Source organism: Lepidochelys kempii, chromosome 9 (genome assembly GCF_965140285.1).
Source record: "Lepidochelys kempii isolate rLepKem1 chromosome 9, rLepKem1.hap1, whole genome shotgun sequence".
Taxonomy (NCBI): Eukaryota; Metazoa; Chordata; order Testudines; family Cheloniidae; genus Lepidochelys; species Lepidochelys kempii.
Window position 1 is genome coordinate 14,460,074 of NC_136388.1, and position 576,716 is coordinate 15,036,789.

Sequence of the window (576,716 nt, forward strand, 5' to 3'; positions counted from 1 at the left end):
AAAAGTGGGACATCCTCTTACTTTCAGAAAACTAGCTGCTGAACTGTAATTATAAAGTAGCAACTAAAATTGTATTCACAGTATCTGCATCATGTGAATTTTTGAACAGGAAAATGTTATAAAATTTGCATTGCTGCCTTGATCTTTCACATTTGTGGTATTATTGGCTGACAGAAAAGAAAAAGTATACTGTCATGCTTGGTTTACCTCAATCATTTATTTCTGAACTAATAAAAGTAAACAATTACCAGATACTGTATATAGAGATATATAGATATAGATATGGCCACCATTAAATTATAGTAGAAAATTATTTTGAGTTTGATAAAGTTAAGAAAAGCACATGAAATCATATTTTGTGTATATCTTGTTTTATGGCCATTCATGGTTTTGTTTGTTTTGTTTTGTTTCATTAACATAGCAAAAAACAATCTTCCTATTAAACAATAATTATCAGATGGCAGACAATTCTTTTTATTGGTTTACATTGGCAGGTCACAGTCTAAAAGCACAACCACATCAGGCAGAAATTGCACATAGACCATCCTGGATTTTGAAGACTTAAATCTTTATGCTTCTACCAAAAATGCTCCTTTTAAAACAGGGGATGATAATCTATATTATATTAATTGTTAGTGTATATTTTTTATTAGTTTATTAGCTAAAGAAAATGACTGAAACTGCAGTGGTTTTTGTTGTTTTGTTTTCAGTGTCACTTTTGAAGTCTATTTGATGTTCTTAAACACACTTTGAAGGGTAACTTTCTAGTAACATCATTTTATGAAAGTTTAATCACCCTCACAGTGTGAACCAGGTGAGTTTCATTTAATGGAATACTGCATATTTATCTGTTCCTTGCCTTTTCTAAATTTGATGTATGTATTTTTAAATCTTACTTCTGGCTGCAAAATTATGGCAAGTTAGTGGGTAGTGGTAATTAATGTAACACTGTGACATTATACATTCACAGTGTCATGATTTTTATAAGGAACTGTTTTAGGTAGGATTGGCCTATAAATATGCAGTTGTATTATCTGTAGAAGGCATATCCATGTCTTCAAAAACCAGACTTGTCTAAGAAATGACTCTTTATTTGAGACAGTTACCATTACTTCATTAAAAAATGACAAAACAGCAATAAACATTTTAGCTCTTTAATGAGCAAAGATCAGATCTCTTAGCATTGGAATAATATTTGTTATCCAGATTATCTTTATTTCACTCAGTGACCAGTAATATGGCCAAGAAGTACAAAGTATTTTTTCATCAAGTAGTATACAATTTTTTTGTGTGTGTAATAAGCTTTCATTCTTGAAAAAGAGTAACTGAAAAGAAATGTTTCTGTTACTGCAGTTAGTTTGTCAGAGAGAGTTCTTTGCATTATCTTACAAACTATCAAAATTGCTAGTAATTTGAAAAAATGTAAAAAAAAAATCACATAACTTTAGTCTAATAGAAATATAGTACAGGTAAGAGAAAGTATTTATCAGGGATGTGCTCTTAAGTCCATCTCATTTTTTTATATAAATGTACATCTGATTACATATACAAACATTTTGAAAGGACCGTGATATGCCGTTTCTGGAAAACAACAGGGGAATGAAGAGTTTCTTGTGATTTTAGACCATTCATTTAAAATCACACAAACAAATGTAAGATTCAGGTTTAAAAATTTCCATTTGTTGGCTCTCTCCATCGTTATGGATCTTCTCTATCTACATTTGTACTCTATAGAGATCTCATCCAGTGAATTCACTTGAATGGCAAGGATAATGTATAGCAAAAAGGGAAATAACTTTACATTAAAATATTAGCAGTAAACTTTGTCACATGCACCATGAGTTAAAACAATAACAGAGCTGTAATCAGAGTGATAATGTTGGGGCATCTTTATACTGCAAAAATATCCTTGCAATGAAATCTTTGGACACACTTTATCTTACCAATATGAACTAAATATATTGTAACTAAACCACAGCAAATTATAAATCCTTCATCAAAGAGGTTCCATTAAGGTTATAGTTCTATAAATTATTTAGGTGGAAACGAAAGAGAACATTAAAAACACAAAAAGATATTTTTCCCTCTGGGATTCACTCAGGGAGTGTTCACCCCTATATACTGAGAATACCATCAAATACCTTTAAGAACTACTGTAATTCCTTCTATTACTGAAGCTACTGTGAATTATTTTACTGTAATTACTTTTGCCCCTTTAAAAAAATCTTCTTTAGGTTGTGCCAATTGATGGAGGAAGCTTCTATTAAAAACCCCAATGGGATGAGAAGAATTTTAATTACGGCTTAATCAGCAGCACAGCCACCAAGCATATAAATTATCATGCACATCGTGCTAAAAATATCCAGTTTCCTTTATTCCCACAACTTTTATACTGACAGCACTTATGTGATTATGTTGTACCTGCCAGGCTTTAAAACTTCTTTGTTTGACTGGCAGATTTCAGCATGAGCCCCCTACTAAGGCCTTAACAGCATTGGTGCTTTGTGTACTTATCCAAATGTGTAAATATGGACTACACAATAAAACAGTTCCAAATAAAAATTGGTGAAAATTATCTGACATTCCATTAGTGTGTCCCTTGTGCATATTTATAGATTTTTTTTTTTTAAATTTCAGTCAGAGTTCTTTTCTGTTTGTGTTGCACATGCCGAATTCCATTATGTAACTTAAATCTTCAAAAATTAACAGTTGAATGTGAATGAAAAAGTATCATTCAGGACAATTGCTTCAAGCAATTGCAAAGTTGTTTTTTTTAAGTTCATTTGTATATATGTACAATTCATTTTTTTTCAAAACCCCCAAAGTTCTTGATATGTATATTCACATAATATTCCTCTATATTTAAATAGTAAGAGTCTTGTAGGTTGAAAGCCAAGTAATCTTCAGTAATGTCACCTACTGTAATCCATCAAAAAAAATAAAGTTTGTTTCATCTTCTCTGGCTATACCCTGGTTGTTGAATGTGAATGGGGGTGGGGGTGGGGATGGGGCAGAGTATTATTCTGTCCTCCAGTAAAGGTATTGAATGTGTGTAGGGGCTGAATCCCTGGTATAGTGTTGGGAATCATTGTAATGGTGTTGGGTGTCATTAAGGGAATATCATCAGGAGACCTTCTCATAGCTAGTGTGTAGTCTGGGGGACAGGCGGTCCGCAGAACCACCTCATGTGGATGGATGGATTCACATTCATGATCCAAGTCAGTGTGCTTCATTTGGAGGGACATTATCTCCTCTTCTTGTGCATGGGCAAGATCATTGGTAGTAGTACGCTGTGGGCTACATCTCCTGTGAACATCATGTCTCCTCTTGTCCTTTTTGTAGTACAATGCTGCAAAGGCCAAAATGTTTAGGAATAGCAAAGATGCCCCAACTGCAATAGTAACGCTCAACTCTGTGGAATAGTCCCTTTGATCCACTGAAAAGGGACTTGGTTGTTGTTTGGGATCATCTTGTTTGGCTGTAGGAAAAGCTGAAGTAACAGGTACAGAATTTTTCCTTGTTGGTCTGAAAGTAATATCTGTTGATGGCACTTTAGTTGTGGTCGAGGTATACTGTGAAATGTCGTTAAGATTGTGCAGATGAGGTACCAGTTCCAGCCACAGGTTCACTTTATTGGCCCTGTAATGTTCCTTCACTCGTGGTTTTAATCCAATATGAAGATACAGTTGGTCTTTCTGAGAGTATCTGGTCCATGCTACTTCCTCAAAACGATTGGGTTTAGTATGAATGAATTTTGTATCTTGTGGGACTGGTTGATTTGGGTCACTAGAATAAAAAAAAAGCTGAGATGTAAAGCCTGCATTTCAGAAGCAATTATAAAATTAAGATTTGATCCTGCATTTTAACATTTATTTGGGGGAAGGAGGGGAAGGGCAGTGAATGTAGTTTTGATCGAATTGGAGGCCTAATAGCAGTTAGAGCCAACACAATGCAAGTGGACACTGCAAGCTTCCCCAATGCCCTTTGTACCCCAACCAGCATCCTAGTCCTTTTCTCTCGAGGAAAAATTGTCAACAGTATTACACTTTGGTACTAGTGATGTGGATTAATGCCTACTAGAGACTAGGATAAGGGGTCACAAACCTTATTTTTATTTGTAACTTAAATCACACCTCAGGTCTTCAGAGGTGAAAGGGCAGTGTGTTAACTTAATATAGCACACATTCACTGAAAGCCAAACTGAGCGCGGAGAAGTGGTACAAGGTGAGTCCTTGGCACCTTTGCTAGTCCATGTATCTCACATTCATAAGTGCCTATTCATTTGAATAAGTGGACATAATTTTAAGACCAACCTTCCATGTGCTGTGATGTTGGTGGCATTTCACGTTCTATGCAATCAAAATACCACCACTACGGGAGTACAGTCAAATATTGTGGTTTGTTAAATGATGATCTGTTTTTAATGATGTATACTTTATAACTGCTATATGTGATCTCAGTATGTTCCTTATTCACTATAGAACATGTTACAATTTCTTACACAGTGGCCAGACTTAAAAAATTGAAAGTGTTACCAGTTCCAACAGAATTCCCCATTTTAAGTACAGAGAAATCTCTCTCAAAGCATCATAATCTTACAAAGCAGAATACGCTTTTTAAGGCCAACTATGGTAATATGAGAAAGCTAAATATTAGATTGAAAAAGATAAAAATATCAGAGAAGCTGCTTTCTGCAGCCCTTCTTTTTTTATGTACAAAGAATTTATCACACTGTTATGTATAGAATAGTCACATGGACAGTTTCCCCATGTGTGAACAGAATGTTCAATTTTTAATTGAACTGAAAGATATTAAAAACATATAACTCTCAACCTAATTCCGCAACCCTTATTCACGTAAATACGCCTTCCTGGCCCAAGTATTTCCTACAGAAGTCCATAGGAAAGGATTGCTGGATCAAGTCCTCAATTTATAGATGAGATTACTCTCTATCTAGTACTCACCCAGTTTTTGCAAAGTTAGTCCAGTATGTCATCACCACTGCGCTTAGCATAACATCGTTTTTGGAGAAATTACAGGGAAATAATTCAGTAGGACCAATCATAGGGATTCCCAGTACATAAGGAACCTCATCCCCATGGGCTGCATCTGCCCAAGCAGGTACCTGATCTGTTTGGCAATGATGGTAGAAGGCATAGAAGTATGTAGGCGATCCAAAATTCGAGTGAAGATCTGCTGTAGCCACTGCTGGTGCAACCCACTGGTGATCAGTAAACAAAGCTAGCAAAGTTTTCCTTCTTGTCTCCGGATTGTGTCGGTCTGCCCAGTCAGTATACATAAATTTAATAGTTTCTCTCAATATATCTTTGCCTTCAGGGTATCCATATAAATTATCAACAAAATTGGAAACAGCAAAGTCAAAATCACTAGCTGATATGCCATCTTCGCTATCAACTATATTTTCAACAAATTTTAAACCTTCCCCTTGGTTAACTCCCAACATGATGTCATAGTTGAGGAATTCTCCTTGTTCCATCAATATCTGAGGATCATCTGGTATCACATCACCATCAATTACTGGTCCAAAGGCTATGTGGTATCGTGCTGGTTGAATGTCCTGGTCCACAAGTTCTCTATAAGGCTTCTTTTGTAGACACTCTACCAATTCTACAGTGTCTGACATGTTGCAACCAACTTTTGTAGCCAACATCCTGGCATATTTTGCAGGTTGGAAACTAACTGCCCAGCTGGAGAGAGCTGTTCCACTTTGAGCTATTGCTCTTTGAAAAAGTCCTGTGGGGGGAAAAATATTTTAAAAGTACTGAGGTGACCTTTATAAGCATGTAGCTGTTTAATGTTTAGATTAGGTTTGTGGGACAATAGGAAATCTTTTACCATTTTTAAAAAAATGACTAATAAATAAATGCAATACAGAAAGTAAACTCTGCTTGTTGCTGTATCCACATCTAACGTGTACAAAAAAATGCACATATGTATATAAATCCTAGACCAATAGATAAGTAAAACTCATGCAAATACCAACTTATAGCAACTGAGGACCTATACCTGAGTAACTCAGGAAGCCGAAAGAGTGGGAGAAATTGTCTGATGCCATATCTTGTTCAAGATAACCCTGTTTGCTTTGAAAAACCCATAATACTAAAATTATTTTATCAGGTTGGAGGAAAAGTGAATTATACCCTGCATTTGACTGATTTCTTAGATACTGTTCAAGTTATCAGCAGCTTGCATGTGTATGACCATGTTTTAAATTGAAGTCTGAATAGGACCTAATAGACTGTTTTTATAGATTCTGTTTAGGATTGAACTTGGCTTGAGATGTACAGGTCTTCTCAATTGGGTATTATAACAAATTTTATATTCTGAAGCCATACACAGTGCTGGGCAGCATTCCTAACTCATTTATCTAAGAGGCAAGATCCTTTCTTGTAAAAGGTCCTGTTTTTAATTAAGGTTTATGGTGATCACATTTAAATAAAAAAGGAAAATGATGTTTTATACTGAATATCCTAAAATATTGCTTTGTGACTTAGAATTTAAACATTTACTCAAGTTTTCATTTATGAGAGATGGGGTGGATGGGGCAGATTCTGCTGTCACTTATACATGTGTACACCTGAAGTAACTCCACTGACATCAGTGCAATTACTCCGGATTACTCTGGTGTTACTGAGAGTAGAATCTGGACCAAAAGCTCTGCTCATAAATATATGAAGCCCTGTTTGAATTGCTTTTTTTTTTTTAACCTTTAGGTATCTTTGTCCACATCATGGGTGAAATCCTGACCCCACCAAAGTCAACGGGAGTTTTGCCAATGATTTCAGTGGGACAGGATTTCATCCCAGTGCTAAGCCATGGCTCATGTACTAGGCATGTATGAAAGGGTTTTATGGGGAATTCTGTCCTGAAGGGATAACACTAGAGTGGCTGATCCCATATATTTGGTGCTCCCCTCTGTGTTGGGCCATGGCATCACTTCACCCCTTCCCCATTCCCTTCGGGGAGCTCTACTTCCAACAGGAATTTTGAGTTTGGCCCCTGTGCAATGAAGTGGGAAAGGATCTTCTACTCCACACTCCTAGGAAATCATAATTTAGTCCATATTAGGCACTATATTTTACCCTTCTTGCTAAATAGTTTTAACCTTTTAAAAAATGTTCTGCATCACCACAAGTTCTACAACGGAAGGACACCAAACAATTTGCAATTATGCAGTCTATTGGAAAATATTTTGTAATCTGACCTATATTTCATAGCTAACTATAATTTATGCAAAATGCCCCTTGACATCTACACATTACACTAACATAAAGCATATTTGGCCAACATCTGCTTTTATTTACACCAGTACAAATCTGGAGTAATTCTAGTGACATCAGTAGAGATACTAAGGATTTGCAGTAAGATAACTGAAGGCAACTTTTGAAAGCAACATCTGACCCTCTGTCATTGACTTACACAAACAAAATGTCTTTGGGGCACATCCTGCACATCAGCCAGTACCTCCAGTGAACAGGAGTTGCAGCTGCTTGGCTCATCTAAGAATCTGGCTCTTTACAAATACAAATTATGGCCTTCATCTTGCAATGTGATGTGCGGGTGGACTCAGGCACTGCACAGAGCCTGAGTTAGGGCCTACCTGAATCACACTGCAGGATCAGGACCATGCTCAAATGCTAGTTAGAATTAATTGCTTGCATGAAAACATTTTAAAAAAAGGTCTTTGGGGAGTTTTACGATCCTTGAAGATTATAAACCCTGAGGTCCTTACTCAGTCTCTACTCTGCCCTTACTCAGGCAAAACTTTCATTTTAGTAGAATCTGGATGTGGACTGAAATATATGGCTCAAGTGCATCTCTAGATTCATGAGATGAGTCATAACTGAGTTTTGTCTGAGTAAGAGCTGAGTAAAAACAAAGCAGAACCGCAGAATTAGATCCAGAGAAAAAATAATATTTATAGGGCCAGATATTCAGTTGATGTAAATCAGCTTGAAGTCAATGGATCTACAGTGATTTATACCAGCTGAGGATCTGGCCAGTAGAATACATGCAGCAGAGTACCAAATTGGAATTTTCACTAGGATGTAATTCTTAATGCAACGTAGCTTCATTTTATGTGCATGCTGTGTAAATCTCTTTTTTTAAATTGTTTAGAATTATTTTCTATACCAATTAGAGAAAGAGTCAGTTACATGGTAAGAAAGTACTGAGATAAACATTATAGCTTGCTAAATTGCACATAAAAGGCCAGATTATGTTAAAAGTCGTCAAGTCCTCTAGTCATAAAGCTCAATTCAGTTACTTTAAAGAAATACTTCTGTTGAACCATGTTAGTGAAGAATGGATGACAGAGAAAAGTAATTTTCATACTGTAACTGATTTCTGCCAACAACAATGTACAGTAAAGGAAGTGAATTAGATTTCTATCAGGAAATATTCACACTCGTGGCTCAAGGGGCTGTAGGCTGATATTAAAATGACATTAAGGCATAATGGGCCACACTTTGCTATCGTTTGTATGTCAAGGTCTCGCTGAGGTAAATAATCATTTGCATTTATTCATCCACAGATTTCAAAGTACTTTACCGAGATGGATAAGCACTATGGTTCCCATTTTGCATATGGGGTAGCCAAAACAAATTATTTGAGATCTCCATCTTGCAAAGTGCTGAGTGTCTCCCGACCCCTGAAGAATGCTCTGTTCAGTGGGAGATGAGAGCAGTCAAGTAGGCACTCAGCAGACAGTAAATGGGCTTGCGCTTTTGACAAAATGTTATAGCATTACAACATGACTGTGTAGAGTTAGCTGACAAGATGCACATCATGACTGATGGGTCATTCCAGATAAAAGCATATAGTGTTCAGCATTACATCAGTTACTTGTAATTAAACCGAAGGCCAAATGGTCAGTCATTGGCAGAGAATGGAAACCAGGTTTCCTGACTCTTAGCCCCATCCTCAATCCACTATGCCACAGATGACCCACACTGTGAGTTCTGCTGAAAAACTGATGGCATGATATGACCCAGAGATTACACATGGTTATGGGCACTATGCTTAGGCTAAGGTCTGACTGGTAAACTACTGGCTTAAAATGCCATTTTACAAAACATGTCACAGGTTAACGTGCAAAGACCTATATAATTGTGAGTGTCAAATTTATACGTGGATTCTACATTTCTGCTTCAAGGTATTTCAAGTATTAAAGTGAAAAGTGGTCTTTGGCTGGAAATGGTTAAAAATTATTTTCTAAAAATAATAATAAATAAAAATAATAATTATTTTAAATAATTTTTAAAATAATTTTTTAAATTAAACCCACTGTCCTAGGAATCTATTTTCCACAATAGTTTTGTTTACATAAAAGAGAATTGGCCTGATTCTTCTCCCATTTACATCACTGTAAGGCCAGATCCAAAAGCCCACTGAGACTTAGTGGGAACCTTTCCATTGACTCCAATAGGCTTTGGATTAGGTGCTCGATGAGAAGTAAATTCTACTGATGTTAGTGGAGTTACTCCAGTACGAGTGTACAATCAGGCCCTCCAGGGAGTTCACCAATGTAAATCGGAGGAAAATGAGGCCTTATGTGTTTCTCCAGACTCCATCAACAAGGGTTTTCTGTCATCTGCCCACTAAGTCTAAACAATATATGTGAAACGGATAATGACAGGATGGTGTTAGAGAAGCAATGTGATCAATAAGCAGTGGCCGTGCAAATGAGAAAAAAAGTGTGTGGAACTCTGGAGCCAAAATGGAAGGAAAAAAAGATTTTTGTACTCAAACAACATTTTAAATTTCCTGCTGTTTGCTTTAACTTAATTAGAGAAGAGGTGATAGTTATAGATTAGAAAAAACACATATAGGCAAAAAAAATTAATTTGTGACCTTGATGCTTTGACAATTTTGGCTCACGCATGCAAACATTCTTTTCTCAGAAGACAGCAAGTGAAATTCATGCAGTTTCAGACAAAAGATTTCTGAACTAGGCACTTTCCCCTTCCCACTAGATAATACTGTGAAGCATCTCAGCCACTAGCTTGAAAACAGGAACCATGTCGTTTTATTTTTCTTTAAATCCTGCTCCTCATGAGAAACTAAACATGCCTTTGATGACTGATTGAATATAGTCGACCTCATCTACTGTGAGCATCACCGACTGGTTTTCCAAAGAGGACACCCTTAGGTAGGAAAGAAAAGAGACAAAAATGATGTACTGTGCGTGTGCTGTTCAGAAGTCTGTTGCAAACGTGTTTCTACGAAGCTCCACAAAGAAACAGAAAGAAAGTCACCCCAAATTTAAACGTGCACAGAAGAGTTGAGGAGAAAGGCAGCTATTACAGCCTTTAAAAAGCCAGATTATTACTGAGTTGAACTCAGCAGGCCATAGAAACAGAGAGAGAAATACAGAGCATCACATAGTACTAATGGTGGTGGCATGCAGACACCAAAATTGTCAATATTTGCAACCTGCATAATACCTTTGGTTGAATTGCTCCAACGGTTACCTTCAGAATAATGGGATAAAGTCAATAGATTGACGCATGAACCACCTGCACCGGATCCAAAAACAGTTATTCTTAATGGGTCACCACCAAAGAACCCAATATTTTCACTAGTCCATCGCAAAGCCTGGATTAGATCAAGGAGGCCATAGTTTCCTTTTGCTGCTTGATCCCCAGTACTCAAGAAACCTGCAAATGTAAAGGAACAAGAGAAAAGGTTTAGCATACGCTCCTCAGATTACGCTTGTTGCTCTGTTATCTTCTCAGTAATGTTTCAAATGTAAATGGAGCTAAGTACTCTGTAAATACATCATTTTTTATATCCACTTGGCAATAATTTACAAGTGACTCATCCTCGCTACAGTAAATCCTTTGCTGTTCATTGTAATATTAACAATGATAAATGAATGTGAGAATTGTATAGGTACAATACAGGATAATATGCTCATTGCAGAATGAGACTGGAAATAAGTCAGTAAGGACCTATGGCTTTAATAGTAATACATTGAGAGTAAAATCTTTGGGGAAGGGACCATGTTTTTCTGTATGTGAGCAGTTCCTTTCTCATTGTGGGCACTATTGGAATGCAACTAACAAAAAATAATAACACAAATTTGAATAGAACACCACAACATTTGTAAGGTCAAATGTTTAGCTTCTGACTGTGTGTGTTAAAAGGATTATGTCTGAAAAACTTGGTGCATGCCTGTTTTGCAGCAATTTATGTAAGCATAGGAGTCAGCTGGGACCCAATCTGCATATGCAGATGTGTGTTTGGTGCATGCCAGAGGGGTGACTGCTCAATTTTGGAATCCATTGATTGTGGTGTAGGTACTCCCTGTATTACCACATTGCCTCCTTTTTTCCTCTTTTCTCTCCCATTCGCTTTACTCCCAAAAAGATTCAATTTATGTCAGAGGACAGACAGAGCTGTACAACCTGAGTGACTCTCCTACTCCCTGAGCTCCAACCCACGTCCACTAACCTGGGTTAACTGAGTCTGCATTAAAGGAAACACAAGGCAATTTGAGCTTCTCTAGTAACCCCCTAGCATTAAATAGATAGGAGCTTAGATGTAAACCAGGGAGCACATAACTTGTTTCCTCATAGTCATTTGGGAATTGTATCAGGTGGAGAAAGAATGCTTTTCCTGTAGTCAGCACAGGAATTTCGGTTTTTTGTTTATTAAAGACTTGTGATTGTTACCATTAGGCAGCGGACTCTAAAAGCTGAACAATAAACACATCCGAGAAAAGATCCTATTCGTTTTTATCTTGGACCCCATGGGTCCCGTTGGTCTCATGCACAGCTTATAAAGTCTTTTGAGCAAAGGTTTAAATAATATCAGCATTTTAAGGAAAACCAAAAGCCTCCATTTGTGTATGAAACTGATTTCACGCACACAAAATGGACAATGTAACAGCCTTTCAATGAGGGCCCTGTAGAGAAGTACCACCATTAAAGCAATTATCTCCACATGAACTACATATTAGTGGGTCCTCTGTTCTACTTAAAGTTACACTAATTTAACTCTCCTTTGATGCAGAGATCACCATGCTAAACAAAAAAGTTTACAGTACTTTTCCAGAAGAAAGCATACAACAATTCTCTAACAAACCTCATCACTCACACTGTCACATCAACAGCAATACATGCAGCTCTTAAGACTTAAATTCAGAATAATAACTGTGTATCATATTGATGGGGAAGGAAGAAAAAAGATTCCTTATTTATAACAGCTAGCTACTATGTCCTTTTAAAAATATCCCTTTTGTTACCCAAAATACCAGGGCTTAAACAGGGAGAAGCTGAGTTTATGGACTCTGTTACATAGATAGAGAGAGATGACCATTGACTCTAGAAGTCAACAGGAGAGTGACTGCAGAAATACAGAACACAATGTGTAGTAAAAGCCAACAGAGGAGGATCAGGCTTTACTGTAATTGATGCACCTTTCCAGTGAGAAATGGATACAATGCAAGAGAAGAAAGGTTTCAGAATATTTCTTCTCTTAATGCATAGCAACATTAAGGCCATGATTTCAAGCTTTGTGATAAAGGACTTGATTCCACACCCGCTGAAGTCAATTAAAAGACTCCTACTGACTTCACCGGCATTGGAACAGGTCCAGAGTTAGGCACCTAAATACAAGTGTTCTGATGTACAGAGAGGCTGAGCACATTCAACTCTGAATGAAGTAATTTTGAGCTGGGATGTCCACACTCTCCGAAAAACAGGTCACTTTTTTTTTTTTTTTTTACAATGTGCCAAATTTTAGGCACCCAAGTGTGAACTCTTAATCCTGAAGGTTGTGACAAGATATTTAATTCAGAGTTGTACAATCATGTGGCTTCTACTGAACAAGAACTTAGATAAATTTTGACCAAAATACTGATATTCATCTGCAGCCAAATAACAGTTGTCCAGCATGGGTTGGGGGAAGAGATGACAAGATAAGAAGGCTCCATTCCACCTTCTAGTTCCCCCATACCCTTTTGGACATTCAGCTACTGCTCCTCTTCCCTTTATGCTTAATTCCCTATTGGCAGCCTTTCCCTTTCAACAGGCCCTTACCCCTTTTTTTTCATTCTTTCACTTCTATTCCTCTATCACTCGCCTTCCCAATATCAAATCCCCTTCTTCTCAGGCAGAAAGTCAGTAACTGCAGTTCTTGCGATGTGAATAACACATTGGTCAGTAGTCCCCATGCACTTTATCCACAGAAGATGTGAATGTGTTACAGCCCCAAGCTACGGAATGTGCTTCTCGACTCAAGCTGGCGAGCTTCATGCTTTTAGCTCTTCTGCTCCCCAGTTCAATCCCCAGTGCTGGCTGGGGGTGGCTACGGAACTTGGACCATCCCTTAGTCTGTTCTTAAACTTTGTTTAAGAGAGACAGATATGAATCTGAGCTTGCAGATGTAGATCTTCACCTGCTAGACCAATAGTAAAAGCAGAAGCACAATCAGATTAAATTATATATATATATATATAACCTTTCTAGAGGACAGCAGTCCACTATTTTTTATTACTATAATTATTAGTATGCAAAAGAAGCCAAACTTTCATTTAAAACAAGTAACACTGTTCAGACTAGATTTCATTACACATTTAATTCTTATTGGGCTGGGTGAAATTTTCACACAGCTCGTGATGGTCAAATGGAGATGTCCTATTTGTCCAGCCTTTTTCATAATGTGGGATGACAACAGCAAGTTATGTATAATATAATAGGAAAAGAAGTACTAGACTAATTTCTGCGCACAGTTACACCACAGTAAGTCCAGAGTCACTCCAATGACTTAACGACTAGTGAGTGAGGGCAGACTTTGGTCCACTGTACCTGATATGTTCTGTTTTGTCAGATTATGCCTAATCACTGTTACTAGTTAAAAAAGAAAAGGAGTACTTGTGGCACCTTAGAGACTAACCAATTTATTTGCGCATGAGCTTTCGTGAGCTACAGCTCACTTCATCGGATGCATACCGTGGAAACTGCAGCAGACTTTATATACACACAGAGAATATGAAACAATACCTCCTCCCACCCCACTGTCCTGCTGGTAATAAATAGCTTAATAATAATAATAGCTTAGATAAGCTATTACCAGCAGGACAGTGGGGTGGGAGGAGGTATTGTTTCATATTCTCTGTGTGTATATAAAGTCTGCTGCAGTTTCCACGGTATGCATCCGACGAAGTGAGCTGTAGCTCACGAAAGCTCATGCTCAAATAAATTGGTTAGTCTCTAAGGTGCCACAAGTACTCCTTTTCTTTTTGCGAATACAGACTAACACGGCTGTTACTCTGAAACCTGTTACTAGTTAGTATTACTAAAATTCTACAGTAATAAACAAATATTTATAATACACATGACTATTGTTCATTGCTCTAGTCTTCTATTTTGACTTCAGATGAATAGCACTAATTTAGTGTTCAGTCAAATGCTCTCACATTCATTCTAACAGACCTTCCCCAACTGTAAACTACATGGAAAGCTAATAGGCCTTGCTGCAGAGAGATCTGAGCTATGCTACATTTAGAGGTGCATTTGTTTGTTTTAGGTCAGTGCTGAGGTTTATTGCCCAGGGAAGGAACAGGCTAGAGATATAAAATGCTAGGCCAGCAGTTCTCCAGTGTTAAGACCTTATATACAACATCTAATTGGCATATTTTGTTCAATTTAGTTACACCGGATTCCTAGTCTCAGATTAAATTTTTTTATTAAAGCTAATGTTAAAAAAATTATATAATACATAGGTTGAGAAAAGAGTGTTTCTACATCTGGGTATAGTGCTTAGATTATCCATAAATACAAAGTTTGTTTTAAAAAGTCATATGATACATATAGTACATAATCAGCAATAACCCAAATTTAGGTGAATAAATTTAACAATATAGTTTAGATATTAGAGTCTAAGTACTCGGGTACATCACTCATGAAAAGTTGTACAGAGAGTTGGTTGTGGAAAGCAAAATATATCAATGAGTAAAGATTGTCCCTCAGTAATTGAGCATTTCGGGTAAGTTGTCCATTTAGAAAATACAATCCATGAGGAAAGTATTTCGGTTACTTTCCTGACGGCGCTTCTCATTGGCAGTCTAGCTCATCCCTCCTGGTATTACCAATGTCCGACACCATGAGTTGCTGCAGCCGAGCATAGCACTGACCGATTCCGCATTCTCTCAACACTCACTCGTAACTGGGGTCCCATGCGCCCAAGGCTCTGACAATCAGCGCGTGTGTCTGAACCTGGTAACCCTTAGCTCTCAAGGTTTTGGCAAGAGGGGAGTATTTCTCCTCCTTTTGAGCTTGGGCATTGTGGAAAGCCAGGGTCCTATTCTCGAAGGGCACTGTGACATCCACCATGATGATCTTCTTCTGGTCCTTGTTGGTGATGACGCTGTCCAATCGCAGTTGGCTGTTAGTTCCGGGGATGGTGGAGTTCACGGCAACCTTCCCTATGGGTGGCAGGATGGCTCTGACCAGGCGATCTTGGATGGCATTGTGTTGCAGCTGCCAGGCTCTGGAATGGGGCTTGCAGCTACACAGGCAGCATATCCTTAATATTAACAGAATATTTTACTAATGGAGAAAGGATAAAGCAACTAGCAAACTAGGAATCACAATACTGAAAAAGTAGAAAGAGTCCATAAAACATAAAATGAATTTAAAAAGTCTTCCTCCACAATCAGGTGTCTGCAACATATATCAGGTTCCAGATCTTATAAACAAGGCTTCTGAAAATGTTGCTCGAACTTATTTCTTGTATCAAATGCATTTTATATGCAAAAGACAGTGTGATTGTAATACAAGTGGAGAGTCTTCCTATTTCTGTAGATTCATGCCAAACACATACAGATTACAAGTAGGTGAATGATTTAAGAACTGAAGGATTTTATTTTAGTTCTGTGAGATGTTCAAAAACAGACTAAATCATTATATGTTTTAGGATTAATAAGCAGATACATTCTTTATTGACTGTCAACGATGGAATGGACACTGACGGTACTTACACTTACATAGCAACCTGCATCTTGAAGGATCACATAAGCAGCTCTAGAGATACTAATTTTATTTTGGATTTGTAAGTAGAAAATGAGATTAATAAATCAGTACGGAGACCTGGGTCACCATTGTACCTGGGCAAACTGCAGGATACATGTTTATTGCTGTTTGCAAAATATCAATGAACAGATATGGATTCTATGTAGCTGTTCAGCAAACCATGTATGTGAACATATTTCAATCTCTGAATTGTACGTAAACATTCACTTTGTATATGTATTTTAAATATTCATTGTGTGTCACTGGTCAATTAAGTCATATGGTATTGTTTATGCTCTGCAATTTCATGACTGAAATGTTATAAACTGGGGGCAAGCATCTTTCAGACAAATAGGCTATGCCCTTGTTTGTAGGTGATTACAAGATTTGGCGCAAAGAACAGCCATTACCTAAGAGTTATTGTAATAAAATCTATCCCTATAAAAGTTCATGGAAAAGTGAATAGAAAGGGGTGTGAACATGGCTGACTTGAAAAACGTTTTGGACTCCAAAAAGATATCCCAATATTCACACACAGCCTTACTCAACCTGTAAATACTAGGAAACAGTTCAGCTATTTTATCTACATGATTTCAGTTTTGCTTTTGGAAGAACAGTATTGAAAAGTTAAGCTTACGAACAATAAGCCATATTATGAGCAATGCAAAGCAACTGCACTAACTCATTAACTTACTGGACCCTAACGTGCTGCAGCTGGGAGGTAGGATTTCTTAACAAGTCCAATATTCAGCACTACTGCACAAGTAGTTGGCCTCAGGAAATCCCCATTCCTGCTGCCAAAACAACTATTTGTAGAACCTAATCAGCTAATTGCGAAAGGTCCACATGCTAAATATAGGCACTTAAAAGAAAATGGTACCCTTTTGGCTCAGCCTAGCATTCTGAAAGTACTCATGGAGAAAAGCATAGCATTGAATTAATTCTCATCTATGTTTTTACAAATTATGAGGATCTCTAAGGTGCACTATTGGGTGCCAACTCCTTTTGAGTAGTGTTGGTGGGATAGGCCAGGGGTCACAAAAATGCTACAGCTGTGGCAGTCTTTGAAACAACAAAAAGAAATTCCGCCTCCTTTGGGTTTTATTCCTCATTTTCTTTTAGTGTCACAGGTGACACAAAAAAAGCCCCAGCAACTGGAGTCCTTTAAAACAAGGAAAGAAACTTCCTCTACTTTGGATCTTAGGCTTGGTCTACACTGAAAAGTTACATTGGCAGCTACCTTGGTCAGGGTTATGAATAAAACCCTACTCCTGACTGAAACAGCTATGCCAACAAAACCCACAGTGTAAATGCAGCTATGTCAATGGAAGAGTGCTCCACAGTAAATAAAACAATAACAATGCTCTCATAACCCAACACCTCTGAAAACCTTAATAAAAATAAAACCAGACAACATGGCCCAAAGCAAATCCTAATAGCAGGGCAATGTGTATAATACAAAAAAAAAATCAATCATATACCAATCCTTTGGAACACAGACCATCCCCAACCTAAACACAGCCCCAACCAAATCCCTAAAAATAAACCACCAACTCACAAACATAATGGGTGAGATTTGTAATGCTGGCCTAACTCTCCTCCCATAAAGTTAATGGGGAGTTTTACTTTCAATTGGAGCAGGGTTAATCCAATGTTCTTAGGAGATTTGAAACTCCCACCTGAAATATTTTCAGGATGCCATATTTTGTCACTTGCCTATTTAGTGGGAGAAAACAGTTTCCTTGAAGAAGGCTTTACCTCTTTTTCTCTCATAATTATATCATGGTTGCCCCACTATTCCAATCCTATCAATCTCAAATACCAAGATATGGTGTTAGGCAGTACACAGAACATTGAATCAAATGCCTACCCCTTGCCTACTGAGCAACATGAGAATCAATTTTCAGTGGCAAAAATGGACACATGGCATATTACATATTGACCGAATTATACATGAAGGACTGGAACGTTCAGACCTTACTGGATATTATTGGGTAGAACAACTATGGGCCATGATAGCTTGGTGTAATGGAGAATATCAATAAACACTGGATAGACATGGAGTCAAAAGCCTTCTCAACTCTATAAGGTCAAGAATCTTTATAATAAAAGAGCCGAGATCTGCTGAAAAAGTCTCCCTTCCCATCCAGCTGTTTCCTTTTCCTTAAGAATCTGTGACGAAATGAGGTTCTTATTCTATAATCTGATCCATACGGGAAGCCCTTTAAAACATTGGGAATTTAAATCAGTTTTGAGAAGAGACCAGAAAATAACCCAAACTTGTGCACTTGCCAAGAACTTCAATTTTTATGAAATTTTAGCTTTCGCAGAAAAATTTTTCCCAAATGAAAAATGGTAGGTTGACAGAGCTCTCATGGTTAGAAGATGCTGTGGAGGATGGGATTTTAGGCCAAACAGAGGCACTTAAATTTATATTCAGGCAGCCTGATTCATCCCCAGCTCCTACTGACCGTAAATTGAAAATGTTCATTTTAGTTTATTGTGTCATGGGACAGTTAATTAGACATGCGACTGTTTAGAATGTGCATTGGTCCAGTTTAGATTTGCTTAGTAATGTCTTTAAATTGAAAACTTCTGCTGATCTCTGCAGGGCTGCAGAACAGTTTTCCCTCATGTTAAAACATGAAATAATCTTGGATTTGTAGTGGCTGATCTGGCTGTTAATATGGATTTTGGTTAGTATTAATCACTTCCGAAGGCTTCTGAAAATGCATATGGATCGATGAGATGGTGAAATGCAGATTGACACTTTTGGTGGTCATTCTTATAACAATGCTTTAAAAATGTGAAGAACAAGCCACTTTCAGGTTCTTTGATACAACAGTAACTCAACATTGGGAGGCTCTGTGATGAGGATCCAATGTTAGTATATAACCTGATGAGTCAGATTTGAAGAAAGGGAGGTCAGGAATCTGCCTGCAAAAATGTGTGTGCAATTACTGTAATAGCATGCACAAATGTAGTTAGATCCTAAACAGCCATTGGAATGTGCAATCATCCAATTGAGTTCAGAAATTCAGGTGCTAATGTGAACCTCAGAGTTTGCTTTTTGAAAACGTTGACATACTCATACTGTATTACCATGAGTTAAATAATCAAGTTAAAAATAAAGACGTAAGCATCTCTTTTTAAAAATGATGTCTGGTTTAATTATACTATATGTGACATTGCACCCCATAATGCTTTTTAGAAATATGATTATGAGTATAAAAGGCCCTGGAAACCCTTCCATTTTGTCTTCAGCTGGCTCAGAAGATAACCTCTCCACACCAAAGAGATGCCTGAAAGAAACTGGAACAAAGGACAGTAACTACGGGGCGGGGGGGGGGAGGGGGAAGGAGAGTGATTGCTGGACTCAGACTAGGAAGGAGTCTAGTCTGTGAATGAAGCTTATTAGAACATCTCTGAGGGTGAGATTTGCCTGCATTTTGTTTCTTACTGTATTAGGCTTAGACTTGCGTGTATTTGTTTTATTTTGCTTGGTAATTTACTTTGTTCTGTCTGTTATTACTTGGAACCACTTAAATCCTACTTTTTAGATTTAATAAAATCACTGTTTACTTATTAATTAACCCAGAGCAAGTAATTAATACCTGGGGGAGCAAACAGCTGTGCACATCTCTCTATCAGTGTTATCGAGGGTGAACAATATATGAGTTTACCCTGTATACGTTTTATACAGAGTAAAACAGATTTATTTGGGGTTTGGATCCCATTGGGAACTGGATTTCTGGGTGCTAGAGACAGGAGCACTTCTTAAGCTGTTTTCAGTTAAGTCTGCAGCTTGTGGGGGACGTAGTTGAGACCTGGGTCTGTGCTTGTAGCAGGCTAGCACGTCTGGCTCAACAAGACTGGGTACTGAAGTCCCAAGCTGCCAGGGAGAACGGGCTCAGAGGTAGTCTCAGCACATCAGGTGGCAGTCCCAAGGGGGTTTCTGTGACCCAACCCATCACACTATATCTTATTCTTTGAGATCAGTCATTCATTCTGAGACATACTTGTTGAAACACACTTGAGTAAACACTCTTATTTTTTTTTGGCTTAACATCCCTACAGAATGCATAGCAATTCTTTTACTGCTATGGCAACAATTTACCTCACTCCCTAGAGGGACTGCATAGTTGACCGACCTTATGACCTTCCTGTGGTCTGGAACCCACACTAGCTAATGTGCTATGGTACCCAAGACTTAGGAAAATGAGAGAGAAAGAGAGACTACAAGAGAGCACTCTGTCACTTAAAAACAACTCCACAGCAAATTTGTCTTTTATCAAAAATATTGCCAGTTGGCAACAGCTCAATTTATAGTTATTTTAGCTTTCTTTTAAGAAGAATGGGCACCAACTTTCATAAAGTAGGTGGGTAGATAAAACATCAATTCAATTTCAGCCCTGAATTTTAAAGGAAAAAGGAGGCTAGGTGAAACAGATACCAGTCCTTATCACACAGATCCACCACAAAGAAAGCAGGTTAGCACGATTGGCATTTGTGTTCATGAGGACAGAGCTACTACATCTATTCTTATTCAAACAAAGGGATATAGCCCCCTGGTCAGGGATCTATCTAATCTATGGACTTACCTACTTATCTAGATTGTTATACTGCATCCATCATTATATGAACTGTGCACCAGGAATGGTGACAAGGACCCTGACAGTTTACCAATATTTGAGGCATCATCTCTAACTCTTTGGTCTTCAGTTTTCAGTACTTTAGTTGTGATCATTGGTAGCCAAAATATCAAGTAATTAAGAAGTTACTGTGCCACATCACATGCCTGCTTTTTCCTACCAAACATCCTGGTCTACCATGGATGCTTTACTGTCATGGACGCTTTACTGTCTGCAGCTTCTGTATTTATCATTGGTTAATGTAAGATGTAATAGCTATTCCAAATGATTTCCCCCCATTGCAATCCACATTTTATTCACATTTTGTGAATTAAAGTCTGGAAGCCGTATAGCAAAATTTGAAAGGGGATGATCCTGAATGCAGCTTTTTGAAATAAAAATAACAGGCTGTAAATGCCACTTTAGAAAAAAATGACTGCTATTAAAGTATTCTTCACAAACAAAATCCCAAGAGATTAAGCTACCGCTGTCTGCACATCTGTTGAGCAAAACAGTAGCATGCAAAGTTTATACATTAAAATACAAGTAGTATGTACAAACCCTGCATTTTGCTCAAGAACATAATTATAAAACACCTGATCACACACAGATTTCTTTCTAATTTTGTAGCAAGAATTTAAATAAATACAAGATGTCAAACATTAGTCCCCAGTTTGGAGGAAGGGGAAGGCTTCAGTTCCACCCAAGTTAATTGAGGCTAGAATCATTCCAGCAACATCTATGGTAATTTCACATTGGTGCACCTCAGTTAAGGAATAATAAGAGTGCAAGTAATTTATACTCATAGATTAGATGTCGTCCGTGAAAAAATTACCGATTGACTGAAAGAAGGTCTCTGGAATACTTGCTGAGCAAAGTAGTGGGAGTCTCAATTTTGGGGCCCCCTCTCTGACTGAACCCAGCATCCTGATCCTATTCAAAAACATGGTCACAATAGCCACACTGACATTTTAAATCATAAGAAATGCTTTTTTTACACACACCACGTGTCAATTTTTTGACTTCATTCAAACGGCACCTAATAGAGCTTCATTAACCAGTGACCGCAAAGAACCTTGAGCTCATTTTCTAGTTGCTTAAAGGTTTCAAACGTTTATTAATTTCATTCAATTGCTGACAAAGGGATGCATTTTTGCCATTATTATTTTTTAGTTAAAGAATGCTGTAATAAAGTTTAAAGTATACCCTGCTGATGAGACCCTGGTGTCACCTAAGTGCATGTAGGTAACTAACTTCCCATTATGCTAATGTATAAAACCATACACTCTACTGAGTGGAGACTAGAGTCCTAATAAATGTTTTCTAAAACAATGAGATAATTTCCATTAACATCAGGAAAAATCATTTATTTTTATGCTGTTTCTGACACTTCCACTGCCCAGGTGAGTCCTGGGGTAGATTTGTTGATTTGCAGCCATCTTCCCTTGTGTATTTCACTCTTCCTATTAGTGTCAAGGGCATTGCCAATCCTCAATTTTAAAAAAGGCACATGCAATGTTTTGATATCATCACTTGGCTGTTTAGTGGATGGGTGAGAGTCTCAGCTGGTGTGCATCAAAGTTCCTTTAGTGGAGTAATGAAGTCACACCAATTTACACCAGAAGAGGAACTCCATATGTTTCTGACCTCTGTGGACAGCAAAAGGTCATGTGTGCTGCAGTTGCAAGTGATGTTCATAATCATTGTAACAACTGTAGTTGTGGTGACAATTCATAAAATAAATTATATTTTATGAATAGCAGAGCATAATTGATGCTTAAGACAACTGTCCATCCATGTGATGACCAGAGGCTGAAGTACATGATGGATGCAGACTTTCAAAAAGAAACCTATGTATATACTTGAGCTAATGTGAAGTACTGAAACTGGTCTTTTTTTCTGGACAGATCTGTCCACATAAAAGTTTTATGCTCCTGTGACACATAAAATGAAAGTGACATACGGAAGTGTTCAGTGTTGTGCTGTACAGCTGAATGGCAGATTTTGCATTCAGTGCCAGTATATTATTTCAGAAGTTGCTCTGTTTTGTAAACTCTGTTTGCTCAGTGCTGACTGATCAGAGAGCATCATTGGTTCAGAAAAGCATCAGATGATATGCCTAGCTGCCCCTCCCTCTTTCCACCAGAAGAACAAAGAGGCAGATAAAGCACTACAGGGAGGAAATTCAAAAGGTATAAAACAAAAAATATGTATATGTCATTATATGTAAGTCAATGCTTCATGGATTCTTTAGGTATTTTAGAAACCAACACTACATATAAAACCTACCCTACAATTATATTTGAAATAACACATATGGAAACAAACATAATTGCCTGATCTTTGAGTAGGAGGACTAAGTTTTTCACATTCTTCAGTTGTTCGCAACCAGACTAAATGAGACATCTTAAAGCTAAAAAAACACCCATCAGCAGCAGAAGCTAAATTGTAACCATTCTACTGTCACCAAAAAGAATAAGAAAGGGAGGTCTCGGGAAGCAAATTCTTAGCACAAAACAAACACTGAATTTACATAAAATTGCCAACTATAACAAAAAGCTGTCACAGGAGGACAAGAATGTTTTTTTCAATTTACTGAGAAATCTTATGGCAAAGAGTAACCTCTCTCCTCCCTGCTCCCCACACCTCCTGGCCTTTGATCTAGAAGTATTCCAGTGAAACTCTGGTATCTTGTGCCTTTGGGAGGACATATCTAGTAGGCCCCACAGGGGTCAGTCCTGGGTCTGGTACTATTCCACATTTTAATTAATGGCTTGGATAGTGGAATGGAGAGTATAGTGTGACAAAGTTCCTCCTCTGCCTTGGTGGGTCCTACACTTATTGGCGGATTTTCTCAGCTCAGAGGTTCATGGCAGCCCTCAGTTTGGCCACTTTCGTGGCTCAAATCTGCCATTCACTCAGTTTCATTCATCACTGGCCAGCATGGGGAAAGGAAGAAGAACAATCCCAACAGTCTCTGCTGATCCACCTAGTGGATCAGGGAACAGGCCAGAGACCTTCCCCTCTGGTGGAACCCACAGTCCAGTTCAACTCCTCCAGTATCAAGTAGGGATGGAGGGATGGGGGGGAACCCAGGCCCACCCTCTACTCCGGGTTCCAACCCAGGGCCCTGTGGATTGCAGCTGTCTACAGTGGCTGCTGTAACAGCTGCATGACAGCTACAACTCCCTGGGCCACTTCCCCATGGCCTCCTCCCAACACCTTCTTTATTCTCACCACAGGACCTTCCTCCTGATGTCTGATAATGCTTGTTCTTCTCAGTCTTCCAGTAGTACACCTTCTCACTCTCAGCTTCTTGCACTTCTTAATCCCAGCTCCTTACACACACTGAAGTGAGCTCCTTTTTAAACCCAGGTGCCCTCATTAGCCTGCCTCAATTGATTCTAGCAACTTCTTGATTGGCTGCAGGTGTTCTAATCAGCCTGTCTGCCTTAATTTATTTCCAGAAACCTGATTGTTCTGGAATCTTCCCTGTTACCTTATCCAGGGAAAAGGGACCTACTTAACCTGGGGCTAATATATCTGCCTTCTATCACTCTCCTGTAGCCATCTGGCCTGACCCTGTCACAATACTTATAAAATTTGCAGATGATACTAAGATGGGAGGGGTTGCAAGCACTTTAGTGGACAGGATGAGAATTCACAAGGACCTTGACGAATTGGAGAATGGGTCTGAAATCAGTAAGATGAAATATAATAAAGAGAAGTGCAAAGTACTACACTTAGGAAAGAAAAATTAAATGCACAACTACAAAATGAGGTGTGGTCGTACTGCTGAAAAAGATGCGGTAGATCACAAATTGAATATGAGTCAACAATGCGATGCAGTTGTGAAAAAGGCTAATATCATTCTGGCATGTATGAACAGAAGTGTCAAATGTAGGATATAGTAGGTAATTTTCCTGCTCTCCTCATCCCTAGTTAGGCCTCAGCTGGAGCCAAGTGTCTAGTTCTGGGTGCCATACTTTAGGAATAAGGGGAGAAATTCGACAGAGTCCAGAGAACTATAAAAATGATAAAAAGTTTAAAAAACCTCACCTGTGAGGAAAAGTGAAAAAAATTGGGCATGTTTAGTCCCGAGAAAAGAAGACTGAGGGGGGGGACCACATATGTTAAGGGCTGTTCTAAACAGGATGGCTGATCAATTGTTCTCCATATCAACTGAAGGCAGGACAAGAAGTAATTGGCTTAATCGGCAGCAAGGAAGATTTAAGTCAGATATTAAGTAAAACTTTCTATCAATTAGGATAGTTAAGCACTGGATTAAGCTTCCAAAGGAAGTTATGGAATCGCCATAACTGGAGGTTTTTAAGAACTGGTTAGACAAAAACTCTCAGCAATGGTCTAGGCAGGATGGTCCTGTGTCAGCACAGGAGGCTGGATTATATGACCTCTCAAGGTCCCTTCCAGCCCTTCATTTCTATTATTCTGTTTTACTGTAAAATGGATTCGGACTGGCAATAGTCACATATTACATAAAATAGTGCCAATATATTTTTAACACTGTTAACCAAACACCACAGACTCAAGTGGAACTTTCACAGCCTCAGGTGAGTTAGTCTGAAATTTAATCTGTGCTAATTTCCCTAAACAGATGGTACATTAATTAAACAGTACAAAACCATTTTACACTCTCTTTCTGTATTTGGTCCCATTAGAAATTACTTATGTTAGTTACTTAGGACCTAATTCTGCCACACTTACTCATGATGAATAACTGAAATTAAATGACACTATGTGTTTAGTAAAATCCTATGAGTAAAGGTAGCCAGCCAGTCAGGCAGCGGCAGAGGAGCCAGCAAACAGAGCTGTAAACAGGGCAGTTTGAGTGGGAGTTTGCAAGGGAAGTTTGGGAGGAAGACTAGGAGCATCAGGCAAAGGTACAGATAAGCTAGTGAAGGGAGTGTGTGGTGGTCTGACGGTGTTGTGGTGCTCGTTGGGGGTTTGTTTTGCTGTGGGTGGTGGTGTTTTGGTTTGGTTTGTGTTTCCCAGACTAACAGGACTTAGGTGGGAAGGCTATGACAGATACAGAGACAGCAGTGGTAGTGACCCAAGCAGTGGAAGACACCATGAAGATGACTGGATGTGGAAGCTGCGGCATGTACATGATCCTGGAGGGGGTACCTGAAAAGAGTTTTGTCTGCATGAAGTGCTGCCTGATAGAGCTGATGGAAGAAAAGATCAGAGGATTGGAGATGCGGGTGGAAACTCTGGTTGAGTTTAGAAGGGGGTTTGAGCAGATGATGGAGCAAAGACATGAGGAGGCTGAAGGGAAAAGCTCAGACTTGCAGATGGAAGAACTCTGAAGGGAGACTGCTGGGTGAGGAAAGTGGACAGTTGAAGCATGTGATTAAGAGAACCAGGCAGAGGAAAAGATGGGCTAGTGAAGGAGAAATAGAGCTCAAGAACAGGTTTGCGGAGTTGAAAAATGAAGGGGCACAGCAGATGGTCACTGAAGGTGGGAGGGAAAGGAAGAAGAGAAGAGCAGCTAGTTCTATAGGAAGAGGGGAAGAGTCAATGGAGATAACAACACCAAATATGAGCCCCAGGAGGATACGGGATGGGTTGCAGAGGATTGCAAGGGAGAACAGGAATCGAGAGGACTTGCAGCCAGAGGGAACAGGGGATAGACCGGAGAATCGCACCATCACCAGGAAAAGGCAGGTCTACATGATTGGGGACTCCTTACTGAGAAGAATAGACAGGCCTGTAACCAGAACTGATCCAGAGAACAGAAGGGTGTGCTGTCTGCTGGGTGCTAAGATACAGGATGTGGTCCTGAAGCTGAAGAGGATCCTTGCACCACATGATCAGCTCCAACCAACCAAGTTCAAAAACTCAATATGAATGGTGAAAAGCTGCCTCAAATTTTCCGTGACACTATTTTGCTTATCCTTATGCAAAAGTTCTATAGAATTTAACAGACAATTTTAATATTCCTGTAGGTTTTTAGAGTCATTCTCATGACTGAATAGACAATGATATATTTTTTGCTAGAAGAGATAACTTATGCACCCCAAAATTACAGTTCACAGACTTTAGAGTTCAAAAGGTGGCAAATTCTGGGGCTTAGTTACAGATGTTTATGGAAACTTAATGCTGAAGATCCTAACTTAAAGTTTAGGTCTTTCAGACAATAACATTGTAATGAATTTCTCTTTTTTTAATGAGAATGGACCATATTTCTGCTCTCAGTTACTGTACCAATCATTAAATAAGTTTATCCAACATGTATATAGACATTTCTACTGTTTGGGCTTGATTTGTCACTCATTTGCAACTTAAATACATATTTTACCTTTCCAAAAGTTGGTGTAAAATGCTGTCAAAACATCATGGTAACATTTAGAAATTCACTTTCACCGGGGTAAATGACAAAACAAGAGGCATGGCAGTGGAGAATCAAGCGATATATATTTTCTTTGGTGATGTCTTCTATGCTTAGTGAGAACTCAGTTATCTTAATTCTGGCACTGTGTGCACTGACCGACAAAACTGTACTTTCATCTACTCTAAAGCATACAATATTCATGAATAAAGTGAATCTAAAAATTCAGTTTCCTAACAAAATGTTCACTCCCTCTCTGCATGAAACAAATGAAAAAGTTGTCACTTATATAAAGCATATTATTTCCTGAACTGTAGCTTTTGACTGGATATTTATATCTTACATGACAGTTCTCTTATTTGAAGATGAATATTCACTAAACTGTGCCCCCTATAATCCAATTTTTGCATTTTTGTTTTGGCTTTAATTAGTGGATGGTAAAATAGTCCTTTTAATTAAACAACTGGCACACTACACCTGGCCCTTATGTTGCATGGTACTTAAAAGCAGAGAGTAAGTTATAAAAAACATGACGCATCAGAGTGTTCTCATTGCTGAACTCAACAAAGGTTTCCCAAAGTGCTTGGCTCATAATTCACCTAACAGCGCCCCAGAGTGGTAATGTTAGGGCAAGACTTATACACGATATAAACATTACACCCACAACCAATATTATTTCTGTGATATAGTAAATAAATACCTATGCAATGTCTGTCCCCATACTTCCCTTGGGTTATGACTTCTTCAGATTTCACAAATGAAACAGGATTAGGCCTGGTCAGTACTTGAAGTGTTTTGCAGGACTAAGTGTGTTAACCTTGGTATTCTGGCCAGATTTCAAGCTGGGAAGTACATCCTGCCTACCTAAATTTCCTCTGTAGTGTCTCTCTCTCTCTCTCTAGTCCACTTCCTTCCCTAAACTGTTGTGTAATGTTGCTGTGCATCATTAAATTGCTACTGCATCCCACCACAGAAGTGGCTGCACACTAGTGATACCAGTACACATTATGAAAGATGTTTACTTTGATACTGTAAGTCACTTATTGGTAACTTTTGGGAATCAGTCTTAAAAATGGTAAGATCTGATGACCTGATTTTCTCTTTCCTTGTTCTTCTCCCCAATTCTTTGTCAAGGGTGAATATAAGATGGAGTATGCTAACAAGATAAATAATATCAATATTATATACCAAAAAGTCTACGGTAAAAGAACGTTAAGGATGTGCAGTCAAGCACTCAAAAGTTAGGAAATGCCAGAATTATGGTTGCCTGTGTAACCTCAGTTTGGCCCCTTTGTGAGTATCATTATGATACAGTCTTTATTCTCATGATCACAAAATACTTTTTCAGCAGAACCCCTCTATTTACAGTGGTCAGCTTGACATCAGCACTGGGTATAATGAATGGCTACATAAACCACAACAGGATCTGTGCCTCGGTTTCTTTAATGCAGCCAGGTATGTTGGCCAATTTACTGAAACCTCTTCAAGTACTAATCACTCACTGCCCATTATTTGCAGTACCACTTTGAGCTCTACATTGCTTGGCAGTTTCAGGCTTTGAGACTCTTATCCTTACATTTTCAAATTATGTGGAATTTTAGCCATGCAGCTTCTACTGAGTTTAATGGGAGTCCTAGAACTAAAGCACTGTTTAGTACTTTGAAAATAAAGCGGTCAGTTTAATTAATTTTACATTTAGTTGAACAACTGTATTTTCAATGCTGACAAAGACTGGGCAGGTTTTCTGTATTTCAGAGTCTTGGTCTTGGCAGCTGCTGCCTGGTATATATAAAAGTTTCAGTGAAGATACACCAGTATAAAACTGGAGTAACACAATGGTGAATCAGACCCCATAATGATTATTACATCAAACTCTTACTATAACACATTAGAAAATAAGAACATAAGAGCGGCCATACTGGGTCAGACCAAAAGTCCATCTAGCCCAGTATCCTGTCTTTCCAACAGTGGCCAATGCCTGGTGCCTCAGAGGGAATGAATAGAACAGATAATAATCAAGTGATCCATCCCCTGTCACACATTCCCAGCTTCTGGCAAACCACCCCTGCCCATCCTTGCTCATAGCCATTGACGGACCTATCCTCCATGAATTCATCTAGTTCTTTTTTGAACCCTGTTATAGTCTTGGCCTTCACAACATCCTCTGGCAAAGAGTTCCACAGACTGTGTGAAAAAATACTTCCTTTTGCTTGGATTAAACTTGCTGCCTATTAATTTTATTTGGTGACCCCGAGTTCTTGTGTTAAGAGAAGGAGTAAATAACACTTGCTTATTTACTTTCTCCATGCCAGTCATAATTTTACAAACCTCAATCATATCCCCTCTTGGTCCTCTCTTTTCCAAGCTGAAAAGTCCTAGTCTTATTAATCTCTCCTCATATGGTAGCCGTTCCATACCCTTGATCATTTTTGTTGCCCTTTTCTGAACCTTTTCCAATTCCAATATATCTTTTTTCTGTTTTATTATCTATCCCTTTCTTAATGATTCCCAGCATTCTGTTCGCTTTTATGACTGCTGCGGCACATTGAGTGGATGTTTTCAGAGAACTATCCACAATGACTCCAAAATCTCTTTCTTGAGTGGTAATAGGTAATTTAGAGCCCATCATTTTATATCTATAGCTGGGATTATGTTTTCCAACATGCATTACTTTGCACTTATCAACACTGCATTTCATCTGCCTTTTTGTTCCCCAGTCACCCAGTTTTGAGAGATCCCTTTGTAAGTCTTTGCAGTTTGCCTGGGGCTTAGCTATCTTGAGAAGTTTTGTATCATCTGCAAATTTTGCCACCTGTTTACCCCTTTTTCCAGATCATTTATGAATATGTTGAATAGGACTGGGCCCAGTACAGACCCCTGGTGGACACCACTATTTACCTCTCTACATTCTGAAAACTGACCATTTATTCCTACCCTTTGTTTCCTATCTTTTAACTAGTCTCCAATCTATGAGAGGACCTTCCCTCTTATCCCATGACAGCTTACTTTGCTTAAAAGTCTTGGGTAAGGGACCTTGTCACAGGTTTTCTGAAAATCTAAGTACACTATATCCACTGGATTCCACCCTGTCCACATGCTTGTTGACCCCCTCAAAGAATTCTAGTAGCTTAGCGAGGCATGATTTCCCTTTACAAAATCCATGTTGACTCTTCCCCAATAAATTATGTTCATCTATGTGTCTGACAATTTTATTGTTTACTAAAGTTTCTACCAGGTTGCCTGGTATGAAGTCAGGCTTTACCGCCCTGTAATTGCCAGGGTCTCCTTTGGAGTTCTTTTTAAAAATTGGTGTCACATTAGCTACCTCTGGTCATTTGGTACAGAAGCTGATCTAAATGATAGGTTACAGACTACAGTTAGTAGTTCTGTAATTTCACATTTGAGTTCCTTCAGAACTCTTGGGTGAATACCATCTCGTCCTCGTGACTTATTACTGTTTAGGTTATCAATTTTTTCCAAAACCTCCTCTAATGACACCTCAATCTGGGATAGTTCCTCAGACTTGTCACCTAAAAAGAATGGCTCAGGTTTGGGAATCCTCAGCTGTGAAGACCGATGCAAAGAATTGATTTAGTTTCTCCGCAATGGCTTTATCATCCTTGAGTGCTCCTTTAGCATCTCAATTGTCCAGTGGCCCCACTGGTTGTTTAGCAGGCTTCCTGCTTCTGATGTACTTAAAATTTTTTTTGCTATTACTTTGAGCCTGTGACTAGCTCTTCTTCAAATTCTTTTTTGGCTTTCATAATTATATTTTTACACTTCATTTGCCAGTGTTTATGCTCCTTTCTATTTTCCTCACTAGGATTCAACTTTTTAAAGGATGCCTTTTTGCCTTCCACTGCTTCTTTTTCTTTGCTGATAACCACGGTGGCACTTTTTTGGTTCTCTTACTATGTTTTTTTAATTTGGGGTATACCCTTTTAATTTTATGTTTTATGTTTACAGTACGGATGTATACGCACATCTGAAAGAATGGATAATCAAGTTCGATAGTAAACTTACTATTCCCAAGAGCTATATCGTGTAGAAGAGTTCCTTTATTAGGAATGAAGCAAACAGTATATTTAAAAGGTGTCCAAGATCTCAAGTTCATGCCTCATCAGTTACTCATTCATATTAGTTTATTGATATGGGCTTTGCAATGCTCTCCAATGACAGACAGTTGCCCTCAAAGGGTCTAATCTCTAGTCCACTGCCTTTAACGAAGAGACTCACATTGACTTCAGTAGGCCCTCATGTCCAAAAGATTTACTATGCAGTACACTATGTGTCATACTAATTCATAATCTTGAAACTCAGTATCTACAAAACAACACTGACTTCGGAAGAAACCAGAGAATGGGCATTTTTATAAAGAATGGTAAGCCCAGAAGCCCAAAGCATCTGAAGAAGTGGGTTTTTTACCCCCAAAAGCTTATGCCCAAATAAATCTGTTAGTCTTTAAGGTGCCACAACACTCCTCGTTGTTTTTACATACATATACATACAGTATTTTTGTGAGATGTATGTGTGTACTTTATAATTACAGAATTACATATAAAAGTGTTAAAACATTTGTTAGATATACTTTTTAGCAATGGAAGTGTCTGTAACCACAAGAGAACACTCCCCTCCAGAACCTAGAACAGAATCCAGAATTCCTGAGCCCCCGTATTCCTCTGCTCAAAAGCAACAGCAGTGAAACCCAGTGGTAAAGTGTGTGTCTCATTCCTCTTCTAATGGCTGGTCCACACAGAGGATAACAGCCTACAACTGCTACCAGTTACCCTGTTAATTCAAGTAGTAAAGGTCTGTGCTATGGATCTAAAGGTTCTTGGGCTAATGGCCCATGTGGGGGTCAGTATGATGGCCAAAGTAGTATCATGTAACTGAAGAATATCATAATATATACTCTGATGGGAGTCATATTTACAAGCAACCTTAATTCTGGCAGTTTCTACCTCTGAGTGCTTCACTTTGAAAAATTAATGTTCTTCTAACATAATTTCTGTATGTAATATACATACATATCTCATATTTATAATCTAATAATATACTGTAATCTCTTGTACACACACACACACACACAATTAAGTTTGAAGCCCTGCAAAAGATGTGCTGGCATGGACTCCTGTATCTATTTGTTAGCTGTTAATACAGGATTGGGACTTTAATTTGTATTTATTGCATGATGCTGAAAAACAATACTTTTAAGACAGAAAAAGAAAACCAGGAAACTGAACATTAGTGCATCTCCCGCTGTTTACTGCTGGAGCAGCAAAATCTTCCATATATATTTTAAAACAAAACCCTGGAGTTATTTATTGCAAAGGGATTGATTGCTTGAGGAAAATGTTCATTATAAAATAATAAACAAATTGGTTTATAGCTTGTTTACTACATTAAATAGTACAAAGAGGGAAAAGGAGAAGTGATTAATTCATCGATATAGTGGTCAACCTCATGCATTATCAAATTACTAATTAGGGTGTGTGTGTGCAAACTTCTCACCCCTAGAATATTTTGTATTCAAAACATTGTTTCCCAGAAGCTAAAGTAAAAACTAAAACTATACAGTCTTTGTACCCTCTGCAGGTATCTAACAGGTTTTAAATATAATAAATGCACTCTGGCAAAGTTAATGTATCATAATAGCAAGCAGACCCCTGTATCACTTTGATACATATACCCGGTAAAGCATCATTGAAAATAAGAGTAATTTATGCTAAAGAAATAATCGTGCATAGCAAACCCACCCTCTTTTAAGGAAGGCATTTTAAGATGCAAAAACATGACCCCCATTTCCCATTTGTTTTCATTGCCTGTATTATTTATCCAGGATGGCGTGGTTTTAGGCCCTGCTGTTAGTCAATTTTATAGTTTGAGTGAGATACAAAAAAGTCAAGTGACTCATGCAAGGTCATATAAGTGAATCTGCACCTTGGTCCAAACCAGAGCTCAAAAGCATCCTGACACCTTGTCCTCTGCCCTAACTACTTGATTATCCTGCCTCCCATTTTATGACGATCAGCTGTGAGAAAAAAACAGTCTTGTAAATTCTGTTTGTAGTCATTAAGAACTGGTGAAGAGCCACTGAGAGGGATCAGATGGCTCTTGTGATTGGAATTCAGGGCAAACAGCACTTCACTCTGGCCTGTAAAACAAACTTAAGGGGTTGCCTGCCGTCCCCATCATTTTCACAATAGTACTTATCTTTCAAGTGACAAAACAGTGCAGGTGCCAAGATTGTAAAAAGTATTATATGGTTCTGCCTGCTGTTTTTTCAAGGTAAGTTGGCAAGGCAAAGGGCTCCAGACAGAAAAATGGAGTAATAAAGTTTAAGTAGTGGGCAATAATATTCGTCTGCAGTGCTGCAATGCCTATTAAGATATTGAACAAATTCCCTGCAGTTCTAATTTGATTTTTGTGTGTTGTGTACAACCTTTAAGGGCCCTAGACTGATAAATCCTAATTTTGCTTCCCAATTATTCTACATGAGTCACTGTATATAATGGACTTTTCTATAAAAGCATACAAATACTTATAGTGCTGTGGTGCAGTTGCAGTATTCTTTAGAGACCACTGGTATATTAATTTGAAAAAACAACTAATAAATTAATACATCACAGCAGAGCACTAATTGCTGTCTACATGTAATAAGATCTACAAAAACATAATAGGAATACAGAAGGCTAACTGTGGCCTTAAACGTAGTTTATGTGAAATACTTCTAGACTTCACACAGCTCTAAACCTAAAAAACAACAACAACAACAAAAACAAAGAAAAAAGTGCACAAAGACACCATAAAAAAGGATTTGAAAAACTGACTTTCTAGGTGAGTAAAAATCTTTACCATGTGAATGCCATCAGCTTCTACAGGATCTAAACTTTCTTTTGATTTTCCAATCCTTACGGTTGTGAAGAAAACTATCCAAAACCAAACCAAGGTACCTTGCTTTGTTCCCGAGTCTGCAGGCAGACAGCTTAAGTGCCTCTGCTGCTGCTCACAGAAAAAAGACAGCAAATGGATTCAGAAAGATAGAGGGGGAAGTACAAGAAAGTAATTAAACAATATTTGTCAGTATGATAGGCAGTAGTCTCAGTGCACCAGCTGCCTAACCATTAACACATTTTTGTAGGTATCACAGGAGTCATTTTGCAGATGTTTACAAGGAGCCTTTGCCAAGTGCAAGGGGCAACACGGGAGAAAGCAGGCAGGGGCTTGTTTGAAAATGTAACAAGTTGGTACCAGAAACTGATCAAAGGGAGGAGCTGACATCTCAATAACGAATGAGATGATAGGCTGTGAAGGTCTTTGAAAGAGAAGACATGCAGCTTATGTTAGATATGACAGAGAAGGGGAGCCAGCGGAGGGATGCAAGAGCGGGGTGGTATGGTCAAAATGACAGGCTATGAGAATGATCTTTGCAGCGGCATTCTGAATGGATATGAGTGGGGCAAGATTGTGTTTGTCAAGGCCAGAGAAAAGGATGTTGAGATTGATGCAGTAATTGATGCAGTAATTGAGATACAACATGCAGAGAGCCTGAACAAGAGTTTTAGCTGTGTGAATGGAAAGGACAGGCCATATCGTACAGCTCTTATGTAGCAATAATCAATAAGACTTAGACATAACAATTGTGCGTTGTGTGACAAAGTACCTCCTCTTGTACTTCCTGCTGCCTATTAATTTCCTTCCATCTTCACTAGTTAGGGTGACCAGATGTTCCAATTTTATAGGGACAGGCCTGATATTCGGGGCTTTGTCTTATACAGGCGTCTATTACCCTCCCCCATCCCAATTTTTCACACTTGCTATCTGGTCACCCTATCTATGGTTTCCTTCATTCAGATTCTAACTGCATGCTGGTTGCAGATTCTTAAGTACGTTTTGAGGGTTCCACAATATCATGTGGAATGAACTGTCTAAATAGTAGTAAACAAAGGAGAATGATCTAACAGCAGTATACCAGGCTGAGGGTGTCTTTTGGGGTACCACAGGAATCTATGTTAGCGCTCATCTTATTTAACATTTTTGCGAATGATTGGGAAGAAGGGGTATGTTGCACGTTAATTAAATTAACTGATAATACTGAACAGGGAGGTGCTGCACACCAGTGAGAACACAGGAGCAATAAATATGGAAGCAGAGAGATTAGAAACACGGGCAGAAAACGATTAAGCTTTGAAAAATGCAAGCTGTTAAATATGGGGAGGAGAAGGGAAGAATTAAAAGAATACATATCCCAGATATTCAATGTGAGAGAGAAGCCTGGTAATAGTAAAGGGGAAAGACACTTTTGAGTAAATGTGGACAGGACATCCAGCATGAGTTTGCAAAGTAAAATTCTGGAGCAGGAAAGTCAGAGCCCTCATTACACAACTCCAGATTGACAGCACCTGAAACGCTGGATGTCTGATTACCAGAAATATAATGAGTAGACAAACTGAAGGAAGGTCACAAAAAGAGAAGGGAAAACAGTCAGGCAGGCTGGAGGTGAGTGACTTCGGAAAAAGATTAAAATACTGTAATATATAAGGTAAGGTAAGTACAGAATGGTCAAAAAAATGTCCCCTCCATTCCCGAAGACATCATTACAGTCTGTGAATTATTTAGGTGCTACACAGGGTTATCACTACAATGAAAACAAGAAAAGGAAAAAGTCAGATTCAATACCAAGAAACACATTTCTTGGCAGCAAGATCTGTTAAGAGTGTGCAAAAGTCTCTCCAGGGATGTGGTGGAAGCCCCATTGCTTGGTACTTTTAAAATTGGAATGGAGAAAGCACTACAAAATTCTTCATTGGCAAGGGAATGAACAAATAGATCTTTTCCATGTCTAATTTTTATAGCTATATGGTGTCATAGCCATGCTGATACCATTATTGATAAATGATCCTTACAGTATTTTACCATTATTGTGTTCCTGCTTTCCAGTAATGAGAAGACTCCCCCTAGAAGGGCAGCATATGGGAGACACTGTCTGCTTTATAAATTCTATCCTTGAAGTAGGCCAGCTGCCAATTATAACTGAAGGTTAGAGAACCTGAATGTGAGTACACTGTGTGCTTCTGATCCTGTCTCTCTCTCTCTCTCTCTCTAAAAGGAGGCATTTTAAAAAAGAATGTAGATACAATCTAAATTAGGGCTTAGAAATCAGGGCCAGTCCTTTTTGGAGGATTTTGCATTTTATGCGTGTGACGTGCACTTAGGAAAAGACCCATTCCAACTTACTTCTTTTTATATTCTGAGGCAGTGAAAAAGACTTAACCAATTGTGTGACAGAATCAATTTGCCAAATTTTATTCTGATGACTAGTTCTAGTTGTTCCCTATAGACTTTTGAAATGAGTATGAGAGAAGCTCTAAAGCTTTCCTGTGGTTACAAAATCATTAGAGAAGGGACCAGCCAGGAGTAAGATGGCCTCTGTCCTTTTAGAAAGCAAGCAAATATGACAAAGAGCATCAGTTTAAAAGTCACTGTTTGAACTGACTGATTTCCCTTTTCCTTAGCTTTGATGTATTATGCATCATGGCAGCATCTTTTGGAGACAGGGGAAGCATCTGTGCTGTTTACCGATTAGAATTTGGCACACGTTCCCATATGTAGGCATTTGGAAATCAGCAGAGAATGTCTCTAACATTTTTTTTAATGGTGAGATCCAATCAGACAAAGATGAAAACTCCAATTTATTTTGATTTTCATGTTTCTGAGGTGTAGGAAAAATACATGTAATGCTAAGACAATTAACTAGTTTTAATGTTAATTAAAGTACTTTAAAAAGAATGCTATTCAGCCCCCAGTCTCCATATTCATCCATGTTTTGCAGCCACAAACACCCACAAGCACACTGCTGATACACTTACATGCATGCAAGTATTTGTATGTGAGCCTGCAAAGTTCTGTGCATGCTTGCAAGTTCTAATTCTAGCAACGGTATGCGCATAGTTGTTAGTACTTCTAAAAAAGTGCAAGTCTGCTTGTAATTTTGCACACGAACAAGTGGAAGATGGGAAAGAAGCATGGCTGAAAGTTCAGTACTTAATGTGCAAATGCTAAAAATGCCATAGCCATAATAAATGTAGGTTGAGTTTTTATTACATAGGTCAAGCAGGGTAGTGAAATGGTTTAATGCACTAGCTGTTCATCTATGGACTCGTGGATTCACATCTGTGAAATGAGTTTGGCAGGCTGCACCTACTTTGAAAAGCCCTTTGACTCCACATCGACAGACCTGCACAATTCAGAGCAGATGGCAGCTTTTTTTCCTGGCAAATCCCAGGTCAGTAAGAACATGGAGTTTCATCAGAAGTTAGGTGCATTTTGGAGTTGCCTCCAGTTCTCAGTGAAGTCACTGGGAACTGGATTGGGCCCTCATATGGTGACATGGCAAAGCTCTATATATGCCTCTAGCTAAATGCTGTCACTCTCCTTTGCATGCACATAAGATTATCATAGATTTAAAGCAAAAAATAAAAGCATTTTAAAAGAATTTAAGCCCAAATCTTTAAATCCTTTATTTTAAATTAACAGGAATGTAGCCTGTGTGAGGACAGAGTAAATCTGAAGGCCACGTTGTGCCATCTAGGTGCAGTCCTGCATTTAGAAGCAGGAGAAGCATGGGCTGGCATTCAGAATGCTTCCTGCGGCTCCTAGACATGCAGAAATAACATGGCTGCTATTGCACCCTTTCAAGGGCTGCACTTTATTGCCAGCTCTGCTAACTGGTTCCGGGGTGACAGCCCTGTGGCCTAGAACCTTCTTTGTCCTCGTCTGAACAGCAGGCACCACTAGGGTAGTAGGGAAAGAGCAAGCCACGTGCACACCAGAAAGCAGGGGCTACAATTCTGACTTATGTAACAGTCAGGCACAACGTAGCCCTCAGTCAGAACCTCAGCATTTGTTCCATAGGCCCCAATTCAACAAGGCACTTGAGCACCGAACTCAATGGGACTACTGAGATGCTCAAAGCTAGTCGTGTGTTTAAGTGCTTTCCTGAATGAGGGTCTTTAGCTGAATGTGATTAAATAATTTTCAGTCTGAGGCAAAGTTCATATTGTTTTTCTTACATAAAGTTTGATTAAATAGATCTCCAAATGTGATTTTTAGGAGTAGCAGAGCGAATTTATGAAACAGGGGGTAGCACAATTCAAGTAATTCTAAACGTCTCCATTTTCATTTTGAAAATTATAATCACATAAGCCTGAGATCCAACCTCAGGCTAATTGCCTTCTGTAATGGATTCAATGATAGAAACAAAGCAAAATGCTCAAGTGCTATGTTTTGAATCTCAAGGCTCTTCTCAAAGGAAAATTCAGAGAGTTTCTACTTCCGAGATTTTAAGGAAGTATCTCTTGGGGCTATTTTAACTTTTTTGTTTTTTTGCACTCTGATCATAGGCCATTTCCTTACCAAAAATAACTGAAAAGGCTACCCGTGGCTCTGGCATTTAAACAAAACCATGATACATAAATCATGCTGGAGTGTGGTTTCTGAACAGTAAGACATTATAGAAGAATCAGGCATGGTAATATGAATAATTTTCAAAATACTATTCCTGCTGGCCCTTTCCTAGCTAGCACATTTAAATTCTTCCTTAATGAACCTCTGCAGGCTAGGAAACGATGTCCAAAGGCAGATAATCCAAATGGATTTGCAGGAACCATCTGAAATAAATCTGTTTGAAGTTTAGTTAATCTGTTTTAATAGTTTACCAGCCAGCAAATTCAAGACTTGGGAAGCTGGAGACAGACAAAATGCTAAGCTCTATTACAGATGAAATGCGGTAAACATTAAAAACTAAGGCCTCTTAATAACCAGAAATAGGCTTTCCATGGGTTTCAGGTGTGGAAATACCGTACAGCTTCTACAGCTCAGCATCCGCAGAGTTGAATCTTGATTTGAGACATTAAATTATCCTCTTACCAGAGGCACAGTGCACCGTTTTAGGGCCTTCTGCCTCAATTTGCATGACAATCAGCTTCCTTTTGTTGGCCTTATATATTAATCAACAACTCAGTTGAACTCCACTGACTACATAAGGAAGTCATCTGACATCCAGGCTGAAGGAGAGCTTTTTGTGGCTGGTTGGCAGCAAGCCAGCTGCCAAGCAGCCAGATAGTTCCATAAAGGTGTCTCCCGGTGGGGTTAGAGACAGTTAATCCAGTCCCTGGGTAGATTAATTGCTAGCCTTTAAAAAATTGTTTTTTGGATGCCCTGGACTGCTCTTTGTCCTTTTTCCCCCGTGTCTGAAGCATCTAAAAATCAAAGTTTATCCATTCTGTCTTACAAATTATATTGCATGTCTGTAAAGCTCCAAGCACACCTGTGGCATCAGACAAATAAGTAATAATAATAGAATCTGAACAATCCAAGGATACAAATTGATGTAAATGGCAGTTTCCATTTTTGTTAAGGGAAGTTCCTTTTATCCCTTAATTTTCTTGGCTCAATAAGACTTTAGTGACAACACTTCGAAATCTCTGGTGAGGGATCCTAAGTTCAGACTTCAGAGTGGATGCACGCAATTATCAGAAGGTCAAAGATGTCACCTGACATAATTCAAGGTTATACTGCATTTGTGTTCAAATTAGACATTTCTCTCTGTGTCACAACCCAGCTGCTCCTGGTTGGCTCCCAATCCAGTGTGAGATGAGTTATTTACATTAAGTGCCAATGTGGACACAAGAACAAATGGATATAAACTGACCATCAAGAAGTTTGTTTCAAATTAGACAAAAGCTTCTAACCACCAGAGGCGAGAAGTTGTGGAACAGCCTTCTCAGGGGAGCCATGGGGGCAGAAAACCTAACTGCCTTGGTGAGTTTATGGAGAGGATGTTATGATGAGATTGCCTACATAGCATGTGGCCCATCTGCGACTGCTAGTAACCAATATCCTCTATGACAAGAGATGAGACACGAGATGGGGAGGGCTCTGAGTTACTACCATAGGCACCGACCAATGTTCCCTCTAATTTTTGACAGGCCGTGTGCACAAAAAATTTCTTCTGTGCAAATTGTGCTTCTGTGCAAATTTTTGTGCACGCATTGTTTTGCTGTGTGCGCAGGGTTTAGGATCTGCGTGTGCGTGCACACGTGCACAGCTTAGAGGGAACAGTGGCACCGACTCCGTGGGTGCTCCGTGGGCTGGAGCACCCACAGAAAAAAATTATTGGGTGCTTAGCACCCCCTGGCAGTCAGCTTCCGCCCTAGCGTCTTCAACCTGCCAGGGGCGCCGCCGATCAACTCCTCCCCTTCCCTCCCAGTGCCTCCTGCCCACTGCAATCAGCTGTTTCACGGCATGCAGGAGGCTCTGAGAGGAAGGGGGAGGAGTGGGGATGGGGCACGCTCAGGGGAGGGGGTGGAACTGGGCGGGAAGAGGCAGGGAAGAGGCGGGGAGGGGACGGCATTGGGGTGGGAAGAGGTGAGACTGGTGGGAGCTTGGGAGAAGAGGTAGGGTGGGGGTATGGGTCTGGGGTGGAGCAGGGGGTTGAGCACCCCGCCAGGCCCGGAGGAAGCTGGCGCCTATGGTTACCACAGCAAATTCTTTCCCAGGTGTTTGGCAGGTGGTTCTTGCCCACATGCTCAGGGTCCAACTGATCACCATATTTGGGGTTGGGAAGGAATTTTCCTCCAGGTTAGATTGGCAGAGATCCTGGGCTTTTTTTGCCTTCCTCTGAAGCATGGGGCCTGGCTCACTTGCAGGTTTAGACTAGTGTAAATGGTGGATTCTCTGTAACTTGAAGTCTTTAAATCTTGATTTGAAGACTTCAGTAATTCAGCCAGAGGTTGTGGGTCTACTACAGGAGTGGGTAGGTGTGGTTCAGTGGCCTACAATGTACAAGAGGTCAGACTACATGATCACGATGGTCCCTTCAGGCATTTAAGCCTCTGAGTCTAGGCTCTGAATCTATCTTCCATCAGGAGGGAAGAGGTGAATTGGTCTCTAAACTCATTAAAGAGGTTAAGAGACATTAGGTAGTAGGATGGAGGACCTCACTGAGGCTGGAACCAGGGCGACTAGACAAAGGGAGAGAGGAGATGGAGAAACTCTGGAGAAAAGTTAAGGCTAGAGCTGCTCGACATATTTTATGGAAAATTTTCCCAGCCAAAAAATGCAATTTCATCACAAATGAAATGTTTTGCAGGGAAATGTCATTTGACATTTTTTTTCCCCAATTTGACTGGAAATTTTGAAACTAAACAGAAATTTTCATTTCACTTAGGGAGAGCAAAAGAATAAATATTCTCCAAGTTTTTTCCCCACTGATTTTCTTTTCCCACTCTAACTTTTCAAAATAGCTACAACTTTGCTAAAAGTTACAGAGCGGCAAAAGGAAAATGAGACACTAACAAGGGGAAAAAAGTCGGTGGGAAAAAGCCGACATATTATTTATTCTTTTACACTTTACCACAGATGCCGACTTTCATTTTTCTGGGTGGGTGCCTCCCCACTTCTCTGCCATGAGGCCGTGCCCCTACTCCACCCTGTCCCGCAAGACTCCACCTCTTCCTGCCCCTGCTCTGCCCTCTCCCCAGGTGCCCCGCCCTCACTCCACCTTTCTGCCCCCTCCCCCCAGCACCTCTCACCCACCATTGAACAGCTGATCGATGGGTGGCTGGGGGGTGCTGAGCACCCACTATTTTTTTCCCCATGGGTGCCGATGCACTTTTAGACAAAAAAGATAAAGGGGAGTGTAGTGAGGCGGTGTGGTTCCCTGAGGCCCCGGAGACAGATGAGCCCCTCCGGACACCAGAGTGGGTGGAGCCAGGGAGCTCTGAGCCCGCCCCCCAGTGGGTCAGGCGTTGCCCCGGAAGGATAAAGGCCCGACCTCAGGGCTCACTATGGAAGCAGCCGGCCTAGCTCGCGAGTGGGAAAGCCCAGCGGCCTGTGGAAGACCTGAGGACTGGCCCGACCTGCCCCCCGCCAGCTACCCAGAGGAGTCGCTGAGCCTGTCCCGTGCCAGCAACCACAAGGAGTTGCCGAGTCTACCCCTGGCCAGTTATCCCGAGGAACCCATGGTGCTGGACCCCCCTGAGGACACCACCCTGACCCAGGTACCTCAAGAGGTGGGGAGTCTGGAAGTAGCCCGGGGGCAGCCAACCCTAGGCTGGCCGCAGCGCTGCCAGCACCCATGTCAGTGTGCTGCGGTCAGGATCCCCACTGACTCAGCAGCGGGTCTTCTGCTGCTACGAGGGCCCCAGGCTGGGGACGCAGTGGAGTGGGAGGGCCTGCGTCCCCCCCCGACCCCCAACTCGCGGGTGGCCATCTCCCCTTGTCCCAGGCCCTTTTGAACCTAGGGCCTGGGCCTGTTATTATACACTGTTACTGCTCAGCCCCTGCCTGAGCGCCTGACTCACCATTGCCCCGCCCTGACCTAGGGCCTGGGCTTGCTATCATATACTGTTATTGCTCAACCCCTACTTGAGCGCCCAACTCACCATTGCCCCACCCTGACCTAGGGCCTGGGCTTACCATTATATCCTGTTACTGCTCAGCCCCTGCCCGTGGGCCCGACTCACCACTGCCCCGCCGTGACCCAGGGCCTGGGCTCACTGTGTTGATTTGTACCTTCCCTAAGGCCATAGAGGAAGACTCCTGCGGCCAGACTAATTCCCTGCAAGAGCTATTCCCAAAGGTAGTGAGGCGGTGTGGTTCCCTGCCGCCCCGGAGAGAGACGAGTCCTGGCTAGCCTCTCTACAGGGAGAGAGAAGGGCGGGGGGCGGAGAATCAAAATGTAAAAAATTCAAAAACAAAATCTGTTTTCCAAAACTGAATTGAAAATTTCTATTAGAATCAAATCAAAAAGAAAACTTGGAATCAAAACAAAATGAAAATTTCACTTTGCTGTTTCTGAATGTTTCCAGCAAAAAAGTCAAAACATTTCAAACGAAAATTTCTCATTCAAACATTTTGCTCTGGAATAAAATAGTTTATTTTTTTAACCATCTCTAGCTATGGGCATATGTCAGGAGAGAGTAGCTGATGGAGCATAGTGGGGCTTGGTTGTAGACTGACAGAGACGAGGCAGCAGCCACGGTAATAGGGAATGAGAGGAGGACATGATTCTGGGTTAAGGATGAATGCCTAGAAGAAGCAACAAAGGGGATTAGTAAGGATGGTAGAAGGGAGGTATCTAAGGAAAAGAGAGATGGATGGCTTCAGTTAGTAACTGTAGTTGCAATTCATTAATTAGGCAGTGTCATACAGGGAATGGGATTGGAGGCTGAATTTTATTGCTGGCTCTGCCACTGTCCTATTGAGTAATCTTGGGCAAGTCATTTTGTGGCTCCGTGCCTCAGTTTCCCCATCTATAAAATGAGGATAATGATACCCTCTGTTGTAAAGTGTTTTGACGTCTACAGGTGCATAATGCCATAAATGTTATTTCTTTCTTTTATTGTCTGTAAAGCACTTTGAGATACTTACATGAAAGGTGCTGCATAAGCAGCACAGAATTTTAGTTTGGGATTCTTTGAGGGAAAGAGAAGATGGCTTTGAAAATGATGGTGAGAGGTGAGAATATGAACAGCAAATCACCTTGCACAGCTATCAATTTACACATTATTTTATTATATATATACCCACTGTCTATTGCCAGGGCTGCATCCAAAGGCCTACAGTAATAAAACACCTGATAGCTATGTAATCATTCATTACTGCACTCCTCACAAATGACTCGTTACTTCTCAAACTTATTTATATGAGGCTGGATTTTCATTTTTCATCACTGTGCTCACCAAAAAATAAAAACTGCTTCTGTCTCACTGTTGCCTTCTCTGCCTGTAAATCAGCAGCACTCATACAACATACAACTCTATAACATCCCTTCGCTACTCATCAGAAGAAACAAAGCACATAGATGATGTTTTGAAAAGAATTACTACATAATAATAGTTCTGAAGCATCTGGCATATTGTTTTTAGGGTTTGTGCAATATTTAATAATGTCCCAATCTGTCAATTATTACTTGTATTAAATGAAACAAATAAATTAATTAAAATCACAGCATTTTAAATGTGTTTTGGAGATTAACAGGATGGAAATTACCATCTTTTTCATCATGACAACTGAAGTCACAGCAGGGAAAGTTTGAAAACCTCAGCAGTAGAGTCTAGCCTTTTAGGCATAGGTTGATACCTATTGATTCTTATTAAAAGGAACACAAACCCTTTTTAAAAGACACATTCTCTGCATACAATGAGTGTGGCAGAAAGGTGGCTGTAGTAAAAAACAAGGTTGATTTTGCCATGTTTTGAGTTTGGTTTGCTTTTGCAAAACAAAGTAGGAAAGAAGAGGCAGTTCAGATCTGGGATTCATTTTAAGCACAACGCTTAAATTTAGGATGGGTAAGGAAGATGAAAGATCAGATCCTGGCCCATGCTGATGTCCCACTGAACTGCTAGAGTGGCACAAAGGGACCTGAAAGCTTCCATAAAGGATACCTAAGGATGACTCTGTGGTTGATGAAATGCCACTGTAGCCAGAAGTATATTAGCCCACCTCAGTCCATCCCCACAGTGATAGGAGAGGTGCTGAAACCACAGCTGGAGCACACTGCACTCCGATGATCCTTGTTGCCATAATGTCCCTTAGAAGCGCGATTAACTCATGACTCAGGTTTTGATTTTGCACCAAAGTTTGGCTCGGTAGTTTCACACAAGTTCCTGGTTCATATACAGTGGTGACCATTAAAAAGTCAGTATTTGCCAACAATTAGCAGCAGCATTTGAAGGTAATTCACAACAGTTGGACACAGAATAACTTAGGTACAGTATTGCAAATACCATTGTGGGGTAACTCTTGACTTTAAATGACATGTTACAGTCCTCGCTTTTATAATTAGTTCTCATCTATATCATATACTGATAGTACTGGCATCTATTTACAAAATTCACTCCAGTTTATAGATTATCTTTATTTCACAAAACTTCTATGCTTATCCCAATTAGTTTTCTGGAAAAAATAAAACAGAAAAAACCCCCAAAGCCAATCTAGTGTCTCATTAAAGAAATGTAAATAGGCTATGTGGATAATTTTGTTCATCTGAGTTGGTTCAGACCTTGCTGTAATCTAAATAACCTGATTTAGCTGTGAAAGATGGAAATGAGGGAGCAGAATATAAAAGAGAAAGCATTATAAGATGGTTTTATTCTAATTCTGATTCAACAGCAACTGTGGCAGCTCTTGGTATTTTTGGAAAAGCTGTAGATAGCTAATCTTAGAATTGAAGAATGGCAGTTACGCTTCTTTTAGGAAGAAAATAACAGGAGAATGGAATATTGAATCAAGTGAACAGGCACATCTTCATGAATAAACCTGGCAAGACAAAGAAATCTAGATCAAGGATCTTGGAAAAAGACCAGGGCCGGCTCTACGCGCCAGCAAAACAAGCAGGTGCTTGGGGTGGCACAGCTCTAGGGGTGGCGTCCCGGCGCTGGCCATGCTGCCCCAGCTCGCCTCTGCTCGGCCTCTGGCTGCTCCCCTGAGCGCGCTGCCGCCTCTCCGCTTCTCCCCTCTCCCTCCCAGGCTTGCCGTGCGTGAAACAGCTGTTTCGCGTGGCAAGCCTGGGAGGGAGGGAGGAGAAGCCGAGTGGCTGTGTGCTCGGGGGAGGCGACGGTGGTGGAGTGGAGGTGAGCTGGGGCAGGAAGCGGTTCCTCTACCCCCCCCCCCGTTACTTCCTGCATTCCCCCCCTGACCCTTGCTCACCTCCACTCTGCCTGCTCCCCTGAATGTGCTGCCTCTCCCTCGCCTGAGAGGCAGGGGGGAGAAGCAGAGCGGCAGCATGTTCAGGGGAGCAGGTGGAGCAGGGGTGAGCGAGGGTGGGTGGTTGTGGGCGGGGGGAGCCGCAGGAAGCAATAGGGGGAATGCGGCATGCCCGGGGGAGGAGGCAGGGCCAGGGATTTGGGGAAGGGGTTGGGAAGGGGCAGAGTTGGGGCAGAGCCGGGGGCGGCGGGTAATGAAAAAATGCGGGGGCGGCCAAAAATTCTTTTTGCGTGCGGCGGCAAAAATCCTAGAGCTGGCCTGTTAGAGACTAACAAATTTATTAGAGCATAAGCTTTCCTGGGCTACGGCCCATTTCATCGGATGTATAGAATGGAACATATAGTAAGAAGATACATATATACATACTGTGACAAAGTTCCTGCTCTACCTTGGTGGGTCTTGTGCTTATTGGTGGATTTGCTTGCTTTGGAGCTTCACGACAGCCCTTAGCTTGGCCGTTTTTCTGAATTCACAGTCCAGGTCAACTCCTCCTGTGTCTGACCAGGAGTTGGGAGGATTTGGGGGGAATCTGGGCATGCCCTCTACTCCGGGTTCCAGCCCAGGGCCCTGTAGAATGCAGCTGTCTAGAGTGCCTCCTGGAACAGCTGTACGACAGCTACAACTCCCTGGGCTACTTCCCCATGGCCTCCTCCCAACACCTTCTTTATCCTCACCATAGGACCTTCCTCCTGGTGTCTGATAATGCTTGTATGCCTCAGTCCTCCAACAGTCTGCGTTCTCACTCTCAGCTCCTAGTGCCTCTTGCTCCCAGCTCCTCGCATGCACCACAAACTGAACCCAGGTGCCCTGATTAGCCTGCCTTAATTGATTCTAGCAGCTTCTTTGTTGGCTGCAAGTGTTCTAATCAGCCTGTCTTAATTGTCTCCAGAAGGTTCCTGATTGTTCTGGAACCTTCCCTGTCACCTTACCCAGGGAAAAGGGACCTACTTAGCCTGGGGCTTATATATCTGCCTTCTGTTACTCTCCTATCAGTGTCCCCGTCAGGTTCCCTTCATTTAACCCTTTGTCCGCACTCCTGTCCCTGTTGTTCATTATTTGTCCCCCGTAATTAATTGGTTTTCCAGGTCCTGCCCACTTCCTGGATCCCAATAAGGTTACTCTCCTATAGACATCTTGCCCGACCCTGTCGCAATACAGAGAAGGTGGAAGTTGCAAACTGTAAGAGGCTAATTAATTAAGATGAGCTATTATCAGTTGGAGAAAAAAACTTTTGTAGTGATAATCAAGATGGCCCATTTAGACAGTTGACAAAAAGGTGTGAGGATACTTAACATGGGGAAGTAGAGTCAATATGTGTAATGACCCAGCCACTCCCAGTCTCCACAAGTACTCCTGTTCTTTTTGCGGATACAGACTAACATGGCTGCTACTCTGGATCTTGGAAAACTTAACTTCCTCTCAATACTAGGCACCTATACTGTCCATTTATTGAAAAAGTCAATTAAAAAGATACTGTACAAGAATTGCTTGCCAAAAGGAGTGTATTGACTGCACTAGAGAATGAATCCCCCCTTTCATAGAATGGTTACAACATGGGCAATTGAAGTGCAAGAGACCCCATCAGTGTTCCTCTTTGACCTGAGATGAGCAATATTTAGAGAAATGCACAGATTCACAAAGTCTGCAGTTGGCATTTTTCGGGTGACATATGAGTCAGGAAAGAAAGTGCATCTTTACTTAGCAGGATATTTAAAGGCCATACCCATTGTCCTTCAAACTCTTCACACAAAAGAGATCCATGTACAAACAACTTCTACTACAGTGATGGGGGAGAAGGACTTTCAAACTTCTTGGGAAAGTTCCATGTAAAAGCCTCTGCAGACTGTGTCAGCCAAGATTCAATATTGCTGTGTTGTGGATGATGCAGACTGGTATATAACAAGGATATGTATATGTGAAAAGCAGAAGGAATGCTGTGAGCAGGGACAAATTCTATATGTAAAATTGAGTGCAACTGCACAAGAGAGATCAGGCGGGTCCCACTTATGGTACGTGGCAGATAGTCAAAAGCTAAAATGTTTCAAAATGAGGTGCCTAAGTTAGGTGACTAAATCTGTAATTAGATCCCAAAATAAAAACAGCCTGATTTTCAGAGATGGGAATGCACAAATTTCACAGCTAGAATTGAGCATGCTTAGATATCTTGGGGATGGGCGTGGTATAAGAACCAGAACAGAATAAAAAAAAAAATACAAGCAGTCAGAGTTCAGATCCTTTTAAAATCAGGCCACTTAGTTAGATGTTTAAATATGGATTGAGCGTCTAACTTTAGACACCCCCATTTGACAATTCTGACCCTCATTCTTACTAAACTTGGTCACACATACAGAAACACACCAAGTATAATACTAAAGTAGGGAAAATCTATACAGTTGATTTGCTTTTTCCATTACATTTGTGAAAGTAAGGTCTTGTCAGGGGTGTGCACAAGGGCCACGACACCCCCTGCCCCCAAATCTCCAGGTGTCCCTGCAGCCCGGAGAGGGAGAAAGCAGCAGGGTGGCTGGCTGCTGGTATAGCTCCTCCTCCCAGCACCCCTACAGCTACAGCCTGCTGCTTCTCCTTCTCTGCTGCTGGAGTTCCATGTGTTGCCTCTGCCTCTGCCTCTACCCCCTGACTCACCTCAGCAGGCGGTCTGCAAAGCAGGCAGCAGCGCTGGGAGTCCTGGGACTACAGCAGCAGGGAAAGAGAAGCAGTAGCTTTAGGGTGCGGGGAGGAGGATCTCAGCTGGCAGCTAGCCACCCTGCTACTTCTTCCCTCCCCAGGCTGCAGGGACACGGAGACACACACACAGAGGTGTCCCAAGAAATCTCGGGGGGTGGGGGGTGGGCCACGCGAACCTTTCATTTGAGTGTGTTTAATGTGTCCCCCCCAAAAGCGGTCAAATTTAAATGCACACCCCTTTGTCTTGTCCACATGGCAAGTTTCAGTCACATGGTATGAGCTATTTCCCCTTTTTTTTAAAAACAATTCAACTAAGTTTTGTTTTTTTTAAATAAGCAAGTTTTTTGGTATTTAAACAATAGAGGTCTACGTCCTTCAGTAATTTAACTGTAAAATTGAGTTAAAAATACCATTATCGGTGGTGTCACACCTTTTTTTCACCCTGACTCTATTCCAAATATTATGTTCTCATTTACTGAACCCCGTGGATTATTAAAGTCACCTAGTTGCAAATTGGCTTTCCTCCCAAACTAATAGTGTGGAGACTCTCTTTCTAAAACAAATGTAATATTAAAATGCAGAAAAGTGACCTAAAAATGGCCCTTGAGGGCAGGCCTGCAATCTCCTGGATCACATTTTCCTTATTCCCTCATTTGTTAAGTTTCGCAACATCAGTTTTTATATTGTTGCTATTTTATTCAGTCCAAATGGTTACTGAATAGTAATGAACTGTCTCTCTTTGACAAATGAGTTATTGTTTGATATATTACATTAGGGATGTAGAGAATAAACTACTTACAAGACACTAGATATTTGTATAAAATACATTTACATAATACTACACTATTAGTGTAATGAGCTCCCTTATCTGGAAATAAATAGGGGTTGTAATAAATATAGATTTTGCCACTTTTACAACTGTATTATGAACCTTCTGAAATAAGCTTTCTGGAAGTTAAAAGGAAAATGGTTACCTTGTCTTACACATACCTTTGAATGTTGATGTTTTACCCAACACTAGTTATTTCAGACAACCTTATCTATACTACAACTACAATAGTGTTCAGGAACCCAATTACATCAAGGTACCCCCCAAGGTGGCTACAAAATGGTCTCACTTTGTAGTGCAAAACTGAACAATTTTTTTCAACTGAATAGTAAATTCACCAAAAAATGCAGTTTAGAGATGACCAAAACTATTCACAAATTTGGGTAGGATCTGGGGAAAAGTTTTGACCAAATAAAAACGAGGACTTTTTTTTTGAAAATGTTGAAACTAACTGTTTCTAAATGAAATTTCAATTATTTTAAAACGTTACTTCAAAACAGTTTCATTTTGAAAAATGTTGTTTCCAAATAATGTTTGACACATTTCATTCCACACAACAAAATTTATTTTTTTCATTTGAATGACAAATATCCCGTGCTCCAAAATTCAATTTTGATTCAATCCAAAAGTATTTTAAAAAAATCAGTTTGGCCACCAAACCGAAAAAAATCAATTATTCACTCAGCTCTAATGTAGCATTAATCAGGGGCTGGATCATCTCATTCCCACATGACTGATCTACACAGACATGAATAGTCCTATTAACTCACATAAGTAAGGGTTTTGCAGGCTTGGTCTCTCTCATGCTAGAAGCTTGCTCAAAAAGTAAACTATCTTGTTGATCAGTGCCTGAGTTCCAAGAAGAAGAAAGATCTTTATAAAGGAATAAATAAAAAGTGGAACTAATGTATTCCAAAGCATGCACTAACAAGCAAAACTTACTGGAAAATGAGAGACACGTAATAAATGATCATTTGGATACAGTGGTCAGCATGATAGCTCTTCGTAGAATCATTAGGCAAGAATCTTGCAATCTATTCTGTTTAGTTTTCAATTACATTTTTACACTTGCACACAGTGAACCACCTCCCAGGAGAAAATATGGGAAACTCCATATTCAACTCTAGAGTAGACTAGCTGCTGGCATTATAAACCCTGTGTCATGTAATGCTGCTGAGAGACACTGTGGTTAATGTGCTGGAGGCCACTTTACATTAGCATTCTCTCCGTTACTACCACTGATGTTAGTGCCAGCTCTGGGACATTTCAAAAGGAAAAGAGTCAAAGGTAGACACCCCACCCCTTTGCACATCTACTCAGGCCCAAAGTATGTAAAGAAATTCATTGGTGGACACCATTTTCAGAAAATTGCTTCCACAGACTTTAATCATGCAGGCCTCACTAAGCTTTGAATACATGATCATTTTACCGAGTACAGTACTTTATCTATTTATGTAAGTTATTCTTTTTAATTGGAACTCAAATAGCACTTTATATTTATCTCCATTAATTGGAGTTGAAAAAGTTTCAATTGCAGGATCTTCCCCATTCATAATCTATTTTTTCTAGGATGTATCCTTCCCACAAACATTTTTTTCTCATCTTATAATCCTTCACTGTGCAGTGAATTTTCTATTGAATATTTGGGAGTGTCAGTTTTGGACTACAAGCATGGCAGAAGAGAAAAGCAGAGAGAGAGAAAAAATAGTGCAAATGTTTTGAAAAGAATGGCTTAAAAAGACTGCAGTTTTCAACACTGATGGTCCAAAGCACTACACTTTACAATAGTGCTATTATAGCAGTGTTTTGGCTCATTATGTTTATAAGGCTGGAACTGAATAAAACAGAATAAAATATAACAGCAACAAATAAATAAAATCAACATGCCAAGCATGATGAAATGCAATATCTTGAAGTGAAATGAGCTGGAACTGGAATTCTTCTTTTTACGCTTTTTATTAGATATGACCTTGCAATAAATATCATCAGTAGCATTAATAATGATTTTAGAGATATACAGAACACTCAGAATATGAAATCTTGAGAGTTGTCCATCATCTGCCTACCATTGAACAAGTAAGTCTATCATTTTAATATCATTTATGAAGCAAGCATGTCTGAAGCACATTGTTTCTGGTCAGCCATTGTTCTGATGATGTAATACATCAACTGAGCAAAGGGTCTCTGATGATATATTATGACAGTATATCATCAGAATGACACTGTGCTCTGTAACACATGATTACTATGATACATAAGAGGTAAGGGGAAAACAAGTAAGAAGAGGCTGTGCTCTGGGACTGCTTCCCAGGCAGTGTAGGCTGTACAAGGTGGTTGACCAGACAGAAAGCAACTGGAAAGAAAGGTTGGGAAGGGGAAAAAAAGAAGTAAAATCTAGGGAAGTGGGTGACAAAGTTGGGGTGGAGGGCGGGGGAATGGGAAAGGCATAGATAGGGGAGTCACTCTGTAGACATGGAAGGAAAACATTGTCAAGGTTTTTGTGTGACCATCACTATTGCTTCTCAGCAATACACTTAGGACTGGCACCACAAGGCAGGCTAGTTCACAAGGCGTAAAAAACAGAGTAATATAGACTATGCAGAAATGTTAAAAATAGTGGCAATAACGAAAGTGTTCAAACATAGAAAAATACTGGTGATTTTGGAAATTACCATATTATGATGACACAGAATGAGGACTACAATTTCATGTGAGAGGAAAAAAAGCAGGAGCACATAAACTCTTTAAAAGCAAAGATCCTGTCCACACATAATCATTCTTTAGTAATTAGGCCTGAGGGAGCTGATATGCACAAAACATGAAGTAAGTGGAATATTTTCTAAATAGTTTTGGAGGTGGGCTGGAGCCAAAACCACAGATCTGAACTCCCTAGACTTGGAAAAAGGTCTGAATTTGATCCAAAGTAGCAGATACTAACTCTCTGGAAGTTTTCTGAGTCCCTCTAATTTGCCTTTCACAAAGGACAACCGGGAAGTTTGGTATAGACCAAAGGATTTGAGAGATACAGAAAGATTTGGATGGCAGTGTCATTCTTTGTCAACAAAAATATTCCTAGCTTTGTGACCTCTGTTATGCTTGCAAAATTTTGAGCAGCATGTAGGCCCCTTACTCCTGTATATGGGAGTTCTGAGTTGGCCTGAAAGATCCTTTGACACTTGGATATTAAGCTTCCCTGCATCTGGGAATGCAAAGCAGATCAAAGGGACTCACTGAAAACTTTTAAATCCAGAACTTCAGAGTTGAAGAGAGGGTGCCTGAATTCTGATCTCTCAACTGGGCCTTCACATATCTTGGCTCCTCTCTTGTGCATGTGGGCTACTAAACTGCTTAAGTGTGTGTGGGGCCCAATGAACTATTCATCCCATTCAGCTGTTGCTTCAGAGCTTTCATCTGGTCTGAGAGCTTTCAAGTGACTTTGGCTGCTTGGCCCCCTGTCACTTAGCCAGTGAGATGCTGACTTTCAAGCTAGGATATTGGTCCTTTGCACTCTCGCTGTGATACTTGGCTCAGTGTGGAGTAAGGCCAGCCAGGAGCACTCTAGCCAACCTCCTGCCTACACAGCCTCAGAATCTGGATTTGGACCTTTATTTATAGCTATTATTCACCACATATATTTTTAGAAAGCAAATATTAATAAGAACAGATTCAAGTTCTTCTTAGCAAACTATTTGCAAGAGCAGTACTAACAGAGCGCCTGTCAGATTTTTATGAGTGCAAGGCTGTGTAGAAGATGAAACTTATTTCATAATGTAATTGGACAATCTGCTAGAGAGTAGGGTTGCCAGTTGTCCATTTTTCGACTGGTACACCCGGTCGAAAAGGGACCCTGCTGGCAGTGCTGACTGGGCCATTAAAAGGCCGGTCGGCAGTGCAGTGGGACTAAGGCAGGCTCCCTGCCTGCCTTGGCTCTGTGTGGCTCCCAAAAGCAGTGGCATGTCCCAGCCAGGGGGCTCCACAAGCTGTCCCCACCTCAAGCACTGGCTCTGCAGCTCCCATTGGCTGGAAACCGTGGCCAATGGGAGTTGCACAGGTGGCACCTGTGGATGGGGCATCGTGTGCCATGTGGAGCCACCTGGCCGCACCTCCGCATCGGAGCTGGAGATGGACATGCTGCTGCTTCCAGGAGCTGCTTGAGGTAAGCGCCACCTGGAGCCTGCATCCCACACCCACTGCCCCAGCCCTGAGACCCCTCCCACTCTCTGAGCCCCTCTATCCCAGCCTGGAGCCCCCTCCTGCATCCCAAACCCCTCATCCCCAACCCCACCCCAGAGCCCACACCCCCAGCCGAGAGCCTGTACCCCCTCCCATACCCTAATCCTCTGCCTCAGCCCAGAGCCCCTCCCATACTCCAAACCCCTCGGCTCCCCCCCAGCCCAGAGCCCCCTCCTGCACCCCAAAATCCTCATCCTTGACCCCACCGCAGAGCCCGCCCCCCCAGCTGGAGCCCTCAACGCCTCCTGCACCTCAACCCCCTGAGCCAGCCCAGTGAAAATGAGTGAGTGAGTGAAGCTGGGGAGAACAGGGAGAGCGAGTGACAGAAGGAGATGGGGATGGAATGAGTGGGGGGAGGGGTCTCAGAGGAGGGGCGGGGGCGTTCAGTTTTGTGCGAGAAGAAAGTTGGCAACTCTACTAGAGCAGCACCAAGTTACTTATTCTGTTATGCCAAATTTTTCCAAAGTGCCTACTTTTGAGTCCCTCTTTAGATGCCTAGTGCTGGATTTTCAAAAGGTGCAGATCAGCAGCATCTCCAATTGACTTCAACTGGAATTGCAGTTGATAAGTTCTTCTGAAAACCAGGCCCAAGGTCTCTCAAGGCAGAGACTCAAAAGTTGAGGCAATCACAAACAGTGAACATCTTTGAAATTTGTGGCCATATTTCTCTGGTGGAATGCTTTCCTCCAGTTCCTATGACGGAGGAATGACCTTCTGAACACGAAAGCTAGTGTGAATCAATTAATATAAACTTCCCTTCTCTGAAGCACCTTTCTGCACAAGTGTTGTGCTTGTTTCTGATTACAAGATGCCAACTTACCTGTTTCTTCATATGTACATAATATATATGCACCTTACAGGTTGGATCCTTGTAGAAGGTGGTAAAGAATAAAAGAAGGAAAACTCCAGGGCGAGAATAAGCAGGGCAGACTTTTCATTTTAGTATCTTATCAGGCTAGGATCACAAGGTGGGTGATGGAATAAACCAATGAAGCCACTACTATGGTACTGTCATTTACCTTATGAGCAGCAAAAGCAGGTGGACTCTCAATGGTTTAATTAAGGAGAAGTTCCAGAAAATATTGTTTAATAGAAAAGGAGAACATAAATATGGAAAAAGGAGATTTTATATATATATATGAAGACGTGTATATTTCCATCTCTCGAGGGATCAGCTGTCTTGTAATTGTACAGTATTTGAAAATTCATATGTAAGGAAAAAAAGTTTCCCTTAGTCTCCACTGATTACTTTTTTGGGACTTCAGCCTTAATAATAAGTGACTTAGTCTCATCTCTAAATTGCGTGCTTGGTAGTGATAGAAAGTATTTGAGAAGGCAGCTAGAGCAGATGAGTTTTGAAACTCTCTACACAGCATGAGAAACCTCATCTTCATGTTATTTGGGCTGTTCAAAGATAGAATATAGTTAAAGATGTAGTAGATCCCTACTGTGACACCACAACAACCTGCAGGGGGGCTCACTGCAGCAATGAATGAAAACTTTATTATTATGAGCTACTTTAACTATATATTTTCCCTCCAACTGACAATATTTTCCCTACTACAGATCATTCTTGAGGAAGTCCAGAACATTGTTTTATTTCCCATTTAAGCTAACCCCTTTGTTGCATTTGCAGTCCATACTAATGCCGTACCGCACATCACTTCACCCCAACTGTTAACAGAATTATAACACAATGAAATTTAAGTGGGTTTTTTTTGTGTGTGGTTCAATTATAGCCACTATTTTCAGAATTTTGCAATATATTGTTCTTAACTTGCATAATTAGCACAATTCATATCCCCACAGATTAGCACCCAGCATCTGTACAACCACAAGCATTGTATCCAGTCTCTTACATAATCCACTGGTGAACAAAAACGTCTGTAACCCACACACCTTCTGGGTGTGGTGTTCTATCCCATCTTGTGGCACCAAGACCACTTAGAGAGAGAGAGAGACTAATGAGTCTGCTCTAGAGTTTTAGCTAAGAGGCATATGGCTTTTAGTTCAAGTGGAAGAGGCTCATGCATTTAGTTCCAGAGGTCCCAGGTTCAATCCTGCCCTCTGACAACCGGGGTCTGTCGGTGTTACAAGTGGGGGCTCGTCTGTGATTTCAAGTGGGAAATGTCTGAAGCTCAGGACACACTTCCTCAGTTAGGGGAAGTATGTAATCCACACACCTTCTGGGTGTGGTGTTTTGTCCCATCTAGAGTGGCACCAAGACCACTTAGCGAGAGAGAGATTTATGAGTCTGCTCTACAGCTTTAGCTAAGAGACATATGGCTTTTAGTTCATGCAGTAGAGACTCATGCATTTAGCTCCAGAGGTCCCAGGTTTGATCCTGCCTGCCGATGACCGGGATCTGTCAGCATTACACGTCATTATAGCATGAATCTGATATTGTGATTGTCTGTCATCGCTGCAAAGCAGGTACATGCGTTAAACCTGCAGATTAATCCATGCTTATTAGGCAACCATCAAACCTGAGACCACCCAAAGTATCCCAAATGTAATGAGCACAATTCTACTCTACCTTTATAATCCTATATGCAGTTCCAATAAGCAAATGAGACAAAGGTCAGTCTCATGAGTGGTGGGTTAAAATAGGTGTCTTTGTAGAATTAATACTTTGTATATAATCAACTTTGAGTCATATTCTGCCATCCTTTCTCATGTTCAGCTGTACTTTACTTCACAAATTTTACCTTAGTTCGGCTACTTGCAGAGTAAGATAACTCTCAACCAGAATAAGGGTAGCAGAATATGGACTTTATGTTAGGAAAACTGTAAGGTGACATGATTAAACACTAAAAGCCAGGAAATGCCACAGCTACAATTGCAAGTGTTTTAGAATGGAAACATTTATGCAGCCCTAATTTTAAAGGTGTTTTTTAGCTTCCCTTAACATTTACAAATATGGATAACAGAAGGTTTTAAATGACTTTTCTTAATCAAACTGGGTTTTCTGGTTTGTTTTTGATTTTTTGCCCAGGTTGATCTGAATTTGAGGCCTATGTTTAAAAAGTGGCTTTATACTCGCCTGGTGGTAATTTGTGCTAATTTTAAGTACTACAGTAGAACCTCAAAGTTACAGACACCAGAGTTATGAACTGACCGGTCAACCACACACCCCATTTGGAAATGGAAGAATGCAATCAGGCAGCTACAGAGACAAAAATTAAAAAAGCAAATACAGTATAGTGCTGTGTTAAATGTAAATTATTTTTTTTAAAAAGGGAAAGTTAAAGAAAAGATTTGACAGGTAAAGATACTGTTTCTGTTCTTGTTTCATTTAAATTAAAATGGCTAAAAGCAGCATTTTTCTTCTGCCTAGTAAAGTCTCAAATCTGTATTAAGTCAAAGTTCAGCTGTAAACTTTTGAAAGAACAACCATAATGTTTTGTTCAGAGTTACGAACATTTCAGAGTTACAAACAACCTCCATTCCTGAGGCGTTCATAACTCTGATGCTCTATTGTATGTAAATCACACAGATGTAACAGTGAGTCTTCCTTATATTGCCTTATGAAAAAGTTTGCAAGCATACTTGCACTATATATATTGCTTACAAATGGCGTGCTGTCCTCCTGACAAACCATCTGTGGCAAATCGCTGTAATAATCTCTAGCAGCACTGCAGCTTAAGAGTCATACCATCAAACACTCTACCTCAAAGACTAACATCTAGGCTCAAAATTCCAAATATTGCGGCCTAATAAAAATTTAAACAGTCTGAGATCCTCTCCTGGGATCAGCTGTCAAACATCTCTTGAAAGGAAGAGGCAAACAGCCTCCACCCTAGAGTATAAATGCCTTTGTCTTTGAAAAAAAGAAAAAGAAAAAGACACAGCAAGGGGTGTTTTTTTCACTGAAAAATATATACAAGATACCCTTTTTGATATTAAAATGATAGATTTTTGATCTTTTCTCAAAAACTATGGCAGGGATAGTCATTCTAAACATTAGGATCCTATTTATAAAGAAAAAAACAACAACCCATAGTTATCTTTTTTCTACTGTTTTTTAATATCCACTGTTTTTGTTGATCTTTCTCAAGACTTGTATGTACAATCATTCCATTAGTGTTGCACAGAAAACCTTCCACTGACGTCTGCTCTAAACCTAATCTGCCCTGCTAAGTAGCCATGTTTCGCAAGGCCCTGCCTCCCTCCAAGAAAGAACAAAGTTCATTTTAGTTCAGTGACATTTCAGATTTTGTTGTTTTCTTCTAATCAAACCTCATCACAGATATTTCATTCATGTTTTGGTAAATCTTCTTGTCAGAGTATGCTTGGGAGGCTAATTCCCCAACAATCTCCTGTGGAAGGAGAACATTAACAGAATTAGAATATCTACAGTTTAGGCATCATTTGCTCCTTCTAAACCATGAATGAAGGACTCCTCCCGCACACATACCACTCCCTCAAATTCTACAACTTAAATTATGAATTTCTGTATTATTTCCACATCAGCACTCTCTTTTAAAGAATATTTTAAGATAATGCTAATAACCTAGGTTCAAGAAATGCCAAATAAATCTACCCACTTTATTAAGCCTGTTAAAATTATTTTGAAAGTGAAATAAATTAAATGCAGTGTTGCTCTTTTTTGTATCTGGAAGAGACGTACAGCTGGACTTGGTTTAATGAGAATTTATGAGAGACATACTAAAACCTCAGCTCTAAGCATTTCCAAATCTCAAGGAGGTGCACTAAAACTTTCAAATGCCAATATATTGATCAATTAAGATCACATTTAGTGGTAAAATTATTGACTGATGCTCATCTGAAGTTTCAAACCAAAGGGAATGATACAGGGTTTCAAATGCACTAGAAAGAGTCCATGAGCCAGATAGAAAGCACTATCTAGGAATAATCAACAATGTTTACCAAAGTTTGCAAACATTATTTATTTTGAGTATTAAGGGTAAAAGACAGTCATGCTGCTGCACTTTCAGATACTTTTATTACACAGTAATACAGTCAGTGAATTCCTTGAATTCCCTCCCACAATGATGAGATTCGAAGGGACATTAAAAACTAAAGTCTACGCTACACAACATTAAAGATCTCAGAGTATCATGGAATCACAGAATATCAGGGTTGGAAGGGACCTCAGGAGGTCATCTAGTCCAATCCCCTGCTCAAAGCAGGACCAATCCCCAATTAAATCATCCCAGCCAGGGCTTTGTCAAGCCTGACCTTAAAAACTTCTAAGGAAGGAGATTCTACCACCTCCGTAGGTAACGCATTCCAGTGCTTCACCAGCCTCCTAGTGAAAAAGTTTTTCCTAATATCCAACCTAAACCTCCCCCACTGCAACTTGAGACCATTACTCCTTGTCCTGTCCTCTTCTACCACTGAGGATCTGAGTATGTTCATAACAGTAGGGTTTACCCTGTATTTGTAGCCAAAACTGTACATTTTTGCAGCATGCTGTGTACCAGAGCTCTGGCCCAATGCACACTGAAATTAGGGGAAATACATTAATTCCAAGGCCACTGGACTAGGACCCAGTTAGTTCCTGTCCTCCACCACAAAGTTGGCAGCTACATTTAAATACTGCTGTATGTGTAGATGTAAATTAATTTAGGATTCTTTGGAATGAAATGTCCTATATAAATGTAAGGCACTTCAGTATTGGATATATAGGACAACATCAAGTTATTCAGCATTACTCAAACAGGGATAGCCAGTTTCTGGGGCACTAAGAGATGATGGCGCTTTTTCCGCCTCACAAAACAGATGAGGGCAAGGCTCTTTCAGCAAAATAGAACTGCTTTTATGCCTCTTCCAGTTAGCCATATTAAGGCTGATAACATCACAAGACTTCTCAGAAACTCACTGGCACTTTATTTCTCTAGTTCAATTGCATTTCAGCTGAGTTTGGAGAAAAATCACTTTGAAGCTTCAGTTACTTTTCACTCTGAAGCACTAAGTTTGATCTGTTCAAAGTAAAGTGATTGCAGAAACAATTAAAACTATTTCAGGAAAAAACAGTGTCATGTTAGTCAGAAATTCTCAGTCGTGATGAAAGTATATCCTCGAAAGTATCACAATTATATAGGCCACACTATAATACTATTAGGACTTGCCAAAAAACAGATTTAGGTATGAGCTGCAGTTGATCATGAAGTTAGAGAGAAAACTGAAATTACTAAATCTGGTCTCTACTTTCTCTTCACATTGAGAACAGAGTCCAGGAAAGAGGAGCTTCAACATTAGTGAGGTCAGGCACAACCTCTTTTGCTACATGTCCTTTAGAGATAGGATTTTCTTGGCTTGTCATATTAGATAATTTCTGTACTCCAACCATCACCTTCAGAAGGGATTTTGTTAACTCACCCTGTGCTTGATATATTCAGATTCAATGCATTTTAGCTGACCGTGGCTAATTTCACCATATCTATTCACTCAGCCCTAAGGCAAAAGCATGAAGTTTGTTCCTTATACTTGGACAAAATTCACCAAATACAATGCAAATGATCCTTGTAAATGTGTATGAAGCAGTAAGTATTTCTTTGATGGCTGTGAATAGGTTTGCAATTAACACACATATATGTTCGCAAGAAATGAAAGTTCACCTCTTGAAGAAGACACCTGTACAATAATCTTAAGTGGCATCTGTGTGGAAATCTATTTTCTGACTCAGGTGCAGTCTTGAGGCAGTAGGGCTTCCAACAGTTAAAGAGTCATCCAGAGCCCAGTTGCTGCTTTAAAAAGAAAAATATCCAAAATTTGTAATCATGGGTGTGCTATTGATAACAGTGATCCACATGCACCAACAGTCACTGTTTCTAATGCATGGAGATGCAGAAGACAAGGTAGGAAAATTATACCATCATGAGCTCAGATGACAGCAGTAATAACTCCTGTAGCTCAAATGTAATATTTGGGTGACTTTATCTAAAGAATTGTTATTAGCAACACAGTGAGCATGGCACTTTATAGACACAGATCTGCTGGCACGAGCAATACTTGTTGTAATGACACAGAAAAATGTGGTCAAAGAAAGGCCATCTCAAGAGATATCGTGTACTGTGTCCTTTACATATTAAAGCATTCTGGATGTTAATCTGAGCAAATTTTTTTTATTTTGAAGATTATAAAATGATTAAATATGTGTCTGGAAAAATGAACACAATGTAGTTTTTCAGAGCCAAAAAGAAAGACTTTCTCCAAAACAAACCATCCTCCCTAGGACACCCCCCCCCCCCTTTAGCTTTAAAAAATGTTCGAAGAAAAGAGATGAAACCTCTGCTGTCCTTTAAAGGTTAGGCCTTCCCAGTGGAAGTGAATCCTAGAGTCTAAGGCCTCCAATAAAAATGAATGGGCATCAACCCCTTGAAGTTTCTAACTAGGCTTTGTTAGGACAAACACTGCACATGATCTCAGCTGCTGAGGTGGCATATGGAAAGGAAGGTGGTCTCTCAAACAGGATTCCAGTTGTGCAATTGCATGTAGCATAGCAAAAAAGCAGTTTAGGTTTACTTGGTGATTGCCTGTTCTGTTCATTCCCTCTGGGGCACCTGGCATTGGCCATTGTTGGAAGACAGGATAATGGGCTAGATGGACCTTTGGTCTGACCCAGTATGGCCATTCTTATGTTCTTAGGTTGTAAGTGACTTAAAGGCATAGCCCTGCATCACAGATGTGTAGGACAAACTCTGGCTGATCAGACAGAATTCCTCCTGGCAGGGCCACCACCAGGCACCAGCGAAGGAAGCAGGTGCCTGGGGTAGCCAATAGAAAGGGGTGGCACTCCGTGCGTTACCTGGGCGGCACGTCCGGGTCTTCGGAGGCAATTCGGCGGCGAGTCCTTCATTTCCTCTCTTTATCTTCGGCGGCACTTCGCCGGCAGCTCAATCGGGTTTTTCTTTTTCTTTTTTCTTCACCGCTTGGGGCGGCAAAAAGCTGGAGCCGGCCCTGCCACCTGGGCTTCCAAGGAGGAGTGCCTGCTGCAGTGGAGTTCCCCCACACTAGCCAGACGCAGCATGCACTCCCGACTGTGCCCATCTTACTCCATAGGTGGTGGGGCAGGGCGATGAGCCCTTACTCCAATCTCTGCCCCCTTGAGTAGCCTCGCATGGAGCAACTGCTCCCCATCCCAGCCATATGACAGCCCCTTCTATAGGGGTGCAATGGGGGAAGCTGAAAGGCGTCTTGTGCCTTCTCCTTCTCCTGATTTAACCCCAGCCGCAGGCTGTCACTACATGTTGCCCACAACTCTGCAGCACTGCAGTATGTCGACACTATTCAACTTTTGCATGAATTACAAGTGGGCAATTTGATACAAACTTGTTTTATTTTTCAGTTGAGGTTTCTCACAGCAAGGCCTAATTTCATATGCATTTAGGATGTAAATTGCAGTAATAATCTGTGATATATAAAGTTTTCTAGGATAATTGTGTATATATCTGTCAGAGGGAGGTAAGCAAGGACAGACTAATACTGTGGTTCCAAAGCTAACCACTACTAAATTGACTGATGTATACAGGGGAAACTTTTGCTAAGGGTTTGAAACTAGCGTCTATAAAAATCATACTGGATTTTTTTTATACACTGAAAGCTGAAATGATTACTGCCAAATACTTACTCTCTCTGTGAGTAATGGAGGCCGGCCATTTATGGGTAATTACTCACTTCCACCCATTTCCGAAGGTAGTGGCAGAAGGTGAGACGTGAATTGTGCATCCTTTCATTCCATAAGGACACTGTCTTTTTTTAATATAACCTGCCAAAATCTAAAAGAATATATCATACTAATGAATGATGCTTTTCCAAAAGCACTTTGCATTTTTGTATAACAGAGGACAACTGCTAGAAAGGGCAACAAAATCCCTTCTCTACTAGCTGGATTGATGAATAGTGTGGTTTTCTTCCACGAAACCCTGTGTTATTGCCACTCCATTAAATAATAAGGTATTTGCTCTTAGTAACTTGAGGGATTCAAAAATCCTCCAGGGAATGTCACATTTTTTGGATACAATCATTCTAATGCTAAATCTCTCATGAGCTGTGGTTGACTGGAGTATGACAATTTATTCTGCTACTGTGATATAGAAGAAAGGTTGGGAAGAATTCCAGTGCTATAGCGCTTGCCTCAATATCTAATATGTGACATATGGCATATCTCAGTGTTAGATTAATGAAAAACAGAAACATTGTGGTTATCTTCACATTAAAGTCGCAAGTTACCGTTGAAGTTGCAACATATGCTTAGCACTGAATATATCAGATTCTTAAAAATCAGCAATTAAGGTATGTTTAGCGTGATATCTTACATGGGAACATTTATTTAAGAGTTTGTATGAACTATAAAGATTTGAACACATGGAAAATATTTATAACCTAGTCTACCTTTATATTATTTCTCATTTGTATACTTTAAGGCCCCAGTCCTGAAAAGCACTTAAACACGTGTTTCATTTCAAGTTCAGAGCTTTGCTAACCTGGAGCCTAAATATTTAGTATTTTTTTTAGTTGCATCATTCCTAGTTATATATCAGTGTCAGTTTTAGATTAGCTAAAAAAACCTTAGTTTGAGAATAACCAGATTTTTCATCTATTAATTTTTTTTTTAACATGGAGTCAAGGCAAAGTTTAGGAGCTCATGCCCATAGCTCCATACCTCTGTCTGCCTCATTGTTCACTGAAACTGTATATTTTTTTCTTTCTTTCTTCATCTCCATAATTAATCAAATTCATTGGCATCACTATAGGCAAATTCTTCCCCACCTTACTCTAGCTAAACTACCTTCCAAGTCAACTGGCATTATATCGTAGTAGGTTAAATTCCAAAGCTGCTATGAATACCAATTAAATAATGTTATTAGCTTAATCTCATTATTTATATTTTTTTACATTGTAGGTAACATTTAGAGCCCAAATCAGCAAACTAAAACCTATGTTCTTCTGGGACCCCTCAGCGGGGCTCTCAATAGACGTGTGGAACTGCCGGCATAGAGCAGTTTGCAGGATTGACATTTATGGTTTTCAATAAGTTCTAATTCACGATGAGTCAGCAGTGTGCCCTTGTTGCCAAGAAGGCCAATGGCATTTTGGGATGTATAAGTAGGGGCATAGCGAGCAGATCGAGGGACGTGATCGTTCCCCTCTATTCGACATTGGTGAGGCCTCATCTGGAGTACTGTGTCCAGTTTTGGGCCCCACACTTCAAGAAGGATGTGGATAAATTGGAGAGAGTCCAGCGAAGGGCAACAAAAATGATTAGGGGACTGGAACACATGAGTTATGAGGAGAGGCTGAGGGAGCTGGGATTGTTTAGCCTGCAGAAGAGAAGAATGAGGGGGGATTTGATAGCTGCTTTCAACTACCTGAAAGGGAGTTCCAAAGAGGATGGCTCTAGACTGTTCTCAATGGTAGCAGATGACAGAACGAGGAGTAATGGTCTCAAGTTGCAGTGGGGGAGGTTTAGATTGGATATTAGGAAAAACTTTTTCACTAAGAGGGTGGTGAAACACTGGAATGCGTTACCTAGGGAGGTGGTAGAATCTCCTTCCTTAGAGGTTTTTAAGGTCAGGCTTGACAAAGCCCTGGCTGGGATGATTTAACTGGGAATTGGTCCTGCTTCGAGCAGGGGGTTGGACTAGATGACCTTCTGGGGTCCCTTCCAACCCTGATATTCTATGATTCTATGAAAGCATAGGAAAAAATGTACCTATACTTCTCTCTTATCTTGTACCTCAGGCTAGGCAAACTAGTTTATTTTCACTAGTGTGACAGGGCAAGGCCAGATGGCTATAGAAAAGTAGTGGGAGATAGATACATTAGCTCCAGGCTAAACAAATCCCTGGTACCAGGATAAGTTAAATGGCAGCTGCTCCAGGTCAATTAAGACACCTGGGGCCAATTAAGAACTTTCCAGAAGGCAGGGAGAATGCTAGGTTGATTGGGACACCTGAAGCCAATCAGGGACTGGCTGAAACTAGTTAAAAACCTCCCAGTTGGTCAGGTGGGTGTGGATGTCAGGAGCTGTGGGAGGAAGTTGTGCTGTTGGAGAGACTGAGCAGTACACACCATATCAGGCACAAGGAAGGAGGCCCTGAGGTAAGGGTGAAGTGGAGCCTGAGGAAGTGGGGGCTGCTGTGGGGAAGTAGCCCAGGGAATTGTACATGGCATGTTTCTAAAAGGTCAGCTAACATAGCTGATACTATTAGGGTCCCTGGGCTGGAGCCCGGAGTAGAGGGTGGGCCTGGGCTCCCCCCTTTGAGCGCCCCCCCCCGATTAATCACTGAGACTGGGAGACAACAGAGACTGTGCAAGGAAGGATAGCTTCTCCTCACCTCCCTTGCTGGCTTATGATGAAAATGGCTCAGTAGACTGTGACCCTTGTCTCTAGAGAGAGAAGGGTTATGTGGAGGGTCACAGTGAGCCTCTGAGGCTAGTGAAATCCGCCAGGGACCCACGGAGACAAGGACAGAGCTTTGTTACACTAGTGAATTTCTTGAAGAATGTGACAATGCCACCTATTAATGGCCTGAAAAATAATCTGATGTGTCAAGTGATTTCCCCCACCCCATACATAACTTTCGTAATAGCAAAATTCATTGTAGCATTACTTCAATGGAAAAAGTAAAGCATTTTGTTAGGAGCACTAGAAAAAACACAATAAGTGATGCATAACCCATCACATAAAAAACAAACAAACAAACCCCTTCAGTAATGTTGTCTATGTTCTCCCCTCACTCACTTCAATATCAGTAGGTCAGTATGAACATAACTGAGACCAGATTTTGGTCTATTAAGGTTAAGCCTCTCACTTCCAGATGCTGGGACTGGACAACAAAGGGTTGAGCACTAGATGCTTGCCCAGTTCTGTTCATTTCCTTCCAAGTATCAGGATCTATTTTCTATAAAACCATGTTGATTGGCATTAATTATGTTGCCCTCCTTTAATTCCTTATTAATGATAGAAATGGTCCCTATATTTACCTGGAGCACTCCATGAGATCTTTATGTGTCTGCTCATTTTAAGACTTGACTGCAAGAGAAAGCTGCACTAGTCTTAACATTAGGTGTGATCTTTTTCCCGCTTAGCTGAACAGGTGCAAGAGGCAGTGTGGACACCTCTTTTGGTTTAAAACAGGATTATTTGAATTAATTTCAATTAATCTGGAATCAACTTAAATTAAAGCAAAATAAATTACTCCTAAATCAATGGAAGTGTCTTCACAGGGACTTGCATTCAATTAACTTAAACCGGGTTTAAAAAATGATTGGAATTATACCAGTGGAACTTCTGCTTGTAGATAAAGTCTTAGGGCAGTGGTGCCCAAACTTTTCCTGTCATGCCCCCCTTACCAGTAATGGAATCTGTCCATGTTTCCCCACTACCACCCCATTACTGCACAGCTCAGCAGAGGATCTTGGGCTGAAGGCAGAACTGGGTGCTAAACTGGGGATGGGGGAGGACCTGGGACTAGAGGTGGAGCTGGCCTGGGGGCAGAGCTGGACTGGGAGTGGAGCAGGCAGCGGTGTGAAGCTGGGGGTGGGACTGGAGATGGGCAGGGAATGGAGCAGTGGGCAGAGTGAAGCTGTGGCTGAGGCTGGGCGGGGAGGTGGGGGCAGAGTAGGGCTGGATGGCACTCCCTCCCATGGGGGCTGGCCTGGGCCCTGCCACATGTTCCTCCACGTCCCCCTAGAGGAACGTGCCCCACAGTTTGGGGACCATTGCCTTGGGGTTAAAGACTAGTAGTGTGAAAAGGTGGAGACTCAGATGTTTTCAAAATCAGAACAAGTGGTCAGAAATATTGGTGAAAGAGTTGGGAAGACAGTGTTAGAATTGGATACCTTTGTTTATATGGAGCAGAACCTTCTTCCATGAATGATCTCACTGCAGGTGAGAATGATCTCACTTTCTCAAGCCAAGTCTCCAATAATCCTCTCCTGACTAGTAATTCTGATTTAGAAAACATTTAAGAATACTCAGCTCCCATATCACTTAATAGAATGTTCCAGGCTAGAATATATGTATCTATGTATTGAAAGAAAGGTCATCATTCTTAATGACCCCATTGATGAACATCCTATGCCCCGATGAAGCTTCGGAAATAGACAAATTGCTTTTAAAGGGCACAGCTATTAAGAGATCACATCAGTTCTGAATTAATTTTGAAATACTTTTTAAAGATTAATTTTGAATGCATTTATTTTTTATTAATAGGCACTAGCATTCCATCTTGGTAGGACAGGCTTTTCGGATCTGTAAAGGTTTTCAAACATGAAAATCACCTGCCGTGTTTATATTACTTACTCATTTCTTTTCACCTCACATACTTGACTATGGTGGGACCTACCAACCCCACACTGGGCTTCAATGGGTTAATGAGAGCCTGGGGTGTGTGTGCAATCAGCCTTAGAGCACTACACCTGCAGACAGTGTCAAACCTGGAGGGAGGAGTTAAAAGGGATGCTGAACATGCCTCAGTTAGGCTCTGCCCAGGCAGGAGAGCAGATCTCTGGCTCTCACTCAGTGACAGAAGCCTGGCTGGAGTCAGGGAGCTGAGGTAGACTGGTGGCATATGTATCTTCCTTTGGGAGGCTGCCTCTATAACAGGGATCCCAAGGCAGTTGGGAAAGAGTGGCAGGGGGGAGTCCATCCAGGATTCTGCGCATTGGCAGGGCCTGCAGGGGGCAGGAAAGTTCCAGCATGGTCAGGGACTGCCCTGCCAAGGGAGCAGAGAAAACTCTCCTGCAGCAGAACCAGCTGGGTGGCTGAAAGTGATGAGACACCCTGCAGCGTGCCTGGGGAAGAAAGCAGGGCTGATAAACTGGGAGTCCAGGAAGAGGCTGAGCAAAGGCCCATGACAGGGCAAGGTATGAAGTGGTTCAGGGATGCAGCAAGGGGTCTGAAGTCAGGTCTGGATTATGTATTCATGGGTTCCGGGACCATACTGTACTGGAAAGGGAGGGCCTGGGTTCCCCCACCAACCCACTGAAAGGGTGAAGCAGAACCATTCTCCTTCCTCCTCTCCCTCCCCGCTCCACAGGAAGGGAAAGGACTATTGACTTCCCCAATACCAGGGGTAAGGATTCGTGAGTTTGGACTCAGACCTATAGACCTACAGTCCAATGTTATTTGTTGGACGATTGGTACCCCAAAGGGGATGGGACTATGTGTGATCTGACCAGAAGACGGAGTTGCGAGGAGCAGCAGACCGCTTCACGGCCAGAATGGCTGTCAGTGGGGGGGCGCTTATGGAGAAGAGCCTGCTATGCCACACCCACCACTAAGGGGCATGCAGCTGGTGAATCACATGCTTATATTGACAACTGTACCTTATAAGAGTTTCACAAATCACCTACCATAGTTAAATTGCACTGTGAGCTATGAAGCAAACTGTTCTGTAAACTGCATAGGATTAAAAGTAACCTAGCCATCTTGCAAAACATGCCAATTTTGCCTTGGATAGATTCAAGCGGTTATCTTGTTATTTATTTAATTAACTTCCTTTTACTTACTATACCCTGGGAATACCTGGAATACTGCAGATATTGAGGTAAAGTTATTTAAGGAGTTGTCAAAGGTATTGGTTTCCAATTGCTCTGTGAATTAGGGGTATTTCACACAACTCTTGCGGGCTGTCAGCAGAGAGCTGGATCAGCACACTGTGCTGTTTCCAGCTGCTTCAGGCATCCAGGCTCCATAGAATCAGGTGGAAACAAGAAGGTGCCAGCCCAGATGTCTCCACACAGCGCTGCTGCTGTCATTGTAAGAGGAGAGAAAAGAGAACCTGCCCTCTGGGGCTAGAGGCACAAGTGGGAGAGAAATATGCAGTGGAGCAGGAAAGAACGAAAGGTATCTGGGCAGCATGTCCAAATATAATGGCAGCTGGGCATTACATCCAGGGAAACAAAAGAGAAGGGAATTGTGCAGAGGGAGACGGCAACCAGACAGCAGTGAAGCAGGTGCACACGTGCAGTGGAAGACGAGAGGAAATGGGCCACAAGCCAGACAAAACATTTGCAGAACAATCTAGGGGAGGGAGAGGAACAGAACAGATGGGGGAGAGAGATAGAGAGATGAGATGAGATGAAGAGCAAAAGCTGAACTGTGGTTGACTGTTTTCAAAAAGGCCAAAATACTTATTACATTAAAGTACATAGACAATAACAACTAGCTCTTATATAGTTCTTTTCATCTGTAGACCTTATAGTGTGTCACAGAGGAGGCAGGTATCATTATCCCCATTTTACAGATGGGGAAACAGGATTTACAGAGGGGAAATGACTTGTCTAAGGTAACAGAGCCAGGATTAGAACACAGGCTTTCTGAAGATGAATCAGTGTTATATCCACTGGGTTACACAGCTTCCCAGGTACTGGCCTAATATGACTCTTTCCAGGCCAGCAATTGCTGTACGTGCTACAAAGATGCTATGTGGCTGCAAATGGGAGGGGAGATGACTTGTATGATCACATATAGCAAGGCAGAGGACCAGGAGATCATATGTGTTTTAAAGATGTGGAGCACAGTCCCCACTGTGAAAATGTCTGAGAAGCCCAAAGTAAGTCAATTAGCAAGTTTTTCAAGGGTGACCATTCTCAAATGAGTCTTTTACTTCCAGACAAATTCAATGGCCTCAACTATTTAATTAACTCTCTCTTTCATCCCCAAAGCATCTGGCAGCAGTGCAGCATTGCCACTAATAACTTTGTTCCTTCATTAAGCCCAGCCTGGTCCTACCCCCACATACAATGTCCTGCCATCTAATCAGTGGCTGGCCTCTAGGTTGGACTGCATTATTTTCTTTGGCATTTTATCAACTGTGTATCTGAGGCAGTGTCCACACCGTCATAATTTGTTTTAATGTAACCAATCCTGGACCCTGATTTTATATCCTACTCTTCTTCTAACTTCATTTGTCTTAAAATTATTCCACTTTACATATGCCCTCTTTCAAAAAACTCTCATCTCTACCGGCTCCAGCCTTCTGATGTCTTTTACTTAATGCAGCTTCCAGATCATCCAGTAATACTATTTGTACACTGGTTTGCTACACTTTCACTTTGACAGCACACGTAATGCCAAGCCAAATAATTAGAGAATAAAAATTATGATGAAAGTAATTGTCAACAGTTTTAGGAGATATAGACCACGAGAAAGAAGGTGGCTTCAGACCAGGCTGAAGTTGCATTGATCAGAGGTCATTCCTCACCTGGAATACTATGTGCAATTCTGGTCTCCCATGTTTGAGAAGGATGAATTCAAACTGGAACAGGTACAGAGAAGGGCTACTAGGATGATCTGAGGAATGGAAAACTTGTCTTATGAAAGGAGACTCAAGGAGCTTGGCTTGTTTAGCCTAACTAAAAGAAGGTTGAGGAGAGATATGATTGCTCTCTATAAATATATCAGAGGGATAAATACCGGAGAGGGAGAGGAATTATTTAAGATCAGTACCAATGTGGACACAAGAACAAATGGATATAAACTGGCCATCAGGAAATTTAGACTAGAAATTAGATGAAGGTTTCTAACGATCAGAGGAGTGAAGTTTTGGAATAGCCTTCCAAGGGAAGCAGTGGGGGCAAAAAGATCGATCTGGCTTTAAGATTAAACTCAATAAGTTTATGGAGGAGACGGTATGATGGGATAACATGGTTTTGGTAATTAATTAAATATTCATGGTAAATAGGCCCAATGGCCTGTGATTGGATATTAGATGGGGTGGGATCTGAGTTACCCAGGAAAGAATTTTCTGTAGTATCTGGCTGATGAATCTTGCCCATATGCTCAGGGTTTAGCTGATCGCCATATTTGGGGTCAGGAAGGAATTTTCCTCCAGGGCAGATTGGAAGAGGCCCTGGAGGTTTTTCGCCTTCCTCTGTAGCATGGGGCACGGGTCACTTGCTGGAGGATTCTCTGCTCCTTGAAGTCTTTAAACTACGATTTGAGGACTACAATAGCACAGATATAGGTGTGAGGTTTTTTGCAGGAATGGTGGGTGAAATTCTGTGGCCTGCGTTGTGCAGGGGTCAGACTAGATGATCACAATGGTCCCTTCTGACCTAAATATCTATGAATCTATGCTCACAGAGGTCATGGGGATTAAAGATATTTACTGTTTTCATAGACTTTACAAAGGCATTTAATTCAGTTTGGTGGGAAGAATTATGGAAAGCAGCAACAATCAAAGGAAATTCCAGCTAACATAACTGCAATTATAAAAGCTACGTATGAAGACTCCTGCAGTGCCATTAAGAATTGGTGGAAAATTAAGCAACTGGTTCAAGTCAAAATTTGGTGTAAGACAAGGGGGCATGGAATCACCTTAGCTTATTATGTTCTTAAAACTGGACAGTAAGACCATTAGATAAGTTGGAGGGCATGATATTGGATGATATACAGTTAAGCTCCTTAGTTTAGGCAGATGCTGTCATATAACTGCCGGACATGTTTGAATTAATGATGACATTCTTCTTTACCTTCGAAAATTTGTGTAGTTGACTTGGACTTACAATAAATGCTAAGAAGACAAAGTGATTGTACTTTGGAAAAGGGACAATAAATAAAGTGTTGAAATGCAGCAGTGGTGAAGTTGTAGAACAAGTAGAATCTATGTGTACCTATGAAATTTGATCAAGGATGAGATTAAAAGATGTGCCTAACCCAAAAGTGCTGCACAGAAAATGATGAAATTACAGACAGATTAAAAAAAACATTAACTAGCATTTAATAATAGAATCAGACACACATTTTCCAAAAGTACAAACATTTTCACTTAGCACCAAGTTTCAGACCTTGAAGAAGGCAATTAGTGTTTCACCAGACTCATGTTAGCAAAAGTGTAAGTAACCATGTCTTTGCATTGAAAGAAGTAGAGAACTTTTCAGACAGAATGTCTAGTATTGCTAAAATATTAAGGAACATTAAGAAACCTCAGTTATGTGGGATGATAAGAACTATAGCTGATATAATGACATTTAGGAAAATTACGTGGACTGTCTTAGAATTTCAACAGAACATTAAATTGCCCTTTCATAATGAAAATGAATAACGAAATCTGTCAAATATCGGTAAGACACATTAAGCTGTGTAAAACTATTTAAAGCAGCAACGGTGTGCCCAGAAGTGACTCAGGCGGTGCTGACCATGGTTCAAAGAATTGTTTGTAGATCACATCTCTCCCTGAGATATCCCCTGGTTACTTATTTCCTTGCTCTATTAAAGACTGTAAAAATGAAAAAGTTAAGGTCAGTGCCTAATGAGCAGAGGAGTTGGTGTGCTGCTCAGAGGTGAAGAGAAATTTTCTTTGACTTTCATTCTGTGCTTCCAGTTTTAATTTGATTTGATAGCCTGCTGCCCTATGACTTGCAGTGAGTGTTTTCTCTGTGAAGAAGTCATATCTGAAAATTAAAAGAAAAATCAAAGTTTCTGTATATTGAGCTTCACAGCCTCCCTGACTATGCAGGATTGCCATCCTGACAAACTGCTAAGGAGCAGAGTCTTGCAGCAACCTTTATCCAGGAGAGCTTTTCTAGGACCTTTTTTCAATTGCTCTATTCAAATACCAATCAAGTACAAGCATCCGCGACCACAGCAAGAACAAATAAGAGACTGTGGGCACGGAACTATCAAACATGTTGTGTGGACGTAAACCGAAAACCACTTGAATTCCACTGAAGCTAAAATGCAGTGGTTCACATGCAAAAACATAAGAGTATTTCATAAACGCTATATAATTGCAGACTATTACTAAGAGATGCATCAAGACACCCCAACAGACATAACACTTACATGGTGAAAGGCCTCAGTATGTGTTAAATTATATGACTAAAATACCTCTCTAATCTGCTTTAAGGGCTCACTGCCTAACAACCCTTCTAAACAAACAAGCGAACATCCTCTACCCTCTGTGCCAGGAATTAAGTACAGCACTGGCACCTCAGCAGTGCCTGTGAATCAGGACTGGTAGCATAACCTCTAGCCTCCTCATCCTCGTATTCTACTGCCCAGCGTATGTAGCGATCTGCCATTAAACTGCAATGATCACCCACCACACTACTAATTCTGTTACAGATAGAAAACACTAGGTAAGCCACATATACTGAATTATGCCACCTCCAAATCTACTCCTATGACAAAAACTGTTTTACCAATGCAGAAGGGTCAATGACCTTATTAGCCTGCCAGGCAGGCGGGCACTAAAATATTTTTACCATGTCCGTGTACTCTTTATAAACTCTTCCTTTGGTCACCACCCTCAGTTAATTGCCCCCCTTAGCTTATCAGGTTCCCACACTTAGCAGCTATTGGCCGTTAGGAATTGTAGGAGATCCCACAGGCTATCCTCCAATCTGCACCCTAGGCTGCTCCTAAAAAAGGCTCCCTAGGTGGAAGGCTGCATTGCATTCTTGATAAACAAGTGATGGAAATCTCCAGTTCCTGGAATCTGGAGGAGCAGGGAACGTCCTGTTTCTGGCAAAGCCATTATACTCCATCTTCATTTAAAGGTTAATTGCTCGTTATGAAATTGAATGAGGGTTGAATGTAGTTATAATACTGTTAGAAGATCTCTCCCCCTAAATTTACATAGGGATGGAAAAGGCATTGTGTGTGTTGATCTTCTGGGGCCCATTTCTGCCAGCCTTACAATAGAACTAATTGTAGAATAAGTCCCTATGTTACCAGATGGTCACAACAGGGATTTGACTCTGAATGTGAAGTGGAAACCTTTTGTTCTGCCAAGAACCTGAGGCTGATTCCAGTGTGGGGAAAGGAAGGAAACTGAGTGCCGTAAAATACCAATGGAGATCAATTCTGCTGTCATACCAATTTGATCTTGGTGTAACTCCATGATGTAACTCAGTGGTGCTCAGAGCAGAATAAGGTCCAACACTGGTCAGATGTATGTGTGACAGTTCCTGGAGTGCCAAGGACAGAAAGTCAGCTTGTTATCTCTTGCCTTTATGGAGCCTTGCTTGTACTGGCTGGCTGTTAGCTCCCAAACCCTACCACCACCAGCCTATCAGGTGAGCCACTAAGGCACTCTCTGTCATGCCAGCCCTGTCTTTGCCTTGCAGGTTAACAAGAAGTGCATCCCAGTCCATTAGTCCTCTTGAAGCATTCCCCTGTGACATCCAGCCCCTAACTCACCGAAATCCTAGATCCTCTGTTGCCAAAGAAACAATTTCCCCCAATTTATCAGTTTTACCTCAAATCACTGCTCCTGTATAACACAGAGAACTTGTGTTTCACAGAGAAAAGTGACACTGTGGATAGCACTATGCTGGAGGGATGGCATCTCCTGCCAACATAGCTACCCACTTGTTGGGGTTTAATTATGCCGGTGGTAGAGCTCTCTCCTGCTGGCGATAGAATGGCTGTGCCGCTATAACGTCCATAGTGTAGACATAGCCTTAATGTTCCTTTTTAGCTCCAAGTGGTTTTGATTGTTTGCAGTTATCTTTGATGGTTTTCCTGAAGAAGAGCTCTGTGTAGATTGAAAGCTTGTCTCTTTCCCAAACAGAAGTTGATCCAATAAAAGATATTTCCTCACCCACCTTGTCTGTCTAATATCCTGGGACCAACACAGCTACAACAACACTGCAAACTATAGGTTTGTCCATTGACTGTTCTGGGATAGGGCAAAGGTAGACAACTGAAGAATACATTGCATAATTGGCTAGCTAGGGAAAGTGACAACTCCCTCCCACTTGAATGGGTCATCTCTGAGACGTAGGATTCCCTGGTCACTAAGGCCATGTCTACACCACCACTTATGTGGGCAAAACATATATTATTCAGGGGTGTGAAAAAACACCTTCCCGAGCAACGTAAGTTTAGCCAGCGTAAGTGGTAGTGTGCATAGTGCTACATCGGCAGGAGAGCTCTCTCCCGTCAGTATAGAGCGGCTACATGAGAGATCTGTAAGATTTGCATCAGTACAGCTGTACCACTGTAAGCTCTCTAGTGTAGACATAACCTAACTTTTACTCCAAGACCATAAGTGCATAATTTTCAATATAGTTACATCATTCCTAAAATATTACCCATACAGGCACCTTGTAATGATTTTGAGTATTGCTAAGTTACAAGCTTTCCACAGAGACCTCCAATCATGGACCATGAAAGTGGTGTACTGGGTATGGAGATTTTGTCAGGTCTGAGACAAGAGTTACTGGTTAAGAACAGTAAACTCTTTTGCCATTTGGCACCAATGTGCCTCTGTGCCACAGTACAGCAATCTATAAATGATATCAAATATAATAAGCCTTCTTTCATCTCTCTGTGGCTTAAATTGGAGAGGGTTCAGAGAAGAGCCATGAGAACCATTAAAAGATTAGAAAAACATGTCTCCTAGTGATAGACTCAAGGCGCTCAATCTGTTTCCCTTACCAGAGAAGGTTAAGGGGTGGCTTGATTACAGTCTATAAATATCTACATAGGGAACTAATATTTTAGAATGGGCAGAGAAAGGTATAATATGACTCAATTGCTGGAAGTTAGGCAAATTCAGATTGGAAATAAGGGGTACATTTTTAAACAGCGAGGGTATTAACCAATGGAACAATTTACCAAGGGCTGCAGTGGATTTTCCATTATTGACAATTTTTAAACCAAGATTTGATGTTTTTATAAAATATCTGCCCCAGGAATTATTTGAGGGAAGTGCTATGGCCTGTGTAATACAGGCTAGTCTTTCTGGTTTTAGAATCTATGAAAATGTTGACGTTATCAAACTATATAAGCTTTTCTTACTAAAACTGAATACTATACCGTATGTGGATTGTAGGGTTCATAATGTCACACATAATAGTACCCTTCTGGGTGTATATGCTTTATGTTGTTATGTATGTTGTAGTCCATAGGGCTAGCCTGTTTGCTTGCTTTATTATATCCTGTATTATGGGTTATTTGTTTGTTTTATTATAATAGATAATAGATGTATAGATTTTTACTAAAGCACTTTGGCAGTAACGCAAGGAACCTACAGGCCACATCCTATATGATGCGCTAAAGCAAGTTAGCTTATTTATGTTTGTGACCTTTAACATAGATAGGTAATGATGAGCTGAGGCAGGTTAGCATACATGTTTGTGTCCTTTGGCATAGATAAGTGGCTGACCAACTGCCTTTTATAAATGTAAATTTATAAACTTAACTGGTACACCACAAAGAATCTGAAAATAACAGCCACCAAACTGGTTCAGGTGAGAAATAACACATGTGAGAATGAGCTAATTGTCATTAATATGTATGAATGTGCCAGCCTATAGAGTAAGCATACCCTGATAATATGTGGGTGAGGAAATGAAGTTTGGATATGAAGGGTGGGCACATAGTGCTCGGGCACTATAAAAGGGGCAAACCACCACGTTTAGTTAGTTTTAGGTGGGTTTTAAGTTAGTTTCTCTTAGGTCTTTCTATAGCTTTCTAGTTCTCTAGCTTCTCTTAAGTTCTTCATCTTCCACTCAAGGATTGAGGAAACTGGATCACTGGACTCTTTTGGCATGCCAGAGGCGAGGCTGTCCTTTTACCCCCAGGTTATCAAGAAAGGGTGCTAGGAAGTTTTATACTAAATAATACCATACGTACCTCTAGAACAGTGGCTCCCAAACTTGTTCCGCTGCTTGTTCAGGGAAAACCCCTGCTGGGCTGGGCTGGGCCGGTTTGTTTACCTGCCGCGTCCGCAGGTTTGGCCAATCGCGGCTCCCACTGGCTGTGGTTCGCTGCTCCAGGGCAATGGGAGCTGGTGGAAGCGGCGCGGGCCGAGGGACGTACTGGCCGCCACTTCCTGCAACCCCCGTTGGCCTGGAGCAGCAAACTGCGGTCAGTGGGAGCTGCGATCGGCCGAACCTGCGGACGCGGCAGGTAAATAAACTGGCCCAGCCTGGCAGGGGCTTTCCCTGCACAAGTGGCGGAACAAGTTTGAGAACCACTGCTCTAGAACAATTTTATTTTCTTTTTAATTCTGCTTGATTACTTTTTCATTCGATTACTGTTCCATTTATCTCAACAGAAGTATTTGAGGCTCTATTTTTTTTGCTCTCAGCATGAGTGTCCCTGTTATACATCCTGAGGGTCCTTGCAAAACTCGGTGTAGTCTGATTCTGGGACAAGAACCTTATCTTCTTATCAGATTAATTGGCAAGCCTCTAACCCATATTATATAAACAATAATATGAATTCCCTAAAATCAGGCAACAATGTGAATGTAATATATAAACCATTTACTAAACATAGTTGTTTTTCCTATATGGAATTTTGATTTATCTGTTGTACTACACATCTACACCTGCATTTTTACTGAAAACAGGGTAAATGTGTACACACAAGCTTGGTAAGCTACTGAAGAAGCAAATCAATGACATCTTCCAGATAAAAAGATTCCACTGCTGTCCTTCACAGCAGTACATATAATAGTCTGTATTAAGTAAACTGCCAAATGCAAGTATTGCTTAATTGATTCTCATCATATCATGAAACATAGTTTAGATTACCTCTGCCCCAGTGCATTTAGATTCCTTTCTATGCAAAAATTTCTGCAGGCCATTTCTGTGTGAATGGCCAGTTTTTCACGTGGAAAGAAAGCTGAGACTCTGTCTTATTGAATAAAATGGGCTCATTTCATGATTCATTATGCTTCTTTTTGTCCTCATGTATAAGCCAAGTCTTCTGTTCCACAGCAGGAACGGATGCACAATGGGGTGGTGCATAGCCATAAAATGAATGCTGCAAATTCTCACACATTAAAAGGTATTTTTTTAAAAAAAGAACATTTTGCAAAAGGTGCTGTCTTCATTTTAGATCTAATTTTTCATTCTACACAAACATATTTTTCTTTGTACTTAAACCAAATGACAGATGTTCATAAAAATGACAAAGATTGCTTTTGGCACTTCTGTCCTATGTTCTAATTTATTACTTTTCTGTAATAGAGTGATGCTATTCTTATGAAATAGGGATCCTAAAAATTGCCAGGTGTTTGATGTGTGATTATTCCCTCTATATGCAAAACAATGTGTTTCCATATCCATTAGTGACTTCCATACTTAGTGAAACTGCCAAGTATTCTGGCTCTACTCAGTAAAGCATGTAAGTCTGATGTTAAACACATCCTTATGTGCTTTGCTGGATGGGAAAAGAGTGTTCAGCTTGTAGAACTGAGACTTTAAGGAAAAGGGAACTGGGATTTCAAGGTTCTGTTCCTAAGTCTTTCACTTAATAGCTTTGCATCCCTGGGCAAATTACTTAGGCCAAAATTGCAAATTTGGGTTGAGAAAAGTTAACAATCTAAATCCATATTTAGTAAAGGTGGTTGGAAAACAGAATTTTTGTTCTGCAGGAAATTCTGACATTTTCAAATTTATTTTCATTCTGAATCAGAATGAAAAGTCACAACTTCAATATTTCTGACAGATTCAAAATGTCAAATTCTTTTCAAAAACATCAAAAATTTTCATTTTGATAATGTCAAAATATTTCATTTTGGGAAGAAAATGTTTTGTTTTGACACTGTCAAAATATTATAGTATACATTATATAATAACATATGTAAATATAATAAATATTTCAATTTGTCTAAACAAAATGGCTCAAACCTGAATCATGTCTAGGTATGTGCACTGAACATCACTAGTAACCAGGCTGAGGGAGGCATTCATCAAAGAAATCTTCATAAACCTAACTTAATCTTTTTACAAGTGATTTTCCCCCTCCCATCTGTGAAATTCTGTCAGTACTTCCTGTTTCACCAAAAGCATCCCACAATGCATCATTTTTTGCCCATACTAATACCATGGATTGCAGATGAAGGAAAAAAATACATTTTTAAACTACCTTTTATAATTATTTCTGAATGCCCTCTACAGACTGCTTACATAAGGACATTCAGAAGTAAAATCTGGGCTTAATTGAGGTTTCAGTTTTTGTGTCAGTTCACCTTTCACATCAAGGAGGAAATTATTAGCAACTGAATTAGTTGGCTGCCAAGAGAGAAGAACTCATATACAACCACCCCCAAGCAGAATGATATAATAAACTCTGATGCACAACCACAAGTGTCTGTTAGTTGTTGATTTTCTGCTCTTCCAGAAAGGGTTAACAAAATATCAGGAATGAAGCTTTTAAGCAAGAAATGAATGAAATTGCAGGAGGCAGCATTGCTGAATCTGCCCCATGTAAAATATTTCTAAAATAATATGTCATGGCAATGTATGGACACAGGAAGAATGATCCAGAGTGGGTTACCAAAAAGCTTGATCAGAAAGCCATAATCCACAGTATTTTTAGTCTCACGAACCCTGGAAAACCACAAACCTTATAATTCACCATAAAGAAGCCCCAAACATATCTGTGGTGCAGGTGAGAATTGCAGTAGCCCCAAAAGTGCATAACTGGTCCAGATGTGTCCCCTCACCCCTGTGTCACATTCCTCCAACATATCTGGACCTACATACCACAGCTCTCAGCCATGTAATTATATCTGGGCCTTGATACAGGCCTTTGCACTTTTCCCTTAGTCTTAGTGATGGGTCTCAGCTGCAAAAATTGGGCTCCACAGTTTAATTTACCCAAAGTTCAGGACTGTTTTGTGGCAGGGATTTATCTCAGGTCAAATTTCTACTTAATATAATTTAGGGTCCAGTGCTGCTCTCATTGAGGTCAATGGAAGTTTTGCCATTGAATTAAATAGAACTGGGCCATTAGGAATGGTTTCCACATTTTCTCTGACATCTTTTGTTTTATCCTCCATACCATATGGTACCTTTTTTGAAGATGCCAGTTCAGTTAGATGGTAGAACTACTCCTTCTCCACCATCTAAAGACTTCTGTCGTTGCTATTAAACTAAGCAACACACATTTGGCTTTTGTTCATTAATGCCTGGCAATACTGAGTAACCTGACAGGTTACATAGAGTTGAAGAAACTAAAACATTCTCTTATAATTTTAAGGTTGTAAACCTATCAAGGGTAACTGATGAAATGTTGTCCTTGTCTCTATTTAATGAGCATTCATGATCATCCATATGAAGAAAGACACAGTACAGCTGAGTTACATTGCTTTGGGAGGTCTATCCCTATACGACTTAAGAACAGTCACTGTGAAAATTGAAGGGCAAATTTAGCACACAATGGTCATGGGAATACTGCAAATTGTGTTTCCTCTTTTCTCTGAAGAGGTTATTATGGAATAAGATTGAGGAAATGTCATCAGAGAGGTTAAAAAAAGAATCTACTCCCTCTAGATTGAAAACAATTTAAGATCAAAGGAACCTATTAGCTTTTTGTTATTCCATCACAAAGAGTTTTCTTTCCTTCCACTTTTTTACATCCTTTAGAGCACATGCTCATCACAATTTCAGAACTGTGGGCACCAACTTTTGAGAAATATATATATATTTTTCACTAAGCAGTCACTAATGTTGGGTGAAACAGTGGTACCAACTTTTGAACCAGCTCAAACTTGGGCTGGGTTCAAGGATTGATATGATTTTATACATTTGGATGGAAGCAGTTCTTGCAGCTGGGAAATCGGCAAAACACAGTGGAACACTCTTTTCTTGGCCTCCCACTGTTCCACCAACTCACCATTGCTATCTATGGGAGAGAGGGTTGGTAACCATATCCAGCCTGCTGCCTCTTGGGACTAGTGACCCCCTTTGAGAACCCTTGATTCTATGGTTCATAGGTCTTCAATGAACACTCCCCTATTTTGTGGGTCACTGACTGTCCCCCAAACCTCCAGTGTCTTTTGCTACAGCAACTCTGATCTAAGCCAAAGCAGCTGACAGTGTCACACCTCACATCCTCAGAGATTCCCAAGCAATTAAACAATGGCATGCCCCCCCCAGTAATAACTTTGTATCATGTGATAGCTGAACACCTGAGCTTTCCCTAACCAGTATGCTACCATAGGTCTCCAAGGGGTATTACTTGCCCTTGAAGCCTAGTGCAGAATCACTGCAGTTGGACAGACAGAGTTTCCATTTTTGATGCCTTATGGGGGTGTCAGGCCACCTTCTGTCCCGCAGAACATCTCAGGGACTGCAGGGGAAAAGGGTGTTGGCCTTCCCTCACACCTCCCTTCACCCTCAGACACAAACATTGCAAAGTGAAGCCAGCTGGCATCTGCCTGAAGATGAAGGCAGGAGGTCACCAAGCTGAAGAAGGAGTAGGAGGTAAGAAGAAGCCACTGGATCCCTCTGAAGACTGCAGTTTATTGGGCTTGCTGGATTGTGGGATGTTGACTTGAGGTATGAATGTATTAAACCTGAACCATCCATCTAACTAGCAGTGATCGGCTCTCTGACAACCTCTTGATCATAAAATTGCAGAGTTCATGGTACAAATACCATGGCATGCTTTGCATGGATCTATCTTCCACCCAGGAGCCAGCCTGCCTTCTCTGAGACCAATTAGAAAAGGTATATAAGAACGTGCAAGCTTGAGCAAGAAAAAATAATAAATATGCCCACTACGCTTTCCAAAATTTCCTGAACCTGATTCTGTACTGTGATCCTCAGCGGGTGCAGCACAGTAGAGACAGCCCAGGAGGCTGGCACAGGACAAATGTGGTTTTATACCAGTTATGCACCTCCAACATTCAAGGCTGCTTCGGAAACTGGTGCTGCCCCTGGGGGCTGCTCTTATTCACAGCAATCTTACCCAGGTTGTTTATCAGAATACTCAGAGCGCTCTGTGCTACAGCCTCTTCCCCTCCTGCCCCCAACATGCCACTATCCTGGCTTATAAAGAGGGCTACGTACTCCAGCCAATGCTCCCATTCAGCAGGGGACTTCCCTAAGGGGGATACAGAAGGACACTGAATTCTGGCTCCATTTCTCCCCCAAGATCAGCATCATCAAGAAACATTTGACGGAATTGGTGCACCCCAGAGACTCTTCCCCCCCCCCAACGATGTCACTATGCCATCCATTCCCAACCCCTGTCCCTTAGTCCTACTATCTCACTTCATCCAGGTCCACAGCCTCTGACCAGTTGACATGTCAAATAACTCTAGGAGAGATTTCAACTGTTATTTCAGAAGGAAAAATGCTGGATTATGTTCTCATATTCTCCAGAAATATCCTCATTTAAGTTCCTTTTCATCTAGTTCCCCTATTAATCATTGAAAAGCCTTCAGGGTCAATCAAATTATTTTACAAGTTGATTGATGCTGGAGTCTGCTGTAGTGAATACCTAGGGAGCTATAGTTTACCCCTGTCCTAGCAGTGAGGTAGGAACTCAAGTTGTGAAAGCTCTCAAAGGGTTGCATGCTCATGTATAGGGGATGCCCTAGCAGGGAACTTCAGGGGTAGTCTATAAAGGTCAGGCAAACCCCTGGTGGGTTGGGCGCTTCTCCATAGAAGTGTGTTTATAGGGCTAGATTCTGCCCTCTCTGAGGCCTTTTCCAGATCTTACTAGGAGGTTTTGTGATTACAAGGTGTGCCTAGAATGTCAACGTGTCATATTATTGATGATTTCTTAGGGCTAAATTGTGCCTGTAAACTTAGTATTGGGGCATGAACACCATCATCCCAGAAGGTGTTGTGCCTAAGATTCACATCTCTGGATCATAGTTCCCCCTGAGCCTTCTGGTCAGGAGTCAGTACTTTGCTGCTGCTCTACATCAGTAGCAAACTACACACACATACGCCATCTCTACCACCAGCGCCCTGGTTCATCTGTGTTGATCGACACACTAGGTGTAGAGACAAGGCTCCATCCATTCATCATGCCTCCTCGACAACCTGCTCTCAGGGATAGCAAGCAGGTAGGTAACTCCTGCAGGAATGTAATAGGGACTTACTCCCCTGTGTAGTCATACCATCCAGTCACCGTCTAGCCCTTACTCATCTGTTACACTGATTTCTATGTGCTATTGCATTCTACAGTGAATGAAACAGAGAAAACTAGACAGGCATGCTGCAGTGGGTCATATTTTATAGAGAGTGGGTAGCCCACTGGATTTTTGCACATAATATCCGGTCACAGTGTCTGAGGGAAATCTATGTCCATTTAAAAATTTCAGAGTAAACTATTTTCTGGACAAAGCAGGGACAGCCACTCATTTCATTTTGGACATCAGGACGAAGTCTTAGAACTTTAGGCACAGGAGAAGGCCATCTAGCCCTCAGCCTGAATTCCTATGTATTTTCAGGTTTCAGAGTAACACCCGTGTTAGTCTGTATTCGCAAAAAAAAAAAAAAGGAGTACTTGTGGCACCTTAGAGACTAACCAATTTATTTGAGCATATGCCTCTAAGGTGCCACAAGTACTCCTTTTTTTATGTATTTTCAATCTCTCAAACATTGTGACTGTACCATATTAGGAAAGTATACAAATCGTAGGAGAACCTACTGGCGTGTTGACCTTGATTCTCTCAATTTTACTTGCTATGCAACACATTGGTAGGGGAAAACTAATGCAACTGACATCAAAGAAATCATATGCAGTGCAATTAGGTTGGCATACGTCCGAACTTCTAATCTACCATGTGACTGACAGGACTTTAGTCCGCCAGAAGAAAGAGATTGTAACACAGCTTTCTGTTTCTCCGAAGTTATCAGTGGTCTCATTCAGACTGTACCAATCTAATTCCTTTCAAAGTAATTGATTATTTAAGGAGTTATTTTCAATGAGTCCTTTGGGTCCTAGTGCTTGTCCACCTTCCATTTGGTAGAGAAAAATATGTGCTCTCTTCTGCTGAAACTGTTGGCACATGGTAGTGCCAGATGATACTTATGTCATAAAAATAATTAGTTTGATTTAATGTTCACTCACATGCACAAAGCTAAGTGAAAAGTTTAGGGCCAAGAACGATGTTCTATCCAGAGCTCACCTATCCAGACCTAGCCTGTGCTCTGTAACTGCAGCTGAAAATGTTAGGAATACCATTATAGTTTCATGTATGTGGTACCCCTACTAAGAGCTCGACTGCATGCTCAGGCCTTGATTTAACAAAGTACTTAAGCATGTACTTAGTTTAGTCATGTGAGTAGTTCCACTGAAATCAAAACTTTAAACCACCTTATAGGATGAAGCCCCTAATATAAACATTTTCCCAGTGCAGACTGCCCTAATGTTTCATTGAAACATGCACAACACAATCTTCCAAAATATGCACGTTATGGTCCAGATCCTGCAAAGACTGCTCATGTTTAACTCCATGACTCTCAGTAGTCCCATTCAATTAAATAGGATTACTTATACATCGCAAGTGAAGCACATGCATAAGTCTTTGCAAGATTGAGTCTTTAGTGTATTATTCTATATGGAAACCATCTGCTGCTATTAATTTTTCAAGTGGGCTTTTACTCTGTTTATCCAGAAAAATAACCTTGGACAACTGATAAGAGCAATGAAGGTGTGAACACACCATACACCTCATGGAAATATGAACTGTAAAGCCAAGTAGGGACTGTTTTCACGCTGTTACACACAGGTAGCGTGTGTCCTTTGTTCATTTGTAATACAGTAGTGCCTCGGGACCCATAAAGAGGCACTCACCTCTTGAGCACCTCCAAACAGCAGGGTGTGGTACCACAGTCCTTTTCTCACCCCTGGTACCTCCTGCAGATTGCCAGCTGACCTTGGCAGGTCTTCAGTGGCTTGACCCTCCAGCCACATCCCAAAGTCCCACTGAACCCCTTCCAGGTTATTAAAGAGTCCAATAAATAAACAGTCTGTTTGCCCTCCCCAAGGTCTTCAGCCCTGGCTCTGGGCCCTTTAAATTTGGGAGCCTTTGTTTAGGTTCCCAAATAAGGACTGTCCCTTTCTTGGGGTTTATGCTGCTTTACCTGTGGCCATTAGGGGAACCCAGGCCTATGCTCTATTCTTGGTTCTAACCCAGGGACCCTATACACAATGGCAACGTCCTGCAGACCTTCTTTGCTACTTCCCTGAGCATCTTCCTACCATGGCCTCTCTCTCCAGCCCTATCTCAGGGCCAACATCCTCAGGTTCTTCTCCTTTGCAACCCCACCTATGTAAGTTCAGCCAGCCATAAACTCTGCCTAATTGTCAGACTCCTTTGGCTAGAGAAGAACACCCTTCTTCACTCCTCTGGAGCCAGCCAGGAACTGAACTTATAAGGCCATGGCCCTGATTGGCTGTTGCTAGACCCTCTAGCTCTTGAAGGATGCGGTCTCTGTGGTTCCCAAAATGGCTGCTCTGGAGAGTCTTCTCTAGGACAGCTTGAACAACCTACTTTTGCTGCTCTCTTCCTCTCAGCTCTTTGCTTCTTGGGGTTGGATGTGGTAGTACCCTGAGGCACCCATCAGGGAGCTGCAAAGGCTGAATAGTCCCAGTCACAGACCCCTACTGAAATCAGAGCCCCATTATGCTACGCAAACCCTGCCTCAAAAATCTTACAATCTAAACACGCAAGATAGATAAAGGGTAAGAAGGGGGGTACAGAGATGTGACGTGACTTATCAAGGTCACAAAGCAGATCAGTGAGACAGCTTAGAACCCAAGTCTCCGGTCTGGCATCCTGACCATTAGACCAATGAAAATAACAACATTAAATGAAGCAAATCCCTTAAAAACCTACATTAATATAATGTTCTGAATACACAGTGGAAGATAAATTATTCCGGGGAAAATAGGTTAAAATTCTCACAGTGACTTTGTGTATGTGTGTGTGTTTTAATACACAACCTTAATGTGCCATCAATTTATTTTGGGAATGTAATATAGTTTCTAATTCTGCAAAGCACTTTAAAGCTTGCAAAAGGTGATATACAAATCAATACATGATCATGTTTATTCTATTCATATTTCAAACAGGAAAAAAGAGTGGCCTGAAATCTACTTGTGCATGCAAGAAAATACTGTGGCTTTAAAAACTGATTGGAAATAAATAAAAATTGTAGTACCAGATGCACATCTTATATTCCCAGAGCAGGCCTTGAATTGTAATAAATTATTGGAAATAGAGGCTTCACATCTAGCATATTAACTCAAAAACCCCTCAAAGGCCAATACCATTTATGCTGTGCACTGAAGTGCCAAAGATAAACCATTCATTAAGGCTACATACTTAAGGGAACATTAGCAAGTGCAATAATAAAGCAGGCTGAGTCTATTGGAAAGAGAAGAAAAGGTCCTTTTTTAGTGGTCCTTAGCCTTTTAGTATATACTGCTTTTGTATATTGTTTTGACTACAGATAGGAAACAATATTTTCAATTAAAATGTAGTCTGCATGACACATTTTAAAAGACTGGAAAAAATGTTTTATTTGAATTCAAATCCAAGGTCATCAAATCTCAACAGAATGGTGATGGAAAGTTGCCAATCCCCATGAATGCTTCATATGTATCACAGCACTCATAACATTGCCTTGCAACGAACATTACCTAAGGAGATTGTTAACTTTTCCATACATAATGCATCCATTTTCTCCCAGTATGCTGCATCATATCTGAGGTTCTGTACAATATATTCTGTACAGTACAATATGTATTCTAATAAGTCTAGTAGGGTGTGATTTATCATGCTGTATGCAAATTGATCAACATCCCCAAGATGGCTCTTTTCAAATCCTGGTAAATTTTTAAAAAGCATTTCTCTTAGATCAAGATAAAACTTAACTGAATAAGTCCTCCAAGGAAAATGTGTAAAACTCTATATCTGAAAAGCATAGAACTTAAACTTGACATTTACTTAATTTAAAATTCAAGGGGAAACCAACATAATATGTAAGTCTCACAATTTACAGAGAACAAGAACAAGGGTTTAAATTTTCCTTTTTTGTGACACATTGTAATTGTTTCTGTGACAGATCCCTAGTTTACATTTAGGGCTGGAATGCATGCAGCATCAGATAAACAAGCACGAAGCAACCACAGTTAAATATTTATAGTATTACCAGGATTCCTGGACTTGTTGGTATTCTGCTATAAAACTGGGGGATTATATGCAAATGAAAAAGAGAAAAAAAATTACAAGCATTTTACTCCAGTTAGTATGAGTTTTTAAGTTGCCATTCATAGCTGGATATATTTAATTACTTAGAATCTTTCACCCTAAATGGGTAGAACATATGCTTGGTGTTATTTACAAGCAATGCTTCCCTGCACTCATCAGTAGTTCTGAGAATTTGAAAGCAGGGCTTGCTAATGAATACTGGACTTAATGATATTACATTTTAAATAACCCAAAGTAGAAAGGGAAACACAGAGTATTAGCATGTAAAAGGTACTCAGGTACCAAAAACTTTCATAAACATAGAAACCAGCACTATAGCCTTGTTTCAAAAGGCACTCAGATCAGTGGAAAGATTCCCTTTGATTTCCATGAGCTTTGGATCAGACGCTATATTGTCAGCTTCCTTTACACACAGCTGAAGTGTACGGGTTGGTATTTATAGCAACTCATATAGAAAGGGAGGTAAGAGAGCCTTTGGCAACTAGAAAAAGTGTCTCTGTTAAAACAGCACCCACTACTGGTAATGTTCTGCTGGTATTTCTATTACAAACTCCAATTTCCAATCACTTGGCTCTGGAACCAGCTCTTCACTGACATGTGGCCTACAACTGCGGTTCTCAACTGGGGGTCTGAGGCTGAGCTCTTTCAGGGGGTCCGTAGGGTCCCCTGGCTGAAGCCTGGAGCCCCAACACCCCCTCCAGGCGACAGCCACAGAGCTGAAGCCTGGAGCCCCAGTGCCACAGCAGGGCAGCATCTGGGAGCTGTAAGCCCCAGTGGAACAGCAACTGGGAGCTGCAAACCTGGTGCCATGGCGGGGCTGCAGCCGGGAGCTGCGGGGTTGCAACCCTGAGCCCCGTACTAAATTCCTGAATCCCAGTGGTGCCACAGAGCTGAAGCCTCATGCCCTGGTGCCGCTGTGGGGTTGAAGCCTCAAGTCCTGGTACTGCGGGGGAGGGGTGGGTGGGTAGCAGCTGGGAGCCATGGGCAAAAGTCTTCAGCCCCAGTGCTGCTGCGGGGCTGAAGCCGCGGTGCCACGGGCTGAAGCTGGGAGCTGTGGCTGAAACCCAAAGCCCACTCATCCCCACAGGGCTAAAGCTGGGAGCCAGGGCTGAATCTATGAGACCCAGTGACAGTGCTGAATCTAACTGGGGGTGAAGCCCCCTCCAGTGGGCTGAAGCTCAAGCCCCAGCTTCCTGCAGGGAAGGTGGGGGCTCAGACTTCTGGGTCAGCCCCTGGAGTGGGGGTCACCCAGCCTGCAGGTCAGCCTTAAGACCTTCTGGCCCAGCTCTGTCTCTGCCCCCAGAGACTTTGCATGCGAGGGCTCACTCCTTGGTTTCTGCCCTTGGCCCAGTGAGTCTGACACCAGCCTTGCAAGTTAGCTAGGTCCTTATACTGGTTGTAAAGGAGCTAGTTCAAAAGGAGCAGGACATGTTCCACAGCACAGGGGAGGGGGGAAAATTAAGTGTATACAATAAATATCAGATATAGATAAATTTTTAATTCGACCATCAGCTTCAAAACAACAAAATCCAGAGAGTGACAATACCAAACTTCCTTCATCAAGTTCAACCACCATAATGGCTGAAGAACATCAAGGAGGTGATGTGAGTAAGAAACATAAAGCCACTATTAACCTCACAAAATTTAAGAAATATGAAGACAGCTGTTTGAATTTTGGTTTTATTTGTTCCGGAAGTGGAGATATATCTCAACCGTAGTGTGTAATTTGTGCACAAGTATTGTCCAATGAATGTTTGAAACCCTCCAAATTACAGAGGCATTTAATTACAAAACATGACATCTATAAGGATAAGCACCACTCATTTTTTGAGCAAAAGGCCAAGGAACTGCTTGGTACTAAAGCAGTAATGACAGCCATAACTACAGCAAACCAAAAGCTTTTAAGGTCATCCTACATAGTGGTGCAGAAAATTGCAAAAACAAAAAAATCAGATACGATTGCTAAGATTTTGATAATGCCATTTGATAATGCCATGTGTTATTGAAATAACAAAGGAAGTGTTTGGAGAGGAGAAGGCCAAGGTACTGACAAAAATATCAATGTCAAATGACATTGTCAGATGACAGATCATTTCTATGTCAGAAGACATAGTTTCTCAGTGTATTGATCAGCTGCATGACAATGATTTCCCTATACAACTAGATGAATCCACAGACATTTCAAAAATGTCCCATTTACTTGCCTATGTTCGGTATGTGTGGAATAAGGAAATAAAGGAAGACTTTTTGTTTTGCAAAGAGCTCAAGACAGCAACAAAGTCTGATGACATTTTCAAACTGCTAGATGATTTTATGATTTCAGCAGAAATCAGCTGGACTAATTGCACTGGGGTCTGCACTGATGGAGTCGCAGCAATGACCGGAAAACATGCCGGTGTTGTGCAAAAAATAGAAGCCCTTGCACCTTGCGCTATTTGGACACACTGCTTTTTACACCGATAAGTGCTTGTTGCAAAAGATATTGAACCAGGTCTTCACGGTGTTCTGAATACCGCAGTAAGGCTTGTTAATTTTATTAAATCCAGAGTAACAAACTCCAGGTGTTTTGCTGCACTTTGTGAGGAATTGGGTGCAGAGCACCATTCCTTGCTCATGCATACAGAGGTGAGATGGTTATCTCGAGGCAGAATGCTTGCCCGTATATTTAATCTCAAGGAAGAGCTATGTACTTTCTTAGTTGATAAGAAAACTGAATTTGCCAAACTGCTGAAAGACGATGTGTGGCTGGAAAAACTGCGTTACCCCGCAGACATATTCTGTGAAATGAATAAGCTGAAGAAAGCTTTGCAAGATAGGAACACTAATTTTATTGCCCAGCGTGAAAGACTCGAGGCATTCAAAAGAAAACCACAACTCTGGAAACTTCATGTCTGTGGGGGCACTACTAATATGTTTGAGCTCTTACATTCTTTCATTCAGGAACGAAACATTGACTCTGCCGTAATTAAACCTCAGCTAGCAGCGCATCTGTCTGGTCTGCTTACAAAATTTAATGCTTATTTTCCCGAACTCACAACAGAACAAGCTGTTACGCACATTTGGACTACAGACCCCTTCAGTGAGAACACTGAAGCTAAACTTCCATCTGATGTTCCATCACAATTGTTAAAAGAGCTCATTGACATTTAGTCAGATGGCTCACTCAGAACCAGGTTCACAGAAATGCCGCTGGAGACATTTTGGTGTGAGTGCTCTGATGAACACATCACTGTTTCTTCAGCAGCGCTGAAAGTTTTGATCCCCTTTAGTACCACCTACTTATGCGAAGCTGGATTTTCAGCCATGACATCAATGAAAACAAAATATCGAACCAAGTGTGCTCTTCAGAGATACCCCCACATCTTGACAGAATAGTTGACCAGCACCAACAACAAGTTTCACACTGAGTAAATAAAAAATAATATTCAGTTTATTTTTGTGCCTATATTGTCCTTTCTTACATATTTTCTGTGTGTGGGTGTTTAACTGTATAACAATCCATTTAATACAGCTTTTAATCTCTGGGACATGCAGAAAAACCATTGTGGTGGTACAGGTGGGCCTTGGAGTTTTTGTAGCATTGTCAGGGTGGCCTGAGAAAGAAAAAGGTTGAGAACCTCTGGCCTACAAGATTTCAGCCCAGGTGTTTAAACTGGTTTAGCTATTTTAAGTCATTGGAGGGCACAGAATATTGTTTTGTTAGGTAAGGAAGCTATTGTGTATTTTAGTAATGGTTTCACATTTCAGGTTGATTATTAGTAAGCTGAGTTATCATGCATGCACAGCAGTTACAGTGTCTCCTAGCGTGGAGCAGTCTCCTATGGACATATTGTATGAATTAAAGTATTGCAGATTAGGTCTTCTGCCAACGCACTATAACAATTTAAAAGAAGCCATTCTAGTCCATTGTGTCAGCAAACCACATCCTAAATCATTACCAAGTAGGTGTAGACATCATTGAACAGAACTACTCTGAAAATGCCTTGCACCTAGTCCCTCACAAGTAATCTAGGGGATTTGCAAGCAGTTTGGGAACATTCTTCAATTCTTTCATACAATAATGGGTCCAATCTGATTCCAACCCAGAAACTCAGAGTTAAAGGTAAAGGTGAAATTCCATCCCTATTCAGTTTGGCCAGCTGATTCAATTCAGATAATTGTGGATGACTGTAAATAAAGTACCATATCTGGCAAAATAATGGGCCAGATCTTGAGCTGGTGTAAATCAGTGTAGCTCTACTGATTTCCATGGGCAATGCCAATCCATGCCAGCTGAAGACTTGGCCCACTGTATGTAGGCATCATGGGATAAATTAAGGATGACATGTTGGTCTTGACACTAATACTTAAGTATTCAAAATGTTTCATGAGCATTTAGCTGTGTGATTCCCATTGACTTCAGTGATTAATGGGAACTGTGTTGCTTAATCCTTATACAGTGCTTTGAAACAAACATCTGGTCCTTTTACGGCCTTCAGTCCAACCCAAAGGATGGGATTTTCAATAACAGTCAAGATTGGCCTAACTGCTCCTTCTGAAGTCTAATGTTACTTGAATGTGATTTTGGCAGTGTATTAGTAAAAAATGTTTGACCCTAAATTCATTCTAAGCTAGTAGAAAAGCTGACTATAATACAGAGCCTTTGGGTATGATTCTTCTTTAGTATACCCTTGTTTGACAGCAGTAGAATGTTATTAACTTCACTTAGCTATTTCTGATTTATACCAGTGTAAATGCGAACAGAATGAGGTTCTCTAGGTGTAAATATACCAGCAAATGTTATCGTTAGAATTTTCTTTATTCCTAAATTTGACATCATTTATATCCATGAAATAAATCAATGGTATATTAAAGCCTAAAATGAAAAGCATATTTTTAATCTGTTTCTGTTCTGCCTTAATCTCATTGATAGCCCATGGAACATAGGTTGCTAAGTCACTTTTGAAAATGAGATTTACAGCATGTCTACACTGCCCTGCAGTTTGGACTATGGGGGTGTGAATAGCAGTGTGCACCAAAGTGCTGCACTGTAACTCCCATGTGTGGATGCTGCAGGAATGAACTAGAAAGTTCCATGTTTGCCTTATGCAAACTAGGAACCTTTTAGTTCACATCCACAGCCTCCACATGGGGGAGTTACAGCACCACACTTCGGTGAACATAAGAGTGGCCATACTGGGTCAGACCATAGGTCTATCTAGCCCAGTATCCTGTCTTCCAACAGTGGCCAATGCCAGGTGCCCCACAGTGACTGAAGAGAACAGGAAACCATCAAGTGATTCATCCCCTGTCACCCTTCCTTAGTTGTCTCTTTTCCAAGCTGAAAAGTCCCGATCTTATTAATCTCTCCTCATATGGAAGCTGTTCCATACCCCGATCATTTTTGTTGCCCTTTTTGGAACCTTTTTCAATTCCAATATATCTTTTTTGAGATGGGATGACCACATCTGCACACAGTATTCAAGATTAGGCATACCATGGATTTAGATAGAGGAAATATGATATTTTCTGTCTTATTATCCATCCCTTTCTTAATGATTCCCAACATTCTGTTTGCTTTTTTGACTGCTGCTGTACATTGAGTGGATGTTTTCAGAGAACTATCCACAATGACTCCAAGATCTCTTTCTTGAGTGGTAACAGCTAATTTAGAACCCATCATTTTCTATGTACATTTGGGGTTATGTTTTCCAATGTGCATTACTTTGCATTTACCAACATTGAATTTCATCTGCCATTTTATTGCCCAGTCACCCAGTTTTGTGAGATCCTTTTGAAGCTCTTCACAGTCTGCTTTGGACTTAACTATCTTGAGTACTTTTGTATCATCTGTAAATTTTGCCACCTCACTGTTTACCCCTTTTTCCAGATCATTTATGAATATGTTGAATAGGATTGGTCTCAGTACAGTCCCCTGGGGGCAGGGGTGAAAGTAAGTTAAAGGACTTACGGGTACACCAGAGACCTGAGCAGGGGGCGTGGCCTCAACCAGAAGAGGCATGGCCTCATCTGGAAGAGGTGGGGTCTTAATCCCCGGGCCCTTTAAATCTTCATTTAAAGGGCCCGGGGCTCCAGCTGCAGTAGTGGCAGCTGGGAGCCCCAGGCCCTTTAAATCACCCCCAAGCTACCAGCTGCAGAGGCAACTGGGAGCCCCAGGGCTAAGGGGTGATTTAAAGGGCCCGGAACTCCAGCTGCCACTACCGCAGAGGAGATCTGAGCCCTTGAAATCACTGAGGAGCCCTGGGGACTCCCGGCTGCCACCGCTACGCCGGGGCTCTGGCAGAGCTTTAAGGGTCTGGGGATCTGCTATGGTAGCGGCGGCTGGAGCCCCGAGCCCTTTAAATCACTGCCGGAGCCCTGATGCCCAAGCCCTGGGGTAGCGGCAGCCGGGCTCCATTGGGGATTTAAAGGGCCCCAGGGCTCCAGCCGCTGCTATCACTCCGGTCCTTTAAATCCCCTCTGGAGCCCCGCCGCCACTACCCTAGGGCTTCGGCAGCAGGGCTCAGGCAGTGATTTAAAGGGTTTGGGTCGGTAGCGGGGGCTGGAGCCCCGGGGTCCTTTAAATCCCCTCCGGAGCCCCGCCACTGCTACCCTAGGGCTTTGGCAGCAGGGCTCCAGCGGGGATTTAAAGGGCCGGGGTGGTAGCAGCGGCTGGAGCTCCAGGGCCCTTTAAATCCCCGCCGGAGCCCTGCCGCCGCTACCCCAGGGCTTTAAATTGCCGTCTGGGAAAGCTGGTCCCGGTACGGCGCACCGGCTCTTGCCGGTATTGCCGTACTGGGGCATACCGGCTTACTTTCACCTCTGCCTGGGGGACACCACTATTTACCTCTCTCCATTCTGAAAACTGACCACTTATTCCTACCCTTAGTTTCCTATCTTTTAACCACTTACCGATCTATGAGAGGACCTTTCCTCTTATCCCATGACAGCTTACTTGGTGAGGTGAAAATCTAAGTATACTATATCCATTGGATCCCTCTTATGCACATGCTTGTTGACCCCCTCAAAGAATTCTAGTAGATTGGTGAGGCATGATTTCCCCTTACAAAAACAATCTTGACTCTTTCCCAACAAATTATGTTCATCTATGTGTCTGACAATTCCGTTCTTTACTATAGTTTCAACCAATTTGCCCAGTATGAAGTCAGGCTTACTGACCTGTAATTGCTGGAATCACCTCTGGAGCCCTTTTTAAAAATTGGAATCAGATTAGCTACCCTCCAATCATTTGCTACAGAAGCTGATTTAAATGATAGGTTACAAACTACAGTTAGTAGTTCTGCAATTTCACATTTGAGTTCCTTCAGAGATCTTGGGGGAATACCATCTGGTTCTGGCAACTTATTGTTTAATTTATCAATTTGTTCCCAAACCTCCTCTAATGACACATCAATCTGCAACAGTTCCTCAGATTTGTCACCTAAAAAGAATGGCTCAGGTTTGGGAATCTCCCTCACAGCCATGAAGACTGATGGAAAGAATTGATTTAGTTTCTCTGCAATGGCCTTATTGTCCTTGAGTCTCCTTTAGTACCTCGATCATACAGTGGCCCTACTGGTTGTTTAGCAGGCTTCCTGCTTCTGACGTACTTAAAAATTTTTTTGCTATTACTTTTTGAGTCTTTGCGGTGCACTGCTATTCACACCCCTGTTAGTCCAAACTGTGGGGCACTGTAGACATGCCCTTAGACTCCAAAATCACTTTGGCGCTTTTGAAAATGTTAGCCCAGACTTCATATATTTATATAAGTGATCTAAATAAAAGATGAGAGCATTGGCTATATTTAAATAACTAAAGCAATCTAGGGATTTAGTATGCATTTCTTGCAAAGCACTAATGCAGTTACTCTGACACAGCAATCAACTCTCCTGACCAGCATGCAGAGTAGACTGTGATGCTAAGAAATGTCACTGAAATGCCAATGTGTGCAGAAGGATATATAAAGCTATATGTGCACAAACCTACAATGATTTATACATTTTAATGTGTCAGATTTCAGACAGACTGTCAAAATCAGTGTTCCACTTGAAAGAGATTTATATAGCCTCATCAACACCACCACGTTGGGGCACCTACCCAAGAGACTATCTCTCCCTCTGTGCTTTAGTGCCAAAGCTGAGATCTGCAAAGGCACTCAAACTGCAGCCAGATTGGTATAAATGAGAGGGGTCTACTGTCACGGTGTTCTCCATAACTTTGGAATTCACTCACCTGCTGGTCTGAAAGAGCCTAAATCTGATATCTTTAGGGTATCTTGCAAAGCATTTTTTAAAAAAAAGTTTTTAAGATACCTGTTCCAGTTTATTTTAAATCATACTGCTGCATTTAAGGTATTACTTACACAATATTTTAAGTTATGTCAGAGATGCCTATTACATATAGACGGGTGTATTTTATTTATTTTTGTTTGCATTTTTATATATCTACATTCAGAAAGTTGTATGGAACTTCAGACTCATGGCTCCACTAGGAGTAATATGGCTACCATACTGCATCACATTTTGAATATATCCTGTATTATTTGTTCATACCATTGTGAATCATAAATAAATATATAAATAACACCTACCTGTTCTGTAGTGCTTTTTATCAGTAGATCTCAAAGTGCTTTATAAAGGAGGTTGGTATCATTATCTCCACTTCACAGTGAGAGACAGGGAGATGAAGTGACTTGCTCAAGGTCATCCAGCAAGCCAGTGGCAAAGCCAAAAATAGAATCCAGGTCTCTCCTGAGTCCCAGTCCAGTGCTCTACCCACTGAGCGACACTGTTTTACTAGATTGAATAAATCCCATTGAAAGTGCAAAATACAGTCCCTCAGAGGATATATCAGATCTCAGATTAATGCTGAATCCAATTTTTGTAAAAAAATAACAAAACCAAAACCCAACGTTCCAACCTATAATTTTGCCTTACGTGAGTCCATTGCAATATGTAACAAAATTGCAGGCAAAAGAAGCAGGGTAAGTTAAGAAGACGAAAAGACTGCCTTGAAGGAACTATGACCCATATTTCCACCCTCACAGCTAATCTTTGAACCTAAAGAACATCTATACAGGAGCAAATAGTCCAGCCTGAAGGGAACTCACACTATGAACTTTAACCTCTTTTGATGCAACCTGGTAAAACTAGAGACATAATGGAAACAGGTAACTGAAAAGCATACATATGGTCAGAGCAGCAGGAATTTTGAGATGAGGAACAGCTAGTGCAGTGGTTCTCAATTGTGGTCGACTGCTTGTTCAGGGAAAGCCCATGGCGCACCGGGCCGGTTTGTTTACCTGCCGCTTCTGCAGGTTCGGCCAACTGCAGCTCCCACTGGCCGCGGTTCACCGCTCCAGGCCAATGGGGGCTGCAGAAAGTGGCGCAGGCCGAGGGACATGCTGGCCGCTCTTCCCGCAGCCCCCATTGGCCTGGAGCGTCAAACCGCGGCCAGTGGGAGCCGCAGTTGGCTGAACCTGCGGATGTGGCAGGTAAACAAACCGGACCGGCGCGCCAGGGGCTTTCCCTGAACAAGCGGCGGACCACAGTTGAGAACCACTGAGCTAGCAGAACCCTAAATGGTGATAAACCCAAGTAAGATACAGTACCCCGTGGGAATGAATTTAATTACAAATCAAGGAGAATCCATAGTAAAAGAAAACCAACCAAATAAACATAACATCTGATGCTGGAAAGAATACGGTATTAACATGTTTCTACAGATTTACCTGGCCTACATTTTATAGCCAAAAAATTAAGAACTAATAGTAGGAATCCTATAAGCCATCAAAAGCCTAGGAATGGAAGGAAGTAACAGCAAACAAGCAGTTGATTCATATGTATAGCAACACCAAGGACATAACCACTTACTATATATTTATATTAAAGAGCTCTAATATCTTCTGTATATCACATCTGTATTGATTGCTCAGAACATTATATAATATTTTGCATTTCATTTGTAACAGACCTGAAATCAAGCAAGTGAACAGAGGGCATTCAGGATACTGTATACACAAAACTTGGTGGCTACTACATATCTATTTCCATAAGGGGACACAAGCTGAACCCAAAGAATTTTCCCTTTGATCTTACAATATCATGGGGATCTGGGATTGATAACCACCGAGGCTAAGCAGCCCCCAAAGCAATCAACGTGGTGTACTGAAACTACTCAATGGTCTATGATCAGAGAAGCTTTGCAGCGAATCCAATCTGCTCTTGTGAAAGTCAATGTCAAAACTCCAAGTCACTTCAATGAGTGTAGGCTTGGGCTCAGACTGAAGAGGGACTTCTGTGTGCAGAATTACACCTCTCCTGAAAAGACAAATCATGCAGTGTGAAGGGGCTTCTAACCATTTACATCATCATCAGGAGAGAACGAGCAAAACATATGGGGGTCTCACTGCAAAAGCTGTCATTGCCAGTGTAACCCACAGGCTCCTGGGTGTGATGTTCTGTCCCATCTAGTGGCACCGAGACCACTTAGAGAGAGATAATGAGTCTTCTCTATAGCCTGAGCTAACAGCCATATAGCTTTTAGCTCATGCGGTAGAGGCTCATGCACTAAGCTCCAGAGATCCCACCCGTGGTCTGTTGGTGTTACAAGTGGGAGCTTATCCGGGATTTCAGCTGGGAAGTCTCTAAAGCTTGGGATGTGCTTCCTCAGGCAGGGGAAGTATGTAATCCACACACCTCCTGGGTGTGGTGTTCTGTCCCTTCTAGTGGCACCGAGACCGCTTTGAGAGAGATTAATGAGTCTGCTCTACAGCCATATGGCTTTTAGCTCATGCAGCAGAGGCTCACGGACTGAGGTCACAGGTTTGATTCCGTCCGCTGACGGGATCTGTCAGTGTTACACCAGGTTTAGTACAAAAATGCTTTAATGACAGCCAGAAATCTTGAGCTCAGAAACCCTTCTTTTCACTCAGCCTTAATAATTAGAAACTAGTTAACAGTAAATTGAGCTTTTTCGTAAACATTTGCTATATCTATATCTATCTATCTTTACACATATAGGAAACTGTGTCAAATCTCCAGAGATGAAAGCTTAACATCTGAGCCAACTGCACAATTTTGTACACTACTGAACTCCAGAGACCATGGGTTGATTCTTAGTGTTACATCAGAAACATTAAAATTACCATCAGGTTTGGATGAGATCGCCACATGTTCATTAAATTAGGCAGATTGGTTGCCCCCTGAGGGCAGGAAGGAAAAAATCAGAAGAATTGGAGCAACCTTGTGCCACTAAATGAGCTGGCACTTACCCAGGACTCTAGTGCTATTAGGAAACATGAAGTGTCATAGATATCAGTGGTTAATATACTGGGCAATAGTGAAAGAAGACCAGATCAGATCAGGCATGAAGAAGGATGGGTGGAAGTATGGGGGTGAGTTAAAAAAGTGTACAGTCACTCAGCATCACACTAATTATTACAAGGAGAATTAGCAGTGTAAGCAAGCAGTAAGATATACATTTGTTTTCCATCAACAATTAGTTTTTTTGGAAATATACTCTGAGATATGAAGCTAGCAAGCAAGACTTTTTTATTTATCTGAATAAATGAAATTATCTGATAAGGAATATTGGTAAGTGAAGAGATCAGTAAGGGAAATGCTTATTCTAATCAACATTTTAAGAATATTTGCATTTGCAAAGCCTAACGTAAGAAATGAATCAAAATTCATCTGTTCAACTGTTGTAAGCAATCCATACATATGTGTTTGAAAATAGTTATATAAGAGCCCAGCTCTTACAAACACCTACTCAGGTGAGTAGTCCGTACTCACACAAGTAGTTCCATTACCATTTATGGGACTTCTCACATGAGTAAAAGACTATTCATGCTAATAAGTGTCTGATGGATCAAGACCTAAAAAATGTATTTGATTCAAACTGCATTTCTCCTTGTCTTTTTAAACAGCGGATACACTGGGGGAAGGAAACATGCTAGACAGAAGCACCCTTTTATCAGGATGTTGGTTCACAGGCAGATATTAAAAAATCATCTTTCAGAGATGTAGGAGTAATTACTTTTTCAGTTTTCAGAGTAGCAGCAGTGTTAGTCTGTATCCGCAAAAAGAACAGGAGAACTTGTGGCACCTTAGAGACTAACAAATTTATTTGAGCATAAACTTTCGTGAGCTACAGCTCACTTCATCGGATGCATAGAATGGAACATATAGTAATACATATATATATATATATATACACAAACACAGATAAGTTGGAAGTTACCATACAAACTGTGAATGGCTAATTAGTTAAGATGAGCTATTATCAGCAGAAGAAAAAAAAGTTTTGTAGTGATAATCAAGATGGCCCATTTAGACAGTTGACAAGAAGGTGTGAGGATACTTAACATGGGGAAATAGATTCAATATGTGTAATGACCCAGCCATTCCCAGTCTCTATTCAAACCCAAGTTAATGGTATCCAGTTTGCATTAGTGCAAACTAGATTAGTGCAAACTAGATACCATTAACTTGGGTTTGAATAGAGACTGGGAGTGGCTAGGTCATTACACATATTGAATCTAAAAAGAAAAGGAGTACTTGTGGCACCTTAGAGACTAACCAATGTATTTGAGCATAAGCTTTCGTGAGCTACAGCTCACTTCATCGGATGCATACTGTGGAAAATACAGTATACGTCCGATGAAGTGAGCTGTAGCTCACGAAAGCTTATGCTCAAATGAATTGGTTAGTCTCTAAGGTGCCTCAAGTACTCCTTTTCTTTTTGCGAATACAGACTAACACGGCTGTTACTCTGAAACCTGTCATATTGAATCTATTTCCTTAAGTTAAGTATCCTCACACCTTCTTGTCAACTATCTAAATGGGCCATCTTGATTATCACTACAAAACTTTTTTTTCTTCTGCTGATAATAGCTCATCTTAACTAATTAGCCATTCACAGTTTGTATGGTAACTTCCAACTTATCTCTCTCTCTCTGTGTGTGTGTGAATGTATATATAATCTTACTATATGTTCCATTCTATGCATCCGATGAAGTGAGCTGTCGCTCATAAAAGCTTATGCTCAAATAAATTTGTTAGTCTCTAAGGTGCCACAAGTACTCCTGTTCTTTTTACTTTTTCAGTGCTCTTTACTGTCAATCAAAGCTTTTTTGCAAGAGGACTGTTCCCATGTCCAATCCCAGCAATAAAATAGGGCTTTTTTTTCCCCCAAAGAAGAAAACCTTAATAATGAGCAGAAACTTTTCTTCAAAAAGCTCAGCATTACTCATTGCCCCTAAACTTCTCATGCAAATAACCCCAAATGTCAAAAAATGAGCAATAATAAAAACAACTACAAACAGTGGTAAAATTTACAGTCATCCAAGCTTCAGGTTTATTTTATAACTGCCATATGAGATTTTATTTCTGGAAAGAAGCTTCATTGATAAAGAGGTTTAATTGTCTATCAACATGCCTTATGGTGCAATTGCTTCATTTACTTCAAGGCTGAATCTTATTACGGTACTACTTCAATTCTCCAGGCTCCCCTCCATCTTGAGGCTGGTGCTTAATTAGTTCAGCCCTGGCAATGCAAGCAAATACAGAGCATTTTCTTTCTCTCTCTGTCTATCCCACTCCTCCTGAGAAATCTAATAGACTATTGATTTTCCATCCTCAAAGAGATCAGGCTCCACTTTCACTGTTCAATCATGATATTAGCTGTCCATTAACTTGAATTCCCTGGCCTGACAGCTTGTTGACACCTCCAAGGCTTTCCAATCAGCCAATCAACACCCAGATAACAACTGCAATTATGTATCTCTTTGAGAACTTTAGACAAGGTTTTATTCTTATCCCTCCCATCTTTTCCCCCTTCAGAAATTTCTATTCCTATCTTCATTTTTCTTATTTAGCATTTGAATAAGGCTTTCATTTCTTAACTACTGTACTTGAAAGGAGATTATATGTGTGATTGAAAGGATGATTGTGTTATCTGCCGGCAAAGCCATAATTTTATGAAATGCTATTTCTACACCTTTTCTGCACCTGTACTGTTTTGAAAATAAGATGACACTAAAAACATTTGGGACTTGTCAAAGCAAATAAATTAATCAAATTTTGGAAAGTTCCTCATTAATTTTAGCTGTGCAATTTTTCTGCCATGTCAAAAATCACAGGGTTGATTATTCCATTTTTTAAAAGTAACTGAGATAACTGTAGAAAGAAAAGAACAGTGATAACTTTAGGTTTTTTCCTTTCACTTCTTAGTCAATCCATTGCAAATAAAGGACAAGCATTGACTTTATGGGTGTCATTCTCCAAAATAAGAATTTGCATTAACTGGATTACCTATAGAGGATATCTGTCACTTATGTTTTTAAATAAGCAAGAAAGTCCTTTTTTTTGCCAGACAAAAATCACAGGGCTGTAGTAATCATCATCACTCTGTAGGATGAAGGCCAGGCCATGGTGTCTTCAGGTATCTCTGTTCTGCTTTTAAGTAACATGTAACGACTGTACAAACGAATTTAGTTTGTTATGCATGGCCATACAATTTGTAGCACCTCATTTATGTGAACACTTAAAAACACTCCACATAAGCTCTGAAACAAAAGGTGTATGGAAAAGTCACTGCATTCTCCCAGGCAATCTGTGGCCATGCAGTTAAAAAGTTAAAAAAAATTTTAGCTATAGGAGTTGACATAAACAATAAGCTTTCTTTCGGTTTCTCTCCTCGTTTCACAATGAAATAAGACTCATCATATTGTATTCTTCTAAGCCTTCTGCTTGTGAGATTTTGTGAAAGGAATGGGGGCAATTTAGCATGCATTCAGGTTCTACCCGCCACACTACATTTGCCTCAGATGTTCTTCAGTTGAAATTATGGCAGATATCCAATTCCAAATAAATGTAGCCTTTCATTATCTGAGAGATTACATTACATGACATTCTTTCTGCATGCACTGTGCCATGTAGTGATGCAACTGATATTTTAAGTGATAGCATACCTCAACGTTAAAATATATATTTTTATGCGGACACAAACTTTGATTATTCATAGGAAAAAAATTCCACTTGTATTAGGTTTTAGTTTCTATGAATTGGTAGTATTAGAGGTATCCATTTTTTGGTAAACTGATCTTATTTTGTATAAATTCCATTTTAAACGAAGGACACTGTAGGTTTGTTGTTTGTTACAGCGACTAATACTGTAAATTAGAATGTTAAAAGTCTTCCGAAAATTTACAGTTTTTTCTCCATATTGGCAGACAAGTTTTAAGTAGGACTAAGGGAGCCTGATTAGTGCAAGTTTTCTGTACGCTGGGCCTTTGAATCTGCCCTGTGTTTGCAAACTTTGCTGAATTAATGCCCAATCTGCACCCCCTGCAAAAGAGAGAATGAATGCAGAAATAGTCTCACTGTGCTCAATTCAGCTATGGAGTAAAGGGATACAACTTCAATGAGTTATGCCAATTTATTCATGGGAAGAATTTAGCCCTTTAAACTTATATAGCATATGCTTATAACTAATTATATTGAAATGCACTTGTATAATATATTAAACATTGCATGTAGCCATCACGTTTCCAAGGGTAACTGCACCTGTATTTTCCCCTTTGTGGCTCCTTAAAGGCACCTGCTTAAAGGTTTCCAGCTCCCAGCCATCACCTCTCCTGGGTAGATACTCGTGTCTCACTCCCTTCTGACTGACAGTTTTAAGGCTGCACAGCTCCCTGAACTTTACTCTGATATCCCCAGCAAGCCAGTTTGCCTAAAAGGCTATTTAGGTGCTTTGCTTTTTCTCCAAGGGCTATGACCAACATATTGCCAGCAGTTAAAGGTTATGCCACAGCACCTTCTAAGCAAGCACATTTATTCTTAAGGTAAAAGCATTACAGAGAAAGCATATAAAAACAATAAAAAACTTACACTCATGCTAAAAAGATTACCAGTGGTCACCTGCAATTCCAAGACTGGGCTATGGTAGGTGTCAGTCCTTCAAACTGCACAACTAGGTTTTCCCTGCAGTTAGAAGTTCATATCAGTCTTTAGATCAATAACCAAAATGAAGGCCCCAAGTCAGTTTAAGATCATGCTATTTAGCCCAATGTTTCTTTGTCTGCTGGTCTCTGGAGAATCCAGCTTGAACCAGAATATGCAAGCCTCGTGACCAGGGGTATCTCTCTAAACTTATAACCTGAGTGATTTGTCTTAATCATCCCCGAATGTTTTCATCACTTCCTGAAGGAGCTTTGGTAACCTTCCCCCCTTGGAGTGCATACAATCCCTGTCCTACATTGATACATAAACCATTCAGACGCTTAATACAACATGGTGTCCCAAAGATTTTGCAGGAAGTTGCCCTAGATGTCAAAGTAGTATCACTGGAATTCTACAACAAGGAAAGTGTTTTATCATTTCCAATACAGGCGCTGCTTCATTTGGAAGGGAACTAGAGTTTTAGAGCATTTTCATTCATTAGTGACAGTGCTAACAGGTATGAAATATTGTATCTTTCCGCATTGACCATATTCAAAAAACTTCTTTCAGAGAGCTGTCGAGGGAGGTTTCTGTACTGAATGTCTCATGCAATTCTCATGTAACTTTTCTACAGATACATTAGGTCAGCCAACCCAACAGCCTCCATACTGGCTGATTATTCCCCTTAGTGCAGAAAATGTGTTTGATCTATCCATACGTAATTCTTTGTTGCATGAAGGGGGCAGCCAGTCAGCACATAGCGCATCCAAGTAAGTGGTTTCATGCTTTGGTGGAAGAACTGCAGAGGAATTACAACTGAGTTAATAAGGTGGCTCTAAGGAAGAAATCAGATGAAAATACTAGTGATCAATCATGGATGGAAGAGAGAAAGTTATGCACCCACAAGATACAGCATTAATCACCAACGTCAATCCCGAACTAAAGATGCGTATTATTATTTTATCTGCAGCCACCATTTCAAAATAATGCTGTATTTTAAAACCCAAACAGGTTTTGACCTCAAAACCATTGGTAACTTAGGAGCTTATTTTGCAAACACTTACAAGTAAGTGTAACCTTCCTCATTCCTTCCTTCATTCCCCTGCCAGCCCAGCTGTCTCTTTCTAACTGAACTTCCTTTCCTCCCTAGACATCTCCCCACACCAAGATGTCTTTGTCTGTCTGTCTGTCTGTCTGTCTTCTAGGAACTCTAAAGTGTCATTGTTACTTACAAGGCTGAATTGGGAGCTATAAATCAACAATCAGATACGTCTAGTTCAATCAGAAAGATCCCAATAGTTTATTAGGCACTGCTGAGGGCTGCTTCTAACTGAACTTGTTTGAACTGGGAGCTGGTTTAGGACTCCAAATTCAGCCTGTTAAAATAGATGTATTAGTTTCAAGTTTCCAACCACCTGCTAGAGAAGAGAGGGAGTAGTGGAGGAGCTTGGAGAAAGGGATGGGGGAGTGTTATATCAGGCTTTGGCTTCTCTTCTTGCTTAATACTTAATCATTTAAAAATAATAATACCTGGCTCTTATATAGCATTTTTCATAAGCAGATCTCAAAATGCTTTACAAAGGTGGTCAATAATATTATCCCCATTTGATAGATGGGGAAACAGAGAAGGGAAGTGACTTGCCCAAGGTCACCCAGCAAGCCTGTGATAGAGACCCAGATCCCCGAGTCCCAGTCCAGTGTTCTATATACTAGAAAATAGGTGGAGATACAACTACAACTATGACAAAATCTTCTTCCATTCCCCATCAGATTACCTCCCAAATCCTTAAATATAATGGGCTCAGGGAATTGTATTTCTTTTCTGGTGACGAGGTCCTAATTCTGCATGGCTGTGACATCTAGAAGGCCCAACTAATCAATTAGATTGTGGCTTTTGATATCAGTGTCTAATCCTTTCTTGGTAAGCCACTGAGCTGGCACTCTGGTCTTCTGGTCCAAGGGCACCATATGATATGTCGGATTTTGTTTCACTTTTTGACATTTCTCAGAAGTTGGGGTTTTTTGGGGGGGGGGGAATACATAAAGGGTAGTTAGAGGTGTTATTTTGCACTAATGAACTGAGTATGTAACTGAAAACCAGGTATACCTGCATTCTTAGCCCAACACTGCCAGTGAGTCGTTGTCTGACCTTGGACAAGTCACATAAGGCCACATTTTGCTCTCACTTTCATTTACATCCATGCAACTCCATTGAAACAATTAGGGCTATGTGTGTGCAAGTGAGTAGAGTTTGCCCATTAATCACATTGCGTCGTAGTTTCCTCATCTGATTAGAAGTAGGTAATTTTACTTACTTCACAGGAGTCTTGCAGAGACTGGCTCATGCATATATGTAAATGTCAACTATTGTTGGTATTATTTTGCCCACAAACATATCTAACATACTGTAGTTTTACATTCATCCACCTAAGTAAAAAAGTCATGATACTGATACATGATATTGGCCCCAATGTCCATTGTTACAGGAGTAAAGAATATATTTATGCAGAGTCTGATTCTACTACCTTTATTCAGGTTGAGTAGTGCTTACTTACTCAAGTAGGCCCATCACAGTCAACAAGACCACTTGAATGAGTAGATACCATCACATTAGTAAAGATTTAAGAATTGAGCCCAAGGAGAAATCTTTACTAAAAGGAGCAAAATGTAATTAATGTTCTGTTCTCATTTAGCCATTAAAAAACTATAGGGAGGGACCTTTCTGCATAATACATTCCATTTCCAAATACTTTGCACATGGCTCTTTTTCATCTGCTGAATTTACCATGGGGAAAAATTGTTGGATATTTTCTAATAAAAATTGAATCTCTTATCTGCAGTCTCTCTATCTCTTTGAACTGCAAGCTTTTTCATCTACTCCCTTTGGAACTACTTCTTTAGACCTCTAATTAGTTGCTATAGCCTTGACCACTCATGGCCAGACTTAGTTTATTATTCTTAACTCTGAGACATACACATATGCACTTGATCCATTACCTACAAAACACCTTCATAACTTTTCCTGAGAATATGCTTCAGTAATTTCAAGATTAATTTGTCTTTTATGTCTTGCTCTGTTCCAGCTGCTCTTAAACCTGCTATCATTGTATCTTTCCTAAAGAAGCCAATGTCATCCCTTGATGAACCTGCAAATTATTGTCCTATAACTCACCTTCCCTTCTTTTCAAAAGTATTAGGAAAAAATGGAACCTAGAAACTAGCTAGCTAACTCTCATTTATTTGTAACAGGCTATTTCCCACATCTCAATGCACATTTCTGAATTAACATTGCTACAGGTTACAATCAGAACTTTGCGATGTGACTTACCTACTGAATATTTCATGTGCTTTTGACACAATTTATCATGATATTTTAATGAATTGCTTTCAGTATTATGGCATTAGCTCTAAGACTAGCCAATAGGTCTATCCTTACTTACTGAATGGATTCAGATAGGGGGCTTTTTTATTAAAAAAGGTAGAAGATATCCTTTGAATTCTAGTATAGTCCAGGGCTGAGAGCTTGGGACCACTTCTTAATGTCTACTTGCTACCCTTGGGCAGCATTACTGTGTAGAGCACTTAGATGTGAATTTTCATCTCTATGCAGATAAGTCTGATTTATGGCAGTAGTAATGATATCGCTCAGTGATTCCTATTTTTCAAAATTGCTTTTAGGCTATGTAAAATTGGATAAGCAATAATTTTCTTTGAGCCCCAATGACAGCAAAATTCAGTATAGTATTCTTACATCACCTATTCTTTTACAAAAAGACAGGAAGGGTCAGATTTACTAAAGAGCTCAGCTCCTCTTGAGGCACAAAAATAAATGGGCAGATTTTGCAAAAACAGCTCAACACATTGAAAATCTTCCCATGAGTGTCACAATGAGAGATGCAGGGTGCTGATCATTCTTGCAAATCTTGGTTTTATGGATGTGAAAAAGGAAACTGAGCACTTTTGAAAATCTTTTCTTCTCTATTTTACTCAGTACTAGAGAATCTGGCTCTGATAATGTAATGAGCTTGTAGCCACATACAAACACACACCATGGGTCTTCGGGTGATGAAGGTGGGACCATCATCACCAAAATCCACAAGCTCCTTCTACTAATACTATCTGAGCTAAAGGAGTAAATGTTAGCTAGGAGTAAAACAATAGGTTGTCATCCTTGATGCACGCCAGCTTCTGGAAGAAAACAACCACATAAATCACGTTCCAAATTTGGTTTTTCAATAGGACCAAAACCAAACCCTTATTTTTAATTAGTGAATTGGACTGAATGCTTTTTATTTATGTATTTATTTATTTTAATAAAGAATTACATGATAGAGGATGTATACATTTCACAAACTGTATCTCCTATACACTACAATCTTGTTTTATGCAACCCTCAGTTACCCAAAGCCCCATTTTCTATAACAGGATCACATTCCCTACCTGCGCCGCTATTAATTACACTGAAAGTGCCTTAATGGTTTAAAATTTTCTTACATTCAGATGATTAAGGTTGTACTATACACATTCCTTATCATCACTAGACTACACAATTCTCCTGAGGTTCAGATCACCCTTCCTGTGGCAAAACCAATGTCAGATGATTTAGGCAGCAAGGAGAGGACAACAACATGAAGTTGCCCGCATGGAATTTTCCCTGTATAGTCCCTTCTTGTGGAAGCAGCTGAAAGGGGGATTCCCAGCTCCATAGGTCTCACATATATATAGGAATAGAGATGGGAGCCCACTTTGGTGCAGCTACAAAGGGTGGTTGTTGCTGTTCCACTGGTCTTCCTCTCATTTGACATTCTGGATTCTGCAAGACAAATGCTGTCATTGGATCACCCTGCTCAGCAGCAGCCGCAAAGAGGGAGGCAGTGTAGCTCGGAGCTCTGTTACCTCTGGCCTGGTTTTCCGCACAAAAATATGGGAGCGGGGGATGGTGCTGCAGTCAGCAGCTCCTCTTTTCTACTGCCACTGGTCCCAGAATCCATGAAGCAGCCACACAGGGAGGGAGTGAGAGAATTGGTACTGCAAAGGTATCACTTCCAACCTTTCATGCCGAAAGTAAGAGATCTGTACGTGTGGGCCCCTCCACATGCAGCTCTTCTGACGTAGCCCTATTTCATTCACTCCTTTGCTCATTACCCAGTTTTTACCATGTCCATTCCAGCTTGATATGCATTTCAGGGGCTTCCAGTCCCTTGCTCCAGAATAACATCAGTCACGCTAGCATAGGTGCTGGAACTAAGGGTGCTGCCATACCCCCTGACTTGAAGTGGCTTCCATCATATATAGGGTTTACAGTTTGGTTCAATGGGTTTCAGCACTGTCTCTCCCCCCCACCGCCCGCCAATGCAAATTGTTTCAGCACCCCTGCACTCCAGTTATTCCTTTTCTTGTGAGCTCTACCTATACAGAGCGTGGGTTTTTATTATATGCATTTTATTGGTGATAATATAGCTGAATATACATCTCTGTATTTTTTCTTTGATATCATGTTGTAACTGATGTACCCTCTTCTGAATACAAGACTTACCATTGTTGACAGTATGCTATTCCACTAATGAAAATTAAGTACTGAAGAAAATCTTTTCATTCAGAACCTCTAGTGTGACAACCAGGTTATTATGCTTCTCACAGGAAAATGTAAATCGTTCCTCATACTGGAGAAGGGTTTTCTTGGACGAGAGGAAGGAATTATTGTAACTGCCTGGATCATTCCCAAGACTGATAATTGTTACAAATTTTGCAAATTATTTGATGGCTTAACTTAGGTACTTCTATGACCCCTCTTACTGTAGTGTCTGAGCATCTCACTATATTTAACATATTTATCTTCACAAACCACTTGTGTGATAAGGAAGTACCCTACTAACCTACCATCCCCATTATACAGATAGGAAAATGAGGCACAGAGAGGCTAAATGACTTGCTCTATATCACACAGGAAGTCTGTGATGTAACAAGGACTTGAATGCAGATTTCTCAAGTCATGTGCTAGTGCCTTAACCACTAGACTATCCTTCATCTCTGGCCACTGGGAAATGAATTAGTGGTTTTATTCTAGTTCCTGCTAAACAGGTAATAAATCAGCAACATTATCACCTTTATTGGCAGTCTCAGTAGGAAAGCCCAATAACTAAAATGTTATGGACATAACTCATGGCTAGAACTGGCCCCTTCAGCTCAAGATTAAAAATACATTCTTAGGAAAATGTAGGGAAGCTTGTAGTATTGCTAAGCATGATGCCTTATTTCATTGTTAAACGGGGCATGGTTTTTTCATAATACTAAATTCTCTTTGAGGAAGTTAAGTAAGGGATGCAGAGTGTTTTGTGGTTGTTTTCATGGAAGATACTATCAAAATAAATGGATCAAGTTTATTTTAATAGAGTGAGTAGAGCATTAAATATTTGCAGTAGAGCATTAAATATTTTTTCAAGGACTAACAAAAAGGTGCAAAACAATCGATAAAATTAGTTGCTTTATAATAGAGCCAGATGAAGTATGAGAGAAAAAAAAAGAAAAGAAATTAAAATAACATTTTATTGAAATGGAAAATGTAAGAGTGATTTAAGATCATGTTTACCAGCCAACATTTTGGTTGGGTAATAGAAAGAGATTATATATTACAATAATTGGAGTGATTAATCCTGATAAGTAGATTAAGTAGATGATCTGAAATCCTAGTCAAAGGTAGGTTTCAGAGTAACAGCCGTGTTAGTCTGTATTCGCAAAAAGAAAAGGAGTACTTGTGGCACCTTAGAGACTAACCAATTTATTTGAGCATGAGCTTTCGTGAGCTACAGTGAGCTGTAGCTCACGAAAGCTCATGCTCAAATAAATTGGTTAGTCTCTAAGGTGCCACAAGTACTCCTTTTCTTTTAGTCAAAGGTAGTTATCTGATGAGTGTTTGGGATGCATTATAGGCTAGAAAATAGTGAAAATCACATTTTCCGTAAAGTTTCTATATTAGGCCTTTCAATGAGAACTGGAGGAAGAGCTCCAGAAGACTTTGTATGAAATCTTCATATTAGTGGACTGGAAAATGGGCTTTCTTCACTGGGAATACTGAAAGATCTATCTCTAGCCTAAGCTTAGCATCAACCATTTGATTCGCACAAGAGAATGATTTTGCAAATTGTAAACGAGCTACAATGTGCGTATAGACTTGTATTAGAAATGGTTAAGAAATATCATGTCTTCATATCCAGCTCCTTGCCACGGCACGATTGTTCCCTATATTCTATCTTGAAAGGTTTGTCCAGTTTAGTTGTAAATAATTCAATCAATGAAGCTTCTACATCTAACCTTGGAGGGTTATGCCATAGCATAAAATAAACATACAAATGTAGGCTGGAAGCGACCTTCAGGGCTCATTTGGTCTATCCCCCCACGCTAACATAGGATGAAGTAGATCTAGAACATCTCACAGCTGTTTGTCTACCCTGTTCTTAAAAATCTCCAGTGACAGGGATTCCACAATCTCCCTAAGTAATCTGTTCCAGTGTATAACTATCCTCGTAGTTAGAAAGTTTTTCCTAATATCTAACCTAAATCTTCAAAGCTGCAAACTAAGCAAATACTTCTTGTCCTACCCTTGGTGGACATGGTGAACAATTGATCACTATCCTCTTTATGTCCTTGCCTCTCTCCTTCTCCCAGTCTTCTCTTCTCAAGATTAAACATGCTCAAATCTATCAACCTTTCCTCATAGGTCATAATAATAGGTCACTGTCCCAATATTCAACCTAAATTTTCTTTGCTAAGTTACATCCTATTATGGCTAGCTCTACGCACTTGGGCCACTCTAAATCCTCTCTCTGTTTGGTGCTTGCAGTCTTTTAGTAGTTTAAGACAGGTATATTATCCTCCTATATATATTGAGGGCCTGATTCTTCTTTCCCTCAGAATAGAATCGCTCAGCGGTAACTCCAATGAGGTCAACAGAGTTATGCTGATGTAAAACAGGTATAAATGAGAGAAATATCAGGCCCATTGTTTGGATTATGTTAATAGAAAAGCCTATTTATTCTCAGATGTGAGTCAAACTACATAGTCTCTTTCCAAACGATTCCCCTCAGTAAAGGAGTACCTCAAAGATTGGTGATTATGTCTCAGTTTTATTTTCCTACAAGCTGTACATTCAGTAGCAGAAAATCACTTTCCTTTACTTGATTCTAACCAGACCTGAAAGGTTTTGTGCACACAGAATGTATTTGCCAAGTTAGACATGGAACAGATACAGAAAGCAAGTGATCTACAGAAACATGAATCCTACTATTGAATTCCTTCTAGAGCTAATTCTATAAATAAATAAAATCTAATTCTATTCATTGAATAAAATCTAATTCAGACCATTTACATGGTAAGAGGAAGATCATCAGCTGATATAAACTGACATAGCTGAAATAATCTGAGGATCTGACCACATACATTTATAGAGAGAAGGTCATTTCTTCAATGCTTTCCTTTAAAAGTCAGAGAAAACCCCTGAAGAAATTAAATGCTCAAAAAAATGATATGGATGCAATTTGAGGGTTGGACAACTTAAATTAAAATAATTCAGAAAATGCCAAAGCTGAGATCCATAAAGCAACAATTAGTTGCCTATTCTGCACAGTGTAGACTGCTTATACTTTGCATTTAATAGCATAAACTTACGCCTTGATTGTTTCTTTAATGCACAGACCTGTGCTGAGTGCAGAGCAGTGGTGCACTGCCCTAGTCATTCTGTAAGAGTGGCCTTTGAAAATTCTACTTGCCCAAGGTAAGGAATATTTGAATGATGGATGAGTAAAATATAATTCATCTTTTCATTATTGTCAAACATCCTGGTAGATTTTTCGCTGGAAAATTTACATGTCACTTGAAAAAGAATCACATGCCTTAAACTATATTTTAACATTTCATCACATTAAACTACACTGGTCTGACATAAAATAAGGCTGCCGTTATAATCAGCACAATTCCTCACAACAGAGGATGACAAAGATTTCATTATATTCTGCTTCAAATACAGAAATAGCATTTTTTAAAAATGACAGAATGTTTTGGAGACAGAAACCTTAGAAGTACCTCTGAATAAGCATTTGGAAAATACATTCCAAGTACATGTTTTTAAAGACAGGTTATTTATTTATTACATGAGATTTAACTTTTTGCATTATTGCCTAATGAATGATGGTCATGCTCCTATTTTTTAAACTGAATGCATTCATATTAAAAATATAGAAAGCCCAGTATACACTGAGGTTCGATCTATTGACTATGTCAGTAATAGCAGCTTTTTCATTTCCCCCCTTGTAATGGAAGTCATTGCTTGCATTCAGAATGGATTCTTAGCCTTTATTAATCTCAGTGGAAAGCCCGTCCTGGGCTTTGAAAGCTACTGATGTTTTTAAAAAAGAGACAGGATTCCTTTTCTATGGCCTGTTTAAGATTTATTTCAAATCTCTCATAAAAGGGAGTCTCAAATTACAGGACAACTTAACCAACACTTAGTGATCAGTGATGCGTTTAAAGTTCCTGCCTTAAAAGTCTTAAAAGGCTGGAGAACAAATTATAATTTTTTCAATACACAAAGAGGAGTTTCTTTGCAGCTTGACAAGCCTGTTGCATTACATTCATCCCATTAATATCAAAATAAAGTTGTGTGATAGATATTTAGGGTGAGATGCTCACCACTCTTGCCTGGATGAACTAGGGCACAAGGAACAGGCTCCCTACACTTGCACAGGGAACAGTCATCTTGGTAGCTGTATTCCAGGGTGGAAATCCTGGCACCTAGACCTGTCCTAGATCAAACAGTGCCCCAGGTGAGGAGAGTCGTCAGCACCACCCGCTTATATTCCCGCGAGGGCATGGCTGACAACAGTCTAGGAGGTTTGAGGAAAAGGTAGTTCTCAAAGTCTGGAGGTCCCACGAGATCCTACAATGGTCCAGAACATGATAGGAGTTTAGTGAAAAATGAATCCACATACAGAATACCTGAAACATTTTACTTCAAACATTCTATTTTCCTTTTTGTCCCTAACAACAAAAACAGTACCCTGACCCTGACACCTCCCAAGCCTGGCACCCCAGGAGGTTGTCTGGGTTGCCTGTCCCTAAATCCGGCTCTTCCTGGCCCTACTGAAGTCAATGGGAGTTTTACCATTAATTTCAACTGAGTCAGCTTCTCATCCCATGAGTGAAAGATAGGGAGTGTCTATGCCATGAGCAGTGCTAGACATCCCAAAGAGCCCTATTCCATTCCCAGGGGCTGGCACTGGGGGAAGTGCAGGTGGACCTTTTTAAGGTATAGTAGTTGGTTGTATTTTGTGTGCATGTATTCTCTGAAGACAGAATGCTAGGGGTGTGGTATTGCTTTGCACCTCAACTTAACAGAGCTGAGATTTCAATAACTGCAATCTGGTCCTTTGGATGAAAGAGTATTTTATTATAAGCACACATAATAACCTTTTTTACTCATTCATATTTTGCAATAATAAATCCCCCCCGGACATTAATTGGTGTTAATCATCTATAGCATTGTCCAGTGGTTACAGCTGGGAACTGGAAGTTAGAAGATCAGGGTTCTACAGTCACCTCAGGCACTGATTCACTGTTATTTAGCCTCCCTGTGTGAAACCTCTGTAAAGCACTTTGCATGAAAGACGCTGTGAAGGTATTAACAAGGAGTAGAAATGATCGTATTTTACCGAAATACAACATTTTTTATATGACATGTGATTCTTAGATTCAAAGCCCTTAATTATCATACAGAATGGCAAGAACATTGAAAACTAAAGCATGTGTTTCATTGCTTTTGTGGCAATTTTTGATAGTTCGAGTTACTTAAATTTGACACATCTATATGTTTTTATTTCATACTGTCTTCGGAGCACAAGAAATGATAAAGGCATTTTGTACCCTCTTGTAAGACAGCAGAAATTTATGGAGAGACTCAGTAGCTTTAAATTCTGATAGCACTGCTAGGGTTATCATCTTGTTCTTACCGGATATAAAACCACTGATCAGAAACAAGGACGCATTGCTGAAACTCTCTGAATCCTTGTAAAACCGTAATAGTTTGTTGACTGAAAGTTAACACCAACACTCAACAAGATTTTACTTGGCATTTTTAGATGAATTAAGTTTTGCCGGAAACAAAACTTTGGCAACAATGCTAGAGGAGATTCAAATCTTTTAAGAAACACACAGCAAGTAAAGTAAAAAACTGATATAACTGAAGAGCTGATAAAAACCAGCTCTGGCTCTTGATTTACAAGTAGAACTTGACAAACTGATAAGCATTTATAATAAGACTTATATTTTCTCAGGGTTGATTTGGAAGTTTCTAACTATGAAGGTAATTTCAATATGAAATCACAAGGATCTGCATTTAAAGCAGGTACATGGAAAGTTGCTATTGTGTCTTCGTGGAAAGCTGGTTAATGCAAAGGACTCTCTGTAGGACAAATTGACAAGGCCTCATTACACTTTGCCAAATCATTTAAAACCTCTCTAATACAAGCTAGCAATATAATATTACAAAGGGAACTTCCACATCAGTGAGTTTAGTTGCCATTATTTTGGATGTGTACAATGCTGACAGAGGCAGTATATCTAGGAATACGTTTTAGTTAGTTCTGATCTCTTTACTGTATAGAAATTGCACTGCCTTCTTTATCTACCTTTAATGCTGATGTGCAGCAGATCATTATACACAATTTATTACAGGCATAGTATTTTTATAGATTTTATCTAGAATGCTATATAAATATCTAAAACATTGCTGCAGTTCATGGTCTAATGTCATATTGGCACATTTTGCAAGTTTTAGGAGATAACACCAAACAGGATAAGAAAAATATGAATGTCAAAATGCCAGTTAAAAGAAATCCACAAGCTGTAGACTTCCTTAAGTGCTACTGACAATTCAGACCCCAGGAAAGAATAGTCCTTTAGGCTGGAATTTTGAAAGGATCAAAAGAAAGCTAGATGTCTTGCTTTGCTATTTGAAAGAAAATGTACTTTTTGCTTGATTAATGATCTGTGAAGATAAATGGAGTTTTGTTTGCATGTGAACCGCAGGATCAGACTTTAAATAAAATTGTTCAGTGGACTTTAAGGATATTTTATCTTTCTGTTAAAACAGGGTTATAAATGAAAAAGAAGCCCTTACAGCTCCGTAGCATATAGATTAAGGGCCTAATCATTTATGACCTTTGGTCATTTAACATGGAGAACTGCCACTCAAGTCAATGAGAAGTTTGTGTGCCAAAGGATTTCAAGACTGGATAAGTTCAGGATAGATTTGACAATCCAAGTGGTTGAAGTATAGTACAATGTATTAAATTCCATGCATGATTGAATTACAGGAGGAGGCTAGTTCAACTGCATTCTAAAATGTTGGAAACAGTTAGATTCGGGGAAGATTTTAGTGCATTGTCACTAGTAGCATATGTCAGCAGATACTGATGGGGTGACATTCTAATATTTTTATTTAGGCCATGATCCATCTTTTAATGCTATTTTATCACGTTGACTAGTGAAGAGAAATAAGAGTTTTCTGTCTTTGATGCTGTAGTTTTCCTATGTCTTTTGCTTTCAATAGCATAATTACTGAGAAAATTGTAGTTGTGTTGTCATTGTATTGACAGTGTCAGGGGTGCTGGAACAATTTGTATAGTGGGAGTGCTCAGAACCATTGAACCAAACTATAAACCCTGTATATGATGGAAACACCTTCAAGCCAGGGGTGCTAATGCACCCCCAGGATCACTAGTTCCAGCTCCTATGGACAGTGCTCAACAACTACATAACACGCACAATTTGGAATTGCAATGTTTTGTAGTTCACTCATTGTTTTGTAACTTAATGAACTCCCACACCTCAGCTTTACATTTCTGTGGTTCAGGGTGCAAATCAATTCTAATAAAAATGCATAATCCTTGGCATTAATGTGCTCTTTATACATATTGATAAAGAACTCAGTAAAAAATCATTTCTCCACTTATCTTCCTGAATCTTGTTATCTCCCTGTAATTAACTCCATAACAAACATAAGGGAAGACATTTCATATATTCAAAGCACACTGGGTCAACTTGTCTGAGCAAGCTCTTCACAAGATTCCAATGAAGGTTGGTAGCTTTATGAAAATAAAGCTTGACTGCAATACCTTCTATAAATGTTAATGCCCAATTTTTGGTATTTCATCATATTAGGGCATTGTTTTTTATACTATGTTTAAGATGCTGACCATTTATCATGAAATTCTCACAACTCCCACAAACTTCAAGGTGTTTCTTGAGTGTATCAGTGGGGGAAAGCTGAGTATAAAAGAACATTTAATACATTAACTAATACTATTTATATGCATAGTTCAATGGAAGCACATAGTGTTTTACTACATACATGGATTCCATGCCCCTAGAAACTTCTAATCTAAGTTGAGATGAGATCAAACAGAAGGAGAGAGCAACCACAGAAAGTGTAGGAGAAGGGATGGTCGAGGAAGAGGACAGCAAAATGATAGGCTCATCTGAGAGGTTAATGCTTTTTAGGCACACACAACAAAGGTGTTTTTTCCCCTCTCATTTATATTTTATTCCTTTTTAAATTTATAATTTTGGATACAGCATAAGTAGTGATGGCTTTTGAAGGACATACATCCACACTGTGTAGAGGTTAAGCACAGGAGTTTATTATGTACAGCGCTGACAGAGTGTCACCTTGCTTATTAGGCTTAGAGACACTGTCAATCAATTGATGACAATGGAATATATGGATTTTCTATGGGCAGCGGAAAGTGACGGGGTAGGCAGTCCCACACCCCCAGATAGTTTAGCTGCAAGACATGATAGCACAGTAGCCAATGGTCAGAGGTTACATAATGTCTCCGCCCATGGTCTCAAGCTGACAAATTAGCATTTAACATTTAATTAGTACTTTAATAAATGTATTAGTATAAAATATATATGTTGAATTCTGATTTGGGGTTCATAGGAATGAAGTAGCTCCTTTGATTGTCCAACAGATACATATCTAGGGGTAAAAGCAAAGAAACAGTGAAAGTATATGGCAATAAAGATGGTCTTTCAAGTTGTTCATTTGTGTTTTAAGGCAGGCATTAGTCCCTCGGAAAGTGAGGTGGGAGGAGGCCATATTTTATACTAACGTGCTTGAACCTTTTATAAACTCAAGGTTGGAAGTGTGCAAAGAACATCTCCCTATGGAAGAAACTAACACAACAGAAAACAGGGCTTCTTTGTTCTATTTGCAACTTTGAATAAGACACAATTATTGCCCCCAACATTTGGCATTTTGCTGACCAGACATATCTTAGCAAAAGCAAGGTTATCTTTAGTTATTCTGCTTTCTCTTAGCTATTGCTAGGCCTCTGACCTCTTGACGAAACTCTGGATTTTGGGCCTGTACACAAATCCATATACCAGATTATTACGTCAGCAATGGCTTTTAACCCTTTACTTTGCTATATTAAAATTGTTCTGAAATTGCCTACAATGTGCCTTTGACTACAATGACACTCATGTTATACCTATAAAGGGTAAAAAAATTAAAGACAAAGTAATTTATTTCAGTATATCACAGTTTATTACAAAACATTTCAATGCCTAGACAACACATATAGAGCCAGATCCTCAGATGGTGTAAAATAGAATAGATGTATTATAGTCAATGTGGTTAGGCCTAGCTGCTAGACCAGTGTAGCGAGACCAGCTGAGAATCTGGTCCATAAACTCTTGTGTGCTTAACCAGCATATAAAGTGCAGCTAAAAAGGTCCTTCTAGCACCTTCTTTACGTGGCATTTTCTGCTTTATTCATTAGGGAAAATTACATATTCGTAATTGTGCTTGCCCTAGATGTTTTATAGTTCCACTTACCAGAATCCTTCATGCCACCAAGCAGGATCCAGCACCTGTCACCTACCAGGATTTAAATCACAAGAGGTATATATAGTCAGGTTCCACCCCCTTTCTCTAATTATTTTAAAAGCAAACTAACAACAGAGGTGATTTGTAAGTTTTTACGGCACACCAAGAATTATGTAAGAAAGGAAGAAAGTTGGTTGGAGGAAAAGGAAGCATTGTGACACACAATTACCAGAGTGTAATTTCCCCTCATTTATAGTCTTCCTTTTCTCCCATTCTAGAAATTCCATATGGCAACTGGACATGGTGAGCAGTGTGAACAAAACCAAGGTGGCTTTACTTAAAGTGGTAACCTGTAGAAATCCATGACCAAAGTCAACATTGGAGGAGGATAGATTTAGCCAATAAGGAGTAATAAAGAGGGAGGAAGGGCTGGCAGGAAAACCTTATATATATATAACTGTCATCAGCTACCTAAAAAGGATGGCAATAACTCTAGTAGAGAATCTTAGAACAGACATAAAGAAGGATGCCTGTTTTGACTGGGTAGCGTATTAATACAGTCATCATTCTATCCAGCAATCCCGTCTTTAGAAACTCTTCTGTTGTTGTTTTGACCTTGGAAATACATGATAAAAATAGATGCTTAGACTTCCAGAAAGGCTTTGTCTATGCTAAATAAAATTTGATAGCTCTCTTTACAGCTAAACCATCAAGTTCCTGAGTCAGAGAAAACACAGGATGATTTATATGAAACTTCAAATTTTAGGGATAAAATCCAGAGATAATCTGAGAAAACAACTTTGTCTGGAAACAGGCAGATAAGGAGAATGAGTAGATAAGGAGAATGAGCAGATAACAACTGAACTTAACTCCTCCCTTGCTCCTAGCAGAGATATAATCGGCTAAAAAATAGGACTCTTCAAAAGCAAATAAGAAATACTGATCTCAAATGGAGAGCCACGTAGCACTTAACATGCACATCAATGGTGGAGAAAAAAGCCATTTTTCCCCGTACTGGATTCTGTGTAAAAGAAATTGTATCTGTTTGCTAAGACTGCTGAGCCCAAGACCCTTTCTGAGCTCAAGAAAGATATGGGTGAGATCTTTTTGAGAGCAATTTGTAACAAAAAGTGCTGCAAATGGAGAGTAAGTGACCTAGATGGAAGGTGAAGAAAACGTCCCTCACAGAATGGGGGCACATCCCTCGGCCCACTCCACTTCCCACAGCCCCCATTGGCCTGGAACGGTGAACCGCGGCCAGTGGGAGCTGTGATTGGCCGAATCTGCAGACACTGCAGGTAAACAAACCGTCTCAGCAGATTTCCCTGACGGGCTGCATGCCAAAGGTTGCCGATCCCCGTACTAACTATTCTGCAACCATCCAGCCCAAACTTCAGAGGTGGTGAGCACCCTATTTTTCAAAAGAAGTCACGGGCTCTCATACCACTGAAAATCAGATCTGTGGCTATAAGTACAAAAATACAGGAGAACACCAAATTCTCTAGAACAGTACTCTGCTGTGCTTTGCTGGTGTTGACAGTAGAACTAGAAGGGAAGGCAGCAAGAGAGGAGGTGTGAAATGTACCGCTTAATGATTGCTGAAAGTAAACAGTGCTGCTGACCTGAAGGTCAAAGACATGAAATGCTTTTACAAACTATGCCCTTTTCCCAGAAAGCTAGTAACCCTTGTGGGAGAAGCATGCTCATTCATGTTCCTTTTCTTCTAGAAAACCAACCTTGGGATTGTGTTTCTCTCTCTCTTTTTCCTCTACTGGGGAAAAAATGTTAGCAGGAAAATGCAGAGCTCAAAACAGGGATGGGGCTGTCGCAATTTTTCCAGGATAATGGTTGGTGGGACTCTGTCAAGGCTGTCCACTGGGGTCAATAGAATGATACTAATTTACACCAAGTCAGGGTCTGGCCCCGAGTCTGAATGGTGAGCCAGGTCTCAGAGCATAGGCCTTTAGCAAATCCAGTCTGAGTAGTCAAGCAATTCTGTTGACCACTATGACATGAGACACTTAAAATGGATTTAAAGAAATTTGGCATGGTTTAAGGGGCACAAAGCAGCCATAGTGAACCAGTGAATCTGGCCAAGAACTAGGAGAGGAGTATCTTTATAGGCCTGATTCTGATCTCACTTACACAAGTGTAAACCAGGAGGCATGCCACTGAAGTCAATGGAGTTTATCCTGGTATAATAAGACCTCATATATTCAGGAGAAGAGGCAAAAAAGATGGTAAGAAAAAGAATGCAGCTTATACGGAGGCATGTGTGTGTGTGTGTATTCACATACGCTGGCACCTACTCAGGTACACACTATTTCCCCCCCTAGATTCATGGTAACTGATGTTACATTTAATGAATGGAAGGTGGGATGGTAAACATCATGCATGTGCAGTTAACACAAAAGGGAATATAAATCCACTATCATTCAGCACTAACTATTACAGCTGAGTTATGCCTCTATCTGTGACTGAGCCACGTGGGGAAAGAAAGGAGACACACTGCTGTGGGGAGCAAAGTATGCACTGCACGGCAGGCCTTGCTGCAGCTCTAAAGGATGCAGCAAGCACCTTGTCCGGTGCAGACACCCTGGGGCTTTGCACCACTCATGTCTCACCCAGACACAACTTCTCTGGGATGATGCTTGTTTGCCCCAAATTCTTGCTCCACACCAGAGTGGAGGGAAGCAGATTGCACCTCCCCCTGCATCACTGGACTGGGGACAAATAACCATGTAGTACAGGTTCAGGCATACTTTAGATCTATACCTGAATAGGAGCACTCATCCTATCCATACTGGGCCCAGTCCAACTCCCATTGAGATTGTATCAGGCCTCGTATGATGTGAAAATGTTCTTAGTTTTCTCATTATCTTATGCAAAGAAGTCCCTCCCCCCCCACGAAAGATCCTAACCGTCTTCTTGTAAAACAACCAGGTACTGAAGACTGAAATACAACGGCAGTTTCCTTCCTACCTTATTTTCTGCCATAAAAAGCCGGCAGCCTAGTTTTAGAGGATCCTTCCCTCAGCATTACCAAAATGAGAACAAATTTCAAGGAGGTCACTCTCAGTGGAGAGAAACTTTCTACAAAAGACCTAGTCTCCCTAGTGATGAGAATATCTACAAAGGAATTCTCTCAATAATGCAAATCCACAAACCCTCCAACGATTCACAATTTCAAGGAAGTGAAAAAGCAAAAGGTGCACAGAGCACAGTATGTTTTCCTTCCAGGCCATTTAGAAAATAAGTTGGGCTGATTAATGGGAGTGGTTAATAGCATAAAAAACATAACTAACTTTGTAAAAGTTTCTTATTTGTAGTAATCACAGATGTTTATTACAATCATAAATTCAGTTAGTGAGAGGCAAGTTCTGAGAATAAAGCACTATATAGCCTTTACATACAGTAAAGGATCAAAGAGAAAGATCCCTCTAAACCAGCAGGTCCAACCTTAAGCTATATTTTAGTCTTTCGTCAAGTGATACGTGTTGAAATGGCTGCTTTTGACAAGTGCTGAAGTATCTGAATCATTCCATTTCCACCATTTAAAATAATAGTGGGGTTTGAGGGAACATTAGGAGATGGTCGGCTGAGGAAAAAAAAAAGGTGTCTGAATTATAGGTATAAACAAGGTAATCATAGGTGACAGGTACAAGTAATTTATTGTCTGTTTGCTTTGCCACAACTATGAGCCAAATTCATTCCTGGAAGTAAATCCAGGAAAGTCAGTGGAGTTGCAGGAGGAATTAGTTTTGGTGCAACATGCCAAAATATTCAACGTTAACTTCCTCCCATCATCTAGCATTTACAAATCTGGTATTTCTGAGTTACTTGTTTTGAAGACTACAAGTAATATTGCTAATTGTAGTATAAAAACTCCTGACTGAGCAATGCCTGGTTAAGAGACATTTAGCAGATCTACTTTGATATTTTTCAAATACTACAAATGTTTATCATAGCTCACAGAGTGTAAGTCTGGAGCACCTGCATAAACCAGGCAGGCCAATGTGTGATGCTTAACACAGAGGGAAGACCTGGGGCTAGAATCAAAAAGGAAGGTAAGTGCAGTGACATTGAGCCTAATTTTTAGGCACCTTGAAAATAACTGGAAGTCACAAAGTCTGAGTTTGCTGCCTAGGCCCCTACACAATGAATGGGCAGAGATAGGATCCTTAGAATGGAATTCACAAAACCCAGCATATTAGGCGGCTCTCCGCTTAAACAAGCCAATGGGAGATGCCAAGCTGATGGGTGTGTGCTAAGCCCCACCCCTCTCTTGGGGGTAGACACCTAAATCCAGACTTCAGGGAGGCACCTCCCTCTGCTTGGGTTTCTCAGCTGCAAATCCTCTCGTTGTTAAGAGCCCACACTCTTTTAAGAAGAAGCTGGTGGGGGAAAGGAGGAAGACAATGACAACTTCCTTCATAACTTTTACCCAGTGATTAGGGTACTCAACTGGGATGTGGAAGATCCCCAGGTCAAGTCCCCCCTCCACCTGAGGGGGAGAAGGGATATGAACTGGGATCTGCCACCTCAGATGACTGCCCTAACCACCATTTGGTTTCTCCTGTTGAAGCTGTTGTGCTATGAATTAAATAATGAAAGAATCATTGGGCCAAAGAGAGTATTCAAGCATGAGAATGACTCTATAGCTTGGTGCTTAGAACACTCACCTGGGAGGTGGAAGACCCAGTTTAATGACAGCATCCAGTCCCACTGTGCCAATGACTTTCTTTTAACTATCTCAGGTGGAGGAGGAACCTTCCACATCCCAGGGGAGTACACTAACCACTGCTCTAAAAGTTATTAGGGAGGTGGGCTTCCACACTCCCCTCTCTAACTTCTCCATTTGTTTTCTGTATAGGAGGCCAATCCAGTAGGTGATGTACTGGATTGGGCCCCACAGTGAGTTAGGTGGACAAAAGCCTATCTTCCCCTGTTTCATGCATCACTGTGGGGTTAGGCATCCGGATGCTTGGTGTGGGGCTATGCACATGCGCAGAGGCAGAAACATAGGTGCCCAGGGGCACTTATACTGCAAGAATTGAGGTGTTGAGCAAGTTTAGGCATCTACAGAGTTTGGTGGGAGCTGAGTGAGGGTTTTGTGAATCCCAGTGGGGCCTGACTCTGGGATTTAGGGAATCTAAGTCCTTTTGTGAATCTAGCTTCTGGCGAATAAGGCATAGGACTGGGAAGAGTGAGCTGCTGGTTTTATTCCTGGTTTTGCCATAAACTTTGTGTGATGTTCGGCTAGTCACTTAGCATACATTTTACAATCTGGATGCCTTAAAATTAGATACCTAAATCCATATTCTGGCAAGTAAATCCAATTCACATTTGCTTCAATGGGAATTGTGTTTTCAGCACCTTTGAAAATTAGCTACTTATTTATTTGCCGAAATATATATTTAAGGATGAAATCCTAACTCCATTGAAGTCAGTGGCAAAACTCCCACTGATTTAATGGGGCTAGGTTTTCACACTAAGTCTCTAAACAATAGGCACCCAAGTGTTAAAATGTTGTTCCTCAACCCTGGGCTTCAGTTCCTCCATCTGCATAATAAGGATACTAATAATTACCTACCTACTGGAGTGTTAGGAGGCTTAATACATTAATATTCATAACATTCTTTGAGATCTGCAGTGTTAAAGCACAATAGAAGAATTAAATGGTATTATTTTCCAACAACCATCTTTGATCCCTGTTTGTACCTGCTTAGGAAGTTTCATTTTTTGTTTGTTTTTTAAAGTGAATTTATTCCTTTGAATGGTACCAGACTAATAACCCTGAAGATCTATATTTCTAGAGAAGAGGTGTAGCACTGGAAGCTTAACTGGAAGTTTCTTCTTACCACCTGTGTGCCTCAAGCATAAAGTGGTGAGCCATCAGGCTTGTTCAGCTCTTGACCTCTCTGAGACAACCAATAAGGAATCAACTGTGTAGGCGGGGGCTTTACAGATGTGGACAGCTCTTTTGGGACCACCACAACATTTCATGAAGGTCTCAGAATTTGGTCTCTACCAAACTAGGGTGTATTTGCATCAGTGATTTAGAGTTGAAAAGCTTTATCTCCCAGATGAAATCAGCCACCATCATCCACTTGCTCAGTTAAAGGAAATGCATGTTTTCATCAGGATGCCAGTTCTTCTCTCTGATCTCCTAGTGTCCACATTGATTAATGGTCTGTTTTCTAGGCAATTTGTTACTTAAGTTTCATCTGCTTATTCAGAGTTTTCTGAAGGCTGCTGTTGCCAATTCCAGAAGGGTTTCTTACAGTTGGAGCTCATTGTGCCAACATATTTGCATGTCTTGCATGACATTTTGTCATACAGTGTTGGGTAATTGGTTATATGTATGTGAACAGCTGTATAAGCTTTTGTTTATAAGACTTCAAAAAAAGCCTGTGTTGCCTTCTTGAGATCTGTCAGTCAAGGAAAGATGAGAGTAAAATTTATATGAGTGTGCCTCAAGCACTGAAAATTAGCTTCTTTTATTTCTGAGCAGATTCTCTGATATCTGGAGGCATGGCTGTAAACATGGCTCCTTTGTGTGGTTATTGTAGAAGTTTGAGTGACCTAGATAGACGTACTGCTGCTGGAACAGCATCTGGGTTGCATTTTTATTTTCTAAAATAATTTTAATATTGCATCACTTTGCACATACATTTATTTCTTCATATGAATTGGCTATTTCCCTGAACATTTGAAATATTTTAATTTTGGCTTTAGGGGCTCAATCCTTCATGTGCTCAGCATTCCTATCCCAATCATGCAAAGCACTTAAGCACATGCTTAATTTTACACATTAAAATAAGTGGGACTACTCGCTCAAAGTTCAGCACTTCAATGCTTTCTTGGTTTGGGACCAGAGTGCTAAACAGCTTGTAAGATTGGGGGTTTGGGCTGACGGTCTTTTCTATGTAACAAATACACAGCAATGTACAGAGCCTGTTCCTTTTCTACTACAAACACTCACCCTCATGCGTGTGCAAACACACACTAAGATAAAAGCACTATTGAAAATTAATGGAACACTTTTCTCTGAAAGCATACTTTATGGATTTCAACTTTCCTTTGTTACAGAGATCCTACAAAATTAGGCTTCAATTTCCATACATTTAGTTTCCTACACAGATTATATATCTTGCATAGCCCTACACTATTTCTTATTATTATAGTATGGATAATTTGTATGACAGTGTCACTTAGAGGCCCCCATCAGGGTCCAATATACCGGGCGCTGTTCAAACAGACAGTAAAGAGCTGGCCTTTTCCCCAGTTTGCAACCTTGGTTACTTTCAAGACACAATGGGTAGATGAAACAAACAAATGGGGGAGGGTGGGAAGGCAAAGTAACAAAAACTTTAGCCATCTTTTCCATAGAATAGATGTGTGCATAAAGTAGCTTTAAGATCTGATCTGATTCTGCAAACTGTAGGCAAAAGTCTTACCTGAGACAAAAATTTCACTGCTTAAGGACTGCAGAATCAGTCCTTATAGGGCACTGGCAGCTAATTTGAATAAACAAATATTATTGTTATTTATTTCTATTATAATAGTGCCTAAGAGGCCTAAACATGTAGCAGGACCCCACTGTGCTAGCTGTTGTACAAACACAAAGCAAAAAATACATTCCCTCCCCTTAAGGGCTTACAGTTTAAGTCTAATAAAACAAGAATTAAAAGATGGAAACAGACAGATAGATAGGACAATGCAAGGAAACAGTGCAACAATATTGGTCAGTATGATAAGCAGTGGATTTTGCACACCAGCGGCTTAACTTCCATCATATTTTTGTAGGAATTAATACAATGGTTTGTTTTAAGAAGGGTGACATGACCAAAACAATGAGCTAGGAGAATGATCTTTGTAGTTGCATTCTGAATTAACTGGATCTGAGCAGGACAAGATTGTATTTGTCAAGGTCAGAGAAAAGGATGTTGCAATAATCAAGATGTGAGATGATGACAGCAGAGTTTTAGCTGCATGGATGGAAAGGAAAAGCTGTATCTTAGAGATGTTAAAGGTAAAGAATCTGCAAGATTTAGATGGCTGGATGTGATAACCTAGAGAGAGGACATCAAGGTTACAGGTCTGACAGGAAGAATGGTGGTGTTGTCCATCATGATCATGAAAGGAGGTATGGAGAAGTGCTTTGGGAGGAAATTAAGAGCTCTATTTTAACCATGATGAACTTGAGCTGACAGCTAGATATCCACATGGAGTTGTCAGAGAGACATGGCGAGAGTTTAGTTTGGACCCAAGGAGACAAATCCAGAATAGAGAGGTAGATCTGTAAATCGTCAACATAGAGATGGTAACTCAATCTGTATATGTGGATAAGATTATCCAAAGATAAACAGAGGAATAAGAGAAAGGACCAAAGAAGGAGCCCTGTGGAACCCCCCTGCAAGTCAGAGGGGTGGAAGAAGTGGATTTGCCAGATGACATGCTGAAGGAGTGATTAGACAGATAGGAGGAGAACCAGTAGAGGACAGAGTCACAGAAGCCAAATGAGGACAATATTTCTACAAGAAGAGCATGAATGACTGTATCAAAGGCGGCTGACAGGTCAAGGAAGATGAGGATGGAGTTCTGAGCATTGGCTAAGAAGAGATTATTAGCGACTTTGGTGAGAGTGATTTCAGTGGAGTGCAAGCCGGATTGGAGAGTCTAGCATGGAAATGGAGAGCAGAAACTTCAGACAGGGACCGTAAACAGTGTGTTCAATGATTTTAGAGAAGAGACAGTAGTTGGAGAGACAAATGCAGTCCACAGTGGGTATTTTTAAGATGGGAGAGATTAAAGCATGCTAGTATTGTGAGGGAAAAAGCCAGAGGAGAGTGTTGCTTGCATTGAGATAGTAAAAGAATGAAAATAAAATCCCCTTCCCATCCTCTTCCATTTGGAAAACACCAGTTCTCTCCCCCACAGCGTTATAAGCCTCCAAAACACAACCTAGCTCTGGTTTGTTTATTTGTTTGCACACCACCATCAATCAACCAGGACGTCAGCAGTAATGTGCATAGCTTGGGAACAGTGTTTTGTTAGTTAACTGCTGCTGCACAGCCAACAAGGGAAATAAGTACAAAAATGATTTTTCTATGTAGGTACAACTAAAATAATGTGGTTTCTCACCAGAGGAACTGAAGATTCTTTCAGAAAATTATGTTTAAAATCTGTAAGACACTTCCTCCCCATAATAGATTCATATATTTCAAGGCCAGAAGGGACCATTGGGATCACCTAGCCTGACCTCCTGTATGACAAAGGCCATAGAACTTCCCTAAATTAACTCCTAGAGCAGATCTTTTAGAAAAACAGCCTATCTTGATTTTAAAATTGTCAGTGATGGCAAATCCACCACAATCCTTGGTAAATGGTTCCAATGGTTAATTACTCTCACAATTAAAAATTCATGTCTTATTTCTAGTCTGAATTTGTCTAGCTTCAACTTCCAGCCATTGGATCCTTTTGGACCTTTCTCTGCTAGACTGAGAGTCCATTATTAAATATTTGTTCCCTGTGTAGATACTTAGAGATTGTAATCAAGTCACCCCATAAAAGGAACTTTAAGGAAGTCCACACTTTGGGCCTAAATTCCTTGACGCAGTACGCTTTTGAAATGCATTTACACTACCTAATTTGCTTAACATAATTTCACTATTTTTAGCACCAATTCCTTTTCTAACATCTACAACACAAAGCATGTGTTGCAACAAATATCCTGGCTCAATTTTGATAAATTACAAAACATCAAAGTAAATTGGATAGCTAATTAAAATAAAAAAATCCAGTTTTAATTGGTCTAGTAATCACGAGCTAATTTAGTAGTGCAGAGTGGGCAGAGGTATAAAGAACAGCATGTTGGCATTTGGTTTTATTAGTACTTTAGATGCCAGTGCACCCACAGTAGTTTCTAATACAACAACGTGACTATATATTGGAGAAGATTATGAATCCACCCAGTTTAAGTTAATTTAATAATACAGATAATGTAGGAATCTGGCAGAGCTTGGCATTCTACATACAACATGAATGTGATAAAGTGATAAGCACCTAAGAAATATTATAGGTTGAGTCTCTCATCATATTAAAACCAACAGGAGTTATACTTGGTTCGGAAAGAGGAAAGTAGGATGAGGCCCAAATGAATGTTTCTGGTCTGATCAATCTGATAAGTGGCCTGATGGTCCCACTGAATGGGGCCCTTGGACTTCTATAGGAATGGGAGAATACATTAAAAACCCACTTCCTTCCCACAAATAGAGGGATACATATTAAATAATAGACTGGTCAGGTATTTTGCTAATCATGGTACCAACTGCTATGGACCCAATCTGGCTGCCACTATGGAAAAATTCCCATAGGCTCAAATGGGAGTAGGATCAAGCCACATTAGGAACAGCCTGCTCCTTGTTATTTCTGAAAGTAGAGGTTTGGAAAGTATAATACTTAGATACTGTTAAAGGGCTGACAATGCTAAATCACTGGGACTTTGACACCATTCCCATTAGGTGTCCCTGGCAAAGGTGCTGGTACATTAGGAATAATAGTAATAAAATTCAGTATTGTGGGCTGACATTCCCAAGGTGGGTGAATTTTGGAGGAGTGGGTTGGATGGAGGACATAATGAGCAAGCACAAGTGCTGTTGTCTGGTTGGCCAACCTTGCAGGAAACGGTCTCCTGACAAACAACAGAAACAGCAAAAGTGTAAACTCTGAGTTTCCTCAAAAGGCCACTGAATACATTTCATTTTAGATTGGGTCCTCTGACTCCTCCCCTTCCCTATCAACCTGTGAACTTCAAAACCAAAAAAGGCCCATTGAAGTGCAAATATTGGTAAACAACCAAAGAAAATGGATTTTTAAAAGCTACATTAACACAGTGGTAACACTGCAGAAGATGCAAAAGTAAAGATCCCAACAGCAACCCAGCCATTTTGTAATACATATGTAATCTTTAGTTAATCTGTCATCATAAAAAGAGAACTAAAATACAGATTTTAAAAGAAAAATGGGATTAGAAAATAATATTATTATTTATATTATTCCAGCACCTTGGTTCCCCAGGTCATGGATTAGAATCCCATTGTGTCAGGTGCTGAGAAAACAGAACCAAAAAGACTGTTCCTATTCAGCATAGCCAAATAAACACTGACTTTAATGGTCTTATGCCAATTTAAAGCAACTGTGAGGTAGGTCCTTTAACTTTGTTTTTTAACGTCAGCAAAAGATCATGTAAATTAAGAGTTTAATTAACAGTATTTTCTCCATTTAATGGAAACAAAAATGAAACGTCTTTCTCACATGGTTGTATGTAACCAAAGATTTCTAAATGAAAGGCAGTGGGGTTCATGTGGATTTAGTGCAATCAGTGCAACTCAGAACAGAATCTGCACAGTACCTTTCTGTATTAATCAGTAATAATGTGATTTAAACAGGAACCCCTTATTACGTTAAAGAATAATTATTATTTGATCGTCTGTTCTATTGTTTTCAGAGTCTATCTATTCCCATGTAGTAAGGGAAGTTAAAGAGCATAAAGTTACTAGGTGAACACTATTTCTTTGTTCTGCAAACAGTAAAAGTACATGTGATTTCACAATAGGGAAAAGTGCAGATTTATATGCCACATTTTGTAAAACAAAGCTACTGTAAATCTCGTCTCTAACTCAAAAGGCAAGGAAATCAATGCTGGATGCTCTAATTACTGAACCAAAGCCTGCTAAATACTGAACAGAAGCAAAAGTTTCTGCTTTCTAATCAACCGTTTGTATAATCGCTTATAAGGAAGCCCCAAAATATCTGTTGCTAAGTGTTTTTCATCTACACTGTGATTCATGAGTTAGATGGAAGATGAAACAGTCACTGCTACCATTTTTATTTTTCAGTCTTTGGGTGATGGGGTGAGGGAAAACCAACTAGAGACAGATTTTATCCATTCTAAACCACTCACAACGTAATCTAATTATTTACACATTTTTATTGTGAAAGTGCTATTTGTGGCAACCCATCTTATTTTTCATACCATCCTGCCACCTCCAGCAATGAAACAATTACATAGTTAATAGTATAGATGGTGTACTGAATGCTACAGCAACAGGACTTGTGATTTAATGCCACAAATACTGTAACTGATTGTCATTAGCAAGAAATGCATAACATAAAAGTTAGTTTAAAAGGGAGCTTGTAAGTGTAAGTGAATGTAACCTACAACCTATATGGATCACGGGTGTGCAGGTCATATTTTCCAATATGAACAAGTCATTGAGCTATGATGTCAGGACAAATACACCTTGCCCCAGCAAAGACCACTGTAAAGTGTGATTCTACTTTGAGAAATATTTATGTGCCTTCTTACTCAATGGATCTGCTCCTTGTGAATATTCAGGGTTATATCAGCTGACTTTAGTGATAAAAATAAGCAGGGCCGGCCTTAGGGAAAATGGCATCCTGGACGAACTTGTATTTTGATACCCCTGGCTCCCTCTGTCTTCCCATCCATCCCCCCATCGCCCCTGGACCTCACTGCCTCCACTGCCCCCCTATCCATCCCCTCAGGCTCCTCATCCATACCCCCAGGCTTTCCAACCTTCCCCAGGCCTCATGCCTCCCTCCACCGTTCCCCTGAGCTTCCTTCTGTGGCCTCGCACCCCAGACCCACCCATTCCTTGCCTATTGACAACAGCGCCCCCTGACCACGGTGCCCTGGGTGGTCGCCCACATTGCCCACCCATAAGATCAGCCCTGAAAATAAGTTTACACTGGTTTTTGTTCCCTTTAGTCCTGCTGAGCTAAGACAGAGGGAGCTGAATTGTGCTCCTCGAGTATTATCAACAGAATTATTTACCCATTTCCAATCAGTTACTTGCACCTATGCATTGGTGGCCCAGTCATCACTGAAGGCCTTAATTTGGCCTACAGAAATATTAATACCGGTGATGATATGTGAAAAAGACGAGACCAGGGTGAGTTTGCAAGCCTTGAAATTAGAAATAAGACTCCATATTTTTACTTATAAACTGAGTTCATTTGTTATGGAAATGATAGGGAAACAATGAACATAAAGCCATATCAAGCCTATTTTACCATCACTTTCCAGAACGTATCTGCACTTTGGCCTTCATCCAAAGCCTGATGAAATTATAATGTGAGTCTTTCCATTGAGTTTCAATTGCCTATGGTCATGTAAGAATAGCAATGTAGTGGAATTAGTATTATAAAGACAATGCAGTACACTTCAGGTAATTTGATCCTACAGCATACCCAGGGAACATGTAAATGTGGGCTCTAAACTTCTTTAAAACATGAGAGGAAGGTTATATGGCTGTTCAGAGCTGCGGTTTGGATTCAGAAGATTATAGAATCAAGAATTATGGATCCAGACAGATCTAAATTCCACAAAATTGGGTGGATTTAGAATGGGGAAGTGTTGGTTGTTTCCAGTCTTCAGCATTTCTAGTAAATGTCACCATTCACTATGCTGCCAATGAAACTAAATGTCCAGAATCTTCCTGCAACCCTTTCTTGAATAATGTCTTATTCAATTAAAATGCTACTCACAGACTAAGTAACTACTCAGTGTTAAGGGTGGTAGAATCTGGCTCCAAATAGTTATTGAAGCTTTCTCTGAAAATCGCATTAGTTCTTTTATCACAAACTGTACAGATGCTTTATTTTCTAGAACAAAACTGACCTGAAGCTCAGGTCTGAAAATGTAATGGGGGGGGGGGGAAGGGGGGAAGGGAGAGGAGAAAAGAAAATGAGAAAACACGTAACTGCTTAGCTGAGGATGTTGAAACAAAGCATGGTCAGAAATGGAATAACATGACAGATAATTTGCAGTGATCTGATGTAAATTGAGTGGATGCCAAATAACCTGTTTTAGTCATGGTAAATTTTTTCCCCGATACTTTTAGTATCTTTTTTCAAAACTGCCTGTAATTGCCACATTGTATGAGCTACCCAGATCGCTGGCTTGAAATGAAAATAAACTTGCTTTTTCAGGTTTGAAAGGCAGTTAATTTAGGAATAATACGCCTGATCCAGTATATCTGAAATGTACAGTAGGATTGGGTCTGATGTACCTAGCAGTGAAGTTGGTATCAGCTCTTGTGTTTTACCCCTTATTCAATATAACAGTAATTCTGCCACTGGATATTTAGTTAATAGGAGATTTTAGGAACTACCAAAGGGCATGATCCAAGAATGGCCAACACCCTGTTTCCTGGCAACTGATGGCCTGGCCCTTCCCCCCTGCAAGGTGAGAGCTAAAGGGTTGGGAACAAAAGAATCAGGTGACCTCCTGGTCCCGGAAAGGGACAAAGCCCAGAGGAGGAGGGGCTGGAGAGAGTTTCAGTTTGGGGCTGGCTGGGGACATGGAGTGAAGTGCACAATGGAAAGACTCCAATGGACTTCAAAGGACGATGGATTAGGATTAGAGGCTATTGGCTTTTAGTTCTCAAATATACAGGTGCTGAATTCTACATTTAAAACAACAAATATATCCAGAATAATCATACCAAGGCTCAGTTTTAACTCTATGTGTGAACTGTGGCTGAAACATAATTTAGCAAGTCTCCGAGAAGTGGGAGGTAAAACTTTTCATATATTTTACCTATCCCTAATGTAGCTAAAGGCATGACAATTTTTGGAGTTTAGAATTACTCTTTTATTTTATTTGATAATGCAAAATACATTAAATGTAACTTGAAAGTAGATTAGAATGGAAGAAAGTTATTTGGTTTGCTAAATGTTGCTGTATGTAAGGACCATTTTACACTCTTACAACTGCAGAAGCCAGGGATATGGAAAAGGGGCTGGTGAGGTCCTATACTCTGTGGGGGCTGAAGGCTACCTTCCCCATGGACATGTGGAATTGGAAGTCACTCCCACTGTCTCTTCTGTGAACCCCCCAAACCCTTGAAATGAAGGGTAAAATTTCAAGGAAATCACCTGGCTCCACTATCCCTTTCCTGTGGGTGTCTTCATAAGAGTGTATAATTTGGTTCTTAAATTTCTGCTTAATTATGACATAATCTGTCCACCTAAATCTACAAGACCATAACTGTGTACTTGAGCAACCCCAATTATTTACTCAAAAGGCTTTAATTAGAGACCATTATTTTCATGTGAGTTAACTTCCCACATTGTCTGAGCAACTGCTCAGGAATTACTGATGAGTGATATACCTCTTCCCTACAATTCTGTTTGTCTTGTGCTTTTCTATCTACAATGCATTAACTAGTTCCAGGGGCTTTACTAAGAGTGTAATGGCTTTTCCTGTACTCTAGTAAAAATATATCCCCACAAATCAAGAAGAAGTAGACTCCGACTAAGTGGCTCAGAAGATTTACATTCTACTGCTAACCCAGTTATTACTCCACTGAAAACCCCATAGCATCAATATAATGAATCCCTCAACCTCTGCCGCTAGCACAATTTTTCTTTCCAACCTCATTGGCTCCCAACTTTCTGCTTGACCTTTTACAATCTGTGTGCGGCAGAACTTCATTACAACCTTTTAATGATGCACAAATGGCACACAACACCAAGGTCACAGCAGATCCCAAGTGAGAACTTCTCAAATACCACAGACTAGATAGTGAGACTTCAGTTAAAGAGACAGAGTAACCCAGTGGAGAAATAAAACCTTAGGATTTAGTTAGGATCCCAAGGGTTGGTAGCACAAAAAAGTGACAATGTCATAAACTGAATATCTGCTCCTGAGAAAATGTTTTAAGGGAAAAAATGCATTTGTCATGCTATCAGCAGCTAAATGAATGAAATGGGTCATTTAGGAAACTGTCTGAATGCCAAAAGGATAACAGTTTTTAGCTTAGAAAGATTCAGATCAAAGTCCATATGAATAGAGGTGGAGAAAGTGTTAGCAGTAAAATCATTTGCAACATCTGCAAAAGCATTTGAGTCCTTTTTACTCCCCCATCCTCACATTTTATTGAAGGAAATGTAACGTACAAAATATTTCCAGATCCACATGGATTTAATCCTCCTCTTCCTCCTCTTCTTCATCCTGGTTAATCTGGAAGTATCGCAATTCATAGCTTTCCTTGCTATTGACAACTACACGCAGCCAGTCACACAAGTTGTTTTTCTTTAGATATTTCTTAGTAAGGTACTTCGGATATCTCTTGGAAAATGGCACCTCTGAAGTTACAGTGATTTTGTTCTTGCTTCTCTCAATGGTCACCACACCTCCACCCAGATTACCAGCTTTTCCATTTACTTTGATTCGTTCCTGCAAGAACTGCTCGAAGCTGGCTGCGTCCATGATTCCATCTTCGATGGGATGGCTGCAGTCCAGAGTAAATTTTAGGACCTACTTCTTTTTTTCTAGTAGGCAAATGGGAATCAAATGACCTGAGTTCTATTCCTGATTACCACCGGCTTTTTATTACCTTGGGCAAATAATAGAACCTATGTGTCACAGTTTCTCCATCTGTACAATCGCGATAATGAAAATTAACTATTTGCATAAAGTGTGGTGAGAGAGTGCTATACTAACACAAAGCTGCTCTGTCTATACACATATACACACTCTGCACAGACACTAGTGAGTATATGCTATTCTGTTTTGATGAATATGAGACAATGCAGATAGTGTATCTCAAGTTAGTGATACCCTCCATAGAGTATGATGCTACTAATAAATAGCTCATGCTCACAGTATGTAGTACAATGTAATTAGTGCCACTAATGATTTACAAATACAGCAGATAATAGCTAACAATTCTAAAATAATAGTTTGGTTCAGATGCAGCATTTGATTTCTCTGATTCATTATGACCTATGGCATTTCCTTTCTATATGTATTGAATGTATTTACTGTGCATATATGCAAAGCTATAATAAATGTACATTATGTCCTGATTCTCCTTTTACTTACACTCGGGAAATCAGGAATAACTCTATTAAAGCCAATGCAGTTAGACAAGTACATAACCATTCTCAGAGAGAACTAGGCACCAAACACACACAGACATTTTTCTTATACCACTGGAGATACAGTGAGCTACTATTTAAATTGAGTGCCAGGACTGCGTACTAGCGCCCCTACATTCTACTCCCAGAGCGTCTACTGATTCATCTCATTGTGACCTTGACCAAATCATTTAATACCACGGTGCTTCCATTTATCCATTTCTAAAGCTGACATCATAACACTTACCTACCTTCCAAGGGGGAGTGTGAGGATTGATAAATACTTATACAGCATGCTGAAATTGTTGGATATACAACACTCTAAATGTGCAAGTATTATATATTGTTATTTTCCCCTAAAACATTATTATGAAAAAAGGAAACAAGTTGAGGCAAACACCGTGTCTGACATTTCTACAATTTTGTTGTCAGCGGGCAGTGCTTAGAGTTCAGCAACTGCAAAATAAGAGAAGATCTTTATTAATGACAACAAAGCTGCTGCCTCTGGAACAAAGATTATGGGGGCCAAAATCTACCCTCATTTACACTGATGTAACAGTCAATGAAGTGGCTGCAATTGAGTCACTCTGGATTTACACCCCATGTAAACAAGAGCAGAGGTTGGCCCCATTACATAAAACAAAAACAACAAGGAGTCCGGTGGCACCTTAAGGACTAAGTTTTATTTGGGCATAAGCTTTCGTGGGTAAAAAACCCATTTCTTCAGATGCATGGAGAAGTGGGTTTTTTACCCACAAAAGCTTATGCCCAAATAAATCTGTAAATCTTTAAGGTGCCACCGGACTCCTTGTTGTTTATGTGGATACAGACTAACATGGCTACCCCTCACAGGCGCCAGCTTTCTTTGGCGCTGGTGGGTGCTCGTGACCCCCCCCCAGCCCCGCCCTGACTCCACCCCCTCCCTGCCCCCATTGGACCCCTCCCCAAATCCCGGTCCCAGCCCCGCCTCTTCCCCGAGAGCAGGGTGTTCACCCTCCTCCCCCCTCCCTTCCAGTGCTTGCCGTGCGAAACAGCTGTGAGGGAGGGGGGAGAAGCAGGACGAGGCGGCGCACTCAGGGGAGGAGGCGGAGGTGAGTTGGGGCGGGGGGTGGGTTGGGGAGCTGCCGGTAGGTGCAGAACACCCACCAATTTTTCCCGGTGGGTGCTCCAGCCCCAGAGCACCCACGGAGTCAGTGCCTATGCTACCCCTGTTACATTACATAAAACAGTTTGTACAAATACATGGGTCCAGAATTGTGCCTATTGTACATTCATTGAAAAGGGGTAGATGATGCCCTAAACCAGGGATGGGAGGTACATAAGCTGCACCAGCTGTAAAGTAGTTCTGAGAAGCATTGTGTGTCAGAGATATCCCATTGAAATACAATGCCTTCCCTGATCCCCTTTTTTCCTCCAGAATGAAGTAGAAGCTAGTTAACTTTGTGTTTCATTATTTTACAAAGCTGATCTATTGTGTAGTAAATAGAAATTGATGTAGGAGTGTGAATTATTAAAAAGGAAACAACTAAGTCAATAAATCTCTGACATCACTAGATTTGCTATTGGCAGTTCAGGGCCTTTGTTCGGACCTCACAGTTCTGCAAATCAGGAGTGACTCCACTGAAGTCACTGGACTGACACTAGCATAGCTGAGCCAGTGTGATGTGGAGAAGTAAACTGCATCCAGTAAAGGACTGCAGTAACTTACCTCCTCCCTGAAACAAATGGGAGGCAGTAAAGGAAATGTGGGTCTGAGTCTCTGGTCCATCCTAGGGCTCCCACTGGAGTGGGCTTCAGTCCTTGCTCTGGCAGAATTCCTATTTCAATGTGTGTTATGATGGCAGACTGCAGGATCAGGGCTAATGTCGGTGAAATGATTTGGGTTGGAAGACACTATATCAATCTAAGATGCTACTGTTTTTTAGTCCTCACATGAGGGAGAGCTACCTTACCCTTACTTCCAAATATAGGGCACTGGTGAGGTTTCAGATCACTTCTGCCATCAGTTAGAGTCCTGAACATAGACTAACAGTTTGCAAGAATGTTCTCACTGTTTGTGACAAAAAAATCTTCAATGAAAATGGTATGTAATTATTAGGGAATAAACAGAAGGCTAAAACTTCAATTGTAACATGCATATACTGGGATGGAAATCTAACCCTATGAATATGCTTTGCTACTGGATCTTTCATTACTAGTCACTACAATCAACCCATACCATTACCTTTGTAGGGCTGCAACACAATGGTGCTGAAAACCAGAGAATGGAAGCATTAATTTGTAATATCTGCATTATGTCTTTATGCCTTATTGCAAAATACTTGCCTTCAGCATGTATGTCCTCTTCTTTCAAACCTTTTTTATTTTTCTTGTATTGATAGTAACCAATAAAAGATAAATCTCTCTCACCATTTATATTTCAGTTCCTCTATCTCCCTTTTCAAATAGCTCAGGCAATTAATACAGGACAGCATTGTATTCCAAAATCTTTCCTCTTTTTGGGTTGTTCTCCATTCAACATTTCATTCATCGTTTATATTAAAATTACATTTTTAAATAGTTGAGAAAGCATTAACAAATGATGAATAGATGTTATAAGCCTGAGTTGTATGCATTATAGATGGCTGTAAGCACATCAATAGAAGCTTTTATAGTTATAAGCCATAGTTTTAAGTGACTTATTGAGTTGCTGAACTCCATAATAATCTCGAACAATGGATTAACCATGTATTAAAACATCTATTAATAATTTATTAACTTTTTTATAAATGTAACCTTGATACAGAAGATGATCAAGAGACCAGTGCCTAATAACAAGCAGGAATGTTTAGTAACCTGATACACCGGTAGTTCAGTTTGGGGAGCAGGAGGAAGAGAAGAGGCAGGGGAAAATCAAGATCAGTTTCACCAGCTGGTTAAAATACCTTTATTCCTGGGCCAGATTCCGAAGCTCTCACTAAATTCTTACTCAGGCAAAACTCTGATGCTTCAGTTGTAGTTTCACCTGAGCAAGGAATGAGCAGAGCATTAGTATGGACCTTGGCATATGGTCTGATTGTATTTGGAAATTGTGAAAGAATAATAGAATATCAGGGTTGGAAGGGACCTCAGGAGGTCATCTAGTCCAACCCCCTGCTCAAAGCAGGACCAATCCCCAATTTTTGCCCCAGATCTGTAAATGGCCCCCTCAAGGATTGAGCTCACAACCCTGGGTTTAGCAGGCCAATGCTCAAACCACTGAGCTATCCTCTCCCCCACCAAGAGCCGAACATCAGCCCCAGTGTGTGGTACCAGCAGTAGACGAATTATGTTCTAGGTAGCGGCAACAGGAGTGGATTTTACTAGTTAGTTTTCAGACCCTGTATTAGGAAATCAATACACAAGAGAAAGCTAGGATACTTCTTTGGAAGGCTTTACCGGCCTCACTGACATCACGTATCCAGGGCTCCCTCAAGATTTCCTGTTAGAGAATCACCACAGCTATAGCTGCTGAAGAGTATCCGAATTCTGTTTTCACTTGGAGGATTACAGCCATAATCTGCATACTTTAGGTTAGGCTAGTTCTCAAAGCTGTCCACCGAATGCATTATATGCCTTTATGATGCTCTGTTCCAAGTCAAATCTGGTGCATTATGGAGCAGAGCACTTGGGAGGGACACCTGTCTGTTGACACATCTGGCCATCATGCTTTAGGTCTTCTGAGGAGTCTTCCCCATCCTGCTTTCATGGATGATTTTCAAGATGATTCACACAGGGAAGTTGGTAGGCATTTGGAACAGATGACCGTATGACCTTAGAGAATGTTGGACAATCATCTGAGAGAGCAAGACCTGGTTAGTTAGAAAATCGATCTCTTTGTTCAACTTGAATTGTATCACTTGATGTTTTCAATAATTTGGAGATGCTTCATCTGAATGGTATCTGACTTCCTTTCAGTCTTGACAGTGATGGGCCACATTTCATCCCATAAGTAAGAATATGGACCACCAAAGCATTATATATCCTCAGCGTGGTCTCTCTACTTATCAGTGTGTTTGGTTTGCAAAAGACATTCCCTTAATGAGGCACCCTGTTACTGATGACACTTTTGCAGTGTGGGCTTCAAATTCTCTCTTGATACTGCCTGTGTGATCGTCAACAGAGCTAGGTGAAATGACTGGCTAGGTAGGTGAAATGACCGGCAATCTCGATTGGCTGGTCACCCACTAAGATGTTAGAGCCTGCAGCATATTCAAAATTGTCAATCAGAAGAATTTTTGTTTTATCTCAATCAATTTTCAGGCTGACTTTTGCCACAGAGCTTTCCAGAACTTTAAGTGTCACAACTAATGCATGAATTGATTCGACAATAAGTGCTATATGGTTAGCAAAATCAATGTAAGTGAGGGTCTTACCAAGACATACACCTAAAATGCATTTACTTAGTGTCTGGTCAAGCATGTAGTCTATGACAGCATTAAAGAGTTTTGAGGAGGCAAAGTATCCTTGTTGAATGCCCAACCTAATTTTGGAATAAGGTTGTTCTTTTCTCATTTACAAGACTGCATCTTCAGGAATCATAGAACCTTAGGATTAGAAGGGACCACAAGGGTCTTCTAGTCTAACCTCCTGCCAAGATGCATGATTTGTTGTGTCTAAACAATCCAAGACAGATGACTATCCAGCCTCTTTCTGAAAACCTTCAGTGAAGGAAATTCCACGACTTCCCTGGGCAGTTTGTTCTATGGTCCTACTGTTTTTACAGTTAGGAAACTTTTCCTGAGATTTAATCTAAATCTGCTCTGCTATAGTTTGAACTCATTGCCTGCCTTCTATAGCAAGAGAGAAAAAAATTCTCCATCTTTTTTATGGCAGCCTTTCAAGTATTTGAAGACTGCTATCATGTCTCCCCTTAATCTCCTCTTTCCAAACTAAACATACCCAGTTCCTTCAGCCTTTGCTCATATTGCTTGTTTCCACCCCTTTGATCATCTTTGTCACTGCCTCTGGATCCTTTCCAGCGTCTTTACATCTTTTCTATTCAGCGGTAACCAAAATGGGATATCGCCTCCTATGACTTGCATGCTATGCCTCTGCTAATGTCACCCAAAATTTTATTTGCTTTTTTTGCAACAGCATTGTGTTGCTAACTCATAGAATCATAGAATCATAGAATATCAGGGTTGGAAGGGACCCCAGAAGGTCATCTAGTCCAACCCCCTGCTCAAAGCAGGACCAATTCCCAGTTAAATCATCCCAGCCAGGGCTTTGTCAAGCCTGACCTTAAAAACCTCTAAGGAAGGAGATTCTACCACCTCCCTAGGTAACGCATTCCAGTGTTTCACCACCCTCTTAGTGAAAAAGTTTTTCCTAATATCCAATCTAAACCTCCCCCACTGTTGAGGTTGTGATCGCCCACAACTCCCAGATCCTTCTCAGCACTACTGCTGCCATACCAGTTATCCCCAATTCTGTATTTGTGCATTTGTTTTTTCTTTCCTAAGTGTAGCACCTTACCTTTGTCTTTGTTGAATTTCACTTTGTTGTCTATAGACTAGTTCTTCAATTATCGAGATCCCTTTAAATTTTAGCTCCATCCTCCAAAGTGTTTGGAATCCCCCCTTGCTTTGTGTCATCTGCAGATTTGATCAGTATGCTTTCTATTCCTACATCCACCTCATTAATAAAGATGGTAAACAGCATGAGACCCAGAACAGATCCCTGTGGAACCCCACTTGAGACCTCCTTCCAATTTAACATCATTCCATTAATGGTTAGTCTTAGTTTGTGGGTTTAAGCAATTATATATCGACTTAATGGTAGTTCTATCAAGCCTGCATTTCTCCAGCTTACTTATGAGAATGTCATGTGGGACAGCATCAAAAGCCTTGCTAAAATTTTATGTCCACTGCATTCCCCACATCCACCAAATCAGTTACCTTGTCAAAGAAGGAATTCAAGCTGCTTTGGCATGATTTGTTCTTAGTAAATCCATGCTGGCTGCTAGTGATCACCCCTTCATCCTCCAGGTATTTGCAAATTCAATGTTTTATATGTTGTTCTAGTACCTTCCCAGGTATCGAGGTCACACTGACTGGTCTATAGTTCCCTGGCTCCTCCTTTCCCCCCCTTTTTAAAGATGGGCACTATGTTAGCCCTTCTCCAGTCTTTCAGGACCTCTCCTGTCATCCACAAGTTTGCAAATATTATTGCCAGTGGCTCTGAGATTACTTCAGCACTCTAGGGTGAACAGTATCAGGCCCTGCTGATTTGCATTCATTCACATTAGTCAGATGATCTCTGACGTGTTCTATACTTATCCTTATCTGCCTCCCTTCCCCTTTATTATCTATGATAACTTCATTGGTCGTATGGTGTCATAAATATAAAGGGAAGGATAACCACCTTTAAATCCCTTCTGGCCAGGGGAAAAAACAACTTCAGGTCTGTGAAGACTTGTGAATTTCCCTGCCTTTAGGTAGAGAAAACTCCAGCTCACAAAAGACAATTCCCTTCTGTCTCTGCTCTGGCTCCCAAGCAGAGACAAAAAAAAACCCTCTAACTGCTTTCAGCTTAAAACCCCTGCTTTCCAGCAGCCCAAAGGAAAAAAAAAATTTCCTTTTAAAAAATCTGTGCTTCTGGTTCAAAAAATCTCAAATTGATCTCAAAATGATTTCAAGTTAATCCCACCGCTCTGCCACCATGTCAAGGTTCCTTCCCCACTCTGAACTCTAGGGTACAGATGTGGGGACCTGCATGAATAACCCCCTAAGCTTATTTTTACCAGCTTAGGTTAAAACTTCCCCAAGGTACAAACTATTTTACGTTTTGCCCTTGGACTTTATTGCTGCCACCACCAAACGTCTAACAAATATATAACAGGGAAAGAGCCCGCTTGGAAACGTCTTTCCCCCCACAATCCTCCCAAACCCTATACCCCCTTTCCTGGGGAAGACTTGATAAAAATCCTCACCAATTTGCTTAGGTGAACACAGACCCAAACCCTTGGATCTTAAGAACAACGAAAAAGCAATCAGGTTCTTAAAAGAGAAATTTAATTAAAGAAAAAGTAAAAGAATCACCTCTGTAAAATCAGGATGGTAAATACCTTACAGGGTAATCAGATTCAAAACACAGAGAATCCCTCTAGTTAAGTTACAAAAAGACACAAAAACAGGAATATACATTCCATTCAGCACAACTTATTTTAGCAGCCATTTAAACAAAACAGGATCTAATGCATATCTAACTAGATTGCTTATTAGCCTTTTACAGGAATTCTAACCTGCATTCCTGCTCTGGTCCGGGCAAAAACAACACACAGAAAGAGAGAACCCTTTGTTTTTCCCGCCCCCTCCACCTTTGAAAGTATCTTGTCTCCTCATTGGTCATTTTGGTCAGGTGCCAGCGAGGTTATCTTTAGCTTCCTAACCGTTTACAGGTGAAAGGGTTTTTTTCCTCTGGCCAGGAGGGATTTAAAGGTGGTTAGCCTTCCCTTTATATTTATGACAGGCCTCCCTTCCCCTTTATTATCTATGATAACTTCATTGGTCGTCTGGTCACGTTATATTTTTTTTGAAGACTGAAGAGAAGTAGGCGTTGAGAAGCTTCACCTTCTTATCTTCCGTTACCAGCTCACCTTCTCCATTGAGCAGCAGACTCTCACCATCCCTGATATTTCTTTTTCGTCATGCAAGTTTCAAGATCAACCAAAGCAATTCCCTGTCAACGCAGTCAAACATGGCTTTGATATCTACAAATACAATGTGAATGGAGTGCTAGAATTCTTGTGCCTTTCTCAATAACCTGGGGCACTATGAAGATTTCCTCAGTCGTGCAATGACTAGTGTAAACAGCTTTCTGTTATCTTCACTTTCTCGTTAAGATATCAGTGTCTCAGACCAACAAGACAGAAAGCAAAATCTTTCTCCAGGATGGATAGAAGAGAAATGCCACAATAGATACAACAGTATCAGTTGCTGCCTTTATGTTTTACATTTATTATGTAAAATAATGCCTTTTTGCCAGTCAGATGGGACCAACTCTGTTCTCTGTATGTGTCACCTAAAATAGTAGGAGGTTTTCCATGCTCTGCGTACAGCACTGACAGCCAGCTTCCACTTTACTGCTAAATTATTAAAACTTTTTCATTTTCTTTTCCTCATCAGAAAAGGGGAATTTCTCTTCCCATGCTTGGTGTTTAAAATATGCTTATTAGACCTCCCATCTGTGCAACCCTGCTTGACAAACCAGCTGGATGCTCCCTTTACAGAATATAGCACAGGCAGTGCGTGCATAGCTCAGAAGAGAGCCTGAACCAATCAACCCTGCTAAATTTTGCTGTGATAAAAAATACCTAAGTTATGACTTCTCTTCTGCTCTAATTACAATTTAAGACCAATTTAAATCCAGTTAAGTTCTTGGAGGCTTTCTTTTAGCCATTAATAAGCTCTAAATTACAAAAATATAAGACGCCATGGAACATCAATCTACAGTCACAATACTTTCGGTAGAGTTGTCATGAAATTATAGAAAGATAACAAAATGATTGGACGTAATTATGCAGGAGGAAAATAGGACCCATCTCAAAATGTCAATCAGCAAGTAATTAATCTTAATATATGAAAATGGAAAAAATGTGTGGTCTGAAAGTCTTGTTATGAAAACAAACCACACACTCCCTAGAGGAACTGATGCAGTCCAAGATAAACGGGAAGCCCCTTTATTATTAATTTGATCAATTTCATGTTTACCATAGTATATAACAAGGTTGCTAGATTTATTAAAATGGAGAATAGCTTTCTTAAATCTACAGTATATCATTTGTATTTGCAAATGGTGCACACACACAAATAATTTAACTGATTGGGAAAGGTGCAGTAAGGATCTCATAATTTCCTTCAAACAGTGTCTATGATATTTAGATGCATTTGTAAAGCACTTATCACCAGAGTAACTAAGTGTTAGATGCAGATTAAAACTCAGTGAGAGCTGCTCTGTGGCACCCAGTGCTCAGTATTGCTCTTGGTATAATAGGACCTGCTATTTTTAGCACGTCAGTCCACTACTCCGCTCTAGCTTTAATTTTGGGTTGATACTTCTGAGTATGACAGGTTCTGACCGTGATTCCCTGGGGGAAAAAGGTGCAATTTACAGATTGACCTGAAGATAACAAGGGCAGCGTTCCTCCTGATCTCCTTTAAGTTGGTGTTCCAGGAACTTAGTTCTGCTGTTGAGAAGATAATACTTGCCATTATGAGTCTGTGCTTGGATTCAGATAATAAACATAGCTAAGGGTAATCCTGCAAGGTGCTGAGCATCCTCAAATCCCAAAGCAAGCAGTGGGACTTGAGGCATGCAGCATTGCACAGGAAGTGCTCTGCATTTTGCAGGATTAGGCTCTACAAGCCTGATTTTACTCTTACTGAATTCAACAGCAAACTTCCTCTTCAACTCACTGGGAACAAATTAGGATCCTATGACAGGAAAGTCACCCCCTAAAATTGCTGGTAAGGTCTCTACACTGAAACCTCTCTACACTTATATAACTCAAAATTCAGATAATCTATTTGGATTTATCATATAGAAATTTTCCTGTCAAGGGTAGTTAGCGTAGGTCCCACTTTAGCAAAGTAGTTAAGCATATGCAAATCAGAGCCCTATATTCTAATGCACAAATTAGGCACTTGTACTTACTGTGTATGATACAAAGTAGTAAAAAGAATAATGCTTTTGCTCTCTACATTGTACATCGATTAACAGTGACTATCATTACTGTTCAAACCCTGATAAAACCATATTATGGGCAAATACAATTTAATTGGCCTTAACAGTTTCATTTTCTGAAATTATTGTATCTAACATGCAACATAACCCTTCAACAGCTTGGTTATATTAAACACTGGTGGCTCAGTCCTATAAACTCTCATCATACCTAATTCACACTGAAGTCAGTAGAAGTCCCACACAAAGAGGATTTGCAGGATTTGATTCCAGGTATACACTCATTGATTTTTTTAAACCAGAATTCTCCTTAATTACTACATGCTGACAGAATTTCAATCCTCTTGCTGAACATGGTATAAGTATTTGTAGGCTTGTATCAACACCAGCTAATATGAACAAATGGTTTCTCAAATGTGTCCCATTTCTACAAGTCTACTGTTTGAAAATTCACTACAGCAATATGCTTTAGAAGCTTCATCATATCGTATTTACAACAGAAAGAAATTGCTTACACAAGCCGCATGTATTTCCTATCAAGGTGATGTTAAGAGTGACAATAACCTTCTGTCTCTTAGTTTCTGTTTTAGTCCCTTCTAGAGATGGCGATGAGGAGTTGGTTGTAAGCATCCTATTACTACATCTGCTTAGCTAACATTATTTTCGTTTGTGCTGGACAGGCTACTACTGGGGCAAAGCCTTTCGGAATTGTATAGATAACAACATATACTGATGCAGCCAAAATTGAGAATCTAATTAGAAGACCACAGAGTCTGAATTTCACTGTCAAATATGCAGAAATTAAAAAAAATTGGTACATTGTTTGTTGTTACTCTTACATTGGGTTGGTGTCGAAAATGTATTACCTGCTTTCCAAACACAGAAAAAATCCCCATAACCCCTTCTCCAAAAAGCACACAAACGAAAAGACAGCCAGCCAAAAGGTGGCGGAAAGGATGCAAAGAGAGTGATGGGGTGATGTCAGGCAAAGATGTTTTAATTACAATGTTTTCGGGGTTTGAGTTGAATAAATAAACTTTACCTCCTGCAACGTCCCACCACATATTCAGAAATCTCCTCTTTCTCCCATACCAATCTCCAGTCTAAATCCCAGTATTCTTACTTCTATCCATCCCAATAATCCCACCCCTTCCATTCATACAGGTTACAAAACTCACTTACAACTTAAATAAACAGATAAGAAGATGTAGAATTATCAGTGCAAGCTATCCATAGATAGCCACTTAGCATTCTCCAGCAGTGATGCATATTATAGTGCCCTGTGTTCTTTAATAAAATCACTAGAAAATGTTGGCAAAACCAACAACAGAGAGATTGACTCTGCAATCATTACTCACATTGAGTAGCATCTTATTTCTCAACCAGTGCTGTTCATTTCACTAGAACGACCACTTGCATAAGGCATTGTTCATCACGCGTAAGGAAGGCAGAATTTAGATCACAGTAGATATTTGCTTCCACAATCCCCAAATGGTAATTGATTTAGTGTCATTTCTTTTTCCATATAGTAATATTTCAGCCCTGATTTTTGTATTAACATCAATACCACACTGAGCCATGTCTTTTAATATTCATTCCTCCATTTCGAAGATGCTCGTTATCACATTGATCTTCAATTCATTGTTTTCCAAACTTTCTGCTTACTTATTCTACATTATAAATTCCTATTGAGATCCCCTATTAGCTGAAGAACTCACAGAAAGGATTCTGTTAACCCTCTAATGAAGTCCCCAGACAGGGCTGTTAATTTTGTGAGGAACAAAAGTAAACATTGCTCTATGCTTCAGAAGTGACCCTGTATACTGAAAGATCTGTGCCTTACCTTGTTACAAATTCATGTGTTGGGTAAATTAGCCCATGCCCAAAGGACAAGAAGAAAAAAGGCTTAAATGACATTCACACTTCACATTTCCCACCAGTTGTTTTATAGGAAGAATAGTAGCATCTCAATAAGCGTATGCTGCTGCAAGTAAAAGAAGAAATTAAAATCTCATGGTAGACCTGCTTAGGATTCTTCAAGCCGCAAACACAGATTATACTAAAAGAATAAGACATTCCAATGACAGGAAGAGACTACTTCTCAGACATAGGGGAGATGGAAAGCTCTAAGTGTCTACAGCTACTTCTGCATAGCACCTCTTCCTGTTGTGGTGTGTCCCTGCTCAAGCTTCATGTTGACAGGTTCTCTTTCTTAACTGTAAATTTCAATCACTTTGTGTATTTGCTTTTCAAGAATGCGCATAAATCTGATTAATGCTCATGGGAGTTCTGCACATACCATAAAAGAATAAACCCCCTTCCCCCCCACGTTATTGTTCTACTTCATATTTCCATATAATCTCAGACCACTTTCTTATGCCTAGTTTCATACCACCCCTTCCCATTTTCTCCACTGTAGTGGATTCAAACATTTCTGCCACTTTGCTGACCTGAAATATTGGTGTTTCTTCTTTCCCTTAATCATTTAATGTAACAGGAGTTCTTAACTTTCAAAGCAGATCTACCTCCTTAGCTCCATAATGCATCCTCCCACCCCTCACTCCATTGAGTGCCCTTGTTTTCATCAGTTGTTTCTGCCTGACCCTTTAAGCAATGCATTACCCTTCCAGCCATTCTCCTGTAGTATTATTGTGCCATTACTCCAGTATTGTGATGCCTATCTTATTTCATACTATACTTTGCTGTCATTTCTCTGTGTAATGTGACCCATTACAATATATGGCCTATAATCAATAGCTGTATTAAGCAGTTAAAGCAAGGGACGAAGAAATGGACTACTGAGTACTGTTCCTGGCTCTTTGACTGATAGGGTGATCAGACAGCAAATGTGAAAAATCAGGATGGGGTTGGGGGGTAATAGGTGCCTATATAATAAAAAAAAAAACCAAATAGCGGGACTATCCCTATAAAATCGGGACATCTGGTCACCCTATCCACTGACTCGCTCTGTGACCGGGGCAAGTCATCTTTGACTCACTTTACCCACTTGTAATACAGTGATAATGACACAACCCACAGTAGAGCTGTGAGGCTTTTTACAAAGATTCTAAATAATAGCAAATTATTATTGTTATAATTATTCTTAAATGTTAGAGTTTGTCTATATTCCACAATGTTTAAAAGAGATACCTCAAAACTGATATATTTTTAGATTAAAAAACCCCAAACCCTGTACCTAATAGATGGGTACATTGTTATGCTCAGCAAAACACATTGGATTTGACAGTAAACTGTATTGTAATAAAATGCAAAATGGAATCGATTGATTTCTACTTTTCACACCTTTCAGTACTTTAATACGAAAAGCATAGAAAGAGTACTGTATGTATTGGCCAAAAGGGACTCTTAATACAATTGGTTAGTGTGAATTTAATCTAAAATGATCCTGAATACAGAATACACCTATGATAAATCTGATTGATAATGGTTTTCTTTTTAGTTTTTATTCTTTAATTTATTTATACCATGCTATTAGTTAAATAAACATTTAGGGCCTAATTTTCAGAGGTGCTGAGCCCCTGCAACCCCATCTAACATCAATGGGAGTAGTTAGTGCTCAGCAACTCCACATTAGCCTTTTCGACCACCTACTGGCATCATGAAACCACTTGACACATTTTTATTGTGTTTATTACTACTTAGGTAGATATTGCATCTTTTCTCTAAATATTCAATTCCAGTTTTCAAGGTGTCCGCTTCTAAAAGGGTTTTTGTTTGTTGGTTTGTTTTTGTTAATCAATTTGAGATCAGAATTTTATATTGCAAGAGCAAGCCAATCTTATAATACTGTCACAGGACAACGGCAACTGTTGAAAGTTTTCGGTAACGATTTCCTTCCTTGTAGTAATTAGTATTTTTAGTGTTTTGCATTATACCATTATTTAAATTCAGTTGCTCAACAGACTGCTGCATTATTAAACCTTTTGCTCTTGGGGACTCTGTTTCAATTTCTGATGCTGCTGTTAGAATCAGCACCATGTTGTCTAATGTCAAGTGGCAATTTTCTCAAGTTCAGTCATGCTGGCAAGGATCAGTCTCTTTACTGATAGCAAGTTCAGATGCTTCAAGGAAGGGTGGAAAATGGTTAGGAATAAATTCCTCCTTGCCTTCATTACAGGAAGATATAGTGGGTGCTAGTTGGGTTAGTTCCATACTTAAATATTTATGTTTCATGGCAAAAGGAAAAGAACATAAAAAGAGAATAACTGCCTATATCACTATAGAAGACACTGGAATTTAGGCCAGCTTTGGGCATAGGGAGACTACCTAGAGAGTCCCATTCAATAGTTCCAACAGTGCAGTGATTCTCAAACTTTTATACTGGTGACCCCTTTCACATAGCAAGCCTCCGAGTGTGACCCCACCCCTTATAAATTAAAAACACTTTTTATATATTTAACACCATTATAAATGCTGGATGCAAAGTAGGGCATGGGGTAGAGGCTGACAACTCATGACCCCCCCATGTAATAATCTCACGATTCCCTGAGGGGTACCAACCCCCAGTTTGAGAACCCCTAAAATAGTGCTTGGGAGCACCATACTCATTCATTTCCAGGCAAGCAAGGGACAATAGATTGTGTCAGGAATCTCCCTACTGACTGCACAGCCATGCAAAGGATTCTGGGATATGGTGGGGACAACAGGTAGCCAAATCCCATATTCACCAGAGTTTACCAAAGGTATTTAGAACTGAGAGGTCATAAATAAAAGTTCTATAAAATGAACGGCTTTAAAAGTTGACCCACCCACCTACCCTCAATTGAATAGCTTGTGAAAGGAGGTGGTATTATTTCATGCTATGGTCTACAGTAATGGACACAGATGTACCAGACAGAAGAATTAACAAGACAGTGGGTTGGGAGGGCTCCTCTATTCTTCACATATGTCACTGTGATGCTAATGCTAGAACAATGGTGAGCCTACTGCTGCTCCATAAGTGAGGCACTGAACGCACAAGGAAAACAAATATTGTTGTTGCCAAGGGTTAATTTACTTCTCTAAAGCAGACTTTGAATGGAAAGGAAGGCAATTCTACAAAATTAGACTATTATTATACTCATGTTATATTATTAATATAATTATAAATTATTATATCTCATTTTCACGCTATAGAAGCCAGCAAAGTGAGGAGTTGATTTCTTATTTTCAGTTGAAATAATATTGGCCCAAATTCATCATGTTATAATTCATGTTATATCTCATTCTTTAATCTAATCTCTTTTTAAAAACTGGTTTAGAAAATTATTTAATGATTTTACATATGTCTGTCACCAGAGTATTTCAGTTATGGGGGAAGTTTTGGGCACCACATAAAACTTGTGCCACGTTTTCAAAAGCATACGCGCAAAAGCTCATCAAATGATGACAGGTATCTCCTGACATTTGTGTGTACAAATTAGATATAAAAACCTGAACAGAAGAGACAGTTACAAGAATCTAAACAGAAGTCGTAAGTGTGTAAGCCAGGGTCATTCAAAAGTGCACACACCCTTTCTCACCTGTTCTTTTGAAAATGTGTCCCTAATGTCTTATCTGAAATGAAGTACAAACATGAGTAGATCTGGTATTATTTTACCAATAAAAGAAAAACAAAGTGCTTAGATACTTTCTTCATAAGGGTCTGAGCTTAACATGCTTATTGGAGTGGGCAATTGTCAGTGTACAGCACAACTAATTACAGGAACAACAGTGCAGGGAAGGTAAACTGTTGATAGTAATGAAAATAATAGTGGACCACCATCCGATATCTCCAGAGGATACCAAGTTTCAGAGTAACAGCCATGTTAGTCTGTATTAGCAAAAAGAAAAGGAGTACTTGTGGCACCTTAGTGACTAACCAATTTATTTGAGCATAAGCTTTCGTGAGCTACAGCTCACTTCATCGGATGCATGCTGTGGAAAGTGTAGAAGATCTTATTATATACACACAAAAAGCATGAAAAAATACCTCCTCCCACCCCACTCTCCTGCTGGTAATAGCTTATCTAAAGTGATCACTCTCCTTACAATGTGTATGATAATCAAGGTGGGCCATTTCCAGCACAAATCCAGGTTTTCTCACCCCCCCCCCCCAAACTCACTCTCCTGCTGGAAATAGCGTATCCAAAGTGACCACTCTCCTTACATTGTGTATGATAATCAAGGTGGGCCATTTCCAGCACAAATCCAGGGTTTAACAAGAACGTCTGGGGGTGGGTGGTAGGAAAAAACAAGGGGAAATAGGCTACCTTGCATAATGACTAAGCCACTCCCAGTCTCTATTCAAGCCTAAGTTAATTGTATCCAATTTGCAAATGAATTCCAATTCAGCAGTTTCTCGCTGGAGTCTGGATTTGAAGTTTTTTTGTTGTAAAATAGTGACTTTCATGTCTGTAATCGCGTGACCAGAGAGATTGAAGTGTTCTCCGACTGGTTTATGAATATTATAATTCTTGACATCTGATTTGTGCCCATTTACTCTTTTACGTAGAGACTGTCCAGTTTGACCAATGTACATGGCAGAGGGGCATTGCTGGCACATGATGGCATATATCACATTGGTGGATGTGTAGGTTCAAACATTCTTGTTAAACCCTGGATTTGTGCTGGAAATGGCCCACCTTGATTGTCATACACAATGTAAGGAGAGTGGTCACTTTGGATAAGCTATTACCAGCAGGAGAGTGAGTTTGTATGGGGTGGGGGGTGAGAAAACCTGGATTTGTGCTGGAAATGGCCCAACTTGATTATCATACACATTGTAAGGAGAGTGGTCACTTTAGATAAGCTATTACCAGCAGGAGAGTGAGTTTGTGTGTATGTGTGTGGGGAGGGTGAGAAAACCTGGATTTGTGCTGGAAATGGCCCAACTTGATTATCATACATTGGCTTGAGGCTTTTGTCCTCATTTTAAGAATCACTTGCACAATAATTGCTAAGAAAAAGTTTGCCATTCATTCAAATATAGGAGGTAGGTGTCCACAACGCAAGATCACGATTAGAATTGGCATCCTGAAATGGGTCAAGGATAAAATTTCACAGACACTGAGCCACTCTCACCGAAGAGGTGATTCTTCCAGGCCAAGGCAGTGGATGATGCTTGCCCTGTGATTGTTGTCTCTCTTCTGTAGATATGGAGAAGATTTCAGTTTCCAAGGCTGTCAGTCCAACCTCTTTCACAAGCACTACATTCACCCACAGAACATACAGAACCAAAATCAATCAAGAAAATTTCAAAGAGATCAAACAGTAAAATTAAACTAGAACATGACTTTCCCCTTCCCCCGTAAGCTCTGGCTTCACGCAATATATTTTTCATTCTGAAAAGCAAAGTAAATGGGTCTGAAATGCTGGACTGTTATTCTCAATCTGTTTCTGTTTGAGGAGATGCATATGGATATTTCACATGTGTCTCTCTATGACTGAGCATTTTGTTCCTGTTGGTCAAAGCTACGAAAATCAGATTGAATTATCCTGACTGGGGCAGATACAGGCATGACTGAAAAAAATCAAAGGGGAAAGTTGGAAGATTAAAACTGTAAATTCACAAATCCCAATGAATAAAATTAAATGCAATATGTTGGAAGTGCCTTCCTTAGAAGGTCAAGTGTCTACATGAAGTCTCAGGGATCATCGTTTAGATGTTATCATTATAACTGCTACAGTAGATGGTATAACGACTCTTAAAATGATTACTTACCCCAAAGGTAGCTGCACTAAAGTGATGGGTGAAGTAATCCCTATACATATAAAGTCACTAATTCTGCTTTACGCCATGATTATCATCACCTTATATAAGTTCCTTGTACAAAGAAATTGGATGTCAATAGTATTAGTTGAATTTTGTTTTCTAAAAAGAGGCTCTGAGATTCTCTCCCAGGCTGTGAGAGATGATTCTATTTGTATCGGGAATTGATAGAACATGATTAAGACAAGGTCTACAGCGGGATAGCATGTTTTCTTTCTCAGCCTCAAATCTAACAGACTAGGAGACGATGCTCTCAGCAGAATGTAACAACACAACTTGTATAACAAGAGCCATAAAGTTAAAGTATTCCCTGACCTGAGACCTTCTGCAAAACTTAAAAGAAAATTTGTTTTACCCAGCAAAAAAGCCTTTCTGCAGACAAAAAGGTAATAACACTGATGCTCTTTCCCTGTCAAACTAAAGATTTGTGATGGTAAAATGGAATAAGCTTTCTGGGATGAGTATGCATATGCCACAAAGGAATGATTAGAGCATACCTAGGTGGAGGAGACCTGGAACAGAATAAACCAGAGCTCTGATTCCAGCACTGTGTCATGGTAAGCTTAAATCTGCTTGGCTTAATTCTGCTCTCACGTATATGCATGCGGTTTCCACGAAAGTCAGCATGACTGAGGGTAGCATGATTTTTTGTTGTGGCCTCTTACACTTAAGCAGCCAGATTCTCAGCTATTATAAATCAGTGTAGCTCCATTTTGACTTCATAGAGCTTCAACAATTCATACCATCCTGACAAGTATAGCTGTCCCATAATTTATAGCTGTCCCATAATCTATTTTTGACATTTTCTTAAAATTTATTAATTACACACTTTATACATAATCTTTTTTCTATTGTTATTATACGTGTATAGCAAGATGCTCAGATATTTTGGTAATGGGCATGACTATAAATCTTGAAGACAAGTATCACAAAAGACTGACCAGCAGGCAATTGCAATTACCTGAGAATCACTTAGGATTAAAACACTGCAGCCATGTACTCTTTCCCTTCAGCCTTGCTCATTGAACTGGGAGCTGGGATGGTATAGGAGATGGTATGGCAGCTCTACACCATCGGTGGAGTCCATCCACACATGGAGCAGGTTTGCTGGGTTTCTGACTGCTTTGTTCTACTGTCATGGAGCCAGGATCTGGCTTTAAGCTTTCAAAGCCTATGGAGTCACTCCAGATTTTCGCTGGTGTTGGTCAAGGCAGTTGGCAGGCTCAGATTCTCTGAAGCCCTAAGAAAATTATGTGGCATTTACCCTAAACTAAAATAATTTGTTTCATCGGGAAAATATACCTTCCTGTCTGTCTGAGCTATGAAGTAGCTCTTATTGGCAAGGATGCCCATGGAAATTTGAACAGGTTCAGTTAGTTGTTAGCAGCAGACTAACTTGCCCTAGGATTTTATTCCAAAAAGCTCAGCATTGTTATCTTTGCTTGGAACCTTACAGTAAAAACTAAAATGCAGCAGCTGTCATTTACCAGCATCTCCAATACTCTTCTATCTTAGAGAAGATGAATATAGAAATTTCTGGGGGTCAATACATAAACTGCAGTATCAACAGGAAAATGTGAAGCAGAACTCATAAAACACATTAGTAGGTCTACTACAGACTTAGAATGAGATTGATTCAGGAGAAAATCCTGTCCAGAACTTACTGGACTGCTGCTGGCAAGGAGCAGAAACTCAACATGTGCAAGAGGTGATAACTTGGTGGAACTGTGGATGAACTTTTGGTAATTTAAAACCATATGTTCTGGCACTGTACCACCATCGTGTGCTGCAAAAAGGATGGAGTAAGTAGAAGCCCCAGTTTAATCTGCTAAGTGCAGTTTTTACCATTTTATTTCATTATTTTCTAAAGCAAACTTGTGGGAGCAGGGATGTGGCACATGTGAAAAATAATTAAATAAAATTGACCCTATTTTTTTCTAATAAGTAGGCTCAGCAGTCTCCTCTTCCCTTAGCCCCTGCCCACCACACAGACTCTGAGGGTATGTCTACACTGCAATGTCTACACTCATGGGGCCTCAGACCTCAGGATTCAGCCTTAGCCTGAACGTCTACACTATCATTTTACAGCCCACACAGCCTGAGCCTGACGAGCCTGAGTTAGCTGACCCAGGCCAGCTGTGGCCACTCTGTGGGTCTTTTATTGCAGTGTACATGTACCCTAAAGGTAAATCTACACTGTTCACTAAACCTGGGCTCTGACTCAGGTTTGAGCTCCCATCCACACACAAATCAGTCTGACTCAGGTCAGTAAACACTCGGGATCAAGGTCCTAGGATTCTGCTAGAGGAGTGGGTCAAAGTCCCGAGTCCTGCTGTGACTCGGGTCCAAGCCCTGTCATTTTGCAGTGTGGACGCAGCTGAAGCTACGGTCCCAAGTTAGAAGGTCAAGTAGTGCAGTTTGCATTTGTTAGCACAGCTGTGAGACCTCAGTCCAGCAACTGTAAATGAAGATTTACAATGCAGTGTGGATCCTCAAACATGGGCATGGAACCATTGAGTCCACAAGCCAAGGTCTGATGGACCCAGGTAGACATATCCTAAGGCTGGTAGCAGCTGGGCTGGGCCTGCTAAGGCTTTTCTTGGACAGATGGCAGAGCCTCCTTCGTTTTCCCAACCAATCATAGCTCCTCTTTGTGTCAGGCTGTGCCAAATGTTTCTCTAGGATAAAGGAACTCTTTTATTGGCCAAGAGGAAGGGCACTGCCCATTCTTACACTGAGTGCTCTCTACTCTTGTTGCAGCAAGGTTTTCCCTCCCATCCTTGTGCTGCGTTTAGAACAAGCTGTCAATCCTTATTCTCAGCAGCTTGTATCAGCATTTGCTGAATTAGTATTATTATTCTGACTAAGCCTTGCATTCTTTTCTGTTCAAGTCAAACCACAGTTGCATGTTTCCACATGTTACGGTGCAACTTGGGAGGGGATGTAGTTGTTGCAAGGGGATACACTTATTTGGCTGATTGGTCAAGGATAGTGAAGTAGGGAGGGGGACATATCTTTCAGAATTGCAGGATTCGCTGTGTAACTGGGAGAGAGAGATTCACTGGCAGAGACTACCTTTAGTCTGTTGCAATGCCAGCTCTCCGTCTACAGAGGTGGAGAACAGCTTGTGGCATAATCTGCATTTCAGGCTCGGGTTGGCTGGATGGAATCTGCTGGGCATGAGTTTTGACTTCGGTGTCTGTCAGTGAAGACAGAAGATGGATCATGCTCAGGCTAAGTGGCTGCAACCACTCTTTGTTTTAAAGACTTTGTTTATTCAGCTTCTTGATTTGCCTTCTTGTTATTTATTCAGTCTTTTGTGTCAAACAATTCCTTAGCATGTGAGATGTCTTTTTGAGGATCCCTTTTGATGCAAGAGATCAGCAGATAGCTCTGGTTTTGATAAGGCTAGAAAGGACACTTCTAGCTCAAAAAGCTCAATACACGACTGACTGGCAAAGAGTTAGAATGGTTAGAAATTGGAAGTCAGCAAACAAACTTAGCATTGAATCATATTTTAGCCTCAATGATCTGGCATATTTAGTGAGGGCTATTCATCACTTATAAGATAAATATGAAAAGTCTGGTCTTAATTCTAGGAGACTTATTCCTGAGCAACTTCAGTCAGATTAACTGCGTGTTTCATTATTAAATATATTTGTACATACAGTACTCTGAATTGATTATGGTTTGTCAGTTACTGTGACACTGACTGGTTGGCTGTTCTAGTTCCTTTATGCTTTCACTGGGATTTATTTCCCAACAAAACAAAACAATTAAAAGGAAAAGCAAAAAACAAACAAGAATCCATTTGGGATTGCAAAAGAGTGTTAATCTGAAAAAACAATAGGGATGGAGGGAGGGAGGAATTATCCAGACTTTCCCTGACTTCATTACTATTGCCATAATACTCAACATCTTCTACACTGCATTTCCAGATCTCAAAAGGCATGATCCTGGAAGGTGCTCGGTACCATCAAGTCCCACAGAAGTCAACTGAAGATAAGTGAATTTAGCACCTCTCATGGTCAGACTGAATGTCTCACAATATAAATATTAGATGTGGCCACTGCAAGGTAGATGAATATTCAATCCATTTTACAGATGGATAACTGCACCACAGGAGTTGGGGCTCAATGAGTGGATTGCAGCTGGGGGAAATGCACAGATGCAGCACCCTAGAAAGAGCTCCTTGAGGCACTGCATCTCAGGGAGGCCCAATGCCTCAAACCACAGAAGAGGAGCACAGCTGCTACATTCCCCTGAAATATGCACTGTGCATTCTCCCTGAAGCTGGACCAGCTCCACTGTCCATAGCACACTAGACCCTGCTACTGTCAACAGTGGTGCTGGCATACAGCTTGGCCCCCAGTAAGTTCAAAGAGTGCCATCATACACAGCCCCTGTATACAACAGGCTACTCATTAAGCCATTCCGATATGTGAACTCTCATGCATTACAAGGCACAATTAAACCCTAAGTTATTTGTCCAGGGGTGTTCAGTGAATTAGAGACACAGATAGAATGGTGCTCAGAGTCCATCACTGCCTCCTACTCAACATTAGAAACTTTTCCTGGTATAGCAATGTCAGTTATGAACGTGATTGTTTTGGTGAAATTTTTATACCATCAAAAGCCCAAATGTAGACACAGCCATACCAGCATAAAAGTACTTTGTTGACACAATGTATTTTGTTTGCCAAACCAGTATAAAAGACCCCATCAAAAACACGTTTTAGAACATTAGAGAAAACAGAAAAGAAGGTTTTGCTGGTATAGCTAAACTAGCTACGCTTTTAAGTTTAGACTAGGCCCGCATGCTAGGCCATGTTCTCTCCTTCAAAAAAAAAAAGGTTAATTTTGGATAATGTAAGAACAGACTCAAATTATCTCCAAAACCTCATCCAAACTAGCATGCCCATATTTCATTTTAACTCCTCCTCTCAGATCCCTCCCTCTCTCTCTCTCTCTCTCTCTCAAAAAGTGCCAATCCCAAACTCTAGGCAGCAGCCAATCCCGCCCAGCATATAACAGCCAATCTTTAAGGACACTTTGGGTCACTTGTAGCCTGAGGGAGCTCTGAACTTGCAGTGGCCACATCTAATATTTGCAGGTGTTTTTCTGTTTTTAAAAACGTGTGTGCACATTTCCATATATTTGGCAGCCTTCCCTCCTCCCACCCCCTTCCATTTAAATGGACACTTTGTGAAACCCCACCATTCAGAAAAGTGGGATGGGGTAAGTGGGAAAACAGTACCATAAATAACAAGTTTTTTGTTTTTTACTTATGCAACCAAAAGCACATGGCCTACTCAATATATTAGGAATACAGAAAACAAGTCATTTGTATGGGTAGCAGTTAGGATAGGCTGTACTGTATTCAGCGAGAGAGAGAGAGAGTCCCTTTCCTAGAAGCACAAAACATACATAATATAGAGTTGCACTGAAAAGGGTCAAAGTTCTACCTCACTTAAGTATGATTTGAGACAACACATTTGAATATGCCATTCATTATGGCCCTAGCTTTGCATGATGGGTGTGGCAGGAAAATGCTTGTATGGTTTGGGTATACACCAACTCACCATGCTATCATTTCATTCATGGAAGTTCCGTCTTCCAGAAACAGTGCTTCTGGAAATGACATTTTACAGCCAGTTAGTATTCCCAGTCGTGTAACACTGTTCCCAGAAACAGCAACCTTCAACAGTAATATTTCCAGGAATGATACATGGGAATGTTTATAGAGGCAGGTACAAAACTAGCAATAAGAATTTACTATACATGATGTTAGCGATATCTACCTTAAAAGATTTGGGTACTTTCTCCAGGTCTACCATTGATTATACGGGCCATAGTACAATATGAATCACACTTAATTTTCTCTTTTCTCTAATATACTAAACAAAAATAGGGCCAAGCAAGCTCTGTGATTGATCTGACAGTTTTCTCTGATCTATTGGCATGGATTTTCAGCTGCACTATTTAAGAGTGGAGCCCTGCAATTCTTACTAATAAGGATTCTTACACAGATTTTCAGAAGTATTTAGTTCTTACCAAGATTTTCAAATGCACCTACTCAGGTTTAGTGCCTAACTCCCAATGATTTCAATGGGAGTAAGATGCCTAACCTGCTTCGGTGCTTTTGAAGATCCTGCTAAGCGCTTATTTGTGGCTCAGATTTTTAAAGGTATTTAGGTGTTGCCTTAGGAGCCTAAGTCTCATTTTCAAAAGTGACTCAGGCACTTAAATACTTGTAAAAATCTTGGCCTAGGAGGCTGTCAGTGGGACTTAGGCTCCTAAGTTACTAAAGATGTGATCCACGAAGGGACTTAGTCATTGCAATGCTGAGAGCAACAACCTTTAGGCACATAAAATGTCACAGGAACAACACTGTGATCCACAAAGTGAAGTTGGAGGTCTAGACTCCCCTATACAATGAATAGGGAGTGATAGGTGCCTAAGCACATGATCCACAAAAGCCAGCATGCTAGGCAGGGAGTCGCCTAACTTAACCAATGGGAGATTCCAACTAAAGGGGTATATGCTCAGCCCCATCCCTCTCATAGAGATAGGTGCCTAAGTCTTCTAAATGCTTAGAGGCCGCCTACTGGATTGCCCCACACATGACTTTGAAGGCTGAATGATTTGTGAATCACTCTGTGGCTTAGGTGGGAAATAGGCCTGCAGAAGCCTAGAGTGAAGCAGCAGCGTGCACGCTTAGATGCAGAAATACAGATGCCTAGAGAACTTTTACTGCAAAATCTTAAGCGCAGAGTTCAGGCGCCTGCAGGTTTGCTGGGGGGTTTGTGCATTGCAGGGGAACCAATGCAGGGATTTAGGCAGCTAAGTACTTTTGTGGATTGTATCCTAAGAGTATGTCTACACTGCAATCAGAAACTGATGCTTGGCCTGGGGCAGCTGATTCAGGCTCAGGCTAAGGGGCTGTTCAATTGCAATGTAGACATTTGGGCTCAGGCTGGAGCCTGAGCTCTGGGACCCCACATCCAGTCCAAACCCAAACGTTTACACGGCAATTAAATAGCCCCTTAGCCTGAGCCCAGCAAGCACGAGTTCGCTGACCCAGGCTCGCTGCAGGCGTTTCACCTCAGTGTAAACATATGCTATGTGGCTTTTCAAAATGAAACTTTAGGCTCCTAAGTGAGTTAGACGTTGCCATGTTGAGTGGAGCAATGCCAAACTACCTTTAAGAATATGGGCCTGTATCTTTAGATGCCTAAATACCTTTGAAAATCTGGCCCTATGGCTTCAATTATTAAAATTCTTGCGTGGTCTTCTAATGATTTTTCATCATTTTAATTGAATACTACTTCAGAATGGCATGAAATTATGTTCCATTTCCAACTAGCCACTTACAAACCCATTTTATTAATTAGGTTGTTGCAACAATTTTTTCTCCTTTACTTACCCTATGTTCAAGATATATTCATCTCACTGGAATGGAATATTTAAACAGCAATGGATTTGATTTGCCCACTGAAGATTAAGGTGAAAGCTAGTGTACGATAGCACATTCACAGTCCCTTAAAACCAACAGAAGCATTCAAATTAGCATTTGCGTTGGAGCACAGCATGGATATTAATGTAAAATTAATCCTTTACAAATTTATATGGACTTCCTCAAAATGATACAGAAATAGATTTCCTTACAAAAGAACATTTAATTACATCCTTTGAAAGAACAATACTCCTTGAACTAGACAGCCACAATGAAATAATTATTTGGAATTACAGTATAGCCAATGCAGTCTTGAAGAGTTGTTAAAAAAATCACATTTTATGAAACAGCCACAATAAAGGGACACCACATTGACTTTTTATAATTTATCAACTCTAAATGAGAACACAAGGTTTGTTTACTGTACATCAATGAATGTTTTTTATGGCAATTACCGTTAATTCCTTCTCCAAAGTCAAATCAAGTTTTGTAGCAATCTTGCCATTAAAATAGTTTTATATTTATACCAAAAATAAGAGTATGTAATTTTTGTTTCCTCCAGCATTTCTTATACTGGGAATCAATTAACAATGAAGTTAATTGCAAGCTATAAAATTGCTACTTGAGTCAAATTACATGTGATAGTTTTGTAATTTGGAAAAATGATTGATTGAAATGAGTTACCTTAAATTTACATTATGTAGGATCTGAAATTAAATTTGAATCAGGTTCCTAAAAATGAAAGGAGATGTCAATAACTCTTTTGATACCTGTGATATTTTAAATGGCCATGGGCCAGAGGAATATCATGATGGCCACTTGTAAAGTGCACATTCTAGTTTTCCTGAGAGGAAAGAGAAGTCATTTCGGAAGATTTGCTTATTTTGAGCCAGCTTTTGCTATTTGTCCAATGCTAGCATTCATAACTCAAAAAGGGCACATAGGTGCCTTACTTATTGACCGTATTCGGAAGAAGAAGAAAAAAAACAAACTAGGCTATAAGGCTTTTATTTTTCCACTCAGCAAACAATTGACAAGGTTACTTGATTGCACCTCTGTTGATTTTTAATAGTAATGATTACAAAGACTAAAAAGCTTTTGGAATTCAAGATTATATGGGGGAGAAATTGTTGTGTTATTACATCCAAAAGTCCTATCTAATGTTGGAGTTAATGAAATGTCTCTTTAATGCAGGATGGAGCTTTAATTTTTATTTGGGGTATTTATTTATTTTTAATCAATATGGTTTATAGATTGCGGGGACTAGAGTCTGGACGACAAAGAAATGCTAGTGATTTCTACTGGCTGAAGCAGAGAACTTGGAGCTAGTGTTTCTGTGTTTTATTCCTGCCTCTGCTACTAACTTGCTGGCTGACTTTAAGAAAGTAACTCATCTTTTGCTGCCCCAGTTTACTCATTTGTTCAATGGGAATTATCACACTTATCTCACAGAAATGTTATGATTAATTGGTAAATCTTCTGTCAAAGGCACCATGGCTCTAATTTGGCAAATCACTGAAGAATACGCTTAACTTTAAGATCATGCTTAAATCCCACTGACGTCAATCAGACTTAAGCACATGCTTAAATGGTTTACTAAAGAGAGATGCACTTCATGATAGATGTACGTATTTTGCTGAACTGGGGCTTGTAAGTGCGAAGGATTGGTATTGCTAAATAGCCAGTAGGGAAGTTTGATGTCTGTGCTTACAGTTATGTGATTTTTCCCATCAGAGTCTATTTATTCCCCTCCAGCCCTCTAACACTATATGCAGATGTTTAATTCAGAGAAATAACATGTATTATGACTTGCTGTTTTCTTCTTAGGACTTGTTCATTAGAATTATTGTTATTAACATTGCTCTCTCTTTCTTCCTTTGTAAGCTGTCTCCCAAGGGTGTTTTGAGGATTAATGTTTGCAGAGAACTTTGAAAATGTAAAGGACTGAATAAATGCTAAATATAATTTATTAACATTTTAAAATAATGTTTTTTGAGTCAAATTCTATCTTCTATTCAAGATGACCTACATGATTTAGATATGTGGAAGGTACTGCATGATTTAGATGTGTATGTGATTTAGATATGTGATAAGTGATATGTAGATATGCGATTTAGATATGTGGAAGGTACTGCATTAGAAAACTAATGAAACACTGGACAACTATGGAGAAACTATCTGAAGGACTAATTATAAAGGTGAAACTGCTCTCTAATTTTTAAGCTTATTTTGAATAAGTTGAGTAATGTTCTCAAAACTGACTCAAATAGTTGAGAACTGAAAATTAATGTAGTATTTCCCCATTATAAGGCTCTCTATCAAAATGTAATGGCACATTGACAACCCCAGCTCCCCCTGAGATGTTAAATACACATTGTTATTACATGTTAGGTCAGGGCAATACATCTGTCAGACAGAAGAGCGATAACAGTCTCACGGAATAGTAGATTTGGACCTGCATCAGGTAAAATGGCACATAGAGGCAATTCAGCAAAACCAGAGGGTGGATAGACAAGCGGTTTTTGTCTTGAGCTCGCCACAACGTTGATCAGCAAAATCAGAGTGAAAAGAATGCATAATCATAAGGTGGTACTAGTCCCTACATATGTAGCCATTGTTTGGGGGAAGTTGGCACAGTGTCAGTTTGCACCTGTTCTCAATGCCTGGGTTGTAGTACTGTAAAATCAGCCAATTACAATATCTAGAGCATATAATTAGTTTAATAACTGGTGATGATTGTGTGTAATATCCTTGGTTTGTACATCACCCATAAGACGGCGAATACTACTGCTAGCATACTGCAGATTACGAGCGCTGGGAGCATCTTTTCAATAGCAGAAACGCTATAAAGCTGCACTTATTAGATTACAGTACATTTGCATGTAAAGAACATTTGGGCCTACCCTTCAAAAGAGTACCCTTCAAAAGCCTACCCTTCAATACCCTGAGGCGTATTTGTATTTACTCAGCTTGAATATATTTAGCAGGAATTATGGGCCAAATTCAGAGGTGATGAATGGAGGTGTAAATTACACACCATCAAGTGGGTTACAGGCAGGGTAAATTGGCATAAGGAGGAAAAAAACCAGCTTACACCCTCTTATTTCTGAAATGGGCATTCACATGGAATGTAAAACCATGATGGCCTTCTGGCATATAGTTAAGACTATTGTTAAATGTATACTTTAACTCATACTTTATGCACCTGTTTGGAAAATAACTGGTATATCAGTGATTTTTCATTGTAGACCATAGTTTCATGGGCATACTGACCAAAGATTTTAATTACTGAACACACAGACACATATATGATTTAAACCAACATTTAAATTACAAATGTGTTGCCACTAAGTTGAAGGCAAGTCATAAAGGGAAAACAACAAAAATTCAAATGCTAAAAGAGAAGTACTGCCATAATAAACTGTACAGGGGTAAATATACAAGAATAACCTTAGTTTTTAAGGCAATGGATTTGTGTCATTCTTAAAATATATCTATGGACATTTTTGACCAAAAACTTAGTATTCATTCTAATCAGAGAGTGATAATGCGAAACTTTTACATTTATTTAATCCTGCAAATGATGGAACCAATGTGCCTATCAAGTGGGCTATTCACACATAAATTCCATTTAATGGTTTCCTGTTAATATGCTCTATTTGCACAATGAAAATCCAGCAGTGTTATAGCATTGTTCCTCTCCTACCATTAAGCTGAGCAATAATTGAGTCAGTCAAGAAAGTATGTTTTCACCTTGAAGTTTTACATTTACATTATTCCACCAAAAAACCAAAACATACTATAAAATCTCCTGTAATTGCCTTTTTAAAAATGTGGAAAGCAATTACGGTTCTAGCATTTTAATATTTTGGACCTGATCCTGTTTCCATTGGAATCAAAGGTGATTTGCATAATGGGCTATTGATACAAAATGAAATGTGTTACTGAAAAGAAAATACAATAAATCATCAATACACTCATCAATTTTCATGCAGAAAACAAGACATATTTATGAAACAAGCTTAGTTCACATATTTGATTTTTTTAATTGCATGTTTCACCAATCATAAACCATTTCACTAATAAACAAATCAGAAGTTATTTAAAATTTGTCAGACGAGAATTTTTAACTATATTTTAGTACACATAGCATATCAGTTCAGAAGAGAAATGTACTCTGTGTAATAGGCAGTATTACTGATATATGCCTTAACACATTTTTTCCTGCAGTCTTTCAATAAGTCGATGCTATTTAAAATGGTTTTATGCTCTTGCATTTGTATGCTTTAAATACCAGAAGAAGAGCTTATTAATAGTCTCTATCCTGTATTTCTTACTCAGGGAAAACTCCCACTGAGTAAGTGAACTGTTACCTTTTACTGCTACTGTAAGAAATAACATCCTACAGAACAGTCCTTGTGTCAGATATAAGGTTTTAGTAGGCCTGAGAAAAGAAAGTCATAACTTCACCAACCACGTCATATCCACCCTGAAATTCAGCATAAATAGTACTAATGGCCTTCAATTCAAGGGAAAAAAAGTCTGCTAATTTTAGCCATGGGTGACACTAGGCAAAACATTCGTTAGAAATGCAAGGAAGTTGAATTCTAGTAGATCCTAACTCAGTTCGATTTTTAATTGCCAAACTGACATACTAGTTCTTGATTTCATGTTTGAGATTAGTTTAAGAGTCTTTTCATGTAATTTAAGATTTAATCAAGCAGCATGTACTTAACAACCAACTTTCCACTGCGATCTCCAGGATTTCAAGCAGCCTCAGTCTGCTCTCAGTTTTGCCAGCGTTAGTACCTAGAAACTTTATGGACTTCAAAGGAAATAATCTGGATTTATTTTGGTGCAATTGAAAGCAGAATTTGGCTCCACATATAAAACTAAAATATTTTCTATTCTGATTTATCTTTAGAAAAATGGTCTCCAAAAAAGTGCAATAAATCTAATATAGAGTCTGATCAGTTCATTCAATTTGCTTTAGAATAATAAATTGCTTAAAAGTGAATAAATATTCATCTACCTAAATTTGCTTTTGATTTTATGAATTCAGTATTAGGGGCCCAGTCCTGCCACCCTTGCTCACCTGAATGCTCCTATTGACTCAAAAGGGACAACACATCTACATAAAGCCTGCAGGATCTGACCCTAATTCATTAACAGAAAAATTGTGACTGGTGCATGTCTAAACTAAAACTTTACGTTACTGAACCGAATAAGGGTCAACAAAGTGATGTCACATGGGAAAACTGACAAGTTTGTGACTCCATCTACTGACCAAATGCTACTATAGCAATCCTAGAAAAATCAAACAGAAACTTCACAAAACACAGTTAAAAGCAACATTAGTTTAGTACCCCGTAAGTTAGATGTCTCTACAATGCAGGTCAGGTAACCATGTAAACAGAGTTAATTTGGACTTCATGCTAGAGATCTACCGATTACATGGGATGGAATTATAATTTACACAGCACATACCTTCTATATTTTATAGTAAACATAATATGTGTGTAATTAGATCATTGTTTTATTTTGTTTTTTTTAGATCTGGTTGAATATCATCAAAAGGATGACTGTAATAATTTTGTTTGGCCACTATGAATTTGATCTTTAAGGCAGTATTATACTGCTGTAACAGATCACACAAGAATCCCATCCATGATTACTAAAATGCTACTTTTACTCTGCATACAGGTCGCTCATTATAACAATGTTAACATATTCCCAGTGACACCAAAAGCTAATGAAAATGGCTGCAGAGTGTCCTCTGCTTATTTACATATTTTAAACAAGAACCAGGAGAAAAAATAAATTACATTGAAGAATCATTTATCTACAGGGATTGGACAGCCTCTTGTCCTGTTGAATTATATAATCGTTAATTTAATTGCTTCACTTTTGTAACATCCACATAAAAAATTAAGACCCCGTCCAGTGAAGGAAAGTAAGATAAATAACTAAGCACAAATTTGCCTATACCAAATATACCATAATTTAATAAGTATGCTACCTCTTTATAAATCATCTTAAGAAAAAGGCAATGACAGTCCCTCTTTATGAAGCACTGGTGTAATTGCATCTAGAATAATATATTCAGTTCCAGCTACCTCACTACCAAGAAGAGGTTGATAGATTGGAAAGAAACAGAGAAGAACAAGAGAAGTAATTATGAATTTGGAGAGAATGACTTATGAAGAAAGTTTATAAGAAATTCTACGTATAGCTTGGCCAAATGATGACTAAGTGGGGACATGACTGCCATGTACAAGAGTACAAAGAATATAAACACCAATGAGGTGTAAGGGGACATTACCAAGATTAATGGGTTGAATAAAGCAAAGGAAAGTATAATAGTAAGGCATAATAATACTTTGCACTGATATATAATTCTGAAGCCTTAACATTCCACTTCTCGTGCATGGGACTCCTTGGGCAAACCTATTGAATTCTCAAAAAGAAAAGGAGTACTTGTGGCACCTTAGAGCCTAACCAATTTATTTGAGCATAAGTTTTCGTGAGCTACAGCTCACTTCATCGGATGCATACTGTGGAAAGTACAGAAGATCTTTTTATACACACAAACCATGAAAAAATGGGTGTTTACCACTACAAAAGGTTTTCTCTCCCCCACCCCACTCTCCTGCTGGTAATAGCTTATCTAAAGTGATTGAGTGGGGTGGGGGGGAGAAAACCTTTTGTAGTGGTAAACACCCATTTTTTCATGGTTTGTGTGTATAAAAAGATCTTCTTTACTTTCCACAGTATGCATCCGATGAAGTGAGCTGTAGCTCACGAAAGCTTATGCTCAAATAAATTGGTTAGTCTCTAAGGTGCCACAGGTACGCCTTTTCTTTTTGCGAATACAGACTAACACGGCTGCTACTCTGAAGCCTATTGAATTCTATTGACCACCACCAATCTTCCTGTTAAAAAGCAAACACACAGTTCCTTCCAGGATATAGATTTTTAAGATTCCAGCAGCAGAGCACTTTTTGAAGGATCTCAAAACAATTTATAAACTTTGTCTTTTTTTAATAAATGGGAAAGTAATTTGCCTCTGTGGCAACATAATGAGTCATTGAGAGAGACTAAACCAGAACTTTGGCTCCCAGTCTTTTGACCTAACCACAAGTTTGCTGTTCTTCCTTGAACAGGATGAACAGCAGCAAAAGTTTCCTCAGACTCTGGGAAGTGTGTACACCCTTATCCAGAGTCATCATAAAGCGTCATGTACATAGCTGTGTGACTTTATACAGCACTATACAGAAGGGTCAATACACTAAATAAAACAGTCCTTGCTCCAAGGTGCTTATTCGCTAAAGGCAAAACAGGTACAGAACATTGACGAATAGTGGCTGTGGATGCTTGAAGCAACACTAGCAATTGTACTGTAGGAAATAGCTTTATAGTGGCAGAAAGACTTCAGCTAACAAATTTTTTCCTCCCTAATTTCTACCAGCAAAACCCTGTCTTTACTATTTGGAACTGAAGACAGAGGTCAGGGTCACCCAAGGAAAAAGAGCCATTTTCCTGGTAGAGGGCAGGATGTTTCCGGGGGAGGGGGGGTGAAGGAGTAGCATGTGCACCAGCTAGCAACTACTGCACATTACAACATACATGGTGGGCAGGAGAGCTCCATGTACATGGAAGGCTGACCCTGTTCCCAAGCATACCACCACCACCACCAAGGTGCACTGCCTAGGCGAGCAGCCAAAGCTGTAACCTAGCCCTCTCTCCAGCTCAATTTATACTTTATTTTATACTCAAACATGGTTGCAATCCTGACGTGCTGCTGGATACATGAGAGATTCCTTCCTCCCCCATTGGCGCACAAACATACCAGATGCCAGGGTTTAGCCCTATGATTTTCAACCGTATGAAATATATTTGTAGTCTCTGGGCCAAATTCTCCCTCAGTTATACCCATAACTGTCTTCAGTGGGATATCACTGATGTAACTGAAGGCAGAATGTGGCCTATGATTTGATTTCTAAATAAAAGAAGAATTTGGGAAGGGATGGGTTTAGCACTGCTAGATTAATGAATGCAAATGTTCTCTCCCTTTTAGTTTTTTCCTCCTCATAACTTTTATGCCAGTCCAGATTCCTGATATGTAGTTCCTACTCAGAGATTGTGACAGTATTTTGAGACATTTTGGTGATGTCATCCCTTGTATATAAAGGGACTAGCCAGCTCCCAGACCTCAGTAAAACAGACCACACAACTTTGAGACATTGAATCTAGCATGAAATTTAGCATGATTTAGTTGGGGTTGGTCCTGCTATGGGCACTAAGACTTGTACTGTCTCCATCTGCTGGCAGGGAGGAACTATAAATCAAACGTTTGGACTGGCACAGAATTTAACAAGAGAAATAACATTTCCCTGGCACTAAGGGTACCTCACAATCCAACCATGAAATAATAATAGGGCAGCTATTTAAATAATTTTAGAATATACATTAATATACACTCTAACTGGGTAATTTAATGCTTTTTCAGAGCTCTGTGTGAATTAAACAGTCCTCATAGTAAGTATTACATAATTATACAAATCTTTGTATTCTTACAGCCCTAGATAAAAAGTATTAGTCCCGACAAACAAAATAATATGGTCTAGCAGGAAACAGTATGGTCTATAGTACACTTTAAAGTGTACAATTCAAAATATATTCAAATGTTTCTGTAAACAGCTACTGATATCACAGGATACTATGGGGATCAATCCTGCAACCCTTTAGACATTTTTCTCATATATGCAGTCTCAGGTAAGTCACTTCATTGACCTGTTTCCAGGTGGGAACTACTGGAAACAAAAAATGATAGATAATGATGATAGAATAGATTAATTTAGAAACTGGATTCTGAATTATGCTTAAACACTATGAAATGATTATTTAATCTTATGGCAAAACTTAAAGAAGGACTAAATGCTATAGAAGTCACTGAGGTTCCACAGATATGACAGAGAACAGAATTTGGGTTAAAGACTGGAAATATATTTCAGACAGATCAGGCCAATACAACTACTCACATGTGTATGGGTCACATGCAAAAACAACCAAATGCTATTAAAAAAAAATCACAATACATTATGAACCTAACACTATTCATTTTGCACCTAAAAACACACAGGAAGAAGTATTCCTCAACAGTACATAGGGCTTCTTTAAAGAAATGATACTCAATGAGAAAATACACTTCAGAGGATTCAGACATAAATAACACCAGCAGAAAAAGCAAACTACATTATTTGCCAAACATCAATATACAAAACATCATTGACTTGTTTCTTTGCTAAACAAAATTAATAAAATTGGTATAGTATGAAATATTCATGAATATGCATTACTATACAAACACATTTTGCACCACAACAGCTGTGAGATGTTTACTAATTCCATTTTAAATCAAAATGACATTATCTCAAGAAGGCGCATATGGCTATAACTACCATTAAAAGTGAGGATTAATCAAGTTGCCAATACTGTAAACAGCTACCATGATCCCAGTGGCGTCATCTAATCTTGAAACCAGATAAAATGTTAGAAATGTAAATTTGTTTAAGAGCAGAAATTTCTTATCTTCATATTATTTTTGTGTAAAAGTATTGCAGATGAAAACAAAATTAACTTGATTAAGTTGTCAAATGTCTCAATGAATAGGTTTTTTTCCAGATACATTTCACTGTAAGTTCCTACTGTAAAGAGGATCATGACGAAGAATAAACAGAGCAACAAGATTGAGATGGAAACATGAAAGTGAGAGACTAGAACCACCTGATTTTGTCATCCCATTTATACTGCTGCTGTTAAAACTAAACAATCTCTGCATTCTGGACCAGAGAGTGCCCCGCCCTTCATTGGTGCACAAGTGGGGCAACAACTTCAGCTGGCTGAGCCCCTGCAAAGGCAACAGGGATAATGACACTCCTAGAGCTCCAGGGGCCAAATGCTCGGGTGTCTTCATGCATCAAAATGAGTTTAAACTGAGGTAACTTACACTGTCTTATGGTCCATACAGGGGACAAATTCTGCTCTCAGTTATATTGGAGTAACAGTTAACTTTGATGACACTACTCACGTAGGAGAGGATTACTTAAATGAGAGAGGCTGCAGGATCACACTCTAAAGTTGGTCTAAGCTAATTTTGATAAATAAAATTACGTTTCAGTCCTACAAACTCTTTCTCATGTGAGTAATCCATTCTCAAACAGTCCTATTAACTTCAGTTGGGTTCTTTGCATGAATGAGGAGTTGCAGGAATGGACTTTATCTATTCCCCTTTAACTTTAAGTATGCTTTTTATATATGCAATAATCTATGTCTTTTCTCAGCCAATATCAGAACAGCAGAGTTTCAGCAATAATAATGGTAACATGTAGTGATAATTTCCTACTTTTTCATTTCCTATTATATTTTTAAGATCCGGTCTCTCACATCAATTTTAATTATCTTTTTTCCTCCAAACTAGAGCTGGTCGGGAATTTTTCGAGAAAACTTTCCTTAGGTCCAAGATGGAATTTCTGGTCAAAACACAGGAACAACACACCCCAGAACAGCAAATTCCCGAGCTGTTAGGGCAGTCCAATCTTTGCTCCAAATCGTGTAGAGCAAGGACCTGAACCTAGGTTTCTCACGTTCCAGGTAAGTGCCTTAACGAACATGCTAGTGGGTGTTCTGGGGTGGGAGTTGTGACAGATATGGCAACTGCATGCATATCCTTGGAAGACCTTATTGAATTAAGTTAAGTATCTTTGGGATCAATTGTATTAAATGCAAAGTGTACGTATTATTGTTGGCTGGGATTCCATGTAGTGGGTAAATATAAGGTGAAGCCTGGGAGTCGCAAGGACTATATTGAAAATGTGCCAGAAAAGAATGGATTTTTGGGGCAATAACTAAATGAAGTTAAGTGGATTTCCTGGGGAATACCTTGGGAAAGGTTAATGCAAATTCCCCACCTCTGGTAATGCAAAATCCCAGCCTTTTGAAGCTACATCCTGAAAAGAGGGAGATTACCTGCTGATTATCTTCTCCTGGAGACTGGAGAACAAAGGCCCAAGTTGCATAAAGAAACAGCTGAACTGTCCAGCCTGGGTTCTGAATCTGAGATAGTTATGAACTTGTAACCATGGAGAAAACCCAATTGTGGGTTTGGAAGGACTGATACCTACCAGAGCCCAAGGCTGAGGCTGGGCTTCACTTCTGGTAAGCATTTTAGCATGCTTGTAGGTTCTTTTATTGTTTTTAATATATTTTTTCTGCAACACTGTTACCTTATGAATACATGTGCTTGCTTAGAAAGAGCTGTGTGGTAACTTATAACTGCGAGCAATATACTGGGTGTACGTTTTGAAGAGAATGCAAGCAGCAGACACTGGCCTGTTTAGGCAGTCTGGCTTGCTGGGGATATCACAGCCTAGGCAGAAAACCCTAGTCAGGAGGGAGATGGATGCAAGCCTCTACCCAAGAGAGGTGATGGCAGGGAGCCAGAGTCTAAAAGTGGGTGCCCTTGATGCACCACAGAGGGGGAACGCAGGCGCAGTCACCCTGAAACTGTGTCAGGAGTCTTTGTCCCTGAAAAATTTAGAGAGGTCTGAATTTAGTCCCAATGAGAAATGCGAAAAATTATTGAAATCTCAAAACATTTTCCCGCTACAGGAAAATTTTCAAGACAAATTCCACTCCAAACATTTTTGAGATATGATACTTTATTATTTTGCAGATACTATACTCCAGGTTCGGAGCATGTCTGATACCCCAGGACTGATGCTGGCGTGGGGCGTTTTTCTTGGGGGGCGGAAAAGGTATGTCCCTCCCCATAGCTGAGTTTGCAAGGCTTCCTGCCCTCAGGCAAAGCTGTTAGTTTTATATCTTAATAAAGTTGTGGTGGATTTTTGCCTCTCTCCCCTAAATTACTATCCATGACTTTATTCTGTTGTCTCTAAGGTGAAGTAGTTTTTTTGTAGCCAGAGGACTGCAAGCTCATCCCCAATATAATAATTCTTGATAAAAATTTGCATTGATAATGTACATACATTAGGACAATTTATTAATGTAATGTAATAAGCCATATAAAATGAATGTTTTATAGACTAAGTGAAAAAGCATACATAAATTTTGATCTTGTGACATAAAATAACTTCCTAAGGAATAATTTATTTTATTTGTTAATCACCAATGTGTTTAACGTGTCATACTAATCTATCCGAGACAAAAAAACAACAACCCTGCAATAAATCTTTCATTTAAAATACATCCATAACTTCACATTTGTACCCTTCTGAGATTTTGTTAATCCTCTATGCACAATAAGATTTTTATTAACTCTAATCATTCCTTGATAACACTTTTGATTATTACCCTAAGGCAACATTATAGATTCTAAGTTGTTTTTCCACAGTTGTAATTGCCATATGTTTTCATTAATCTGATTCTGTTAGCTCACTGTTTGCTTTGTGATCTTAGTGTCAATCAATTATTCTGCTCGCCCATGCATCAATCCCATTAGGATGGGTGTAGGATTCGGGAAGCGTAGTTTTTAATTTTGATTAGTCATAAAATAAACTGATTGAGACACCATCAGTAGATGAATAACTTCTTTTTCAAATATTACACAATACCATTTCTATATTTTCAAGGTGTTGCTCCGCATATCATTTAGTCACTCAAAACCCATTAAAGTCACTGGGAATTGTGTGGTTAAATCCCTAGCAATTCTTTCAAAATGTAAGGGTTTACATCAAAGCAAATGGACAAGTGCTTAAAAAAAAATCAATGTAAACTGACATTTCCTTTTAAACTTGTCACTGTGGTTAAGGTAGAAATTGACTTCAAAACAGCTACCATACTTGATGCTGTTTCCTAGCAACAGTTTCTCAAGAGAACTTTGTAAAGAATTTCAAATGCACTTTATAGTTTAATAATCCAGCACCTTGCACCCAATTAAAATTATGCTGCATCTATTTTCTGTATTTTGAAATTATCATTATATTTAATCTGAAGATTTATCAGCACTGATGCTTGTACATTTAATTTAAAAAATTAAAGCTTATTTTTCAGTAAAAAATTCTGTTTCATTCAATACAATAAAAATATAACAAAAATTATTATACTTTATACAAACCTCTTTCACACTTTGTATTTAAAAAAACAATTCTAATATCTTTAATGGTCTTTAAGGAAAAGGGGGAAAACCTGTATTTAACATATGACAGTACAAACTAAATTGTAGCTGCCATGGTATAGCAAACAGACTCTTTATATTTAACTCACTTTAAAGAATGTCTATACCTCATTTTGATTGAAATATATTTTAGCAGCAGTACAAAAACTGAGAAATATTAATCCCTGTGTTGACAATAAATTGAAGCATAGTCCAATGTCAAATCTTTACCTTATCTTTGTTAACAGTATTCAGCTGAAAACCTAGTGATGCAAAAAAAAAAAAAAGATCTTTTAGTTATTGTGCGGTGTGAGATATATGGTCATGGAGGATGACTGCATAATTCATGTCTGCTGCTGTAATAATTTACCCACAGTGCCTATTTTTGTACACAGAATGTAAAGTGCACCATCTGGCTGTAAAATAGATCCTACACGTTATTCACTTAACAAATTTCATTACAGCTCATCTACTGCAAGAGCATCAAAGACATTAAAGCAGGTACTGGTACATTTTTAAAGGACTCTGGGAATCATGCCTACTGTAATCGCTTGCATGATAAACATATTCAAATGTCACTTTCCCAAACAGTGATGTTGGGAAATAAATTAAAATAACCAAATTCTGAAAAAGAAAAGAACAGAACAGAACAGAAAAGAAGCTTGAAACTGTATATTCCTTATCTTTGGCAGTTCAGCTCTAACAGAAAGGTTCTGGAATTATGAACTTTACATGGGATAACCACTCATTCAGATATCAAAAAGCTGTCCTAGTGATAGGAACTCTCTTTTGCTCAGTAGCATGCCACTCATGAGGCAACTGACTGAAACACCCGAGAGATAATTTACATTCATTGCAAGCTCTTTGGGGACTGCCTTTTTGTTCTGCATTTGTACAGTTCACAGTGGGGTTTTGGACCTTGACTGGGCCTCCTACACACTACCACAATACAAATAGATAACAAGCTGCACCTTCGTTCTACATCTAACCGAACCAGGAAAAATGGAAAGAGCAGATTGGTAGTCCTTGCCAAACGCAATTCAACTTTATTGGCTTCAGAGCAGTGCAAAGGCCTCTGGGCTAGAAATTGGCTGCTTCAGACCACTGAATCCACTGAACAAAAAAGTAATGCCACAGAGTCTATTTTACACTTCTACACCTCCATGTGAGAAGGCACCATTGTGTATTAGGTCCTCAAGGGCTAGTCACTGGGGCAATGGGACCACTATGCCCAGGTAGAGGGCTATTTTAATGTTCGTATTAAGACAGCAGGGAACTCTCTGCTTCCCAGCCCTGTGATTATTACTCTTTCTACAGACTCTCAGGTGAAAGTGCAGTTTTGGCAGCTGATACGAATTTAAATATTGCTACTCTGGATGAACATGAGGCTTTCTTTAGGTACCACTAAAATTATATTGACTTCCTAGGATACTGTTTTGCAAGCTATTCAAGTATTTATAGCAAAAAACGAGTTTTATTCACCCTGGATAGCTCAACTAGAAACTAAAGATCATGATCTGGATACATTCTCAGAAGCATACCAAGAAATGACCCAGACACTACAAAAAGAGCTTGCCAGCACCAGAGCACTTCCAGGAATTTTAATTAAAAAAAAAAAAAAAAAGATTCCTCAAGAGAATGACTCCTGCAAACAAACCGCACTAACATTTGGTGTGTGAGTTTGGCCAAAGCTACCAAGGGAAAGTCTCCCTTAGAAAAACTGACATATTTTGGAAATTGTATTAGAAACTAAATGTACTTTTTTCTGGCATTCTACCTATGCATTCTTAACTCCTTCTAGGCACTCAGCTGTCAGGGAAGCTCCTATTTGGGTTTAGTGGATGAACAAATATATTCTTTTACTGTCTTAAGCCTGTCTTCCTCCAGTGCATAAAATTCAGAAATTTAGGAACAGGGCTGTATCACCGTAATGAAGTATAAGAGATATTGCTGGTCATTGTGAACACATATATCTTACTACTACACAAATTGGCATAAACTCTGAATTCTGTTTAAAACAGATTTTAAGGAGAGAGAAAGGGCAAGAGAAAGAGACCCCTTTGTTTTTCATTCTTCAAAAATCATGGATTCATTTCGAGCCTCCTTCCAAAATGGCAAAAGTTTTGTGATATTGTATTTTAGGCAGCTCTTTAAAAAGAATTTAAAATATTCTAGGTCAGACTGCTGAATAAAAAACACATTGTGTTTTCCTTTTGACAGGTTTGGTGGGAATCCTTACACTAGCCAGAGATTCAAAGATTAGTGGTAAGAGGCTGTGACGAAATGCGAAGTATTGTATCCTGTCCATTTAAATGTTGAGCCCTTGATTTACATACACTACAAAATAAACTCTATATCTCTCACAGATACCTATACATGTATCTAACAGATGTGCTGAAAGTTTCTTGGTAATTAATAATCCTAAATTGACAGCAGATATTGTGAAGACCAAGGGCCAGATTCCAATCTTACACTAGCATAAATCCAGAGGAATGCCTTGAAGTCTGTGAAGTTATTTGGATTTACACTGCTGAAACTGAGATCAGAATCTGGCCCATCTGTATTTGAAAAACAATTTTACATAAATTGCTTCCTAATTTATCACTGATGTTGCTGTATACTTTTCTAAAGCATGCTTTCACCATAGAATCCAAATATAAAACATGGATGGAAGAGTTCTGCCTCAGATGACTTATCCACAGATACCTTTGTTATCCATAGATGCAATGTTACATTCACGTATAGAAGACTTTCCTGTCATTCAAATATGTTGTTATATATTGATGTGTCATCATACTTGTTCATAACATTTTTGATTGACAGCTTAGAATATGGAATTTAAGGAGAAAATATTTGAAACAGAGCTGATCTAACTTTAGACTAGATATCAAATAACTAATGCGCATGAATGGAACCCAAACTAAGTTTAACTTGGTGAAAAAGCACTCAGGCTCCAATATCAAGGCCAAGTCTCTCCCCATGCTTCAGGATGGTGGGCCCTAAACCAGCAGAGCGACGGTGGTTCTGGTGCTTGGAAAGCAGGCTGCAGAGAGACCAGACAAGGGTGATTCTTCATTCCTCGTAGGTCACTGAGCTGCACCTTGTAGACTCTCTGCAGCAGTGTGGAGAGAGGTTAGTTAAAGGGCACGGACATTAATTTATCAACTAGCCAAAACCCTTGCATGTGGCAGCAGCTTTACAGCAGATAATTTCAGCCCACGGGCAAAATTATCTGATGTGAAGTTGCTTTCCTGCTCTGGAGGAAGATATCTATTCCCTTGAAACATACCAGGTCCCTGTGCAAGAAAAGGCCTAATGCTAGAGATTTGTGAAGGAACCTGAATTAGGCCCTTGATGGAATTATCTCTTTGTATTACACGTTTATTTATTTTTCTGACTGCTTGGCATAAGGTACTGAACCAATACTATTTCAGATGTTAATAAAATTTATTTCCAACTTTACCAGTACTGGTGAAAATTGATGTTTTCCAAGACAAACTCTAGCATGCACAATTAAAAATGCACCTGTAATAATTAATAACTAAGTTACTTCTTCCTGTATGTCTTACTTCCTCCATACATGAAGATTACCATTGTAATAACACCGTATCACTGACAAGAAGTTTGGAAATGCCTTGGGTTTAAGTAAAATACCGCCACCAACCCACAGGTTAATTAATGAGTGAAGTTCAATGATTTGCACTTGCAACTACAGTCTGGTCTGGGACGCTGTCATGATTTCTTAAACTAGATGAATTCTTTCCTGTAGTGTCAGCCTTCATCATCCGTTAAGCCTTAAATTTGCAAAGCCTACTCTCACGCTTGTTTCTCTCATATGATAAATGAATTCACAGTTATTGCCAAGCTTGTTTATATGATTAAAAATTTAATTGCAACATAGTGGAAAATATTAAAATCCAGCTTGTTACTATTATTTTAAAACCAAAATGTATTTCAAATGGTCTGAAATACAATTTACATCGTAAAGAATAAACATTTCTATAGCATAGAAATTCATAGTTCTGCATCAGCCAGCCTCCCTCTTTACAGTCCTGACTTCTACATAGGGCCTAAGTACATTTCTAATTACAATTTCTATTCATGCAAATGACAGTTATGCCTCAATATTTGTCAGTGGAAACACTAGAGAATCCTAAGTGGAATACGGCAAATCCAAAATCATTAGTAAACCTCTCCATCAACATCTGACATACAGTATCATATTGAATAGGGTTAAGTGTTTGTCTTTGGTGATTTTGTGCATTAGCGTAAAAAATCTCTTATAAAGTCAGAATATTAGTGATGGATTTGATTGTGGTTTGCTCTTGCCTGTTTATCTGAGATGCATTTTTGGTAATAATCTGACTGTGAAACAAAATTCCCCAATATAAAAGAAGCTTAATTAGAAATTAAATCCAAACAAGCCATTTGCTAAATCAAAGAGTAAAACAATCTCCTTTGACTTTAAGACAAATCCTACTGGCTTGTCTTCTACAGAACTGAACATTTATATGTTGGGATATGCAGGTTACATTTGTTAACCTTACACATGTTCATCATCACAATCATTAGCACAGAACGGAAGTATATGCTAGCAACCTTTGCCCTTATAACTTTAGTTTAAAACCATGTGATACATGACAGAAAACAGAGGTAAAAATCAAAGTTCACAGTGGCTATTGTATTGTTTTAGATGGCCAAAGCTTTCTTGCATTGGGGTGTTTTTTTTTTTAAAAAAGATTCAGCCTAATAAATTCCTTAGGCTATGCCTATAACATAATTCATACCAGGTGTCATCTACTGTTTAAAGCCACCATACACAACTGTATAGAATAATTTACCAGAAATTCAAACTGCTTAAACAGTCCACTTCTAAGTTCACCAGACTTTGAGATCAATATGTAAAATGTGTGTCAGGAGTTATGTGATTTAGCATGAGGTAATGCAGTATAAAAGTTCTCTGATGGCTACACAGACATACCCACTGGGCCCAAAAGTGTGTCATGCCTTACCTTAATTTTTTTAACCACTTTGAAATCTTAAACAATAATTTGTTCCCTCCTCCTCCTTCAGTTCTGCCATCTTACTAGCTAAATAATTCTACTTTTCCAACTTAATTGAATCCCACACCCACAATCTGAGCTGTCTTCAAAGCCTTTGACTCACTCCTCAAACCCTCCCCTCCTCTCTCTGCACAGGATCTTGCTGATTTCTTTCAAGAGAAAACTGACAAAATCAACTTGACCTTTACCCTCCCCTCAGTTTGCCTTCCCTTCCCATCTATAACAAACTCTCTTCTCCTTTTCCCCGATCACAAACACAGAAGTTTATTTATTCTTCTTCTCTAACACGTACACTTGCCCCAGTGATCCCATCCCAATCTATCTCCTGATCTCCCTCATACCAAATTTCTTCCCCTTCCTTACTCTTCGTGTGGCTGTCTACCTGTCAGCTCAAGTTTAACTTAGCTAAAACAGAGACCTTTCCCCCAAAGCCTCCCCACCATCTTCTTTCTCAAAATATGAGGAGAGCATTACCATCATGATTGTCACTCAGGACCATAACCTGAGCATCATCTTTCTCTCAGACCTGTCTCTAGGTCCTCACACTCAGAATACATCTGATCTTTTCCAATTTTTTTTTTTGCATAACATCTCTAAAATACAGCCTTTTCCATCCATCCACACAGCTAAATCTCTCATCCAGTCTCTCATCATAGTATATCTTTATTATTGCAACATCCTTTTCTCTGGCTTTGACAAATGAAATCTTGCCCTGCTTATAGCCATTCAGAATGCTGCTACCAAGATCATTTTCTTGGCTGTTGTTTGACCATGTCACTCATCTCAAAACATACGAACGCCATACCGGGTCAGGCCAAAGCTCCAACTAACGCAGTATCCTGTCTTCCGGCAGTGGCCACTACCAGGTGCTTCAGAGGGAATGAACAGAACAGGCAATTATCAAGTGATCCATCCCCTGTTGTCCACTCACAGCTTCTGGCAGTCAGCGGCTAGGGACACACATACAGTCTGGGGCTGCATCCCTAACCGTCTTGGCTAATAGCCACTGATAGACCTATCCTCCATGAATTTACCTAATTATTTTTTGAACCCAGTTATATTTATGGTGTTCACGACATTCCTGGAAATGAGTTCCACAGGGTGATTGTGTGTTATATGAAGAAGTACCTCCTTTTGTTTGTTTTAAACATGCTGCCTATTAATTTCATTGGATGACCCCTGGTTCTTGTATTATGTGAAGGAGTAAATAACAGTTCCTTATTCACTTCCTCCACACCAGTCATGATTTTATATACCTCTATCAAATCCCCCATTAATTGTCTCTCTTCCAAGCTGAAAAGTCTGTCTTTTTAATCTCTTCTCATATGGAAGCTGTTCTAAACCCTTAATGATTTTTATTGCCCGTCTCTGTATCTTTTCCAATTTGAATATATCTTTTTCGATAAGGGGCACTCAGAACGGCACACAGTATTCAAGGTGTGGGCATACCCTGGATGAATATTGTGGCATTATGATATTTTCTGTTTTATTATCTGTCCCTTTCCGAACTAATTTAGATCCCATCATTTTATATGTATAGTTGGAATATGTTTTCCAATGTGCATTACCTTGTATTTATTAACATTGAATTTCATCTGCCATTTTGTTTCCCTCTCACCCAGTTTTGTGACATCCCTTTGTATCTCCTCGCAGTCACTTTGCATCCCTCCACCAGCTCCCACTTCTTAATCGCATTAATCACTTGTCTTCACTTTCAACATCTTTCACAGCCTAACCCCACGCTACCAATCACCTCTAATTCACAATCAAAATGTCAACTCCCACCTCTGATTGGTCCATGATGCCAGCCTCCTTTGCCCATTTGTTAAATCTGCAAACAAGCAACTTTGTGCTTCCTCTTAGGCTACCCCTCAAGCTTGGAAGGAATTCCCCATAAGCATCTACACAGCTAACCCATTATCCTCCTTCAAAACCCTCCTCAAAACTCTTCTTTGCCATGATGCCTACAAAACACTTGTCAACGGTTAAGCTGCTGGTATGCATAGACCACTTCAGATCAATATTGTCTCATTTTTTCCTTGTACTGCCCAGTCTGTCTTTATCCATCTGTTTTCTCCTGTTTTTTAATACTTAGACTGTAAGCTCTTTAGGGCAAGGACTGTCTTTTCAGTCTGCTTGTACAGCATCTAGCACAATGAAGTCCTGGTCCTTGACTAGGGCTCCTAGGTGCTATGTTAATACAAAATATCATACATATAAATAATTATAAGAACACCTTTTCAGTTTAATAAAAATGTTCTTTTTATCACTTCTGTTTCTATCCGTTCTTCAGGGTAAGAGATCTTTATTGTACCTCATAATCTATGGACATCATACATTATCTTTGTGAAATCATAGAAATGCAGGGATGGAAGAGACGTCAAGAGGATATCCATTCCAGCCCTTGCACTGAGGCAGGGCCAAGTAAATGACCATCCGTTAACATTTTACTTAAACATTTTAAGTTGTAGTTAAAAGGATATATAATACCTTTCCCCTCATCAACATTCTTTTTAGAAATTTTATTGATGAAAAGGGCTTTCTTGGAAAAGCATCTTCCTAGAGAGAGATCACTCTCTCCAGCTACAGTAGAGAGGTCTCTTTACAAGTACAAAATATCTCTGAGGAATATGAGTGTTTTGTTAAATGAAAGGAGGAATAGTTTCTTGACAGTGCAAATGGAAGGAAACCTGTGACTTCAACTTGATATTGCAAGAACAGAGAATATCAGTACCTCCAAGGCAAAGATGAATACATACAGTATCTGTAATCACCAGAGATAACTAAGCTTGTTAAATAAACAGAAGAAAGGCTAGACTGGCCAATAGTTTTCTGCATCTATGGTTCCTAAGGATCAAATTCAGAAGTGAGAGACTAACATATAATAAAGCTAATAAGACAAACTAATTCTTGGGTTTGAAGTCTCAACACCTGAGAAATTGTACATCTATGACAGCATTGTAAATACATATACATTAGGAAGTATAATCCGCAAAATTGATTTTTTATGTATTACACATCTCTGTATCTACAGAGAAAAGTGCTACCTATATTCGTTTATTATTGTTATTATATAGACTCATACATTAAATTAATGCTGTGTTATTTTGATGCTCCCATTGGAGAAAGTTATATTTTGGTATTTCTCTCATTAAAAATTATATGGTTAAAATATGTTAATGTACTAAATCTTATCCAAGGAGTGACTTCAGCAGACTAATTATCAAAATCTCCTCAAAAGTCATCTATATTCATATTTTTACAAATGATGCTTAATGACAAAACTAGAAGTGATGAAGCCTTAAGCTTCCTTAGTGCTACACTCAGTAAACACGTGAATTCAGTAAGTCTTACTCCTGCCATCTTACCAACAAGCAGTATGTAACTTTATGCAAAATGCCTCTAACTTTCTGTAAAGAACAGGGAGGAGTTCTGCACTCATTTACAGCACAGTGTAGAATTTGTACCAGTGATATTAATCTACAGGCATAAATCCAGCCACAGAGCCTCCTCAGCCAACAGAACTGGCAAAGGACAAGGTGAGGGCTGGGTGGCGGGGGGTGCTATGCTGAAGATACTCACTTCCAGCACAATGCAGAACTCAGCTTTTCAGGATCACCTTTTGCTGCAGCAGATAGAGGTGGATTACAGATCAAGTAGAAGTGGCCTGCTTGAGGAGAAGGCCCAGTGGATCTGTTGCTGCTGCAGAAATTTGTCCTCCTTTCCACAAGGGGCTAGGTGTGCACTTGAAAATACTGGTGTAGCATCACCTAGTTGTTTGTCTAAAGCAAAACTGAAAAGTTTTTCAGGATGGTCACCATGAACAGAGTCTTAGGCTACATTTTTCAAAGGCACAAAGGACAATTAAGGTACCCAATTCACATGGACTTTCAATGGGAGCTGGTTGCCAAGCTATCTTGGGCCCCTCTGAAAAGCATAATCTTATTTGTCCATTTATATTTTGCCATCTACTATTTTAAGCAAAATTAGCTGGAGGCTAATTCTTAGAACAGAATGGAGTGTGGAAAACTATGCTAGAAATATTTACAGTTTCTATTAGAAAAACACTACTTCTATGCAAAAACAAAATCAAACTACAAAAGTCAAATGGTTTCTTTTTACCCCCTCCTGTTGGTTTGGTAAGGCAAACCAAAACAACAGAATTATTTGTATCTTTCATTGGCTCACATTTAATAACCACTTGGGTCAAACATCATTTCACATCTCTATAAATGAAAACCTCCCCATAAATGGATGGCTAACATCCTTCAACAGCAGCAGGTAGGATTTATTAGAGCCTTTTCTTCAATGGCATACTGAACCAGTAACTGATGCAGCAACGCAAGATATTATTAACGCTATTGCCTCTGCTAATTGCAGATTTATTATGCACGCTTAATATTCACTGTGGAAATTTCAGATATTGTGTGTCCCATTACCCCAGTGTTGTGCTTCACTTTTATGGTGTGGAAATGTGCGGCCATGTAAATGACACTTCTGAAATAGTTTTACCCACATTAAAAAAAAAACCTGAAATGTTTGAACCATGCCATGAAAGGATCAATTTTCAACAATGGAGCATACTAAATTTAGAATGAGATGTATTTGAACACAGTGGTTTGGTTCCTTTTTAAGATTAGGGCTAAGTGAATGGAGTTACTATTGTTTCAAAATATCTCAAACATTGTCATCAGTGCAGTAAGGCTCAGATACAGCAAGGCACATAAGGCTCCCGCAAAGCACATGGCAAAACTCATGTGCTTAACGTTAAGCATTTCTATGAAAGTTTCACTTATTCAAATCCAAGCACGTGATAACAAACAAACAAACAAACAAATCCCGTATGAGTATTTCTCCCATCTCTACTTAAGCAGATATTTGCGTGCACTGTTTAGACAGTACTTTTAACATCAGACAATTGCTGTGCTATGAGAAACAAAAGTGCCAGCAACAAAAATTGCCAGGAGCAATTTAAGATTAATCTTTCAAAATTATATTCAATTTACAGTTTGGATCTTTGATTCTTTCCTGCCCTAAAAACTTCCAAGGGTTGTCCTTACACTTTTGAAATCAAAGATTTATAATGGAAAAGGATAAGATTGGAGTCACTTTGAGCTTGCTTCAAGCCAGTTTTTCTCTGGGGTAAAATCATTATAAAAATACTAATGCAGGGAATATGTACTTTTCTGTGTATCATCTACATGAGTCAGACCACTAACTGTATGTACAAATTAAAAATAGATATTTACTATGATATGGAATAACACAGAAAAGTGTATTACCACTGGACAAATATTTTGCCCTTTTGTTTCTGAATAGTAAAGCAACAACAAATCCTTATTATGAAAATTATAGATATTATACCATCAAGTGTAAAGGTATTGTACTACTCTCTATATTCCTGGAAAATTTCAGCCAGAACTGTTCAGCTGTTTCTGAGAACGCCACTAGGGAAATACATTGTTTTGTTGAACAATTTGGGTGACCTTTCCCTTGAACAGCTCTGACACCCCCTATGTTTTGGAGCAGGGACTTGAAATTTGGCAGAGAAGTGGCCTTCGTATTGGTGATGTGCCTTTTGCTGTCCCTGTGAAAACCCACCCAAATTTGGTCAAGTTACATGCCTTTGAAAAAAAAAATCATTCTTTGCACAGGCTCGGTAGCAACTTCTTAGATTTTAGCAGCTGAATTCCACAAATAATCCATCAATACTGAGCAGTATTTTCCTTGCAATTACAGGCCTGGACTATTGAGGGCATTGTGACTGGCTGCACAAGGAGACTGGGACTGAGAACCAGTGGAACTAAGGGAGAGAAATGAAGGGGGAGACGAGACAGATTTGAGAAAGAGCCAGCCTGTGACACTGAGATTGCACGAAGAACCCAGGGTTGAGAATTGGGCCTTGGAGCTAGTGGGGGAGAACATAGGATGTGAAGTCCGGGGAGGAGAGAACAGGGACTGGAAAGTCACACATGAGATCCCACAACCCTTTCCCTTAAGAAAATAAGACCCTTCCCCGCTCCTGTAAAGATTTGTACACATGCTCAACTTCATGCACTTAGTAGTCATTGCGACTACTCGCAATGTGCAATGTCAAGCAGATAGATGAGTCTGTTCTAGGATTGAGGGATAAGAGTTTGCAGAATGGGGCCTTTTCTATGGGGCCTTTTCTACTTTTTTGCCAAGTTGTGTCTAATTAGCTGCATTTCTTGTCATTCTATTTAAAAACAAACAACATACTCATTACTAATAACTACAAGAATTAATAATTTTGTTTCTGTTGGTAGGTACATAAATATCTTTAGCACAGGGGCGGGCAAACTTTTTGGCCTGAGGGCCACATCAGGTTTCCAAAATTGTATGGAGGGCTGGTTAGGGGAGGCTGTGTCTCCTCAAACAGCCAGGCGTGGCCTGGCCCCCTCCATCCTGCTCCTCACCCCTTGTTGCCCCCCCCCAGGACTGCTACCCCATCCAACCTGCCCTGTTCCCTGATGGCCCCCCCGGGAGCCCTGTCGCATCCAACACCCCGCTCCCTGTCTCCTGACCACCCCTGGACCCCTCACCTTGATTGCCCTCTGCTGCCCCATCCAACCCCCACTCTCATTCCTGACTTGCCCCCCTGGATCCCTGCCCCTGACTGCCCCCGCCACCGCACCGCCAACCACCCTTCTCCTTCCCGACTGCCCCATTGGAACACCTGTCCTATCCAACCCCCCTGTTCCCTGCCCTCTGACCGCCCCAACTCCTATCCACACCCCCGCCCCCTGACCACCACCTCCAACTCCCCTGCCCTCTATCCAACCCCCGTGCTCCCTGCCCCCTTACCGCGCTGCCTGGAGCACTGGTGGCACACTGCCCAGAACACCAGGTCAGGCCGTGGCTCTGCAACTGTGCTGCCCGGCTGCCCAGAGCTGCCCAGAGCATTGCGGTGCGGCGCACTGAGGCTACGGAAGAGGGGGAACAACTGGCGAGCCTCCGAGGCCAGGAGCTCAGGGGCCAGACAGGAGGGTCCCACAGGCCGGATGTGGCCCACGGGCCGCAATTTGCCCACCTCTGCTTTAGCAGCTATTAAATGCTAAATATTAAGTAAGTTGAAATGAAAAATTTATCCTCCGCCCTAAAATGGTTCTTGGACATATAACACCTCCAGCTATATGCTTAATAAAAACTTTTTCTTGCTCTGTAATGGTATTTCAGAATCATAGAATATCAGGGTTGGAAGGGACCTCAGGAGGTCATCTAGTCCAACCCCCGGCTCAAAGCTGGACCAATCCCCAACTAAATCATCCCAGCCAGGGCTTTGTCAAGCCTGACCTTAAAAACCTCTAAGGAAGGAGATTCCACCACCTCCCTAGGTAACGCATTCCAGTGTTTCACCACCCTCCTAGTGAAAAAGTTTTTCCTAATATCCAACCTAAACCTCCTCCACTGCAGCTTGAGACCATTACTCCTCATTCTGTCATCTGCTACCGCTGAAAACAGTCTAGATCCATCCTCTTTGGAACCCCCTTTCACATAGTTGAAAGCAGCCATCAAATCCCCCCTCATTCTTCTCTTCCGCAGAATAAACAATCCCAGTTCCCTCAGCCTCTCCTCATAAGTCATGTGTTCCAGTCCCCTAATCATTTTTGTTGCCCTCCACTGGACGTTTTGCAGTTTTTCCACATCCTTCTTGTAGTGTGGGGCCCAAAACTGGACACAGTACTCCAGATGAGGCCTCACCAATGTCGAATAGAGGGGAACGATCACGTCCCTCGATCTGCTGGCAATGCCCCTACTTATACATCCCAAAAATGCCATTGGCCTTCTTGGCAACAAGGGCACACTGTTGACTCATATCCAGCTTCTCGTCCACTGTAATCCCTAGGTCCTTTTCTGCAGAACTGCTGCCTAGCCTAGAAATGTAACTTTTAAAGGACTGGATCTGGGAATGATGAAAAATAAAACAGCAGTGAGTTTAGAGTTGAGGGCTTGTCTTCACTACGGGAGTAAGTTGACCTAAGTTACGCTACTCCAGCTACGTGAATAACGTAGCTGGAGTTGACGTAGCTTAGGTACACTTACCCCAGTGTCTTCAGGGCACTGAGTTGATGGGAGACGCTCTCTGGTTGATTTCCTTTACTCTTCTCGTTGAACTGGAGTACCGGGGTTGACCGGAGGGGACTGGGTCTTCGCTGGACCCACTAAATCGATCCCTATTGCATCGATTGCAGCAGCGTCAATCTCCCCAGAGTGGAGACCAGCCCTAAGTCGAGTGAGGTCTAGGGAGGAAATAACTGCCCTTACTGCTGGCATAAAAATAGTCTTCTGGTAGGAACTAATCAAATTCCTTGAAACAGGTTAAGCTCATCACTGGTTTACGGGGGCTTCATCTTGGAGAGCAAAAGCATTCACAACCTAAAAGGGAACTCAGATATCAAGTGCCTTCCAAAGATGAGAGATTAAAGTGTAACTGAGTTCAGCAAGATTATTGACAAGGCATTTAACTGAGATAAGCAAATACTGTATTAAGGCTGACCAGGGCTGGCGCTAGGTTTTTTGCCACCCCAAGCTCCGAGAGCGCAACTGCCCCAAAAATGGCCGGAATGACGCCCCTTGAAATGTGCCATCCCCAGCACGTGCTTGCTTTGCTGGTGCCTACAGCCGGTCCTAAGGCTGACACTCTTTAACTTATTATAATTTGCCTTAGATTTTTGGGCCCAGATGCTGTGCTGATTTATCCTCTGACCAACCATTATCTTTAATGGCATCGCAAAGCGTTTAAATTAACTCAGGATTTGCCCATTTGCACACTTCCCCCTGAGATGTTGCTAAGATTGTGCAAAACCTGGACAATTTTAAAGATGCTGTTGCAATTTAGGTTTTTTTGTTTGCTTGTTTTTTATTGTCCAATGGACCAAATAATGCTTTCAGTTGCACCTATGCAAATCAGGAATGACTCTACCAAAACTAGTGTTGCTACCCTGGCTTTATTTCTGTGAAGTAAAATAAGAATCCAGCTGTTTGTGGTCCCCTCTTGAAAATTTTATTACTCTTCCATTTGGCAAACACCATCACCACATTTTGAACAAAGCTTGAAACTAATTGTTTTGCTGAAATCATTATTTGTGCACTAGCATCACCAATTATCAGCACATTTCTTAGATGAGGTTAAGTTTAGCACATTTCTGAGATGAGGTTAAGTTATTTAGGGTTTAGCCTTGAGATGCCAAGCAGGGCCAACCTTAAGGAAAAGGTACCTTGAGTGAACTTGTATTTTGGCACCACTGGCCCCCCTCTGCCTCCCTGGGCTTCCCATCACACCGGGCCCTGCTGCCTTGCCCACCCCTGCATTGCCCTGAGCTCCCTTCTTGCGGCCTCGCACCCCAGGACCGCCCCTTGCCTCTTGACCATGGCACCCCCCTGACCACAGCACCCTGGGCAATCACCCACATCACCCACCCATAAGGCCTGCCCTTGTGCAAAGTGTCCTCAATTTCCACTGATATCAGGGGCATCTTGTGTCTTGCAGGAGGCAACGAGCTGTTGTAGAAAGAGCCCTTAGTTTGTACTTTCTCCATGGACTCTATAGGATGTCTAGGACCCAATCATTAGCTACTAATTGTTTTTTTTTAATTTCTCAAAGTGTTACATGTCAAAATAACATATTTAAATTCAAATCAGACCAGAATACAACAATCTAAGCATTAAATAGCTTGACAGTAGCAATTGTCATTTTGTTGATCTTTGACTTTCATGGCTTTTGTCCGTTTGTTCTTCTACAACAGCAATGCAGTTTTTGAGTTTAATTTGGCATAAGGGTGCGAAAGTTGAATTTAGTCTGCCTCCCTCAGCTAAATTATTATGTTCTAGACTCCAATTCATGGTGGGGGGCACTGAATGATCTAACCTGTCAACCAGAGACATTTAGAGATGCTTGATACTAATTAAGCAGATCGGCTATGATGCCAGACGTCAGTAAGACAAAGGACTCCATCCATTTGATAAGACTCTGCTAAGCAAGGTTTAAAATTAATTCATAATTTCTTTTTATGTTTGTTATGTTTTGTGAAAATGAGCTGCCATTCAATATTTCATAAGCTGTGTGCAAGCAGCAGTGGCTTAATTTCAGGCAGTGTTGACAGGCCTGGGTAGTTTTGAGAACAAATGATTACCCACAGCGATCAAGCTTCAGATAATTGGAGCAGCACACTGAACTATCCAGCATGCAAATATTAATGGACAGCCACAAAGTCTCTTTGAATCTGCATAATCTTAGGATTTCTAACTTCACTTTACTGTTTGACATTTGGGATACGTCATTATTTTCAATACAAACAACTTAGACATTTTGTCCAAAGGAGCCACCATTAAAGTCCTTTCCATCTTTCTATAATTAAACAAATTCATGCAATTGTGGAGCAGTGAATTTAAAAGGCAACATTTTGGCAATTTATATTTGTCATCTGGAAAACATTTTCCATAAGAAAATTTCACTTTTTTTTTTTGGTCTTTTAGGAAACCATAGTGCAAGAACCAGGAATGACTGCTGTCTAATCTTCAGAGCAGGTGACATGAGAGGTATGATTCGAGTTTCCATTTCTCACTCTGACACCGGGTAAGTTACCATAGCCAAAATTCTTAAAGCAGCTATTTAATATATTTTCAGAGATGCTAATCACCACCAATTTCAAATGAACTGAATAGGTGTTGTGGGTGCACAGTACTTTTGGAAATCAGGCCATTGGGTTTTAAGCAGGCACTCAGAAATTGAGGTTCCCTAAATTAGTGGGCACTTGAGTATTTATGCCAAACATATCTAATTCTGTTTACATATCCCAGACGGGTGATGTGAGGCATGATTAATTATAGTTTGTAAAGCATCTTTGAGATCCTAAGATGAATGGACCAGTCTCACTAGATCTAGACTGTTCTCAGTGGTATCAGATGACAGAACGACGAGTAATGGTCTCAAGTTGCAATGGAGGAGGTTTAGGTTGGATATTAGGAAAAAATTTTTGACTAGGAGGGTGGTGAAGCACTGGAATGCGTTATCTAGGGAGGTGGTGGAATCTCCTTCCTTAGAGGTTTTTAAGGTCAGGCTTAACAAAGCCCTGGCTGGGATGATTTAGTTGGGGATTGGTCCTGCTTTGAGAAGGGGGTCGGACTAGATGACCTCCTGAAGACCCTTCCAACCCTGATATTCTATGATTCATTCCAAAGCATTACTGTTATTACCAATAATAATATAAAACCTGCTGTGAAAATTTACAGTTAGCTTCTATGCCCGTTATACTTCTAAGTAACCAATCTGTAATGGTAGGTTAATTAATCACACTGAAAACCTGTAGGAGAACTATCTTTAATATTAAAATCTAGAATCAAAATTTAGATTTCAGCTGAAGCAACCAAGTTCGTTGCTTTAGACATCTATCTCTCTCTCACAAACACACACAGCATTAATATTGTCAAGGTGACAATGGACATATTTTACTATTTTTAGCCAGAAAGTTGAAAGTATGAAAATCTTTCACTTTGCTTTGCAATATCTTGTTTAATAAAGGGGGATTGGAATAATATTTTTTCAACTTTAACATCATTATAGAGAAAGAGAAAAGTGATTTGTGGGATCTAATGTTGAAAAATATTTTCCTCCTGGCTGAAAACAATTATGTCTCCTTTGACAACCCCCTATCACTGTACTACCCAAAGGAAAAAGCTTTCAGTGTCCTCTCGTTAAGATCATCATGAACCCTTGTTATTGATTACTTCCTGCAGTACCTAGAATCCTCAATGTGATGCTATTCAGGAAAAAAATGTTTGTAAACAACCACTGGTGATTAGTGATCAATGAATGTTATTAGCCAACAAGATAAATGCAATAGGACGTCACGTGAACATTCGTGCTAAGGGCGGCCTCTGTTTCATTCCCCACCCAATTCAAAGTTGATTCTTTTCAGTTTAAGGCAGGTGGGGAAAAAACCCAACCCCCTGTAGAAACCCAATGCATCTTGTTGAGATGAGCACAATTCATTTCTGACCACTAATATTAGATTCAGATTAGACTTTCCAACTGAAATCTTTATATGTTTCTTTGACTAAATTTTTGTTCAATATGAAAAAAATTCAACACTACATAACTTCCTCTTACCCAGGCTTCTGCTTTATATGTAAATTGTTGTTATGTATATGCTATTTTTCAAATGTACCAAATAATTTCACACCCCCCGTGTGTAACTACACGCTTTTGAATTACACTGAAAAATGGCAACGATGGAATTAAAAGGGAGCTACTGTTATATTTAATACAATGTCCTTTCTGTTCCTCAGAATGCTGATGCCGCCCTATTTGGCAATATCAAAATGCCACCTACTTGCCTCAACGGGTGGCAGAACTTGATGGGGCAGCAAGTAAGTGGGACATCTCTAGCAGCAAGGGAAGGGGACAGTCGTTGAGGGTCACTAGATAGCTCCTCCCCCGCCCCCGGAGTCTCTGGTATCCATTGGCCAGTTGCGGGGAAGAGATACCAGTTGGGGGGAAGGGATACTGAATGGTCCACATCCCCCAGCTCTATGATTTAACCTGGAGTATGGACCATGTGGATCCTCTTTCAGCTCTGTTCCAGCAGCTAGTATAAACGGCTAGTATAAAAATCATAGAAGATTAGGGTTGGAAGAGACCTCAGGAGGTCATCTAGCCCAATCCCCTTCTCAAAGCAGGGCCAACTAAATAATCCCAGCCAGGGTTTTGTCAAGGCAGCCTTAAAAACCTCTAAGGATAGAGATTCCACCAAACTCAATCCAGATCCTGCAGTAGCAAAGTTGCCAAGTGGTTAAGGTGAGGGTTTTACAGTTATATCTGTGGAAATAAATACTGCTTTGAAATCAGAGACCAGGTTGAGGCCCTTTTACAAATCACATCCCCAAGTTGAACGTCACACAGGCACAGGGCTATGGTAGCAGTGCTTCTTAAGAGCTATCTTGTTTTTGTTAAGGCACCCAAGTGGTCCATTATTATTTAATATGATTTAGGCCCAGACTGTGGCAATTAGCCACTGGCCTGTATTGGGGTGGTGTGGACATGTCCTGAACCATAGGTGGCTCCATGAGGTGATAAACAAGTTATAAAATCCTAGTTAGGCAGAGAAACAATATTCACGCCAACTCCCCAGTGTGCACGGCAGGAGTGAGCAGGCAGTATCATTTCTAAGGATGGTGTACCAGGCTCGCATTTTCTCACCCAGAAAACTGTGAAGATGGTGCAGGGGAGATGAGAGAGCAAGGCCACGGATTACTGCCCTCCCACAATCACAGGGAGTGAAATTTTCCATATTTCTTGCTTAAGAAGTAGAGAAATAATGGGCGTCCTTGCTGTGTACTCACTCATGGTATGTCTACACAGCAAAGAAAAACCTGCAGCAGGCCAGTGCCAGCCGACTCGGCCTCTCAGGGGTCTGGCTGATGGGCTGTTTCATTGTTGTGCAGATTTCCAGGCTCAGACTAGAACCTGAGCTCTGGGATCCTCCCACTCCACAGGGCCCTACAGCCTGGGCTCCAGCCCGGGCTCCAGCCCAAGCCCGGAAGTCTACATAACAATGAAATATCCCTGCAACCCAAGCCCTATGAGCCAGAGTTGGCTGGCAAGGGCCAACCCTGGGTTTTTCTTTGCTGTGTAGACTTACTCTCAAAGGCCAGGGGCATTCTGGCCCTTAGGAAGCATGACTCCATTCCTTTGTATCGTCAGTGTTAAATCAACTGAAAATGTACTATTTTAGCACTTTTCCTAGGTGGTAGTCACTGGTGGCCTTTTGCTATGGCCATTTCAATATAATATTCCCTATCTCTTCCTAAGCCTAAACCTGTACTAAGGGTTACCATCAGGACCAGTGTATACCCCCTTCCAGGTCCCCTGTGTACCTTGATTGATTTTAATAGAGGAAAACGTGACCTTTCCCTTAAGGTCAATAAAATCATCCTTCACATTACTAGCCTAAATCCCATTTACTTGGGACTTAGGATCCTTAGGTGCTTTTGAATATTCTACCCTGCATTTGCTTTCGTGAGCTACAGCTCACTTCACGAAAGCTCATGCTCAAATAAATTGGTTAGTCTCTAAGGTGCCACAAGTACTCCTTTTCTTTTTGCGAATACAGACTAACACGGCTGTTACTCTGAAACCTACCCTGCATTGTTATTTATATTATTGTATACATATTAAATTGGGCAAATAAAATCCTTTTCTTACATTAACTACTATTTGGTTAAGTAAATTCCTTTTTATGAGTTCCTGGCTATAAAGTTTTGCAAGTGCATTACTAGAAGAATTAATAGTTCTTTGAGCCAGGCACAATAGATTTCTCCTTTTAATAGACAGTTTAGTGGAGAGGATCTGGTTAATAATTTCAAATAATAAAATATCCCAGGGAATAGAAGTCTATCTGATTGTATTTGTTTGTACAAGACCTCAGCTCAAATCCTCATGCCTCTAACTTTTCCAACTAGCACTACTTACTCTAACTAACTATATAACCTTATTCTGAGTTACCAAACACTGCAGCTAAGTAGTTGGTCTAAAGCAATAGCCTCAGTGATACAATCTGGTAATATCAGATCAATAGAACGACAGACACTTCAAAATCCATTTCATTATTCTACTAACTGCCTAACAGATGATGGTGGTAATATAAGGCTGAAACAAGAGTACCAATTTCAATGATATAATGGCATTGAGAAGAGTGAAGTGTCTCTTTCAAGGCTGTAACATTATTACAGGAATGGCACAACAGAACTCGGCACCTACCTTAAAGGCCTGCAAGAATGATAGATGCAATATACTAATTCCTGATGGCTAAAGAATGTTATTGCACCGTAAAGGTCATTTCTTCAATCTTGTGGTACCTCTTCAGCTGAGAATTGCAATTTAGAAACTTTACTAACATCCTTCAACGTGCTACAAGAAAAAATATCATAGAGTTGATAACTTTAAGACTATTTATCTGCTTACATGTACTATTCCACTTTACTATGCTGCTTCTTTGTATACAAAAACTGATAACTTTAAATCTTCAAATCAGTCTTTCTTTGAAAAAAGAGGCAGGGGGGATACTGGCTAGTATCTGAATTGGTTTATTCTACAGATCCAGGTGTTATGATTTTTCAACAAAGGACTTAGCAATGCAACCCCCCATTTTGAAGCACGAACAGGTAGGTAAGCACTCATTTACTGGATCTGTGCATCCAAAGGCTCTAATGTGCACAAATATGCATAGCTCTGTGTGCATGTGTGTTGTGTTTCTCATTTCATGGGTCCATCAACTGTGATTGCCTTTTAAAATCTGACATACATTGTACAGCCCTTAGAGGCTACATGCATTGGTTACAACAGGGTGAAGTAAGTCTTCTGTGCATGTTCACTAATATCAGTCACGTCCACAGAACAGTAGGGTCAGACATCAAAGGCAGTTAGAGAAACATTTTAAACAGCAGGTGAAACAGAAATTAAAAATCCAATGTAATTACTATTTAGATAAGGTTCTCTAATAATTACTCTAAATCTTTTTGCAAAAAGTTTCTCTGTTCCATTCAGTAGTGGCTGCAGTATGGCAATAGGTGAAATAACCATCATATACACACATACACATATATATATATATATATATATATATACACACACATACATATATATATATATATATATATATATATATATATATACACACACATACATACACACACACACACAGAGCCTAATTATCTTCTCAGTAACACTACCATAATTCCACTGAATTCAATGGAGCTACTCTGGATTTATACAGGTGTCAGAAAAGTACCAGGCCCACAGTGTAAAAAGCTCGTTGGCATCCTTTCTGGATGAGAGATGCTGTGTGAATATGAAGTATTTATTTCTAATTTTAAACACAAGCCTTCACATTCCCTTCCTGTTCTGGCAATTATCGTAAAAAATGACATAGAGGCAGATGTTTTATTTAAATATTAATTGTTTTAAGTACATAACGAGTCCTTTTTGCAATTTCTTTTTTTATTAAAAATAAAATTGTTTTGCCTCATCACATTAATTAAATATACCTTAAAGCTTTTTAGCCAATATTTAAATAACTCAGAAAAATTCTATTTTATACACAGATATTTATTTACTGAGTTACTCGAGTATCCTGTTTGCTTCAGAACATGAGCAGTATTGGTTAATATACGATATATGCCATATATATCATTTAAGACATGATCCTGACAACAGCGGTTGATGGACTCCATTTCATTGGTCCTTTCCATCCATACTTTCTATGATCTATGTTCCTAGCAGGGCATTACTGATCTTCATGCACAGGTGTGGCACTTTGTACCTCAAAGCAGGACCCTGGAACCCCCATATATTCTTCATATATCGTTATGATATTTCATACAAAACATGCCATATAAGATAATAAGAAAGTTCACTATCAACATATGTATATCGTTAGTGTGTATGAAGTCATGAAATTTTCCTGTGTGGTTCTTACTGAATATGTTTTAAGTTTGAGGGTTGTCCACTGCCAGTGACACCAAAGGAGGTGACCCACTCCCAGGAGGGTGTTAAATGACCATTAATCAGCAGGGGAGTTGTAAAAAAAGGATTTACAATGCTGTAAGAGAGCAGCACTAGCATCACACAATGGGGGATTGCTCAAGCCAGTGACTCAGCAGAGCCCACTAGGACATGTCTGGGCTAGTATTTTCCAGGGACATGGACTGAGGATATAATATAGGAGACAGTGGCATCATGCTTTTACCTTTCTCCTCCCCCCACACCTACACTGGAAGCAACAAGAATGCTGGGAAGACAAAGATTTGAACTGAGGAGACTGGTCCCAGGCTTAAAGGGGAAGCCTGTAGATTAAGAACTGTAACCTACCTGCAACATCCACCGGAGAGAGGAAAAACTGCTTAATCCAAATACTATCTAGTCCAATAAGGTTCAAGACTTGGACTGCATATTTATCATTTATTTTCTTTGGTAACTAACTATCTGACCTTCTATGCCTACCACTTAAAAAATCTGTTTTATATTTTACCTAAAACAATGAGTTTGGTTGAAGTGCTTTAGAAATCTCAGCTAAGGTTACAAAGACTAGTATGTGCCCTCTCCACACCGAGAGAGGGGCAGACTGGGTAATGAACTTACACTAGTCAGGCTTCTGACTAGGGCAAGATGGTACAGTTCTGGGGTGCAAAGCTGGGGACTTGGAGGGAACTGGCTGGTGCCTTTCTCTCTGTGATTTGTGAGTGGCTCAGGGAGCATTCATGCAATTTAACTGGGTGTGGGGCTCCAAATGCTGTTGCACTAAGTGATAACAGCTCCTGGAGGGGTTTGCTGCTTGTCACTAGCAAAGCATTGTGAGCCCAGGTTGGAGAGTTAAGGTGGCACAGCGGTACCTCAGTTCCAGGTTGTACCCCAGGGATCCCATCCCAACATAAAATTGGACAAATTGGAGAAAGTCCAGAGAAAAGCAACAAAAATGATTAAAGGTCTAGAAAACATGACCTATGAGGGAAGATTGAAAAACTTGGGTTTTAGTCTGGAGAAGACTGAGAGGGATATGATAACAGTTTTCAAGTACAAGTTGTTACAAGGAGGAGGGAGACAAATTGTTCTCCTTACCCTCTGAAGATAGGACAAGAAGCAATGGGCTTAAATTGCACCAAGGGCAGTTTAGGTTGGACATTAAGAAAAACTTCCTGTCAGGATATTTAAGCACTAGAATAAATTGCCTAGGGAGGTTGTGGAATCTCTATCTTGCAGATTTTTAAGAGCAGGTTAGACAAACACCTGTCAGGAATGGTCTAGATAATATTTAGTCCTACCATGAATGCTGGGGACTGGACTAGATGACGTCTCAAGGTCCCTTCCCTTTCAGTCCTACAATTCTATGATTCGATGAAATATGACACAGAAAAAAAAGGAATAGGTTTAATGTGGCAAACAGCAATTTTAGTCAACTAATCTCAAAAGAGTGGTAGGAGGGGTGTGAAACAGCCTACCAACACACGCCTTCCTTTACCTTGTGTGGGTGAGAAAGTCACAGGCAAGAGTTATTCAGTCTGTGTGAGACTCAAGAGACTGCCCCCGCTCCAAACCAATCTGGGCTGGTGGCAGTAGCTTTTTCTGCCTCATGTGCAGATTTCCCCAGGAGCTGCTCAGCCACTTACTATGTTTATCTGCACTAGACACTGGCTACGAATTGTGACAAAGGTGGAGTAGGGTTTTTTCTCTTTTAGTATTTGTTTTTAATTTTTCCTAACTAGCCAGAACTCTAGGCTCCAATGGAGAAGGGAAGAAATCCAGCCTCCATGAGCTAATCTCTGGTAAGAAAATCCCTTCCTGGTCTCTGAAAAGGCAATCTGGCTAGGCTCACAGTGTACTCAGAGATGCAGCCAGACAACTCTCCATAAAATCGTAACAGTGGGCTGCAAGCTCACAACAGGTTCTCCTCAGATGCACTTTGGTTCTTTGCGTTGGGTTTCAAAGCTCTTCAAAGGAACCGGCATGTGATTTGGCACAAATAGGTTTGAGAACTCTTCCAGCACCTGAGGAGAAAATGGTTTTCAGGGTCTGAGCTAATCTGCTGCAGGAGGAAACTAGAAACAAGGGAATCAGTGGAGGTTTGCAACCCCACCAACAACTGCTGGCAACACCTTTGAGGACCATATTACAGTAGATGGCATTAGCTATTCTGTATGAAGAGCCTAGGTCTAAAAGTCAGTGTTAAATACTATAAGCAGGAATTGTTGGTTCTCTTGTAGCAATGTCATTGATCAGGGCTGTTCATTAATTCCTTTGGGCTGAGAACAGTACAATATCAGTACATGCTGTACCTCACAAGCTATCTACAACGGTTGTTATATTTTGTTTTCTGCTTGCTGCACCTTAATTGTAAGGTGTTCGTTTGCCAGTCTCTTGAAGCTCAGGGCTCTGAGGCAATTAAAAGAGATGTTACTTATCTGTACAGTTTCTGGAGTTCTTCAAGATGGGTCCATTCTTGACTGGAGATTTTCATCAGCAGTGTCCATGGGTGCATGCCTGTGCCTTATACATCCTTGTGCTCCAGTGTGAGGGGATATAGGGAGGGACAGACCTGCTGCCACTTCAGTTCCCTGTCAAGCCCAGAAGCAAGACCCTGCAGGAGAGAGAACGGAGGGTGGGTGGTAGAGCACCCACAGGGACAAAATGTCTCAAAGAATTCCAGTTACTGTACAGGTAGATAACTACTCCTTCTTCTAGTTACTGTCCCCGTGATGCTCCACCTCAGGAGTCTCCCAAGAAGAACCTCAATGTGGAGGAGATGCTCATAGGATAGGAACCTGGTCGGTACCAGAGATCCTGGGCACTGATCAACAGGAACGTTGAGTGGTATACAGAGACAGCGTGCAGATATAGTCCATGTGTTCCTTGTGACTGAGGCCTGAGGAGGATGGTACCGGAGCACAGGTGAAGATAGCTTCTTAGAGGACTCCTTGTTTTTGGAGTTCTCCAGTTCTGATACTGATGATGATGTCATTTGAGGCAGTTTGCCAAAGGACTTCTCAATGCGGGGCATGCCAGAAATCTTTTCAATGGGTATCACACTCTTGGAACTGGGGCTAGCAGAAGCCTCGCAGTATCCATATCAGGACACGAGGTCTTCTGGTTCCTTGGCCTCAGAACTGACTCTCTCATTCTGTTGGAGTCTTTCTCCAGGTAGCGGGGTGTCCTCCTTTTTGAAAACTTCAAGACTTCCAAAGTTGCCCCATGGTCTCTGAGGCTGAGGTCAAAGGAGCATTCTGAGCAGCTGAAATGGATGTACAGTTGGGGGTAAATTGGACCCCACGGGTCTTAAGTACATTCCATCAAGAGGAGCTTCACTCTGTCTTCCCTCATCTTCTGATATTTGCTCTTAAACGCAGAGCAAACCTTACACTTAGATGGGAAGTGGGACTCTAAGGCAACAAAGGTAGCTGGAATGCCTGTTGCTGAGCAAGAAAGATCTGTGGCAGGTCTGGCAGGGTTTGAAACCTTGGGTCTTTGGGATAACCTGAGCCTGGACGCTGCAGATAATAGAAGCTGAGGGTGCAGGAGGCCCTGGTCACAAAGAAAGAGATTGAGGGAACCCCTGGAAAAGCACAAGCCTGTGCTAAACAAAGAAATAAAGAAGTCAAAGTATACAGAAATTCAGCCATGTAGCTAACAGCAGACACAGCAATCCCAGTCTCTAGCCGCAGGCAGTTGAGGAGGAACTGCAGAAGCAGTGTAGAGCGCAGGAGCAGACCTGCAAACACTGCTGACAAAAATCTCCGATCAAGAGTGCCGGTGCACATATCCTGAGGTGCAGCACCATACGAGACAATAATTTGAAGAAAATCATGAACGATCTTACTGAGTGAGACATTCAAATTTCTCATTCTGATGGTGACTGTGGGCCAGATCCTCAGCTCATGAAAATCAGCATAGCACCATTGGAGTTTATGTTTAATACACCCATTTTATTTATTCTTCTCTTGTTCTCTTGAATCTAGAATATAAGTCATTTAGGTTGAAAGTACAAGTTTTGCTCCTTGTGTGGGAGAACCTCTCAGTCTTTGACTGACCAGGGATATTTTAAGAATAAGTAGAGAATAGTATGAAAATCAACAAAAAAAATGAAGCAACACAAAATGCTTGACAACGTAATACAGCAATGAATGAGGATGTGACTAGATATAAATAGCCCAATATTCTGTTCAATCTCATCATAAGATAATTTGTCTTCACTAACCATAGGATAAAGCATTTTAAATTTATTAACCCTACAATCCCCTTATTTCATATTTTAGGATAAAAGTCAAGCCATCACTTTATCTCCTTTATTTTGTTATCTCTTACTATCCTGTTTTCTTCACTCATAGGAAATAGGTTTTCACCTGCTTTTATTCCATTACTTACGTACTTAAATTTAGTTTTCGGTGAAGCAGTGTTAATGAATATTTATGAGTAGGTCCTGTAGTGTTCATTGAATGTGTAAACTTCCCTTCACAGCAGGCTGCAGATTTACATTTTGCTTTTTATTACTAAAATATTAGCCGTACAAATCGATGTCACTTAGAAAATAAGAAAACAATAGTTCTTCCTGTAACTTTTAGCACATTTATCTGAGTAAATTCATTATTCTTCTTGTAAAAGGAATAAAGGAGTAAACGGAATATCCAGTTTACCTTTTTGATATGTGATATTTAATTGTAAGTCTCCCAGTAGCCAGGGTTTGAAACATGTGCAGCCTGTGAACTGGATCCCACAAACCCTTACTTGTGCGAGTCGTCTCACTGAAGTCAATGGGTCCATTAAGGTGAATAAAAATTACTCACATGCATAAGCATTTGTAGGATCAAGTCCTTTGCCACTACTATAAACAATCTATTAAACAATTACATTGATTTAGGGATTGAGTCTATCTTCAAACACACACTCATTAGGACTGTTAATCATAATGATGGTTACACATGTGCATCAAGGAAAGAATAAGCTGTACAAAGTCAATTTGTAGATTCCTTCCCCAGCAAATATCTGGGGAGCCCCAAACTGTTCTCACAGTTGATCATTACAAAAAAATCAGATACTATATTCACACTAATCTAAAGGTAATTCCAATTACAAGTGTGTAGATAAAGCTGTAAAAGCGGCAAAGAGTCCTGTGGCACCTTATAGACTAAGCCCTGGTCTACACTAGGACTTTAGGTCGAATTTAGCAGCGTTAAAATCGATGTAAACCTGCACTGGTCCACACGATGAATCCCTTTATTTCGACTTAAAGGGCTCTTAAAATTGATTTCCGTACTCCACCCCTGACAAGTGGATTAGTGCTTAAATCGGACTTGCCGGGTCGAATTTGGGGTACTGTGGACACAATTCGATGGTATTGGCCTCCGGGAGCTATCCCAGAGTGCTCCATTGTGACCACTCTGGACAGCACTTTCAACTCAGATGCACTGGCCAGGTAGACAGGAAAAGAACTGCGAACTTTTGAATCTCATTTCCTGTTTGGCCAGCATGGCAAGCTGCAGGTGACCATGCAGAGCTCATCAGCAGAGGTGACCATGATGGAGTCCCAGAATCGCAGAAGAGCTCCAGCATGGACTGAACGGGAGGTATGGGATCTGATCGCTGTATGGGGAGAGGAATCCGTGCTATCAGAACTCCGTTCCAGTTTTCGAAATGCCAAAACCTTTGTCAAAATCTCCCAGGGCATGAAGGACAGAGGCCATAACAGGGATCTGAAGCAGTGCCGCGTGAAACTTAAGGAGCTGAGGCAAGCCTACCAGAAAACTAGAGGGGCAAACGGCTGCTCCGGGTCAGAGCCCCAAACATGCCGCTTCTATGATGAGCTGCATGCCATTTTAGGGGGTTCAGCCACCACCACCCCAGCCGTGTTGTTTGACTCCTTCAATGGAGATGGAGGCAACACGGAAGCAGGTTTTGGGGACGAAGTTGATGATGATGATGATGAGGTTGTAGATAGCTCACAGCAAGCAAGCGGAGAAACCGGTTTTCCCAACAGCCAGGAACTGTTTCTCACCCTGGACCTGGAGCCAGTACCCCCTGAACCCACCCAAGGGTGCCTCCTGGACCCGGCAGGCGGAGAAGGGACCTCCGGTGAGTGTACTTTTTAAAATACTATACATGGTTTAAAAGCAAGCATGTGAAAGGATTAATTTGCCCGGGCATTCGCGGCTCTCCTGGATGTACTCCCAAAGCCTTTGCAAAAGGTTTCTGGGGAGGGCAGCCTTATTGCGTCCTTCATGGTAGGACACTTTACCACTCCAGGCCAGTAACGCATACTTGGGAATCACTGTACAACAAAGCATTGCAGTGTATGTTTGCTGGCGTTCCAACAACATCCGTTCTTTATCTCTCTGTGTTATCCTCTGGAGAGTGAGATATCATTCATGGTCACCTGGTTGAAATAGGGTGCTTTTCTTTAGGGGACACTCAGAGGAGCCCATTCCTGCTGGGCTGTTTGCCTGCAGCTGAACAGAAATGTTCCCTGCTGTTAGCCACGGGGAGGGGGAGGGTTGAGGGTGTGGCCAAGCGGTGGGGGGGAGGCAAAATGCGACCTTGTAAAGAAAGCACATGTGCTATGTATGTAATGTTAACAGCAAGGTTTACCCTGAAAGACTGTAGCCACTGTTATAAAATGTGTCTTTTTAAATACCGCTGTCCTTTTTTTTTCTCCACCAGCTGCATGTGTTTCAATGATCACAGGATCTTCTCCTTCCCAGAGGCTAGTGAAGATTAGAAAGAAAAAAAAAACGCACTCGTGATGAAATGTTCTCTGAGCTCATGCTGTCCTCCCACACTGACAGAGCACAGATGAATGCGTGGAGGCAAATAATGTCAGAGTGCAGGAAAGCACAAAATGACCGGGAGGAGAGGTGGCGGGCTGAAGAGAGTAAGTGGCGGGCTGAAGACAGGGCTGAAGCTCAAATGTGGCAGCAGCGTGATGAGAGGAGGCAGGTTCAATGCTGAGGCTGCTGGAGGATCAAACCAGTATGCTTCAGTGTATGGTTGAGCTGCAGCAAAGGCAGCTGGAGCACAGACTGCCACTACAGCCCCTGTGTAACCGACCGCCCTCCTCCCCAAGTTACATAGCCTCCACACCCAGATGCCCAAGAATGCGGTGGGGGGCCACCGGCCAACCAGCCACTCCACCACAGAGGATTGCCCCAAAAAAAGAAGGCTGGCATTCAATAAATTTTAAAGTTGTAAACTTTTAAAGTGCTGTGCTTGAAGTGCTGTGTGGCATTTTCCTTCCCTCCTCCACCACCCCTCCTGGGCTACCTCGGTAGTCATCCCCCTATTTGTGTGATGAATGAATAAAGAATGCATGAATGTGAAGCAACAATGACTTTATTGCCTCTGCAAGTGGTGACTGAAGGGAGGAGGGGAGGGTGGTTAGCTTACAGGGAAGTAGAGTGAACCAAGGAGCGGGGGGTTTCATCAAGGAGAAACAAAGAGAACTTTCACATCGTAGCCTGGCCAGTCATGAAACTGGTTTTCAAAGCTTCTCTGATGCGTACCGCGCCCTCCTGTGCTCTTCTAACTACCCTGGTGTCTGGCTGCGCATAACCAGCAGCCAGGCGATTTGCCTCAACCTCCCACCCCGCCATAAACGTCTCCCCCTTACTCTCACAGATATTGTGGAGCACACAGCAAGCAGTAATAACAGTGGGAATATTGGTTTCGCTGAGATCTAAGCGAGTCAGTAAACTGCGCCAGCGCGCCTTTAAACGTCCAAATGCACATTCTACCACCATTCTGCACTTGCTCAGCCTGTAGTTGAACAGCTCCTGACTACTGTCCAGGCTGCCTGTGTACGGTTTCATGAGCCATGGCATTAAGGGGTAGGCTGGGTCCCCAAGGATAACTATAGGCATCCCCAACAGTAATTTTCTGGTCTGGGAATAAAGTCCCTTCCTGCAGTTTTTGAAACAGACCAGAGTTCCTGAAGATGCGACCGTCATGTATCTTTCCCGGCCATCCCACGTTGATGTTGGTGAAACTCCCTTGTGATCCACCAGAGCTTGCAGCACTATCGAAAAGTACCCCTTGCAGTTTATGTACTCGCCGGCTTGGTGCTCCGGTGCCAAGATAGGGATATGGGTTCTGTCTATGGCCCCACCACAGTTAGGGAATCCCATTGCAGCAAAGCCATCCACTATGACCTGCACATTTCCCAGGGTCACTACCCTTGATATCAGCAGATCTTTGATTGCGTGGGCTACTTGCATCACAGCAGCCCCCACAGTAGATTTGCCCACTCCAAATTGATTCCCAACTGACCGGTAGCTGTCTGGCGTTGCAAGCTTCCACAGGGCTATCGCCACTTGCTTCTCAACTGTGAGGGCTGCTCTCATCTTGGTATTCATGTGCTTCAGGGCAGAGGAAAGCAAGTCACAAAGCGGCCTCCATGCTTGCCTTGGTATGGCGTCCGCACAGAAAAAAGGCGCGCAACAATTGTCTGCCGTTGCTCTGACGGAGGGAGGGGCGACTGACGATACGCTTACAGGGTTGGCTTCAGGGAGATAAAATCAAGAAAGGGGGTGGCTTTACATCAAGGAGTATTGCAGGCAAGACTTCATGGAGGGTTCCAATAAGAAATGGCGCACCTAAGTTATTGTTCTTATAGGAACAAGGAGGTTAGTCTGGCCTCTGATTGATACGTAGCTAGATTTACCTCGCTGCACCTTCCCTGTGAGTGACTGCAGTGTGACCTAGAGGAATGAGTCCCCTAGACGGGGGACGGGGGGAAGCAAATGAGTACAAAACAAATCTGGTCTATTTCTTGTTTTGATCCACTCCATCTATCTTTTACATCTTTGGCTGGCAGCAGACAGTGCAGAAGGACTGCATGCCATCCACATCTCGGGGCTGCTTGGCAGAAGATGGTACAATATGACTGCTAGCAATCCATATCGCCTGCCTGCTCACCATAAGATGGTTCAATAGGACTGACTGCAGGACTAAAGAGAATGACTTGATCAAGTTACTCCAAATTTAGTCCCTGCGCCCATGTCTGTCCAGGCGCTCCTGGCCGACGTGGCCAGGAGCACCTCGGACATGACGATGATGGCTACCAGTCCTATTGCACCGTCTGCTGCCACAAGGCAATGGGTTGCTTCTACTGTGTAGCAATGCAGTACCACGTCTGCCAGCACCCAGGAGACATACGGTGACGGTTACCTGAGCGGGCTCCATGCTTGCCATGGTATGGCATCTGCACAGGTAGCTCAGGAAAAAAGGCACGAAACGATTGTCTGCCCTTGTTTTCACGGAGGGAGGGAGGGAATGGGGGCCTGACGATATGTACCCAGAACCACCCGCGGCAAGGTTTTAGCCCCATCAGGCATTGGGATCTCAACCCAGAATTCCAATGGGCAGCGGAGACTGCGGGAACCGTGGGATAGCTACCCACAGTGCAACACTCCGGAAGTTGACTCTAGCCTCGGTACTGTGGAAGCGCTCCACCGAGTTAATTCACTTAATGCACTTAGAGCATTTTCTGTGGGGACACACACTCTCGAATATATAAAACTGATTTCTAAAAAAACGACTTCTATAAATTCGACCTAATTTCGTAGTGTAGACATATCCTAACAGACGTATTGGAGCATAAGCTTTCGTGGGTGAATACATGCATCTGACAAAGTGGGTGTCACCCACGAAAGCCTATGCTCCAATATGTCTGTAAGTCTATAAGGTGCCACAGGACTCTTTGCCGCTTTTACAGATCCAGACTAACACGGCTACCCCTCTGACACTAGACAAAGCTGACAACTCTTCATTTTCTTTAAGGTAAACACAGGATTTTAGGCAATACTGTACAATAATTTATAGAGGGGAAATAGCTATCCAGTAATGCAAAAAACATTACCCCAAGCATTTAGCACAAGCTTCTATGTGCCATTTTTAAAAAAGTATGTAGACATTGTTCCTCTCAGCACTGTAGCATCTAACTGACTTAGGAGCCCCAGTCTCATTTTCAAAAGTGACTTAGGAGCCTAAGCCCCACTGACTTTCAATAAGACTTAGGTTCTTAAGATCCATACACTCAAAGATACTCAGACACCTAACTCCAATACCAATTTCAGAGTTGCAGTGCCTAAATACCTTTACAGATCTGGCCCTTACTTCCTTGCAATCAATTACAATTAAAGATAGGCCTGAACCAGCACTATGGATAACCCTTTAAAAAGAGCTGCTCAAAAAATGGGGACATTTTTTTTCACATTTTTCTGTGATTCCCACCCCCTCTCCAATTTTTTGCAGAACTGTCATTGCAATGGAAATTTTCTGAACAGCTCTACCCTTGAGCTTTAGGAAAATTCAAATCTGGGTCTGCACTTCTGAGGTTACAAATCTGCTTTCTGCTGAGATGCTTTCAATCCACTACATTACACTATTACTCTTTTCTGGATAGATAGATTTATATAATTCTTATGGACAAGGCAAGAGTAAATTTTAACAATGGCTAATTCTGTACTGAGTTTAATCCTCCCTCTAGTCTGATTTCCATTTATTTGTAAACTGTGCAAATGTGAACCTAGTTAATCAGAAAACTGAGAAGTTCAACCCTCCTCCCCTGGTTTGACTTCTTCAAACAACTTGAAGGTGCCAAAGAAGGCTTTATCTTCTACATCTGACAAGTTCCTTATTTAATTGGAAAAACTGTCATTATTCATCATTGAAAAGCAACTCATTTATGTAACATTAGGCACGTCTAAGTTCTTTAGCTATTTTACCTCAATGGACAGTCATTCTAGAAAACTGAAGTACAATCCACCTCTGCCTTTGTGTGTGAGTTCCTCTGTGTCCCTTGTCCCATCTCAAAAGGGAATGTTTGGACACCGCCAGTAAAAGGCTCAGAGAAAATATTGAAATTAATTATATCAAAAAGTGCATCAAGTACAAATACATTGGTAGACTGTGTTGATGGTAGTTCTGTCATCTGTTTCCATTGAGTAAAAGCAGTTCTCAGGCACTGTCAACTGCTTTAGGTAGTCCTTTTATATAGGAATTCTGTGGAAGATGTTCCACATATTAAATTATTTAAAAAAGCCCATGTGTGTTAAACTATATCATTAAGCAACCAGTTTGTAAGGAATCGGTTGCATTACTGCGTATTGTCATACTCTTGGGGTGCAGCACAATAGATGCAGCAGTTAACACACATGATGTGTTAAGTAGAAGGTTCAAAAATAAAGGAAAAAATGCATACATAGATTCAAGACCAATTGAACACTTCCATTATGGCAGTTTTAAAAGCATTTGTGATTCAGACATTACCACATAATCTGACTTTTAAATTGCAATCAAGATGCAATTTGGATGGATTCATGGTTTGAAAGAGCTTTGCTTAACTCTTAACTCAGACTTTTTTTTGTTCCTTTCCCAGGATCAGCAGCAAAGAACAAAAAAGGTACTCTCCATTTTGAACAAAGCAGTTAGCAAAAATGCCATTATGTACTATTCAGGAGAAATTTTGTGACTACCAGCACAAGGCTGCTTGCTAAAACCAACATTTGGAGATTGCTAGCCAAGTAATTTCTCTTAAAACTGTTCTTCAAAAAGCACCTTTTGAAAGTTTGTTATATATATTTTATTGAGCAGCTGTATATTTTAATTGCGAAAGCAATAACTATAAAACTATAAACCTAAACCACAGACTGCTCCCCTACCCCTAGTTCCTATATGATGCTGGGAACTTCTAAGTTGATTTACTCTCCCCAACCAATATATCACACTGTGCAAGGTCCACGTACCACCCTGAATCCTACTTTGTCCTTTCAGAGACACCAGATGTCTGCGCTTGGCATACCTGTCATGAGCTTCATACCTCTGGGAAAATGAGTGGGTGGGTGAGAGAGCTAATAAACCACAGAACCTTCCACCTGTAGATCACCAGCTTGAATCCAGAGCAGCTCAGTAGGGATTAAAAGTTGTGCCTTTCTACTGGATTTTTGGGGGCTCCTATATAAAATAACTGTGGTAGATCTCCATACCACACCACATACTTGTCACATGATTTACCCTCAAACTCAGAGAGGCACGAACTCTTTGGGCCATGGAGACTGAATTATCTTTGACGCTCCTGAAGTACGCTCTGCCTGCATGTCAAGCCTGAGGCATGACAGCAGGGTAAAGTGTATTGGAAGCTTGTCTTGCCAATAAACAAGGACTTCATTCAGCGGGGCTTTCAGGCCAATGCCCTTAATCTACCCAATGATTTTAAACTGAAGTTCATGGTTATATGCAAATTAACTAATTGGCATAAAAATCCCACATGGCACTGCACAAAACTTGTCAGCTGTGTCTCATTTATTATGGTTTCCTCAGATTGAAAATACAACTGTCTCCTTGTGACTAAGTAACACAGTGTCTATCTTAGAATATGAGTGGAACAGACAATTGTAACTGGGTAAACAAACAGTTAATATGCTTTGAAAATTTAAAGCAGTACATAAAAAAACAAAAACTCTCTAACCCTTTTATGTGGACCACCATGCGTGCATGTCTATATTGTTAATGTAATCATCGTTATGTATCGCATCATTTTCTTCCTGCTATTTTTTTATACTATTGCATCTAATCTAAAGTGAGGCCCTGGTATATTTTAAAACACTTACTAATGTGATTAACTTTAAGCACGTGAGTAGTTCCATGGAAGTCAACAGAATACTGACATGAATACAATTAAGCACCTGAGCGAGTGTTTGCAGGATTGAGATCTTAGATTGTAAACTCTTAAAAGCAGGGATCTGGTTTTCCTATTTTCACTATAATATGTCCAGCATACTAATGCATGCTGTAAGCAATAATAAGTACTAAGAATTATTATAAAACCACGTTGCTTCTGACATGGGCCCTGACTCAGCAAGGTGCTTAAGCATGTATCTAGCTTTTGAGTTCAATGAGATTGCTCCTATGCTGAAATTTCAGCATGTGCTTAAACAGCTTGCTGAATCAAGGCCATGATGCTGCATACCAGGTCCACAGGGACAGAGCTATATAAAATCAGTCAGAGGTTTAGCTGGATCCTAAGGTAGATCCTCTAGACATTATAATCAGAAAGAGATATAATTAACCCCCCCATGATAAAAAAAGCACACCAGAGATTAATATATGTTTACCACATTGTCATCAGGCAGAAAAATCAAAATGTTATTGCTTCTTTTAAAGCAAAGCTAGAACAAAGCATGCAATGCTAAAAGATTTTCAATGGACCATTGTATCAAAGGGTCTTCATAGGAATTCTGAAGACAAATACATAAGGAGGAATTGAACATTGAGTACCATCCGTCCTGTTTCTCATCTTTGAAATTCAGACAAATGATTCATGTGCTTTGAACAAAGACATTTTTTAAAAAACAAATCCACTCCACCTGGAAATATATAGCTGACATCCACTCTTGCATTTCAACAACCTACTTGGGACAGCTGTGCAAAATATTCAACTCCATATTACAACCTAAATTGCACTTTGTCTTATATCAAATGTGTAATGTTTTTAGTTTGTGAATCTTCTGGAAACATGTCCAGTTTCATGTCCGCTGTTCACCTCCATTGAAAATACATCAAAGTTGGGTGGGGTTTTTCCCCTTCATCTGTTTGTCAGAAAAAAAATCTGTGTGTGTTAGATATGTAAATAAGTGTATGTGTATTAGATAAGTAAATAAGTTTTTTTAACAGTCTCTCCCTCCCTCTTTCTAAACCATCAAAGGAACACTTTAATGATGACCACCTTCGAACTTCTGCTTCAAAATTTCACAAGCACACGATTTCATGCTGTCAAGGTTCCTTCCCCACTCTGAACGCTAGGGTACAGATGTGGGGACCTGCATGAAAAACCTCCTAAACTTATCTTTACCAGCTTAGGTCAAAACTTCCCCAAGGTACAAAATATTCCCCCCGTTGTCCTTGGATTGGCCGCTACCACCACCAAACTAATACTGGTTACAGGGGAAGAGCTGTTTGGAAATGTCTTTCCCCCCAAAATACTTCCCAAAACCTTGCACCCCACTTCCTGGACAAGGTTTGGTAAAAAGCCTCACCAATTTGCCTAGGTGACTACAGACCCAGACCCTTGGATCTTAAGAACAATGAACAATCCTCCCAACACCTGCACCCCCCCTTTCCTGGGAAATGTTGGATAAAAAGCCTCACCAATTTGCATAGGTGATTACAGACCCAAACCCTTGGATCTGAGAACAATGAAAAAAGCATTCAGTTTTCTTACAAGAAGACTTTTAATAGAAATAGCAGTAAATAGAAGTAAAGAAATCACCTCTGTAAAATCAGGATGGTAGATACCTTACAGGGTTATTAGATTCAAAACATAGAGAACCCCTCTAGGCAAAACCTTAAGTTACAAAAAAGATACACAGACAGAAATAGTTATTCTATTCAGCACAATTCTTTTCTCAGCCATTTAAAGAAATCATAATCTAACACATACCTAGCTAGATTACTTACTAAAAGTTCTAAGACTCCATTCCCCGGCAGAAACAGCATATAGACAGACAGAGACCCTTTGTTTCTCTCCCTCCTCCCAGCTTTTGAAAGTATCTTGTCTCCTCATTGGTCATTTTGGTCAGGTGCCAGCGAGGTTACCTTTAGCTTCTTAACCCTTTACAGGTGAGAGGAGTTTTTCCTCTGGCCAGGAGGGATTTCAAAGGGGTTTACCCTTCCCTTTATATTTAGGACACATGCAAAAGTGGCTTTTTGTGAAAAATGGTCATTCCCCCAAAATGTTGTGCAAAAGCTAAATTTCAAAAATGCAAAATTGTCCGAAATGGGATAAAGATTTTTTTCCATAAAATGCCATTACAAAGTACCCTTTTCACATATATCTACTTTTTTTGAATTAACATTTGGTAGGTAAATCATGTAGGTCTTGTAATAAACAACATATATACAATATTCCAGAACCACAAGCTTGTTCTCATGGCTAAGAAGCTGAAATATTGATCAGGTTGGTTCAGTATTCCAGATTCATAAGTTTCCCATATGTGACCCAAAGAAACTTCCTGTATCTTCATTAGTTTAAAAAATTTCATTCAGAGAGAAAAATTTTAAAAAAAGTTTAATGGAAAAGGATCACCACTAAAATCACTAACAGTTATTAGAGGAAACTTTTGGACAAAAAGAATTCAGGGCATATTGTGTCTTCAATCCACATACCTGGATGTACCTAGGCAATGATTATTATTTAACACTTATTTATGGTGCCATACTTGTGAATGCCAATGGTCCAAAAGTGAGGGAATTAAGGCAAATCACTTTGGGTTTGAGAAGGTGTACAGCAGATTGATAATTAAGCCAAAAAGTCAGACAATTTATTCTAAATGAAAAATATGGGGGCCAGATGGGACATTTACTCATGTCAACAGGATTAGAATTCAGAATTGACCTTGATAAACTGGATAAACTTGGAAATCAAGAAGAGTAAACTGAATAAAGACAAGTGAAAAGTACTACAGTTCATAAAATCAAAAAGATAACTACAACATGGGGAATAAATGGCTAGGCAGTAATACTGCTGAAAAGGATCTAGATATTATAGTGGCTTAAACTGAATATGAGTCAATAATGTGAATCAGTTGCAAAAAAGGCAAATATCATTCTGTGGGCATTAAGAAGAGTGTTCTATGTAAAACACAAGAGGTAATTGTTCAACTCTACTCGTCACTGGTGAGGCCAGCTGGCATACTGGGCACCATGCTTTAAGAAAGATGCGGAGACACTGGAGAGAATCCAGAGGAAAGCAACAAAAATGGGCATGTTTAGTCTTGAGAAAAGAAGACTGAGGGAGAAACCTTATAATTTTCAAATATGTTAGGAGCTGTTAAATAGATCAGTGGTTCTCCAAGTAGGGCCGCTGCTTATTCAGGGAAAGCCCCTGGGCCGGGCCGGTTTATCTGCTGCGTCCGCAGGTTTGACCGATCGCGGCTCCCACTAGCTCCAGTTTGCCGTTCCAGGCCAATGGGGGCTGTAGGAAGGGCACTAGCACATCCCTCGGCCTGCGTCGCTTCCCGCAGCCCCCATTGGCCTGGACTGGCGAACCGCGGCCAGTGTGAGCCGCAATCGGCCGAAACTGTGGACGCGGCAGGTAAACAAACCGGCCTGGCCCACCAGGGGCTTTCCCTGAACAAGCAGCAGCCCTAGTTTGAGAACTACTGAAATAGAGGAAAGTGGTCAATTGTTCTCCATGACCACTGAAGGTAGGATAAGCAGTAATCGGCTTAATCTGCAGCATGGAAGATTTAGGTTAGATATTATGAAAAACACTGTAACTCTAAGGATAGTTAAGCATGGAATAGGCTTTTAAGGAAGGTTGTGGAATCCTAATCATTGGAAGTTTTTAAGAACAGGTTAGACAAATATTTGTTAGAGATGGTCTATGTATTCTTGATCCTGCCTTAGTATGAGGGATGGACTAGGTGACTTCTCAAGGCCTTCCAGCCCCTACATTTCTATGATTTTATGCTGACTAGCTCATTACTCCACAATTAATGCCACTGTAATCAATAGGGCTAAGTAATACAATAAGGTGATAGTCAATGTAAGCACGGTAGAATCCAGCACATGACAAGTGAAGCTGAATATTTGCATCAAGCCATCGTTTTTGGTATTGTAGGAAAACAACTTTATATAAATAGGAAGTATAAGGGAAAATGCAGCGAAGGCTAATTATATCATATCCATTGCTTAATCAGCATCATTGTAACACATGTTAAACCTAATCCAAGAGAGAGAAAAGTTAATTTTAAGCACTTGCTGTCAGCAAGTCTGTAATAAGCATCTTGTTGAGATAACGCAAAAATCCTTCTTCAGAACACCACCCTCTAGACACTAGATTTAACGGATTATGCTATTAAACCCAGTTACTAAACATCTATCTTCCAGCCTACAATTTCTCTCTCACAATATGCACGCACTCTTGTGACAGCACCCCTTAAATACTTTGAAGTCCTCTTCTTGTGAAATTCACTATACCTCTTAGATGAAAATGTGTCCGAGGAGCTTGTATACAATGCATATAACTCTGCTGGTGTTCCTCGTTCCTTGTTAAAACTGGAGCAGAATTGTGTTTCTCCTTTAGGCAATGCCTTAAAAAACTTTAGGCCATATGTTCCTGAATTATTTATCAGATGTTACTATGCAAACAAGGATTAAATAATTCTCTTTGAGCACCTTATGGTAAACACAGCAGCTAGGGGCACATTTCCTGGGTGATATCTACATTTCCCCCCATCCTTCCTGGCAAACAAATTGTGTTTTGCTGGAGATGCAGGATTTTCCCTTCACTCATAATTGTGTGAATAAGGAATAACTCCACAGAAGTTGAATGAGCAACATCAGTGTAAAACTGGGGTCAGTGAGTGGAGAATCAGGCTTCCTATTTGTATTCCAAATGCATTTGATTAATGAGGATTGGCCAGAAATAGTACAGAATTATTTTATCTTTCCCCCAAATCATCTGGTATTGCTTTTTAAATAGCTAATCGGTTTCTCAAGACTGAAAATTAAATTAAAATTCTAACAATTACATCATGATTCTGCCTTCATCTTTTAAAAAAAAAACTACGCAATCAAATGTAGCCAAAACAGAAAAAAAATCTTACAAGTTTTCATAAAGATAGGAATCCCTTACGGATGTATATTTTAACCAATATTCTTAATCTACATAATTAAACTGACGTGGCTCAGGCATTATCTCAATTTGAAGAAGAAATCAGACTGCAGAAAATGTGGATTTGCATTGTAATCAAACAAAAGAAGAAGAAAAAAGTAGTATCTGAATAGGTTGCTGAGCATGAAACAATACCTGGACACAGAAGAGATAAAAACATTCACTGATGATGACTATTACTTAGTTTAGTCTACTTTTATCACTTTACCCTACTAGTAAAGCTGAATGTAAAATTGGAATCACAAGTTGCTGAAGTGAACTCCCTGAGAGGACAGAAATTTCTTTTTTGGATTCCTCAAGCTTAAACATGTTTGGACACATTCTCAATTTTTACAGCTCTTAGCATGACAAAGCAAAATTGGCCTCCGTGATGGCAGAGTTTAAATATTTGACTACTATGCAAGAGCAGCTTAGTAGAAGGAAGAAAATTTCCATGGAAAATACTGAACATATATGGATAATCTTTGTAATCTTGATCTATTGTATACTGTATACTGACTGAGAGGTCTGGATAATAAGGTAATATATATTAAATTGGCCTATTTAGGGACTGGTAATTGAACCCTATGGGAGCTTTGTCAATGGACACAGGATCAAGTCTTAAATAATATGAGAAGCTAACATGGAGAGGCTGGGTGCCATATAAAGATGGATGATGTAGAAGTACACTCTGTGGTACTAGTTCCAAACTTTTAAATACATATGTAAATTGCAAAGGCTCAACATGATTCAAAAATTGTTCTTAAAGGAGGTATTCCATAATTCCAGAGGGGAAAGATGAACATCTGGGACAGTACTCAAAGAAAAAATAGAACAATCTCTTGGTTTACTATGTCTAAAAACCCAAACCTTTTGCCAGAAACAGTTATTCCTGTGGGAGTCTCTCTCAGGTAAGGACTGCAAGATTTTGCCTTTAATTAACAACAGGGGGAGAAACAGTCAAAGATTTTTAAAATCCAAGTCCAGACTCTACCCTCTGATATCTATGTTCAATTTCCATTGAAGTCAATGACTAAATTCAGTTCTGGAATAACCAGATGCAATTCCATTAACTTCATAGAGCTATGACCACTTAGAGTTTGGGCCAGGGTACCAGTGTAAACATAAGTGAAAGATTAACTTATTTTTTTTTCTTTTTTTTTTGCCTGTAACATTAAAAGAAACTTTAGAAGCAACATTTGTTTTCTCTCTCTCTGGAAGTGAGAATTTCTAAAAATCTTTGTCTTTTTCCATTGATCTCTAAGCTGAGCACCTCTCAGGGGCGAGCTAGAAATCAAAATACAAACACACAATGAAACGGTGTTCATGCAAATTATTTTCCTTAGCCATATTTTAATTATCAGACACCAGCACAGCCCTTAAAGCTTGCTTATTCCCCGTGCTTTCCACACCTCATACCTTTTTAATTATTACACCTGTCATCTTTGACTAAGAAGCTGCCTAAGAAGATTAACACTTGTTGACCTTTTTCTCTTAACCTTATTCTCCCCCCCCCCCCAAACACACAAACAAAAAAGAAAGCAGTACATTTTTAGGTGCTGGGCCAATGATGACAAAAATGTGGTTGAGTACCAAATATGTAGAATCAGTGACCTCATCCATGTAGTTGACATTCCTACTGAGTAAACAGTGAAACACATTTTTAAAGTGTGAATAAAAAACGGCTTTGTAGGAAAAAAATAGAGGGGTTCCTTTAACTAGAATAGAAATAAACGCCGAGAAGACAAAGAGATGCTTTCATGGCTTCTGATGCACTATTATTATGCCTTTTCAACAAGTATCAATGCTCTGCCTTCCCTTTCACTGGTAAACAGTGGAACCTTTGCTGAACTGATAGTCAGAACCAGTCAACAGAAACTGCTTCGGGTCACATGATCTCCAAGCGCTGTTGTTGCCATAGCAACTGCACTATGATAAATTAGCCTGTCTCTGCTAAGCATTCTGTTTGCCTAGATGTCTTAGAAGGTGCACTTTTTTTTTTTTTTTAATTTAAGCTCTATTTTCCAATTTCAAGTTAATACCTGATTGAACTCCTTTGGTGGGCTTTCTGACATTCAACGTCTTGCAGCACAACGTCAGCAGCATATTATTCCTGACTTTTGGGATGGGATAAATACTCTCAGCTATTTAATTAAGAATTGCCAATGTGTCTGGAGGGCTGTTTTATATTTTAACGGATTTTTGTGCATTCTGATGAGGCTTGGTTCCTTGTTTCAGAAGCTATTCCAGCAGAGGTTAATATGGATTTATTTCAGGTCTACTTACTTTCATATTGGTTGATAATTGAGATAAACTGCTAGACTTAACAAACCTAGAGGAATAAAATGTTGGCTATAAAAGTAGTGGAGCTTGTAATGGCCTAAACAGTTATTTATGGTAAATTAATACATTTTATTGTGCTTTTTAAAGATAACGTTCATACTATTGTTAGAATTTGCTTGACTTTCATCTTTTGTTTTCAGAGATGTAAGCCAAATTGTGGAAATTTAGGAATTCCTTATTATCTGATGATATGATGAGGTAATAAGATGCAATAAGGCATGTGGCTATTATTGTGCACTAAACCCTACACACAATGGAGTCTCCCTTTGTGATTTTAATTGCAATATATTAAGTTACTACATAGGGCTCTGATTTCAAACATAAAAGAAACTCCTGTTGAATTTATTCCACCCATAATGTAATTTGCATTGTACATGACAATGCTCATTAGGGACCTGATCCTGCAGTGTGCTGAATGCCCTCAACTCCCACTGGCTTGACTGGGATTCTAGGGCATTCAGCACTTTCTATAGCCAGGGCCAGTAAGCCAAGCATCAAAGCATCCACCTGGAGATTGCTAAGGATTTAATGAAGCTGTAAGTAAAGGTGCAGGAAAGCAAGCAATGTCTTTTTAGCCATGAATGAGCATGTCATAAATATAAAGGGAAGGGTAAACCCCTTTGAAATCCCTCCTGGCCAGGGGAAAGCTCCTCTCATCTGTAAAGGGTTAAGAAGCTAAAGGTAACCTCGCTGGCACCTGACCAAAATGACCAATGAGGAGACAAGATACTTTCAAAAGCTGGGAGGAGGGAGAGAAACAAAGGGTCTGTGTCTGTCTGTATGCTGGTTTCTGCCAGGGATAGACCAGGAATGGAGTCTTAGAACTTTTAGTAAGTAATCTAGCTAGGTATGTGTTAGATTATGATTTCTTTAAATGGCTGAGAAAAGAATTGTGCTGAATAGAATAACTATTTCTGTCTGTGTATCTTTTTTGTAACTTAAGGTTTTGCCTAGAGGGGTTCTCTATGTTTTTGAATCTAATTACCCTGTAAGATATCTACCATCCTGATTTTACAGGGGGGATTTCTTTATTTCTATTTACTTCTATTTTTTATTAAAAGTCTTCTTGTAAAACACTGAATGCTTTTTCATTGTTCTCAGATCCAAGGGTTTGGGTCTGTGGTCACCTATGCAAATTGGTGAGGCTTTTTATCCAACATTTCCCAGGAAAGGGGGGGTGCAAGTGTTGGGAGGATTGTTCATTGTTCTTAAGATCCAAGGGTATAGGTCTGTAGTCACCTATGCAAATTGGTGAGGCTTTTTACCAAACCTTGTCCAGGAAGTGGGGTGCAAGGTTTTGGGAAGTATTTTGCGGGGAAGGACGCGTCCAAACAGCTCTTCCCCAGTAACCAGTATTAGTTTGGTGGTGGTAGCAGCCAGTCCAAGGACAACGGGGGGAATATTTTGTACCTTGGGGAAGTTTTGACCTAAGCTGGTAAAGATAAGCTTAGGAGGGTTTTTTCATGCAGGTCCCCACATCTGTACCCTAGAGTTCAGAGTGGGGGAGGAACCTTGACAGAGCACGATAAACATAAATTCTATCTAGCTTCCCACCTGTGAAAACTATATGAAAACGGTAACCAGATTAAGTAACCTAATCCAGACACCCAAAGCAGGGTTTGTTTGTGAATTTTTTTGTGGTTTACATCTATTTCTCCAATGTTAATATCCAGCAAACTTTTGACAGAATCCAGTCCTCAATCCTGGTGGCAATTAGCAGAGAGACGGAAATTTTATTATTCTAATCCTTTTGCCAATGCACAAATGCTAGAAGCCACCCTCATTGAGAAGTCCTAGTATGTAACAGAAAATTATATCCCAGCTATACGATGGTAAATTTTCTATTATATTCTTTAGTTTTTAAAGTAAATTCTATAGAACCCTACTAAATACAGTGTATGGAGCTATTGTGTAAGGGCCTGCTGAATTTTACCTTGGGCAAAAAAAAAAATAATAAAATAAAAAAAAAAATCCTAAAGTATCTCTCTTAGCCTTTCTATAGCTCAGACCTTCCATGGGTGCTAACGAGAACTAGACATGTATCAAAGAGGGAACAGAGCTAAATGTTGAGAGTCTCTCTTGATTAGAATATGTTAATAAAAAATTAAGTGGACATTTATGCAATGGTGGCTAAAAACAGTATTCTATCTATTGAGATATTTCTAAGAACTGATCCCGCTATGCATCCTTACTTGAATAATCCTTTCTGATGTGAGCAGTCTCGCTGCAGTAAACTGGACTACTTGTGGGTCAAATTCACCCCTGTGCTGCAGGCTATCAAAAGGCCTGTGTATCATTTATATCCTATTTTGAAGGCGTAAGCAGACCTTTAGGTCACAGGCCTCTGCAAAAGGGTGAATTTCACTGTGTGTTTGTAAGAATTACAGAACAGGGTTCATAAACGGCCCATCACCATGGTCTTGAGGTACCAGGAGCATTCAAGGATATAGTATGAGAGGCTGTAAAGTAAAGAAATAGTCATATAGCATTTAGGAGTTATGTTTCAAATATAACACACTGCACATATTAAATGTACAATGTTTAATAGAAGACTGGATAATTTAAATAAGTTAATTGTTACAATACATTCTGATTTAAATTATATGTAGAAGTATTTTTACATTATGTTAACCAGGCACAAAGTGTGTGTTTGAATGCAGTCAGATTTTTTATTGCTTCTATAACCAAACACATTTTGTTTTTGAGGCTGATTATCCACCACAACCCCCAAATCTTTTTCAGGAGTCACTGCTTCCTGGGATAAAGTTGCCCATTCTGGCAACTTTGTTCCTAGGTGTATATAGTTACAGTTAGCCATCTTAGAACACATTATTTGCTTGCAGCCTGCTTACCAAGCGATCCAGATTGCTCTGAATCAGTGTCATGTCCTCTTCATTTTTTGCCACTCCTCCAATTATTGTGTCATTTGCAAACTTTATTAGTGATGATATTAGGTTTTCTTCTAGATCTTTAATAAAAATATTAAATAGTATAAGGCTAAGAACTGATCCCTGTGGGACCATTAGAAACACACCCTGCTTACAATTACATCATTAATTATATCTTTGTAGCTTTTTTTAATCAAAATGCCTTGTGAAAGCAAGTCAAATTAGGGTGGCCAGGTGCCCAGTTTTCGACCAGAAAGTCCAGTTGAAAAGGGGACCTGACAGTATCTGGAAAGTTCGGTTACTGTGAGAGGGAAGAGGTGGGCATACATCACCATGTTGGCCCCTACTCAGCCAGGGCTGCCTCCTACCTTCATCGGGTGGCTGCAGTTCCCAGCCCTGGCTCTGCATGCAAGTCCTTCCTGACCAAGGTGGGTGGGATGGGAAAAGCAGTGAGCAATGGGGGGCAAAGGAAGGAGAGGGGTGGATGGGGGTGGGGCCTCAAGGGAAAAGGCGGGGCAGAGGCAGGGCCTCAGGAAGAAGAGGAGGGGCAGGGAAGGTTCCGGCACTCCTGCTGGAGTGTCCGATTTTTAAATATTACCAAGTTGGCAACCCTAAGTCAAATGCCTTACAGAAGTCTAATATTACATCAACACTATTACCTTTATCAATCAAACTTGTAATTATAAAATATATCAAGTTAATTTGACAGGATCTATTTTCTATAACCCCTCATTGATTGGCAGTTATATTACCTTATATAGTTATGTTACCTTACTATAATTGATTGTTAACTGAGACCTGTATCAACCCTTCTATTATGTTGCCCAGGGATCCCTATAACGATTATCGTGAGTACATCTTGTACATTGAGCATGCATGCACGGTTTGTTTTTTTAACCAGCTATGACAATGAAAGAAAGAGTTCAAATCAGATTGGTTAAAAAAATTCCATCCCTTACTTAGATCAAATATGCAACATTAAAATGTACATATATGTCAGGGAAAGGAATAAATAGCTTTAACCAGTCACAGAAACAAGAACCTTAAACAGCAGAAGACTATAATTCTCGACTCTCAGTACAAATTGTATTCACCCTCAACCATACTATTTACACAAATATGTATGTATTGTGATACAGCCTGGCCAGAGGGCAGCAGGAGAGTGTTAGAAGGGAGCCTTATTTCCTGTAGAGGGGAGAAAGTTTGCTATAGATTAATTAAAGCACCTGAAACCAGTCACCTGATAAAACCTCCCTGCTTCAATCAGGCAAGAGGAGGAGTTGAAGCAGAGAGGATTGGTGTTGGAGCAGAGAGCAGTTTGGACGAGTTGAAGCAGAGTGGATTGATGTTGGAGTAGAGAGGAGTTTGGAGGAGTTGAAGCAGAGTGGATTGATGTTGGAGTAGAGAGGAGTTGAAACAGAGTGGATTGGTGTTGTAGTAGAGAGCAGTTTGGAGGAAAGCAGAGGAGAATTTGGAGAAGTGCTGCGGTGGGCTAAGAAGACCAAGACCCTAGGTAAAGGGACACCTGGTTTGTGCAGAGGGAGGGCAGGAAGTCCCACAAGCTGACGGGCAGGAGAGGGAAGTAGCCCAGGGGAAGGAACCATTAGTTCAAGCAGTTTACCGCTATCCCTAGGGCCCCTGGGCTGGGACCCAGAGTAGAGGGCAGGCCTGGGTCCCTTCCTCTCCACTCCCCTCCTCTAGGATACTAGTGGGGCAGTTAATACCCCAGTTCAGGGGCAAGAAACAGTGCCCTGAACCCTCCCCAAGAAGAGGAAGTGCGAGACCCATCAAAGTAGTGCCGGCAACTTGCCACAGTATGTATGTGTACACACACACACACACACGCACGCTTGGGGGGCAAGGGATCTTTCCTGCTTAATTGCCTGTAAAGTATTACACATATCTATGACACTATATAAATAATACACACACACAGTAGGCTGTACAAAAGCTAGACGCGCACGTGCTGGCTGACAAAGGAAGGACTGGGTTGATGCTTCTGTGGATGAACTAGTCTCTTGGAACTGGAGTAGCCTCCTTTACTGTGAAGGCCAGGATGTTTGTGGAACCTACACACGCCAGGAGCTGCAAAGGCTGTTTTGGGCTAGATAGAATCCTACGAGAGCAAGACATTAAAAAAAGTACTCCACACTTTTTTTTTTTGGCAAAAAATCTGTTGCTTTTGCACAAACATCACTCAATAATCAAGTTTAAACTTCATATAACTGACAAGCTGTTGAGTAAAAATTCCAGCCAGGCGATTCAGCGGTATCTAACTTTACTAAAAAAAAAACCCAAACCCACACAACATGCAGTGATTCTGGAGAAAAACTAGTGTCTAAATCACTCAACTTTATTTTCAAATGAAGGTTTTGTCTACACTGGTGCTTGTAGCCACTGGTGTAGACACTCTGATGTAGCTGCACCAGTGAAAATCTCAAGTCTAGAGATGGTACGGTGGTGTAAAGTGGCACTGGAACTGTGCATCTATCCCATTTTGTAACATGGTTTGAAGGTCCTACACTACAGAGTGCAGAAAAAAAGGCACTAAGAAAGATGCCTTAAGAGACCTCTGTGTTTTGAATTGGGTGTTCCAAATTGCAGAAGTAACTATAAATGACTACAGAATTATAATTGTATAATCAAGGCTTGTTTTACTGCAACTCCAGAAGCTCACTTGTTATTTAATTAAGATACTACTTGGTGCAAGTATGGGTGGCAGAATCAGGCCCTTGAAGACTTAGTTTGGCTTCATTTAAACTTCATCTAATCGACAAGCTTAATTTTAATGGACATTTAAATGGCTCAATTTTAAAGGATTTGGATACCCAATTTCCATTAGGTAGCTTGAGAGTGCTCAATTCTTTCAGGCCTTAAATCTTCAAATCAGGAACAATTTCTTCAGTTTAAGAAGAGTCATTATTGAAAGCAGCACCCGTTGTCAGAACAACAAGGTGAAAGAGGCTCTTTTAATGTTTTAGAGGTTGTGATGTTCTTTGTATTTTATATTAACTTTAGACAGCACATTAAGGTGCTGAACAAGGGGCTTTTATACATATAAATCCGATTGCTTGGAGCTACTTAGTCAAATAGATGCAAGAATATCATGCCATTCTACTTGTACCAATTCAAAATTTAAGTGGTATTTATGCCATGGACATAAATCTATTGCCACACCTATGATATGAAGTCCCTGAACCTTATACAGGTCAGTAAACATCAATGCCCTGGTGTAAAATATTCATTATATGTCATTCACAACAATACTGATTTCCACCTTTGTCATTCACTAGTGGGTATTAATGTGATAATATGATTACTCTATTAAACAATGTTAACCAATTCTGTTCCTAGGTAACAAGGATATAGAAAAGCTAAACTCATCTCTCTCTCTCTTACACAGAGCATAGTGAGAGCATCATTCATATTATATGTAGTACAAATATTCCAGGAAGCCAGAGGAATCATTTGGGATGGTCCAAAGAGGTGTACAATGGGAAGAATTTAAAAGGAACACTGTCAACTCAATTTTTTATACAATGCATAATTAGCATTCTTGTCTCATGAAAAGGATGCCTGTATTTATTTTTAAATTTTGCTCTAAAATGATTTTTTTTTTGGCAGATCAACCTCTCCGTTTCATGCTGATACAAAGACCAGCCTATATATACAAATGTGTATGTAGCCCAAGTAGGTGTTCATGTCTGGGTGCTGCTTACTGCAAAAGCAAATGCAGCTGCTTCTGGGGAAACCATGGAGGTTAAGCCACTCAAAAATCCCATGTGAGCGGCGGCTCCTGGAAGATCTTGAGTCTGGAGAGAGACTTCAAAAAAAATTCCTTGTGCCTGGGGTTTCCTCAGAAATATCCTGTGTACCATCCCCTCCATGTATGGTTTAACACCAAGGAGAGTGTAGAGACATGAACCCTCATCTGGCTAGATTTGTGTACAGAGGGGAAATTCCCATTAGGCTCATTATTCTTCATAAGGAAAAAAAATCCCTCACTGATGACTGGGGCAGCATTGTTATCTTACACTGGTTTTCTGGACCATTTAATTGAAATCTTATTAAAGGTACAGCCTCCTTTTTTTTTAACTTGTGTGTGAAAGTTGCTATCTAAGCTTTAGTGTAGAGCAGTGGCTGCTGGGATCCAGTTGCAGCTCCTTAATACTCAGGACTTTGGCAGAAGTTAGGGAAGCAGGAGGCCTGCTCTAACTTCTGCCACTGGCTTAAGATCTACAATGCCATTTATGCCATTGGAGAATCAGATGTAGTGGAGCTCTGCTCCACCAACCTATGCCACCTTGCTGCCAGATACAAACCCTCTCTCCTCTTAGGCTGGAGTGGGAGGGGCAGAGGACATAGATATTAGGGAAATCTATGCTAATTCCAGCTGTTTTAAAGCCATTTAATGACACATAGGCAGTGCAAACTGACCTTAGCACAATGAAGACTCTGTCCATAGTGACTTCAAAAAGGTTGCCTGGGGAGACTTTGGCCCATGTGTGAGACTTAGGGTAACTAAGAGCCATTTCAACAAACGCCAGTTTCAATAATGTCATATAATATCCTGAGTATATACTGTTCAAACTAGATTGTCCCACCTAGTGCACATACCTTCAGTGGTGACCTCAGCATCACACTGCTGTGGGAACTTTCATGTACTTGGTGTGGTTTTCTCTCCAAGTCAGAATATTTTGGAAAATGGCAGTAAGCAGAGTCTATTGAAAACTGCCCCACTTCCAACTCTTCCCTCATTTCCTCTCCCTGACCCTCTCATTCCTTTGGCTTCTCCCTTCTTCTCACCTTGGTGCTCTTTTTATCGCCTTCTCCCACTCTCAGCACTGAACCTTTACCGTTGAAACCCCATATGCTTGGAAAAGCCTCCCAATACTTACCCACCATGCCCCTACTCACCTCTCAGTCAAATCCCTTGTTATAACCCAGGTCTTACAGAAATCTTTTCCAGCATCTCAAAAACATATAATCAATCTTACCTGAATTACTGCTCTGATTCTTGTCTTCTCTAATGCAGGGCTAATCTGGGACCTCTACTGTGCATCCACACAATGGAGTAAGAACCCACATCCTTTTGTGGGCTATCTGTACTTTGGGTCCAGGCATGTGGGGCAAACAGGGCAATGCACCCTCCCTGAACCAGGCGGGCAGCAAGTGAGTAAGGGTCAGAAATGGGTGGAGCTCTGCTCACCGCCGGCACAATCAATAGGATTATTTGCAAACCAGAGAACTATCCAAGGTGAGTAATGATGGCAGAATTTGGCCTGTTCTGAATAAGCAGCCATGATATACGCTCAGCAATTGAATATTAGGAAAAAAGCTAGTTGTTTGAGCAGGGGACTGGATTATAAACTCAGCTCTGTCATTCGTCTCCTGTGTTACTTTGGGCAAGTTACTCCGGTCAGTTTTTAAAAGTGTACACACTCTTTTGTACACATACATAAAACACCCAATACACTTAAGCAAAATAGATTTGTGCACATACAAAGGCATGTGAGATTCACCCCTGAGCAGAAGGTCCGCTCAGAGCCTCTATAATACTGAAGTCCTACATAAGCCCTCAAAATAGTAACTTGTGCACTTGACTTTTAGTCCTCTCTGTGCTTCACTTTATCCATGTGAACACTGGAAATAACAATGTCACATGACTCCACAAGATGGTGGTTGTTTGTTAAGGAAACTTGTGGTCCTTGGATGAAAGGTCAATAAGCACATAGTACTGTCATCTGATCACTAATGACTGCTACAAAGCCTGAAAAGAAATTTATACTGAATGATCATGAACTGTTCTATGCAAGCTAAAAATGAAGGTAATTCACTCATCTCAAAGAAACCACATCATCCCGTTATCACAAATTTCTTGCTGCCCTTTGTCTTTGTGCTGCTTGTTACCTCTGGAATTTTTTCCAGTGAAGAAGAAAAATCCCAAACCAAGAACATCCAAAATCAAGCAGCTCTCCTTTGCTTGCCAAACAATGCACACACACACGTGCACATGCACCCTGTAAATCTAACCAAAAAGAAGCTTATTCTATTAGACGGATCTGAATCAAACAGCTTGCTTAGCTGTTACAAGTGGCTCCTATAACTACGACTTTGGCAGCGGTACTACTACCCAGGTCTCTGCCAGATGTTATCTTTTTTTTTTTTAATTAATCTCATCTGCCAGTACATATGGTAGTAGCCTCTGAGACTCAAGAGGAGCTCCCACTGTAAGATATACAGCATAGTGCTAAAATGGACTGTATTTAAAAATAACTTTAAAAAGGAAAATGTGACAGTACCCTTTATATTTTGGCATGCAAAAGGAAAAGATCTCTAAAGAAATTGCTTGGAAGTGGCTAGTTACAACTTCATACTCATACCACTGGGTTTTATAATGCAAAGCAACAATCTCTGGGGATGCATGAGCTGACCTCCAAAACCTCTTTTCTGCTCTCTTTGTCAACATCTCCTACAAAGAGGCTGGCTACACCTGGCTGGAGACTGCAGTTATGCAGAAAGCAAGGTCAGAAAGGCAACATGGCTGCTAAAATAGGTTGACACCCCTGCCAGCAGCATGCCATTCATTGCTTCCAATTACCATCTTGTCATACTGCATGCAGGCAAAGCACTTGCTGATATGCTGCCTGTTAAATTATACACTCTTATTACTGCCATTGTCTTGGAAAGGGAGAGGGGTATTTTAATTCTTTATTCCATTAACTCTGAACAGTTGTGGCTTTAGATGAGTAATAACATTCTGTTGCATAAATGAAATTCTCAGACATCTTCAGACATAAGTAATTTGGGCTTCAGAGGGTGTTATGCCCTTTCCCTTTTTTATCAGAACATTAATTTTAAATAAAAACATATGCATAGGAGGTATAGATATCTAAATGTGATGTGTACTCACACACACAGTTTAGTCCTTTTAGCACCTTCTAGGAAGTGAAACAAAGACATTTCACCATTCATCATTTTGTAAAATATAAAACGATATTACTGTAATAGCAACAGTAATATTTATATAGCACTTTATTACAGGCCAGCCAAGAATGCAGTCCCATTGGGCTAGGCACTGTACAAACACAGATGGTCTCTGCTCTGAAGAGCTTTCAATCTCATCAGTCAAGATGGGGGAGGAAGGTGGTATAATACACAAGCAAAGGATCAAAAGACCTCAATCATTTTATAAAAGTGTTATCATTGGAGCTGGAGAGGTAAAGGGATATGCTCAAAATCACACAGCAAGAGCTAGGGATTGTAGTCCAAAGCTCTATATACTGGACCATGCTGCCTGCTAGATGTAGTAATCAATTCACCTTAAATGGCTGCCCGATAATATAGTCTTTGTGAAAAAGTGACCCCATTTTTAAGCCTTGATAATGGACTGCATGCTTTTTTGTTTCTTCTTTAAATGCAGTTTAAACCAGTATATTTTTACATTGTACTGGTCATCAGAAAGTTGCCCTATAAAATCTCTGGAATGGGTTTTTTAAATGGGCTCAGTATGCAGGCCTAGTGCTTAGGGTGCCAGCCTGGCACTTGAGAGACACCCAGGCTCAATTCCCTGCTCTGCAACAGACGTCCAACGTGAAGTCTTTGTCTCTTTTTGCCTCAGCCTCTGTTACATGGAGTTAAAGTAGTTCCCTACCTCACAGAGGTGTTCTGAGAGTAAATTATATATATATATATATATATATATATATATATATATATATAAAGACTGTGTGGTGCTCAGATACTATGTTAACATGGGCCACGTATGCACCTTAGACAGATAGCTCTAGTAGTTCTCCACAGAAGCTGCAGATGCCAAACTCTTCTGAAGTTCTGGCCTCAGTTATGGGCATCCTCCTGCCCATTTCTTAAAATAATGCTTCTGGAAGACGGGACTCCTGTGACCGCTGTTAAAGTGTTGCCTAACATCGATATACATCTTTGAAAAGAATACATTCAGCTATGGTACTTCTGGGAAAGACATGCAACAGGATAAAACCCAGAGATTGGAGGCATCACCCTAAACCAACCGCAGAGCGGGAGAACGTGATTCAACTTATCTTGACAAACCATGACAAAATTTTCTCACTCGCAAAGCTCAGAAACCTTTGCTTTGTGTGCATGGACATGAGTGCAGGGTACACCAGGGCCCGGATTCAGCAAAGCACTTGAGCACAAGTTTAACTTGAATTCATGTGTAATTCAAGACAGTATCATCATTGTTGCTAACATTCATTTCCTGAATCCTTTTATTCATGCTCCAATAAATGGTGACTACAGAGGGAAATTTAGATATACCTCCACACATGCAGTGCCATGCCACACTCACAGTGATGGCCCCCTTCCGTTCTGTGTCCTCTCCAATGCCATGCATTACAAAGCCACTATTTTACAGAGAAGATCTTTTGATTCATTCCCCCAATCTAGTGTTGCTCTGAATGAGGCTATTCAAATAAATAAAATATAAAGTAATTTAAGAACCGTTCTGTGGAGGGAAGGCTATATCTATTTCTGAGGTTTTATATGTGGTATAAAAAAGTCACTATTTTAACATTTTTATTTTTTTAAATGAAAAAATCTCCTACCCACTGCTCCTGCTTCCACTGTGTGTCAATGCTACTGTTCTAAGTGCAAGTCCAGATTGCAGGAGGGAAAATGCTGTGCAATGAAGTCACCTCTGCCACTGGGTGGGCAGGACCTAGCATATGGAGCGGAGCAAGAATTTTGGTTTTAGAATAAAAGTTATGTTCATCTGGGAGCTTGATCTTTAGCAGAACGTTTTACCTTTCAGAGGACATGATCTGCTTGCAACTCATCTACTTCCCTTATACTGTGAAATCCTAGCTTACCTGAAGTCAATGTGAAAACTCCCTTGGCTTGAGTGGGGCCAGAATTTTACCCATAGTGTTTGTCAATGCTATTAATATTACAAAGTAGTTGTGTAGGACTGATTTTTTTAAATAATAAGGTGTGTACCTTTGATAACGATATGTACAAATAAACGGCTGAATAGGCAAAATTCCCATAACTGTATTCAACTGTGGCAACTGCACGAGCAAATTACAAGCCAAACTGCATAGGTATTTTGCTCAGGCTCTTGTATGCCTGACTTAAGTTCCAGGCTCTTTAAGATTAAATTTTAAACTACTGGACCTTTTCTTTAATCATTTAAAAGATACAGCTATGTTTATATTGTTATTTTATTTCTTCCTCCCTCATTTTTTACCTCACATTAATTAAAAGATGCTTTGAAGTAAAGGCTTTCCTCCTTGAAGTCTGTCATTAAACTAGCTGAAATTGCTGCTTTCATTAGGACACTTAATTGTGATGTTGCATGTCAAGATCAATTAAAGCTCTCCTGCTGGCTCAGTTGGTAATGCCATGTTATGCCATATAGAAGGCTGAAGTTTGGAAGCAATTCTGGGGCATTAGATCTTTGTGCCAATGAAGGCTAGGATAGCAGCAAACTGAGTCGCAGCTCCAGAGACTGCAAAGTGCAGACTTTATCATTCCTTGACATCCCCTTGTGGCTGACATCATGAATGGTATTAAGAACCTCTCTTCTCGTGCCTCTCCTCTTAGACACAAGGTTAATTACATAACTGGAAGAGGCTTCCTGTTAATGAACTAATAACTGTACCCAGAGGACAAGCCTAAATTATTGCATTTATTCCTGGGAACTTTTCTGTCAGAATGATGTAGGCAAACTGAAGGGGCTCCGAAAAGTCAATCAAACAATCAGAGGAGGGAAAGAAAGATAAACAAAATATTTTTAGCTTGACTGTGCAACAACCCAGGGTGAGAACTTTCTACACATATCAGAACGATGTGAATAGGTACTAGCCATTTATTAGTAGTAGTAATAGTAATACAAACACATAATAAAGAGTAGAGAGATTATTTCAGATGGTAAGAGAGGATGCAAGGAATAATTATGGGGTGAAATAAAAAAACCCAAAAGTTGTTACAGAGAGCAGTATCATGCTGGAATAGCCCTACAAAATGTACTTAAAAGGAATAATCCTGCATTGGCCCCCAGGGAAATGTCTAGATAGCCATTTATCACTAACTAATATGAATCTATGACCAAAGAATAGAAATAACATTGAATAGAACAGTTCCATTGCAAAAGGACTACAGACAAAGCTGGTATTCTTAAAATCTTAATACTACAGTTTAAGATATGCAAGAGATCCTTGTAATTCACTAGGCCCAGCATCTTTTCCAGTCTATGAGTGAAATCTTGCCCTTAAGTGAGAGACACACATGGGCAAAAAACAGAGCAGAGTAGTTGTAAGTGTGTGTTGATAGGGATCTACACTGCCAGCTGGGCACAATGTCTCAGCTGCAGGCTAGAGAGGCAAGGAGGAATGGGCTTTCAGGGCACTTTGCTGCTCCTGTGAAAAGAAACAGTACAGCTGACCAGAATGGGCTGCAGCATAGTTATGATCATGATATGATAGGGTCTGACAAGTATAGTTTTTGCAAAGGAAAACCATCTCACACTAATCTCTTAGAATTCTTTGAATGTGTCAATAAAGTAGAGGATTAAGGAAAACCAGTTGACAATTTATTTAGCCCTCAAAAAGACCTTGGATAAGGTCCCTCACAAGAGGTTACCAAAGAATCTAAGTGGTCATGGGTGAGAAGCCAAGTATCTATCTACATGGATCCAAAAAACGCCCACTAAACCCCTCTTTTTGTCCTGTAACTGCAGAGATATTAACAGACCATTTTACCTTGAGTCGTGAGTGCAGCAGCAAGTGTGGTCATGAGTAAAGATCAAATTTGTGGGTTAAAGTGTAAATCCAGGTCTGGATTGTATATCTTGAATCTTAATTTGACGCATATGTTGCACAGTGCCTCTTTAAAAGCCACCTCTCTTTTTGGCTGATAATAGAGCAGACTAGAAGGAAAGGGATTCGGGGAGCCCATGGAATTTTGGCATTTGGCCAGGAGGCAACTAGGGAGCAAAACTTGAAAACAGAAGTTGGGTGGCAAATACCAGCATGTTATTCTCTTCCCATTAACCCTCTCCTTCAAATAACTTTTCAAAATAGTAAAGGATTTTGCCTTACCTCTGCTGTGACAGCCCAGTGGTATGTCTGTCAGTCACAGTGTGGCTGTGTCCTACTCTCCAGAGGCAGCAAGTCCTGCGGGTTAACTGGGAGGCACTGCTTTGAGAAGTGTCAGATTCAGCACTATGAAAGACAGGCAGCCCGACAGGCCAAAGCTTCAGGGGAAATGGCATTAGAAAAAAAAAGCTAATAGCAATGGGTCAGTTGTAACCCAACTGTTGTACACAAGTTTCCTGCATGGTGGTAAGGCACACAGTGTATCAGAGGAGGCAGAAAACTTCATGTGCCTCTCACAGTAAGTACCATGGAGGGGTAGCTTTAATCTGGAGGGAAGGTAAACAATTCAGAAGTGAACGCTGCCTAAAATCAGATTCATGCATGCTCTAATTTGCTGGATCTCCAAGTGTCGTGATATAGAAATGCCTGCCTGATTAAAGCTCTGCTAAGAGAAGGTTCTTTAATCATACCAGAAAAAACAAAGGAATAATTTGAAAACAATATGTTGTGAAATGGAACTGACAATTAACTGCTCAACAAGACTTAATCAAAGAGTATTCATCAGGTACCCAGACCTCCCTGCAACAACCATGAGCTCTAACTGTCAACCGTATGGGCAGTCTCAATACAGAGTCCAAGAACTGAAGCCGTAATCCAGCTAAGGGAGCTACTCACAAGCTTAAATTAGGGATAGATTTAAATACTTTGCTGGACTGGGGCCATAGGATGTCATCTTCCAAAGTCAAGTCCATCGAATTTAGGAGTGAGTTCAGAGCACCACGAAAATGAGAAGAAAAGATCTGAAGTGAAATTCTGACCCCAGTGAAGTCAATTCCCATTGACTTCAATGGATTTCACCCCAATGACTAGCTCAAAGTGCATTTGTAGTACAGTACATAGCTTCACAATACAAACTTATATGCACATGGCGACAAGATAAACAGGTGAATTGGTGGAGTGGTCATGTAAAAGAGAAGAAAAGCACTCTGGTTCTCTTTTAAGGAATAAAGCCATACTTAAACTGATATTTCATAGCAGTGGAGATCCTTGTGTTTCAAAGGAACACAATAACTCAATAACTCGCAGCGTGCTTGCTTCAGTCTGGCGCATTATGAGGTCATACTTTGAAATGGAGCGATCCCCTCTGCTTTTTGTGCACCAGTTCTAACGCTGTGTTATGGGTTTCCTCTTTGAAAGTGAACACTCCTGGCTGTGATGACTTTTAGTTGCCAGCATTTAAAATAAATGCAACAAAAATGTAACATTTTAGAAGCCTTGCAATGTCCAAAGAGTGCACAATTTCAAGCCCTGAACATGTCAAACATAAACAGAATACAAGAAATCAAAGACTACTGGAGCTGAGCAGAGAACAACAACAGGGATACAAGGAACCGGAGGCAAGAAACATTGATGGCAGGAGCAAGGAGAATGCACAAGAATAGCCCAGAGCTGTTGCACTGGGCACCAGCAAGTTAAGGGAGAATACAACAAAAGACAGATATAATACTGTTTCTATAATGAGCATGCCATCCTGCATGAAGCTTCTCTGCTCTGGGCAGCTTAGAGACAGCTATGGCTAAGGCTTTCCTCCACTGGGTTGAAAAGGAAGAGAATCCACTGCCAGGTGCTGGCAGGCTCACTGCAGCCAGGGAAAACCAAAGTAAGGGAGAAAACAAGCACTCAATTTAGGATGGTAATTTTTGCAAGATACACTTTGAGTTAAGAGTTTCTCAGGTATTCCATGCCTATTGGTTGGGGCTTGGTGTGGGAGTCTCCTAGCTCCATTACCTCCCTGGACCAGGAAGATGGGGAGACGCATGTGTGATTAAGCCAGTCAGTTTCCTAGGGATCCCTTCTGGATCTAATACCTACCTGGCCTGAGAAGATAGGAAAGAACTCTTCTCAGAAACTCTAATCCACTACCTTTCCTTTTAATATATATGCCCTTTTGAGCACAGATGGGAATCCCTCTTTCTAGCCAGCAGGCTGAAGAGCTTCCCTGTTTCCCCTTGAAGGAAGTTATTGCCTCACTTATTGTGGGATGTGTACACCTCATAGCAGGGAGATAACTGAGGGGCCAGGGGTGACAGGCAATGGTGGGGTGGTGGGCGGGGAGGGGGAGAGAATGGGGAAAAGGAGGAGAAGGGCAACCAGATTAAAGATGTGAAGAACTGGCAGAATGAAGTAAAGAAGAAGGGAAGAAAAGAAGCAAGAAAGAAGCAAAAGAATTGTCCAAGACATCAGGAAATACAGATGTGATAGGAGGAAGCAACAAACTTAAAAGACAAAGAGGAAGTAGAAGGAAAACCAGAGGAAAGAATGCCTTGTTTCTCAGTACTAAAATGATACTTGCTTGAATCTATTTTTAAGTAATATGAGATCAGCAGACCACATATGTTTGAAATTTAAACTCCAACCTCTTTTCTTAGCATTCCTGCATCTCAAACACCTGTGCAATCCAGAAGGAATTCCTTAATCTGATCTTGTTTTACAAAATAATCACTTTGATTTCTCAGCACTTTCCCCTCTTTACTACTCTCTGATTATTATCATGGCCATCAGCTGTTATCTCAATCTCTAAGTCCAGAGTTTCTCATATTTCACACCTTGAATCTAACCTTTCAAAATGTCTTATCCTCTACAGATCCAATCGTGCAGAATGGCTGTTTCGTAATATCCACTGAGTTCTTCCTAAGCAGTACTAGCATTATTTGCATAGAGACATCCATGCCTTCTGAATGTATGAAAACAAAGGCAGACAGGCTCTCTCTGATCAGCGCAGACTTGGGGGTGACATGCTTTCAATTTAGCACACACAGAAGGTTTTCTTTTGGCATTATAGTATTTCTCTCTTATCCTAAAAGAGTAACTAGAGACATCCAACAAGAAAAAGTAGGAGCGGCAGCAGCAGGACATGAACAGCTGCCATCTTCACCTGCTCAAGTGACCCTGACATTAATTCATTTAGTTAATTAGTTTTTAAAGACCCCCATGTGTTCCCTTTTGTTAAAAAGAAAGTTGGTCCTTTGTTTGACTCTCTTCACATTAAATCAGAACCTTCTAGAGGACCTGCTAAACTAATAAAAGAACAGAGTATTTTCATTTTTCCATAATGGACAGCCTATTTAAATTAAGCACTCAATTAAGAAAAATATTTCCCTTCATTTTACTGTGGGCTTGGGGAGGTGAAAAATTGATGGCAACTGACTCTCCTCAGTCACCATAGAACTAAATAGACACAGCTGCAAAAGCAACACAGCTGTGGCCGTAATCATGGTCTAACACTTGCCTTAGTCGTATATCTTTGATCAGGAATCTAACCAGCAAGAAATAAAAAAACCTATAACAAATAACAAAATCATCCCCCAAGGGATGGCTGCACTCTTTATCTGGAAGTCTCCATTTCTGAATGTGAAAGAAGGCTGGGGGGAGGACCTTGAATCTTGTAGTGCTTTCAAGATATGTCAGAAATCAATGCAGAGGTATTCCACAAAGTTAATTCCTTTCCCATACAAACTCCTTCCATTAGCAAAATGTGATTTCCATAATCATTTGATTAATAATGTGGAGGCCTCCTAAATCTTTCTAGACATTTGGAGCAGTACACACACACACCCCTCCCGCAATGTACAGAAGCATTTGTGGTTTCAGAATCTGAGAGCAAAATCGTGCCCTAACACTTTGAATTAGAAAAATTTTAACAACACCTGAAACTTCAAAACATATGTCATTATACTTCTGTACATATAGATACATAAAGATATTGTATATTGTGTTTAAAAACCACAGATATGCCTAGATTATGAAACAAGGAGTGAATTAATCCCTGGTACTGGAAATAATTTGAAAAAAAATTTTCCTTGTGAAAATTGTGAAGGAAATATCTTATACAAGACATATGGACATGTGAAACCATGGTAGTTTTTTTCATATACTTTATGTATCATTTTGACAGCTGATGCACGGTTTGTTAAATATTCCTGTTTAAACATGTAAAATATAACTAAATATTTATTTAAAACAACAGAGTGAATTGGAATCACTGATATCATCTTCAACTGTGAGGGTAGAAATTATATTGTGATAATGTATACAGAAAGTAAAGACAAAATTATAAAAGGGAATAGTGCTGGAATTCACATTATGGGTGAGTTCCTCAGCTGGAGTAGGATAGCATAGCATCTATTGACCTCCTGAGGGTCTAGACTTATTTTTGTAACATATTGTAATATATTGTAAGATGTAATATTGCTAAGATGAGTACTACATTTATGATACAATTATTCTTTAAAAATTAACACAGAAAGCAGGTAGAAGACCTTCTATTTGTTTGCTACAATTCAACATATGCTGCATTAAAAGATCGAAGTCCTTGAAGCAAGCTGCTGGGCTTTCAGGGGGACAAGAATGTCTTGGCATATGCCTGCAGCTACACCAGATAACCCCAAATGTTTGGGAGTACAACACAAAGGGTCATCTCTGGTTGGCCTCAAGAAACTTTGCGGCCGCAGAAATAATTTATACAAAGTCAAAGAATAATTAATTTTATTTTTTTCATCAGGAATGGAACCGATAGAATAGAGAAGGCTATCAAAGCAGCCTTCCAAATCCATGTGGTTTTATAGTCAACCAGTGTTTCATCAAGCAATAGCAGGGTTTTCTTTTAGAGGAAGCCTATCATATACGAATGTTTTTACAACCTACTTAAGAACTTTTTACCCAATGTATGTAAATTATTTCAAAAGCTCCATGCATACTCAAATGTGGGTCTCTATAAAAGGATCTATCCTGCAAAATATAGGTTGACTTCTTAGATCCCCAAAACAGAGATTCGAATGGGTCAGATTTCTGGAAATACTTACAACAAAGGGCAAACATTCAAAAATCCCTGGATACTTTTTCCTAAGAATGTTTCCCAGCTGTAAACTGACAGATTTAAGATAAAATCAGATGTAAACATTACCACACATCTAATCTGTATACATTTTTATTGCAAATCAACTAAGCCTAGTTGAAGCCCCTAGCCTTCCAGGTGCAGGATGCCAAGAAAGAACATGTTCACATTCAGTTGAGAAAGCCTAAATCCCTTTACAAGCTTGAGTGAATATTGTGCCAAGTTGCAATTAACAAACATTGAAGCAATCCAGTAAATGCACTGGACACTATTTCAGCTACATCAGTTGATTCTAACTTATGCTGAAAGGTACAAATGTGCAGCTGGAAAATGGAAGTTTCAAGTGGTGATTTATGAATTTTGGGATACAATAATCAGTGCTGTAAAAGAGACGATAGGACTGGATTTATAGCTTACTCTGGACCTCTGCATATCAAATTACCCCAAGTAGTACCTGGTGCTTCCTCTGAAAATGTGGATTTACATATCCTTAATAAATGCTAAAAGTCATATTAAGATCCTGGAAAAATTAGACAAACCCTTGTCTTTCCAAATGGACATTATCCATATCCAACTCAGCAGGATACGGGTAGCTATTTCACTAGCTTCAGAACTAGGTGATCTATTTTAAGGAAATATGGAGTTCCTTATATCACTTATTCAGGTAGAGATAGAGTACAGACATAACTAAATATTAAAAATAAAGTTTAGTTATTAAAAGAATTTTGGGAAGAAAATTATAAATCTAATGTGTGTCAGTTTTATGTTCTTTGGTATGTTCTTTATTCGTTTCCTACATGTTTAACTTTATAGATATAGAAAATAAACACACACACATGCATGCACAAGATATTGACTGGAAGGAATTAGATAAGCATCATTTTAAATTCACTTTTGTTATAAATATTAAGTAACAAATATGCACTGTATAAGGGGAAAGGAAGAACTCGATGGGCAATCATTTTAAAAGCAAAAATACATTAAGTAAGAACATACCCCAATGAAAATAGATTTTTTAAAATGTATTTGTTCACTTAAAGTAAATTAATCAAAAGATTAGTCTCCTCGAATAAGTCTGATTTTTAAGAAGTCTTGCAATATGAACGGAAGCGCATCAGATTTGTGCTCTGATGAACTGTCATGGGGAGTGAATTCCAAATTGTGCGCATTATAGGAATCCAGCCTGGAAGTGATGAAACTATGGGTGCCTGCAATTAGGACTGATTACATTCCCTTTGTAAGGCAGGCAAAGACATCATCTGTTGCTGTTGTAGTAAGAGATCTAACAGGATCCTTGAGACAGCCTGTCATTTTGGAAAGGGACAGTACCAACCGCCTGATACTAACAACAATGATGCAGGCACAGTACTCCTCCATTCCTCTAGATGAACACACTGAGCAACCAATATTATATCATGTCTGGATTCAGTCCAAACGGTTCACTCCTAGCCATGTCCGAATCTTGTTTAGGGCACTCGGAAAGCATAAATGTGGGTTTGATGAAGAGACAGAGCTGAACATCAGATGCATACAGCTGACATTGGAGCATGCTTCACCAAAGGAGAAAAAGGGAAAAATCCATTAAAATATTAGCATTAAAATGAAGTGGGTTACTGAGTAGTTTTATTATGTTGATTTATTTACAGTGGATACGTTATTATATTATTTGTATTGCAGTGGTACTTAGAGGCCCCATTGTGCTAGGCAATCCACAACCCTCTTGTTCTGAGGGGCATACAGTATAAATAGGGAAGGGATGGAAAACAGAGGTATGGACCCGGCGGTAGGGGAGGAGAGGGCAGGTAAGGGACTTGCCCAAAGTAAAGTTAGTGACGTGGCTGGCATGAAAACAAAGCAGCTTCTTGGTAGAGGTGGGACTAGAACCCAAAGCCTCTGCATGCCAGTCCAGTTCTGTAGCGACTGGACCCCACCCCGATGCTGTTACTCTGAAAATACATTTCTTATTAGTCTGATAAATAAACTTTAGAAGCAGCTTATCTGAAAGGTCCTGACTCAACACCCATTGATGTCAGTGCAAGACTTTTAGAGCACTCACTGGGGCTATGGGAAACTAAGGTTCAGTTCCCTGTTCCACTGAGTTAAGTTAGTTCGAGTACTTTGAGCTAGCCCCATTTCAAAGAGGACTAGTCAAAGTGCTCTAATGAACAGTTACTGTGTGTCAGCAGGGTGCCCATGGACAGTTAATTCACAGCAGGCTAGTGTAGGGTAGCTTCACATCCCAGCTTACTGCAAACTAAACATTTGTGTAGGCAAGCCCTTAGTTTCTCTGTATCTCAGTTTCCAGTCTACAAAAAAAGAGGTGGATAGTACTTTTATCCTTTCCTCACAGGGTGATTTGGAGATAAATAGATTAAAAGTGATGGGGGACATATAAGTACCTTAAATAGCCTAGGCCCAAAGTGCTGTTCCACTCTGCAAAGAAGCTGTGTAAAAATGTCACCCTCTCACGTGAGAGTTGTTTCCTACATGTATTGAGAGTCACAGCCGCTTGCTCTATTGACAAAAGCAATACAGTGTATTTTGTTACATTTTATTCCTGATGACATGGCAGAGACAACACAGCTCCGGGACAGAGAGCTGGATTCTATTTTGCTCACACAACAACAGGACTACCTACTAAGTTCTGATCTCAAAATCTCTATTGTTGCATACTGAACTACATGACCCATACATAAACCACAAAGAAGCCAACTCAGCTTAGAGACTGCAGGCTGAATTTACAGGACTGACAATTGGAAAACCAGAGTAGATTTGATCTGGAGTCACTGAAGCAAAGACAACTTGGAACCCCACAATGCTATTTTTACAGACACTGGGTCGCCCTACCTATATCAACCTAACTGCTACGTCTCTCATGGAGGTGGAGTTATTAGGTTGGGGTAGTGGGTGACTTACATCGGCGGGAGCACCACTGTAGTATAGGAACTTACAGGTAGGTCGACATAAGCTGCCTTACATTGACCTAACTCTGTAGTGTAGACCAAGCCACAGTCACTTTTCAAAACTAGAATGCTTAAAGTAGAAATAGAACCAATGCAGATTCATGCCGTGGGTACTAGAATTTATAAAGTCTTAAAGCAAACTTTTTATAGTTTTCTACTTAATTTAAAAAGATGAAATTCCTACTCCATTTTCATTATGTAATTATAGTTTTCTCTAAAACTATAAACAACCATTCCGTGGGCTGCAAGGACAATACTGTTGTATGTGGGACACCCTAGTTCAATGGAGGAGGAACTTCTTGTGTGTCTTGTACAACACTGAGCACAAAAGTGATACAGTACTTAAAACAATAATAGTAATTATGGACCTAATTGTGCAAACAGTTACACATTCGTGAGTCACAGACTGCTCACGTTAATGAAAGTTATGCACATGTTTAAGTGTGTAATAATAACCAACACACATGGCAACAGCATCTGGGAAAAACAATGGGCACAATTCCTGAGAGTCACACTTCTCTATTTGAGGGCAGAGATTGGGGTTTGATATGTGAGATATCTCTGCAATTCTGCACAACATGACAGAATTATCAACATTTCTCTCCACAATTTAGCAGTAGTCCCTGCCTTAAGTTTTAACTTCACTAGCAGCTAGTTTCTGACACTAATTCAATTACAGTGGTTAAATGCCTTCATAATGTTGATCTGATTAAATCAGGCAAAATTATGAAAACATAATATTACTCATCAAATGAGGGCTTGGGTTTGTTTGCTACATGCCATCATAGCTCAGTTCATGTTGTCACAAGTGATTGATAACTGCTCTTTGTATTCACATTATTTTCTTTATCGTTTCTCATCAGTTATCAGCAGGTTTAATTGCTGTAGAGTTATACAAAATAAATGAATTGCAACTAAAAAAAAAAGATTTTTGGTAAGCTCCAGTAGAATTCTACAATGTAGTGCTACATATTTGAAATTCATCACTATGTGCGTTAAAAGTTGAAATCTCCACTCAATAAAAAATATTACAGAAGTATGAAAAATGACATTAGAGCACAGAGCAAATAACGTCTCAGTTCATGTTCTCTAATACTGAAATGTGCCTGTAATGACTACAGTTACACTCCCCAATTCAGCAAGCCAAGCTGTAACATTTTTTTTTTTTTTACACATGAACCAATTGCAGAACATACATTGTGAAACTGTTGCCAACAGAAGCTATACATTTCCAGAAGCAGTTTAAGAATGATTTCTGTAAAGGCAATGGCTATGTCTATCTATCTACACACACACACACACACAAATGTATACACATATATGTGTGATCTATTGAACATTCGCAACACTTTTTAGGCAAAGAACAGGCAAATAGTCCAATATTTAGATACAGGTGATAATCATAATCCTACAGTTTGGCTGTTATTTAGACTGATGATTAATAAGCAACATTCATTCAACCTCTGCATTCTTGCCCAGATACTACTTCTACCAAGCAGCACACTGTGCTCACAGCTGACCTCATCTAAAAGAAAAAATTTGGAAAGCGTCCAGCGGAGGGCAACAAAAATGATTAGGGGAGAGGCTGAGGGAACTGGGATTGTTTAGTCTGCAGAAGACAAGAATGAGTGGGGATTTGATAGCTGCTTTCAGTTACCTGAAAGAGGGTTCCAATGAGGATGGATCTAGACTGTTCTCAGTGGTAGCAGATGACAGAACAAGGAGTAATGGTCTCAAGTTGCAGTGGGAGAGGTTTAGGTTGGACATTAGGAAAAACTTTTTCACTAGGAGGGTGATGAAGCGCTGGAATGCGTTACCTAGGGAGGTGGTGGAAAGAAAGAAAGGGGACAACCAAAGATGTTGTCCAATGAAACTTCTATCTTATTTCATCTTTATTATTATTGTATTACAATCGCTTCTGTAGGTTCTAATTTAGATAGAGCCCCATTGTGCTAAACATTGTACAAATACATTGTAATACCTCATGATTTCCCCTTCAAAAATGCTTGCCTATTGCCCTGGTGGCATGCTTGAGGTACTGCAGACATTTTTTAGACTGCTGAATCCTTGTAGTCTGTTTACAGACTGAAAGTCCTTGGGTACTAGAAAAGGACAATTTCTTTCCTACCTGTAAATTTGTGTTTTCATAGCACAAAGGGAAGCCATCAGCCTAGAGAATCAATCCCTTTGTTAATTATGTTGTTAGTATGCTATAGGCTGTCTTAGGCTTTGGAAGATACTGTGTTTAGCCTTTCATGCAGTTTTATGGGTTGTACAGGGAAATCAGCTCAGTCCCAGAAGGTATCTAGTCAGCTACCTCTATATACATTAGGGAGAGTGACTACCCAGTAGTCTTATCCCAAACTATGATGGAACTGCAAAGGTACAGGTAAGAACAAAACTGTCCTATTTTTAGAGAAACTAAACACCCACAGTTCCCATTGACACCTGAAAACTAGGCCTAAGGTGTTTCAAGTTGGGCATCCAAAATCAGAGGACACATTTGAACATTTTGGTCTAAATGACTTGCCCAACGTTGCAGAGAAAGTGCCTGACAGAGCTGGAAACAAAGCTTAGAAATCTTGACTCACAGCCTCCTTCTCTAATCTAGAACAAACAGTTTGCTCTGTCTGTCAGTGATACTGCTTTGACTGTAGTAAACAGATTGGTCCAAGACCTCTCGGATAGGGATCTGAAGAGTCAAAACAGTTACCGTATACTGGATATGTTCTGTAACTGGTGCAAAAGGTTAGTGCTATTAGATGAACTGGTGAACTACAGCCCTGATAAATCAATCACTACAAGTGTGCTATCACTCTAAGAGCTTCCAAACGTTCAGAAGTTAAATGCTTAGAGTCATGGGCTCTCTCCTCTTAGACTTAGCGTAACAGTTTGAGTAAAAATTGTCTTATGATAAGAAAGGATTATGCCTAAGGAAAAGAAATTTATCATCCATGATGCAAATAGATTAAAGACAATGGACGATCACATTCTAATTATAAAAGTGACAGTAAATGATAATCTACTAAGCAAATTGCCAATATATACATCTATTTGCTGTCACTGCAATGAACTGCAACAAATTTATAACACATTGCTTATATCTCATTTCCACAATTGACACAAATGTGATTTTTTTCCTGTCACTTACCCTACTAAGAGCAAAGGACATGTAATTCTTTACCAATACTGAAGTGCAGGATGACTATATGAACATAGAACGTAGCAGTCTATCATACTTCTCCAACATCTCTCATTACAAGGGACATCAAATTGACCTCTGCCCTATACTAACCTAACATTCTTATTTCTATTACTGTAAATTATTTACATCCGAAATATGGCATAATAGAACTGAGTTGTAGGCAACACTGTTTATGCTGAAGACATTAATCTTACATGGCTTAAAGCTTCATGCATGATCTTTTCCCCATGTTTTTCCTTTTGGTTCTTTTTCACTACATTGTGTCCCATATTTAGCCAGATGGTGTGCAATCTACAGACAATCACACAGACAACATGACTGCTTTATTTAAACAAAACACCAGGCTTCAGGCTTTCTAGTTTCAAACAAACCACAATTAAGAAAGAAGTTTGGGGTTAGGGTGAGCCTTCCATGATTCCTCACAATTCCCTTCCAAAACCAGCTGAACATGTCATAAAATCAAGAAGAGTGGAAAATAGTTTTCTTTGGAGCACACCACCATTTCCAAAGTCAGCTGAAGGGTGCATTGAGTCATTCAGCTGTGAAGTAGAGTACTCTCTTACTCAAATGTTAGAGCCCCTTGTCTCTGCAGTTATAGCTATCGCAGTCCCCAAACTCAGATCCACTGCAGGGCAGTGTGCTGCCCTAGACCCTTCTGAACTTAAAGTGAAAACCATAGAGCACATTATTTTGAAATGCAGTGGATTAAAGATTTGCCTAACTTTCACATAACCCTCGAGTTACTGCACTACTCAAGAGGTGGCCAATGAGCATGACACAATATTAGAGGATTCATTTTATATAAATCATACCCCTGGTTTAAAAAACCCAACTTTGTTTCTCACCAAATGCAGAAGCATTCTGCCTTCAGTGGCACCAAACTGTAATTCTTCCTAGAGAAAAATTATCAGAAGCAAATTACAAAAAGAGAGTTTATAATTTACTGGTGGTTGAAAGGAAATACTGCTGACCTCAGTACTTTTCCCATTGTCCAAGTGTCCTCATTGGGGGAAATCATCATAACTGTCATTTTTGTTGGCAATCTCAGTGGAGAAGCCAAAGACTGAATGTTATTCTCCCCATGGAGAAGGTCCCTCAAAATACCCTCTTAATGCTTTTAGCAGGGGAGGACTTTGACTGGACAGCAGAGGAATGAGAGAAGGCCAGCCATGCCTGGAACAGTAGAGCCCATAGGCAATGTTGGAAGAGTCACGGGAACAGAACCACCTCACAGATACTTTTGTTGGGGGTCTCAGCTCCAGGATGCCAGGACAGGGAAGAATTGAGGCAGATTCTGAGCCCAGGATATGCAGCACCCAGAGGGAAGGTAGGAGCTCTGTGGGGGGTGCAAACCGGTAGACGGGGTCTCTGTCCCACAGTGGAGTTTGCAACCCAGTTCCCCAACCTGTAGGTGCATCCTTCTGGAGGAGCAGGAGCCCTGCTGGGCAGAGGGGAAAAGGTGACAGCGGTGGGGTTGTTGATGCAGCTTGCCTACTGCAGGGGATTCAAGCCAGGGAGGCTGAGAAGACTAAGTAGGGTGCTGTTCCCTTCCCCTGCTCCCTACTTGCAGGACATGGCGTTGAGGGACAAGAGAGGCTGCTGCTGCCACTGCTGCAGAAGCATCCCGTTCTCTAGGACCCAATGCCAGGACCAGCCAAGTTACTGCTGCCCTCCCCCATCATCCTACTTGTGGAGTGGGGCGCAAGGGACACATCTGACTGCTGCTACTGATGATAGGGTAGGGAGCTCTTCCAGCACGTGCTCCTGGAGCCATTCAGCTGGAACCCATCAAGATGCTGGGTCCCTTCCATCACCACTCTCGGCTCATGGGGGAGGGTACCAGGGCCCATATGTTGGTAGAGTCACTGCACGGACAGAATTAGACTTTTCTTCCCCCCTTGCTTGGGATTGGGCTAGGGGGCAAGCCCATGGCTGTCAGAATACAGCGTCTGCGGGTCTGGGGCAGCTACTAGCTTTACAGCTGCCCCTCCCTCTGCAGTACACAGGGTTAGTGCTGCTGGGAGGAAGGAGGGGCACAGCACAGGAGTGGCCAGAGGCTGTAGAAAGGATGTCCCCTCTTCTGCCTTTGAGGGTCCCAATACAGTCCTCATGGATGTAGTAAGAGTGGTGGCCTCGGTGTTTGGAGGAGATGGAAGGCAACGATGCTGAGGAGGGGAGCTGGGGGGAGACCCTCTCCCATCCTGGATTGAGAAGCAGATTAGAACCGGAAGATCTTGGCAGCCAGGCAGAAGAAGCTGAGACCATTTTTATGGCAGGCAGACAGATTCTGTGAGCTCACCCCATTTGCCAACAGATATACAAAGTGATGCCCAGTCAGCTATAGAATATTGGCTTCTGATAGCTATAAGACTAGTCAAGAATGCAGGTGCCACAAGGATGTTGAGGGACTAAAAGCCCTGCCTTACTGAGTTCACAGAATTTAGAGCTTGGGAAAGGATTCCAGCATCGCTGGTCCATCACTATTAGATAGTGAGACATGCAGTGTTCATTGTGCATCATGGGTTAGCTTGCTCCAATATATTGGGCTGACTAGCTGGCTTGTCCTTTTGGTGTAAGTAGCAAGTTTCCTAGACCCCTGTAGGGATTTCATAGTGCAGAAGCTCTTGGAGGTGACGGGCACAGGAAAGATGACAGGAACCCCATAGCCACAGAAATGATTATGGGATTATTAAATGCTCTGCCCAGGATGTGCAGTTGTGGGATGGAGGCCATTTTATTTAAGGAAAATAAATATTTTTTTATTCATTGGCTATTCATTGTAGCCCTCTGTAGTGCTTTCAGGATAAGTGAACTGGTGCCTCCAAGGAGCCAGGAACAAGTCTATGTAGGCAGTTGCATTGTCAGATGCACTGTTGTCACCCAGTGCAGTGTAGGTACTCTACACTCTAGGGTGCATTTAAGGTACTCTAAAGCAGATCAGATTTGGAAAGGGGCCTTAGTGGTGTTACGTGAATATGCAGAGAAATGCCTGTGCCCCATAGCGGGATTCAAAGCTCTCCTAGCCATACAGAACCAGGAGCTGGGCCCATTCTTTATACCCAGGGATGGCAGCTTCCTGAGAAGATACCAGTTCTCTGCAGTATTGAAAAAAGCTTTGGCATACTGCATTCAGAACCCAGCTAATTTAGGTACACATTAGTTCAGGATTGGGGCAGCAGCACTGGCAGCATCAGAGGGTTTTCACTCACACAAATGTCCAGGCAATTGGCCACTAGAAATTGACAGGTTGCTGGGACTGGCAATAAGTGTGATAAACCCTGTCTGTTTCTGATTACAGGAAATATCCAAAGCTTACTAGATGTTTGGATTTGTGGGCATCTTACAGGGCACTGGGCCCACAAGGAGGTGGCCAGGTCAGCAGCTAGATCACTGCTGGGCTTCAAGGGTGAAGTTGTATGCATTCAGAGGTTCAGCAGGAGTTCAGCAGAAGAGGCATGCTGCAAGTATCTCTTCCCCACCACTCTTACCTCAACAGAAGTAAATTCACATGCACAAATATCAGAGATAAAGAAAACATTCTCTCTAACAATGAATGCATATTAGAGGACATACTTGTCTATTTCCGCAATACAATCTACAGTTTAGATTAGTCAAAAGAAACCATTTAAAAATCATACATAAACCATTCCTAAGATAGTGTTAGGGTAAGAATCAAGCCAAGCAAAGGGTAAAAATTTTCAGAGATAGTGTCCTAGCTAAGATATCTATAATTACACATGTGACCTATTCTATACAGTTTACTCCTCATGATGAATAAAGAGCCTCATATAAAAATTTCATTTCATACTTAAAGGTTTTAAACTGACATTCAAAAGGAAATGAAATCCAATAATGTGTGGGTTGAAGATTACTGTAGGACTCAAGCAGGAAGACACCTTTGGAAATTAAAGTTGTGTGTTTATGGTAGGATAACCAGTGATAAAAACCACAACCCATTTTAATAAACAGCTGTGGTGAGCAAGAAAGCCTAATACATTGGATACCTTTCTAAATGGCACTATTTGAACAAAATAAATCAAATCTAAGGCATGATAGAGGCACAGTTTTTTGTGACAACTGTAATTATTAAATAGAGGGTTGCTGTCCAGTTAAAGGACCCAGAATAGAAAGTGACAAATCCTTCTCCTCTTCTGATTTGTGGATGGATTCTGGAAAAAAGAGAGGTACCAAAGAGCTCATCTTACTCTACTTGTGCAGCTTTTAGAATACAATTCTAAAATATAAACCAATCCATAATGTAATGTCTTTCTATTTTAGAACAGAGAAAAAAATTCAAATGTAGGGAATGTGCAATAGAACAAAATAAATATTAAGAATAATAGTTATAATTAATGGCAATACTTTTGTTTTTCTGTAATGATTTTCATCTTATACTTCCTGTGTGGTAGCTCTTCTATCTGGTGATCTCAAAGCATTTTACAAAAATTAATGACTGTAATTTCTCAACGCATGCGTGTGATAGGTAAATAAGTAATATTACCCCATTCTACAGAACGATCAAGGTCTCACAACCAGCCTGTAGATAAGTTTAGCAATAGAAGTCTAGTCTTATTCCCAGTGCTTACTACAGAGATCATTCTTCACCCCATGCTGTGATGGTAAGTAGGGGCCATATCCTGAAAGGTACTGAGCATTTTGGAATTATGTGCATCTTTGAACATACTCTCTAGAGGGGTACTTACCACACTTCAGAAATATACCTCTAGAAAAATCAAAGGAAGAGGATAAGATCTCAGAGACTAAATTTTTTACAAGGGGAAATGCTAACTTTCTACATAAGGCAAAATGTCTATATTCAAGAAGAGTTTTGCTGAATATACAGTTGAATTGCATTTTAGTAATTGTCATTTTAATGAAGGAAAGATGAAAAAATGAAAAATCTTGGGGACTCAAAGGGATTACCAAATTTTAGTATGCTCCAGTAAAACATATTTTAACATTAAAGGCACATTAAAAATAATGAAACATCCTCTATTGACAAGTCACCTTCACACACATTTATTTTGCATTTTTACTGCATTCTAAAATGCTACACTTCTGCGCATCCTTTCTTCTTTCAAAAGTGGCTGATTCCTACCCATAACCAAGGAAGGAGAACACCACCACTTTCCACAGTGATCAATATAGTAAATAAACTTGCCACAGTTCTTCAGTTTGTTCTTATGATGAGTATTCTGTATTCGTATTATGGTACAATATAGAGAGTGGTGGAAGGGGGGGTGGAGATTAATAAAGTCCAGCAGTAATTCCCCCTGCAAATGTGTTTGGTGCAATTTTTATCATTATAAAGTCAAAAAATGTGGTCTTTTTATAAGCCAACAACAAAAAAGTTATACATCGCTCGCACCGCTCAGCACTGTCTTCAGGGGGTAAACAATGCTAGAGGCAAAGAAAAATCCACGAAGTACATTCTCTCTCTCTTTTAAAGCAAAGAGCTAGTCCACAAACATTCACACACAAGGCATGTCTGATGCTGGGTCTCAAGAAAGTGAAGAGGACTCCCAAGCATTCCATGTTATGTCTATTCCAAACATCCAGAGAAAGAGGATGGGGGAGTGGAAAGGCATCCACTGAGGAGAAAATAAGTGATTTTACACCAGCCAACCCTTCAAAACACACCTTCCAAGGTCCTAATCTGCGCGCTTAATTCCCACTGAATCAATGAGCGTTTTGCTTGAGGAACAATTGGAGACCCAGCTCCTGATATAAATCGGTGCCTGCACAATTATGTATGTATGACAGCTGTAATTATCCCTTAAAAGACTCTGATCTATAAAGCTCTGTATGACTTGGGTCTTCTCTGCCTTATGCTCCAATCTTGCAAGGAGCTCAACACAGGCTTTGGATGGGTGAAGAGCTCTGATTGTGCAGAACTCATTATGGGACTGCGGCCTTAGACTAATCTTTTCGATGCAGAGACTTTGGGAGAAATTCTGGTGAAATTTTGACTTCAATGGGGCCAGACCACCACTCCTGGTTGATTTTTTTATAAATGTATAAAGCGCAAAGTTATGTTGCTACAAATATTTTCAGTGTGATAAAATTGTAATAATACCTTCGTGGCTTCCTGTCTTTTGCTTCACATTGGGGGCACTTGCTAAAAGTGTCTAGGTTTGGACACTGGTGACTATGTTAATTTGCAGTTTAAAAAAAAAATCGCATATAGGCACCTAATGTCAACACAGAACTTAAAAAGCCTGTGTGTGTGGCAGGCAGAATGCTGGAAAGAGGAAAGAAGAATCAGAAATACTTAATCAAAATGAGGGGCCAAATCTTGGTCCCACTGAAGTAAAAATTAGGGGCCAAATCTTGGTCCCATTGAAGTCGATGGAAAAACTCTCATTTAATTCAATGGGACAAGGATTTGGACATATTTTAAAAAGAAAGAATGGTTGCTAAAAAGTCGTCGAATTTTAACTTGTATTTGAGTCTCTTATACACTTAGGCCCTGATGCTGCAAACAGTTAGGCACATGCTTACCTTTACGCTTGTGAGCATTTCAGTTGAAGCCCACAGGATGACTATTATGAAAAAAGTTATACACACACATTGTTTTCAGGATAAAGGCCTTAACCGTTAGCTTATGTTAAACTAGAATTACTTCAACTTGGAGGCATTTAGGAGATCATTTTGAAACGCAATGTTTCAATGACAAACTATATCCAAATACAGAGATATGTGCTTGAGGAATATTTGGTAAATCTGAATTTATCCTCCCAGTTTGTTGACTCTGTTCATCAGGGGATTTAAAGCCAAACATGGCATTGCAGCTTCAAAGCCTCATACATTAAAGCAAAATACACAGTTGATCATTTTGTAAACAAATATTGAGCAATTATCATTTCTCTCTTTTGAAGCTGTGGTTTTTATCACTTTCCCGCACAGCTTGAAATCAAGAAATCAATGGCTTCTTAAAAAAAGAGTTACTTCAATTTAAAAAAAAATAACTCTCCATAAAGAGAGAAACACTGCATTTTTGTTTTTTTCTATAGCTGGATGAAGAGTATTTTGTTTAAGAAATTAAACTTTCATTACCACAAGACACAGAAAAGGAAAGTGACAGACTAGCTAATTGCAAGTTGCAAGCCTAATCCAAAACCCACTGATATCAGTCTCTTTCCAATCTGAAAGAAGCAGATAAGCAAGTCAGATAGCAATGTAAAAAAAAATAAAAAATAGAAAGCTAAAACAAAATGTACCAACCAAGGGAAATAGAAACTGCAGATAATTTGGAAGTGGAGATTGTAAAAGACCATTTCCTGATGAAAGGACCTGCGATGGGGCCTTCACCCCACACTGACAGAGAAGGGGTTAATAGAGCCCTGGGGAGGCTGTGCAGGAAGCAGCCAATAGGAGAGGGGCTGCAAGGAGCAGCCAATCAGGGCCGAGCAAGCCCATATAAAGAGCTGCAGGGCAGAGTAGGTTCTATCACTGCCTGGAGCTCAAGAAGTGAAAACAGTGTCTCTAGCTGAGACCTGCAGCACCTTGGACAGAGCAACAGCTGGCAGGAGCAAAAGGGCTCCTGGTTGGCTGCTGAGATTGGGTGGTTGCATGCCTGCGGAAGGGTGAAGAAGGTGCTGGGGCCAGGGGGAAGTGGCCCAGGGAAACATAGTAGCAAGTGGAATTTGAGGTGCAGCAAGAGGCTGCAATCCACAGGGTCCCTGGGCTAGGATCCAGAGTAGTGGGTGGGCCCTGGACCCCCTCCCTACTCAACACTGGAGAATTGGCTAGACTTGAAGTGGCTAGTGACTATAGACGGAGATACTCACCCCCAGAAAGGGGAAAGCATGGATGGTGATAAGGCCATACGGCCGAGTCATGAAGAGGACACTGCGGGTCCTGAACTGAGGTGGGTCAGCAGACAGAGAAGATGACAAGCAAGGCATGACAAGGAGAGGGTGTGCCGGCCAAAAGAGCTAATCCCCAAGGTGGCCAGCAGGAGGCACCACTCTGGTGAGTGAACCCCAATACAGTGGCATGTATTAGAGCTTATTACATGCATCATCACCAAGTAGCAAATGAAGTCATTGCATTGATGACATCAACAGTAGCCACCATGTTACTTTCTAGGCATGTTGGTATGGGTATACAAGTTTTTATTGTGATGGAGCAGGAAAGACAGTCAGAAAAAGGCTGCAAAAGTACCCAAAGGCTTGTGTGATGTGGCATATATACCCTGCACTGATGGGGGCAAGGCTTGGAAGGCTGTGCATGCTAAAATAGGCTCACACCACTGTCCCGTCAATCATGCATGGTAGGGAGGGAGGCTTTAAAAGGAGGAAGCTGCAGTACACAAGGGGGAAGCCCTGAGAAGGGAGTGACTAGAGTAGGAGGAATCTAGAAATGTTCCCGCTCTGTGGAGAGTCCAGCAAACCCCAGGGATAAGCTCAATACAGAAGGGCTGACTCCGCTACCCAGCCATAAGGATTCCAGCAAAGCTTCTACTCAGGCACCCATGAAATCAGGTGGTAACTCAGATCTTTTCCCCCTTCTTATTGTCCCCAGCAGGGGCTTAGTTTGTGTTGGCCTGAACTCTTCCTTTTCCTTCACCCAGAAGTACCATAAGCAGGCCCCCCGACTCACAGCCACTACCAGGACTAAGAGGCTGTGGCCTGTATCAGGTCAACCCCACGATGGAAACTGGATGTGATGAGGAGCCCCAGAGACTCTTTTTACAGCTTAAAATAGGAAATTTTGAAGAATTTATGAAATTTTGTGTAAGATAACTTACTTGATTTGAAGCCAGCTGTAACTGGAAACATGGACACGGACACTACTGTTGGGTGAGCTACAGCTACCAAATAAGAACAATTTCTGCATTAGACTGCAAGATAAAAAAGGTATACCTATTTATCAGAAATGTATTAGGCAATATCCTGAATTAAGAGACTGCCCCAAAGAAATCCCAAATGTATTCAATACATTCAGCTCTGCCTTTACTGGAAGACCATCAATTTTGTCAGCACCTTGAGAGGTAGCTTAAGATTGGCTTTATTGTATTTGTATGGTAATAAAACCAGCTCATCTTTCATATTCAGTTTAAAGCCAGAATATCTCCTTTGTATTTGAATCCTACAAGAAATCTTACTTTGCAATGAGTGTATTATCAAAAAGTGACTACCAAGAAAAATGGCTTCCTCTTTAAAGCATTTCTGGAAGGAACCTTTCTTCCACTGCACTTATACTGCCAGCTACAGTGACTCCACTTTTTAACTGCACTTTGCTGAGGTTTGTGTCCCACAGGGAACTATTTTCTTCTTCAGTATATTTGACATGTTCAGCTGTTAGTGCTCATTATGGTCATTATGAGCTATTACTGCTCATTATGCTGTTAGGCAGATGACACCCAGATTTACTGTGCTAATAGCGATGGGGGTAGGGGGAGACTTTTTTTTTTTTTAACAGATACCTGAGTCATCGGAAAGTGTAGCAGCAATAGCGAGGAGATGGTGGAAGAAAAACTTATTGAAAGGAATACTATATTTTTAAACCCATGGCAGTGTTATTAAATCTATTGGATAGGAAACTAGAAACAACACAACACCAGTACATAGCAACATTACGTTTCTCTCCTTTTTTTCTATCGACACTAATTTTATAAACTGAACTACCAGGAAAATAATTAAGTCTGAGTGGAACAGAAGATGAGCTCAGATATTCCCATTTTTCTATTTTCCTCAATCCCATCCCTTGTGTGATGACATATTTCACTTTGGCAGCTTGGCTTAATGGTACAATTTCAGATCGCCTAGGGCACTACAATTTAAGTACTACCCAAACCAAATATTGAAATATTATTGGCATAGGCAATTTCTGAAAACAACATGGAGAACTACATAGCTACAAGCCTGTCTGGTAATTATACCAGTTACAATCTTGCTTTGCACCCTTCTTCCGCCATTGTATAAAAAAACCAGAGAATCTCATTTACCAACTTGTCCAACTTGGATAATTTGGAAGGGGGTTGTTGGGTTTAGTTTTCGATTTGTATTTGATTTATATTTTAAAACCATTTACCAGCAAGAAACAGCAAAGAACATCTATCACATACAAACTTGAATCACAGTGACTAACGCATTTAAGGGTATGTCTACACAGCAAGGAAAAACCCACGGCTTGCCCGTATCAGCTGACTTTGATTCACAGGGCTTGGGCTGCTGGGCTGTCTCATTGCTGTGTAGATTTCTGGGCTTAGACCAGCGGAGTGGGAGGGTCCCAGCGCTTGGGCTCCAGTCCAAGCATGGAAGTCTACACAGAAATGGAACAGCTGCACAGCCCAAGCCTGAGTTGACTGGAATGGGCCAGCCAGGGTTTTTTCTTTGCTGTAGACATACCCTTAGTTGGTTAAATAACCCATGCCAACTTAATTATTTTTTCTAACACACTTCGCTGATTTTTTAACTAGTTAGATAAGTCACCAGGTAGAGAAAAAAAAGACTATAATACAGATAGAATTTGACTTGGTTTTGCTGGGAATTAAGTTTTCTAGTCAATGACAGCAGATTAAAAATAACATCTTGAAAAAAGATGAATTATAATATTACCTCTTGAAAGAGCTCTCTTAGAAGACTACACTAAATGTAAAGATACAGCACATTCTGGCTTTCAGTTGAACAGAAGTCTTTTACTAACTTCCCGCATGTCACACAACTCAACACAGCACTCAAGTTCCTTGACACAAAATCCTAGAATAGAATCTCAGGGGGTGCACTGCACTGCAATTGCTTTAAATATTATGCACTCACTAGTGTAAAATGGCTAGTATAAGCCAAGGAGAATCAGGGGAAAGAATATCACTGCTGCCTGCCACTTCAATGTAGAACAAGAAAGAAGCAAGTAATCTTTTCCCCTCATGGTTTCTTACAGTAATAGTTGTTCACAGGAGTGAAGCAGGACCAATTGTTCATATTCACTAGCTGAGAGAGAAAAATGCAATCATAGATATCAAGGTCAGAAGGGCCCACCATGATCATCTAGTCTGACCTGCACAATGCAGGCCACAGAATCTCACCCATCCACTCCTGCAATAAACCTCTCACCTGTGTCTGAGCTGTGTCCTCAAATCATGGTTTGAAGACTTCAAGGAGCAGAGAATCCTCCAGCAAGTGACCCCTGCCCCATGCTACAGAGGAAGGCGAAAAAACCCCAGGGCCTCTTCCAATCTGCCCTGGAGGAAAATTCCTTTCTGACCCCAAATATGGCAATCAGCTGAACCCTGAGCATGTGGGCAAGTTTCACCAGCTAGATACCCAGGGAAGAATTCTCTGCAGTAACTCAGATCCCACCCCATCTAACATCCCATCACAGGCCATTGGGCCAGTTTACCATGAATAGTTAAAGATCAATTAATTGCCAAAATCATGTTATCCCATCATACCATCTCTTGCATAAACTTATTGAGTTTAATCTTGAAGCCAGATATCGGTCTTTTGCCCCCACTGCTTCCCTTGGAAGGCTATTCCAGAACTTCACTCCTCTGATGGTTAGAAACCTTCATCTAATTTCAAGTCTAAACTTCCAGATGCCTAGTTTATATCCATTTGTTCTTGTGTCCACATTGGTACTGATCTTAAATAATTCCTCTCTCTCTCTGATATTTATCCCTCTGATATATTTATAGAGGGCCGTCGTATCTCCCCTCAGCCTTCTTTTGGTTAGGCTAAACAAGCCAAGCTCCTTGAGTCTCCTTTCATAAGACAGGTTTTCCATTATATCGGATCATCCTAGTAGCCCTCCTCTGTACCTGTTCCAGTTTGAATTCATCCTTCTTAAACATGGGAGACCAGAACTGTACACAGTATTCCAGATGAGGTCTCACCAGTGCCTTGTATAACGGTTCTAACACCTCCTTACCTCTACTGGAAATACCTCGCCTGATGAATCCGGACCGCATTCGCTTTCTTCATGGGCATATCACATTGGCGGTTCATAGTCATCCTGTGGTCAACTAATACTCCAAGGTCCTTCTCCTCTGTTACTTCTAATTGATGTGTCCCCAGCTTATAACTAAAATTCTTGTTATTAATCCCTAAATGCATGACCTTACACTTCTCATTATTAAATTTCATCCTATTACTATTACTCCAGTTTACAAGGTCATCCAGATCTTCATGTATGATATCCCGGTCCTTCTCTAAATTGGCAATACCTCCAGCTTTGTATCATCCGCAAACTTTATTAGCACACTCCCACTTTTTGTGCCGAGGTCAGTAATAAAAAGATTAAATAAGATTGGTCCCAAAATCAATCCCTGAGGAAATCCACTGGTAACCTCCCTCCAGCCTGACAGTTCACCTTTCAGTATGACCTGCTGTAGTCTTCCCTTTAATCAATTCCTTTTCCACCTTTCAATTTTCATATTGATCCCATCTTTTCCAATTTAACTAATAATTCCCCATTTGGCACCATATCAAATGCCTTACTGAAATCTAGGTAAATGAGATCCACTGCGTTTCCTTTGTCCAAAAAATCTGTTACTTTCTCAAAGAAGGAGATCAGGTTGGTTTGGCACGATCTACCTTTTGTAAAACCATGCTGTATTTTGTCCCATTTACCATTGACCTCAATGACCCTAACTACTTTCTCCTTCAAAATTTTTTCCAAGACCTTGCATACTACAGATGTCAAACTAACAGGCCTGTAGTTACCCGGATCACTTTTTTTTCCTTTCTTAAAAATAGGAACTATGTTAGCAATTCTCCAGTCATATGGTACAACCCCTGAGTTTACAGATTCATTAAAAATCCTTGCTAATGGGCTTGCAGTTTCATGTGCCAATTCCTTTAATATTCTTGGATGAAGATTATCTGGGCCCCCAATTTAGTCCCATTAAGCTTCGAGTTTCGCTTCTACCTCAGATATGGTAATACCTACCTCCATATCCTCATTCCCATTTGTCTTGCTACCATTATCCCTAAAATCCTCATTAGCCTCATTAAAGACTGAGGCAAAGTATTTGTTTAGATATTGGGCCATGCCTAGATTATCCATAACATCCACTCCATCCTCAGTGTTTAGCAGTCCCACTTCTTCTTTCTTTGTTTTCTTCTTATTTATATGGCTATAGAACCTTTTACTATTGGTTTTAATTCCCTTTGCAAGGTCCAACTCTACTTGACTTTGAGCCTCTCTCACTTCATCCCTACATGTTCTGATCTCAATAAGGTAGCTTTCCTTGCTGACCCTCCCATCTTCCACTCCCTGTATGCTTTCTGCTTTTTCTTAATCACCTTTCTGAGACGCTTGCTCATCAAGCTTGGTCTACAACTCCTACCTATGAATTTTTTCCCCTTTCTTGGGATGCAGGCTTCCGATAGCTTCTGCAGCTTTGACTTGAAGTAATCCCAGGCCTCCTCTGCCTTTAGATCCATAAATTCTTCAGTCCAATCTACTTTCCTAACTAATTTCCTTAATTTTTGAAAGTCAGCCCTTTTGAAATCAAAAACCCTAGTCGCAGATTTATTTTTGTTTATCCTTTCATTCAGTTTGAACTGAATTAACTCATGATCACTTGAACCAAGATTGTCCCCTACAACCATTTCTTCTATGAGGTCCTCACTACTCACCAAAGCCAAATCTAAAATGTCATCCCTCTTGTCGGTTCAGCAACTATTTGATGAAGGAACCCATCAGCTATCGCATCTAGGAAAATCTGAGCCCTATTATTATTACTAGCACTCGTCCTCCAGTCTATGTCTGGGAAGTTAAAGTCTCCCATGATCACGGAGTTTCCATTAATATTTACTTCCTTAAAAACATTAAAGAGGGCTCTATCCATATCCAAATTAGATCCCAGCAGTCTATAGCGCACCCCAAGCACTATCCCAGGGGAGGCTCTAGTAGTTTTCTTCCCCAATGTGATTTTTGCCCAGACGGACTGTCTTATCCATTCCCTTGCTTCTTATTTCTTTACATTCTACCTCATCATTGATATACAACGCTACTCCACCACCTTTACCTTTATTTCGGTCTTTCCTAAACAGCACAGACCCTTCAATACCCGTAGTCCAGTCATGACGACTATTTCACCATGTTTCTGTTCTCCCTATATCATCTGGTTTCACTTCCTGCACCAGTAGCTCTAGTTCCTCCATTTTGTTACCTAAACTCCTCGCATGGGTGTACAAACATCTTAATTTTTGCTGTTTGGCCTCACTCACATTCTTTACCTGATGAGGCACAGACATTTTACAGCCAGTATGTCCTATTAGACTGGTATCCACACTGCCCTTCCTCCCTATGTCCACTCTCCTACCCACGGCTGTATCCTTTCTTACTTTGTTTTCTTCCCTCTCAATGCTAAAATCCAGCATGGAGATTACCTGGACATCTCCCAACCATCTCCCCCAAATTCCTAGTTTAAAGCTCTCTTAATCAGTTGTGCCAGCCTCCATCCTAGAAGTCTATTTCCTTCCCTACTCAGATGAAGTCCATCCCAAGAGAACTGTCCTCTGTGCATGAATGCCTCCTAGTGGCCATACATCCCAAAGCCCTCCTTATAGCACCACTGCCTAAGCCATCTGTTGATAGTTGTAATCTTGTCACACCTTTGTTGCCTTTCTCTAGGAACAGGCAGAATCCCACTGAAGATCACCTGAGCCTTGATTTCCTTAAGTGTCTTCCCCAACCTGGCATAGTCTCCCTTGATACATTCCAGCAAGAATCTACTGGTATCATTTGTTCCCACATGAAGGATGATCAGTGGATTCTATCCTGCTCCCTTTAGGATCCGTTTCAACCTCAGGTCCACAACACATATCTTAGCACATAGAAGACAGCATACCCTTCTATTCTCTGGATCAGCTCTGGTTACAGGCCTGTCTATTCTTCTCAGTAAGGAGTCCCCGATCATGTAGACCTGCCTTTTCCTGGTGATGGTGCGATTCTCCAGTCTACCCCCTGTTCCCTCTGGCTGCAAGTTCTTTCCATTCCTATTCTCCCTTGTAATCCTCTTCAACCCATTCTGTATCTTCCTGGGGCTCTTATTTGGTGTAATCTCCATTGACTCTTCCCCTTTTCCTATAGGACTAGGCATTCTTCTCTTCTTCCTTGCCCTTCCACCTTCAGTGACCAGCTGCTGAGCCCCTTCTTCATTTTCCAACTCTGCAAACCTGTTCTTGAGCTCTATTTCTCCTTCACTAGCCCGTCTTTTCCTCTGCCTGGTTCTCTTAGTCACATGCTTCCACTATTTTCTTCACCCAGCATTCTCCCCTCAGAATTCTTCAGTCCTGCTTCCATCTGCAAGTCTGAGCTTTTCCCTTCAGCCGCCTCATGTCTTTGCTCCATAATCCGCTCGAACCCCCTTCTAAACTCAGTCAGACTTTCCACCTGCATCTCCAATCCTCGGATCTTTTCTTCCATCAGCTCTATCAGATGGCACTTCATGCAGACGAAACTCTTTCCAGGTACCCGCTCCAGGATCATGTACATACCGCAGCTTCCACATCCAGTCATCTTCATTGTGTCTTCCACTACATGGGTCAGTCCCACTGCTGCCTCTGTATCTGTCATAGCCTTCCCACCTAAATCCTGTTAATCTGGGAAACACAAACCACACCAAAACACCAGCACCCACAGCAAAAACAAACCCCAAACAAGCACCGCAATACAAACTCCCCTTGCAAACTTCCACTCAAACTCCCCTGTTTACAGCTCTGTTTGCTGGCTTCTGTGCAGCTGCCTGACTGGCTGGCTACCTTTATAGGACCCCTACTCAGATGAAAATACACAGAAACACTTTATATTTACCCTCTTTTTGCACTCTAAATAATTACACATTTGGACTGCCTATGCATGCAGTATATGGATTCTCAGAGTCCCAAAATATGTTTTGCCTTTACCTCAGCAAAAACCAAACAGTAAATCAGTAATGAGTTTGAAGAGTTAACAAACAGATGGCTTGCACCTTCCCACCCAAGCACAGCCAAAGGATCTACAAAGACTCAAGTATCTGCCCACACTGATCTGACTGCAGGGTTAGGGTGGTGGTCCTAACTCATGACTCCCATTGAAGCCATTAGAAATTTTGACTGAGTAAAAGCAACAAGGTTGGCTCATCCATTATGCATTAACTTGATTATTGTCAATCTAAATATAGAGTTTAAAATGAAACCACTCTATGGAGAGACTGGGCCAGAAGAGGGAATCAAGGAGAAAGTTAATGAATGTGCAATGTCATTTGTCCATGCTAAGAGTTTTAACTGATGCAACCCATTTTCATATTTCTAGAATTGTCTCAGCTTTGATGAGACATCAGTTTTAAAGGATACTGCAGATTTCTTTTCAGTCAAACAAAACCAACACAGTTTATCATAAAGTTATGGTGCAATGTGCCAACTCAACCTCATAATTTATCAATTTTCTCCTACTAGTCAAATGTTCAAAAGGTAGCAACACATTTTCTAGAGAAAAAAATCAGGGAAACAAAGATACAGATCCTTCAACCCCTGGCAGACAAATGGCAGAACAGTAACAGAAACAGGAGCTGGTTTAAACCCAAAGGTTGATTTCATAATGATGGGAGCAATGTAAAATTTTATAGGAATATGAATAATATATCTTCTGATTCTTCACTTCATGAATCCTTTGAAGATTTCTCTTGCTGCTGATCAAGCATTGCTTGACAGCTAACTCCAGGAAAAATTAGATTAATAGATTCTAAGACCAGAAAGGATCATTGTGTTCTTCTAGCCTGACTTCCTGTATAAACACAGGCCACAGAACATGAATTAACTTAACTTCTATTTGAACAAGAGCACCTCTTTCAGAAAATGATCAAATCCTTATTTAAAAATTTCCAGTGATGGTGAATCCATACAACATCTGGTAAAAAGAACAGGAGTACTTGTGGCACCTTAGAGACTAACAAATTTATTTGAGCATAAGCTTTCGTGGGTATGCATCCGATGAAGTGGGCTGTAGCCCATGAAAGCTTATGCTCAAATAAATTTGTTAGTCTCTAAGGTGCCACAAGTACTCCTGTTCTTTTTGTAGATACAAACTAACACGGCTGCTACTCTGAAACATTTGGTAAGTTATTCCAATGGTTGTAAACTCCCACTGTAAAAAATAGGGTCCTTGTTTCTAGTCTGAATTTGTCTGGCTTCACTTTCAGCCTTTTTTTTTATAGATAGACTGAAGAGCCCTTTATCAAAGTTTTGTTCCCCATGTAGGTACTTACAGATTGTAATCAAGTCATCCCTCAACCTTCTCTTTGTTAAGATAAACAGACTGAGCTCCATCTCTACAAACATATTTTCTAGTTTTTAATCCTTTTAAGAGGTGCCATATTGATTTAATATTGTTCCAATATTTTATGTATTAAATATTGATTTAATATATAAAACCAGTTTCTTAATAAAAATGTAATATGATAGCAAGTCAAATGTCTTACAGAAGTCTAAGTATATTATGTCAACGCTATTACCTTTATCAACCATTCAAAAAAATATCAAGTTAGTTTGATAGGTTCTATTTTCCATAAAACCATGCTGACTGGCATTAATTGTATTACCCTCCTTTAACTCTTGATTAATTGAGTTCCATATCAGCCATTCATTATTTTGCCTGGAATCATTATCAGGCTGGCAGGCCTCTAATTACTCCAGTTGTCCCTTTTAAAATATTGACATTAGTTTTCTTCCAGTCTTCTGGAACTTTCAGCATCCCAAGAGTTACTGAAAATCATCATTAACTGGCTCTTGCTCCTTGACCAGCTCTTTTAAAACTTTGGGATGCAATTTATCCATATCTTCTGATTTAAAAATGTCTAACTGTAGTATATGGTGTTTAACATCCTCATGAGTTACTATTGGAATGGCAAGTGTATCGTCATCACTACATAATTTGTCTTTTTCTCAAATACCAAAAGACTAAATATTTATTCAAGACTTCTTCCTTTTCTTCCTTTTCCACTGAATGCATCTGATGAAGTGAGCTATAGCTCATGAAAGCTTATGCTCAAATAAATTTATTAGTCTCTAAGGTGCCACAAGTACTCCTTTCCTTTTCTGCAGTAATTCTGTGACCAACTCTGCTTTATCTGTCAATATGATATAGAAATATACGTTTCATCTCAATGCCTTCATCAAGGTCAAAATGTTTTTTTCCCATTAAACATATTGCCAGACTCCATAAATATACTGACGTGTTACATCATAGTAAGAATTTAGGGCTTAATTCTACTACCTTAAAGTTAATGGGTATTTTTCCATTGGCTTGGATAAGTATAGAATAAGCTCATACTTAGAAGACACTGGCAAATTTTAAAAAGTGACTTACATATTAACAGCTGTAAGCACTATGTGATATTCCTAGAAATATATGAAACCATAATTCAGGGGTAGATCTGGTGCATATATTTTTTTAATTAAGGAATAATATTTTGTTCCAATCCATCCCTGGCTGGGATGATTTAGTTGGGGATTGGTCCTGCCTTGAGCAGGGGGTTGGACTAGATGACCTCCTGAGGTCCCTTCCAACCCTGATATTCTATGATTCTATGATTTACACAGTGGATAAAGCTGAATTAAATAAATTTAAAATTCATTTTTTCTTTTAAAAAATAAACCTATTTAAAATCAAATGTGAAATGATAAGCTATTTTAAGGCATGAACTTAAATAAATCAAATACAATCCTTTTACATTAACTAAAAGTAATATTTAATCAATACATGTTTTCTAGAAAAGTTTTTAAAGAAAGTGAAACTACTGAACTAGTGGAAGATACCGATTAAGCACTTGTAACCAGAGAGTTTGTTGAAGTGCTAAACCAGCTTTTGACAGCAGTAGCCTCCTCCGCAGAGAAAATATTTTCTTCATTTCATTTTTGTTCAATGATTAGTTCATTCAAAATTGAGAAACTGATTGGGAATTGAAAAAGCAGAAGCTTATTTTCCTCTTCCAATCTATGAATTAAAAGGAGGTGTGAGAGGATGATCTCTACTAGGTTTCAGAGTAACAGCCGTGTTAGTCTGTATTCGCAAAAAGAAAAGGAGGACTTGTGGCACCTTGGAGACTAACCAATTTATTTGAGCATAAGCTTTCGTGAGCTACAGCTCACTTCATCGGATGCATACTGTGGAAACTGCAGAAGATCTTTTTATACACACAAAGCATGAAAAAATACCTCCCTCCACCCCACTCTCCTGCTAGTAATAGCTTATCTAAAGTGATCACTCTTCTTACAATATGTATGATAATCAAGTTGGGCCATTTCCAGCACAAATCCAGGTTTTCTCCCCCCCCCCCCCCCCAAACCACTCTCCTGTTGGTAATAGCTTGGTAATCTCTACTAGTTCTACAATCTTGAAGGTCATGGTGACCAGTAACAAACAGTTCAATTCATTAACTATAGATAACACTTCCTTTGTTTAATAAATCAGTTAGTTTTAAATGCAAAACATGTTTTGATAAACTTATGGTTTTTTCCTTATGTTTTCTGCACATTTAAAATGGTATTTATTAGTTAAAACTATTATAAAATGCTGTTTTATGTATTTTTAATTGAATTCCAATTTCCATCCAAATGCAGCTTGGCACAAATTACAAATACAAAATTTAATAATCTAATAAATAAGAAGCCAATGTGGCAATAACAATAACTAATAGAAGAATGTGAAAATTAAGAATTTGAATAAATGTATATTAAGCCATATAATTGCTTAAATAAGTGTATATAGATATAGTGCAGGTGTGGCCAACCTGCGGCTCCGGAGCCACATGCGGCTCTTCAGAAGTTAATATGCGGCTCCTTGTCTAGGCACCGACTCTGGGGCTGGAACTACAGCTGCCAACTTTCCAATGTGCTGGGGGGTGCTCGCTGCTCAACCCCTGGCTCTGCCATGGGCTCAGCCCCCACTCCACTCCTTCCCTCCCCCTCCCCTGATCCTGCCATGCCCTCGCTCCTGCCCCCTCCCCCGACCTATTACTGTGGCTCTTTGGCAATGTACACTGGTAAATTCTAGCTCCTTCTCAGGCTCAGGTTGGCCACCCCCGATATAGTGTATCTGCCTCATTAGCAAAAAGGAGTACCAAATTCAGTGGAAAGACCATATTTTGTTGCAAATGAACATTTTAATGTTACCAAACTATGAGAACCAACCTTTCCTTTAGCTTCCTTAAATAAAAAGTAAAAATGCAAAACAAGATTAAAATTGATTATTTTAAACCAAGGTTTCCCGCTTGCTGACTTAAATCATGATTAAAATCAATGATTTAAATTATTTGGATTTAAATCTATCCCCTCATCTCCCACCTGTCTCTGGGGATGTAGTAAACAGATGAGTAGCTTCTTACTCCTAACTACCCGGACCCAAAGTCTGCATAGCCAATGTAGGGGCGCAAGAGGGATTTTTACTCACTTGTGCAGGTGTAACGTCTTAACATGGCCAATAGTGAAGGTAATTATGGTTGGAAGAATCACTGAAATTAATCAATTTAATCAGAACAAGAAATCTCTTCAGGATGAGGGATGGGAGATAAGGGGAGGGCGAGGACAAGAAAAAGAAAGTTATTATAAAGGAATTTATTGGAATACTATGAGTGTAATTTTAGCAATGGGAATTAATATGGACTTTTATTATCATGTAGTCAGCAAATTAATTCTAGTTACAAAATAATTTTCATGATCAGAAAATCTTTTTCACTGTCTTCATTGTTGTCTGGTATTTTATATCAATTCACATCTTAGATTGGTATGGTTTTAATGATTGCATAATGCTTTCTTTCAATACTTTGTTCATGCCACTTCAAAGTACTGTCTCTTTAAATTAGTCACAGTAATGAAACTTGCAATTTTTCCTGAACCTGTACTTTGACTTTGATGAAGGCTTTGATCTGAAACATGTATGTTCTCCGTTTCTTCCCCGCCCCGGTATTTTGCCACCAACCAGTGCTTTTTTTTAATGGCATGAAATAATGCATTTAGAATTTTATAGTGCACTGAACCACTGATGGTCTCCTGACTACCAGTGCTGACCCAGGTGGACTCTTAATGGTCTAAAGATCAAAGTGCAGTATACCCATCAATTCGTATTACAGCCTTCGTTTATTACTCTCTTAACCTTTCATTTGTACCTGATGTACTTTAAACAGCATAAAAAACATAACAAAAATGGTAGAGAAAATCCTATTTCAACGAGAAATTTTTATTGCTTTACTTACAATAGTATTACCAGCATCTTGCTTGTCTTGAAGCTTCCTTCCACTATTAAAACTACTAATGAATTCTTTCTGCAAAATGAGCAGTTATATAGACAAAACAAATTTGGGGAAAAAAACACTTCAATTTGTACATTTGATCCTTCCTGTCAACATCTCACTTAAAGCAAGTGTATAATCACTGGTGGAAACACTTTACAGAGTAATGCAGAGTTTATTACCAAAGTTGTTTTCCCCTCTCTATTCTTTTTAATCTTGTATGATTTTATAGAGAACAAAAGACAGATTTATGAAGAAAATGCAATGAAAGGTCCCAGACGCATGTAAACAGTCTCTCTTGGGGGAAAACAAAACAAAGCTATTTATCAGTTGTCATCTCAGAGAGCAATACCCAAAGATGTCTTTAAAACAACCTTCTAGACTCTGCAAGTTGTTAAGCATGAGACATTTAACCTGCTTTTTGTGACTACTTTAGCTCAAAATGTTGCGCTATTTACACCTACATCCGATGAAGTGAGCTGTAGCTCACGAAAGCTTATGCTCAAATAAATTGGTTAGTCTCTAAGGTGCCACAAGTACTCCTTTTCTTTTGCACCTACTTAGAAGGAACTATTAAAAGGACCTTCAATCCACTTGACACATGTCAATTGCAGAATGCTATTAACGGTAATTGGCAATTTACATTTTTCCTCATATGCTGCATTAAGTTCCATGTTCAACTTGCACCAGGTATGTTGGTAAGGTTTTCAAATTTCACTAATGTAGTTAAACTGATGAATTCATCCATGGTGTAGGTAGCTTTTAGTTAAGAAACCTGTGTTCACCAAAATGATTTTGTTTTAGTACGTGCCAAGAGATATGAAAAATGCATGGTCAGGAGAGGCACAGTGTTGTGCAAAAGGAAAGTTCAGGTGAGTGGGAGGAAGTGGAAGAGAAACCTGTGCATGATGAAAACAAGGAAAAAATTGAGATATAATATCAGTCTTACTTAGTAGTTTTAATATAGGAAATTGGCAAATAACTCAAGCAGACCCAGATTTCATTGGCACAAGTGCAGACTGTGACTTGTCCCTTTGTCAGTGTGGAAATTAGGGAGAAAAGAGAGTGCTAATTGCCTCCAGCCCCCTGGAACTCTCCTGAATTCAACAGTCTGAACATAAACCACCCTCCAGAGCTGTCAGGGGAGGGGACAGAGCCATTCTCTCTCCTCCCCTACACCAGCTTCCACAGCTGGTTCACTCTCAAGTGATGCAGTGGGGATGTTTCCTCTCCATGCCTGGAAGCTTGGGGAAGGATGGTGTCTCTTTTCATTCATGGAATTTCATTTCTATGGGAATCACAATAGTATCTCCCATACCTTAATGAATTTTATCCTTACTACACCCCTGTCAGGTAGAAAAGTATTATCCCCAATTCATGGAGGAGAAAGCTTAGGTCCACACAGATTTATCTATTAAGGTAAAAAATAAAAAAAATAGGAAGTTTGTGGCATCCCGTTAACCAAACTTCCCCCTGGAAAGAAAATGTACCAGTCTACTCCAACTTCTATTCTACGAACGGTCTTCATCACATTACAACCTCTCAACGCTATTTGTTGGGGATATTTGGTGGTGGTTAGTAGTTTGGTGTGCTAGTTATGAATAATGGCAATAATGGTCTATTAACCTTAAACCATTTCCCCAAAACTACTCATTGCACCAGATCTACTCAAAATTCACCTCTCTGCCAGTTTTTGTGTAGAGAGACTTTTTAAAAAAAAAAGAAAGCTGTGAACAGAAGAAGTTTGGCTGACATGGATGAAAGTCAGACAGAGATCAAACACTTTCTATTAAACATTTATGAAAAGAAACCAAACCAAAAAAACCCCCCAACTATGTGGAAAATTCAGGGGCTACAGAAACTAACACACACTGTAATTTTATACAGAAAGATCGCCTATGCAGAGGGGGAAAAAAGCAGGAATTTATAACCTATTTTAAACCCATTTCAGAATGCAGACAAATACAGAGTCATGACCATCACCTCCTTAATATTTTTTTTATAAATAAAACTACAAATGTTGAATCTAGGGAATATTGCAAATACTGAGTAACTTTATCCGTCTTGGGAACCCTGGATATGCACAGGTAACATCATCTTTTCTGAAACTGAACTTTGAAAGCATAACTCCTGTCTACACAGTGGGTGAAATACTAAAGCAAAGGGTGGACTGCTAGCACAGTCCTTATCTTTCTTTTTCCATTAAAAAGACAAACTATGGAATAGTAAACAGTTTCCAGTTGAAGTTTTTAAGACAAACCTACGAAGCTAATGAGTAAGACACCAACATATGTGTGAGCCACAATTAACAATGACAGCTAGGCAGATGGCAGGTAAAATGGGTACACAACTCTAAAGGGGGTACAAGCTCAAGAAGTATTATAAGGAAGTGTTTTAAAAAACAAATAAAAGTGGAGAGGAAAGTCCATAGTCTTTATTTCTATATAACCTGCCCTTTTGCCTCTACCATAAACTCTTCATAGTTAAGGGTTATAGAAAGTAAAAGAGGATTTTTTTAAAAGGCATATAATAAAGTCCCTTATTATAAGAGCATTAAGACACTCCTGGGTGTAACTTACAGGATCATTAGTATGGTTCTTTGGTAGCTGAAAGTACACAGCCTTTGGCCTCATGCCTCACAACACACACGAGACATGCATTCATGGCTCCATAAAGGATGCCCTATTGTGTCCTATTGCCTTAATAAAACTTCAGTGCTGAGCTGTTTTCAGTTGTGCTGTGATATTTCAGTTTATTAGTACCAACGCCAGAGGATTTTAGGCTTGCTCCATGCTGATCACTGTCAATAGGTAGAAGTCATGGGTGTCAGGAATCAGGGCCTACAACAGAGCCGGTCTCCGGGCAATGTAACAAGTGCAGATGGCCTGCCACAGGTTGCCTGATTGGTTGAGTCAGCAGCCTGAATCTTAACTTACACAAGGTTTGTTGGTAAGCAGTTCAGTGGCTGCTCAAAGCATTTGCCCATGGCTGCAATAGTTTCTGTGCCAGCTTGTTCCCAGCCCTGCTCCTGCCTTCGCTCACTCTAGGTAACCTGAGTCCTGGCCCTTGGCTCCAATTCCTCACTTCAGATTTTGGCTCTGACCCTTGGTTCTGGAGCCTCTGGCCCTTGGCTCCGAATCCAGACTACTGACTCCTGCTCCAACCACAAGGACCAAATGCCCACACCCTGGTCACTGACACAGATAAACCATTTTTTCTGCAAGTACTGTCTGAAACAAGCATTTCAGAAACTGAGGTTAAAACCTGTCCACTGTCCATGGTTAAAGACAATGGGGCGATTTGTACAAGTGATCACCAGTGTGTGCAAGGGGAGCACAGTCTAGATAAGGAGAACAGTAAATTGCCTAGGAATGTGTCTGGCTTTCATTTTTTATTGAAAGCACTAGACTGTACATGGCATTCTGCCTATCCAAGTATTTCCCACCTCTAGCTCTTTCACAGCTGCACTTCAGCTTAAGATCTCCCCCCGGCCCTACCCCACCCACCCCCACAATTCCCCTGTATACTTGCAGTAATGTAAAATCTCTTCCTGTAAATATTCGTGAAAGGTTTGTGAAAAGATGGAAGAAATTCTAATGAATATGGAAAGACTTCAGGAAGCCAAACTGCTCATAGATGATGAAAACATACAGCAGGAAAAATGATTTTCAGTATAAGTGGAACTTCTGCATACGAAGTGAATTGTTCTGAACAAGACTGCTTGCTCACCATTTTTGTTTATTATTTTCTCTCTCAGGATCCCTGACACATAGAGAATCAAAAACTACTTCAGTCTGCAAGTACGAATTCCAGTGACTCAGCAAGCATGCTTGCTTCTCATTCTGAGCAATACTAAACTCTTGAGAAAAGTCTGAAACATGAGGAAGATCCACCAAATTCATTTGCATGAGAAATTATTGTTAATATACATTGCACTTGCCATCATGCCTTGCAGCGAAGGCATCACAAATATTTAATCAAACCTCACAATACTGCTGTAAGGTAGCAATTATTTTCCTCCACATCCTTGAAGGAGAATGCAGCATCTTATCATGGTATGTTGGTCTTATTGGTGCACTCAGACCAAAACCAAACAGCAGAATCCTGTATTTTACTGCTGAGCTTTAAAATGCAGGGTTTGACCCAATAGCTACTTCTTGTTCCCACAGTGTTGTACCCACAACCTTTGTCTTCAGGTCTGCCTTTTTTTTTTCTTCAAATTGTAAACTCTTCCAAAAGGGACTGTCTTTCTGGAACATTTAAAGAGCACTGAGCACACAGTGGGCACTACCATAAATAATAATAATGGGGTAAGTTAGAGAACTAGACGTTAGCCTTAATTCATAATTCCCTGTTTCTTCTTTATGCTCAGCTTTAAAGAAAGAAAAGAAAAGAAAAGAAGTTCCTGTATGGTTTTGTCTAAAACTGTATTTAGCTTGCTAATGTGTACAGCACAAGAGATGTTTACGATGCTCCAAAGGTGGTGATATATTTACATAATAAGCAATGTTTTAAAGACAATTTTCAAAATACATTACAGGGACTTTCAAAAAATGCATATCATTTACCCTTTAGGCTACAATAGCTCCTTTGGTGCTCTAACATGTCTGTTGTGTAATTATGCATTCAGGGACATTTTTCACCAAAAAGTATTATTTATATGACAGGATTTCGAAGGGTGCAAGTTAAGAAACTGCCATGTCAGAATCTGAAGTCTTGTTTATTCTCAGTTGGAGTGTAATGCAAATTGCTACATTATACTGTGCAATTTTCTATGCTGGCCCACTAAAGCATATATTTACACAGGGACCACACATCAAATCAGAGAAATAATTTAGGGCCCTCGTTTGCCCTTATTGCTGTCAAGAGAGTTTTGCATCCTGAAATCTTGTAAATCTACTGTGCATATGGCTCTTTGGAGGCATTAAAGGTACTGCTACACGCTATAATATAGAGCTGCTGTTAGACACAGAAATATATTATGAAGTATTGTGGCAAGGAAGTATCATATCAGTCTGTAGGATGGAGCTGCTACTTATATATGCTAGCAGCTCTATATGTGCAAAACATAGAATTTAGTCATTTTTATACAGTTAGAAATTAGCATGCACAATGGCAGCAGAGTTTAGAATGGTAATGCCCACAGACCATCAATTATCATGTTGTTACTGAATGCAACTATAGTATGTAGGAGTAATTTCAATTAAGCCTTAGAAAACCAGACACTCCATTTCTATACTGTATAATTATATATTGGGCCTTATTCTCATCACACAGTGGTGTAAATCAGAAGTCAGTGGAGATACACCAGTGAAAGAGAAGTGTAAGTGGAGAGCCAGACCCACTTCGACTGCAAAAGCAGCTCACAGGTACTAGCCTAGCTTTTGGGCTGTACTGCATTTACTCAATGCCATTCTGCAGTGAACACACAGCCAGCATAGCCAGATACAGGAAGATTATGCCAATGTAGAGAGGTCCTATAGTGGTGTTGTCATAAATATAAAGGGAAGGGTAATCACCTTTAAAATCCCTCCTGGCCAGAGGAAAAATCCTTTCACCTGTAAAGGGTTAAGAAGCTAAAGGTAACCTCGCTGGCACCTGACCAAAATGACCAATGAGGAGACAAGATACTTTCAAAAGCTGGGAGGAGGGAGAAAAAACAAAGGGTCTGTCTTTGTCTGTGTGATGCTTTTGCCGGGGACAGAACAGGAATGGAGTCTTAGAACTTAGTAAGTAATCTAGCTAGGTATGTGTTAGATTATGATTTCTTTAAATGGCTGAGAAAATAGCTGTGCTGAATAGAATGAATATTCTTGTCTGTGTGTCTTTTTTGTAACTTAAGGTTTTGCCTAGAGGGATTCTCTATGTTTTGAATCTATTTACCCTGTAAGGTATTTACCATCCTGATTTTACAGAGGTGATTCTTTTTTACTTCTATTAAAAGTCTTCTTGTAAGAAAACTGAATGCTTTTTCATTGTTCTTAAGTTCCAAGGGTTTGGGTCTGTGGTCATCTATGCAAATTGGTGAGGATTTTTACCAAACCTTCCCAAAGAAGTGGGGTGCAAGGGTTGGGAGGACTTTTGGGGGGAAACAATGATTTTTGGGGGGAAACGATCCAAACGATGCTTTCCTAATAAAAATAAACCCAGATAAATGTTTGGTGGTGGCAGTGGAAGTCCAAGGGCAAAGGGTAAAATAGTTTGTACCTTGGGGAAGTTTTAACCTAAGCTGGTAAAAGTAAGCTTAGGAGGTTTTCATGCAGGTCCCCACATCTGTACCGTAGAGTTCAGAGTGGGGAAGGAACCTTGACAGGTGTACAGACAGCATAAGAGATCTTAATTTACCTCCATCCCTCTGCCTAGGGAAAGTGGATGTGATTCTGGCTGGGAACACTGGCAACCAGCATAAGTTAGAAGGGTTTAGGTTGCAGTCTCTTATAGACTTGGGGACAAGCCTGGCCTCATTGAACCCACCGTTACACCACAGCTGCCTACACCCCAACAATGCAGCTATGGATCTGGGTCATTATGATTGCCTGTATGATACAATTTATTCTGCATAAAAGACCAAACAATGGTGAAAAAAGTAGTTCTCAGACACTGTATTGAGGAGCATGATTGTTACTAGATGCAGCTAGATGAGGATTGCAAGTTAACAAAAATGTGCAGGAGTTGGGCAAAAGTAACGGTTTAGGGAGTCAGAGATCCTGTTTTGGAGTCTGCTCTATGGGAAGCAGAATGCCTGGTTTTTTTTGCCCTCAGTGCATGCTTCCTCCTGCATATTTTGCAGACAAAATTATCAGGCTGAACTTTAATAAACTCCCAAAGATAAATTTGTTTTTTGGCAAAACTGAGATACATTTATTACATGATTAAATATTGATCAAGAGAATTTCTTACCAAAGAGTAATTTCTCTCTACAGGAGTGACAAAAACTGCTTTTGTGCCAAAATGAGTAATTTTAAAGGTATGTTGTTTTTCCAGTTTTAATAAAAGAGAGAGTCCAATGACAAATGTTGTGGAAAAGTTACTATTTAAAATGTCCTTGTACTAGGCTAGAGCTCTATGCGTTAGCAGCAAACAATAGTGTCATCATGTCCTAAAAATAGAAAAGCAAGAGTTATCATCTATCTAAACAAATGGATAATGTCAATTTGGTGTGCCAGAAAATGCACAGATAGAAAAGAAACGGTTCATTTTATATGCGCACTGTAAATTCAGGGTGCCCATTTCATAAATATCTTGCCTGCTGTGCACTGCAGTTGACCCTTTAAACATACCAAGTCAATAACCTATTGTTTACTATAAGTCCATTTTGTCATTTTGACGGTACAGATTGAAGCATGGCAATCTTCTCGTCTCTCTCTGCTTCACTGCATACATGATTCTTTTTGGCTAACCTCACAAAAAGCCACTTAAATGTCATGAATTACAGCAGGTCTGAGATCTGAATGTTAATCCTATTAACTGACCTAGGAAATTAGGACATTGTAAATCTTGGTGAGTAGTGGCTGGGCTTCATATGATCTGGGTTATCCTGAGGTCACTTGTTAAATTAAAGAAAGAGGTGACTCACATGCTTGCACAATTGTAAGCAAGCCTAATCAGGGTATCATAAATGCATTGATATAGGAAATAGATGAATGCTGTCAGAGGACCTTGATATTTTTGTAAACATTTACCACTACTATCTATGAGAATGAAACTACTTACTTTGCATGCTTCAGGTGATCCAGACAGCATTGATGTCCCAAGACTGATGGGATCAAGTATGGCAACCTGTACTGATTATATAACATGTAGCATAATGTAATCCCACAAAGCCGTTAAAGTGCCACAAAGTAACTACTAGGTATTGGGAAAAATTTAGAAGCTTCAATATGCAGTTGTTAAGGCCCCCCAAAAAGGGGTTGTGAGTTGCATTTCCTCTATCTGTTCTTACATTCAGGAATATTAAATGAATGATTTTCTACTGCAGCATTTTGATTTTTGCTATTAATTCTCCCCTCTTTACTTTCACTTTTTAATGTACTTTTAATTAGGCAATAATATATAATCTTCCATTCATTTATCATCTTTACTCAAATGGGGAGTGGGAGGAAACACAGAAGGCAGCTCACCAGAGAACCAGTGGTGGCACAGCAGAAAGAGACTAAAAATGCCATCTCTTGATAGTATCTTTAAAGGTTCATAAAAAGATAATGGATGTGCCTGTCACTCTGATGCTAATGATTAACATTTTCTGAAGTTTTACTAGATATTAAACTATGAACTATAAAAGAATTCCACTGTATGACAAATAGAGGAAAACATTGTTTTTTTTTTTTATAATCACAGTTATGTCTGTTTGATGTCTAACTACTGAGTCTGCTTATGCAACTCTCACTCGTACTAAGTAGTACTTGTTGCCATGAGTAGTTCCATTGACTATTCATAGACTCAGAGTTTAAGGCCAGAAGGGACAATTAGATCTAGTCTGATCTCCTGTACGTCACAGGCCATTAATTTTCACCCAGTTACTGCTGCATTGAGCCATTAACTTGTGTTTGACCAAAGCATAACTTGTATTTTGACTCAGGTTCAAGGGATTACTTTCATGAGTAAGAAGATAAAAACCAGGGTGAACGTCATTCCGGAACTCGATGGCACACCCTGGGGATGTGATGCACGCACACTTCAAACGTCAGTACAAGTCCTGGTTTTGTCAACGGTGGAGTAGCATGCACCAGTTTGGTGCAACAGCTCCCACACTCATCTTTGTTGACGCCGAAATCAATGCCACATTCAGGATCTTTAGTGGCTCTCTCAAATCAATGCCAATACTGTGCCTCCCAGTTTTGGTGGACATCCTGCCAGCCAGCATCAGACGAGACGCTGCTGTGGTCTGGGAATACAGTAAGATCCTGGCCACTCTGGACATGCTTACCTGATACACCAAGATCTCAACGTACTGCTACTCTCCTGACTCAAATCCAGGAATCCTTTCTGGATCCATGTATCAACACTACAGGCCAATGGAAAAGACTCCAGCACTTGCTGGCTTGAATCGTGGACTGCTTGTGATACACCAAACAAAGACCTGATTAAAGAGCCAATGAAAGAAGTCCCGGGATTCTGCCTTCCCTGTAGGCAGTGGACTGTACTCAACCATATTCAGACAATGCACAGAAGGTGTGGATATTTCTTCCACAAATGGGGGAAAAAAGTCAAAGACTCACCAGGTTGTGACTGTGGTGAGGTACAAATCATGTGACACATCACAGACAACTGCTGCATTCAGGAGGGAGATCCACCTAGCTACCCCAGAAGCATTAGATTGGCTTTCAAGTCTTATGATTCAGTTATAATCCCAAACCAATGCTTTTCAAATGCCGTACGAAAGAAGAAGCTTAAAGGTTGCAAGAGTGCACTATTACTACAATATTTGCTACATTTTTATAAATGGTTTAGTGATTTAAGAGCCAGATTTTCAAAAGGCATCTAACGGGATTTTCTAAGCAGGTTAGGTACCTAATACAATTGATTTGAAAAACAATTGGAGTTAGGTACCTACCATGCTTAGATGTTTTTAAAAACCCCTTTATGACTGGTATCTTTAGGCACCTAAATACCTTGAGGATCTGGTCCTTAGGCACTTAACTCCTATTGAGAATTAGGTGCTTAAATACTATGGAAGATGTAGACCTAAGTCACTTTTTCAAAAACAGCACTAAGTTAAAGCACACTAGAGAATATTTAGTGTGCACCAACAAGGCTAACAGGTCAGTTAACATGCAACACATTAGTGCGCTTCACAGATCACACCCCCCATAGTGTGCATTATCCCACACTGTACACAGTCCTAAATCAGTTATATGCTTTTGAAAATGCTACTTAATATGCTCTATTTTGTATATGTTTCTGAAGAAAAAAATTCAATATAGAAGACATTATTCTATCCACTACATCCAAATACAAAGGAGAGTAGATCACACACAAAAATTAATAATTAACCAAACAAGTATGTCATCAACAGCTTTGTGAGTTAGATTCACACTGAGAAAATGAAGGTCCTATTTGAAAATACTGAGAAAAACCAGGTATCAAATTCTATTTAGAGGGGAAAACACTTTCAGTTAATTAAACTGATGGTGATACTGAATCTAGAAGTTATTTTAAAGCTATTGGAAATACATTTTTAATATTACATATTGTAAACTTAGCGATCAACATTGTAACCCTTAATTCAAATGGATAGCCCTGAATTATGCAAGTCATCTGTCTGGGGAAATCCGGGGTCTATTGAAGCCAATGGGCATGTACTCATGTGGGTCACGGTGAGCAAATAACACACAGCTCTCCAAACAATAAACTACTGCAGTTTGTCTTTAAAACATGCACCATTTGGTGTAGAAGCAATAATGATTTTGCAAAACTAATACACTTTCCCAATGAGAATAAGAATGCAATTTATATTCATTTTATTAGAACATTTGCCACAAAAGTTGGCCTAAAGGCTTTAATTTTCACCAATGGAAGTAGCTTTTTGCTCAAACACATTATATTTTGGTTATTGCTGCATATTCCTACTTGAACAGACTGCTGAAAAGTCAAGGGCTAGAATGAAAAGTTCTTACTTACACTGCTAAGTAGTTACTCATGCAAATAATCCCACTGAACCCTATGGGATAACTTGTACAAGTAACTGCTCACCAATAGGAGTAAGAGGTTTACAGTCTGGTGCTCAATCATTGTTTCAAATGAATAAGGACCAGACTCCGCCACTCCCACTCTCACTGAGAAGCACCTTACTTCTTAAAAATAGTCCCACTGATTTTAATGGGAATATTTGGGGAATAAAATGCTATACAACATGATTTAGGATATCAGAATCTGAACCTAGATTTTTTTAAACCATGAATTCTAATAGCATGAAGCCCTTTCAACATGTGTCTGTACAGACAGTGCTCTTTTTTTTGCCATCTCTAGTGCAGGAAACATGACTCACATTCTTATCTATTTGGTACTGATAGGGACCCAAATGGTGGAATCTACTGTGTAACCATTGCATTTAGCAGGTTGCATTTATTTCATACTTTTTAAGTTGCTGGATGCTCATCTACCATACAGAAACAGAGAGGAAACTCAAAGCACAACCAATCTGCAAAGCCAGGTGGAACATTACATCTTCACAATATAGTCTTAGTCAGGCAGTATAAATCCTTGAGTGTAGCTGAAAGGGTACGAATTTTAAAAGACCACCTATTCAGTGCTAAAATATATTTTCAAACACAAAGAACCATGACAAGATGAAAAACACAGCACAGTACAGTCAAGGAGCACTTTATAAAGAAACAATGGGCCATTCAGAGATTAAATAAAAATAAAGTGCTCCTTGGAATTGAAATACTCAGTCAAACGATATTAACACCCTAACATTCTATATTTGCTGAGTAACCATACAGAAAACTAAGATTTCTAAGAATTGCTCATCATTTTAGCAAGCGTAAAAAGAGTGGGAAAGGGAATTATACACTGACTTTCACCAGGAGTATAAAAATGAAGATTCTCTGCTTGCCTTCATATCAATATTTGTTTTTATTAGTAATTATCAATATACAAGCCACTTTTCAAGATTCCATATAGAAACAATAATACAGTTCAAGCATATACAATTAAGCACTAGTAAGAAAAACCTTTACAATCAACAGCAGTTCAATTTACCAAAGTATTTGGCAGTATTGTAGTCCCGGGTCTAATTATAGGGAATACCAGAAATAACAGTATGGTAGATGTTGATTCTTTACGGACACTCACTGGAAAAAAAGAAGCCTTTTAAACAAACTTCCAAAACAGAATTGCTACATTTGTCCACCAGCTAGGATTACAAAGACCTGAGGTGAAATCGCAGCCTCAGAGTTCAATGGCAAAATTCACATTGACATCAATATGACCAGGATTTCACCTCTGGTGTATAGAATCTGGACTGGGTCCAATAATACTGCTGACTGTATGTCAGAGGTAAAATAGGAACAAAACACAATATTGGGACCAGAGTGTGAAATACTTTAACAAATACCCAGCTTTAAAACTAATTATCAAGGGTACATAGTATTACCATGACATTTCTCTCTCTCTCTCTTTCATTTTGCTGGATAGCTATAATTTAATTCTGTAAAACATTCTGGGATACAGTTTCTATCAAAGACACTGTATATTACAAAATAAAGATGTATTCTATTTTATCATTCCCACATTGCCACACATTACAAAACATATTACACAGATTAAGAAATACTTTAGTAACTACAAAGACAGATGAGAGAGATTGGATTGGAGACCTGCAGAGAGAATAAGTATTTCTCAACTAATGCCAACCTGTGACTGACCAGAAGTGCCACTTATTAAGAATTTACGTATAGGAATGAAATTGCAGAAAGAGGAAAACTGGTTTAACTAATTAATTGGCATTTCCATTACAACACTGAGTGTCCCGGCTAGTTGACTGGCACAATAAAACAATTCCCAGAAATATGAACTTCTGGAAATTGGTATATGAGGAAATGAAATAATATGCAGGTAATTCAAGCTAGGCAGACACCAGGAGATAGGCTGAATTTAAATATCCACTATCTAGATACTATAGCGAAGGGGATCATATAAGTACATAGATAGGTACCACAACCACACTGACTGTAAAACACATCCTAAATGTTCATAGCTTCTGCTAACAATGAATGGATTTTTCTTAATTACTTCTAACTTATTTGCAGGTGATTACAATTTCTGTCAAAATAGCTACCATGAAAAATATTTTAAACAGACCACAATACATTTAATATCAGAGATGCCATGGATACAATGTTGGAAGATTTGGATTCCACTGAACACAATGGGGTAAGGTTAACCCATAGGCATTTCACCCCACACACAGAAACTGTATCAGAAAACAGAAAGGGTGATTGGAGTACCTGTGATTAAAGGTTTAACCATTTTAATGTAAATTTAGCTGAATATACCACAGAGGAAGGTCAGTGTTTTTAACCTGATTATCAGAGTCAATATCTTGCTAAATATTTAAAAGACTACTGTACAATTACAGAATTTAAGCACACCTACATCTGCTTTCTCAGCAGGGAAAACTGCTATTAGTTATTGCAATATAACCAGGAGGATCTCATTTATCAGCATATTTCTCTCTCTGTGTGGGTGTATGCACATTGTGGTCTCACACTCTTAGGAGATCTGCTATTTGTTTGTAGCGCCAGTGCAGCAAGATGGAATGTACAAAACTAGAAATCAGAAGTTTCCTGTTCTTACTTTGATCATTACAAATATTTGCTGCAGGCCATTAGAAGAACAGTTTAGCTGTTTCTGTGGTAAAGTTTTCATTGGCTTGTGGAGGAAGAACAAAATGGGAAATTTAAACGAGGCCCATCACTAGCTCCAGAGAAAGATTCTCATGAATCATCCTTGCATCCCCCAAGGCAGTTTAGAGATGAGTTGGAATAAAGACTGTCTGAACTATTTTTCCTTTGAATCCCATTAGGATCCTGGGAGGTAAAAAGAGTCCAAGAGCTGTAAAAATAAACTAATGCCTCAGAAGAAAGATGATCATGTAATAGGCATAGGCAAACTCTCTCTCTCTTTTGCTGGCACTGCCAAGGAAGACAGATGGTAAAGCAACCTGATGCAAATCACAAAGCACTGGCCCTTTCTAAATATTTCTTTTCAAATAGAAGGACATGAAAAATAACATTGCGAGTATTTTAGTCATTTCAATATGTTTTTGTAAGTGCCAAGGAGGACTTTTTAACCCATTCTAATCACAAAACAGAGGCTCTTTATTTTCATGTTTCTTTTTTTAAATTAAGAAAAAATAAATAATCTGCCACTACTTCACTTATTTGAAATATACAGCTAAAGTTTTAAATTAACTGACCTCAACATTTAACTTGTCTGCATTTTTGCCCTTTTGCAAGTTGTGTTTATTATAAAGAAAACATAAAACCTTCCTAGCACTTACCACAGGGCTCTCCCTTGAGAGTCTCGGAAGTTCAAGGATATCAGACTTTTCACTTACCATCCCTCACTGGATGAGGCAGATTGCACAGGACGTGCATTTAAAACAGAATATAAAGGCCACTAAAGATATAAATGATCTATTTCCATACAATGGTCCCCAAGTTTCCAATGCAAACAGCTCTTCTTTCCCTCGCCATTAGTTAAAGAAAGATTGTAATGGGCTTTTATTCTGGAGACAGGTTCCACACAAAGGTAAAATTGGGCCAGGAACCTCAGCAAGTTTCTGGTTTGTTTTAAATCTCCCTCTTCATTTTCATCATCTTCTCTTTATTAAATACATTTCAAGTTCAACTGACTACTAACATTTGAGTCAGGCAAGTGGGAGTGTGAGCAGTTTTATTGTCTCAAGCTACGTGCAATGCAGCTTCATAAATTCTCAGAACACATGGGATTCCCTACCCCACTGCAGACCTGCAAATTCCTTCCCCATTAGAGGAGATGATGGCTAGAACTCCATGTAGTTTCACCATCCTCCCAGGAAAAAGCTGTGGGAGAGCAATGTGGCCTCTAGTGAGTTCATCTGCAGTGTTCTATTATTGTTGGCTACATAGTAATCCACGTCCAGATCTGTACAGCAACACTCCCCTACCCCTAGTGCAGAGTGAGCCCTGGAAAGAGACCACCAAATTATTAGAAACTATTACAAAGTCAGAATGCGAACACAAGGATACCTAAAACTAATCTACAGCATCAATCAGAAAAGATTACAATAAATTTGTGACTTCTTTTGATACACATTTGCAGAAAGTTGTATGTAGGATCCTAAGAGTAATGTTGTGCTGCTTCCTCAAAACTTGTTGATCAAAAATAGATTGCTCGGTATAAACTTCGATCAGTTAGGAATGAGAAATAGGATTTAAGTTAGATGTGTATTCAAGAACTAGTAATTACTCGAATATCAGATGTGCATTATCTCTGCCATGTGTTTCACAAAAAGTAGTCATTCAAAAGTGCTGGACTTGACGAAGAGCCCAAGGCTCTTAGAAGGTACTGAATAAATAATAAACTGAAAAAGTAAAAATAAGCCGCTCAAGTTTACTGTTGTTAAGAAAAGAAACAAGCTATTTACATAAGTTAAAAGGATCAGCAGCAATATTACCAACTCACAAACAATTCAAAACCCATCTTTATATTGCCCTAAAATGCAGGTGGCTCAAGTTGGGGATTGCAAAACCGTGTCAGAGGCTATGACACCTTTGCCCTTCCCATATTGCTAAATAAGAGGAGACTCTGCCTCGTTCCTGGATAGATTGGAGGGTGTCTCAGTATGGAAAAAGTCGAGAACCACTTCCCCCAAAGCTTTATGTCATGTATTTGTAAAAACATACCAGTGGGTCAAATTCTGCCCTGAGACTTCTCCTTCCTTCCTCCCCACCACCACCAATTTAGCTTAATATGTTTACCCGTTTTTAAGTGTTTACATAGCTTAGCTCTGTCAGTGAGGGAGACAGTTTATGTGAGAAACAAGGAGTGAAATCCTGGGGACTGCAAAGACTAATATTTTGCTGGACAGTTGTTCAATGCTAAGTAATATTCTTAAAGAGTACCAATCGAAGTTGGAATCTACTGAATTTATACCAAAAGACCTGTGTTGAGGAATTAAACACTTATTGCATAATAGTACCCGCAGAGATGTTAAAGGAAGAAAAAAAATAATGATGCAAGGCAGAGGAGAAAACTGCATACTGTGTAAGTTCTCTTTTTAAGCGCTGACTTGTTGCTGTAGTGCATATATAGTGAAGTACAACAGTCATTTTATATGCAATCAAATGGTATGTTTACTGTATGAAGGGAAGACTGGCAACCTGAAATTTAGTCAGTTTTTGAAAGCAAACTTGAAAGGACAGTCATTTTAAGTATTATAGCAGTCACGAAGTTCTTGTTTCAGTTTTAGTGCTTTTACCGATACAGTTTACAATTAAAAAGAAAAAAGTACTTCTTTCTTCATTGTTGTTGTCTAAAAGACCACACAAACCAGAGGGAGAACCAAGGAATATTTAAGTTTAGTAAGATGTTACTAGCCAGCTACTAGAAGGATCAGTGTTGAAATCTCAGGCTAAAATATAATCATCCATACAAAGTAGTTCATTTTTTGGTACAAAAACCAAGATTTCCACCATTGCTGTTACAAGTACAGTTTGGAACTAGCAAATAAGTAACAATGCAATCAGACAATGAACATTTATATCACTTGACAGCCTAGTGGACTGGTAATGCAGATAAATGTAAACTGATTCATCAGCGATGAGTGCACTAAAATAAATTAGAAAAACAAAAGTCCATTAAGTGAAAGCTGATACAATATATTGACAACAAAAGTGAATTCAAAATTATTGTACCAACAAGTCAGTGTGTAACTACATTGAAATAAAAGCAAACAAGATAACATGTTGCATTGCCAAAAGAACTGCGGACAAATTAAAGCCAGTGTTGGACACTAAACGAAGAGCTAGATAAGCTTTAAATAATACTGTTCACTTTATATGTGAAAATGACTGGGTGCAATGTAAAACAATTAAAATTATACCAAGTTTCAAGAATCGAAGTTAGACTACATCAAAACCAAAGGCAGGCAAGAATAGCAAGAAAGTCAAATTCACGGTCTTCCAATTCCCCAGTTTTTAACAAAAAAAGGTAATCGACAGATGGCAGTTACCCAGGAGAGTCAGTAAGAATTAATGAATTCATGAAAAGACTAGGTGCATACTAAACAAAAATTAAATGGGGACTGAGTAAATAACATGACCATTGAATGGAAAACAAAAGCAACACGCTCTATAACCCCCAGTAGCCTTTTCCTATTGCTAACACACTAAAAATAAAGTTCACTGGCCTTGTTAACTAAACACTTTATTTAGCTGCCAGTTTATCAAACCATTTGGGATATTATATATAGCGTCATGATTCTTTCATAAAATTTCTGGTACACTATTATGCAATATTGATCTATACAATATCGTAGAATCCAATTCAGATTGTATCAATCTATACAATATCCTAGAAACCAATGGGTTTCAAAATACAAATTTTCAGCAGAAAACAATGGAAAAAACAAGTTATTTTGTTGTCTCAAGGTGTCAGCTCTGTCACAAGCTTGCCTATACTGAATGAGTGGCAAAATGTTACTCTAAAAATACTTATGAATGGTTAGTTTGGAGACAACCTCACAGCTCTTCCTTATTTAAACCATAAACGTTAGCATACATCATTCATCTAAGTCAAAACAATAGCAGTCCACTCTCCATTCTGACTCTCTTATTCGGTCTAGAAAATGTTGGATGTAATTAACTAGACTGATACGTCCCACTTTAAAACCAAAGGAATCCAGCTACATCAAGAAAGCACAATGTCTTTATAAAAATGCCAGTTTAGTATCCCAAAAAACTCTTGCTTCTTCAGAGGACAAAAAGCCACGGTGGATCAACAGAACATAAGCATTATTTCAACCATTATTTGGTTTTCCCTTCACAAACCAAAAATCCCCATTTCTGAATTAGCACTTGAATATTATAAATTCATTTTCCCTATGCAGTATGTAAGTCTAATCAACATAATGTTCATAAATAACAGAAAGTCAACATGAACTCAGCAAATCTGAACATCTGCATTGTATTTTTATATCATTAAATTGGAAGCAGAATTTCAGGTTATCCGGCATACTAAAGGCAGACATTTTGTTTTGGATCTACAGATAACAAGACTTATTTTGGAAAAAGGCTTTTAAAAACAAAGACAAAAGCAGTTTTCTGAATATATTCTCATGAATAATATGAAGTGCAATGCAGATAGCAGGGATTAATTGAAATCCAAAAGCTGCTTACCAAGTACCCCAAGGCGATAGTTGACTGTGATGACTATCACATTGCCATAACTTGCCAGAACACTGCCATCATATAAATTTCCAGTGCCTTCCATGTAGGACCCTCCATGAATATACACCATCACTGGCTTAGGTCCCCCACTGTCCCGAATGTCTGGAAAAAATATTGAGAAACATTTTATCCCAAGAAAGTGGCAAAAAAAGATACATGCAATAATGTTTCTTAGTGAGGTTATTTTTCTTTTTCAGCATATGTCTCTCAAGCAACATGTATTAATTACTGGGCTGGGAGAGGGCACAAGTGTTTGTTTCCACACTTCATGCTTTGAACAGACTAATAAACCAAGAAACGTATGAAAACATATAATTTGGTCACTGAGTTTATTTAAACAGGTGAAATTTTCAACACCACTCATTTGGCCTAATTCTGCCCCCATGGAAGTTGATGGTAAACCGTCCACTGACTTAAGTAGGGGCAGAGTTAAGCCAAAGCTGAACTCTTCTGAAAATCCCACCCTACAGTTTTGTGCACATACTAACATACGTAGCTTGTTATTAAGATGAATTGGATCCGACCCCATATCTAAGTAGGTGAAGTCACGTATTATTTGCTGGTTTCTAACAAGATAAGAGAACTAACTTATAAAAGGAGTTGTGAACATGCATGAAGTTTTCGGTGTCAGAGTTATTCTGCTGTTGCTGGGGAAAACAGTTTGCATGCTTTAGACCTCAAATTGATACTACGTTGTGCCAGGGAAAGCCAGAAGGATAAGGATAAGAGGATACATAATTGAGAAAAAGAAAGTATAGATTGGCCAAGATTTTCAAACAGAGTTGCATGAAATTAGTTTCCTAAATACCTGAGTTTCCTAAATACATACCTGAGTATCTAAATAAGTGGCCTAATTTTCAAAAGTACTGAATTGGTATGGAACTTCAGGCATCTCTTTTTGAAAATATTGGCCTTTATGTTTCAGAAGACACTTCATTTCAAGTCTTGCCAATTTCCAAATGGTAATTTCTTTGGTTTTATAATCAGATTTTCCTTGGCAGGGGGAGGTGAGAAGAGAAAGAAAGAAAATAAAAAGCTGTCCTCTCCTCTGCTGCTGTAGGTGATAATGGGGAAACTCACTGCCTACACACAACTATTAGAGAGATAAGGTGAGGTATCTTGTACTGGACCAACTTCTGTTAGTGAGAGACAAAGCTTTCGAGCCTTACAGAGTTCTCTTATGAACAGTAGTTGGTCCAACAGAAGATATTACCTTGCCCACCCCGTCTCTCTAATATTCTGGGACAGACAGAGCCACAACTATACTGCATATACACCACTATGACTGTATGGGGAAACACTGAAATTGACTATATACAATATGCTGCATATTCACAAAGTAAATAAATTGGGGAAACGGGGAAAATTTTGTAACTCTCTAAACATTCATTTATACTAATATTAGATGGAACCTATAACAATAACAAGCCAAAACCGGAATGAAGTGTGATTTGTAAACTTGTGTGTGCACTTAAGTACAAATTTGGATCTCTGAAGTAGAGTCAAAAAATTTTCCTCCATGGTCCATTGTGGGGGAAGTCCATCCGACAAATTCAGCATTAAACATTCATTATGAAGTCACGCTACTGGCTATTCTATTAATAGCTATTGGCTATTATGAAGTCATATTACTTCAACTATTTGTTGAATTACAAATTTCATTTTAAAGATTCTTCTTAGTGGGTCCGATAGCCATGCTGAGCTTCTGTGGAGGATTTTTAATAAATGCCAGATTTGCCCCTTAACTGTTTAAACTTGATTAACCATCACTTTATCAGAAATGGAAGAAATAAAGTGACGTAAAAGTTTATAATTAAATTGTTATTGATACATGTTTGGATTAATGATATTTTGATCTGATCTGCTACTAGCTTGTCATTTTCCATTGCCCAAGAAAGCACACAACGTTGCATTCTAACATGTCTCCGAAGAGATTATGAAAATTAGCAGACTGAAGAGGATATTTAAAATACCAGAGTAAGAAAAGGGAGTTCTCTCAATGTCCTGGCATAAAATTTGCTTTCTCTATGAAAGATAACCGTGTTCATTACAACAATATTCATGTTTTCTCCCATCCATGCTCTGTTTAATATCAGTGTGGAAAAGGCTCTTAGATTTATGAGTTATTCCTTTAATTTTAGGCACACTCAATGAAGCAGCCTTCAATAAAATTCTTCATATTTTTATCTGGAATCACATCCCAAGTATGGCAAGGACAATGATGAGATCAGGCTGTTCAAACACAGGAGCTCCTTCATCTGTATTCAGTGACAATGGTCAACACAGATGTTTCTGTTTCTATAAGGGCAGCTATTGTTTAATTTTTGTGTTGTTTGTTTTGAAAAAAAAGTCAGTGCTCAAACTCCAGAAATGGGCTTTTCTATACTGCAAGTTCTAGAATAATCACTTATTTCAAAACCAAAAGGATGGTAAGAGGTGGCCCATGAAATAACCTGCCCTTCACCGAAGCACACAATAAATACTTTCCAATGTACTACTCTCAGAGTTTAAAGTTAAGAGGGCACATATCTTTTTCTGTCCAATGGAATTACATGCTTAGGTTTCAAACAGGGGTAGAGCAAAGTCCTTTCAGATTCATTAAAGCATTTATTTCAAATGGCTGTTTACACACAGCTTTTGCTTTCTATTTTTCTAGCCTGGATACAACTGAGGAAGCAATGATAAATTATTAATCTGAAATCACTAAATGACTGTTCACAGCAGAAACTGTACACTGTTAATTGTAGACTTGGAGGTAACACAGGAGGAGATTGTTTCAAATTCTTCTTTAATTAAAATTACATAGAATTAGAAGGCACCAACTGTGAACAGTAATGAAATCTTGGTAGTATTGTTCTGTTTATGTGGAAAATAATATTGGGGTATTTAGAGAAGAATGGGTGGCTTTTATCGGAAACAAACGATGAACTATACATTCATGAGCAAAGCAAAGTTCAAGGTCTAAAGAAAGGATTCTCTGATAAATTCAGCCGACATTATGCCTTTCTGTGATTTCCCTGTAAATATTATGCTTGAAAAGGTTAAGAACAGGCAAGCACTGCAAATTACTCTCCATTTATCTATATGCCACCATCAGATAAGACTAGATGCAATATAAATTTTCTCCACACTGCTTTGTCAAAGATCTCAACCTTGACTTAAGGGTAACCACTTCTTCTAGAAACTAAAGGTGGTGGTTGTGTGTGACTCACTCTCCGAAAGGGAAGTTTAACAGTGAACAAGACCGAGCCACACTTTTATCAAGCTCACCTGAGAGCAAACTCGAGATCCGCAGATGAAATACATACTAAGGCTCTAATCCTATATCAGGAGACAAGTTAGTTAATGGGAATCTGCACATGTGCAGAGTATGTGCCAGCAGATTAGAATGCAGAATCAGGTCCTTACTATGAATTGTAATTTAAAACAGACTAGAGACTGTTTAATTTTGAGGTCCAATATTGCATTTCATGTGAAGTCAGTGGGAACTTTGCCTGAACAGGATTTGGGTACTTTATCCACATCTGGGTGTTTTTGAGAGGTGTAAACATTAGGGATAGATGGGAGTTGTTTAAGTGGGACAAGAGAATATTAGGAACTAGAAGTTAATAATTGAACTGGTATGAAATTCAGAAAGCAGCAATGTAGGCTGTAGGAAGAATCACTTCTTAATGAGTTCCATTAGACCTTGAAATATGTGGCCAAGGAACCGGTGTAAGCTCCATTGTTTGAGACCTTTAAAAATGAGAGTGGACAAAGTACTAAAAATATTGTGTAAGGATAAATCTGTATTGGTATGAAGAAGGATTAAGGGTGGGATTTTCAAAAGTTTTGGATTGGAGTTAGGTGCCCAACTCCCACTGAAATCAAATAAGATTTGGGCACTTAACTCCCTCAGCTACTTTTGAAAATCCCATCTAAATGACCTGACAGGTGTTTTCCATCTCTAACCTCTGAGCCAATATCAACCCATTGTACCAGAGTATTGCAGTGTGGTCAGTAAACTTCATGGACATTAGAATATCTTCACTTTAACACATTGCAGTGTCTAGACAGAGGTCCAAATTCTACATTCAGGTATACCTTTGCAGCTTTCGTGAAATCAGAATTTGATTCTGAGTGACTCAGGGAATGGGTTTATCCACAGCGTACTCTGTTAAAGTCACCAGTGGTGGATTTGGCCACTAAGGGCCTGCTCCGTAACCCTTTCTCATGCTGAGTCATAGTTACTCATGTGAGTAGTCTCAGTGTGAATAAGGCCTGCAGAATCAGGTCACAAGTTTGGTATTTCTACCAGGAGTTTGGAGTTTCTGACAAGAAGTGTGAACATTTTCAAAAGAAATGTCTATGGGACATCTCCATTCAAAATCCTCCCTGACTTCAGGCATCTCACTCCCTTCATCTTTTATTCATACCTGTGTTTTGCCTTGATACCATGATTTATTTGGTCTTAAATTGCCAGCTGATAATGTCTAAGTAGACTGGAGTGGGTACGTCTGATATTTATCTTATTTATATAGCCTATGTAATTACATGCTCTTATTATGGTTTCCATCATTCTCCAACTCCCATTCCTTCTTAATGTTTGTTACAACCACTTGTTATCTCTGCTCTTAATTAGATTAAATCATTCATGGAAGAGGCTGTCTTATTCTGTGTTTCCAGAGTGCACACTGGAGCATCAATTCTGAATGGGGTTTTGGAGCACTACAGTAATGCATAAAGAACAAATAACTAATTTCAAAAATAAAGTTCATAAAGTTTCATTTGTTCCAAGGGTCCTTTTAAAAGTCTCACTTTGACACTATAGAGGTGTGTGACTTATTTACCATCTCAGGTCCATTTGGGTTGTGAACATGTTATTGTTGAAAACTGTTACGAAGATTTTACAAGCAAACTAGCTGCTCAGGAATCCATGTACTTCTTACTTAGCAAGATTCTACATATGTACTGTTTTAGCTATTCCAAAATCTTTTTCTAACAAATTTCGCATAATGGGAACATGGCACTAGTCAATGAAACTATTTTCACAGTTTAAAATCTTCTTTGAAGCCATTTTACTTTGAGTTCAGATCTATGAGACGCTAAATACATCTATAGTTATTTTAATAGTGTAAGCCACTGAAAATCTCAGTATGCAAACTTCCATTAAAAATAATCACATCTTTTAGATGAGTTGTCAAATTGAAGGCCTGACAGCTTGTGATCATTAAAGAACCTATTGCACTTTTCTTAAGAGTGGGAGTGTTTAATCCTAATCCTAATGTTCTGGCAAAATTCCACCTCCTCTAATTACATTCAGCCTAAATACCACCTCAAATTTTAGTTGAATGTAGTATTCTTCTTCAGCTCCTATCTTAAGCTTTTGGGTCGTTTCGCTGTACGCTGTTAAGCTGCTGGGTGCATTTCACCTGAGAGGTGGCTGCATTTAAGTGCTGGATGAAGTGATCCCTATATAGCAATTGCTGATTTTCAAATTGCTTTGATATCCTTCTTGTATGCACTGTATAAATGTAGCACTGTATAGATGTAAGAGATACAAAGTAGTATGAAATGCAAGAGTTGTAATTCTGATAGGTCTTTAATAGGTAAGCAGCAATATAAGGTTCTAATTAGAGAGGGACTCTGCAACCAAGTCAGTAATTTATAAACGACTCAAAGATGAAAGTACCGCAGAAACTGACAGAACCTTCACCATACTACCAATGGTTGGCAGGGATAGAATTATAATGGAACCCAATAGAGCTGCTTACGTTAAAAGGCTGTCAGAATTTTTACTACCTATATTTTGAAGTGTTAGCAACATCATTGTAAAAATTAAATGTAGGTTGAACAGAAGTTCTCAGAGGGGGAAAATATTCACTGAAAAATGTAACATGCAAATGAAGTTTTAACTCTGAAATTTTGATGCTCATGGAATGAGAAACTAATATGACAGTGTGAGCAGGCACTGTGCTGTCTGTGTGTATCAGTCAAAAAAATCTCCATCCTAAATTGCAACATTTATGCTTTTCCAGCCTGGCTGGGACTGTAATTATGCTGAAGCATGTGGTTGTTTTGTGATATAGACAAATGTGTACTACTATATACTGTTCTCTAAAGTCATATGGTTTGAGTCATAGCTACCCAAGAGACTGCCTATCTTCTTGGGCTGCCATGGCAACAGAGATCAGCTGAGAGAGTTGAGTTAGCAGTCCCCTAGCTTACTTTTAAAACATTAGGGGCTGGTCGAGGGCTCTTCACCAGAAATACACAGTCCTTGAATTCACTTCCCTTCTTGGTACAATAGAGCTTCAGTCTGTTGATTTTCAGAACAGGATGCAATGTCTCTCTCTTCTCCCAGACTTTGGAGAAAGTGGTGGAGAAGGGCTAGCTTTGGAGTCCTGGATTCCATTCCCTGCTCCCCCATAGACTTCCTGTGTCACCTCAGGCAAATCACTTAGCTTCTCCATGCCGTAGTTCCCCATCTGTAAAATGGGCAAGACACTTTTCTACCAGGGAGGTTGTGAGGATAAATACAGTAAAGATTTTGAGCTACTCTGATACCATGGTGATGAAGTGAGACAGAAACATAGGTGAGTTACAGAGTGTATGGGATTTCTGATGGATGAGAAGAGTCCATTGGTGACCGAGTTTTCATACGTTTGTACAGCACCTAGTACTCTGGGCCACAATTCCAGCTGAGGATATTACTAATAATTATTATAATGTATTTTACCAGAAGTGCCTAAAGGATAGGTACTTTTTAGAATAAATCCAAATTAAACTAAATTAATTTATGAACTAAACAAAAATAGGGGACTAGGATGAAAACATTCAAATCCTTTACATTTTTAACCCAAACCAGGTTTCCAGATCTGGGATGCTAGTTTATTCACTGCCTAAGAAACCCTTAGTTTAATGTTTGGTTTCAGAGTAACAGCCGTGTTAGTCTGTTTCGCAAAAAGAAAAGGAGTACTTGTAGCACCTTAGAGACTAACCAATTTATTTGAGCATTAATAAATTGGTTAGTCTCTAAGGTACCACTAGTGCTCCTTTTCTTTTTAGTTTAATGTTGTAACTACACTAGATTCTCACCCATTTGTCAGCAAAGGTTCAGATTCACTGATGCTACATGGATCACAGGTGTTTTTACAACGTCATGCACAGCTGTTGAGGTAGCTCAGTGGTAACACAAGTGCAGCTACCTAGTTGTTCAAAAACAGGCAAGAAAATGTCCAAGTGTAGACAAGGCAAGACTTTTAGTACAGCTCGTGTGAGACAGATGCTGGCCTGTTAAGACACAAAGGCTATACAGTTGCAAGAATGTAAACAAAATGGGAAAGCAAAGAAGTTTACATAACTTCTGATTTTGCACACATTTTACCCAGGACTTGAAAACACCTTCGTTTTTTAAACTGCAAATTTGCAGATCATTAGCCTGTAATGTGCACTAGTGCCTTTGGGTCTTCTGGAAACAAAAATGAAAAATGATCTCATTAAGGCTGGCCTAATGGTTGTAGCACATACAGAAGACCCAAATCTGATTACTAATCCCAGGCTCCTTTGTCCCTGGGCTGGCAATGATTGGGAATGCTGATGCTGTAGTAGTAATACATGGGACTGGGGATTATCTAATACTGTTTTATATTGAAATCTGCTGCTAATTAAAGTGAGAGACTGACTTCATAGGGAGTACTGTCCAGTCCCTTAAACCAGGTGGCTATGATCCAGGCTCTTGGTAAGTGCTCATTGAGCCTCTAAAGAAACATAGGCAAGGTCCTGTGCTCTTTGCAACACATTATACTTAATTATGTGGGAGGGACCGTACAATTACGGTCCCTCCCACATAATTAAGCAGATCTAGGGACGTGATCGTTCCCCTCTATTTGACATTGGTGAGGCCTCATCTGGAGTACTGTGTCCAGTTTTGGGCCCCACACTACAAGGAGGTTGTGGAGAAATTGGAGAGAGTCCAGTGAAGGGCAACAAAAATTATTAGGGGTCTGGAACACACGACTTATGAGGAGAGGCTGAGGGAACTGGGATTGTTTAGTCTATGGAAGAGAAGAATGAGGGGGCATTTGATAGCTGCTTTTAACTACCTGAAAGGTGGATCCAAAGAGGATGGATCTAGACTATTCTCAGTGATAGCAGATGACAGGACAAGGAGTAATGGTCTCAAGTTGCAGTGGGGGTGGTTTAGGTTGGATATTAGGAAAAACTTTTTCACTAGGAAGGTGGTGAAACACTGGAATGCGTTACCTAGGGAGGTGGTGGAATCCCCTTCTTTAGAAGTTTTTAAGGTCAGGCTTGACAAAGCCCTGTCTGGGATGATTTTAGTTGGGACTGGTCCTGCTCTGGGCAGGGGGTTGGACTAGATGGCCTCCAGAGATCCCTTCCAACTCTGTTATTCTATGAATTATGCAGCACAGCCCTCCTTGCCATGGCCAGCCCAAACTGAATAGGGTTTTTTGTGTAACTTATTTTTATATTTGCTTTTTGCTGCCCCTAAATGTTCAGTCCTCTGCAGATGTTTGCACTGACCACAAATAACTGTACTGCAGAATTTGTCAGGGGAAAGCTGGGGGTAAGGTTGGCATGTGGTTTGATATGTTGACGTCCTGGGTGGCTTTTTTGGAGGGTGAGGAAAAGGCAGTTCTTCTGTTTAGCGTTTGTTAAGGTGTTCAATAACGCCAGCCCAGACAACTGTAGATCTTTGTAATAGTAAAAACATAATGGACTGCATCCACTTGGTGAAGATCTGCTCAATTCCACTGAATTCAATGGAATGAGGCCAATATACTGCAGCTGAAAATCTGGCTAAAATTTTAGTGCCAGGCCTCTTGTCTGCGTGAGATTAGGTATATCTGAGTTTACATTTCTTGACATGATAATGTAGAAGGGAAGGGATTTTGTGCTTTTCTACTGCAAATTCAGTTGCTTGAGAGACACTTTATAAGAGTTTTCTAACATTTTTTCTTTATAAACACAATATTTTCTCTGTTTATCAAACTGAGATAAGTTGGTAAAAGAAACATCTTTGTATTTGGTGAAATATATAAATACAGAGGGTTAGAAAACATGCAAAAAGGTGTACAGAGAGACTTAAAAAAAGTGTTAGTTCAAATAGTATGGACAAAATTCAGTCAAAAGGTGGGATGAAACATATCAAAAGTCCATTTCAAGAAAACAAAACCCCTCATCTTTAAATATTGTTACTCATTTGCATAAAAATGTAAAACTTAACAACATTCTTTCTTTTAAAAGAATTAAATATATATATATATGTATATATATAAAAACAACAAGCAAGAAGACAAAACACATCAAAAATGGGAATAAAAAAAAATCTTCAAAAGACAAGAAGTTAAAAAAAAGAGGGGATAAAAAGATTTTCAGGGATCCTTGTCATGCAAATCAGTTTGGCGGCAAAAAAAAAAATACCTTCATCTTCAGCACCGTCATTATCACCTAAATCATCTGTCTGTTTCTTTGTAAGGGGACCTAGGATTGAGAATGGAGAAAATGGAGGAAAAAAAAAAGACAATTCAAGAATACACAAGACTGAGGGAAAAAAATAGTCAATATTAAATTCCCAAGGATGTTTCAAGAAAAACATTTGTGGGGAGGTTCAACACACATTTTTGTTTCATTTTTTTAAACTATATAGCAAAATCTCTCCTATAGGGTATGGCTATTAGAAACGTCTAGCAGGAGAGGCAAATAGTGCCTGATACTTTACATTAAAAAAAATAAAGAATTAAAGGAAATGTTTACTAAAAGCATACCCACCACAAATAACCAGAAACTATACTTATCTCCTTCATTCTTAAATTTGAACAGGTGGTGACAATAACAAACTAAAACCAAATTAGCTCTCATATTTGATGAAATAATGTTGCTGATAAATATTTTGACAATTAGTGAAGAGAAAATTTTCTGTGACAAGTGAAGTCAAATTTCTGAGTCCAACAATTTTAGCTCCTGCTTAAAAAGGACAAGAATGGATTTGGCTTTTTTGTTGTTGTTGTTGACGACTCATTGATTATATTCCAATTTAAATACAGCTGTGGACTGAAAATTCCCTGTAACCTTTCTTTGACCATCTGCTGATATATTTGTTAAAAAATATGAAAGTCCCGAAGTGGGCTTTAGAAACAACAGCTGAAATCTAGGCCCTACTTAAGTCAATGGGAGCTACATTTTCCATTGACTTCAGTGGGACTAGGATGTCACACAGTCTATACAAAAATAACATTTAAAACAGAGGCTATTCCAGTCTCAGCATAGGCAGGGCAACTAACATCCTACAATCAATACTAAGAATAATGGAATTAAGGTTTAATAATTCCATTCCATATTCCATGCCAACACAAGTACCATTAACATGTAAGGAGATTCATCATCTCTTGCAACAGAAAAAAAATTGCCCTTCTCTCTTAGCAAGTAATAAAAAATACAGCAGAAGAAAAGTCAAAGGCCGTAATGAAAATATTTCCATATATCATGTATTCCACACACTTATGCACAAACACAAGACAGTTGGAACTCAGTATTATCTTTCCTTTTTTCAGAGCTATCCAATTTCCATGACATTCTGTAATTTGCATGCAAAAAAAGCAATCAGTACAAACACAGGACTCAAGTTAAAAAACGCAGCCATGCACATAGTAGAAAACAAGAACTTTCTCATGCATAAAACAGACAAAAACAAGAATAAAGATGAAACGTGTGTCTCGATATCTATTGTACATGTAGGCAAGAGGCACGCATTAACTTTAAGCACATTGAACAATGAAGTAGTGTTAAAACATTTGTATTTTAAAAAGCTCCATCTACTTCTGTTATGTTACAGGATATTAGTAATTCAACATTAAGCCTGTAATCTGTACAAAGAACACTACAATTCTGCTTAGTGCACTTAAACAAAAAAAAATCTGAAAATGTTGTTTGTATTGAACCAGGTGCATATGTTTGACAACATAAATAATCCAGGATGTACCATTAAATTTTAGTTGTGAATTTTGAAACCGGACCACATAGTTGAAAACCACAGCTGAATACCTTAATTACTGCATCAGTCAGGAGAATAGTTTCAAGCTCATTCTAAATACAGAACACTGGAATTATACATCATAAATTCAACAACAGAATTTTACAATTACACCTGCAAGCAATCATTCTGTTTAATTCAGAACCTTGGTGAATGCAATAGCTCCTGCTAATGGAAATCCTCAATATAATCGCTACAAAATATGATATCTACATAATGTGACCCTATCTAAATGCAGGTAGCACCCTAATGATTTGCTGCTATCATTCTCACACCATAACTACTATACTCCCGAAAAAGGACAAAACCACTAAGTATAGCAAGGAAACTAGAAGATCATTCACTTAAAGGTATGTTTTCAGTAAAGCATACAGGGAAGAATGAACTATTACCAGTTCTAAGAGATATGCATATAGTAACCAGGAATGACATGTTACAGTTAAAAATATGTATTCTTTTTAAGGGTTTCTTGACGACGTTATGTTAAAAGGAGTGACCGACAGGCAAACCTAGAGACATCTGGAAAGACAAATGTCTCATGTATTTCTGTAAATAAATTGGGTAGAGGGAAAGTTCTCCTTCTCAGAAAATATTTAATTGCAAATTGAAAGATGACTAATCCCTTATTATAAGGCATGTCCCTCATATGGTACATTGTGTTTCATATTTGTCTAAAATCAATATAATCCCACATCTTAACAGCAGTCATACAAAGAATCAAACACTGTTATGTAAAGTTATGATCTTGTGCTGCAAAATGACACACAGTACAGCGAAACATGTCCCTTACAAATAAGCTTAGCCTCTATTTTTCAACAAGTTGTCTTTTGTTTCTTTGAAACGTAGGTGGTCACTTTGCTGGTCAGCTTGCTACATGGCCATATGCAATACACACAGATCCCAATAACAGTGGGAAACACACTGTTAATGGAATCAAATGATACTGAACACACTTCAGGCTAGCATAGTTTAACATGGTTTGTCTTCCAGTGTAGTCCAGGAATCCCAGATTTACATTTAAATTCTATCAAGTCTAAAATAAGAGGCTCAACTAATCTCCCCTCCTGGTGGGGAGAATTCAATCATACCATTGCCCTCCCTCCCCTGGATATTCTTCCAAGATAGATAGTAGGTTTGATTTCTAGCATGACCTGGCCCATTCCTGCAAACCTTATTGGCTGCAGCATCCACTTTGGCAATGGCCACCTCAGAGCAACAAATGCCTACCTCTTTGGATATACTTTCTGCCATGGGAGATCTACTTCCTGAGGCCACTGATGTGGTTGAAACCTAGGTCGTGGTATCACAGTGTAGAGAGGCTTCTGTGATGATCGGTACTTTCCTACCTCTCAGGATGTATTGCAAGGCATCATTAATGTTTGTAAATGCTCTGTAGTCCTTGGATGAAAGGTTTGTTTAAGTACTATTGGTCATGTGACTGTCCTAACCATTAAATTCCAAAAGAAAGGCACTGTAACCTTAAAGAAACAGTGGCAATTTTTTGTTTGGATATCTATGTTAGGTACTTATAAGGCCCCCATAACCATAGTACCTGAGGCTAGACAATAGGAAAGCCTTCTGAAACACCAAAAGCTGTAGTAGAGTAGCATAGACTTGGCTTTCCTTTGCTTCAGCACTGCTTCTCATTCCAATATAGTAAATAATGTTGACTATTTCTTTATTCTCAGGAATAATAGACTCCACTGATTAATAATATTGCTGTGTCTGCCTACTAGGTTAACTTTATAAGATAAGGGTTCAAACCTGCAGTCCTTAAACAGGAAAAACTCCCACTGAAGTCAATGTGAGTTCAACTCAGGCAGCAAGAAAATAAATCCTTATGGAAAAATCCTACAGACTGTAGCAGTCAAGAATATCCCTTCAATAAAAAATTTAAACAAGCTCTGGAATTGTATAGCAGGGACTTAATTCTTAGTTAAGTTCAAATAAATATTTATAGAAAGTTTATGTTTATTCATCTATACCTTTGCCAAAAATAATTTCTACAGCCATTTATTCACTATTAGATTCTATGGGGTTTTTCCATTGGGGAAATAATTGGTTTTGATTTTATATTTCGTGCAGGTGCTAAAAGCTAATTAAACAGAATTCACTAAATGGTAGCGAGACAGGGGAGACAGAGCAGCATAAAAGAAAAGCTTCTTAACTTTCCAGAATTATTTCTTATGGCACCAGACTACTACATTTTTCTATATAAGTGGCTTTATATCTGCTTTTTCATTCCGTTGTTCCACTTTTGCCTCTTAATATCCTTGATGAATGCTCACTAGTTCCTCTTATTTTTTCACTCATTCCACCTAACCCTTGTGCATCCATTAAGAAAAAAAATCCTTTTATTATGTTTATAAAATAGCCTTCAAATATAAAGAGCAGCTCACTGTTCTGGACCAAGTTGTAACTATCATTGCTGCATCTTTTTAATGCCATAAATGTTACCTATTGGCACACAGAGCAGGTATCTTAAATTATGAAAAAAGACTGAAACCTTTAAAATGCTGATGCAGGAGTGATTTATTTTATCACAAAACTCTATAGGGTTTGAGTACCTTCATTTAGATGACTATTGTACCTGGCTTAGATAGTCTGTCCCATAACTTGAAATGGGTGAAGGTGGTTTTAACAATGGAACAATATGGGTACTGCCAAGATTCATTCAATGGGCTACATTTAGTTCTGGTTCCACATTAACTGCTCCATACCTGTTACAATATTATGATATATTTACCTTTAATTTACGTGAGTTCCTATCTACCACTATGCCTTCATCAATAGCATAGAAGTTTTGATTGGACATTTAAAGATCTATGAAATAAAACTGTATTTGTTCATTTTAAACATTTGGGGCTATAAAATAATATCCAAGGTTTTGTTGGATCAGATGTCATTTTAGAACATTAGGTGACATGGATTCCAACTAGAGTAAATTCAGATTATTTTTTTTAAATAACATTGGTACTTTTCAGGTTTAATGATTTTTTTTAAATTTAATTTGGGGATAGTATCAATCTCCTAAGACCTTTACACTCCATTATACTCATTGCTTGCAATTCTAAAATCAGACATATGTTTACGTATTCATACAAGTCTTTATGACAGCTGCCTGCATAAGTGTTATGAAAAATTGGAAAGATCCATTATGATGGTCATTTACTGAATGGTGGTATAAAATAATTTTATTAATATAAAAAAATAAAAATAAAATAAAAAAAACCATGAAAAGCAGCTGGGGGAGAAACATAACCAGAATTTCTTTGGGAGGAGATTTTCAGAGGCACAAATGACCCTAACTTGGAGCTAGGCTCCTAACTGCTGCCCACACTGCAGTGGGGGTGTGTGATTGCAGCAAGTGTTGGCATACCCAAGCTAGCGTGGGTGCTAACAGCAGTGAAGCTCTGGCAGCATGGACTTCAGTGTGGGCTGTACAACCTTGGGTATGGACCTCAGCTACTTATTATTGGTACCACTGCTATTAGAACCTACACCTGTATAGCGTGGTTTTGCCAGTTGCTAACCCCTTTCTTCATTGGTTTCAGAGTAACACCCGTGTTAGTCTGTATTCGCAAAAAGAAAAGGAGTACTTGTGGCACCTTAGAGACTAACCAATTTATTTGAGCATAAGCTCTCGTGAGCTACCTGTCTTATATGACTGTTTACTGTAATTACTTTAATAAAAAACCAGCAACACTGTCTGGCACTTATTACTGCCTTCAAAACCCACCTTGACTCTCCCTACTTGTCAACTCTTGTCTTAGTTTAGGTCCCCCGCCCCATATTCACTCCTACTCCAATGATGTGAGCTTCAAATGCCCATTCATCAGCTTCTCAGACAATCATTTCTGTGTTGTCTTCCACGCTGCTCCTTGAAAACGATTAAGAAGCTTCCTGGACTTATCCATAAAGTTCCTGCCCTCTACACACAAAAATAACCACTGAAGACTTACCTATGAGAAACTTACTGACATTGGTGCACTTGAGGAGTAAATAGATGAGATTTTACATGTCCTATTTATTCATATTTTCTAATTAACTGTATAATTGTTGCTCCTCCCATCTGTTTTCTTTTCTCTCTTTAGACTGCAAGTACTTTTCTGTATGTACCACAGAAATAAAATAAATACTAAAACACAAAAGACAAAAAATTGTTAAGATCCACACTTCCTGCTTTCCTCAAGCCTTTCAGCTCCCTTCTCATAGATACAACCTGATCCTGCTTAAAAGCCCATTTCCCAATGTTCTGTCCAGAAGAGGGCTTCAGATATAAATGAGGTATGATAAGGAACTGGGTTCCATTTTTGACCGCTGCAATTGCTATTGGACCATATGATTGTGTGCATTTCAACTGTTCATACAAACAAACAAAAAAAAGATTATGGCATCATTAGTCTCTACAGAAGCTACGTTTCTTTGTCTTCATTTCCACAGATCCTAATTCTCCTCTAATGAACCTTATAGAACCTTTTTTCAGCTAGGCTAAGGCTTTTGTGAGCAAGTACTGTAGTTACACCTGCAGGTACAAAAAAAATAGGCACAAAATTAATTTACTAATTGCACCCACAACAAGGAACCCACTTTCTGTGAAAGCTTACCTGTTTAATTGCATACTCTTCAATCACCAAACAGGCTATCTTGGCACTGCTTACCTACCCACCGCTATATTTCTTTACACCAACATGCTGCTGAGTAGTTAGGACGGGATACCTAATCCTGCAACCTCGACTTTCATGAATAGTCACACTTGAGTCAATGGGTTAGATCCTGATCTCTGTTTATCAGTGTAAGTAAATTCCAAATGTATATGGGTGTAAGTGACATCAGAAATGGGTACAGTGGTGCTACTCATCTGAATAAATTTTGCAAGAGCAGGTACACTGGCAATATGCAATTTTATTTTATTTTGCTTATGACATTGCTGTGAATATTTTGTATGGAGCCAACTATAAATCCTTATCGGATTGTAATGAAAGTATATATCAGGCATTGTGGCCATCCAAGGCTTTCCTTTACATAGGAGGCAGCCATTTAAAAAAAAATACCAAAAATCACTTTTATCCTAGCAAATAATTAAGCTTATGCAGAATAGCTTAGCAAGCAGTCTCCTCATTAGTGAGACATACAGAAGAGCATTCTATTTAGGGGTGGCAAATATTCTATTCCCAGCACAGTGCAGCAGCCAAATGTGTCACTTTGTGGAGATGTGGCTGGAACACACTGCATGCTCTCACACCAGCCAACAAGTCTAGTACTTTTAGAACACAACGTTTACATTAATGGGCAATGCGCTGTATTTAAATGAAGGCCCAAACACTGGGCATGCGAGTCCCATGGATTTTGCTGGGACTATTTATGCCATTTAAGTTCCTCATGTGTCTAAGCACCTGCAGGATCAGTCTCTATCATCAGAAACACCTAATAAATATTCCATGGATTGTGATAGCACTTACAAAATGTGTCAAAATTCCAATTAAATCTTATTTTCGTAGTCATGATCACTGCTTTCTGGTAATAAGTTAGATAACTATCAATCTTTTTTTATTCCGGATACTAATGTTCATAAAACGGACCGGAAGAATGAAGAAAAAAATCTGATAGTCTGGCAATCAATCTTTCTGGCTCATTTGAGTACTGGAAATCACACATACCTATTGTAACTTCTTAGCCACATTGGCTTCCATCACATATACTAGATGTCAATGCAAAAGGGAAAAATATCAGGGTAATAAAAACCATTAGGGTTAGAGTCTATGAGCTTGGTTCACTCCCAGTGGCATAGGGGGGTGGAATAGGCACTTGGGATAAGGTCGCAGTAGTGCTGCCCCTCCCATATGGATTTCATTGGGAGGAAGAGGGAGCAGCTTTAAATTACATTGGGGCTACACAGGAAACTAGGGAGAAAAAAAAATCAAGGCAATTAACAAAAATCATGGCTGGATAAGGCTAAAATACAAAACCTCAATGCCAGAAAATCTAAGGTTGAGGATGGAATGCCAGTCTCTGAACTATAACTTTTATTTCATAGATTTCCCATTGTAACAAGATGACCATTATTTATACTGTTTTTACACATTCTATACAGTAAATCTCAGTGATAACAATAAAATATAGTTATTGTTTCGACAATAGTTGGTTTTACAGCATTTACCAATCACAATCCCACTCCTTAATCCATGCAGCTTTTAACATTTAACTTGCATTAATAATTCACTTTGTTTTACAAATATTCATATTCCAGATATGACACTCCGCTATAATGAATTCATTCTTCCACAGCTGCTCTGCCAGCTGAATTGAAAGTGCATGAAACAATTTTCTGTGTTCATGAGTAATGACTAGGGCCTAGATCCTGCAAAGACTTATACATATACGTAACTTGAAGCATCTTAATAAAATCATTGAAGTCAACAGGCTAAATGTTCAGTTAATATAAAATTGGTGTAGCTCCACTGTATTTGATGGAGCTGTACCAATTTGCATTCCGAAGATTTGGGTCAACAGGTCAACTCATGTGCTTAAAGTTTAGCACACACACACAAAAGTGTTGGCACGATTGGGCCTTTAATTGAAGGGTCAAATTTATGCCAGACAAAACCCCATGGAGTTACACTAGGGATGAATCTGGTCCATTACTGGACTTTTAATTGGCAGCAAATAGTATTGAAGGTACTCAAATAGCACATACTAGATGTGACATAACTCCAAATTGTCTACATTACAAATATATTCTTCTTTATTCTATTTGGAATCTAGATGGCATACTAAACTCTTGTTACAAATCTCAGTTAAGTTCCTCTAGAATTGTAAGAAGGATATGAACTCTCTTTATTCTATAAGCTTCCAAAAGATCTTATTCAGCTTATGTGGTTGAACTGCAAGTTTGGAGTTCAAAGGTCCACAATTCAAATCCCAGCAGAAGAAATTGGCCACACTGTCATCTATCAATATTCAAATACTTTCACTTTTTTCAAAGGTCTCCAATATTCATGCTGCAATGGCTGATTTAAGTGTGTGAAGCTTTCACAGCATAAGAATGTACAAAGGGATACTGTTGCTACTGAGGAAGCTTCACTGCTTGACACCAGGTCATGAAGTCACCACCAACCTTAAGCTATGTTGCCAGACAATACCCACTGCTACCAACTGCCCAGAATACCTAAATAAATTTAGTACAACCAGTTTAAAAATTGACATGCAAGGCCTAATTTTTACTATACTGGGGAGAATCATGAAGTGCAATCAAGCATGGCAGGCCCAGGATTTAGCATAAAAGTACAAGTTTGTCAAGTCATTGTGACATTACTCATCATGGACCCAACTATACTTCCTTCAAAAGAATCAACTTTAGTTAAGGCAGTACACTAGTTCTATAGGCCTGGACTATGACGAGAGATCCATATGCACAACAATGATCTCTTGGGACCAGATTCTGGTAACCTTCTTCATGGTGGGTGGCACTATATTCCACAAGTAACCCCATTAATTATAGTAGTTGTTACAGTGGCTGTGTAGTTGATCTGTGGCACAGCTGGGACTAGAACCAGGCCCTAGATACTGGAGTTAACCGCTGCCCATGAAAAGTAGCCATGTAGAAATAACTGCACATTACAGAGCAAATCAAATTGATCTATAATATTTTCACAAAGTAACCATGAATTATAATTGAGAATAAAGCATTATTAGGCATGAATTAAGTTCTGCCCAGATCTGCCACTTAGACCACATCCTTCCAGGCATGTGTTTTCCTCTATAACCTGTGTACTGTTTATAATGCACGATCTCTGAGAATGTAAGGGCTGATGTAATCAAATAATTACAGGTAAACCCTCATTATCTAGCTATCTCAGAGGGCATCCAAAAATCATTGAATAACCAGGCCTTTTGTAGTAGCTGTAAAGGGGGCCTGCGGGTGTTGCTTAGATAGCATCTTTGCCTGGCCCACCACAGGAACATACAATAGGTCGGTGGGCCAGGAGTTTAAAGGGAACGATCTGCTAGCCCGGTGGCCCATTCACTCACATCAACCCCAGCTGAACAGCTTCCCTGCAATGGTGTGCATAGCTCAAAGAGCATGGGAGCTGCCTTGCCCTCTGCTACTCCATCCCATTCCTCTGTCGCAGAGACAAAACGTAGGGAACAGCAGCCCTGGAAAGCTTTGTTGATATTTTAGCTATTGACCTGCAGGCCACATAGCAGAATCCAAATACATCTTTAAAATTCACCCAGCACAGCACTTCAAAAGCCAGTACTGTACTGGGAATATATTGATATTGTTGGAGGGCATGCAGCTTGTTGTTAAGGGAGGAAAGCTCTAACCTTTAGGGAGAAAGGCACTCCTTCACTTCTCTGCTCTCAGCTAGTGGCTCTCAACCTTTCCAGATGACTGTACCCCTTTCAGGAGTCTGATTTGTCTTGTGTACCCCCAAGTTGCACCTCATTTAAAAAGTACTTGCTTACAAAATCAGACATAAAAACACGGAAGTGTCACAACACACTGAAAAACTGCTTACTTTCTCATTTTTACCATATAATCATAAATTAAATAATTGGAATATAAATATTGCACATTCATTTCAGCGTATACTATACAGAACAGTATAAACAAGCCAGTGTCTGTATGAAATTTTAATTTGTACTCACTTCTCTTGTGCTTGTTAGGTAGTCTCATAAAACTAGGCAAATATCTAGATGAGTTGATGTACTCCTGGAAGACCTCTGTGTACCCTCAGGGGCACATGTATCCCCCAGTTGATAGCCACTGCTGTAAGCCTTTCCCAGGACAGCAAATTTGGGAATTATATGGTGCAAAGAGACTTCTGTGGAACCCCTGTGCCACAGTGAATTTCACCTTGAATAACTCTAGTTTATTTCAGTTAGAAATAAACTCTAGTTTGTTTCAGTTAGACACCATACACCATGGTGTGTGAATGTATTTATGCACCTGTACACACATGGACATACAACCACACCTTACGTGTTGATTGTTTTCCTAAATTGTGAGCTTTTCAAGACAGAACCTGTGTTTACCCGTTCATGTAGATAGCATCTAGCACACTGCGAGTGCTACCAAAAGAAAAATTATGAATGCTGAAAATAAAATCAAAACCTCATACTAATAATCTATTGTTCAGTGGGCACCATTCACACAAGTTTGTTGCATTATAAAATAGTAACACTTCAACTTAAATGTTTCTCCATAGTTCAAAGGATTTAAGGGCATCCTTACAATATTCCTTAATTGGGACATTGGCAGCTAGCTAAATTAAACATAATTATAATTGCCCTCATTACCACGCCTTTTGACAGAATCAAAGTGCATAGCTCTCAAGAACAGTGGTGGGAAAGTTCAGAGGGCAACATATATTTCAAAGGCTATCTAAAGAAGTATGAGACATGGGGAGTTGCACCAATCTTCTTATACGTATATACAGACTTTTTAGAGGAGCAAAGTTTTTAGGCAGGAAAATTCAAAACATCTTGGCACTGGAGTGACATTGAACAAGAATAGTACAAGCAGTGTTTGAAGATTAGAAGGATCAAATACATGTCATAAAAGAGTCATTTGCATTCTGACATGTTTTCAACATTAGCGTAGCTCTTGTTTTGAAACTACCATTCACTTGTTCTGCATGTTATATTAAGCATTCCCATACGGATACATAAAGCTCTTATACTGAATGAAGCATGAAAAGAAATCAGCACAGCATTTCTAATGCAGTGGAACTAAAAGACAAGCACAGAGTCTGAGGCCATGCATTTAGACAGCTGCAGTGGACTCCTACACAGGAACAGAAGGTTCAAAACAGATGTAAACAGAAGCCTTCTTCACCCACTTACTATTTAATAGCTGAAGTTCGCTGAAGTTAGCGAACAGGAAATGGCCAATAAAAATAGACAGACTCACAAAATGTCACGTCGAGGTACACAGAATAGTTTTTGAAAAGTACATCAAGTTTAAGAGCAAAATGTCAACATGGCCCTTGCTTCCACTCTCACAGTACTCATTAAGGTGAGAGTTGACAGGCTGGAGACAACATAACCTGTCTAATTCTTATCTAGTGCCAATGCCAACACTCTGTGGAGAAAGGCAGACAAAATGCATGCCAGATACAAATGTAAGGTTTCCCAGCATTTGACAGACTCTTTTCTCAATTCAAGATTCTCCCCCCCCCAGACATACTTATTTTTAGTATACTGTATGGACATAATTAGCAAAATTACTACACTGGGATTTTTAAAAACAGGTAATAGATTTTATAGTGAGTGTTTTACAGTAAAAAAGTATTTTGTTCATAAGGCACGTGTGTAGAGCTCTTACATAAAGGTTTAAGAACCACCTTGACGGATACAAAAACTTGAAACTTGCAGATACTGAAAACTTGAAACTTATACAGCAGCTGTGTTTTGATGCAGAAAAATATATTTGATCCCAAACTGAATTTCTTAAAACTCTGGGCCTCAAAAGGTAAAAAGTTACCTGTGAAAAAATATTAAATCATTTGATCTTCTGAAAAGGAGAGGGATCTAAGGTAAGGCAATTCTTTCAATAATTTTTAATCTGTTTACTGGATCACTAGAGACAATACAGGATAAGAGGCTGTGAGCTGTCGAAAGATCTATTGATTTCATATTGCAATGACATCCCCTCCACCCTATTGGTTCTCTCTCCTCCTCCTTCTATTGTAATAAAATATATAAATATTTTTAGAAGAGTTTTTCTCTTCTTTGCCTACTTTGTATAATTTTTAAAGATAATTTAAGCCATTCAAAACTCTAGACATTGGCATTTCATTATTTTGTGAATATCAGAACATAAAACCTTTTTAAATGACAGAATGCCTTTGATAGCAGATCTGTCACATTTTTTCCAGTTCAACTCTATTGGGCACGCTTTCCTTTCATCCCCACTGAAAGAAGACAGGGGAACTATCATGAAATCAACAACTGTATTTCATATTTGGATAAAGAACATTGGACTGAATCTTCGTGTCTAATCTGGATTTAATTTTAAGGGTGAAAGGAATTGCAGAGCCACTGAAATAATCCAGGCATGCTTTGTCGTTAATGTGTTTGTTAATTTCTTTTTTTATTTTGCAGTGAACTCAGTGCTAGTAAAATATGCTCAAGACAAACCCCTGCAGATTGAAGGTGGTTTCTTTTTTTAAATCTATAGAATATGTACAGCATGGGCAGCAGCACTGTAAACAGTTCCCTTACATATTAGAGAAGAATAATTCCCTTCATTGCAGGAATTACTGAGTGAAATTCTATAGCTTGTCTTAAGATCATGGTCAGGCTAGATGATCACAGTGGTCCCTTCTGACCTTAAAAACAAATCTATACGTTTTCTCATGTGTCCTTGAAAATGTATTTCATCCCTGAACAGCAGGAACCACATTGAAGGGGTGAGGACAGAGCACTCAACCCGCTGATTCAGTCCTCAACCCTAGTGGTGAGACTGCAAACAAGGAAGCCAGTTAAAATGATGATTGTCAGACAACTATTAACTGGACCAAAACCTGCTCATTTCACACAGGCCACTAAGAACCTGTTTGAATCTACTGAGCTGTGCTGGATTTGAATGGATGAACTTGAGCTGACAGGGTCCATAACCCACCATTAATCCCTGTACCATCCAGTCACCCTGGAGATGGTTTCAATATACTAGATAAATATCCTATGGATTCACTTCTAGATCCAAATTGTGCGTTGGCATAAGCATGGATATCAATGGGAATGGCACCCATTTGGAATGGGAATTGCAGCACTGAGTTTTGTTCCCAACTTCCTGAGCTGTACAAAAAACTTGTGATCTCATGCAGTCATAGTAATAATGTGCATTCTATCCTCTTAATATGGCAAACAGAGCTTATAAAACCTCTGGGACAAACCTTTACAGTGTGACAAAAAAAGACAAGCATCACTATGTAAACTGACTTCTGACCAACTTAGAACAGGACAAGATGTTTTGGAAAGTATCTTTGCTAAAATATATCTATACTTTTGCATAGTCAATTTCACAAGTACTACATACACCGTAAAGGACAAAAAATGCTTATTAACAGGCATGCAACAATGATACACTCGCAATTTCTTTTGTGCTACAATTTGATCTGACACGACTTCCTCCCAGCTGAAGTTGCATTACACTTTGCCATTGACAGACTACTCTGCAAATTAAGCATATGCTAATAATATACCAACTATTTACAAGCAGAAGAGGGGGGGGGGGGAAATCTTCTACTTGAGACAATAGACTGTAAAGGATATTTCTCAACTTTTCTCTTGGAACTTTGTTTTGAAGCTGGTCCCACTGGGACAAAACAGGTCTTTTTCTAACACAAAGGCAATTTAAGTAAACACTGAACTGTCTTGTTTAGGAGTTGGCCAAAGGTTTCTTTCATGTGCCCTCTTGATAAGGAAAACATTATTAACACAACATGAGGTAAAAGAATTAGGATTTTTGTAATAATGATACATATACCATTATTAAGCACATCATTAATAATCATCTGTCTTGGCAAACGGTCCCTCGGGTAACACCGGAATATCTTCTGTTTAGTACATAAACCTACAGCCATGCCTCTAAAAGAAATTCAGCATGTATTCCCTATTTCCCTGCTCCAGAGCCCACTGAAATCAATGGGAAGACTGACCTTGACTTTAATGGGCTTTGGATCAGACCCTAAAATCTTAAAAGGTATAATTAATAATCCAATTCTATCTTACTGGGCAGAGCAAACTCCTTTGGCAAACACAGTAATTATATTTGTACATGTAACTGGCCTTCATGGCTCAGGCATCTTTTATATATTACTGATAGTAAACGATATTTTTAAATCTTAAAATTCCAAATTATAGCTTAAAATAGGGGAAGCTAGAGTTATTCACACTACCTAGTCCCTGTGTGGATGCAAAGGATCGGGGAGGTCAAACTGCATTCTTCTTGCCCACAAACCCATAGTCTGAGTACAATTTCAATACTTGCTTTCCCTTAAATAAAGGAGTGAGCAAGGCTAACACCCTAATCGTAGTAGTTATCCCAGATAGATGGGAAAGACTGAGTAGGAGGAGAGGCCACGATCCTTTCATTTCTCTGAAGTCCAATGCCTTTTGGATCACATACTTGGTATGAATCTACATGGCCCAGTTTAAGTACTTTCCTGTTGTCAGGGAACACAGATTTTGGAAAGGAATTTTGACTTGGCAAGAGAGGAAATGAAACATTTTGGGCAGAAGATATTTACTAAGCTTCAAGATCTGGCTAAAACTGAATTGGGTCCAATTATTAATAAAATAAATGAAGACTGTGGTAGATGGGATCAGCTACATCTCTCACTTGGGGCAAAATCAATGTCATCAAGCAGAATACTTTCCCCAGACTATTTTAGGCTGTTAGGGTTGTGCCAGCAGGGATTTCACTTTATTACTTTAAGAAGATTAATGCAATTCTTCAGGAATACTTGTGAAGTAATAATAAAAAAACCAAGAACAGAACTACAGGAATGACTCTCCTCTCACACAGTTTATTCACCCTTCCAATTTCACTGACGTGAACCAAGTTACTCCTGATTTACATCAGCATGAGAGAAGAATTAAGCACATTTTCTTCCACTAGAGAGGGTGGGTTTACACTTCCCAAAATGAAAAATTTTGTTTTGTGTCTGTATTTAAACTCAATCCTGGATGACCCATACATCAGTTATATTTAGAAAAAGAACAACACTGGCAACTTATCCAGAGCAGGAATACTTTAAAAGCAAATGTTTAATTTTAAATGGAATGAAATACCATCACTACCACCTAGCTTCCTTTTACTTGTTGTCTAAGGACTGTATGCATGATTCTCCTCTCACTCACGGTAATATACATCATGAGAAACAGCACTGAAATCACTGGAGTGAGATGATATAAAACAGGTGTGAGAAGAGTCCTTTCATTTCTTTACAAGAAAAAATGAAGTGATGTTAATTAGAATAAGGTGATCGAAAGAATGAACATAGTGGACTAACAAATGGTAATTTTAATTTTTTTTAAAAAGCCCAATCTGTAAAAACTCAACATGCTTAAAAATAAAGTAAAAGGTGTGTAGCATCAGTTTGGAAGGTGATTATGTAAAAATGGCACCTTCTTATTCAGATATTCTTTGTGAGTGCATTAAATACCATACCTGCTTCTGTACTAACTAGATTAAAACAAAAATTTTTACTCATTAACCCTGCAGAGCCATCACAGTGATGAGGTGGATTCTATTTTTCCTCTTGCATTAACTGGATGATTAACTAAATTCTAAATGTAGAATCTCTATTTTTTCCCCATGATGGAAAACCCCCCATTGACTTCAGTTGGTGCTGGCCCTTAGTTATTTAGTAGAGGCTATAAAGGGTTAAATCAATACTATTAAATCTAGAAACTGTAAATTTAATCCCCAGTGATGATCAGGAGGACTATCTTCATGTTAGTTCTGTGATGCAAATGAAGGGGGAAGGTTTTAGAAATATGTGAATAAAGGTGGCTTCTCTATTATTGGCTAAACTAAGAGTTACAGGTTAGAAGAATTCACCCTTCTTTTGAAAGATAAGATTTGCAATGCATCTGTTTGACACATTCAACATAGCCCTGGTCTACACTACAGGGGGGGGATCGACCTAAGTTACGCAACTTCAGCTATGTGAATAACGTAGCTGAAGGCAACGTACTTAAATCAACTTATCGTGGTGTCTTCACCTGTGCCTCTCGCGGCGCTGGAGTACAGGAGTCGACGGAAGAGCGCTCAGGAGTCGATTTATCACATCTAGACTAGATGCGATAAATTGACCCCTGCTGGATCGATTGCTGCCCGCCAATCCGGCGGGTAGCAAAGACATACCCTTAGAAAGACTGGCTGGGGAGAAAAAATGGTCATTTGAAAAAATGGTAAAAGAGGACCCATTATTGATGATGACCCTATCACTTTGGAGTTAGGGCTCAGTGAATTAAATCAATGAGACAAATATTTCAAAATAATTTTTTGTTGTTGGTTTTTGTTTACTGGTGAAATTTAGTTTTGTATAGGCCATGATGGTGTCAGGGTCACTTTGCTGAGAGAGAACAAAGACATCTAATTAATCTGATGGCTATAACATGTTGATAGATTAGAGTTATTTCTTGAGAAGTTGTTGTAGAAAGGGAATTGTTATTTTAGATTTCAAATTATTATAGAAACAATCAGGCTTCTACCCAAACAAGGGGCAGATGGACTGCTTCATTATTAGAAGACATTTAATGTTCTATGTTCCAGTGCATTTCATCAGAGCCAGTTACAGTAGTACCCTTGATTGATGCTTTGATTATATTAGTGGGAAAATGGAGCAAGCAGAATTTTCTTAATGAGTATAATCTACATAAATCTTTAAAAATACAGAAAAATGGAGGTTAGTCATGATTTGGATAAGCATCCAAAAGTTTGCATGCTAATCTGGAGTCCATCCTGTGTTTATGATTCCCTCTCTATAATCTTATAGGAGTGCTCTGGATTGCCTCTCCTTCCTGACAACTTTCCAGTAGGTCCCCTGGCTCTTTCTTCCCTAGTCATAGTGTACCACATAGTGCAACAGCAAATTTTCAGCCCCACAAACATCAGATACAGAACTAGGGCCTATTTGATAACCTCTGACACTCCAATATAAGAGACACTCATAGCTCATAAGACGATTTTAAGGGCCAGCAGTTCTTGCAGCCCTTCTGTGGGGCCCCAACTGCTACTGAATTGCAGAGATTTATGCCCTAGGGCTACCACCACAGAGTGCATTGAGCATCACTGATGGCCAAGGCCAACCAGAGAGATTATGGGGGCACCTGGTTCCCACAGAAGGATTTTCAAAGTTAGGGGTAAGAAGCTGTGACTGGAAGGAGATGGGTTCATGAGCAGGGGAGAAGGACTATTGAAAAACTGCAGAGAAGAATGGAACTGCAGCTTTTGGGAGTCGGGGAGAGGAGGAAAAAAATGTGTGGTCCCTATTTGAACCTGAAAAAAGTTTCAGTTTTATCTGAATACACTCATATGTTCAGGCTGATTTTTATTTCTTCCAAAATAGCTCATCCCATCCCCAGTAATTGCTCATACCACATGATCTACTCTACTAATTCACCACCATGCTGACTTTGACACTCTCTCAACTCATTTTGGCTACTTTGAAACTTCACTGGTTGAAGTCTTTTAATCGTAGATCAAAAAGTGCAAGTGAAGAGTGCAATGGAGACTATCCCACAGTTTGCAGCTATTCTTTAGAATACAATCCTCTCTTGGGCTCCATTTCCCTTTCCAAGCCTAAAAGCAAAATCTAACTCAGACTCTGAGTAAATGGATGCATTTACCTGGGATGTGAGTTATTACTAAGACTACAGGCTAAATAAAATAAAATGTATCCTTCTTGAGAGTGTGTGAAGTTAAAAGCCACATTCACAAACTTATAAAGTTTGTGGATGATACCAAGCTGGGAGGGATTGCAAGTGCTTTGGAGGATAGGATTAAAATTCAAAATGATCTGTACAAATTGGAGAAATGGCCTGAAGTAAACAGGATGAAATTCAATAAGGACAAATGCAAAGTACTCCATTTAGGAAGGAACAATCAGTTGCACATGTACAAAATGGGAAATGACTGCCTAGGAAGGAGTAATGAAGAAAGGGATCTGGGGGTCATAATGGACCACAAGCTAAATATGAGTCAAGAGTGCAATGCTATTGCAAAAAAAGTGAACATCCTTCTGGGACGTATTAGCAAGACACGAGAAGTAATTCTTCCACTCTACTCTACACTGATTAGACCTCAACTGGAGTATTGTGTCCAGTTCTGGGTGCCACATTTCAGGAAGGATGTGGTCAAATTGGAGCGAATCCAGAGAAGAGTGACAAAAATTATTAAAGGTCTAGAAAACATGTCCTGTGAGGGAAGATTGAAAAAATTGGGTTTGTTTAGTCTAGAAAAGAGACGACTGAGAGGGGACATGATAACAGTTTTCAAATATGTAAAAGGTTGTTATGAGGAAGAAAAATTGTTTTTTTCTTAACCTCTGAGGATAGGAGAAGGGCTTAAATTGTGGCAAGGGAGATTTAGGTTGGACATTAGGAAAAACTTCCTAACTGTCAGGGTGGTTAAACACTGGAATAAATTGCCTAGGGAGGTTGTGGAATCTCCATCACTGGAGATTTTTAAGAGCAGGTTAGATTAACACCTGTCAGGAATGGTCTAGATAATACTTAGTCCAGCCACAAGTGCAGGGTACTGGACTAGATGACCTCTCAAGGTCCCTTCCGATTCTATGATTTCTATGATTGCAGACTGGCGAGTAGGCAGAGGGTTAAGTGTCAGAACCTCTATATTATTTTACTGGAATCAGAAGTTTGTGAAGCAACTGGGATAGTTAGTTGTCAGTTCGTTCTTAATTCTTGTATGGGAGTTCAACTTCCATACTGACAGGATGTACTAGTTTTATATCCCATCCATAAGGAGAACATACAGTATGGCGTTATGGCTGCAAAATCAAGCTGATGCACTAATTTTGGATACAGTGTATGTATTACTGAGGGCAGAGATGGGGCATTCAAAAAAATGTATGCTATATGCAAAATTCACTGAACTTTCAAAGTCTTCATGCTAGTTGCACTTGCCATATTAACTGAAACTGCAGAGTCTGATTCAGGTTTCAAGCTTCAAAGGCCCATAAGAGATCTTTTCCACATATTCACAGACACAGACTGTAATTATTATATGATATCATTATTTGTATGCTGTATGACACATACAGATCTGACACAAATTACCTCATAATTGTAAAGGGGAGATGGCACTGTACCGTGAACTAAGAACAATCAGCCGAATTTATAATAGCCCAGTCTCTTTTGTGGCCACAATTTCCACTGAGATTTTGTGTGTTACAATGACTTTCTCATCATGATAGCTTTTTACTTCAAAACCACTACCAAGACCTGGTGTTGTCACTAAAGCCCTGTGCGGATAAAAAAAATTTATAGCTGCAAATGTGGATAACTGTGTATATCTACGGAGCTGCAGGGCTCTACTGGGAACTGCAGTGGTGAAAGTCACTAGTGTGTGCAAGCAGCTCACACGCTCCCAGACAGGAATCCCTTCCATGCAGAGGTCTGCGTCTCATTGGCATTTCCCACCATTTTGTTTCTTAGTAGTCTTCTAGAGTGGTATTTGAGTTAAGGGATTTTTAGAGGCAAAGTTCTAACTTGCTGATGCCAATAGTTTTAGTTCGACATGCAATTGCTAAGATTTATTGCCTGAAATATAAGGAGCCCAGGTCCCAGGCTAGTTAAAAAGATTATCCAGATATGTCATTTTAATTTTATTTTTCTTTTAAAGAAAAGTATATATTCCATGGACCGCAGCTGTTTGGTAAGTACATATTTCGTATGCATACAGTACTAATTTGGAAAATGACTACTATTTGTTTGATGAGTCACAATGAATGTCTGCTGGTAAACATATATTAAAGTTCATTTCTAGAGCTCAGTCTTGCAAAGCCTTTTTTCATGGGACTCATTCTTATTCATGTCAATAGTCCCACTAACGAACTATTCCCATGATTACAGGCCCTTACACTAGCTGAACACTGAACTCCTGTGAATGAGAGTGTTATGCATGGAACAAGCATATAATGTAACCTAGAGTATAATTTAATGGTGATACATAGCTGAAGGCATACCTGACCACACTGTGACGAAAGCATTTGGCTGAAATTACAGGATGAGAGAGAGAGAGATATGATAGGATTGTCTTACTGGATCAACCATTATCACCTCCAATTTGACATTCAACCACACGTTTCTCATTGTGGCAGAGGACTTGTTTCGATGATCTGCTCTCTGAGCCAAACGGACTCGGATTGCTTTTGGAAGACTCCAAGAAAAATATGTAGAAGTGACAGACTACTCCACTGATGGTGTGGCAAGGCATTATAATAGTCTTTTCCTCTTGGCTATCAAATATGTGGCCCATAACTGCTTCCCCCCTCTGCTTAACACGGATAGGACATCATGATATACTTCAAGCTTGTGACATATGAAGGAAGAGGGAAGACTGATAGCATGCCAGTGGCAGAAGTCTCATGTTGAGTCTGACTGCATGCAGTACAAAGACTTTAAAATTACTCCCTGTGGGTATGCATGAGCTCAAGAAAGATTTCTTTGACTTTCATCATAGCACCTCCCACTAAGTGAAACTATTCCAGGGAGTGAACTTCCATTTAATCCACACTTTCTCCATTTACTTACATACTATAGTATTTCCCATTTTAAGGAGTTTTCATGCTTTGGGAATAAGACTGTCAGATTCATATCTTAGTTGGAAGCAGAGCTGTATCTGAGGTGGGTAAACACAGCATTCCCTGCTTGAGTTACTGCTAGTGTTGATCAGTGAGTTTCTGGAAGGGCTAGGTGAGCTTTTAACCTCCTGCAACCTGAAATCCAGAGACAAGATACTGGGTCTGCTATTAGAGAAGAACGTCAACGCTTCCTTTAGGGTGGACAAGGCACCATAATATCTTAAAATAGTGAACCTAAAGTTTGGCCTTTGCTCAAGAAAAAAAAATGCATTTGATAGGGCAAATCTTGCCAATCACCACCTTGCCTGAACTCTCACATGGGAAACTCTTATCAAGAGATTGTAGAGAACCAATCCCAGTAATATCTAGAATCTTCAGATTTCCTAGTCCACAGTGTAATGAGAGTAAACAGGAGGAAACTTTGTGGGCCAACAAACACTCTATCTGAAGCAATTCTCCACAACAATTATCACTGTGCAATGCCAGAAACACAACGTTCTAAGCTCAAATGTGCAAACAGGCCAATTGAAAACATTAACTTATACTAATCAAATGAAATCTCATTGGGTGACTAATATTGTTAGAGAATGGAAAAAGAAAGCAGCTGAGATTTTAATTACAGACTAGCCTCAGTTCCTAGAAATGCATTACACAGAACACTCCATACTAAGAATTAACAATTACCTTGTATTTTTCTCGTCATGCATGTTTAGCTGAAAGGCTCCCCATTGTCAGTTAATATGGCTTGAAGTTCTCCCTCTTACAAAAAGAAGGAGGTGGTAAACAATTATAAAATTCCAGTCAATATCCTTGCCTAACACCACATCATACTATATCAATGAGTTTTATAATATGCTACATTATGTTACCTTGCCTAAGGAATATATTAGGCTAACATTAAAAAATAAATTCAAGACCCAAAGAAGAATGATCGAAGTATGTAAACCCTTGTCTGAACAAGTTTTCTGCTTTCTTATAACCATAGATTGGGGAAATGTTTAAAATGTTAAACATTTTTCTTACAATAGGCCAGTCATCTGTGAGATTTTTAAAAATCTGTTTACCCTTCTAAATGTTTTAGTTTTATTAATCTGTAAACATTAAGAAGATAAATAAGAGTTATCAAAACTGGATGACTATCACAGATGAGAAAAGTGGCTTCTACAAGCCTCTCTCTTGGCAAAGAAATTAATTTTAATTAAATGGAAATCATCACTTGTTCTACAAATTTAGGATTGGAATTCAGGACTAAGGCCCCAATCCAGCAAAGCACTTAAGCATCTGTATAACTTTAAGCATGAGTAGCCACAGAGTATAATGGAACTCTCTGCATGTGACTTTAGTGACCTGGGTGTACTGCAAAAGGCATCCATTTTATGGGTTTGGGAAGAAGAATGAGGAGTGTGCTTCCTAGAATGAAAGGGTTGGAAAGAATTTTTTGTAGGCAGCTAGCTGAGTTCTTGTTTGAAATTCTTACTTGAATGCTGCTGGGATTTTGCTGTATTGCTAGTTACATGTTTGGGCACTTAGAGCCATGCATAGGTGTTGTGACAAAGCTCTGTCCTTGCCTCCATGGGTCCCGAGTTTCCTGGCGGATTTCGCTAGCCTCAGAGGCTCACTGTGACCCTCCACGTAACCCTTCTTTCTCTAGAGACAAGGGTCACAGTCTACTGAGCCATTTTCATCATAAGCCAGCAAGGGAGGTGAGGAGAAGTTATCCTTCCTTGCACAGTCTCTGTCGTCTCCCAGTCTCAATGATTTATCAGGGGGCAAAGGTGCGGAGGTGAGCCCCGGCCCACCCTCTTCTCCGGGCTCCAGCCTACAGACACTAATAGTATCAGCTATGGTAGCTGACCTTTTAGAAACATGACATGTACAAGTCCCTGGGCTACTTCCCCCACAGCAGCCCTCACTTCCTCAAGCTTCACTTCACCCTTACCCCAGGGCCTCCTTCCTTGTGCCTAATATGGTGTGTACTACTCAGCCTCTCTAACAGTGCAACTTCCTCCCACAGCTCCTGACATGCACACCCACCTGACTGGCTGGGAGGCTTTTAACTAGTTTCAGCCAGCCCCTGACTGGCTTCAGGTGTCCCAATCAACCTAGCATTCTCCCTGCCTTCTGGAAAGTTCTTAATTGGCCCCAGGTGTCTTAACTGACCTGGAGCAGCTTCTATTTCACTTACCCCTGTACCAGGGATTTGTTTAGCCTGGAGCTAATATATCTATCTCCCACTACTTTTCTATAGCCATCTGGCCTTGCCCAGTCACAGTGTTTTTTTTAAACTCTAAATAAAATAAATAAATAAATAAATAAATGCTCATGTCCTTAAAGTTAGGTATGTGCTTAACTACTTTGCTGGATCAGAGACTAAGAAAATTGTAGCAGTAAAATGCTAGACAACTTAGAAACTTTCTATAACAGCTAGCTGAACTTCTTGTGCTGTATGAATACTTGTGAACTGCTAAGACATCACACCTTCCCTTTTTAATGGTATTAAAAGTATATAATGTTATTTCAATATTTAAAACTAACACATTTGAAAAATGTACATTTTAATATTTTCCTTGTTGTATGAGAAGAAAAACACCATTGCAATTCATATAAAAAAACCCCAAGCCTCCAAATCTTAATGGTTAAGGAATAAGTAAATTAGTCAAAAGCTTAATTAGTATCTGTGTAAGGGAAACTGGAGTCATGCCAATGACATTTGAAATCTGTTCTCTTCTACTTTTAATGACTAAAGAAAACATTAAGATGACTAATAAAAATGTGTTATCGATTTTGTTTCCTTACAGGTCAGTAGTAATGATTGATACAGTCATCAAGGAGAAATACAGAACTGTATGAGGTTAGGTGTGGTCAAATTTAAAAACAAGTGAAACACAGTTATTGGAACAGAGCCTCTAAATTATAATATGGCTCCTACATTACAGCCTATTTGTTCTCTCTTGTTTTTAAAGCTAAAGACCTGAATTAGCTAATTGTAATAAGCCAGTTATATGTCGTCCCCGAATATGATTGCCTGCAACTGTGGCATTCACTAACAATGAAATTCTTCCCTCTACAGAAGGCCAGTATAAGACCTAAGCACCAATGTTCCACTTTCACCCCACGCATTCTTACCCATAGTAAACTCTCAAAGTAGGGTGTATTTCAGTTTTGCTGTAAACAGAAGCTTTTATCAAGACAGGACATATACTCAGCCCAATAGCCAAATTCTGCCATTAAAATATCCAGTGCAGAGAAAATTATATGGATTTTTTAGTTATTTTTAAAAGATACAATGACTGCTTTGGGGAATTGGGTGTGTCTTATTTTTGAAATAAGGGGATGGGAATAATTTTAGATTTTGGTTTCATTTTGCTTTTGGTGATGAAGGGCAGGAGAAAGGATGAAGGGATAGTTCACTGGGGTGGGTTTTTTTGGGAGTGATCAGAGAAGCAGAGGATTTAGGAGGCCTCTAGGACTGAGTGTGTTGGTTTATCCTTTCCCTAGGCTGAAGTTAGAGATCTGCATTCTAAATTATGCATTGTGGATTGACAAAGCTCTACAGATATAGAGCAGGTTGCACAGAGGAGCCAAGAGGCCAGTGAAGAAGCTTGGCAACGTGTGACCTCCAGAAGAGGTAAGCGGAATGTCTGGGTTCCAGTAACACAGACACAGGTAACTAACCGCTTTCATGTTCTCTCCACAGGTATCGTTGCGGAGAGTGGACCAGATGATATGTCTGGGGCGAGAAAGCAGAAGGAGACTCCGCTGATTGGAAGGCATGAGATGCTACGTCCTGAGGTTGGGAGTTCCACGACCACCACTCCCAAGAGGAGAAGGCGGGTGGTGGTGGTCGGGGACTCTCTCCTCCGGGGGACTGAGTCATCTATCTGCCGCCCTGACCGGGAAAACCGAGAAGTCTGCTGCTTGCCGGGGGCTAAGATTCGCGATGTGACGGAGAGACTGCCGAGACTCATCAAGCCCTCGGATCGCTACCCCTTCCTGCTTCTCCACGTGGGCACCAATGATACTGCCAAGAATGACCTTGAGCGGATCACTGCGGACTATGTGGCTCTAGGAAGAAGGATAAAGGAGTTGGAGGCGCAAGTGGTGTTCTCGTCCATCCTCCCCGTGGAAGGAAAAGGCCTAGGTAGGGACCGTCGAATCGTGGAAGTCAATGAATGGCTACGCAGGTGGTGTCGGAGAGAAGGCTTTGGATTCTTTGACCATGGGATGGTGTTCCATGAAGGAGGAGTGCTGGGCAGAGATGGGCTCCATCTTACGAAGAGAGGGAAGAGCATCTTTGCCAGCAGGCTGGATAACCTAGTGAGGAGGGCTTTAAACTAGGTTCACCGGGGGAAGGAGACCAAAGCCCTGAGGTAAGTGGGAAAGCGGGGATACCGGGAGGAAGCACAGGCAGGAATGTCTGTGAGGGGAGGGCTCCTGCCTCATACTGGGAATGAGGGGCGATCAACAGGTTATCTCAAGTGCTTATATACAAATGCACAAAGCCTTGGAAACAAGCAGGGAGAACTGGAAGTTCCTTGACATCACCAGGACCATGACGTGATCGGAATAACAGAGACTTGGTGGGATAACTCGCATGACTGGAGTACTGTCATGGATGGTTATAAACTGTTCAGGAAGGACAGGCAGGGCAGAAAAGGTGGGGGAGTAGCACTGTATGTAAGGGAGCAATATGACTGCTCAGAGCTCCGGTACGAAACTGCAGAAAAACCTGAGTGTCTCTGGATTAAGTTTAGAAGTGTGTGCAACAAGAGTGATGTAGTGGTGGGAGTCTGCTATAGACCACCGGACCAGGGGGATGAGGTAGATGAGGCTTTCTTCCGGCAGCTCACGGAAGCTACTAGATCGCATGCCCTGGTTCTCATGGGTGACTTTAATTTTCCTGATATCTGCTGGGAGAGCAATACAGCGGTGCATAGACAATCCAGGAAGTTTTTGGAAAGCGTAGGGGACAATTTCCTGGCACAAGTGCTAGAGGAGCCAACTAGGGGGGGCGCTTTTCTTGACCTGCTGCTCACAAACCGGGTAGAATCCGTGGGGGAAGCAAAAGTGGATGGGAATCTGGGAGGCAGTGACCATGAGTTGGTTGAGTTCAGGATCCTGACGCAGGGAAGAAAGGTAAGCAGCAGGATACGGACCCTGGACTTCAGGAAAGCAGACTTCGACTCCCTCAGGGAACGGATGGCCAGGATCCCCTGGGGGACTAACTTGAAGGGGAAAGGAGTCCAGGAGAGCTGGCTGTATTTCAAGGAATCCCTGTTGAGGTTACAGGGACAAACCATCCCGATGTGTCGAAAGAATAGTAAATATGGCAGGCGACCAGCTTGGCTTAATGGTGAAATCCTAGCGGATCTTAAACATAAAAAAGAAAAGAAGTGTAAGGTTGGACATATGACCAGGGAAGAGTATAAAAATATTGCTCGGGCATGTAGGAATGATATCAGGAGGGCCAAATCGCACCTGGAGCTGCAGCTAGCAAGAGATGTCAAGAGTAACAAGAAGGGTTTCTTCAGGTATGTTGGCAACAAGAAGAAAGCCAAGGAAAGTGTGGGCCCCTTACTGAATGAGGGAGGCAACCTAGTGACAGAGGATGTGGAAAAAGCTAATGTACTCAATGCTTTTTTTGCCTCTGTCTTCACTAACAATGTCAGCTCCCAGACTGCTGCGCTGGGCATCACAAAATGGGGAAGAGATGGCCAGCCCTCTGTGGAGATAGAGGTGGTTAGGGACTATTTAGAAAAGCTGGACGTGCACAAGTCCATGGGGCCGGACAAGTTGCATCCGAGAGTGCTGAAGGAATTGGCGGCTGTGATTGCAGAGCCATTGGCCATTATCTTTGAAAACTCGTGGCGAACCGGGGAAGTCCCAGATGACTGGAAAAAGGCTAATGTAGTGCCAATCTTTAAAAAAGGGAAGGAGGATGATCCTGGGAACTACAGGCCAGTCAGCCTCACCTCAGTCCCTGGAAAAATCATGGAGCAGGTCCTCAAAGAATCAATCCTGAAGCACTTGCATGAGAGGAAAGTGATCAGGAACAGCCAGCATGGATTCACCAAGGGAAGGTCATGCCTGACTAATCTAATCGCCTTCTATGATGAGATTACTGGTTCTGTGGATGAAGGGAAAGCAGTGGATGTATTGTTTCTTGACTTTAGCAAAGCTTTTGACACTGTCTCCCACAGTATTCTTGTCAGCAAGTTAAGGAAGTATGGGCTGGATGAATGCACTATAAGGTGGGTAGAAAGCTGGCTAGATTGTCGGGCTCAGCGGGTAGTGATCAATGGCTCCATGTCTAGTTGGCAGCCGGTGTCAAGTGGAGTGCCCCAAGGGTCGGTCCTGGGGCCGGTTTTGTTCAATATCTTCATAAATGATCTGGAGGATGGTGTGGATTGCACTCTCAGCAAATTTGCGGATGATACTAAACTGGGAGGAGTGGTAGATACGCTGGAGGGGAGGGATAGGATACAGAAGGACCTAGACAAATTGGAGGATTGGGCCAAAAGAAATCTGATGAGGTTCAATAGGGATAAGTGCAGAGTCCTGCACTTAGGACGGAAGAATCCAATGCACCGCTACAGACTAGGGACCGAATGGCTAGGCAGCAGTTCTGTGGAAAAGGACCTAGGGGTGACAGTGGACGAGAAGCTGGATATGAGTCAGCAGTGTGCCCTTGTTGCCAAGAAGGCCAATGGCATTTTGGGATGTATAAGTAGGGGCATAGCGAGCAGATCGAGGGACGTGATCGTTCCCCTCTATTCGACATTGGTGAGGCCTCATCAGGAGTACTGTGTCCAGTTTTGGGCCCCACACTTCAAGAAGGATGTGGATAAATTGGAGAGAGTCCAGCGAAGGGCAACAAAAATGATTAGGGGTCTGGAACACATGAGTTATGAGGAGAGGCTGAGGGAGCTGGGATTGTTTAGCCTGCAGAAGAGAAGAATGAGGGGGGATTTGATAGCTGCTTTCAACTACCTGAAAGAGGGTTCCAAAGAGGATGGCTCTAAACTGTTCTCAATGGTAGCAGATGACAGAACGAGGAGTAATGGTCTCAAGTTGCAGTGGGGGAGGTTTAGATTGGATATTAGGAAAAAATTTTTCACTAAGAGGGTGGTGAAACACTGGAATGCGTTACCTAGGGAGGTGGTAGAATCTCCTTCCTTAGAAGTTTTTAAGGTCAGGCTTGACAAAGCCCTGGCTGGGATGATTTAACTGGGAATTGGTCCTGCTTCGAGCAGGGGGTTGGACTCGATGACCTTCTGGGGTCCCTTCCAACCCTGATATTCTAGGATTCTATTCTATGATTCTATGATTCTCATTGATTGTTCACCCAGAAATTCTTCTGGTCTCGCTGACAGGAGGCTGTGTATGGTTAAGATTAGAGCATCCAGTCTGTTGAAAATAAGGGGAAAGAGATTATGTCCCTTATGGAGAAGTTGTTTTAGGGCATGAGGAAGATCCCGTCGCAGGGCTGATACACCCCATCACAACCTCACCGAGGTGTGAGAGAAATGGGAGAGAATGCAGGATAGGATCCATTCCTTAACAGGGGACTTGGAAAAAGGCTGAGAGCCTAACGTGCAGGTTAGTTGTTATTCTCTGCTCCCCTTTTCTCTTAGGGGATTGGTAGAAGAATATTGGTATAGATAAATATTGCAGACTGTCCTGGAAGTTCTTTTTCCTTGCACCCTCTTTTGGGTGTATCCCAATGGAAATTTGTTATTGAGAAAATAAATACAGTACTATTTCAAGTACATAATATGACAAGACCTTTCCTATTCAGATACATGTTGACTCCATGCTGTTCACAGTTAAGAAATTGCTTTATAATCCTTTTTGTACTTGAAAGCTAGAACAAAGCACATTGTTTGCAAGGACATCACAACATATGTAAAGTTTAAAACATGGGTTAAACATGACCATTTGTCTTTTGGTTTATGCAAATCTATGGGACTTGAAACCTTATCACACATTGGCCAATGTAGATTTTTGTAAAAGGTCAGGGCAGCAAACCATGTAAGTTATAGTGTTCTTCTGCCACACAGGCAACAGCAAAAATTCTACATTTACCTGAGCAGATCTCATTACCCCATATTTGATAAATTTTGCCAATGTAGTGCACCTGTTATTGCAAGGAATGCAGATTTTTTTTTTAAAAAAGATCTTCATTCAAACTCTCATTTAGAAAGAAAACCTCTTAGAAAAACAAATGCACTTTACTAATTGTGCTTCCGTAGGTTATAAATTGAAACTAACACTGCAGATAAAATCAAGTTATTCTCAATAAGTCTGTATTTAAAGGCCAAAACCATCTTCTTCCTGATGAAATTTGAAAATGTGACACATACAGTGATTTGATTTATAGAGATATTGGTCTCTCCAGTAATGTTTGATAGGCTAAGGAGTGTAACATTAGTGGGCACTCTTCTGGTCCTTTTAAGCCACTACTGAGATAAAATCTAGAGTACTGTGTGCATCTCTGGCTGTCACATCATAGCAAGCATACTGCAGACACTGAAAATATGCAACAGATGGCAACTAAAATGAGTCAGGTTTTGTGGGTATAAGTTATGATGCAAATGTGCTAAAATTAGTTTCTATGCTTTAGAAAACAGGAGACTAAAGAGATATTTGATAAAGACTGGAAAATAAATAGATTTATGCCCATGAACTGTTTGAGACAGAAACTAATTCAAAACTATGCAGACCTGGACTGAAGTGAGCAAGGAAAGTGAAGGACCTAACCCATAAACAATTCATAAATGTAATCACTATCCCTAGGAGCTGATTAAAAATAATACCTTGTCATGGTTACAAACGAAAGCTTTGTACATGTTAACGGCTGAGCTATAGAAAAGGGAACATACAAGCTTCAGACACTGCATAGATTTTGAGATTAAGATTAGTTGTATTTCATAGTTGTATTTTATATGTACTTGAGGTCTTCTCAGATTTACACAGGAGCCAATTAATGGGAGTTTCAAAAGCACAAAGGGGAGTAAAGCATCCAACTCCCATCAATTTTAGACTTTCAAACTTCTTACAGTCTTAAGCTTTTTTATTAGCTCTTTCTAGAATATTCATAACTAAAGTATCTGAGAACTTCACATCGATTAACAGATTTATGCTCACAACACAACTGAGAGGTATGACCATTCTCAATTTGCAGAGGCAGAAACTGAGACCAGAAGATTAAGTGGCTTGCACAAGGTCACACAAGAAGTCTGTGGCAGAGTCAAGTCAGAACCACAGTCTACATTTCCTTAACCACATGTCCATCTTGTCTTTCATGCTCATCGCCCTTTCTTCCCCCACCAAACTCTACACAAACTTTGAGCACAGAAGCAAGTGGGATAAATCTTCTGCACCAATGGGTTGATTTGTCAAGGGGTGCTTCAGAACCTTAAACAAGGACCAGAGTGTGGTGTTTATTTCTAAGCTATTTTGCTAGTAGCTAGGGAGACGAGAGCCTTTAATAAGCACTTTTATTTCCAATAAAAACTGCCCTCTCTTCCTTATCTCCTCAGCAACTGGATACCATTCAGTAATTTGACAATATATTGTTCCTTAATCCTCTAGTTGCTAAGCCATTTCCCCCTACACCTAGCATAGAACTTATTCTGCTTTGTTTACCATTTGCACTGAACTTGGACACTTTAAAGTAAAATACTTCCCTCTATATTTGTTGGTCACCTTGGTAAAGATAACCTTAACATGGGAATGCAATTTGTGCCTTCAAAGCAATGACATTTCTTGCCTCAATGGTTCGATATCAGATCTCAATCTTACCGGACTCTGAGACCCCCAGTATAAAAGGAGTACAACATAATGTGACCATTATTACTAATAGAGGTGGAGATCCCTTATCTATTTTTCTGCTGTTAATTCCTTTCTTGATGTAGTTGGCTCTATTTCTGCTATTACTTTCACAATAGGAGAAATACTGAAGAGCTCCTGGTTTTTTTTGGTAAGAACTGGAAATTGTTAAAACTCTTGGAAAATGTGTACATCCAAAAAGTTACTCATGCTGTCTCATCTCCCTTCATAATCCATGATTATCTTTTCCCACTTGGTTTAGTCATATCTATTCATTGCTAGACTACAGTAACCTTGCTCCTTAGGAATAAAATAATGATTCCATGGTGAACTTACATACACTATAGATGAAATGCACTGGTGGGCAATGGGCCAGGACAAAGACTATGTGCCTGTAAAGTGGCACTCAACTCAACTTTTTCTCATCCCTGGTGCCCTCTGCAAACTGACCTTGGTGGGTCTTCAGAGGTTTGACCCTCTAGCCAAGTCACGAAGTCCAAATGAACCCCTTCTGGGGTGTTAAAGTGTCCAACAAATATTCTATTTGCTTGCACTGGCTCTGGGCCCTTTAAGTTCAGCCCTTCATTTGGGCTTCCAAACAAACCTTGTCTTCTCCTTAGGGCTAAGGTTAGGCTTGTCCCTCCTTCTCGGGATTTATACCACTTTTACCTGTGACTGGACGGAGAACCTAGGCCCGCCCGCTACTGCATGTTCCAACCCAGAGACTATATATACAGCAGCCATGTACTGCTTACTCCAATCCGTCACTGTTATTTCCCTGGGCCTCTTCCTACCAGGCGCGTTATCTCCAGTCCTATCTCAGGCCCGACACCCTCAGGTTATTCTCTCTCTGCAACCCAGCTATCTAAGTTCAGCCAGCCATAAACACTAATTGTCAGGCTCCTTTGGCCAGAGAGGAGCTCCCATCCTCATTCTTCTGGTCCTAGGCAGGAACTGGACTGCTAAGGCTATGCAGCTCCTTTTATCTGGGGCAGCCAGGCCCAGATTGGCTGTTGCTAGCCTCTCTAGCCCTTTAAGGATCAGATCTCTGTGGTTTCCAAAATGACGGCTCCAAGAGTCTTCTCTAGGCAAGCCTGGAGGACCCAGCATCACTGTTCTTTTTTTCTCAGATTGCTGCTTCTTGGGGTAGGATGTAGTTGTACTGTGAAGTCCCCCCACAGGGAGCCGCAAAGGCTGCATACACACCATCACACCATCACCATCAAGATAGTATCCCTAATATCTTTCTGAAGCCTTATTCTGAGGGCATAAGTGGAACGTAAGGTGGGCACAGACCTAGAGCTCCTCACCTGCACAAGGGTCAATTAAACTTCATGTGAATCTTCTGTCATCTCATTTTTGCCTTGGACATGGCAGCTATATTTTAATGTATTTTTACTATATTTTAGATCTTTTAACTACTGACATAACACAACTCTGTCCTTATGTCTTGGCTTGCAGTTTCTTGGTCTTTTGATTAAGATCAAGGGTAGAATGAGTTTAAAATCTGTTATGTCTTCCATTGGGGACAATATCCTCTACATGCGGCAGACTTGTACATGTGGCTAACCGTCTCATAGGTCTTTTCCATCTCTCATTTTTAAGAGCATACAGAGACCTAGTTCTGCTAGAAACTATAACTTAAGCTTAATAGGTCAGATACACTGAGGCTAAAGTACATTTGTAGAAAACAAAACTCAAGCCAAGCAGGGTTAGGCCTGCTCTCTTGGATGACAAAGAACATTCAGAATACTTAAGTGGTGCTAGTCATCTAGTAGGTAGGACTTAGGTCTCTCATTCAGAACTTGCCTTCAGTCACCTGTACATCAGCCTGTCTGATTCCTGTGTTAGCATTTTCACTCTTTTTGGCAAGGCCTGACAGATAAAAGCTTTAACTCCTCCTAACAAGAGGCAGAAGTAAAGACTGCCTACACTTTACATAGCTTGCTAAGCAATAGCTGGGGCAGAGTCCTGAGAGTCACCATGTGCTGGCAGAACGCGTGGAATCCACAAGGTGACACCTTCAGCTCCCCATGGCACCCAGATAGCGTGTACATGGTGAAAATGAGTTTATCCCCATTCTTACCATTAGACACTTTAAGGATGAGGACTTTGATCTGACTGCTATTACAGGGCCAATCAAGCATCCACTGGAGTCAATTAAAAGATACTCATTGACTTCAAATGACAGTCATGGTGAAGCAAAACCTAGTACATGATGGATGTACTGGACTGAAGTTCATTTTTAAAGTAAAAAGTACTCCATCTGGCAGGAGCTTAGAGAAAATGCTATTCTCCAAGATCCTATCATTCCCAGTTCCCCTCCATTCCCTCTGCTACCTTCCACCCCAGTTAGTCATCCTTTTATTTCCATTGAAATCTTTCCAGAGTCATTCCTCTGCTGTCCTTTTAAAAATCTTTGATTCTTAAAGTCTTTTTCGAAATTTAAAGCTCATTTCCTTTCTATGGAAAGTAAGTTTGGTTCCCCTCAGCTGCCTAACCATCCTTCCAACAGGCCTCTTCTCACTTCTTCTCAATCTGAACATTGTGCTGTCCCACAGTAGAGTCTGCTCTTCTGTGTGGTCAATTATCTTTTATTGCCAAGCCAATTACCTTTTCTCTCTCATTGTTTTAGATCTTGATACCACATTGATCCAAATACATCTCCTCACCAAATGAGAGAGTTTCCTCATGCTTTTGGTTCTCTTTTATTCTAGTGGCCTTCATTCATTATCCATGTCCCTTTCAGAATCCTCAGGGAACCACTTCAGTTCCTCCACACATCCTACTTCATCCCTCCAAGGCCCTTCCAAACACCAAAAACAATGAATAGCCCACTTCCACCTTAATCGAATTGGCTCGTTAGCACTGACCCCCCCACTTTGTAAGGCAACTCCCATCTTTTCATATGCTGTGTATTTATATCTCCCTTCTGTATTTTCCACTCCATGCATCTGATGAAGTGGGTTTTAGCCCACGAAAACTTATGCCCAAATAAATTTGTTAGTCTCTAAGGTGCCACAAGGACTCCTCATTGTTTTTGCTGATACAGACTAACACAGCTACCACTCTGAAACCTACTTCCAAACACCATAATTCTGGCATAGCAAGAGTGGATGGGAGGCAACACTATTGGCATAATTCCCAGCAAGGCTAAGTACAGAGAGATAAGCACAGGAATCAAAATACTGGGAATTAAATCCAGGTCTTTATTATAGCACTCCAGAGTAATAACACTTTATCCTGATTATTGAACTTTAAGATTCCATTCTTTGTTATGGTTACTGAACCGTCTTCAAACACTGGATCCCTATGGGAATCCCGAAGTTGGATGCCCAGTTCCCATTTTTTTAAAACTTCTCCTTGATTTTTTAAGCTCCGATTTTGAAGGTGACTTGCAAAGTATTTTTGAAAAAGTTGGGCATTTGTTCTCTTTTGGATCTTTATGATGATGTATAAAGACAGACTGAAGTGTTGCATGTGTGTGGGGGGAGGAGATGCGGGGAGCTGTTTCATTTTGTTTTTCGTTTGAGAGAGAGGTGGGACCCATCTTGTTTTTAACCCTAGAAATATCACAAATGTCACCTCTGTTCTTATAATTCTGGGGGGGGTCTTGTGTGTTTTAACACCTTTATTGAAGGGGAGGTGGCTTTGAGTCTCTAACAAAATGTCCGCAATATTCATTAATTAGTCACTGAATTAAATATATCTTATCTAAATAAAACAGGCTAACTAAAAATCCCTTCCCCTCTCAACTGCTCAGCTACCTTTCAGTTTGGCCAGATCCTCAGTTGGTGTAAATCAGTTTCAAGGGAGCTATACTGATTTACACAAGCTGAAGAGCTGGGCCTCCTGACTTGTTATTTCATCATTTCTTTAGTTACCCAGTCAGCACAGGGATTGTCTTCATAGCAAAGTTAACTCAGACTCTTATTTGAGTGTTGCCCCCCACGCACATAAAACCTTTACCTGAATGTGGTGGCAAGAATTCTATGCCAAGGAGAACTTCCCATCTGCACTGGGAAGTTTAGATGGGACATATACAAGGAAACAGAAGACAGACATTGCAACTTTTATATAATGAGAAAATACCTATTCCTTTAATATTTTGGTTCTTATGGATGTAAACATTGTATTGTTGACTATAGTGTCATGAAATACAGGATCAAGCCATGAACCTAACTTAGGAAACATTTCCTCTCTCCTTCTGGTATTAAATAACTGAGCACGTTGACTTTTATTTACTTCTGTTTCATTTTCCTTGGCACCTCACTTTGAACTGTGTACTGCTATAGTTTATAAAATATATATTTGTATGAAATGTCTAACATATTTAAAATACAAAACATCCCCATCTAACATACTTCCAGTGTCAAAAACAAATTGAGTGATAACTCCAAAACAAGTTACGCTAAAACGACAATTAAGTCAAAAACCAGAAGTTGCTTAAAATCAGATGCTACCAGAAATCTTAATTACACCAAAGGACTAAGAAACTCTCAAGACTAAGAAAAACATTAACCCAACATCATACATATTAAAGGAACCCCTGAGGCAATATGTACACACTGAGCAAGGAGCCAGGAAATTTACATTCAAAAATTACTATCACAAAGAAAAGTAAACATGTTTTATTTCCACCATAGGCATGTGTGGTGCTGTCCCCACCTAAGGAAATCATGAGACTCGTGCCTACGACTTGGTAACAATTATTCACGCCTTTGTGATACCTTAGCTGGACTGTGCAACTCTCTGTACCTGGGTTTAAACACTTCTAACATTTAAAAAGCTTCAATTAGTCCAGAATGCAGCAGCTTGCTTCCTTAGTAATATCTGCTTTTCTCACTAGACTGGCTCCCATAGAATACAGGGTCAAAAATTAAGGTCTTGCTGTTACTCTGCAAGGCCCTCCATGGAATTGGTGCAAGATATCTCCAGGAGTGCCTCTGTCCACAATAACAACCTCCCATGAGAGTTCCCTAGGAACTCTGAAACTGTCAACCTCAAGGATGGAACTAATGATAGAGAGAGACAGGGCTGGGCTCCCTCAGCAGAGGATCTGGGCTTTGGAATTTGCCACTTAAGATGATTAGAATGACTACAAATCTCAGCTTTCTGAAGGAAGAGTCAACCTCACTTCTTTGACTTAGATTTCTCAAAGCTGCAACTGAAGGAAGGGGAAAAAGTCGACAGAAGGGAAAAGAAAGAAAGCAAAGACAAGAGAGAGAGGAGTAAGAAGAAGGAAGGGGAAAGAAAAGAAGGAAATACAGCTAAAAATAAAAACCACATAATCCCACCTGCCTTGGGGGAAGTAAATTAGATAACTGGGCCTATTGTAGTTTTTGTTATCTCTTAGAAGGCACACATATTCTACTGTGTGGGGTGCTGTTATAAGAACCTAACTAGACAGAAACACAGAGAATGACAGAAGGTTACATGTATTTGAATACACATCAAATCTATCAATTTCTAATTACAAAATTAGTAGAGCTGGCTGGAAAATGTTCGTTGAAGCAAAGCTCTGCCAAAAAAAGTGAACCTGTTTTATGGAAGGGTTGAGGGTTGTACTCCATATAGGGTCTGCAGTTCATGGAATGGACTATCTCCCTCTCTTTAGCAGTGGGACCAGAGGGAGAGGCAAGCAGCTTGGAAACTTAAAGCTAGCCTTGCGTATAGATTACATAGCTATACAGAGAAAGGTTTAGGTATCAGTGATATATAATAGATAAAATAATAAAAAGGAACCATTAAGGAGTTCTGACCGAAGTTCACAAAAACAGGTTAGTTCAGAGTGAGCATACCACTCCATATTTACCTTATCTCACTGTGTCTGGGTACTGCAGGAATCTTGTAGAGAATCAATTAAGGGTATTTTAATCCACATGTGCTGTAACACTGACCAGGGGCAGGCACCGTGTTGAATTAATGAAGAAGCAGGAGCTCTAGCTGCCGTTTTCGTTGATTTTATGGACTTAAGTCAAACCTTCAAACAACTAAAAAGTTTTCTTTGATATGTATTTAACATTATTTGTTTACATATGCATCAAGAATACTATTCTTTGATATGATACAGGAATATGGTTCATCAGCATGTTACATTACATCAACGAGTAGCCTTGATCATTGTTGCTTATATGTGCACTAAAAATGATTACACAGGATGGTACAGCACATGGAGACAAATCCTTCAGTCCTGGCTGAAGCAAAAGCAAATGGAAGCCAATGAAACCTTTGTATGAGTAAAGATTCAGCAGGCCAATCCGGAAGGCTTTACAGTCATGTGAATATTGCTACTGAAGTCAATGGTATTAACATGAGTAACGGATGCAGGAATGAGCCATTAGTAAGGACTGCAGGATTTTCTCCAGGTCCATTTCCAATTAATAAAGATATATTAGTGGATAAAGCACGGGTCCGGGGCTCTGGAAACCTGTTTCTAGTCTTGTCTGTCTCTGGCCAGCTGGGTGACCTTGGGCAAGTCACTTCCCCTCTCTGTGCCTCAGCTTCTCCATCAATAAAATCGGGATAATTATACTGACCTTCTTTGTAAAGCACTTTGAGATCTATAGACAAGAAGTGCTATTTAATGGCTAGTTATTATTATTAGTCATAAAACCAAAAAGCTATTATTCACATTATGGCCAAATGGTTTGCAAACTTTCATTCTTAATTTGAAACAGTGAAGCACCAAGCTAAACCAACACCGCCACAACTGATGTTTTGCCCATGCCTTAAAACAACAACAAAACAACATGCCAATGGACTTCAATCAAATCTGGAGAAACAAACTCTCCAGGGATCAGAACTTGCATGCCTGAACACTGCGCCTGAAGCACTTTTCATGAGTTGTGCACCACTGGAAATGTGGGCATTATATAAATGCAGACAAAAAATTAACCAAGATATGATCCTTCCCCCCCCCCCGCATAAGATCAGTATGGTACATGCAAATTCAACAGGTAAAGCAAGGCAGAAAGTGCATCATGGTAAAGACTCCTTAACTCAGAACTGGTAAAGAGACTAATGAGTTATGACAGTCATCCCTTTATGAGTGTAGGATAAACATATAAGCTCCCATTATTCTTTTCCTATCCTATTTTTAACAAATCCATGTGGAAATGTTTAGTGTCAGGAACATATTTAGTCAGATTACAGTCAGCTGTTTCATTTTGAAAGGAGATGAGCCATACTGGTTTAAAAATAATAAATTCTTGTTCAGGTCAAGAAGAGCTCTAAGCCCTGGTCTACACTAGGACTTTAGGTCGAATTTAGCAACGTTAAATCGATTTAAACCTGCACCCGTCCACACAGTGAAGCCCTTTATTTCGACTTAAAGGGCTCTTAAAATCGATTTCCTTACTCCACCCCTGACAAGTGGATTAGCGCTTAAATCGACGTTCCCAGCTCGAATTTGGGGTACTGTGGACACAATTCGATGGTATTGGCCTCCGGGAGCTATCCCAGAGTGCTCCATTCTGACCGCTCTGGACAGCACTCTCAACTCAGATGCACTGGCCAGGTAGACAGGAAAAGAACCGCGAACTTTTGAATCTCATTTCCTGTTTGGCCAGCGTGGCAAGCTGCAGGTGACCATGCAGAGCTCATCAGCACAGGTGACCATGATGGAGTCCCAGAATCGCAAAAGAGCTCCAGCATGGACCGAACGGGAGGTACGGGATCTGATCGCTGTTTGGGGAGAGGAATCCGTGCTATCAGAACTCCGTTCCAGTTTTCGAAATGCCAAAACCTTTGTCAAAATCTCCCAGGGCATGAAGGACAGAGGCCATAACAGGGACCCGAAGCAGTGCCGCGTGAAACTGAAGGAGCTGAGGCAAGCCTACCAGAAAACCAGAGGAGCCGCTCTGGGTCAGAGCCCCAAACATGCCGCTTCTATGATGAGCTGCATGCCATTTTAGGGGGTTCAGCCACCACTACCCCAGCCGTGTTGTTTGACTCCTTCAATGGAGATGGAGGCAATACGGAAGCAGGTTTTGGGGACGAAGAAGATGATGAGGAGGAGGAGGTTGTAGATAGCTCACAGCAAGCAAGCGGAGAAACCGGTTTTCCCGACAGCCAGGAACTGTTTCTCACCCTAGACCTGGAGCCAGTACCCCCCGAACCCACCCAAGGCTGCCTCCTGGACCCAGCAGGCGGAGAAGGGACCTCTGGTGAGTGTACCTTTTAAAATGCTGTACATGGTTTAAAAGCAAGCATGTGAAAGGATTACTTTGCCCTGGCATTTGCGGTTCTCCTAGATGTAGTCCTAAAGCCTTTGCAAAAGGTTTCTGGGGAGGGCAGCCTTATTTCGTCCTTCATGGTAGGACACTTTATTCACTCCAGGCCAGTAACACATACTCGGGAATCACTGTAGAACAAAGCATTGCAGTGTATGTTTGCTGGCATTCAACCAAAATCCGTTCTCTCTCTCTGTGTGTTATCCTCAGGAGAGTGGGATATAATTCATGGTCACCTGGTTGAAATAGGGTGCTTTTCTTCAGGGACACTCAGTATAGCCCATTCCTGCTGGGCTGTTTGCCTGTGGCTGAACAGAAATGTTCCCCGCTGTTAGCCACAGGGAGGTGGGAAGGTTGAGGGGGTAGTCACGCGGTGGGAGGAGGCAAAATGCGACCTTGTAACGAAAGCACATGTGCTATGTATGTAATGTTAACAGCAAGGTTTACCCTGAAAGACTGTAGCGACTGTTTTATAAAATGTGTCTTTTTAAATACCGCTGTCCCTTTTTTTTTCTCCACCAGCTGGATGTGTTTCAATGATCACAGGATCTTCTCCTTCCCAGAGGCTAGTGAAGCTTAGAAAGAAAAAAAAATGCACTCGCGATGAAATGTTCTCCGAGCTCATGCTGTCCTCCCACACTGACAGAGCACAGACGAATGCGTGGAGGCAAATAATGTCAGAGTGCAGGAAAGCACAAAATGACCGGGAGGAGAGGTGGAGGGCTGAAGAGAGTAAGTGGCGGGCTGAAGACAGGGCTGAAGCTCAAATGTGGCGGCAGCGTGATGAGAGGAGGCAGGATTCAATGCTGAGGCTGCTGCAGGACCAAACCAGAATGCTCCAGTGTATGGTTGAGCTGCAGCAAAGGCAGCTGGAGCACAGACTGCCACTGCTGCCCCTCTGTAACCAACCGCCCTCCTCCCCAAGTTCCATAGCCTCCACACCCAGACGCCCAAGAACGCGGTGGGGGGGCCTCCGGCCAACCAGCCACTCCACAACAGAGGATTGCCCAAAAAAAAGAAGGCTGTCATTCAATAAATTTTAAAGTTGTAAACTTTTAAAGTGCTGTGCTTAAAGTGCTGTGTGGCATTTTCCTTCCCTCCTCCACCACCCCTCCTGGGATACCTTGGTAGTCATCTCCCTATTTGTGTGATGAATGAATAACGAATGCATGACTGTGAAGCAGCAATGACTTTATTGCCTCTGCAAGCGGTGATTAAAGGGAGGAGGGGAGGGTGGTTAGCTTACAGGGAAGTAGAGTGAACCAAGGGGCGGGGGGTTTCATCAAGGAGAAACAAAGAGAACTTTCACAGCGTAGCCTGGCCAGTCATGAAACTGGTTTTCAAAGCTTCTCTGATGCGTACCGCGCCCTCCTGAGCTCTTCTAACCGCCCTGGTGTCTGGCTGCGCGTAACCAGCAGCTAGGCGATTTGCCTCAACCTCCCACCCCGCCATAAACGTCTCCCCCTTACTCTCACAGATATTGTGGAGCACACAGCAAGCAGTAATAACAGTGGGAATATTGGTTTCGCTGAGGTCTAAGCGAGTCAGTAAACTGCGCCAGCGCGCCTTTAAACGTCCAAATGCACATTCTACCACCATTCTGCACTTGCTCAGCCTGTAGTTGAACAGCTCCTGACCACTGTCCAGGCTGCCTGTGTACGGCTTCATGAGCCATGGCATTAAGGGGTAGGCTGGGTCCCCAAGGATACATATAGGCATTTCAACATCCCCAACAGTTATTTTCTGGTCTGGGAAGAAAGTCCCTTCCTGCAGCTTTTGAAACAGACCAGAGTTCCTGAAGATGCGAGCGTCATGCACCTTTCCCGGCCATCCCACGTTGATGTTGGTGAAACGTCCCTTGTGATCCACCAGAGCTTGCAGCACTATCGAAAAGTACCCCTTGCGGTTTATGTACTCGCCGGCTTGGTGCTCTGGTGCCAAGATAGGGATATGGGTTCTGTCTGTAGCCCCACCACAGTTAGGGAATCCCATTGCAGCAAAGCCATCCACTATGACCTGCACATTTCCCAGGGTCACTACCCTTGATATCAGCAGATCTTTGATTGCGTGAGCTACTTGCATCACAGCAGCCCCCACAGTAGATTTGCCCACTCCAAATTGATTCCCAACTGACCGGTAGCTGTCTGGCGTTGCAAGCTTCCACAGGGCTATCGCCACTCGCTTCTCAACTGTGAGGGCTGCTCTCATCCTGGTATTCATGCGCTTCAGGGCAGGGGAAAGCAAGTCACAAAGTTCCATGAAAGTGCTCTTATGCATGCGAAAGTTTCGCAGCCACTGGGAATCGTCCCAGACCTGCAACACTATGCGGTCCCACCAGTCTGTGCTTGTTTCCCGAGCCCAGAATCGGCGTTCCACAGCATGAACCTGCCCCATTAGCACCATGATGCATGCATTGGCAGGGCCCATGCTTTCAGAGAAATCTGTGTCCATGTCCTGATCACTCACGGGACCGCGCTGACGTCGCCTCCTCGCCCGGTATCGCGTTGCCATGTTCTGGTGCTGCATATACTGCTGGATAATGCGTGTGGTGGTTGATGTGCTCCTAATTGCCAAAATGAGCTCAGCGGCCTCCATGCTTGCCTTGGTATGGCGTCCGCACAGAAAAAAGGCGCGGAACGATTGTCTGCCATTGCTCTGACGGAGGGAGGGGCGACTGACGATACGCTTACAGGGTTGGCTTCAGGGAGCTAAAATCAACAAAGGGTGTGCCTGTACATCAAGGAGTATTTCAGGCAGGACTGCACGGAGGGTTCCAATAAGAAATGGTGCACCAAAGTTATCGTTGTTATTGGAACAAGGAGGTTAGCCTGGCCTCTGATTGATACATGGCTAGATTAACCTCGCTGCGCCTTCTCTGTGACTGACTGCAGTGTGATCTAGACAGGGGAGGAGGAAAATGAGTACAAAACAAATCTGGTCTGTTTCTTGTTCTGACCCACTCCATCTATCCTTTACATCTTTGGCTGGCAGCAGACAAAAAAGGCGCGAAATGATTGTCTGCCCTTGCTTTCACGGGGGGAGGGAGGGTGGGAACGGGTTCCTGACGATATGTACCCAGAACCACCCGCGACAATGTTTTAGCCCCATCAGGCATTGGGATATCAACCCAGAATTCCAATGGGCAGCGGAGACTGCGGGAACTGTGGGATAGCTACCCACAGTGCAACGCTCCGGAAGTCGACGCTTGCCTCGGTACTGTGGAAGCGCTCCGCCGAGTTAATGCACTTAATGCACTTAGAGCATTTTCTGTGGGGACACACACACTCGAATATATAAAACCGATTTCAAAAAAACCAACTTCTATAAATTCGACCTAATTTCGTAGTGTAGACATACCCTATGTAAGCTTGAAACCATGATATTTCACCTCATTTTCCCAGTATTTTTAAAAACAATTTTAAAGGAACATTGTAAACTTCAATGTCACACTTCTGTCTGATTTTTATTAACCTATTGTTACAAGTAACACTTAAAGACTAATGTAATTGAAAGAGATTACAAGAATTGCCTTTTTTCACCTATTTTATATATGATATGCACAGCACTCTGTTTATAGTCAGTTTCACTCTTTCCCTTGTATAGTCAGTTTCCCCTACTCTTTGTATGGGAGTTTCACACAGGAATGGATGAAAGAAAGACATTTAGAGTCAGATTCTGCCACCCTGACTTGCCCTCTGCATTATTCTGCAATTTGTCTCATTGAAACCAATTAAACAATGTACACAGAAAGTTATAACTCAATCAGAGTGAGGTTGGTTGAATCTGGCCATGAAAAAGAAATACAACAGAGAGGGGAATCAACTGACAGAATAAAAGAGACAAAGTATTCAAGTCAGAATTCACTGTTCTTTTTGGGTGTGGAATATCTGGGCTTGGTCACGTTTATTTGGTTTTAGTTTTAAGATAAGTACTGAATGCAATGAGCAGCTAACTTTTTATCATTTTAGTAAAAAAAATCTTGAACCTTATCCCTTAAAATTGAACTTTATCCAAATCTGATCACGGGAAAAAAGTTTCAAGTCTTGAGGCCACCACCTCCACACAGTGTTTTTGCATACTCTGGGGCTTGATCTGCCCCAGAAATTATTGTGTGTCATCTGCACTGCAACTAAAAGCAGAGATGAGATGGAATCCACAAAGCAATTAACAGTATTGTGCCATTCAACTTTCAACCTGCATTTGGATTAATAGCTTTGTATTCCATGCACAATGTTACTTCATACACAGTACACTGCAAAATGTACTTAACATGGAATGAACTTATAAAACACTCTCCTGCTAAACAATTAGTATCACCTAGTTTATTCTGATAAATATGAATGAGATCATCGTTATATAACAAACATGAAGCTTGTCCTTGTTACATAAGCAGGACATTGTTACTACATCCTAGATCCATTTTTAAAAATCACGACAGCATGAAAATACAGTGGATTTCTTTTACTGTATAATGTTCTAATTCTGTACAAGGGTATGTTTGGATACTGTATATTTCCTTTCCTTGCTGTTTAAATAATGACACTATATGCTACCTTTTTTTCTCATGTATTTTTAGACATCTTTTTTCTCGAGAAAGGCAAAATTTTCAGAAGTTTATGTTTGCTGAAAAAACAACAAAACCAAATCAAAGAAATAATAATTTTAGATTAAACAAAATATTTAGTTTGACCCTAAATAATTTTTTTTGGCCACCAAGCCAAAAGAATTAGCTATTCACTCAGCTCTACTAAGGACCATCACAAAACTCACCACCTTCAAAGGGAAAGATGCATGTCTTCAACCTGCCTTTCCTAACATAGGGCATGCCTACACTTATCTCCGGGGCGATAGATCCAGCAGGGGTTGATTTATCGCATCTAGTGAAGACGCGATAAATCGACTGCCGAGTGATCTCCCGTCGACTCCAGTACTCCACCAGAGCGAGAGGTGCAGGCGGAGTCAACGGGGAGCATCAGTCATCAACTTACCACAGTGAAGACACTGTGGTAAGTAGATCTAAGTACATCAACTTCAGCTAAGTTATTCACATAGCTGAAGTTGCGTAACTTAGATCGATTCTCCCCCTAGTGTAGACCTGGCTATTGTGATAGAAATGTAAGGCTGGAAGGGACCTCGATAGGTCACCTAGTCCAGTCCCCTGCACTGAGGCAGGAGTAAGTATTACCTAGAAAATAACACATAGAAAATGTATACGTTAAAAAACCGACCAAGAAACCCCCTACTTAAGCAAAACACTACACACACAATTCTCCACCTGGGGAGAAGATCCGAGAGAAAAACTACACGTGACTGACTTTAGTCAGATCACTTAATGCACTCTTGGAAGGCATGCAAATACTACTGTGAAGAGGGTGGTATAAGAATCTATACTGAATAGAATAGACTGAGTGGCACTTCGAAAAAGTGGCGTTAAGCACGTACGTGACTACAAGTTAGGAACAATCCACTTAAAATTCTGACTTACATATACCACTGATTTTACCATTGTTTCTGTAAAGATGGCAGAGTTCACTGCTTCCTTTTCAACTGAGCCCATTACCATAGGGGATTCTGTGTTGAGCTGCTGAATACAGCAGTAATGTTACATGAACTCTCCTGCACAGCCTGAATTATTACAGAGGCAAGAGGAATCCTAAACACATGCTGAGGTGTTCCTGAACAGACAACTCTGATACAGGTTTCAGAGTAACAGCCGTGTTAGTCTGTATTCGCAAAAAGAAAAGGAGGACTTGTGGCACCTTAGAGACTAACCAATTTATTAGAGCATAAGCTTTCGTGAGCTACAGCTCACTTCATCAGATGCATATCGTGGAAACTGCAGCAGACTTTATATATACACAGAGAATATGAACCAATACCTCCTCCCACCCCACTGTCCTGCTGGTAATAGCTTATCTAAAGTGATCATCAGGTGGGCCATTTCCAGCACAAATCCAGGTTTTCTCACCCTCCACCCCCCCACACAAATTCACTCTCCTGCTGGTGATAGCCCATCCAAAGTGACAACTCTTTACACAATGTGCATGACAATCAAGGTGGGCTATTTCCTGCACAAATCCAGGTTCTCACATCCCCCCCACCCCCATACACACACAAACTCACTCTCCTGCTGGTAATAGCTCATCCAAACTGACCACTCTTCAAGTTTAAATCCAAGTTAAACCAGAACATCTGGCGGGGGGGGGTAGGAAAAAAAAGAGGAAACAGGCTACCTTGCATAATGACTTAGCCACTCCAAGTCTCTATTTAAGCCTAAATTAATAGTATCCAATTTGCAAATGAATTCCAATTCAGCAGTTTCTCGCTGGAGTCTGGATTTGAAGTTTTTTTGTTTTAAGATAGCGACCTTCATGTCTGTGATTGCGTGACCAGAGAGATTGAAGTGTTCTCCGACTGGTTTATGAATGTTATAATTCTTGACATCTGATTTGTGTCCATTTATTCTTTTACGTAGAGACTGTCCAGTTTGACCAATGTACATGGCAGAGGGGCATTGGTGGATGTGCAGGTGAACGAGCCTCTGATAGTTTGGCTGATGTTATTAGGCCCTGTGATGGTGTCCCCTGAATAGATATGTGGGCACAATTGGCAACGGGCTTTGTTGCAAGGATAAGTTCCTGGGTTAGTGGTTCTGTTGTGTGGTATGTGGTTGTTGGTGAGTATTTGCTTCAGGTTGCAGGGCTGTCTGTAGGCAAGGACTGGCCTGTCTCCCAAGATTTGAGAGAGTGTTGGGTCATCCTTTAGGATAGGTTGTAGATCCTTAATAATGCGTTGGAGGGGTTTTAGTTGGGGGCTGAAGGTGACGGCTAGTGGCGTTCTGTTATTTTCTTTGTTAGGCCTGTCCTGTAGTAGGTAACTTCTGGCTACTCTTCTGGCTCTGTCAATCTGTTTCTTTACTTCTGCAGGTGGGTATTGTAGTTGTAAGAAAGCTTGACAGAGATCTTGTAGGTGTTTGTCTCTGTCTGAGGGGTTGGAGCAAATGCGGTTGTATCGCAGAGCTTGGCTGTAGACGATGGATCGTGTGGTGTGGTCAGGGTGAAAGCTGGAGGCATGCAGGTAGGAATAGCGGTCAGTAGGTTTCCGGTATAGGGTGGTGTTTATGTGACCATTGTTTATTAGCACTGTAGTGTCCAGGAAGTGGATCTCTTGTGTGGACTGGACCAGGCTGAGGTGGTGGGATGGAAATTGTTGAAATCATGGTGGAATTCCTCAAGGGCTTCTTTTCCATGGGTCCAGATGATGAAGATGTCATCAATATAGCGCAAGTAGAGTAGGGGCTTTAGGGGACGAGAGCTGAGGAAGCGTTGTTCTAAATCAGCCATAAAAATGTTGGCATACTGTGGGGCCATGCGGGTACCCATAGCAGTGCCGCTGATCTGAAGGTATACATTGTCCCCAAATGTGAAGTAGTTATGGGTAAGGACAAAGTCACAAAGTTCAGCCACCAGGTTAGCCGTGACATTATCGGGGATAGTGTTCTTGACGGCTTGTAGTCCATCTTTGTGTGGAATGTTGGTGTAGAGGGCTTCTACATCCATAGTGGCCAGGATGGTGTTATCAGGAAGATCACCGATGGGTTGAAGTTTCCTCAGGAAGTCAGTGGTGTCTCGAAGGTAGCTGGGAGTGCTGGTAGCGTAGGGCCTGAGGAGGGAGTCTACATAGCCAGACAATCCTGCTGTCAGGGTGCCAATGCCTGAGATGATGGGGTGCCCAGGATTTCCAGGTTTATGGATCTTGGGTAGTAGATAGAATATCCCAGGTCGGGGTTCCAGGGGTGTGTCTGTGCGGATTTGATCTTGTGCTTTTTCAGGAAGTTTCTTGAGCAAATGCTGTAGTTGCTTTTGGTAACTCTCAGTGGGATCAGAGGGTAATGGCTTGTAGAAACTCGTGTTGGAGAGCTGCCAAGCAGCCTCTTGTTCATATTCCGACCTATTCATGATGACAACAGCACCTCCTTTTTCAGCCTTTTTGATTATGATGTCAGAGTTGTTTCTGAGGCTGTGGATGGCATTGCGTTCCGCATGGCTGAGGTTATGGGGCAAGTGATGCTGCTTTTCCACAATTTCAGCCCGTGCACGTCGGCGGAAGCACTCTATGTAGAAGTCCAGTCTGCTGTTTCGACCTTCAGGAGGAGTCCACCTAGAATCCCTCTTTCTGTAGTGTTGGTAGGGAGACCTCTGTGGATTAGTATGCTGTTCAGAGGTATTTTGGAAATATTCCTTGAGTCGGAGACGTCGAAAATAGGATTCTAGGTCACCACAGAACTGTATCATGTTCGTGGGGGTGGAGGGGCAGAAGGAGAGGCCCCGAGATAGAACAGCTGCTTCTGCTGGGCTGAGAGTATAGTTGAGAGTATACTCTGATACAGTAGATGAGTCCACAAAACAACTGCAGATAGTGAGATCGAGTGAGTGTATCAATCCAGTTGTTCGAAACCAGAGACTGAGAAGTCTGTTAAACCACTTGATAAAGCAGTAATGTCTTCCCAACTCCCCTATATATTCTGAATTATTAGGGGTCTCATAACTGGACAAGAGAAAAAACATTTGAAGCCAGGCTGTCACTCCAGCCTTATATTACTCTGTTTTGTCTAGATGTTGCAGCACATCTAATCTCAGTTACCAGTCTGCCTCAAAACTGTGAGTCTTCTTAGACATCGTGACAGAAGCGGTACCAGTGTAGCTGGCTGCATTGATCTTGGAGTGGCACCTTCAACACCACACACTTCAACCTTTCCTAGGGTGACCAGATGTCCCTATAAAATAGGGACGGTCCCGATATTTGGGGCATTTTCTTCTATAGGCGCCAATTACCCCCCATGCCCGTCCCAGTTTTTCACACTTGCTGCCTGGTCACCCTAACCTTTCCACAAACTAAATACAGTAGAACCTCAGAGTTACAAACACAGCAGGAATGGAGGTTGTTCATAACTCTGAAATGTCCGTAACTCTGAACAAAACATTGTGGTTAGTCTTTCAAAAGTTTACAACTGATCATTGACATAATATAGTTTTGAAACTTTACTATGCAGAAGCAAAATGCTGCTTTTAACCATCTTAACTTAAATGACACAAGCACAGAAAATTTCCTTATCTTGTCAAATCTTTTTTTTTTAAACATTCCCTTTATTTTTTTAGTAGTTTACATTTAACATAGTACTCTCTAATTGCTTTTTTGTTGTTGTTTTTTGGTTTCTTTTGCTGCCTGATCATGTACTTCTGGTTCCAAATGAACTGTTAGCAAAAGTTGACTTTTTAATGGTTACTACTCTATATCCATGTTGCTAAACATAGGATAGCATAAGATACTGGCATAGTCATTCTACTAAGTGTCCCGCAGATTGTGCATGTGCTCCAATACCTCAGATAAATACAACTCTAAATAACTTGCCTGATGGGAAGGGTCCTTTAAATATCCCTGTACCACCTATCTCCGAGCAATAAATCTCTCTGCCTCAATTCAGTGCACTGGGGGACAGGTAGCTTTGAGACAGCTATAGGAGCATTTGTGGTGAAGACGGGAGAATGGAGAGATTTATAGAGCCTTCACTGCTGGGACAAGCAGCCTAGAGAGATTTATAGGAGGCTTCCCAGTGACGACAGGCAACATGGAGAGATTTATCAAACCCTCCCCAATAGATGAGGTACAGCCACTACAAATGCACTTAGTCAATCTGCAAAGGGGTGACATGCCCTAGTCTACATTGCTAATTCATGATGACAAGCTTTTGAATAAATAGGATACTGCTGCTGCTAACTGCAACCTGGATATTTGCAGGTAATGGTGAATTGGATTTAAGGTACCTGTAAAAGGAACTGGGTTACTAGTATGAACCATTCTTTCTATGTTAAAATAAAACAATGATTCCTGAGATGAATTTCCCAGGAGTTCAGCACTAAAGTGAAGTGCCCTTGAAGCGTGTCTGAAGTGAGTAATTTGCAGGGGGACAGACACTGGTAAAAAGAACTTAAAAGGGGAAGAGGGGAAAGAGGAACATTCATTGAAACTATATGCAAAATCCAGAATCTTACAGAGTCAAAAATATTTTCCTCTCCAGAGGTAACTCTCTGAGCCAAAGATAACAGTTATTCCTGGCAGAGATGGTTAAAAGTAATCAGAGAAGGGTTTAAACAATACTAAAGAAAAGGAAACTTCAATAGTCACCTTCTTCCACTCAAACCATGCCTTGCAGCGGTTAGATTGGTTTACTTGTTTTTTTACATGAAAGTTTGCAATAATCAAAGGTCATAAGTTTAAATCCATATTGCTCTTAGCTCATAGGTAAACCAAGATGAAGGCAAATGAGCACTAACGCTTGACTGTTTATGTCAATCATTATTCCAGTTGAAATGAAAGAACCTATAACACAGATTAACTGAGAAACTGGAACTAAGGCTCTCTTAATATGAATGCGGAGGGATACAAATAGGACTGTGTTGCTGTCAGGTTGTTTGTGCACCAGTACCAGGGTGTTTTTCTGTCTCTGCAATATGCGTTTCTCTTTGCCAGCCACAGACAGGATTTGTCAATCCTTTAGACATATGGCAAAGCCCATTTTTACTCGCAAACATAGGGCCTGATGCAAAGCCCACTGAAGTCAATAAGAGTCTTTCCATCAACTTCACGTGAACTTAGGATCATGGTTTTAGAGAGGTTGGATGTTATTACTGGAGGGGATGGAGACTGAAGAATGATCTGGTAGGACCTCATAAAATAGTTGGGTAGAGGGTCTTTTGGTTTTCTTTTGTGGGAATGTCTGTATAGTGGCATTTAAATGAAAATATTATATAGATACAACTTTTAATCATGAGTTTCAACTTTGACAGGTATCTAGAGCTGTGCATATGTGCCTATCAAGTAAAACAAAAGTCTTAAACAGTATTTCTGCTTCCAGCGTACAAATATACTGACACTTGTGCAAATATTCTTAGCTACATGCAATATGCTTCGTTGCCATTGAACATATAGTGGGAGAGCTAATTATTTAATCAAGGTCAGGTATATAGAATTAACTGATTAATATATTTAATTGAAGTCCACATATGAAAACTAAAGCAAATTTAACAAGACTACTACTAATCCACTAGGATACCATGACAAACTGTAACACATTTCTACAACAGAAACATAACATGACAAGAAAAACTGTAGCATTTGTCACGAGTGGTTAAACAAGTCAGTTCATATTTTGTTTGTTTGACCTATACATGTTGGGTATTGTGATTTAAAATATTAATAAGGATATAAAACATTAATGAGAAAAATAAAATAAATTTATACCTAGGAAGATAACAGTCAGCTTTCTATTGCCAAAGCAAGAGTTAATTATTTGCAAAGGGGTCATTTGGCTAAAGCTTTGCATGAGAAAAGCACTCTCAAAATTCACTAGCTATACAGAAAGAAAAGGAGTACTTGTGGCACCTTAGAGACTAACCAATTTATTAGAGCATAAGCTTTCGTGAGCTACAGCTCACTTCCTCAGATGCATATCGTGGAAACTGCAGCAGGCTTTATATCACCAGCAGGAGAGTGAATTTGTGGGGGGGGGGTGGAGGGTGAGAAAACCTGGATTTGTGCTGGAAATGGCCCACCTGATGATCACTTTAGATAAGCTATTACCAGCAGGACAGTGGGGTGGGAGGAGGTATTGGTTCATATTCTCTGTGTATATATAAAGCCTGCTGCAGTTTCCACGATATGCATCTGAGGAAGTGAGCTGTAGCTCACGAAAGCTTATGCTCTAATAAATTGGTTAGTCTCTAAGGTGCCACAAGTACTCCTTTTCTTTTTGCGAATACAGACTAACACGGCTGTTACTCTGAAACCTAGCTATACAGATACGCTTAAGCTGATCCTTCATGAGGTATAATGGGACAGCTGATTTACCAGAAGATGCAATCTAACAGCTTTGATCCTGCAATTGGCTGTGTGAAAGGACCTTTGTGCGAACATACCTCATTGCAAGAAAAGGGTCTTCAGCTTTAGTATTGGTGTATAAAGCCTTTCCTAATCTTGGCTTAGTACTTGAGCATTTGCCTCTCATCCTGTGTACCTTCTTGGGAGTGAAGGTAGGGACTGCTTCAAGTCCCTAGGTTCCATCAGAATCAGGTGTGCCTTTCTCTTGATTATGGAACCTCCTTCCTAGAGAAGTTCCATCAGAATCCTTTACTGACTACTTTAGGAATGCTGAAAACCCCTTGCATTTAATTTGTTCCTAATAACTGAGACTGATATTTCCAAACCAGTGTAGGGAATTTAGCAACATAGCTTCCATTAATTTTATAATAGTATCAGTTTTAAAATTAATGGCAGATATTGTCAGTAAATATTAATCTTTTATTATTCTTTTTATATCAAACTCTCTATTTCTTGACCAGACATCACAGATTCTTTTCTATTTTAGCCAAAGGTGCTGGCTAAAGTCTACTGTTAAAGAGGGTTTTGTTTTGGAAAAATGAATACCTTTGTCCTAGTGGTCCTGTACTTCATAATGCACTCTGAACTTTAGCTGACCCTATTGCGTTATCATTAAGCTGAATTTTAGCTGAACCTTATCATGCTATTAAATAATGTGTATCCTTTGTACTCTGAATTCTTGACCCTTAGGGAAATATCCAGAAAGAAACCATTTGTTACCGATATAGGGAAGGTGTTTTCTGTAATTAATAAGATAATAATCATCTGTCAAGGTTCCTTCCCCACTCTGAACTCTACAGTACAGATGTGGGGACCTGCATGAAAACCTCCTAAGCTTACTTTTACCAGCTTAGGTTAAAACTTCCCCAAGATACAAACTATTTTACCCTTGGACTTCCACTGCCACCACCAAACATTTATCTGGGTTTATTTTTATTAGGAAAGCATCGTTTGGAAACATCTTTCTCCCAAAAATCCTCCCAACCCTTGCACCCCACTTCCTGGGGAAGGTTTGGTAAAAATCCTCACCAATTTGTGTAGGTGACCACAGACCCAAACCCTTGGAACTTAAGAACAATGAAAAAGCATTCAGTTTTCTTACAAGAAGACTTTTAATAGAAGTAAAAAAGAATCACCTCTGTAAAATCAGGATGGTAAATACCCTACAGAATAATTAGATTCAAAACATAGAGAATCCCTCTAGGCAAAACCTTAAGTTACAAAAAAGACACACAGACAGGAATATTCATTCTATTCAGCTCAGCTTAATTTTCTCAGCCATTTAAAGAAAGCATAATCTAACGCATATCTAGCTAGATTACTTACTAAGTTCTAAGACTCCATTCCTGTTCTGTTCCCAGCAAAAGCAACACACAGACAGACACAGACCCTTTGTTTTTCTCCCTCTTCCCAGCTTTTGAAAGTATCTTGTCTCCTCATTGGTTATTTTGGTCAGGTGCCTGCGAGGTTACCTTTAGCTTCTTAACCCTTTACAGGTGAAAGGATTTTTCCTCTGGCCAGGAGGGATTTTAAAGGTGATTACCCTTCCCTTTATATTTATGACATCATCCAATGATGTTTTTAGCTTGATCAGGAATGAGTCCAACAGATGATTTCTGTCACGATGACTTGGTTATAGATATCTTTTGTAATTGATAAAATAGTGGATGGTTGAACATGTGTCATAAGTAAGGCTACAATTTAGTCAGGGGTATTTTTAGTAAAAGTCATGGACAAGTCATGGGCAATAAACAAAAATTCACAGCCCATGACCTACTCATGACACACTGTAAATACCCCGACTAAATGGGGGGCACTGTTGCAGAGGCACACCTCAGGGGGCCGCTACTACAGGGGGTGCACCCCAGGGGGACCACTGCTATGGGGGGGAAGTGCAGGGCCAGCCGCGGCACCAGCTGCCAGTGGCCACCAGAGCAGTGGCTGGTGTGGCTGGCCCTGGGGCTGCTGCAGCAGTGGCCGGGTGTGGCTGGCTGTGGGGCTGCCCGAGCGGCTGGTATGGTAGGCCCCGCGGCCACCCGAGCAACTTCCACGACCTCCATGACAGACACGGAGCCCTAGTCATAAGAACATTAAGAATGACCATACTGGGTCAGACCAATGAACCATCTAGCCCAGTATCCTGTCTTCCGACAGTGGCCAGGTGCTTCAGAGGGAAGGAACAGAACAGGCAATCATCTACTACCCACTTCTGACAATTAGAGGCTAGCTTTAGCTTATCCATTATGTAAACCAGATATCACGTAAAGAAGTCCATAGTCAATAGTCATTTTCTTTGTCTCTTTTCTGTGAGCACACATAGTATATAGGGTGACCAGATGTCCCGATTTTATACGGACAGTGCCGATATTCGGGTCTTTTTCTTTTATAAGCGCCTATTACACCCCGCCTCCTGTCCCAACATTTCACACTTGCTATCTGGACACTCTAATAATATACAAAGAGATACCAGTTATTATAGATGTATGTTGTAATGGACAAAATGATCTAATTGATAAGGCATGCTCATAAATGCTCTGTAATTGATAAACTTAGTAACTGACAAAATGGACAAGGAACAAGTGGTATAACAGGTTGTCGTGGGGCGACTGCTCCACTCCTGGAGAACAGGGGTTAAATACCCAAGCTAGGCTGACTGCAGAAGCAGCCATAGCTGTGGCCAGCTCAATTAGGGCCCAGCTGGCCCTGATAAGAGGACTGTGGGCCAGAAACTGGAGAAGTCTCACTCTAGCCCTGGAGTGGGAAGGGCTAACTCCCTGGGAGCATCATTTACTGAACACTAATTTTTTCCTATTTTTTTTCCTTATTTCTACCTTTTTTATTTCCTCTTGTGCATTTCCCTCAGCCTTCCCTTTTCCTTTTCTATTTCATATTTCTTTTTTTCCTTCCTTCTCTCTCACTACATGTTCCTTTCCCCCCCCCATCTCCTTTTCTGTCTCTCCCTTTACCCCCATGCTTTTTTGCTACTTCACTCCATTTGTGCGTTTTCCACTTTCCTTCTTCTCCTCTCTCCTGTTTTCTTGGTCCCTCCCTTCTTCCCAAATCATTATTTTTATTTCCTGTGTTTCTCAATCAATTTAATCTGACTGATCAGTTTTAAGGTATGCAGCAGTACACAAGTTGCACAGTGCTAAGTTGGCAGTGTAAAAACAAATTCACTTCAGCTCCTCTCAGCATCTGCAGTCAGTGACAAGGAATTGGCAGCACAGCTGTGTTAAGAGTCTGACCACATCAACCTTCTGACTTGTGTGGACAGCTTGAAGGATTGAGCCCCCTATTTTGTGCTACAGAAGAGCAGGGGTTTAGCGACCTCTGGTTTTGCTTCAGCACACTCTGAAACAAAAGGCAATGAAAACTTCAGCCCGATCCTAAAGTCTTGGACTCCACATTATTTTCATTGGCTTTAGCAGTCCTTATGAGGATATGGTGTTATCAATCTATTTCACTCAGTTTCCACAGCACTCCTCACAGTCAGTTTCTTAGACCACCCTTGAGGAGAGGGTACTCCATAGCCCCCTGTTTTGTAGTATGTTGCCTCCCCCCCCCCCTTTTATCTGAGATAGCTGGCTGATTCTGTAGTAACTAACTGCTTCACTAATACAAAAGACAGCGTTTCCTCATGCCAGACCTCTGAAAGTCAAGCCACAGTTTTCAAATTGAGCCTAAATTATCGGGATGGGAGAAAAAGAGTAACTCCATTGTTTTCCTTGACATCATGGGCTATTAACACTTCTCTAGGTCAACAATTTTCTATATTCATCTGCCACCAGCCTCAAAATATATGAAATCCTCAATCCATGTCGGTTCACTGATACAAGTCAGGAACAATTGAACTTACAGGGTGCCAAGAAGCCAAAATGCAGTAACAAATCTGTTTCTCTGTATTAATCAATCAATTGTAAAGCCCTGTTGAGATCTTTGGATGAAAAGTGTTAGATTAGTGCTAACTGTTACTGTAAGAAAGTTATTTGCTGAGTGCTAGTTTTGCAACACATAGTCTTTTGCTGACAGGCCAAGGTTTCTTCAGTGATCTATAAAAATCACATCTTGCCAAAAAGCCTCATTTTCTCTATATTATTGAAAGGTTTCTGATTTATTTTTCCTATAGCTCTGCCCACTCTAGGCCATGACATTTAATTATGGATTCTCAAGAAACCTTTCCCTCCATGTCAGAAATACCTTTTCCACAAGGACTCTGACAAAATGACAGCAGGTCCCCATGGCTCTGCCTGTCTACTATTAAATCCTGAGTTAACGTAAGCAAACCCTGTCAGCTGTCAGGAAAAACAATTCCACCTCCCTTCTCTTCCCCTCCTTCCCGAAAGGAGGGCTACTAGCCTGGCATCTCACAAAGGGCTGAGTCTCTTGGTAGCCTTCTGTCACCAAGTTGATCTGGATCAACAATTTTCTATACATTCTTTTGATGTTCTGCAAAATAATATAGTTTCCACTTGAGAAGCTAATTACAGCCTGATGTTCTGCAGCAACACTAAGAAAGCTACTTAAAGCCAGTCATAATTTAAAAACATGAAAGAAAATTATTTGACTTCAGCCATGAGGTCACCAAGGAAAACCTCATAGGTAACTCCTCCTACTATAAATAGCTTCTGCAGCACTTTTAAAACCAGTAGATGGGTTTACCTTGTTCATCCCTTCAATACATAAACACAGCTCAGATGCATTAAACACATGTCAAAAACAACTGAATTCCTTGCCTTGTTCATACTCAATGACTCTAAAAAATAAAGTAAATACACACAACTCTCTGGAAACTTACACTGAGATGCTTTCATAGAAAACATTCTGCCTCAAAACAGCTTCTTTGAATGTACCACTTGGTATTTTTTTGTGCATGTTGCAGCATTGGCACAATAATCAGAGCACCATTGTATGTTGTGACATAGTGTCACCCTGCTCCTGTCTCTTCGCTAGTCTCCAACTGCTTGGAGACCTTATTCTGGTGCAATTTACAGTCTTATCCCCACCACCCTTATAAACTTGTGCAGCTCTGTATTTACAATAGCATACACTCCTTAGCTCACTCCTCCAAGGAGGGGGGAAGATACCGTCTGTGTTCCTCCAAGAGCTCTCTCCTGGCTCCAACTCTCAAAAGCCTACCAGTCTCTCTCTTCCCTCTGAACACGTCCTTCAGGTGCCTTTCTACTTTCTGAGCTAATGGGTAAATTAGCTTTGTCATTCTCTCCAGCCCATCCCCAATCTATCAATTGGACCCAGTTTTGGCCCTCAGGTTTACTCCAGGGGGGAGCTTTAATTGGTAACCCATTGATCAGAGTGCTGGTACAGATGCTGTTGATAACACTCTATCACTCATGTCTATATGAAATTCCAAATATTAAGCTGGCGTTAGGCAAAGCCATGCAATTTCTCCCTCATTTGTATAGGACTAATTTTGATTAGGAGTGTTTTTGCCTTCCTATGATAACATTAATAAAACAAGTTAAATATATTGGTAAATGTTTTTAAACGTTAAAAATGCAAAAACGTTTTTATATAGAATAATGAGAGAATCAATTCATGACAGACATGAAGGGTCCATGGTAATTGTCTATTCTTATACTACTGAGTAAATGTGGGGCCAAGTAAATCAAAGGGACCTTGTAACCAGGGAAATAAGTGCTTATTGTTGCAGCTATAAAGATATATATTCTGTCTGTTCTTTGATATACAAGATCGTGACCCTGAAGCTTTTTAAATATGTTAGACAAGAGAATCTGAAAAATCCCTGAAGATGATGATGATGATGATGGAAATCTTTTTCTGTCAGGTTATGGGTTTATAGTAAAATTGATGTCACTGCTAGACTGATCTGGAAGACTAAGTTTCATGGATCAGTTTTCTGGGATACATTCTTCTATTTAATTTGCACAACAATCTAATCTTTCTGTTTTAGGTATTTAAATAGCACCCGTCCCCATAGTATCAAAATGCTAGTTTTGACCATTTTATTTTCCAGATTTGGTTCAAAATCACTTATATTCCATTCTGGCTGAACCCATACATCAAAGCCAACATTTAAAACAAAATTGGCATAGCTTCACTGTTTGTGAGATTCCATGGGAACTAGAAGACCTAGCACATGAGAAACTGTCAGAAACAGCTTGTTATAAAACAAAAACAAAGCCACAAAGCTCAGTTTTGAAAAAATCATGCCTATCTAGCGACACCAATATTTTTATTCCAAGGTCTCATGAAACAGATGCTTGCTCCTCAAAGCAGTTTTGGATTAAATCTGTAAATTTGCCCTTGTTCAAACTGAAACTAGCCACTTTTCAGTTGGTTTTGTGTTTTACTGTAAAACTGATTTATTCACAAGCACTAACACTAATCTATTGCTAGTATTCTAGTGGATTAGCTGATGAGAGTTTTAATTGTTAAACAAGCCACAAAGTTTTAATGTTACATAATTATCTCTGTTGACTTTTCTGTTTGCCTGGTCAACAAAGCTGGAGAATGTTAATAAGAATATTTGTGAATTGAAAAAGCCTCAGAAGCCTAACTCATGACTAAGTCTGAATAATTTATCTTACTTGTATTTATTTCATTTATACACACACAAGCATTGAAAATACTGGTGACTGCAGAGAAACTCTGCTGCAACCATAACTACTGGACAGCACATATAAACAGCCTGGCAAATTAAATGCAGCTGGTTTTTTTTTTTTAAATCATCAATAAAACATGCTCTGGCACTTCTGTATCATGTGCTCAAATTTTATAGCACACTCCAATTTACATGTTGTCATCATTAGGGTTAATATTTACATGCTCCAATCACTCTAAAGTAGCAGGTCCTTAATTTCTGTGATGTTTCAGGAGTTGCTCTAATTTCTGCCTCTCCATTTGTAGCTGGCGTTGGTTCCCTTTTAGCTATTGAACAGTGCACCTGGAATTCCAGGGGAGGGTGCGAAATCTGCACCTCTCATGTGCTGTTGATATTTATTAAATGCTGTCGCTTCTCTAAACTCTCCTTTCTACTTAGAGAAATATAACATTCAATTAGCAAGAAAATGTGTGTAGGCTTGTAACAACAATCTAGCAAAACTAAACAGACAGATGGCAAAATGAAAGCAATACATTGCTGAAATGGAAATACAAGAGAAATAAGTGTCTGTATGGATCATCCATTTGGACTAATGTAATCTTGTAAGGCATTGAGATACTATGGTGATGAGTGGTATAAGTAGCTAAAAAAGAGAGATTTTTATTTATTTCAATTTATTTCTTGTGAAATTATCTTATGCACTGCATCCTACAGCTATTGCAAAGCTTCTTCTGGTACTCAAGAATGTTAATTTATTTTTATAGTACAATACCACTAAAACTTTTATATATTATCACCAATACCCACCCCTACCTCTGGATTTCCCAATCCTCCATTTTTTAACTTTCACAGATTCCAGGTCCAGAAAGGACAATTGTGGTAATCTAATCTGACCATCTGTATAACACAGGCCATTGAAGCTCCCCTAAATGACACCTGGATCATATCTTGTAGAAGGATATCCAATCTTGATTTTAAAATTGCCAGAGATGGAGCATCCACCGTGCTCTTTGGTAAGTTGTTCCACTGGTTGGTTACTTTCACTGTTAAAAATGTATGCCTTATATCCAGTCTGAATTTGTCTAGCTTCAACTTCCAGCCATTGGACCATGTTATACCTTTATCTGCTAGATGGAAGAGCCCATTATTAAACATTTGTTCCCCATGTAGGTACTTACAGACTGTGATCAAGTAACCTCTTAACCGTCTCTTTGTTAAACTAAAGCTTATGCTCAAATAAATTTGTTAGTCTCCAAGGTGCCACAAGTACTCCTTTTCTTTTTGCAGATACAGACTAACACGGCTGCTACTCTGAAACTATCAGGCATGTTTTTTAATCATTCTCGTGGCTCACCTCTGAACCCTCTCCAATTTACCATGATCCTTGAATTGTGGACAACAGATCTAGACACATTATTCCAGCAATGGTCACTCTAGTGCCAAACAGAGGTAAAATATCCTCTCTATTCCTACTCAAGATTCCCATTTATACATCCAAGGATCACATTCGCACTTTTGGCCACAGAGTCACACTGGGAGTTCATGTTTAGTTAATTATCCACCATGATCGCCAATCTTCTTCAGAGTCACTGCTTCCCAGGGTAAAGTTCTCCATCTTGTAAGCATGACCTAAATTCTTTGTTCTTACAGGTCTACATTTACAATTAGCCCTATTTGCCCTTTTAAATTTGGCTTTTAGGTCCATATGTTGCACTTTCATGGGCAGATCCTTCTGCCCATGAAATAGTCCCATTGAAATGAGTGGGAGTCAGCACGTGGGGATCTGATTAGGGCTATTGTTGTAATGCTCTTTGTGATATTGACTGTATTTATATCTTGTAGTGTACAATGCAAAGCACACTGCTGGGTGCTAAACAAGTAACGACAACAAAATTAATAGCAATTATAGTAAATTAATGTAGACAGTAGAACAGAACAGATAATGTGAGAAATAAAGATTTACAGTAGAAGGAAATGCGAGCTCTCATTCTGTTTGCCACTATGCAGGCAACACAATTGATCTCCAGGGTGGAGCTGCCAATGTCAGAAAGTAGCTTCTGCCAACCAGCTTATCTAGGGGCTTTGTTGCCTGCCAGCCAACTCAGGCATGGGCTTTGGGGAAATCCACTCAGTCATTCTCCCAACAGTAAGTGCCAAAGTAGTAAAGGAGAATCCAGAACAAAACGAGGGGTTCTGATCCAGAAAGTAAGGAACTAAAATCAGACTTTGCTAACCAAAGATTACAACAGAAAGATCCTAAATAATTTTGTAAGCAACTGAGGGGAGTTCTGTTTCATATACATTTACAGTTTACACACCAACTGCTGCTTCAATTCTGAATCTCCAGATTCAGTCTACACTGAAACGGTCACAATGGGACTTCTGTATTCTAAAAAAAATGACAATCTGCTTAAACTTACCTAAACTAGAAAGTTAGAACGGGATTCACTGAAGTCTGCTTTTGAGCTCACTGTACTCTGGATTTTGATTTTTAATTGATTCAAAATACTAAGAACATACTGAAAATGGAATAACAGCACTGCTTCTTCTCACCCATAGATTAGGAAGTTGTAACATCTTATTTTGATAGGGATAATAATTGTTAAATATTAAAAACAGTTCGAGATTTCTACTTCATGGAAGTAAGGCACACAGTGGGGCATCAAATACTTCCCATCGGTTTGACTGATGGATTTTTAAGTCAGTAGCATTCGAAACCCACTTTGCACAAGTGTGAATGACTACATTAGGTGCAGGGCAGGAGAGAATCAGACCCAGGGTCATTCAGCCCTACCCCATCTCCAGTTGGAGAGTTAGCAAGTGCCATGATAGGAGGCAAAGTTACTATAATGAAGTTGTCAGCCAGGGTAGGGGTGGGTCCTCGTCAGAGTGAAGAATCCTCTTCTCCCTCGAATGATCTCAGTGAGGAGAGGCAGAGATGCAAAGGGAAATACCACAGGAGCCCAGTTTGTCTCCACAACTACAGAATCCTGGTAGACTACAAGCATTCTAAGGGCACCATGGGATAGGGTTTGGGTCACTGTTCTCAAAACTTCGTATGATTTTAACTTTCAGTTTTACTAATGCACTTACAGAATACTTAGGCCTGGAAAGATTAGATTTTTATTAGTAAGTGTCAGTTAATGTTGTTTTCACTATACACACAAGAACAAAAATATTTCCATCAATAATAACTGAAAGTTACAGATAGGCAAAGTAAGAAAAATGCTGGTTGAGAACATATTCGAGTCCCACCTTAATGTGGACAAAACATGCTGTGATGCCAGCATTAGCAGAGCTGCTTTAAGGATATTTACTTTGTATAATTTGACATGTGATGTTGACAATTTGTGTTTCAGTTGTTTATAAAGCTTTACTCTTTTGAATCTAAGTCAACTGCTATAAATTATTGTCTGAACCCCCCATAACTTATTACAACTGTGAAAATGTAAATAAATAAAAGTCTAAAAAAAGCTTTAAAAAAAATCTAATTCTGTCAAGCCTAAGAATACTCTAGCCTAGAGAGGTCTGTGGGTATCCATCCCTAGCTGGGCAGTTACTATTTAGCAGCCAAAGGGAAAATATACGCATTTGCTTAAAGAGTTAATTCATTCTCTTGACGACTGAAAATCATCTCTAAGGCTGCTCTTCATTTAGAAACAAAACTGCCAGTAACATTCAGAATTAAACAAACTAAAAAGTCCAAGTTACAGTAGCTTGAAATGAGTTTAAACCCTGTGCCTTGCCAAGAAGTGGCAAGCTTCAGAAAAAAATATGTATTCCCTTCCTTTGCCATTCCCAAGAACCCTCCATAAGCAATGTTAAGACGTTACATAAGAGTCAGTGCTTAGTAATTTGTAAAAGCTCAATGCATCAGAGTTGCCCACTTGATTCAAAGCAATATTTTTTTTCTTTCCCCCTCCTTTTTATTTTATTTTTATTTTTTTTACAGAAAAGACAGTCCTTTAAAAAAAAAAAGAAAGAAAAGAAAAAAGTAAAAGCCAGCTCTTTTTCTTCAGCTCAGAGGTCCTGTACGTTTGGCAACTGGTCACACCACCATTTAGTTAGGTAAAATAAAATAAAACCAAACAAACCACAGTTTGCCTCACAATGCTGCTACTATTAAAATTCTGTCACCCATTTTCTCCTATAAATCTATATTTAAAATCATCTACCTACAGCACTTATAGGCCTGGCCTCAAAGAATAACTGCAAGAAGCATCTTAGGCCTACATTGACTGTGTATCCTAGGCAACCAAGTAATGGCTAAAGCATTGCAGTGTTTGTTTAAAACGTGATGTGGAAAGCAATCAGAGGGGCTTCATTTCTGAGGAAATTCCTTTTCAATGTAAGTGTCTCCGTGTATTATAAGTGGCTCTGTTTCCCCCACTACAGTTCAGTTGTCTTGCCATTTCCATTATGAACCCCTATTTTCCTAGGTTTGTAACTTGGCTGTAAACATTTGTTCCTGGCAAAAAATGTGGCATGCAAAGGTCTGGCTCCATGAACTTTTGTTGTTGTTTACTAACTAAATAAAATGTCTTGTACTTTTTAAGTAAAAAAAAAAGAAGAAAGAAAGAAGTGCAAAAATAAATAAATAAATGTCAGCCCACAAAAAAATAAATAAAAAATTAGATCACAAAAATGTAGTTTGACAAACTGCTAGTCGATTGTTTGACTTCTTTTTCAATTCTGAAGGATATGAAAGTATAATGAATGATTAATGCCCTGGTAAAGCAGTAGTCCCTTTTCAAATAAATTTAATCAGTATTTTTTATGTTGTGCTCTAAAGGGATCACCACAATAATGTGGGGCAAATTCTACTCTGAGTTACGCCAGAGAGAATTTGGCTCTGTACATTTAGAAGAAATTATATGTACTTAAAGGGCATTTGGTCTGTTTATGGTGTCTCTGTGAGGACTCTGATCCAGATTTACAGAGGTATGTGCCCAGTGGAATTTACAAATGCTCCAATGCAAGTTAGGTGCCTAATTCCCATTGAAAGTCAACAGGAGTTAGGTGCCTAACTCACTAACCCACATCTGAGCTGGGAGGTGCAATTCACAGCTTGCATAAACATACCCATGTGTCAAGATCCTGACTAGGGGAGTCAGAACAAAGGATCAGAGCAGAGTCAAATCTGAGGCTGAGTAGCACAGGAGTTCATAGCCAAGTTCCAGGCCAGGGTCAATAGCAAGGATCGGAGTCCAAGTCAGCCAAGGTCAAAGCCAGGAGTTCAAGAACTGAGAACAGGCAAGGTGATGGAAGCTACTGCAGAAAATCCACACTGTTATCTAGTCACTTTCTGGAACACCCCTGGGGTTTCTATAGGACAGGGATCCAATCAGGAGCCATGACACTGCTGCCTGTCTGACTCACTAAGGCAGGACTTCCTGTGGTCTGTGTCCTCAACAGGTCATGGGTAGTGGCGCACAAGTTGGTTATAGCTGCTGCTGAGTGGTAATATGGAGGTGTCTGCTACCTTGCAATTCTGCATATCCAGGTTTGAGACCCACTGTGCCTCACTCTGGTGGCTCTACTTAAGCTAGTATCTAAAAACAGCAGCATATTCATATGGGCAGCAGCTTAGAATACCTACCCTGAGTACTATCCTGCCTGTCCCTCTTGGTATGTACTTAGGCAGTAGCCTGAGCTGCCATGAACACATTGCTATTTTATAGATGCTGCCACAGGTAATTTACAGAAGCTAGGAATCACACCTCTCAGCTCAAATGTACCCATAGGAACTTTCACAAATCACAACACATGCCTGTCTGCATCTCTACATGCTTAAATACGTCTTTAAATCTGGCCCTGTACAGCTGGGCTTTCAGTCTCTTTGATCACACCTGGTGTTTGAAGTCAGAGCTTGATTCTCCATTACCCTGGGACTGCTTTACACTACTCTGGAATCAAAAAGGCTGAAAAGTTCTTGGCTAACCAGCACCATCAAGAAACCTACAAAATCTTAAAAGCAGGGAATCTAACCTTCTGGGTCCCAGACTAGCTAAACTAGTTGGGAACGCATTAAACTAATGATAAGGTAAGAGTGTCGTAAGGTGCTCAATGCCATACAAATGCTCAAACATATAGCTTATACTCAAGGTGTCACAAACATAATGAATCAAATTATCATGGGATATTGTAGCATTCATACAAGGTTCATGGACTTGGCAACATTCAGGGCACACCCGGAGTGTTGTGTAGGAGCAGTGCACACACGGCTCCTCTCAAGGGCATGAACCTTGGAATCTCGTCCAGATGACATGAACCGTGGGAAGCCTCCCAGGACTGGGCTCAAGGCCCGAGAGCAAGGAATGCGGTAGATAGAAATTGGTAAATAAGAATATTAAACAAAGCCAGTGTATTCCTTTTATCTGTTGGAGTATGTAATGTGCGGGGGGAGAGAAAGAATAAAGGAAAGGGTGGAAAGCTGACAGGAGACCAGCCCGTTGGCAGACCAGCCTGCTTGCTTGCTTAAAGCTTTGTTCTGTCTTGTATTTGAACCGCAACAGGATATGAAAAGAAGAAATTCCCTGGCCTGACTTTAACCCTTGCTTACAGAACCTGGCTCTTGAGATCCCTCCAGCTTCTGCCCGGTGACTATCGTCCCCTGGTGGGCAGACTGCAGCCCAGCTGTGACAGCTAGGCCAGACTGCCTGTGCCCCTGTCCATTACGCTCTACGTTAAAGACACCATTACCTGTTATTGACAACTTAGAAGTGCAGGACTTGGAATGGTTATGGATCAAAGTTCTAACTGATAGTACTCTATTTTGTGTTCAGTTGAGGATCTGTTACAGACCACCAAATCAGACTACCACTCCCCATTAAAGGCTGAGGCACAGATGCAAGTGGAGGCCAGAAGGTTCCCAGCCAAAGGTCAAGGATCAGACACTTCTGCCAGGGAAGCAAGGGGCTGGAAGTTAAGTGCACTAACTGGTTGGCCTTCCCAGCATCCTATCACAGAAGTGGTGGAGAATGCATGCAGATGCTCTACTCCCGGCATAAGGGAATCAGATGGGGGAAAAAAACTCAAGCAAACACCCTCTCCCATAGCTTAATGGAGATGGATCAGCTGCTAAAATGGATGGCCAAACAGAAAGCATATCAGAAGCAACTCTTTCATCAAATAGCCAATCAGCAGTGCGCTTGATCCATGATTTAGCCATTCAACAGAAGTTGGTACAGCTGGTGGTTATGATACTACAGCCATCTGCCACAGCGCAGTCAGTGAGCTTCGACCTTGCCCCCATCGGGCTTACCACACACCAAGATGGGGCCTGATGACAATCCCAACGCCGTCCTCGAAACCTTCAAGCAAGTGGTCACAATAGCTTGGTAGTCATTAGACCAATGGGCCATTCCACTGGCTCCAAACCTAACCGGGGTGGCACAAATCACTTATTGCGCTTTAGATCCCATTGTGACCCGAGGGTATGCACAGCTCAAGGAGGCCATTCTTGATGCCGTGGACATCTCAGAAAGGACTTTCTGGTAACGCTTTGATGACAAGCAGTACCCTCTGGAAGCAACTGCCTGGTCACCAGAAGCTACAAGATTCATGCTGGAGATGGATCAGACTGGAGATGAAGGTGGGAGCTCAAGTGGCCAACCTGGTCCTACTCGAACAGTTCTCCCAGATACTGCCCCTGGGGGAAAACACAGTGCAATCCCAAAACCATGATTGACACCCTCAGAACATTTGTCCACCATCCACAAATGATTTGGTGGAACAATCCAACTGAACATTCAAAACTATGCTCAGAAGGTTCATCATTATGGATGTCCAACCATGGGACCAGTTGCTCCCCCCCTACCTGTTTGCCACATGAGATGTATCACAGTCCTCCCCCAGCTTCTCTCTGTTCAAGCTACTATATGGGAGCCAGCCATGAGGGATTTTAGGTCTTGCTTGAGAAGTGTGGGAAGAACCACCGTCTCAAGCAAATAATGTGATACAAAACATCCTTAACTTGCAAGAGAAGCCTGCAGCTTCAGGCTCGTTCCTCAGAGAGAATCTCTTATGTGCCCGGAACACACAGAGAGCAGCCTATAATAAAAAAAAAAAATTAAAAAAAGGCTCCCCCTCCAGGTGTTTCAACCCGGTGACTGGGTACTCTTACTATTGCTCTGAATTAAAGCTGCTAGCCCCGCTGGCCAGGGCCATATGAGGTTAATACGACTAGTGGGGCCACTGAATTGCAAAATCTGACAACAATTTATTCAGAGCAATTTGAATTGCTTGATAAACTGGTCACAAGCAAACACACATTGTAATATGGCCAAATGCCCAGTCATTTCTCTATAAGCAAAGCATATAGCCCATGCTTATAGTATGGCAAACTGTATTCTGCAAAGCAGCAGCTCCAAAAAGGACTTATGGGTCATGGCTGTTAACCAACTGAACGTGAGCTGCAATGCTGTAACTAAGAGGGCTAATGTGATCCTTGGATGTAAAACAGGAATATCAGATAGGAGTAAGGAGGTGGTGTGACCTTTTGTCTACAGCATGGTACCATTCCTGTATCCACTTCTGGTGCCATGCTTCAAAAAGTATTGTGAAAAATGGGAGAGGGTTTAAAAGAGAGCCACAAGATTTTCCTGCCTCTGCTTGATTTCTTCCCCTTCCCTGAATTTCAAACATTTTTGGATACTGCCTCACCATATTTTTCAAAGAAGAAATTTATCCCAACTCAAAGATACTTCTACAAACCAAATATTTTGCCTTTGAAATACACCTCATAACACCAGATGGCACATGTTTTTGAATAAATGTTCCTGTGGAAGAATACTCCTACACATCCTCTACAATAGTTTTATCCCTTTCTCATCACCCTTCAGATTATTCAGAGGCACTTAAAATTACAAACTGGGACATACAAAAAAGGCACAAAAAGACATTCAGTTGCACTAAGCACTTTACTTGCCCTTGTTAAGATTCATAGTACCATTATAATACTTATTACTTTATATAGCACTTTTTATCTATACATGTCAAGGCTTTTATACACAGTACATGAACCCTCTGGAAAATCTAGTAAATTCAATATAACAAAACCTGCTTATAATGTATACATATTTACCCAGTAGGCTGGAATTTCAGATGTAAATAATAAGTGTGGTTCTAACTCCTCTAATCAATCAAGAATAATCTTATCTTCACCCTCAACGCCCTCCATAACTTCAGCCCAGTCTTCATATCCAACCTAGGTAATGATTCAAATCCTACTTGCATTGGTGTAGTCCTACTGACTTCAGAAGAGTTATTCTTGATTTGGAACAGTGGATGAGAAGAGAATTAAGCCAAATCCTCAACTGGAATAAATCGGCACCATTCCATTATTTTCAATGGAGTTACACTGATTCATGCTAGCTGAAAAGCTGGCCCGGCCCATAATTTCTTTCTACATCCTACCCCTTCCTTTCACCGAGCAACAATGCTAGCTTTGATGTTCCAACCATGCTGCTCCTACAAAAGGAATGCTCTGCCAATTACAGCTTGCCTGGCAAATTAGATAAAAATCAATTTTAAAAAAATCAGATTATTTTATTCAAATCTGTTTAATTAAAATGAAGACATTTTCTTTTAAAAAAATAAGCTTATTTAAATTTGAAATTATGCCAACCTATATTAAGGCCTAAATTTACAATAATCTATTAAAATTATTTCAATTAAATTTAAAAAATGTAAGCAGAACATGTTTGCTGATAAAGTTTTTTAAAAAGTCAAACCACATAATTGGGAGAGGTCACTGGCTAACCATCTGGAATCAGAGTTTGATGAAGTGCTAAACCAGCTTTTGATAGCAGTAGCCACTTATGCAGGTGCAGACAGAATATGTTCTTCATTTCATTTGATTCAACTAGTTGAGTTGAATGATGAGTTTATTCAAAATTGAAAAATAATCGGGATTTGAAAAAGCAGGAAAGCTTTTTTTCTTCTTCAAATTATGAATACCAATGAGATGTAAAAGGAGAGACCTACTAACCTAAAATCTTTGAAGAACATAGTGACCAAAAACAGTTTAATTAACTAAATACTGAGAATATTTCCTTTGTTTAACAAATTGGTTACTTTTAAATGCAAAACATGAGTTGATAAGAAAAAAAAGAAATTTATGTATCCAGCCCATTTAAGATAATTTTACTTAACCAACTAAAAACAATTTTGAAATGCTGTTTTTGTGCATTTTAGAATCATAGAATACCAGGGTTGGAAGGGACCTCAGGAGGTCATCTCGTCCAACTCCCTGCTCAAAGCAGGACCAATCCCCAATTTTTGCCCCAGACCTCAAACAGTCCCCTCAAGGATTGAGCTCACAACTTTGGGTTAAGCAGGCCAATGCTCAAAACCACTGAGCTATCCCTCCGCCCCCTAATTTCACTTGAATTCCAATTTCCATCCAAATGCAGCTTGACATAAATCACAAATAAAAAAATCTAGTAAATAAAGTGTCATATATGATTTTCTAACATAATAAAAAAGTAAACATTAAGAATATGAATCAGTGTATATTAAGCTATGTAACTGCTCAAATAAATATGTGTAGATATAACGTATCTTACTAGCTAGCAAAAAGTACTACCAAATTATACCAATCAATAAGAATCAACCTTTCTCTAGGAAAAATAACTAAAAATACAAATGTAAAACAAGATAGCAATGGATTATTTAAATTAAGGTTTGCTGCTTGCTGATTAAAATTGGTGATTTAAAATCTATCCACCCTGCTGCCAGGCCACTATCATCTTGTCATTCAAATCTCTCTGTAATATTATTTATCTCAATTTCGAATACTTACTTTAAATAATACTTCTCCAAAGATCTAGACAACTTTGCTATCAATTAAACACAGAATCACAATTCAAAGACCTCAATTAGGAACTATTTCTCACACACAGAAACAAAAAGTACTGGTTTAGAGACAGAATCAATACATAGTCAATACCCACTTACCACAATATCAGCCCGTATTATGCCTTTCCTTTTCAAACAATGGTAAATACACAGGCCTTGCAGCATGCCCTGAAGGTTAATGAAGATGGGCTATTATTCAGACAAATGAGAAGGAGCAATTTGAAAAAGTTAAGGACCCTTCTAGAAATTGCCCTGTTAGTAACTTTAGTAACCTCTTATCCCTTTAGATAATACTGAGTGGCTCTCGCTTGAGCATCTCTGCCTAAGCAAAGAGACCTTAGGCATTTAAGGGTGGTCTTGACACAACCTTCTCTATACTCTTATTCAAGAATGGAAAATTGGATAACGGTTGTCTGATATCTTAACATCAAATGGCGATTTCATACACAAAAGCTACAAAACAGCATCTTCAGGTAATATGGTCAATTTTATCTGCAAAACAAATAGACATTTCTCTATGGTTGTCCACCCCCACAATGGCAAAACACCATGTTCCCAGACCTAGGCAATGTTCCAGACGGCTTGGCCATCATAAAGTCATTATAAAGTAGACATCAAAGAATCACAGCTGTAGCCACATGGATATTAGAATAAGGGCTTTTGATACTGACTACAAAAGACATCTAAGCAGCCTTTTGATCCCTCAGCACAACACACTTCAATCTCTCTCTCTCAAACACACCCAAGCAAACAGACACATACAAATCAAGACTAAGTTCTGCAATGCTCACAAGAAGTGGGTCAACCTTCACAACTGCTATATTAAAAATAAAAATGGAGGCCAGTTTCTCTGCTTCTCCAAGCACAACAGAGAAAGCGGGCTGTCAGGGAGCTGGTTAAATCACTGATATTCTCAAGGCAGATCTGGACTGCCTTAGGGTTGCTCTAATTTGTACCACCTGACTTGCATCCCTAAAGGGCAGTAGCTTGCTGAGAACAAATGGAATGCAACATGTTCTGGCCGTGACCCCTCCCTGTCTCACCACACTCCAACATGCCCCCTGTGCTGGGGCCAAAGAGAGCAGTACAAGTGCTAGGTATGTTGGCTATGCACCGAATGAGATTTCCTCCACAACAGGGAAATTCTCAACTGGTCAGATCTGGATGCTTTTCAGTGTGTGTCACAAAGAGGCTGAAACACAATCAAGAATTTGATCTCAAAACATTTTACTGAACCATTAAGATGTGAACTTCCCTAAACTGAATCTTAACAAGGTCACATTGCTCTAATCCTTGTCCTTCTTTGGCATCTTTTGTTCCTTCATTTGTCAAGTAACATCTAAAATTTGGGATGTCGACCTATCGGGGTAGAGACCATATATGTGTTTCTGCAAAGCAGTTTTTGGGCACCTTAAAATAATTACAAAAGGAAGCTTGTAATTTTTAAATATTACCCATCACCCTTCATTTAGATAAACACTAAAACTGAAATACAAAATGACAAAAGCAAGAAAATTCAGAGACAAAGCTAACTTACTCCATCATTGTGCATTTTTCTTTGTACAAACTGGCTTGAATCAAGAAATACTCTTTATTTAATCCCTTCTGGTCTCAGTTTGTGTCACAACAGTAATGTTGTTTCAGAATTGTTTTTTATTTAATTAGGAAAAGATGTAAAAAACCACACCACCACAGAATATAGAACAAGAAAAAGAACTTTAAAATTGTTATTCCTTTAAGAAGGCAGTCTAGTAATAAAGCTGTTTAAATTATGCATGGAACGCTGTACTCTCCCAAAGACACACATTTATTATCTCCCGAGACTCTGTGTATTAGATATTAGATTGGCCATGTAAAGATTCTGTTATAAGATTTCAGTGTAAAAAATGCTTCGGGAGATGGTAACAGTTCTATACAGTAGCAGTTAGCAGAGGATATTAGTCATCTACATCACCTCAGTGTTAACATTTAAATTAGGTTCATAAAAGTTGTTTTTTAAAATCTATCCCATGAAAAGCAATTAGCCTGAGAGCCCCAAAAGATAGAACAGTCTCTGCGCTTTTTGGACAATGTGCTGAGTGCCCTCGATTTGCACTGGCTGCAGTGGAAGTGGAGAGCAAAAGTTAAACACTGCGCCATCTGGTTCTTATTTTCCAACATCCTCTACCACCACCAGTTCTCTTCCCGAATTATTTTCACTACCTTTAATTTTTGCATAGAATCAAACAAGCAGTGTATGCTATTGGATTATATTGCAACCCAGGCTTAATGCATGGAACTCCCATTCACGCTAACTGGAGAACTGAGCCAAGGCTGCAGTTAGAATGCAGTCCATAGCTTTCCATTTCTAAATTTCCTCTTCACTGGGGGCATATATTCAGACTATTTTAATTTGTTTTGTTTTCCTGTAATTCTTCAAGAAGATAGGAGGCAACCCTGAAAATGAAAACCCAGACTGACAGGCCCTTAAGGTAGTGTGGAAGTAGGGACAAAGAGCCAGTCAGAACCACAGGGGTTCATATCACTCCAAAGGCAGCAGGAAGGAGTGAGGACCGTCATACATGGGAGCATGCTACAAGGAGATGTAGCAGGGCATAATGCTGTCACTAGGGCAAGGCAGTACCCATATAAGTGGCTAACACAGACCAAAAAAATGAATATACCATGAAAACATGATATGGGAACCAACTTTTCATTAGGGTATTTTGTATCTTAAGAATACTATATAATACATAACAATGGGGAAAGCAGTTGGAAAAACTAAGAATCATAAGGACACACTGAACCAAAGAAACCCCGAATCTTCTGGAGGTTCACAGAAGTACATCCTTCTCTAGGCAACTGATCTGAGGACTCTTCTACCTCACCCCTTCCACCTCCCAAAAGAGCTCAAACCTTTGATGATATCTCAGGAAGTCCATAGTGAGGTCTAAATCCATGTAGCGGTCTGTGCTTTATTTGTGGCGGCCTTCAAATCCTGTGTGCTGTCGTATTTCTCCAGAGTCACAGGCATATAATGTAAACTGGGCACTAATGATTCAGAGAAAGCCCAGCTCTTGCAAGTTGTGGAGGCAAACCTGCTCAAGAGAGACCATGAGAGCTGCAGAGACCGGATACGGATTTGTCAATGCTGAAGTTGAGCAAAGCTAAGGGGGCTTTTGGAGAGGAAGAGAGAGGTAAGATGCAAGGATAGAGAAGAAAAAGGTATGTTGGGAGGAGAGGATTTATTGAGCCCATGCTGCGGTTGAGCCAGAATGCTGATTTTATTAAAGAGAGTGAGAAAAAGAGAGGCAGAACTCCCATTGACTGCAATGGGGCCAGTATTCCATCCAAGAAGTGCAAGGCCAGGGATCGGATCAGGGAGATTTCTGATGAGACAAAATTCACATCTGTGTCACAGCACTCAAACAGTAGAAAAATACTCTTGTTCTTCATGTGGAGGAAGCCTGAATTAATTATATTAATAGCATTTTACTTACATTATACATGTGAAATGTTAAGAATAAAGGATTCACAGCACAAGCATATGAAACCTGTTACAACATCTAAACTGGAAATATTCACAGCAAATAATGGAAGCCAAAAGATCATTATGAGGAATACAAATTTGGAAAAAAACAAAAAACAAAACATAGTTGTTACTGGAACAAGACAGATTCAAACTGAAAAGACTGTAAGCTGGCAACTGTTAGTTGGACAGTACTGATGCGAGTAAGGTACCATATTATTAAAAAGATGAGGGTAAGAGTGTCATTACAGATAGATTACAGTACATACAAAGGAATACCTCATGTGGTATTCCTTGAAATCCGTAAGAGTTTTGAGCATGCAGGGAATCCAGCATCAGGTAATAAGGCTAGCAAGACAGGCAGGGAAGATAGGTGATATTGAGGGGGAGAACTTATTTTCATTTATAATGTAACTGGTATAGATAAAGTCCGTACCGTACAAATGATATGCAAGAGCACAGTTCATTTGATCAAGAGCACAAGGAAAGCTAACCAAGTATCTCTGATACTTATAAGAAAGGAAAATCAACTTTTTTTAATTAGAGAGACAAGGTGGATGAGGTAATATCTTTTGTTGGAGCAACTTCCGTTATTGAAAGAGACAAGCTTTTGAGCATATACAGAGCTCTTCTTCAGCCAGAGGCAGTGCTAGGCCATTGGGGCCATAAGCAGGAATATTCCTCCCCCCCACATATAACACATAATAAAAAGCGAATGGGGGGCCCCTTGAGCTGCTCGGGGCCCTCAGCAACTGCTTAGTCTGCTCAAGCTCTGTCTCCAGCTATATTATTTTAAAACACATTGAATCCCAACATAAATGGCTAGATTTTGAAACTATCCTGAAGTTGCCCAATAACATTTACAGTTTTGCTGAGGCTATTTTTTAACATTTATTCCTCATAAAAAAGCTAACAAACTCCTGCAAATATTTTAGTTCCTCCTGACTTTAATGTAGTTGGACATTTTTCCTACTTTTATGATTTCAGAATGAATGGATTATACAGAGTATGCAGGTATAAAATATGTTTTTTTAAAAAAACAACAACAAGGTAATTAAAACATTCATTCAATTTTAATTAGCCCAGTTATTGCTGTAAGAAATCTGGATTGTCCATGTGTGCATTTTAAAAATGTTTTTATATTAATGTACATCTGTCATAAACAGTATAAATCAGGATTATAGAACATATTTGCATATTTTTTCTCACTACCACAGTAAAAAAACAGGGGAAGGAAGGAATTATTAGTACATTTCAAACAGTGTGCATATTGCTTTAGAATGCAACCCGATTGCCTGTTTTCACACCTACACAACTTATGTTCCTAGCTAGCGCAATTTAAAGATTAAATATGGACCCTGGATGTCAGCTTCCAAGAAAAAAAAATCTTACTAAGAAATTGTGTACAGATTTGCACTTGTTATTTCAGAATACAACAGTAAATGTAAAGTTTTAGCTTCCTCAGAAACTGAAACAAAATTAGGGTATTTTTCTCATAAATTCAAATCTGAAGTCCCAATCCTGCTACTGCTAGTGTAAATTCTTATTCCCACAAGGACTCCCATGAAAGAGTTGAGAGTTTTTACACTGGTATACTGACACAGGAGATCCCACTACAATTCTAAATTTGCACCTAACGATGCAAAAGTCTATCCACAAAAACTGGAGCCCTGATGACCATTACATATAAACAAACCAAGAGAACCTGACACAATCAGGCAGCATCCTGAATGGTGAGAGCAGTAGCCACTTTAATTTGCTTATGACCTCTTACTATGTTCATTGCCTAGATACTATGCTAACTGGCTGACACTGAATGAGCTGGAGTGCTAAGAGGGGTTCAAGATCCATCTCCTATTTCTGCCTGGTTGTCCTCCAGATCAAGGGACTTGTAGTCCAGGCAACATCAGAGTTGTAAGTCTGAGAGCAAGGACTCCTGGGAGAAGTAGCAGCGTAAAGCCAGGCCACTTTTCTCAGTGTGGAAAGAGGACTAAAGAAAATAGCAGCCTGATGGATAGCTTCTCCACTGAGGGTGTTATTGGGATCTGGATAAAGGCTGCAGTGAAGGGAAGGAGGAGTGAGAGGGAGCCAAGAATAAAGTCTGAGGAAGGGCCAGAGAAGGATGCCTAGAAGGAAGGCAGGCAAGAAAACCAGCCAGCCCACCAGTCCAGGAAGAAGCCCCAGTGAGAGCCAGGGTCTAAGAGACTGATCAACAGCGAAAAGGAGGCAAGGCCATGATTTGGTCATGATAGGTAAACAATCCCCATACATTGGCCAGATACCCAAGATAAAATAGACAGAGAGATGATAATTTTGCAGGGTTGCTGTAGCCACATTGGTCCCAAGATATTAGAGAGACAATGTGGGTGAGGTAATATCTTTTATTGGAGCAACTTCTGTTGGTGGAAGAGACAAGCTTTCAAGCTTCACAGTGTGACTGAAGAAGAGCTCTGTGTAGCTCGAAAGCTTGTCTCTTCCACCAACTGAAACTGCTCCAATAAAAGATATTACCTCATCCACCTTGTCTCTCAGATGTACTGCCTTAAATCCAGTCACAGCCAACTTTGGGCCTAGGCTGGCATGACATCCATTGCTGGAACAGCCAAATAGAACTGTGGGCCCTCAGCACTTCAAACGATCTGGCCCTGTACAGAAAGGGTCAGTGGTAGGGCGACCAGACAGCAAATGTGAAAAATCAGGATGGGCTGTGGGGTAATAGGAGCCTATACAAGAAAAAGACCCCAAAATCGGGACTGTCCCTATAAAATCGGGACATCTGGTCACCCTAATCAGTGGTGCAGGCTATTCAAGAGGAGCATGGCCACACAAGTGCAGTCTGATATTTGCTGTGACTGTCGCTGGAAAATAGCATTGCCTAATGTGTTATTCCAAGTGAATTGAGAGGCTGAGTTCCTTATATGTGACTGCTGTAGACTGTGGACTCTATTTTTTAAATGAGATGCATATCTCCCTGAGTAAATGGAGCATAGACAGTACTTATGCTCCTCCGATTTGACTGTGTTTTGCAACAACTACTGAGCAGCATGCTTATGAATTAAGCACCAGCCTTCCCCAAACAGGAGAAGAAAGATTTTTAAATGAGGCGGACTCATTTTACAGTCAGCTTATGCTGACTAGTCATAGAATAAGATAGGATGGCCAGAAAAAGACCACGTGCTTGGCTGAGATCAGCTAATGGCTGGACAACTGATGGTAGAAACTAAACCTGAGCAAGAGGGAGATTGTGCTGGTTAGCAGAGGGAAGCACTGGGAGGAGTGTGCAGTCCCCTTTGGTTGAAGATATATACCTACTGTGGATCAATTCACTCTGCAGTTTAGAAACGCACCTGGATTCTTTGCTGATGCTTAGGAGACCTGCTTTCAGAGCAAAGCTAACGTTCAATAATTCCAGCTGTCAAGACCCCATCCCATCTACAATCTAGTCTCAGTCATACATCCCTTCATCTCCTTCCAGCTGGGCTACAGCAATGCAACATTCCTAGGCATGAAGTCATAAACCTTTAGGACACTCAGATTAGTAACAGAATACAGCACCATGTCTTCTCAGCTACATCACCTGTCCTCCACTCTCTAGATTGGCTTCCCATCGATTAAAGAGTCAAATCCAAGGTCTCTTTTTCTTATTTTCAAGGCATTCAGTGATATGGGTCCAGAATATCTAAAAGATCATCAGGAGCTCCAAGATAAGGGTAGTGATTAACAATTCCATTCCTCAGGTACACTGGAGCTATCTGTGTAAGGGTAACGCTTACCTGTGCAGGAGACAGAGCTTTCTCTGGGGTGGTGCAAAGCTGTGAATTCTCACAGGGTCTAAGAAGTGCCTCCAACATCACTACTTTTTGTTCCAAGAGCCAGGTGAACTTGTTTGAGCAACCCATCAGTAACACACACAGCACGGCAGACCAAATTAATTTATTTTTAGCTATTTTAAAGAACTCCCAACCCTCATATAATTTTCCCGTTGGGGAGAATAGGGACAAAGAATCACACATGACAAATGCAAGTCACATTGCTTAATGTACTCCTGGAAGCCATTCAGAGACTATGGTGCTGAGGGCAGCATAAAAACCTGAATAGAAGAGAATAGAAATGGGACATCTAATTTGAACCCCAGAATTTTGCTGTTATAATCCATGACATAAATTCCTAAGAACATTATCTAACTGTTCTTTGCAAGTGCATCATTTCCAGCAGTATTTCAATAATGTTAACTATTTTAAAAGTTCATATCTGTTTTCCTGCTGTACTTCTGTAGTACATGCATTCCTACAGATCTATGATTAAAAAGATAGAAAAATTCTTGGTGTTTGCAAAAACACACACCATATTTTTCTTTTCTACTGCTAAAGCAAACAGAAAGCTTGCGTGTTCCTAAAGAAAGGAGGGAAGCAGACTACAGCTGTTCTAGGCAATAAATATATTTTAGTTCCTGTTCTCTGTTACTGTTTACACTGGTTGATATTAATTTTAAACTCTCCTTGCATTTTGTAGGCAATAAAAAGGGCAATAAAACTTTTTTTGCAAAATGTGCAGTTCTAATTCTTGTTTTTTAAACCACACCTACGTGCTTTCTCTCCTTTCATGTAAAAATAGAAGCACTCAAATTTCCATAAATGCAGAACTAGTGTGATTGGATAATACTGCTCCTTTCAGTTATGCTCCTAAAATGGTTAGAAAGCAGAGAGCAAGAGGAAGTGCAAGAAATGTAGTAGGACAAGTGCATGCACACAACCTAGGGGGTATTACCTTTGATCCTATATCTATGCAAATGGTGCATCAAATAAACAGAGAGCCAACACAGTGGAGTGGAAAACAAAGCCCTTTACTGGCTTCCATTTTTTCCACAGGTGACAAATACATGTAAATTCAATGAAAAATTATTTTCATAAATACTCATCTTTATAGGCAATCTGTCATTGATATAGAGGAGAATAATCAACAGGCATTATCACTCTGCGTTTTATAAGAAACAATGGCAAATTTGTGTACAGGAAAGGAAAGAAACACAAGGGAGAAATAGGGAAATGGAAAGGGGGACATGCAGATGGGAGAAGGGGAGACAAAGAGAGGTGGAGCCACAGGGAATGAAGGCTCAGATGAAAAAGAACAAGATGGGGATGAAAGAATAATAAATGGAGTGAGAGAAAGGAGGTTATGATAAATATCTGAGGTTTCCTTGAGACCAGATTGAGTCTGGAACCTGTCCTAGGAATGGGAAGAAGCAAGAAACCCTTAACTTTGCCTTCTGACCTCATGCCAACCACAATTACAGCCCATGCGTTCCCACAAGCATGCTCCACCACTGAGCACTTGGTTACTAGTGTGGAAGAAAACAAACTCCATTCTCAGGTTGGGAGCAACAAAATCAGAGACCGCTTTATTCGAGCAATTGCAAGGGAAGGATACAGCTGGCAGAGAGCTGGTAATGAAATATTCATGGTAAATAGGCCCAATAGCCTGTGATGGGATATTAGATGGGGTGGGATCTAAGTTACCCAGGAAAGAATTTTCTGCAGTATCTGGCTGGTGAATCTTGCCCATATGTTCAGGGTTTAGCTGATCACCCTACTGGGGTCGGGAAGGAATTTTCCTCCAGAGCAGATTGGAAGAGGCCCTGGAGGTTTTTCGCCTTCCTCTGTAGCATGGGGCACGGGTCACTTGCTGGAGGATTCTCTGCTCCTTGAAGTCTTTAAACCACGATTTGAGGACTTCAGTAGCTCAGACATAGGTGAGAGGTTTTTCACAGTAGTGGGTGTGTGAAATTCTGTGGCCTGCGTTGTGCAGGAGGTCAGACTAGATGATCATAATGGTCCCTTCTGACCTTAGTATCTATGAATCTATGAATCTCTGCCTCAGTTTCTCCAAAGTACAAGCAAAATCACACAAGCATTTATATCTCTTTGTGATGTGCATTAATTAAAAACATCTACATTTTATTTGGCCTATTTACTATCTAATCCAGTATTTTCTCACTTTCTCTTCTCAAAACATCATTATCTCAAGGCTAGGTCACACTGGCTATTCGGCTGTTTCCCACTCGCTTCTGACGTGAGCCCTGCTTCTACAGGTCTCACAATATTAGGCTAAGACTTAGCTCAACAGTTGTTCTGTCTCTGACACTTAAATGGCTGCACTTAAACCCTCTCTTTCTTTCCCTGCTTCCACACTAGCTACTTTATTAAGTATGCACATCCCCATATTCACCACTGTGATATGATTATGGTATGTTTTGTACAAAGTATGCCACGTGAGGTATCATTTTAAAAGTCTTGATCTGTTGAACTTTAATATTCTATTGGATCGTTTGTGCTATCATTGTATGTGAAGTTATGAAGGGTTGCTATATGTGTTGCTGAAATATGTTGTGAGGTTGGGAACACCCACGACCAGCCTTTCAGTTACAGCGAAGGAGTAGTCATCAATAGTCAGATGGCAATAATGACTCAACACACAATCGACTATCGCAAAGACTTCTCGAAGAAGTAATGTACACCACGGGGAAAGAGTAATCTACATCTCAGCAAAGATCTTTCCAGCAAGCCGGAAGAAAGTATAAAAGAGAGACAATGACATCATCACTTGGCCTTGCTCATCTCCCCCCTTCTCCCCCCACCCCCCGCCTTCCCAACTCAACACCAGGCAGAACATCTGGAGGACAAAGACTGAACTGGGGAAGTTTGATCCCTGGCTGGAAGGTAATCCCAGCCAGTGTATTGAGGAACTGTAACCTGCTTGTACCATCTGTCAGAGTAAGAAAAGCTGTTTGATACAACATTTGCTCACACTAGAAGTTTAGGATTTAGAATGCATGTTTCTATTTGTATTTCTTAAGGTAACTATCTCTGATCTTTATGCCTATCACTTATAATCACTTAAAATCTATCTTTCTGTACTTAATACACTTCTTTTAATGTTTTATCCTTACCAGTGAGTTTGTCTAAAGTGTTTGGGAAATCTCAGCTCAGCTTACAAAGGCTGGTGCGTGTCCAAAAAGGGCATGTCCAAACTAAGTAATGAACTTATACTGGTCAGGCTTCTGACCACTGCAAGACAGTACAATTTTGGGGTGCAAGACTGGGGTTCTGGGGGGAATTGGCTGGAGCCTCTCTGTTGATGGTTCATGAGTGGCTGGAAGATCACTCACATAACCCAGTTGGGAGTGTCCCTGCCTGTAGATGTCTGTGTAAGTGCAGTGCCTATTAGAGGTTTGTAGCTTGACATCAGCATCAGAGTGTGAGAGGCAACCCAGGTTGGTGGGTTTGGAGGGTTCAGTGGTCCCGCTGTCCGGGTTTCACCCTGGGGGCCCTGTCACAATGTCTATTTGACAAACGCTCTTTCTTCCTCATTCTTCTGTGCATAATTTCATTCTGAAATGCACCATGTAAAATAAGCTTCTGGGAAACCCATAGCACAACAGACCTTCCAAAAATCTACACTTCTCTCTGGCTTTTATTCCTCATTTCCTTACAACTCACTTTTCATGGGGGTTGTGGAAGCCCTTGTCTTTCCCATAGTTATACTGCTTACTGCCTCCTTTGCTTACAAATTGGTTTCCCCCAATTGATTTTTCCCATGGCCTCAGACAAGTGGCAATACTGACTCTGGCAAAGATTGCACATTCAGTCTCAGACTATCCATTTCCTACTGGCTTTCCATACACAGCATCACCTGTGTTAGGCAGCAATGTGTTTGCCATCCCATTAGTGTACAAAGTGCTTTGTTTACAGCTGATCTAATGAAAGGGTTAGAGGAACCAACTCAGCATGATCCACTTGGGTGCTCAGTCATATAGGCTCAGCTGTCTGAACTCTATCTCTGCAAGTCCATGCCTCCCTGGACCAGATGGGGCAGAAGATACAACTCTTCCGGGCATGGAAATAAATTAGAGAAAATTAGGGATTATAAAAGTGTTTCCTCTAGTGCTAACCCCTCTGCTAGAAATGGCAAAAAAATTATTTGATTTCATGTCTTTTTTGTTGCTGCTGACATTTTCATTTTTATTAGAAGTCTTTTATCAGCCTATACAAAGTTCAAATTAGCACTTCAGCCTAGATTACTTTAAATTCAGTTAATGACTAAAGTTCACCAAAGGTGCTTTGTAACAGTAAGAATTACTGCGACATCACAAAACAGAATGATGTTGCTTAAATTTACTTCAGTTGGGGTAGTTTAATCACCTCCACTTCACAGTAATGTAGTGGAGGAATGGGACTGAGGAGTGGTTAAAGCCATCTGCTCATCAGCAGTTATTTAATAAAAAGTAACTTGCAGAGGTAGCTGGAGGGGAAATCAAACATTAGAGATGAATTCAGGCTCTGCGATCGAAGCTGCAGTTTCATTGATTAACGTCTGTAAAAACAAACTGCTGGACTGTGGACTTTTTCATTTACTGCCTTCACCATATTTCGGTTGCTATGATATCCTCCTAAAGACATGTGGCAATGACTCATCTTGGAGTTGCAGCCAGTCACAGGACTACAGAAGTGAAAAATCCTAATTAAAAAGCACGATTAACAAATAACCTAAACTGATTTGTTCTGCCCCCTTATTGCAAGCTTCTCTCTTGGATAATGATATACCTTGGCTCCTAGCAACACTAGAATTCTCACTCTCACTCACTAAAATAACAGTTCTCCTGTCCCCTGGGCTAGCCAGGGCTGGATACTCTGCAGTATATATGGGAAAAAGGAAGAGAAGACACAGGGGAGAGGAAGCATCCTGCATCCCGCCTCTGTTTTAGAAGCGGCATTGATGGCCTCCAACCAAAGTGGTGGAGGGCTCAGGGCTGAGAAATGAGGATATTAGGGGAGGGAGATTTAAAGCAGGGTTGCCTTCTAAAACGTTATTATGTAAGAAGGGCACTGATTCACGTATCAGATCTACTGCTCCATCTGTGTATTCAGCGTCCTACACGCTGACTTTATGGACAAAAAAAAGGCCAGATTTTTCAACAGTAATTGTTCATGCTTGGTTCTTCCAGGTGCTGAAGACCCAAAGATTCCCCTGAATTTAGACTGGACACAGTAAACTTCAGTAGAAGCTGTGATTTTGTCATGGATATTTTGAGTAAACATCACGGACAGGTCACGGGCAAAAAAGAAAAATTCATGAAAGCCGTGACCTATCCGTGACTTTTACTCAAAATATCTGTGACAAAATTGGGATCTGCAGGTCCCCACACCGCCTGAAGCGGGCTGCTGCGCAGGGACTAGGAGCTGCCTGCAGAAGCTGGGGGCTGCGGGCTACCCCTCCCACCTGATGCTCCAGGCGTCCCCCGCGGCACCCAAAGGGGCTGGGAGCTGTGGGGTACCTCTGCTGCCCACAGCTCTGGGGGCCTGCAGTGGCCGGGTGCTCGGAGATTCCCCCACCACCCACGGCGGCCAGGAGCTTGGGGGTTCCCCGTGACCCACAGCAGGCGGGAGCTCCGGGGGGCCACCAGTGGTGGTGTGGGTACCCCACAGCTCCCTGCCCCTGCAGACAGCAGGGGACCCTGCCGCTACCAACCACCACAGGCTGAAATCACGGAGGTCGCTGGAAGTTACGGATTCCATAACTTCCGTGACCTCCATGACGAAATTGTAGCCTTAACATATGTCCTCAGCACAAATGAAAGCAAGGCCCAAAGTGCCTTAAGTCAGATACTCCAAAACAGAGAGAGACAAAATTGGTGAATACTTACTGAAAACATGGCTGCATATTTCTACTGCCTTTTACTTCCATTTGCCCAGGTAGTGGGAATCTATGCCATCTCGTACAAATTAACCTATTTGTTTACTAAACACTAATTGGTCAAAGGCAATGGGCTGATCAGCTGACACCATGGGCTTCACCAAGGTGAAGATAACAGAGATGTTCAGGTCTGAGTCATGGCATTGTTTAGCCTCCAGGAAGGTTGTTACTGGTAATGATGCGAGAAAAGGAAGGGGCCCAGTTTGCCTCAGGTCCATCACTGGTTTTGAAAGGCATTTAAGAAAAAACTTCTTTACTTGTGAACTGAGCACTGGAAATCATTGTAAGCAATAAACATGAAACCCCACAAAGCCACTTTTATGGAGTCACTTTCCAGTTCAAACCACACTTTACAGTAAGGAGAGCAGATGTATCTGGAGAACATACACTGCATACACAAAATCCTTTCCTACATAGAAACGCCAAGATGGCAAAAAGAAGTATAAGTGGTTCTTGGCTGTAATTTTCGCCCCAATTCACAAGGTACTTAAGCACATGCCTAACTTTCAGCCCCTGGCTAGTGTTTATTTTATTGCATCTACTCTAAACCCAAACACTTCATAGTAAAATATTTTCTAATTATCTTAGGTATTCATAATGTAACCAGAATAATAGTATCTAGAAACTGCTGGTAATATACAATTTACTTTTTAAAACCTAAATGTCATTTGCAGTAAGAATTTACTGTGTTCAGGCATCAATATTCCAAAGAGAACCACCTCAAAAAAATGTTTTTAAGGGAAACTTACTATAAAACATAATTTAACACAGTAAATTATTTACACCACATTTCCCTTATATTTATACATGTTACTTTCGGCTGTTCTGTATGAAAAGTTACTTAGCAGATTGCTGTAGAATCAGCTACTATTTAAAAGAAACATCAAAACCAATGTGTTTTTGGCAATTAAATAAAATAGAGCTGCTTAGTCACAGCACAGATACTTCCAGGTTTCAAATTAGAAGCTGCAAATGTTGCACGTGGAGAACAGTGCATGAGCATATATTTATACCACAATTATTCTTTTATGGCCCTCTCTCCTTTAACATATCCTGGTTATTATGGAATTGCGAGCCCACCTTTGACAGGAAGGCTAGGTGTGGCCTTAGCTGAACCTTGTGTATGAAGAAGTCTGTGTATGGAGGTTCTGAAGTAAGAGCTCAGATCTCTGAGATCCTTCTGGCAGAAATAATGGCAACCAGGAAGGCCACCTTCCAAGACAGATAGAGCAGAGAGCACATTGCCAATGGTTTAAATGGGTGTCCTGCTATCCTTGCCAGCACCAAGTTGAGGTCTCAGGGAACAAGAGGCTGGCATACTGGGGGGGCATAGCTGCTTCAACCCTTAAGAAAACAACCACAGATTGAGTTTGAGAAGACTGACCAGCCATTCACCTGGTAAAAAGCTGAGATTGCCACTAGCTGGACCCTAACAGATGATACTGTTAGGCCTTGCTGTTTCAAGTGGAGTAGGTAATCCAGAATAAAGGGCAGTGTTGACTAAGTAGGCAAAACACCTTTTTGTGCTGACCAGATTGAGAATCTCTTCCACTTTGCCAGGTATGTGGCTCTAGAGGACAATTTCCTGCTCCCTAAAAGCACCTCAAAAACAGCCCCAGAGCATGCCAGTTCTGTGGGGTTCAGCCATGGAGCTTCCACTCCATGAGATGAAGAGACTTGAGGTTCAGATGACATAGATGGCTGTGGTTCTGAGAGATCCGTTCTGAAAATGGGGGCAGGCTGATTGGTGTGTTCACCGAGAGATCTAGGAGGGTGGTGAACTAGTGCTGATGCAGACAGGCTGGGGCTATCAGGAATAACATTCATCCTGTCCCTTCTGACCTTCAGCAGGACCCTGTTTGTGAGAGGGATGGGAGGGAATGTGTAGAAGAGATGGTCCATCCAAGGGAGGAGAAAGGCACCTATGAGCGAACCCAGACTGCAGCCTAGGAAGGAGCAGAACTGAAGACACTTCCTGTTGTGCTTTGTCTTGAACAGGTCTACCTGGGGAGTTCCCCACCTCTGGAAAATGGTACTCGCAACATGTGGGCGAATGGACCACTCGTGATAGTTGGAAAAGGATCTGCTGAGTTGGAAAAGGATCTGCTAAATCGTTCTGCGACCTAGGGAGGGTAGATCAAATGGGCTATGCAGAATTCCCACAGGCAAAGAGCTTCTTGGCGTAGGGGAGAGGAGCATGCTCTGCCCTGCCTGTTTATGTAAAACATTGCTGTTGTGTTGTCTGTAAGGAGTGACACACAGGTGCCCTCCAAGTGGGGTTGGAACACCTGGCAAGCAAGGCACATCACTCTCAGTTCCCTCATATTGATGTGTAACAAGAGCTCCGACAAGGACCAGAGGCGAGCCCCCGATCCCATCGCCGACACGTCTGTAACGAGAGACAGTGATGGCTGGGGCCTCAAGAATGGGATTACTGCGCATACTGTCCACAGGGCTAGGCACCAAAGGAGGATGGAAATCACTAACGGGGGAAACGAGACCACCCTATCCAGATGGTGTCGGCCCAGTGCATATACTGATGCCAGTCAAGACTGGAGAGGTCTGAGACGTAGTCTCGCGTGGTGCACCACACAGGTGCATGATGCCACATGCCCCAGGTGCTTTAAGCAGTTTCTTGCTGCGGTGATGGGGTGGTTCCTCAGGCTCTCCTAGGGATATCAGAAGGAAGTTGAGCTAACAGACATCTGGAACTGTTCCCAACCCCAAGTAGGCAACTACAGGTAGGAGAGGCCTTGTATACTTAACCTGAACTGCAAATATTTTCAGGTTCTCCCATCACTAGCTTTTATACAGAGTCTCAAAAAGGGTGCATGGGTGTCCATCAATATCCTTTATAATTAAGACTCACATTAAAAATCAGCTAAAATACAAAGATCACCCACTCTTAAATCCCTCACGTATTCAGAAATCACTTTTAACCTTGCCAATTATACTTTACAAACTAAGAGCCTGTTCCTGCAGACACTTATGCATGTGAGTGGCTTTATTCTGAGGCCAACAGGAGACCTACTCATGTAAGTAAGGGGACTTGTGCATGGCTGCAGGATTGGGCCCTCTTTACATGTAGCACCACTGAACTGCAGCTGCCTTTAGACTGGAAGATGGCAACAGATGAGTGCAAAGCACACTACAACAGTAGGATACTGAGGAACTCAGTGAAAATACAGTCTCCCAAAATGTGCCTTGAGCGCTATCATTAAGACAAAGCAGGCAGACCTTTGGTTCTTAAGGTTCCATCCAAAATGCCTCTAACTAAGAAACTGCTTGGAATTCAATTTACCTACAGAAGGAGGAAGGGGGTCTGAATTGACCTTACTGGAATTTGAACCTGAACTTCGAGGGTGCATAAGTTCTCACAACAGAAAGCTTAGACCTGTAAGGTATTCCTTATGACAATGTTTGTGAACAGCAATCAAAAATTAACTACAATTTTCTACTAAGGTTATTTAGAAATCTTTTCTTAGGACTAGATGTTCCAGGAATGTAAATTCTCGTAACTCCAGTGAAGTCAATACAGAGACACCAATTTACAGCACCTCAAATTGTGAGCATTAGTATTTAACTCAATGGGTGAAATCCTGATCTCAGTGAAGTTTTCTCAATGGGCATGATTTTGTTTTCACTCACCCCATTATAAATCAGAAGAAACACCATTTGATTGACACTGATGTAAAAAGTGATATAAGAGAGGATCAAGCCCAATGACACTTCAGAACATCTTTTGTAATAAATGCTATATTGTTATAAACAGCTTTAACTATCTATGTATAATGTTCATTATAACAGTTTGTTATAGCAGCATCTGTTAAGAATTTAATAAATATAATGTGAATGTGCTTTTCAATAAGCTGAAGAACAGAGCTGCATCTATTAATCATGAATCACATATCAATGAATAATTTATAAATGGAACCTTTATTTAAAGCATTACCAATTAACTCAACAATCACTACATTCACAATTAAACCTCAAAACTCTCAAACCCAAAGGAACAATGCTGTACCTTTATGAAGATTTCAAATATTAATACAGGGAAGAAGGGAACAAAAGTGAAATCTTCACACTTACTTTGATATTCATTAGAACCACTGACAGATTCTTCAGGAAAAGCCATTTTGAATTATTTAACATAAAACATATGTGCTTCTATTTCACAGACCACAGCTTTTTAGAGACAATCATAAATGAATACTGCAAATACAGTAAAATAAAAACAGGTACTATGTATCCTTAAACTATCAGAACTGAGGAGTGGTTTAGTTGTACCCTAATCACCATGGAGATCACATCCTTCAGCTCAGCATTTCTGCACCTCTCTCATTCTGCAGGTCAGTTAGTTAGGAATAGTTTTTTTCATAAGACGTCCTCTCCCAACATCTCATTTTTATAACAAACAATGCACTTTTCTTCAAAGCATTTCAAAATCCTGTCCCCTCACCCCACTCAACTAAGTGGGACCATTTAAACGTCAACCATGATAAACACAAGTAACTGCATTTATTTCAATTTTTTAATAAAAGGAGAAAAAATAAAACTACTATATTAATGCAAGATTAAAGTTGCACAGTTAATATCATAAAGGGTTAAATATAATGGTGACATAAGTAGTGGCGTAAGTTCCGGCAAAATTGACAGAGGGGTAGCAGTGTTAGTCTGTACCCACAAAAACAACGAGGAGTCTGGTGGCACTTGTAAATTGTGTCTCTGTATTGACTTCACTGGAGTTACGAGAATTTACATTAGAAGAACATCTAGTCCTAAGAAAAGATTTCTAAATAACCTTTGTAGTATCTATTAGTCTTTAAGGTGCCACCAGACTCCTTGTTTTTTTGGCAAAACTGAGTGTAACTTTCAGGAAGGCAGAAAAAGTAATCAACACATCCCACCTTAAAGCCTCGTGTGCTTCCTTTTCCTTCTACAACCCTGGCCTTCCAGCATCTCAGCATGGAAGCTAAGCTAACACAGACTTCCTGATGTGTAAGATGCAGCTGTGATATTTAGCTAATTGAAAAGCATGCTTTAAAATGCATTGGTATATTCTGAATAAATTGGTCTACAACAAGACATTATTCACATCACCCCTGAATTTGGCCCCAAACAGAAGGCAATAATTAATAATATTAATAATAATTAATAATTAATATTCCAACAGCAGCATTAACTCAGCCAGATTGCACATAGAGCACTCTTTTCTATTCCTGTTTTTCTAAATTAAAATGTTTAGTACATTGCTGTGAATATCATAAAAGCTATACCAGATATGTAATGCAGCTGGTTAGCATTGATGTTGCAAGCTCATATATTGTAATTTCTGACTTCTTATGACTAGTGTTATGTATCTATATAGATAGATATCACACATATATTTGGATACAGATGGAGGAATGTATTAGTGGCATATATTATTGTTCATGCAGCAGTGAGCTGAAATTTTAAAAGCTAACTGGAATGCCAATGGCAATAGCACCCAAAAGAAAAATAAACTTCTCCTTAAGAGCTATAGAAGATACAGAAGACAGAATAAAGAATGCACCTACATCATATTATAATATCAGTTCACTTTAAAAGAAAGATATAAACAAAATGTCAGTGAAGGTATAGGTTACTAATAGAAAAATCTCAGTAGCTGTCCTAGTGGATCAATGACCTTCCACCACCATGGGGACTATACTTAGAGTTATAGAGTTTAAGGCCAGAAGGGACTGCTACATCATATCGTCTGATCTCCGGAATATCACAAGCCAGCACCACCACCACCTAGCCCCTGCGCACTAAAACCAACAGAGGAAATGAGACCAAAGGGAATGAGACCCACAGCAGACTAGGCTACTATGTGCCACAAGCAGATAAACAGGGGGAATGTGGACCACCAGTGCTTGAGGCCCCTGCAATTGCAGAGAAGTGATTAAGTGAAACATTACCAGATAATCTGGCAAGTGACCTACACCCACACACTACAGAAGGCGGCAAAAAAAAAACTCCCACAGTCACTACCAATCTGACCTGGGGAAAATTCCTTCCTGATTTGGTAATCAGTTAGACCCTGAGCATGTGAGCAAGAATCAGCCGGCTAAGCACCTGAGAGGGAGAATGGGTTGTGCCACGTCAGAGACCTGATCCACCCCACCCACTGTCCCATCTCCAGTTGTGGTCATTCCTGATACTTCAGAAGGAAAAAGAAATCTTTCAGAATACTGGAGGGGGGAGGGTCACTTTCTGACCCCTGCTGGTGGCTGTCTGAAACCCTGAAGCATGAGTTTTAGGAACATAAGATATAAACAGGACTTTAGCCCCACAGCTTGTTGAGCTCTGCTCCTCCCATATCATAAGCAACCCCGTCATAAAATTCCACTCAGATTTGTCCAGCTCTCTTAAAATTCATTAAGTTGTTTGTCCCCATACCACCTATTGGGAGGCTGTTCCGGAACCTCACCCCTCTGATGGTTAGAAACCTTCTAATTTCCTTTCTAATTGGCCAATATTGTCCTTTAGATTAAATAGTTCTTCTCCCTAATTACCCACAATGTATTTACAGAGAGCAAGCATATCCCCTCTCTGCTGTCTTTTTGCAAGACTAACCAAGCCAATCTCTTCCCTTCTCCTCTCATAAGATATGCCTTCCATTCCCCTAATTATCCCAGTAGCTCTTCTCTGTTCTAGTTTGAATTCATCTTTCTCGAACATGGGTGATTAGAATTGTACACAGTATTCCAAATGAGGTCTTATCAATTCCTTGTACTATGGCATTGATACTACTTTATCGCCACTGCAAATGCCTCACCTAACACATCCTAGGATCACATTTGCCTTTTTCAAGGCACATCACTTTGGTGGCTCATAGTCATCCTAAACCCACACACCCATGTCTCTCTCCTCTGTCAGTTCCGACTGATGAGTCCCCAGCTTGTAGCAGAAATTCATAATATTAGACCCTAAGTGCACGGCATTGCACTTTCTGCTATTGAATTTCATTCCATTTCTGTCACTCCAGTCTTTAAGGTCATCCAGATCTTCCTGTATAATATTCTGATCCTCCTTCTGTACTGACGAATCCTCCCAGCTTTGTATTGTCATCAAATTTCATTAGCACAGTCATACTTTTTGTGCCAAGGTCATTAACAAAAATTTTTAATAAGATTGATTGCAAGACCAATCTTTGAGGAACCCCACTAGTAACCGCTCTCCAGTCCAATAATTCATCTTCAGCGCAACCCATTGCCTTCCCCGCTTTAGCCAATTCCTTATCCACCTTACAAAGCTTGTACTGATCTGTCTTCTCTGATTTAATTAATAATTTCCCGTGTGGCACTGTGTCAAATACTTTACTGAAGTCCAAACATATTAAATCTACTACACTTCCCTTATGTAAAAAAAATGAGTTATTTTCTCAAAGAAGGAAATCAGATTGGTCTGATGTGAACTACCTTTGGTAAATGTTGCATTACATTCCCTTTATCATTTGCCTCCATGAATTTAATTATGCTTTCATTCCAAATTTGCTCAAAAACATTGCCTACTACTGAGGTCAGGCTAACAGATCTGTAATTGCCTGGATCTCTTTTTTCCTCCTTTCTTAAATACAGCTACAATATAAACTATTCTTTCATATGATACTACCCCCAAATAGATGGATTTATTAACAATCCTTGCTAGTGGACTAGCGATCTCATGTGCCAGTTCTTTCAGTATTCTGGGATGGAAAATATCTGGTTCTCTTGATCGGAGTGCATTAAACTCTTTATGTTTTTCTTCCATCTGAGATTTGGTAAATTCTATTTCTAGAGACTCATTTCCTTATGTTCATGTTCCATATTATCATCATTACTGAAAACTGAGGCAAAGTATACATTCAATTTTTAGTCCATACCTAGATTATTTTTAACCTCCTTCCCATCCACACAGCATAACAGCCCAACCTCATCCTTCCTTATTTTCTTTTATTTGTATAACTAAAACACCTCTTATTATGTATTTTAATTTCTTTGTTAAGAGCTAGATCAGCTTGACTTTTAGCAGATCTCACTTTATTCCTTCACTTTCTAACCTCCATGATGTATCTTTCTTTGTTGATTAATCCTTTTCGGATTCCCGTAGGCTCTCTGCTCTAATAGCCCTTCGGAGGTGGTTATTCATCCAGCTGGGTCTGGAGCCTCTCTACATTTTTCCCCATAGTGTTGGGATGCAAATTTCCAATAGTTTTTGTATCACTGATTTGAAGAAATTTCAAGCCTCAGACACGTTTAAGTCCTTGAGCTCTTCAGTCTAGCTAACTTTTTTAATTAATTCCCTTAATGTCCCGAAATCTGCCCTTTTGAAATCAAACTGTAGGCATATTTTTTATCAACCAAATGAAAAATTACAGTGAACTACTAGGAGATGCTTTAAAATATCATTTTTAAATGAGAGGTAAGAACCTGGAAGATTTCTTATATCCTCCCCCCTCAAAATACCATTAACACTGCTTCAATGAAGTGGCCCACCAACAGCAGAGCTAAGCACTGCAATGGATGTTTCAGTTCCCTACAATGTGACAACTATTTTAAGCAGCCTTAAGGCTTCATCTACATGAGACAATGCCTTGGGGTACCTCATGGGCATTCCAAAACTCTCCAGGGAGCGTTAGCACTGCAAGCACATTTGTGTTACTTTACTGCCAGTGCTGCAGATCATAACTCATGGCTGATATGCTGATTACCCACCTGAATTTTTAAAATTATTGTTCACATTAGAACACCTAGGAAAAAATCTCTAATAAAAAACCCCTCCTCTGATTCATTAAACAAATAAGTAACTTATCAGATGCTGGGACCTTAAATAAAACAACTTTTTGCCTTGTCTCTTTAGTCACACAACTGATGATAGGAGCCAAACAAATGAACTAAGCTGAATCCTTACCAAACAAACTAAAGTTAGTAACATGCTGGAGGCTAACATCATGTCCTCTGTCTGTATCAACATGCAGCCGATAGATGTGCTAAACTGATGACAGATGAAAACACAAAATCTCACTCTCATTCTTGATTCCGTTTACCAAACAAACTAGGTATTCAGTTCACATCAGTGTAATTTGCACTGACAGCGGTGGTACTACATTTAGTTCACCCAGGAGGACGCAAGGGATCATGATGGAGGAGCCCTGTGGCAAAGAGTTTTGTTTCTAGTGTCTCATCTGGGTGCTAAGCGGGGATGCTGAAATTTTTTTTAATGGCACTGCACACAGCAATAGAAAATACCAGAGAGAAGAATCCTGTATTAAGAAGGGGAGTAAGAGTTAAGGGGATGAAGTACAAAATGGCCTAACAGGTCTTTTCCATTGCTAACATCTCTGACTCTGTGAGCTGGGTACCTGCCACACCTCTCCTGTTCTCACTTAACAACCTGGCCCCATCAGTACTGCTGCCATTTTAGTATGTGACTCAGAGCCTGCTTCTTGCTCACTGCTCTTTGGTGCTTTTTGTAGTCCTCACTTTTTTACTGTCTCCTCATTTTAATTTCTCTTAATTTCCCCCTTCCCTTATATGTAGCACAATAATGCTGAAAAACAAACAACTTCCAGCAAGAGGGCGATCCCATCTTTTTTACCCGTAAACATTCCTTTTCCCTTCTTTACCACACTGAATAGCACACAAGATAAAAAACAGTGAGCCAAAGTCTTTCCGCAAATTCACAAATTGGTGTGATGCCAGCAAGGGGTTGGGAGGGGGTCACTCTTTTTGGTAGTATAAAAACTTTACTGAATATATTCTTTGATTTCAGAGTAGCAGCCGTGTTAGTCTGTATCCGCAAAAAGAAAAGGAGTACTTGTGGCACCTTACAGACTAACAAATTTATTTGAGCATAAACTTTCATGAGCTACAGGTCACTTCATCAGATGCATGCAGTGGAAAATACAGTGGGGAGATTTTATATACACAGAGAACATGAAACAATAGGTGTTACCATACACACTGTAACGAGAGTGATCACTTAAGATGAGCTATTACCAGCAGGAGAGAAAAAAAAACCTTTTGTAGTAATAATCAAGGTGGGCCATTTCCAACAGTTGACAAGAATGTGTGAGGAACAGTGGGGCGGGGGGAAATAAACATGGGGAAATACTTTTACTTTCTGTAATGACTCATCCACTCCCAGTCTTTATTCAAGCCTAATGTAATTGGTGTCCATTTTGCAAATTAATTCCAATTCAGCAGTCTCTTGTTGGAGTCTGTTTTTGAAGTCTTTTTGTTGAAGAATTGCCACTTTTAGGTCTGGAATCAAGTGACCAAAGAGATTGAAGTGTTCTCTGACTGGTTTTTGAATGTTATAATGCCTGATGTCTGATTTGTGTCCATTTATTTGTTTACGTAGACACTGTTCAGTTTGGCCAATGTACATGGCAGAGGGGCATTGCTGGCGCATGATGGCATATATCACATTGGTAGATGTGCAGGTGAACAAGCCTCTGACAGTGTGGCTGATGTGATTAAGCCCTGTGATGGTGTCCCCTGAATAGATATGTGGGCACAGTTGGCAATGGGCTTTGTTGCAAAGATAGGTTCTTGGGTTAGTGTTTTTGTTGTGTGGTTGCTGGTGAGTATTTGCTTCAGGTTGGGGGGCTGTCTGTAAGCAAGGACTGGCCTGTCTCCCAAGATCTGTGAGAGTGATGGGTCGTCCTTCAGGATAGGTTGTAGATCCTTGATGATACGTTGGAGAGGTTTCAGTTGGGGGCTGAAGGTGATGGCTAGTGGCGTTCTGTTATTATCTTTGTTGGGCCTCTCCTGTAGTAGGTATCTTCTGGGTACTCTTCTGGCTCTGTCAATCTGTTTCTTCACTTCACCAGGTGGGCTTCCATGCTAACACCTCTGTACAACCTCCCTTCCTCATTAGGGTTGAGCTGTACTGTGATGCAGCCGGCAATATCAGACCTATAAACTAAACTATTAAATATGAACTGTGCAGAACGAAGCTTCACTTGTGGCTTTGCCAGATGGCACCAGGTTTTGCACAAAATTTGCAGAATTTTAAAATATTGTGTGCAGAATTTTTAATTTTTTGTCACAGAATTCCCCAGAAAGTACTATTATCAGGTATTGCAATATGGTGTTGCAATATGCTATATGAGATCCTCAGTGTAGCATGCCTTATTTATTTTGTTGAATGTCATGGGTAAATAAACTGATTAAAATGCAATAAAAACTATGAGCTTCCACTAGAAAATAATTATTTGCAAACTCACGTTAGCCAAAATGTGCATAAGAATTGAAATTACACTAATATAAACAGGCAGTTTCTCCATAACAAATATATAAATCAAGCCATTAATTTATCAGTTATGGAAGTATAATGTCTCAGAAATACATACTACAATCATTGCAGTATCAGGCCTGAAATCCAGGCAACTTTCATGCAATGATGAATATATATGGTAGCAGATCTAGTTGACAGTTGCACAAGTGAGTCCTTAGGATGCTAAAAAAATTCATTTATCAGGTAATTTTTAATATAAACAGCTTCTGAATGCAAGTAGGTTTATCTGTCACTGTTAATTAAACCTGTACTTTGTCAACATATGATAATCCATTTATTATAGTAAAAGCCATTACATTTCAAACCACTCACAAATTACAAACCATAATTGCTAGGATTATTTTATTTCCAAGTGCAGGCAGCAAAGCCATCTTAAGATTCAACAATGGTGAGATAATTCTGGAATGCAACCATGGCTCTATCTCACAGTCCATTGGCTTTAGTGTTGGCAGCAGACAAGCTGTAATTTTTCAGTTCCTAATTAGGTTTAGCCATTAATTTAACTATTCTATCATATTGGTGAGACAGTAGAACACTATTTTTTTGTTTGTTTGCTTGTTCTCACTCCCTTCTTTATGAGAAATGCTATAAAGCACAGGAAACACAGCAGTTATTATAACTTCTCACCTACAGCCCTGGTGCTTTAAAGTTCCTCATTGCCTAGTACCTAAATGAGGCTAGTGAAGCCAGCTGCCAACGTCTGTATTATCCCTAAATGCATCCGTCAGCAAACAGTAATTTTCATAGAGAAATATTTCCTTTAGGTAATCAAACAAAAAAGCCTGCATAGTTCTTGTTAAATATATCTCTCCTTTCCTTGAGAAGAAAATGCATTTAAAATAAGATTAATTCTTAATTGGGGTTTTGAGTTCTCTGCATTTTAAAATCAATGACATCACCTGGTATATAGAGTTTAGGCTTAAAAATTCTCACAGAATTTGCCTACCTGGGAGAAAGGAAAAATATATGGTTTCAAGTAATTTCCTGTTTTTAAAACATTGCAACAACAGAGGGCACTGGCAGTTAATGGAGTGTGTGCAGACATAGCAGTACTGTTCCAGACATCTTGGCAACCAGCAGGAGGCACATTCAAAAACACAGGAGAGGGACTCAAAAAAAATTATCCACTTCCATTCAAGTACAAAGAAAAATGCATCTCACGCTAACTTTTCTGTCATTGTTGTTGTTTTTCCTTAATGGGCCTAAATCTCTCATTCTAAACACATGTCAAGGTATGTCAATCAACAACTGAGACTTGGAACCTATACAAAACAAAGCTGAGATCTCCACCTTTGAATCCACAGGCAATAGATCTGTTAAATGTCACTGACATACAGTCCCTTGCTGTTGTATAAACACTACACTTACACTAACTCTTGAATGCACTGTACTTACAGAAGTGTGATGAGCGTTTCTCTAGAGACTTCAAGACAAAACAAATGACCCTTGTTATAGAAAAACAAATCTTTCATCCATGTAAGCAGCTAGCAGAAGATTACTCAATGCCTACTTATAGTCACCATTCCCTTCAATTGAGTAAAATATCAAGGGCAAAAGATGACATAGTCACTGAAAATTATGTGGGGGTGTGTTTTGTATCTCTCCTTAGCATTTTTCATTTTCTATTTTCAACAGTACAAAGTTTCCTGCAATTCATTAAAACACATCCACCCACAAAACATTTTCTATTTTCAAACCCAAGTCCTGCAAACTCACCTTTTGCACTAGTTAATTACTGAAATTTGTTCTTAAGGAAGTACAGTTCCTACACCTGCCAGTGCTGTTCAAAGAAAAAAGGAAAAGGAAAAAAAGGAAGAAGACAATAACAGAATGTGTGTGATTTTAGGAAAAGCACCATTCACTGCTGCTAATTGCTCTCAGGATCTGAATTGGTAAAACCACAAGGTGTTCAACAAAAGACTCTATGCAGGTAGGACCATAAAACCTAATTATTTCTCACAAAGCAGACCATTCCATATAAAATAAAAGAAAGCTATGAGCAATAAAGACCATGCCATTAACAATTAGTCTTCTGCACACACGATTAGACTCACAGAGATAAAGAAGACTCTAAATTTAATGACATATCCCATATTTCTGGCTCGGTTCGATATTCTCTGCTAATTATGCTGAAAGACCTTGTGCTACTTAAAAGTACTCAGACTGCAAAATATGACACCATCTCCATATATTCACTGTTAGCACTTAACATTTAACATTGGGCATTAAAATACATGTGAATTAATATTGGCATTTAGGGTTTTTTCCTTTATATATAAAAAAGTATAATTCTGAGAGGTTTCAGGCTAGCATTTTGTGAGCTGTTTCCTAATGAGAATCCTTGCAAACGTGGGCTGTGTACATATGCTGCCCTAAATTAAACTTTTGCAAAGCATGTGACCAAATGAACTTTGGAAGACAGAATCAGATTAAATAAGGGGACAAATTGGTTATTTGACAAAGACAAGCTCTTAGCAATAAGCAAGAAGAAAACAAAAGGAATTGAAGAGAGAAAAATATATCTTCAGACATATTACTTTCTGATCTAGCCTTCTGTTGCAACATACATTTAACTCCTGTTACCACTGTGGGAGTAACAATTGTACAATGGCTATAGGAAAGACTCTTTTGTTCCAAAAAGATGTCCATATAACTAATTTTAAAATGCTCACCTAATGAACAGCACAGAAAAATCTGTGATGTCTAGCTTACAATAATAAAAATGTTTAGCACATATACAGCATTTAGAGTTGTACAGACAAAAAGGATATATACTGGGTACTATAAATTTTTCTGACAAAAATATTTTTTATTCTGCTAAATATTTGAATATTTTTAATCTATTCAGTTTTAGTCACATGTCTTTGGAACAATGTTTACAGTTTGGTGTATACATATGCACATACACATCTGGCATCTTTCCTATTAGAAAAATGGGAGTGAGGAAGATCTGGCAGTTCATATCTCTATGATGACAAAAATGTAAAGAAATTGCTTTAGAAATATCCAACATTTAAAATATTTATTTATCTAAAATAAAATTACAAAGACTATCTGACCGCATACTTCAGGGCATAAGTTATTCAAGGTCAGTTTGATAGCTCTCAATGGTACAGTACTGCCATGTTAGGTACATTAGGGAGAGTTATGTCATCTGGCATTGGCCACCGCTGGAGATGAGAGACTGTACTAGAGAGGTCTTTGGTAAGTTTTCAAAAACTGAGCACCCTGAGTTCTGTGCCCTTTTGAAAAATCTGGCTATAAAAGTGTCACAATGCTGAGTGGTTTTTAAAATTTGGCTCTTCATGCATAAATCATTGTCCATGAACATGTGTCCCATTTAACTGCTTTTGAGTGCCTTTAAGACTGTAATCTACTTTATATTTCTAAGGAGACCAATATTTCTGATTGTGCTTTTTTCTGAAAAGTAAGATTGAAAACGGTGAATTTAGTATACTAAATGCAAAGATTGTATATTTCAATGTCCAGGTTATACTAAATTTCACACAACACAGACATTCTAAGATGCACTGAACTTTTGCATAAAGCAAGGCAGTAATAGTAGATAGTTTGAAATGACAGACACAAGCCTCAGAATTTCATACTCAGTCATTCCAGTGCGCAAAATTCCGGTCCCATTTACACTGGTGTGAATCTAGGACAACACTATTAATCCAATTTATACCAATAGGCATATATGGGTTTAAATGCATATAGAAATTGGCCTGACATCCTGATTCTGTTCTTACTTAAATAGGTTTTTACACTAGTGTAATTCCAACTTGTAAAGAGTCTCTCCTGATTTACATTGGTATGAGATAACAATCAGGCCTCCAGTTTCTAGTGTACAACAAATTTACGAATACATTGACTATATTTAATGTTGGTCTGATTCTTCAGGCTCAGTAAGCTTGGTCTTCTATCACCTACATTTCTGAGCCAATACTTTTATTTCCAGGTGTCAATAGGGCACTAAATGTCTTGTTTTTTCAGGAGTTACTCTGAAAGGACTCCCCCACTCTCCCAGGGATGATGTTCAGCACACTGTGACAAAATGCACGATTGCTCAGACAAGATGATGAAAAACTCCCTTCAAATATTATGGTCTAGATGATCAGCTGGTATAAACCAATTTAGCTCAATTTTAGTTAATGAAGCTATGCTTTCTATATTCTGAGTGAACACCACAGAAAGCAAACGCTTTATGTGAATATCATCTCCTGATGAAGAAAACCTTTGACTTGCAGATTTTATTGTAGACTGCAGCTCAGACTGCCATGTCATCAGTTCTGTTTTTAAAAAAATTACATGATGAAAAGCAAGATGAGAAAGATTAATGAATATAAAAAATTCCTTTAATTACTAGTCTCACATCCACTCTGTGCGCCTTCTTAAAGGCTCACATTTGTGTTCTTTTGCTCATGGACAAGCTGGCACTGGTAACTTACTGACAATAACTTACTGATTCAGCTCTCCCTTACAACCATGTAAATCAGGAGTAGCCCCACTGTAGTCAATTGAATCACGCTGGTGTAAATGGAAGAAAAATCAGGTCCAATGTCTTCAAGGGTTCATTTGCTATGAAGGTTGGAGGAAATGCTTACTAAATACTCCTAGATAAGTAACTTTCTCATATTAGTTTTTCTTTTTTTTTTTCTTGGGCCTTTTGTATTTTAAACCAGGACATTTAGACTTCTTCCATGTCTTCCTTGTTTTATTTAAACGTATAAGAAACTCTTCATAGCTGTATGTAGCAAAAGCAGCCTTCCTTATTGCTTTGATATTTATATGACAGTATGCATTTAATTTAGAATTTGTTTTGTATTCCATGTAAGTGGTTGCTGTTATGAAGTGGAACACTACAGAAGTACTACCTGAGTACAAAACCTGGTCTCATTACAAGTTGGCTAGACACCATTAATCAGCAAAACATGGGTAAAAGATATGGGTGCACCATTACCCACTACAAGACAAGACCTATATTGAACATGATTTCATCACTATTTATGAAAGAGTCATTAGCTAACTTTTACCTCCTCCACCAAAGAGATTTAAACCCACCAGAATATCAAGCTCTACATGTTAGTGCCATGTAAAATCCTGACATTTCATATCACAAGGCCTCATGATGACATTTTCTTTGGTTATGAAAATGCGTGGGTCATATGTCCACTGCTTTTGCTGGGAATGAATCCAAAATCTCAAAGTGAAACTCAGGTTAGACCTATCACGTATTACCTTGTTCTTCACTGAACTCACACAGAATGCTGAATTTTATATGTTTTCAGTATGAAACTATAAACCGGGCTGGATTCGCTAAAAAACGATCCTGGTTTACTGAAAAAAAAGAAACATGAACTGAATTTCTAGTTTTATTGCTAAGAGTACTTTATTAATTCTGATTGTTTGACAACTTCACCAACAAACTGAACCAAATTTTACCCTCATTTACACCAGTGCAACACCACAAACTCAGTGGGGTTGAAGGGATGTAACTGAAAGCAGAATTCAGGCCACTATAGACAAACAGATTTGATTGCTAAGTGGAGCGTCCTTGTTGAAGTTTGAATTAGATACATTTAGATTAAAATATCTAGCACAGAAATGTCTGAAACAGCCACTGTTGTACACCAACACCTTCACACAATTCCAAAAATGAACTATTTGGTCACAACACATTGTATCACATGGGACAATATGGCACAGTGCTATTCAGTAATTCATTTCCACCAATACCGTGATTAAATGTAGCACTCTGCCTTCCGTCACATCTCATGCTGACACATTGAAACATTTTTTTTAAATTCTAAGAGGAAATGTTGTCATGGTTCACAAGCTTCTCTGCACTCTTCCTGGACCCTGGTGTCCAAATTGTTTTCATTCAGTTCAGCACATCTCTAGTGTATAATTTGTTTTAGTCAGTGGAATTTCCTGTCAGGTCTTGTCACAACAGTACCAGAATGGCTCGCTGCTTTAAAGACATACAGACGGTATACAGTGATGGGGGGGAAATGTCAGAGAACACCAGACAACTCAAGCTCAATATAAAGAGAAACATTCATATGGAAAAACTACCTCTGAGCGTCACAAGAATTCAAACTTCAAGAAATATATAAAAAAAAAATTTCTGAACAATGAAAACATCCAGCAAGAATTCTTTACATAAAAAAGGCTTATGTATTATACACACACCTTATATGGTAGAAACATGCATTCTCAACCATTCTCACTCATATTTAACGCACGAGAGAAGTGTTGTGCATGGTGTGGTTCCTTGTTGAGATTTTCCCTTGCTTTTAGTACTGTATGAGAAAGACTGAAGATGATATCCATATCCACTTTTCCCCAGCCATGCCTCTTGTACTTGGGATCAGGCGATGGGGTAGTGCAGCAACTGCAAGGGGATTCTCAAACTGGGGTAATCCTCCAGGGGTTCTTTAAACCAGCTTTATGCCTGTTTTACAACACTTCAGCAGTGCAAACAGCTGCACTAGGGCCAAGAATCTGGCCCTATTGATTTGATTCATATGAAAAGTCTCTGGAATACCCTAATGGTCTCTAAATCTTTTTTCAGAAGAATCTGGATGTATAGGGAGTATATAACGGGGGGGGGGAGGGACCAATGACACTGGTACCTCTAGATTAGTGGTTCTCAACTGTGGTCCACCATGTGTTCAGGGAAAGCCCCTGGCGCGCCAGGCTGGTTTGTTTACCTGCCGGGTCCGCAGGTTCGGCCGATCGCGGCTCCCACTGGCCGCAGTTCACCACTCCGGGCCAATGGGGGGTGCGGGAAGCGGCGCAGGCCGAGGGATATGCTGGCCACCCTTCTTGCAGCCCTCATTGGCCTGGAGTGGCGAACCGTAGCCAGTGAGAGCCGCGATCGGCAGAACCTGTGGATGCAGTAGGTAAACAAACCGGCCTGGCATGGCAGGTGCTTTCCTTGAATAAACGGTGGACCACAGTTGAGAGCCACTGCTCTAGACACAAAAACAGGTACGATGGTGAGTTTTCATAAAAATGCATGGACACTGGAGTAATCCAACAAAAATTAAAAGGAAGCGTTCCTCACTGGTTCATAAGAATGATTTAACTTGCTTCTGTGTTTTTATTTAGATTCAGATCCAATGAGAAAGTGGTTTGCTATTGCAAAACTAGTGCATTGCGCTACTAAAAATACACAGCTCACAACCCATGAATCGTGTAAACTATGCACTAATACATCTTCCCCGAGGTGTACTGTCAGTCATAGGGTCAAAAGATAAATTTCCAGCAATGAAGTAAAGCAATTATTACAATGTGATACCCCGAAAATACCCCGAAAATACTGTTTGAGGTTTTTAATAAAGTGACAGGTTTCAGAGTAACAGCCACGTTAGTCTGTATTCACAAAAAGAAAAGGAGTACTTGTGGCACCTTAGAGACTAACCAATTTATTTGAGCATAAGCTTTCGTGAGCTACAGCTCACTTCATCGAATGCATCCGATGAAGTGAGCTGTAGCTCACGAAACCTTATGCTCAAATAAATTGGTTAGTCTCTAAGGTGCCACAAGTACTCCTTTTCTTTTAATAAACTGAGTTTCACAAACTATTCACACTGGAGGGGATCTAAGATGACCTCAACAACTCCATACTCCTTTAACGAAGCACATACAGAAGACAATCAAATCACTGATTTTCTCTAGCTCATCTTATTCCATTTTATTAATAACACTGTCCAAAAAGGTTGAGGTGACTTGACCATGGTTTGTGAGTACCTATACAGCAAGGTATCTGATATTAGTGGGCTCTTTATTACAGCAGACAGAGGTATAACAAAATCCAATGCCTGGAAGTTAAAGCTATAAAAACTCAAGCAGGAAATAAGGTGCTAAGTGTAGGTAAAGAGCCAATGAAATATATTACTAAGGGATGTGGTGGAGTCTCTGTTACTTAGCCTTCAAATCAAGGTTGTGTGTATTTTTAAAAGATGTGCTCTAGTTCAATCACAGATCATTGGACTCAAAATTGGGTGAAGTTCTATGGATTTTGTTATGCAGGAGGTCAGACGAGAGTATGATAATATTTCCTTTGGGTCTTAAAAATTGTAAATCTAGTTTAGATTTAAATCCATAGTTCAGACCTTGTGGTTTGGCTGAGGCCCATTTATAGTCTGCAACAACACTCTACATCTATACTCTCACTTCTTTTTGTGCACTTCCCTTAGTTGCTCTTCTAAAAATGCAGAATAAATAAGTAATACTTGGTTTGAAAAAAAAATATATATATATACACACACACACTGGGAACGGACTTTTGAAAAGGACCATGCCATGCTGTAAGTTAAATATATCTGTACGGCTAAATCATGGTCAATTAGATAAAAAGCATGTTCTCAATAATTTAGCAGTGAAAAAGTTAATGGGATATGTGAATTCAAGCACAGACTATGAGTTTATATGATAAATCTTAGCTATCATTTAAGAGGCAGAATACGACACTGCGCCTGACTGTCAGCAGTGTTCAAGGAGCACACTGTGCATGTTGGGATGGGGTAGGGTACAAAGATGGCTTGATGCTGGCCCTGCTACGCAACGCAAGAGGGTGGCCCCTTGAAGAACATTAGAACAGCCTGAAGTCTGCTATAATAAGCATTGTCCAACTGGGGACCATCAAGGACATGGGACCCACAGCCACACCCTCTATGCCAGCTCCAGAAGTAGGGGTGAGTTAGTAGTCAGTACACCAGCACTATACTTCTGAAGGAACGGTCTATGATGAGGTGATCTTCCCATAGCTCTAGGGACTCTTTGTGCCCCTGGAACAGCAGGAAGTGACTGAAACACAGCAAAGGATCAGAGTTCTAGTAGAAAATATTACCAAATAAATATTATTTGTTGAAGCAATTAGTGATTTTTTTTTCTGATGGAAAATGTGAGTTTACAGTTTTCCACTAGATATTGTTCACAATCAAATATCAGATTTCAGGAAATACATCATCTGTTGAATGGATATTCAGAGGGCAGAATGGAATATGATGCACCGTCAGATTTTAGAGGTATTGTGAAGGAAAAAATAGCAGGACTTGGCAAGTCTGGCTGTGGGAAAGGAGAGAGAGGAGGCGAAAATGACACTGCCATTGAAAACAGCATGCAATAAAATGTGCAGTGCATGATGGAAAGCGGTGGCCACAGTGTTGTGCTATAACCTTCCAATGGCTAATACGGTCAATGACCTTGAAAAAGTCATTAGTGCTAGAAGTATGGGGCTGCAAATGCAACATGCTAATAATGGGGGGCGGAGAGCAAAGTTAATGGTAACAATTCTGTCTTATAAATGATAGTTCCTTTTTTAACATTCAGGAATATTCTGGCAAATTAGAGGATATTCTATCCTGTGCTTTTAATGCAGGAATCAATTTTAAAATGGTCATACTTGGTTTTAGAGTTTTGTTAGGATCAATCTTGTGATGCACAAATTGAGCCTCATGTGGGCATACAAATTTCTGAATGAAATGAATACCACTTCATCCAAAATATGCCAAAATCATTTGGCACCTGTTAGAAATCAAAAGAAAAGGCTTGTTCTCTCGCTCTATTCCCAGGCATCTGAATATGTTCTGTTCTTGGCCACTATCCCAACTAAGGGCATACGCCAAGGGAACTTTAAGCTCTGCAACTCAGTAACAACAGGGCAGAATTGTCCCAGATTTACATTTCCCTAACTCCCGCTGCAGCTGTGTGATGCAGCAATCCTACTGTGGACAAAGAGTGGCTGAGAAATGGGATGGAATCCTGCATCCTCTCTCTAAGAAGAATGAGAGCATTACCACGCTGACATCCCCAGGTTAAAAAGCATCCTGCTGGCAGTCCCTTTTGAACTCAGGTAGCAACACAGACCCCTGCAGCTCCCCCCTGAGACAGCTTCCTCTTTCCATTTTACTGTTATAATTAGTTTTGAGCAACCCTAATTGTTAAAAATCATATTTGGTCTTCTGTTTTCATAAAATGTAAGTAAGCTGAATTTATAAGGTTTACCAGAACTGGGAATATGCCACACTAACTCATTTAAAATGACAGCCAGTGTGTCAACACAGTTTACTAATTTAACCACGTTCTATCCTTATATCTCCATAGGATTCCTTTGGCTGCCTGCTGTAATATGTAACTGTCAAGTGTGCTTCACTTTGTCTATATCTATGGTCACATTAACTGCAACTTCTTATTTTAACTGATTCTCAATTGAGATAATCCGATATCCGATAATTATCTGTTATTGTGTGCATACTCTAAGCTATTAAACTACCCAGTGCTAAGAAGATGGCCCCTTTGATAACATAATAATGATGGCTTACATGACTGTTAAATCTGCTGGCACGACAGTGTAGGATATATTATTCAGACACCAACACAATTTGGTATGTGACATTAAACCTCCATTGATATGTATTATTCTACAATTTCTCACCATTTTATATAAAACTTATCTTCATAAAATAAAATCCTGTCTATAGTATGGTAGGGTGATAGATCTAATGAAAAAAGACTGCTTTTACTGTATAATGTTAATATATTGTTTCATTATTCATTTTTATAGGTACCTCATTAAAATTAGACAACAGCGACAGAAAGTTTTATGAAGCTTTTTCTTTACATTCCAAGTTAGCCTCTCATTTTCCTGTGCCAAAAAAATACTGAAACAGCACAGAAATCTGTTTGTCACAGCTGACTGCAATAAATCAACTTTCCATTTCAAATTCAAATCACTGCACTTTAGTTAAGTAATGAAAAATCACTAAATATTTAGTGCAAAAGAACAAGATCCATTATCACAATTTCTAAGATCTACCTTTTATTGTATGTCATGTCACCAACAGAGAGTTAAACATTAAGGAAATGAAGAATTTTTGAATTCTTTGGACATCTTAAGCATATTTTCTTTCTGTCTAAGTCTTTAAAGCCTAGCTTCTGGAGAGAACTAATGGCCTGTGAGTAAATTAGTGCACTGAACATCTTTACATCATATTACCCTAGAGTGATCTTAGACCTACTCAATTCAGCAAATGAAAGCTATATTAAATGTATTCTGACCACTGACTGTCAAGTTTATACTTGTCAAAGTTGCCTTAGACATTTAAAATTATAGGCAGTATTTTGCACCTGACGATACCGATACAAAACTTGCCTCTACCTAATGCTATCTGTCTTAGTGAAATACAAGACAGCAAGAATATCCATCAATTATCGCTGAGATCAGAAAAACAAATATGTCTTTTTAATGCTTTTGATTAAGCAAACTTGATTTTGTTACGGAAAAATAAAGCCTTTGTTCTCAGTGCACAAGTTATCATACCCCCTAGTGCTCTGCCAATGGCTTATCCCAGGTTCTCAGCCCAACTCCAGTTCCCATCAGGTGGTCTGGCTGATGAAGAATTAGTGGGATCTGGAAGTTTTTCCTCTTTACTCCCTGGGGAAGATTATATCAGCTATAGTACATTGATTGAGCCCTCTGGTATGAAACTATCCAGCCTGTCAGCTAGTGGGGAGGTACCATTGAATAGATGCCAGGACAAACAAGAAATTAGTTATGGGGATGGAAGAAGATAAGAGAGATGAAGGGATAGAGACAGTACACAGCATTTTTCCCCCCAATGATTATCACATGCTTTCTATTCCAAAACAAGTAATGGTAAGCAATACATGTATAAATGCTCTACAGAAGCTGGCCACTGGTAAATGTAGTTTTACAAAGCTTAGAACTTAGCTGCTGAAAGCAAAATATTGTGTAATGAAATGCATTGCTTTCTGTTCATTACATTATCTTATGCTAAGATAGCAGAAGACACAGTAAGAAATAACTCCAGCAATTCACATACTGTAACAGCTTCTTTAAGATTAGGTAGATGTTGTAGCTTTGAGCCTAGTGCACTGCTCAGCTATGTGAGAAATCTGAGTTTGAAACTAACTCCCGTTTCAGTTTCACTTTGGCATGTGGAAGCTAGGAGGATAGCAGAGCTGATGCTCTGAACCTTCAGGTGATGGAAGGAACCATGCAACACATCATTTACAAACAATCCTCCAGCAACCAGCTCAGAAACCTAGGTACTTAGCCACTGTGTCCGTTTCCATAGTACGGCGATGGCTTATGTAGCGATAAAAGAAGGGGGACTTCATGGGGGCACAATGGCCACCCAGCATGTAAAGGAAAGCAAAAGTGTCTGATTCTGTTGGGATCTGTGAAGGATAAATAAGAATATCCTGAGCATGGGGTCATGGCAAGGAACTTCCTGTGCCCCCAGAACTCAAAACTCACTGCCATAAATATACATACTACACTGGATAAAATAAATGTGAATGTAGTGCTTGTTAAAAGATGTAGACTGACGATCCTGAAAAACACAGAGTCCTTTGCTCACAGAATAGGTACAGAAAGTGAAGAGCACTGTCACACTAAAGTATTCCAGGCAGGGACCAACATTAGGGAAGATGGGTGTCACTCAAAGACCTCTTGGTGCCAACTGGCAGAGGTCACACTGATTGCTGCAGTTGACAATTTTGCTTGGACATATTCTTGGAGGTTTCATCACATGACATAATCTTTAATTAAAGATTAATCTTTAATTCCTGGCGACTCCAGGGCAATCCTGGAGGGTTGGCAACCCTACTGATTACAGAGCTTCTCAGGGCCTGACATTGACATTCTAGTTGACCAAAGAGTGCCATGTAAGGTTTCTACTGAAAGTCTGTGTCACACTGGTCATCATAATCTTTGTAAAATATATGTGAAGATAATATGCAAAGAGATAGATATAGATATAGAGATTGAAAATTATGTTCTTAAGGTCTAGTAGCTAAAGGCAGGTCACTCAAAGGTAGTATACCTTGAGACAAACTTCTCCAGACAGAAGGTGGGAGACACGTATCTCCCTAGCTAACCATTGGGTATTGTATATCTTATAACAGAAATCTATTAGCACATTGAGTCAAATGTTAATGAAAAGCTTGTGAGGACTTCAGAAGGAAAATGAAATAGGAAAAGGTAAATGGGGGGGGGAGGGGAGGAATCTGTTCCAGAAGTGAAGAACAAAGGATTGGTCTGGTATATCTGGGGGTGCAGAGAGATGCCCTAGCATCCTTAATCAGGGGAAACAAGCTGCCAGTAGGCTTGGTCTCATGAGAGGAAGGTCTCAGCCATCCTGGTAGAAAAACATTGTGAGAAGAATGTTGGGGGAAGCAGTACCTTATAGGACAAGAGGGCGTCTTGTTATGGGAGTTTAGGCTCTAGAATGTGTGTTAAGGTTTTGTTTTATATGTAACCCTTTGTTTCCAATATTTCTGTTTGTTATCATATGAATTCCTATTCCTTGTTAAATAAACTTCTACTTGCTTCCTCTATAAATACATCTAAATGCTGTGTGTTAAACAGAGCTGGGTTCTAAGGTACAACTAGTAAGCTGGTGTGTACTTTTCCTTTGGGAATAGCAGGTCTGGTAATTCTGTGAGTGTCCAGTAGATAAGGGGCTGGACACCACAAGGGGACCACTCGGAGAACTCGGCGGTTAGAGTGTGCCTATTGCAAACCTGCATGAGGTATAGTGAAGTGTGCGTGGGCTGAGGGGGGTGTGCTTGTGTTGTAAGGCAACCAGACATCCTGATATTATTGGGACTGTCCCAATATTAAGGGCTTTGTCTTATATACACAACTATACCCTCCCGCACCTCCAAAAAAGTGTCCAGATTTTTCACACTTGTTATCTGGTCACCCTATTGTCTTGCTTGTGGTTGAGAGAGTCAGGGAGCTGAGCCCCAGCTGACACAGACAATGCTTTCTCATGCTAAGGGCATGTGGTATCAAGTTGTATCACAATCCTGGGTACCCCTTGGGAAATGTCACAATGGGTTTGTTCAGTCTCCTTGGCCATTCAATGCTTGGCCTTTCCACAGTGGCTGCCAACAAAGATGTCAGTTAATACTAATAGTGATGGCAGCTTTTGCAGTAATGCAGATCAATGCCCATTCCAATGAGAACAGGACAGGGACAACCAAGTTTGTTTTACAGGGTATCAAACAGCCATTAAATGGTAGCTAACTTTTGGTCGCTCCTGACCTGGGCTGAATTCAACATGTGAACATGGAGCATCAGGTGAGATATTTCCAGCAGAGACAGGGAAGTGTTAGTATCATTATATAAATCACTGGTGAGACCTCATCTGGAATACTGGATGCAATTCATGTTTAAGAAATATTAATTCAACTGGAACAGATGCAGAGAATGGCTACTAAGATGATCCGAGGAATGGAAAACCTACCTTACATGAGGAGACTCAAAGAGCCTGGCTTGTTTATCATACCCAAAAGAAGGCTGAAGGGAAATAGGATTGCTCTCTATAAATACATCAGAGGGATAAATACCAGGGAGGGAGTTATTTAAGATAAGCGTCAATGTGGACACAAGAACAAATGGACATAAACTGGCCATCAACAAGTTTAGGCTTGAAATTAGTGAAGGATTCTAATCTTCAAAGGAGTGACCTTCTGTAACAGCCTTCCAAGGGGAGCAATAGGGGCAAAAAACCTAACTGGCTTCAAGATGGCGCTTGGAGGGGATAGTGTGATGAGACTGCCTACAATGGCATGTAGCTGATCTGCAACTATTAGCAGCAAATATCTCCAACAGCTGGTGATGGGAAACTAGGCAGGGATGGCTCTTAGTTACTACAGAGAATTCTTTCCCTGGTGTCTGGCTGGTGGATCTTGCCTATGTGCTCAGGGTTTAACTGACCTCCATATTTGGGGTCGAGAGAGGATTTTCCCTGGAGTTACACTGGCAGAGACACTGGGTTTTTTTTGCCTTCCTCTGCACAGGTCACTTGCAGGTTTAAACTAGCATAAATGGTTGATTATCTGTAACTTTAAGTCTTTAAGCCATGATTGGCGGACTTCAGTAACTCACAGTGAGGCTAGGGGTCTATTAAGAAGTGGGTGGGTAAGGTACTGTGGCCTGGAATGTGCAGGAGGTCAGATTAGATAATTATGGTCCCTTCTGACCTTAAAGTCTATGAGCTGATATGGGACTCAATTAACAATGAATTAAAGGAAGGTAGCATAATTAATGCCAACATGGGTTTATGGAAAATAGATCCAGTCAAACTAACTTGGTATCAATCAAACTTGTCATGTCATCAAAAAAGATACAGGTAATAATGTTGATTTAATACACTTGGATTTCTGTAAGGTGTTTGACTTGGTATCATGTGACATTTTGATTAAAAAACTAGAATATAGATTTCACATGACAGTCATTAAATGGATTAAAAGCTGGCTAACTGAAGGATTTCAAAATGTAATTATAAACAGGGAATCATCATCAAATGGGTGTGTTTCTAGGGGGTTCCCACAAGGATCAGTTCTTAGCCCTACACTATTTAACATTTGTTTTAAAGACCTGGAAGAAAACACAAACTCATCACTGATAAAGTACCCAGATGACACAAAAATTAGGGGAATGTCAAGCACTGAAGAGGTCAGGTCACTGATACAGAATGATCTGGATTGCTTGAAAAGCTGGGCGCAAGCAAACAATATGCATTTTAAGATGGCTAAATGTAAATGTCTATATCTAGTAACAAAGAATGTAGGCCATATCTACACAATGGGGAACTGTATCCTGAGACATGACTGAAAAAGATTTCGGCGTCATGGTGACTAATCAGCTGAACATGAGCTCCCAGTGTAACGTTGAGGCCAGAAGGACTAATGCAATCCTTAACGCATAAAGAGGAATCTTAAGTAGGAGTAGAGAGGTTATTTTACCTCTGTATTTGACACTGCCATGACCACTGCTGGAATACTATGTCCATTCTGGTGTCCTAATTTAAGAATAATGTTGGTAAATTGGAGAGCGTTCAGAGAAGAGCCAAGAATGATTAAAGGATCTTATGCCTTACAGTAATAAACTCAAGGAGCTCAATTCATTTAGCTTAACAAAGAGAAGGTTAAGAGGTGACTTGGTAACAGTCTATAAGTATCCAAGTGGGAAACAAATATTTGATAATGGGCTCTTAAATGAAGCAGAGAAAGGTATAACACGATCCAAAGGCTGGACGTTGAAGCTAGATAAACTCAGATTGGAAATAAGACACACATTTTTAATGCTGAAAATAATTAACCACTGGAACAATTTAGCAATGGTGATGTTGGATCTTCCATCACTGGCATTTTTAAAAGCAAGACTGGATGTTTCTCTAAAAGATCAGCTCTAGGAATGGGTGGTGTGTGAACCGCCAGCTGCAGGAGGCTAGTCTCCAGCACCACCCATTCGGCCCGAGGCCATGCCCCTTCCGTGCCCCCCACCAGAGCCCCTCTCCCTCCACTGTAGCCACCAGCCCCCACCTCAGGCTAGTGCCCCAACCCCAGACCACCCACAGCCCCTCTACGAGCCCTGGAGCAACGGGAGTGTGGGTGGCGCAGCTGCAGCCCAACAGCCTCAGAGCACCAGGAGGGCAGGCAGTGCAGCCCCAGCCTCCTCAGCCCGGGAGCGATGGAGAGCATGTGGCATAGCCCGGAGCACTCGGAGAGCAAGTGGCGCAGCCCAAACTGGGGCCACCCCGAAGGGAGACTGGACACTGGAGCCACGCCGAGCAGGAAGCAGAAGGGCGGGCTGGGGGGCAGAGTGTGGGCAGGGCCATGCCTGTCTGTTGGAGGATGCACAGCCTCCCCCAGTCTATGATACCTGCTGCCCATGGCTCTAGGAATTATTTTGAGGAAGTTTTGTGGCCTGTATTACACAGGAAGTCAGATTAGATTATTACAATGGCCCCTTCTGGCCTTGGACCCTAGGAACCCAGATATGAAAACCCATAGCCCACTGCCAAGTCCCCTGAGCGATTCACTCTTCCTGGGAAAAAAGTATTTACTTAAAATGATGGATAAAGGTTGAGGCACAGAACTGTATTATTTAGAATGACACCAAGGTAACAACACCACAAATGCAATCCTGCTTTTAGAAAATAGTTTGTTACATAGGAAAGTGAGGACAGCTGATTATTATTATGTATATTATTATGCATCAAGATATCAATCTTTTTCCATTCTCTTTTCAAATCTTGAATACCAACCATGAAGACTCTGTATTACCTTTCCAGGAGCAAAAATCTTGTGTTTTCATCTAGTTTCCTAGCATATTAAAAATGGTCTTCAGCATATAGTATATCTTTTGCTGATCTCTGTTATCTTTAAAAAGTGCTATGCTTCAACTGCCAAGCACTCTGAAAGGGCATATGGCAGACGGTTGCTCACCATTACTGAACTTGAAAATAAAGATTTGAATTAAAATTGATATTTCGAGCCTTCCTTGGGCAGCTAGTAGTTTGTTGCGCAATGGCAACAATTTGTGTCACTGGCAGAACTTTATTACTTCATAGTTCAACAAAATATGCAAGCTTTAAAATGTACAGTTAAGCCTTCTCCATACATAAAAGTTGTACCGCTTTAATTAGACCAATACAGTTAAAGCAGTACAACCCACTAGTGGAGATGCAGTTATATCAGTATAGGGACTGCTTCTTGTAGGCCTTATAAAGATATAGCTTTATCCAGACTAGGGGTTATACAGATTTAACTATTTCAGGAGAAAAATCACATCCCTAGCTTAAATAGTTCAGTCAGTGTAAAAATTGTGTGTAGACCAGTCCTAATGCTACTGATTTCTAAAAAAGGATTATGCAACCATAAAACTTAGCAATTATGGGACATTTTCATCTTCCTAGTGCTCTACAAATCCTCCTAATGTCCCATACGGTAGTTAAGTAACTATTAGCACCTCATTTATGGTGTCCGCATTGCAGCAGAGAGATTAACAAGTGACTTGTTCAATGCTCGAGAAGAAGTCAGTGTCAGAGCTGAGATTAGAACTCAGGAATTGTAGGTTTCCACCTCTAGGCTCAGATCACTAGACCATACGTTGCAGCTCTTTATGGAATTAGAGAGAGATTAGACCTCCTCCCCCGCCAATTTTAGGCCTAATATTAGCAAGTAAATTCAAGTCAATGGAAGTAGAAGCAGAAGTAAAATGGTTCTGCAATTATGCTGATCCAATGAATATACAGAAAATCCAGAGCAACAACCCCTGTTCTATCCTAGAAGGGAGCTTGTGGCAGGAGAAGTGAATTTCCCCCCATTTCCTCAACCAAAGTCACAACTGACAGGATCAGAAACAGAACCCATAAGTCAAGAACCCATGTCCCCTATTCTAACCTCTCTTTCCTATCAATACTTTTGAGTGCAGTGCATTACACTGATGAGCATATTATGAGAAGCTGACGAGAACCACCATTGAGAAAAAGGAGCTCTATACCAAGAGCAATAGCCAAACCACCCACTTCACAGCCCTACACTCTATTGCTTGTGATGCCATTTGAGCTATTATAATTTCACTGTATTTAAAAAAATGGAACATGCTCCTTTCTCCCTTCTATTATATTACAAAATGCCACACAGCAGAGGCTCACCTTAAATCCTTTATCTTCATGCTAAGGTCTTCTGACATTTTAAATATCAACCATAATGATTAACATCTCTCCTTTATGCCAGAAGCTAAAAACTGCCAGGCTGCCAGACACAGCAACACCTTTAAACACTCACACACTTCAGCAATTACTAATTTTCCAACCCAGTACCTGGATATGACATTTTGACAAGTTTGCAAAGGATTTACTGAACTGTTTATTAGTTCAATATATAAAAAGTACACCTTTCACAATGGCTTTTTATTCAAAAATAACTTTTTAAATATATTTTATTTGTGACACTTGAAAATAGCATCCCCCTCCTTCCATTTCCATGTTCCAAAGGAGTTAGGCATTAAGGCAAAACTTACTAATATCTTCTAATTAATTACACTTGCACTATTTTGGACAGAAAATGCTAGTGTCTATCCAGAGTCCCTTACTGTACCTTAAACTAACATACCCGTCTCAGGGGATAGGAAAGTTTAATAGAGACAGGTTTCAGAGAGGTCGTCGTGGTAGTCTGTATCAGCAAAAAACAGCAAGGAGTCCTTGTGGCACCTTAGAGAGAAGTGGGTTTTAGCCCACAAAAGCTTATGCTCAAATACATTTGTTAGTCTCTAAGGTGCCAAAAGGACTCCTTACTTTTTTAAATAATGGAACAATTATTGGAGTGATCCAAAGCAATTCTATTGGATTGTCATTCAATGACCTCTGTAAAATAGGAGGGTGGTCTTTGGCCACTTCTTAGTTGATGGGGGTCCACATCACAAAAGCCACCCCCACAATTAGCCATCTTGTTGGCAGTCTTAGTAAATATGTCAAGAAATGGAGATGGAATAGCCACTAGATTTGGAATACATTGAGGAACGCTGCAAGGGCACTGTGGAAAGTTCACATTACGTCTGCCTCTGCAGATCTGTGTTTAAAGGAAAGGAAAGCTGTCAGTTCAGCACCATTCATAAGCACAAAATTTAATTTTTAAAAACATCCTCTGATTCAGTTACCTTAGTTCCTAGATGAGAAAAAATACTATTACTCAAGCTTTTTGAGGTTCAGTTTGGAATGGACATAAACACAGTAACAACCTATTGCAATAGGCCTGGCACAAACACATAGGGAGAGGTTTCAGAGTAGCAGCCGTGTTAGTCTGTATCCACAAAAAGAAAAGGAGGACTTGTGGCACCTTAGAGACTAACAAATTTATTTGAGCATAAGCTTTCGTGAGCTACAGCTCACTTCATCGGATGCATTCAGTGGAAAATTTATATACACAGAGAACATGAAACAATGGGTGTTACCATACACACTATAAGGAGAGTGATCAGGTAAGGTGAGCTATTACCAGCAGGAGAGCCGGGGGGAGTGGGAACCTTTTGTAGTGATAATCAAGGTGGGCCATTTCCAGCACTTGACAAGAACGTCTGAGGAACCGCGGGGGGGGGGGAATAAACATGGGGAAATAGTTTTACTTTGTGTAATGACTCAACCACTCCTAGTTTCTATTCAAGCCTAAGTTAATTGTATCCAATTTGCAAATTAATTCCAATTCAGCAGTCTCTCATTGGAGTCTGTTTCTGAAGTCTTTTTGTTGAAGAATTGCCACTTTTAGGTCAGAAATCGAGTGACCAGAGAGATTGAAGTGTTCTCCAACTCGTTTATGAATGTTATAATTCTTGACGTCTGATTTGTGTCCATTGATTCTTTTATGTAGAGACTCTCCAATTTCGCCAATGTACATGGCAGAGGGGCATTGCTGGCACATGACGGCATATATCACATTGGTAGATGTGCAGGTGAACGAGCCTCTGATAGTGTGGCTGATGTGATTAGGCCCTATGATGGTATCACCTGAATAGATATGTGGACACAGTTGGCAATGGGCTTTGTTGCAAGGATAGGTTCCTGGGTTAGTGGTTCTGTTGTGTGGTGTGTGGTTGCTGGTGAGTATTTGCTTCAGGTTGGGGGGCTGTCTGTAAGCAAGGACTGGCCTGTCTCCCAAGATCTGTGAGAGTGATGAGTCGTCCTTCAGGATAGGCTGTAGATCCTTGATGATGCGTTGGAGAGGTTTTAGTTGGGGGCTGAAGGTGATGGCGAGTGGCGTTCTGTTGTTTTCTTTGTTGGGCCTCTCCTGTAGTAAGTAACTTCTGGGTACTCTTCTGGTTCTGTCAATCTGTTTCTTCACTTCAGCAGGTGGGTACTGTAGTTATAAGAATGCTTGATAGAGATCTTGTAGGTGTTTGTCTCTGTCTGAGGGGTTGGAGCAAATGCAGTTGTATCGTAGAGCTTGGCTGTAGACAATGGGTTGTGTGGTGTGGTGTGGTCTGGATGAAAGCTGGAGGCATGTAGGTAGGCATAGCGGTCAGTAGGTTTCCGGTATCGGGTGGTGTTTATGTGATCATCGCTTATTAGCACCATAGTGTCCAGGAAGTAGATCTCTTGTGTGGACTGGTCTGGGCTGAGGTTGATGGTGGGATGGAAATTGTTGAAATCATGTTGGAATTTCTCAAGGGCTTCTTCTCCATGGGTCCAGATGATGAAGATGTCATCGATGTAGCGCAAGTAGAGTAGGGGCATTAGGGGACGAGAGCTGAGGAAGCGTTGTTCTAAGTCAGCCATAGAAATGTTGGCATGCTGTGGGGCCATGTGGTTACCCATAGCAGTGCCGCTGATTTGAAGGTATACATTGTCCTCAAATGTAAAATCGTTATGGGTGAGGACAAAGTCACAAAGTTCAGCCACCAGGTTTGCCGTGGCATTATCAGGGATACTGCTCCTGACAGCTTGTAGTCCATCTTGGTGTGGAATGTTGGTGCAGAGGGCTTCTACATCCATCGTGGCTAGCATGGTGTTTTCAGGAAGATCACCAATGGATTGTAGTTTCCTCAGGAAGTCATTGGTGTCTCGAAGATAGCTGGGAGTGCTGGTAGCGTAGGCCCTGAGGAGGGAGTCTACATAGCCAGACAATCCTGCTGTCAGGGTGCCAATGCCTGAGATGATGGGGCGTCCAGGATTTCCAGGTTTATGGATCTTGGGTAGCAGATAGAATACCCCTGGTCGGGTTTCTAGGGGTGTGTCTGTGCGGATTTGTTCTTGTGCTTTTTCAGGGAGTTTCTTGAGCAAATGCTGTAGTTTCTTTTGGTAACCCTCAGTGGGATCAGAGGGTAATGGGTTGTAGAAAGCTGTGTTGGAGAGCTGCCAAGCAGCCTCTTGTTCACATTCCGACCTATCCATGATGTGACAGCACCTCCGTTGTCACCCTTTTTGATTATGATGTCAGAGTTGTTTCTGAGGCTGTGGATGGCATTGTGTTCTGCACGGCTGAGGTTATTCCACAATTTCAGCCCGTGCACGTCGGCAGAAGCACTCTATGTAGAAGTCCAGTCTGTTGTTTCGACTTTCAGGAGGAGCCCACCCAGAATCTTTCTTTTTGTAGTCTTGGTAGGAAGGTCTCTGTCGGTTAGTAGGTTGTTCAGAGGCATGTTAGAAATATTCCTTGAGTCAGAGACGTCGAAAATAGGATTCTAGGTCACCACAGAACTGTATCATGTTCATGGGGGTGGAGAGGAAGGAGAGGCCCCAAGATAGGACAGATTCTTCTGCTGGGCTAAGAGTATAGTTGGATAGATTAATAATATTGCTGGATGGGTTAAGGGAACCACTGTTGTGCCCCTTGTGGCATGTAGTAGTTTAGATAGTTTAGTGTCCTTTTTCTTTTGTAGAGAAGCAAAGTGTGTGTTGTAAATGTCTTGTCTAGTTTTTGTAAAGTCCAGCCACGAGGAAGTTTGTGTGGAAGGTTGTTTTTTTAGGGAGAGACAGTTTGAAGATCTTACAGTATAAATAGACAAAGAGTAGGAGAAACTGAGGCAAACTGACTTGTTCAGGGTCACACAGCAGATCAGTAGCATAGCAAGGAACAGAATCCAGGATTGCGAACTCTCAGTCCAGTGACCTAGCCATTGGATCATGCTGCCTCATTCTGAACAGCAATTCTAACCTGCATACTCTACGACACATTTTGTAATAGTATAATGTTCCAAGGGTCAAATTCTGTCTTGGATGTGTCCAGATGTCTCCCATTGACTTCACAGGTAGCCACCTGCATGCACCTCACAGCAGAATTAGGCCCTCACACTTTCAAAAATGTGTGATTAAATCTAATCCATCTGCATATGGCTAACCCAATACTGTAGGTGTTATATCTTGTTATTTTCAGGAGAGAACGCAATGTTCTTCCTATAAATGCCACAGACCAAAGAAGATGGATATTACAAGCTTTCCTCACTGGAAAAAGAAAATCAGTCCTCATAAAGCGGAAATAGTCATTTACATCTGAATCATAGAGAGTAAGTCTTGGAAAATCAGTCATAATGAAAAGATGCAGATCTAAGTAGACATTTTTAGATGGTATTGCCTACCTTTTCTGAACTTTATGAAAAGAAATGAATTATTATGCAGTGTATAATTTATATATATTATGCCTTTTATCAGTGATTTTTGTACTATAATTTTTTATTTTTAGAGATGAATAAAGTTTAAATGGTTTCTATCCAGTTCTGATTTTATCTGAACTCTCAAAACCTGGGCAAAAGTGGAGTTTGACAGACAAATTGCTGTGGTTTTAGCCCATTTCAGATTTATACCAAATATATTCATTTACTGCAGTTTGTTTCTTCAGTTTATTAAAATTTTAAAAAATCCTAAACTGGAAAAAAATTCTCTTATTTTGCCTGATCTCTTGTAAGCTGTACACCTGTCAGGTTTTGACATTCTAATAAAAGTTATTAATATGCAGAGATGATACATGTGTCATATACATGATTTGAAACCCAATCTTTTAGAAATTGTGCTGCAGTTATGCACATAATTATCTACGTATTATGTAATGACAACTTTGTACATTGACTTATGTTTTATATTTTGCTTAAGAACTGTTTAAGAAGATGTAATTTTTATTTTTTAAACAGCAGATTTGACCTCTAAATGCAACTGTAATTTTATTTAGGATACATTTACATCATGTAAATGCAGCGTTTATTTTAAATATGTTGCAGAAGCATAGGTGGGTTTAAACCCTCGGGATAGCTACGAAACCACTATTCATCCAAGGAGAACTGGGAACATTTTTAAAGTGCAAGGATATCACCAGGAGAATCCCTTTTATGCCATGATTGATCTGTTAATAATGTTCCTGCTATTTGACAGAAGATCCATTGCGGACTAAAACTATCAAGCTCTGATTAAATGGAAACATTCCATTCCTAACCTGAATCCATTTGCTTTCAAAAGAAATACTGTATGTTGTGCTAATGAAGTTCTTTAGTCTGCACCTGTTCTCTTTCACTTTGTACCCTGGCATTTTTAAATCCAATTTATTGACTTTTATATGACGGTAACTATACACATCAAAGATATGTGGGGGTTTTATCATAACAAATCCACTTAGTTTTTAAAAATACATAAGGCAGTTTTAGAGGTCTGTTACTATTGCAAACAACAGAAGAAAACTGAGGGGTACCTCATTATCTCAGTGCACAGGATTTTAAACATGTTATGTGTTAAAAAAGAAAAAATTGTTGCTTTCGTTGTCCCAAACTCTTCTCCAACACCATTATCACTATAAAGTTGGATTATATCATTTTCATAGATTCATAGATATTTAGGTCAGAAGGAACCATTATGATCATCTAGTTATGCTCCAGAGTACCATCTGCTGTTTTATCTTTACACTGCAACTCTTGTCAGTGGGAGCCAACCATTTCAAGAAGCCTTAAAATGATGGCTTTTCTGCTTATCATTGTGTAAGCAGGGGAATAGTCCCGCTATTGTGGGGAACTTTCCTGGCTTCTGCACTACCCCGGTGAAGTGGGCTAGCGAAAGGATCTGAGTCTTCACTCCCACTTCCTTTACCCAGTGGCCTCCCTGCCCTTGAGGACTCCCCTTCCAGTCTCCTGTCTGGCAGAGTCCTCCTAACCCCAACAAAACTGGGCCCAGGATTCCTGGGGGGCTCGACCCCCAGCCCTGCTGTGGTCACCTAGGACAGAGGCTAGGGTGTCCCCACTCCGGGGTACTCTCTCTGCAGTGGGCACGTCTCTAACCCACTGACCATTACATACAATTTAAAGCAAATGCAAGTTATTTAATCAACAATTAATTTGAAAAAGAATAAGGAAAAATGGGAAAGGTTAAAGGAAACACATCAACCCGCTCTGTGGCAGGGAACATCACAAACAGTGTCTCTGGAACATCCGGGCAGTTCACAGTCTGGTCCTTGTAAGTCCCAGGCCTTCTTCTCAGGCCCTGGCTGTGCTGCAGGGATGCTGTGGGTTGGACACTCGCTCTGGTGGTGGCCACACGCTCTCAGGCTCTAAGTGGTAGGACCCTTCTTCCCAGTGTCGCCCCCGCCCTGTCGGGGTTATGATCCAAGCCTGGCCGCTTGGCTTGAGGTGTCTCCCTCTGCTGGGCCCGCTGCCCAGGGTCCCGCTTGCTCTCCCCAGCTGCTCACCGCACCCAGCTCCGGACTGCTCCAGCCCCAGCTCCACCACTCTGTCTCAGCACTGCTGCTGCTCTGCCTCCAGCTCCCTGGGCTGTTTCTCTGGCCCCTCTGGCTCTCATTGCTACAGCTCTGCTCCCAGGACAGGTCTGCTCTGCAGGCTGCTTCTGTGACTCTGCTCCCAGCACCAACCTGCTTCATGGGCTGCTTTTCTGGCCCCTCTGGCTCTGGTTGCTGCAGCTCTCCTCCTAGGCCAAGTCTGCTCTCTCTGGGCTGTGCCTCTGGCTTTCGGGCTGCAGCTCTGCTCCCAGGACAGCTTGGGCCCCTGCTTTCTCCTTAGCTCAGCCCCACTCTGTCTGACCCAGGCAATTCCAGCTCACACGGAGGACGGGACCTCCCTGGCCTCCTGACTCCCTGATTAGCCTGCCCATCCTGTCATTCAGGCTGACCTGGAGCATTAGCCTCTCCCCATTGTTCCTGGGGACTATCAGTCCTGGTTTCCCATCGACCCTTCCCCTTTTAGTACTGGGAGCTAGCCAACCAAAACACCCCCACTGAATGTTAGTAAGGGGGCAACAGTCCCCTTACAATTTAGTGAGCCAGATAGGAAAGAAATCACTGAACATTACTTTTAAACTGTTGCTTTAATCTATAGAAGATGATACTTGGAGTCTTTCCAGTCCATTTTTTGGACATTGTGAATACAAGCAGAGAGCATGTTGTATCTCATGGTGTACAGAACAAGAGATGACTTCATTCAATTTGGGCCCAGTTTTAAATGTCTCATTGATACCTTTTAAAAAATGTACATCATTTAAACATCTCAAAAGATGAATAATGAAACCAAGTTCCTCGAAAACACCTGTCCCAGACATCTAACCCATGTAACTTCAAGCTAGTTTTTGCAGTGTCTCTTACTCAGTTCAGATCTTTGCTGCCTATTTTGAAGGTCTGTCCACACAGTCAGGCTCTGGCAGGCTGAATGGCACACAGTAATGTCCTGGTACTGACAGGGAAGAGAAACAGCTGTTCTGCTTTTCCCCCATATGAACAGGTAAACGCTTTGACTCTGCTCATTCTGTAGTGCTCCTATTGCTTTCAAATTTCACTTGTGATTTTCCCCAGATTGTTGCACTGGGGGCAGTGCCTGCCATGCACAGAATGAACACAAGGGTTTGACCCCAGATTTTACATCTAAGCAGACCCTTGGGAGACCTTGTCCATCTACAGGGAGGTTCAGTATCCAAGTATCAGCTCCAAAAACTTCCCTACCCCTGTCATCATGTTTCTGTGAGTTACAGGATCAGGGGTATAATTTTCAAAAGCACTTATATGATTTACCTTCTCAAAAGCAACTTAGATATTTGGGAGCTTAAGTTTCATCAAAAGTCTCCTAAGTGCCTAAGTCACTTTTGAAAATGGGATTTGGACTAAATCAGTTAGGTGTCGCGATGCTGACTGTAGCAACATCTAAATATCTTTAAAAATCTGGACCTAAATGCCTAATGATATAGACAGGCATCTAGAAGGATATTCAAAAGCAAAGAAGTTAGGTGCCTAGGTGACTTTCAAATCACACTAGGCACCTAAATGCCTTTGAAAATCTGACCCCAAGTCACTTTTGAAAATGGGAGTTAGGTGATTTTGAACATTTTACCCATAGTCTTTGGGCTTTTGGGTTTTCTTTTTCTTTTAAGTGTAGGGCCATTAAAAAGAAACCACAGTTATCCATCAGGGTAGATATTGCATATTGCGTACGCACATGTGTGTGTGTGTGTGTGAGAGAGAGAGCGAGCGCGCTCACATGTGTTCTCCCCAGATAACAAGAGGTCCTTCGGTTTTATTCACATTTTTGAGTGCTTTGAACTTAATGTGGCTTCACAGTCTCATCCCATTTATGTCTAAAGTTAAAGACAGTTCAGTTTCCCAGTAATAGATTATTATATACCTGTAATCTAAAGAGCAGAGAAGGGAAATGATTGCTGAATTTACCACACATAAAGCCCAGGGGGAAAAAGTGCAAGAACACAGTTAAATACTGACAGCCTTGTGCCTTCAGCAATCAACCTACAAGTAATTCTAATTAACAGGAAGTTGCTCACACTTGATTAGCAGGGACCCAACAATAATTATATATTTATGGCATTTATTTGCCCCTTTTCCCCAAAAAACTTGGCTGCACAGAAATTATGCATTAAGTTAGTCTTATAACTATACACTGGCACCATACTATCAGAAGAGGGCTATAATATAGGTATAGTTTCATTCACTATACATTTTCCAACTCATACAGATATGTAATTTTTGTGATAAAATGTCTCATCAGAAGCACATTCAAATGAAAATGAATTTTCTAAGAAAGGTTACATATAAATGAATCTCCAGGAGTGGCCAGTGAACTACATTCTAGGAAAGTGATTATTTCAAGATGTAAAGAATTAGATGGAGTGGTTGATAAGTGTTTGAGTTAAATTTGTATTTTCCAGATCCATCTGGAATGTGAATTTACATCTGATTATTTCTACTTTATTTTTTCGTATCTTATGGCAGTTTTCAAGGGGTAATGGGAAGAAGTCCAAGCCTAAAGTCTCATGTACAAAATGCCAGATGTTTTCATATTTGTCCAATACACCTATCGTAAGACAGATGTGTGATGTTCATACACTGGTCTGGAGAATTTGCCTTGGGCAATAGCATTTCAAGACATAGTTTATATAGCTGGTTCTGAGAGCTGTAATAACAGGGGTGACAGGTCTATTAATGCATACCACCACATTATCTCAATCACATGACATCTTTAGTAAACACTCTTCAGTATCATAATAAAGGGACAATTCTGAATCTTATTTAGCCCAAAATCCTTTTGGACCTGTTTCACAAATGCAGATTCCTTTAACTCCTATTTATATATCTAGGTACATCTACAGCTTCCAATCACAGTAGAATCTGAGCACCTAATGGAAAGTCCATTTCATACAAAGGCCTCCTATAGGCTCTTTGGTTTGAGAGAGAGTAACCTCCCATTTCTTAGTATTTTCTCATCTGGTTTTGACAAGCTTGTGAACAATATACCCCCCCTGCCATCTGTGAAGTACATAAGGTCTACCTCAATGGCCACCAAACTGCTCTCAAAATATACTCTACCATTACAGCTAAAAAGTAATATTTTTCTAACACCTTTATAATTCTATTTACAGAGTTATGGCTTTTCCACAGGTTTAAAAGCAAAAGCAGAACACTGTTTTTTCTGTAGAGAGTCACCCATCCCAAGTGGTTTCCTCTATGTAAGGTCATGATGTGACTGAGACGGACACAGTGTGATAAGTGACTTATACAGGTGTAATATCTGGGACAAGTGTTTTGTGAGTGTCAGTTGGCCTTTCCGAGTGATACATTATATACTGGAAAACTGCTTTTTTTTTTCTAGGTACCTTTACAGCAAAGGAAGGAGAAAGGCCCATTTACCTGGGTGCCTGATGTAGTGGTACATTATTCACCTGCTACAGCTGTCACAATATTGTGCAGGCGTCTCAAAAATGGTTAAAATTTCCCTTCTATTTTATAAAAACACACACTTAATATTCTACCTTTCTCTCCTGGGGACAAAAGCTCTGTACAGTCAGACTGAATGTAGGAAAACAAGAGTCCCTTTTTTTATAATTAAAGAAAATAAGTTACCACAATGCTCCATTAACCATCACAAGAAGCTTAAAGGCACTATGAGGCTGTCTCAGAGTCAATAGATACATACTTTATTCTGTTTTGGGGAAAAAAGTGGTTGAAAGCCAGGAAATGACATTAAAAAGAAGCCACTCACTCTATCACCTATGATTTAGTGCTTATCTGACATTGCAAACAACACCCCCACTGAGAACTGATTCATTCTAAATCCATTTGTCATGTGTGTGTGTAATAGCCATCAAACTATTGTGGTCTCCTTTATCTGCTCAAAAACACATATATCAGCCATGAAACAGACTGAGGTCCATAGCTGTGTTTATTGCTGTGCTGAACCCTTCTAACTGCTGAATAATGTTGGTTCTACTTAGTTGCTCTTTAAATGACATATACATGGTTATTAGAGTGACCAGGTGAGTGAGGTAATATCTTTTATTGGACCAACTCCAGGTTGCGTAGTGGTGGGTACTGGTGTCATGGTTTCTCCCAGAGGTGGTGTTCTATGGGTTGTGGAGTAGTTGAAGTTGGTTCCACTTTTTGTTTTTGTGTTCGATGGCTATCATCGGGGGGGGGTATATAGTTGTTTTGGATTCCTTGCATGATTTCCAGGTAACTTTCCTGATTTTTTTTCTTCAAGTGTGTTGGAGCAGGAGATTTCTTTTGGAGGTAGTCCCTTCTGGAGTATGTGAGTGGCAGTAAGTAGTTCCTCAGTTTTCCTGAAGTCTGCCTGCAGAGCTGTTCAGCATATTTGGAGTTGTATGTAGTGGTCTCTACATTGATCTCTACGTAGAGATCAACGCAGTGCTGAAAGCTCTTGCAGAGCAGGGCACTGACACAAATTACATCAAACTACTAAAGGAAAAAGAAAAGGAGTACTAGTGGCACCTTAGAGACTAACCAATTTATTTGAGCATACCACGAAAGCTTATGCTCAAATAAATTGGTTAGTCTCTAAGGTGCCACTAGTACTCCTTTTCTTTTTGCGAATACAGACTAACACGGCTGTTCATCTGAAATCTGTTACTAAAGGAAGCAAACTCTGACTGCACTATGGATATAATTCTGTTCAACACTCCCCTTCGCATCCCAGTCAAAAAAGGTGTAAAGCAAGGAGACACGTTTCACTGAAACCCTTTACAGCCTGTCTCAAAATGGTAATGAGACAGATGAACTGGAAGGGTGGAATCAGCATCAGTGATAAAGAGTTAGACCACCTCAGATTTGTGGAAGAAATCATGTTGATTGCCGAAAACACTATCAAACTACACAAAATGCTGCAAGAACTCGACAAAAAGCAGCCAAGTCAGACTGAAAATGAACCACTCTAAAACTAAATTTATGTGGCTCGATGCCTTGCCAAAAGCCCAAATAATAGTCAAGGAAGAACAAATAGAAGTTGAGCAATACGTCTATTTGGGCCAAGAAATTAACATGCACCACAATCAGGAAGGCAAACTCTCGCGAAAAAAGAAAGCTGGTTGGTATGCATTCAGTTCTATCAAGGATTTCCTTCAAGGGAAAAAATCAAGGCAACACACACCAACCTCTTCAACTCAGCAGTACTGCCAGCAGTGTTGTATAGCAGCGAAACATGGATGCTGATGATGATAGAGGAACAACAACTGTCTGTCCCAGAGAGGGTGATAGAAAGAAGAATTCTGGGGATTTCAATCCGTGACTGAGTCCCCAATGAAGTGATCAAGCAGCAGAGTGACATGCAGGGCGTCGCTGTTGAAAGCAGATACAGTAAAATGCGATGGGCTGGGCATATAGCCAGGCTCACTGACAATCGCTGGACTACAACTGTTGCCGAGTGATACCCCCGGGAACTGAAATGACCGCTCGGCCGACCTCCAAAGTGATGGGAAGATTTTCATGTGAAAAGGGATAGCTCCACATGAAGAAGGAAGGCCAGGACAAGAGAATAATGGAAGATGTGTCGTCATCGGCACAACCTATGTGAGAGCTGAAGGACCGATCGATCAAGGTGATGTAGTGGTCGGAGAGTTATAGATGGTGAGACCTTGTTTCTTTCATTTGCTCTGGAAGTAGATGTCGAGATTAAGTTTCGCTTCCCTTTTCTTCATGTCGTGGAGTTTCCACTTCAGATGGCAAAATTCAATATTTTCCATTGTTGTATGCAGTGTTGTGGTATCTGTGTCAATTCCAGGATAGTAGAGAGACAAGGCTACAACAAGATTGCATACGACAATGGAAGATCTCAAACTTTGCCAAACAGAAGTTGGCCCAATATCCCACTAATATCCTGGGACTGACAAAGCTACAACAACACTGCATGCACATGGTTAACTGTTTTGACATGCCACTGGTATATCTAAAGGAGATTTAGGTTAGATATTAGGAAAAGTTTCTTAACTATAATGAGAGTTAAATACTAGCATAAGCTTCCAAGGGAGGTGGCAGAATCCTCATCACTGGAGTCTTTTAAGAAGAGGTTAGACAAACACCTGTCAGTGATGGTCTAGGTGTACTTGGCCCAGCCTCAACACAGGGGGCTGGACTAGATGACCTCTCAAGGTCCCTTTCAGCCCCACAAAGGGCGAAGTCAAGGAGGCTGTCATTTTGCCATTATGAAGAGCAGACATGTCAGTCGCAAAAAAAATGATTGAAGGCCATAGCCCTACTGAACTAGAGAAAAAAACCTAGCTGGGTCTGTCAGAAAACCTTCCAAGAAACACATCAAAGGCCAGTGTTTTTAGGGAAGAAATCCAGATCTTGAACCTGTTTCTTCCAGTAAACACTAACTTTCCCAATTTGTTTTGGGATTAATACATTTTCCATGCCATAGCGAAACAAAAGTGCCAGCTCCTAAAGTGCTGCATATAACAGTTGGGTTTTTCCCATAACCAGATATACAAAGCTCATTTTGCTTACAGCAGTAATAATTCAACTAAACAGAGACGGCCTTAAAAGTTTTCCTCTCAAGTGTGTATCCCTGTAATACACAGCTGCACATGGATATCATCAGTACTCTCGCCCAGGCTTTTCACAGAGAAAGGTTTCTACCTCAGAAGGGAAATAAACAATATCTGCAGGCTCTAGAGTGGCACACTAAATGGCACTTGCATTTAATTTCTGCGTAGTCTCTAAAGCATTTTTTTAACCTCAGTTTTGGTTACCACTTCTTCTCTCTAACTCGTTACAGTCAGTTACAGAAACTTGAAGTGTATATTTGGTTCCCTTGTTACTTTCACTTTCTGAACGCTTGAAGTGCCAAATTATAAGAAGATATTTAAGAAGCCAGTGTATTGACAAACATACTGTATCCCTATACAGACTGACACCTAGTACCATTCTGGTTTTGTCTCTTTCTTACGTGATTCCACACGTGAAGACTCCCTGCTGCCTTTCGTACTGTAGATGAACGGAGTGCTTTTGCTCGGGGCTGAGGTATCACTGACAAAAGGGGATGTTGATAAGGGATTGGCTCAGACCCAGTAAGGTGTGGAGTTATTCATTCACTCAAGTGGTAGAAGTGTATGCTGCATGACTCCATCTGGGCCCGTTTCTAGGACTCCCCCTAGAGGGTAGGAATTCCACAGCATGGATGGAGGGCCATGAAAACATGAACACAGATTCAGGATCTATAAAAAGGGAAATAAGGACAACCCACGGAATTACAGACCAGTCACCTTAACTTCTGTACACAGAAAGATAATGGAGCAAATAATTAAGCAATCAATTTGCAAACACCTAGAAGATAAGTAACAGTCAGCATGGTTTTGTCAAAAACAAACTGTGTCAAACCAACCTGATAGCTTTCTTTGACAGGGTAACAAGCCTTGTGGATAGGGGGTAAGTGGTAGATGTGGTATATCTTGACTTTAGTAAAGCTTTTGTTACGGTGGTCTCACATGACCTTCTCATAAAAAAACTAGGGAAATGCAACCTAGATGGAGCTACTAAAAGGTGGGTGCACAACTGGTTGGAAAACTGTTCCCCGAGAGTAGTGATCAGTGGTTCACAGTCATGCTGGAAGGGCATAATTAGTGGGGTCCCACAGGGATCAGTTCTGGGTCTTGTTCTATTCAATATCTCCATCAGTGATTTAGATAATGGCATAGAGAGTACACTTATAAAGTTTTTGGACAATAACAAGCTGGGAGGGGTTGCAAGTGCTTTGGAAGATAGGATTAAAATTCAAAATGATCTGGACAAACTGGAGAAATGGTCTGAAGTAAAAGTTATAGAATCAAAATTAACACAAGTACTATTCAGCAACAGCTAACCTGCATAAAATTGAAAGGTTTTCATTCACCAGAAGGAAAGTTGGTCTAAGTTTTAGCATTGGATTATACCCGTTGAAGGAAGATTGTGATAAAATGATTTCTAAGGCCAACATAGGACTATTCCTCAAAAGGAGAGAAAATTAAATGAGATGTTACTAATACATACCCACAAGCATGATCATGGAATAAATGACTATTTCTAATATAATGTTGAGATCTATTCAATAAACCATAGAATCCACACACTTATTTAGCACCACTGAACTTCTTACCAACACTCTGCTAACTCTCCTAGCTCTGCCAACTCTTCTAGCTCTGCCAAGATACTTCCAAGATCCAGTCCTGTCACTTCTTTCCCCACTATCATTTTAAAAAATAAAACAATTTCCCTGCTGAATTGTTTTAATTTCTGCCTCCCCACCAAATCGAAATCAGATAAAAGCACAAATTGAAAATTACACATGCTGAATTCAATCACGCCATTGGGGTTTAGAAAGGAATCAGGTATTCCACTGGAGAGCAGATATTCCCCTCCTTTCTAATGTTATAACTCTAATTTCTAGCCCTAGGAATTGGCAAGATAGCAGCTCATAATCTGCAACATTCTTATATATAGAATCTCTGCTTAAGAAAATGTGTACTGTTTTAAGAATGAATTAGTTGACATCTACCACAGCCCTGAGATTTCAAAGACATTTGTAAAGTCAGGAGTTGAAAGGAGTCTATGAAATATCTTTTGAGCAGGATAAGGGCTCTGATTAAACTCTATTAAATCAACAATTATTTTCCTTCTGTTCCCAGGGGGAATATTATATACAGACACATATAAGATGTAACCCACATTCCATAGGTGTTTCTAGGAAATTCTGACTATGGTTTCTCTGTGATTCATCATTTCATAATGTAATATTAATATACAGAAAACTTCTTTGTGAAATAGTTATGGTTTTCAATCCCAGCTTTTACCTGGTCCAGATTTAGAGGGGAAGAAACAAAATAGCAAACAAACAGTACTTTATCTGTAGGATACTTTCAGTTATTTAGGACCTTACCAGTAAGTAATGGAGCACTGGTGCAAAAAAAGTCAGCTCCTGCTCAGCATATTCCCAAAACACTCCTCTAGTTTTCTGGCAGCCATGTAATGTTTCAAAGTGATGTATGAAAACATTCTCTCTCATACAATGGTCCTAGCAGAAAGAACACACACCTGCTTCTCACATAAATACCCTTCTTAGGGGGAAAAGAGTAGGAGATGGCCTCTTACAAATGAGACTAGGACTTCTATACATCTGTTTAAAACAAAATGTGGAATCTAGATCAGAAAATTGTATTTACATTCAGATGATTTTGGTCCTGATTCACACAGGATGTGGAGGAGTGTGCAATTTATACCTCCCTGTGCCGACTAATCCCCTTACATTCCCAGGGGCTGTCTTATGGGTGGTGATTCTGCTACGTTCCCTCCCTTGGCACTTTTGCTGTGGAAAGGCAAATCTGATATCCACTGGGGACTCATAGGAGTCCCACCAGTGGGTCTTCTGCATGGATGAACCCTTGGCTAACTATTTTCACCAACTTTTTGGCCTATGCTGCACCCTAAAAGTTCTCTCGTGGACAGCTCACTTTCTAGCACTGCAACATCCCCCTCCCAGTGGACTTTCCACCTTAAGGGCCCTGTGCATGAGTCTTTGCTGATGGAAGTCAATTGAATAAAAGAGCTGCCTCTTCTCTTATGGATGTGTTCTGTAGAATTTAACAGGGATACAAACAAATTGCTTGTTCCCTTATGAAAGGGCCCTACAGATATTTAATAGGATCTTATAGAATCTATTGTGAAACCCTCCCCCAAATTTAATAGAAAATGGAAGTCCTTTTGAAAGTTTTGTTTTAAATTATTCTACTTTCTGATTCTATTGCAGCAATATAATTCTCTATTAAATTCTATGGCGAAATCCTGACTCCCCTGAAGGCAAAGGAAGTTTTGCCACTGACTTCAATGGAACCAAGATTTCAACCTGTGGGTTTTATTAACTCTCATATTCTATAGACTTTTCCCTAGTATAGAGGAGACATTTTCTGATTCTATGTGAATGCACAGTCTCTAGTTCATTCTCACAATGTCTTCCTGTTAGATTTTTCCACCTGGTCATCAGATTTATGGGACCTATAGGGACTATATGCCTATATTAAAAGAGAGTGTTAAAGTTAAAAAGTCAAAGATATCACAGACCTGCTAAAAGTAGAGCATCTCAACAAAATGGTCAGAAGAATTTTCCCTAATCTTATTCTTAAATGGTTTAACTGTTTCTGCTGAACTTTTCTAAACAAAGTTTTGTTTGAGGCAGATATCCATCACAGAAGACTTCAGCCTGAAGGTTTAAAGTTTGGCAGAAGTATAAGCAACTGAAAACAGGGTCTTATAATGGAAAATGTTAAGCAACCTTAAGTATCATCATCATTATCTGCATCACTCATAATAATCCTATGAGGAAATCCATGTATCTTGACAAGAATATGAGCAACTCTTAAAGCACGTAGTGCTGAGATCCCATCAACGGTCACCATGTAGGGAGAGTTAGGCCGGGTCAGTATTTAGATAGGAATTTTCCAAAGGAAAACATAGATGCTGCAGAGATACCAGTGAATCAGTAGATGGCATTCTAACCTCTGAGCCAGTTCTGAACCAATGCCACAGCAACAGAAGGCCCTGTGCTTCTCATTGTTCAGATGAGATATAAACCAAAGCCCTTGCCCACTTGTGCTTATTAAACAATCCACAGAACTCTTTACAAACTGTAAGCCCCAGTTTCCAAGCCAATTACACTGCCCACCTAAATTCCTATTGCAGTTTGAAATTGATATGGTATGTGTCTTCTCTCCACTCTCTAAAATTCCATAATGTTTGCTGTGCCTTATTAAACATCTGCCACAATTCATTCTACAGAAAGCCACTTTTCAGCGGTAGGTGAAGTGATCCCTGTATATCTGTTTGCAAAGCACTTTGGAATTAAAGGTGTTGCCTAAAAACAAGTTATTTTTAAAGAGCCACATGCAGCATATGTTACACACAATACATTTGCACTTGTTATGTACCATGAATTATTCATCATTTATTCTGAAGTGTAAATATTTATGGTTACTGTTCAAAGAAGCACACTGCCTTCTGCTGTAGCCTTTAACTTTACACTGTAACATTGTGCTACCTATAGTTGAGCTTCTGTCAGGTTTTCCATTTTAGATTATACTTTTCTGTGGTATTTAACTTTTGGCAAAATTTCTCTGCCATGATTTCAAACAGACATTCTCAGCCAAAAGGAATCCCCCAAAGGCTGCATCAGTTTAATGATAACCTGCAGACAATACATATAAAAGGTGTGTATCCTTTTCTGGTTCTTTATTATATATTAAAAAGAGCTGGAAATATCTTTTTAAAAATATTTTGCTTTCTTTTACAAGACAAAGGGTTTTACTTCCTAGCTTTTTGCATTAGAAATTTGGACTCGGAAAAGTCTATGGAAAAATGGAGAATTAGAATGTTTATGATATCCAGAGATACCAAGGAAGTTAAGTCTGATTATTGAGAGGGGAAGTGATTTTTAGACTCTAAAATTCCTCTGTGTTTGCAACTATTTAACGTTTGGAAGAAAAGTTATCTTTGAAAAGGGTTTATTACCATTGTGCCTTTAATTAAAGAAAAGGAGGACTTGTGGCACCTTAGAGACTAACCAATTTATTTGAGCATGAGCTTTCGTGAGCTACAGCTCACTTCATCACGAAAGCTCATGCTCAAATAAATTGGTTAGTCTCTAAGGTGCCACAAGTCCTCCTTTTCTTTTTGCGAATACAGACTAACACGGCTGTTCCTCTGAAACCTTTAATTAAAGAGACTGTCCCAAAACACATAGTTGATGCAACCAAGCAGTCCCCTCCCCCGAGAGAAAGCAAACAGAACAAAACACCACAGGTTTGACAATCCAGCTATTTCTAACGCAAAAAACTAGCTGAAAAATATTTTTAAAAAAACCTTTCAGGCTCTCTTAATATATCATAAAGAAACAGAAAGGTCATCTTTATTAGCAGTAGTATTACTGTCTTTAAACAACATATATGAAATTATAAAAATAAAGTGAGAACTGCAATGACTGGTACTTACTGTTTCACATTTTCAATTCACAGAAGTGTGTTTAGAGCAACATATACATTTGTCTGATAGGAATTGTGGGTAGCAACTGTTACAGTTAATGGTGAAATTCTAGCTTCCATTTTCCCCATCTCACACCCATCAGCTGTTCATAGCTTTCTCTAAATAAACTGCTTTGGGGCTCACTTTTTCTATGTTTAGTCTCACACACTCCCTATCTCTCTTTACCTCCCTCTCTTAAACCTCAATCCTACCAGCTCCTTCACCTGGGAGGAGGCTTACAATCACATAAAGCCACATTAAAATTCATGAGGCCCCACCTTAGCAAAGGTCTGCATGCATGGTGAAGCTTGTAGAATCTGACCCTTACATGATCCTCTCACTCACCGCAGGGAGAAAGGGAAGTGCTGGAGCCTGCTGCAGAACTGGTCTCCTCCCCAGTCCTTTCAGTGGAATCTGGGGTTCCATCTCCCAAGTCCAGGGGGATGAGAGGGCACCTGCAGGTTTAGCTAACCCTGGCTCAATTAGACTGGTCACCTCCACACGCTTGCTAGCAGGAGCATGAGGCTGACCCTGTGCAGAACCTGGGAAACAGAGACATTTGCAGAGCCACTTGCTACTGCAGGCAAAAATCTGTTTGGTGCCCTCTGCCTGTGCAAATTACATGCAGCAGAAACTACCTGCTCACTATTTGGCTAGGGTCTACTGGCCCCTTGCCTGATCTGGAACAACATCCCCATCTGCCCTCTCCCTTGCCCAGTTCAGATATGTTACAGATTAATAACTTATTCACCAAAAAATGCCATTTTGGCTGACCCACTACTATTTGTGAATTTGACACAAATTTTCTGAATAGTTTTGGAAGGACTTAGATGCTATTCATAAAAGAGTTAGAGGAAGTGGTACACATGTGCTTTTTAACCCAACAGTTAGAGCACTTACCTGGAACATGGGAGATCCAGGTTCAATTTCCCTTCCCTGCCTCTTACGGAAAAGAAATTTGAACTTGGGTCTTTCTCCTTTGAAGGGAACACCCTAACCACTGAGCTGTGGGATATTCTGGGGCAGGGAGGGTGCAAGTGTCTTTTAATCTCTCCTGTTGAAGCGGTTCCCCTTTTTATAAATAATTAAATTTTGCCACTGAAGCAAAGACTGAATCTGGGTCTTCCACATCCTTGGTTGCCCCTACAAGGGTGTAGAGCCATATCTCACTCTCATTTCATGGCCAGATGACTATTCATTGTCATTCAGAGAAACAATTTATGGTCATTCAGAAGACTGTTAAATCTACCGTATAACAGTATTTCTTTTCATGTTTTTTTATCTAGGCCATAGAACATACACAATATATAGTATGACTGACAAGCATGTTAGTAGAAGTCTGAATCTGTAGAAGTAAGTTCCTCACTTTTGAATGCCTCAATTCTCCTCCTCGGTGTTGCACTGACACTCTTTGTGCATTGGTATTTATTTACATAGGCCTTCTGAAATTAAATATTTAAAAAAAAATTAGGTCTGTCGATTAATCACAGTTAACTCATGAAATTAACTCAAAAAAATTAATCACAATTAATTGCTGCTTTAATGGCACTGCTAAACAATAGAATGCCAATTGAAATTTATTACATATTTTTGGAGGTTTTTCTACATTTTCAAATATATCGATGTCAATTACAACACAGAATACAAAGTGTACAGTGCTCACTTCATATTATTTTTGTTACAAATATTTACACTGTGAAAATGATAACCAAAAGAAATTGTATTTTTCAATTCACCTCATAAAATACTGTAATGCAATCTCTTTATCGTGAAAGTGCAACTTACAAATATATATGTTTTTGTTTTGTAATTGCACTCAAAAACAAAACAAATGTAATACTTTAGAGTCTATAAGTCCACTCTGTCCTACTCCTTGTTCACCCAAGCACTAAAACAAACAAGTTTGTTTACATTTATGGGAGATAATGCTGCTGGCTTCTTATTTACAATGTCACCTGAAAGTGAAAACAGGCATTCACATGGCACTTTTGTAGCTGGCATTGAAAGGTATTTACCTGTCAGATACACTAAACATTCGTATGCCCCTTCATGCTTTGGCTACCATTCCAGAGGACATGCTTCCATGCTGATGACGTTCATTAAAAATTAATGCGTTAATTAAATTTGTGACTGAACTCCTTGCAGGAGAATAGTATGCCTCCTGCTCTGTTTTACCCGCATTCTGCCATATATTTCATGATACAGCAGTCTCGGATGATGACCCAGCACACGTTGTTCATTTTAAGAACACTTTTGCTTCAGATTTCACAAAACGCAAAGAAGGTACCAATGTGAGATTTCTAAAGACAGCTACAGCACTCGACCAAAAGTTTAAGAATCTGAAGTGCCTTCCAAAACGAGAGGGATGAGGTGTGGAGAATGCTTTCAGAAGTCTTAAAATAGCAACACTCCGATGTGGAAACTACAGAACCCGAACCACCAAAAAAGCAAATCATCTTCTGATAGTGGCATCTAACTCAGATGATGAAAGTAAACATGCATCAATCTGCACTGCTTTGGATCATTATCAAACAGAACCCCTCATTAGCATGGACACATGTCCTTTGGAATGGTGGTTGAAGCATAAAGGGACATATGAATCTTCAATGCATCTGGCACATAAATATCTTGTGACGCCAGCTACAACAGTGCCATGTGAATACCTGTTCTCACTTTCAGGTGACATTGTAAAACAAGAAGCAGGCAGCATTATCTCCTGCAAATGTAAACAAACTTCTTTGTCTGAGTGACTGATTGAACAAGAAGTAGGACTGAGTGGACTTGTAGGCGCTAAAGTTTTACATTGTTTGTTTTTGAGTGCAATTATTTTTTGTACATAATTCTACATTTATAAGTTCATAGAATCATAGAATATCAGGGTTGGAAGGGACCTCAGGAGGTCATCTAGTCCAACCCCCTGCTCAAAAGCAGGACCAATCCCCAATTAAATCATCCCAGCCAGGGCTTTGTCAAGCCTGACCTTAAAAACTTCTAAGGAAGGAGATTCCACCACCTCCGTAGGCAACGCATTCCAGTGCTTCACCACCCTCCTAGTGAAAAAGTTTTTCCTAATATCCAACCTAAACCTCCCCCACGGCAACTTGAGACCATTACTCCTTGTCCTGTCCTCTTCCACCACTGAGAATAGTCTAGAACCATCCTCTCTGGAACCACCTCTCAGGTAGTTGAAAGCAGCTATCAAATCCCCCCTCATTCTTCTCTTCCGCAGACTAAACAATCCCAGTTCCCTCAGCATCTCCTCATAAGTAATGTGTTCCAGACCCCTAATCATTTTTGTTGCCCTTCGCTGGACTCTCTCCAATTTATCCACATCCTTCTTGTAGTGTGGGGCCCAAAACTGGACACAGTACTCCAGATGAGGCCTCACCAATGTCGAATAGAGGGGAACGATCACGTCCCTCGATCTGCTCGCTATGCCCCTACTTATACAGCCCAAAATGCCATTGGCCTTCTTGGCAACAAGGGCACACTGCTGACTCATATCCAGCTTCTTGTCCACTGTCACCCCTAGGTCCTTTTCCGCAGAACTGCTGCCTAGCCATTCGGTCCCTAGTCTGTAGCTGTGCATTGGGTTCTTCCGTCCTAAGTGCAGGACCCTGCACTTATCCTTATTGAACCTCATCAGATTTCTTTTGGCCTAATCCTCCAATTTGTCTAGGTCCCTCTGTATCCTATCCCTGCCCTCCAGCGTATCTACCACTCCTCCCAGTTTAGTATCATCCGCAAATTTGCTGAGAGTGCAATCCACACCATCCTCCAGATCATTTATGAAGATATTGAACAAAACCGGCCCCAGGACCGACCCCTGGGGCACTCCACTTGACACTGGCTGCCAACTAGACATGGAGCCATTGATCACTACCCGTTGAGCCCGACAATCTAGCCAACTTTCTACCCACCTTAACTTTCATGATAAAGAGATTGTATTACAGTACTTATAGGAGATGAATTGAAAAATACTATTTCTTTTGTTTTTATAGCACAAATATTTGTAATCAAAAATAAATATAAAGTGAGCACTGTACACTTTGTGCTCTATGTTGTAATTTGAATCAATATATTTGAAAATGTAGAAATCATCCAAAATATTTAAATAAATAGTATTATATTATTGTTTAACAGTGCGATTAATTGCACAATTAATCACGATTTTTAAATCACTTGACAGCCCCTATATACTGAATATCACCCAGATTTCTAGAACTGAAAGGACTTTTAACATCTGATTTAATTTTCATGTTTATCCTGTCTTTTTACTTCGTGCATTTCACTCAGCTTGGATATTGAAAACAGACAAAATCAGTTCACTTTGCTTACAGTGATATTCTAGTCAATTTCAACCTAGGTACAAAGTAAATAATGGGATTGCAAACTTTTTTAGTTTTAAATTTCTTAATTTCTGAGAGTCTGTTTCACACAATCATTTAAAATTCAGTACTTTTCAGCTGAATACAATTTAACTAACACCATTTAACATGACCTATTTCTTCCTGCTAAAAGAAAAATCACACTGAAATTCATAAGCCCACTGAGCCATAAGGCACTCATACTGGAGAGCAGAATTTGTTCCTTTCGGTGTAAATGTCATCATGACAGTGATGAATCTCTGTAAAATAAAAACCAACATCAACTCTAGTTTTAAAAAAATCACTTTTTGAAAAATCCTTACCAACAGGAAAAAGAAGTGGAGAAATTCTGCTCATTGATGCAGTTAGAGTGTTTACTGGCAGTTCTTAACCATTCTAAGCCCTGACTGGGTTTCAGCGCATAAAATACGTTTTCTCACTGGGAATAAGTGTATTTTCACTCTTCCCTGAGAAGGAGGGTGAGATCACATCAGCAATCTGGGTTACATCAGACTGACAGCATGATAAGGTCAGGTAGGGATCAGGTTTTGGTAATTCAGATCCATGATTTCTTTATAATAAGAAGGGAGCATTACTAGGATTCACTAAAATATAGCTGGATAACAAAGCAGTATATCTTGTTGCTTACCAGGATTGTAAATGAGGATATCATCATCTATGCTTGTGGAAACACAGTTGGAATTAGGGCAGCTTTCACTGTATTCTACACAAACAAAATTTTCCTGTTTAAAAAGGTTTTTGGGTCTATAAGCCTGGAAAATAAATCATAATGGTGTTGTTTCATTTGTCGCCAGGACTGAAATAATGGCTCCAAAGAAGGCATAAAATTCATCTTAATTGGCTCTTCTTTGAAAGAGGGATGGACCCAAGTCACAAAGTTTGGATCCAGTTTGGCCGGAAACCTCAGCCAATGGGAGCTGCGGGGGCTGCACCTGCGGGCACGGGCAGCATGCACCACGCAGAGCCATCTGGCTGCGCATCCGCCGAGAGGCCGGACATGCCTTCAGGACCAGCACGGAGCCAGGGCAGGCAGGAAGCCTGCCTTAGCTCCACTGCGCCGCCAACTGGGAGCCGCCTGAGGTGAGCGCTGCCCAGCTGTAGCCCACACCCCGAACCCACTATCCCAGGTCGGAACCCCCTCCCATACCCTAACTCCCTCCCAGAGCTCACATACCAACTCCCTACCCTAGGTCAGAACCCCTTCCAGCACCCAAATTCTCTCCCGGAGCCCACACCCCACACCCCCTCCCGCACTCCAGCCCCCTGCCCAGCCCTTAGCGCCCTCCCACACTCCAAACCCCTCAGCCCCAGCCCGGAGTCCCCCCCGCACCCTGAACCCCTCATTTCTGGTCCCACCCCAGAGCCCACACCCCCAGCTGGAGCCCTCACCCCCTCCCACATTGCAACCCCTGCCTCAGCCCAGTGAAAGTGAGTGAGGGTGGGAGAGAGCGAGCAATGGAGGGAGTGGGGCTGGAGCGAGTGGGTTGCAGTGTCTCAGAGAAGGGGTGGGGCAGAGGCCAAGCCTCAAGGCAGGGGCGGGGCAGGGCAAAAGTTTTTGGTTTTGGTGCAGTTAGAAAGTTGGCAACCCTAGATCCAAACCTGTCAAAGTTTACGGGGATCCAGATCTGCTGTTTGGGCCCATCTATCATTTGAAAGTTAGTTACCAGGACAGCAGTTCTCCATAGTCATGGAAATAAACTCTGCTATGTAGCTAAAAATTGCTTTTGCAGTCAGCACTTAGACCCTCCCTGCTAAGTCAAGGAAGCAGCAAACAAACAATAAACACTTGCCACATGGGACTGCCTTCCATCACTCCAGTCCCAGGTGCAAAAATACACAATAAAAAGGAAGCGAATTCAAGTGCTCTGCATTTCTGTGGTTTAGTGAAAAAACATGGTTTCAGAGTAGCAGCCATGTTGCTGATTTATACCATAACAATCTTCTGTAGTGTGACCGTGATACAGACAATGCTGTTTGCTTCCTAGCATTGGTATAGGTAAGGCAGTGGACACACTTCAGATGCGAATCCCCTTTGTGTGTGTGTGTGTGTGTGTGTGTGTGTGTGTGTGTGTGTGTGGAGTGAGAGAGAGAGAGAGAGAGAGATGAATTTCACTGATTTTTTAAAACAATATTTTAAACAGTGCAACACTCTACAGGTAAAACATGAAAAGCATAGCAAGCTAATGCTGTCATAAAAGCAATTAGCAATCTTGCAGCTGTAATAAATGACAGAATCCCTGGGGCACAGTTTCTGTGGCAGGGGAATTCCTTGCTCTAGTCAAATGTTATGTTGTTTAAAGCTATTTTGTTAGAAGTTGAAAGCATGGTTTATTCCCACAAGATCAGTGATTATGTATTTGTTCATTTATGTATATTTTGCATGATCTTTTTGTACACAGATTAGCCATCATGCTTCATGATCATATATTAAAACAATCCCAATAAAAGGAAAATTAGAATAAGTTAACAGGACTATAATAACATAGTGCCAACAATACTTTAGGCAATGCCTCCAGTCATCTCCATTCAATAGTGGAACATAAAGGAGCAAACAAAAAAAATTGTGTTACTCAGATAAAGGACCTCAAAGTGGGTATATTTACATTTACATTATACATTAGATTTACACTCATTTTACGGTCTCTTTATACTACAAAAGTGTTGTAAAGGTGACTTAGGGTATGTCTACACCAACACAAGGAGTTTTTCTGGTGAACACCACCAGCTCGATGAATGTTAGGTACAGAAGCACTCTTTTGTCGACATAGCTCCATGTACACTGGTGTTTTGTTGGCATGACTATGTCAGTCAGGAATGTGTTTTTTTCACAGGCCAGACTGATGCCGTTATGCCAACATAACTTTTAAGTGTAGACCAAGCCTTAGAATCAATGAGAATCAGCCCTGTAAAATCTACCGTATATGGGTCTATCCTGATCCAGGAAAGCGTTTAAGCACATGCATAATTTTAAGCGTGTGTGTAGTCCCAAACAGCCTACTCAACCGCTTTAAGTTAGGCACAAGCTTAAGTGAGTGCTTTCCTAGATGGGGGCTTAAGTGTGAGTAGGTGTGTAGGCACAGTACTGTATTTCTAACATAAATTACCTGAATTTTGCTACAGAAGAATAATGTAAGAATACCTGGCCAGAAATAAGTTAGAGAAGTTATTTGTCCTGAGCTGAATAAATGTGAAACATTATCTCACTTAGACACACTGGGCACTTTTGGCAGAAATGTATTCTCTTTTATGTATTGTCTCAATTTACTTTTTCCTTTGGCTAATTATTCTATCATACCTTCTACTATTCAATATTCATTTAATTCGAGCAATTCCCATAGTAACCACTGTATCTCCTAGTATATGTACAGTACCATATGACGCACAGAATAGCCTTGGCAAAAGATCACTGGCAAGTACTGTCAGCATTTGTAGATTTTTGTAGTGCTTTCTGCAAAGTCCAGCGTATTTCCCTCTGGGTACTCCATGCTATTTATAAAAACTTTTCTCGCTTGCCCTTGTCCTTTCATGTTTCTATAATTAAGATCCTATAGACAGGATAAATAGACAGGGTTTTTTTAAATGTGTATCGGTGCATGCAAAGGACAGCTTACTCAGTAGTGTATCTAGCATTTTGCTTTGCACCATCATCATATTGACTGTGAGAATGAAGGGAAAATAACGGCTCCTCTAACTGCACTGAAGAACGCCTGGTGCTAGAGGCTAAACATGTTATCAATCCTTGCAAATGGGCCATTTTCAATAGCTACATTTGACTTCTGAAAATATGTATCAACCAGAGGATCACATGCTAGGAAACCATGGGGTCGAGTGTCCCATCCTGGAGGGCAGTACTTTGCAGGCTTCAAAGTAAAACCAGAATTTCTCTCTGTTCCCCATTCAGCGAAATGGTTTTTTTGGTGAGCTGAAAGTGCACTTCTAGGAGCAGGCTCTTGAGTGGTAAACACACAGATCAGGTCAAGCCTTTTGCTTTTCTTGCAATCTCTCTGCATTATTTATTACTCGCCTCTACTGCTGCCTCTGCCTCCTTTTGCTGATCTCTCTCTTGTGCGACCATCGACGGCTGGAATACCTTCCTTCTTTCATCTGCCAATCCCTCCTCCTCTCCCCTCCTTCCAACTCGGTCTTCAAACAAGTGTTGTTCTCCTTATCAAAATCTGCCACCTCCTTTTCCAGAACTAGAGGTTCGAGATATTCATTTCTGTTTCTCTGTTCATCTTTTATTTACAGGTTCTCCAGGGCAGGGAACATGCCTAGGTTTGCACAAAGCCATGTAAATTTGCAGCATTCTGTGAATGTTGGTTAACAATACATACATACATAACGGCAGCTATCCTTTTTTTCCCTGTGTTTGGGTTAGGCCTCTGGCTAGCACTCGGTTAAAATTGGGGCAGGAAATACCCTAAGCAAGGGATGAGTATCGGAGTCTCTCTCCTATATGGGGTAACCAGTATTGCCAACTCTTGCGATTTTTGAGTGACAGGATTTCAGAGGGCACTGGAGCTCATCTAGCAATGATGGGAGAAGCTCCAGCCCTCTTGCAAAGCTCAGCTCTAATGGAAGCTGGCAGAGTCTCTCCTCTCTACTTGCAGTTTTCACAGCAGAGGAAAGGGAGGAGGGAGCAATGAACCCAGCATGGCTCTGGTCCCTTCTCCCCTCCTGAGAGAAATACATACAGGTATCTGCTTCTCCCCCCTGCAGCACTCAGCCTGAGAACAGGCATGGGGCCCCTGGAGCTGCTATCCCTGTCACAGGAAGGGGGACAGGGAACCCTGCTGCAGCCTGCGTGAGGGGAAATGCCCCCGGAGGAGCAAATGTGAGGCTGGGGGTAAGGGGATAGCTGAACTGGGGGACAGGGACAGAAATTGGGGAGACCACTAGGTTCAGGAGAGGGGAGAAGCCCTGAGGGCTACAGGAGGGAAAAATAGTTAAAATCAATTGATTTTTGTTTTAGGATACTTATGAGATTTTTTAATTGTTAATTTATTGTAATTCCTGAATAATATACACATTTATGTAGTTATCAAACTTATACAAAGAAGGAAGAATTATTTAAATTTATTTTTGAATTACTTTGAAAGTGACTGAATTTATTTATTTCAAAATAGTATTTAGGGATTATAAATATAATTACTGCACTGAAATACAGAAGGCTCTGAAAGGTGGTTGATATTGTGAGATATTCTTGCATGTAAATATCTTTGCCGCTCACATAAATCTTTATTGCAAAATAATTGGAAAACTTGATACATGTGAGCGCTTTGTGTTTCTTGGATGTTCATTTTCCAGCTCCATTTTATAGGCCTTGTACAGTATATTTCTAAATATGTGTGAATTAGCCTGTTCCATCATATTTCAACTTTATCACACTATAGAGCTCGCTGAGTACTTAGGTTATAGTTGTGTACAAGAACTTAACATAAATATTCCCCCTTTTCCCCCACCAGCTTGGATACCTTCCCTCCAACTCATCTCTCTGGCTTCAAAAGGATTCTTTTGAGGGGACATCCAGTCTAACAATGAGATACCCTGAACAGAAGCGTGACAAGTATATTGAAATGAGTCTCTTGCTACTTTTTAGGACTAGCACAAATAAATCAAAGACTTAATCATTGTGCATCTTCTCCTTAAATACATGGGTGTACTTCCAGCATATACCACATCTCCAGCTGAGCAGCCGGGGGGAGCATGTGTGCATTAAAGGGGTTGATTTTTAAACCTGAAATTATCACACATACATTGCCAGGAAAGTAGAGTGGAATTAAAGAGACAAAAGGCAGACTAAAAACATGTGTTTGTGAGTCTCAGGATTTGTGGGGCCAGTCTACTGGTTTCTGAGGATCGGACTCATGATTTTTGAGCTGTTGAGATTGGCAGTACTGGGTAACTGACTGACAAATACCTCCATTTAGGAAGCAGCACTAAACAATGCAGGAATTTAAAACAAGCAGCATTTAGTCAACTACACAAGCCAGAAAGGCAGCTTAACAGCATCAGAAGCAGCATGGTCCAATGGACTGAACGTGGGACACAGAACAAGGACAGTTTGCATGCTGATCCCAGTTTTGACAGGGATACCTCTCCTCCACCCCTGCTTTTGGGGAAGTCAGCCGTTTTCGGTTGGTTTCCCCATCTTCAATACAGAGATGATAATTTCACAGGGTGGTGGTGTGATAATTAGCTCATGTTTGTACAGTGCTGCAGAAGCAGTAATCATTTTGAGAAAGAAAGAGAACTGGGAAGTATCACCTGGAAATAAAGGACTAGAGTTGACAACAAGTGGATGAAAGTGACCAAAAAGAACAGAGATTACGTAAGAAGGGGAGAAAGGGGAAAGAGACTAAATACTATGAGCACAGGCATGGAGAACAGTGAAATGTTATGAACATGAAAGAGAATGAATTAGAGGACACAAGAATGGAATAAAGGAGAAATAACTGATAGAAATGAGAAAAGCAAAGGAAAATATTTTGTAAATGGACAGATGGGAAAGGAAGGATGGTCCAGGGGCTAGGGTACTAGCCCCTGACATGGGAGAGCCTGCGTTCAATTTTCTGCTCTGCAGTGCACTTCCTGTGTGACCTTGGGCATGTGACTTTACTTAACCTCCCTAGGCCTCAGTTATCCCATCTGTAAAATAGGCAGAATAGCACTTCCCTACCTCATAAGGGTAATGTGAGTTGCTCAGATACTACAGTGATAGATACATAGAAGCAGAAAAATGCAATAAAATAAAAGGAGGAAGCAGGAAAAGACAGAGAAAACATGTACAGTAAGTTAGTGGCTTTAAGTTATTTATGGACTTTTTATTGTACTTTCCTGGCAGACATCCTGGATGTCTGTATACTTAGGGGAAAGGGATTGGATGCTATTTTAAGCACTAATATTATACTACTGTTATATATTGGCTACTCTGGATTCCACAGTTAAACAACTGGAGCCAAGACAGAGAGTAAATAGCTTATACACACACACATCCAGCACCGGGAGGCCTAACAGTTCACAGACCAGCAGCTCACTGAAGAATGGCCTCTTGAAATAAATGCTTATATATTGGTAACTGTCCACAGATCCATGCACACGCAGGTGAGCTCCTCCTCTCCTGCAACACAGCAGACTGAGGAAAGCCCAAAGATTCCCCTCCCCCTTTAATATAAAATGAGTCAGTTAAATTTAAAAGGGAAGGGCACAAACTCATATCACTTTACATGCCGGAAACCCTGAAGCTCGTTGTGGGTGTCGTGGTCTGATTAGGGTTGATAGGAGTCCACTGAGTTTGTGAGCCCCAAAATGCTACAACAGGCTTCCTCCATAGGGACATCACAATGAGATACTAATGCTTGGGAACTAATTCTTTTCCTCTCACCTCCATGTGGATCACTGCATTCATATGAACTATTGGCAATGTGAACCACCAGAGAGAATCTTGCTTTTGGGGGCAATTTTCAAAGGCTTCTGCAAAATTTAATAAGTTACTGATCCCCTACCCAGCCCTAAATATGTGTCCATTACTTGATTTGGGTATGGAGTTGTGGGATTCAGTGGGTGAAATCCTGGACCCACTCATGTCAATAGGAGTTTTGTCATTAGGTTCAATGGGCCCAGGAGTTCATCCAGTGTTTGCAAATGGGTATAGATACATCTTAGGGCCAAATTTTCAAACCAACTTTAACAAGGCCTCCATTTTTGTGCCTTTAAAATAAATGTGGTTCCAGTTCTGACACTCAGGTCATGTAAATAGCTTTGTACCCTATTTAGGAGTGCAGTCCAGTACCTAGACATCGAAATGATAGTAACTGCACCCACACTTATTTGCACAAAATTGAGGACTGTGTCCAGTCCTGAACATTTAATCAGATAAAATATCATAGGAGCAAAGTAAAAAATCATTCATCAGGGCAGTAATGTACTTGATTTTACTGCAATAAAGACTCTGGAAACTAGATCTTTTTTCATAATAAAGACCTAATGACTGGCTTCTGACTAGGACACAGCAGGACACTCCGAGGCACTGATTAGCCTTTATATGCCTAGGACTATATAGTTACATATTTGTTCCCTTTCAAAGTTTTTTGTTGTTGACTTTTGCTTTTCCCTTTTTGAATTTTATTGGGCACAATCTGAACTATTCTTCTAGTATTTTAAAACTAAAGAATTTAATTTCTGAATTACTGGAACATTAAGAGCCTCAATATGTCACTTGAGGATTATGTTAAAGTGGCTCTCATGGCTTGGTTCTGATCTCACTTACACCTGTTTAAATCAAAAGTAAGTGCACCAAAGTCTCTGAGTTACACTGATGTAAAGCTGGTCAGTGAGAGGAAAATGAGCCCTGGACACTACAATTATTCCAGAGCTATTTCTGTTACCATCCTTATATTCAACATTAATAGTTCCTGGACCGTGCCTTTGCACATTTTTGCATTAACTTGCAAGATTAGTGATAATGTTGCAGCTTTTTCTGCTCTGTATGTTAACAAAAAATGGCTAGGGAAAATACTTTGCAATATCCTATAGCTCCAACTGCTATCGCAATATTGTTAGAGTGACTCTCTCCACTGATGGATTTACATTTACAACTCCTCATCCAAGAGCTTCCTTCCTACATTAAACACGCTAATGATTTTCTATGCAAAATTTAACAACCTAATAGGCTGAACAAGTCAAACGAAAATACGTTAATTGTTGCTTTTGATGTATATTATTCTCCCCACTTCCCTCATGCATACAGCATATATGCATTAACTCTAGCACCTAATAAAACATATATAAAGAAAAGCTACTAAGGTTGTCACTTGGGATAACATTGTATTCTATAGAAGACATTACTTTAAGGCAAAATACTGACACACGAACAGCTACAGTATATACAACCATTTTCAAAGAAAAACTGGAAAAGAACAAAGTGAAATCAGCTCAGATTTGTTTATCTGAAGAAGCTATAGTAGGCGGATAATACCATACTTTGTTTGCTTTTATTACATAAGAAAGAATCATGCAACATAATACTGAAGGTATATAACCTAGAGATGAAATGGCTGTTTGGAAAGCAGAAGGCTTTTTCCTCTAAAAATCCAAATAGCTGGAATCCGATTTGCCCAAAGACAGTACTGAGATAACATAACATAAAAACTGCCATACTGGGTAAAACCAATAGTCCGTCTAGTCCAATATCCAGTCTCTGATAGTGGCCAGTTCCAGAGCTTCAGGGGGAGGGTACAGAGCAAGGCAGTTTTAGTGATCCACCCCTTTCATCCCCTCCCAGCTTCCAGCAGTCAGAGTCACCCGAGCATGGGGTTGCATCCATGACCGTCCTGGCTAATAGCTAGTGGTGGACCTATCCTCCATGAACTTATCTAGCTCTTGTTTGAACACAGTTTGCATATCACAACATCCCATGGCAATGAGTTCCACAGGGTAATTGTGCACTGTGTAAAAAATTACTTCCTCTTGTTTGTGTTACCTGGTGCCTATTAATTTCACTGGGTGATCCCTGGTTTTTATATTGTAGGAAGGGGTAAATCAGTAATAGGTAAGTATAATTGAGAACTGGCCTTGCAAGGATTGCAATTATCATTGCCCACTACTGGCTGGCCCTTTTTGATCATGTTGCCCACTTTGAAGACAAAGTCTTTGTGCATCAAGGTCTGAAGATCAGACTGTAGGTCAACAAGGGATACTGCCTAGTCATGGACTGGCAGTAGTCACACGGTCACCCACAATCAACCTGGCTGCACCTGATCAGTAATAATCCTATGGAGCTCTTAGACACCTGGAATAAAGCCATAGAGTGTGGTCATGGACACTTGGTGCTACAGACCTCTGCTGTCTAAGCACATTATCATGAATACCACTTCTTTATTCACTTTCTCCACATCACTCATGATTTTATAAACCTCTGTCATATTGCCCCTTAGTAGTCTCTTTTCTAAGATGAACAGCCCTAACCCCTACACTTTTCAGGCTCTCCTCATATGGAAGCCATTCCATATCCTTGCTCATCTTTGTTGCTTGTCTCTGAATCTTTTCCAGTTCCACTATATCCTTCCAGACATAGTATTCTAGGTGTGGTTGCATCCGGAATTTATACAGTGGCATGATGATATTTTCTGTCTCTTTCCTAATAGTTCCTAACATTGTGTTAGCCTTTTTGACTGCTTCTGCACACTGAGCTGAAGTTTTCAGAGAACCATCCATGGTGACTTTCTGGAATGGTAACAGCTAATTTAGAACCCATCCTTATGTGTATGTAGTTTAGGATTATTTTTTCCAATGTACATTATTTTGAACTTATCAATGCTGAATTTCCTCTGTCATTTTGTTGCCCATTCACTTACTTTTGTGAGATCCCTGTAACTCTTTGCTGTCAGCTTTGGACTATGGACTTAACTATCTTGAATAATTTTGTATTATCTGCAAACTTTGCTACTTACACTCCTTTTTCCTGATTATTAATGAATATGCTGAACAGCACATGTCCCCGTACAGATCTTTGGTGGAATCCTGCTGTTTTTCTCCCTTCCCTTAACAAAAGCTGTGTTGACTTCCTCCAACAAATTGTGTTTATCTATGTGTCTAATAATTCTGTTCTTTACTGGAGTTTCTACTGTTTAACTTGGTAATTAAGTTACGCTCACCCACATATAATTGCCAGAATGGTCTCTGTAGCCCTTTTTGAAAAATCAACATTACATTAGCTACCTTCCAGACATCTTGTACAAAGGGTGGTTTCAGTGATAGTTACATACGACAGTTAGTAGTTCTGCAATTTCATATTTAAGCTCCTTCAGAACTCTTGGGTGAATACTATCTGATCATGGTGAGTTATTATTGTTTAATTTAGCAATTTGCTCTAAAACCTGTTCTGTTGATACATCAGTATGGGGCAGTACTTCAGATGTGTTGCCCGGAAAGGAAAGCTCTGATGTGAGTATCTCTCCCACATCCTCTGCACTGAAGACTGACACAAAGAATTAATTTAGCTTCTCTGCAATGGCCTTGGTTTCCTTGAGTGCTCCTTCAACACACTGGTCATCTAGTGTTCCATTGTTTTGTTTTAATCAACTCTAGATTCCCATGTGTATGTTCATTTTCAGTACATAGAATTGTGTTCTATCCTGTGATCAGTATCATACACAGTAATTATACTAAAGAAATTAGTATAAATGGCCTCTGTCCTCCAGGACAACTCTGAAATTGAGGCACTTTGTCACCACAATTTTAGCCCAGTTAACAAAAATCAATAAAGTATGAATAATTATTTTAAAATAAATACTTGTGATTTGGGGCTATTTTCTATTGCTTAGTCTTTCTAAAGGCTTTTCTTATTATTCTTCGAATAATCTAATCTAATCGATCCATCCCTGCATTTATACAGTGCTAACCGCTGTATTATTTGATTAGTGGAACAGATCTATACCTTATCCACAAATTTAATAACTGGATCTATACTTGAAATCTAGTCATGCAAGCTTACTAAAAGCAAAGAGCCAGATGCTGCTTAACCATGTGGTGCGAAGTGTAGGAAAGGCAAATAACGATTGGAAAGGGAGCACTGGCTTTGTGTCAAACTTCTCCTTTCATTTAAAGGCCATATAGAAGGACTACACAGGATAAGAGGAGATGTGCCATACCTGATGGACAGAGCTAAGAATCAGCTGCTGTCTGTGGTATGTTCCCCTTCAAACTCATTTCTTTGCAAGTATAAAGTGCTAGTTAGTTGTAAGGGTCTGCTGTATTAGTATAGTTTTTGTGTATTTTTTTATTCTAGATCTGCCACAACCTGAAAACTATGAAATGTCTTGAGTATATGTCAATTGCTCCTTTACCTTTTAATTCCTAAAAGCCACCACAGTGGCAAACTTTGCATTTGGTTACAAAGAATTCAAGAACCAAGGGGTTAACACCTTAACCTTGCTCCTAACAACAGTCTTCAGTGAACCAAGCAATGAATCAGCCAAGCTTTAAATCAAAGCCACTTCAAAAACTCAAAAGAAACCATAATTTACACCTTGCCACCTTTAAGGAAGATGCAGCATTTAGTAGTTTATTCATAGTTCAAATGATGGAATCAGCCAAAATCCCACATGCTTATGGGTTTATCTATATTCATCCACAATGAACATTTTAAGGGATATTAAAGGTCAGATTCTCCCCTGCATTGCTATTTACACAGAACCTTTAATCCCACAGAATCACAAAGTGCTGAATGGACTGTGGAACAAATTCTGCCCTCAAAACACTGAGTAGAACTCTCATACAATTTCACGGTCTACTCTGCCTAAACAAAGATTGTAAGAAACTCACTCCAACCAGCCACCCGCCTTAGTCTACCTGAAGTACTGGCACTAAATTCAGGAAAAAAGGTAAATCTTCCCATACACTAAGAACACAGTCATTTTTAATAGTAGTAATGCCTTAGCACCCAGGAGCCCTAATCATAGACCACAATCCAATTGTGCAAGGTACTGTACAAACAGAAGAAAAAGAGTGTCCCTGCCCCGGGAAGTGGTCAGAGTACTCTCCACTGGGTACAGTCAAAGACACAAAAAAGTCAAATCAGAAATGAAAATATTTCTTATAAACCATCTGGGTACTCCTTGCTCTCTCCCTCCATTGCTGCATGTTGCCCCTGGCCTTGGCCCAGCCAGCCCATAGTTCAATCCATCAGTGGTCTGGGCTGGAAAATGACAGCCAATATGTGCCAAAGACAACACAAGGGTTTTAGGAGGGCAGTGAAGAAGGCTTCTCCCATTGAACCTGCAGAGGGGAATTTTAGGTGCCTCATTCCCTTAGAGCAGTGGTTCTAAACCAAGGGTCCGGGGGACCCTGGGGAGCCACAAGCAGGTTTCATGGGGGCCACCAAGCAGGGCTGGTATTAGACTTGCTGGGGCCCAGGGCAGAAAACCACAGCCCCACTGCATGGGGCTGAAGCATAGGGCCCCGATGCCCTGTCACCTGGTGCTGAAGCCTGAGGAACTTAGCTTCACTGGGGCCCCCTGTGGCAAGGGCAATTGCCCAGCTTGCTAACCCCTAATGCTAGTCCTGGCTTTTATATGCAGAAAAACAGTTGTTGTAGCACAGGTGGGCCGTGAAATTTTTATAGCATGTTGCGGGGGCCTCAGAAAGAAAAAGGTTGAGAATCTGGCCTTAGAGGATCTGGGCCTACCTCCACTGATTTTAATGGAGTTAAGCATCTAAATACCTTTAATGACCTGGGCCACAGGAATTTCTTACATTAAAATACATTGTTAATACAAATTCCACCATCTCACCCCCTATGTGCTGCCCTCTTCTTCGCCTCCTTTATCCAACTAGATGAAAAGCTTTTTTCACTTCTATGCCTTGACTTCACATGCATGTCAAGAGCCTTCCCTGTCCTTCAAATCTCTGCTCTGTTTCTTTCAGCTTATCTTCCATAACTAATCTCAGCTCACCAGGTAAATACCCTCTCTCAGGCCTAACCATATTTCAGTAATCATCTTTCAAAATAATTATGTAAAAAACCAATAGAACAACCCAAGCAAAACATGTCAGTGCAACAACATTAATGGGGCCACATTCTGTGCTGTGACTGAGAAAATGACAAAGACGACATAGCCCCGGAGCACTGAAAGCAAAGGATCAGAACTAGCAGATTCAGCTTCAGAATTCGGCTCTTTATTGTAAACTGTTCAGTAATCTGACCATAACTCTACAGTTGTCTGTAAAACACTGTGTGCACATTTGGCATCATATGGCACTCAACTGGCTGGGACTCAACTGATGTCCATGGATATGGGGCAATCCATGGTCTTTTAAACAAGACACGTGATGCATCTTTTTTTCCGTTGTTATGTAAGAATCTAAGTTGTACATAATACATAAGTGACTGCAGAACAGGCACCGATCCATCCCCAGTACCTAATAATTTTAAACATGTTGGCTATCAAAAGACAGTGTTTCTAGCAAGAGTCATCTGCTGACCTTCTTTTAATCATATGTCATCTTTTTAATAAATGATTGAAAAAAGTCGAAGACAGAACATACATATCATTAGAGCTCTAGATATTGTAAAGATTACTTTATTCATACAGTAGGGCACTTCATCTGAGTACGCATGGAGAAACAGAAAAGAACTAAGGTCTACAGGACTGGACCTAAAGTCTGATGAAAGGTCATTTAAAGTTCTCTACTATAATACCTTTGGGAAGGATTCTAAAGTGCTTTACAGATCAACAGCTATACAATTAGTTATATGGAAGCAGGTTTAGCCCTTAGATGTGCATGGGTAAAGTTCTGAAAATTGTCTAAGTGACTAAGGAGCCTAAATGACTTTTAAAAAAAAATCTAAGTCGCCTAGCCAATTTTGAAAAATGTACCCATACCTATATGAAAATCTTGGTGCGCTTGTGGATTTGCAACTAAATAAAGACAAAAAGAAAAGGAGTACAAGTGGCACCTTAGAGACTAACCAATTTATTTAAGCATAAGCTTTCTTTTTGCGAATACAGACTAACACGGCTGCTACTCTGAAACCTAAATAAAGACAAGAGACACAAAGTTTCAGCTTTTTTTGAGAGTGCATCTTTTGCACTGCATTAGCACCTAGTCCATTTTGTTAACAAAAATGATTACTCTTATGGAACCGGGGAGCACTGGTTCTAGTAACAGAATGATATAACCCGATCTTTCCTGTTGCTGGCAAATCATATATTTTATCTATAGGTTTATTAGATGATTACAATATTAAAAGATAAGAGTCCAAAAAGCAAAGGGAAATGTTGGCAAGAAGAAAGTGAATATGGATTTGGCAAAGGCATTGCAATGGCATTTGGGAAGGAGGCTGGGGCTCAGTTCCCAGTAAAGAGATGCCCACCCCACAATAGGTTGCACAAATTAACACTCTTACTGGCAATCTCAAAAGAGGAGCCAAATATGTATGGCCTGAACACTGAACTTCCCTGAGTCACACAGAGGGCGGTCCCTTCAGGGTGAGGTTGAGGTGACCAGGCAATGGCAATATGGGACACTGCTGCGGACCATATTATAGCTGTCCTGTGAATAAAGAGAGGACAGTGCCCTGACCTGGTAAGCCATCACTTTTCACAAGCACTAAATAATACTTAAAAGATTTTTAAACATAAACTATGACTACTAAAAGTCCTAAGACTTTGACCCCACCTCTCGCTTTCAAGGACTATTCTAAAAATTAATTCTAGGGAACGAGAGGAGAAACTCCCACTCTTATGGACCGTGGACTGGAGTGGGTAGTGAGGAGGAAAACTCCATGAGCTTCCCTTTGGGCAGTTTCCTGTAAGTTCTTCAATTAGGGATCCTAGCCCTTCCCCTGTGGAAGTAGTAGTAACTCAGTTCCCAATCCCTGAGCGATCCTCCAAACTAGAGACACAGGGCCCACTGTGCAAAGTCTCTGTGCCCACACACTGGTCATCCGCCCTCCAGCTGTCTGGCAGCATTGCTTCAATGGACCTGTGCTGCCAGGATCTCTCCCACCTCCCACTTAAAGGGGGTTCCACGGCACAGAGGGACTACTAAAAACTGTGGGCTTGATGCAAAGTCTGTTTAAGGTAATGAAAGCCTTTCCATGGCTTTGGATCAGGCCATTAATGCATCCTCAGGTTGCATTTCTTCCTCCCTCCCTCTGGGAAGGGATAGATCTCTGTGTGGAGAATCTCTCTCTATGTAAAGCCTGGAAGGACTATCCCCCACTGGGCTGAACCTCACATTGAGAGATTCAGAAAGACAGTAATTTTCTGCTCTTTGTAAAACATGCTTTTCCATCAGGGGGTTGCAGCCATTTTGCACGCATAAGACGACCAAGAGAGGCAAGGCTTTTAAGATGCTTTCTGTACCTCCTTTTCTCAAAAGAACATTGGAGGGAGGGTTGTGCCTTTCACGTACATTTTACAACCAGTTTGTAATGTGGGCTGATCACTTCTGATATTTCCAATAAAACGGTATTTAAAACTTCAGAATCACCCCCAGTTCTTTTGTGCCACAGTTTAATGAAGACATTTGCAACATCCTGCAAGTACGTCATTATCTCCTATAATTATATAATTACAATTTTAATGAAATGATTGCATGTGCAGTAGATGCATAGATATAATTATGGTAATTGCATAAATACCTGTTTCTCAGCTAACAGTTACTTTAAAGAAGGCCTTTGCAAAAAGGGTAAAATATGAGAAACTGAATCTTGCCAGGGAATGAATACAAATATGGTTTGTATTTTCTATATGATTTCACCCTCTAGATCTTCCATGTATATTCTTTTCCCCATACTGCATAATAATGAAAGGTTCAAAGATATATTTTAGTGAATATTAAATCACGCTAAAAGACTTTGATACTGTTTCTGATCCCAAAGCCCACTGAAGTCAATGGAGCCCTAAAACAGTGATCTTATGTGGCTACTCAGTACCTTAAACAAGAGATTGGGCCCTGAACTGCCATCTTTATACTGAAAAAGAAAACGTATGCAGTTATAGGAGAAGAATCAGTGTTTTCATTCATCTCTAGAAAGCAAGAACCAAATTCTGGATCGCTGCACAAATCCTGAGAAAACGGGCCTTGTGCAGGTATTTTCTACAGCAGCTGGGTATGGGAGAAGAAGCTATTGTTCAGCTTTTGTAAGCATTTAAGCACATGCTTAACTTTAAATATGTGAGCAGTCCCACTGAAATCAATGCGACTACTTACATGCATTAAAAAAAGTGCATTGCTGAATGGGGATTAGATTTCTTACAAGTATTTGCACATGTGTGTTACAATTGGATCACCACATTCCCTGATCCAAGCTGGGAAGGGTGGGTGAGATGCTATCATCATTTACCACAGTGCCTGAATTGTTTGATTTCTTGAAGGCTCATCTTTACTCTCTGCAGTAACATTTATTTTACCAGGTTTAGGGATGAAGGCACAGCCTAAAAAATGTGATTATGTTTAATTTTAGTTTGACTATGAGTCCATCTTGTGATGGCTACTAGGATGATCCGAGGAATGGAAAACTTGTCTTATGAAAGGAGACTCAAGGAGCCTGGCTTGTTTAGCCTAACTAAAAGAAGGTTGAGGGAAGATATGATTGCTCTCTATAAAGATATCAGAGGGATAAATACCAGAGAGGGAGAGGAATTATTTAAGCTCAGTACCAATGTGGACACAAGAACAAATGGATATAAACTGGCCACCAGGAAGTTTAGACTTGAAATTAGACAAAGGTTTTTAACCATCAGAGGAGTGAAGTTTTGGAATAGCCTTCCAAGGGAAGCAGTGGGGGCAAAAGATCTATCTGGCTTTAAGATTAAACTCAATAAGTTTATGGAGGAGATGGTATGATGGGATAACATGGTTTTGATAATTAATAGATCTTTAAATATTCATGGTAAATAGGACCAATGGCCTGTGATGGGATGTTAGATGGGGTGGGATCTGAGTTACTATAGAAAATTCTTTCCTGGGTATCTGGCTGGTGAATCTTGCCCATATGCTCAGAGTTTAGCTGATCGCCATATTTGGGGTCGGGAAGGAATTTTCCTCCAGGGCAGATTGGAAGAGGCCCTGGAGGTTTTTCGCCTTCCTCTGTAGCATGGGGCAGGGGTCACTTGCTGGAGGATTCTCTGCTCCTTGAAGTCTTTAAACCACGATTTGAGTACTTCAATAGCTCAGATGTAGGTGAGGTTTTTCAGGAGTGGATGGGTGAGACTCTGTGGCCTGCATTGTGCAGGAGGTCAGACTAGATGATCATAATGGTCCCTTCTGACCTTAGTATCTATGAATCTAAGCTGCTCAACACAGCTTGCTTTATCAGCTGCAGCAGTGGCTTTGGTCTGGACTCCAAATGCAGTTTTTGGCCAGTAGATATACAGACGGATCAAACCCCTGCCCACCACAAATAAAATCACCATAGAACACGTCCAATCCCCACCTAGCCTCTTCCCACTGCAAACTGGAGTTGAGGCAATCCTAGTCGAGTAAGGGCCTTCCACACCTTTAGCAGCTGGGGAAGGTAAAATGCAGCACTGAGGCAATTTCCCTTCCTTTGCCACGTTATTAATAAGCAGGCCAAAGATTGGAATTACAATATTTTTACTGTATTGTTAGTGTTTTTGATTCTCTGAAAAGACAAGTACCTGTTCCTAACAGGTAAGATGTGAACTGCTGTGCACTTAGAGACTGCCCCTGCATCGCTTACACATGAGTACTCTTTGCTCAAGTGAGCAGTCTACCTCAGTGGACTACCCAGCAGAGTAAGGAATTACTCTGTAGTGTAAGGGGGGGGGGGGGGACGACAAGATCAGCCCTTAAATTTCATATCTGAATTAAGTGTATTTCTGAAGCCAAATAATGAGCTATAGCCAGGGGCAGATTTTGGCTGCTGCTTCAGTGGCATAGGAGAAGGGTCACTTTACCCTGCTCTTCTCCCCCCCCCCCCCCCCCCCGCACACTGCCAGTACAGACATAGCAGGAGGAGTGGGGAAGGGGAGAATAGCCATAGCACTTGGCTCTATGGAGATTCTGGATTGTGCTACAGTTAATAAGCAATCTAGGAAAGGCTGTCATAAGTTGGACCAACCCTGGAAGCTGCTCCAATTTATGTCTGGGGCCCCCACAGCAGCCCAGAAGCCAAGTCGTATAAAGATGGCCTAAAGGCAGCTTTGCCCCACTTCCCCTCGTGTGGACATTTGGTGCTGCCTCTTTCAGGAGATGCCGCGTGGAATCTGGCCTCAAGAGTTTGTTATTGCGAGCATGCAGAAATAATGAGCAAAATAAAAAAAATAATATTAACAAGTGGAAGGAAAATACTTGATATCCCAAAAACAAATCTCATTGATGTTAAGCTCATTAGAGTGGTAAGGTTCTGAATGCAGAGCAGAATTAACAATACTATAGATATCAAAGGAGAAAAAAAAAAGAAAAATCAGCGAAAGGAAGGGTAAGGCATGGAAATCTGACAAAATAAAGTAAGTGAAAGAGCAAAAGAATTATGAGTGTAAAGAATCTGAAAAAAACAAGAAAAAGATATTTGTAGTAATAATCAAGTTATAAGTGGATTATTAATGTTATAATTGAGGCAATCTTTAAGAACGGCTCGACAGAACATGGAGGCATATTTTCAGCTTCAAAATATATATAAAGAATTGCTAAGAATGGTACTTGTATCCGTGTATATTACAGAGAATAGGGGAATGAAGAGAATGAACTCAGGGGAATAATAATACAATAAGATTTGACAAAAGGAAAGCACAAGAATCAGAGCTATTGAAACGCTGAAAAGTCATCCAATCTGTTCCCCTGCCAATATATACAAATGCACCCCACCAGCTATTTTCTACAGTTTAGACAGCATAGCTCTAAGTACAAAATTCAGAAAGAACAGTTAAAATATTAGCTCACTGGCTTATTGCCTTCAACTAGTCCAAACAAGAAAGGGGGACGGGAGAGAGTCAGAACAGCTGTATGCTATTTAGAACAGTTTTATCTGGATATTGATATTTCAGAGCCCTGCATATCTGTGTGTGGGAGGATGTAGAAACTGAAAAGGTAAGCGCTAAAATCAGGAACGTTGGAATGAAACAAGTTTTAAACTGAACAGAATTAGAATAGGATTCCAGTCTGATAAAGTTACATCTATAGTCGAGGTATATGCCTCAAGCTTCTTTACAAAGTAATGACAGTGTGTTGGCCGCATTGCAGGAGCTCACAGGTTGCCTAAATAGCTGTACATTTAAACATGGCTTCCATCAGTACAGATGGCATTAGAGGTAGTTGGTGTTTGAAAATTCAGAGTCTGAAAAACCTTCTACCTCAAGCATTGCCTCTCTCAGAAAAACGACTGTAGAAAGTGTGCTAGAATTCAAGCATTTTACATTATTTCAAATGGGTCATTAAACTACTCATAGTCTTTGAAAACTGCCACCTGACCCTAACAGCTTTAGATTGTGAAGGGATGAAAGGGTCTGTACAAGACAATGTTTGGTTCATTATCTTCCTCCATGTATTACTAGTAGAGAGGTGCAACAGGAAATGCCTGTGTGGTGGCTAAAGAATGAAAAACAGGAACAAACAATACTTCAAACACCAACAAAAAATGGAACATTCTTGTTTTATGTAGTGCACTAGCGTTGGGGACCATGGTGCTAAATTAATGCCTGCTGGTACTGCAGGGATGAATCTGGCCTCCTGAGTCGTGTCAGACTGATTGCCTTTCAGTCAGGAGGCATCAGAGGTAAATCCTCCCAGTAAGAGCTTAATGCCAGACTTTCAAAGGTAGTAGGTGCCGAAAGCCAGCCTGTAGGCGAGGTATGAAAGCAAGAGGTTCCTTGTGCTTCCCCCTCCACCCACTTTTCCCAGGGAAAGACACAATCTGATCCTTAGTTCCTGGGAAATACTAGCTGAAGTAGATCTGTGTTCCTTACAAAAGGCGGCATAGTATGTCCTCAACTTCCACTGAAATTAGAAATGAGGGTTCTTGCAGGAGGTGGTCAGCATTTCGCAAGACCTGGTCCAAGATGACCAAGAGTGAGTATCACTGAAATATGCAAAATTCTGACAGGAACACAGAAGACACTACCGGATACAAGGCTATCTGAGCTAGCAGTCATCTTTATTTGAAGAAGACAGCTCAGTGAATTTACACAAATCTCAGTGTCCATCCCTTTCTTAGGTTACGTTCACTCCTGTTTATATGAACACTTGACACCAGGACAACCAGCATTGCCAAATTCTTTTAGGAAGCTTTGGAACAAACTAGCATGAAAAACAAGGCAGAACAAGTTAAGATAGGCTTCCTTCATTCCTTCTCAAATCCCTAAAATTTCTTATATTGCTAATGGCGCAGCGTTGTAAAGTTATTGATGCCATTCATAAAAAGCAACCGGGTGTGGTGGATTTTCCATCATTAAAAAAAAGTTTTAAATCGAGATTGGATGTTTTTCCAAAAGATCTGTTCTAGTTCAAACAGCAATTACTTCAGGGACAGTCTGTAGCCTGTGTGAAACAGGAGGTCAGATAACATGATCACAATGTTCCTTTCTAGCCTTTCAAACTATAGTGTCCATTACAATGTATAACGTAACTTTTAAATTCAGTTGCCTTTCATTACCATGCTCACCTTCCTGGGGCTTCTTTCTATCTCATTCAAAATGTTGAATTTTCTTACTAATTAACTGGCAATTTTATATAGTTAGTGATTGACTGATCCAGTAACTGCCACCCACCATTCTATGAAACTGAGTTAGGGCGATTCCTTTCAGTGCTTGTACCTAGGATCTAAAAGTGTGGATGAATAGCAGCTAGAGTTATTCTGGGTATGTCCTTCTGGGTATATATACCCTGTATGTACTGAAACAAACTACTATAGTCATAGCCCAGAGATGTGGATCTGAATTTGTCAGTGCGAAAAAGGTAAGCTTCTGCTGTTCTTCACTGTGCCATGCAGTGGATTATGGATTCAGTTGGAAGAGTAGCCACAATGTTTCAAATAATTATGTCTTTATTCTTTCAAGTTTATCTGCAAATAAATATGACCTTCTCACCTACAAGTCTCTCCCTTTTTCCCCTATTTCTTGATTTTTTTAAATATTCTCTAATAGAAATTTGTGTAATCTTCAGAAAATGAGGGGCCCTGCATCTTTATTTATGACAGTGTGAATCAACCTCTGTGTGATAGCAGGCAACAGTTGCTCAATTAATTACACATGCTTGGTGATTTGCATAACAACCACCACTGCAGCATCACACATTAGTTGAAGGACTGCAAATTATTGCAGTTATGAGAATTTGGAGATGGGAATAAGGGGTAATGTTCCCCAGAACACCCCTATTCTCTCTCCTTCCACCTTTGCTTGGTGTACTGCACTCCTACCAGACAGTCAGAGCATCTTTAAAGCACTAAGCAAAGTATAGAAGGATTTCCCCCCCCTACCCCCCCAAATAAGACTGGCATGGAAATACACAGAAAACATTGTCTTCTGCCTAAAGTCCAGAAAACTGCACAAAGGAATAGGCCTAAGCCATTGATAAAGTCAGTATTTTCAGACCAGATGCTTAGGCTGCTGTTCTAAATTTAGGCATTTAAATAACAGCAGATGATTTTTCAGAGGTGCTGAGCCCTCCCCACTACCACTGAAAGCCAGTAGGAATTGTAGTTGCCCAGAACCTTTGAAAAATCAGGCCATGTTTATTTTGATGCATAAATATGAAGTTAGGAGCCTAAACATTTTGGCCTAAGGATTTAAAAATTATTTCTTGACATCGCCCTTTATGCTTAATTATGCAGGAGAATGACATGTGGTTCTTGGCAAATTATATGAAAAATATTATGTCAGAACAACGAGATTTCTGAATTTATATGCTGGTCTGAATATAATGTTAATATGATGTTTCTACTGTGGATTTAAGAGTAAAAGCAACTTCTAAATAATACATTGTTTCGCATGTTTTAAATTGTGTTCATAAGCATAGCTGTATACATTTTATACTGTACCTCAATAGCTTTGGGAATCTGCAAATGTTCACAAAAGAAATTTGCAAGTTCTCCCTTACTAACAGAACAAAGACTAATATTGGAAGACAAAAAATCAGCCAGGAGTTGTAGTTTCCAGGTTATGGGGTCAACATATTTTAACATTTCAGTACACCCCTAATAAGAGATTTCTAACCTTACAGATGAAGCAAAGGCAAACACACCCTCAATTCTTAAAACATATATAAGTTTCCTAAATGAGTTCTGCTTTGGGGAGCTTTCCAACCGCTGCTAGGGCTTAATCACTACATCACTGAAATCAGTGGGTATGGGAGTTTTGCCATGGATGGCAGTGGCAGCAGGGCAATCCCTAATGCATATGCACCACCCACTGTGCATGCATATTCTGTAGTTATACTTGAATGCCACTTCTCTAGACTAAGAGGTCAAAGTACAGATGGAACTTGTCAATACAGTCAGCACAAGACAGTACAAGAGATATAATCAGGTGTAACTGAGTTCAGGCTTTACAAACGTTATCCTCTCATCTACTTTAACTAGGTCTCTATTTAATTATCTTTCTGACTTCATTAAATACAAGATATTCCCTAACCTTTCACTTCACAGGATCAGCAATTAGCCTTTTTACGATTTGTTACTTGTTCTTCCTCTGCAAAGTTTTGTTTTTCCCCCATTTTTTTTTTTTGGTCCACTTTTATACATACCTCCTTTTCTACAAATTTTCTTGCCGGGTTTTCTGGCACATTCCTTGGATATTCTTTTGACTGAAAAATGAATAGAAGACTAGAAAATAAAATGGAGCTCCATCACAGACAGTAGGAGCATGCAACACCACTATCTAACTTAAATATGGCCTGCTTTTATTAGGTGCGGAGGATTCCCAATTTGTTGTGCCTGCACATGCAATGGATAAATGTTGATGCATCTTCCCAGAAGTCAGTGGGTGGGAATGAGAATTAGGTACCAACTTCAACCTAAAGTACACGTGCTGTGGGAGAAAGAAAATGAGCGTAGACAGGGGAAAAAAATTATATCGGAATAGATGCATACACAGAAAAAGCAGCATGCATACATGTAAAATGCTGGCATGCAAACAAGGAAAGCCATGCATGCTACCAGTACATGTGAATTAATACTGTTAAACCTTAGAATAGGAAAATAAAAAGGTCTCCTTGTTTTGTCTGCTATTAACTCACCATCCTCAGTTGGGACATATATATTTAAATAGAGGCAGTCTTCACTCTGATCTTGTACATAGGTAGAAACTACATCCAAGTTATTAGTAAACCACACAGGGAGCATGACTTCGGGCAATCTGCCTTCTATAATGTTCTGCGGACACACTGGAGCAAACTGAGTAGCATTTTTGATATCTGACCATGGAGATGGAGGTTCAGGAGGTTGAAAGCGATGCTCTCCTACTGGTGGGGCAGCATACGGAACCCCAAGAAACTGAATAACAGGCCCCAAAATTTCATTATTAAGTTCCTTCTTAATCCCTCTTATCTTGCCAAAGTTGGTGGTCACGAGTGGGTCAATATCATCCAATTTTTGTGAGGACACAGCTGCAGCATGAAGCAAAAATCCAAGTATACAAAGAACGAAAGTGGCATCCAATCCCATGTGTAATAGACGGACCATCATCGCTCTCCATACGCAGTTCAGCCACACAGATCTTGGAAGGGCCATGGTCCCACATTAGTTGTATAGCTACAATGAAGCAATCTTATTTGTATCCACTTGTGTAAAAACAGGGCAACCGCAAGAAATGGATCAAGTTTCCTAAATATGAGCCTGTCAGAAAAATCTCAAAAGGCTTTTCACACGGCAAATGTCTTCCATTGATTCCACACTTATTGAAGCAGCATCTTCACACAGCACTATTTATCAGACTACATCCTATTGACAATTCTGTTTTCCATAGTAGCAATATGCAGAGAGCGGCCATTTACTGCAGATTTCCCTCTTATAAATCAAATCCAATTAGCTGCAGGTCTATATCCTGGAGAAAATGAGAATAAATCATTAGTAAGAAAGAGCTAATATGGGCAGAGTGATAACTAGTTATTTTACAAGTTATTGCACACATATTAATATTTGCTAGAGCCATGTAAGTAAAATTCTACAGTAGGTAGTTTATGGGTTCCATGAAATGACGGGTGAACTACTGATTATTGGATTATTTACAGTGTCTCCTCCTTAGTTTACAGAGTTTTTCAGAAGAAACAGACCTCATAAAAATGCAGTGTTAAAATGCACATTCCTAAAAACAAACAAATTGCTTCCAGATTAAATATGTTTTACCATGACATTTTTATATGACTTAACCGGCCCAAATTCCATTTTAAACTTGTTAGCAGAGGTTGGTTTCTCAACAGACAATGGAAACCATAGATCAATTATTTTATTAAATCTCAATACACAGTAAAAGCAAGTCAGATCGGTATGCTGAATGCTAAAACAAAGTAACTTATTTAATTAAAAATAGATTACACGTACATATAAGAAACACTCATTTGCCCATTTTAAAATGTAATTTATAATTCGAACATTGAAGCAACTGGAGGGAAAAAACCCCCAACTTTGTGCAATATTTTATAGGGTACAACATTAAATACTTTCTCTGATGACCTCTTACCATGAATTTATCTCTGATAGCGAATGGAAAATCAGGATGTAAGGATTTTGACACTCATTGTGGCCAGAGAAACAATCTTTACAATAATTAACTTGATTTCCAAATATTCACAATACAGGACCAGATTCTGGTCCTTCTGAAGTCAAAGCAATACTCCCACTGACTTCCAAGAAGCAGGATTGGACCTCAAAGGCTGCTTCTTTTGGAAATTATTTGAAAAAGGGAATGGACACACAAAACAAAGAGAGTTGACTGTGTATCACAATTCTCATTTATGGCCCGATTCCTTGCATATTATTGACTGCAGTGAAAAGTGTGTGTGTGCAAGGAATGCAGAATCAGTTCCCCCTACGCTTAATTTGCAATACAACCATTTAAATGCTCCCACAAGTCCTGATTTTTCAAACACCAGTATATCTACTGCACAATAGCCTAGAAAAATAATCTGTTAGGATCAGAAACTATATAATCTGGAATCCCAGATTCTATTTTCAACTCTATTTTATCACAAAGGTTGTGATACAGGGACGGTGATGCAGTAGTTTTGAAGATTGCTTAGAGCATACCATAACATCTTTCCTTTTCATGTTAATCACATTGCCAACACAATTTACAATATACTTTAATTTTACATGCAGTATAATGTACAAAGTAACAGGATAATCTTATACTCATTGTAAAACAATGTGTAATGTACAGGAAATGAGTTTTACTTAGTACACGCCACATTTTGAAACACATTTTGAGACAGCATTGGCAGCTTTAATGAAAATTGTTTTTATCGTGTCTATACACATTGAAGAGGGAATTCAAAAGAAGAGCTTGTCTAACAGACAGACTGCCCTGCAGTTTGGCTTATTAAAAAGGAGATTGTAAAAGCTATATAGGACAGCAGGAGATTTGGTTCATGTCTAATATTCCTTTAGCTCTGAAAAATCTATCTCAGAAGGCAATAAGGAGATAGATGTAGCTTTGACAATTTCACCACTCTCTGCTAATTCTAATACCTTTTGCTGTGAAACTATATTAACATACAGAAGACAGGCTTATGCCCATCATTCTTCTGTTTCAAATTCTCAGTATTTGTTGGAAACACACAAATTTACTTGCACAAACTATTGCTGAAGGTTAATGTATGCATTTCAATTTAGCTTAATAAACATGTGAAAAATGACACCCAGACAATTGCATCTTGTGAGATTTTTGTTTTGTCACCTTTCAGATTTTGGAGACAGCAAGAAATTTCTTGACCAGGAGTAAGAACGTGGTATTTCAGAGACTGAAGAGCAGTGGTCAGTGCAACCTCCGAAGTCTAAATGAGAAAGTTGCTTACTCAAAAGTTGCAATTTTGGTGGACAGTGATAGGCCAGTAAAATATTTCAAACTGCTTGTATTAAATCCATCTAGTTAAGTCTCAAAATCTTGTTTTTTCTCAGTGGTAAAGGAATGTGCTCTGCCCTCTGCCTCTCTCCTCCCAAAAATTCTGATGTTCTCTATTTAATAATAAGTACTTCACAGGAGTAGCTGTCCCACTAAATATGTGGTTTGGGGAATGTCTAAGGAGAAATCAAATTTAACAAAGCAGCACCAAATAATTCCTTCCTTTCTTTTTCATTTTGAGCAGCTGAGTCAGTTCAACATGGAAAATTACCAAGGTACGCTTTAAATAACAGTTCATTTAGCAGACTCCCTTCTCTTAAAGTGTCAAAGCTATTTTTCAGTTACCAAGACAAGCACTTTTTTGGTATACTCCAGTATCAAAAAAGATAAATCTAGGAACCAAAAGCAGTTGTCTTAAAAATAACATAAAATTAAATAGTCAGCAGTAGTCCCCCTAATAGTTCAGATGTCGGAGGGTTTCCCCCTCGTTATTAAACTATTTCCATAAGTGTAGAGCTGTGGTTTTAAACCATGCCATTGGATGTCATGCCCAGCAGCTAAACAGCGATAGTGTCATTCTGCCACTCACGGATAAAGCTATGATGTCATAGATCAAAAGGAGGCTGCAGTGATAAGAACATAAATCAATAATCTGTTTGGCTATTTTTATTAATTAACCCTTACTGGTTAGCAGGAGCCAGCAGAGTCAAAGGGTGTATAATCCAGTAGGTGGGAAAAGGCTTCCGGCAGCAATGTCCACACATTCCAGTATCTGCATTTATGTTTCTTTTTTAACAGGCTTTTTTTCAATAGTTAAGGGAGTTGTTTATGGAGAAGTAGTAAGAGATCTGACCTCCTCTGGATAGTCCACTTCTGGGATGGCAGAAATAGTGCATTATTTCAGCCCTATGAAAGCTACCCTCAGATACAAAGATTGTTTACCTTATTCAAGTTCTTGTGGAACTCTAACACAAAGATCTACTTGTTAGTAGTGAGGTGACCTCAAGACAGGCTGGGACTGTTGCCTGGAGCACATCTACCTGTTCTACTTAATTGTTGCCAGAAACGTTTTTTAGACCCCAGCATGTGTTCCCTGTATAGCTTTCCCCTGGTACCTGCACTGAAGCGGACTGGACAGGAACCAGTAGGGAGAAAATAAGTCTTGTGTGTGTGCATTACTATCAGAAGCAGCAATGAGCAAGCATGTGAATGAGCAGGATGGCGGGCTGGAAAGTAAGATACCTCAAATTGCTCACCACTACTGGGTAAGTCGCAGAGTTTAAAGACAATCATTCATGCCTGTGGCATAAGAATATACTGAGGTCTAGACTTAAAAAATCATCGTCAGTTATCACGGAGTAAATCACCTCTAACATATAAAATTTATTCAATAAATTATTTCATGGGTTTGGGAAATTTCTGAGCATATTGAGATTTTCTATATATTGTTTTTCAAAATTATTTGATTTTTTTTTCTGAATTTCATTTACTTTATGTCCCCAATCCTGACTGACAGCAGACAAGCATTCCCCATAGCTCAGGAGCCAGCATGCAAAGATGGCTTTAGGTCACATTGGTGCTCCTCATGACCTGAACAATTCTGGAACAGACCAGTCCCCCAGCATAATTTAGAGCAGCCTAACTGCTCCTCACCACTTAATTTCATGCCTGAGGGGTGCTCTAAATTGCACCAACTGCTAATAGCCTCAGTGGACTATTACAGCAACTGAGTGAGATAATAAAACTACCTGGCTAAGTCGCCTTTCCCTTGGACACATCCTCTGTGCCAGTTATTGGAAATGGGGTGGCAGAGGAGTTGCTATGGCAGCTCTACACAACCTGGGGTAAGTTATTCCATCTTTGGGGCAGACTTGAGCTAGAGAACTAGCACACAACTGCCCTAATGTAGCCCATAAAGTATCCCATAACTTGACCCTTTCCACAAGCATTTGTGCAACTCTTGCACAAATGTTCATGGAAAGTGAACACAAAAGGGACCTGAACACCTTCAAAGCAATTTCCTTTCAAAACTCAAACAAGTTTGCAGAGCACTGCACCATTCATCCTCCTTCTAGTGACATCCACCTCAAATGATAACTAAAAAGCAAAAACATTACTTCATGTTGACAAAAAAAAAGTATAAACTAATGTTAGACAAAAACAAGAATGTTATAGGCAGGATAATACACGGCACTAAAAAAAGATTATACTGCACCAGAGGGATATGCTGATTGCAAACATTATCAGGTAGGCTGAAAAGATATATTCTATTCTGGGGTTTGCTCTCTCTTTTCTAACATTTTTCATTGCTTGAAGAAAAAAGTTTTGAAACAAACATTTCTCATTTTCTTTCTATCTGATACTAAAGTCTGAAACAAAATTCTGCTCGTGTGTACACAAGTATAGTCAATGGATTTAACTCAGAAAAGGAATTGTTCCTACATCTTTTTAAAGAAAATTACTTTTCTTCTATCCACGTGAATTTAATGCATTGAAATCTGTCAAACTGACAGCACTAGAGACTGCAGTCCTTCTATATACACCCAAGAGATGTACAACACAGGCTACAACAATGCATGCTTCCCCACACTGTCTTGCCCATGTGTCTCACCATTAGAGTACACCTGCTTTCGAAAGAAATTCAGTATCCAAACCCATTCAAATCTTTGCTCTCTGCTGAAACAGCCAACAATGGTGCCAAATGTTATGTTGGCGATTTTGATGTGGTCACCGGCCCACCAGGAACTGATCTGAGACCACAAAGGTTATTCCACACAAGTCACCCCATAACTATCAGATGGTAAGAATTTTCAGACAGGACTAGCTGTCATCAGATAGAACCCATTATTTAGAAGTGATTGGCTCTGTTCCTATATACCTATGAGCCATCCACTCCCCTTTATTTAACATTACATCTATATTTGTAAACAAAGCCATATGTTTTATTTTAGATGCATAATTAGTAAGAAATATACAATTTTATATGTAATATACATGTATAGATGTAATATACATTCTATATACAAAGTGTTAATAAACAGCTATGTTAAAACAAAAGGGGCACGCATATTAAAACTTGTTTTACATTTTTCAACCTCATTATATATTTGTTCTTCCTATTATTGGGCACATTTGCTAATTACATTATCAAATGTTGTCTTTAAATACTTTTCTGTAACTTAGATTTACCAAGATAGCAACACTTATAGCAAGTCTCATGGCATAACGTCATTTACTTCTTATCTTCCATTTTCTGATATCAATAACGATTTTTTTAAATATTCCTACTCCTTAGCTAAAGTAATTGTTTATATTACCATAAGTTGGCTACTATGTTTAACATGTAAACTAGAACTGTCTGACATTTTGCACAGTAAACAGGCAACGAAAATGGTGATTTTACTCAGAACAGAAAGAATAGATAACTCTGTCACTTGTGTGTAAAGTTTAGACAGTTAAGTAATACAGATTTAAATTAAAAATGACAGATGCACTGGCTTGGAATATAATGGGTAGTGAAGTGAACCTTTATTCCTTTTAGCAGCTTATGGTTAACTCTTAAATGGACTAAATATTATACTCAATTTGAATTATATAACTATTCTGCAAAATACAATATACAGTTGATTACCATGCTCATATCAACAGTGTGCTTCTGGACTTGAGAATTTTTTGGCTTGGTCTAGAAATTTAGATGATCTTGTTTTAATGATAGATCCTATGGGAGGGAAAATGCCCCAGATATTTCTCATGTGAGTTCTTTGATACAGAAGACTTCCTGTATTTGAAGATTACAATTAATTTAATTCTCTACTGACCAACATTTTATGAAACATTCACATGCTCCATTATCTTAAATCAAATCTGATCAGTCTTACATTTCATTGTAGAATTCACAGCTAGAGAGCCCCAATCCTGCTCCCATTGAAATAACCAGAAGTTTTGTCATGGACTTCAATGGGTGAAAGATTAAGCACTAAAATCCGTACTAAACTTTGATGAATAAAACATACTTACGGCCAAATCTTGATTCAACAGGATTAATCCTGAGTAGATGAACAGAATCTGACCCTTTATCATTGCCCTTTAATATATGTTGATCAAATAACCCATGCTTTCACATCAAACATGTAGGAAACATGCCAATTTCTGCATTTTTCTTATCTTTCAACATTAAGCATTTGAGATACACGAAGTCAAACACAATTGTCTGCCAAATCCTGTAGCTTGCAGGAGAACTCTGAGGCAAAAAGGATAGTATGTGCAGAGACTCTGGCTATGGATTGTTCTTCCATCACAGCACCACACAGTATCACCACCAAAGCATTCCAAATCCATATTTGTGGAGCTAGATCAATAGCTTTTTCAATTCAGTACACAAATAAATGCAGTGTATATATCTGTGCTACACCAAAAAAGGAAACATTGATATCATTACCCCAGAATCAGATCTCAATTCCATCAATGCAACTGAGATCAGAATCAAATCAAAATATAACTTTGCTGAGCACAAAGCTGTCACCTCTAACTATAGTTCAGAATCTAGAGCAAGGGGTTTTTGTGTGCTATAGCCACACTTAAAGCCCTGTAGAATACACGCTACATTTAATATTAGTATTAAATGGACCTATCATCTATTTTAAGATTCCATTTCCTGTGATGTATCATTCCGGGTTTTGATTCTTCATCTGTAGCTGTAACTTCACTTGTATTTGCTCTAAAATGAATTTCATGCTTAGCTTGTTTTTCTTAATTAAACTTTCTTTAGCAGTCTCTAATATGTGTATTATTAAAACTCATTAAGTCCTATTCATGCTTGCCTGTCACTTTTGACTTCACGTTCATATACTGGACTGCTCTGTTGCTTTATAAAGGAAGAAAACTAAATAATAAATATGAGAACTTGAACGTTTTATGAGCATCAGTATGAAAAAGTGGCTGCAAGGCCATAAGGTTTCACACAAAAAAACATTACAGCTAAAGCTAACTTGCTGACACATCTCTGATCTATAAAATCTGCAGTAATGGCAGCAGTAAAGTGTTGTGCCACAGACTGGAGATTTTTCTCTCACATGAAATAGACATAGCAGAGACTATCTTTACTGTTGTAAAAAAATTAAAATAAAATTTCTCAAAAGCTTAGTGTATAATACTATTAAATGTCTGCAGTGATTTACTCTTTCCATTTGACTTCATGTTTAGCTCCTACTCTTCAGCTGGCTGTCCTGTTTTCCTTGTCCTTTGCTACTTGGGTGAAGAAAGATACCTAATTAAGTTACAGCAACCTAGTCTCAGGTCTTCTTATGATCATGTTGGCCATGATTCCTGCAATAAGAAATACTTTGAAACCAGGAAGCACCAGTTCTCTTCATACAAGAATTTGAGGACTTTATTCTCCTCTCACACCAGGCGTAAAACAGGAGTAACTCCACTGACTTCAGTGACGTTACATTGGTGGGATCAAGAACTAAAAACATTCATTTTGTTTTATATTGTATTATTCCTCTTAAATGTGATTGTTATGGAGTTACACACTATTACTAATATGTGGATGAATCTTATGGGAAAATGACATTTTCCACTTTCAATTAAACAAATAAGCTTTTTTATTATTATTATTTAAAGCATCTATCATTAAAAAATGACTGAAATTCAACTCTTGCAGCTTACCATATAACCAGCCATGTAAATATTGAGCTATTCTTTTCTAAATCACTTAAATGGACAATTCAAGTACAAAGTGCAACGCCAACCTGTTTCCCTCATTAACGCATTACAACCAGTTCCAACAAGTATGCTAATACCATCTTTATGAAAGTGAATTTTGGAACATTTTTAGGAAATATTAAAAAAAAAAGTTTGCCCTTTACATTCATTGTTCAATTAAAGGAACTCAGATAACTTGAAATATAGTCATCTTGCCCCCGCCCACAAACTGTGTCCCCCTACACCACTTCTGTGGTTTTAAATCACACATTCCCAATTTTAAAGATGGCTTTTCTTTCTTCTTTCTGTGTGAAACATCCAAGCAAACACCAATGGAAACTAACAGATTCAGAGGCTACAGTGAATGCGAAAAGCATTATATACACAAAGGAAAGAAGTTTTAAAAGTGGGGAGGGTAATTCTCTAAACCAGGGGTGGGCAAACTACGGTCCGAGGCCGGGTCCGCCCCTCAGGGCTTTGGATCCGGCCCACGGGATTGCTCCCCACGGTGCTGCAGGCGCCGCTCTCAGAAGTGGTCGGCACCACGTCCCTGAGGCTCCGTGGGGGGAGGGGCAGAGGGCTCCGTGTGTTGCCCTTGCCTCCAGGCACCGCCCCCCACAGCTCCCATTGGCCGGGAACAGGGAACTGCGACCAATTAGAGCTTCGGGAGAGGTACCTGGAGGCGTGGCAAGGGCAGCACACGGAAGCCCTGTGTTCCCCGCCTCCCCCAGGGGCCGCGCAGGGACATGGCCCCAGTGCGCACCGCTGCCACCCTGGAGCCACTTTAGGTAAGCGGCGCTGGGCCGGAGCCCGAACCCCTCCTGCACCCCACCCCCCAACTCCCTGCCTGCAGATTGCACCCCTCCTGCACCCCAACCCTTTCCTCTGAGCCCCCTGCCACACCCCGCACCCCCATGCACCAACCCCTTGCCCTGACCCCCCTGCCACACCCCTCCTGCACCCCAAAGCCCTGCCCTCCCTCCCGCAGTCCACACCCCTCCTGCACCCCTGCCCTGAGCCCCCTCCTGCACTCCACACCCCTCCTGCACCCCAACCCCCTTCCCTGAGCCCCCTCATATACCCCACACCCCTCCTCTGCCCCAACCCCGTGCCCTGAGCCTCCGCCACACCCCACACCCCTGTGCACCCCAACCCTCTGCCCCTCCCACACCCCGCACTCCCTCCCACACCCCAACCCCCTGCCCTGCATACAATTTCTCCACCCAGATGTGGCCCTCGGCCCAAAAAGTTCGCCCACCCCTGCTCTAAACACTTTCATTCATAGTAACCTAACCTTTTACTTGTAACAGCAGTGGCAAAAAATGTTTAGACGTAAGTCTGAGGCCAGATCCCCAAACCAGTGTGAATTGTTGTGGGTCCATTTTCACCGAGAATCCACCCCATGATTTTTATGTAGGCAATGTCCCTTTAACATTCTTTAGGTAAAAACTGATTTATTTTAGAGGTTGCACAGAAAAACAAAGCAACCCTAAGCAAATACACCCATTACATCTCTGCATGAAATGTAACAAACAGATAGCCATTAGTTAATCAATTGATAATCATGAAAAGCAAGTCTTTTGGAAAACATATCGGTCTTCAGAGGCAGGTGTAAATACAAAGCTGAGTCACTAAGAAGTCAGCAGGATTCTCACCTGTAATACCAATAGTGACTGGGGGAAGATTAATGCCATCGCTTGTCACTAAAATTACAGGATGTGCTTTCAACATGCAATGGTTCCTGAAGTTTTCCCAACCAGCTCCCTCTTTCACCATCCACTTTCTCCCTCTCTTTGATACAAGCTCTTCTGCAATAAATACCAATGCATCACAGTTAAAATGCATGTTCCCTTATATGTTTAAATGCATTTCTTCACAACAGACATACATGGAATATATTGATGTAAAAAAATACAAAAAACATTTAATCTTCAGCCATCATCTGAAGAATAAATATTTTTGTCCTCTATCTGCTACCCCTACAATTTTAGGGATGGTTAGGATACTGGTAAGTAATGGACATAGTACTATATACCAGAACAGATTTTATTGCAATTATTCCTGCACATACATTTTAAAAATATCTTCTGCAACACTTTCTAATGAGCATCTGGCAATGTGTGGCCTTTTCATTATCCACTTTCAGAGAATGACTGCATTATGCTCATCATTCTTTTTCAGTATTTAATTTTTAAATGATTTCCTTCCGTGTGATTAAAAAACCCCACAAATACCGCAACAAACAAGTGATTCAAAGCAGGCCGGAGATCTATAATACAGATCTATTAGTAGAGAATATATCTATTAATAAAGAAAGGGATGGCTACAAATTAAATTCATCTCTCAGCTGCTGCTGCTTCTCTCTTCCCCCCACTCCATTCTAACAATAGTGTAGTGTGTGCTTATGTATGAGTCAGTGGTTATGAAATATGCAAATTGATAAAAATAAAATAAGCACCATCCCCAAGTCTTTCCATCCACTTTCAAATGAATTTATCAAGCTCCTACTCAATCCTGCTCTTTAAATCACCCTCCTCAACAGACTGCTCCACCTCCAGCCATATAACCCTGAGCATGCCCACTTTGTTAAGAGGGTTAGCCAGGATATTATCTCTTTTTCCTATGAGGGGGTAAAAATATCCCAAAATCAGTTTCAGCCCAACCTTCTTGTTCATTTCCACCTAACAGTATTGTCATAAGCAGCCTGTATTGCCTTCACTAGCTTCCTTTGCTGATTCCATATGTCACCCAGAAGGGAGTTGTTCCACCAAATCCTGCTTCTCAGTACACTTTAGCATGATTATGTTCAGGCTCATCCTTTCTTCCAGTCACATTCTGCACGACATATCATAGATTAAGAGAATGCCTTTTTCCTTCATACATATCTACATTCTCCTCATCCTGTACTGCAAAAAGGCCATTAATTTAGAACATTACTTCAGTCTATTGCTTTCCTCTAAGAAAGCTGGTGACAGTCATCAAAGGTAGCTGAGGTGAGAGAGGAGTAAACTTTATATCGGGGCAATACTCTGGGAAAAAAAAAAGTTACAAGGCCAAAATTTTCAGAGGTGACTAACTCTGAGCTCCTAAATCCACACATAAAAATAAAAAGGAATAGATTGATTTTTCAGGTGCTGATCCCACACAATTGTCACAAAAGCAGGCTACTTTAAATATGAATTTAGGAGCTTAGCTTTAGCTACCCAGATGTTAATATTGTAGCCCATGTTTTTAGGTGTACATGTGTTTCATGCATGTGGATAAGGTAAAAGGCCATCTTGCACCATTTATAAGGATTGTGCTATTTCATAAGTATCCTTTATTTGAATTAAGCACCAAGAAAAGAGTAAAAGGAAGTATGAAGAGCTCATAGTGTTCCTCGTTCACCAATAATCAATCTCTAAATACACTGAAATGCTCCTTCTGTAAAACAAAACAAAAACAAAAATATAACAAGCAACCAGGTGTTTAGAAATCCCCGAAAATTTGTTTTCCGTACGTTCACAAATATATGTTTTCTAATGTGAATCACCTGTCCATACTTACTGGTACAGGCAGATACCTCAAATGCATCTGTATAAATGCAAATATCTTCAGTGAAAGGCACTGCCTTAAAAATGTTTGCTGAAATAACTTGCTTGAGTTCATGCTACAGGGAACAGTTTCGTTTCAAATTCATGAGACATTTAAGTGTGCTAAAAACATGATATTTGATATATATTGCAGGCACAAGATGTGTCCATTTTATATGAATGCATGTTAATGCCACAGTTCTTAAAACTAAAAAACAAACCAATCTTAAAAAAAAATCAAACTAAAAATATAACCCCTAAAAAAGGTCACTAAATTGAGAAGGGGAAAATGGTTTCTTCTGATCATGGTACCTGCTGCAGCAAGAATGTCACAGTTTATTCAACCTGTGTTTTGTTTAAAACAAACAATTATTCTAATACAATCGCTTTGGAACCATATTCATCCTCAAAATGATATGGATAAACACTCTTTCTCCTGATTCCAAGGTAACTTCTAGCTTTAATGAGAAGTCAATTAATATTAAGTAATCTGACTGATTGATTTTCATTAAACCTGCTGAAAATTGAGTTTGCTTCAGCAAATCAAGATAAGGCCCTAGTGCATTTTCCAGTGGAAGAGAAAGAGGAAGAAGGAGTCCTGAACACCCAGGATTCAGATGCAAGAAGATGTCTGAAGGGGAAAAAAAACAAAACCATCCTTCCATCAGGCACGGCAACCTAGCAGGAGGCACTGTATTGTCCTGATGCATCAGAAATGCAACTCGGGGTTGCACGATGCACACAACAGCTCAGTGCATGGGCAAAAATCAAGCTGGAACATCTACTTATTTAAAGAGGGAGGGGAGAATAAAGTTAGCCCTGGCTGCAGTAGGGAGAGCAATGCGTGCGATTGCAAAGGAGAGGATCCAAACATATAGCGTACCCTACTTCTAGGTGATACGGCGCTGCCTTCTGTGCGTCTCTCTCTCTGTACGCGGCCAAATCCCCCTGCAAAGATTTCCCCAAGCAGCAGCAGGGCAAACACTGGGGCGATCCCTGCATCCGGCTCCTTCCAGGCATCGAGGCTTGCTCTTGTAAGTTACACAGGCAAAAAAAATCTACCAGATAGGAATCAACCCCAAGCCCTGTCTTCCAGGCGAAGTTGCAGAAGCTAAAATGCCAGTCTCTTTGCACACACGCACGACTGTTTTGCTAGTCGGGGGAGAGGCAAACACTGACCGTTTGGCAGCTGTGCAAAATGCCTATGAACTCACTATCCCTCCACCCCTAAGCAGAGAAGCCCCTGATTGCATCCCCTTCTTATTATAGCAGGAACAGATCCGCCCTCGCCACCCTAATAACAGAAACCGAGATTTAACCCCTCATGAAACACTCACACAGACAGACAAGGGCACCGCATTGATTCCCCCCGCCCGCCCCCAAATAATTCAAGGGGTCAATTTGCTATCCCATCGCACCGCAAACACCACACCGTTGAAAAGCAGCAAAGTATTTACCAGTTCACAGTGGCTTTTTGCAATCACAGCTAAAACTGTCATTCGCTGGATTCGAGCCGTTATCCCCTTTTTAAAGCAGCTGTAACCCCCAGGTTTTTAAATCATCCCCCGGACACTTCCAAATGGCATCGATTTATATAATTTTTTTTCCCTCGCCCAAAATTGGGACGAAAAAATCCCCATCCGGAATTCATCATCCTGTGTAGCAAGCCACCTCCATTTAAATCCGACCATCAGGCAAGAAATAGAAATGATCAAACGTTACTTCTTTTCAGCTGCAATCAGATAATCCTACTAATCCAATAGATTTATCTTGATCTGAAATTGCCCTCCAGATGAATCCCCTTTGCTTGATGTCCAGTTGTGTGATTTCAGAGCACTGTTGGGTGACTGAAGGAGGTTGTGTGTGTGTTTCTTTTCTTTTCTTTTTTTTTTAAAAAAAATCTTTTTTGGATCCTGGATGCGGTGCTCGCTAAAAAAAATGCCGAGAACCTTGGTTTTCCTCTATTACAGGTTTCAACTCCAAATTGCTGTTGGATGAAAAATAATACAAAGATACCCCTAGTGGTCAACAGCTGAATGGCAAGAGATCTTACTCCAAAAGACAGCCATCTGCTTACATAAGTTCAATTTTAGGAGGCTGTTCAGCCTTGTTAATTAACAATGTCTCTGGACAATGAATAACTTTAATAGTGCAAAGGCTACACAATAAATGACTTGATTTTAAAACTTTTTTTAAGTTTAAAAAGCTGTATTGGATTTTTACAAAGTATTCATTCCAAGGAAAAAAATTATGCACCTGCTTGTAATATATATATTACATATATATATATATATCTTTTGCATATACATAAGAATATTATTTCATGCAAACAATTTAGGTGCACATCACTTAATTTCAGGTTTGTACACATTCACACACAAATGTATGAAATTATGCAGATATAAGTTACATCTAAAAGAAAAAGTCTGCACAATATACATATTGTGTATATACAAGAATATTATTTCATATAAACATACATTGGTATGAAATAGTAGCTATTCAGACCCATTTTATTTGAAAAAATCACTATCTGGACATCATATATTTGTGACTATTTCCCTTCCATTGTTTTTGAAAGCTTTTTTTCCTTTTTGTTACTTTTTAAAATTGAATTTGCCTGCTTTGCATATTTAAATTCAGACATATGCTTCCCTCCTATTGAAATGTCATTTTTGCTACTGAGGCCACAGCAGGAGAATGAAAGGTGACCATTCAGGATGGATGAGTGGGACCAGTGGGGGAAGTAACCCTTTGAATTCTGAAATGCCAACATGTTAAAACATTAACCAGAAACACATGCTCAGAAGCTCCCAAGCATCCTGAGTTAAGCCTGTTTCAGAGAAGTTATTAACATCTCATGTTCTGTTAGCAGAGGCTCTCCCTTCTCTCTGTAACACTAAAAATTATAGTTTTTTAACAAATCTGTCTCATTTTAAAATATTGACATTAATCAAACACAGCACGCACATTCAAGATTCCAGTGTGCCTATAGATTCAGGGAAGATCTAAAGGTGCCCATAAATTTGATAAGCTTTTATTCTCCTTACCTGCACACAGCCCCCCCTGGAATTCAGTGGCAGATCTAATCTATATGTCTATGGCAAGGATGAGAGCATATGGTGGCAGGCAGTGCAGTGAATTCTGTGGTATTTCTGCGGCACTGGAACCATTTTAACCTGTATGCATTTAACCTAGTAGGCACCAATAACACAGAATTCAGTTTCAAAGACTCGTGGTCCTAGAAGCCCTCACAAACTGTGCAATTTAACTCTTTCACTACAGTTGAAAACACAGACATTGCAGAATTGGTGGAGAAAAGCAAATCACATATTGCCCTGACTGTGAAATAAGATTTCTGTTGTATTCTTCTCAATGAGGCACTGGGAAAAAAAGTTTCAAACCCAGAAATAGATTCTGTGAACAAAGTTAATTTATGAATAGCAGCCAATCACATGCCACCAATTTGACCAAGGCCCAGATTTTAACAGGTATTTAGGAGTTGCTCTGTTCAGTCCTGCGACAGCTGATTTAGGAGCCTAAATCTCATTTTCAAAAATTTGATGACTTTCAATGAGACTTAGGCCTTTTGAAAATGAAATTTAGTCTCCTAAATCAGTTAGGCATTGCAATTTTAAAATGTGGGCCTAAAACATCAAACAACCAAGAGCCAAAACACTATTATTATGGAAGTTGAAAAAAAATTGTTTAAAAATAGATATAGGAAAAATTGAAGATACCCAAGTGGGTGCCCATGGGTACCTACCAAACACCAGCCTATTTATTGACACTCTGAACTTGGGGAGGGCCAGCCAATAATGGTTCAACCTTTGGAGCACTGCCCCACTCAGAAATCCGAGAAAACAACATTAAAATGAAATAAATGCATCCTCCTCCCCATTCTGTGAGTTATTCATAACTGAGTTTTCCTTTTCTAGATCTCCAAAGGATGCATGTACCTTCTCCGGTGTCCCGCATACTGTGTAGTTAATATTCCTCCAGGACATTTCATAGAAGGAGCAACCAGATGGCAGGAGAGCACCTACATTTCACTGAACAGATCAGCAACCACCACAGAATTGTGTCACTTTAAAAAGTTGAGTAATGGATAGATGTGAGGCTAAGAAGGGTTGCTAAATCCTGGCATTTCTTCTTATACAATTTCTCAAAAATCTGCCCATTGTTCTCCATTCTCTGTGACAAAACCCCTGTTGAGACTCTGATTACTTACACCTCATCTACAGCAACCAGTGATCTCTGACCTGGTAGGCTCCCATCTGCCTCCTTCACAACTCCTCTTAAACTGTTCAAAATTGGTGCTACAAAAACCATCTGCAAGTTTGCTGCTCTAGACACACCGAGCTCCTCTTCAAATCACTCCTTTGGCTTCCCCTCACAGTCTAGATGAAATTTGCCCCTGCCTTCAAAGCCTTCGCCAACTTATCTCCTACCTACTTCTCTGCTCTCATCTCTTTCCACAGCTTTCCCTACCATACTTCATTCCTTCCAAGTCGTATGACTAATCACTCTTTTCTCCCAAGACACCCCATACATGGGGCACTACCAAATCCACAGTCCATTTTGGTCAATTTCATGCTCATAGGATTTTAAACATTGTACATTTCATGATTTCAGATATTCAAATTTAAAATTTCAGTGTTGTAACTGTAGAGGTCCTGACCAAAAAGGGAGCTGGGGGCAGAGTCCACAAGGTTACTGTAAGGGGGTTGCGGTATTGCCATCCTTACTTCTGGGCTGCCTTCAGCTCTCTACAATAACTTTGCGACTCCTCCCATGACCCTCTTTGGGGTCTGGACCCCCCAGTTTGAGAAACTCTGTCTCCCCCATGAAATCTGTATAGTATAGAGTAAAAGTACACAAAAAAACAGATTTCATGGGGGAGACCAGATTTTACAGTCCTTGCCATGTTTTTCATGGCCGTGAATTTGATAGGATCCTACCCATACACCTTGAACTCCCTCTCTGATCCACTTGGACATGCCTTCACCCTCTCTTCCTTCAAGTCTTTCCTTCTTCAAGTAGGCCTACAAACCCTAAATCACTTACACCCTTCCCAAGATGAGGCACTAACTAGCTTAATTTATTGACCAAAAATGTGCAGAAAAAATCATCTCCATTCAAAACCTGCAGAATTACAAGTCACATATTTAACTATTCACCACTGCACAGATCAAAAGCTTTCCACTGCTTCCCTTCTCTCTCCATGGACTGTCTATGATCTAAATTAATGTGTACTTCTGGGGAGTTATATTCTCTGTATGGTATTATTAGCAGATTACACAAGATCATGTTTTTACAGCAGGTAAATCTAAGGAATTAACAACTTCACAGCACACACAAAGTCCTGGGAAAGGTGGCAATATAGAAGTTATTTTTAACTCTACCCTTAGGTCTGTACAGAAACCACTGAAAGTCTTTTATTCATTCAAATCTTGTTTTGTTTCTTTTATTTTAGGTTCTATCTTTTAGCTCTCCAATCCATATTCAGATTTTTTGATTGATTTTTCAGAACTTTTGCCTGCAGAACTTTTGTATGTAACGCCAAAATATTATTGATGGGCAATTTTAAAATCCATATGAATGATGTATATGAAAGATTTTCTCATCAATTTTTGTGACTATTGGACTTTGTATATATTAGTACATGTACATTAGTAAGAGTAAGGGATCATTGACATAATGTAATTAATTCACTTGCTTTGTGTCTATCTGAAATTACTTAGTATCATTACTTTTTTTTTTTGCTTCCTTTTTTACCTCTAATATCTTTTACACCTCAAATATTTCCTTCTACTGATCAGTCTCACAGATGGATGTCCAGTCTAACTAGAAATTTGATTTCCATTAATTCCAGTGGGGTTTGCATCAGTCACTAAATTAAGGGCTTGTCTACATATGAAAATTAATCTGGAATAAGGTAGGGTGCAAATTTAAAGCAGATTAACTCTTCCTGATTAACTCCATGTGTGGATGCTTTTTTTTCTGAATTAGGATGCATTATTCTGAATTAGCTTAATCCATGAAGAATTTTTATTCCAGAATAAGAACATCCACACATGGAGTTAATCAGGAAGAGTTAATCAGGCATAGCTATTCTGGAACAAATCCCTGTGCACACAAACCCTAAACTATTTTGTCCCTATTTTTGATCTGGTAAATCTGACTGGTGTTTGAGGAAATACATACAGCTGCAAATGTTTATAATAAAAATTCATGTATTAATCAGGAGAAAATAGCTCCCTTGATTAGGAGCATTCCAAGTAGCTTTGTCACATTCCTACTGTAAGGCATGAAGTTTGAAATACAAGTTGAGAGCAACTGTTTTATAGGTCTTCTTAGCATCTTGGAACTCCAAAATAATAAGACATTAGTATAGCCAAAGATTCTGGCTTCTTCAAAGGCAATTTATTGCTCAGATTATTTTTACAGACAAGAAACAGCCCATGCAACATCAATAAACTTCTTAATTAGGAAAGACCAGTTAAGCACTTGGCTTGTACTAACTTCCAGGTAGAATGCACACATTGTTCTGTTAAGCTTCCTACATATGTCCTATCATTCCATTGCTTCTGAATGATAATAGGTGATGGCAGCACTATGGACAACTTGGAGGAACATCAGTGAAAATATAAAGATAATTTTTATGCCCTCTGTAGCAGTGTTTAATGTTTTGAAGGTATTTTTGAATAAAGATTTCAGCATTAAGAGATGTTTTAGTTTTCTGATCTCTCATTGCATCCAGTGGGGCTCTTTGAATTTTTCATTGCAGACATAAAAAATGTCCTCTTCAGTTATCCTTCTCAGATTTCATGAAGTTAAAGCCCGACATTTAGCTCAGTTACATGTTTTCATGACCTAGTTCTAATCTGGTGGGTAAAGGAATGCCTGCCTATGTTTGGTCCAAATCTCCTGTACATTGAGAACCTCTCTTTTTCATTCTGAAATTTATAAAAAAACAAAAAACAAAACAACTGACCACATTAATTCTTTAGAAAAAGCATCTCTTTCCACTTGCAGGTAATTTGTCTAGCTATCAAGTTTTTTGATAGCAGGTTTTTTGAACATAGAGGGTCAAACTTAGCCCTAATGTAAGTGAATCCAACTTCTAATGAATATGGTCCATAGTTTTTAACTAAACTGCTGGAAAAATGTGATTACAGAAATTGAAAAAACATGGGGTGAGGAGGGACCTCAAGAGGTCGTCGAGCCCAGCTCCTTACACTGAGGCAGGAACAACTAAACCTAGACTGTCCCTGACGAGTGTTTGTCTAACCTGTCCTTAAAAGCCTCCAGTGATCAGGATTCCACAATCTTCCTTTGAAGCCTATTCCAGTGCTTAACTATCCTTATAGTTAGAAAGTTTTTCCTAATATGTAACCTAAATCTCCCTTGATTCAGATTAAGCCAATTACTTCTTGTCCTATCTTCAGTGGACACGGACAACACTTGTTCCCTGTCCTATTTGCAACAGCCCTTAACATATCTGGAGACTTATTAGTCTTCTACTCCAAGGCTAATCATGCCCAGTTTTTTCAATCATTCCTCACAGATCAGGTTTTCTAAACCTTTTATCATTTTGAAGCTCTCTTCTGGACTGTCTCTGGTTTGTCCACATCCTTCCTAAAGTGTGGTGCCCAGAACTGGACACTACTCCAGCTGAGGCCTCTCCAAAGCCAATTATCTCGAGACTATTACCTCCCATGTCTTACATATGACTTTTCTGTTAATACACCCAGCTTTTTTAGCAAGTGCATCATATTGTTGATTCATATTCAATTTGTGATCAACTATAATCTCCAGATCTTTTTCTGCAGTACTAATGCCTAGCCAGTTATTCCCCATTTTGTAGATTTGCATTTGATTTAGTTATTTATTTATTTTTGGTAAGTGTAGTACTTTCCACTTATCTCTATTGAATTTCATCTTGTTGATTTCAGACCAATTCTCCAATTCAGTGCAGGTACTCCATAGAGAGGGCAACCAGTGACCAGATAAATGGCCTAGTAAAGGGCTTAAAAGGAGGTACTGGATAAAGGAACAGAACGGGGAAGGGGGTTCGGGACTCCTATGATTGGTATGGCAGGGAGCCAGCCCCGCTCCCCGACACCCCTGTTCTCATAGCCCTCCTTAACCCTCTTACGAGAGTGGTGGATGGTAAGGTCCAAGCCATGGGTTGGCTGGGGGACCTGCATGGAAACAAAGGGGGGCTGGCGGAAGCTCCAGAGAATTGATTTGAATAAACATGGATTTGCCTGCACTGTACACTTTGTCTGCCAGGTAGTCCCAGACATCTATATAATAAAGTTGCAGCCTGATTAAAACCCATAACAAGTCTCCTGTCCTTCTTGCGGTATACCCAGACAATTAATTTTGTCTTGTTGATTTCAGACCAATTCTCCAATTTGTCAAGGTCGTTTTGAATTCTAATCCTGTCCTCCAAAGTGCTGGCAACCTGTCCCAGCTAGGGGTAATCTGCAAATTTTATAAGCATACTCTCCACTCCATTATTCAGGTCATTAATGAAAATACTGACTAGTACTGGACCCAGGACAGACCCCTGCAGGACACCACTGGATACATCCCCCCAGTTTGACAGCAAACCATTGATAACTCTTTGAATATGGCCTTTCAACCACTGTTGCACGACTTCATAGGAATTTCATCTAGACAACATTTCCCTAGTTTGCATATGAGAATGTCATGTGTCAAAAGCCTAATTAATATTAAGATATATCACATCCATCACATGATATTCATTGCATTCTTATCTGAAGGTATATACAGAAGTGATGTAGCTGATGATCTGGCCAAAGTTGGAAGACTGGAAATGCTGGTTGGAATGACAATAGTTGAGGACATTAATGACTTATCAAGGGATCGTTAGCATAGATAAATGGTCGAAAGACAAAAGATTCTCCGACTGACATGAAAGCACCTCAGAAAATAACATCCACTACCACGAGAGCGCGGACAGGGCACACTACAAAAATGAAAATCAATAGAGATGGGACCACGATATATCCACTCTGCAAGCCGTGTCAAGAGCAGGCTTTAACCCTTGCTTATGGAATGTATCATTGTAAGGAAAGTGGGGCTCTTTGGATTTGACAGCTTGGATTGCGCCCTTACAAAGGACCCTGTAAGAGGGGCCAAATTCATTCTCCAATGTCCTGGCTCTATATGGTTATCATGGGACAAAATAACAACAGTTTGTATACATCACTATATTGAGACTGCCTAGGCAAAGAAGATTACATTGATTGCCTAACTGAAAAGATTTTGATCATCTCTCTTCACTAATTTGTTTAGACTTTTTGCAGCTTTCTACACTGTTAATCATAATATTCTTTTTTCTCAACTGCAATTTAGTATAGGACTGTCTGGATAGGAAAGAAATAGGAAAGTATACTGCACAATCAGGTGGAGTTTAATGCCTTTGTTACCTGCTTCATTGTTAAACATAAAAATGAACTGAAACAATGTCCAGCCACTTAACGGGCCAAACACAACAAGGCTTCTCTGTGCCAAAGTCCAAAAGTGAAGATTTAAAGTGTGGCTCTCTTCAGCTAAGCTCCAGACAGGAAGAGAAAACTCTCTGGTTTGCCTTTTAGCTCTTTCCAGTTTCCTAGAGATCCTTCTTCCCTCCCTAACAACCAAACTCATCTGCTATTCTTCACAGCATCTCTCTCTGATAGTGAGCCAGAAGGGAACGAATCAATCCCACAGCTGATCCAGCCCTGCTATTCTAAAAATACTAGTACTCCAGCCAGAAGGTGAGGGTTAACCCCTTCCCTGCCAACCTCTGGTTGGGATTCATACATATGATCACTTGTTGGGATTTATGCCCTACCATCAAACAGAGTTCTCTTCTGGGACTCTGGCTTTTTAGCATGCACACCTTGCCATTGGGGTAATATTAACCATCAGTATGACCTAGGTATCCTTCTGATGTAAGTATATTTAGCATTTCCATTCGATTAACAGTTATGACCACTGGTTTGCATAAAGTTCAGGGTCAAATGGCAAAGACTTTTGTGAAGTTGAATCCAGTCAGAGTACTGCTTTATTGACCAGTCTAAAAGTGCCTGCTGGACATGACTTTAATCAACAGATTTTCTGTTCTCTTTAGAGACTAATAAATTTATTTGGGCATAAGCTTTCGTGGGCTAGAACCCACTTCCTCGAATGCATGGAGTGGAAAATACAGTAGGCAGGTATAAATACACAGCACATGAAAAGATGGGAGTTGCCTTACCCAGTGTGGGGGGGTCGGTGCTAACGAGACAATTCAATTAACAGTAGAATACCAAGGGAGGAAAAATCACTTTTGTAGTAGTAATGAGGGTGGCCCATTTCAAACAGTTGACAAGAAGGTGTGAGTAACAGTAGGGGGAAATTAGTATGGGGTAATTAGTTTTTATAATGACCCATCCACTCCCAGTCTTTACTCAGGCCTAATATGATGGTGTCCAGTTTGCAAATTAATTCCAGTTCTGCAGTTTCTCATTGGAGTCTGTTAGTCTCTAAGATGCCACAAGGACTCCTTGTTGTTTTTGCTGATACAGACTACAAAAACAGACTCCAACAAGAAACTGCAGAACTGGAATTAATTTGCAAACAGAACACCTCAAATTAGGCCTGAGTAAACACTGGGAGTGGATGGGTCACTACAAAAAGTAATTTCCCTCTGCTGATACTCACACCTTCTTGTCAATTGTCTGAAATGGGCCACCTTGACTGCATTGGCTTCATTAGCACTACAAGAGAGAATTTCCCTCCCTTGGTATTAACTCCTTCTTGTCAACTGTTGAGAATAGGCCACTTCCACCTTAATTGAATTGGCTCGTTAGCACTGACCCCCACACTTGGTAAGGCAACTCCCATCTTTTCATGTGCTGTGTATTTATACCTGCCTACTGTATTTTCCACTCCATGCATCTCATGAAGTGGGTTTTAGCCCACGAAAGCTTATGCCCAAATAAATCTGTTAGTCTCTAAGGTGCCACAAGGACTCCTCGTTGTTTTTGCTGATACAGACTAACACGGCTACCACTCTGTAAGTGTTAGATGTAGATTAAAACTCAGTCAGAGCTGCTATGTGGCACCCAGTGCTCAATACTGCTCTTGGTATAATAGGGACCCTTATTTTTAGCACAATGTCAGTCCACTACTCCACTCTAGGTTTAATTTTGCTTTAATACTTCTGGGTGTGACCAGTTCTTGCCCTGATTCCCTGGGGGATACTATGACAAAGAGGTGCAATTTACAGATTGATTTGAAGATAACAAGGGCAGCGTTCCTCCTGATCTCCTTTAAGGTGGTGTTCCGGGACCTTAGTTCTGCTGCTGAGAAGATAATATTTGCCGTTATGAGTCTGTGCCTGGATTCAGATAATAAACATAGCTAAGGGTATTCCTGCAAGGTGCTGAGCACCCTCAAATCCCAAAGCAAGCAGTGTTAACTGTTTGAAATGGGCCACCTTGATTACATTAGCCTCATTAGCACGACAAAAGTGAGTTCCACCCCTTCTGGTCAACTGTTCAGAATAGCCCACTTCCACCTTAATTGAATTGGCTCATTAGCACTGACCCCCTCCACACTTGGTAAGGCAACTACTATCTTTTCATATGATGTGTATTTATGCCTCTCTACTGTATTTTCCACTCCATGCATCTGATGAAGTGGGTTTTAGCCCACAAAAGCTTATGCCCAAATAAATCTGTTAGTCTCTAAGGTGCCCAAGGACTCCTCATTGTTTCTACCGAAACTTGTTATTTTCAGGCCCTTTTTGGTTACTGTTAAGACACTTTTCAGAGTAACAGCCGTGTTAGTCTGTATTCGCAAAAAGAAAAGGAGGACTTGTGGCACTTTAGAGACTAACCAATTTATTTGAGCATGAGCTTTCGTGAGCTACAGCTCACTTCATCGGATGCATACTGTGGAAACTCCAGAAGACATTATATACACAGAGACCATGAAACAATACCTCCTCCCACCCCACTCTACTGCTGGTAATAGCTTATCTAAAGTGATCATCAAGTTGGGCCATTTCCAGCACAAATCCAGGCTTTCTCACCCTCCGCCCCCCCCCACACAAACTCACTCTCCTGCTGGTAATAGCCCATCCAAAGTGACCATTCTCTTTAAAATGTGCATGATAATCAAGGTGGGCCATTTCCAGCACAAATCCAGGTTTTCTCACCCCCCCACCCACCCACACACACAAACTCACTCTCCTGCTGGTAATAGCTCATCCAAAGTGACCACTCTCCTTACAATGTGCATGATAATCAAGGTGGGCCATTTCCAGCATAAATCCAAGTTTAACCAGAACGTCAGGGGGGGGGGGGGGTAGAAAAAAACAAGGTGAAATAGGCTACCTTGCATAATGACTTAGCCACTCCCAGTCTCTATTTAAGCCTAAATTAATAGTATCCAATTTGCAAATGAATTCCAATTCAGCAGTTTCTCGCTGGAGTCTGGATTTGAAGTTTTTTTGTTGTAAGATAGCGACCTTCATGTCTGTGATTGCGTGACCAGAGAGATTGAAGTGTTCTCCGACTGGTTTATGAATGTTATAATTCTTGACATCTGATTTGTGTCCATTTATTCTTTTACGTAGCGACTGTCCAGTTTGACCAATGTACATGGCAGAGGGGCATTGCTGGCACATGATGGCATATATCACATTGGTGGATGTGCAGGTGAACGAGCCTCTGATAGTGTGGCTGATGTTATTAGGCCCTGTGATGGTGTCCCCATAAGCAAGCTGCTATCAGTGTTTTTACTGGATCTTGATTATTAGATGATAACACTCTAGTTTAGAAATCTCTACATTGTTTGCCAGTGAAATTTTGCATTAATTTTAAAGTCCATGTCCATACTTATAGGGTTGCAAATACTTTTAGTCTAGAATAACTTTATGACTTGCTTTCTTCTTATGTTCCTATTCAAAGTTCCCAGTTGTTCTCTGAAGTCAGAGTCCACAAATTTCTTGGTTTGCTCTCAGTATAATCTGGAAACACCAGGGGCTAGAGCTTTTAGTATTTATTATGCTTATGAAATCAGCTTCTTCTTTATACTGTGAAAGCCTAAGTGTTTCTAGTGTTTAAATCAAAATTAAAAACATACATGCTGGATGCTGTTTTTAACTGTATCTGAATTATAAAGCACACAGGGACTATCAGGAAAGAAGGCTGAACAAATCTACTGAGTTATTAAATTTAGTTCATATTCTTTCATTGTCTAGCCTAATAATGACATGGCAGCATGGACCAGCTTCATCTCCAGTGTAAGTCTATGGAAGTCAATATAGTCTCAGCAGAGATGAACTTGGCCCCATGCGTTTGGTTGCTTTCTGATGTCTACATCATCAGTGACCTCCGCTGAAAAATAAAAACACAGGCAGGATTGACAATTCAGCACTTAAAAGCAAAAGAAGCCTTTTGCAGCTTTCTGCATGCTTCCATCAAAGGATGTTTTTCTCCTTTTTCCGAGCCTGTTCCCATAAGCCAGTAAGGCTTGAAATTTTGTGCATTGAGACTTGTGGAACTCTTGAGGCTTGCATTGCACTGAAGAGGTAACTCAGATCCCTACTTCAATCAGTTAGTAATAATCTGATTTGGCAAATATAGTATTATTTTCCTTCCAAATTCTTGGATGATTGGCATCTGTTTGCCTCTAATTAGGATTACACCAATAACTCAATGACCCATGTCATTAGCCTGGCTGACATTATGGGCACTGTCCAAAATGAATCAAAACACAGCACCAATATTTTAAAATGTTAAAATATAGCAACGAACGTGTTCCCATTAACTAACAGCTCATGCAATTAATGTGAATTTATAATACCTTAAAAAAATCCACAATGAATGTATTGAATGCATAAAAAATAATTTAAAATGGTAATAAATCACTTCAGTCTATTTATTTGATCTGTATTTATGTCTGGAATTCAGTTATTCAAGTGCAGCACAATTGGAAGCATCTAGGCACTAGACTAGTAGTTAAGGGACCTGTATTCTATTCCTGGCTTTGCCACTGACCTGCTGTGTGATCTTGGGCATGTCATTTCACCTCCCTTACCTCCTGTCTGGTCTACTGAGATTGCAAACTCTTCAGGGCAGGAACTGTCTCTCATTATGGGGAGAAATCTTGACCCAACTGAAATCACTGAGAGTTTTTTCCATTGACTTCAGTGGGGCCAGGATTTCAGCCTATAAGTGTGTACAGTGCCTAGCGCAATGGGGCCTTTGGGTGCTACTGTCATAATAATGAACTATGGAAAAGGCTATATACAAGAAATATTTTCTGCGTTCTTGAAACATGAATCTGCCTGGCCTTGTTGATGTGAGGATCAATTAGTAATATCCTTAGTGTGCTTTGAAATCTGGAAGGTGTTGTAGCAGTGCAAAGTGCTATTACACTAGTGATCACCCCAAATAACATTCACTCATTTGTCAGTATAAGGGCTTAAATTTTATGTCAACTGCAGCCACAACACGGTGACAAATCCCACCAATTTAAGCAAATCTGGCATACAGCGCTGTAGAGGGCAGCAATACACAGACACTGCAGGACACTGGGTAAGAATTTCAGAAGTGATTTATGGTCCTAACCTGAGATACCTCACAGGGACCTGATTTTCATGGGTGAGTGCTCAAGACTTTTTGAAAAACAAAGTTCCTTTTAAGGTGTTTCAAGTTAGTCACCAAACTGGAGCAGCCCCAATCACTCATCACTTTTGAAAATATCAACCATAATGTACTTAATTATGATATACATTATTAAATGAATACTTAAGTTAATAGTAGTATTACAATTTAATAATCCTAATGCTTTAATATCAGAGCATCATGTATTGGGATGGGCAGATAATAAACAACTTTCATTATCTCACATTTATGTTACTCCTATCTAGAAATATACTGAACTGCTTTACAAATGTAACAAACTCCACAAGTCGATCACATCACCCAGCCATGAAATGTATCCAGTGGGGTGCAATGTAGTAACGGTTTTTATAGGGCTCAGCATATTGCACAAAAGGTTACCACAGAAAGTGAAGAAAACTTTTTTTTCCATTCAAGGCCACAGGAGATGTAAGATAGAATGGAATGTTCTAAATTGGAAGTTAACCATATATGGGAATTAAAACGTCTCCTCTTGCAACATGCTCTTGAGTGAGATCTGTAGATGGCTATAAATGATTGGGATGTCAATTTTCTGTATCCCCTGAAAGATGGGGCTGGCAGCAGCACAGTGGCTGCCTTACCACCATCCTAGGGCATTAGATTAACGTTGCCTCAAAGAGAAGAAGAGTACCTATTGAATCACCATCGTCACTTCCTCCAGCATGAGCGTTTTGCAAGAGGAATTACCATGGCAATTTAGATGCCTATAATTGGTTATGATGACATAACCAACAGAAATGTATTCTCCTATATGTAATATGATCATATTGCAATATGTATATTACATGTACTTCAAAATTGGTAATTGCTCTTTACAATCAATCAATCGGCTAGCGCAATCCTTAAGTGAAATCAGCACAGATACATTAGAATATGTATCTGCAACTAAACTGACTCCCACTTCCAGCAAGGCATGACAAATACCCTGAATTTTAATTGACAACTCTCTAGAAGGTGTTTACTGAAGAATACCCATTTTTTTCCATGTCTGGTATTCACAAACCCTAAGAAGAAAAGTGTTGACAGTCTCAGTAAGCATGGCACAGCTGTAATTTCTTTTTTGGTGGCAAAATTTTGGAATTCCATAGCTGCAGAAACTGCAACGTGCTGTTGCTTCAATAAATTGTTTTGAGGTAGCTAACAAATAATTTCCCCAGAAGGATTAGAGTGTTCATCACTTTGCTATGTTGGTCTATTGCAGGGGTGGCCAAACTGTGGCTTGCGAACCACATGCAGCTCTTTTACCATTAAAGTGCAGCTCATGAAGCCCCCCTTGCCCCTCCATTCTCCACCTACCGGACTGGGGGAGGGGAGAAGCTCAGGACCTCTGCTATGCAGCGGGGTTGTGAGGTAGGGGCTTCTGCCCAGCGCAGAAGGGGGTCTTGGGGCTTCTGCCAGCAGGGAGGGGAGTCTCAGGATTTCAGCTGAAGCCCTGAGCCCTGTCAAGTGATTCCGTGGAGCTGAAGCCCCAACCACCGGCTCCCAACATACTCCTGATACTCTTGAACTACTGAAGATTGTCGTATGTGGCTCGGAGGGCTGGTAAATTTGGCCATCCCTGGTCTATAACTTCCCTTTTTCAGCTGACCCACCCTTTTCATTCCTTCTGCCACTTCCACTGGCAGATGTTATTAATGTAGAATCTCCCAGGTGGCCACGAGGAAAACACACGATAATTGTTTTCAAGTTAAAATCATAGATGACCTTCTCATCAGCCAGTAGAGGGTGCAGTGTGAGTGAACCTGGGTCTCCTCCACGGTAGTGTGGGGCATGCTGTTTCTTTAGCTTGTTTGTGTAGGTCAACAAATGTGAACAAGGCATCCAAAATGCACACTGTGTTTTTAATTCACTGTTGAATGCAATATATGAACTGTTCCATATACACTCTGTTCACTTCTGATTTTAGTTCATTCTCAAGCGTTCTCGGTATTTTATAATCATGCATGGCCTTTATGACCCATGCATACCTAGTAGATTTACCCTGCAAGGAAGGCTTGCAGTGTCAAATGTCATACGCTTGCAAGCTTGAGTGACAGTATAAAGATATTTTCATAAACATTAAGGATAAAAAGCTACATTTGCCGAGCAATGAAAAATTTATTTCTGTCAGATCAAATCTTGAGGTCTTTAATCAGTCTTTATTCACGCAAGCTCCCACTGAAGTAAAATAAAAATGTCTATTAAGGTTTTTGAAATATCAGCTATCCAACTGCCAAGATGATCCAAATTAAAAGCGGGTTTTTATATGGGGGGAGCTAGCAGGCCTAAAGTACAAATTGCTTTTAAGGTGCAAATCAAAAAAGGCTCAACTGTGCCTGTCAGAGACAGACCTGAATAAGGAGAAGCTCCAGGAGGGGTGCAAAACCTCCCACCACTATAAGACGTGTGCAGGGGAGTTCTCCTTATAGAGGAGCAACAGGCCACCTTCTTGTCTGAACGGCCAGCTCCTGTCATTGATAGGAAAGATGGGACGGAGCCACAGTTCCCCCACTCTTGCCCTCCTTTGGGGCAGCCCCCGTACACAGAAGCTCAGGGATTGCAACCATGCCCAGCTTTTGCATGGGAGGTGCAAAGTGTAGACTTCTTGTGTCCCTGACCCTAAATCTGCAACATGCCTTTAAGCAGGCATAATTCCTTGCCTGTTATTCGATTCTTCAAGTACCAGTATCCCTTAGGGCTCTGAAAATCACACAGGAGGAGGATAAAGCTAAAAAGACACAATCTCAAGCCTTGAAATGGTTCATGATTTTTCCCCCTTTCCTTTGTTCAAACAAATCTGGAAGAAGTTTCAACATTTTGCAACTTATTAATCTTAGGGACAGAGCAAATGTTTCAAATTATTAAAAATGTTTCCGGTACATTTTACTTTTTAGCACAGAAACTCTTACACATATTAATAAAACTTGGTAAGTGCTAAATGTAATCTCTGTGATAAGACAATCAAGACATATTGGACTGCTCCTGCTGAGCAACAGCGGGTTAAGAATTGTTTTATGAAAAGTACAATATTAAAACTGTTCCAATACAGTCTTATTAAATACAGAATAACAAAATCATTGTGTCCTGACGCAAGATTTGCTTAATTTATGGGAGTACAGAATGTGCCTGTTATTCATAAGTTACTATTTAAGATAATTAATCAGCCTCTTTTTTTCCTAATAGAGAAAGTGACTCATTGATGAAAAATTGGGACAGAAGCATGCAACTCATACAATGGGAGGAGTCAGACAAAAAATATGGAAACTGCTAGAATCGAAGATAACAGAATGCAGTGATTAAAAAAATATTCCCACGTATTTTCTAAGTCAACATTTCAAGTTTCATGCAATCACCATTTGCACACAACATCTGTTATTAACTTATTGTCTTTCACCAAGGTATAAAGTCCACTGCAAATATTACCCTGTCATCCTATATCATTAGTAATTGCCTATGGAACACCATTAAAGTACACAGTGATGTTCAGAGGACAATGAACATTTGCCAACAGTTACCAAGGTAACTGCTAGGCTGTGCGCATAGCTGCCAACAGTTAGAAAAGTTTTGGAATAGACTATTCTCCTAATAACCTGGAGTCCGGGACTACTACTCTCCTACTTTTCTCAGAAATTGAATATGCATCTTGAAAAATTTTAGCACTTACAGGGCCATAATCATCTGCTTCCTTGGGTTTGCTTTGGATTGCTCCAGTAACACAAAGATGCCCTGAAACCAGCTAAGTGACCACTGAAGGATTACCCCAAATCTAGGTTAGAGGGAGACTCCAGAGCCATAAACCTGCCGAAGCTGCTTCTACACCACTCCCCACTGGGATGCTTAGTCAACTGGATGGGGGTTGGGGGGGTGGTTAATGATAGGGAATGTGGAAAACAATGGAGCCACTGGATAGGCTGCACAAATGGAGCAGGATGCTGAGTGGAGAGTGGTAGAGATACCCAGGATAGCCAACTACAAGCATTTAAAATTCATGAGTTTAAAAAAAAATCATGCCTTGGGGGTATGTTGAGAAGGAGTCTCACATTTTCCTGCCTTGCTCTGCAACCATGAGGGTTGCAAACGTTTTAAAAAAGTAAGCTGAGATTCTCATGCATTCACATGACTCCAGGACCTGGGGCTTTAAGAAAAACACCAACTATTGTGAGATTAGCAATGAAATTGTGAGAACTGGCAACACTGGGTAGCTTGGGGTTGTTCTGGGCGAAGCAAGGGTGGTTCTGGGGGTGCTGGTGCAGGGGAGTATTCTCTCACCTTTTGTCTTGTCACTGCTTCCTCATTGTCCCCAGCTGCTGCTCCAGGGTGGCTGCAATCTGGCAGGGTGAGCAGCAAGAGCGAAAGCAGAGAGACTGCCTGGCTGCTTGCAAAGCAGGTGGCACAGTGGCCTTGAATAAAAAGGAGGAGTCACTGCAAGGGAATCTGTGCTCCGTTCCCACAGACGGGGCTGCAGGAACCTGTGACGGGGGTCTCCAGGTATGAGTGTCATGTGACACTTGGCAGCCTTTGGCTTCACAAATGTGATGATGTTGGGTTAATATGGCAGTGAACATGCCTGTATCATATCCACGGTAAGCTGCTGAGTGTACTGATTATGAACTAGATGTTTCCAAAAGCCTAAACACAGTCAGATTGAGTTTGAGTGCTCATGTAGTTAACCAAAGTGCTGGGCTTTCTTTGACATGTTACTGAATCATGCAGGTGAATAATTAACAAACAAAGAGCACAAGCCAATAATTACACAATTTACTATAATGAAAGATGATACCACATTTCTATGGGCTGGAGATAAACTTTGAGTCTAAAAATGAAAGATTTCTTTACTTTTGACAAGCTATTTATTTAAAGATGTGCAATGTCGCTGTCTATTTGGCACCCACTCTACCACCAACACCACTTCCTGCACCACCTAGGTTTCCTTAAGGGTTCCCATCAAAGGGTTGACTAAGATTATCCCTGCTTAGATCTGACTAAATCACATCCCAAGGTGGGACGGTAAAATTATTATGGTAAATTTTAGAAGTGAACAACCTTTGCCTAGTGAGAACAGCACGTACCTTGTCAATTAATTTCATGCATACACAGACAGCCATCAAATAGTAACAACTTCAGGTCAATATCAACCTGGACCAGACACAGAAACAACTAGCAATCTATCAAATGAAATGCCTTGAATACCACTACCAATCCCCTCAGGCATCCTGTCCATCAAAGTATGAAACAAGCAGAGGAGAGAACTTATGATCAATGATGCTCTGATGAATTATGAGGGCCTCTTGCCTGTTGAATGTTGTTGTTTGATGATTTGGGGTGGTACTTCTGGAAACGATGTTGGGTGAACTGAGAAAATTGAAGCAATCATGGAACAGGAAGTGTAACACAATATACTTCTACATTGCAGAGTCCCTTTTGGGAAAGACCGGCTTGGTGGTGAGTACATTTATCAAGAAGATAATGAGCAAAACAGTCATCCTGACTTTATAGAATTGTTTTTTAAAAAAATAAGAGGTGTCTGGGGAGCTAATTAGGATGAAGTAGCTCCCTCAGTGTCGGGATTGTAATCCCATTGAACAAATAAACAATTTAGTGACTAACACAAGTGGAGCTAGAAATCAAGTAACAGTCAAAGGATGGCCCTCTCTGTGGCATAGGTTTCACCAGATGTGGAGCTCAGAAAAACATGCTGAAGTAATGTCTGATGATGAAAAAGTAAAACTGTTTTATCATCTCATTTATTTTCAGACATGCATGTTTGCTGTGATAATTCTAGTTAGTCCTCATGAATCACGAAAGTTTGTTAAAATTAAATCTAATATATCTGTATCTCACAAAGGGCAATAAATACAGTATATTGGAAAAACATGAATGTTGAAGGATGCTTATTTCCATCATTATAGTTCCTTAACAAATCTTTTTGCTCTGCTATGCTACAGTCTTAGTTGGGAAGCTTTTTATCCTCTCACATTTGAGGATGTTGAGGATCTTGGAGGCAACTGAATGTTGGACTTATGTACCTAAAGTGACAGCTGGGTGTCTAAGTCCTTTTGTGGGTGTAGCCCAGAATGGCTGCTCAGAAATCCTATACCAGTTCTGGTAGCTGACTACCTGCCCAAGATGTTGTCTTCTCACTGCTTACCTTAAACATAAGAACACAGTGGGCTAAAGACAGAGTGATTATGATTTTCTTACTGGTTCATTTGGTCTCCTGCAAAACCCTTAATAACAAGGTTAGGCCATGTCTACATTAGCTGAGGAAGCCTTGTTAGTACCTTGCTAGCTAGAAACATTATTTAACATGATTCTAGCTAACCTGGTTACCACACTAGTGTGGACAATGTCAATGTTTTTTTTTTAAAGTATAACAATGTTTTTAATAGACTAATGGAATACAATGAGCAGAGGGAAGAGCAGAGAGCATGCATGCATGAGAAATCTAGGATTTATAGCCCAGATACTCTAGGTCACATTACTTAAACAATCTGATTTTGAGGTTATTGCAGACTTTGTTTCAGAGAGTGGAGAATCTCTTCAATATTAGAAGCATATTTCTACGGTTAAAGTGTCATAAATTGGAGAGAAGGACTGTATCTGAGGCTGATCAACACTGACAGTGCTTTATTAGCATAGTTAAAGTAACTTGATCATAAATTTACAGCATACAAAGCATTGCTGTATTGGGATGGTGCAAAATTGGTACAAACGATGCTAAGGCTATTTGTCCTTGTTCGTTGGGTCTAGTTGGGGGAACCTTTAAATGCTTTTTCTGTTAAACTGGTTACATGTTAAAATAAGATGTATATTATCCAAGTGAAGATTTATGTACTTTAAGGGTAGGTTAGTTTCGACTGAAGAGACATGATTTTATACAAAGATCTACTTCCCTTAAACATCAGTTTTGTTTACTAATCATTTCGCTCTCTGGACTGTTCTCAAGAGGAGACACCCAAAAAAACATTGTTTTATCTTTGATTCAAACTCTTAATTAGAAGGCCTACTCAATATAGACAAAACTACTAAACACATCGTAAAAGGCACTATGTTGGATGGGTTTACTTATAATGCCATTTCATGTTCATTGTTGTTTTGGGTTTTAGGAATATAATTTCAGAGACAGCTCATGTGCTGGATGACTGAGGAAGTCTTAAGGCTGGTCTTCACTATGGGGAGATCGACGCTGCTGCAATCAATGCAGCAGGGGTCAATTTAGTGGGTCTAGTGAAGACCCACTAAATCAATGGCAGAGTGCTCACCAGTTGACCCTGGTATTTCACCTCTCCGAGAAGAGTAAGGGAAGTCGACTGCAGAGCATCTCCAGTCGATGCAGCGCAGTGAAGACACTGGGGTAAGTCAACCTAAGCTATGTCGACTCCAGCTATGTTATTCACATCGATGGAATAGCATAACTTAGATCAACTTACCTTGGTAGTGAAGACAAGCCCTTAGGGTATGTCACATACACGGCTTGGCTCTGTTCAAGCTAGCATGTTAAAAGTAGCACTGTGGTCACAGAGGCACAGGCGGCAGCTTGGGCCGCCCACTAGGGTACGTGTCTAGGTTCTGGGATGGGGACATACTCGGGCTGCTAGCCTCTGCGGCCACGCTTCTATTTTTAGTGCACTAGCTTGAGCACTGATAGCACATATACCTCCCAGCTGCAGTGTAGACACAGACTCTGTGATAACTGTTGTGGATCAAAGATCAGTAGTTTACAAGGTGTTGTATATATAGGTTCTTAAGCTCTGACCCTTCAAATACTTTGTGGGCAGTCCTTCATGGAGTGCTTTCAGGATTGGACCCTTAATTTATCAGATGCCCTGTTTCTTATTTACCTCCCCAATGCCATAATTTGAAGAGAGGCTACTGCAGTTTTACTCTCAGATCCACCAGAGACCATTATAAATTCCCTCAACAGAACACTGATGTCATTATAACACAATGGAAAAATCTCTATAAAAATATGACCAAAATAATTAGGCCCTGTAAATAAAGAAGATTTATTAAAATAAATAAAAATAATAATAAACACATATAACTTTCATCATAATACTGATTTACAGAGAGGTGATATAGCTCTGCTATTGCATACATTATGCATGAAAGTAAAAAAAATATAAGCAACATTGCTTATATTTTTGTATTCCATTGATAACTGGAAGGGGGCCATCTGATATATTAATCAGAAAAGTCATCCAATCAAGAACAAAACATCTTTAATATTGAACAGTATAGTCATATTTGCATTATTCTCAAATACACTTCTATACCTTAGAATGTCCCTAAAGATACAAAGAGTTTGATACATTTAAAACAAATTTTATTACAAATGATAGAGAATATAGTTCTTTCAGATTATGCCTCAATGTCTTTACTGATTGCTTTAGGCCAGCCAATGAAAAATTGAAAGCAACAATAATATATATAGTCATAAGTCTTCAAGGCCTTCCAAAATGGTAGGAAGGTAGATTGAAGAAAGATAAGATATATATATTCTTTTATTTATATATATATATATATATATCTTATCTTTCTTCAATCTACCTTCCTACCATTTTGGAAGGCCTTGAAGACTTATGATTTGGGATGAAGACAGAATCTGGTAACCTCAGAGAAAGAAATTCAACTCTGGAATGGGACTTTGCTGCAACCCACTCTTACAGGAAATACAAATATGCCAGTTTACGTATTAGAGAGATGTCCTAATTTCTCCTAGAAAAAATGTTTTGAATTGGCAAAGCATAGCAGGAGAATTTTAGTACATACAGTTATGCTACAAATTTGTTTCATCTCCTACAACAGATTCTCAAATGTGATTAAACTCTGCAAACCATAAAACATACTGAAAATAATGAGCTGGCTTCATGTTACTTTGGGAGGCCCAAACATTTCTCTCTGCTGTAGATTGAAACAGATACATACAGTGACACTATACCTGCTAAATGGATAGTTTCAGCCAAGCATACCAGAACAAACCAATCTTCCACAATCTTACGACATTCTATACCAGTGGTTCTCAACCAGGGGTACACGTACCCCTGGGGGTACACAGAGGTCTTCCTGGGGGTACATCAACTTATCTAAATATTTGCCAAGTTTTACAACATAAAAAAAGCACATAAAAAGCACAAGCGAAGTCATTACAAACTAAAATTTCATACAGATAATACCTGTTTATACTGCACTATATACTATACACTAAAATGTAAGTACAATATTTATATTCCAGTTGATTTATTTTACAATTAAATGGTAAAAATTAGAAAGTCAGCAATTTTTCATTAATAGTGTGCTGTGACACTTTTGTATTTTTATGTGTGATTTTGTAAGCAAGCAGTTTTTAAGTGAGGTGTAATGTGAAGGTATGTAAGACAAATCAGACTTCTGAAAGGGGTACAATATTCTGGAAGGGTTGAGAGCCACTGCTCTATACCAATTCTGAACAAACCCAGATATAAACATTTCATACATCTTCCCACAAGAAACCAGGTAAATTCTGGACAGTCCTATAACCAGCAACAAAATTAAAGGTAATATATTTAGGTAGTGTGGCCTAGTGAATCGAGCACTGGGCTACAACTCAGGAAGACTGGGTTCTATTCCCTGCTCTGCCACCAGCCTGTTTGGTGACCTTGTGCAAGTCACTTGATTTCTCCGTGCCTCCATTTCCCCATCTACATAATAGGAGATCTATGGATGAAAAGTGCTAAATATAAGAGCTAGGTATTATTATTTCAAAAATGACAGTCAACAAAGCATTTGAGTCTGACACTAGAATGATAAAAATAATTATTTGAACCTCAATTACACCAACTGCTATGAGCATATAATGAATCCAAAAGGAGGAACTTCTGGGGCTGTCATGCCTTAGAAATACAAAGTTATCTCCCACTTTGTGTCAGCACTGTTGTGTAACATCCATATTAAACACTGAGTGGCTATCATATTCTTCCAAGTATATCTGGCCAGTGCTTAGAGTCATACTTATCTCCACTAATATACTCAGGCTGACGCAAATCTGCTGCTGTGGCAAATGTGGCACTGCCCACTCACACTAGAAAATGAAATCAGAGTAAAATAAATGTACCTTCACTTTAGTTCTGGCCGTTGTTCGCAGCCATTAATTTGACAGAATATTCCTTCAGATAGTATATCCATGCGAGGGCCTCACGAGTAGACCATAGGCATATGCACGTTCCTGGACAATGTTCCAAAAAACAACAGCAGGGCTTCATTGAGCAGCCAAGTAACTGCAGCACAGATTGACCTTCACTTTCAGTCATTGCCATATGCACATGTTCAGCTCACGTGAATTGCAGAGCCCCATCCAAAAGGCTAACCCACATCGGCCGCTGCTTACAGATCAAGACTACGTTCCTCTAATAAATAAAACAAACAACCCCCTATAACGTCTGCAGAAGGGTAGCATCAGGCAATGTTCAAATACTACTCAGCAAGTTGGGACTGTAGATTTCCATGGAGTCCTTTTTGATGGTTAAAGAGAAGACCTTCAGAAGAAATTGATCAGTGGTACATTTCTCATGACCTAATATATCTCCTTAGTACGTCATTTCTACCCTTCAGCATCACTCATCACTAATGGCCTAATCACTAATGATAAGAGTTTTCCCATCTTTCACAGGGTATTCATCAGAGCTGGCTCCTGACAGCACTTTTGTTCCTTTTTGACCATGGAAGCATTGGCCATCCAAATTCATTATAATCATCAAGCCATGAGAGCTATAGTGCTGGCTGCAAAAAATAAAGGGCTCCTAAAAGACTGGAACAAGACCTCTAGAATTTCAATGGGGAACATGTTTGTTGCTGTACCAACCTGGTGGGAGGGCTTCACCCTTTGGTGAATGCTTCTGGAATAACAGGTGGTTGTTCGGAAACAGAGTCAGTCCATTCTCCTTTTGACTGGCCTTCTCTTTCAAACCAGGGTGCAAAAATCCTTCCTGTTATTGTGACCCTGCATATGGACAAGGCATAATATCCCTAGGGAGTAGAGGCATGGAACATCACTTACACTACTAACAGCACTGGCCTCCCCAGAGGGGACTGTAGGGGCTAGATGAGGTCTCACCTTCTTCCTGTCACGTCATAGAGATGAGTGCACTCTTGCTGCAGTATGGGTTTCTTTTGGAGCACTCAGGAGAAATTCTGGCATGTCCCCTCCACACCTTCCTCCATTTTGGACTGAAGCGCTAAGCCACAATCTCCCTCAGACTCTCAAGGGTATCCAAACTGACTTTGTCCATTAGAATTCTTGCAGCAATGGATGGGAAGAGATTCCTAACCCTCACGTTCATCGTGCTTGTATCTACAGAAGAATGCCATAGCCATTATTCAGCTCTGTTTGCTGTGCAAGCAGCTCACCTGTCTCTGTATTGCCATATCCACCCTGACTTTTGTCAAAATAAAGGAAAGAGTGACACCCCCATCCCCAGGACACAAGGGAGGGCACTAGGGCCCCATAAACCACAATGCCTAATGAAGGTCGGGGAGGGGGAGGCATTTATATCTCTGCTACAAAGGAAATAAATTAGGTGCTAAATATGGTTGGGTGCACATTATTATTGACATTTTAAAAGAACTACAATTGGATCTGGGCAGGCCAAGAGAAAAAGAAGAAATGAAATAAAGGACTATATGAGATACACAAAGGATTCTTTTTTCAAGAGTGCAGAGAGATTTCTGGAAACCTGTCAAAGGTAACTGATACCAAAGTTTACTCTGAAAATATTCATTTTTCCTCCCTCCCTTCTCTGACCCGATATCTTTCTATACATCATTTCTAAACAAACTTGTAACCTCCTCAGGCCTTTTGTTGTTATATATAGCATCATGCGCATGCGATGCAAAGGTTATGCATCAAGCACAGATTTAACCATTGTGGGGGATGCTGACATAAAATGCACTAGCAAAAGAAGTGATTACAGTCCTGGAGCCATAACTTTCTACATATAATGCAGGGAATGGAGCTCTTTAAAAAAAAAAAAAAAAAAAAAAAAAAAAAGGAACTCGCTGTTACTCAATGGCATTTACTCAGCAGGGCAGGAAACTGCCCCCCAGGACAGGTGGAATTCTAGGGCTGCAGAAGAATGTATTCTTCATGTAGCCATTTTTTTTGCTTTTTTCTCCATAACATTTTCAAAAGTTTTCAGTGTTATTATGGTCACTAATACTGCATATCAATACCAATCATCAAAACTCTATATCCTAATTTTACAAAGGGCTGCAAGGGCATTTACTCATGCAACTTACATTGACTTTACTGGAAGTTTTGTGGGTAGAACCCCATACAACTGACATTTAGGAGACAAGATTTAAATGAAATAGGAAAATAATATTGTGCTTCTCAAACAATGATCAATATGACAAAGGCAATTAAATATATAGTATGCTTCACCAAAGCAAAGGTTCCACCATGGTATCTTTCTTTTGGAAGGAAATTTAGGCCTCGTCTACACTATGGGTAGGGGTGGGGGTGGGGCAAGATAAGTCTGTCTAAGTTACACAACTTCAGGTACGAAAATAGCGTAGCTGAAGTCGACGTACTTAGAGCTACTTACGGCACTGTCTTCACTGCAGTAGGTCGACTGCTGCCCATCCCCCGTCAACTCTGCCTACGCTTCTCGCTCCGGTGGAGTACTGGAGTTGATGGGAGAGCGCTCGGCAGTCGATTTATCGCGTCTTCACTAGATGTAATAAATCGACCCCCGCTGGATCGATCGCTCCAGAGGTAAGTGTAGACATGCCCTTAGAAGCAGACATGACTGACCCTGCTGTTAACCCAGCCATGGTCATCTCAAGGATTCAATAATTTTGCTGCTAAAGGTGAAAGCAAATACACACGACACTAATACTCCTGCCTGGCTGCTATATTTTTTATTAATTTTTCCAAATACAACAAATAAACCAAAATACCAGATTCATCATAATACACAAAGTAAATAAAAAGGGTAGGTGTGACACTGCACCATATATTCTTCACAGTGATATTATGATATAATTATGGCATAATTATGATGCATTTTGCACATGATAGGTCATATGAGGTGTCATTCGAAAAGTTATGATTTGCTGAATATGATTTTCCTATTTGTACGCATGTATCATTTTTGTATCTAAAGTTATGAATATTGACTATGTATATATATTTCAAATGTGTTTACTCTGGATGACACCCACAACTAGCCTTTCAGATACAACAGTGAAGAAGCCATACAGTGCTGATGGCCCATCAAAGACAATGGACCCTTGAAGAACTTAACCTTCCTGTAAACATTCCAGACAGCCAGTAACTAATGGCTGCTGTAACTCAGCAAGGTATGCAAGGGCATGTGACCAGGTCACATGACTTTGGACTCCATTTTGGGATGTCTGTACTTTTCCACAATCTGCTCTGGGAACCCAAGTTTTAAACAAAGGATTCCCGCTATATGCTAAAAAAGCTATATAAGGCAGAGAGTTACATCATCTGTTGTTCTTCACTCCCCACACAAGAGGACTCCTGGAAGCACCTGAGGAAAAAGACTGAACTGGGGGAAGTGCTGGACCAAGGGTAAAGGGATTTCTAGCCTGTGTATGAAAAACCTGGGGATTTCAAGGTGTAAAGCAAGTACAGCTTGTGCCTTAAGAATCTGAAAGGATGCTTGTACCATCACTCAGGGTGAGAAACTGCTAATTCATATCCAATCTATCTAGAATGTTAAGCTTAGGGGTTTTTTTTTGTTTATTTGTAGGATTGCCAACTTTCTAATTGCACAGAACCCAACACCCCTGTCCCGCCCCTCCCTCCCAGGCCCCGCCACTGCTCTACCCTTCTCCAAGGCCCTGTCCCTGCTTGCTCCATCCCCCCTCCCTCCATCGCTTGCTCTCCCCCACCCTCACTCACTTTCAGTGGGCTGGGACAGGGGGTTGGGGTGCGGGAGGGGGGTGAGGGTTCTGGGATGCAGTCAGAGATGCGGGGTTTTGGGTGCGGGAGGGGGTATGGGCTCTGGGCTGGGGGTGTAGACTCTGAGTGGGGCCAGAAATGATGGTTCAGGGTGCAGGAGTGGGCTCCAGGCTGGGGCAGCGAGTTGTGGTGTGGGACGTGAGGGCTCTGGCTGGCGGTGTGGGCTCTCAGGTGGGCTGTGGATGAGGGGTTTGAGGTGTGGAAGGGGACACCGGGATGGGGCGGAGGGTTGTGGTGCAGGGTCTTGGCGGTGCTTACTGCAGCTCCCAGGAAGTGGCCTCCAGGTCCTGGCAGCCCCTAGGTGCATGGACTGCCATGGAGGCCCCGTGCACTGCCCTCATGCCCACAGGCACCACCCCCACAATGCCCACTGGTCGCAGTTCCCAGGCAATGGGAGTTGTGGAGCCAGCTCTTGGGGCAGGGGCAGCGCGCGGCGCTTCCATGGCCAACAATGTGCCTAGGGGCTGCAGGTACCTGGTGGACGCTTCCAGGAGCCACGCCTTAGCCCCAGGACCCCACTGCACTGCTGACCAGACTTTTAATGGCCTGGTTGGCAGTGCCGACTGAAGCTGCCAGGGTCCCTTTTCGACCAGGCGTTCCAGTCGAAAACTGGATGCCTGGCAACCCTATTTATTTGCTAGGTAATCTGCTTTGATCTGTTTGCTATCACTTACAATCACTTAAAATCTATCTTTTTGTAGTTAATAAACTTGTTTTATGTTTTAATTTAAACCAAGTGTGTTTTTAAGTGAAGTGTTTGCGAAAAAATCTCAGCTTGGTTTAACACAGGCTTGTTGCATTTCCTCTCCACATTGAGGGGGAGGCAAACTGGATAATAAATTCATAGAACCATAGAATATCAGAGTTGGAAGGGACCTCAGGAGGTCATCTAGTCCAACTCCCTGCTCAAAGCAGGATCAATCCCCAACTAAATCATCCCAGCCAGGGCTTTGTCAAGACTGACCTTAAAAACCTCAAAGGACAGAGATTCCACCAACTCCCTAGGTAACACATTCCAGTGCTTCACCACCCTCCTAGTGAAAAAGTTTTTCCTAATATCCAACCTAAACCTCCCCCACTGCAACTTGAGACCATTACTCCTTGTTCTATCATCTGGTACCACTGAGAACAGTCTAGATCCATCCTCTTTAGAACCCCCTTTCAGGTAGTTGAAAGCAGCTATCAAATCCCCCCTCATTCTTCTCTTCTGCAGACTAAATAATCTCAGTCCCCTCAGCCTCTCCTCATAAATCATGTGCTCCAGCCGCCTAATAATTTTTGTTGCCCTCCGCTGGACGCTTTCCAATTTTTCCACATCCTTCTTGTAGCGTGGGGCCCAAAACTGGACACGGTACTCCAGATGAGGCCTCGCCAATGCTGAATAGAGGGGAAAGATCATGTCCCTCGATCTGCTGGCAATGCTCCTACTTATACAGCCCAAAATGCTGTTAGCCTTCTTGGCAACCAGGGCACAGTGTTGACTCATATGCAGCTTCTCATCCATCATAATCCCTAGGTCATTTGCTGCATAAGTGTTGCCTTGCCACTCGGTCCCTAGTCTGCAGCAGTGCATGGGATTCTTCCTTCCTAAGTGCAGGACTCTGCACTTGTCCTTGTTGAACCGCATCAGATTTCTTTTGGCCCAATCCTCCAATTTGTTTAGGTTGGGTTGGGAGCAGGGCAGGATGGTACAGCTCTAGGGTCCTAGGCTGGGAAGCTGGTGATTATTTTGGCTGTAGCCTCTCTATTGTTGGTTTAAGCAGTGACTGGTCAGGAGCCTGCATGTAACTGCAACTGGGTGTGTCCCTACTTGTGTGAATGCTGGAGGAAGTGTAGGACTGGGAGCAGGTCTGCAGCTTGTCACAGCAGCACAGTGTGAGAGGAAGCTCAGGCTGGTAGGTCAGAGGGCTCAGTGGTACCCCAGTTCCAGGTGACAACCTAGGGGCAACCCGCCACAGTAAGGACAACAGGAGACCAGGGGAAGTGACATATCTATCTTCAGGTTCTAAGTTAATCATAGTTCTCTAAAAAAATCTGACCAAATTGCTTTGAATTTTTCTGTGGAATGCCAGACATTCATTAGCTGCGGAGTCAGCCATATCATTGAGCCAGGCATCAATATTTGTTGGGGATCAATTTTTCCATTTTTGCAGGATTATTTTTTTAGCAACCAAAGCTGCACATTGGCACCATGTTGCCATGTTACTATGTAATTTCCACGGATCAGGAATATATCTAAGAATACAATTTAAGGGGGAGATTTTCAATTTAGCATCAAATATCAAACTGGTCCTTTGACCCATTGGAAATTCTGAATACAGGAGCACTTCCAAAACATATAAGCCTATGTAGCACCAAGGGAGTCACGTTTCCAATAGTGGTTAGCATTTATGAGATGTATAGGAGCATGGTCAGGTATAACAATAGAACAAAACACCACGATCAGCGACAGAACTGATCGAATCTTGTGACACTAAGAAATAGTCCAGTCTTGAATATGTTGAATAAGCTGCAGGAAAAAAAAAACTATGGTCTCTGGCCATAGGATTACCCAGTCTTCACACATGTTGTAAACCTAAATCAGCCATGTCTGTATGAAGTAACTGACAAGTACTCGTGCCTTTTTATATGGAGATGGAGAAGATTTATCAAGGACAGGATCTAGGTTTCATTAAAGTCTCCAGCTGAAAAAATAAAATAGTAGCCTATGCCATTTATACTAAAAAAAAGAAAAATTAGGAAAAAATTTTGGATCATCCTGGTTTAGCCTGAAAAGACCGGCAAAAATTATTATAGATTTGCCAATTCCAGTCTTGAGAACAGTAAATCTGCCCTCGCTGTCAGACCTTGGGCTCAGAATATCAACACTCAGCTGTTATGAATTAGTACAGCAATGCCCCTCACTACAGTTCTTGTATAGTTAAGCAAAAAAGGTATATAAACCAGGGGTAGAGTGTCACTTCCCAGTACATATTCTACAGGAGTGAGAGGGAAATTCTCACCATGGTAGGGTAACAGCAGGGTTGGGCAGAAAGAGGAATTAAATAAATGAAAAAAAAAACAAAATGGAAAAGATAATGGAGGGAGAAATACACATTAGTACCATACAATCAAAGAGAAGAAACTGTTTAAACAGTCTAAAATACAGGCTTGATACCCAAAGGGGACGGTCAGATTAGGTGAAACTTAGAGCTCCTCACAGCCACAGACATTACAACTACAGTAATCACCTATTACCAATAATACCCTGATACCATAGTCCATCAGGAAGCACCATCTAATAAATCAATTACATTTGTTTTTTATTTTATATATAAGTAAATTGGTTATAGCCCTTTAACCCTTCAATCCCAATAAGAGAAAAAAAGAACTAAGGTATCAATATCAACTAGCACCCATCAACTTGTTTAGAGCAGCTATATAAGATCTCAGAGAGCAGGACATAAATTCCATATAGTCATAACATTCCATAGATATCTCCTCTTGCGGGGGAGGAGTTTGTGGATTTTTTAGGTATTTTTCGGCTTCCTGAGGGAAACTGAAAAATACTATCTTCTCACCATTCTTAATATGAAGCATTGCCAGGTATTTAATAAAATACTTCAAGTCCATCTTCCTGGACAATTATTTTGCTTGGTTAAAAGCTGCCCTCACTGCAACCACATCATGGGCATAATCTTGAAAGTGCAGTATTTTACCTGCTGGTTCTCCCCATAACAGCTCCTTTTTTCCCCCTCTGGATTTCTGCAGTATAAGCTCCTTAGTGGTAAACTTCAGAAATTTCACAGTCAATGCTCTTGACCAGGGGTGGGCAACATGCGGCCTGTCAGGGTAATCCGCCGGTGGGCCACGAGACAGTTTGTTTACATTGACCGTCCTCAAGCATGGCCGCCCACTGCTCCCCATGGCTGCGGTTTGCCGTTACTGGCCAATGGGAGCTGCAGGAAGCGTCACCTGTCTTGCGGCCCACTGGTGGATTACCCTGATGGGCTGCATGTGGCCCGTGGGCCACAGGTTGTCCACCGCTGCTCTAGACTGACCTTCTGGAGTTGGCCTGGGGGCAAGGGCCTGGTGTGTCTTTTCTATAGCAAAACAAAAATCTAGTGGCAGATCCGACAATTTAGTTAGCAGTTTCGGGAAAATTTCAGTGGATTTACCTTTCCCTCTTCCCTCAGGGATACCCATAATCCTCATGCTATACTGGCATGAGCAGCTTTATAGATCAATTAGCTTGTTCTTAATAGTCTTGATATCAGTACTGTTCATCACCTGTAATTTGTTCTTTGAAATCATCTTCTGCTTCAGAAATTCTGTGTACTGCTTCACCCATTCATCTGGCTAACGATTGTAGGGCTCTCTGAATCTCAGTCATGGTGGTCCGTAGGGTGAAAACTATAGATTTAATTTCAACAGTCTCTGTGGCCACCTCTTGTAGTCCAGCCATCAGCTGCATTCTATCAGACTGAGGCACCATTTTGTTCGCAGAAGGAGAGGAAGCAGATCTCCTCTGTTTCTTTGGTGCGTTCAGATTCGGAGAGGAAGATGCAGAGTTAAATGGGATCTTGGGGGTTTCAGTAGTCAGGCACAGTATTTCTTGGGGTTGGATGGTGAGGTTTAGGGGACAATGCTTGGGGATTCCCTGTGGGCCACTTCAGAGCTCAAGAAACCTCCATCCACCTTGGTCTCAGTGACCTTTAGTGCCCTTCAGATTTTTAAAAGGTAGTGAAACTCAGAGCCAGACAACAGTACCACATATCACTTAATATTCCTAAAGGTTTTACTTTTTTCACTGCTGGGATAAAGGAAATGTTCACACGTACTGCTGTTGAAAGATGGGCAGGTTAAGGGCAGGACAATAAAATAAGACTCTCTGTTCAAAGCCAGAGTAACAGTGGCAGTAAGTACTGATATCTTCTAAAAATTCAAATAACACTGCCAAAACAGTTACATATGTAGCCTCAGTTGAATGTAAATCCAAGTCTATTGTTCTAAACAGTAAATGTAATCACTAGTTCATCTCCATTTAAGTGATATATTGGGATACGAAGAACACCACAGTGTTGGTAGCTGCACAAACAGATATTTAAGACTGGTAGCATTTTATGCAAACTACCTATTAAACTACTAGGAAAGTATCAAAAATGTAATGTAATTAAATAATGGACAAACCCTAGATTGCATAATAAGTCTTCCAAAGCACAAAAACAATGTCAAAAGGTCGTACAGATTCAGTAGCATTTGAAAATCTTGGGCATTATGGGTTCTTCAAGTTCTATAATCTGATCTTCTGTTTATTACTCACCTGCAAAACATCTAACCATTTGTATTTCAAGAACCATCCATTATGATATGAAACTTGAATTCAACATACACACCAAGGTACTCCTTTTCTTTTTGCGATTACAGACTAACACGGCTGTTACTCTGAAACAGCAAGGTATGTTCATCCCATTGGTGAAGAAGAAAAATGTGTGCATAGTACAGGCTGCTTTGTTTAAGTCTGAGATCTCCTGACCCACTAAAAATTTAGAGGTTTCAGAGTAGCAGCCATGTTAGTCTGTATCTGCAAAAAGAACAGGAGTACTTGTGGCACCTTAGCGACTAACACATTTATTTGAGCATAAGCTTTCGTGGGCTACAGCCCATTTCATCAGATGCATGTAGCCCATGAAAGCTTATGCTCAAATAAATTTGTTAGTCTCTAAGGTGCCACAAGTACTCCTGTTCTTTTTTTAAAATTTAGACTTTTTTAAAAGGCTATTTGCATGTTATGAAGAGCAGAACTGGCATTGCAGAGGACTGTTTTACCTAACCTCTCCAAATAGTTTATTTTATGCCACATTCAATTTTTGCAGGTATCCTGCTGTTAAAGCAGAATTTAGTCTTTTGGGTCAAATGATGAACACAAGCATATATAGTGGGCTAAGCAAGGAGTGTGAGATACCTGTAGCCAACTACAATAACTTAATAATCCTTGTAATCATGTGAATTTTACCCAGTATTATTAACTTGAGCCTTGCCATAGACCTCTACTACTGTATCAGTCAATGTATCTTTATATCAATTCACTTTTTACAAGATAAATAACCATATCCTGAGTTGAATAAAGGCCAAGGATGAAGGCCAAAGTGACGTAGCTCAGGATATGATTATTACTGAGTTAGCAGGAAGGGATCTTATGTTATTATTACATGTAAATACTTTATTAAGTATTCACAATGAAAAGTAAAAGAAACTACAAAAAATGGGGCTGTCAAAACGCTGAACGATACATTATTTTAAGAAAAATACTTGAACCCTTTTGGCTTTTCCTTCTCATCTTTCCCTCTTCTCATTTTCCTTCTTCCTACCCTATTATTTCCTGTTCCCAGCCCCTGAAGTGCAGCAACCTCTTCATCCCAGAAGAGTTGCAATACTTATCCATGCTTATATTGTGTTTCTGGAGTGAGGGGCTGGGAGTCTTCCAATAAAAAACAAACAACGTAAGCACAAACACATGACAGTTATTCTGGGGACGAGAACCTTGTTAGCCTAAGAGGAGAGAAGAACAATGAGTGAACAAGGAAGGAAATGAGTCAAAGGCTTTTACAGGTTATTACTGAGCCCCCTTCTCTATTTTCGGGGACAGATGTTTCATTCTCTTTCTCATAAATCCTGGTGTTTCATTCTGCTTCAGATGAAAGACTGAGAAATAGGAGGGTTGGGTGCTTATTTGATGCTGCCAAATCCTGAAAGGATGCGCCAACCAGTAGAGAGGGATTATAGCCACCAGACACAGGAGAAAGATCTGCTTATTCACTCTATATGGTTCTTGAGAAATAACCAGTTAGTGATTGTGGAGTTCAAACACCCACAACCAATCAGAGGGCAGAAAAATACACAACAGAAACAAAGCTGTATGTTTATGGCTCAGTAGCCAAACAGCACCCGCTGGTACTCTGACTCGCTGAGACAATTCTACTTCAATATAATGAAGCAAGAGTGTGAAGGAAATGCTGGGTGCTGAAGGACAGAAATATATACCAATGCAAGATTATGTCATATAATCATACGGGTTGATATAGTGGTTTAACAGAATCTAATCCTGAGGTCCTTACTTAGTTTTTACTCAGTCTTTTCTCAGTCAAAATTCTCACTGACCTCAATATGGGGGTGTCACTTTAATACATTATGTTTCCTTCCACATCCGCATAAGGAGGTGAGCTTGCTTCCACTCCAAGAAGGTGGGGAGATTCCACCTATATAGCATGCCTCCAAACCCTGTGTTGTGGAGCCACAAGTTTAGAGTGCGGTGATGAGCAGGCTAGACTACTCCAAATTCTCCTGCTCCAAAACTCGTGGAAGGGAAGTCAGGTGTACCTTAGTAGAGCTTCCAGCTGTATTAATTTACACCAGCTTCCCCCTCTGCTCTGTGAAGCCCTGCTTTGAGATAGCTTCAGTCAGGAGAATTCCTGGAAAATCTCTTGCAGGAACTGTGCTCATGAGGGGCTAGCAGGAGCTAGGGTCCCCAGGTGACAAAGCCGACACCCCTTGTCTTCTATGGCCCTGAGGACATCTGTGGATTCTGCATGCAAACCCCAAAACATTTTCAAGGAGAGACAGTTTGAGTAAGAAATGGGGTGCTATTCCTGATCCTATTTATAGTGATGTACATCAGAACTAATTCCATTGCGCTAATTGGAGTTATACTGGTGTCAAACTGATAAAAGTGAGATCAAAATTAGTTTCCGAGCAAGGACATTGAGATTTGGCCATCACAATTATTATGAAAACAATAGTAAAAGCCACTTCATGAATTAAACTAGTAAGTGCATGATAAAGGAAGGTACAATTTATAAATAAAAGCTAAAGAAAGGATTTTTCAATCACTTGGAGAATTAGACATGCAACTCCCATTGTGATGGATGGGAGATGTGCCAAAAGGGTTGTACCTAAAGGAGACAGACAGTTTGGAACTGATAAATGTAAATATTTCTTTACACAATGTATAATTAATTGGTAGAATTCACTTTCACAATACAATACTGAGTCAAGTAGTTTAGCAGGATGTAAAAAGATTCTAGGTACCTTAGAAACATGAATAAATGCAATGTATCATAGATAGTTACCCTAAAATACTACATTAGTCCGCACTAATGACAAAGGAAAATTAATCTCATTGTTGAGGATGTAGGATGATCACCCACAGGGGTGTAGAGAAGGAGTCCCCCCCCCCAAATGTTCACACTTTGGCTAAGCAAAAAACTGGATGATGGGATAGTTTCACCTTTCCCCAGAGCACTGAATAATGGATTGGCATTGATCTTGATGTGCAATTTTGAGTGTTATGTACCTATAGAAGAGATAGGTGTTTTCCAAGGTAAGATTAAGGAAATTGAGCAGAAGATATATTAAGTTAATTCATAGTTCATAGATAGAAACTTTGATCTGTCAAGGATAAAATGAATAACTAATGGGCTACTGAAGATACTCGTGAGGGAAAGCATGGGATTTGTAGATGGTTGAGAGTTAAGCTGGCATCAGAGAAGTAAGCAGTTAGACAGGCTAACATTGAATATTCTTTTTATACGACAGGTCTTGGTGAGTAGGGATACAAAATAAATCATCAATAATTCATGACAAAGAATTAATTTGACAGTGAAAGTAACAGAATCAGAGAGAAATACAAAAGTGGGTGGAGTGGTGGTGGTGGGGGAGAATAGAAAGTTTATTCCACCTTCACAGAAGGAAAAACATGAGCGAAGGCAAGTTTGTGCTTCTATCAGTATAATAGTAGCACTAAGAAAGACAGACTGCAGAGCAGTAAGCATTAGAACAATTGCATCCTGTAGCTGTACCCGGAGGTGGGAAAGTAGTTTCCATTACAGCCCTTTGTTTCCATATGCTTATAATATTCTGCAACATTCAGCTTTGGGGCTAAAATTTTCCTTCATTGGTCTCTGGCAGCCATCATGTTTTTGGGACTGAGCAAATTTTAGATTATGGGTTTGAGACTTCCGATATAAGTCATTTCTGAGCATCTTCAATGGCACCTGCTAAGAGTTTAGCAAATCTTACAGAAGCCCTGATCCTCTGGTGACATCAGTGCCCATTTTGTCTACCTATGCTCACTGGCACAATGTTGACTGCAAATGTTTCACTGAAATCCCCCAACATCTGAATGCCAGGATACAAGAGAAAAACCACAGGTGTGAAAATCTCTGCAGATCCTGCAGGTTTGTGGTTTTGCATTTTACATGTTTTCTGAATTTAATATGTATTTCAAGACAAATAGCATACAACTAAATTGGGATACTAGGGCCTGATCCTCAGGGACACATTCACTATTACCCTGCATTTTGTGTACTCAATAATAGTGCAAAGAGAACAAAAGGGGGTTGAGTGCTTCTATATCATAATGGTAGCATTTTACATGCATTGCATTAGTATAAATGACTAAACAAGTCAATGGCAACTGAGTGTATGCTTCCTACCATGAGAACACCCTGATTTCAATAGGGAGGAAATCTATATTTTATACCATACTTGTTACCAGGGTATTTTACAATTATCATGCTTAAAACCTTTCAAATTTTGCCTTAGATGACTTTACCTCCATTTTTGCAGTAACCCCCATGTAGCTAATGTTATTTAATGATTTAAGGCACTGGGAAAGTATAATGCATAATGACTATACTTTTCCACCCTAGAAGAAGAATGAATTATTAAGAAGAGGTAGTGTTTCCTTACAGGCTATTGTGGATTTAGAAAACAAGCCATGTATAATACACCCAAGATATTCATCAGAACATTTTCAAAGAAAACAAGCACAAAAATAATGGACTTTTAAAAAGGTAGATTCTGAAGTAGTGATCTTAAGAAAATTGATGTGACTTAAATAGAATCCAAAAAATCAAGAGTAGCAAAGGAAGGTATTACAATTTATGCTTGTATCTACACTACATGTCACAAATGAGAACAGAGGCCAAAGTGAGGCAGCTAAGTAGGAGGAAAACACCTATCAAGGATAAAATGACAGCATTGAAAGCTAAGGAGGACCTGGAAAACAGGAAGATTATGTAAATTATAACAAGAGCCTGAAGCAATCAAAAATACTTGAGGAAGCCAAATTGAAAAATGAGCATCAAATAGTGCAGAGCATCTCAACTAATACTTTAAGCATAATTATACACTTAGCAACTGACAGGAGAAAAAGGTGATGGAGTGTAAAGGAATAGGAAGGCTATACAGCAATTATTCCCGTACCTATCTTTACAATTGAAGAGAGCAGACATTTGCCTAAGACTCAACATGCAGGAATGAAAGTGAGGAATTAAGGAACAGGCAGATAATACCTAAACTGGCAATTAACTGGATTGTTCTTCTTAAAACTGATAAGAGACCAGAACCAGACAATATTCACCTGCAAGTGCTAAATGAAGTAAGCATAGTCACTGAAGTAAGTGTAATGAAAATTTATATTTAGTTCACTCATTTCAAGAGACTGAAGTGGAGCCAACCAGACATACAGCAAGGAATTACCAGTCAGTTCATTTCCCATTAGTTGTAGAGGAAGTCTTAGAAGACTATTATAAGGGATCATTGGTGGGTGAATGGGTAGATGAAATCTGGAAATGCAAAATTTCATCAAGGACAGCTAATATTGTTTCAGGTCATGCCTCAGTAACTCAGACTTTATTGAGGCTATTACTGTCTGGACTGGCAAAGACGATGTAGTAAATGTCAAAGATGTTGGTTATTTAGACTGTCAGAAAACATTTGACAAAGCTCCACATCCAGGAGGAACTTATAAATGTTATAAACTAACAAGCAATACCCTCTCATGCATTTTAGCAAGGTCTAAAATTTGCTTATTGAACCAGAGTTATTATGGTGTCCTGTAGTTGACTACCATGGTTAATATAATACACTGTGAAGCTCAAGGCACTTAGGCTAAGATCCTCACAGGTATTTAGGCACTTAACTCCCACTGATTTCCTTTGAGGATTTGCGCTTTAGAAATCAAGGTAACAGAAACTTAAGAAATACCCTTGCTAGGTCTCTTAGGAAGGGACTAAGAAGCTTTGCAGATTCAAATTATGTATAGGGATGAAGTCACCCTAAAGTCAAATGATAAAACCCTGCATTTAAAGTCAGTAATTACTGTTGAGTCACGCTGGCAGGTAGATTCAGGTAGCTCCAGACAAGATACAAAAGGTATGAAAAGGGCACTTTGGGGACAGAGACGGTCCTGGAGGAAAACCCTAGGAGCAGCCAAGCAAAGGGGGGCAGTTGAGGCCTGTAGGCCCCTGCGTTATAGCCTTATGATTTATAAATGGCTCTTACTACTATGGCTGGCTAAAAGAAGGATTTCAGCCAGTTGCAGCCCAGAAAACTGTTACAGCCCATTTTCACCTTCACGGAGGGCCTTTATTCATTGCTATAAATTCAGGGCATGATCCCAGAGATTAGGGACATTTAAATCCCTCTCTGCAGTTTATCAAAGCCTCAGCAGGGAGACACCTGTAGGGTGGGGAAGTGGAGGTACCCAAGAGCTCTTCTCTCATGTGCAGAATACTAGCAGATCGCATGACTCCATGTCAGGAAGGCAGCATGCTGAGTGAGGACTTTCAGCTCTGCCCATCTCCCTTCAGAAGACTTTTGGAAGGCTGGGTGCTTTTCTCAACCCTCTCTCACACACTTGCCATAAGTGCAGCCATGAAATTGTGGGGAGGGGGACCCCAACTGTCAGTGTATGAGTCCTGCTGCTGTGTGAAAAGACAGTAAAAAGCCATGTGCTCTCTCCCTTTCCCACCCCCTCCCCCTATCCCTGTCTGTGGGGAGGGTGTTAACTCTTGCCTTCTACAGGTCCTTTGACACGCTTGTGTACTTGCCCCCTTGTTCTCTCTGCCTTCCTGCCCAAATGCTACACAACATGACTCTTGTCAGCTCTGCTGTCAGACATTCTCAACTGAGCCAGCCAGTAGTGCTATGGAAACGAGAGAGAGAGAGAGAGAGAGATGCAGGGTAACAACCAGGTGGGAAGCAGAGGGAGAACATTAGCCTTTCAGGGAAAGGAACTCAAAGAAAAGGGGAATTAATCAAAGGAGATTATATGGAATGGAGCCCCCAGAGATAAGGATGAATGGAGAGGAGGAAGTTGAACAGGAAAATAAAGGAGAGCGACTTGGCACCAACAGGACTATTGTGTGCTTAAAGTTACGCATGTGCTTAAGTGCTTTACAAGATCTGAGTCAGAGTGCTCAACACTTTACCGGATTGAGTGCTAGAATCAACTGATTTGAGCACCACAGTAAGGTCAGTGCTCACTTTTGTTTCTTTCTATTCATTCAGGTAGTTGAGGCATTAAATAATCATTAGTCCTTCAATCTCTTTCACCCAACTTCTTCTATGAAACTCTCATTTAGGCTGTAATCCTGCTTGTCACAAGGGAGTCCTTTATTGTATAAGATTTTACAGTACTTACAAATATCATTTACAGCTGTGTGCATAGGTGTTAATATGCCCTCTACATTGTCCCACTTATGGATAGTCATTAATCCTGGTCACCCAACCACTCTGGTACATTAATATTGAAAAGTACAAGGTTTCAGGGAAATACTTTAAGGAATTAGACTAGACCCAGTGAAATGGGGTTTCTAGGACTGTAATGTCATAACCAGGCCAATGCTCCAAGACTCAGGTTCATGGCCATTTGCAAGATGGATTTGAAAACTTTCAACATCAACACTGGAAACGGGGAAGAGGCAGCCAGCAACAGGCTATACTGGAGGATTGAGCTGCCCCAAGAAGTCAAAGAAGCTGAAGACAGATGATTGAGAAAGAGAAGAGTGTGGCAGGCTTCAAGCATCAGTAGGGCACTGGTTTCATCTTCTGACTCTGCAACTTACTCCTGCACCCCAACAATGGCAAGGGCTGCCCCTTTTTAGCCACTCGTGATGCTGCAGTACAATACATAGTAACTCAACTTCTTTGGCACTTGCACCATCATCTTTTGAGATGGGTAGTTGCCATGTGTAAAGTCATTACCAGCTTTCTCATCTTCTGGAGATGGTTCTTACAGTAATGATGGCAAAACACATGCCGAAAGGTTAAAAGGAAAAGAAGCCAACTTTATAAGGAAATTTCAAATATCTTGCTAATCAGCAATCATGGGAAATGAACTGTAAAAGTATAGAACATTTTAATGGTGTTCAGGTAAACTATTAGAGGCCAGATGCTCAACTCCTATAAATCAGTATATCCCCATTGACTTCAAAGAAGTTATATCAAAGTTATATCCTCATCTGAGGAACTGGCCTTTTATCTTTTAAAGTTTAGCTGAGAATGATGAGGGGCTTTCTCAAATTATGCCAGAGCTTTGTAAACATCTAGAATATAATAGGCAGACAAGAGGGTAACGAAGGAGGGCAGAAAGAGGCTGCCCCTAGAGAGTCCCTGGGTCGGGACCCAGAGTAGTGGGCGAGCCTGGGTCCCCCCCTTACACTGCACCTGGTCACAGAAGACGGGGGCCAATACAGACTGCAGCTTGCCCCTGAGCTAAGGGGCTAGACTTTGGGTTGTGGTTGGCCACTGAGGCAGGTGCAAGTCCCAAAGACTGCTGTTAACGCGTGCCCCCCCGCCCCCAAAGGGTCTGGAGTAGTGGGCACTGCCGGAGGGTAGTGTTCTGAAGCAGATGCCGCCAAGTGGGGAGCAACACTGGTCGCAGGACAGCAGAATGAACATTGGGCGATCACCAATGATTTAGATAATGGCATAGAGAGTACACTTATAAAGTTTGCGGATGATACCAAGCTGGGAGGGGTTGCAAGTGCTTTGGAGGATAGGATTAAAATTCAAAATGATCTGGACAAACTGGAGAAATGGTCTGAAGTAAATAGGATGAAATTCAACTAGGACAAATGCAAAGTACTCCATTTAGGAAGGAAAAATCAGTCGCACACATACAAAATGAGAAATGGCTGCCTAGGAAGAAGTACTGCGGGAAAGGATCTCGCAGTCATAGAGGACCAAAAGCTAAATATGAGTCAACAGTGTAATGCTGTTGCAAAAAAAGCGAACATCCCTCTGGGATGTATTAGCAGGAGTATTGTAATCAAGACATGAGAAGTAATTCTTCCGCTCCACTCTGTGCTGATTAGGCCTCAACTGCAGTATTGTGTCCAGTTCTGGGTGCCACATTTCAGGAAGGATGTGGACAAATTGGAGAGAGTCCAGAGAAGAGCAACAAAAATTATTAAAGGTCTCGCAAACATGACTTATGGGAGAAAATTGAAAAAACTGGGATTTTTAGTCTGGAAAAGAGAAGACTGAGGGGATATGATAACAGTTTTCAAGTATGTAAAAGGTTGTTACAAGGAGGAGGAAGAAAAACTGTTTTTCTTAACCTCTGAGGATAGGACAAGAAGCAATGGGCTTAAATGGCAGCAAGGGAGGTTTAGGTTGGAGATTAGGAAAAACTTCCTAACTGTCAGAGTGGTTAACTACTGGAATAAATTGCCTAGGGATGTTGTGGAATCTCCATCATTGGAGATTTTTAAAAGCAGTAGACAAATACCTGTCAGGAATGGTCTAGATAATACTTAGTCCTGCCACAAGTGCAGGGTTCTGGACTAGATGACCTCTCGAGGTTCCTTCCAGTTCTATAATTCTATGATTAAGCTTTCTTTTTCTTTATGAAAGCAATTAAAAATTCATTGCTAAGTTTAAAATAATTTAGTGCATCAAGAATTGCAGATGTTTTATCCTCCCAAGGTATAATAATTTAACATAAATAATTCTTTAATTAATTAGGATTTACAGGTCTGTGTCATGTTCTTTCCACTGGATCTTTGAAAGCATGACTCAGAGTGATCATCTTACATACAATTCAGGTAAACATATGGGTGGGGGTATTGCACATAGATATTTATAAGCAATTTTTTAATTTTTGAGGGCACCTTTGTATCTTTGTGGAGCCTTAAGTTCTACCATATTTTGTCTCCACAGCACAACCACCATGCTTCCAGCCAAGGAGTAATTAGATACATCTGCTTTCAGAGCCCATTAATTAACAGCAGCCCTGTTAATTAACAGGCCAGAGATGATGTTGTTGAGCCATGTGAGGCATTACTCCTCTCATACTGAGAGAAGGTACAGTGTCAGAAGTACTCTCAGTCCTTGCTAAATTATCATAGAATCATAGAATATCAGGGTTGGAAGGGACCCCAGAAGGTCATCTAGTCCAACCCCCTGCTCGAAGCAGGACCAATTCCCAGTTAAATCATCCCAGCCAGGGCTTTGTCAAGGGCTTTTGACCTTAAAAACCTCTAAGGAAGGAGATTCTACCACCTCCCTAGGTAACGCATTCCAGTGTTTCACCACCCTCCTAGTGAAAAAGTTTTTCCTAATATCCAATCTAAACCTCCCCCACTGCAACTTGAGACCATTACTCCTCGTTCTGTCATCTGCTACCATTGACAACAGTCTAGAGCCATCCTCTTTGGAACCCCCTTTCAGGTAGTTGAAAGCAGCTATCAAATCCCCCCTCATTCTTCTCTTCTGCAGACTAAACAATCCCAGCTCCCTCAGCCTCTCCTCATAAGTCATGTGTTCTAGACCCCTAATCATTTTTGTTGCCCTTCGCTGGACTCTCTCCAATTTATCCACATCCTTCTTGTAGTGTGGGGCCCAAAACTGGACACAGTACTCCAGATGAGGCCTCATCAATAGAGGGGAACGATCACGTCCCTCGATCTGCTCGCTATGCCCCTACTTATACATCCCAAAATGCCATTGGCCTTCTTGGCAACAAGGGCACACTGCTGAGTCATATCCAGCTTCTCATCCACTGTCACCCCTAGGTCCTTTTCCGCAGAACTGCTGCCTAGCCATTCGGCCCCTAGTCTGTAGCGGTGCATTGGGTTCTTCCGTCCTAAGTGCAGGACCCTGCACTTATCCTTATTGAACCTCATCAGATTTCTTTTGGCCCAATCCTCCAATTTGTCTAGGTCCTTCTGTATCCTATCCCTCCCCTCCAGCGTATCTACCACTCCTCCCAGTTTAGTTTTTATGTATGGCCATGAGATGACTGAGGTTGGTTTTTTTCAAATGTTCACAAAGGACTGGATGTAATCTTTTGACTGTGCAACACAAGCAATGCTTCATTCAGCAGAATGAAAAAGGTTGCTTGACACCTGGTATCATATACTCTTCTTGCAACAATCGGGCATGAGAACCAAAGTGATAATGAATGAAATGCCAACGTCTGTGCAATAAAATCATTGATGCAGAATGTTAAGCAATCACAGAGCCAAACCAAAAGCAAATCCTTCTAAGAATGCTTCCATGAGCACCCAAAAATTAGGCAAAGCTGAGTTGACTGCTTTTCAGATATTAAAAGAAGACCAGTGATGCACTGTAAAGATATGATAAAACACATAGTGGTAAGTGTTAATGAATCATGTGGGATAGGATGACATTACTCAGGTTAATGGATATTGTCCCTTTGCTAGATTCCTTGTCCTAAGCATAGTGAAAGATGAGTTTTATCAATCATAGTAACAGCAGAAGAATTAGGAGATCAAGATACAAAGAGAGACTGCTGAGTCTTACCACTGTCCATCACCCATTTCCCTTATAATCACCTCGTACATTTGCTCATAAAGATCATGGAGGAAGAAAGAAAAGTCAGCTGTAGTCTTAGGATCTTCCTGGATGATGAGCCAGATCAGGGGAAATCAGTATTTTCTGTATGAAGTACTAATGGACCCACATAACAAGTAGGAACCATAAAGTTTGGATTCAGTTCCAAAGCTTCCCGTGGTTCTGATATTTTAGTTTTAGTTATCAGTAGCTACTTCCTCTGGCCTTTGAGAAAGTCACTTCTGTTTAAGTCTCCCCTCATCTGTAAAATGGGAATAATAATATGTGCCTATCTTTCCTGGGTTTGTGAAGATTAATGTTTGTAACACATTTTGAAAATTAATGACCTGATCCAATGTCCCGTGAAACCAGTGGAAAGTCTCTCACTGACTTCAGTCTTAAAAGCCAACAGTAATTATTAGCTGTTCTCCAATTCAATCATGTGACTCATTATTGTTATTAATAATTCAATGAATCAAAAAAACCCCAATTTTATATCTCATGTAACTGAATTACTTTGGATCGTATTTTTATTATTTTGATATTTTGTAGTATGTGCAGTTATTTAAATATGCAGTAGTGTATTATGACTAAAGTCAAATGTACATTTTGCATAATTGTTTGTTTATATTCAGTTGTACAAGTGAAATTATGCCCCAAGTTATATCTTACATTATTGCAAATCTAAGTACTATATTACTGCACAACCAAACAGTACCACAATGTTTTTATTTCACACATCTTATCAAGAAGAAATAGTTTCCGTCAAGAACAGGTATTTATAGGGGCTTCTATTCCACATGAGCTAAAATGTGTTTACAGCGATACTTCTGCTGATTTGGAATTGTTTGGTAATTCCACGAGTGACCACACTGGAAATATAACATAAGAATCCCAATCCCGTCTAGAAATATATCCAGAGAATCCAAATATCACTAAAAGCATCCAGCTAAATATTTCCTATTTCAATAATGAGTTTATCAAAAATTTCCAAAAAAAAAATCAAAAGCTGTTAACATACATTGGCCATATTACTACTCTGATTAATATGGACATGACAGACAACCAGACATAGACAAAAATTAATATGGCTTATTAATATGAATTAATATGGCTCAATAATGGCAGTAATGCTATTAATCTAAATAGTTACTAGACTTCCCAGCAACACCTGCTCCATTGCAGTAAATTCCTTACACCAGACTAAGGGGAGGGTTGGCTACCCTTAGCCAAAATCCCCTAAACTGACTTGCATCTGAGGAATTGAGAGCCCAGCAAAGGAGCACCTCACCTTTGCCCACACATTTAGGTACTACCTCCACCCAAATCCTGAGCTGGACTCAGCCTTACCTCATCCATCCTTGTCCTTGGGTTTGGGGTTATCAGTATTGTTCCCTGACAACAAAACCACCTCATTGGATCACTGCCCTGCCCCCAATTCCTCCGTCCCCCTGTCAAGATGGGAAAGAGTCTCACCCCTCCCCAAATGGAGCCCCATACAGGGCATTCAAGGGGGAAGTGCCAAGATACTTAGTGAGCTCAGCTTTGCCCCCTAACTTTCCCCTCCCCATGGCAATTCCCTTCTTCTATCTGATGCATGAGAAAGACCTGCAGGGAATCAAATCCTTGCTGGACCAATCAATTATTTACACCAGTGAGCAGAGTGCCATATAGAACCAAGAACCCTACTATGCAAGGTTTACTAGGCTACATGTATTTTTAATTAAACAGCAGTGTGCACAGAAATCTGTGCTCTCTTTGTGACATATAAACTACTTTTGCACTAAGAACCCAATCCTGTCATCATTGCTCAGGTAAAAATCCCACTGACATGAGTGATTTGCTTGATTAAAGACTCCAGTGTCAGATTGTACCTCGGGAATACTGTAACTTAAAACACTTTTGTTGAGAGAGGTTGTAACTTCTGAATAATATATTCTCAGAAGCATCTCTTGAAATGACTCTACTCAGTTTTGAATGTGCACTTATGTGCTGAACTGAGAAGTGTCCACTTATACTCAGGAAAAGAAAAAGTTAAAGTAGGAACAAAATGCTTATTCTGGAATTTGCACTGAATACAAAGTAATTTGTAATCTAAGTATACAAATTTGCTCTCCATAATTTCCAATATTAGAATAATAGTAATTTCCAAAGCATTAGCTGTCTATTGAGAGTCAATTGAGCTTTAAACAAACAGCTCTTTGTACTTTAAGACATTGTTTCTCTATAAAATTTTGTAATTTGAATGCTTAAGGCAACTTTATTATCTCTTCAGCAGTAATCATTACTTACCACTTATTCTACATAGCCTACCTTATATCTTCAAAGTACAAGCATTAATTAATCCTCATTGCTCGCCCTGTAAAATAGCTATACTATCCCAGTTTTACAGACTGAGAAGCTGAGACACATAATCCAGTGCTGCATTATTAAAATCAGTGGAGGTTTTGGGTCCACAAAACATATGGAATTTTATCTGAAGAGTCTGTTCTTTGAGCCCAGAGTGGATCCCAATACTATATTCTAACAACTGGGCAACATTACCTCTTAAAAGTAGCCTTAATAAAGGCATTTAGTAAATGAAGACATTGCCTATCTTAAATATCTGTTTTCTTCATGCAAGCTCATTGTTTTTGAAGATGGCAGAGTGCAGGCAAATGTATTCATAAAAATATTGTTTTAATCAGTAATGCATGGTAGTCTCTGGAAAATTAATAAATTCATGAGAGGGGGAGAAAAAACCTACACGAATAATGTAAGCTAAAGAAGATCAAAAGAAACCAAGACAGCAATTAATTTAATCCATTTTTAGAAGCAATTGTCTTTGTACCTTAATCCTAAATTTAATGAGTATTACTTCGGCAGCATGTAAAAAAGCTTTGTTCTTCTTACTTAATTGATTTGTAAACGCAGTAGGAAAAGTGTATCTGAAGTTCAGTAACCTTGATAGTTGAAACAGATGGAGCACACTGTGGGCCTAATGCACAGGAAGACTTCACACCCTTGAAATGTAACTGTGAAATCGATTTCCTCTTCACTAAAACTCATACGCAGTATGTATAAATTTCCCAACCTCAATTATACTTCTTAGACACTAAACCTGTTATTATAATTGATATTTTAAATCCTAATTTTTAGTCTTCTGATTCAGCTGTTCAGGCAGCTGGAAGATTAAGGGAGTTCGCCAGTTGAGTTCACCAGTGGTGGAAAAAGGGAAGGTAAGGTTGGGTTTTTTCCTTCTTTTACTTGCAGGTACTCTACATGGAAGAACCCACAATGGGAAGAAAACAGCGCACTGCCCCTACCACTACTAGGTCTTCCTCTTCCTGCAACCTGTGGGGGCTTGCATGTCCCTGCCAAAGAAAGCCATAATGGGAGAACCACCATGTGAGAGGTGTCTGTTGGAAGAAGGTAAGAGAGCTGCAGGAGGAGATGGCTCATCTGCTTAGCATCTGGGAGCCTGAGGACGTCATCAACAGGATGCACATGGAGATGTCCAGGATGGAGGATGCTAGACAAATAGAGAAGACTACAGCAGCACCAAACAAGAAAGGAGAACCAGCTGCTCTTCAGGGAGGAGACTGGCTGCTGACCACCTCGGGCAGCAGACAGTGCTCCATCCTCCACCCAGGTCTCCCATCCATCAGTGATAAGAACCAGCAAGCTGTATTAGCAGCAGGAGAAGCAGCCCAGAATGGCTGAAGAAAAGGAGATACCTGCTGCCAAGGCTAGGAGGCTCATGGCCACCACACTCAAGAGAAGAAGATGTAGCATGGTGGTGGTGGTGGTTGGGGACTCCCTTCTGAGGGTGATGAGGGCATCCATCTGTTAACCTGACCCCCTCATCCCCAGCCCCATTCCAGAGCCAGCATCCTCAGTCCAGAGCCCGTACCCCTCCCACATCCCAATACCCTGCCTCAACCTGCAGCCCCCACCCACATTCCGAATCCCTTGCCCCCCCCAACCTGGAGCCCCCTCCTGCGCCCCAAACCCCTCATCCCCAGCCCCACCCCAGAGCCCGCACCCCCAGCCAGAGCCCTCACCCCCTTCCGCACCCCAACTCTCTGCCCCAGCTCAGAGTCCCCTCCTGCACCCTGAACCCCCTGCTGCAGCCCAGTGAAAGTGAGTGAGGGTGGGGGAGAGCGAGCCACTGAGGGAGGAGGAATGTAGCGAGTGCTGGCAGGGCTTCGGGGAAGTAGCAGGGCTAGGGTGTTCGGTTTTGTGTGATTAGAAAGTTGCCAACCCTATCTGGGGGGCCTCAGAAAGAAAATGGTTGAGAACCTCTGAGCTAGCCAATGCAAAGGAGAGAGAGTAATAATAGTAAGAGGCCAATAAGGCTCCAACAGGACTCTTTATTGAACTGAAAATCAAAAAGGATGTCTATAAAAAGTGGAAACATGGATAAATTGCTATGGATGAGTACAAAAGAATAGCACAAGCATGTAGGGACAAAAGCAGAGAGGCTATGGCACAAAATGAGTTACATCTAGCAAGGGACATACAAGTTATAAGAAGATGTTCTTCAAATACATTAGAAGCAAGAGATAGACCAAGGAAAGAGTAGGTCCTCTACTTGGAAGGAAAGGAGTGCTAACAGCAGATAACATCAAGAAGGCTGAGGTATTTAATGCCTATTTTGCTTCACTCTTCACTAAAAAGAGTAATTGTGACCAGATGCTTAACACAATTAATATTAACAAGGGGAAAGGAACACAAGCCAGAATAGGGAAAGAAATGGTTAAAGAATATTTTAAAAAGTTAGATATATTCAAGTTGGAAGGGCCTGAGAAAACACATGACAGTAGTTCCCGGGTCAAAGGACTGCAGGTCCAAAGGGTATAAATAATGCAGTTGGGTCGTGAGAAAAAAAAATAGGGAGCATGGTGGCTCACATCAAAAAGAGAATTATTTCAAGTGAATATATTAAGTCTGGCAGGAGCCAGGTTTACATTTCATTTTTGTCCCTTAAGGAAAGATTTAGCTTAGTATTGTTCAATATGTAAATTCTAGTTACAGTTTAATGAGATTCTTACAAAATATTCTATTAATACGAAACGCTGTATTCTAGTATTGTACTTACATATGTTGTTATTCCCTTATCATCAGGGATCTTTTGTGCTCCTGGATAAATTTCTCAGCTGAATTATCCTAACATACAGAAATTATGAGATTGCTTACCTGCACTTCTAGAAGATTAACTCATGCATTTTACCACCACCTACCTACATCTGATAGCCAGGTGGCAACACCTACTTGATAAGTATATGCACAAATACATCTTATATATATGGTTTGGGTCTTTAGTGACTCAAATATAGAATTTAAACACACTAACATGAATATGCCTTGTGTGAGAACAACCTCCTTGCCCCTCCCTTACAATCACATAATATCAAACCTAGTTTATTTTATGGAGGAGGGGTTGGGGAAACACCACAGCCCTTTCGTGCCTGTATGGTTTACGAACTACGGAGGTGCTGTAGTATGAGATTTCAGAATGAGTCTCACGCCCCTGGAAACAATAGCATTGTAACGTGTAATGCTGTGTTGTCATGTGTAACATTATAATGAGATGATATGCATATTACTGAATTTGTGTTGCACCACATGGGGTTAGATCATTGGGATTTATTTTCTTTGTTTTCTAGTTTCCCCGTGTTTTGCTTCTGTGAGCAGGGTGAGTAAAATTGATTATTCAAAAAAAAATCAGATTTAAAAAACCAAACACGTATTTTATTTATTTTAAATACATTTTTCTTTTTAAAAATAAACCTGCTTAAAATTACATTTGAAAGTGTGACAACCTATGTTTGCCCAATCTTAACGATAATTTATTAAAATAATGTAAATAAATAAAGTGTTACATCAATGAGACTGCCACGTTTTAATGAGTATTGCTCTTTTAATTATGTACAGAACCGGGGGAAGACACCTTTTGAGGTCAATTCAAGCTTTATAAATATGTCACAATGTCATGCATCCATCTTATTTGCAATCTTTGCAATGGAGCAAATATTAATATCACATTTTTCCAAATGTCAGGACTTTCAATTTCAGTTGCATAGAAAAGCTTTTGCCTAAATTAGTGTTGATTTCTATTTAAATAGTAGCTGCAGAGAATATTTTCTTCACTTGGCCTAGTTCATGCTTGAAAAAACCTACTGAGAGTTGAAAAAAAGTAGGAAAGCTTGTTTTCTTTTCCAATCAATGAATAAAAACCAAATGATGTCAATGGGAGTTAGGTACCTTACATAAGCTTCTTAGGAACTACTTCTGAAAAATCCCACTAGGCCACCTATCTTCAATTTGGCACCTAAATGTATTTGAACATCTGGCCCCTCATGACCAGAAACAATTCATCAATTGATTGACTAAAGTTAATACTTCCTTTGTTTAATGAATCTGATAGTTTTCAATACAAAATATGTTTTGATAAACTTACTTTTTCTCCTTAACATATCCAGCACAGTGAAGGTAGTTTTATTTAACTAACATACAACAATTTAAAAAATGCTGGTTTTATATATTTTAATTGAATTCCAATTTTCTTCCAAATGCTACTCCACACAAATCCCAAGTAAGGAAAAAAATCACCTAATACATAAGAAATGCATTATGCACCACGTTCTGACATATTAAAAGGTAAAAAATAGTAAATTAAGCTATATAATTGCTTAAATAATTGTGCATAGTGTGACAAAGTTCTTCCTCTGCCTTGGTGGGTCCTGTGCTTTTTGGTGGATTTGCTCGCCTCAGAGGTTCACGGCAGCCCGCAGTTTGGCCGCTTCTGCTAGAGGCTCAAGACTGCCACTCACTCAGCTAACCTCATCGCTGGCCAGCATGGGGGAAACGGAAAACAATCCCCGCAGTCTCTGTGTCCCACCTAGTGGGTCGGGGACAGGCCAGATCCCTTTCCAAATTAGACCTTCCCTTCTGGTGTTTCTCACAGACCAGGTCAACTCCTCCTGTGTCCCATCAGGAGTTGGGGGGATGGGAGGAACCCGGCCCTGCCCTCTACACCAGGTTCCAGCCCAGGGCCCTGTGGATAGCAGCTGTCCACAATGTTCCCTGTATCAGCTGCATGACAGCTACAACTCCCTGGGCTACTTCCCTATGGCCTTCTCCCAGCACCTTCTTTATCCTCACTGCAGGATCTTCCTCCTGAAGCCTCATCATGCTTGTACTCCTCAGTCCTCCAGCAGCATGCCTTCTCACTCCCTGCTCCTTGTGTGCCCCCCACTAGCTGATAGGAGGTCCTTTTTAAACCAGGTGTCCTGATTAGCCTGCCTGCCATAAATGATTCTAGTAAGTTCTTAATTGGCTCCAGGTGTGTTAATTAGCTTGCCTGTCTGAATTGGTTCTAGTAGGTTCCTGATTGCTCTCGGACAGCCCCTGCTCTGGTCACTCAGGGAACAGAAAACTATGCATCCAGTAGCCAGTATATTTGCCTTCTACCAGACTCCTGTACCCCACTGGTCTGGATTTGTCACAATAGATATAGTATATCTTCTTGGTTAGCAAAAAAAGAAGTAGCATATTAGGTGCAAAGTCTATATGTGATTGCAAATCAATATGTGACAGGTTTCAGAGTAGCAGCCGTGTTAGTCTGTACCCGCAAAAAGAACAGCAGGACTTGTGGCACCTTAGAGACTAACCAATTTATTTGAGCGTAAGCTTTCGTAAGCTACTGCTCACTTCATCGGATGCATGCAGTGGAAAATGCCTTGGTGCGAGATTTTATATACACATAGAACATGAAACAATGGGTGTAACCATACACACTGTAACGAGAGTGATCAGGTAAGGTGAGCTATTACCAGCAGGAGAGAAAAAAAAAAAACCTTTTGTAGTGATAATCAAGGTGGGCCATTTCCAGCAGTTGACAAGAATGTACGAGAATGAACTGAACCTTTTTTTAGGAAAATAACTAAAGAGTACTAATGCAAGACAATATTAAAATCAACTATTTAAATTGAAGTTTCCTGATTGCTGATTTAAATGATGATTTAAACTCAATCCACATTGCTTGTGAGCTTCTGTAGTTACTTCTTGAATTCTTAGAGCTGTTGTATGGACTTTAAAGTTCTTGTAGGAATGGAAATTTGATTGTCCCTAAAAGTGTCCCTTCGATATCTGGCTTAGTTGACTCAGAAAGAGGATCCAAACACATGAAATCAGAACCATCCTCCAGTTTTCATGACGTGAATTTGTTGTTCCAAAATAGGTTTTCAAGGCATTTTCCAAGTTGTGTTGCATTAAACTTATGTGTGCCAATTCATTATGGAATCTATGATGTGGGTGTGGCATGGAATTTGGTTTTCCTGCTTTCCAAATCTCTGTGTCTTTTGGACTTCTCTGCCACCTCTGCCACCTGTGCCAAACTCACTCCCTTAATGTCCTTGTCTTCCAAAAATGGAAGCTGCAAAACAAACCTGTGGAGTAAGTTAATGCCAACCATTTGCGTGCATGTAGCAGCAGATATTGCTGGAGGAATGCCTCCCTTTCTGGAATATGCAGAGTTGTTGTAGCTGTGTCAGTAGCAGGATATTAGACAGACAAATTGGGCAATGTAACATCTTTTGTTGGACCAACTTCTGATGGCGAGAAAGACAAGCTTTCGAGCTTACACAGAGCTCAAAAGCTCATCTCTCTCCCCAACAGAAGTTGGTCCAATAAAAGGTATTACCTCACCCACTTTGTCTCACTTTCTGGTAATTACCAAACAATCCACTTACATTTAATGGAATAATCCCATATAGCAAATGTCAGTCTGACACTTTTACTAGAAAGGAAATACCACTTCCAAAAGCCAAAGTACATAAATATTTAAAGAAAATAGTTTTATTCATACATTTTGGGTCTTACTTTTTCTGAAAATGTGCTTTAATCAACAGATTTTCTGTTCTTTGTTCACCACGGGAGTTGACTACTGATAAATTACTTGGCATATACATATTTTAGTTGGTTAAAAAAAAAGAAATCCTGTCATATTATCCCTAATTCAGGGTATTTTCTCTGCCTCATCCCTATTCCACCTACCCAGGTCCTGGAAGACAAGACATAAAATAAGAAAGAATGTTAAAAAAACAAAATAACCAATCGCATGCACACACACCTCAGAAGTGAATAAGAGTTTTTTCATTGACTTCAACAGAAACAGTACTGGTCTTCCAACCATCATAATTTACTTAATAAACTTGATAGTAAAACAAATATCTGCATCCCCTAGATATCTCAGCTGGTCTCAATAGGTCACTGAAACAGAACCAAGGAGCTCTGAGTTCCTTTGGTTTCTGCAGTGCAGCATGGGAAGGCAAAGTGGGATGAGCAAGATAAAAATGAGCAAGAAACAGAAAAATGGTGGCTCTGAGGCTTGAGGTGGTTTGTAGCTCTCTCCTCTTGCATTAAATATGTGTATGTTGTTCTCAGTCCAAAAATCTATTTCACATATGCTCTTTGAGACGTTGAGCTCCAATAGACACATTTACTCTACAGCTGTGGTTTAACTTCTCTGGGATTTTGTGATACACTACAACTGAGAGTTTTACATGGCCAAAACACAAACCACAGTTACTGTGCCCTGTATGTTTGACGTTTTGGATGCTTAAGAAAGGCTGAATACCAGGAAAAGCTACTTGATAGTGAGAGCTATTAGGCTGTGAAAGTTTCCTAACGAAAATGGTGGAAACCCCATCCCATGGCACAATTAAAATGAGACTGAATAAAGCAAGAAAGAATGTACAGTAGGGAACAGTACTGATGAGGCAAAGAGATGGACTAGATGAACTATTAGGTCTTCATCTCTAGATTCAGCGATTTGAGTCACCCAGAATGATGCCTCAAATCTATATGCAACGACATATTCTATATGAACCCACATGTTGTATTTTTGACAACGAAAAGACAGAAGTGTTCTCTCAGGACCAAGTTTTGTTCCTAACTACACCATTTAAATCTTTTGTAACTCCACTGACTTGAATGGCAGTACTCCAGATTTACACCTGCATAACTGAAAGCAGAACTTAGCCCTTCCCCTTTGATCTATGTGATATGCAGGGACATTTGGGCATAAATATCAAGTCAGGATACGTAGTGTGATCCTTCAATCTTTGTGTTCCTCAAAGTCCAGTTGAAGTTATATTCTAAAAATCAATGGGAGCTTAATGTACACAAGAACTGGGCTCTGAGTCTCAAAGGCTACTGCAGTCCCAATTCAACTGAGTACTTAAGCACATCACTAACTTTAATCACATGAAACCAACAGGATTACTCACGTAAATAAAAATGACACATATGCTTAAGAACTCCGCTGAACTGGGGGACCTTAACATTCACTAACAAACAAGAATTTTAAAATTCCAGCAAATAATTATACAAAAAAGGAGATGTCATGGGTTGCTGTCAAGTGAAGTTTACACAAAAATAAGAAGGTAACAATAGTTTGGGGAAAGTGGGGAGTATTTTCTGTTCCTTTAGAAGGTGACATCCTTAAATATTCAAATTTTTCAATAAGTAGGTCCATGTTATATTTCTGAAGGATAACACTGTTGTTTGAATCTAGCTGTAACATTCTATTATGCTTGAAATTTTCTTGAAATCATGGCAACGTGATCTTGTAAACATCAATAAAACCTCCAACATTTTAAAAAGAAATCTCCAGCATATATAGGGACTTATCCTCAGCTGGTGCAAATTGCTATAGCTCCGCTCACTCCGCCCCATAGAAATACTGTATGTGCTGAAAATTCTTGCAAGAGGAAGAGGAGTATTCACTACATTTGTCTGTTTTATCTATTTAAATGGTAAACTCTTCAGGGAAGGACTATTTATGTGTTTCCACAGTGCCTAGCACAATGGGGTCCTGATCGTACTTGTTCCTTTGGTATTACTGTAATAAACACGATTAATAATAACTCACACAGGGACATTTTTCTTAATTTTCTATGTGCCCTGGTGTGAAGGCAAGCCAGAAAATAATTCCATTGCTGACTTGAACCAACTTATTACTTTTATACTTTAATGGCAGCAGCACTGGGACAAAATTCGTCTCCAAATTTATATTTTGTAAAAACTTTAACAAAGCTCTCAAACTGCTCAAAACATTGCCATTAAATATTTTAATTTAGTTGGAAACATGGTTGGCTTCTTGCCTTTTTTAAAATAAATCTGCACATTGCAGCTTTGAGCCAATGCAGGAGAACCCCAAGAGTGACATGAAATAGAAACAAAAATGAAACCAACTGCTATATTTTAATGGTCCAAGCTGAGAGGAAAGCAAAAGGAGTAAACAAAGGACATAAATACTGAAAATCATCTTTTATTTTTCAATAATTTGAGGTGATAGAGATAAGGACCTTTCTCTTTTAATACATGGATCTTAATTGTGCAGTTAGCTCTGCTTTAGCACAGAGGTCCACATGCATGGAACGCTGCAGCATCAGGGGCAGTGATCTGTAACCTGACAGGGTCCCTATAATAACCTTATTTCAGTAATTTAGAATATTTCAGAATAAAATCTTTGCTTGCAACATGAAAACACAAGAAAAAGTCCAAAGCTCTATAGCCCAAATCAAGTTTGCACTGGGTTTCTGTGACATGCGTGATTCACTAGTATAGGGCATATTAAGACGTGACATAGCGCAAGAGCTGGTGACTAGAGCATCTGGCCCTACAGATGAAGGAATAAAGAAAGGTATGTTGCATATCTGTTCTATGCTGAATGTCCTCTTTTACTCTTGCTCTATTGGGCATTCAGCATATAGTTCTAAATTTGCAAAGATTTTTTTTTCATTTTATTTTCAGATCACTTTTAATTCTTAACATAGAATCATAGAAGATTAGGGTCGGAGGAGACCTCAGGAGGTCATCTAGTCCAAGCCCCTGCTCAAAGCAGGACCAACCCCAGCTAAATCATCCCAGCCAGGGCTTTGCCAAGGCAGACCTTAAAACGTCTAAGGATGGAGATTCCACCTTCTCCCTAGGTAACCCATTCCAGTGCTTCACCACCCTCCTAGTGAAATAGATTTTCCTAATATCCAACATAGACATCCCCCCCACTGCAATTTCAGACTATTGCTCCTTGTTCTGTCATCTGCTACCACTGAGAACAGCCTAGCTCCATCCTCTTTGGAACCCCCCCTTCAGGTAGTTGAAGGCTGCTATCAAATCCCCCCTCATTCTTCTCTTCTGCAGACTGAATAAGCCCAGTTCCCTCAGCCTCTCCTCGTAAGTCATGTGCCCCAGGCCCCTAATCATTTTCACTGCGATCTGCTGGACTCTCTCCAATTTGTTCACATCTTTTCTGTAGTGGGGAGTCCAAAACTGGACACAGTACTCCAGATGTGGCCTCACCAGTGCCGAATAGAGGGGAATAATCACTTCGCTCAATCTGCTGGCAAGGCTCCTACTAATGCAGCCCAATATGCCATTAGCCTTCTTGGCAACAAGGGCACACTATTAACTCATATCCAGTTTCCCCATGTCCTTTTCTGCAGAACAGCCACTTAGCCAGTCTGCCCCCAGCCTGTAGCAGTGCATGGTATTCTTCCATCCTAGTGCAAGACTCTGCACTTGTCCTTGTTGAATCTCATCAGATTTCTTTTGGCCCAACCCTCCAATTTGTCTAAATCACTCTGGACCCTATCCCTACCCTCCAGCGTATCTACTTCGCCCCCAGCTTAGTGTCATCCGCCAACTTGCTGAGGGTACAATCCATCCCATCATCCAGATCATTAATGAAGATGTTGAACAAAACTGGCCCCAGGACTGACCACTGGGGCACTCCACTTGATACCGGCTGCCAACCAGACATCGAGTCGTTGATCACTACCCATTGAGCCTGACGATCTAACCAGCTTTCTATCCACCTTATAGTCCATTCATCATACTTTTTTAACTTGCTGGCAAGAATACTGTGAGACACCGTATCAAAAGCTTTGCTAAAGTCAAGATATATCATGTCCACTGCTTTACCCATATCCAACCTTATCTCATCATAGAAGGCAATCAGGTTGGTCAGGCATGACTTGCCCTTGGTGAATCCATGTTGACTGTTCCTGATCACCTTCCTCTCCTCCAAGTGCTTCAAAATGGATTCCTTGAGGACCTGCTCCATGATTTTTCCAGGGACTGAGGTGAGGCTGATCGGTCTGTCGTTCCCCAATCCTTCTTCCCTTTTTTAAATTTGGGCACTATATTTGCCTTTTTCCAATCATCCGGGACCTCCCCCGATCACCATGAGTTTTCAAAGATAATGATCAATAGCTCTGCAATCACATCAGCCAACTCCCTCAGCACCCTCTGATGCATTAGATCTGGACCCATGGAGTTGTGAATGTCCAGCTTTTCAAAGTAGCCCTTAACCTGTTCTTTCATCACTGAGGGCTGCTCACCTCCTCCTCATACTGTGCTGCCCAGTGAAGCAGCCTGGGAGCTGACCTTGTCTGTGAAGACCGAGGCAAAAAAGTATTGAGTACTTCAGCTTTTTCCACATCATCTGTCACTAGATTGCCTCCCCCATTCAGTAAGGGTCCCACACTTTCCCTGACGTTCTTCTTGTTGCTAACATACCTGTAGAAACCCTTCTTGTTGCCCTTCACATCCCTTGCTAGCTGCAACTCCAATTGTGCTTTGGCCTTCCTGATTACACCCCTGGATGATCGAGCAATATCTTTATACTTCTCTCTAGTCATCTGTCCAAGCTTCCACTTCTTATAAGTTTCCTTACATGAGTCACTATTAACCAGTACACATACACACACTTCAGTTCTGCTCTCTCTTTTTTTTTTGGCAAGATATGTCCATTTTTAAATTACCTCCTCCCCTTTTTGACATACACAACCTCCAGCCTTTTACAGCAGATGGTAAGCTTTCCCACGTGCATATCAAATTCTAGGAATACAAGGGCTCATAATATAATGGTATCAGTTTGAAAAAGATAGGCATATACCGTACCATCTATTTTTCATTCCATTTGTGTGAAAGGATGAGATACACACACCATGGACAGGCAACATAGGCTCAGGTCAGAATTAAAAAGATAATTTTAGTTGACAATGAATAAAAATACAACAGTACAATAATGGCCTAATAAATGCAGTACCACTGCTGTTAAATGTAATGTTTGAACATTGCTATAGAATATCATGTAATTTTCAATAAGGAAAATGCCAAACTGTCATGGCTCCTCCTTTCTTGCAATGGTAGTAAATTAATAATCAGACTAGAATTTGTTGGCAATTTGACCACTACTATGAAAAGATTAATGGCCAAAATTTAAATCTAAGTGGACCCTTCATACAGGAAACATCTTGTCACAAGCCACACAGCATGGTCATTCCAATATGATTGCACTGCATATTTTAGAATGATTGCAACAACTAATAAAAATTATATATTAGCCTTTTAAAAGCTATTTATTTACTCCAAACGTTACAGAAATAGCTCTACTAAGCAAATAGATTTTAAAATATATATATTATACAAGTCAAAATGCGTCGAGGTAGTGAAACCAGCAACTATAAAGTAATACAGCTGCTTATTTCAGTTAGGAGGTCTAAGGCTGGGTCGACACACAGTGGTTGTCTAAAATATCTGTTTAAAACAGAACAGCTAAGGCTTCTTGTTGCTGCATCACTAATTAAGAGTAGGCTCAGAAGTTGAAGTTTTTTTAGAACTTCTGTAATATTAGCAACATACTGAATGTTCAAGTTAGTTAGCTAGATTCAAGCTCCACTTCAGTTTCTCTTTACCGCATATAAAACCTGGAATAAATCAGTAACCGTGACAGGTATTTGAACTGCATCAGCAGAATGGATTTCTGCTTATAAATGAATTGAAGGCTGCCACTGAAACAGTTTTAAAGTCACCGAGGCATATTTTCAAAATTACAGAAAAACAAAGTGCTGTACACTAATTAACTTAAAACACTGTGGTCATACTATTGTAAACTGCAGAGATTTTGGTCATTATTAAGGAAAAAGCAATCTTCTTAGCTTCACAGATTATTAAATATGTCATGGAATACTTCATTTTAAATCAATTGATGTGCAGGAAATGCTATCATTAACACAATGTACTGAACAATTTCATATTAAGTGAAAATGGGTGTTCTGTAGCTGTATGTATTGAATATATTAAGACAACACATCCTAATACAAAGCTCACTGAGACATTTTTCTAAATAAAGCACTCAATGTACCCTGCTACACAAAATGTAACTTAATTTAGATCTACATGCCACATATTTGGACGAGTTGGCTGTATCTACCCAGAATTGCTTCACTTTGCAGAAAATCACTATTTAGTTTAAAAACATGCTTTTGTAAATATTTTGAGATAAAACTGGTTTTGCATAAATTGTCTTTATGGAAAACTTGGCTACCATAAATGATTATATTATTCAGAAGGTCTTGAATAAAACCAAATTATAATATCTCATGCTGTTCGTCCTTTGGCTTCCCTTGCAGTACAGGATCACGGCACTGTACTGAAAACACAGCAGGAAAATAAAACAACCTGGAGAAATGGCTGGTATACAGCAAAGAACTAAATGACTCTTTCCCTAATACAACTGCTATGTCTTGACAAAGATTCTAAGGATCAGATTCGCAGCTGGAGTAGTCACTGGAGTGATAGATGCCAATGGAGTCATACCAATTTACACGAGCAGAGAATCTGCCCTAGATGGCTAAGACTGCTATGATTCTTGTGGGAGTGGGGGGGGGAATGGACTGACTACCATAACATGTTTAAGTCAACAAAATTTACATGGGCTAGGATGACGAATTTAAGCAGGCTTCATTAACAAAATAGTCTGGATCACAGGTACTAGGAATGAGGCAGTCTTGCAGCCACAAGAAATGTGGATTTTTGTAGAAATGAAGAGGGTTATGGGAGCATTCTTTTAAGAATAGTACAGCGTAAACAGATATTAAACGTTTCTAGTATAGAGTATGTGCAGTACATTATTCTGATATAGTGAACGAGTCAAAATTAGAAACCATATTGAAGAAATACAGTGCAAGCAAATACATATAGGGGCTCAAGCAATTTATTTTACTTTCATAGCTGATGTGGCAAGCCCAGAAATGCTGGGGCTATAAACTGCCAAGCCTAGAGCTGCTGGGGCTCAGCTCTGGCACAAATTAAGTACTGAAGAAATCTTTTGGCAGATACATCAGATATCTCAGAAGCGATAACAAACTGCAGACCTGGCTTTTAATGAGATGAAGTTTTTACTGGTGGTCATCCATGCCCAAGAAACCTCTGATGCCTTATTGAAACTAACTAAAACCAACAAGGGAATCCTGCCCAAACAATGAGCACCTGCAAAAAATAAAACAAAACCTAAGCCATGTTATTGGAAACATAAAAGTAAAGGTCTGATGTACAAAAGCTAAACGAATAGGGATACATATCATTGCCAACCGGAAGTATTAAACCCTGGCAAAACATGAGGGTAAGCATCACATATGGCATAAATAAAATGGGATGGGTCCTCATCTAGAATATCAAACATTCAACAAGCGACACAATAATCCCCAATATTATATTCCCTGTAAACTGCAAGGAGGTGCAAACACACAGCTGTACACTGAACTCAAAAAAGAGTTTACGATATCAGAAAATGACACCATTCTCCCACTGCAGCTGGAGCTCCCTGCATTGTTCGGCCACCAGTCACGATCCAGATGTTTAGCCCATTCAGCTATAAAAGACAATTCACTTCCCTCTTAGGGTCCTGCCTCGACTTTGATAGACTTCAATGGGATTTGAAGATGTCCATGGAATAGCAAGGAGGTGCTTACAGGTCAGGCCCTTAGTGTTTGAGCAGGATATAAACATGCATTCATAAAGATGAGTAAAAGGGTCGCTATGTTTCCATAATGAGGGAAGAGATCTTTGTACACAGGACCTGTTTTTCTAGTCCTTACTCAAGACAGGAATGCTATCCACAACCAGGCCCATGGTATAATTCTGTAAGGCGCTTGAAGATAGATGAAAGCGATCTATGTAAATGTATCCTTTGTGTTGAAGCAACTCTATTAGGGTTAAGCACTTTCACTAATAACGGTTCTTTGTTTCTCTTTTCTTTTTTTTTCTGATAGGTGTGTTTGGTGGGGGAGAGAAATAGTCTGCAGACGAGTCCCATCCCTGTTGAAATCTCTGGAGCAACTTCCCATCCCTGGAGAAATCTCCAGGACAGCTACCTTACTACTAATATTTCTTTCATTTTCTGGGGGGTTTTTTGTGAGCAGAAATGTAATTTTAAGCGCAGCTTCTGTTGAAGTTTCACTGCCGTAGTAGTGGCATCATGTTGATAAGCAGCTCCATAAAATGCTCTCAGAGTAATTAACTAGTGTGCATGTTATCACCACACTGCTAGACAGAGACACAAGGTCAACGTTTTCAGGGTTTTTTCCTTTATGAATGCATATTCCCTCTTTTGACTAACTTGTCCTTCCTCGTCGGCCTTTGATCTGTCAGGAAGCTAGCTGCATGTAACTGCCCATCCATTAACACGGGGTCCGCACACAAAGTAAGTGGCATCTCATAAATTTCACAAGACTGGAAATTTATGCAAAGTAGATTCATCCTTTCGCTGCCTCCACACCAATTCCATCAAAGCAATGCACATTAGTTGTGTTACGTGCTAGGAGCTTACTTAATTGATTTGTTTGTTACTGTGCATTTTTATTAGATAGGGGCTCAGGTTTCAGATTTTTGAACACTAAGGTCAGTGTGTGTTTAAATGCAGGGGATGGATTCTGCCTGTGGAGGGGACTCTCTCCCTACATCAGCCCAAAGGAGAGGGAACTCTTGTAGAAAGAAGAGTTTTCTCTCAGCTTTTAGCAGAAGAAGAGAAGTTGTGATCCTCAATGTCCTCCTCTCCACATTACTCCTGAAATCAGATCATTATAGGCCAGATTATGAAGATCCTACTCGCACATGTGAGCAAGTACTCACACAAATAGTCCCATTGCCATTTACTAAATTGAAATAAGGATCTTGCTTTGGATTTCAAACACCTCCAAAATGTAGGAGGATGTTCAGATCCTTCTGATATTTTTATCTAGTAGACTAGGTTATTTTTTTAAATGCCCTATATTGCTATTACTCACACACAGCTGAAATGCTTTGCCCAAGAAAGGCAGTTGCTTCACATGGCATTTTAGGGGGCTTTTCTAGTTACTGACATTTAACATTTGCTTCTTACTGGCAGCTGTAATAATTAAACAAGACTGGAAGGTCAAGTAACTTGTCTAAATGATATCAGATGGGACCGTCTGCATTCTACATTCATAGGAGGAGTCCAGCTGTAGGCGTTCATTTGTCAGGATGTAAAGAATTAATTAACTGTGACCCATTAACATTTCATCATTAAAGTTATTTTTTTTAAAAAAGTCAAAATAACCCTACGTGCTCCGGTACCAAACCTGAGGAAAAGATTTGTTCTTGGGTTGGCGGGCGATTTCTCAATCTCTGGAGGGATGGTGCATGGCTTAGCGTGGACTGTCCTTGGAAAGCTGGAAATGCATCCGAGGGCAGGAGAGAATTAGGATTAGGATTTTAATAGGGGATAAGTGTGGCCAAGAAAAAAGGGTGAACAAAAACACAATGACATGACTTTGGCCATTTCCTCAGAGGTGGGAGAACATTTCTTTGCCATAATAATTAATAATGTAATACTTTACAATAGAGAATATAGTTTGCTTCCAAGGATCTCAAAGCACTTTAAGAATATTAATCAAGTCTCCTCCTGAAATATAAGGTAGGTAAGGAATGCATACACATGACTATGCTCATCATCAAAACGGCTCCCACCTCAGATCAGAGCTGTTGAAACACTAACCAACAGTTAGGAGCAGAAATTCAAGGAAGAATGAGAGTGGACAGTGAGGGGTGATTTAGATAGGCAGAATGAAATTACCCAAACTGCAGTTTGGTCATAACTTGAAAGTTAACACTGTTTTACAAAAAAAAGCACCATGTGATATTTAAATGGGCAGGGACTCTGTTTCATGCCACACTTGAACAAGAGCACCTTTGCAAATACAGCGTCTCCTAACAACATGAAGGGTCATGAGTACAGTACTGGTCCAATGGGAACAGTGCCATCTGCTGACTCAATACTATCAACTTCAGGCAGTACCCTGGATTTTGACTTGTGATGTCTCAGACAAGTAGGTTCTGTCCCTACTTGGATCAGAGCTCAAGAGGCTAATTCTGAAGGAGACCATGGCTGTACTGCTTTAACAAGAACCGACCAACCCAAGGACAAGCTAGCCCCATGGCACAAAAGGAGGGTTTTTCAAAAAATGTAAACTAGTAACATGAGAAAAATATGTTCTTTTTGGATTTCAAGGAGGACAGCACAATGGCTCCCTGATCTTGTTTGGGGATTCTAGATGCTACTGGAATACAAATAAGTAATATTAATTTAAATGTTAGCTATGGATTAAAAATCATTGTTAAATCATTTTGTACAATATTTCATTCAACATAATGCAAACATTAAGCTGAAAAATAGAAAAGAAAATACATTATCTATTAATTTCTCTCTATTAGTGCCCTGGATATGTCACTAGAAGCCATATCTTGTGTGTTCAATCACATTAATATAGGTTTGGCAGTCTAACGTTACATACAAATAATGAAAGCTAATTATAACTCTAACAATAAAGCCAGCTTATCTGATCACATATAACATTAAAGACAGCTTATCTGGTACTGTTTACTAGTTCACTGAATCTATAGCTTACATTTTCTGGCATTTATCTTTACATATACAATTTCTTCTATCATAGCAGCTTTGTAAATATAGTTTACTGTTGTAAAATGGAACTGAATGGTTGCAATCAATGATTTTGTTAAAGCTTGGTATGTTTATGAAGACAACCATTTACATTCCATAAAATGTAATGGTTACAAATTATTACTACTGAGGACTAGTTTATTATGTTTAGTTCGTAGATATTCACTCTGTTGTAAAGTCAATTCCAATCTCTTACTGCGATTGAAGTCAGACAAAGAAAAAGTTGGTCACAGCCGTAAATTCTTTTTTTTCTTCTACTGACCTTCAAAAATATGAAAGATATTTGAAGTATAATAAAATACAGCACTCCCAGGAACTTTGATCCAATGAGAATTCTTCACTGGCTGATTAGTCTGATGACTCTTTTAGAAGAAACAACATCTGCTGTAATGCAACAGCTAATGGACCATTCTAATAGACCACTCTATTGCCCAGAGAGTAATAAATAACTTTGCATGTCCTTATAATTTCCTATCTGAAGATCTCAAAGAACTTTACCAACATTCATGAATTAACCTCACAACACTCCAGTGCAGGACCTAGACAAAATATTTAGTATTAAATAGCACATTGCATACTCAAGGTATCTTAAAATGCTTTTTTTGTATAAATTATTTTAGTTAGGTGCTGTTGGTATAATGGCTGAGTAAGTAAATGGCAGCCATTACGCATTCAGTAATATTTCACCCATTGCCTTGGAATAAAGAACACACTTTTTTTTAATGAGAGTGGGAATTCTAGCTAGGACATTGAGGTCGGGTAAGTTAACGCTCTCCTCATTTCGAAATGTGGATTTTAATTTCCACCTGTACAGTCATGAGAGTCATTGGAGATTTTTAAGAGCAGGTTAGATAAACAGCTGTCAGGAATGGTCTAGATAATACTCAGTCCTGCCATGAGTGCAGAGGACAGGACTAGATGACCTCTCGAGGTCCCTTCCAGTCCAATGATTCTAGGATATACACACATTATTGTAATAATTTATGCCTATTACAGCAAAACTTAGGAATTCCAGACAAGGATCATGGTCCATGATGCTAGGCTCTCTACAGACAAGTGAAAAAGAAGAGAATTTCCACCTAAGAGAATTTACAATCCCCATGTTTAGGGGATGAACAGATGGACAAAGGAGGCAAAGTGGGTGAAGGTGAGTTAGAGGGATGAAGCAAAAAGAAAAGGAGTACTTGTGGCACCTTAGAGACTAACCAATTTATTAGAGCATAAGCTTTCGTGAGCTACAGCTCACTTCATCAGATGCATATCGTGGAAACTGCCACGATGAAGCAGTTGATGAAGCAGTAATCAAACAGAGTTTAGCATAAAGGGCTTCAGTTTATTGAGATAGGGCATTCTCCAGCTAACAGGTATCTTTGCGGGTTAGCATAGAGAGGTCACACAGACAGTACTCTCTCAAACACCAAACACCTTTAAATGCTTCCCCATCTATTGACATCCATGAGAAATCATTTACCTTAGTAGTCCTCAAAATAGTTAAATGCAGATCACGTACTCCATTATGACTCACACAGACTTTATTCTTCTGCCACCTCCCAAATTCAAAACAGAAGATAACATTCAGTACCAATGCCAATTAGCGATTATAACACATTAACTTGTGTACTTCTTTTCAAATACTGTTTACATGGATCATCATTATCATATTAATCTATTGCTATATCTTCAGTGTATTGGATTCAGATTGGCACCCTGGTCAGTGTTTGTGTGAGGTTTTTTTACAATTTTAAGATCACATCACCACTCTAAATGGCTATACAAACTCATTGTGAAACCACAAGTGTTTTACACTTTATTAGCCTCATTTGTCTTCTCACTGTAACTCTGCTCTGTTGACCAATAAGGTATACAACTCCATCTGGTGTATATGTGCCCGTGAGGCTACCTAGGGTCCTATTCATTAGTGTGTTATGCACCATTTACAACCATGTACACATAAAAAGTTCAGTACCCTCCCAAGGGTAAAGCTGGGGCGTGTAGACAATACACAAAAGGCTTCTTATTTTGTATGTCAATCAATAACTCTTCCTTTAACTAGATGGGTTGTAATCAAAGTAAAGAAGGGAGATACCACTTGCAATAGGGACATGTCTAGCTGGAAAAAAGCTCGAGAAATCCTGTTTATCAAAAATTAAAATTAAATGGGCCAAATTCATCCCCGATGATATAATTTGGCTCTGTTTACCTTTCAAAATGAAGGTACCATAGTTGCCAATTTTTAAAAAAACGTAACATACTCTATTGTCTACTGCGGTATTTCCTATACTTTTAGGCCTAAATTCTGCTCTCACTTACACTTGTTTAAATCCACTGAAGGCAAGTGAGATGCATTTTACCACTGCCTGCTGGACTGTAACATTTGTCCTACTTTTTAGGTAAAGAGCACTTTCTCCAAAGCCCAGATACAATATATTAGTGCCTGATCTAAGCTTGTTCAAGTTTCTAATTTTTAATGCAATTAGCATTAATTAAGGAATATATTTTTCCTTTATTGTTATATCATGGTAAATGAATTTTATATTCATTGCCTTTTTATATCTTTTTAAAAAATGTGTCTGAAAAGTAATGCTCATGAAACTGCCTAACTGATAGCACTGGCTCCATGCTCCAGTTGGCTGGGAATCGCGGCCAGTGGGAGCTCGGGGGGCGATGCCTGCAGGCGAAAGCAGCGCGTGGAGCCTCCTGGTCCCCATGCCTAGCAACCGGACCTGCTGGCTGCTTCCGGGGGTGCAGCGCGGAGCCAGGACAGGCAGGGAGCCTGCCTTAGGCCAGCTGCACCGCTAACCGGGAGCCACCTGAGGTAAGCCTGCACCCCAACCCCAAGCCTCAACCCCCTGCCCCAACCTTGAACCCCCCCACAAACCCAGAGATCCCTCCTGCACCCCAAGCCCCTCAGCCCCAGCCCCACCCCAGAGCCCACACCCCCAGCCCAGAATCCATACCCCTCCTGCAGCCCAATCTCCTGATTCAAACCATAGCCCCCTCCCACACTCCAAATCCCTCGGCCCCACTCCCCAGATTGGAGCCCCCTCCTCACCCCAAACCCCTCATCCCCAGCCCCACCCCAGCCCACACTGCCAGCCATAGCCCGGAGACCCCTCCTGCACACTGAACCCCTCATTTCTGGCCCAACCCCACAGCCAACAGCCCCTGTTAGAGCCCTCACCCCTCCTGCACCACAACCCACTGTCCCAGCCCAATGAAAGTGAGTGAGGGTGGGGAGAGTGAGTCAGGGATGGAGGGGGAATGTAATGAGCGGGGGGGGTGGGGCCTCGGGGAAGGGACAGGGCTGGGGTGTTCGGTTTTGTGCGATTAGAAAGTTGGCAACCCCACATTCATACAAAGTGTATCCTCTGTAATTTTCATCCACTGAAGCGAATGGGGTAGGAAGACTGTAAGGAGACGTAAATTTTGTCCCAGCAGTGGAAGGTGATTTGCAGGTTTCCCCATTACTTCGTGTACCCTTTTGGCAATGAACCGCAATCCTGACATGCAACACGTCAATTATTCAAGCATTACTGTTGCCAGCAACTACTGTTGCTAACCATTCTAAGCTTTATTTGTTCTGTGATGTAAGCAAAAACACACTTGGGTGAGAGGGATAGCTCAGTGGTTTGAACATTGGCCTGCTAAACCCAGAATTGTGAGTTCAATCCTTGAGGGGGCCATTTAGGGATCTGGGGCAAAAAATGTGGATTGGTCCTTCTTTGAGTAGAGGGCTGGACTAGATGAGGTCCCTTCCAACCCTGATATTCTATGAGACCACTTATGAAAACCAGGGCATCAAAGCAATGAAGAACCATCAAATCTTGTGGAATCTAACATTTAAATAATACAATTCTTTACATAAGATGAGAACTCCATTTTCCCCTCCAAATAGAAATAAAAAAGCAAAAAATATAAGTTCAAGCAGAATACCATTTTGGCATCCATTGCTGGTTGGACACAATGGACCAGAACTCTTTTATTTTGAGAAAGTGGGATGCTTCAGCCAAGAGGGTTGAAGTCTCTTGGAACTGATAATAGGTGAGAAACCTGCTTAAAACAAGATAGTAACTTGCTGAAGTTAAGTTTTAGTCACTAGGAAGCATGTTTTGTTTTACTTGTAAACATCTCTATGTCTCCTATTCTTACTTTTTAACACTTAAATCTCTGTGCTTCGTTAATAAATTTACCTTTTGTCTTATTACAAAACCATCTCAGTACTGTGTGGTAAACTGAAGGGTAAAATCTTCAGCCAAGCTCACAGGTTCACGTGTGCTCTGTCTTGCTAGAAGCAGTGAACTTGAATACTTCTATGGGGGTCCAGTGAGAGGGCTGGACATTGCAGAGAGATGTCTCTGGGGAACTCAGGAACTGGGGTTCATTGATTGTTACCTTCAAGTCAAGGTTTGGATGGGCAGAGTCCTGAGGAGTTTGCTAGCAAGGCATCCAAGCTGTTGTGTCAGGGAGCTCACGCAGAGCTTAGCAGCAGCAAAGCCCACTCTTGCAGGGGCAGAGCAGTAACACATTGGCTCACAGTTCTGGGTAAGATGAGCACGTGTCACAGCATCACATCACAAAGGAGAGAGATTAACAATAGGGCTAAGAGACAGTTCTACCGTTATGGTAAAGCAGGTACATCACACACTAATTGCAAAGTTCTCCCTGTGCCTATTCAGAGGCATCAGGACAGGAAAGCCTGGAGTCCTCATTTCACCTTTTCTACAGAGGATTTCCTGCCTCAGAGGTTGCATTCCATTGACTAAAACCCTGCAGGGAAAACAAGACCGCCCCCCAGGTAGGAGAGGAATGTAAAGGCTTTAGAGTGTAGTAAAGAATGCAAAGTTGGCAAGCAAGTCATTTATGCCCTGTGATGAAGGTAAAAACAGGTCTACACCTCTGTGCTAAATAGATGTGGCTAAAGCAAAAGACAGAGGAAAATGGAACAAAGGGGTATGATCATCTGTGAAACTAGAGAGTGTGTATTTATCCATTCTAAGCATAAGCAAGAAGCCAGCTATAAAAGGCTTCTCAGAGAAGTTGCAGCCACAAGCAGCCTATAAGAAAAGGAGTACTTGTGGCACCTTAGAGACTAACCAATTTATTTGAGCATAAGCTTTCGTGAGCTAAAGCTCACTTCAGCTACAGCTACTGTAGCTCACGAAAGCTTATGCTCAAATAAATTGGTTAGTCTCTAAGGTGCCACAAGTACTCCTTTTCTTTTTGCGAATACAGACTAACACGGCTGTTACTCTGAAACAAGCAGCCTATAGTAAATTGGCCTGGTTCTGCATGACACTGATATGAAGTGGTATGATTGCCATTAGACTGGGTGCATTGGACACCATCTCTGGCTAAGAGCAGCTTCCCACGCTGCACTGATTTTTGGTATTCATTATAGGGACCATTTCTTCAATCTTTACTAATGTTCCGTAGCATTTTTTCAGTGCTACTCAGTGTAAGGGTTACAGAATTGGGTAAGGATAGGTCAGGATTTATTTCTAAAAGTGGAAACTACACGACAGTGTCTATTGGTACATAAGTGGATTAAGGCCATTTGATAAAAAGTCCATAAGGTGTGTGTCTGTCTATCATGAACACTGCTTATGAGTTCTGTGTGTCAACATTGCTAGTCTTTCTGTGTTAATTATGCTTTAATATGGAAAACTGGAGTGATTAATATAGTTAAATACACTATAATTTTTTTTGCAAGACAGCTTGTTTTCTCTTTACTCTTGTATAGATGTTTAATGAAGTGACTGCCACATCACACAACAAGATGGGTTAAATAAATCAAACACAACATATTGCTTAATGGGAAGAGGCTACAAAAAGTGTTTTGTAAATGATTAGGATTTTTTTTAACAGATCTATAACTTCAAGACTTCACAAGATTTGTGTTCTTCAGAAAGTCAGAAATCATTGTGAAAAAATAATGCTAAAAATGCCCTGCAGAGGAAGTGTAGGTAATAAGAAACTTTGATCTTGCTTGTAAATGTGTTACACTGCAGAGCATAACAACCTATGCTGTTTATTTTGCCACTCTAAACCAACACAATTGCAATTAAAGGAAATCTGAACTGGCTGCCAGAAATCTTTAAAGAGGTGCATGTAATACTGAAAAGATTTTCCACCCTGCCAACAGACAGCATTTAAAATTCTCCATTCTACTATCAGTGTAGCTGCTTTGCACAACTAGTATTTATCACAGAACCAGATTATGTTCCCAGTAATGTAAATCTAGTGCAAGCCAATGGGATCAACTCTGGTTTTACATCAGCTTACTTGAGAACAACATTTGGTTCCTCGCCAGCATTTTTCATATTATGATCATTTCACTGTTGCAACTTTTGTGACTTTTATCACAAGTTTAATATCTATGTGTTTCCTTAACCCTGGAGTCCTGTAATTAGATGAGAATTTCAGCTTTCATTTTAAAAAAGAAAGTTTCTAGCCATTATGGTTACAGGGAAGCGCTTGAAAACAAGGCCCAAGTGCTCTCTATGACCTCAGAGACCAGAAGGGAAATAAAAACACCATCAATTTATTATTTTAAAACCTCATTATTTTTAACCCAATCATAATTTTATGGGCCCTGAAAGTAGTAGAACAACCACCTCTTACTAGTTAATTTGCTTCCTTATGGTTCCTTGGAGCTAGACCAGACTATAGGAAATGTCAGAGATCCTCCTACCAGCTGGTAGACAGAGGGAGCTCACTTCATAAAATGGACTAAGTGGCAGGCCTCTCTTAGTAGTGCACCTACCAAGCAGCAAAAAAATTCAATTACTTCTTAAAAATACAATTAAAAAATTCAGAAAAAAATCAACTGTCTACACAACACCTTACATGGCTGTGGATCATAGAGAAAGACTTACAGAAACCGTGGCTGGAATTTTCAAAGCTGGTTCAAAGCGGAGTGTCTACTCATTAATACAGATGGCCAGAACTGGGTGCCCAGCTTTTCACAGGTTTTTTCAGACTTCAGTAAGAATACTTCATGTCCCTGTGATTTTAGAAAAACTGGCCAAAACTGTGTGAGCGACTCACCTGGGCATATGGGTGCCAAGAGAAATTTTCACTGAATGATATGAGACAGGATTTTCAAGACTACATCAGTGTGAAACAATCTTAACCATCTCAGATCACAAGCATAACATTGTACAGCCTTTGACATGCCTCTAAAATGAGTGGGGGGAAGGAGTTGGGTGTGAACAAGGGACAGCTTACTTTCTTTTTGTTAATCAGTAGCACTTTCAATTACTGTATAAACTCATTTTTTAGTCCGTTTATAAGCCGACCCCCCAAGATGGATAGGTAAAAATGGCAAAAACTGTATGACCCTTTCATAAGCCGCCCTATATTTCAAGGGTTGGCAAACTTTGGCTCCCAGCCCACCAGGATAAGCCACTGGAGGGTTGGGATGTTTTGTTTAGCTGCAGCGTCTGCAGGCACGGAGTCCCTCAGCTCCCAGTGGCCGCAGTTTGCCGTTCCCAGCCAATGGGAGCTGCGGGAAGTGGTGCAGGCCAAGGGACCATGCTGGCTGCCACTTCCCACAACTCCCATTGGCAGCAAACCGCGGCAACTGGGAGCTGAGGGGCTCCGTGCCTGCGAACTCTCCAGATAAACAAAATGAGAATGTATTAGATATTCAATTCAATAACTCTTAAAATAGTCAAATTTTGATGTAGACCTGTTGATAAGCCGACCGCCGCTCTTTAATGCTTCACTTTTTTAACAAAAAAATTTGGCTTATGAATGAGTATATACGGTAATCCATGTATAGCTTTCCACAGAAACAATATTACACAATAAAGAAAACATAACATAGGTGATTAATTACAAGGAAAATACAATCAATTCTCAGAAACAGCATGCATTAGATAAGTACACCCTGTAAACAGTAACAGTCTAGGCTAGTGGTTTCCAAATTTGTTCCACCGCTTGTGCAGGGAAAGCCCCTGCTGGGCCGGACCAGTTTGTTTACCTGCCGCGTCTGCAGGTTCGGCAGATCGCAGCTCCCAGTAGCTGCAGTTCGCTGCTCCAGGCCAATGGGAGCAGCTGGAAGCGGCGGCCAGTACGTCCCTCAGCCCGCGCCGCTTCTAGGAGCTCCCATTGGCCTGGAGCAGCGAACCGCGGCCACTGGGAGCCGTGATCGGCTGAACCTGCGGACACGGCAGGTAAACAAACCGGCCTGGCCCACCAGGGGCTTTCCCTGCACAAGCGGTGGAACAAGTTTGGGAACCACTGGTCTAGAACAATCAGATGAGTGGAATAGATTACCTGTAATTGTATTGTGACACCAAAAGTATTGGCCTCAAGATCAAATTTTGTGATCATATAAATTTCCCCTGCTATTCTTTTCCTTAATCTGTTTTATGAATTGTATTTGAGAGGATCACCAGATTACCATGTAAATAGAATGGGATAAATTTATAGTATTTTTCAATCTCATTACAATATCTGTCATGAGGCTATGTGGTGCAGTTTTTTTCCCCCACATCTCTGTCACAGTCTTGATCATAAGAATAAAAGTATCACCACTTCAATTCCTGACATATTCATGGACAGCAGCACTGCCCTTCGACCCTCCCAGGGGTCCGTATTGCTGATTTGCTTCCATTCCTGTTTCTCAGGTCACATGCTGTTACAAAATGACTGATTAAAAATGGCTGGCACACATGGAAGCCCATACTACCACTTTATGGAGATTAGGCTGGAGATTTGGCCTAATTATGAAATAATGTGCTGTTTTTCCCTTCAAGCTCCATATGTACCTCTAGGCTGTATCAGTCTGAAGCAAAACAGCAACTTACACTTTGGCAGACAGGTGCAACTTGCTGTGAGCTCCCTCACAGACAGACAGTTATTTCAAAGGAGCTGCTCACTGACGAGCAAATAATAAACTGTATTTAAAGTTGGGCTTATAACAGTCACCCCTTTACAATACCCATGTGCACTACAGAGATTTACAAGGAGTGCGGAAGAACAACATTGGTCAGCAATGTTTTCTTCTTCACTGTTACATGTCATGTGCACATAAGGCTCGTTATGTTGGAAAAGGTCAGTGTCTGGAAGGTTTATTGTTAGATTTAATTTCTGAATATGCTGTCAAGTAGAAGGAAAAGACCTGATTCTGACCTCTGTTGTAATGGAGGGTATTGCAGATAGCAAGATTCTGTATTCTGGCATTCTGCTCTGTTGATGTGTATTGTAACTCCTTTCCAGAAAACACAATGGTAAAAAGAATTACTTGGTTCCTAAGAACAAGCTTATATAGACTGTGGGCTACACTGAACAGAGTTTATTATCGTGCCCATTAGGATTGTCTTTAAATCTTGGTTCTGATTCTGACTGATCATACACTGATATAAACCAGAAGTGCCCTCACTGAAGTTATGGAGTTACACCCATGTAAACTGAGTGTACAATCAATCAGAATCAGAACCAAGCTTTAAAGACAGTTCTAATGGGCACAACAGTAAACTCTGTTCAGTTTAGTCCACAGTCTATATAAGCTTGTTCTTAGGAACCAAGTAATTTTTTTTTAACCATTGTGTTCTCTGGGAAGGAATTAAAATACACCTCAACAGAGCAGAATGCCAGAATACAGTATCTTTATGTCTGCAATACCCTCCATTATAGCAGTCTTGCTGCAATAGCTCAAAGCAGTAATTACTTAATACCCAACTGATCGAGTTTTACCCATTCATAAGCAGAACATGAATGAACTAAACTGCATGGATTCTGGCAGGATGATAGGCTTTATCAAAAGCACCTTAGCTACTAAACAATCAAGTAACATTTATCCAAAGAGCTCAGGGCACCAGATAAGAGAGTGAATAATTAAACAGAAAAGTGCAGCTATGCAAAAATCTATCACCTTGCTAGATCATCACAAGATTTCCTGTAGATAAATTAGAAATATTGCTATATTTGCCACCATGTTACAAGGCTAAATCCTCTTGTGCACTTTCATTGTGTATTATGTTTTGTGATACTGCAACAGGCAAAACAGCACCTTCATGAAATAAATGCATCATGACAGGTTAACTTCATTTAACCACAAATCAGAATGAGCATCACTGTAATACAAAATTAAGAAGGTGTGACTGTAGGCCATACTGTCTCTGAAGGTAAGGTTAAAATTAGGCATTTAAATGATCTACATATTGTGAGGAACTGTCTAGTGGGTATGTGTCCCACTGCCCTAACAAAATCAGAACTGTTCAGTCGAGTTTCAAGCTGCTGTACTGTTGCTAACAGCTAAAAAGATGCTCCCCTGTTAGAAGCAGCTGGTTCATGTTCAGCTGCTACCTTGACCTTCCAATAGAATGGGATGTGCAACAACTGACCACATTTGTTACAACTAAAGGCTCAATGCTTTAAAGTGCTGAACAGCTGGTAAAAGTTGCTAAACATCCTCAACTCCCACTTAAGTCAGGCAGAGCTAAGCACCTTGCAGATATGGCTCTGTATTACCGAATGGATCGAGCCACTGCTGCCATTTCAACTTCTGTGTGCTTCCAGGGAATTTTGGGGTAAGTTGGTTGCTAATAAAACTAAAAATGTAAAAGAAAAGGGTCAAATAAGGGAGGCCGCTCTTCTCCCCCTCCCCAACACACCCCTGGACTCAGACCTGTGCAGGCATGCTCCTTCCCTTCCACCATGTGGGCTTTAGAAAAGAAGCTATAGGGAGGAACCAGCCAAAGACTGAAGCCATCAAAGCAGCTGCGGAAGCAATTCAAGCAGGTACTGCTGTCCTGTGGGGGGAGGACATAAAATGGAGTCCAGCAGGGCCCTTCTTCATTTTAGCACCCCCAGCCCCTACCTCAGAGTGTGCAGGAGAGCTACACACTTTGGGGGCACTAGGGTCCATGAGTTGCCTTCCCTCTCCTCCCCACCCCCATCCATGTGGTGCTTAGGAAAGAAACTGCAGGAAGGAGCACCAGAGACTGAAGCTGGCAGAGCAGCTCCAGAAGCAGCTAAAGCAGGGACCGACAGTTACTGATAATATGTTCCATAGTTTTGGCTGGACTTTCTCTGCTCTGTGCTGATTGGCTGTTTTCTCCAATTTTACCCCCCAATACCTGTCTTACTGTCTCTTCATCTGAGCCTTATTCTACACCTGCTCCTCATACCTTCCTCCCCTTCCTTTTCTCACCTGCGGTGTTCCTCTCATCCCTCCCTTGTCTTTCCATTTAGCTTATCTTCTCCCAACCCCATCCCTCTAAAAAAAATTGAGCTGTTTGCCACTATTATGTTGACTACTTTGCTTGTGGGTTATATCCCTTTCTTCCACCCTTTGTCTGTCTTTTCTATTTAGTTTGTAAGCTCTCTAGGGCAGGGACTGTCTACTACTTTGTGTCTCTTTGGTGCCTAGCACAAAAGGGTCCCAATCTCGGTTGACCCACCAGCATTTTGTAATAAACATGATTAATAACTTAATGCATGTAACCATTGTTCCATTTGCCTATATAGCTCTGCTAATGCGTATGAAGTCTTATATGAAACACCTGTATAGGTGAAGATACCTGAAAAGCCCTGATCCCTATTGAGCCATTTAATCATTTCATCTAACTGAATTTTGTCATGTTATACTAATTTCCCCTTACGCTGAATAGTACCACATTCCACTAATGGTCTCACTGAAGTGAATGGGACTACTTGTGGAGTAAGATACCACTCAACATGAGTAAGGGTATGACAGATTACTGCTGCAGAGCAAGGTGAGCTAGCATAAGACTATGTGTTTATGTAAAACCTGCATAAACAGGCTGAAACTACAACCATAACACTGTTGTGCACCACCTAGACAGTGCACGGATCTCCATCCAGTGTATGACTTTACATGCAAACTTACTGATCTTACACTTCTGCTTTTGTAGTCAAGCCTATTGAGTTTGACGTGAGTAAGGAACACACAGTGACTCACTAGTTCCTGCATTAGCTACTGGGAGTATACTGAGGTGAGTTCAAGTTAGAAAGACAATTTCTGCCTTCAGTTATATCCCCAGTTGACTTCACTGGGGCTGGATGTGTGTAACTGATACCAGATTTCATCCATAGCTTCAATCAGAGTTCTGAATTCTTTCATTTTCTTATTATTAACAAAAATTGTTTATATACCATTAATGCTGTAGTTAGACCTAAATAGAACACTTTTCCTTACTTTAAAAAATTGTTTATTTAATTGTGCTTAGCTACTCAGAATATCCTCAGGATTTTCAATATAAGATGGACTTAAAGAACACTATAAATATTATTACAAAAAACTAAGACTGTCCATGTAACCTTAATGTGGCCCCATTGTGCATATGCATAATGATACAGTCTTTATATAATCACATACTATTTGTTCCACAGGACCCTTGCCTTATTCAGTGGGCACCAGCAGTGATGCATTGAGAGCAAAGATAGACAGTGTTCCTGATCTCATTTCCTGTGCACAGCACCATAGAAGCCAGAAGCAGTAATTGCAGGAAAAGTCCTGCTCAGCCCCTGTATCCCTGGAATGGAGCACACTCATCGCAGGTGTAATTGTTGATGAATTTAGCAGCCAAACTCTAACAAATCTCTACTGAGCATTTGCCGAGATTTTTCAGAGAACTTTATAACTGGATCGATTTTGGCCATTTTTCAAGGGAACATCAAAAGGCATATCCCTGATACGAGCAGAACCCTATGGCAAATTTCAAGTGTCTGCTCCAAAACAAGGAAGACCGAGAGCTTCTCAACTAAAAGGTTGTATGGATTTTTTTAATATTGGCAAAACAATGTCTTTTTCTCTAATCTCATTATGACAAACAGCTGAACTGTTTTAGCTGGGAAAAAAGCCCCAGGCAGGCACCCTGCACAGAAAATTTCAGCCCAAATGGTTAAAGTTTAGCAAAGATATAAGCAACTGAAAACAAGGTCTTATAATGAGAAATGTTGGGCAACCTTAACTAAAGGCATTGTTACCTGAACCACTGATGACAATGTCATTATATAGCTCATACGCCCTCACCTGGAATATAGCATTCAGTTCTAATGACCCTGGTTAAAAATTTTCAAAATAGATTAGGATATTTAGATACACATCTGCTGCTGAAATTAATAACATTAAAATTAATGGGAGTTGTGTGTCTAAATCCCCTAACTGGTTCTGAAAATCTCAATCCCTATCTGAAAAGAATATGGCAAAAATAGAGAGGGCTAAGAGACAGGCAACAAAAATTAGAGACATGGAAAGACTTCCATATGAAAAGAGATAGAAAGGAATGTAATTGTTGAGTAAAGAAAGTAATGAATAAGAGGAAACAAAATATTCATGGCATAGAGAAGTAGATTGGGCTAGTTGTTTACTCATTCTCAATATACAAGGATAAGGGGACAGTCAATTAAATTAAAAACCAGAAGATTTAAAAACTGATAAAAGGATAACTACTGAGTATTTACATAGATATACACGCTTACATAATCCAAATTAACCTGTGGAACTCATTTCCACTATACACAATTGAGGGAAAGAGCTTAGTTGTATTCAAACAAGCCCTACACATTTACAAGAGCATGGATGAGAGCTCTCATATATGGATGAGAGCATTCACAGTTATTAGCTACAGGGTTGTTGTTTTTTAAGAAGAGATACAATCCTCGTGTTTTATGTCATAAACCAATCACAGACTAAGGGCAGGTCTACACATAAAACATTGCAGTGCTACTGCAGCTCTTCAGTGAAGAGGTTCCTATGCCAAATAGAGAGCTTCTCCCATCAGCATAGTTAATTCATGTCCATGAGAGGTTACAGCTATGGTGACGGGAGAAGCCCTCCAATCGACATAGCGCTGTCTACACTGCAGGTTAGGTCGGAATAACTACATCACTCAGGGGTGTGGATTTTTCACACCCCTCAGCAATGTCGTTATACTGATGTAAATTTATAGTGTAGACCTGGCCTCTGTGGGGTTAAGATTAAACTTCCCCTATGGGCAAGTTACTCCATAAATGTCTATCATGGAGTTTCTTGCACCTACCTGTGATGCGTACAGTATAAGCCACTGTTGGACACAGGACACTGGACAGGACATGGCCCACTGGTCTGATCAAGTATTGCAACTCCAGTGCCTATTCTATGCATCTTACTCAGTCAGAAGTTCCACTACATTCTAATCTTTGCCGGATTAAGGTGTATAGGACCCATGACCACTGTATATCACTCTGTAACTGGCCCCTGTTTATGTAGATCTTACAGAAAAACAATACCTTGTGCTATATCAACTTGTTCTGCAACAGTAGCAAATAGTCATACCCTGTTCCCAGAGCACAGCTAATATTAATATTATGAAGCTGATCCACAAGCAAGGAAATTAACAAAAAGGCATGTTAATGTCAAACTCCATCAAAAGTACAGGTTGAAAAAAACCTGACAAATAGAAAAAGGACGAGTCATAAGAAAACTTTGCTCTCCAGCTTCTAAGAGGGCATTACACACAGAAGAGGATATAATACAATTCACCTTTATATAAGTATGACAGTGTCCATTTAATTCCAATACACTTATTTGCTTTACAATAATGCACTATGAAAAAAAGACCTTACCTTGCTTTGACTATCACATGTATATTACTAAGGCCAGATAACAGGCTGGAGTTTTATATATACAAAGACAGGCAAAACAGCTCTTAAAACATTACCAAGGAAGTCCTCAACACACAGTGTGTTCTCTAACAGTCTGGACACTGTAAAGTAGAACTATGACTTGATGTGTAGAATATCTAAAACTGGCACATGATTTATTGATTACACTCTGACAGATCATGGATCATCTGCTACTAAGTAACACTATAACTTGCTCATATATTCTTGCTTGCACATTTATACCTGCCTCTGGAAATCTCCACTACATGCATCCAACGAAGTGGGCATTCACCCATGAAAGCTTATGCTCCAATATGTCTGTTAGTCTATAAGGTGCCACAGGACTCTTTGCCGCTTTTACAGATCCACACTAACGCGGCTACCCCTCTGAGACTATAACTTATAGTTCTTACATGTCTCCAGACCACTTATTTATCAGCCTTGCGTTAGCTAATTAGCCTTCTGATCATAAAATATGATCATATGAGGGCCTCCAATGTCAACCAAACAAATTCAACAATTCCATAGAATAAACTACATTTGCAATTTCAAGACACATTAATACATGCCAAACCAAACTCAAACCCATAAAATTTTAAAAGCCATTTGTTCAGGTCTATTATTAGTACAAATAATCAAATGTAGAGGTTTGTACATTTACATGGTGTTTTATAAATATAAAGTAAGACAGAACGGCCGTCTTACAATCTAAGGAAGACATAAAAACAGACAAAAGACGAAACATGTCAGAGCATGGTGAGCGAAGATTATTGGAATGGACAAGTAAGAAGGAAAGAATAATTGGATTTTAGGGAGGAAATTTTAGGGAGGACATAGAAGGGGCATGACGGACAAAAGTGGGAACTACTCCAATTATTGGGGCAATCAAGCTGTGAATACAGATAAAAAGATCAAACAGCAAAAAAGGAGAAAGATGATTTTGCCTTGCATAGGAAATTCCCTGGGTATTCTCCAATTACATGGCAGTGGAATTTGCTGTGGAATTCACCCTTTGCCTCACAATTGTGTTTGAAAGTCAAAGCTTTCATTTTGTGTATGTATGTGTATATATGTATATATCATTCATAACTGAGAAGAGAACCATGGAAACATAAAATGAGCATAACTGAAATAATGTTCTCTCCCCGAGACTACAGACAGCAAGAACAATAGCTCTGAGAGGTGCAAGCTACCAACCTCATTGATGTGAATGTTTGACTCTGGAACCTAACAACTGCAGTCTAAATGTGAATATTACTGCTTCAATAGTGATAATTTTAGCATGTGCATTTAAACATCTGCGTATCCATCTGTCTAGATTATTATTACACTTCTCATTACCGCAGTATCTGAGTATCTGCTCAGCTACATCCAGCTAATATATTTATCCCTCAATCCCAAACTACCGCCAATGCCTCCTCTGGAGCCAAAAGCTGTGTATGGCCTCTAACAGGTTGCCAGAACTTCCAGATTCCCTCAGCTGCTCCCATAATGCCATTATGTGAGGTCAGTACCAATATCTGTGATGTCACTAAACTGTACATGTGTGGACAGTACAAAATAAACGTAGTATTGGATAAAAACACAGCAGCTACTTGCTCTGATTGGAAACTATTCATTCACACTGCATTCATTAAAAACCTCCAGTTAAATTTAAAGTGGAACTGCCACCACATTTTCCATATGCCACACGAGAGTGCTGCAGGCTCCGGGAATCTTGACACAGAATTTAGATTCAGTTTGCTGGGGAGTACTTATTGTCTTGAGTTCAGAAAGTGACTGACAGAGTGGGAGACACTCAGAACATCGATATATGCAGGGTGTAGGTGAGATTATGTAAGGCCTTTAGAGTGCTGGCATGGAGCTTGAGTTGATGGGGTAAGAGAAACCCAGTGAAGGGATCTGAGAAGAGTGATGTGGTTGGAGTGGTGGAAGAGGACTAGTAATGGCACCTTTGACAGGCTGGTAGAGGGAAGAAGGACAGAGAGAAGAATGATCTAGTAAATGAAGCAAGATATGACCCAAGGTGAGCCCAAGATTTCTAGTAAATTTATTTCAAATACCAGTGGAGATTTAAAATAATATTTTCTGTTAACTATATTATGAATGATTAATATCAAGTTCAAGAATGGAAACATTAAAAATAGTGTATCTGATGCAAATCCCATCTATTTTTCACATTAATGACATAATTTGTATAAATCAATATGAAAATTAATGCAGAGTTTTTGGCAGGGTACAGTGCTACATGACAGAATCCACCAAGGGCAATTACATTAAAAAAATTTAAAATCTGCAAAGAAATAAATACAAATTAAATGTAAGTATATCACATACAGGTTTACTGTTTGTGATGAAAAATGGCATCATTTGTTTAAAAAAAGAATTACAGTAGACTTTAATAGGACAGGAAATTACCTTAATGTTAAACATTCACAGCACAGAAAATTTTAAAAGTGAGTATTTAATAAAAGTGTATATTCCATCTTAAATCCATTTTCCTTCTCTGTGCAAATGTTCCTTGCTTCATTTGCTCATCCTTAAAAGATAGATATTCAGGCCCCAATCCTGCAAAGACCTATGCACATGCTTAACTTTACACCCAGGGACCTTAGAATATTTCCCATTATACCCATCAGCTTCCATCAAACAAACAATGACGGCTGGGCTATCAAAAGAGTCAGGCAGCTGGAGACAATCAAAAGTACCATCATGAGCCTAAAGTGTCACCAGTTCTCAACTACAGTCGCTCCACCATCATCACTTCCTTGTTGCTTCCTTTTTCTTTACTTCGTGGCCTCTTTGTTCTACACAAAATCCTCCCTTCTTCCTTCTCCAGCTCCCAGCTTGCAAAGAACTTTTAAACTAATACAAACGTTTTTGCCGCTATTAACTGGTATTCATGGTGTTTTTGCTTTCTGTGAACATTCTGGTGAATAAAAGCTAGCTTACCCAAATGTGTAAAGGGAGTTCAAATAACATGGAAACAACAGGCTTTATTAGCAAGAAAATCCACAAGCTCTGTACTCACCCACCTTTATATGGGAGTCAAAGATTATACAGAGATTTCCAGTAAGGGTACTGTGACAAAATTCCTCCTCTGCCTTGGTGGGTCTTGCGTTTATTGGCAGATTTGCTCACCTTAGAGCTTCACAGCAGCCCTCAGTTTGGCCATTTTCATGAACGCACAGTCCAGGTCAACTCCTCCTGTGTCTGATCAGGAGTTGGGAGGTTTGGGGGGAACCCGGGCCCGCCCTCTACTCCGGGTTCCAGCCCAGGGCCCTGTGGAATGCAGATGTCTAGAATGCCTCCTGGAACAGCTATGCAACAGCAACAACTCCCTGGGCTACTTTCCCATGGCCTCCTCCCAACACCTTCTTTATCCTCACCATAGGACCTTCCTCCTGGTGTCTGATAATGCTTGTACTCCTCAGTCCTCCAACAGCATGCATTCTCACTCTCAGCTCCTAGCACCTCTTGCTCCCAGCTCCTTACATGCACACCACAAACTGAAGTGAGCTCCTTTTTAAACCCAGGTGCCCTAATTAGCCTACCTTAATTGATTCTAGCAGCTTCTTTATTGGCTGCAGGTGTTCTAATCAACCTCTCTGTCTTAATTGTCTCCAGAAGGTTCCTGATTGTTCTGCAACCTTCCCTGTTACCTCACCCAGGGAAAAGGGACCTACTTAAGCTGGGGCTAATATATCTGCCTTCTGTTACTCTCCTTCTATTACTCTTCTCAGCCATCTGGCCTGACCCTGTCACAGTACTCATAAATTTGCTGAGCAGATGATCTTGCCTACCTCCTGTGTGTATGAAGTGCGTTTTTGTTTGTTTGTTTCCTTAACTGGAAAAGATAAATGGATTCAGAGTCTCTACTCAATTTCCTCCACCTCTGGTGCACTCAGTCACAAATTTCAACTGCCCCTTATTACAAAACCAAAATATTGGCAAATCTACAGATTGTGATGTTATAAACAATGCAGATCAACTTTAAGAAGATGTGGGCTAGAAATGAGGTGGTTCTCACTGAAAAATGAATCTCTTCATTTGGAAACTGACCCTGTCAATGCCCATGGTGTACCTGTTCTATGGATGAACAAAAAACGTCCACTTTCATGATAAGAATAAAATGCACTTACATCTGAGAACTGAATCTATATAAATGGCATCACTAAGTTCAACATATATTGTCTCTGTGACTCCTGATCAAATTTACTCAGCTTGTCAGTAAAAGGAGGGTTTTCTAACAGCCATCACCACAAGCTTCAGCTTGGGATCTGAACATCAAGTTGTGTTGTTTACAGATTATGCACCATAATTTTTAATAAAGGTCTGCTTTTGGGACTTAACGATTCTATTGGCAATGTAGAGCCAAGCCAGAATCCAGTTCACAGTCTCCCAGAGATGGCTCCGTAATGCTAACTGATTAAAGAATAGCACGCCCTTATTTTTCTACAAAAGTCAGCAGATGAGAGTCTGAATGTACACAGGGAATAGATCTGCTGAACAATAAAATGTCATTTTTGCAGTCACTTTTCTGACCATTAAAAAAAAAAGCCATGTTTTCATTCACTGCCAAATCCTGCAGAAAGGACTTGAGGTTATATAGAAAATTATTGGCACAGTATTAAATTGCATTTTGCATCGATTTTGCCCCTTCTGATGTTTGCTGTTTTAAGTAAACATTTTTAGTTAATAAGGGATTTGATTAATTTCTTTATTTTTGAAAGGCGAGGTTAGGGTGGCCACCTTTTTAATGGCTGGTAATCAGACCTCTAAGGCCCCACCTCCTCCCCCCGTGGCCCTACCCCATCACTTCCTCCCCAAGGTCCCGCCCCTGCATGCCACACACCACCGAAAGCCGCACAAGCAGCCTGGCCCCTGCTGCTGCTGCACTGCCTCCTTCCTTCCACCAAATGTTGCCACCTTTTCCACAGATCACATAAATTGGACATCAGGGCTTGCCAAATGGCACTTGGACACACAAGCTGGGTGAAAACCGGACGGGTGGCAACCCTAGCCCAGTCCTTCCATTTTGTTCGATCAGTAACCTCTGCACTATTCAAACATCTAAACACTGGGAATGGGCGATTTACTTTTTATTTCTTGTTTTGTCCTTGCCTTCCCCTATCCTGAGCAACATCTGCCAACTGTACAATATTGGGAAGAATTACCTGTGATGAGGCCTTTCTGAGGTATACAGCGGGAACACTGATTAGGAGCAGAGCTAAAGATATATTATATATAGGATTTAAGGTTTGATCTGGGCTCATGGTTAACAGCAGCACTTTGTTCTCAGTGCTACTGGAAGACAGTGATATGGGCAGAGCTACCCCATGCCAAATGGCTGCAGACTGACATTCTTAATTTTCTGAGGTAGGAAAACTGCCCCCTCATTAAAGAGAGCACTGTATTTACTAGTCTGCTGGCACCAGCTGTGGAAAATGCAGCATGCATGTCTTCTTGACTACAGGAAGGAATCTGAGAAGATTATTTCTTTAGGGAGGAAGCAGGGAAAGGAGGTTTTAACAGACCTGAAACAATGGCTTAAATCAAAATCTCAACCATTGTGACCATTTTCAAATCCTCAAGAATTCAAGACAAGTGGTTGACATCCTAACACTGAAAACTTTACAAAGAGAAACAATATCACAAAGAGGACGAAGGGTGCTGATATCATAATGCAGATTACTTTCCTTTTTCCCCTTCTATACACAGGGCAGTAAAATACTAATGGGAAGAAAAAGCAGCTTTCATTCTAAGAAGTCTTTCTGCAAATCAGCATTTTCAGCATTTCAATAGTTATCTTCCACAGCAGGGAGTTAGATTTTTTTTTTTAAAGGATTAACAGCCAACTATCCAACTGAACTGAGGGAATAATGTTCTCTTTGAAGTTCTCTTTCACCACACTGCGAAAGTTCAGATGCTCTTGCTGGGATAGTTCATATGTTCCAGACCTGCACTAATTACAATATTAGGTTCTCTGCATTCACTTTCGGTGTTAATTGTGAGAATCTGTGGTTAAGGTAGTTTTACAATGAGTCTGTTGTTGATTCTCACATAGGTATTAGACTGTAACGTAGATCAAATGCCTTCTCAAGGAGCTCGTTTAGGAAAATGCTCTACAATTCCTATTATGCTTTAATTGACATGTAAACTATCATACATCTTGCTTTCCTTTCACTTGCAAATAGAACGTATCTAGAATGAATGGCTTTGCTTCATCAGTGCACACTGCCCTTTGCAGAAGGAACAACTAATCTCAAAGATGCATTGTTTCTTTTGGGATTTACAGCCTAGCATTGTCTAATTATTCATGATATGTTATCCATCATACTCCAAACTTCTTCCCAGGAAAACAACTTGTCTCCATTAGTGAAAACCAGACTAAAAATCAGCCATATTCAGCCCTGGTGCAAGTAGGTGAAGCTCCCCATTGATTTAATTGGGTATTGCACCTGCTGAATTTGGCTGTGTAGTTTTTTGGGTAACTGAAGTTCTCAGAATGACAGAAGAAAGGGCACCACATAATGAGCTGAATCAAGTAGTCATGGCAACTGAAACTTTACAAAATTCATTATGTCTCTCTGCTAGAAAGATTTTTATTTTCTTTGTCTTCACAAGCAAAACATCCTACACTGTTTTAATGGACCATTAATAGTTATAGCAACAGTTGTGAACTATGTTGTTAATTAGTCAAAAATGTCAATTAAAAATTGAAAATTACAAGTGTAGAAATACCAGCTGGGACTGGATGGTCCAAGGGATTGCTATTGTGTCACAGAACTTTTTACCTCTAGATCACTGATTCAAATCCAGCCCAAATTTTGACTGAAAGTTGTTACCATCCGATGGCTGTTTGGTGTTTTATGTGAAGCGTGTTCACAGATTTCTGACCATTTCCCAGTATAATGGTGTCCACATTTCATCCATCACAACCCAATCAGAAACAGTGGGCTTCCTTGTTTGCAGTCTCAGCATGGCAGAGAAGTCAATGATTGGAAATGCAAACTGAAGTCGGCCCAACTCACTTTCCCCTAGTGGAACCCAGGTGGCTGATCCTCAGTGGAGGAGAGAGCAAAATGGCAGAAATCATCCACAAACCCCATTATCTATAAAGTGAGTGGTGCTATTTAGGGAAGGCACAGCCCTACAGCACTGGAAGATGCACAGAATCAATGTATGTTCCAGACAACCTCCAGTCTAAGACTTCTAAGGAGCCCCAGCTGCAATTTAAAGCTCCCCTACTGGAGGGTGACAGTATTGCCACTACCTGGCCTTCTCAGAGGGGTAATTTCCCTAATAGGTGCCAGCGCTCTCTTGAATATCGGAGATTGCAAAGTTGAGCAGTTATCAATCAAAGCTACTGTATACTGGGCATCTGTTCAGACAGTTTAGATTTTAGGAATATTTATCTGTCCCAAACACAGAGAATAGGCTTCCCTTTAACTTGCAAAACAATTTCCATTTAAACTGAACCCAAACTCACATCGCTGTTCAATACCAACAATCGGGAAGATTCTCGCAGTGATTAGCCCATGAGACTTCTTACAATTTCCATGTATTTTATATGACACACCCAACTCTCTAAATCCATTTTCTTTCTTCTCATTTCTATAATCTTCATAACTCATATGCTTTCATATTTATTGCAGCACAGTGTTGGACCACACAAAAACAATCTCAAATATCCCCTTCACATTTTTTTTAATCTGAATTCTGACATCAATCAGTTACACATACATTTATCACTTCTACCCAAGGGTACTGCCATTTCTCTGGAATATGTCCCTGCAAAAGCTTCAACCAGATTATCAGAATATGAGGGTCTGAGAAGTACCACAATGAATCTAGCATCAGACAATCCAATCTCATATCTCTCTTCAAAGACTCCTGCATCTTGGCATCCTCAAGTCAAAGGGACCAGCTGTTCATTGCCGTTTTTGGAGCATGCCCATGTTTCCGCCCAAACACATTTGAATGTCCCAATACCTAAAGTGATTTCTTTTTCCTTCTGATATTTGATAAACACAAATGAGAATGATCTTTTCTCATCCATCACACCCTTTATTTGCAGCCTCAAGTGACACATAAGCCACTCCATTAAGATTGTGAGAGCTTGCCTCTCTCACATGGTGTCCAGATAATGAAGGAAAATGTACTAGGCTATCAAATGCTGGTTGTGAACATCTTGCAAATATCAATTCAAATCATATTTCTGTGAAGACCGCTTCCAAAATCTGTACAGGTTAATGGCATAAGAATCTCAGGCATGTAATGTCACTTTGAAGCAGCACAACGATTAACAGATGAACAGACTTGACTAGCAGAGTCATCCCAGCAAGGTGAGTTTCTAATGATGCATGTATGATTCCACAGCAAACCTTGGAGGGGAAAGAGCATTATGTCATTGGGGTAGCCAGGCAGTTGAAGGAGTTCTAACAGTCCAAGCATATTTTTACATTTTAATGGAACTAGATTACAGCAGTGGTAGATAGTGTCCTACTTGAAGTAACATCTACAGAGTGGAAAGCCTGTTGATTATTTCAAGGAGTATGGCATGCCAAGGAAAAAGGAAGAAGGGAAGTATACACTAAAGAAGCAGATCGGCACAAAACACATAGGGAAATTGGTAAAAACGTAAAAATATGCCCAGCTCAGGATTTGGTACTCAGTTCCTGAAGCAGCTGATGTTATGACCCCTCCCTGAAGCACTTGTATGAGCCTGCATTGCTCGTAACTACTTCATGATTTGCCAGGAACAAGGCAGGACCTTGGTACCCAATTTTATTAAGAATTTGGTATTGGTAACATCTTAGGCCCAGATCCTCAATTGATTTCAATAGGAGCAAGATGCCTAAATAACTCTGAGAATCTGGGTATTAATAATTAATAATTTATCTGCCTATCAGAAAGTGGGAGAGTGATGCAGAGCAACAGTCAGGTGACTCATTATCTGCAATATGGTTACTGGGATTTTCACCTACTGTACAGTCTCTTTTGTTTAACTACAGTGCATCCATTAAAGCATGTGCCAGTCTCCTGCTGAAGTTATTAATTGTTGGGGGTACTAAACACACCTTGAAGGATCAGGCCCTAACAGAATTTCTCATAAGGGCTTGCCACTCTTCCTACTTGATTAAAAAAAAATCTGCTCCATATTTGATCAATAAAAGATTTTGCATAATAATAAAAGTTTTAGTGATTCACATTATTAGTACTATGGTGGATGTACATCTTGCACAAGCCAATGAGGTATGTCAAAATCTCTTTGGGACTACCCAACTGAAAATTCTTCAAAGTAGTAAGAATATTTATCTTCAGCTTTCTAGCAAATCTCAACCGCTCACGTTGTCAGTCCTATATTTTATAAAGAAATTCCTGTGTAAATAAAAGATTTTCCTGTCTTCTCTGCAGAAGTCAAAATATTAAACAGCGATTTCTTCAGACTTCACTGTTAATTTATCAAGAAGGAAAAGACAAGGCAATCTCATATGTAGACTCAGAACTTTTATAGTGAGACAGCATGTCCTAGTGGATCAAGAATCAAAGCAGGAGGAAGGAGACTTTGGGCCTGATTCTCCTGTCATTTGCACCAGTTTTACATTATTGTAACATCATTAACTTAAACACCAGCACTTGATTTACAACAATTCAAGTGAGAAGAGAATCAGGCCTTTGAGTTCTCTTCCAAGCTGTTATTGATACTCTTTGTGAGCTTGGGTCCTTAACCTCTCTGTGTTTCCGTTTTCCCCATCTATAAAACGTGAATAATAATACTTATGAACCTTTGTAAAGCACTTTGAGATTTAAAGATGAGAAGTACTAAGTGTTAATATTATAAATGTGAATCATAAGATCAGCAGAGTAAAGACACATTACCTCCTTTGATATTCCAAAAGCTGCCAAAACATTGCATAAAGAAATTAATAGGGCTGAATGCTGCCTTCAGTCGTACCCATGCAATGTCATTTACTTCAGTGGTGTTACACGGATGTAAAAGATGTTAGAATCTGATCCACAATTTATAAAGGTTTTTTTTAAAATGTGATTTTTTTGTTAAAAAAGTTATAAAACCACAGAGATGCATAATTATTTCCCTCAGTTATGGCGGAGTGACACCATAAGTAATTCTATTTATATCAAAGATCTCTATCTTCATTGTCACAGGTGTTCTACTGCAACTTGGATTATGGAAAATGAAGCTGCAGGTATCAAAATATGTATACTGTACGTTTGCATGTGAATCAGTTGCTACTGTCCAAATTGACAATCTAATAGAATGTAAAATTCTACTTTTACAAGAAGTCCACCCTTGACCAGAATATGTGCCAAATTCTCCAAAATAAGATAAATTCATGTGTTTCTCCAATCTTCATCCAGTAGCTAGCATGTGACAAATTATCAACCTTAAGATCATGTGTGAAGGTGCAGAGAGCTCTTCTACTGACTCATTCCAGAAGCCTCAAGACAGTCTCATTAGGTACCCCTCAAGTACATAAAAAAGCTAAGCATCTCTCTGAGGCTAGGGAGAGCTAAAAGAGGGAAGACATGAGGTCCTGGCAGGGAGAAACTCTACGAACAGCCAACTCAAGAAGTTATTGAGGTTTATAGGGGGGTTATCTGGGGTTTACAGGATTGAGCTTCCTGACATTACAGTGAATAAGAGCTTGCTGTTGACTCCACCAATGGCAGGACTGTGCACTCTGGGCCAGATTTTTAAAGATATTTAGGTGCCTGAAGATGCAGATTGGTGCCTCCTGGGGTTGACTTCAGTGGGAGTTAGGCACCTAAATGCTTCTGAAAATCCCACTATCCGTTTCTTCAGGAACCTTTAAAAATCTTGCCCTTTTTGCCAGATCCTACACCATTGAATTCAGTTCCAGCTTTATCATTGACTTCAATGGTCACAAAAACCAAGCCTTAAATTTGGGGGAGTATAGCCCCCTTTTAGACTTTTGTTACTTGAATAAAGACAAACCCAAAGAAGAGAATGAGTTTGGATAATAACCAACATGTGTGTGTATGGGTGCATACATGTGTATTTGTGCAGGCACACACTGTGTTGAGTGAGGATGCTACCCAATTTACAGATTGCTGGCACATGTTCCATCAGTTACTTTTCTTTCTCAGATGCTGAGCTGTTGGGTCAGGTTCTGAAAGACTGAAGCTCCCGTTCTTCAATCCCATTCTCCTGAGTCATTCAAGCCTACACTTTGCCACCACATTGCTAGGCCAACTAATTGTATAAATCCTAATTATACACATAACTTTGAAAAGCCTTAATTCCTTCTGGAGATATATAAATAAATGATCAGGAAATGGAATTACTAAATGTTTCCAGATCAAATCAGACTACAAATTTCTTAATATCGTCCACCATAAACCTCACCAGTATACTTTGAAGTGGAAATTCAGGAAATGTATTAAATTCTGCAAAACTTGTGTTATGCATGGAATGCGTTTCCACCCAGTTATTAGAATTGAACAGCTACAGTGTAAGCAGTAATAGCTACAGACAAAGGAAAGCAATAAAATGATTACCACTGTGTGGAAATTATGAAAATGCTTTATTAAATTTATTCAGCGGAAAAAAACCCACTACATATATTTCAGCTGTTGGCTTTCTGACCAGTGCTTGCAATGCGCAGAGTTGTGAGTTTCCTCAAGCCCCCAACTGATGGTAGTTACATAAAGGACAAGTCTGCTGAAGTTTGCATACAGAAAAGTGACATTTATTTCTCAGTCACTTGCAGAGCAGACATGTTGACTTGCTTATAAAAAGAAAAAAAATATCAAGAGGGAATTCAACACAGGCGTAAGAACGTTTGCTTCAATTGTAGGGCTTCTGGGCCCAATCAGCCAGGACCAGGGGCATGCACAAGGGTGGGGGAAGGAGCATGCCCCTCCCCAATAGTCGTTGAGGGAACAGAACTTTTCCGACTCCTGGGCCACGGAGGCAGGGAAGACCAAGCTTTACCCAGGGCTAGGCCAGGGTTGTGGGGAGTGGGAGGAAGACCGAGCTCCTCCCAGGGCCAGGCTGGGGCCAGGGAGGGAAGACCGAGCTCCTCATGGAGCCAGGCCTGGACAGGGGGAGATCAGAGCGAGCTCCTGCCAGGACAGGGGAAAGAGCAAGCTCCTGCCAGGACGGGGTTGGAGGAGGGAAGAGGGAGCTCCTGTGGGGGGCACTGTGCCCCTCCAAAAAGGGATCACATTTAAATTCCTGTGCATGCCTCTGCCCCATATGAGATAAAATTAACTCCAAGTGAAGTCAGTTGACTTTGATGGGAGTTAGACCGCTATGGTTCTTGGAACCCCAACAGTACTGTCTCTTAAAACACGGTTAGAATCCTTTGAGCAAACCATGTGCAAAGGAAACATATAAACTCCTTACTTTACAGGCTTGTTTCAATATAAACTAGTAACAAAGTTTCAGGAGCCAACTGCTTCTACCAAAGCCTCAAGGAGAAACCACTTGTGGCCAAATTTTTAAAAAGAGTTCAGCACCCAACAGCTCCCATTGTTCTCCATGGAAGCGGTTAGATGATGAGCACTTTGGAAAATCTGGCCACTGCATATAGGGTCTGATTTAGGAAGGCATTTGAGCAAATTGCTAAATCCCATTGACCTCTCTGGGACTTCTGCACATAGTTAATGTGCTTAAGTGCTTTCCTGAATTGGAGAGTTAAACGGGACCTGCGCTCTTTTGAAAATCTGGCCCTAGTTGTGATGCAAAGAACTGTGGCAATGTGGCACATTCTGACTGGGAATTCTTGTCTCTCAGCAGCTGGAGAAGATTTCTAAACATCCCTAGTGCCCTGTTGGCTGCTTTATTTCTGAGCCTTCGGAAGGGGACTATCTTGGTGGGCTAGACTGTAAGGAGCTGCAGTGGAAGTACTAAATCCTCCTACTGTCCTTCCTAACACCCAAAGTGTCCAGGGTGTACAAATGCAGTCACAGGGAGCTAACTGTGTCCTGGGGAGCAGAGGGAAAACAGGACCCGTTCGTTTTTAGTTTCAACCAATTTTTACTGGTAGAAGCATGGATGTTTGCTAGCAACGACAAACATCTCTATGGAAAAGCCCTACTCTATTTAATAGGGATAAAAGAAAGAAATTACTATTACTCTCAAATTACTCCAAAAAGAAGAGAAAAGATCTTATTTTGTATTCAAAGTTTTTAAAATCATCCTATTCAGCTCTTTGGTAGGGATATCATGTCTACTGCATTCTATAGGATTGATTCCCAAAGCTATAATCATTTTCTCTGAGAGTCTGTTGGACTTTTCTGTAAGAAGCAGAACTTTCTTTGCTTTTTCCTTCTCAAGTAACTAAGCACCACTAGCTAGGAACTCTCCCTTTTCCCCACTGGAGTGCAACGACTGCATTCATGGTCTGGCCCTATGCAGGACTGGAGGGGAGAGGCTTCCTCCCTGCTCCCACTTTATACAGCCATGCCACAGCTGGCCACAATCTGGCCTAGGATAACATAATCCATTCACTAAGGTAAACTGAGATTCAACTATAGCATTAATCCTTTTGCGCAGGTGGTTACTGGCGCATCCACTGTCAGAAACAGACTTTGCACCCACTAAGTCCTATTCCGGAACCAAGGAGTTAATCAAAAAGCTATTACAACTTATTACTGGTCTAATTTGGAAACACTGTAAACATTTTCTTTTTTATTTAAAACGAACAAACACAATATCCACACACCACAGTGCTGGGCAGATCAACAAACAGATTTAAGTAATAATTGCAATCTAACATCAACTTCTATATATACACAGCACTGAGCTATTGTGAAGACTGTCTTCACAGTCAGTTGGGAACCTTCCCAGTTTTGAGAGAAATGGCAGAAAGATCAAGAACCATTAAACACAGATCTATACTACATAGTATATACAGTTCAATAACCCACATTAATGTAACTTCAAGTTTACATCGTTTAAAAAAAGGAAATATAAAAAGCTAAAGCCCCAACATTAATATTAACTGACCCTTCCTGCACCTCCTATTATGAACTATACAGGTGTTATACAGGGTCTAACTATAGGTCCATTAAATCCAGTATAGTGCTGTAGGAGGTGGCTTCATCCCAAAGTTTTAGAGGAAAGAGACTCTTCTTTCCCATTATTATGCACTAAGCCAATTCTCCCAAACCTAGCAGATGATCAGATTATGCCCTTAAGCATGAGACATGATTACCTTTATTTTGGCTTGTATAAAGTAGCCACAAATATTATGAATGGATTAATTAAAATAATTACTTTAGATTACACCATACTTTAGATAGGGATGTGCTGTTTTTCATTATAATGCCATTACTAGAGGAAGACAGTAACATCTGCAAAGGTTTTAGAGGGTATGATCCAAAGCCCACTGGAGTTAATGGGACCTTTTCCACTGACTTCAATGGGCTTTGGGTCAAATACACCAAAACATGCTGGTTGCTTCCTTTAATTGCTTGCTATTCCACATGAGATGCCCAATCCTGCTTCCAAATAAATTAGTACACACCTTTAATTCACAATGCTTGAAAGGTTTTTCCTGGGTACACCACAAACTCAGAGGGGAAGTTCAATCTATTTCTGCCATTGATTTCAAGTGCCATTTTTCTGTCCAATCATTCCACCGAGAGTTTCTCATGATCCTCCAGTTTGTTTAGATCATCCTGCATCGAGTAGTGGGTTAGTATAGACTCATTTTGTCCCAGTAATAAATAATTTCTTTCAAGACACAAACAACAACTAGTGTTCTCTGAATATTTAGGTGGTAAGAAGACTTTTGAATAGGCAGACTCACTTAAGAGACATGTACAGAAAAACTTTAGGAAAGCTGAATATAAAATGATGCTTTAGGAATTCTGCACTTGACTTGAAAGAAGTCAGAAGACTCATTATGTAATCTCCTAATCTGGATGCCCTTCACATGTCCAGTCAAATCATAATAAATCTTTTATTTGCTTTTGGTCTCTGAGCCAAAATGAAAGTAAAACCTGAAGCAAAGACCAGGAGCATGAAGTTAGTTACATTAAAACAAAAAACACTAAGAAGGGTCTTCTTGTGGCTGTTTCAGATGATTTGGTCCTTTTACGAAGACCTTTCAGATTTTGAATTTGCAAGAAGAATTTCTTATCACTTCAGGGCAAGAAAATGTCTTCAGCCTTCAAGATTTGGATAAATGGCTGAAAAATAAATGAAAGTTGCAGTTCCCCCATGACTGATCTTTAAGGATACAATTTTATCCAGAAGCAAGGAGAAGCATAGTAACGTGAAAATGACCTTTTCTATAGATCCTGGAAAGAAAAGGAAAGTGGTCCAGTGGTAAGGATGCTAGCTTGGGAGCCAAGTTCAGATTTCTGCTCTATACCATATTTGCTGAGTGACCTCGGGCAAGTTGTTTAGTCTCTCTGTGCCCCAACTCCCCACCTGTACAATGGGGCTAACAGTACTCCCTAACTCGCAGCGGTGTTACAAGTGTAACCCCCAAAGAGATTACCTAGATTCCTGGGACTCTGTCTGCCGGCAGCTCAGGGAGAGGCACACTGTCCCTGGTAGGGATGGGGAGCCAAGGCAGACTCAGAGTCCGCCCAGCAATCAATAGGGAGTGAGAGGCCCTCCCAGGGAGAAGCCATTTGGTAGTCAGTCTGGAGCCAGCCAGGAAAAGGGCAGGAGTGGCTGTGTGGGGAGCTGGTGAGTCCCAGGCCTGCATGCAGGGTTCCCCCTGAGAACTGGCCTCTAGGGACCTGACAGCAGATCCCTCAGCTGGGTTTTTTTCCTTCCCCACTGATAAGTCCCTATTTGCAGCATTTGCTGGGAAACTTCCCAGCCAGGCTGAGTTCGCCCTCCAGCTCCCTAGGTGAGACCAGTCACCACATGGCCAGCTCTGCTCTGTCTGCTAGTCCAGGAAAGCTGCCTGCTGAGCGTGTGACTGGAGGCTGGGCTAGGAGGCTACCATTTGGATGTTAGTGTAGTTGTGTAACCTACACCTTGAGCCCTGCACCCCTTTGTGGGAAGGGGAAATCCTGGGACCGACGCAGCCTGCTTCCTGCCTGAGGAGGATCCCTGCCAGCAGAGAGCAGCCCCTCTGCAGTGACTGAGGAGTCCAGAGTCATCTTTGAACCTGAGGATCATTCATGGAGTTTGTGAGTGCACCATCGTTTAGTTAGTTAGTCAGAGAATTTGTTCTGGGGACCCCCTACTCCCTGAACTGTGTCCTCAAGCCAGGGAGTAAGGGTTTGAGGATTTTATAACCTGCTGCATATTACACCTGTGGATGGATTTACCACCTTTTCCCACTTGTGAGTCCTTTGGGCTGTACTGAACCCAGTCAGCCACGCTGCTAAACCACTGCAGAGAAGAATTTTGTGGTTACAGGTCATCAAGGGCCCCAGCAAAGTACGCGTACCAATGGGACACTAATTTTACATTTGCTACATCAAGTCATGGGTATTTGCAGCGCGGGCACCGGTGACCCTAAAAATAGTGTTTTACCCTGTTACGTTGTATTTGTCTCCTGTTTAATATAATTATTGTGTTGAATATATTTTTATGTGTTTGTGTTATTTCTTGGAAGTCTCCAACTATCTGGCAAGTAAGTGGGGATTACTCTGTAGTTAGAATTTTCTGCCCAAGCTGCCCTGGTGACCCTGCCAGGAAGGAGCGAGGGGGTGGAGGCACCGCCAAATAGTTTCATAGGAAAAAAATAAAGAAGATACACCCCGCTGAGTGGGTGGCGGGATCCAAAACAACTCAGACCTATCCATCAAAACCTGTAAGCAGACTGGCATTAAAGGAGGTAACCAGGTGGAGAGGGGGCGCTACACAAGGATAAATACATGAAAGATTGTGAGCCATTCAGATACTGGTAATGGGATCTGATAAGTACCTAAAACAGCTAGAAGAAGAATCGCACCTGTACGATCTGCTTGAATCTGCAAATCTTGCAAGCAACACCCTCTCGCCCCCTTCCCCCCCCCCCCCCCCGCCCGGGTCTGGATATAAATCATCAGCCTTCATTTGCTTCAATATATCCAGCCATTTTTTCATGATCCTCTAATTCTGTGAGGTGTCTGCCTTCTCTCTCACATTTCATCTGTCTATCTTAGGCATCTCTAATGCGCCGATCACTATATGTAAGGGGACTGTTGCCCCCTTGCTAACAGTCAGTGGGGGTATTTTAGTTTCTAGCTCCCAGTACTAAAAAGGAGGAAGGGTAGATGGAGAATCAGGACCCTGAGACTGACAGCCCCCAGGAACAATGGGGAGAGGCCAATGCTCCAGGTCAGCCTGAATGACAGGGTGGGCAGGCTAATCAGGGAGTCAGGAGGCCAGGGAGGTCCCATCCTCCATGTGAGCTGGAATTGCCTGGGTAAGACAGAGTGGTGCTAAGGAGCCAAGCTAAGGAGAAAGCAGGGGCCCAAGCTGAGCTGGGGAGCAGAGCTCTGCCAGCCCAGAGAGAGCAGACCCTGTCCTGGGAGTACAGCTGCAGCCCCAAAGCCAGAGGCAAAGCCCAGAGAGAGCAGACTTGCCCTCTGAAGAAAGCTGCAGCAACCAGAGCCAGAGGGGCCAGAAAAGCAGCCCACGAAGCAGGTCAGTGCTGGGAGCAGAGTCACAGAAGCAGCCCGCAGAGCAGATCTGTCCTGGGAGCAGAGCTGCAGCAACCAGAGCCAAAGGGGCCAGAGAAGCAGCCCAGGGAGCTGGAGGCAGAACAGCAGCAGCAGTGCAGAGACAGAGTGGTGGAGCTGGGGCTGGAGCAGTCCTGGGCCGGGTGTCGTGAGCAGCTGGGGAGAGCGAGCGGGACCCTGGGCAGCGGGCCCAGCAGAGGGAGACACCTCAAGCCAAGAGGCTCTGCAGGCCAGACGTGGATCGTAACCCCGACAGGGCGGGGGCGACACTGGGAAGAAGGGTCCTACCACTGAGAGCCTGAGAGCGTGTGGCCACCACCAGAGCGAGTGTCTAACCCACAGCATCCCTGCAGCACAGCCAGGGCCTGAGAAGAAGGCCTGGGACTGACAAGGACCAGACTGTGAACTGCCCTGACATTCCAGAGACACTGTTTGTGATGTTCCCTGCCACAGTTCAGGTTGACGTGTTTCCTTTAACCTTTCCCATTTTTCCTTATTCTTTTTCAAATTAATTGTTGATTAAATAACTTGCATTTGCTTTAAATTGTATGTAATGGTCAGGGGATCAGAGAAGTGCCCAGTGCAGAGAGCGTACCCCGGAGTGGGGACACCCTAGCCCCTGTCCTAGGTGACCACAGCAGGGTTGGGTGTCGAGCCCCCCAGGAATCCTGGGCCCAGTTTTGTTGGGGTTAGGAGGACTCTGCCAGACAGGAGAGTGGAAGGGGAGTCCTCAAGGGCAGGGAGACCACTGGGTAAAGGAAGTGGAAGCGAGGACTCAGATCCTTTCACTAGCCCACTTCACCGGGGTAGTGCAGAAGCCAGGAAAGTTCCCCACAATAGAGAGACTATTCCCCCGCTTACAGATAGCATATAGGATTTCATAGGAGATATGATGATTTGTAGCAGACACTTGAGCAGCTCATGACCAAATTCTGCCCTGAGCTGATTGAAGGCAACTTGTTTAAAATCCCTGAGCTTGTCATTTGAGAAACAGCCGCTAAATCAATAAATTAAAAAAAAAAAATCACCAGTCTTTGGTTATGTCTGGCTGATTAACCCATGTGCTACATTCCCATAGTAACTCCAAGTCCCACTGCCAAAGGCAGAACAAATTCAAAGCTCAGAAGACCACTCAGTGGTCTAGCTGCCTACCAATCCGTCTGAAATGGCCGTAATACTTTCCTCTTGTCCTGCTCCTTCACAAAATGAGGCCGTATGAATTTGGAGTGAATCTTTAATGTTAATATTTTATAGCACGGTTTTGTTTCAAGTTTTGATTTTTCTTCAAAAACACTATAGAAGCTGCTGAGTGTTTCAAGTTAAAGGGGCAGCAGCTGTGGGGCGGAGAGTGAGGGCATAGGAAATATATAGGGTGGTAGAGTAAACAGATTACAAAAGGACTGAAGGAACAGAAAGGCTAGGAGACACGGAGAATTAAATAGGAATTAAAGGATCCAGATAAAAGCAGAGAAGAAATAATATTTTATATTTATTAGAAGTGTGATTTTTTTTTAATATGAAGACCCCAGAGTACTTCACCAAGGCACTTTACAAACAAACGTATTATTCTCATTCAACAGAGAGAGAAGCTGGGGCACAGTGACATTAAGTGACTTGCCCAAAGTCTCCACAGGAGTTAGTAGTGCTGTTAGAATCTAGATCACCTGACTCTTGGTCTCTGAACTCAGTCCACTAAACAACTGCTGCCCGCCAGCCAAACAAAAGGATGGATAAGGTAGGGATGTCAGGAGAATTTCTGGATTTAATGAATTAAAAATGTAAAGTGGAAAATCTGTTGTAGAAACACCATCACTTTTTGTTCCCTTCACTCTCAGAGAGGGAATTCATTTAAATCTGGCAGCACAACTTGTAAAGTATAGAAGAATTTCATACTTGATTTAGTCCAAACATGTAAAATTGGCAAGCATGTCCATTCATTTCCAAACTCTGTGCAGCGAACAAATTAGGCAATTCTGATCTTTCTTATCAAATAAAACAAAGCTAGGACCCTGTATGTGTCCTGAAGTTTCTCAGTAGATGTATGTTAATGCAATTTAGCACTTTGGGGCAAGTTTACAAAATCTCTAATTTTGCACACATGTATAATACATATTTGTGTGTAATATGGATTTACATATGTTTAAATGTTATGCATGTATATTTGGAAATGCTCTGTTCAAGCAGACATTAATTTGCAGTTATGAAATACTTTGTTAAATTACTCTTCAACTCTACATGAATTTGCATGACATTTTCAGTATTGTTACATTGCTGGAATACCAATGGAGCAATCTGTCCCAGAGGAAAGGATATATTTGTGTGTAAATAAGTAACTGATTTCTACTACCCAAGTTTATTCTTGAAAATACAAATCTATTTTTAAATAACCTACTGTATTCACTGTATGGCGATCAGTGCTTGTGGCATTAAAGTTAGGAGAACAAGGATCATCTTGTGTACTGGGACTTAAGAGATTTAGATTTGATTCCTAGCTCTGCCATAGGCTTACTTTTGTGAACTTGGCAAGTCAGACAAGCCCTGTTTCAGACAAACTTTTCAGCCCACTGCTATTCAGGGGATAATACTTCCTTTCTCCAATAATTTGTCTGTCTTGTCTATTTAGATTGTAAACTCTTCAGAGAATGAGCTGTCTCTTACTGTTGGTAAATATAGTGCTTTGCACAATTGAGCCCTGATCTCAGTTGGGACTTCTAGACACTACTGTAATACAAATAAATAATACATAATAAGCTATGCCTAAAATACAAGATCTTAGAGGCAAATCTAGGATAAATGCCTCTCCCATGGTATACTGCACAAATTTCACAGTCTAATAGTCTGAGGGAGTACATGTCAAAATGTAGGATTTGGGGCACAAGAAATGCAGAATTGGCCATATCTATCTACCTACCAGATATTACATGATGTGACATAGCAACAGAAATGTTAGGGCCCAGTATGTAATTACTGAGTTTATTTACCTTAAAGTTAATCTGCAAATGCATGTATTTAACTGCATAATATATTAAATATATATCAGTCAGACTGCAACACATATTATTGTAGTATAGACAGAATCTAGATGATACTCATGATTTAAATTCATAATTCAATTTTAGAATATTTAATGTTCTATCCCCCCACTAGCTTTAATGACAACACTCTAAATGCAAAATTGACATCTAAATATAAAAAAAAAATAAGAGTATTCAATAGAAAAAATACCAGAATCAGTCAACTCCTCCAAGTAAGGACGTATGTTTTAAAACATAATTTACAGTGTCTGGACTATGTCCAACTGATTTACCAATTTTTTCTGCCATTTTGTCCCTTATTGTTTGAACATTACCATCATTATAGTTCTTATCTGGTCAAGAGGTGGACAAGTGGCTCCCTCTGGTGCCAACATCAATACGGCTCTCTAGATTTCATAGATCTTACTGACTGTATTTCACAATCTAACCGTCAGCAGGATCAGGTCCATGTGTTTATAGGGTAGTCTCCTTTTTTAGTCATGGCTTCAGCCAGAAAATGCAGTTATGAACTTTTGATTCTTTAGTTTAACAGGATGCAAAGCAACATACAGAACTTAAGGTATCGTATATGCAGCATACTACAGGATTCAGCTCTTTGCTGGTATTTATGAATGTCCCTCTATTTTGAATAAAAAACAACTTAAAGTTAAAAAATATTTAACACTTTCTGAATTAATATACAACTTTGCAAAATCGTGTAAGAGATAAAATTACCATTTGAGCCTCAGCTGCTGCTATAATAATAAGTGCAACATACTGGCTTATTTAGTTTTAGATTAATTCATACATTTCTGGTATTTGCATGTGTTAGAACTATGTTAGAAATCGCTTTCCCAGTTTTCTGAAAGCTGTGCACTCTGGTGCCACAGTTATCAAGACTAAGGTCAGAATAGGTTGCCAGGCCCTACTCTAAAATATTGGAGTAGGAAAAGGTTTATGACAATGAAGATTAAAGCAGCACCTATCACAAGCTCTGTGATAGTAAAGGGCCTGTCAACATTTCCATTACCATTCCTTATTATCATTGTGGGTTTATTTTTTATTATATTCTGGAGAATCCTAATACACAAATTGCCCGGTGAGAGGCTCCGTATTTCAGGGAAAAGTGCTTATATCTAAGGATATAAGTATGTTGGATATTTCTGTTTGTATGTTCTAGCTAGATAGGTGCCTAGATCACATTGGATCCAACCCTCTCACCCTTTCATACATAATATTTTGGAAAGAAACATGCTTGGAAACGGATGAAATACTTTTATTTGAAAATAGCATCTATCAGGTCCCAATCCTTGAAGCCCTCCATGTGCAATTCCTGTGGTCTTAAAAAGTCAGCCCTGCCTAAGCATTAAGAGTCCATGGTAGCAACACCATCTAGCAGCATAGGGGTAGAGGAACCCAGGCCCTCTCACTCCACTGGGTTCCAATTCAAGGACCCTCTTGGGCACCATAAGGCCCACACCATCAGGGCATGTCATGGCTGGCAGTTGTCCCTGGCAATCTGATCTATGGGTCTCAGCAGGCTAGGGAGTCCCAGCTCCATGCAGTAGACCTGGGGATGCCTTCCTGGCATAGTCCTTCTGCAGCTATGACTGCAGATTGGCCTCTCTCTGCCTGCCACCCTGCTGTGCTGAAGAGACTCCCTTTTATGTCCCTCGCTCCTCCAACTGGAGAACACCCAGCAGGCCTGTTGGGGTGGGGCTTCCCAGGCCCAGAGTTGTTCCTGCCCCCTTGACTCTCTCCCTTAGCCATCCCCTCACAATACGTCAACTCTTATTTATTTTAAACGACAAAAGATTTATGCATAATAATTTTAAGAATAATTAACATTGCACTTTTCATCTTCAAAAGAAACTTTACAGAGACTAATTACATCCAGCACCTCTGTAAGGTAGTCCTTTTACTGATGGGAAATTAGCAAAGACAGATTGAGTCTTGGCCTATGCAGCTATAAAGGAGTGTAAGGGGTAAAAGACCACCCTCTCTTCGCCCATAGGCCCATGTGCAGGCTAAGACCTTGGGGACAGGCATATAGGAGTAAGCAGGTGAAATGCACTTGTTACTCCCCTACCCACAGCAGGTGGATGAGGAATGGGTGGAGAAAGGACAGAGAATGGGCAAAGCTTTTCTCTGTCCACCCAAGTCAGTGCCAACCAGTCCACCTAAGTCAATGTGGGTTTGTTTTAATTTCATATTGGTATACGCTTGCAAGAAGTTACCACATCACCCTGGAGCGTGAAGGAAACAAAGAAGGAACTGTGCCTCTCAGACAACTTGAGGCAAAAGCAATAATTATCCCTAAGTGGTCACAGAGGATTAGAAAGAGTTCTTGACTCTCAGTTCTGGAGACCGTGTCTCTTTCTGGTAATATTTGTATCCTTCATTTTACACAGTATTTTAGGGTGTGAAAAGAATGCCATCTACTAACAAGTGAAGGTGAACTCAAGCCACAAAGTTTGGATCCAGACCTGAACTTTATCTTAAAAGTTGGGGGGGGGGGAACACGACACAGTAATATAGAACAAGGAGCTTTTGGTTCAGTCAGTCTCTTTTACAAAGCACTTAACCCTCACAGGAAATTCATGAGAGCATATACAATACTGAGAGGACTGCATGATTCTTCATAGAATTTTATCCACCGTTTACAAGTAGATTCAAGATAAAACTCATTATTTTTATGGAAGTGTTACATAAAACTTATGGGGAAAATAAAAAGAAGGACATGAAAATTTACAGTAATGTTTTTGGACTTATCTCTACTCGATAACAATGGGGACTTGAAGGATAGAGTGGTTTTTCTCTCATAGTAATCATACATACAAAAGCGTAAGAGTCACAAGACTGAAGCAGAATAGGTGTGAGCCAAGAACAATGAAAGCATCTTCTGGAAACCACTCTTTACTTAAGTGTTAGTTGCAGTAAAGGCCCCCATTCAGTCGACAGTCTCTTGTCTTAAACAACCACTTTAAACTAAGGTTTCCAGTCTAATTTGTTCACTCTGTAATTAAAAAACACCTTTACTTAGCAACCAAACGTCACTTGTCTCTTGAATGGTTGCTTAAGACAGGTTGCACTTAGACGTTACTGTAATTTTTTTATATTCAGCTTGTTGTGTTTGAGGAATCAAACCACTTAAACACCGAAAGTTGGAGTTAGACAGACATGTTTTCATATCAGATTACAGCTACATATATATAAAAGTTGCACTCTAATTAAAAAAGAACGGCTCTCGTTCTAATCACACAAAGTGTTTTAACACCAGTTTAACTCCATTGACTTAACTGAAGTTACTCCTTATTTACACTGGTGTAACTTACATCAGAAACAGGCCCATTGTGTGTATAATATTTGATACAGTACAGTATCATATAGTATAGAACATACATTTACAGATACTAGGTTTTCCAGGGAGTCTCTGATTTCGTGATTCAAAAATATTGCTCCCAAATGCTCAGGTCCCTTTGTATGCCAAGGAGATTTGCCACCCATTGCCCTGATCACTCTACTTGTATTTTGAAACCTACTTCTCCTCCCTGTACCTTATTTATTTAGGCCATGAGCCTGCAATGATCTCCGTGTGAGTGCAGAGGTCCACTTGCCCCAGAGCTCACTGCAGGAACAGATCCTTAAAATGTAAGCTCCTCAGGGTACAGACTGTCTTTTATTGTGGGTTTGTACAGCACCTCGCACAATGAGGTGCTGATTCAGACTGAGGCCTCTATGTGCTCTGGACTACAAATCGTAAATAATAATAAGTGCGGTGAATAGCTTTTCTTCCATAACTGAGAAACTTTAAAATTTTCACTGTACTGCCATTTTAACAATAAAATTGCCAGCTGGCTATGGCTTTCATCTGCTGTTCAGCCACTTTTAACTTTAGTTTTCTAATAAACATGTTTAATTGGAGGCATTCAGGGTTTTTTTCCTAGTTCAGATTTTTTCTTAATGAAATATAAAAATTAAATATATCTCAGCTGGCGGTAAGGCTTCACTGAAAATAAAAGATAAGTTAATTCTGCAGTAGGAATGCTGAACAAAAATAAGAGACAGAAATAGTCAAAATAAAATACCACCAGCTCATGCAGGGCCTTTAAGATTTAGCATACACTTGCTTTTGTTTATTTTAAACTTTATGTTTACTGAGTTTTGGTAATTAACAATATGAAATATTAAGAAACAGAACATGCACACACGTGCATCATACTTCATTTGAAAGCTTATTATGTCTACTTTAGGATGAGGTATGTTGTGGAGCTGTCAAGTGGTGCCATTACCATAGAAACAGGGATAAACAATGACACCCTCAACACATTAAAATGACCACTTTGAAATATCTACATTCATTTGTTGTTAGTTTAATGTCTCTATCTATTATTTCAAGACATAACATTAGATTTCTTTGTGACCTCAAAGCATCACAACAGCAATCTAAAGGGTAAAACAAAAATCTAATAATAAATGAGTGCAGGTATCACGGAAATGAAATAGCACTGATGACACTTCTAGTCAATTTCATCATCTTATTCACCATTAGTTCACCATGCACATTTTACCACCCATGTTGCAATGGTGATCCAATATCTGGTTCACCTATGTACATAGGCATCCAAATCTTTGTTTGCCAAAATATTCTTTTGCCATACTCTCCAAAACTGTCCTCACACGATTGGAGTTTGGCCAGTGACTTGTCCTTTTTTTGATGACTAGACAGAGGTACAAGCAATTCAGATCTTTGTGGGTTTCCTTTTCTTTCTTGCTCTGGTCATACAGCATTGTGTACCAACTTCCTTGCTGCAGAGATTGACGGTTGTCTGTCTCTCCCAATTTGGCCAGATCTTGATGGTGGATGTCACAGTGCTCTTCGAGAACAGGACCCCGGTCTTCCACAATGCCTGAGCTCGAAAGGTGGAGAAATACGCCCCTCTGGCCAAAACCTTGAGAGCTAGGGGTTACCAGGTTCAGAAACCTGGGCTGATTGTCGGAGCCTTGGGCACATGGGACCCCAGTAACAAGCGAGTGTTGAGAGAATGCGGAATTGGTCAGTGCTATGCTAAGCCGATGCGACAACTCATGGTGTCGGACGCCATCAAGTGGTCAAGGACGTCTACATAGAACACATAGGACATCTGTAATACCAGGAGGGATGAGCTGGAGTGCCAATGAGATGCACAGTTGGGAAAGTATGGATTGTATTTTCTAAATGGACAATCTACCCTAAATGCTCAATTACTGAGGGACAATTTTCACTCATTGCTGTATTTGCTTTCCACAACCAACTCTCTGTATAACTTTTCATGAGTGATGTACCCAAATACTTGGATGCTAATATCTAAACTGCGTTGTTAAATTTATTCACCTAAATGTGGGTTATTGCTGATTATGTACTATATGTATCTTATGACTTTTAAAACAAACTTTCTATTTGTTTATAATCTAAGCACTATACCCAGATGCACAGACACTCTTTTCTTAACCTGTGTAGCATATAATTTTTTTAATATTAGCTTTAATAAAATTTTTAGCTCAGTTTATTTTGACAATAGGAGGCATGGATCAGCATTCACTGTTGCACTCCACACGAGTACCCAGCCTGGGGAAGCTAATGGTCCAACCAGCAGAGCAAAATTTGGTGATGAATCCTGGTCATGTGACACCTGACACACACTGCGTATATGCTAAGAAGAAGTTCTGACAACATTAAACACAGATTTCCTTCCCCCAACGATGCAATAGGATGACATCACAAATGAAAAGCATCCAGCGAAGGGCAACAAAAATGATTAGGGGACTGGAACATATCACTTATGAGGAGAGGCTGAGGGAACTGGGATTGTTTAGTCTGCAGAAGAGAAGAATGAGGGGGGATTTGATAGCTGCTTTCAACTACCCGAAAGGGTGTCCCAAAGAGGATGGATCTAGACTGTTCTCACTGGTAGCAGATGACAGAACAAGGAGTAATGGTCTCAAGTTGCAGTAGGGGAGGTTTAGGTTGGATATTAGGAAAAACTTTTTCACTAGTAGGGTGGTGAAGCACTGGAATGCATTACGTAGGGAGGTGGTGGAATCTCCTTCCTTTGAGGTTTTTAAGGTCAGGCTTGACAAAGCCCTGGCTGGGATAATTTAGTTGGGGATTGGTCCTGCTTTGAGCAGGGGCTTGGACTAGATGACCTCCTGAGGTCCCTTCCAACCCTGATATTCTATGAAATCAGAGTCACATCCCGTTAATGTGTATGCAGCAGGAAGTATGTTGCAGAAGTCAGGGGTGAATGTGTCACAAATAATATGCACAGGTCTGAAGTGATGCTTGTCAGTTGTGCTGGTGGCACTGCCTATTTCAATCCATATGTAACCTATGTGTTCCATTTTTGGAAAGTATGAACAGCAAGGATCAAAACAGCTGCATCAGGTAACCTAATTACTATGGGTCCTTTCACACCAAAAGACCTGAAAGCCACAATGCCATATGCAGCATGCAGAAGCATCCTTCTGTCCACTTCCTCTTGAGTGTTGTAGAAGTCTTGGGCTTCTTCAACACCTCTACTTTGGTGATGAACTTTGCACCACTGGAAAATCCTTGAGCAAGGAGTGTTTGTGTTGGGTGTGCTCCTGTGCTCCCAGGTGCAATCTGAATCATATATTTACAGAGGAATTTTACAAGTGACTGTTTCTTAGATGCCATGTTTAGAAACTTCTTCCATGGAGGCAGAGGTCATCCATCAATTATCTGGTATTTCTTGCCTCCAACCTTAGATCCTGTTCTGCACTGTCTTTTCTGCATTTTTCCATAGAGTTACGGTTGTGATATCTGTCAAAGTCTTTTATTACAGAATTAGTTTTGTCAAATCCTTGTAGGACCTGCCTCAAGTACTCAGCAGCCAATTCATCAAATGTGCCATCATTTGTATGGCGGCCATGGCATTTCTGATGTACCCTGTGGTTTCTTTGTTGAAGGCTTTTAGCTCATAGATTCTTTCAGCTTCCAGCTGATGCTCTAATTAAGCCTTGTCTGCTCTTCTCGTTGTTTCATCAGCATGGAAGAGGGCCATCAGCACAGATCCTAAAGGGTGACTAAGAACAGTTGCCATTTAAACATCATGGGGGGAGGGATAGCTCAGTGGTTTGAGCACCTGCCTGCTAAACCCAGGGTTGTGAGCTCAATCCTTGAGAGGACCATTTAGGGATCTGGGGCAAAAACTGGGGAGTGGCCCTGCTTTGAGCAGGGGGTTGGACTAGATGACCTCCTGAGGTCCCTTCCAACCCTGATATTCTATGATCATTTCTGCATCTTGCTAACGGCAGGGTTCTGTGGAAAACAATTTCTGAACTGATAGCCGCTGTGACTGTCCCTCTCTTGCCAGACTTAATTTGCTCAGCAAATATTTTGATGCCAGATTTGTTGACTGGCCTGGAGAAGCTACGTGTCCCATCAGAATCTAGTAAACCTCTCAGAAATCTCACCATTTGTTCTTCACCAACATTTGTTATTTTCAACAGAGACTATTGTCATATGATGTTACATACAGTCCAGTAGATATGTTGTTAAGCATCTTTGGATGTAATTCTGGATCAAATGGGTTGTCATATTGTTGATGACATGGCTGATAAGAGCTATAACATGCTCTTCATCCCTCTTCAGTGCAGAGGCAAGGACTTTTATTGGGACTTTGTCTTCATCACTACTTCTTGTTAGGCCACTTCCTTCTCTGACAGCTTTTGCATATTCATAATAGGAATATGTGTATCATCATCTCTAACACATACTGACCTGTGCATAAGTGTCACTGAATTGAAAAGCTAACTTCTAGAATATTTCAAAGGCTGCATAGGCAATTACAAATTAAACCCTTCTAAGTGCTACCTTGTATGAACAAAAGCGTACATATGGAGAAGCATTACAACAGGCATTCACATACATTTATATCTTCCCACTATGTAGTACAAACCGTGGGCATGCAATTTACTGTTACTGGTGCACAACCTTCACTATGTGTGCACTCTGGTCAGCAAATTTCAACTGGAAGTATAAAAATCACTTGTGAGATACTTTAACAATTAAGAATGAGATACAAAAACATTCCATGTTAGTATACTGCAAAATGTTCATAGTCACCATTTTTGCCACGTGCTAAAAAGCTTCATTTCTCGGGGGGAAAAGCTTGCCCATGCAAAACCAATATAAATCTTTTAATACATTGTTGTTTGGTAGCAACGTTGTTGTTTGACCAATAAACACCACATTAAGGTGTTGAAATTAATATAAACAGTAACAAGGGTAGTCATAGTCACGTTGTAGTGTTCCTGGAACTGTGCAAAAAATGACACTCTTATTTTGGGTACCTTTGGTTCACCTTTCCTACAGGCTTATGGTACCATTTGACAGCTCCGCATCATACCTCATCTAACATACATAAAATAAGCTTTCAAATGGTATATGACAGGCTGTGTGTAGAATGGGTACATTAAACTCCAAAAATATGGAGTTCTCCTTTTTGGAGAACTGCTGCACGCCTATATAGGTCCCTGCAGAATGATACAGTAGTTCCATTGGATAATCAGGCAGTGCTGTGAGTTCTTTGACTCTTTTCCTTTCATCCTGTGACCATGCTTCCACCATGCACGTTGGGGAGGAGGAGGCGGCGGCAACATACATTTAACTTGTAACTTAATAAGGACCTGATCCAACTCCCACAGAATTCAGTACAAAGACTCCCACTGACTTCAGTGGGAAGAGGATCAGACCCTAACTAAATAAAAATAGCTGGTATTTATGTGTATTCAGTCATTTTAAGCTAAAAATAATGGCAGTTCCATTATGAAAATATAAAAATCCTCCTTCAGATGGCTTACTTTTTCTTAAACTGTGTACCCATAGGTGCTACCATTGGTATTCCTCCTATTTATCCCTTTTTCATATCATGAGTATATGGATATGAGAAACTAACATGTCTAACTAGTTCTGTCTAGTTCAATCCTGTATATTATAAAATGGCATTGGGAAACCCGGTGTTCTCACTGGCCAATAGTAGTGAAGATATCTAGCAGCTGTGGTCCTGATTCTCCATAGTTTCACTCCTGCTTTATGCTAGAGTAACTCCATTGAAATCAATGAAGCCACATGACATAAAACAGTGTAATACAATGTTGACTCAGGTCTTACATTTGAGTTGGAACTAGTTTTGTTTCAAGCCACTTCACAAATATCAGCGTGCCTCCAACAAATAATGGATATTGACCAGTAAGAAGTTTCTAATTATATTCAATTAGTAGCTATTATATTCAATTAGTAGCAATTTGATCACCAATAAATGCTGGATATGTAATCTTCTTTCCAGCTTCCTCCCTGTTTCCTGTCCTCCCTTCTTTTTACTTTCACCTTCCCTGCTTGACTCTTCATGCTCTCCATCAGCTCCCTTCCCCTAGCTCTATCTCCTTCCTCCCACCTGCAGATGTATGAGCTTGCGTAGCCTCTATGGGTTCCCTGACAGCAGTCCCATTATCTGTTCAGGACAGGTCTCCACTCCATAGGAACACGACCTCTGAATCCTCTGCCAGCATACACACCAACCACATAATTCCTCCCTTCCTTTGTTTGTTTGTTTTTTCAGGGGAGGACACACTCTGAGGCTTTCATTTTGGAACTACATTTTGAGGTGAAAACATACTTAAAGAAGAAATAAAACCATTTCTCTTTTTTTCTTGATTTTTACAAAGGGTCTTCAGTGTGTGCATGTGTACATCATGGTTGGGTGTCACCATTTCTCAGGAGGTTGCACAATATGATCTTGGACATAACAGTCCTCAGGGAACATGGACAGTCTTAAAACAATTTGATCTCTCCCTACTTCCAAGCTATTTTATAATCAAAAGCAGAATCTTATTCCCTTCATCAGCACTTACAAAATCCTAAATCTGTTTTTTGACAGAACGTATAACCCCACTTAAATTACCCTTCTTAGAATGAATGTCTTTGGCCCTCTGTGGAGTATGTTATGGAAGACACTGGTAGGCCAGCTTGTTTAGTCATAAAGCAAATTACTGTAAGGACCTCATCATGGGCCATCGGCAGAGTCTGAACCCCAGACTTTCAGCTTGCAAAGCCCAGACCTTTAATATATGAGTTAAAGGAGTAACTCCATTAGCTGGCAACAGCAACAGGCTGTTATCCTCTGTGCAGACAAGCCACAAGAGGATGGGCTAAGGCAAAGAATAAAATTCCACAGCAAAATGTAAGATTAGTGCTGCCAGATTAATATTCATTCATAACACCACAATGGCATAAAGACCCCATATGCAGAGTTGGAACTGCCCCACTGCAATGGGGGTACCAATGCCAATAGCATGTGCAAACCATCAGTATCACCCAGATAGGTGGGGGAAATGGGAATGCCTGAAAGGTTTCTGCTGTCCCATGTGGTGGAGGCTCCATTATCTATGGATCCCTTGCTCAGACCAGGTTTGTCCGCCCCTTGCACTTCCCTGGCCTATTGATGGAATGATGAGGCCAATTTGGGATCCTGTAACCCCAGCAGGAGTTTTGCAAGATATCTGCAAAAGGGGGTGCTCTGGCTCCAGGCTTCCCATCTCCATGTTCCTTTCAAGTAAGTCTATTTGGGGGAAGGTACCATTTCATTGTCCTGTATCATTTACTGCTTTTCTTCTCCAGATCTGTCCTATCTATTGCAATATTTCCAAATGTTTAACTTCCACCTAGTGGGTAGCGCATGGAATCAGAAGTCAAGAAACATGAGTTCTATTTACAGTTGCCACTGAATTGCTGTGACCTTCCATAAATCACTTACTTGGGGGAAGGGGGGGTTATTTCCTCATCAACAAAACTGTGGATATTAATACTTCCCCACAACTGTAAAGCACTTGGAGATTTTCAGATAAAAAGGTATTATGTAAGTGCAAAGTATTACTAGTAACCATTTGAACATAGGTACAACAAATCAATGTATTTGATACTGAAAAACCTTGGGCCCAGTACTCCCACTGCAGAGTACAAATAACTCCATCCTGTGATGTTACTCATATCAGATTTCTGTAATATTGTTCTTCCTTTAAAAGATGTTCCCAGTGCTAAGTTAACAACAAGAACAAAATGGAAACTGTATTTTACCTCTACCAGAAATTATGCCTAGAGATTTAATGTAGCTTGCACTAGATCAGCAGTGTTCTCTATCCAGTAATGAATTACTATGTCGACCTATGAACTTGAGCATTTGCCTGCAACTGACTGTCACTTTAGGAATGGTGATTATCACAGCATATGTACCACTGAAATCTAGAGTTTTGTTGCAGAGGATAGAGTGGTTGTCTAAAAGAGGAAGTTCAAGTTAAAATGATCAAAGTTCTGCAAACACTGACTTCATGATCCCATAATTAAATTGCAGGCAAATGTAGAACAAAGAACCCCACAGCAAGCTTAACAATGTGAAGTTCAGATGGATATGCCAGTTATGAGTAACCAGTTAATATTGCTAAATATTACTGAAGTTAAAAGGAAGGAAATTAAAAGAGCTGAATTAAAAATAAACCTGTCCTCACTGTAGGATAGGGTTGCTTTTTTTAAACCAGTGAGGGTAAAAGAGGATGGCTTGCCTGTTTTGGAGTTGAATGGATTGCATATTAACTCATTTTGAAAGAAACTCTTTGGTCCCTTCCAGTCCTTAGTAAGGACAACAGGATTGGGCCCAATGTTTCTGAGAGCATTCAGGTTAATACAAGTTATGAAACTTTATTCCAAGAAGTGTCAGAGAAAATGTGGTAAACCAAAAAAATATTGTCACCATATAAATCATGAAATAATGTTAGGGTTGGATTCTGAAATCCTTATTCTTCCTTAGAAGCACCTTTACCCTGCCAGTAGTCCCACTGAAGACAATGTTATCAGAAAATGCACATACACATTTTACGGAAAAAATACAAGGTAATGTTTTGATTAAAAAATCAGTTTTTTTGACTAATTATATTATGTTCAATAGTAGCCCAGAGAAACATATAATGAATTGAACCTACTTTTGTAATCATGTTTTTCTATGATGAATGATTTGTCAATAACTTTAAATGGAATTCCAATTGAACACTGTGTGAGATATATTTAAAATAAATAATCAAAGTCGCCTTATTTACAAGGGTTGTCTCTACCACCAGCTACAGATTGTTTTAAAGATTACTAAAGAGAATTGAAGGGAAACTTAGGTAAATGCAAATCCTGAGCTTGAGCAATCTTTTAAAACAGCCAGGCTTCTGTCAAAAGAGTGGCATTAATTTTTATTTCAATTTTGGATACATTGTAAATGTAAATGATGGATCAAAAAAATCCAATCAGTGAATAAAGGAAAAAGGTGAAAATAAAGTCAAGGGAAAGGGATAACATGAAAAGGGAGCTTTCCCCTCAGCGCTGCAGGAGCATCAATATATTCTGCTGGAAGAGTGAACACCACAGATCCTGCTTATATTTAAGAGGATTGGAAAAGCTAACCACAGACTCAGCAAGCTTCAAAAAAAAAAAAAAAAAAATTTACTTCTTTTAATCAAAACCTAATCAGAAGGCCTAAGTGATGATTACCTTCTTCTTTCAGTGTAAGTCACTGAAGCAGGCTGTTAGGCAGACTTCAGCTCCTGTCTATGCCAAGGACAATGTAAACATTACAACACTGAAAAGGTATGGTCAGGGATTACCCTTATTTCCAAATAAACTCTTCTCTGTAGGGTGGCCTGTTGCAAGTTTACAATGGTTGTCTAAAATCAAAGATATATTCACTGGATTCCATACAATGTGAGACCCACAGAAAGAAGCATCCACCTTTTGTTAAGGACACCTTTATTACCAAGACTCTTTTAGCAACTGTTCAGTGTAATTACTTATTCGGGGGATGCAGCAAAAGGCTAAAGTTACCCTTATTAAAACATAATTAAGGTTACAGTATTTATAGACCGCTGTATTATTAACATTAATATATTTCTTTGTTTTAAAAAGGAAAACCATTAAATCCCATAAAAAGCCGAATATTCCTACAGTTGGCTGCTAACTGAAATTCTTACTCCTCAAGTGCCAGGTGTATCATTACCTAGGCCCTGGAAAAACGCAAATAACTAGAGCAAGTTGATCGAGACCGAGAATCGATCATGTTTGAGAATGAAGAGCGGGCCAATATTCGGAGTCCCACCCCTCCACGCCCAGTTCTAATGCCCCGATTGCACAGCTCTGTCCAGAATGAATGTCCAGTCAGTGCAAAGTCACAACCCACATTCATTTCACATGCAAGGCAGGTGCTTTTCCACCACCGCCACCAGACGTGCTGCTGAGCCCGTACAGAACCGTTTCCATGTTTGGATTAAATTCCTGGGGGAGAAGGAAAGTAACTGCCGAACAATGCAGAGCGCCTGAGAACTACCCGAGCCAAGGTGTGTCCTTACAGGGGCTGCAAAAGGAAATGCAGAAACTTTAGCGGGGGGGGGGGGGGGGGGGGCGGGGGGGGATGCCGGATTAGTGTAAAAGGAGGGAGGGACGGGATTACCCAACAGGAGAGTGTGGAGACCAGGCAGGGGCAGGATGCGGTTTCTTCGCGTGGGTGTTGGAGCTTGCACGGCCCTAGCGATCTCTGCTCAAATAAACTGGTTAGTCTCTAAGGGGCCACAAGTCCTCCTTTCCTTCCCTTTGTGGTCAGATCTCTTCCCTCATCTCTTCCCCTCCCCCCGGCCTTTCCTGGTTCTCCTTTATCTTCGCTACCCATTCCCACGTCTCCGGCTCCTTCGCCGAGCTGTAACTCACTAGCTAGCGCGCCGCACCGAGGCTGCAGCGGCCCCAGCACTCGCCTTGCGTCGGTCTCTCGCCCCCGGAGGCTTTGCCTGAACACACTCACTCCCTCGATGAATCCCTCCTCGCCCGCGCTACCCCGCGCACAGACGCACACAGCAGCCACTGGGCATTCAGGGGTCAAGCGATCATCTGAAAGAAAGAGGGGGAGCCGCAGAAATCTCAGGAGGGAAAGCCAAGAAGACACAACTCGCCAAGGCAGCGGGCAGCAGGGAGGATGGGGATTTACCCTGATAAAAGAAAGTCCCTCAGACTGAAATGACATACCAGAGTCTGGTCTGGAGCAGGAAACGTCGTGTTGGTTACTCATGGAGATTAAACACACACACACACACACACCGCAAAAAGATTCCCCTTATCTTCCAATCTGAACCCTAATATCCACGATTCAGTCTCCTCTTGGTAACTCTTGCTAAAATGAACCTCCCAGTGAAATTAATTTGCTTTTAGTGGAGGGAGGACCTGCTTCTTTTTGTTGTTGTTGTTGTTCCACTGTCGAGTTCTCCCTTGGGGAATTTTAACTACTTATCTTTCCTTTTTAAATGCAAATAAAGGCTTTTGTGTGCAATTTTCCACAGGGCTTTTCAGAAATACTGCCCTGCTCCAGAAAGTGCTTTCAGAAGATTTTAAAACAGGAGATGGGTGTTTTAAAACACTTACCAAAATATAGTCCAAACATGTGCACAACCGAACAAACTCTTAAATATAGCGATGCGAGTAGCTGCGAATATCAATATTAACGGAAGAAAGCAACCGTATGCATTATAAAAACTCAAAAGGACGAGGGGATTGCTCTGAAAAAGAAGTTATTGGTAACCCCCAGCAAATGGTGTTGCCTCAAATAGCTCACCCTTACCTTATCACTACTCCTCGTTTGCACCTGAGCTGCAACCATAAATACTTCGAGGTACTCAACGTGAAGCTAAATTGATGGCTGAATTTAAGCAATTTCGTCATGCGCCTCTTTTATAGGCTCAAAAGAAGAATGTCCTCTTCAGTATCCAGTCGCTCCCCCAAAGAATTCCAATTTTCTTGAAAGAGGCAGAAACATATATCTGTCTATATACAAACGGGTACTGTAATATATCCAACAAAAGGGGGAGGGGGAAATCAGAGAGGTGTCACTACAAACTTGGCAAGCAAGACGTATCCACGGATTTCCTAGCAGGAATGCAAAAAACTGATGCAAAATGCAAAATTCCGAGGGAGATTTAGAAGCAAAAACGCCACACTGGAAAAATGCATGAAAAGAGCACAAACGGGACGGCTGGATAAATCTTTCCTAGCTATACATCCGTCGGCAAAGCGAGCGATCGCCTCCCAAATCCGAGCCAGTGCAGCTGCTGCAGTTGAGTTGCTTGCTCTCTCCCTGATGCTGCTGCTACCTGTAGACACACACACACACACACACAGAGGGACCCACAGCTGTGCAACATGCAGGCTGCTGCTGGCTGTGCAAAAACGAGGAGCAGGTTAACCAATTAGCAACGTGCCTCCCTTTCCCTTCCTCCTCTGCTCCCTCACAGTGGGGCCTGGATTCCGGGGCGGGGAGGGGGGGGATCCCGCGTGTGTGTGTATGCGTGTGCGTCCTGTTCGCGCTCTCTCTCCCTCTCTCGTGTCTCTCACACTCCCTCTCTCCTGGCTCCAGACTTGGCCAGCAGCAGAGCGGTGGCAGCACTGAGCGTGAAGGGCCCAGACGTCAGATGTGACGTGCACCAAAGACACAGAGATGCACGTGAGTGAGGAGAAGCAGCAGCAAGAGCAGCTGCTGAAAGCCTCTGCCGCTGAAAGTTTCCCCAGAGCTGTTGGTCTGTCCGACCACTTTCCCCAGCTTCCTCCCCCTTTATTTTTCCAGTCTTTAAACGCAGGAAACAGGACCATCAGGACAGGGAATCTATACAGCATGCTGGGATGGGGGAAGGAGGTGTCTGCTTCAATATATCCCCTTCTCTAGGCCTTTCTCCCCATCTAAGTTCAGGAACAGAGATGGTCTGACAGGAAAACACATCATCCAGTCAGTCAGTTTGTTTAATATTGTGTATGGAGAGAGAAAGAAAGAATAGCTGGACTGATCACCACCTATTTCCCCTTTTTCCATTCTATACATGCAGGAGCGCATTAAGTAGGCAAGAAAGCCCATCACTCACCATGACATAGAATCATAGAATATCAGGGTTGGAAGGGACCTCAGGAGGTCATCTAGTCCAACCCCCTGCTCAAAAGCAGGACCAATCCCCAATTAAATCATCCCAGCCAGGGCTTTGTCAAGCCTGACCTTAAAAACTTCTAAGGAAGGAGATTCCACCACCTCCCTAGGTAACGCATTCCAGTGTTTCACCACCCTCCTAGTGAAAAAGCTTTTCCTAATATCCAACCTAAACCTCCCCCACGGCAACTTGAGACCATTACTCCTTGTCCTGTCCTCTTCTACCACTGAGAATAGTCTAGAACCATCCTCTCTGGAACCACCTCTCAGGTAGTTGAAAGCAGCTATCAAATCCCCCCTCATTCTTCTCTTTTGCAGACTAAACAATCCCAGTTCCCTCCGCCTCTCCTCATAAGTCATGTGTTCCAGACCCCTAATCATTTTTGTTGCCCTTCGCTAGACTCTCTCCAATTTATCCACATCCTTCTTGTAGTGTGGGGCCCAAAACTGGACACAGTACTCCAGATGAGGCCTCACCAATGTTGAATAGAGGGGGACGATCACATCCCTCGATCTGCTCGCTATGCCCCTACTTATACATCCCAAAATGCCATTGGCCTTCTTGGCAACAAGGGCACACTGCTGACTCATATCCAGCTTCTCGTCCACTGTCACCCCTAGGTCCTTTTCAGCAGAATTGCTGCCTAGCCATTCGGTCCCTAGTCTGTAGCTGTGCATTGGGTTCTTCCGTCCTAAGTGCAGGACCCTGCACTTATCCTTATTGAACCTCATCAGATTTCTTTTGGCCCAATCCTCCAATTTGTCTAGGTCCCTCTGTATCCTATCCCTGCCCTCCAGCGTATCTACCACTCCTCCCAGTTTAGTATCATCCGCAAATTTGCTGAGAGTGCAATCCACACCATCCTCCAGATCATTTATGAAGATATTGAACAAAACCGGTCCCAGGACCGACCCCTGGGGCACTCCACTTGACACCGGCTGCCAACTAGACATGGAGCCATTGATCACTACCCGTTGAGCCTGACAATCTAGCCAACTTTCTACCCACCTTATAGTGCATTCATCCAGCCCATACTTCTTTAACTTGCTGACAAGAATACTGTGGGAGACTGTGTCAAAAGCTTTGCTAAAGTCAAGAAACAATACATCCACTGCTTTCCCTTCATCCACAGAACCAGTAATCTCATCATAGAAGGCGATTAGAGTAGTCAGGCATGACCTTCCCTTGGTGAATCCATGCTGACTGTTCCTGATCACTTTCCTCTCATGTAAGTGCTTCAGGATTGATTTTTTGAAGAGCTGCTCCATGATTTTTCCGGGGACTGAGGTGAGGCTGACTGGCCTGTAGTTCCCAGGATCCTCCTTCTTCCCTTTTTTAAAGATTGGCACTACGTTAGCCTCTTTCCAGTCATCCGGGACTTCCCCCGTTCGCCACGAGTTTTCAAAGATAATGGCCAATGGCTCTGCAATCACAGCCGCCAACTCCTTTAGCACTCTCGGATGCAACTCGTCCGGCCCCATGGACTTGTGCACATCCAGCTTTTCTAAATAGTCCCTAACCACCTCTTTCTCCACAGAGGACTGGCCATCTATTCCCCATGTTGTGATGCCCAGCGCAGCAGTCTGGGAGCTGACATTGTTAGTGAAGACAGAGGCAAAAAAAGCATTGAGTACATTAGCTTTTTCCACATCCTCTGTCACTAGGTTGCCTCCCTCATTCAGTAAGGGGCCCACACTTTCCTTGGCTTTCTTCTTGTTGCCAACATACCTGAAGAAACCCTTCTTGTTACTCTTAACATCTCTCGCTAGCTGCAGCTCCAGGTGCGATTTGGCCCTCCTGATTTCATTCCTACATGCCCGAGCAATATTTTTGTACTCTTCCCTGGTCATATGTCCAACCTTCCACTTCTTGTAAGCTTCTTTTTTATGTTTAAGATCCGCTAGGATTTCACCGTTAAGCCAAGCTGGTCGCCTGCCATATTTACTATTCTTTCGACACATCGGGATGGTTTGTCCCTGTAATCTCAACAGGGATTCCTTAAAATACAGCCAGCTCTCCTGGACTCCTTTCCCCTTCATGTTAGTCCCCCAGGGGATCCTACCCATCCGTTCCCTGAGGGAGTCGAAGTCTGCTTTCCTGAATTCAGGGTCCGTATCCTGCTGCTTACCTTTCTTCCCTATATTCCACATATATTCCATCGTGCTCTTCCCCAGCAATCTCCATTGCTAATGGAGGTATGTGTGTGTTTTCTACACCCTATGCCCCACCTTAGAATGATCATAATCAGTTCAGTTCCACACTGTGCATGCCCAAGACAGAGAGACCACCCGGCCTCATCTTTCCTATCTCTTTTTCCAGTCTGAGAATTTCCAAGAGCTTTACCCATTTTAATTAATGGGGATCCACAGATCCTCTGGTATAGTATTAATTACTATTATCATTGCCCATAGGACAAATTTTACAGGTGGTTGATGGAGGGTCAGAGAGGCTAGCTAACAGGTCGCATAGAGGCAGTGGCAGAGCTGTGAATGGCATCTCGGAGTCCTATCTTCCGGGTCTTGTCTAATGCAAGCAGCTGCATCAGAGCAAAATGGGCTCTGGTG

At 40.3% G+C, this 576,716-nt stretch overlaps 1 protein-coding gene across 6 annotated transcripts; it reads right to left on the reverse strand.

The window, feature by feature from the left end:
- Positions 1–450: 450 nt before the first annotated feature.
- On the reverse strand, positions 451–459,688 carry NLGN1 (neuroligin 1). Of its 6 annotated transcripts, none has more exons than XM_073359359.2 (8): positions 459,463–459,688; positions 445,641–446,446; positions 445,149–445,208; positions 287,508–287,567; positions 278,031–278,183; positions 10,467–10,679; positions 4,965–5,754; positions 451–3,786 (listed from the first exon to the last, which is right to left on the reverse strand). In XM_073359359.2, exons 2-8 carry the CDS (start codon positions 446,131–446,133, stop codon positions 2,964–2,966), a joined length of 2,592 nt encoding a protein of 863 aa, XP_073215460.1. In that variant the 5' UTR covers positions 446,134–446,446; positions 459,463–459,688; the 3' UTR covers positions 451–2,963. The 6 variants fall into 6 exon arrangements, with proteins under 6 accessions (XP_073215460.1, XP_073215457.1, XP_073215458.1 ...); XM_073359356.2 differs by having other exon boundaries at positions 459,198–459,688; XM_073359357.1 differs by lacking the exon at positions 459,463–459,688 and adding an exon at positions 458,624–458,954.
- Between the last annotated feature and the right edge of the window lie 117,028 nt (positions 459,689–576,716).

What these genes read in the sequence shown, in the direction of transcription:
- NLGN1 (XM_073359359.2), bottom strand. Translation starts at nt 446,133, where the DNA reads ATGGCCCTTCCAAGATCTGTGTGGCTGAACTGCGTATGGAGAGCGATG. An exon ending in GAAAATTTGTAGAAAAGGAG is followed by an intron (nt 287,568 to 445,148) that starts GTATGTATAAAA and finishes TCTCAATCCTAG; the next exon opens with GTCCCCTTACAAAGAAACAG. An exon ending in TTGGAGCAATTCAACCAAAG is followed by an intron (nt 5,755 to 10,466) that starts GTATTATGCAGG and finishes TTCCCCCCACAG; the next exon opens with GACTTTTTCAAAGAGCAATA.